This window comes from Thermobia domestica, chromosome 11, assembly GCF_964235325.1.
Source record: "Thermobia domestica chromosome 11, izTheDome1.hap1.1, whole genome shotgun sequence".
In the NCBI taxonomy this organism is placed as follows: domain Eukaryota; kingdom Metazoa; phylum Arthropoda; class Insecta; order Zygentoma; family Lepismatidae; genus Thermobia; species Thermobia domestica.
The window spans coordinates 241,523,456-242,100,171 of NC_137464.1; positions in this window are offsets into that span (position 1 = coordinate 241,523,456).

The window sequence follows — 576,716 nt, forward strand, 5'->3', positions numbered from 1 at the left end:
CTCGAGAATTTTTTTTAATTATTCTTGATTGAGTTCCCCAGTAAATGGGGAAGGGGAATAGCGAAAGACATTCTGTGATGGTATTAATTTAATTTAAAATAAGATTCGTTTTTTTTTTTCATTTTTTTAAACATCAGATCTGGCGAACCTCCTGCCAGTATATTTTTCAAGATTTTTGTGTAGTACAAATATGGTTTCGTATTTTAGTCTAGTACTACTATTAAGTTTATTAACTTCTTTTGAAGTATTTTATAGGCTTTATGCATTTGAAGTACGTATTTAAAAGCGCTGAAGGCTCAAGACACTTGGTTTCTGTTGTTACGTACTGGTGTTATAAAATGTTAAGACATTCTGTTATATGCTGACACGCATTCGATTATGAAACGCGTTCTTATATCTACTACAGGGCGCCAAATTTCAAAGTCAGACGCACTCGTCAATCCAAAAATAATGTTCGCCAGCATCTTTCACGTACGAAAGGTCTCCCCCATGGCCTTTGGTTTGACAAAGAAAGCGATTATATCAGGGCATAAAATTTCAAAACCAGACAATCTGATTCAGGATAATCAATTTTGAATTGGACAATTCATATACATGTTGAAAAATATCTTATATTAAGAGTTAACGTTCTTGTAACGCTTTCTTTCTGCACTGAAGTACTAGTTGTCGATTGCAGTTTTCGGATCAAAGTCCTTAAGTGAAGGGTCATTAATGGAAATTGTCAGCAAATCATCCAGTGGCCTTACTGAACACTGGTCGCCAGTTCTAAATTTCTAGTCGCCAATGGCGACCTGGCGACCAAAAATTTTTGCGCCCTGGTCTACTGGATATCAAAATTAAATGTGAATACATCACAGCCAACAGAACACAGAGACGTTTTTGGGACATGCAAGGACTCTTAGTTCCGGTATATCAGAATGTTTATAAGACGACTGATTTTTGCCAGGTAAGAGAAAATCTCGGGAAACAGTGTAGCCTAGTGGTTAGAACGTTGGACTCATATCTGCGTGGTCACGGGTTTGATTCCTGGTTGGTGTTTCCCAATTTTCGACGTCCACCCAAGCGTCGTGAGGCAAACTGTGGAGTCGCGTAAATAAAAGACGTGACGCTCACAAAGTCAAGAAAACTTCTAATACGCCTGTTAGAGACAGAGCGACTCTAGCACTGAAATACATGTATAATTATTTTAAGTAAGAAGTCCAAATACCAAATTTCATGTTTTTATCTTGAGGGTCTCCGAGGTGTAGATGTCTTATTATAACAACTGTAACCCTCATGTTCCCCATCTGTGCCCAATTTCCAAAAAAATATTCCTTTGTGATACCTTACTTGTCTCAATGTATTTTCCAAATTTTAAGTTCTAATTCAAGCACTTTGGCCTAGACATTGATCAGCTAGTCACTCAGACAACTAGTCAGTCAAGATTTATTCTTTCATGAGCTTGACGTGAATGAAATACCGCCCAGAGCGTCATTTCCAAATGCCAAACAACTGAAAAATTATTCCTTACAGTTCACGAAATTTATCCATCAATTGTGGCATGTTCTTGTTGTTCTTCCGTTCATGGACACACACACACTTACCATTAAGCGTTTCTGTAAAGTGAAATCGTTGGTATCTGCCATTTTGTTGTTCTCCAAACACGAAAAAGCGAGATAATGAGTTAGTCAATGCACAATACTTTATTCTCCTCTCTCCGTGGACAGTCATGTATAGTGACCGGCACGTAGCATGGCAGCTCAAGGTCAGAGGACTCTCGATTACACCCTTTCTGCTCTCATTTTTCCCAGGATACTTTGCGGTCGGTGACGTCACGTGGAGGTATCGCCAAAGATGTTATAACATAGAGAATCGTGAAGCCATACCACAAAATCGTGAAGCCATACCACAAAACAGTCAAGCCATATGTCAAAGCCATATATTTCCTATGATTAGTGATTTTCTTACCTGTGAAAGGTTATTTTCGGTAATATCTTCTCATTTCTGTTTGTACACTCATACATGCAGTACGTAGCCATTGTATAATATAAATTTGAAGCAACGACTTAAATAAGAATAAACGACAGATACACCACATGTCTATATATAAAGATCACAATGTTTTGAGCCAACATATATGGTGGGAACGAGAGTAGTCAATCAGACATGTCAATGCTAGGTTGTTTTTTGGCTTCAGTCAGTTAATAGGATGAAGATACATATGGGCAGATCCTCTATTTTTATAACACATCCTTGAGTATCGCGAGGTATCGTTCAAGAGAACAAGTGAAATACTATATACACAATTACACTAGTTGGTATACTGTTTCAAGATGGCCAAAATATCCTCCACATTGACGTCACGGACAGGGAATCAGTCAGAACGCTAAACGCGAACTGAGGCTACCTGATATTTTATATACCTTGGCTCAAGATCACTGCAAAAGCAGACGAATTCCAAACAGCGATCCTACCGTCAATCAGCTTTTCCAATAACCGGCAGTGCTGCCAGCCCTACACAATTATTCCAGCATCCAATAACAAGTGCAGTCACAGAGAGATAAATAACAGACAAAAAAGAATCTTTATAGTAGAAATAATAAAAACAAATTAATAATGGCATGTGTGCGTGTATTTCTGTCTTAAAATTTATTTTGAGATCGAAGTGCATTATTTTATTCAAAATGATGACATTTATATTTTATAACCCATTTTTTATTTTAATCCGAGAAAATACGTAATATATTTAAATTTTATTACAACTAGCTGAAAAAATAACACGATTTGAAATAAATAACACTGTATATCTTTAACACGAACAATAGCACCAATTTGTCGTAAAGAACATCTATTTTGGGCAGAAAATAACGAAAATTTGACGTTCCTACATTAATCAATACTGTGTAACGTCAAACATAATTCCAGTATGTGAGCGACAATATTTTCGTGTATTTACTACAGTGCCCGAGAATTATCCTGGCAGTGACGTAGACTTCGCTCTTGTTCAAATACTATCCCACTGGTTAAAGCAGACGCTTCGTTCAATTTAACGTCCAATCCCAGGAAAGAGAAAATGCGCGAACAGAAATACCAGCTTAAAAGCACGCTCCGTTCTCTACAACAGGAAAGCGAAAAGAAATGAACCGAAATGGGAGATTCGTTTTCGATAAATATACTTCTCATCTTTGTATAACGATAACTGGAGTTCGAGGAGACATAAATGCTACATTTTTTGCTATTATATTTATATAATTTTCATGAAGAACATGGTTATTTTATATTTGAATTTTATATTATAAGTATGTGGAAAATAATTTTAAATGATAGCCATTTATGTTTATTCTGTTCTAACAACACTCAGATTTCAACATGCTACAAACTTTCGTTCTATTGAAGATAGACACAAACATGCTGTGGACGAAATGGGAAGGGGAGTCCAAAGTTTAAGAAACTCCCATGTCTTTACCTATCACGGTTCTTGAGTTAGAGGATGATATATGAATTTGTTTCCTTGTCGCGGAAACAGAGGGGGCTTAGTGAATGTAGCTTCGAAAAGTATAACATTTACCAATAGGACATAAGAACAGCATTCCAGGAAAAACACATTCAAACAAATTAAAAAACAAAAGCGAAATGAAATGAACTGAAAAGCGCGTGTTTTCTTTGTGTAGGGCTGTACAGTCTATGCTGACTGGTGAAAGTTGTCAATCCTTTGTTTTATTCTCGTTCTCGAAATTTAGTGTATAAGAATGGCTGATAGTACCTTAAAGAAAGGCAAGCCGTTGCATTGTGATGCAGGAGACATTGTTTTTAATGTTTACAACTTTTCTTGCAGCAAACAATAATAAATCTGACAGTGTTCATGAAACCTCTCGAGCAACATGTGTCAGTGAGAGATCCGTGTGGCGAATTGTGAAAGAGGAGTAAAGTCTGGACAACCCGTCGTAACACCCTGTAAAGCAAGGCCAAATATACAGAAAAGACAAATAAATTTAGATTCTTTCGATGAAGTAGTAGCTCGTAGAACAATTCACAGTCTCTATGCTGAAGACATTGTCGCCACCTTAAATAAATTATTGTACGAACTTAAGAAAAGCATTGGCTTCAAAGGTTTTGAGTGGGCATTACAACAAATACTGCGCATTTTGGGATTTAGGTTTAAAAAAAAAATCTATTGGAAATAGAAAACTGCTTTTTAAAAGGAAAGATATTGTCGTTTGACGACATAAATATAGGATCTAATCTTATTTTTTCTTTCTTTGTCGTAACAATGCACATATATATGCTTGCATTATTCAAATACATTGTTATCTAAATTCTCTCTAGTTCGCTACCAGCATTATTTTAAACTGTAGTTACGACGTGGCGTGCGAAGCGTTCAGTGTACCATCTAAGCACTATTTGTGAATAGCGTAAGTTGGTAGCCTTGCAACTGAGAGCGTTGACGTCACTGCCAAGATAGTTCTCGCCGACTGTAGACCTATTATGTTTGTGTTTTATACAGAGACGCATACCTCATAACTCTGAGACACTGCAACGTCCATTATGCAGTGGAAAATAGCTAACTACTCTGCCAACCCTGCAACAGAATAAAGTGGAAGCCCGCCTCGGCCAGCACGCATTTTTGCCGATCCCAAACGTTTCAGCATTCTTGCCAATTTGATGTCGAGAACATAATCCAAACAACCCCTGCGGGGCTTCTAACCCGTTCCTACTACTACTACTACAACTACTACTACAACTACTACTACATTAGCTGTGGATCTATATAGTACAAGGGCAAACGTACTACTACTACTACTACATTTGCTGTGGATCTATATAGTACAAGGGCTAACTTATTTTAATGAAAGAAGTTTAATGAAAATTTTAAAACAATGATCGTTAAATCACTTTTTGAATATTATTTTAACAAAAGAAGTGTTATAAACATTTTTAAAAGTAGTAAAAAAAAAACTGTCCGTAGGCAGGATTCGAACCCTCGCCAAAAGAATTGTTGTTACTAGCATATTACGCTAGACCACTCGGCTACCAGAGCCGACAACAATTTTTGTTTATTTTGTGCTATATGTAGATATTGTCTTGTGATATCGCATCTGTATCGACCAATCAGATCAGAGGATATGCTGAAACGTTTGGGATCCGCAAATATGCGGCCAGCACATTGTGACCTTGAGTAGCCAATGCTACGTGCCGGTAACTATAACAGTTACGCGGCAATCACGTGGCAATTCACTTGAGGGAGCGGTGTTGCCAAATCTGTAACCATATGTGAGGTTCAAATCTTCAATATCTTAATATTTTTACATTGTTACATACATTTAGTTTTGGTGTAAACGGACTTTCTGGCCACCATGTAGAGTGTACATTTTGTCATATTAACCATCGTAATTTTCATGACTCATACAGGAACTATTCTCTTTTCCCAAAGTCATTATTCTGGCTACTTCGTTAAGAATTCCATAGGAGTGGTCCCTTATAACCGGGAGGGAACTACCGAGGCGTTCAGAGAACAATGGATTGGAGATCAATTACCAAAGCTGCGAGAAAACCAGCCATCACGTTTTGCACGATAAGTTAGTACTGTTTTTTTTTTTCTTACACTGTAGGAGTTATTTACAATATCAGGACATGAGTCTCTTAAGCTCTGAGAGGAGTTTTAAATAGAATATTAAGAGAGTGCCTTACGGAAAATAATAATAATAATAATAATAATAATAATAATAATAATAAAATAAAAGTTTTCTTTTGCTTGTTTTTCATAAGTGAAAGGAGATAATGAAATGTAACTTAACACAATCATAGATAATGTTATTCTACAACAGAAAATATGAACCTGAAGAAATTTCATTGTTGCCATTCATAGAAACTACAGTGTTGCCAGAATAACAACGCTCCTAAAATCTAAGTAAAAGCAGAGACTAGAGGAATAAACTCAACTGCATTTGGTTCCCACAAAAATATTTTTAACATACAGTTCTAAAACTAAATAATAACGTTATTTAAAAAGTAGTTCACAGGAAACCAAAACAACATGATACGTAACTAAATACAATTGAGATCATTCCTCTAGTCGCCGCCTTAACTTAGATTTTAGGGGCGTTCTTATTCTGGCAACACTGAACATTCTTCAGGTTCATATTTCTGTTGTAGAGTAACACTATCTATGATTGTGGTAAGTAGCATTCCATTATCTCCTTTCACTTATGAATAAACAAGCAAAACAAAAATGGTAAATGTTGTATTATTTTTAGTAAGGCAGGCTTTTAAAGATGAAGTATGTCAAAATAACCTCAAAAATTGTCTTTATTCCATTGGAACCTGAACCCACTATAACACTGGTTCTCAAACTTCTTGTTACCGCGACTCACACTAAATATTAAAAAAGTATTCTGTGGCCCACTTATTTTTATTCAAATACACATTGTCGTTCTACGCAATGGTGGTGTATTTCAAACCAATTACATTTTGTAAATCATATTTCTAATTTTTCCATATAAAGGTAATACAGAGCTAACACTATTCTGAACGCAATGTCCTACCCCTTAACAGATGTTGACTCATCCATTCTCTTTCCATCCAAACCCAGCATCTCTATTGACTGTAGATCAGGGCAAGACTCTGAGTAACCACTTACTCTTCACCTCATTAACGAACATTTCCAATTTTCATTTCCTGAATAGTACTTACTTTACAACATATGTTTCTGCATCAAATAAAATTTTCATAATTTAAAGGGAAAACTTCTCGCGACCCACTAAAAAACCGGTCCACGACCTACCAATGGGTCGCGACCCACACTTTGAGAAACACTGCACTATACGTATGTAGTTCGAAATTTCATCATAGTGCTGAATTCTTTTCCCCTGACACATAACGTGTCTTTGTAAAAAAAAAAAATGTATATAAAGAAGGTGATGTCTATTGCAAAATTTTTGTTTGTAAATTTCTTTATAAGGAATTTTAACGTAAGAGAAATCTTACTTACTAAAATAGAAAGGTTGTCCACCAGCAATTTCCTACAACATTCACAAACTCTTGTATTTTCTTCATCAGTTTTCCTTTGATTCATCATTCCTTACCTGAAAGAAGAAAAACATGGATTTTTTAAAAAAGAGAATCCTGTTGTGAGAAGAGAGAGGGATACGTATAAAGTTGTGTTGTGAAAGACGGGACTTTAGCAGATGTTAATGACAGCTGGACAAAGTGTTAACTCAAATAAGAAACTAAAGAAACAAATTTTATTGACCAACTGGTGGAAGAGACCTGACCAGATTTTACAAGGCATTACAAGACACTTCGTTTTTTCTTTTCTCTTCAAGAATTTGATTTACAAAAAAAAAAATCTTTTACATACGAGGGCTGATCAACAAAGACTGGGACTTATTATTGTACCCAGTGATGCCAACCTAAAACATTATAAAATCCCATCTCAAGGTGCAAAAAATCCCATTTTGTCTCTGAAATTCCCACATTATACTAATTACAAGTATGGTAAGTAATATGAAAATACAACTCTTGTCGATGACTCACTTTGTACAATATGTAGTTAAATTACTTATCCATAAATTTCGATCTTTCTATTCTCATAAAATAGTTTATGAATAAATGGTTCCCTTAATCGAAAACAAATAGGTTTGTTGTTACAAATACATTATCTATATCACGATTTTGTATCAATAGCTTCTCCTGACCATAATGATACTGAAAAAAATGTTAACCTATTTTGTGATAAACGTCTTGAAAGTTAATAGTTTCACGTTTGATATTTTATTTTATCATTTCATTCAACTGTTTTATTTTTCTTTTTGTATTTCTCAAGTACAAATTTTGTTTCTTACTACTTAGAATTTTAGCATTGTACATGATTAACTCAATTTACAAATAGCTTCCACATTACCATGTACTTTCCCTAAGCAAAGGAAGGACTTGGTGCACGGACGTTGAATTTGACGATCAACATTGCTTTCGTGCTTATTGATGACTCATTATGTTCACTTCCCACAAGTAGGAAATTTTGTTAACGTAGATTCCATATATGTGTGCTTACATGAAAAATCCCATATACGTCGCACTTTATCCCTTTCTGAAAAATTATCGTCAAAAATCCCACGAAATGGGATTTTTCCCACGGGTTGGGATCACTGATTGTACCGCAGTTTCCTTTGTTGCGCAATGCCAGCTCATTTGATGGTTGAAAGAGTTGTGTTTCATGTATACTCTCACTAGGAGGCAGCATTGTCGTATCGTTAGGTTGGAAGTAATCCGCTGTGTTTTAGACACTGCTTCCACTTCACCTCGCAACGTGCTGTGTATATGCATACAATGGAGGTTACACGAGAAGGACAGTATGGAGCAATAAAGTTTTGTCTTGAACCATACAGCTTCTGAAACATACGAAAAACTCAACTCTTTCAACTATCAAACATACCGGCATTCGGCAACAAAGGAAACTGCGGTACAATAATCAGTCTCAGTTTTTGCTGATCAGCCCTTGTATTTACTCTGTCGGTGGGGGTCATTCCGTACCAAAAATTGCGTAGTCTAAAGCAACGCAAAATGCGCAAGAAGTCAATTATAATTCTTATCTCTATTATTGCAAACTAAAGCACAGATTTTGCGTTGCATTGGCGCAAACTGTTACGGAATGAGACCTCGTATGTCTGTTCGACTGGGAGGCAAATCTCTCAAGAACTATTTCCTGAATCACCACCAGGATGTAGACATGAAAACTTCGAAATTACGTTCGTTTGATAGAAGTGATATTCAAACCGATAATGCTAGAAATCAACGATTTCCGGTTTTTAACTTTCATCAGTACAGAGCAAAAACGGTAATAGATAGCGAGAAGAGGTTTTCTGACATCGATTAAGCGTATCAAGAATATATTTTAACTCTATTCTTAGCTCTCTACTAACACCAAAAGTGTCAGAAACCCACTGCAAATTCCGATTTCAATATTGATCTATATAGAACAAAAAGATGGTCCCGGGTTCGATTCCCGACGGGGAAAACTATGTCGAAAATGTGTAAAATATTTTTCAGACCATCCATCATAAGTGACGTTTCCCTGGGTTTTCCTCATTCACACCAGGCAAATGCCGGGATGGTAAATAACATACAAGTTCCAGGCCGCTTCCTTCCTTCCCCCAATCCTTTCTTCTATCCCTTTGCTCGGATAGTGTGACCGCCGAGGTACGTCAATCCGTCGGCACACGTGACGGACTAACATGGTCATATATGCCGAAAATCCAGAATTCTAATTACACAATTCTAAATCCTAGAACAAAGAGATAAGCTATAGCGAGAAACTGTGAAATCGATTAGTGTTCTAAGAATAGGCACCATCTTATCTTTCGACTCCCTGTTCAAGCCAAAAGTGGCAGAAATCAACTATAGTCTGGTCACCCGAATTAGCGTGTGCCATCAACCAATATGTTCGCAATGCCCTGTTACTAAACATTCAGGGAGGAATCTAATAATTCATAATTGTCCACAAACACGAATAAAATCAATTATGAATGATTAGATTCCTCCCTGAAGGTTTATTAACAGTTCATTTTGAACTTATTCGCTGATATCACACACCAATTCAGGTGACGCGAACTATAGTTTAAGTTTCAACGTTGACCGCTATAGAGTAAAAATGGTAATGTACAGCAAAAAGCGATTTTCCGCAATCAATCAAATAACCCAGGGATACATTTCATCTTCCTTCTAATATCTCTACTAAAGCCGGAAATCTAACCTACTCCTGGTTCTAATATTAATTTCAAAAATATCACGCCATACAAACTAAATTTCTTCACATGGTATACGCATAATACAGATAACTGTTTACTCTGAAGTTTTGCTATTCTCTTTGGTATTTGTCAGATAGCCAGCCAATGATTTTACAAGAACCATAAGATGAACTTGATGAAGACTTTACAAAATTATCAATGTCTCTCTCTATGGTATTCTAGACATGATTGTACGAGGGGTATTCAAGACATGATTGTACAAGGTATTCTAGACATGATTGTACAAGGTATTCTAGATATGATTGTACGAGGTGTATTCAAGACACGATTGTATGAGGTATTCTAGACATGATTGTACGAGGTGTATTCAAGACATGATTGTACGAGGTATTCTAGATATGATTGTACGAGGTGTATTCAAGACACGATTGTATGAAGTATTCTAGACATGATTGTACGAGGTGTATTCAAGACATGATTGTACGAGGTATTCTAGACATGATTGTACGAGGTGTATGCCAGACATGATTGTACGAGGTGTATTCAAGACATGATTGTACGAGGTGTATGCCAAACATGATTGTACGAGGTGTATTCAAGACATGATTGTACGAGGTGTTCTAGACATGATTGTACGAGGTGTATTCAAGACATGATTGTACGAGGTATTCTAGGCATGATTGTACGAGGGGTATTCAAGACATGATTGTATGAAGTATTCTAGACATGATTGTACGAGGTGTATCCAAAAAGAAACCGATTTTTTTAATAGCGTGCCAACCAGCAGAAGGAGACCGCTGCCGCAACTGAGTGAACATAGTGGCAGGCTTAGATAACAAAATGTCATTTGCCATGTTTCACTATGACTGATAGTTGACGAGCTACACCCGCGGAAGTGAGCAAGTGCACAAACTGTTCGTTGGGTTAATGTTACAGTGACAACGAAAGAGCTAGAAGAACAACATACGTGTGTGAAATTTTTGATCAAACTTGGCAAAACATTTGCAGAAGAATTTTAATTGCTTTTCAATTCAATCAGTGTATCCTTGTCCCCAAAAAAGCACGCATGATTCGATTAAAGATCAAGATGATGTTGGTTGTGTTCTTTTGGTTGGGAACGTATTGTTCGTTATGAATTTATAGGCCATGACTTGGTCAAGGGGTGAACAAACAGTTGTACGAGGACATTTTAGCGCGTTGAGGGATGTTGTGCGCAGAAAGAGACTGAATTGTGAGAAAACCAGACTTAGATGATGCACCGTGCCAATGCGCCTACTCACGCTTCGCTCTTCATTCGCAATTATCCGGCAAAATATCAGACACTCGTTGTGTCTTATCCACCTTATTCTTCGGAGCCAGCTTTAGCAGACTTTTCCTGTTTCCCAAACTTAAAACCACTTTGAAAGTATGTCGTTCCCAAACTATAGAGAAGATCCAAGAGAATACGACAAGAGACCTGCGCACCATCACAGAAAATGCGTTTCAGGAGGCTTATCAAAAATAGAAGAAATGTTGGGACTGTTGTATTGTCAGTAAAGGAACTACGTTCAAGGGGACTGTTCTTAAATGTTGTGCACTGAGCAATAAAGATGTTATAGCAAAAGTTCGGTTTGTTTTTGAACACACTTTGCATCAAAGATTTCATCAAATTCTACAATATTATTTAAATTGATCGAAAAACAAAAATGCCTAAATATGAAACATAACCATTTGATAGATGTTATTTATCTGAACAAAATGATGTGGATGATACTGATCCTTATACGATGCGTAGTTTTCAAGAAAGTCGATTACACCTAATAAAAGGTGTCCAATAAAGAACATAACTTCGAGTGCATAATCATATACAAACAACATGAAGCCGATTCTCCTAGGGAAGGGAAACCGTATTAGACATAGAGTTGTTAGACACTGGCCGTGGCGTTGGAAAATTTTGGGTCCCCTGACCACAGCAGTGATGTCAGAAATCGGGACCGAGCCCTGAAACCTAAGAAATGAGGTCCCGAAGTTTTGGACACAGGTCCTTTCTCTTCACCTATTAAACATGAAGTTGTTGGACACGGGTGATAGTGTTGGAAAGAACCGTGTACTGTTAGTACACCGGTCCGAAATCGAGCCCGAGTCTCTGAGACACCAGAAATGCGGTCCCGAAGGTTGGTCTCGGTGCAATGACAGCTAACATCAATTGAGGACAAACCAGTTCGAAGTAGCAAAGATGTGTAGTGTCGACATTACAAACATGTAACACTTCCCAAGTGTAACACTCCGATTACGATAAAATTTGGCAGGTAGATACTACACATAAAATAAACGAATACGTGTATTTTATTTTCTGCATAGAAAAGGTTTTGGAGAGCAAAAGCCACCACCCAAAATTTTGAAAATTGACGCCCGAAAGGCAAGAAGAAGTGAATGAAATTGTACACAGATGTAGACCCGAAATGAGGGAATACGTGTATTGTATTTTCATGGAAAAAAACTGTTGGGTGGGGACGGATCCCTCAAAACTTTTGATCACGAAATATCAAAAATGATAATAACAATATATTAGAGCTGCCTAAAGGAGATGATGAATTGCAACGAAACTTTGTGTAGGGGCAATACGCAAAAAATAAATGACTACACGTTTTTATTTTCTGCGGTAAACGGTTTTAGGGGCCAAAATTCCCGCCCAAAATTATGAAAGTTGACGCCCGAAAGGCAAGAAGAATTGTACCGAAGTGAATGAAGTTTTGCACAGATAATGTAGTCGTAAAATGAGGAATACATGTTTCGTATTTTCCTGGGAAAACAGTTGAGTGAGGTATAGACCTTCCCAAACCATTGATTATGAAATATCAAAAGTGCTAATAAGTATACGTCAGAAGTGCCTAAGTGACATGGAGAATTGCAACGAAACTGTGTTTGAGACAATACACAAAAAATAAGTAATCACGTGTTTTTTTTTTTTTTTTTCGTTTGTGCGGCGAAGCTGTGTGAGGCCAAGGTTTTCCTCTGAAAAAGTAAACATTACAATAGAAGTATAGAAAGAAGTGGATCGAAGGGAATAAAGTTGTGTGTAGATATTGTATATGTAAAATAAGGCAATACGTGTTTCGCAAGTGTCCTATCCGATTTGCTTCAAATTTGGCACATCAACAGTAAATAGAAAATAAATCGACACATGTCTTTGTTTATGCGGAAAAACATTGTGAGTGTTAAAGGCGTATCCCGAAATACTATAAAATATGTTATAGGTAGGAATCGGCTAGTGTTAAAATAGTGAACTTTTAGCAATGGATAGGTGACCTAAAAGTTAAGATCAATACAGTGAATTTCGAGTATGTCGTGCTTCTATCCTCAAAAGTTCAAATTCAGAAACTGAATGTCTGCCAATGCATATATGGTTAAAAATAGGAAATACTTGTTAGTTTGTGTTACTTCAGAGAATAGTAACATTAGATCAACATATGTATGTTCCTGTCATTAGTCGAACGTTAGTGAGGCTTCTTGGAACGAGTCGATTTACATTTGCTGGTTTGTCTGTCTGTACCACGCTAGAGGGGCCAATGTTCAGTCTTTGAATTTTAACTTTTGAGGGTTGAAGCGAAATTCACTGTATTGATCCTAACTTTTAGGTCATCTGTCTATTGCTAAAAGTTCACTATTTTAACACTAGCTGTCTCCTACCTACGATGGGGAACCCAAAAAAAACGGATTGAAAGAGCGCTGCCGTTCCTAGGTAGAGATTTCTCCAGCTAGGTGGGTCTAGTAGAGACTTTCCCAGATCAGTTGGCCAAGCGGCGTCTGCGTAGGAGGTTAACGTTTAATGATGTTATTGCTTTTCTCGACTTCTCGTTTGCCATCTGCGAAATCGTTTTGGCAGATTCAAAGGAACAAGGAATGTGTTTGCTTCCTACTTGGAAAATCGGAAACTAAAACTAACCAAATGCTTCTACAGGCTTTCAAGAAGAATACTATGAACCGCACACAATTTTTTGAGTGCTTTGGGAGCTTTAAGTGTGGTGAGATGAGTGTTGAAGATCATGCTCGTTCTGGGTGCTCTTCACCATTTCGAAACGACGAAAACATCTGCCCCAAAATCAGCGAGGATCGTCGTTTGATGATCGATGATATTTCAAAACAGGCAGGAGTGAGTTGGAGCTCGTGCCAGCGTGAGGTTTTGCAAATGAGACATGTTGTCGCTAAGTTTGTTTCTCGCCTGCTCACACAGAATCAAATCATTCGTCTGAATTTGAGTCAGGACTTGAAAAATCAGATTGAAAGTGATCCAAACTTTTTGACCAACATGATGAGATTTCCCGAGAATTAAAAGGAATTAAAAATCTAAAAGGAAAATGTTTTGATGGTGTAGAGGCTGTAAAAAGAACTTCGCAGAGTGCATTGGGCGATATAAAAGTTCCAGAGTTCCAGAAGTGCTTCAAACAGTGGGAGAAATGAATAGCAATTAATGGAGAGTACTTTGAAGAAGATTGAACGAATTTTGTAAAAAAAAAAAAAAAAAAAAAAAAAACCGTAATAAATTATTTTTTTAGAACGAAAGTTCGGTTTCTTTTGGGACCTCTCTCGTATAGCGTATTTTATAGTATTTCAGGGTACGCCTTTAACCCTTACAATGTTTTTCCACATTAACAAAAGCACGTGTCGATTTATTTTCTGTTTACTGTTGATGTACCAAATTTGAAGCACATTGGATGGAGAAAATTGGCAAACACGAATTGCCTTACTTTACATATAGGGTCTACAATATCTACACACAATTTCGTTCACTTCGATCCACTCCTTTCTGCACTTCTACGATAATATTTACCTTTTTCGGAGGAGGCCTTGGCCATAACACTGTATCTCCGCACAAACAAAAACATACGTTCACTTAATTTTTTGCGTATTATCCCTACACAAAGTTTCGTTACAATTTTCTATATCCTTTAGGTACTTCTGATGTGTACTTATTAGCAATTTTGATATTTCGTAATCAAAGATTTGGTATGGTCTGTGCCCCACCGAACTCTCATTTTACGTCTACAATATCTGTGCTCAATTACATTCACTTCAGTCAATTCTTCTTGCCTTTCGGGCGTCAACTTTCACAATTTTGGGTCAGGGTTTCCCCCCCTTAAAACCGTTTTTCCGCAGAAAATTAAAAAAACACGTATTTATTTATTTTTGGGGTATTGTTCCTACACAAAGTTTCGTTGCCATTCTTCTTTTGTTTTAGGCGCTTCTGACATACTGTTCTTACTGTTACTGTTACTTTTGATATTTCGTGATCAAAGGTTTTGAGGGGTCCGTGCCACACTCAATCATTTCTTTCCAGGAAAATTCGAAACATATATTCCCTCACTTCGGGTCTACAGTCAGTGTTGAATTAAGATATTTTGAAACGGGGGGAATATGAACTCCTCGGGGGGAGGGGAGTTTGGGTGATGTAATTTCTACATTTTATGATTGAAATTTTGAGAGTTTCTCCGGGGAGAATGAATTTTCTTCGTGGGAGAGATTCCCCCCGGGCTACCCCTTAATTCAACCCTGTCTACAATATCTGTGCACTATTTCGTTCACTTCGGTCCACTTTTTCTCGCCGTTCGGACGTCAACTTTCACATTTTTGTGTGGGAGCTTTTGCCGCCTAAAACCGTTTTTCCGCAGAAAATAAAAAAAGAACACGTATTCGTTTATTTTAAAATATGTGTAGTATCTAGGTGTCAAATTTTATTATAATCGGAGTGTTACACTTGGGAAGTGTTACATGTGAGTGAACACTCAGCGTCGGCAGCACTTGCTAAATCAGATATCAATTCCAAAGTATTGTTTCGGATCTTTATCAACCTTATTACTTGGAAACATGTGCAATATCCCAACAATAAACAATCCATTCAGCGGCGTCATTTCGGAATTCGCTTGAGGGGGGAGGGGGCAAGACCACCATCTACATAAGACTTTCGCGTTTTGTACTAGTATATTAGTAGACAATCGATTAAAGTATATATATTCCTCAAACTCTTGGGGGGGGGCAATTGCCCCCTCCTGCCCCCCTAAATGACGCCCCTGAATCCATTGCCTTTATTTTGGCAGAAAAGGCTTTTCTTTGCTCTGATATCAATAGGCACCTGGTTTGACTTCCCACGAGGTATCCAACTATGATGACACGAAGAGAAAGCAATTAACGGCCTTGCTTGAGATCCTTAAAGGGACCGAACTAATCAAGGTGGTCACACATCTTATCCATATTATTGTTACATAGGCGATGTCGGATTTTGATATCGTCCCAAAAATACAGTCATGTTGTCAGTACAGCATCCCACAGTCCTTGCACCACTATCACAATTACACCAATTACTCGACCTCTTTATCAATTACAGCCAGAGTGGTATCCAAATGGAACAGCGAAAGCACCTTTTGTGGTTCGTTTTTGCCGGAGCATTGTGATTGCAGGGGTGGTCAAACGAGATTTACAGGCTCCTAGTGGAATTTTATTCATCCAGGTCATCTTCTGAAAAATCACTGTTGCTTACGCTAATGATATAGCCACGAGAGGGACACTAGTAATGAGTAGCTGTTACATTAGAAATACACATGTTATGATCGATAATAGTTATTGCTTCAAAATACATTTAATTTTGTTAAGTTGACACTTTTCAGTGGAATGAATGGTGGCCAACACAAACAGGTTTCACTGTAATAACTTTTGTATTGAGTCTTAGGTTATTATCTTTGTATCCCATTTTCTGCAAAATAGTTCAGAGATGAAAGAATAATATTGTATCATAATTTCTTAGTTTAATTTTCCCTAGTTCACAAGCTGTTGATGTTTCTAAAGTTATCTTCTTTTCTGCTTAGTTTGTCATCTAAGCTAATTAAATCATAATGTAATTGAAGATTTAGTCTCTCTCGAAATGAGAAAAATATCACAGACACAAAACTATTCCATTAAGTGGTATTGTTTTTGAGTATTAAATAATTTAGTAATTAGTAATTAATTACGAGAAATTTCAGAATTAACTTTTACTTTAACAAGACAACACTGTACTTATATTCCCTATAACGAATTGCTTCGGGATTTCTTTTATTAAATAGGGATAAGATATAAAAGAATATAAAATGCATACAAAGAGAGTTTTAACAAGAAGTATATTATCATCATCATCATCATCATCATAGGTATTCTGCCTTTATTGGCAGGTCACTTGCCGCAGCTGAGAAGCCTCCATGCTCCACGGTCCTCCACTAACCTTTTCGTCTTCGCGTATGATCTTTCTGTTTTTATATTATCCATTAATTGTAGTCTCCTTCGCCCCCTCCCTCTCTTTCCCGCCACCATACCCTCTAGGACGTCCCTCATGATACAATCTCTACGTAGGTAATGTCCCAACCAGTTTCTCTTCCTCTTCCTAATAATATCTAAAAGTGTTCTTTTCTCACCCACCATTTCTAACACTCTCTCATTCGTTTTCCGCTCGACCCAACTAAGTATATTATGAGGTTTCAATATTTTAATGCATTTTGTATTTTTAAAACAGTAGAACTGAATGAGTTTGATTTGCACTTTTAGGATTGTTCGTTTAAGAAGATTACAAAATCAATATCATATTTTCTTCTTCTCCTCCTTCTAAGCCTCTTTTCCCAGTTACCTAGGATCGGCTTTCCAGATCACTGTCTTCTACCTATTTCTATCTTTTGTCATTCCCACTGTGACACCACACTGCACCATATTGTTCTTAAGGGTCTTCACTACAGTGACATTAAACTACCGCTAATTTTAGAGTTTTTCTGTAATACCTTCAAAACAAATAAAAAAAATGTTCAAAAAGCAGAAAAGTATTGAACTAGACAATACGATTTTGCATCTGATACCGTTATCACAACTCACCTGTCTGGTTTCGATTTGCAGCTGTAAATAGATTTAGCATTTTTTGCGAGTTCTGCAAATAGCGGCATACCAAAAGCAGATAGGTGAATTGAAGTAAAGTATCACTTGCAAAATCGTATTGTCTAGTTCACTACGTTTCTACTTTTCGAATATTTTTTATTTGTTTTGAAGATATTAGAGGAAAACTCTAAAATTAACGGTAGTTTAATTTCGCTCTAGTGAAAACCCTTAACACAATCTCCCCATTTCTTGTTTGACCGGCCTCGTGCTAGTTCCATTCCGTGAGCAACGTATTCCGAATAACTTCTTACATGTCCAAACCATGTCAGTCTTCTTTCTTGCACTTTTTATGCTACTAGTGTCACCTTTACTATTTCCCGGATAATTTCATTCTCAATTTTGTCCTTCCGTGTCACTACACACATTCACCGCAACACCTTCATCTCCACAATATGCAACTTCTGTTCCTTTCTCTTCTTCGTCGTCCAACATTCTGCTCCATATTATATGGTAGGTCTCACTACTGTTTCGTAAATTTTAAGGCATATTGGTACCCTACGGTCACACAATTCTTCCGCCACTTCTCACCATTTTGTCCATCCGCTCCTAATTCTGCTGTTTACATCATTTTCTAATCTTGTATTTTTCCTGCAGTATTGAACCCAAATACTTGAATTTCCTAGTCGTTACCACCTCTTTTTCGTTAAGTCGATTAATGTATTGTTTAATAAACATAGAAAACATCTTGCTTTGGAGGGACGTTAATTGACAAACTATGTACCGAATTGCACATTAAAATCTTTCTCTCAGTTTCGTGAATTATGTTTACGTTTTCTTGCGTTGTAAGTCTCTCCCTTTTCTGAGCCATTGCTACCACAAATACGTACATTGACCTGATTATAATAACAAGAACAGCTTTCACAACAAAGAACTCCGAAAAATCACAACTTGGCTTCACGAAATATATGCACCGTCGCAGATTCAGGGGAGGCAAAGCGGTCTGGACCATTATTTGAGTCTCCAAATTTATATTAAAACTATCACTGACAGATTATCTAAAATAGCCCCACATTGTATGTATTGTATTGTATGTATGTAACATTAGTATTGTATGTAACCTACAAAATTACACAAACATTGAAGTCGTTAAATTACACGTGGATCATTACGAAATCGAGTTTTCTAATAGTCTGTATAAATATCAATTCTATTGCCAGTTGATAGTTATTGAAATATTGAAACTGGTTACTGTCAATAGTTATTGGAATATCCATATTGTAACATGTTAGTCATTATACATAGTCCTGTTTATTGACAATTTTGAAAGTGACAATTAACAAATATATGCTTATTCAAACTGTCTGGCAATGTACAACATTAATAAAAGTTTTGTTCCGATAGATTTTAAAGAGTTCATAGTTCTGTAGAACATAGTCGTAATTTAATGAAATAATTGAATTTAGCGAATTAAGTTAAGAGTTTACACAATTATCACATGGTCACTTCACATTTAATACATAGCTACTTCACATAAGGTAGTCCGAATGAAGTTGTCACGGTTTTCATGACCGAAAATTTCTTGGAGGCCTCCGTAACTAGTTGTACAGTTCTTTCCATAGCTTGGGTGTGGCATGGGAACTCAACGGATGACCATTCAGTTGGAACCCCTCCTTGCAGCATGGTTTGCAGACCCTAGGATGTTATGTTATTCAAGACTGGTGGTGAAGTCACTTGGGTTCTCTGCCAGTTGATCATGTAAATGTAGTCCTTAGCTTCAAAATTTATTTTTAGGAATGTTTAATTTGCGAACACAATCAGCTTCACCTGTTGCTTCAACTTCTCTGGCTCTTGCTCTTGTAACTCTTCAAACATGTGCTCTTTCGTCGGTTAGCATCGCAATCAAAATGTTTTCTGGAGATGCGACGAAAACCTTTAGCGAAATCACATTGCCGATTACGTCAAAAGTGAGTTTTGTCCAAATATCTAGAGGTTACAATGAATTGGTGTACGTGTCGAGCTCCATTCTTTATTGAATGTTGAATTTTCATACGGAACCAGAATGGAACATACACTCTCATAATGAACTCAACTCTACTATGGTGTTTAGGCCGTTCGAAGGTTTCGTTGTAGAAACATACTGTCGTAAGATCGTGTTCGCTGTTGTCAACCAGCGAGAAAAGTTGGGTCGCCCTGAATCGCGTTTGACTAAATCTGCTGGACAGATTTCTGAGGAAATGGCAAGAACAATATACATAAGATATTTTTGATCCTTGCTAGGAATGGATGGTTCAATTGAAGGCAAGGCAAAATCAATTGGCTCATATATTACTAATGGAAGCTGCTCGCAGCCATCCAAAGACTTTCCAATTCTGCCAGAGTAAGAGGAAAGGCCAGAAGTGGGGCCATCAAGGGAACTGGAACAAGTGACATAGGGGTAATTCATTAAAATGAAGGAGGCAAACAGCCCATTGAACAGGTTTGCCTAACTTCAATTCAAGGAGGCGCAGTACTCCATTATGGACTCCTGTATTCACCGTTGTTCCATCACAACCAAGCACAATAACGCTCTTGAGACCTCCAAGAACCTCTGTTGTGTTATAGTTGTTAATATTTTCAGAAATGTCCAGACTGGATCTAGAGGTAGGTGTAACGTGTCCAAAGTAGAAAGAGGTTCTTCACAAGAGAATAATGTTCTTCTATTAATGTTCTCTGAATTACTTCTCGCCAAGCTTTTGTCTTGACAATGTGTTATGAAGTCGACCATTAAAGTGAAGACCTAAAATAGGACCACATGCATTTTCCAAACTCTCACTTCTTAGTTTTTTCATAGTTCGAGATCTTTCTTTTGATATTTTGCTCTTGTCAACCACTAACGTTATATTCGATGTGCTTATTAGGCCTACGTCATGTAAAACACCTCTGGCTATTGCGGCAATGGCTTGAAGCGATACCCCGAATCTTTGACTTAATATTGCGGTATGTGTAAGCTTTCCGTAGCATTTGGGACAACGCTGTTCGAGGTAAAGAACGTGCACTTGTACCGACGTTCTCCTCCATTTTGGGTGATATCAATAAAACGGAGAAGTTACTCATTACGCCCAATTTTGAAGTAGTTACTCGCATTGGTATCAATAAAAAGAGAACTGAGCACTACTCGTCTCGGCTGACCTCGAGGAAGCCCCGCCCTTTTGAAGTAACCCACCTCTATTCTCGAGCCGAGTAACTACTCCGCGTTTGATATCAATAAAAATCAAAGACTCTTCTGTGATGTTAGTAACTTCTCCAAATTTGTGGACCAAGCTAAATAGGTGACTCCGTGCGAAATATGGCAGAGTATATGATTGTTTTGCTATGTAGCAAAATTTATAAATTGCATAGAAATGTTGCAAATGGAGATTATAAAAAACATAGGTTCATGAAAGAAAATATAGAGTAGTTAGCACAACATTTTTTAGGAGAATCAATGGAAATTTGGGGTGATGCACTACGTAATGATGAAAAGATGCGGGTTTTCTTGCTTTACGTGAGTGATCCGGGATCCCAGGTCTGAATGTCAGGGAGATTCTGTTGTGGCTCAAAGTACTGTGTCTATGACTACTACAAGTGCAATGGATGTGATTATTGCGAAATCTGAAAATTGATTGTTTCCGGAGGTGTGTGTAATATTCAAACAGCAAAGGCAGAGTGGCAAGAACAATATACATTTCCGGGTGCTATCGGAGCACTTGACTATACACACGTGGCAATAAAGAAACCTAGTATTTTGGAGACGAATACGCTAATAGGAAGAGCTCCTTCGTGGCTAAGCGAATAGCGTACATGCCTTTGGCATGAGAGACCCGCGTTGGATTCCCGGTGGGAGCTCATATGGTTAGGATTCCAAGTTAATCAGTGGGTCCCGTCTCATATAGCCTCGCTACTGAAAAGGACATTAAACTCAAAATCAACTCAACTCAACGCAGATAGGAAGGGTGTATACATGAGAATGTATATTTTTTTATGCCAAGGTGAAAGGAGACACGTATGGTGTGGAAAACGCAATCAGATGGACGTGCTTTACGACGTGACTGGCTGGACTATTTAAAAAAGGAAACAAAGGGACCAAGTGTCTGATTTCGTTCTTAAAGCCAAACAATCTTGGACAAGACCTTGGACAACACGTGATATGCACTTGTCATGCTAATCTTGATATTGCTGGATTCCAACCAACATCCACCAGTTCTAAGAGGTTCGTTCCCGTGGTTTCAGTAATACTTTCATGTTTCCCGTTGTTTTTTTTTTTTTAAATGCTCGCTCGGATACTAAAGATTCTCTTTTGGATTTGTGTCTCATTTGTAGATGTATTTGATATTTCGTTGCATTTCACTGTAATTGCCTTCAAAGCTTCGGCTTTCCTTCGTTTACTTTCTGGTAACTGTGACTTTGAAAATACCACTGGAACTTTTATAATATCCACAAATGCACTTTAATTGAAAATGTCGTTGCTACTTGTCCCTTCCATGGCGTTTAGGATACTGCGCCAGAAGTTACCCACAACGAAATGACCGCCCAACAGATGGAAGAAATGAGTAACTACTTCTTTTATTGATACGACTCAGTGCTACGTGCAGAGGAAGCGAGAGTAAACGTTCATAAATCTGGAGCAGACTAGACCTGAGTAATGGCTTGTTTTATTGATACGAAATTGAGGGAGGAGATTACTCCAGGTGTAGTTACTCCGATTCTCGAGCAGGACTTCTCAGGAGTAGTTGCTTATTTTTATTGATATCACCCTTTGTTTGCGTCTTCTTCCTCTGAGGATGTTGAATTTGTTGTTTTGAATTTTATATCCTGCTGCGATAACGATGTGCCATGAAACGAACTGATTGAGGCATTACTTTCAGAATTACAAAGAAGACCATTTGACTTTCTATTGAGACGCTTTTGAATTTTCCTCGTTTATTGCACATCAACCGGGCCGATACATATTAGTCGCTTTGTTCTTTGATCGATCAGAAATACCTGTTCCGTTATTATCCCAGAGTTCTGAAATTTTTTATAGTTGTTAAATATATGTAAACGCAACTTTTCGTTACTACCATGAAAGATCCTGTGATAAATGTATAGTATTAAAAATTTAAAAAAACATAAATATTGTGAATTTTTCAACGAATTTTCCAAATTTTGCACCCCCTGCCAGAAAATAAGATATGATTCTAGGGTTTTGAAATTTCGAACAAATAATACCTACATGTAAGTACAACTTTTCCGTCCTACACCAATGTGGTCTACGATTCTATTGAAAATTTACAAACTTTTATATTTTTCCTACTTTTTACCAAATTTTCGAAACTTCAGAAACCTTGCCAGAACAGAAGATATTATCCTAACTAACTAACTAACTCTATGGCTTATGGAACCCGAAGGTTCAATGCCGCGTTCACAAAAGCTCTCCACTGACTTCTATCCTTAGCTAATTGCATCCAGTTTCTACTTTATATCCCAATCTCTGCGAGATCCATCTTAATATTGTCCTCCCATCTGCGCCTAGGTCTTCCTAATGGTGGTTTTCCGATTAGTCTTCCAGTCAAGACTTTGAAAGCGTTTCTACTTTCTTTCATTCTAGCTACATGATCTGCCCACCTAAGCCTCCTAGACTTGACGACACTTACAATGTTGGGAAAACCATATAAATTATGTAGTTCCTCGTTATGAAGTTTCCGCCATTCCCCATTCCCGTTCCTCTTGAGTCCGAATATTCGTCTCAGGATCTTGTTCTCAAATACTTTCAGTCTATGTTCTTCCCTCAGAGAAAGCGACCATGTTTCGCAACCATACAGAACAACAGGCATGATTATCGTTTTGTATATTTTAAGCTTCAAACTCCTCGACTGAATTCGCGACAACAAGAGATTTTGAACCGAATAGTAACACGAATTCCCTGCTTTTAGTCGACATTTAATTTCTCCGTGAATATGATTTTCCTCTGTTAGAAGATATTATCCTAAGGTTCTGAAATTTTGCAGGGGTAATACTTACATGCAGACACAACTTTTCCGCACTACCGTAAAGATGTCCTCAAACTTTAGATTTTTCGACCCCCCCCCCTACTATACACAGTTCTTTCATTCATACAGGAAGTACGTTTATTCCGAACACTTCCGGAAAGTACGTATAAAATATTTTTCTTTTAGGTATGTTTGCTGTACGTTATGTCCAAACACTATAGGATTTAGAGATGTAATCTGCGTTTTTATGGACACCATATGCGTTTTTTTTTCAGCGCACCAAGAAAACCCAAGGACACGATGTTGTCTTGTCCATCACAAACTTACTTGGCTAGGGATGGAACTAGGGACCCACGGACTAGAGATATAATAACCTTAGAATGCATAAGTGAAGTAGGCATGATGATCGGTTACATTATTATTTCTTTCTTTTTTTTTTTTTAAAAAAAAAAAGAAGTTCCAGTTACCCATTTTTTTAAATAATGGAAGCATAACACATTGAAGTTCTAGAGTGAACGATTTTATTTTTCTCTCCATTTCACAATCAACTATTGACTGACAACAAGGAAAGCAATCAATTTCACAGACACGTCGCTTTCCATCAATTTTCCAAACACAGCACCAGCTCCCTCTTGCGAATCCCGAATAGACTATTTTTTTTCTTTTTGTCTCCAACCCGATACGCCAATAGATCTATCACGGTCCATTACATTCAAATCAACTTTCTAATCTGATGTGAAAAAAATAGGTGAATCCCGAGGTTGAAGTTCAAAAAGGGAGAAATTCAAATGCATATTTTTTTCTTCAATAGTTCTTTGCATTGTATAGAAAATGCATCATTACAGAGAGATTTTCTAAATACTGAAATCAATAAATTTCTCCCTGTTTCATAGTTGTTTTACTGTTGGTTGTTGATAGATACTGTTTTCCTCTTGGATGTCTAGATGTTGAATTTTGACAGCATAACATAACTACAGGATAGACCATAATTATGTATAGGAAGTTTCAGAGACTCCGGAAAAGAAACTAGCAACATAACAATGCACATAAACACAGTAATTTCATGCTCTTCCCTACAAGAATTTTAATTTCTGTTCTCCATAACACAGTAATTTCATGCTCTTCTTTACAAGAATTTTAATTTCTGTTCTCCATAACACAGTAATTTCATGCTCTTCTTTACAAGAATTTTAATTTCTGTTCTCCATAACACAGTAATTTCATGCTCTTCTTTACAAGAATTTTAATTTCTGTTCTCCATAACAGTAATTTTCATGCTCTTCCTTACAAGAATTTTAATTTCTGTTCGCCATAACACAGTAATTTTCATGCTCTTCCTTACAAGAATTTTAATTTCTGTTCTCTATAACACAGTAATTTTCATGCTCTTCCTTACAAGAATTTTAATTTCTGTTCTCTATAACACAGTAATTTCATGCTCTTCCTTACAAGAATTTTAATTTCTGTTCTCCATTACACAGTAATTTTCATGCTCTTCCTTACAAGAATTTTAATTTCTGTTCTCTATAACACAGTAATTTCATGCTCTTCCTTACAAGAATTTTTATTTCTGTTCTCCATTACACAGTAATTTTCATGCTCTTCCTTACAAGAATTTTAATTTCTGTTCTCCATTACACAGTAATTTTCATGCTCTTCCTTACAAGAATTTTAATTTCTGTTCTCTATAACACAGTAATTTCATGTGCTTCCTTAAAAGAATTTTAATTTCTGTTCTCTATAACACAGTAATTTCATGCTCTTCCTTACAAGAATTTTAATTTCTGTTTTCCATAACACAGTAATTTTCATGCCCTTCCTTACAAGAATTTTAATTTCTGTTCTCCATTACACAGTAATATTCATGCTCTTCCTTACAAGAATTTTAATTTCTGTTCTCCATTACACAGTAATTTTCATGCTCTTCCTTACAAGAATTTTAATTTCTGTTCTCTATAACACAGTAATTTCATGCTCTTCCTTACAAGAATTTTAATTTCTGTTTTCCATAACACAGTAATTTTCATGCTTTTCCTTACAAGAATTTTAATTTCTGTTCTCTATAACACAGTAATTTCATGTGCTTCCTTACAAGAATTTTAATTTCTGTTCTCTATAACACAGTAATTTCATGCTCTTCCTTACAAGAATTTTAATTTCTGTTTTCCATAACACAGTAATTTTCATGCTTTTCCTTACAAGAATTTTAATTTCTGTTTTCCATAACACAGTAATTTTCATGCTTTTCCTTACAAGAATTTTAATTTCTGTTTTCCATAACACAGTAATTTTCATGCTCTTCCTTACAAGAATTTTAATTTCTGTTTTCCATAACACAGTAATTTTCATGCTCTTCCTTACAAGAATTTTAATTTCTGTTCTCCATTACACAGTAATTTTCATGCTCTTCCTTACAAGAATTTTAATTTCTGTTCTCCATTACACAGTAATTTTCATGCTCTTCCTTACAAGAATTTTAATTTCTGTTCTCCATTACACAGTAATTTCATGCTCTTCCTTACAAGAATTTTAATTTCTGTTCTCCATTAAACAGTAATTTTCATGCTCTTCCTTACAAGAATTTTAATTTCTGTTCTCTATAACACAGTAATTTCATGTGCTTCCTTACAAGAATTTTAATTTCTGTTCTCTATAACACAGTAATTTCATGCTCTTCCTTACAAGAATTTTAATTTCTGTTTTCCATAACACAGTAATTTTCATGCTCTTCCTTACAAGAATTTTAATTTCTGTTCTCCATAACACAGTAATTTCATGCTCTTCCTTACAAGAATTTTAATTTCTGTTCTCCATAACACAGTAATTTCATGCTCTTCCTTACAAGAATTTTAATTTTTGTTCTCCCTGATATAGTCCATGAATACACCATTAAATCGATACATGCCTGGAGACGAGGAGCAACGTTATCAGAAGGAGCTCTACAGACCCGCTGGTATCCTGTGGAACTCTTCTGTGATAGTTTAAAGCAGTTCGTCTAAATTGTGTATATGATGCTGAAAGGGGGTCTACGCTTTGTCCTTCCAAACACCTCATAAGAAGGAGTCAGGTGGTGTCAAATCGGGAGATCAAGCAATCTACTCCACCGATTCACGTCGACTGATCCAGTGATTCGGGAATGTTTCGTTCAACCACTGTCGCAGTGGTATGCCATAGTGTGGCAGATATCTCCACTCTCACAAGGAACGGACATGAACGTGTCATCCGGACATCCGAATCAAACCTAAACCATTCGGTAAACATAACAGAGATATGTTGATGCACAAAATATTAGGTGCCATGGACAACGGAGTAAGTCCCTGGGGCCCATTAACCTTGTTAGTATAAGGAAAATCGTGGACTCGCAGTGAAATAGCTATTGCATCAACACTGTACATTGGAAAGTCATGGTTTATAATTCATTCTCTTCAGCAAGAAACAAGGTCTCAAGAGGTGCTATGGATTGGGGCCCATAGCGTACTTGAACAGGGCCTCATTCTTAAGAACTTAATAGCGTTTATAAGGTGTGATCAAATGCACAATGCCATCTATCAACGTAAGATCCATTTCAACTAGTAAGCTGATAGCCCAAACAGTGATGCCAATTTAGCCTATTTTTGGCTAAATCTAGGCTATTTGGAAAGGCATTTAGCCATACAAATCTACGAAATGCTTATAGCCTTAAATATAGCTTATTTTAGGAAAGTCCTTTTGCCATTTTTGGCTTTTTTATTAGCCGTTAAATTAAGTCTAAAAATGCTTTTTGTTTGAAAATTAAGTGTAATTTTTAAAAATTAGTTTATTTTTCATTATTTATTATCGTATTAATTGATTTCTCTACAGAAGTTGTTTTATTACGCAACAAACACTTGTTTCTCAGTTTCCTTCTCTCTCTCCCTACCCACAGATTTACAACTACTTAACAATACTTATCGACTCAGAAAGGACTTTAATGTCGCATCCGTAACGGTTTATTGAGGATTGCAATGCATTTTCAATGCAATGTTTTCTGCGGGTTTTCAAGCCATAGAGATTTTTTTTTTTTAAAGGAAACAAATAGGATATACCTTGAAAACTCAATTCAAGACAATTCAACAGTACATTCTTGAGCGGAACAACTCTGCCTAGGGTAGCAAAGGTGCTGGTATTGCTAATTGTGTTTTGACTTGAATTTAGCATCCCTTTCAGCTGCGAGCTTATGTGAGATGTGTACCTACGGCTTAATGTGTGGTCCGAACCACATTAGCTCCAGCAGGGAATGGTCACGTATCAAGCTGTGCTGTCAGGAATATATATATATATATATATATATATATATATATATATATATATATATATATATATATATATATATATGTGTGTGTGTGTGTGTGTGTGTGTGTGTGTGTGATTTTATTAATAGTCACTTATTCCTAAAGTCGCACAGGCCTACGTTTCTTTCCTTCATCACCAATTCAAATTTTATATTACGTCTGGTTTTGGAAAAAAGAAAGAAGTACTTTTGCCATTTTAGATTCTATGTTTGATTCTTGCTGGCAGAACGTTTAAATGCACTATCCATCTTTAATCTCTCTATTTGTCTACGTATGTATATATACACAAGTATGTCTATTTATCTACGAATACGTCTGTATGTGGTTATATACATATATGCTCGTTCCGAAGTGCGATCTGTAATTTCAAAGGCAATTTGAGCGTAAAGAATATAATGAATGTGTTTTGCCTGTGATATTGTACGGTTGTGAAACGGACATGAAATGTGTAACTGCAAATGATGCGATAGTCAGGATTTCCGTGAAGAGTTATGCACGGATGTATAACTAGGAGGTATAACTAGAAGGACTGGGCATAACTAGATGTCCAGATGAGAAATGGATGCGAAGTGTTTTACATTTGGTTCCAAAAGAGAGAAGGAACGACTCAGAGAAGGACCAAAATGAGAGACGTATACAGCAAGTCAAATATTTTTCAGAGATTGTAAAGATAACGACAACGACAGATCGAAATTAGGGATAGAAAATAGGACAACCTTCATACAGCACTGTATTTAAAATAATTGAATATAATTTCTGTCCAAATGCAACGAAATGCGAAATAATAATTATATTAAATTTAAAACAATGATTTTTAAATAGTAATAATAAAACTTAAAGATTATATTTTACATTCTTTCAGACATTTATTATCATTCTGGCTTGAATTTTTGGGTTTCGGGAAAAGTATACAAATTTTTCATTATTCAGAAAGTGGTTGCGCTAACTTCACATATACTTCAAACATAAATGTACCTCCTATATCCTTATTTATTGAGCACTAATTATGGAACGATGCGAAATTGAAAGCACTAATCACATACTAAAACCTGATATTGAAAAAAAAAAAAATATTGGGCTAGTGGTTGGGCCAGGTTTACATACACCCCAAACATAAAATTGTTCATTATTCCCTTATTTAATGAGAACTACTTCTGGGACTATGTTGGATGAAGAGCACTAATTAAGCACTAGTTCCTGAGCAGTTTAATTCTGATTTTGATCCCAGTTTTAGAAAGTGTGAAGTTGACACTAGCATTTTATTAATCAATACATCTCTAGAATAATTTGAGCACTAATTCTATATACTTGAACACTAATAAGCACTAATTAAGCATTAAAGCTTGACAAAATAAATTGTATTTTTGCAATATGGTTGGGTCAACTTCACTTGATCGTATTTTAATGTTTCCTTTAGAAAGGAAGAAAAAGTGGGAATTGCAATTGCTATATAATTCTATATATCTCGAAATCCCTTAAGATTAGAGATAGGAATATGAAAATTGCGATGCCGTAGATCAAGCAAATGTGGAGTCTGGGGGAGAAGTTCTCAGCTAACCGAAGGCTACTTTATACTGTATCCTTCTTCTGAGCTCAACAATGTTAGAAATAATGTCATCAGTTATTGTTCTTCAACTTTCGTTATTTTTCTCCTTTTCTGGTGCATGGAGTCCTGGGTTCAAACCCTGCTCCCACCAAGTGAACTTTGTAGTGGAAAAACACCGTGTGCGTGGGTTTCGTCGGGGTTTTCCCGTTTCCTCCCACTTGTTAATTCAGAAGGGGAAATGTTATTAACTAAACTGTATATTTAATAACAGTTAGAATAGCTTCCAGTACACACCACTGATTAATTCTGCATAATACATTTATTCCTTAATATATTTCGTCAATCATGTCTTCACAATATTCTTTCGCACCATTTGTCCTTCCGACAATTATCTACACTTGAACCATGTCAATTATATATTTATTCCTTTAACTACCCATGCGGGGTATCTCTATATAGAGATCACCATATTTACTGACAACGAACTTTCATCCTCTTCTATGCTACAAAATTATTTGGCACCGCAAAACGTGCCTATACTATCCAACCATACACCACTTTCTTCATTCCACCATTTCATTCATTTCCCATCATCACCGTCTGCTTTAGCCTAGTCGGCATAACGGTGGGACTTAAAACTCAAACATTTCATTGCATTTTTTTCTCCTTTTATGTTTTTGTTCTGTATGTTAGTTCGATATTGCTTATTCTTGGGAAGAGGAAATACTGATAACGTATATACGAGGCGCGTTCAAAAAGTATCAAACCTTATTTATTTCCGCGCAAACCAATGAAGCGCGGGAGACTTCTTCAGTGTGTATACATAAAGGGAACACTAATGCACAGCTGTGAAATTTTTCCCAGAAAGCGACAGTCACTAGTAGTCGGACAACAAGTAAGACGTGTAGTGAGCAGTGGTCGGATTTCATTTTTTTTTTTTTTTTGTAAAATAATAGAAAAACTTGAGAAACGATATTGCATCAAATTTTGTCTAAAGCGAAAATCATTCAATCGGATCGGTATATTCAATTTTGAACGAGAATTTGTCTGTTAGGAGAATGTCAGCGAAATTTGATTTAGGCTTTAATCGCCTAACATAACATCCATATGTGTCATCACGCTCCTTACTCATCCGACATGGCTCCGTGTGACTTTTGGTTATTTCCTCAAGCTGAAAATGCCACTAAAAGGGACCCTATTTGAATCAAGAGGAGGCATCATACGGAATGCGACGGCACGGTTGCTCACCATTCCAAAAACTGCGTTCCAGAAGCATCTCCAACAATAGCATGAGAGCTGGGAGAAGGTGTGTGCATTACCAAGGAGACTACTTTGAAGGAGATTAGTGTTACTGATTTCCTAATCAATAAATATATTTTCTCCAACCAAAGGTTCGATACATTTTTGACACACCTCATACATTTTAAGAACAGTAGATGAGATTAAATTGTATTAACATTTAACAGCAAGGAATGTAAGATGTATTCTTCTTATTTAAATAAGTAATTCTGAAATCTTTTTTTTTTTTAAATAATTATTCCATAAACGTGCAAACAAAATTTCTTTCAAATCCATTTTTGAAAACACAAAAATTGTCAATATGATATTAAAATCTCATCCTATATCTTAGTGAAATATTATATTTTATGATGTAAGCTTCTTTTATTGCAAACCCTCTGTTTACTGAAACCCCATTTAATGGGAAAAAATCATGAAGCAATTCGTAAAATAGTGGTTTTATAAAGTATTGCAAATTTAATTGTAAACGTAGTAAAGGATAATAAAATATATTTGACTAAGAAATCGCGGTACTGGTGCAGAATAGTAAGTCATAAAAATGGTAATTTTACGGTTAAAATAAGTGAGTGTATATTGTAAAGTTCTGCTGAGGTAGAATAAAGGTAGAGTAAATTATACTCGGGAATCGTTTTCTACCACTACTAAGTTTTATTACAAAATCTTCCTTTTACAAACAATACGATGCAAAATCACTATAATATAAGTCCTTTAATAACTGGTTAAAAAATGATATTTCAAGGCCCAAGCAGACTAGCAAAGACTCTCCACACAGTTCCGAGCAAACTAAGTAGAGTGGATTTAGTATCCCCAATGCTTCACGCAAGCATAGGGGGGTTAAAAGGCCACAAAACTCCACGCAAGCTGGGTGGCTGAAGTTATCCTACAGAGTTCTGATCAAACGAAGTGGGCAGGATAGGAGGCCTAGAGCTCCAAGCAAGCTAACGAATTTGCGTTAGAATGCTCTAAAAGCCCCAGGCCCAATAGGAGAGTGGATTTGACCGTCCAGAGTCTGATACCAGTCATTATGATTCTTTCGATTTTATAGCTTTTCCAGTGTGGTGGTGGCGCTAGTAATCCTTTTTAGTCACATGTCTAGTGGTGTACGTCGTCTGCTCGTAGTAGGACACACATAGTGTTGTTTGTAAATGTAAGTAAGTGTTGGATGTTTGTAAATAGAACCATGTGTGGGATATTACAATATGATATTGTCTAGGATACTAATTTCCACTGTCAGAGCATTTCCGCACAATGTAGATAACCAATATTTAGAAGTCTAATGTTACTAATGTCAATCTATTACAAGAGCAATGCTAGAGCTAAAATGAGTAAATCTATATCAAATATGGCTGTGGAACATACTAATTCCCACCGGAGAAATACATTTCTGTATGATGTAGGAAACCCATATATTATGTTTATAAGCAGAAAGTTATCAGTGTGAAAACATTACAAGCTCTCCAACTAATATGATTTTATGCGATACCAAATGTTTTATGCACTATCCCTGTTCATGCGCATGTCCTCCGTCGTTGATTTATCCACTTCCCGGGGACGCACTGCCGCGCTTCCAAATTATCACCCTTGCTGCGTTCCTGTCCTGGCTCTGTTCGATAGCATTCTCGCGTTTAGTGACCATCTAGTATAAGTTGGTTTGTGTTTCAATGGTCGTACAGTTGCTTTAATTATTGTACATTAGAACTTTTATTTATAGCTACTTGTAAAGTGAAGCATATATAAGTTTGTACGGATATTATCAATCTGTACAGTTATTTGGACATTAATGCCGGGGTAATATCAGTCCAGAACGTCTTAGAGCAGTAGTTCTCAAAGTGGAGTCCGCGGACCCCTGGGGGTCCGTGTGACCAGCCAGGGGGTCCGCGGCGCCTAAAAATTTAGATGTGTTGTAATAAAATGGAACTCATAGCTGTTACACAAGAAATATTTTTTTTTCAGTTACTAAAAAGAAAGCAATTAGAAATTATACCTACGTTATTTAAATGTTTTCCTATTTTACTAAATTTCTGTCCTGAAGTTGGTCAACCGTTATAGGGGACTACTTTAAGTGAGAGAAATTTCTTCTTTGTTAGGGCACTTTTTCAAAAACAGTTGTACATTAACTGTACGACGCCTCGAAATTTTATGCATTTCACCTTCAAGTGACGGAAAGCTTCCACCACTACCACCAAGTCCAGATTTAATAAAAAAGAAGAAGTACATGTTAGTCATTCCGGTGCTTATAGACATCAAGCCTCCTCTCTTCCCAATTCTAGGATTTCTAAGAAAACGATTAGAAACCCCTCTCAAAATGTGTTCCTAGATCTACCACTGCAAGTAACTGTTGACTCAAATTGGTTTGCATGTGCGCTGTGAGTACGAAGAATGGTCTAAAAAGGCATTTCAACATTTGATGCCTTTCCCTACCACTTACTTATGTGAGCAGGCCTTTTCTGCTCTTAGCAGTATTAAAACCTGAAAGCGAAATAGTCTTAATGTGGAATCGGACCTAAGATTGATGGTGACAAAAATTATACCAGATTTCAATGCAATTGTGGAAAAACACAAAGAATTTCATACCTCACATTAGTAACCCCACATTTGTGAACGTTTATCAACTGAATTTCTTTTTATAAGAAAATTGATTTTTAGTCTTGAAAGTTACTGTATTTTCAATTGAAATTTCCTTCACTAGGAAACAATCATGTATCTTTAGAATAAATTACTTATTGCAATATTTTTCTTGACCTTTTTCTTGTCAGTGATAATTCTAATTAGTAGATTTTTAATACCATGTGCAATTTCAGATAGCATTGCGAGGGGGTCCGCAGATCACTTCCTGAATGAACAGGGGGTCCGCGTTATCGGAACGTTTGAGAACCACTGTCTTAGAGAATCACATGAAGCAGGATTTTTTTTTTAATGAGGAGCTATTCTGCACTTTCACTGAAATCAATAAAACCACAGCGTTAAAATTACATTTTATTTTTTAAAAAATATTTCTTCAAATAAATAGGCTAGAAGGCAAATATAGCGTAGTTATTGAATGGAATTAGACAAATAAGGATCCCGTATAAGTTGAGGGATGTTAACTTACAAATGAAGGTTAAGTATTTCTTTAAATGACAAAATCAATTAATTTTATCTTTGGTTGTTTTAGTATTGAATAAAGGTATTATACGTCTGTCAACGCATTCAGGTATTTGTTTTAACTGTGCAATAGAATTAAATAATTCATATTTCATTTGGATAAACACTATTTGCCAACTGTTGTGATCGTATTATTCATGAGAAAATGAAATAAGTGATATGAGCTACCTCTATTATTTAATTAACAGGCATTTTCTAAATTATTTCCAAAACAAAAAAAAGTAAATAAAAACTAGCGCGTATTAAGCTTATTGTCTGATGGAAATTATATATTTAAAGTTCTTTGAAAGGGTAAAGTACATTGACAGGTATTTATGTATTTTTTCAAGGAAATTGGAAGCGAGATTAATTTTTTCCCTTTAACACTACAAAAACGTTTTAATTAACACTTTTTATACTTCAAAATTTTTGCTATACACTTTTTTTGAAAAAAAATCTTACACATAAATAAAACATTTGCAATCTATTCTTTACTGGTAATTAAATTTTCGAAACAAATTGTTCAAGAATTACTTCTGCATAAGATGGCCTCTATTTAATTTAGTTTTATTTTTTTTTTTAATGTTGCTAAACAACCTAAAACTCGATAAATAGTGCTAATTAATACTTCACAAGTTTCAAATGAGATTTTTTTTTTTAAAAAAAAGTATCAATGTATCCCTTCTTTACATTGATTTACTAGAATAATAGAATTGTGGTTAAACTAAATGGAATTGTAATGAAATTTTGCAATGTAATTAATGCTTAATTACTATCTGGGAGTATAATGTTTGTAATGTTAATTTGAGATCAAAATTCAAATTAATTATTTTAATAATGGAGTAGTTCTCAAGCAAACCACAACATATCGACATCGCGTTTAGTAGTTTATAGCAACTTTAGCGTACAAAAAGTGCTAATTAAAATATCGCAAATACCAATGACTTTTGTTTATATATATATATATATATTTTACACGTAGCTGTTGTCAAATAATGGTAAAAACAATAGTGGTATTTAATTGTAAACACCCTTCTTTAGAAAGTAATTATTGGCTGATAAGTGTAAAATAATATTAGTTTTTAGTTGTAAACTTGTTTATTTGCAACGTGGATAAAACAAATGTACCATGTAGTTAATTTAAAACAAGTATTCGATATGAACGGAAGTATTTATTTTATTTATTTATTTATTTATTTATTTATTTATTTATTTATTTAGTAACGTAATTTCAGGCATAACTGAGCGCTAGTTTACACTGAAATATCTAACAAATCTAAGAGATGACAATATAGGGCAATAATAATAATAATAATAATAATAATAATAATAATAATGATAATAATAATAATAATAATAATAATAATAATAATAATAATAATAATAATAATAACAAGGAAGTTGACAATAGCTGTAATCCATTAAAATGTCGTAGTGCAGAATTATATGCGGATTCTGAATTAACATTAAATAAATTTACGGGTGTGACATTTCGTTGTATAACTTAAGAAACTCGTAGAACAGAGAGCGTACGAGAGCTCCCGGGTTCGATTCCCGGTGGTGTAAAAGCTTTCTCAGGTCAGCCATCCTCAGTGAGGTTTTCCTGGATTTTCCTTATTTACACCAGGCAAATGCCGGGATGGTATCTAATATAAGTCCCAGGCCGTTTCCTTCCTTCCCCAATTCTTTCTTCCTTAACTTTCCTCGGATAGTGTCCCAGGTAGCACACTGACGTACACTGTACGTATTAATAAGGGGTTGTTTGTGGAAATGACGTCTTGCAAGATACTCTGACGTTATTTGTACGCACTGAATATCGTTTACCATGAGACGAAAAACGAACGTACACTGTACGGACCATAATAATGACAAAAATGACGTCAAAAGTGGGACCAAAAATAAATGTACACCATACGAACCATGATAGTAACAGAAGTGACGTTGTAAGAGGGGCCAAACTAATTAATCAAACATGCATGCGCAAAAGTCCAGCTTGGCGCCCGGCATTGGAACGGTCGTGTTTGTTTGCATGTTGTGTGTTTTTGTTGTCATTGAATTCTTATGAAAAAAGTTACTGTATTTATTTTAATGTGAAGAAATATGTATGCTGTAGTTGAAGAAGAGGCACCTATAGGAGACAGCAATCCGATTGCAGTTATTAATGTGGGATTGTTAACGCCGCGAAAATAGGAAGCATTCTGGCCGCCTTACAAGTCGTCATCAAAATTCGAATCAGTTATACAAAACAGTGAACCTCCAAATGAAGAAACGTGAAAATTGTTTGCAGTAAAGATACGATACCAGACAGGTAACTAATATATATTAGCTATCTATATAATACTAGCAATAAAGTTGCTATGATTCAAGTTACTGGTAAGCTATTATTACATTTCGGTAGGCCATATCTGTAATGAAGAAATGTACAATCATACCCTACCCATAATGTGACGTCCAGATGACGTGCTATTTGGTGACATCATGACATACCATTGACGTTATTTCATGATTTTCAGAAAATGTCATAAATGACGTCCGGTGCTATCTGGGGTGATCGCCGAGGGATCATCTCTCATACTTGTCTGTCTAATGTGGCCATAGATGCTAAAATCCCAAAATTCTAATTCCTAATCCTATCGTTCCAATACATACAAGAGGTAATGGGGTCAGCAAAGCTCCATATTTCTTAGATTTCCATGCATACAGAAAGTGAAGTAGTCAACAAGGCTAGACAGTTCCTAGCAAAAGGTTTTGTAGTATCAAATCTAGACACTTCCTAGATTATCGGAAATAAAATAAGTGATGGAGTAAAAAAGTCTCCACACTTCCTAAATTTCAGCATACACATGAAATGATACAGTTAGCAAGTTTCTACACTTCCTAGATTTCAGCATATAAAAGAGGTGATGTAGTCAACAAGATTTAGTACTTCATAGATTTTGGCAGATGCAAGAGGTGATGTAATCGACTAGGCTTTACATTTTCTGACAGGAGGCTTGTTATCAGCAAGCTCCACCCTTCCTAGATTTTCTTACATTCAGGAGGTGGTGTAGTCAGTAAAGCTCCACACTTCTTAGATTTGGACACATGCAAGATGTAATATAGTCAGAAAAGCTCCACACTTCTTATATTTTGACACACGCAAGATGTGTTGTAGTCAAAAAAAAGCTCCACACTTCTTATATTTCGGCACATGCAAGATGTGATGTAGTCAGCAAAGCTCCACACTTCTTAGATTTCGGCACATGCAAGATGTGATGTAGTCAGCGAAGCTCCACACTTCTTAGATTTACGTACACACAAGAAGCGATGTAGTCAGCAAGGCTACAAAGTTCCTAGATTTTTTGCGTATATAATAGTAATATAGTCAAAAAGGCTCCACATTTCCTATATTTCGATACGTACAAGAGATGAGATAGTCAACTAAGCTCCACATTTTTTAGCAAGAGGATTTGTTGTCAGCAAGGGTCCACACTTTCTAGATTTCGGTACATACAGGAGGTGATGTAATCAACAAAGGGTTCACTTTCCCTAGATTTCGGAAGATAAATAAGGTGGAACAGACAGCAAGGCTCCACACTCCTTAGCTTTTTGCAGATACAAGAAGTGATGTAGTAAACTAGGTTATAGACTTGCTAACAGGAGAGTTTGTTGTCAGCAAAGCTCTGCACCTTCTAGATTTAAGCACATATAGGAAGGGATGTTGTCAGCAAGGCTCCACACTTCCTAAATTTCGGCACATACAGCGCATTGGACAACTTTAATAACTCGGTTTTTCCAGGAACCCATTTTCAGAGATTGCGTAAACTCTGGAGTTGAATTTCAACGAGGAAGTACAAAAATCTCGACCCCACAGCGATTGAGCCAGAATCTCTCAGTAAATAGGTCCACTCCATACAATCTCGGCTCTTTGTAAAATTAATATTCATGGAAAACTTGAAGATGGACAAACTGAATTTACTTGCTCAAGTCGCCGTCCTTGTAACTCTATTTCAACAAGAAACATTTACTTTAATATGAATTTAATGTCTAAAAAGAATAGGTTTAATCTCGGCTTTAATATATCCACTGAAACCGGAAGTTGTAGAAATCTCTCGCTTTCGGTTTTAATATTGTATTTTAATAAAGCAAAGACGATAAGATATAGCAAAAAAATGTTTCTTGGTGTAGATTCATCATTGAAAGGGCAAGCTCCATCTTTTCGCGTTATTCGTTTACTAAAACCGGAAATGATAAATTTTTAACATTTGTTGTTAGAATATTGGACCCCTATAATTTGAAAGTTATATTTTATAATTTCGTAACATGAAACGAAACTCACTTGTTTTAAATTAATTAATCTCAATATGTTTCTTCTTCTTCTTCTTCTTCTTCTTCTTCAGGATTTGAAAAGATATTTTTCGAAAATTTAATTTCTCACGATTAGGCAGTTTAGGCTAAACAAAACAGATGATTAATTATAATGAATGATTATGAAGTTCTTGATAGAATAATAGTCTGGGATGAAACAGGAAAACACCGAGGAAACTCACATCATGTTGTCCATCATTTATTTACATGGTTAGAGATCGAACCAGCTATGAACCGTTAACACTTTATTTGTTTCCTTTTACTTTCTTCATTTTTTAATTAATATTGTGTATGTAGGAGTTACAAGGGTCTACGAGTATCAGGTCATAACCATTTTAATTATTTACAGGAAACATGGTGATGTACTATGGCAGTGACGTACTCAAGAGGTGCACTGAGAAAAATTCCGTTATCCCGCCAGCGACGTATTGTACAGATATACGGAATCCATATGTTTATTACGGAAATCTGTACGAAGTATATACTATCCATATGCTGCTATCCATACGGACTGTCTTTATCAAGTTTAGATGTTTACATCATACCGGTGCAGAATATCTGACATCTAACACTCTTTTGTATATTACATACGTATACGTAAGTAACATACATCAGCTATATGTTATATACGTCTATTTGTATTGATAACCTTACAGCCTACATACATTTTTTCATACATAAAATACGTATAGATGGAACATTTATACGGAAATTATTATAAAATATACGCTTTCAATTATACGTTTGCTGAAGGATTTTGCGTATAGTCGTACGTTAAGTCTAGAAACTACAGGATTTACGCATGTAACCTACGTGTTTACGTATATCACATACGTGTTTTTTTCATCTGTGTGGTTCACGAACTTCTGCGTACGCCACTACACTGAGTCACTATGCCTTCTGTAAACAATTAAATCATTTAAGACCAGGTAGTTGTAAACGCTGGTAAATCCCACATACTTAATATAATATTATCAACCCACATGATCTAGAATCCAGCCAAGGAACCTATTGCTCGAAAAGTAATAACTTTATCTTTTACGAATTGTTGAGTCGCGGTGCCCTTGACGAATTCCTTTCTCCTTTTTTTTTTTTTTTTAACAAAATACACATTCTGATTATTGAATGCAATCATTCCACGCTATAACTATGGAATTTTTTATTGTATATGTATGTTTATTTTCATGAGATCGGATCTTGCTTGTTTTTTAGATCCTCGCGCTTTGTTTAACCAATGTAAAGAAATGCTAGAAACAATTTTGTTCTTTTGATATCACAAGACCATCTGATTGTGTTTTCTCTTCTGTTTCTGTTGAATACGAATACTAATATATTTTAGTTGCTATTTTCAATGGTCTCAGAAGAGGCGCCAGACTGGTGCAACAGATCTCTTTAATCATTATTACCGAAAGAAAACCATTTTCCAAATACTTACAAGGGGCCATTCCGATTTGGTGAATTCAATTGCTGAAAATGATTGCTGGATTCTGCACGTATAGAAACAGAGAAAAAGAAGGTGTTTAGTGGTAGATCGTATACAGGGTGGGCAAAGTGTGAAGGTAGAACGTAGATAATGTTTAGAAATGCCATGTTAATTGTGAAACGAGTAGAGGGATTGAGGTCAAATGTTGGACATGAAAAATGCATGTAGAGCTGCACTGAATAGGCATAATGCGAATCATGGGGGATATCTGAAAAGCCGGCATGTTGGAATTAGCGCAAGAAGAATATACGGGAAAGGGATCATATGACATATGGCTTTTCATGCACACTGTCTATTGAAGTCAATAGTGGCCAATACAGTATATTGATATATCCTTTTGTTTCCATGGATGGGAAATTAGTGTGTACCATGTATCTCCTCTGCACGTCAAGTGGTCACGTTCCAGCCAACAAACGTCCCGATCCACTCGATATTCTTTCATATGCTTGTAAAAGTACAAATGTGACCAAGGACATCCTGAATGAGTTCATAACTGACGTTTTCTGGCCTTCTGTAGAGCAGACGAAACTACCACTCCTCGTTATTTTATGGAGAACCAGTAAAAATGAAGACTTGGTGCAGAAACCGGACAATGTTGAACTTGACCGACTATTTACATATTCCTGATGGTTGCAACGTCACTCATACAACCGCTGGATATGTTCTTCTTCCGTCTGTATAAGAATTTCGTAAAATATATGACAGACACCGTTCCTCTGTCATCTGACTTCAAAATGTGATAACGGGACAACTTCATTAACTGGCAATCACTCATCCACTTCCAGTTTACAGCACCAAGGTTCCAGGCTATGATTAAATATGCTTTCTACAAAACTGGATATTTGCAAACAGCACCAGGCGCATTGATGACACCTGTCGACTACTGCTTCAATTTCAATACCGGAGACAGCTGTGACGACATCGATTGTTCATCTTTATCGTTTTTAAAATGTACCCACTGTTGCCTCCAATTTTGTATCAACCACACAGTCATTCTTAAGTTTCATAATAGTTGCAATTAAACAGAGGTCTCAAACTGTATTGGCTACTACTGATTTCAATAGACAGTGTGCGTGAAGAGCCATATGTCATATGACACCTTTCCCGTATATTTTTCTTACGCTAATTCCAACATGGCGGCTTTTCAGATGACTCCCATGATTCACATTACACCTATTCAGCGGAACTGACATACATTCTTCATATCGAACATTTGACCCTAATCCCTCTGCTCGTTTCAAAATTAACATGGCATTTCTAGATATTTTCTACGTTCTATCTTCGCACTTTGCCCTCATTTATCTCCCACCCTGTATACATTCTGCCACTAAATACCCTCTTCTCCTGTGTTTTTTTTCTTGCGTTGAAAACAGTGCTAGCAATCATTTTCAGCAATTAAATTCACCAAATCGGAGTGGTCTCTTGTTAGCTTCATTTGCTTCAGCTTTGTTGTTAACTCACGCAAAAATCGCTGCTATTCTTTGTAAAATTTTTAGTTCCATTTTCTTTTAATTCACATTCTGAAAATTAAAATTGAAATGTACAGTTGCAGTGTTTAGCAACTTATGGTCATATGACATTAATTGTGCATGATTATCAATTTGTAAATTATTAAGTACTTTTATAATTATTATAAAGCAATGAATTGTGTACCGATTTTCAAAACACACCAAAGAGTGTTTAGATGAAACAGAAGTTATGATTAAACTAATCGTATTCTTATTATAGGATTTTTCAACTGTTTTAAAAGTCTGTCTTGTAAAACATGAACATCTTATGAACATCTCCGACCAAGGGCGCCCGTCAGGGGGGTAAAGTGGGGCGCTCGGCCACTCCTACAATAAATTGTACTTGGGAATATCGAAAACCCAATAGAATTTTTACATTAGTTACAACAAAATTTGAAACTATGTTTGAAACATCGCTTATACTTTCCCCCCCCCTTTGGAAACCAAAACATGGGCGCCCTTGTCTCCGACATAACTCATCTATTTGTGAAAAGCTAAATTCTATCTGTTCCATTTTCTTGGTTTATTTGATGAAAAAAATGAGCAAAGAGACAATGCTATTTGAAAAGGCCTTATCATTTGATATATATCATTAAAACTTAAAGAGTCCTTCAACGAATTTCTGAACTGAAATGTGTCATAAATAACACGAATGTTATTGCATAGCAGAAGCAAGGAAAACAACATCAAACAGTACAAAATCGGGAAAACATATTGAACTACAAATATGCAAAAGGTCTATAGCAGTGTATAATATACATCTTTTTATATTCACCTTCTGAGAAATTCGTGCGTCTTATACGCCGGGAAAAACGGTATTGTTTCCATTAACTGTGCTCTATTATCGCTTTCAGGACCCGATTTAGGGGAGTGCAAAGATGTACGTGCACCCCTCCTCCTCTTCGTTGTAAATATATACTATCTAAAGTGAGAAGCTAGCAGTGAAAATAGCAACACTTTCCGAAAATTTCTGCTGTCATGTTTCCCTTTGGGCTTAAAACAAAGGGAAGTTTTGCAAAATCGCTTAGTTTAACCCTTTCACTGTAGAAGGCGACGCAAAAAAAAATCCCTAACCTGCGAATGTCGATTATAGTCGACGTGTTAAAATTTGTCTGTATCTTGGGTTTGTCGATTGTAGTCGCCAAAGGTTTTCTGTGTGATTTCTATTGTTTATCGAAAACAATGGAACACAAACAAAAATGAACGGTACAACTTTGGCGACTACTCTCGACAAAGCCAAGATACGGACAAACAAATTTTAACACGTCGACTATAGTCGACATTCGCATGTTAAGGAAATTTGGTTCTGTCGACAAAAGTCGACTTCCTCTGTGAAAGGGTTAAGTCAATTTTCTAGAAGTTGAAAGAAAAGGATTTACCGAGAACAGACACTTAGCATTTCCAGGACATCTCCTCACTCACACTACAGATGCCTAAAGGCATTTAAAAAATTTCAATTCAATTCAAATGTACCGGTAGTTATTGGTGCACCACCCACAGAAAATCCTGGATCTGATCCTGATCGCTTTTATTACTGTACTCTATTAGGTATTTTGTTATGTGTGCTGTAGTCCATGCTATTAATACATGTATTTTACAGAGTGATTTTTTTAAAACTCACGGATTTCATTTGAGTCTAGAATTTCTAACTGAAGTCCCATTTTCATGCGGTTTGTGTCAAATAGTCAAGAAGGATGTGAAATTTATGCGAATATGTTTACTTGTTTAAATTCATCCTGGGTAATATGGACCACGTCTCAAGAAAAACAGCAAATATTCGCCAGTGTACCTTACAATTAGAATGAGGATTTGGAATTTTGAAGCGAAATTGCAGAATGCAAATTATGTATTAGTGAGAATACAAATTAAGTGTTAGTAGGAACACCTATAAATCACATGTTGAATAGCTACATCGGTTTCTGGCGACAAACAACGGAGAGGTCGCGCTCGCGCCAAATGAGCTTTGTGGTGGACAAGCACCATGTGCGATGATAGGGATGCGCACGAGTAGAGTCGAGTCCAGAGTTAATCGTGTCTCGACTCGTCTCGAGAAAATGTTGTCTCGCCTTGTGTCTCGACTCGAAAATATGTTTGTCTCGACTCGACTCGAATGCGTGACGAGATATCTCGAAATTCGAGCCAAGACAAAATATACCAGTTAAAATATACGCACACATCAGCCAGAACATTATGACTACCTACCTAATTGTCAGTATATCCACCTTTGGCACGGATAACAACGGCGACACGTATTGGCATGGACGCAATGACCCTTGGAAGGTCGCTGGAGAGAGTTGGCACCACATGTGCACACACAGGTCACCTATTTCCCGTAAATTCCGGAGAGATGATGCGCTCTGACATCACGTTCAATCACATCCCAGATGTGTTCGATTGGGTGCAGATCCGGCGACTTGGGTGGCTAGCACATCATTTGGAACTCTCTCCTGTGTTCCTCGAACCACTCCGTCACACTCCTAGCCTTGTGACATGGAGCATTATCTTGTTGTAAAATGCCTCTACCTCTGGGAAACATGGTCGTCATGAAGGGGTGTACGTAGTCTGCAAGCAGTGTGCGATATGCCTCGGCCGACATGGTGCCTTGCTCGAGCTGTACTAAACACATAGATGCTCTCGTGAATGTTCCCCAGAGCATAATTAAGCCGCCGTCAGCTTTTCTCCGTATCGCAGTACAGGTGTCAAGGAGCTGTTCCCTTGGAACACGACGGATTCGCAGCCTCCCATCGTCATGATGAAGAAGGTATCTGGATTTATCAGACAATGCAACGCTCTGCCACTGTGCCAAGGTCCAGTGGCGATGGTCAGTGTTCATTTCAGTTGTAGTTGCCGAAATCATGGTGTCAACATTCGCACATGGATGGGTCATCAGCTGCAGAGGCCGATCGTTAGGAGTGTTCTGTCCACTGTGTTCAGAAACACTTGTACTTTGGCCAGCAATTAAGTCTGATGTTAGTTCCACCACAGTTCGCTGCCTGTCCTGTTTTACCAGTCTGCCCAGCCTATGACGTTCGACATCTGTAATTAGATAAGGGCGCCCAACCCCTCGACATTTGGACGTCGTTTCCCCTTGGTTTCACCACTTGCTGAAGATACTCTCCAGAGCACTTTTCGAAAGCACCCGACAAGTCCTGCAGTTTCCGAAATGAGTGTGCCGAGTGTTTCTGAGTGAATACTGTCTTCAAAATAATATTTAAAATTATAGAAAGATTTTAGAGACATTCGAGTCGAGTCGAGACTTATACGAGCGAAAATTTGAGTCGAAAAATACGTTTTTCTCGACTCGTCTCGAATTTTACAGTGTGTCTCGACTCGAATCTCGAGTCGAGATTCGAGACATGTCTCGACTCGTACGCATCCCTATGCGTGAATTTTCTGGGGGTTCTCCCGTTTTCTCCCACTTTCTTTATTCCATAATTTCATACATTTGTCATCATCGCAGTATCCTTTAGCCTAGCCGGCATAATCGTGGAACGTCAAACTTAAAGATTTCATTTTCCATTTGATTTTGTCTGGTCTTGAATTTGAGAATGAACTCCTCCTCTTCCCCCAGGGTGTCTGTAAATGAGTCGAATTGAAAACTTTCTCCTTTTCCCAAAGTCGGTTGCAAATGTCCCAGAATGAATACAATAGCAACACATTATAGTCCCTCAAATTAAACTGTGCTTATTTTAATACTTTAGTTTGTCGCTTGATCAGGCTATTTGATTTCTCACAAGATCTTTGCTAATATTTGATTATAATGCTCAGTGGCGTATTTACGATTTTGTTTCGAGAAGGGCTTTGCTAACTTTATTCCTGGAAATGTGAAAATTCTGTAAGATACTTCATCTACTTGAAAATAGTAAACAAAATTTCGGGGGAGGGGGAGGCTTAAGCCCAGAAACTTGCCCGTTAGCTTTGCCAGTCCAAGCCTGACTTAACGAAAAAGGCTGGTATCGATATTAGGTGGGCGCCATATCAATGGGTCAAGAGGGAGTATTACGTAATTTACTGGTGTCTGTTTATTTTGATTTGATTAGAATTTATTATCACTTTCAGCAGCGAAGCTATATGAGACGTGAACGTACAGCTTAATGTGGGATCCAAGGTACATAAACTCCCTCCGGAATCGTACCCGAGTGTCCCACGTCAAAGGCGTGTATGCTAACCACTTAGTCAACAGATTGTCTGTTATATAGGTATTTGGTATTACGTCTACAATTACATTTTATTTTACCACAAGACAATCTTTGGTATAAAGTATTGTTTTATTTGATTTTAAACTACAGGAGGCACTATAGGCTAGTCATTCATACATGCGCCTTGAGAACATAGTAACAATAAAAACTCACAAGATATCCGTTATCTTGTGTATTATTCCAGAAAATTAATGTTAATATTTAAGGGAAATTCTTTCACTTTATTCTCGTTATGAGTTCAGTTCCAATTCTATCCTTTTTCTTCCTTTTCGTTTTCTTTTCTCTTTCTTTCTTTCTTTCTTTCTTTTTTTTTTTTTTTGAGGGGCTATAAAGGGGAGGATGTAGGTCGCCCACCAAGCCAGTTCACCCCTATTTGTATGAAATGTATACCTAAATATACCCCAAGAAGCGTGTTTTTTTTAAAGAATTTAATCAGATAAACAATTAATTTAAGATATTAAGTACCGTATGTACTTCTTAATTGAAATACGTAAATTTCGTGCTTTTACAAAGAATAATCTTCGTTAGATATTTTCAATGGACATTTTTAAAATTCCAGTTGTTCCCCAGTAAAATACCCTTACACTTGGTTCTGCTAGTGCTAAAACTTGAGTTAATGCCTGTTTGAAACGTACAGGGACGTAATATCAAACTGTCAGAAGCTTTGAGAAAAATTTAAATCAGCATTATTATTTTTATCCATTATTTTGTCTTTTCTATTTTGTGTGTCAGATACTTTTGGTTCTCTCCACATCACATCCCACTGCTCAGATAAGTTTTCAATCATTGGCTTTTTCAATTGCGGGGAAGAGTGGGAAAGAACGCTGAGTCTGCAGGGAACAACTGACAGCGAGATGAATTAGTCTAGTATTGGGGAAGATCGTGATATGTGTGTGCTGAAGGTCATCATTTATCCACGTCTATAGGAACGTGTGGCTAGAAGTTAGGTTCTATCATTTACATACTTCGAGGAGAAAACAGACTGTACTCTTAAAGAGAAAAAGGATAGTGGCTTTCAAACTAAAATGTTTGCCTTTATTTTCTACTTTGTGGCTTACATCAGCCTTCAAAAGCTTAAAAAGTTTTTCGGTACGCTATCAACATTGTTCAAAGTAAATTTTCAGTGTGGTGCAAATCATTAAAATAATAATCATAATTATCATTATCACATCCAGCATACAATAGAACTGGACTCGGCTGGACTCAAAATAAAACTCTACATAAAATTCAATAACAAGTATACCAATTTTAGTTTTCGGTCTAATTTTATTTATCACATATTGAGTGGTATATGAAAGCAGATTATAGTTCTACGTATGTGTCACGAACGATGAAAGTATAACAATTTTCTACACAATCATTATTGACGCCTAATAACGAAACATTATTTTGTTTTCACATCATGAATTTTGCGTCCGCTACCAGGATGGATACATGGCCTTTTTCCACGAATTTAATCTTTCATATTGCTACTAACTGTAGGCTTAACCCTTACAAGCTGCACGAAAACCTACCTGTTTCTGCACACCTTAGTCTTTACTTATTAAATCTGTAAGGTATTTCATATTTTTGATAATTTCGAATTTTGAGGTTTTGGCTAGGTTTGGAGGGTGTCTGGACCACTGTGCTCTGGTGAGAATCTATTAGTTCTATTAATTGTTTTCACACTAGCGCCCCCAGCCCAAGGACGCCGATTTCTCTGTACATTTTTGGACGGGGGGCAAATCAGATGCAGAAGGCATATATGAGGATTTTAAGACAAATCGCATTTAAATTATGCCAAATATTGTATATTCTTAATTAAAATAAGGGGGCCCACATCAGCTTTGGGGGGAGCGGCCCCCCTCGGTATCGACGTCCTTGCCACAGCCAAAATCCTGGTCAAGTAATACCATCCCGGCATTTGCCTGGTGTGAATGAGGAAAACCTCCTTCAGGATAGCTAGTCTAAAAAAGCTTTTACAATTTTTGGTCTGAGTGTCTCCACCGGAAATCAAACCCGGGACCGCTCGCACATAAGACGAACTTCTTTTGGGCTATGCTACGCGGGACCACTGGCCGCTGGTCGGAATATATTATTATTATTATTATATTTTAATTTGCACTAATTTATATATATATATATATATATATATATATATATATATATATATATATATATATATATATATATAAAACAGTGCAAAGAAAACTGCAGAAGCAACCTGGATTTATTTTTTAAGTAAAAGTGTTAATATGGAAGATACACACACCCCCCGGAAGTTAGCTACCCTGGAAGCAATGACGCACGTGGTTCTAAATTGGAAACCGTTAACTTTGAAAGCTTTTCTGGTGAAGGCGAAGGCAGAAATGAATCTTGTCCCCTGAGTATACAGCCGTTTGGAGTGTTATCTGAGACAGGTTGAAAGAAACGCTTTTTTTCTTTTTCTTTCTTTCTTTCTTATTTTTATTTTTAACACTGAATCTTCTTGTTGTTGTACTTTGAAATTTTATGGAAGAGAGATACCGAGGTTTTATAGAAGAAAGAAAATTGTATTTATTTAAGATACGTTACTTTGGCATGGAAAGAGGAAAATAAATATATATTTATTTACATAACTTAATGCGACTCATTCAGAAATATCGATCAATATTTTTCACGAACTACTTCCCTTTATTTTATGTTAGAAAGCCATATAAAAGATAGTCTACAGTGAGGAAAATGGTGGTAGGGTGTATGTTTCTCCTAATGTTTTTTTTTTTCTTGGATCGAAAGATCCAATATATTTCAATCAAAAATTTCTTTGTACGCCTTATATTAGAGACCTGCACGGGCCGGGCCTGGCCCGAGGCCCGAAGCTCGGTCCGGTCCGCGGGCCGGGCTTGGGCGGGCCGACTCTATTATTTGTTTGGGCCGGGCCGGGCCGGGCTTGGGCGGGCCGACACTGATTTCCTTTCAGGTCGGGCCGGGCTGGGGCCGATTAATTGCAATTCTTTAATAATTATTGGCATTCGTTAAACGATAATTAGAATAAAGGCAAATGTTGAAGAAGTGTGACCGTAAAAATGTTACAAAATGGAACTTCGAAAATTTATCGGGCCCGGGCCGGGCTTGGGCCAAGAATTTCAAAAAACTTATCGGGCCGGGCCGGGCTCGGGCCGAAAATCTCCAAAAGTTTTCGGGCCCGGACTGGGCCGGGCCCACGTACATTCGGGCTGGATTGGGCTCGGGCCGAAAAATTCGGCCCCTGCAGGTCTCTACCTTATATCTGGAGAACTACATATAGTGTAGCCAAACCTAAGCTATCACCTAAGACAGTATGATGTGCTTATTCTGTTAAAAAAAAACAACACTAAAACACAATTTAGGGGCCGTTCAGAAATGTTGGGGCCCCTGATCCAAAAACTAATTATTGGACAAGATCGCAATCTTTTGATGTATGTTTATGAATTCCTAAAATTCTTGTAAGCTCTGCCAAACTACATCAAATTTTGTACTAAATGCTTGCCTTGTGCCCTAAATTTTCTGCCAACTTCGCTTCAAAATTTTGCAACTAATAATATGTCTCGCACAATCTGGTATATATAGTGTCCGGATGAAGATACAGAAGGTCGATCCGCGTATATGTGTCCAATTTTGAAATAGCACTAACCTTATGAAAATTCATGGGACCACCATCGGTTGGCCTCAATGTGATGGCCACGTGTTCTGGCAATAGCCCTGCACCGTAACTTCCACTGTAGAAGACTACGACGAAGTACAGGAAATGGAATCTTCTCCCATTCCTCCCGGCAGGCTTTCCATAGGCCCCCGAGAGTAGTGACACGACGAGAAGAAAGTGCCCTTTTCAGTAGACCAAACCCGCAGAAATCCATGGGACTGGCATCTGGTGATTTCACTGGTATATCATGAAATGGAATAGCACGAAACGAGACAGATCTTCCGTATAAATTGGGGTCATTATATGTTGCTGAAAGAATGCAGAGTTGATTTTACAGTTTTTAGGGACCTGACAAATTGTTAACTTGCCCTGATAAGAGTAACCAGCGACAACCATAAATCCTTTCGAGAAAGTTGCTTTGCAATGACGGATGAACGCAGGACTGCTTTTTGCATCTCGCGAAGTGTAAGTTATCGAGCGAATTTTGCCACAATCTGATAGTTACACCCATGCTTCATCTAGTGTGGCCACAAACTTCCACTTTTCCCCAGATAGATGGCGTTCATAGAGGCGCCTGCTGTTGGTCTTTCTTTCCGGCAATGGGCCGCACTTAGGTGATGTCCATGACTTTTAAAGACCCTCCAGAGGTTTAATTTCCACTCAGGGCGCGGTTAACAGTTGACTGTGATATGTGGAGTCGAGCTGCCATCACACGTTGCGAAGGGAGATTTTCTTGTAAGGCCATTCGTCGCAACTTCTGAGCTACTTGTGGAGTCACTGTGGTACACGCTCGCTTCCTCGACCCCTTAGTGGGTGAATGCTTACCTGGTATGTCTTCTTTTTTATACTGCTTGATTATGTTCTTGATAATCGTCAAACCCAATGCACAACCATTTTCTTTGCACTGCTTTTGAATTTTGGAAACCGAATATTTGGCGTGGAAAAGTCCAATTACGTAGCCCTTCCAAAAACGGTTCACCTTTGGAGTCATGATGCACACGATACACAATTTCGCTTGACAGACGATAGAATGGACCTCCAGTTATAGCACACGCGTTTAACCACTTGGTTCGGTCGCTTCTGTGGTCAGGGGTACGGGTATAAAATTGGACACATATACGCGGGTCGACCTTCTGTATACCAATAAGATACTTGAATAACTCAAGAACCAATAATGATAGAATAATCCAGCTTTGTTTTCCGGGAAGAGAAAAGATTGAAATTTTATGCCCAGCAGAAAACAATCATTCACTTCAACCTCATTGTACCTCCACGTGTGCCCTTTTCGTTCCTCGGCAAACATCATGGCAATACTCAACCTCTCTTCAAGTGTTGCTTAACATTTGACGTGCCACAGACGCACAAGTATTCATAATTCTTTGCCTGAGATCATCCACATCTTGAACTTTGGTCTGGTACATAAAAGTCTTCACCCGAAAGTACTCGAAAGAAAACGTTATGCGATCCCTGGGACCTCCCCTTCCAAGAAAATTCTTCTGGAATTGGTTATCCAGAAATTTACTCACGCAACGTGCATTATAGGATTCAAGCAATTGTATGTGTCATCTAAGATTACAATGACAATCTAGTGGTTCCTGTTCATATTGTTGTCTAAATCTTCTCTGTACTGTTACCGGGGATCAGCACCGTAACTTAGATTTTTCTGAGGGCTGAGATTAATACGGGTATTTGGGCCACGTAGAAAAAGTTGTTTTTTTTCTAATTCTTGGACTCCTCTTTCCAATTTTCTCTTACTCTTTACGGGCCCCCCGGAGCCTGTAGGCCCTTCCATGCATGACAGTTAGTTACGCCCCTGGGCCCGTTCCATACATGACAAATTAATTAAGGGGACAATATTGACAAATTTCAAAGCCATAAGAATAAATGTTATTTCTAGGGCCCCTAATAGTAGACATTTTTTACTGAAATGGGCCCATGATTCATTTTTGTTCTATTTGCCTTTCCTGTGGTGTTTTGTTTATGTAATGTAGTGAACCTGTTTGATGTTTCATTCATAATTTCATGTTCGTATCGTATATGGAATAATAATAGTTTTGTCTTAAAGTGGGCCCCCCTCGAACGGCGGGGAGCTTCCCTGGAGGGGCAGTTGCCTCCTACCTCCCTACAAGTTACGTCCCTGCCGGGGATTTGAATTCTGCGAAACAAAAACAACATTCTACTTTCTGACTAACAGTAAAGGATGCTAATTTCTTCACGAGTAATGTGCGTGCATTAAGTCTTGTTGCGTTAAAATGTCTGCTGGGCTAACAAAAAAAAAAAAAAAAAAAAAAAAAGAAAGAAAAAAAAGAAAGAAAAAAAAAGAAAAAAATCTTTCCGAAAAACAAAACTGCAATTCTATGACTGTTGGTTCTAGGGTTATTCAAATTTCATATTGGTATATTTTCGTCTGGACGCCCTACATAGATTTTAGGACCGAGCAAAAAAAAAAAAAAAAAAAAAAAAAGGATAATAGAAATGGACATATACCTATTTCTATTTTATATATATATATAAAGATCAGTTTGAACCAATATATTTTTGAACTCTCGCTTCTAAATTCTTCATGGAGATGGGAAAGTTTTGTTCGAAGAAGGCTCATAAATAATTGGGCTAATTTAATGACAAGTGGCCTATGTCAAAAAATGGGAAAAATGGATTAAACACATCATTCATTTTTATACATAGGTACCTATTTGTCTGCCAAATGATTTATTTTAAATTATTAGACCATACGCTACATATTGATGGTTTTGGTTGTCAACGTAACAGAAATATGAGATATTGACCTTCGAATTTCTTTTCTGGAAAATTTCAATGTTGGACTTAAGGCGTTTGGCACCCATGTGATCAATTGATCATGTCTCTTTAGGATCTTATCAACGGTGTTAGAGCTTGTAATCAGGATTCAAATTTGGTTACTACAAAAGGATATGTACAGAACTTCGATCTGTTGCTTTTCTTTCTCCTACAGTATCCAAGGATAAATGCCAAAGTTCGGACTTTATTTGAACGATATCCCAATCTTAAAGTGCTTTATACGGGTGGTTCATGAAGTTATACTTTTGTTGGCTGTCCTCGTCATGGACGAGGACAGTTCGGAATTCAGATTTTGCTTCTTTGTGGTTGACTGCACTGTCTCACAAAGCGTTATAATAAACCTAATGAGTTGCTTTTCAAAACACACAGAGTAAGATATTCTTCAGATGCCACAAGCCACAGCAACAAAATTATGTCGTTGTTGTTTTCTGAGTGGCAGCACATGTCGGCATTCGGGGAAACGAACGTGCCGAAACAGTTGCCAAGAATGCCGCATTGGCAGGAATTGCACTGGTGCACACTCTCTTTCGTATTCTGATCACCGTACGATCTCATTGGCAAGAGGATTGAAACCATACCGACGAAACTAAACTTCATTCAATAAAGGTTTCATTGGGGAATTTGCAGTCCTCATCGTATACCAGCCTCCGAGATGAAGTGATATTTGTGAGTTTGTATATCGGATATTCGCACCTTACTCAATTCTATTTAATGTATATCGTTAACTGTCCATATTGTGAAGATTCTATTATTCCACTGAGCATTTGGCACATTCTTGTAGAATATTCATAGTACTCAGAGGTCAGAGAATATATAGGGCTACCAAAAGATATCAATGAAGTTTTGGTAGATAATGCGGTCTTTATGGAACGTATTGTCATTTTTATTTATGAGTGGGTTAGTTAACTCGCTCTGAGTTCTCTTTTTCTAACTTTTTTCTATTCTGTGTTACTATCATTGCCTTTTCAATACTTATTTTCTAATATTGAATATACATATTGCCATTTATTCTTTCAGAATTTTCACGTTCCATTTGCATTTTATTTTGCTTTAATGTCTTCGTTTTCACGTTTTTTTACTTGTGCTTCACTTTTATTCCAAATTTCATTTTGAATTTTCAATGCACACAATGTGTCGGCCATTGGTTTTATCGTGACGGAAACAAATAGCCCCTCCGACGTCCTCATTAATTATTCAACAATAAATCCTTCCTGCAGCAACGTTAAAAAATTATTCTTATCGCATGGGAACCGCATTGTCGTGCAGCAGGAAATCAAGAATGACAAACGCGTTTAAATGTGTGACGTTACACCATTTTTTTAAGTGACGGTAAATAAGCTTTGGAACACTTTATTGTGATATTCTATTCTTTGATCTTAATCTCAGAAGTTTAGCACTTTCGATCCTAAGCCCGAGTCAGACTCGGGTTGTATGTTTATTCCAAAACGCCGGAGCCCGTCTAGCTCGTTTTTTACGTAATAGCTCCTATGTAAATTCTTATGGGCTGCGGTTGGTTGTCGGCTGTTTTAAATTAAGGATGGGCAAAACCGGTTTTTATAAAAACCGAAACCCGAAAAACCGACATTTTGGATTTCTCCAAAACCGGTTCGGTTTTTCACCGAAACCGGTTTCGGTTTTCTTCAAAACCGGTTCAGTTTTCCCCGAAACTGGTTTCGGTGAAAACTTTTCGAAAACACATAAGACTATTTCTGTGGAAATGGATTCGGTTTCCGGAGAACAACGAAACACCATTCTGGTCAGAAATAGAACAAATTTTGAAAAAAAAACGGAATCGGTTTTGAAGAAAACCGAAACCGGATAAGGTGAAAAACCGAACCGGTTTTGGAGAAAACCGATATTCGATTTTGAAGAGAACCGAACCGGTTTTGGAGAAAACCGAAACCGGTTTCGGTGAAAAACCGAAAACCGATTTTTTGAACATTTTCAAAAAACGGTTTCGGTTTTTCTAAAAACCGAAAAACCGTTTTTTTTGCCCATCACTATTTTAAATACTTACTCAGACTCAGTCCTTGAAGAAATACTATTAACCTGACAACCAGTGAAGAATAAACGAACATTCGCAGGTTGATTGTTGTGATCATCTTCCTGCGTTTGACTGCAGCATGTTCGATACAATAGTGGAATATTTTGCTTCGAAAAGTATTTTATTTACAGAAGTTGTCTTGTTCAAAGCAAGTAAAATAAATGTAGAAGAAATACCAAAGATTTTAGAAGAGTACAATTTAGATTCCGGCTCGGAATGTGAAATTGATCAGTCAAATTTAGAAGGCGTGTAGTGAGAAGGACTAAAAAAATACCGGTAAACTTGAAAGGAAAGGAACCTCTTAGTAGTGTAAGAATTGTGGAATTGCTGTTTGTGTTCCTGAGTGTTTCGAAATTTAGAAAGCAGGTGAGTACAATGAGAATACGCATACAAAAACATTTGTATGAGGCGCATCCAGAAAGTAACTTTCCTTTTTCCATGTGGCGCAATCTGTACCATTTTGCATTAGAATAATTGCACATTGTCTCTGCTGCATATGTACTGCGTTTCATTTCTTTCCCCAACGCCTATTCTGAGTTATTACGAAAAATGCCACTGTTCCTTAGCATTTGTCAAGCAGTGTATATTAAAGGAAATCTCAACCATATTTTGAAAAAAAAAACATTTCCTGTTTGCTTCTTTTTTTTACATTTTATTTTTTCTTTACAAAAATACATAAAAATACATTAAGACAACAATGTGTGTAAAGTATGTTACTTTAAACAAACAAATTATTGCTATTGTATTGGTTTATTTGTGAGGAACAAAGAAAAATGTATGCATTTATATTGGTCAATCATGTAGTACGGGAATTTCCCTGGATTTTCACGTTATATCGAAAAATCCCTTTTATCCCCTTTTCGCTGAAATTACCTACGAAATTTCTCTAGATTAGGGAAATTTGCCTCAAACTACGAACTCTGGCATAGAACTATCATGCTTTAGAGAAGCGTTTTCCAACCTTTTTCAACTTGCGGCACACTATGGGTGTAACTTGAATTCTCGCGGTACACTCATTGATATTATTATTATTATTATTATATTCAAAATATAAAATACGTGGTATTTTTTCTGTGATTGCTGATCTCACCGGGAAGAAAGCTCGATCGCTGGTTTTCCTCCCGTGGTAAATCACTACGCCTATTTTTCATTCAATTTAAAAATAGAGAACAATTGCACTGAAATATAACACTCAGGTTTCTTTTTTTTTTTTAAAAATACACTTTCTTTTTCGAAAACTGTATTCAACCTTTCACTAAGAAGCAGGCCCGTATTTACGGGGGGGCAAGAGAGGGCTGGCCCCCCTAAATTTTGGCTGGCCCCCATAAAATTTCACGGCAGGCTTGGAAATGAACTATAATATGGTGGTGAAGTATAATATGATTGGGTCGCCCCCCCTTAACTTCTACCGCCCCCCCCCTAAATTTTTGGGCTGGCTACGGGCCAGCTAAGAAGGAAGATAACTAAATAACGAACGAACAAACTAATCTCTTGTACTTTAATAACACAAATGTAGGTAATTTGCATCCGTGTTTGCTTTACCGAAAGGAATGAATGATATTTTAATATTTCAAGTTACAAAATATTCTGCGACAATAAAGAAGCAATAATGGTCATAACAGTGATAACGAATATATTTTTTTTTAACGTTAAAAATGTACAGAAAAGTAACACAGTAGGAAACTTATAATTTATTAATATCGTTGATCTACGTTACAATTTTTAAATATTCTATGAAAGTTAGAATTGTTCAATAATATTAGTAATGTAACATTATTTCAATAATATCTATAGAAGGTTGCAATGAAGGTTACAATTTTTCAAAAATAAGTGAAACAAGTTAGTGCACGAAACAAATTTAATGTGCAACTTGAGCTTGATGTTCTTTCATAATCTTCTTCACTTGTGGACTGATAGTTGTTAAACACACCCTCATGTCGTGTTACGGAGTTAACAGTTGTGACCCGTTCTTACACTTGATTGTGTTCATTGCAGAAAATCCTGCTTTACTTAAGTAGGATATAGAAAAAGGGAATATGAACTTTGTAGAAATAGCTGGATGTTCTCTCCGGAGAGAAATCCAGAATGATGCCTTGTCTTGTGGTGAGTGCTGGAGCTTCAAACCTCGATAATTCCTCACATCGACCAATTCACTTCTTTCCTGTACATTTAATTCTGCTGACTGTAAGACAGAAGGTGCAAAGGAGTCCCTCACCCAGTCAAATGAATTAAACTGAAGCATAGGAAAATACTTCTCAACATTGGTACACAACAAAGACAATGTGTCTGAAATGAGTAGAGGTCTGCGTGGATGCGGATATCCACGAATATCCGCATCAAAACGGGTATCTGCGGATATCTATTTCATTTCTGTGCGGATAGCTTATAAAGTTGCAGATATGGTATCCTACATCTTTTCCCTAACTAAAAAAAATCACTATAAAATTTGTGATGATGGTGAAACAGCATTAAGAAACGTTTCTTTTGAATTATAAGTTTTAAAACCGGTTAAAAAATAACTAAAATCAAAATAAGTGTGTTTAAAGCTTGTGACTCAGTGACAGCAAAAGGAGAACAAATGGCAGGAGAGAGTTGTCTTTTTATTGCTCTTTTCAATAGCTATTTAAAATGTGTTTAATTTTTTTTTTCGAAATCATGACTATTATAAAATATGTAAGTTGTATATACTATTTGCTACCTCATTACCTGCGGATGTGGGTGCGAATAGAAGATTGTGGATGCGGGTGCGGATAGAGAATGTGTGGATGCGATATTTTATATCCACGCAGACCTCTAGAAATGAGTGTTGAGAGGTTTTTGTCAATTTTACAGCACTTCGTAATCTCAAATGTCACATTTGTTTTGTTTTCTAATTCTGACCTCCCAAAATGAGAGTTTCTCCCTAAATGAGCAAATTTTGTCACTTAAGGTTAGGATATTTTCCTTTTTTCCATGCATGCATTTGTTCAGCGTATTCAATGTTTGGAATATGTCGGTAAGAAAAGTAACTTTATTGCACCAAAAATCATCACTAAGGAAATCGACATTTTCACTTTCTTCTGACAGTAAGAATAGAAGAAGTTATTCTTTAAGTGCATAAAATCTTGACTATACACAACTAAGAGACAACCACCTCGATTTCGTCGCGGCACACCAGCGGCCCAATCGCGGCACACCGGTTGGGAAACGCTACTTTAGAGCTATTGTTATGCCATAATCCACTGCGAAGAGACTTTTGGAACGCAACGCAACTATTGTGATCAATAGATGACTGTAGCAGAAAGATTGTACATAATTGAAAGTTTGTAGCAAGTAATGAAAATTTTAGAAACTTCTGTTTTTAAACTAATAATAATAATAACGCCATTAAAAGATTAAACTTAATAGTACTACTGTGTTCAAACACTTTGTTTCATTTGCTCGTTTTTGCTGCCAAAAAACAAAAGGTTTAATGCTAGCGCACAGATATTACCATTTCAATGTAATCCAATTTTCATGGCCAAATATTTGATGTTTTGTTTATATGTTATTATTGTGAAATCTCTAGATATTTGCACATTGATTATTACAATCACATTAAAGTCTCTGCCACATTCAAGTTGAAGTGAACAACTAGAACATAGAATGCTTATAGACTTTAATTCTATTTACGTCTAAATGATGACATAAGTTAGAAACTATTTGAATGAATGGCTTAAATTCCGTTAATCCTCGTTAGCGCTTATACAGCACACATTAGTAGGTTTATCTTACTTTATATTCGGTGAAGTTAGGTTAAATTAAATTAGTTTAGTTTTGATAAGACATGATATAAGTAATTGCAGTGGGGCTTAAGAGAATTTAACCCTAATTAAGAGCTAGTGGACTCCAGGATTTAGCTTATGGGCTTTTAGATTTATGGGCTTTTGGTATCTATGGCCATTTAGCTCGTCACGTAAGAGGGATGATGTCCCTCGGCGAGCACACGATCCGGGGAAAGGGAAGGAAGGAAGTGGCCTGGGATCTATAAGTTAGGTACCATCCCGGCATTTCTCTGGCGTGAATGAGGAAAACCCGGGAAAACCTCATTCAGGATGGCTGGTCTGAAAAAGCTGTGTACACTTTTTCGACCGAATGCCCCACTGGGAATCGAACCCGGGACTGCTCGCACCGAAGACGAGAGAGTTATCGGCTCGTGCACTCCAGTTTCTCCTTCTACCTATACATCAGAATTTTGTACCATCTGGTACGTCACTTGCTACACATTTAGAGATTTCCATATTTTATTATCATTAGGGAACTTATGATTGAAATAGGAGTTACACATTTAATACTATCCCTTAACTTAATCTTATCCTACCTTCCTTGTTTTTTCTTCCGCCATACCTTCTACTTCGGTATGTCTCTCAGAGTATACTGTCACCTCCAGTACTTGGGGTCTCTGGTTCGATTCCAGCTCCCCCGTGTGGACGTTGTGGTGGACAAACACCGTGCTCATGGGTTTTCTCGGGGTTCTCCTAGTTTCTTCATTCCACCATTTCATTCATTCTTCATAATCACGGTCTCCTTTAGCCTAACCGGCATAACCGTGGGACGTAAAACTGAAAGATTTCATTTCATTTCATTTTAGAGTATAATGTCTTCAGCAATTTTGTAATTTCGTTTCAATCTTTTATCCCTATTATTTTCAATGCCCCTTATTGGTTTATCGTTTCAATTACTCAAATTTACTATTTTTCCTCAATATTCAAATTTTCGAGAGTTCAAATATATTTTGTCGTTTCTCGTAATGTATTTGTAATGTCTGTACTGAGGAGGGCAGAAAAGTTCTTGACTTTGTTCCAGTTAAATTTTAGTAGACAAATAAAATTGTTAGTATATGAAAGGCCTCATATCTTAATATGTGGCTGTGGTAAAATCAATTGAATCGTAATTGTACAACATATATCATTACAGGAAGAAGGTGAGACGGAAGAGGCACAAGGAAGTTTCACGATGTCGGAAATGAAGACCTTTATGAAGTTCTTATGGCTTCAGGGAAAGTCTGCAAAGAAAATTCATATGGAGATGTGTCAAATACTGTGAGAGAAATGTCCATACAGCTGTGTAAGAACCTGGATACCACGTGTTAAGACTTGCCATTTGTAATGTGCCATTTCAGTTTAGGTAATATATTTTTTTTTCGGGACCAATACTTTCCGAACATACCTTATATTGAAAATTTTTAACACATAATTTTCGGTTTTTGTATTAAATTCATTTGTTCTTTATTGAAACCAATATTAGTCAGAGAGCTTCGGAATAATTTAGGAAAAATTATATTTCAGGGAATAATTTCTTTATTTATATAGCATTTCATAGTGAATTTCTGTATATAGACATTTCAAATGGATGATTATGGAATTATACATCTTATTGCATTACCAAAACATAAGTCAGTAATTGGACAGAATTTTTCTCAAATTGTCCACAAACTGGCAGAATAATTTAAACCCCCTTCGTCCCTCTGAGATGCCCATATCCTCCAAAAATCCGGTTTCATCCAGTTTTTACTATTTTTCATTCGCTTTGCATTTTCCGCCGCGAAAATTCATTGCTCTAATTGGGAACTATATCTGACGCCATAGCATTCTAACGCGTCTCCTGCTTTGGGCATGCTTGGAGTTAGACCACGTTAGTTACATTACTGAAAAATTTGGATTTTCGACAGGAAAAGCAGTCAAATTCAGGTAACGATGCTCAAAACAGTTAAATAAACGACTCAGGAAGCTGTCGGGAGTCTCAAATTATTGAAACTACATTTTAAAACAAGCAGAAAAGTGAGAATATGAATATGGAATTTCTAGCAACGATCGCAATATTGGACAGTACCCACATCCCAGGACAGGAGTAAAGTGATTAATAGTGCATTGATTTTAGGTGTTGTGAATAGTGATGTAACGTGGAAAATTTTCCGCTATATTTTTTTGGAAAATTTTCCGTTCTAAAAAAAAAAAATCAGTAATCAAGTAACAATTCCAGCAATCATAAAATTGATTGAATTCATTATAGAAATGTTAAAAAGTGAAAGATCGTTTAAAGAATCTGAAAATGTTCACGGCTCAGATAATTTTCAGTACTATGTAGAACCAAGTTAAACAATTTTTCATGAATCGAAATATTTTCTGTCTTACATGGAAAAATTGCAGAACTTTTTATGAGTCGGAAAGTTTTAATCATTTTGAAGCAAAAAGTAAAACAACTTTTTGTGAATCGGAAAGTTTTATTGTTCTGTAGAGACAAGTGAAAGAAATTTTCATAGATCGAAAAATTTTCATCAGGATGTAGAAAAAAGTGGGGAAAAAACTTTTCATAAGCCGGACAATTTTGGATATTATGTATATTGATGTCAGGTGGAAAATTTTCCACTACATTTAACTGCACATAGAGCTACAAAATTGAATTTCCGTAGAGGAAAGTTAGTCAGCAACAAATTATAATTTTCCATTTCAAGTTGGGAAGTAAAATTTTACACAATGTTTCTCTCTCTCTCTTCCTCTGCGAGCTCCTTCGTTGCTAAGCGGTTAGCATACGCGCTTTTGGCATGGAAAATCTGGCTTCGATTCCCAGCGGGAGCTAATGTAGTTAGGATTCTACATTAATCAGTTGGTCCCGTCTTACATAGTCTCGCTGCTGAAAGGGGCGTTAAACTCAAAATCAACTCAATTCAACTCCTCTCTCTCTCTCTCTCTCTCTCTCTCTATGTTTGTGTGTGTGTGTGTGTATGTGTATACAAAGTGCAGAGAACATGCATAGAGTTCGTAGAGTACAAATATCCCATTCAATTATTTAAAATTTCAATTTATTAGAAGTCATGAATATTTTCTGATTCATAAAAACATACTCCACATATTCCTACATCGTTGTTTAGCCGTAAAATTTATTGGTAATAAATATTAACTTAAAAAGTTTCATGAAGTGAAAATCTAACGATTCTTCATTTCAAAAATGTTTCAAAAACTTTAATGCGTTCTTCCCTCAGAATCCACCTTTGATCTTACAATATTAGATTTCGTCAGTTTAATACGCATAAGACGGTTTTCTCATAGCTTTACTACTTTTATAGATTTACATACTGCAACATTTATAAATAAGTAAATATAATATAAAGAGCCTACTGTAAATTTTTGACTACCCAAAATTCGAGTTTAAGTAACTCACGAAAGCAAATACTGACCATTTTCTGGAAATAAACTTTTATTTATTCATATATTCATTCAGAAGAGAAAGTGAAATATAACTAATAAGGAAGCTGATTTGTGTAGTTGTTCTTTCAATAAAATAATAAAAGAAACATAAAAAGCTGCACTATTAGTGATGCGTTCTAAAATCAACAAGTAATTTCATTTTAATTTACAAAATAAAAAACATACGTCTTATATATATATATACTTGTTCTATCGAATCGCCATTATTTCTAATACATTTTTATACATAATAATGGTAGTTTACAATACAAATATCTGCTCCAAGATGTTGATTATACAAAATTCCAATATTGATATTATGATTTACGAGTCTTAAACACAATAAAATCATTTTTTCTTATTTTCTGTTACAAAAATAATCTTTATAAGGAACTTTAATGTACTTATTTCATTACATAGGCAGGCCTACATGTGAAAAAGTACTGGAATTTTCTGTTTCTCAAATTGATAAATTCACAAGGGTTTCTTTTCAATCTCTTGTTACATTTTAAATATTGGAATGGAATATTTGTTCTCTACGAACTCGATGTATGTTCCCTGCACTTTACACATACACACACAGAGAGAGGAACACTGTATATTTTTACTTCCCAACTTGAAATATTAGAAAATTTTCTGGTTTCCGAAAGCCAATTGGAAAATTATAATTTGTTGCTGTCTAACTTCCTTCTACAGGAATTGAATTTTATAGCTGAATGTGCAGTTAAATATAGTGGAAAATTTTCCACCTAACATCACTATACTTAGTATCCAAAATTATCCGGATTATGAAAAGTTTTTTCACTTTTTTCTACATCGTGATGAAAATTTTTCGATTCATGAAAATTCCTTTCACTTGTTTCTATAGAGCAATAAAACTTTCCGATTCACAAAAAGTTGTTTTACTTTTTGCTTCAAAATGATGAAAATTTTCCGACTCATAAAAAGTTCTTCAATTTTTCCATACAAGACAGAAAATATTTCCATTCATGAAAAATTGTTTTACTTGTTCCTACTAGGGATGGCCAGACGGATCCGGATCTCGGATCCGGATCCGAAATTTCGGATCTTGGATCCGGATCCGGATATCCGGTTCCTGGATTCGGATCCGAAATTTCGGATCTTGGATCCGGATCCGGATATCCGGTTCCTGGATTCGGATCCGAAATTTCGGATCTTGGATCCGGATCCGGAATTTCGGATCTTGGATCCGGATCCGGATATCCGGTTCCTGGATCCGGATCCGAAGTTTCGGATCTTGGATCCGGATCCGAAGTTTCGGATCTTGGATCCGGATCCGGAATTTCGGATCTTGGATCCGGATCCGAAGTTTCCGATCTTGGATCCGGATCCGAAGTTTCGGATCTTGGATCCGGATCCGGAATTTCGGATCTTGGACCCGGATCCGAAGTTTTGTATCTTGGATCCGGATCCGAAGTTTTGAATATTGGATCCGGATCCGGATATCCGGTTCCTGGATCCACACCCGAAATTTCGAAGTTCAGATTCATACTCCTGTTTTGAATATTTTAGGCCTTAGATTGAGACCCAGAACTAAAATATCCATATGTATAAAATTGACTAGGTGAATTTTATCTAACTCAGTGGGAAGACAATTCAATTTAAATGACAAAAGATTACATCAAAATCTCATTTTCACATTTTTCGGGTTAGACCATTGTTCCGCACACCCCATCATTTAGTCTTTAGTATATCTTTAAACGTACTACAAGTATGCCACTTTCATCTGAAGTCAGTAGTTGTATAGATCTGCCTTTTGTTTTATATTAATCGAGTTAGGATTAAAATTCGATTGTTTGTGAGACCTATGATAATATTTTCAGAATGAGTTATAACGTTGAAAAACTGCATAGTAATGCTGCATATTTTTTGTGCCACATTGTAATTTAATGTAGTCTATCTTATACAATCGGCTCTTATGATTAATTCAATGATCTGAACTCCTGCAGCATTACGCTAAAATCATGGATGTCTTTGAATTTTCGTCATCATTTCTATTTTTTTTTATTACGAGCAAAATAAATATCATAAGCGGTATTTTACATAATACATATAGACGCAGATCAGTCAGTTGATTGCTTAAAGTTTATAGCAAAGCTATTACATTTCTAAGACACTGGCGGCCTTAGGACAAAATCCATGGCTTTCCCATAAAATCTTAAATATCTCTATATAAAAAGGGCAAAGTCCTGAGTGACTGAGTGAGTGATAGATCACCGTACAGACCAAATCGCTTAAGCTACAAACTTGAAATTTGGACAGTTTATAGGGTTTGTGAAGTAGGATACCACTAAGGAAGGACTTTGAGAAATTCGACGAGGAAGGGGGGAAATGGGGTGGAAAATATTGATGATTCTTGACGTTAGATACTTCAAATTTGGTATTTGGGTTTCTCATTGAAAATAATTTGATACTTGTTAAAGTGCTTTTTGATATTTAAATTAGAAGGGGCAGGGAAGATGTAGAAAGTAAAAGAACGGGTGGTAATTGCAATTATTGCAATTAGTATAATAATATGCCTATATCTCGGAAACTTAAAGGGTTAGAAACATGGAATTTGGTATTTGGACTTCTCACTTAAAATAATTAGATACGTATTTCAACGTTTTTTTTTATGTGTGGCCCAGAAGGGAAGAAAAGGGGCGAGAAAAAAATTAAGTGGGGATTACAATTATTGTATTAATATGTTATATCCTTTAAGGTTAGAGACTTGAAATTTGGTATTTGCACTTCTCATTGAAAATAATTTGACATGTGTTTCAGTGTTTTTTGACGTTTTAGTAAAAAGGAAAAGAAAAGAGATGGAAAGGAAAGAGGGTGGGGATTGTAATTATTATAATAACATGTCGATATCTGGGAACCTCTGAAGGTTAGGAGCATAGAATTTGGTATTTGGACTTTACATTTGAAATAATTAGGTATGTACTTAAGCGTTTTTTTGATGTATGTCTTAGAGGGGAAGTAAAGGGGCGGGGAGAAAATACTTTTATATCTCGGAATCCTGGAATGTTAGAGAAATGAAACTTCTTATTTGAACAAAAATTCGTTATCTTGTGAAATAAAATGCTTGTGTTTTACATCCCACGTTTATGCCGGTTAGGCTAAAGGAGACGTTGATTATGAGAAATAAATGAAATGAAGAAAGTAGGAGGAAACGGGAAAACCCCGAGAAAACCCACGAGCACGGTGTTTGTCCACCACAAAGTCCACACGGTGCAAGCTGGGATCGAAACAGGGACCCCAAGCACCGGAGGTGAACGCTCTACCACTGAGCCACCGCGGCCCCTTAAAAATTCGTTATGTTTGCAGGCGTATGATGTGCGAGGCCGTAGACCGAGCAAATGTGTGGGCTGGGGGGAAAGCCCCCATGTACTCGCACTGAAATTCGGTATGTCTCGGGATACCGGAATGTTATTACATACAATTTGATATTTGAACTGAGATTCGGTATGGTTGTAGGTTTACGAGGTACGAGGTCATAGGCCGATTAAATGAGATATCAGAGGGTCTAAGGGCAAATCCCTAGACATTTCTTTTTAAATTGATTATGATTAGAGGCTTTTGTGGTGCGAGGCCCTAGTAACGGGGGTCTAGTGGCGAAGCCCCCAACTAGCCGAGGTCTATTAAGTATATAAATGTATTTGCGTAATGACTGGAAATTGCATGTATGCCTGTGGACAAAATTGCATAAGTAGCCACGAGAAATGACAATCCTTTAAGATAAAAATTTTAAAAAGCTACCAAAATGTACTCTTGAATGAGTTGTATAAAATTATGTTTGCGCAGGGGCGAATCCAGAACGGACTCTTGGAGGGGGCAGATGGATTCTTAGGGGGCGGTTGGGGATGCTAGCAGTGAAAAATTACTTAGATGATCTGAAATTGCCACAAATTACTACTAAAGTACACTGTTAATGGTGGCGCTGGGTAGGGGCAAACGACTTTTCGCCCTCCCCCTGCATCCGCCTATGTGTTTACATGAATGATATAGCTCCTTATACAACCTATGCAGAGTTAATAGTAGTGGATTACTAATTACAAAGATACGTGTTACTGCTCGAGGCTCCATATGGTATTTTGTATACACATACAGTACATTAATACATTGATTTTGATACATTAATTGCCATTTAGAACTTCATCTCTACTACAATTCTTAATTCTAACTGGAGTGGTACGGTCACAGAGAAACGTATTTTTAAAGAAAGAAAAAAAATGCTCATCAAGAGCAAGAAAAGGAAGTTGCTCCTTAATTTGATTTGATCTATATTTTATGGGCTGTTCTATTAGCAATGGCCTAGCCCATCACGACTAGGAAATGGCCTCATTCAGTGACCACAATAACTCAGAAAGAATTAGAAAAGTAAGCAGCCAGAGTCTAATGAAGAAGCTTGGGCTTGAGACTAAGGTTTCATCCCAGCATTTGACTAGTGTTACAGAAAACAAAGGACAAATTTCCACCAGGACGACAGCTTTAAAAAAGATTTACTACCTTTTCGGTCAAGTATTTCCACTAGAATCTAATCTGACAATGAGATTGCTCTCACCTAACTCGACAGTTTTACTCAATCAAATTTGGAGTAATTGTGACATATTAAGGCACGAAAACCAAATATCAACAGAATGAAGGGAACGCAAGGCTGTCACACGATCAGATACCAAAAGTGTCTTAAAATCTTATCTTAAGCATAGGAATGAAAATCACTTTGTCAATAATTTCGAAAATTTTGCTGATTCGGAACACCCGAATTTTCTGACACGGAGTTTCGAATCCGGATCCAAGATCCGAAATTTCGGATCCGGATCCAAGATCCGGTTTTTCGGATCCGGATCTAAGATCCGAAATTTCGGATCCGGATCCAAGATCCGGTTTTTCGGATCCGGATCTAAGATCCGAAATTTCGGATCCGGATCCAAGATCCGTTTTTTCGAATCCGGATCCAAGATCCGGTTTTTCGGATCCGGATCCAAGATCCGGATTTTCGGATCCGGATCCAAGATCCGTTTTTTCGGATCCGGATCCAAGATCCGAAATCTCGGATCCGGATCCAGTGTCCGGATACCGGATATCCGGATCCAAAAATATCCGAATCTGGCCATCCCTAGTTCCTACATAGTACTGAAAATTGTCTCGGCCATGAAAATTTTCAGATTCTTTAAACGATCTTTCACTTTTTAACATTTCTATACATGATTTCAATCAATTTTATGAATACTGATTAACTGTTACTTGATCACTGATATTTAACGGAAAAATTTTCCGGAAAAATATACAAGAAAATTTTCCACCTCATATCACGGCTAAACAACGATGTAGGAATAACTGGAGTATGCTTTTATAAGTCTGAAAATTTTCCGGAAAATTTTCATCACTGGTTGTGAATCTTCAAAATTTAAGAGTCAGTGATTTAAAACGTTTAAAATATTTCCTTTCACCCTCACAAGTTAAGTTAAGATAGGCCTGTCCTTATATAGCTTTGGTATGTGCACGTAGTATATGTGATATGTTTTTAACATGGCAGTATATGCTTTTGCTGTAGTCATGGTAATTCCTATTATGTCAGTATACACGTGAACAGGGACTCCCATTCTTCCTAAATTGACAGCAGTTTCCAACTAAAATGGGTTAAGTAATTTTATAAAGGTTCTTTTTCCCTTAGGAAAGGGACCTTTCTTCGTTAATAGTTTCAATATGTCCCTCCTGGGGCATTGACATAATCTTATAATTGAAAACATGATTTAATTTGAGTACAAGGGCCACCTGACCCGGATCATTTCCCTTTCAGTTCGCAGAGCCGATTTCGATGTGGTGAAATTAGTGATTTGTTCCGTGTACATATACTTAATTTGTGTGATAATATGGATTAATATGTATAGTGATATGTGTTGGTATGTGTAGTTTTCTTAGTTGATGTGTAATATAGGATGTATATGTGTAATTTAGTATGTTGTTAGTAGCAGTGATGTGTGTGTGTGTGCATGTATAACTAATTTATTTCAGGACAGGGTATTGTTGTTTCTTAATTATTCATCTCTTTTGATCCGTTGTAATAAGTACTTTGATCCATAATGCAAATCTATAGTAATTCCGTACCATTATCTCATGGTATACAACTAGGGTGACCAAATCATCAACTAGAAAAAACGGGACAACTTTTTACTTTTGGATAGGTTGCTCCCCTAAATATATATTTTCGCCTCTCCGTTCTCTCTCTCTCTCTCTCTCTCTCTCTCTCTCTCTCTGTATCTCTCACAAAAAAGGGCAAATTTACACTTTTTCGTTTTAAAACCTATTGAAAAGGTTGTGGAGTTAATTAAATAACAAGGTTGGGAGCTCATGTGGTTCGGATTCCACGTTAATCAGTAGGTCCACGTCTCATATAGCCTCGCTGCTGAACGGGACGTTAAACCCAAAATCAACTCATTAATTAAATAACAAGTAACTATCAGCAACTAACAAAAAATGAAATTTTGAAAACAATAGCTCTCCAAAGCGAGACAAAAGTTTTAAAATATCCATGTTGCCCAGCAACCTATATTTGAAATGAACAAGAAGACTAAAAATATATGAAACATTCATCAATATCTGTCAATTAACAAAATCTGTCACCGGCAGAATTTATAAGAAACCACTCTCAGCATCAGATTCCAATTCCCTTTATTTTCTTTTTCTTAGTTTTATACATTATTTCACTTACAACTAGTTTTCTTTTTATTTTCACTTTTATAGTTCTATACTTTTGTTCCCCTGTCGTAAATGACAGTATATTACATCTTAGTTAAATCAGAAAAACACTGTACTCAGGGACGGCATTAAGGGTGGGTTGGGGTGGGCGACCGCCCACTTGATGAATGGCCTCGCCCATCCATCCGCCCACCCTAACAGAAGTAAAATAATAAAGGTGACATCCTGTACTTCAAAAGCAATAGGTAATACTTTAACCCTGCAATGAACAATGATTTTAAGTGGGATAAGCAGTCTTTACCCTAAAAGTGAACGCTTCCTCTCATTTGAGAAAATTGAGCCACTTGAATGTCTTTATGGATGTGATGTCGATAGTGTAGAGGTGGAACTGAAACTTCTCCCGAAAGTTTTGACACGTTATGAGGAGGAAAAGCAATTCAAAATTACCCCCGTTTCTCAATTTACTGAAGTGGTGGGTCGTTTCAAAATTGTTTTTCATAAAATTCACAAATTAGCCGTAATGCTGTCACCATTCCTGTATCTAGTTCACCATATGAGCGTTCTTTTTCGTGTCTTACAAGACGTGTTAAAACATATCTAAGAAATCGAATGGTAAACGGTCGCTTAAGCGATCTTTGTTTCCTTTCAGTTGAAAGAAAACTTGTAATGAGTAATGCTATAGAGGATGTGGTAAACGTATTCGATCCTGGACATGAAATTCGACGCTTTGCACTTCATTAAAGTGCAGGTAAAAAAGTTTATTGTAAACTTGTTCATACCATGTGATCAGCCCTTCATAGTTTAAAATACATTGTTGTCTCTGTGGATCATGATAAAGTTTTGCTATTCTTTATCAATTATATATATATATATATATATATATATATATATATATATATATATATATATATATATATATATATATATATATATATATATATATATATATATATATATTCAAATTTGAGTTTCAGTTTAAAAGATTTCTATGTAAGGTATGATCAAACAATCATGCTGTCGAATTTCCCTATTCTTTTAGTAATATAGGTCTTTGCTGTTGTACGCTGTATATAGAAATCACGTCAAAAAATCTAAATCTAATGTGCACAAATTAATATAAGAGAGAAAATATGATCTATATTTTTTGTCTCTTGCTTTTTTCTAATAAATCCTTCAAAGATAAAAACGTTTGCAGTAGCCTATTTTATCCTTGTCTTACTTTACTTACTTATTGCAGCCCATCTAAATCTTGCATTTCTTCAGTCCCACCAGGCGAATGCCGGAATTATACCTTCTATAAGGCCAATAAAGCTGTTTTCTACATCACTGTTCCTCCCCTATTTCAGTCTGAGCCTTAGCTAACTAAAGAGTATAAAAATTGAAACTTAATTATTGTTTTAAAAAAATCTCTACATTGCCCAGTTCTCATTTTCACTGTCCGTTCACCCAGCAACTAGGTCAGCCTCTTTCCGCCCACCCCATCAAACGTTTCTGGCGCCATCCCTCTTTTCTGACTGTACTGTACTGATGACAGCGTCTCAATCTTCCATCACCCGAAACAGAGAGTAAAAACAGTTTGCTTTTCATAAGACTTTCAGTCCCTTGCACTGTCGTCTGCGTAGTGGGAGTCTTGGAGGGGGAGGCCTAGAAGGGAAAACAATGCAGCCACCACAGCCAATATCGCAAACGTCGTAATGACGTTGCTCAGTAATTAGACAAATTCCAATATAATCACATAGTTTAGAAAATAATAATATAAATTAGGAAATTTTAGATTGGAAAGTTTTTTGTACCCAATGTACGTAAATACGGGACATTTTGGCGTCCCGGGAAAATTTTTCGGGACACCGGGAATGGTAGTGAAAAAACGGGACAATCTCGTTTTTACGGGACGGTTGGTCACCCAATATACAACGCATAGTTAGCTTTCACTATAGTACAAAGCGTATTTGAGAGTACAAAGTTTATTTTCATACTGCGACGCCACCTCGCGTTCGGTGAAGAGCTACTCACCGCTGTTGTTTTGTTCCCCCGAGACATAAGAATCTAGTCGACTCAAAAATTACCTTCCTATTATGTCGTCAGATTGCAATTTCAATTTTTTTCTCTTCGTTATGCTCTGTGAACTACTTCATTGTTGTTGTTTTTAAAAAAATATATAATCACATTTAGTTAAGAGTATAGTCAATGATACTAAATTTTCATTACATATATAGATAATATGGAGCCGTGAAGTGCAAATATGTTAGGATGTGTGTAGGAAGAATTTAGCACTACGCTGGTAACGTTGGGCCTGTGAGACCCAAGCCTTTACAAAAAATAATATAACTTTACTTGGCAACACTCGAACTGCTACATCCTCCCCTAACCTTCCGCTCCTAAAGTTGTAATTTAATCATACGTAGCCTGTTTTAGTTTTCGCTTGGTCATTGTTGTGTGCCGCGTGGTTTTTCATAGTGTGGGCCAGACAGACCCAACGTTACCAGTGATGTTATTTTTACTAGCACGATTAAATAATATTAAGTAGCGATTTTAGAAGAGAAAACTTCATATTTCTGTGTGTTGATTTGCATGTTTTTTAAGCACTTGTCGTATAGTTTATATATATATATATATATATATATATATATATATATATATATATATATATATATATATATATATATATATATATATATATATATATATATATATTTAAGTGAAGCATGGCCGAAAGCTATGAGGCATATGTTCAAAGAATAAGGGACATATTAGAGCAAGAACTAAGTGATGTAGCTTGCAAAGAAGATGATGAAGATTGTGATCCTGACTTTTGTTTGCCTAGTGATCATTATACTAGTGATGAAGGAGGAAACAGTGATGGAAGTTCTGATTTTGAAGAAACTGTGCACAAATATTTTGTAGGTAGAGACAAGGACACGAAATGGAGAAAGAAAAAAGGAAATGTGAATATTCGTTCTCGTTCTAGTAACATCGTGACTGCTCCTATACCGATGTCTAAAGAATTATCTAAAGAATCGATACAGAGCCAGTTGATGCAGAGAGCACAAAATAAACGCAATCCTACTGATCTTCGAAAATCAGCTTCAAGATTATGTGGATTAACCCTTGAAGAGCATGCTCCTATGCAGCGAGAATTGAAACGAGGACGTTGCAACATGTGCAAAGACAGCAAAACCAGGTACTTTTGCCAAAATTGTAGTAAGTGGATTTACCTGGGTCACGCAAGAATGTTGTGTGGTGAATGTTCAGATCATTACATGTAAAGATGCCAATAAGAGTGGCTGCAGTTTTTCATAAATTCGATGGAAATTAGTGCAAAGAAAAATTGAAATAAAGTTAAAAGACATATTTTCCTTCAGTTTCAAGTAATATCGTCATTACCTAACACTTTTCATTTTTTGTATCATGTCTGGAATATTGTTTTACGTATTGAATACTGTGTTTAAACCAAACCTAACTAAATAATAGCTGAATGAAAAATGTTCGTTAAATACTTTCATAACAATAAAAGACATATTAATTTTGAATTTGGCATTCAAAATAAATTACTGTACTCTTTCGTTTAATGTAACTAAAGATAATTTCGTCAATGTAAGCTCGATGTAATAAAATATTCTTCTTTAATTGATTTCAGTGCGTAAAAACTTGAATGGGTCCAGCAGATCCAACGTTACCATTTATGAAAGTTTCCTGAACGTTACCACTGTAGTGTTAGTGTTGGTTCATGCGGATTCTCGCGTATTGATCAGTGTACAATAGTCCATGTAGTGGCTTGTTGATTTTAATATATATAGAATGAGACTGCTTTGAATAGTCTTCGGCATAATGACAGAATAGGATGTCTATAAAGGAATTTGTTATAAATGAGAATAATTGTAAACGAATAAGAATAGTGATAATATATATTATAGTAAGTGTGATTAAACAAAAGGACATCTATGAATATACGAGCCCAGTTGTAATTTTTGCCACAAGGTATTGATTGTTTATATATATATATAATGATGAATGTTTCGAGCACTGATCATTATGTTAGGATTTCGTGTGAGGAATTGTGTTGTGTGAAAATAATCGATTATGTTTTCACTTTGTGGCTTGGCATTTACTAGTAACACAGTGGTGCCCACCCCCCTTATGTCCATGACGCCCCCCCCAATTGTCTATCCGTAGGTGTTCTTCCATGAAAAAATATTCTTTTCGATTAATTTTTACACCCCCTCAAACATATTTATATAGATTTTTACCCCCCAAATATTTTAATGACGCAGTTTGCGTCATAGCCCCCCCTCTGTGGGCACCCCTGAGTAACCATATATACTAACTGGTCGGATGGCGTGAGTAGTGTTCATGTAGCAAATTATTTCGGATAATTTCCAAGTAATCGCAGAACAGAATAGCCGTTTCCCCACTTAGTACAGTTTAGATATAGGCGTTCAGCCTTACACTTGTAATAGTACTTTGTGACTTTGAAATTTTTTCCACTTCACCTTACTAAGCCTAGTTCATCGCTGTTCGCAGAGGTGACAAAATGGATAGTAGTGAATAACAGTAAATTTATTAAAGTGGAATCTCCTTAACAATGCCATAACAATGAATGCCGATGTCCATCAAGCAATTCTAGACAATTTACCGCTACCTACATTTTGGTAACTGTTCGATAGTAGGCCGGTTGTGTTCCAACATGCCAAGCCAGCATTCTTAAACAATCACAGAGTGATTTGAAGAGTTGGAGGTGCAAGTAATCGACTGGCTGGAACAAAGACCCGATCTGAACCGTATTAAACATCTGTAGGTTAGTTGGGGCAAAGAATGGAAACCCGATTATAGCGTCCCGAGCTCCCTCGTGACTAAGCGGTTAGCGTATTCGCCTTTGGTGTGGGAGACCCAGGCTCGATTCCCGGCCGGAGCTCATGCGGTTCGGATTCCACGTTAATCAGTAGGTCCACATCTCATACAGCCTCGCTGCTAAAAGGGACGCTAAATTAAAATTAACTCAACTCAACCGATTACAGCGTCCCAAAATCACTAGCGTGCTGTTCGCTATTTTGCAGGAAGGCAAAATATCTATCCAAGTCTACCCCAAACTTCTGGAAATTCTTCCTAGAAGAGTCGAGATTACTCAGCAAATGGTGGAAATACAGAGTACTAAATCTTTATCAGCTCAAGACGAACAAGTTCGGTCAAGAATGGCAATAGAGTGTATTTTAGCATGTCAACTGTTACCGCTAAAATCCGTTTACGGTGAATAAAATTTTTGCTAAAATATGACAACTTCTCATTGTAAATTAAAATGTTGAACACAAAATATAAGATATTTTAATAGACAAATTGTACTATATATATATATATATATATATATATATATATATATATATATATATATATATATATATATATATATATATATATATATATATATATATAGTGATTTTTTTTAAAAAAAAAAGCTCACGGATTTCATTTGGGTCTAGAATTTCTAACTGAAGTCTGATTTTTCGTGCGGTTTATGGTAAATGATCAAGGAAGGATAGGGGATTTATGGGGCTATGTTTACTGGTTTAAGTTTATCCGTGGTAATATCGGCCACGCCTTTTTTAAAAAAGCAAATATTCGCCAGTGTACCTTACAATTGGAATTTGGAATGAGGTTTTGGATTTTTGAAGCGAAATATCAAAATACAAGTGTTAGTGAGAATATAAGTTAAGTGTTAGTGGAAATACCATAAAGTCACGTGTCGAATAGCCGGGCTCTTGCGACACACGACGGAGAGATTTCTTGGGCGACCTAAGGAGTCGATAACTGACCTCATCCACAACACCCTCCTGCAGGATCCTATGCTTCCCTGTCTCACTTAGAAGCGATCCTGTTTCTTCCAATTTCACTAGCGACCATATTATGTTCCTGTCCGGAGCAGAACGTAAGGCAAACTTGTTTCTAAATTAACTTTGCGAAGCAACAATAGATTCCGTACACCAAATACTTTAACGACAAACTCATGTTGCTCTAAAGAGTAGACTATTCTCACTCCCTCCTGATTATACTCATATAGTATCACAGAACCGTACAGCACAATTTCCAATACATCGGCTCGGTTTCCTGTTTCTTATTCGTATTGACCTATGCAAGGTTGCTATCTAACGAAGAAAACTCAAATCTCAACACCGCACCAGACTTGATTTCAATTGTAAGATAGCCTAGCGAATATTCGCGTTTCTTCTTGAGGCGTGGCCGACATCACCCCGGATGAATTTAAACCAGTAAACATAGTTCCATAAATCTCCCATCTTTCCTTGATCATTTGATACAAACCGCATGAAAATCGGACTTCAGTTAGAAATTCTAGACCCAAAAGAATTCCGTGAGTTTAAAAAAATCACCCTGTATATATCAATCTATATCTATATCTATCTATCTATCTATCTATATATATATCTATATATATATCTATATCTATCTATCTATCTATCTATCTATCTATCTATCTATCTATCTATCTATCTATCTATCTATCTATCTATCTATATATATATATATATATATCTATCTATCTATCTATCTATATATATATATATATATATATATATATATATATATATATATATATATATATATATATATATATATATATATACCTTTAATTAGGAACAACCGAGCTTACCACTATAACACCAAACTCGGAACGCGAACAATTTTGAGAAACAGTTGAAGCGCGAAAATAATTAACATGCAAAAATGAGTGCAATAGAAGGAGAACTCGACGAAACCAGTTGACTTTTACTACAGCGGGAATGTATAATAAGCAAGGAACAAAGAACAAAATGAATCTACTAATGCAACATCAACCGACCTGAAGCTAACGAAGCCTATTCATTTTGAATAATGCTGTTCATCACTTGTTTTTATTTTTATTACTATCATTACTAACGCAAATAATGTTAATTTTGAGAGGCCTACTAAATGTAGAAAGGAGAGACATGTTTTGAAAACGAGTTTATGTAAGTAAGGGAAACGAACTATAATGGAAACGATATGAAATTAACTAAAGCTATTGTAACCAAACACAGGGCTGAATTAATACACTCTAGTCCCTTAGGCCACGTTTTCGAGACCTATCCTCCCCTGAATAGAAAGTACATAATGTAATATTATATAGTTTCAAATATATTTCTATTTACCGATATTGAACGCTAGTGTAGTCAATTTTATTCTAATACATGAAGAGAAGTTAATATCTTGATCGAGCTTTCAGCCTAAACCCATTAATTTTAGGATATTGAAAATTTAAGAGTGAAAATGGATTTTAAAAAAAGTATCCAGAAATGATGGAAATGTACACAGAGAAAGTAATAAAAAGTACTAAGTGATAGAAGAGAAGCAGGTAATATTCATATGAAAATTGAAACTAAGCTAACCTATCATATTATATAGGGTGTCCCAGGAGGAAGGGGCAATATTTTGGGAAATGGTTGTATGAGTGATTCTAACAAGGGAAGAGAGGGAGATTATATATCGAAGTGGAAGATGGTTTATACACCAATCGAAAGCACTAATGATACCTATTACGAAACTGTAATAAAAATTTTCCGAATGCATATACTGTGCGAGTTATATTAATATGCAGGGAGTCTAGAAAATCCGTTGCTGCCTCTAGAAATCGCAAACGGTACGACAGATGCCAAAACAGTAAAACACGTGTTTGATCATTTTAAAAGTACAATGTACCAAAGCAAAAATTGTTGTCTCAGGACCACCCGCAGGGTCCCAGGCGGGGTCCAACTCAAAATTTGCAAATGGTGACGAGATCAAGTAGCGTATCATTGGAAAGTTGTTGGAAAATGAACGAAGACGAAACAAGTCTCTACTCTCTAAAATTACCATGTGCAAAATGGTAGCCAGTCAAAATGTCAGCAAAAACGTCATTGTAAAGTCTGTGGCCTCTCTCATAAACATGAAATGGTGCGACAGATGTCAAAACAGGAAAACACATGAGTCATCATTTCGAAAGTAGAATGATTGAAAGTAAAAATATTTGTCCCAGGGTCCTCCACAAGGTCCGAGACGGGGACTCCCAACTGAAAACTTTCAAATTTAAACGAGGGTCAAGTAGCATATTGTTTGAAAACTGTTGTTAAACGAAAGTAGATGGAAGAAGTCTGGACGTTCTACGATAACTGTGCAAACATCTTGCGTTTTAGTTCTTTTTTCTGTAGTCGGATCGGGTGTTCGTTTGTTTTCACTTTAATTCGTGCACGCAACGTAAAGAAAGGAAATGCGCCTACTATGAGATTCTGCTCTTCGGGGCCCATTAATGTGTAAAGAAAGAAAGAACGAGAGAAAAAGAAAAGAAACGACAAGAACAGAAAACGAAAAGGGACGGATATTATTATATTGAAGTGGAAGATGTCTTATACACTAATCAAAAGCACTAACTATGCTCATTAAGAAATTGTAATATTATTATTGGTCCGAATGCATGTACGGTGCGAGTCATATGTATGTTTGATTGTAAATTTTCCCATTTTCACCGAATATTGTATCAGATAGCATCGGAAATGGTTTGAACAAAATCTGAAACTGATTTTCTAGACATTTGTATTTGACAAAAGTGCTAAAGGGTAGTTCATTTTACATGCGCAGTGAAAAACAATTTCCATACACATGTAGTTGTTTCATTTAACAACAGCTTCCAAACAATATTCTATTTTTCCCCCCTTGAAATTTGAAAAATTTGAGTAGGACCCCATCTGGGACCCTGCGAATGACCCTGGGACAACAATTTTTGCTTTGATACATTGTACTTTTAAAATGATCAAAAACGTGTTTTCCTGTTTTGGCGTCTGTCGTACCGTTTGCGATTTCTAGGGGCTTGCAACGGATTTTCTAGACACCCTGTATATATAACTCGCACAGTATATGCATTCGGAAAATTTTTATTACAGTTTCGTAATAGGTGTCATTAGTGCTTTCGAATGGTATACAAACCATCTTCCACTTCGATATATAATCTCCCTCTTTTCCCTTGTAAGCAAAAAAGTTCATATGAACATAGGTCTTAATCTCAACGGTTTGAGAGCTACAGGTTATGAACCATTTTTTACTTTGTTGAGTATTGTTCACCCTGTAACTATTTTACAGAGGTAAGAAATAGTGGATTTGAAAGGTGATGGAATGACCTTTTCAACAATATGCAGCATGTGGCAGTGTTGTCTTTGGAAGGAAAGCTATTGAAGGAAATTTGAGAAAGTTAAGGTTATTTAAAGAAATTGGATTGCAACACTGATTCCAATTATCCGTCAATAACTTCTCTTCCAAAGATACCATTGCCACATATTGTATATCGTTGGAAAAGCCATTCCATCACCTTTCACATCCGCTATGTGGCATCTCTGTAGAATAACTATAGGGTGAACAATACGCAATATAAGTAAAAAATGGTTCACAACCTGTAGCTCTCAAACCGTTGAGATTAGCACCTATGTTCAAATGAACTTTTTTGCTTAGAACCACTCATACTATCATTTCCCAAAATATTGCCCCTTCCTCCTGGGACACCCTCTCTCTCTCTCTCTCTCTCTCTCTCTCTCTCTCTATATATATATATATATATATATATATATATATATATATATATATGTGTGTGTGTGTGTGTGTGTGTGTGTGTGTGTGTGACCTGTCCAGAAGTTAACTCCTCTTGTTTTAGAATAAAACAAGATAAGTGAAAGTTGACATTTATAAGTCTATACATCTTGAAAGGATGTATCCCTACATAATTTTCAACATAATCGCTATACAAGTTTGAGCACTTATCATAGCGATCAACAAACTTACAAAATCCTTTGCCTAAAAAAGTTAAAAGACATACTTGCTTTCAAAAATAAAACAAATCGTACTTTAAAAGTTAAAAAAAGAAATATATTTTCAAGAAATTTGCATTGTTTCAAGAAATTCTGTTCCTGCTTGACTAAAAATAAAAGCATGGGGAGCACTCACATATAAAACTAATTTATAACATAAATACAGTTTATGAGAGTGCTTCGTATGCTTTTATTTTTAGTCATGTATGAATAGAATTTCTCTTTTAAAAAAGTAAATTTCTTGAAAACCGATTTCATTTGCTTTACTTTTTAGTACGTTTCATTTTTGAAAGAAAAGCTGTTTTATAGAGATGGTGCTATTTTACAAAGATATTGCTATTTATATGTAGTTTCAAGGGTAGACTGAGCAATATTTAGTCAGAAAAAGATATTAATTTTTGAAGGAATAGTAATGTTTCATGAGGTCCAAATAGTTAACAAACTAAACTAGAACTGTACGTACACACTAAAGTGTCTCTGCTATTCTATTAAGGAGTGTAAGAGTTCGTGTTATGAACTGAAATGCTCCTGTTCCACTTCCCCAAAATCAATTACAGGATAGTTAAGACAAGAAATCATACAAATCATACCTAAAAAGTAAAAGAAAGAAAGAAAGAAAAAAAGAAATATGTTTTCAAGAAATTTACTTTTTAAAAGAAATTCTAGTAATGCATGACTTAAAAAGAAAAGCATGAGGAGCGCTCTCATATACTGTATTTATGTTGTAAATTGATTTTTATATGAGAATGCTCCCCATGCTTTTCGTTTTAGTCATTCATGAATAAAATTTCTTGAAAAGAGAAAGTATTTTTTTTTTTTGAAAGCAAGTTTCCTTTTTTACTTTTTAAAGCACGATTTGGTTCATTTTCAAAGGAAAATTTCTTAAATATATATTTTTATTTAAGCTATAAGTAGTTTCAAGGATAAAATGAGACAGTAGTTATTCAGAAAATAATAGTAGATATTAATTTTTAAAAGAATTATAATCTTTTATACAGTTACGGATCTAGAACATTAAAACGGATAGGTGTATCATGTGCGTACTATAAACTTTCAAAAATATATAAATAATAGCTTAAATTAGGAATTGTCACTCAAAAAAAACTGGGGCTAGATTCGCCTCACCCCCGACCAAGGGCTAGATCCACCTCTGCTTTTATGAGGTCCAAATAATTAACACATTACACTAGAGCTATACATACAAACTAATGTGTCTTAGCTATACTACTAAGGAGTATAAGAGGTCGTGTCAGAAAGTAAAATATTTCTGTTCCACTTCTCCAAAATCAATTATAGGATACTTGGTACATGAAATCATACTAAAAAAAGTAAGAAAAAAATCTGTTTTTAAGAAATTTACTTTCTCTTTTCAAGAAATTCTATTCATGCATGACTAAAAAGAAAAGCATGGGGAGCATTCTCATATACTTTACTTACATTATACGTAAATTCACTTTATATCAGGGCGCTCCCCATGCTCTACTTTTTAGTCATGCGTGAATAGAATTTCTTAAGAAACAGTAAATTTCTTAAAAATAGGTTTCTTACTTACTTTTTGGTATGATTATATTTTTTTAAAAAAATAAAAACTTTTTAAAGATGCTTTTATTTAAGGTATATCAGGGTGTCTATTAAAATTCCAAAATGAAATTTCGTGACTTTTTCGTGACCTTTTCTTTATCAAATCATAAAATTTCCTAACATTTTCAAGAGTGAATTTGGGTGAGAATTAAGCCGAATTTTCATCCATGCGATAGAAACGTACTTTGCTTGCGATTTGGTAGCGTCTAAACTCGACCACAGACATTTTTATGGTGAATTTTTACGTTTTATAGAACAAAGTTTTCAAATCTGTACTTACATTTGTACAGTTAAAAAAAATCGTGACCTCAAAGCTAAATTTCGTGACTTTTTCGTGACTTTCATTACCGTTTTCTGATTTCGTGACTTTTTCATGACATTCGTGACTTTCGTGACCAATAGACACCCTGTATAAGTAGTTTTAATGCTAGAATGAATTAAAGTTAGTCAGAAAACAATAGTAGATATTAATTTTCGAAATAATTATAACGTTTCATGAGGTCCAAATAATTAACGAACTATACTAGAGCTGTACGTGCAAACTAAAGTGTCTTAGCTATTGTACTAACTAAGGAGTGTAGGAGTTCGTGTCAGGAACTGAAATACTCCTGTCCCACTTCTCTAAAATCAATTACAGGGTAGTTAGGACAAGAAATCAATTTGTCAACAGATAATGTTCTCTGTCTCTCTCCCTTTCATTTAAATTGTAATAATGCCATTGGAGAGGCACTTGTGAATTGAATAGGAAACTAATGACAATGCACATTATTTCCCTCTCGTGTCATTTCCAAATAACATAGTACACAAAAGCAAACCAACATATCAAACAAACAAAAATATATATATATATCCATTAACATTGCATTTCGATTCCATTAATATTCATTCTCCTTTGATACGTATAAATGGTTACTAATGAGCCTCAGTTACAATTTATTTTTATTTTCGTTAAAATAAAGAGAGAGAAAATTTTGATAAATTAGCTAAATTAATGATGTTTTCAGTTTGTAATAACCTGTTTTGATTCTGTAACAAAATTAGTTTGATTGTTGTGGTTTTTAATCATAGTTATAATTTATGAAATTGAGTTTGGATGTATGAATGTATAAAAATAAAACTAGATGTTTGTGCTGTGATGTAACTAGGTTTTAAGTACACTTAAGCAGCTTGGACGTTCATGTATCTATATCCTCTTTGGCAAAAGACAACCCACTAATGTATCTGAATTGTATAAACACTCATTTCCTCGTGCACAAATTCGCGAGCTCGACCGCACACCTTTACATGTAGGATTGATATTTCATTTCTGTTTAGCTCTCGTAATTTCTTTCTTCTCTCGGCTCCGGTAGAAGCGGAGGAAGGAGTGATGACCTCGTAGAGAAATAAGTTTTAAAATAATTTCATTAGATGCAGTACCCTCAACTTAGTATAAAATGCGTAATTATAAAAGTGTGGGGACTTTTATCAAGAAATTTATCAAAGTGTGGGCACTTTTATAAAGAAATTTATCAAAGTATAGACTATTTTATCAAGAAATTTATCAAAGTGTGGGCACTTTTATCAAGAAATTTATCAAAGTGTAGGCTATTTTATCAAGAAATTTATCAAAGTGTAGGCTATTTTATCAAGAAATTTATCAAAGTGTGGGCACTTTTATCAAGAAATTTATCAAAGTGTGGGCACTTTTTACTAGCGTCATACCCGGTAGTTCTTTCGCCAGACATTCTCAAGTAGCTATTTAGAACAAAAGTACAAGCGACAACCCTGTTATTCAACGTTAATTTGAAGGAAAGTAAGTAAATGATTAATCGGTTGATTAGCTACGTTGTAAATACAGCGTGTATTCGTATTTATAATATAGCTCAGCTTTTAAGAAAAATCAATGTAGGATAATTATTTTTTTTCGCTTAGGAAGGCTTGAGGTCTATAAGTTTTAAATATATGAAATATGCTTTCAAAGTTGTGTGTTTGCTTGTAATACTATGCTTTTTCATTATTACAATACCCTCTGGCATATATTATATTGAGTAGCATTAGTAAATATTCCCTCGTTGGGACTGTGTTGACACATTGCAATATGCATATGACCTACATAGATTTTTGTAAAACTAGCAGACTCGTTGCAGTGTAAATGTTGTGTTTACATAGTGAGGAACACTCGAAATACGTAATTTAACATCTAGTTGAACTTCAAATGCTACTAGGTTAGTGTTATATTAATATAACTAAGTTCTGATGAGTTTACGTTGAAATATATGATATATCCACTGAAATGTCAATAAATGAACACCTTTTTATTGCAAAGTATTCTACCTTTTAGCAAATCCTGGGATTAAATTCGTTTCTTTCTTTTTTTTTTTTTTTTTTTTTTTTTTTTTTTTGACACAGAAATGTTTCTTCTACGTATCACGATTTTCACCTTCCTCTTTTAACTATCAATATTTACTTCTATTTTTCAAACCATATCAGTTATGTTCTTATTCTTCCTATTCCTCGCTTACCTTCCCTCTTTTCTTCTATGACGGTATGAAGAAGACAATTCCTTCGCAAGATGTGTCCAATCCAATTGACCTAAAACAGCCCTCGTCTTTCCTTATACTTACAAAAATCTAGATCAACTGGAGAGAGCGACGACTCATTCGCAACCTGTACATAAAACAACGAGTGAAGTTGCGCTTGAATGAAGGAGAAACCAATAGTGTGGAGATTGCAAGATATGTCAGAAAAGAATGTAGTATGTCGCTCCAACTATGCAGCAGTGAATGTTTAATGAAGGAAGCATTAATGGGAATTGTATATTTCAAGGTTGGAGGGCCAATCATTAAGAAGATCAGATATGCAGATGATACAGTTATTATATCTAAAACCGAAGTCTACAGAAGATGGTTGACACTGGAAAACTGTCAAATACTCGAAAGTGATGACAGTACCCCGTAACGATGGGCCCTTATGGGTCAAAGAGAACAAAGAGATCTTGAAGAGGTCGATAATTTTTCAATATCTGGGAAGTATTTTGACGAGAGACGCTTACTGCACCAAAAAGATGAGGTCAAGGAATGCCATAGCCAAAGAAGCATTGAACAAGAAAAGATCACTCTTAACTAGCAGGCTCAATATTGGACTTAAGGAGAAGTTGGTCAAGTGCTATATATGGAGCATTGGACTGTATGGTTCAGAGACTTGGATATTACGGAAGTTAGGGAGGGAATATTTGGAGAGCTTCGAAATGTGGTGTTGGAAGAAGATAGAGAAGATAAAATGGGCAGAGATAGAAACAAACGAAGCACCATCCATTACGAAATAATTCTATATGCGTTTCCAAGATTATTTATTATTTAAACTTTACCAAACCAGCTAACCTACCATTACTAAAATTTGATTTGGAGAACATTTCCCTCAGATAAACACAAACCAGAAATTGAAATAATGTAGTCTTGCAACTGAACAAGGAAAGAGTTAAACTCCGTAATATACTTCGTTGCAGTAAATTTCGAACTCTCCCTAGTAAACGAAAGTAAGGTAAATTTTATCCATTACGTGAAATTAAGGTACCCCAAAGTTGATAATTTTTTTTTTTTTTTTTTTTTTTTTTTTTTTAGAAGAGTCAATTTAGCAGATGCAAATGTCAGTACTGTACTAATTCAAAATGTTTACTTTTCGTTTGGATTTTACGTATTCAACCACTTTCGCTTTATTAAGCAGCTACCGAAGTTGTCAGTACAACATAACCAGTTGACATTACCAAAATCTGACATATACAAAATCTGACCAAGATATCACTTAAGAACTAATATGTGCACTATCCAAAAATACTTGTGTCGAAATTCTAAGGTACTCACGCAACAATTTTTATAGAGAAAGTTTGACTACAGGCATATAATTTGAAGTACTCAGCAACTATCTCTATAAACCTTGTTGCGGAACTATCGCAAGATTCTGAAACTTGGATATTTGGATAGGAGACATACTAGTTCCTAAATAAAGTCTTGACCCGACTATGGTAGGTCCCATAATTCTAGAGCTATGGACCTTTAAAGTTCATTTTACATGTTTTCGGCAGCCTATAACTCCGAAAGGAAGCATTTATGCACCCAGGTTAGTCTATACTTTTTGTCCTATCTTGATGTGAAGATTCACCTAACGAACCTTGTCGGTGTTGTTTTGAAACACCAGATATATATATATATATATATATATATATATATATATATATATATATATATATATATATATATATATATATATATATATATATATAATATACAGGCCTTTGGCTCAGCCTGCGGCATCGCATTTCGTATCGGCCTTTGTATCAACAGTAAATTTCGTGAACTTGCTCTTCATATTTCCTGAATGTGGACATTTGGGGCCTTCGCCCCCACACACTGTCTATACTCGGCCTACGGCCTCGCACCTCTTAAACCCACAATTCTATCGTTTCTTTTCCCATTTCAACTATCTAAAAGATAAGATTTTGTGTCCTAAGAAAACTCCCATTTAAATAGCATGGGAATTTCTTCATCCCCTTTTAGACCCCGAAAAAAAATTAAAATATTCACTTTTGGCAATTTTCCTGTCCTGGAAGACTACAATCATGCCAAATTTCATCATTCTAATCCTGCCGGAAGTGCCTAAACGTTTTGGGATGTAGAAGACGTCCCATATAAATAACATGGGAAAGATTTTTCAGTTCCCCATAAAACTACTCTACGGTTGGAAATTTTTATTTCTGATGATTAACTTAGATAACGCTAACGAAAACGTACAAGTACACCGAATTTCAAGTTTTTATTCCAATTCTAAGTACCTAAAACATGAGATTATAGGTCCCAGAAAGGGTCAATTTAAACAACATAGGGAAATTCATCCCCTCTTTAGACCCCGTAAAAATTAAAAATATTCACTTTTAATGCAATTTTCCTGTGAGTTAGTTCCGGAAAGCTACAATCAAGCCAAATTTACTCATTGTAGCCCTACAGGAAGTGCTCAATAATTTATGTCAGCTCATGCAGTTATATATATATATATATCTAAATGTACGTATGTATGTATATGTATTGTACTTAGTGCTCTCAACGGGTCGGGTCGGGTCGGGTTGAAGACCGACCCGACCCGACCCGTGACCCGACTGACCCGACCCGAATAACCCGACCCTACAACCCGACTCGAGCTGACCCGATTGACCCGACCCGACAACCCGACCCGACTTGACCCGACTGACCCGAGTTGACCTGACTGACCCGACCCGACCCGTAACCTGACCCGAGCTGACCGGATCCGAGTCGGGTCGGGTCGGGTCACGGGTCGGGTCGGGTCAACCTGATCCGTTTGAGAGCACTATAGTCACGACACTGGGTGAACGCCAAAATGCACTCCCATTGGGAATTAAACCCGGACCACGTGTACCGAAGTCTTACACGTTAACCACTAGCTAGATCAAGCGGGGGATTTGTATATGCATCTTAATGAATATTTTGGACTTTTGAGGTTTGGTTATTTCTTTTTATAACTGATACCAATGTCCGACGTGGGAGAAATTTATTTTTTTCTTGCTTTAGTTCTATGTGACGAAATTTTTATTCAAGATCAGTGTTCTCACCTGCTTGGACGGCAGGGGGTCTTCTCGGAAGGTAGTAGCAAGAGTCTCTTGGCGGAGACAAAAGGAAATCGTTTAACTACAATGATAAGGGTTGAGGAAACAGGAGAACACCTGTGATTTTTCCAACCCTTCAACTTTCATTCCAAAATAGGTTCTTATGATTCCGGGACCCGTGCCACTTTGATTTTTCTTTCTCGGTAATTAAAACGTATTTTACAGTATATATAGTTGCACGTAAGAAGATACATAATATGAATTTTGTAATTTAAAATTTAAAAATACAGTATGATAATTAATTATAAAGTACTAATTTCATTTCATCACTTTCAGCCCAACAAATGAAATTCAAACAATTCGCTCCCTGGGTCTTGGTCATCAATACTGCGTCTTATTCTTTGTCTTGCAGTCAAGTCTTGGTCCTGCATTTCGTAGTTGTGGTGGTCTTTCATGCTATACAAAAGCCAAGAATGCTCGCCTCATCGGTACAAATGAAGACGAAGTGTGATTTTGATTATGGTCTTTCATACTATACGGAAAGCAAGAAAATATGCCCATCGCTACTTGGTGATCCCTAAAACAAGGCCAAGAGCAAGATTACTATGCAATTCGTCTTGCATATCCAATCTTTATCTTGTTCTTGTATCGATGTCCTTGGGCTTGGTGAAATAAAATGAAATATTCAGTTTAAGGTCCCTCAATTCTGCACCGAGGCTAAGGGATACGGTGACCATGAGAAATGAATGAAATGGTGGAATGAAGAAAGTGGGAGGAAACAGGAGAACCCCGAGAAAACCCACTACACGACGTTTCTCCACCACAAAGCCTACTTAGTACAAGCTGGGATCGAACCATGGACACCATGCACCAGAGATGAATTCTCTACCACTGAGCTACCGCAGCCCTGCTTGGGCTTGGTCGTCCATATCCAATCTTTCTTTTGACCTTGCTTAAACAACTTCTAGTTTTGTTCTAAATCCAGACTCCATATTGGCGTAGATATTAATATTACAGTCGATTGGTAAAATCAATCTTCCACATTTACAAATTAAAGTACATACAAGTACAAAAATAAGCATTTACCATAAAAACACTAGCTGCAAGTGTTCAAAATAGATTTATGGCTTCTATAAAATCAATTGAAAATTGCTATTTTTAATTAGGCAGCTAGTGAAAAACAGCAGCTTTCGACTCTAGCCGAGTTTAAGCTCAACCTAAACTCAGTTGACCAAAGTGAACTGACCTGATTGACCCGACCCAACAACCCGACCCGAATAACCCGATCCGACAACCCGACCCGAGCTGACCCGAATAACCCGACCCGACAACCTGATCCGACCCGACAACCCGACCCGAGTAGCCTGACCCGACAATCCGACCCGAGCTGACCCGACTGACCCGACCCGACAACCCGACCTGAGTTGACCTGACCCGACCCGATCCGTAACCCGACCCGAGCTGACCCGACCTGTTTGAGACCACTAATTGTACTATAGCAAATTTAAAAACTCAGAAATTATTGTAAATATCGTTTACAATTATGTAAAGAATTCAAGGCTAGCTTGATTACAATTCTCTCAATTGAATGAATTAAGTCAGAGTTATTTTCAAAATTTAATCCTCTCTATTAAAATAAGCCCAACACTTATTTTATTCTATCAGATATACACGTGGAACTTCCAGACAAGGAAATACGAAAGACGTGTGGATTGAATTCTGTAGTTTTCTATAAAAGCACTACCTACGTTCGTTCAACACACACTTCAAGTCTAGACTTGCCATCCGCCTATAAGTTACATAAGTCAAGAACAGATGGAGTTTTCGAGGTTTATTTCAGCTGCTAGAAAATTCACAGTATTAGTGCCTTTTCTCACTAACCTTTCCCGATAGTTTCAGATTTCTTGCTTCGTATCTCAAGCACAAACCTTTAGATTATACACGTTATAAGAGCAAGTAATAAAATTAAAACCTCTTTATCACTCAATTATCAGTTTCCTATTCTCTTCAATTCATACTTCTCTCTATCTCTCGCAATATTCTGTGAGAAATCAACTTCAGATTTAGATCAACTACAGTAAGGATTCGATTCTTAATTTACGCTCTAGTATTTAGTATTCTTCACAGAATGAAATCTTTAAGTCTTACGTCCCACGTTTATGCCGGCTAGGCCAAAGGAGACGGCGATGAAAAATGTATGAAATGAAGAAAGTGGGAGGAAACGGGAGAACCTCGAGAAAACCTATACATACGGTGTTTGTCCACCTTAAAATTCACATGGCGCGAGTTAAGATCGAACCAACAACCCTGAATACTCTACGACTGGGCCACCGCGGCCCGTCCTTTGCAGAATGACTATATATATATATATATATATATATATATATATATATATATATATATATATATATATATATATGTGTGTGTGTGTGTGTGTGTGTGTGTGAAGAACTGACAAAGAATAAACTCAATCTAACAAAATATAATTTAGATTTTTAGACAGTTCAAATGTAATTTCTTTTGCAATTAAATTTCAATGGCAGCGTGTTTCATTTCAATTATTTGTCAATGCATACAGCTTTGCAGTTTAAAGAAACATCAACACTCAATACCTTATCATTTTTCACATGCTATTTAGACACACGAGAAAGGAATATTATGTAGACCCTAATTGAAGTAGTAACAACACAAAGGCATTTTTTTTACCAACAAGTATTTTACACATCTCGAAAAATTCCAATACTACTATTCTATTATGCCTACAGATATTCTCGTGTTTAACATTCATTAATTAACATACCTATTTCATCAACATAGCGTGTATGCGTACCTAGAACAAAGAAGAAAAGCATAATTAGTTATAACAAAAAGCTAACAACAAACTCTTTGCACATTGTAATTTACCCTTGCGCTATTAATTTGGCTTCCCACACACTAGAATAAATTGGGGCAATTAAATAATTCAATTTTCAATCAAGTTCTGTTATGTGTCAACCAACGTTTTATGGTCATTTTGAGAGTAACTTTCTCAACTGCAAAACGTTTATTTAATAAACAAGGAACGTAGTTCGTCTCAACATTGTATGTGTTGTGAAATTACTCGTTGTGCGATTGGAGGTGGATCACTAGGTGTTCTCAGTCTATGCTAAACACTGCTTTAATAGTGCGACATTGCCAGATAGTGTTGAGTGTTTACTGATGCCAGATAATAAAGGAGGTAACCATACAATTCTGCTTAGTTACTTACTGGAGAACTTAGTTTTCGATCCTTACCGCGGTTCCGCTTCTCGAACTGGAACGCTAGAATCCAGGAATTTTCTTATTGTGACTACTACAGTAAACGCACAAATTTGGCAACAGCGCATTATGGCGTTCTGCGCAAGTTTCGTCTCAAAATCTATTTCCTTAAATGTAAATTAATATTTAAATAAAATATGAAACATAACATGAAAAACGGTCAAACAACATATCTATTTCGTGATAAGATTGTTATCTTAAAATACTTTACACATACAAATAAACAATTCATAAAATGGGGCACTTCTAGTAAGATCTACCAGCAAGTGCCATCTTGTGTGCTCATTGTAAAATGAACCAATTATTTTTCTTCTATTTGTTACATTTTTCGATATCAGGAAACCCAACCAAATGAATCAGTGTCTTGTGCTGTAGCTGAAACAATACTCTTATCTTATAATACAATATTTATAATATGTAACGTTTCATTGCGCAGTAGTTAAGGGAATGAAATAAAATATGTACTGACTTCCGGGTGGTGATCCACCTTAAGGAACGGAAATATTGTGTTCCAAAGTTGATACCATAACATTAGTATTTAAAAAAAAAAAGCGTTGTGTTCATTGTTTGAAATTTACGTTCAGCTCAACGTGGTTTAACAATTGAAGTATCAACGTTTGAAGTTTTTTTTTTCTTTTTAATTCTACATACTATATAAATTTCCGCATGATATATGGAGCGGTCAGACGCCATGTGGAGCAACTCCAAAGAAATTTTTCAGGTAAGAGCTTTGAAGTTCAATATCTCATGAAAAATTCATATTTATTTTACAGTACAGTTGCAATCAAAAACATAATTACTAGGGCAACCAACTTAATGCTTTATACAGCTGTATATTATGCTTTATTTGTCCTTACATTATGCTTTATTATGCCTTTTTTTTTCTAAATTATGCCTTAATATGCTGTTCCTTGAATTATTACATTCATTTTTACCCATTTCTATTACATATTTGTTTTATTTTACTCGTTTTTATTACACAAGCATTGAAATTGTAGGCTATATGAAACTATTCATTTATCCCACTAAAAATTCCATCAATACAACATACCGGTACTACTTCATTTTTTGCAGTTTTCCTTCAGCGGTGTTTCGAAGAAGAAACATGTAGGTGTACAGTAGACTTCTCATATTTAACGAACTCAGAACAAAGAGTACAAAATAGATTACCGTCTTCTACTTTGAAATGATCAGCTGGGAATTCTCTTACTCTCCGAGATACAGGCCCGTATCCATGGGGGGGGGGCAAGTGGGCCGGGCCCCCCTAAACTTTGGCTGGTCCCCATAAAATTTCACGGTAAGCTTGCAAATGAACTATAATATGGTTATGAAGTATAATATGATTGGGTCGGAGCCCCCCTAACTTCTACCGGGCCCCCTTTAAATTTTTGGGCTGGCTACGGGCCTGCCGTGATTCCATATACTCTTGATTTTAGCTTCTTGGAATAAGCACAACCAGCCTTGCATGCCTTTTAACACAAATTGAGGAAACAAAAAAATCCTTCTGAGAAGAAGGTGCACAGAGAGAAGGAATTCGAAGTTCTCATTGTGACACGTAAAGGCAGTTAGCAGTTGATTTCCATTGTTTCCGGCATTGATAACAGTCTTTGTTGATCTTTTTTTTTTTCTTTCGCTCAAAATATATTAACATATTTTTCTTTATTGTACGCATACACAGAGTTCCCGAATAAAAAGCATTAAGCATTATGCTTTATGCTTTATTTGTGTAAATTATGCTTTATTATGCTCATAAGATTAGCAAATTTGGTTATGTAAAGTGGTCAAAATCACAGATATGGCACCAATCATAGGTGAAAAATTCCATTATGCTTCTACTGCTTTTTATGTTTTGTGGTTGCCCTAATAATCACGAAGGTGATTCAGAAACTGTCTCCAAGCCCAATAGGGCTGAACTGTTTATCATTAAAGCACTGATGTTTAAGCTATAGAATATCATTCTTTTCGCCTTCATATCTCTTCTCGTTCCAGAGTAATTGAGCAATTCATGGCATAAAGTGGTGACGTCCTGTTGAAACAGCGGGTTGTCATTGAACTTCAGACTGTTGAAGGTTGTGCACCCAGGAACGTTCATCGCCGGCGACGAGTCGTGGATACACCATTAGGACCCGGAAACGAAGCGTCAGTCGACGGAGTACCGTCACACGTCTTCTCCTCCGGCAAACAAGTTAAAGTTGTCCCATCAGCTGGCAGTGTTGTCATTCTGCCTTATCCTGCCTATAACTCGGATCTTGCGCCAAGAGACTTAGGGCTCTTCCCCAAACTTAAGGACCACCTTAAGGGCCAACGCTTTGGTTCTGGTGCCGAGGTCGAAGCAGCAGTTCGTCAATAGTGTCGCCAGTAGCCACCATAATTCTTCACCGATGGCATGAAAAACCTTGTTTCGCGCTTGCACAAGTGTGTTGTCAGTAATGGGGGCTATGTAGAAAACTTATGTCAACATTATTTGTAGCTGACACTGCAAGCTTTCCACTGATGCTTGTATTCGGTGCTATCTGTCAAACACAAATAAAGGTATCATCTTGGAGGCATTACTTTCTGAATCATCCTTGTACTTTGATTCAAAGGCATTACTTTCTGAATCATCCTCGTACTTTGATTCAAAGGCATTACTTTCTGAATCATCCTCGTACTTTGATTCAAAGGCATTACTTTCTGAATCATCCTCGTACTTTGATTCAAAGGTATTACTTTCTGAATCATCCTCGTACTTTGATTCAAAGGCATTACTTTCTTAATCATCCTCGTACTTTGATTCAAAGGTATTACTTTCTGAATCATCCTCGTACTTTGATTTAAAGGCATTACTTTCTGAACCATCCTCGTACTTTGATTCAAAGGCATTACTTTCTGAATCATCCTCGTACTTTGATTCAAAGGCATTACTTTCTGAATCATCCTCGTACTTTGATTCAAAGGCATTACTTTCTGAATCACCCTCGTACTTTGATTCAAAGGCATTACTTTCTGAATCACCCTCGTATGATGCTTGTTTTCTAATGCTCATAGTGAATAACATTATCTTCATATGATTCACATGAGATGGTGAAGTGCAAAGATCTCTCCTGAAAAACATCAATTTTGGAGTTACAGTATTTGGCATCCAAGTGCTTTATATAAGCCTACATTGTGTAGGCTATGAACAATAATAACGGAAGGGGTCACTGTGGCTCTGTGGTAGAGAGCTTGTCTCTGGTGCGTGGAGTAACTGGTTTAAACCCCGACCAAGTAAATTTGTAGTTGCCAATATCGTGTCCCTGGGTTTTCCCGGGTACTCCAGTTTTCTTCCCCACTCTCATTCCACCAATTCTTCCATCATCATTCACTTGCCTTAATATTTCGTCTCCCTTTAGCCTGAAGGGCGTAATCGTAGGATTTTCAGTTCATTTCATTTCAATAATAACGAAAATTTCTTAAGTTGAATTTTAACATGTCATCTTCATAGAAATTGCTGTCAGTAGTTTAACCTACTTACCTTAAAGACATTTATTTTTCTGCCTTTTTCCTTATAAGTAGTAACTGTCACCAGGCCCGCAACTAGAGGGGGCTAGGGGGCCTGCCCTTCCTAAACTTTTCGTGGCCCCCCATAGACCTTAACAAAAAATGCTATTATTAATATAAAAACACACAATTTAGCTATCTGTAAGAGAATTTTTAATGACTTGGCCACCCTAACATATTCATGCCCTCCCCAAACCTCTGTGGCTGGTTGCGGGCCTGACTGTCACTGTTAGAACCGTATGTCTCAAGTGACGACGCTAACTTTAATTTCTTAGGTGGACAAGCGGAGGAATTGAGACATTTTCTGGGAGGGAAGCCATTTTTTGTTTACTGAAAATAATATTTTCATATTACTTGACTTATGTTGCATGCCTGGGGAGTGCAGTCATAGGCGTGAACAATTCCACTGGAGGAACCGCCCCCTTGGACCCCTTTGCTGTCGTCAATGTTGCGCCACTGTTAACAGTACGCGTATTACTGTTTGAGGAAATCCAATAACAATAGATACGTACATTGTATAGTGCATAAATCCTATAGGTAATCTACTCCAGCAGCATAACTATAGTGACCTCGAAGACTCTTGACACCTGGGTTCTACACCAATTATAGAGTTGCTTTGCCTAACGTGTGATGTATCTGAAGAATTCGGCACGATTCGCGAAGCTGTCTTCCGAACGCACACTTGGAGAAAATGTGAAAAAAACAAAAATGTGCCAACAATGTTGCCAAACTTCAAAAGACATGGCGAACGAGTGACAAAACAAAACATCACTTAAACAATTATAACAAGCTTACTAACGATTATTCGAATTCAGTATATACTTGGGTAACAGTAATAATAGCAAAAATATAAACCAATAATAATAATACCAACAAAAATAAACAAAGTGAAACCTAGCGGCACTACTTGGGAAATGTTCTCCGTAAAGCACAACAAACGACACTGACAAAATTTCATGGATCGGGTTGATAACCGGGATACACCGTCGCTTTCTATTGGACGTTGAAATTGATAGATCTAGGTCAAGCTTCATGACTCCGTGCGATCATTACAATAACAGTATCACGTGTACACTACTCGAAGGAGTTTGGTTTATAGGATGTGATAATTTTTCAACTGAAATAGAAACCGGAAGTGATAGCAGATTTCTACCAACAACTTCCGGTTTTGGTAGAGAGATTACAGTCGTGATTAAGTATATACTTGGGATGCGTAATTTATTGCAAAAAACCTGCTTATTGCTATATATATATATATATATATATATATATATATATATATATATATATATATATATATATAGTGTGTTATTGAACTATATCGACAAACTGTAAGAGGTGGTTCCTCACATCAAAATAAGACAAAAGTTTATATGGACCTATGGCGAAAAGTGCATAGTTTCAGATCTAGGGCTGTCGAAAATCGCGAAAAACCTAAGTTTCAATAGGCCTTATTTCGAATTCCCCAAACTGTGAATGGTGATTCTTATCAGTGGAAAGGAAGCCACGTACATACAATACAAAAGTGCATGTCAATAGGTGTAGAGGTTACTCCCTACGGGGTGTAATTTTCAGGTACGTTTTCAATACAGTTTTCAGATATACCCTAATTTCAAGAAGGGTCTAAAGTAGGCAGGAGTTAAACCTTGACAACAATTGACATCCAATGTTTCGGACGGATGGCGGAAGTGTTAGAAAAAGGCAGCTCCATATTTCTTTGTATTTGGAATAACGTGTGATGATATGTATTTCGTCATGGTATATTTCACGATTTCTTTACTTATAAGCGTGAATGAAATCATCGCACCATGCGTTTTCCCAAGTACGAGAGACCGTGCTGCTGACGATTCTTAACACTTCCGTCAACGCGCCAAAAGATTCCGTGTTTACTGCTATTATCGTTTGCCTACTTTGGACCAATCATAAAGTCAGAGCATATCTCAAAATTCGGTTGATGGCATATCTGGGAATTTCCCCCTGCAGGGAATAATCTGTACATAAAATGAACATTACATGCATTTTTGGATTGCGTATGCGTGATTTCCTTTACGCTGATAAGGACCACCATCCACAGTCTCTCGAATTTGAAATAGGACCTCTTGCAATTTGACTTTTTCACGATTTTGGATAGCCCTAGCTCTGAAACATTTCTTATCATCTCCGTCTTCTTTAGTCTAACCGGCATAATCGTGGGACGTAAAGATTTCATTCCATTTCATGTATGCCTGAAACTTAGGAGCACAATTACCTCCTCCTGCTCTCTCCAAATAACGCCTCAGATATACTACGTGAATCTGAAACTAATATTAAAACATTTTATTTTTATTTCGTTTTAAATTTATAAGTATGTAGTTCAGAGATTATGATATTTATCTTTAAAATGTTAATTTACTTTACGCTGGGAAACGTGAAAGTCATGTCCGCAGCGTGTTCAACGTGTCATTTGGTCTGTGCAGAATCGTCATGACTTACGGTTACCACACTGTGGGATTTTCCTCTTAAATTATTTGTTCTGTTATTAACTATTAAAAAAAAAAAGAGCTCTTCAATGGTTTCCCCTCGGACTTTCAATAATGTTATTTTATGCCACTGGATATCTTCTTTTGTTTATTCTGATGCCCCTCGTAAACCGAGTTCCTCTTCTGGTAAGTCTTGGGGACATGAGAACGTGAGGTTGCATTTATCGTCTCTGGCAACATTGCTGCCAGCTGTCTGCTCTTCCCATATCTTGTTGATTTTTCTGGTGTGCTGGCGGTGATGGAATCTCGTTATAAAGTGATTTTACACAATTATTCTTTGCAAACTATATTTTCCACTAGTGGCGAATAAATAAACTATATTTTAAACAACTGATTTATTAGGCTTCCAAACTATGCTATACATAAATGCCGGAAATCTTATAGAATAGTTATGTCTGTCTGTCCATCTGTCTGTTGACAGCTATCAGAACAGTGTCCCAAAGATAGGTACAATCTTCTTCATTGAAACCGAAAGTGGGGCCGCGGTGGCTCAGTGGTAGAGCGTTCATCTCTGGTGCGTGGGGTCCCAGGTTCAATCCCAGCTCCCGCCAAGTGAACTTTGTGGTGGACAAACACCGTGTGCGTGGGTTTTTCGGAGTTCTTCCGTTTCCTCCCACTTTATTCATTCCACCATTTCATTCATTTCTCATAATCACCGTCTCCTTTAGCTTAGCCGGCATAAACGTGGGACGTAAAACTTAAAGTTTTGATTTCATTTTCATTTTATTTCAAACCGGAAGTGGTTCAAATTAGTCACTTTCGGTTTCAATGTTTATAGCCACAAAACGAAAACGATAACAGATAGCGGAAAGTGATTTTTTTGGGAAAGATTTAGCGTCTCGAAGCAATGTACCAGAACTATTAACAACACTCTATCAAAACCGGAAATGGTTTAAATTTAATATTAGTTCCGGTTTCAATACTGATTTCCACAGAGCAAAAACGGTAAGATATATCGAGAAGCGTTTCTCAGCAAAAGATTAATTGCCTCAAAACAACGTAATATAACTATCGACAACACTCTGCCAAAAACGGAACTGGTTTAAATTTAATATTACTTCCCGTTTGAATACTGATTTCAACAGAGTAAAAATGATAAGATATATCGAGTCCATTTTCTTTGTTAACTCTCTATTCAAACTGGAAGCGGTAAAAATCAACAATTTCCGGTTTCAACGTTGGTCGACATAGATAGCAACAAAGCGGTTTTTAACAATCAACTTAGTGTCTACAGAGAACATACCATCACCCACAACATTATGACGATAGGGGCATAAAAATGATTTTTAAAGAGTGTACAGAGGACTGTACACATTTAAAAGTTATTTATGCCCTTATAAAACACAATAACCGTAATAAAGAAATACGTATGATGCACTTCAGAGGAGGTAGCTCATAACATCATCTGCAGTGTGCCAGTCACTATAAACTGTAGTGAACTTCAGTCTTTGCTTTCTGGAGAGACTTTCTTAATGGTCCAAATGTTCTTGTTTTATTATATTTGATCAGGAGGTTTCAACTGGATGCTCTGTACCATCATAGATTGCAGCTCTTACTTTCAATAAAGCACACGGAGAGGAAAAGGAGTAAATAGGAAATATGGAATTTGAAAAGAAGGAACTTCGATGGCGTCATCGTGGATCAATGATTAAATGTGCACTTCCAACATTTTTTAAAATTCATTCCTGAAAAAAAATAATGAAAATGAAATGAAATATTTAGTTTAACGTCCCACGAATATCCTCCGAGACTAAGGGACATTGTGATGATGAGAAATGAATGAAAAAGTAGAATGAAGAAAATGGAAGGAAACAGGAGAGCCCCAATAAACTCACGCACACGGTATTTGTCCACCACAAAGTTCACTTGACGCGAGCTGCGATCGAACCAGGGACCCCACGTACTTTATTCATTTTTCTACCTCGATCTGTTCCCTCTTTTTCTCCTCCAGTTTTTCACAAGCTTTCCTCCAATTCAAAACACTGCTTCTACGTCATACATGGGACAATTGCTAATAACTCTGTCAGATAAAGTATTGTCTTTTGTTATTATTTTCTCAACTCTAACTATGGGTACATTAGTTTCGTATCTCTGAAGTATGATGGGAAAACAAACTTTTGACTTCATTCAAAATGTCCTTTGTGCATCCTAAATGCAATCAGAAAGTAAGAAAGTATATATATATATATATATATATATATATATATATATATATATATATATACGCGCATATGTAACTGTAATGCATAATGCCACGAGAAAGGCTTTAGACATCAAAGGAAAATCTTTTTAATATTATTTGCCCAGTGGCTTAAAGAGAGAAAACTTGATGACCAGTGTTATTTATTCTTTCTTGTGTTGTTAACCACTAGGTCATGCTGTAATTTCCAGTTATATATATATATATATATATATATATATATATATATATATATATATATATATATATATATATATATATATATATATATATATAAGCTTAAATATTGAAAGAAGTTACATTTGTCTGCCTTAATTCTCATTTTTCATTTTCTGAATGCACTTTCTTTTTAAATCAATATTTTAATTTGATCTTTTTCGTAAATTCCTTAAACCAGTGTTTCTCAATCTGTGGTCTACAAATCTTTGGGAGGGAGGAATTGAGAGGCCATCCACAAAACATTTTATTAAACTTTATCTTCTTATCTTGATCATAAATGGGATGTTTGAAATGTACATCACGTAGGTTTCAATTGAAGCACTTAGGGGATAAAGGCATTATGTAATAAATTGAATATGACTTTCACAACTTTCTCCGTTATCATGCCTCCTTCTTGGTTTCTAAATATCAGCATCCAGACGAGGACTAACTAAGTAATGTGTTACGTAGCCTGATTAATATATAATACGAGCATGAACCGCCAGAATCCGATGTTTCAAAAAAAAAAAAATGTAACATAACACCTTTATCCTCTAAGTGCTTCAGTTAATTGCGACGTACAGTTCCATAAGGAGAAATGACAAAATGATCAACTTAGGCTGAAAGATGCATCACCCATCAGATTGTGAGAGTGCTGAATTGGGAATATTCGGCCCATATGGCTAAAATTTAGTTTTGTCGATTGTCGTTTTTAAACGTCTACAATATCACAAATAATTAAGCTAAACAAAAATTTTGAACTTTCTTTTACTTAGTGGCCATGTTGTGATGTTTTTAAAAATGAAATTAACATGATTTGGTGGATACAATTTTTCTTGTCAATGATGATTGGTATTACCTAAAGTGAACACTCATTTCATGAAATAAAGTTAGCAAAAATGAAATAAAATGAAATAATTCCGTTTAACGCCTCATGATTATCCCTGTTAAGCTAAGGGAGACGTATGATTAAAGCAAGTGAATTTGGCAGAATGAGAATGTGGAAGGAAACGAGAGTACCCCCCGAGAACACCCACTAACACCAAGTTGTCCGCCACAAACTTACTTGAATGTGTATCGAACCAGTGACCCTACACACCTGAGGTAAACCCACTCAGTCACCTTGCCTCGCCTTAAAGTTAGTAAAAACTAAATTAAGAAATATTATGGCACGCTAATGATTACACCACCTAAAACTTAAATTAGCACTGAAAATAAGATATTACAAAATATTAACTTTGATGACCTAGCAAATGATTTTATCACATCAAAATTTAGAAGAGTCATTTCATAACATTAGTTTTTCCTATGGGGAAACGTGTCAATGAGAAGTGAATTTATGTTTTGAATGACGCCTTCACATACAGCAATAAAATTACTCAAAACTTCAAAATGGGTGAGTATATTATTATTATTATTATTATTATTATTATTATTATTATTATTATTATTATTAATAATAATAATAATAATAATAATAATAATAGGAACAGAAGTGACCATTCTTAGCATAAACGGGCCAATATGCAACCTGTAAGCCAGTAGAGTAGTGTGGGTTGTCTAACTTGAAAGGCTTAGAACTTTCTAGTATTTCTAGGAACTTGTATTTTATATTACCAGAGTGCCCGTTCTTAACACAAGAGTAAAGCGAAAAACTTAGATTTTCGAGTATCGAATTCTAATAGGGCTCAAAACTTGCTTATTCGCGAGGAAACCAATGGAAAAGTAACGAAAAGAATAATACTTTGTATCTTCAGTTCGCGCAAACGGCCTAAAGTTTGAAAAAAATATTAAAGCACCAAAATTTACCTTTACGCAAGAAATATATAATAACCTCTTTTTCTTATTTCTATAGCGTTTAAGTACTTTATTTTAGTAGTGTGAGATCATGTTTGTCAATAATTTGTTAGTGTGAGTGATTTTATACATTTTATTTTCATAATGATTTTGCAGTTATTCGCCCATTTCTGAACTTTTGTTTTCCATGAAATGGCCCAGAACTCACCAAAAGAAGGTGGATGCAATTTGATTTCCACCCACACCTTACTCAACCATCCTACCAATTAGAGTGTGTTAAATTATGTTGATTTAGTCAAGGATTTAGCCTTAAATTCAGATATTTTAAAATCAAATTTTGGCATTCTGAGTCTTGAGAGCAAAATTGCTCTAATGTGGCAATCTCTGTTTTCTTGTCCGCACACTTTTCCTGCAGACTCTGTGACAACTTTGACACATCTTTCAACTTCTTGAGTATGGTATCGAAAATTTAAGAAGTCAAACTCATGACCAGATTTGTCATACATAAGTGATAAGATGTTATCAAGATTTCGAGCAATGAGGGGGGCGACAGCGTACATTTTCTCCAATCTATCACCTCACTGTAGTCCGTGTCATGAAAATTTATTGAATGTCCCATGAAAGTTCTAACAGATTTCCCCTTCGGATCTTGATTTCTTGCCTCTAACACTCTCCTGTAACGACCCGTTCGGGAGAGTAAAGCTCCCGGAAGTACGTTCTTTCGCGCGCTACTCTAGCCAGCTGTTTTACGCGCTATTCTAGCCATCTGTTTTAAGTTAGTCACAAAATTCTTATCTTTGAGTTTAAGGGAAACAAAACGAGCCCTGCGGAGGTTCTAACCCGTTCCTTCTACTACGACAACAACAACAACAACAACAACTACTACTACTACTACTACACCTACTATTACTACTACTACTACTACTACTTATCTGCACAAAAGTAAGTAAATCACTTTTTTGAGTATTATTTTCATCTTATTTTAATTGAAAAGTGTTCAAAAATGTAAAAACAAAAAAAACTTTCCTTGGGCTGGGTTTGAACTCACACCAAAAGCGATATTCGTTACTAGCATATAACGCTAGCTCACTCGGCCACGAAGACCGACAACAATAAGCGTTTGATTTCTGCTGTTTGAATGCAATGTGGCAAGAAATGGATAACGCCAATCAATCAGAACTGTGTATTTTGTTCTTACTTCCGGAAGCATTACTCTCCTGAGCTAGTCCTCTCCTGTAGCCAAACTCTCGCACATGTTGCCTCATTCACTGTTATAGCTAACAATATGTTCTCTGGATAACAGAAAAACGTTTTTCTCTCAATCATAGGATCAGTGATTCTTTTAATGTTGTTTGGAAAATGTCTTGTTGTTTGAACTACCTTCAAAATATGTTTGTTTCCATATTTCATTGTCTGATATCTCTTTCTGTCGGACCAGACACGAGCATATGTCTTTATAATGTACTTTAGAATCACCTTGAGTTCGTTAGTAGGATTTGTGTGAGAAACGTACAACCGTAAGAATCGGTTTGCACATTTCAGCCATCGGGAGTTACTGAGAGGTCCAGGATCTCTTACAACCACATCTGGAGTACACTGCTTTCTCTGAATTGCTCTGTTAGAACTTTTATTGCTCCTTTAATACAGTTTGATGCTACGGACTACAGTGTTCTGAAAGATTGGAGAAAATTTAAGCCGTCTGCCACTTCAGTGCTCGAAAGCTCAACAATGACAAATCTGGTCATGAGTTTAACTTCTTAAATTTCCCATGCCATACTCAGGAACTTGAAAGATGAATCAAATTTGTCACAGAGTTTGGAGGGAAGAGTATGCGGACAAAAGAAAAACGAGATGGCTATATTTGAGCAATTTTACTGTCAAGAGTCACATTGCCAAAATTTGATTTTAAAAAATCTGAATTTAAGTCAACATTCTTGACTAAATCAACATAATTTAGCACATCCTAATTGGGTAAGGTGCGGGTGCAACTCAAATTGCAGCCATCGTCTCGTGGTGAGTTATGGGCCTTTTTTTATGAAGAAAACGTTGAGAAATAAGCGTAGAGCTAAAAAAAATTATGAAAATAAAATGTACAAAATCACTCATATTAACGTATTATTAACAAACATGACCTCACACAACTAAAGTAAAGTACTTAGAAATGAAAAATTAGTAATCTATATATTTTTTGCGTAAAGGTAAATTTTGGTGTTTTTTATATATACATTTTTCAAAGTTTAGGCCGTTTGCACGAATGATTTTCCATTCATTGAATACAAAAGTTTCGAGCTCTATTAGAATTCGATACTTGAAAATCGGATTTTTTTCTTCCACCCCACTATGCAACCTAATAGAGTAGTATGGGTAGTGTAATTTGATGGAGTTAGAACTTTCTAGTATTTCTAGGAACTTGTATTTTATACTAGCAGAAATGCTCATTCTTAACATAGACTGAACAGTATGCAACTTGTAAAACAGTACATCGATATAGGTTGTCTAACTTGAGGGCCTTAGAACTTTCTAGTGTTTCTAGGAACTCGTATTCTATAGATCCATTAACTTGGAACGCCACTATCCCAAAATTCATTGTTTTATATCTCATCGTTTTGCACCCATTTTGCATTTTGATTTAAAAATTTTGTATCCTTACTATTACTGAGAAATTCAAAATTTAAAATGGTGTTCAAGTTACTAGTATTTCAGCCACCAACTCATTTTGAAGATTTAACAGTACCATCATCATTTCCTTGTTTTGCACCATTTTGCACCTTCTTTTTAAAAAAGTCTGTACCATTTTTCTAACCAAGGAAATAACACTTCAAAATTCAAAATTCAAAATTCGAAATTTGCCACAATAGTGAAATTTAAGTTTGAACCTGCCGTAAGGTAGAGTACATTTTGCACCCTCAGAAAATACCAATATTTCATTTTGTATGCACACAATTAATGAGAAATTTAAAATTCAAAATGTCGAATTATCATTCACTTGGAACTCCACGAGCTCGTTTTGAAGAAATAACAATACTAACATTTCCTATGAGTTCTGCTCCGTCAGAAAATGCCGATATTTCCTTTTATATCCTCAATATTAACGACTAATGAAAATTCAACATGGAAAACGTCACGGTGAGTCTACAGTAATGGAACTTATTACAGCAAGGCTATAGTTTATTAATGAATAATAAATTAAACTGTACACTGTAAAAAAAATCGTGTTATTTCAATGACATGACTATGTGTTAACACGATTGTGTTAAAATATAACACAAACAAGTGGTTAGAACAACTCACTCTCCATTTGGAGTTGTGTGTCAAATGCCGGTAGTTAAAATGTCACACAGCCTCACAGCCTATGTGTTAAATTAACACAAATGTAGAATCTTCGGTGTTGTTTTCTGCGTGATTGCCAAATATGTTGGGCATCTAATTATAAAGGCTCATGAATTAAAGCTACAGACAAACACAGTAGAAAAAATACTTAAACGAATCCAGGTATACGCAAAATTTCAACATGCAAACCACGCGATGTGTTTACAATTGTTTTACATAATGTTTTTGAAGAAATATGTCAACAGCGAGAAACAACATCGTATTACTCTGTCGCTTCTACATAGACACATTGGAGCTCACCAGTCAACACCGGGGACTGTGCTTCAAAAAATGGCGGAAAACAAGTAGAATCACAATTAAGAGACAAACATATTATAAGGATACAGGTAAAAGTTTCCTATCATTCTTGAACAAGATGTTGGCGAAGGTTCTGTTTGCCACCATCAAGAAATATTTCACAATAAATGTTAGGGAGGACGACAAAATTTTTATGAAGATTTTCTATATGAAGTGTTCTGTAGTTTACTATTCTTATTTTAAAACTAGAATCTTCGGTAAGCGTAAGCGTGCACACCACGAGCTTTTCCAACACAGAAAAATGGTTACATCAACACCATACACGGAGTTATTCCAACACCGAAATAGGTGTCGTAGTAACACAGAAGTGGAGTCGAACTAACACCAAAAATGGTGTTAATCTGGTGGTCTGACCTTGAATTTTAACACAGGAAGTGTTGAATTAACACCGAAACGGTGTTACTTACACGGCTTTGATCTTCAATTATGACACAGATTGTTTGTGTTGAAATAACAAGAAAATGATGTTGAAGTAACACAGAGACGGTGTTATATTGATAGTGTTATATTGATACTTGACATGGTGTAATATTAACACAAAATAATTAACACACTACACACTGTGTTATTTGATTTGTGTTACTGCAACACCGCCACAAGTAACATTCAACACTTTTCTCCACACTACCAACCCTGACACCGGAAAATACTAACACAGATTCGAATTTAACACCGCTCAACAGCGGTTGTGTGTTCCAACACCGCGGTCTCTGTGTTGAACTAACACAGCATAGTGATAGTCACGCTGGAACCACTGCCCTGTGTTAAAATTGAGTTGAATTAACAAAACATTTTTCACTGTGTACTTATAGGAAACCGGAGATATTTAATCATAAGATAGTTCAATATATTATGTTAAAATGTGACTAAATATACTGATGATGTACATTATTTTATTATTAAGTAATAAATAGTGAACATTAACTTGGAAATTTATAGTTAGAAATGAGAGGGGTAAAGTAATGAAAACATATAAGAAAATATAAACGAAGTGTTCATAAAATATTATTATTTATGTGTAAATACATTACATTAACATTCCATATTTAACGACAGTAAATGAAATAACATAGAACAACCTTACTTTGGATAACATGGCAACAAATTGCGAACAACATTTTAAAAGTTTGTGATCTGTTGCTGAAAATAAAACAAGGAATTTTTGTCTTTGTTCAAGAATGAAAAGAGTTTATTCATCTTCCCACTTCTTTTTTTAAAAAAAAAATCAGATAGAAAGTGAGGAGAAAATTACTAGAGAATTAAAAAATGTAAATGATGCAAAGAAAAAAAAGGAGGAGACAAATGTGTTAATCTAAGAAATATTGAAAACTGCAACACTGTGTCTTAATTTAACTTCACTTTCAAACACAAAATGCATATCTTGAATTGTTGTTATCGAAATATGCACTGTCGTAAATCTCAGGGGGGGGGGAGGAACATGTCCCCTACAATCTTGAAACTGAGCTCCTCCCTGGCTAAGCGGTTAGCATACGCGCCTTTGGCGCGGGAGACCCGGGTTCGATTCCCGGCGGGAGCTCATGTGGTTCGGATTCCACGTTAATCAGTAGGTCCACGTCTCATATAGCCTCGCTGCTGAAAGGGACGCTAAACTGAAATTCAATTCAATTCAATTCAATTCAATCTTGAAACTGGGGGGACTGGTCCCCCAATAATCCGATTTGAAATATTATTTTTCGGGAGAAATGTGATGATTTGTGTCCGATTGCCACAAAGGAAAATGAGATGAATTTGATGTCTCCCTAGAATGATCCTAAAATCTGCCCACCTCCCAATATTGAAGATAACTCTGCTCTCCTGATCCTCCACAGCATTGTTTTTCTACATAAATATCTTGAACATCGTTTAAAAAAAATAAAAAGCTTATGGTAACGGTCTTATCCCTCCCCCAATGTTGAAGACAGATTTGCGCCGCTGGAAATATTTATACCCATTTGGAAAGGTATTGCATCTTAAAATAACGCTAATTATTTTGTGTTAATCATTTTATTGAGATTGTAATTGTTTATTACATGAGTGTGTGGAAACCATAGCCTACCACAACACTGACAAAATCATAATTCCTCTCTCAGCACTCTTAGCACCCTCAATACACATCCAACAGAGATAAGATTCATATTGCGTAATAAATTTGCTTCTAAAAAGCGATTTTATCTTTTAAAACCGAAAAAATAAAGACAAATAAACTTTTGTTCAAAGCCACGCATTGTTGCATTTACTGAAAAGATTTGTCCTTAGAGGGTAATTGTTGTCCTTAAAACAACTTTATTTATCTCCAATACTTTTTTTTCCGTCCTTTGTTTCTTACCGCCTTTTAACATTACTGTAGAAAGAGAAATAGAAAACAGTGTAAAGTTTCATCTTAGGTAACGTTGTGCCAAATATGAGCTGTGGCCATGTAAATAGGTTATCCCCAAATCTGGTTACTGTATGAAAGGCCCGCAACCAGACACAGAAGTTTGGGGGGGGGGGCATGAATGAGATAGGGGGACCGTCATTAAAAATTGTCTTACAAATATCTAAACTGTGATTTTTGTATTAATAATAGCATTTTGCATTGAGGTTGGAGGGGCCATGAAAAGTTTATGGGGACCAGGTCCCCCTGGCCCCCCTTTAGTTGCGGGCCTACTATATGATAAGAGTTGTGACAAAATGATAAAATCGGAAATTTTAATTTTGGTACATCACCAAGTTCAGAGTATTAAAACAAAGCATGCTTAATGCTTGAGAAAGAATTCTCACGAGGGAGTTCAGATAAGTTGAATGATTGTATAGAAGGTATCGCCAGGAAACAACGTCATATTCTCTTCAAGGTGAGCATCAGTTTAAATTGAAGGTAGCTAAAATTGTTATTCATATTCTATAAATGTATATTTGGTCCTAAAATAATAGCAAGATAGCCATCACGTAGTGGACCTCGAGATAAGGAAAATATATTTAACATTTTGAATTTGGAATTTCTCACTAACTGTGAGGGTGCAAAATGAGAAAAGATATTTAACATTTTGAATTTGGAATTTCTCACTAACTGTGAGGGTGCAAAATGAGAAAAGATATTTAACATTTTGAATTTGGAATTTCTCATTGAAGTTTGGGAGGGTAGGAAATGAAATATCCACATTTCCTAAGGGTGAAAAATTCGTAGAAGACGCTCGTGTTCTTAATTCTTCGAAACGAGTTAGTGGCATTCCAAGTTAATGGTAATTCGGCATTTTGAATTTTAAATTTCTCGTTAACTGTGAGAGTACAAAACGAAATATTGGTATTTTCTAAGGGTGAAAAATGTACTCTACCTTATGGCATATTCACACTCAAATTTCACGCAAATTTCGAATTTTGTATTTTGAAGTGTTATTTTCTCGGTTTTGGTAATGGTACAATTTTTTTTAAAAGAAGGTGCAAAATGGTGCAAAACTGGTAGATGATCTGTTAAATCTTCAAAATGAGTTGGTGGCTGAAATACCATTAACTTGGAACACCATTTTGAATTTTGAATTTCTCAGTAATTGTAAGGATACAAAATTTTTAATTAAGGTGCAAACTGGTACAAAATGGGTGCAAAACGATTAGATATAGAACAATGAATTTTGGGATACTGGTGTTCCAAGTTAATGGACCTGTATTCTATACTAGCAGAAGTGTTCTTTCTTAGAACACACTGAACAGTATGCAACTTTTAACATAGGAGAATAGTGTGGGTTGTTAAGTTGAAGGACTTAGAACTTCCTAGAACTAATACTTTATACTGGCAGAAGTACTAATTATTAACACAGCCGGAACAGTATGCAACCTGTAACACCGTAGAGTAGTGTGGGTTGTCTAACTTGAATTGATTAGAGCTTTCCAGTATTTCTAGGAACTTGTATTTTATACTAGCAGGAGTGTTTCATTCTTAGAACACACTGAACAGTATGCAATCTGTAACACAGTAGAGTAGTGTGGGCTTTCAACTTAAAGGGCTTATAACTCTCTAGTAGAACTTGTATTTTATACTAGCAGAAGTATCCGTTCTTAAGGGGGTAGACTACTAAATATTTTTCAAAAGCTAACAAATTTTCTATTGCCAGTTTTTCGTAAGTGAAAAGAGATAAAATGAAATGCAACTTACCTCAATAATAGATAATGTTATTCTTCACCCGAAAATACGAATCGGAAGAATTTTCAATGTTGCCATCCATACAAATTACAGTGTGACCAAAATTTGAAATACCCAAAAATCTAGGTTAAGGCAACGACTAGAAAAATGAACTCGACGGTAATTGATGACTCATCATGTTGTCTGTGTTCCTTGTTAACTACTTTTTAAATAATATTTGTATTTATTTTGTAATAACTTATATAAGTTACATTTCATATATAATATGTAACATATTTCATTATCTCTTTTCACTTGCGAAAACCTGGCAAAAGAAAAATTGTTAGCTTTTGAAAAATATTTAGTAGTCTGCCCAGTTAACACAGACTGAACAATACGCAACCAGTAACACAGTAGCGTAGTGTGCATTGTATAACTTGAAGGTCTTAGAATTTACTTGTATTTCTAGGAACTTCTATTTTTACTAGCAGAAGTGCCCATTCTTAACATAGACTAAACAGTATGCAACCTTTAACAGAATAGAGTAGTGTGGGTTATATAACTTAAAGGCCTTCCGAGATATTTTATACTTTTCGAATCACCAAAACATGTAATGACCTCAATCCAACCTCGTTCGAAAATTTAAAAATGGCTTTGTACGCGATTAGAACTGGTAAAGCTCTTGTAGATCTGGTGACTAGCTTATACATATGCGAGAATCTGGTGACACACACATACAGACATAAAGAAACACACACATGTTCTATTATATATTAACAAGGAAGGATTATGAAATACGATAGGAGCCTTGCTGTTCCCGCTGGGGGCCTTAACAAACTATTGATGCGACTTTGCCTGGATACAGTATTTAAGTATAAGTTTGTGGTGAATGCGTTAAGTGCTTTAACAATTTGGTTTCAATAAATGTTATAGATTTTATAATGTCTATTGAAAATATTGAGAGCTTCGTCTCCATCATTTACGTGCCCTTTAAATGGGTGTAGTGGCGCCCCTGCTAAGAACTAACAACTTCCCTCAGCACACGTTCGATGTTACAAGTTCTAAAGTAAAAGCATTCGATAGGGAAGGGAAAAAGTTATCGAAAGAAGAGGCTTTCAAATTCTGTTTATTTCTGTGTGTGTAAGAAGTGAAGTAAGTAGTGGCAGAAACAGATTTCGATCTGTATCTGTGACAACGATCACCGCCAATAACAGAAGTATCACACCCGGAGCCAATCACAGCGGGAGAAAAGAGTTTATTTACTTCCGGAAGAACGAGGCGAGAGGTTTTTTTTTTCATCTCGTATCATCGACAACAACAAAATGAGTTTCGTGTCAATCTGGTTTATCTCCAAATGAAAATGGATAACAGGAAGAAGGGTTACTTAAAAATATAATATAGGATAGTCTCAGAAAAAAAACAACCAATGGCAAGCTCTTAAAAGAAGCCACATTATATATATATATATATATATATATATATATATATATATATATATATATATATATATATATATATATATATATATATAACTTGAAGCTAAGGAAAGAAAACTTAAATGTACAGTAATTTTTGTTACTGTGCAGCTTCTAACGATAAAATGTAGGCCTATACTGTAAAATTTTGCTACTGCTGGTAGAGGTAGAACTAGGTTAATAAAATTAGAGTTTGGAGTTGATTTTTACTATCGCTTTATTTTATTTAAAAAATTAATAACAACAGTATTTATAGAAAATACTTAAGTATATTTTGTGTGTGTAAGTACATTTCATTCATTTTCATAATTACAATCTTCCTTAGCGTCGATATATACAGTAGTCATGAAATGTAAAACTGAAAATTTCATTTTACTTATGGATTATGTGTTATTTTCTATTAATTGACTTCCCTCAGGAGCCGTCTCTGAAACCGACAAACATTGCTTACTTCAAAACACTGTGTTTCTACTTATACACGACAACCACGTGCACCTTGCTATGGAGTACTACAACTGCAAATGAAGGAAGACAACAGGGACACCACCAGTCACATAACAACGAGGGAACAGCGCCGCCACTGTCTCACCTGGAACACCGTTTCAACGACAGCTATGTCTCGACTGGGTAACCCCTCCTCTAGCTTGCTCTGGAGCTCTAAGAAATACCTAACACAAACCATTTAATTTTCTTCGGAACTTTAGGCTTCCCTTCTCCCCGCTTAACTTGCTTCGGAACTCTGTCGGGATTCCTAACCTTAGGTACTTAGCTTGCTTCGGAGCATTGGGGATTTGTAATTCACTCCACCTAGCTTGTTTCGTACCTCTGTGTAGATCTTGCTTTGGGTTTCTCGGATCGTTGGTCACCTATTTCTACCTTATACTACAGAAGTTATATTATTGTAGTATTTCTGTAAAATACTGTTCATAAAAGATTTTATGATTAAAACCGGCAGTCGGAAACGATCCCAAACTGTAATTTGCTTTACCTATCCTCTGCATACTCCTGCACAAGCAAAACTTTACAAATGGAACTTTGCCGGGATCATAAGAGTGCAAATTGTGGACGCATCAAAATATCAAATAATACTTCCGACAAAGTAGATGCTTTCAGATATCTAGGGTCGGTGTTAACAGTCTAAAACCATATCCACGAAAACTGAAAGCAGGAAATTCGTGTTAATATTCAGTTCAAAATCTTTTAACGTTGCACATCCTGTCGAAAAATTTGAAGCTTAAAATACACAAAATGATAATCATGTCTGTTATACTGTGTGATTGCGAAATATAGTCGCTTACAAAAAGAGAAGAACGCAGACTGAAAGTATATGAGACGAATACTCTGATCCAAGAGAAACGGGAATGGGGAATGACAGAAACCTCATAACGAGGAACTACATAATTTATACGGTTTACTCAACATTGTTAGGCTCATCAAGTCTAGGAGGCTCGGGTGGGCAGGTTATATAGCCAAAATGGAAGAAAGTAAGAACGCTTTCAAAGTTTTAACTGGAATCCAATCGGACAGCAATCATTAAGAAGACATAGGCCTAAATGGAGGACAATATAAATATGGCTCTCCCAGAAATAAGAATACAAAGTAGAAACTGGATCCAATTGGCTAAGCACAGAGGACAATGGAGAACTTTTGTGAACTGAGCATTGAACCTTCGGGTTCTATAAGTCATATAGTTAGCTAGTTACTTATTACGTCTCCAGACAATGTAATTGTTAAGTAGTTTAAATTATATGACCATATCGTAAAGAAAAGCCATAACAGACGATCATTCCTTTATCTATCATACAACATTTCTATTCGATTACACATTTCAACAAGCACCTTCAAGAACCTCTGAAAGGGAGACAACCGATGCGTCATCGTTCTCTCTGTACAAAGCTGTTTGAACAGACCCATCTTCTGTGTGGAGTGACAGTAGACAGCAAAAAAGCTGAGTGTGTCAGCATACCAATCACTTTGAAGGCAAGAGAGTCTCCCGGGACCAAATTACCTTTAAGAAGTTCTAGGAGACACTGCAAAAATAGTCTATGAGATGAGGGTCAAGCTAACATCTAATTGTCACTCTTTGAGTTGAGCAACAGGCATTCATTTTACAGTAACCTGGCTGTTTGACAGGACAGGAAGCTTAATCCTCAAGACTATCTTCGGTTTCATTGTATTTGCACCAGGACACTTGAGTAGCAGTTCGTGAGAATCAAATCATCATTCCATAGGATGGATTTCCATTGTTCGAGAGTCCAATGCACACTCTAAACGAAGGGTCGCATTGCAGGCTGTGATATGTGGTTTATGAACTGCTGCTCGACCATGAAAACCAAGTGCACCGATCTCCCGGCGTACGGTAGAACCACTTGCAGCATTATTGGAAGCCGATTGAAATTCCTGTGCCATCATTTGTAATGACGCTTTCTTATTTGACTGTTACACGCTTATCAATCACCGACGGTCACGATCTGTTGATACTTTCGCTTTAATGGGTCTACACTAGAGTATTATAAGCCACTCTCACTTGCATTTCACGATAACATCATTCACTCTCTACCAGGATTTATTAAATTTGTTGGAAATATCATGGATCGATTGTCCAAACCTGTTGATTTCAATGTTCATCTCTCTTTAATCCTCACTAAGTTCGCATCGTCTGTCTATATTGACTGCTGTAGCTGATATGAGTGTATTATCAACCAGCAACGCCTTTTATAGGATGTATGACGTGTACGGACGATACCAAGTATTTTTTGAGGGGTGTCTCGTGACGAATGGCAACATAGTATAGATAGAATGTGTTACTTAAGAGACATTTTTTCATATTCATAGTACCCAAATAAATAAATAACCTGTATCAAAGAATACAAATTATTAATTATTGTTGGGAACAAAATATATATTATTACTTGCCATAATAATAGTTTTTCCACGGAAACTACGGATATCAATTTACCCTGAAGCATGACATTTGTTCAGTTTGATTTAATCTATCAATTCATATATGCTTCCTCTTATAATATTGAAGATTTAGAGTGAATCATAATTTTGGGTTATATTTGATTAGCCTTAGTGCATTGTCATAATGAAAATCTTGATTGGTGTATACTTCAGCATTAGTTTCATCTCAATGGGTGGCGTGGTTATCGTAAAGATTGATTGGTGTATACTTCAGCATTAGTTTCATCTCAGTGGGTGGCGTGGTTATCGTAAATATTAATTGGTGTATACTTCAGTATCAGTTTTATCTCAATAGGTGGCGTAGTTAGCCTAAAGCTTGATTGGTGTATACTTTAGCATTAGTTTCATCTCAATGGGTGGCGTGGTTATCGTAAAAATTGATTGGTGTATACTTCGGTATCAATTTTCTCTTAGTAGGTGGCATGGTTATCGGAACGTTTGATAGGTATATACTTCAGTATTAGATACATCTCAATAGGTGGCGTGGTTATCGTAAATATTAACTGGTGTATAGTTCAGTATCAGTTTTATCTCAATAGGTGGCGTGGTTAGCGTAAAGCATTGGTGTATACTTCAGTATCAGTTTTATCTCAATAGGTGGCGTAGTTAGCCTAAAGCTTGATTGGTGTATACTTTAGCATTAGTTTCATCTCAATGGGTGGCGTGGTTATCGTAAAGATTGATTGGTGTATACTTCGGTATCAATTTCCTCTTAGTAGGTGGCATGGTTATCGGAACGTTTGATAGGTATATACTTCAGTATTAGATACATCTCAATAGGTGGCGTGGTTATCGTAAATATTAACTGGTGTATACTTCAGTATCAGTTTTATCTCAATAGGTGGCCTGGTTATCGTAAAGATTGATTGGTACGCATATTTTCGAAATACACTCAGCCCTAGCCAGAAGGCATTACGTTTGGCAACATCGCACGGAAACAAATGAATGCTGAATTGCATTCTAACCCATTCCGACTACTACTACTAATGCTACTACTACTTTTACTACTACTATTATTACTACTACTGCTTTTACTACTACTACTACTACTACTACTACTACTACTACTACTAATGCTACTACTACTTTTACTACTACTATTATTACTACTACTGCTTTTACTACTACTACTACTACTTTTGCTATAGATCTGTATAAGTACAAGGGCAAACTCATTATAATGAAAGAAGTTTAATGAAAATTTTTAAAAAATAATCGTTAAATCACTTTTTGAATATCATTTTAATCTTATTTTGACGAAAGAAGTGTTATAAAAAAAATTAAAAATAATAAAAAAACGTCCTTCGGCAGGGTTTGAACCCACGTCAACAACGATTTTTGTTATTAGCATGTTGTACTAGCTCACTCGGCTACCAGGGCCGACAGCATGTGCGGTTTACTTTGTGCTATATGTAAGTCATGACTCGTGATGTCACCAACAGGATCGCGATATATTATAAACGTCATTCATTTTTCCTATATTGTTGCCAAGCGTAAGCCCGTTCACAACGCCTTATGGCTAGAGTTCAGTGTATTTCGAAAATACACGATTGGTATATACTTCAGTATCATTTGGATCTCAATAGGTTGTGTGGTTACCATAAAGTTTGATAGGTGTATACTTCAGTATCAATTTCATCTCAATATTTGGCGTGGGTATCGTAAAGTTTGATTGGTGTATACTTCAGTATCAGTTTCATACCTACCTGATCGTACAGTATTAACTTTTAAGTTTTTCATTTTTCTAGTTTAGTTTAACGTCCGACGATTATAATTCGAGACCAAGGAAGATTATGGTTATAAGGATGAATAAAATGGCGGAATGAAGGAAGTGGGAGGAAACGGAAGAATCCCAAGAGAATCTCAAATACTACATAATATTTGTTCACTACAAAGCCGAGTTAGCGCGTCCCTAGAGTCGAAGGTGGAACCCCACGAAACACAGAAAAATGCTCTAACATTCAGTCCTCGCGGTCCACACGTAAATTTTTAACTTTAAAAATTGTTTATCTGGATTTTCTCAAAAACCACGCATGAAAATTTACACTAATCCATAACATTTTGTTTAGCTCAATGTAGTCTACTGATTGGAATGTGTCTCATGTTTACAGTTTTTCTTGTTAAACCCTAAGAATTTTATAGAACTAACTTTGTTTTCACTTAGATTGAAATCTGTTCAGTAATGGTCATGGAGTTTGCCATTTGTTTTAAATCTCAGTATGTCTGCTAACATATATATACGTATTATGAAAGTTGAGAATACAAAGGATTTTTGAAAAGTATTCATAGACAGAAAAATAGCAAAAGATTTGACCTCGCAAAGTCGATTTACGTAAGCATTCATTCTATAATATTTCTTAAGAGAAGAGAGATCTCCTTCCTTTAAAATCCATATGAAATGCTGTAAGACCTAACGTTACATATATGTTCACTGAAGAAACGGAGCCGAAGACATTACAGAAAATGATCATAGATGTTACTCAAGAGTAGCCAATTACTAGGACCTTAAAGACATAACATTTTGTATTGTAACTTTTGGAAAAGGATGATAAAAACATATAATATAATCCTGCTATATGCAGAAAATGTCCTTAGAAATATTATATTTAAATCGATAAAAGTATCTCCTCCAAAACTTATAACTTCTCAGAAGTAGTTTTAAGTGCTCTCAAAATATTTGAAGAGTAAACGTGTAATAGTCAATAGCTATTATTTTATTTTTCATGGTATTATATTCTGTACAAATGTACTTTCACTCAGACTAAACAAAATGTAGGATAGGCTGAAACGGAACTCGTTCAAAAACGCTCCTCAGTATGCTATCGACGGTGTTCACATGCCCATTGCAAAGTAATGCCATTTTCAATTGAAACCGACATGCTTGCCACGATTGCATCCTGCAACAGACGACGTCGAGCTGTTGATGCATACAACAAGTCTACACCAGTTACAGTGTTCCAGTGTCGATCCAACTGTGTTAACGGGTCCGAAGATGGTGGGCATTCCGTGCTGTGAACGCATTGCGCGATCCAGTACAAGCCCTTCTCTTCGTAAGACCCTCTTCTATACACTGTTTCCACATGCATATAACAGCATACCCTGCATGAGCCGAACTGACATGATCTGACGTATGCGTTTCTCGGTTGACGATCACTCTGCCCAATCTAGGGTTGCCATATTTTAAAATTAGAAAGGCGGGGAATTCTAAACCGTAAGTACTAATGTGAACTTGCGTATTACAAACACTGAACTGGGATCCTTCGGACCATTTTCTTATTGATTTCATTGTTAAGTGGCACTTCCAATGTACTTTTCTAACGGAACTAAAATAAAGCAAATTTAGTTTCTGCCTTTAATGTCTTATTAAGTTCAACAAGCATGAAGCATACCCTAAGTATTAAGTGTGAATTACAGTAAGGTGTCTGTAATTGTAACTATATCTGTGAGAAAGGCATTCAAAAAAAAGCAAGCGATATATGACAAAAATTGTTTATATGGTTTTCTCTCTAAGAAACACACAATAAATCTTAAATTATTATCATAAGAAAGTTAAAACATACAGTATTTAGGAGTCTTAATCCATCTCTTATAAAATTTCTGATCATTTTTAAAGATTGTACTTGGAATCGCACTAATATACAAAATTATCATGGTTTTACAATACATGAAATACAGCATAAACATTTTAAAATAAAAAAAAAATATTAATAACGAATCTAATCTAAACAAAATGCTAAGGATACCGTAAATTCAATTTGCAATTATTTCTGAATATATAAAGACTTAAAAATGATTTTTTTTTTCAAGAATATCTTTAAATATTCTGTTTAAATTTCACAAAGTAATATTTCATTAACAATCCTTTAAGACAGTGGTTTTCAACCTAATTCTTATCGCGACCCCCATTTTATCACATGCTCTTGCTAGCGATTTGGTTTGATTTTTAAATAACTCTGTACCTGTTGAAAATGTTTAGTAAACCTATTTTTCGTTGTTTTTAACAGTATGTATAAAACTAAAAATATGCCTATCAAAACAAAATTCAAAATAATGTTTAAAAATATTTTCCGGTATAAGATTCTAGTTATATTTATCTCTTCCGCTTATCTTCGCGGCCCCCGTGAAACTCCCTCATGAACCCATAGGTGTCGCGACCACCAGGTTGAGAAACCCTGTCTCAGGACATATGGTATATTAGTTTTCTGAAAAATCAATCCAAATGGGGTAATTTAGTATTAGAGTGAATTCTTTTCGAACTATTTTCTTTTTTAAAAAAAATAAGGCGATTTGTTCTTATTTCTATAAATGCTGCTATATTATTAGCATTTAACGTGAAAAATGTAAGAAGATAAGATATATAACATCGATATATATAAAATTGAACTCAACAAAACTAAAATATAGTGGTAAATCCGGATACGCAGTTTTCTAAGAATATTTTTTGTAAACCCAAAAACTGATGTATGGTAATTACGTCAGTTATTAAAATGTAACCGATACTTCATATTATAACATTAGCAAGATGTAAATTTACAGAAAAGTCGGGATTTGGGAAGTCCGGATCCAAAGGACTCACTCCTTGAGTGTATATAGCCCTACACGCAAGTATAACTCTAAATTAAATATTTTTTTTATATAATACTAGCTGAACCTGCGCTCTCTATACAACGCATCATTCACATATGAGCATGAATCTCCTTGTCATTCCTTACAACAACTGTACATGTCCCTTTACAGACAGAAGTGAAAGACGTCTTGATAAAAGTCGGCAAGGGTATCATAAGAGGGGAGATTTTTTCAATATTTCGCACCGTTTGCAAGATTTGAGTCTACTTCCGGTCGGAGTTTTTAATTAATGTATGGTCAGCATTTTCTTTCTTCTTACATGCAGTATGTAATAAGCAAATACATTATATACACAATTAATTATAATGTCAGTGATATATGGTGTTCATTAGTCAAAACACTCCAAACAATAAAGATTCATCTTACAAGGTACGGTATATTCGCAAAGTGTCCCCTGGGAATTCGTGTAAAATTGATCCAAATCCAAAGTTCTCCGCGGCCCAATGTATTGTACTAACTTTAGCGGCCCATACGGTTAATTTTCATATTTATGGGTCTTCATATACCCGAAATTCAATCATACAGTATTTAAAATGGTCGGACACAAAACAACTTTTACTTTCTTTAGATGTAACTGGACATGAATTTGGGCACATACAAAGCAAATTGGATCAAGTACTGCTTTTCTGATACATGTTACTCACCCCCGGTCGCTATCTTGGATCCACTATATTAGATTCCACTTACGGCTTTTCAAATGGAAATAGGCGCATGTGATACATCACACTGTAAAAATCGTTGTGTTATTTCAACGACATGCCTATGTGTTATCACGATTGTGTTAAAATATAACACAAACAAGTGGTTAGAACAACTCACTCTCCATTTGGAGTTGTGTGTCAAATGCCGGTAGTTGAAATGACACACAGTCTGTGTGTTAAATTAACACAAGTGTAGAATATTCGGTGTTGTTTTCTGCATGATTGCATGTTAAATCCCTCCAGGCACTTTGCGAATAGACTTTGCAGAGTAATATCAGTTACGCTTACGTTTTTAATGTTGATAAACCAAAACAGTTTCTAACTGGAAAAATACTGTAGGTATAAACAAACTCCTTACAACATTGGTGTCATAATCTTATTACATTTCTTTGAGTAGTTGTTATTACTTCCACATTTTACTATAACAAGGAAGTATTGTATTAAGTTCAAAATGCAGAATACAAGTGGTATTGCACGATAGCACATTTCCTTCCCATGGATTGGTCCGAACAGAGATACTTCACACTTAGAAATATCATAGTGAATTTTGAGGAGGTGCCGGTTTTTTATTTTCCAGAGTTGGCAACCCTACTCCTGCTCTTACATTCAGGCTATCATCAGATATCCTAATTGCGAGGTGCGGACGCGCATCAATCTGTACGTCGTTTTATGAATCCGTTACCTTTACAACTCGATCACAAATTTAAACTCTTCCGCTGCCGATGTCGCAGGTATGTGCAACTGTTAAAATTGAAGATACAATGTCGTCCTTGGGACTCGATCTCCATCCGCAAAGAACTGAGCATCTGTTACCCAATGCATACACTACCCCATTTACCATAAATGGGGAAAATTTCAAAATTCGTAGTAAAAACGAGAGTTGATACTAAAAGGAATAATGAATCACAACGTCAGGTAACTATTCAACATGAAACATCTTTACCAAATTTTATCCTTTATTATACTGACATAACCCTAAAGCACAGTTGATATCAGGAATATGTATTCAAATTTATACTGAACATTTAATATTTACAATACTGTTTCCCCAAAAATTGAAGATACAATGTCGTCCTTGGGACTCGATCTCCATCCGCAAAGAACTGAGCATCTGTTACCCAATGCATACACTACCCCATTTACCATAAATGGGGAAAATTTCAAAATTCGTAGTAAAAACGAGAGTTGATACTAAAAGGAATAATGAATCACAACGTCAGGTAACTATTCAACATGAAACATCTTTACCAAATTTTATCCTTTATTATACTGACATAACCCTAAAGCACAGTTGATATCAGGAATATGTATTCAAATTTATACTGAACATTTAATATTTACAATACTGTTTCCCCCAAAACATAATGAAACCATAGAAAATACGAAAAACCGTAACAGAGTAGAAAATTATTAGTTATATGCATATCTTATTCGTGACTTGCAAAGAAAATCTTGTATATATTTGGTTGCTTAAATGTGTCTTCTCAATCGAAACCCAGAATTTTGTTATCAAGTTAATGTTATCGAGTGAATTTTGTTATCAAGTGAGTTTTGTTATCAAGTGAGTTTTGTTATCAAGTGAATGTTCTCAAGTGAATTTTGTTATCAAGTGGGTTTTGTTATCAAGTGAGTTTGTTATCAAGTGAGTTTTGTTATCAAGTGAATGTTATCAAGTGAATTTTGTCATCAAGTGGGTTTTGTTATCAAGTGAATGTTATCAAGTGAGCTTTGTTATCAAGTGAATATTATCAAGTGAATGTTATCAAGTGAGTTTTGTTATCAAGTGAATATTATCAAGTGAATGTTATCAAATGAATTTTAATTTTAGATTAGACAGTATATTACAGTAACGTAGTTTAGTTTAGGTAACAATGTATAGTTTTCATATATTTGTCTTATAATTAATTTTCTTTCTCTTTTCATTTCAGGATGTTTCGCCGTGAACGAGTATGAAAATGGTATTCCACACAGGTCAAGTGAGGTAATTGTGAAACGAAAAACGATACTTTTGAGTGTACAGCAAAAACTACTTGGGTTAGAAACATGAAAAAAATTCAATTATATACGTTACACAAACATCTTTGAAAATAACTCAAATACTTTTCGTTATCGCATTTAGTTTTCCAGGAAAAAATAAAAACGTTTTTCAAAATAGCCCTGGATTTTGGGATACAGTAGAACCTCTCTAATCCATCACCTTTGGGACTGGGGATATGGTCGGAATGCAAAAAAGGTCGGAGTATCAGAAAATACAGAAAAATATGGATTTACAGAAAAATAAACAATCTATGAATTCGAAAATGACTGTATTGTTGTCCACAGTAAAAATAAAAGTACTGTAAGCACTAGAAACTGCACAGTACAGTACAGAAAACATGCACAACGAAAGAAACGATATAAGATATGATGAAGCACCAAAGCAGATATGCGGTAACAGGAAGTAAACAACAATGCCGCGACGGCAATAAACGACAATAAGTCTCGTGTGTCACCGACGAGTCGGGATAATTTCGGCTCAAGCACGGTCGGATCAATCGGATTGGCGGAGTAGCCGAGGGTGGACGAGAGGGGTTCTACTGTACTTTGAAACAGCAGTGGGGCTATTGTGAAACACTCGAATAATTTACAGGATTGAAAACTCTAAAAGAATATTGGAGGCTATAATAAAATGTTTTGGGTGTAATGTTTCACATGACAAAATTTGATGTAATTATCGCTGATAGTTACTCAGTTATTCCCTGTCAAACATTAAATGAACAATAACTCTTTTTTTGGTACTTAAGACTTGGTTTATTACAGGGGTGCCCACAAAGGGGAGCTATGACGCAAACTGCGTCATTGAAATATTTGGGGGGTAAAAATCTATATAAATATGTTTGAGGGGGTGTAAAAATTAATCGAAAAGATTTTTTTTCATGGAAGAACACCTACGGATTGACAATTGAGGGGGGTGCGTCATGGACATGAGTGGGGTGGGCACCACTGTTTATTAGTAATAACTTTGCAAGTGATGATGGAGAGCAGGTTTGGAGTCAAGAAAAAAATTACTCTCGTGTTCTGTCTTCAACAAAATTCCCTTTGTTTCCATGAAAAGAAACATATCATGCAGAAAATATTAATTATAAAATATTATACCGTTTTCGTGATTAAACATGATCCCATTAAACGAAGAAAAATAAAGGGAAGATGAACCTTTCACAGCTTGTGCTAAACAATAAACATTAGACACACACTTCTGTTGCATAACATGAAAAGTTCCAAAATTATCATGTTCTCATTGGAGTACCTACAAACATCTCTAGCATTTACACTTCAAACACATTGATGTAGGTAAATCAATCAAAAAAAAAAAAAAAAACTTCAAACACATTAACAATCTTTGCAATATATATATATATATATATATATATATATATATATATATATATATATATATATATATATATCATCGGACATTAGCGGAATGAGGCCAAATGCCAATGATATCCGACTCTTTAATGAATGAAATATCAGTTTCAACAAGTTTTAATGTTTTGTGTTCACGTCTGATTTAAGACCCGTAACTTCAAATTCATCATGAGGTAGGACTCTTAATACTGTCACAGTATAACAATATGTGGAACTATTTCGGCGACTTGTTTTAAAATTTGCAAGACCAAAGTCTCCTGGTCTAATACACTTTGTTTCAGCATCCTCTGTTTCGAAAAAAATGAAATGAAATTCTTGAGTTTTACGTCCCACGATTATGCCGGTTAGGCTGAAGGAGACGGTGATTATGAAAAATGAATGAAATGGTGGAATGAAGAAAGTGGGAGCAAACGGGAGAATCCCGAGAAAACCCACGAGCACGGTGTTTGTCCACCACAAAGTCCACATGGCGCGAGCTGGGATCGAACCAGGGACTCCAAGCACCGGAGGTGAACGCTCTACCACTGCGCCACCGCGTCCCCCCTCTCTTTCAATGAAATTGTCAGATATTGTGGGTCTTCCAAATTATCATCATCAGAAAATTCTGTCAGACAAGCAAGCATTCAGTGTTGCCAACAAGTTCCCACAAAAATTCGCTAAATAGGAGATGAAATGACTCCAATTTTGGGTGTAAAGTCGCTAAAAAATTATTCGTGGAATTTCGTCTCTCTTTCCTTATATATACAGTGGTGCATCCAGAATATGTCAAGAGAGGGGCTAAACCATAGTTTGTCGCTTTATCCAGTATAAAACAGGATTGAAGTCCATTTTATCCAGTGTACACCAGAGGGTCAAAGGGGGGGGGGGAAGCTATAGCCTTGGATCCGATAATATATTAGATTTGAGATCAATTCAAATTGAAAGAGTTATATGTAAATAATTTTATTTTTAGCACGATATATATTTTTTTACTTTATGATCAATTTCAGTTCAGCAAAATCAAAAACGAGTTTAGAAAAACGAAAAAAATAAAAATCTACCAAGAAAAGAATTTTACATCCGCTTCATTTTTACTTACGTTTCTACAAATTATCAACTTACTATTCGTAACGCATAATTTATGCCTTAAAGCGGAAGCTCTGCAACCTAAAGGACATTATAGGTTGGAGTTGGTCTCGTTAGAGGGCAAGAGGTAACAGTAAACACAACGGGAATATGGAGACATATGTTGTGTACTTTCCCAGCTCATCAATGCTTGCACTAATTCAAATAAACAAAAGGAAAATAAACATGTATCTAAACTGATTCGATCTAAGTACTTGATTATAGGACAAGTTGTTCATAGCACAGAAGTCGCTAGATTTGTAAGTCGACAAATTGTCATTCAAAAATCACCCAAAAAAGTCGCAAATCGGAAACGATATTTTTTGTCGCTATCCTCGAAGTCAAATCCCCTAGATTTGGCGGCTATCCCCCCCAAATTGGCAACATTGCAAGTATTCTTCAAGAAGCTTCAGCAAGACATTCTTCGTCGCTGCTCGAATAGTCAGGAGAAGCCTTTGTTTATTCGTGGATGCTCTACAACATAGTGGCGCTGAAATATCACATTTAGCATCCAGTTCTTCATATATTTAAACATTATCACGCTTCATAATAGTCCCATACAGTGTTTCATAATAGCCCCTTGACTTTTGACCTATATTGCCCCTCCACCATCCATCATTTCTCACATTGTTTACATGTCTGAAAAACCCTAAATATCCTCTACAAGAATATACAGAGTGGCCCAAAAGTAGATATACAGTACCGTACTGATCACACTATAAAAAATGAGGTGTTGAAACTACACAAAATGACTACCACTTTAGCGTGTTACTTGTGTGTCAATTCAGCACAAAGACATCGCCTTCCGAGCATATCAAAAATAGCTAGTTACTACCTGGGAAAATTTGCATTGGTATTTATCGTTTAATATGAGCAAAGCTTTACAAAATATCTTTGGCACTTCTGCCAAGTAATGAATAATATTCTATGTTTTCAGTAATCGGTCACAATAATATTGTTGTAAACCTGTGAATCATCTGACAACAGTTACACAGATAGCTGTGCTTCCATCTGTTTTCTTTATCTGTTATTCTTGTGGACACATTCAATTGCTTTACCTTGGTCAGGATATTCCACTAACTCTTCACTTCTCCTGGTTTGTCTTACTGATCTTATTTTCTTTATTAGTGTATGTCTATTTTTCGTTTCGGTCTTTGTTTGCACTCTATAGATTATTTCTGGTTTCTTATCTTTCTATAACCATTTACATCCCATTCTGGCTGAGGCCTTCCTTGCTTCTGTCCATATTGATTTGTAGTTGTTTGTAGTTTTTTTTTTTATATTCATTGTTCATCTCTCCAGATAGATAGTTTTCAACATCCTCTCCGGATAATTCTCTTTTAACTCTTTCTCTAATAGTTTTTTTTTTCTAAGTCGGATGCCGCCATTGTTCTAATTTTCTCGTCAAGCGTCGTCAATAGTTTAAAAACATTATCCATTAGTACAATACCTGCATCTTCAGCGGCTAATGGAATTCCACATTGTCCTTTTTTTCTTAATCCTTATAAGTAGTTGTTGGACGCTTCCTGAGGTAGGTTAAGTGTCTTCTTGTATTCAGGTTGTAGCACATCATCTATCTTTTTTCCATTCAGTCATACTAAATACATTCACTCTTTGCATGAATTGGAGAGATGGGTAGAAAAATGTTTTCATGGCGTCTATGCGTGGCCATGGTGCAAGCTTAGAGCTTAGAATTTTCCTTCCTTTATTTATAATATTTAGCAAGTCCTCTTTGTTTGAGATGATATTAAATCCTATAGGTTTTCCCAGGAATTTTGATTGTTCTCCCTCCTTTAACTGTCTAATTTTAATGCCGTCAATTTCTATGTTTATTTCCCGACACCCTGTCGGTTTTTGTCCACTTATGCTTATAACGGAGCACTTCAATGGATTAACCACTAAATTGATTTTCTTTAATTCTTGTGTTATTATTTTCACATGATCCTGGAGTTCTTTTCCGTTTTTTCCAATAATGGTCAAGTGTTCCGCGAAAGCAAGGATTGTGTGTTCACCCTGTGTCTCAATTTTCCTTATTATGGGATCTATTATTAGGATGAAGAGAAGGTCGCTTAGAGGACATCCCTGCCTTACTACACCACCATTGACATTAATCCTTTCAGTGTTTCCTTCTGGTGTCACTATTGTTGTGGATGACCCACTATATAAGTCTTCGACTATATTTGTAATTGAATTCCCAGCGCCTAGTTGTCTCAGAACAGTGTGTTATGGCTTCATGATGTATACAACCAAATGCATTCGCGCAATCAATCTGTGCTATGCATATGTCTTCCTTTTTCATTCGGGCTTCTCTAATTCTGTTTTCAATCATAAAATTGTGCTCGAACACCTCATCATATGGCATAAAGCCTTTTTGAGATTTCGATATTTTGTTTTCCTCTTGTATCCATCTCTTCACCCTATTCACCCATCACCCAAAATACAGCTTTGCTATTTCTCTGGATAGTGCTATCGGTGTATAATTTCGTATTTCCTCCCTTTCTCCCTTCTTATATATTAATATTGTTCTGGTTTCTTTCCATTCCTTGGGTACTTTTCTGTATTTAAGATAAATATTAAAAATTTCTACTAGCAGCATGGCACCTGGATCCATTTTTTCCCAGTGTCTATACGTTATTCTGTCATCTTCGGGTGCGGAGTTCTCAGCTTTGGTCAATTTCCTGGCGATTTCTTCGGCTGTGAATGGTTCATCGTTAACTTCCCTACCTTCTGATGCTTCTAAACTCGTCATAGATAGCTCTATCCATTGGCTTTGATTCGTAAATATCTTTAAAGTAGTTTTCTACTGCCTCCCTTGGTAAAGGGCATCTTGGCGAGTTCTCTTCAAGTATTAATCGAATAGCACGTCTTCTGTTATTCCTATATAGTCTCTGTACCTGTTTCGGGTCATCCTTGTCTATGTCTTCTACTTTAGTTTTTCTTCTCATTATCAGTTCTGCGTTTTATTCTTAGCAGCTCGATAACTTTGTCAGTTATTTCTGATAGAAGACCACAGAATTCATTCCACTTTTCCTCCGTATTATCGCTATTTCTTATTATTACCAATCTTTGTTTGTATCTCAAGTGGAGTTCGCTCTCGTCTCTTTGGTTAATTAACACTTCATCTTTATCATTGTTTCCATTACTCTCGTCCATTATTATATTGTAATCTATTTCTTCTTCTATTTCGTTGTTCGTTTCTTCTACTTCACTTTCTTCATTCCCCGACATTATATCGCCTTCCTCTAATTCATTCCCCTTTTTGGTCTTGATCGTTTTCATTTACAACTAACTCTATTTCGGGATACATTTCCTGTTCTTCTCCTTCCCCCTCTTCTTCCAGGATCTGCTCCTGGTTGTAATCGGTCTCTTCTATGCTTATTATCTCATTCTGTATTTTTTCCAATTGACTGAGTCGACGGATTGTGTCTTCTTCCACCTCATTCTCATGTTCAATATTATCCCTAATCATATGATCGATCCTTTGTTGCATAGGGGATCTTGAATCGTGGATGATAGCCGTTGTGGTTATTATTTCGTGTTGTCCTGTCAGATTATCATTCATTGATATTTCTCCAATAGTTAAGGAATCATGAAGTTGAATCCCCATTATACTTTTGCTTAGGGTCAACAGGGATTCTATCTGCTCTTCATCACCCTCCTCAGACAGTATTTTGTCGACTAGCAATTCCATCGTACTATCTGTTGCATCACCTACTTCATCGACTCTAAATTATCCTATATTCCTATCATGTATCGTATCTATTTGTTGTGTACCCGTATTACTACTCCGACCATTGTCTAGTTCTGATTCATTTTCATTATTTCCATCCCACGGATCTGTTCCCTGGTTTTCATTGTCATTGTTTCTTATCATCTGATTTTCTATATTTCCCTTTTTTACAACATTGCTTCTCTCTTTATTTCTTTCACTCCTTTCCTCCCTCCTTCGTCTCCTCGTGTCCGGTTCAGGAATTCTAATGTCTCTTTGTCTAACCTGTATATCTTGGGATTTATGCCATTGAACATGATTACGAAGTGCTCTGGTTCCGGGGAAGGCTTCGTCGCATCTCTCGCATTTATATGCAAACGCCTAGGGTATCCTTTCGTTTAGGTCATCTGGTTCTGGTGCGTTGCATACATGACCTGATGGTCTCCTGCCAAGTTCAGAATTGTATTTACAACATATATTTATCGTTCGGTTAGTTTCACATTATGGTCTCTCAACAGATGACGTTCCACTGACGCCCTTGCAGACGTCCACGACTTGGACTTAAACGCAGCCCTGCACCCCTGCTCTGTACAATCAAAATGGTCAGAGGGTGGGAAGCGAATTATTAATGTATTTCCATTACGTTGTAATGGAGGAATTACTCTCATATTTCCATTCATTTCTACCAGTATTTCATAGGACCCAGCCACTAATATTTTAAGTTTTATCACTATTTATGTGTGTTCCAACTAAAGTTAAGGTTTCGATTCACTGAATCTTTTGGGGGCTATCCACTCTGAAAATCATATTACAACGAGGATAGTCATTTTTCGTCAATACATCCTTTTAGGATATGTCAGCTGTAGGCCCTCACGTTATTTATTTCTCTTTTCCATTAAAGGCCAGAAATTTTTTCTTCAGGGAGCCCCACAAGGAGCACTCAGAACTACCAACTGTATCGACAGGATGGACCTGCAATCAATACCGGTACCCCTCTGGCCAAAACTATAATAATACCCCCCCCCAGTTCAGTTTTCCTCATTATTGGGCAGGATGTGCAGTCTCCCAGTCAGGATCCCAAGCTTAAGCGGCTCGCGGTATGATCAGTATAGGAGGGTCATCAATTTCATTCCAACCTACTGGCAGTCCAGTGAGCACCGTAGGGACCACTCCAAACCTTCCACTACATGGCGCCGCAACCAACACCGGCAACCCCTCCGGCCAAGGATAACAAGTGCGGCTCGAACCTGTAGCCGATTTCGGCGCTTGAAGAGCACCCTCCGCACGTACCCCCCAGATCAGTTTGTCACACAATGTGCGACTAAGTTTGCAACCTCCGACCAAGGTCAAAAATTAAGGTGAGAAAGAACAGATACTACACTTTGATCTTAGCCGAGAATCCCGGGAATCCTATATAAAATGATACAATATCATATTCCCGACCATCTAATTCATTTTGTGCATTCATATCTTAAGAACAGAAAATTCTTCGTTGAACACGAAAGAAAAACCACTAAGGAAAGAGACATTAAGGCAGGGGTCCCTCAGGGATCCATGTTAGGACCACTTCTTTTTCTAATATATGTTAATGATATACCGAAAATAACCAAAACACAGATAGCAAGGTATGCGGATGACACAATCGTGTATGCATCATCATTCTTGCCAAATCAGGTCACGAAGTACATACAGAATCACCTAAACGAACTCAAAACCTGGTTTAAGCGTTGGAAAATCAAAGTCAATGCTGAAAAATGTGAAGCCATACAGTTTACTAAGAAATACAAACGAAAACCAAACGACCAACCAACTCTATATAACACACCAATAGAATGGAAAGATAAAGTTAAATATTTGGGAGTAATACTAGATAAAAGGCCTACCGTCAATTACCACATGAACTCCCAAAGAAATAAGGCTAGTGCTAGACTACGAACCCTAGCCGGCCTTTTCCGTTCATCTTCCCTCAATACGCAGAGCAAAGTTATATTACATAAAATGCTAGTTAGACCAATAGTCACATATGTTGCGCCAGCATGGGTTTTCTCTGCACCTTGTTATACGCGGGCTCTGCAGAGACTTCAGAACAACGCTGTTCGCATTATAACAAATTCTCCCCGATATTTGCCTGTTCTACGCCTACAGCAGCGTCTAGGGTTGACTCTGATTGAAGATCACATACAGTATTTAGTAAGAAAGTTCTACCAGTCCGTGAAGGCAATAGACAACCACTTTGTGAACTCTCTGGCTCTGTGACTCTAGTATTCCAGAAAGCTACTAGAAATACAAGAGCCCGCTTCATTCGCTAAAATAGAAATCAACTTAAAACACTTTTGAAAATAATAAGGGGAAAATGTAAATATGTAAATAAAAAGGTATGACGAGGACTGCTAGGCAGAAACATAAATAATTCATCTTATTTAAGTTGTCGAAATATCACTAGTATTAACAAAATTGACAAGTCCAACCGGATACTAATAACATTCATATCACAGATAGTATAATATATCTAAATACTACATAATCATATATATATATATATATATATATATATATATATATATATATATATATATATATATATATCTTAGTCTCATTTTAGATTGACGCAGTCCAAGGCTGAAGAAGACGACCGACTTGCATGAAAAAAAAAATAACAAAAATCCCACTACCAAAGCTTGTCCACCAAACTACAAACAACTTAACACAATAGTATAACTCACACTTGACTTTTTAGTTAGGGAATCAATACAGACAGTAAAGATACTCTTACATGAATTTTTACCACCCCTTCTTAGTGTGGTTTTGCCATGTAAATACTTGAGCACGTGCATGACCGATAAAGGGGGTTTTCCTGGACTCCATGTGTTTCCGGGTTTTTCCTCCTACTACCCAAGCCAATGGTGAGGCGAAAAATCTTCACGCGCTTTCCTATCTTCTATTTTACCTTCTTTCTTTCTCTAATACACACTGTCCGCTATATGTCTTTGGATAAAAACCGAGACGCGACACAACACTCGACCTACTGCTTTAGATCTCTAACTGCATGTAGGATGTGCACTAGGTTGGTGCATCACTCAAGGGGGCTTCTTGTTAAGGGGCCCTCTTTATCTCTAATTTATTTTCCGATTTTCCCAGGTAGTAACTAGTTATTTTTGATATGCTCGGAAGGCGATGTCTTTGTGCTGAATTGACACACAAGTAACACGCTAAAGTGGTAGTCATTTTGTGTTGTATCAACACCTCATTTTTTGCAGTGCAGCTCATTGCATTTTATATTATTTTTTATTGTTATCCATCAGATATACTTAGTTTCTTTATTATTTGTTCTTAATGTGTTTTGTTTACAGTATATTTAGTTAATTAGTGAGGCATTTGGTATAGGAGATATAACAGAAGTTTTGTAAGAAAAAAGAGAAGTTTTTTTCGTTGAAAAATGGATATAAATTTCTCTCAAAAATCTTCATACATAAGATATTCGAGATATATGCAATAGATATAGCAATAAATTTACTACCTGGTCATATTTCTTTTTTGAGATTTCAAAGCCACAGAGTTCTCAAAAAAAGCAGGGATGTTTCACAATAGCCTCACTTTTTTCGTGTTTCAAAATTACCCCAATTAACCCTGCGTCTAGTCTTTTTTTCTTTCCTCTGCCATAAATTAATTAATTATTTCAATCCAGGGGCGGATCCAGGGGGTGCAATCGTCCCCCCAGAAGAGGAAACTTTCTTACTTTATATATGAATAAAACCCATCCCAGAGTTTGGATCTCTTAAAACTAGCTCTAAGTAGCAGTTTTCCAAACCCATTGCCCCTCACCCCCCGGAAGTCCGTCCTGGATCCTTCCCTGTTTCAATCATTATTTTATACCATTATTATTCTCTTCTCATTTACTTTTACCTTCATTGTTTATTGCCTAGTAATATTTTATTCATTTTTTTCTTATTTCATTTCAATTAAATCCTGTATGATACTAATAAATTATTTTATTCTTTTTACGGGAATCGACGATAGCAGCAATATCGATAGTAGATAACTAGCTCCTGCAAACTCAACCAAATTCCATAATAACAAATTGACATATGACATCTGAGATATGTTTTTGACAGATGATAAACCTGAAAAACCACATATACATACATACGTTGTTTCCAAGTGCGTTCATTGATCAGTTTGGCTTACCTTTTCTAGATCTGCATATGTATATAGGATATTTTTACTTGGGAAATAACCTGAAATATAAGATGCATTCATCGGCTTGTAGACTTGTAATTTACATTAAAGGTATTTTTAATTGTCTTCTGTTATTTTTGGTGATTCATAATTTATAAATTTCGTGGCACAAGAGCATGAGAGGGAGAGAGGTAGTGGCGGATCTAGCCTGAGGCCGGGGGACCTAGACCCCGCTAGTTTTTTGAGTGACAAAAATAATTTATTATTTATACAGGGTGTTTCAAAACAACACCCACAACGTTTGGGAGGTGATTCCTGACACCAAGATAAGACAGAAAGTATATACCAACCTGGGTGCACAAATGCTTTCTTTCGGAGTTATAGACCCTTCAAAAATATATATAAAAAACGAACTTTAAAGATTCGTAGCTTCAAACCTATGGAACCTACCGTAGTCGCGTCAAAAGTTCACGTAAGAACTAGCATGTGCCCCATCCAAATATCCATGTTTCAGAATCCTGCGGTACCTCTGCAAGGATTTTTATAAAGATAGTTGATGAGTACTTCAAATTATATGCCAAGCTATCTCTATAAAACATGTTGCGTGAGTACCGTAGGATTCTGAAACATGTGTTTTTGGATAGCGCACATATTAGTTTCTAAGTGAAGTCTTGACCCGACTACGGTAGGTTTCATAGTTTTGGAGCTATGGACCTTTAAATTTCATTTTTTGATGTTTTCGGTAGCCTATAACTCCCAAGGGAAGCATTTGTGCACCCAGGTTAGTCTATACTTTTTGTCTTATCTTGGTGTCAGGAATCACCTCCCAAACGTTGTCGATGTTGTTTTGATACACCCTGTATATTTTTGGAAGTTTATAGTATAGTCATGATATATCTATCATAGTCTGAGGTCTGGTTGTCCCCAGTTTTTACTGTCTAGTTCCGCCACTGGAGAGGGAGGCAGATCTCTTCCAACCTAAAACAGCAGTATTGTTTTCGTTAATTTCATTTAATTTGTTTTGGTCTTCTTGCGAGGAATAAGCTTTAAAAATCGCAGCTTAAACAAGCCAAAGTCGACTGTGTCACTAAACATTGTTGTAAGAAACTACGTGGAGTACAAAATGGCCCATCCAATATGGACGATTAACCCAGGGGTGCCCACAAGGGGGGGCTATGACGCAAACTGCGTCATTGAAATATTTGGGGGGGTTAAAAATCTATATAAATATGTTTAAGGGGGTATAAAAATTAATCGAAAAGATTTTTTTTCATGGAAGAACACCTATGGATAGACAATTGCGGGGGGGATGCGTCATGGACATAAGGGGGGGCACCACTGATTAACCTGTTAAAAGTGAAGTTATTTTTAACAATTTAAGATGTATTGGAGGGAGAAAAGCAGCTCCAAATATATAGAAAAAATATTTGTAACACAGTAAAAGTTGTAACAAACAAGAAATGTTCTAAAGTAAACATTGTTTAAAATTAAAAAGTGAATTAAAAAGACAGCAAAGCTCCCATATACTTAACAGAATGGCCGCCATCTTGACTCCCATGTTAATTTCCTAGTTATGAAACTATATTTTATCTTTTAATTTTAAGGTTACCTTGGCGTTGCAAAATCCCTCGTATTCTGCAAACTCTGGAGATCTAATTACCTAAATTAATCTCAGAGTACACATAATTACTTATTTACTCAGTTTAAGTCCTTTTGTTTTGTTTTAGTCCTTTCTTTCTGCTTATTTCTGCAATTTTACAAACTTAGCCATTCACAATATTAAAAATAACTTCTTAAATTTCATAAATTGTTTCTTATCTGTGCACTGAGACAATATTTTCTTAGAAATGAGATTTGGCAATTCTCATTCATAAGGAAAGTAACAATTTTTTTTCTCGTTTCGCTTTATACAACCTTATCTACTTTTCTTCATTTCTCATTAATGAGAGTTTCAAACTCTTGTTTCTAAGAAAAGATATTCTCGGTGCACAGATAAGAAAGGGTTTCTCAGATTTATGAAAGTATTTTTAACAGTGCATGGAAGCATATATTTTTTTTCAGGCGCTATTCTAGACAACTGTTTTTAAGTTGATTACAAGGAAGCAGGTGAGGTAGGATTTACATCGAAGTTGCACCATCCGAGTGTGACGTAACATCACGTGGTATTGTCATGAGGGCACAGCGGGAATAAAACGAGCCCTGCGGGGCTTCTAACTCCCTTCGCTTGCTGACGCTTGCTCAGCTATGTTTCGTTAATTAAGTAAATCATTTTTTTTTCAATAAAGTTGTGTGTGTGCGCAAAGTGGTACCTTTCATACTTCTGCTGCCTCGGCAACTCCCCAATACCTCTACATAATCCTCGCTTCGCGAGGACCCCACTTATTGCTGGTTTATAACGCCATTGTTTACAAGGGCCATCTGAAATTTCTAGGTACAGTGCGACCAAGCGCTGCTTCCCTTTTCCTGAGGTCGCTAGTATAGCTTGTTTACATTGTAGCAAACGGTGATTTTACAGAGTTGCCAACGGCTTAAAGCGTTAGGAAACTAAACGTACTAGAGACAAAGTACAGTAAAGAGTCGATTATCCGAAGTAATTGGGGGACATGGGTGTTCGGAAAACTGGTTTATTCGGATAATCGAACTGTGCTGTATTGTACTGTACTTCTACAGCCAGTGCCAAACCGACAGAAGTGTGCTGATTGTTGAAACACAGCGACTGGCGGCTTGGCCGGTCAGCAGCGCCTTATGAAAGCCCCATTAGAAGCAATGCTCCGCCAACGGTGGCTCAGTGCGGCGACTACTGAGGGAAACTTGGTTTGGGAGTGAGGGGGATGATGGACGGTAGGGTGGGAGAGTAACAGGTGCGAGCGAGTACACAGTTCGGTTAAGCGGTCGTTCGGTTGACCGACGTTCGGATAATCGACACTCTACTGTACGTAATTGAGAGAGAGAGAGAGAGAAAGAGAGAGAGAGAGAGAGGCAGTATCGATAGCAGATAATATATACTGTTAGGGCTCGCTATCTTATCTTTCTTCAACGATCGGCATACGAACAACAGAAATAATTATTATTTCAGAAATAATAAAAAAACTTGTGTTCTCTCCTAATATTAAACAAGACGGCATGACAATTTGAAAATAATAAAATAATTTATTATTATTATTATTATTATTATTATTATTATTATTATTATTATTATTATTATTATTATTATTATTATTATGTAATAGTTGTGATGCATTTGTTGTGTCAGTGGCGTCGCAAGCGGTGAGCGATGACCCAGGGCCTCACGCTTTCAGATACCTCACAAAGACAAAGAACCTAAATACAAGTTGACACTAATTTTATAAAGCCCCATCGATTCAATGTAAATACAAGCAATTATTAATTCGGATTTGTTTACATTAAACATTACATAATGGAGGCTTGAAACGAAATTATCATCTATTCTTGTAATATTACGCCACTAACATAGGCGACAGGCAGTGAGCTTGCTTTAACATTGCACTAATGAAAGCAAACAAATATTTCATTTCTTTAGCACTAGTAACTTCGTTGAGATTAATTTATTTCGAGGATTTATTATTATTATTATTATTATTATTATTATTATTATTATTATTATTATTATTATTATTATTATTATTATTATTAGCTATTTGAAAAAACGGATGCGTTACGAACTTTTCTTACCCAAGGATCCGCGAAAATTTCTTGCCAAGGTCATCGTAAGAATTTACTACGCCGCAAGATGTATGTTGCCATTAACGAATTGGTATTAATTTTTTTTATAATAAGCAGCGTTCGAAAAAATGCTTCTGTCCAACGCAAGTATAATATGATACTGTAGTGTATCATTTTTGTAAACCTCTCAGATTTTACTATGATTTGGCTGCCAACTAATTTTGCTTTCCTTTCTGGTTCTTTAGGAAACAAAGGAGATATCTGGGGTAGATGAGTCATGAAGCAGAGGTTGAAAGGAACGTTCAGGTGGTGAGTCCAATGTATGAACTCCGCAGATTTCGGTGAACAAGAAACATCTGACAACTCCTTGTCATACTTTTCGTGGAAACATTCGAAATTCCAGTACGATCAATCGGTTCGCACAATTCTCACACTAGTGACAGACCGTGAAACTACACGAGTATATATATATCTGAAAATTGCTGAAATCTTTGGTTCAAATCCTAGGATCGTCTATTTGTAGTAAGAACTATTATTACGGAAACCACGGATTATTATAAATCAATGTTACTGGTGAAAAATCTAATTTTTCAATTGTCCATCAATTACCAGTTATCCAACTAAATTTATCAAATTCCCTCTAAACACAGTATTAAATAATATTTCACAACAGTATTAAATTAATATTGTACTGAATAATATTTCAAAATTCTCGTACATTTCACGCGACATTCGACCAAACAAAAATACGTGGATATTTTTCTTGGTAGGCGTATTACTGAAACATATTCTGTAGTTGGTAACCCTGCTGGCAAAGGATGTTTTGGTGCCAGTTTCACTTGTGGCCACGACACGCTCACCGCTCTGTCAGCTTATAAATTGTGGAAAACCCACAATTTATGCATTATATATTAGATTCAAGCCCAAATGAGTATTATTTTCGTCTTATTTTAATGATAAAAGTGTTTTAATTTAAAAAAAAAAAAAACTTTCCTTGAGTTGGGTTTTGAACCCACGCCGAAAGCAATTTTCAATAATAGCACGCTTGGTAGTACGCTCGGCTACGAGAACTGACAGTTACTTGCGTTTGATTTGTGCTATATGTATGCTACGTGACGAGAAACAGATAACTTCAACCAATTTGAACTGCGTAGTTAGCTCTTGTGGCTAGAGTGGAGCGTGATTACAATATAAGCATCATGGAAGTGTAAAATCCAAGGATGTTATAAATAGAGGATACTCCCATATGTATCTTCATCCTATTAAATCGATGAAGCCAAAAAACAACCGAGCATCGGCACGTCTTATTGGCTACTCTCGTTTCTGCCATCGTCTGATTGGCTACTTTCGTTTCCGCCATGATTGTTGGCTCAAAACATTGCAACCCTATTGGGCGGAGTGGGCAGAGTAAGGATGACGAAACTGTAACGTATGGCTTCAAGATTTTGTTGTAAGGGCAGATCCTCTATTTTATAAGATCCTTGGTAATGTCAATTATTTTCAATTCTATTTTTCTTCTTCTTCCTTTTTTTCTGTTCGAAATATCTCCAGATACAGATTAAAGAACTTATTACTTACATTATTTGACATTACATATAATCTCAAACAAAAGTCATTAAAATTAACTGATAACATTGAACAAATAAATAATAATATAATAACAACAAATTCACATGTAATGCGTTTCGAACAGATAGAGAATAGCGGTGCATTACAACTCTATTAAAAACTCTGTAAATATTCTATTGCCAACTCTATAAATATTTTATTGACAACTTTATATATTGGCTTAAGTTATTTAGTTCATGGTGACTCGTATCATGAAAAATCTAGTTTGATTTTATTTAAGAAATGAAGACGTTCAAGTTTAATACTTTAACCTGTTCCTATTATTTCTCTGGCTATTTGCTTCGTCGTCTTGGTATAGGTAATAAATACGTTTCATATGTATTTATTTTTCAGTCCTCTAATGTATCCGAAAGATTCACCGACAAAAGCTATTTCTCCGGAAATTCTTCTTCATCTTTTCTTCCTCCAATTTCTTTTACTTCATTTTATTTAAGCACAAAGCCTATTTTTTTATGTGAGAGATACAAAAACGTCTTTTTATCGCACAAGGAAGGCAGCAACCGAAGTTCTGTGATGGAAACGGGAAACGTTTGAAGATCTAAAGAAACCAAACGACCTTTTCTTAGAGTAAAAGGGGAGAGAAAAATATGTAGAAAAATATTTCAGCAGAATTCTGGAAATATCACCAGTTCTAATATGATATCTTTAGAATCCGCAAGAGATGTATTGGATATAGACCATAATAGAACGGAAAGCCATTATGTTTTCTCTTTCCTTTCTCTTGTAAAGACATAATATTTTTTTGTATCGGTCAGACATAACAAAATTCTAAAGTATATGTATATATGCGTGTTATAAAAAGTAATACCTTTTCTTTCATTTTAAAAAAAAAACAGAAAATATCTCATTTAATGGAATTTAGTCTCGGCAGTCAAGCAGACTATCCTTTTTTGTAAACAAAAATAGATCGAACATAGATAAAGTACAATGTGGTGTATTCACTGGGTTGTCCTGGAGATTTTTTTCACATAGAATACACATTGACCAATACATTGTTAAAGTTTAGTTCTTTTCACTAGATGCACAAAAGGAGGCACCTTTGTTATCGAATATGAATACTCACTGGGGACATGATGATGCAGTGGAATAGCACTTACTTCTGGTGCTAAGGATCTCTGGTTCTATCCCAGGTCAAATAAGTTTACGGTGGACAACATCATATTCGTGAATTTTCTTGAACTTCTTCCGTATCCTCCCATATTTTTATTCCACAAATTATCTCATTATTACTTACCTTTAACCATCTCTCTCTCTCTCTCTCCTTCAGCCTAAACGCCATTAACATCGGTCGTAAAACTAGCACTTCTAATCCGGGGTATTTAAGCTCTTAAAACACCCCGTGCTAGCAGATTTTAGGGATATTTTGAAAATTCAATAACTTCGCTCTTGTTACGCATCACGGAATGACTTTTTTTTTCTCATAATGCTAGTTGAGAATGCTCCAAGAGCATTGCCAAAACATACTTAAAAAGAATTAATTTTTCTTATTAATTTCTACAGGCTTTATACCAATTGCTCTATGTACTTTATTATTACACTCATTAAACAAGTCTTGCAATATATCTATTCATTTATAATTTCCTTGAGTACTAAATTTTTCCCACGTGTTTTGTTTAGGAGTTTTGTTAAAACGTTCTACAATATTATGTTGTTTTTCAAAGACAACAAACATTACAAATGTAGCAGATATGCAAAATATTCTAAAGTATAATAATAATTACAAATACATATATTATGTTGTATTGATAGTTTTCCATGATATACATATTGTGTTCCGTTAAAAACAAAGAAAGGTCTTGAAATTGTAAAAGCAATAACAATTTCTTTAAAAAATAATAATAATAAGTTGCCTATGATTAACATACAAACAGATTTATGTGGTGAATTTTGTAATCAACATGTATAATGGCTGTTTAAAGAATATGAAATGAATCATTATAGTGCTCAAGATGGAGGGCTCAAAATTGAAAAATTTGTAAAATATCATCTCTCTATGGCTTGTGGTTCCGGAGATATGGCTCCTTAAATCTCCCGAAATCCGAAAGTCTTTTGGCTAATATCTGGGGAACGGTGGCCAGTTGACCAGTAGCCACTGGTTACTATTTGGTACCAAACTGTTCACCATCCTCTTAGGTATTGATCAACAGCAATATGATCTCTATATGAGTTTCGGTTTCCGAGATATGGCTCCTTAAATCTTCCGAAATCGGAACAGTTTTGGCCAATATCTCGGAAACGGTAAGTGTGACGAAAAAACTTCTATCACTTCCTCAGGTAGTTTTTGATGTTGTATCGAATGGAGGACTCAAAATTGAAAAGTTCGCAAATAACACACATACACACACACAAATAAAGAATTCAATAACGAACTTTGTAATTTCGTTGAAAATAAAAAATCAAATTATGACAAGAGAAATCAAGTTTTCTATGACTATTTGACAATGCTGTCAATTAATGATAATTTTTCGGCCATGTGTAAACGCAACTAATCAATCGTACACATTTCGCTAAAAACAAAACAGAACAAGAAAAGAGAACATATCAAGATTATCAAAAAAGCAAGTAGATACGTTAAGAGAAAAAGCTTCATCCCAGGGCCGTAACTTGTGGAGGGCAAGGGGCAACTGCTCCCCAAGGAAGCTCCCCACTGTTCCAGGGAGGCCCACTTTAAGACAACATTTTCTTACTCCATATGAGATAACATGAAATTATAAATGAAGCATCAAACAGGTTCACTACATTACATAAACAAAACAGCTCACAAAAGGTAAGTAAAACAAAAATGAGTCGTGGGTTCATTTCAGTAAAATAATGTCTACTATTAGGGACCTTAGAAATAATATTTATTCGTATGGCTTTGAGATTTGTCAATATTTTTCTCTTAATTAATATGGAACCGATCCAGGGCGTGCAGAAGAGCCCACAAAAAGTAAGAGAAAGATGGAAAGAAGGGGCCTATTTTCGAATTTTGCGAGAGCGCCCAAAACAACTTTTTCTAGGGGCCCAAATATTAATGCTTGCCCCCCCCCCCTTCAAGAAAAATCTATGTTACGGCACTCTTCATCCCTCCATGATTTCAAGAACAAAATGAATGAATTTGTTAACTGGTGTCTGTGGTTCCTCCCGTCTGTATCAATTGAAAGAAAAACTGAAATAAATATTTAATTTGTTTTGGGGGTCAGGAGACTGACATATGACCCCTAACATCATTGCATGTCGAAATAATGTCAACTGCTGTGATTTAGAAATCTTCGCTGTTGAGTTTGTCTAGGCTCCGTACGATTTAAAGCCCACACGTAGCGATGACACAGCAAACATTACCTGTATAACATGCTTTCCTGACTGAAGCCGATAAATAGGCATTCATTATATAATGTAGTTCGGACTAGAAAAGCGCTAGAAACGTCACTTCGATTCATGAATACGAACTAAAATTTAATAGTGAGAACGTTAAGATTGACAGATCGAACGGTTTTATTTCGTCCGTTCTTTGGTTGAAGGTTATATGTTTCCTTTGTTTAATGTATTCTATACATAAATACCTTACTTTTCAGTATATCAGTAGTTTCTGATTTAGGCTTTGTTTGGGTTTGTGTAGGCCCTATACATGCACACTACGTTTGGATATAATACACAAATTATGAAATTTCGTTTTTATTTGATTGTTCCCTCTGTTAGGTGTATACCATTACAAGCAATTTTGATTGGCTTCCGAAAAGCATCAAGAAATTGGAAACTTCTGGACTCTCGCTTCAGGAATCCCTGAGTGTCCTGGAGGATGAGAGAAAGAAGTTAGAAGTTGTTCGAGGAGAAGCTGGTGTGAATGTTGCCGCTAAGTTCCAGAGGGCGCTGGAAAGGAGCCCTGGGTTCGTCACATTTTTGTGTGTGTAAAATCCTGAGTGGAGAAGTTACAGAAAATCTGCTTGATATTTCCCCCGAGAAAATGCACTTCATAAAATACGCCCCGATGACACCATGTGACGTAGAAAGGTCATTCTCTTCGTATAAAAATGTAATGTCTGACAAGCGTCTTTCTATGTCTTTTGAAAACGTCGCTAAATATATCGTGGTGCCTAGGTTTTCTAAATAAGTGCATCAGATAGTGTTTGGATTGTATTTGAATATTAGGAAAATTGTAACATTTCTTAAACTGTCATACACGAAGTAATTGTTTAGAAATAAACAACGAACTGCTTTAATTGAGTGCAATGTACACTCATCTCCAAAATTATTGTCGCATGTCTATAAATATGTTGTTGTAGGAATATAATTTGATAACGAATTCGCCCGGTATTTTTTACAATGTTAATACGTGTATAATTGGCAAAGACATGTATGTGGCAAATTTCATGTCAAAAGAACAGTACATAAGAACAATAAAAAGAAAATAAAACTTTCTTGTCCAGTTAGCAACATTTTGTTTTACTCACTCTAATTTTCGTATTTATAATTCTATTCCTGAGAAATTTGCCACAAATATACATTTCCCGATTATACACATAGTATCAGTATTAAAAGTATCCTGCAAAATCATTATCTAATTATATTCTTACAAGAAGACAGTTATAGATATGCGACAATCATTTTAGACATGAGTGTACATATTAGTGCTATGTTTCTAAATCAATGCAAGATTAGTTTTGGTAGGTACATTGTGAAAACTTTGTATTATATTTGATATAACCTCTACTAATATTCTAAAATATATATTTTTTCCGAATTGAACTGCGTTTTGTTTCATGTTTAATGAATAACCTAATTTTATTGGAAAGCTTAGAAAATTCATTTTCAAATATGCATAATGAAATCAAATATCACACATACAGTATATGTATACAATATGAAGTATTCAAATTGCATAAAAAAACAAATTTATATAGGAAAACATATATTTTAGCGATATTTTGATATTACATATTTGACTGACTGACTGATTTTGAGTTTTACGTCCCGTTCAGCAGCGAGGCTATATGAGACGTGGACCTACTGATTAACGTGGAATCCGAACCACATGAGCTCCCGCCGGGAATCGAACCCGGGTCTCCCACGCCAAAGGCGCGTACGCTAACCGCTTAGCCACAGATTTACATATTTGAATGATGTTACATGTTTCACTACATATAATTAGCTTTTTTTCTTACATATTTATGTACATGTTTGGCAAAATGATATTACATGTAATCCGGGCTCTAGTTATCAGCTCTGTCTTAGTAGATGTTCTTAGAATATCAATTTTATTTAATGTAGGCCCAGTAGCGTACGCAGGAATTTATTTCGGAAGGGGTCCAAACTAAATATGAGGGTATTTTACATTAAAATTCCTAAAATTGCCCCTAAAATTAGGCTAAAATTACACAAAACTCGAAATTTCGGAGGGGGGTCCGAACCCCCTGGATCCATCCCATGCGTACGTCCCTGTGTATGCCTATACTAAGAAAATAGATTTGTTCGATTTTCTCAATTATTTATAATGTATAAATTAAGTAATGAATGGTATGATAACCAATCAAAATTTTAAAAAATCCGTTTCAATTTAAATTGTCTCTTTAAAAATACCTCTAAGGGATTGATGTGAAACGATCAACTAGGATTGATAGTAATTCCTTATTGACTAAAAATAATAGGGCTAGATGGCACTCAAAAATGCTGATTCTTTTCGAACAAAAAATCCTGATCATGTAAAATTGCGGCCGGAACTTCTGGTTTCCTATTTTGGTCATTATTTTTTTCAACACATTATGTTACTAAATTTTTACTATTGTATCTATTTTACCTTATATATAATGTTCCATTAAAACAGTTGACAAAGATTGCTTAAAATATTTCGTATTTGACACTGTTACACAATCTCACACACAACTTATAGTGAGTCACTTTATGAAACTATGGTTCACGTTTATATTACACAATCTCTGTGCGTACGAATCGTTAGGTATAAATATAGTATTCTATAACCGTTCTTTCTAATCGTTTCTTTCAAGTGACAGTAGGGAAAGATCGTGGCCATGAAAAACAAGTCGAATTCGGGCATTCAACAAATTTATATGTCTCATAGGTCCTACCGTAAAAGCTATTGCTATTGCATGTCTCAAGGTAATGTATCTGAATTAAATTTTACTGTATTCTCCGGGCGGCGGGATGGAGTTCGATTTTTTTTTTCTAAGTTCCAAAATTTTAGGTGCTTTACTGAAGAGTACACTCTACAATTGCAAAATTCTCAAAAATCGTCTACAGCAATTTTGCTTACATTTCATGTATCCAGGGCTGCGATGGCTCAGTGGTAGAGCGTTCATCTCTGATGCATGTGAACTCTGGTTCGATCTCAGCCAACGCAAAGATAACTTTGTGGTGGATAAACACTGTGAGTGGGTTTCCTTGGGGTTCTCCCGTTTCCTCGCACTTTATTCATTCCGCCATTCCATTAATTTCTCATCATTACTGTATCCGTTAGCAGGCCTGTAGCCAGGCTAAAAGTGTAGGGGAGCTTGGTAGAAGTTAGGGGGGCCCGACCCAACCCTATTACTGTTCATCACCATATTATAGTTCATTTGCAAGCCTACCGCGAAAATTTTAGGGAGAGCCAGTGAAAATTTCGGGGGTGGCGGCCCCCTAGACCCCCTCGTGATACGGGCCTGTCCGTTAATGTAGTCTGCATAACCGTGCGGGGTAAAACTGAAAGATATAATGTCATTTCATGTATCCATATTTCATTAACTTTCCTATAATATGGTATAACTCATTTGCTGAAAATTTTCGCAAGGGATAGTTTAGGAATACTCATTCGGTAAGTTTAGTGCGATGATCCGTACACTTTATTTGATAGCATTTCTTTTCTTTTCTTTTTCTTTCTTTCTTGGGATCAAAAGATCCAATATATTTCAGTCAAAGATTTTCTTGTACGCCTTTACATCTGGAGAACTACATATAATGTAGTGTAATGAAACTACGAACTAAGAATTTAAAAATCATTTTTTATTCATAAAAAATTATAATGACAATTCTGTAGGTGAAAATGGAACGATTTTTTTTTTCTTTTGTAATGTCTTAACTTTTGGATACGTGCATATTATTATTTTTAAAAATCGCAAAAACATTATTTGTAATCGAGAAATCATTGGAAGCAGAAGCAAAATAGTCAAGAATCACTTGTAGTTAGATAATACATTGTTTGTCAGTAGTAATTAACAATTTGAATAAAATCATGAGAGACGAAAACAAATCTCAGGGTAAATTAAAGTTCAAAAAACTTCTTATATTTACATCATTAGATAACAATATTTTTCAGAAAATGTAATTAGGACTTTCCTAAGATTTTGCAAATTTTTATAATAGGATTTGGTAAAATAAAAAGGAAATTATAATTAAGACGAACAAGGACAATATGTCCATATAAAATGATCAACTTTGCAACTTAAAAAATCATTCTGAATTCTGCATTCTGCATTCTAGATTCTGCATCCTGCGTCCTGCATCCAAATATAGAAAGAGCTGTCTGGCACTAACGTGCGCAGGACATTGGGAATGTGGGTGCCAGATCTAAAGTACCACCATATGGAGTGTCACCCACCCCCCCTTTCCCCTAAGAAAAAATAGCGTCATTGCACCCGACGCTGCGTCGGCGACGCACGGCACACATGCAGACGGGAAATAATTTAGACGTAATCACTTCTCAGTTTGTAATAATTCTACATAAAAAAGTTTGTCTAATGGGGGTGCCAAGGCACCCATGGCACCCACGTTGCGCACGCCTATGCTGTCTGGTCAAAACTAAGCTGAATCTGCTATAAGGTAAAGAACTTTAATTGTCTATTTGCCTGTGACGTGATATTAGGAGGTCTCCGAAAGTGACAGGCAAATTTGAATACCTAAATATTTAGCTTATTTCTGTCATAATTGGCTTACAAGTAAACCTTACGTTTGGGTGAATCGAGTTGCTGACTGAGACACATATGAGAAAGTAGTACTAAATGTGGTCAGTATTTCAGTGAAGTTGTAGGTGCGAAGCTCCAGGGGTTTAGGAGATACAGCTACTAGAACATCACATGGAAGTACAGAATAGTCTTCATACAGTTGGAGGTAAAAGCCCTGTAAGACCTCTTGTAACGACAAAAGCTGAATAACAAATATATGGGTACATATTAGGACTAGGGGGAAGTCATATAGTAAGGGTATACCTGACGGCGGCCATCTTGAAATCCGCCATTTTGAATTAAGGTAAAGTTTTTAAAATAGAAATAGGGTCATGTGATACATGATTTAAGACGCAAAATTAATCAGAAGAACAATGGTGACGTTAATTTTGATTTACACGCAATTTTTAAAAAGTTACAGGGAAATTAAATATTGTTGCAGCATATGTGTTAGTCGTTTACCCCACCTTGTAAATTTTGTGTTAATGATAATATTTAAATAAAAAGCAGGTGGATAAATATTAGGTCTATGATAAGAGTTGCCTTGATGGCGGCCATGTTCAAATCCGCCATTTTGAATCACACAAAAGTTTTAAACAAAACGCATAACAGTGACACCTTATTAGTAGCAAATTTTACCATAAATCCAACGGTATAACCATTTTTGCTTTATCATTAACCAGCACAAAATTAAATGGGAATAGAGTAATGCAATAGATGACTTCGGGCTAGAAGTTAATCAGAAATACAATGGTGGCGTTTCAATGTTAATTGTTTGATTCTGTACTTGCACGCCATTTCGTTTTTTTTTTTTTTTTTTTTTTTTTTTGTATCCTGTTCACATCTATTTTTCGCTTGCTCTTGTCCTCACTATACTATTGCTCACCTTGTCTGTGCCACGCACACACGACAACATCTCTTTCGCTATCAATCAGGCTGGATATTTGAATGAAGAACCTGGACGTTGGATCGTTCCTTACGACTACTGATTTGATGGAATCGTTAACGACAAATGTGCCAAGTGTAACTCGATTGCTTCTGTCAGGTGTGCTCACTCTGAGCAGAACATTTGTGCAAGTCATGCACTCTTTTCTGAACTACATATTGATTGTACTAATTGAGGACTTTTCTGGAAGAAAGACTTAAGTTCAATTATGACTCAATTCCACTTTGGTCATTTTTCCTTAAATTAGCAACTTGTTTATGCGATAACAAATGCTGGTTAATAATAAAGCAAAAATGGTTATACCGTTGGGTTTATGGTAAAATTTGCTATTAATAAGGTGTCAATGTTATGCGTTTTGTTCAAACTTTTGTGTGATTCAAAATGGTGGATTTGAACATGGCCGCCATCAAGGCAACTCTTACCATAGACCTAATATTTATCCACCTGCTTTTTATTTAATTATCATTAACAAAATTTACAAGGTGGGATAAAGGACTAATACATATGCTGCAACAATATTTAATTTATCTGCAACTTTTTACCAATTGCGTGTAAATCAAAATTAACGTCACCATTGTTCTTCTGATTAATTTTGAGTCTTAAATCATGTATCACATGACCCTACTCCTATTTTAAAAACTTTACCTTAATTCAAAATGGCGGATTTTAAGATGGCCGCCGTTAGGTATACCCTTACTATATGGCTTCCCCCTAGTCCTAATATGTACCCATATATTTATTATTCAGCTTTTGTCGTTACAAGAGGTCTTACAGGGCTTTTACCTCCAACTGTATGAAGACTATTCTGTACTTCCATGTGATGTTCTGGTAGCTGTATCTCCTAAACCCCTGGAGCTTCGCACCTACAACTTCACTGAAATACTGACCACATTTAGTACTAGTTTCTCATATGTGTCTCAGTCAGCAACTCGATTCACCCAAACTTAAGGTTTACTTGTTAGCATTGAGTGAACTTATAAATTGTCTGTTATGTAGTTAAACTAACATACTATGTCTGGTTATGAACTCAATATTTTTGAATGTTAACAAATGAATAATTAAATTGTTACAAGAAAAAGTATCCACTATACTGCCGTTGAAAGCCAATTGGTTCATTAAAAAAACAGTATCACTTGTTGCAATAAGAAATTGTAATCACTCGTTTAATTTCAATCTCTAAATTTATTCACGAATTCACTATCCCTTTTAGTTATTAATTTTAATTTGATCTTTATTTCTTTAAAATTTTCAATTCTTTGGAGGTATGGAACAGTAGCGAAACCCAAACTATCACTTAAGAGCCTGCCTTACTAAAAATAATGCAAAATTTAGAATTTTTGTTTTGCTTGTTTATTGATAAGTGAAAGGAGATAATGATATGCAACTTACCACAATCATAGATAATGTTGTTCTACAACAAAAAATATGAACTGAAGAATTTTCAGTGTTGCCATCCATAGAAATTACAGTGTTGCCAGAATAACAATTTCCCTAAAATCTAAGTTAAGGCAGCGACTAGAGGAACGAACTCAACTGCATTTGATTACGTATCATGTTGTTTTGGTTTCCCGTGAACTACTTTTTAAATAATAGTTGTATTTAGTTTGTAATAAACAAAATAGTTTTAACATACAGTTATTAAAACTAAATAATATTGCTATTTAAAAAGTAGTACACAGCAAACCAAAACAACACAATACGTAACCAAGTGCAGTTGAGATCGTTCCTCTAGTCGCTGTCTTAACATAGATTTTAGGGAAATTGTTATTCTGGCAACACTGTAATTTCTATGGATGGCAACACTGAAAATTTTTCAGGTTCATGTTTTCTGTTGTAGAACAACATTATCTATGATTGTGGTAAGTTGCATATAATTACCTCCTTTCACTTATGAATAAACAAGCAAAATAAAAATGGTAAATTTTGCATTATTTTTAGTAAGGCAGGCTCTTAAGTCAGTGTGATGTGCTTATTACGTAAAAAAAATTAGAGAAATTCAATTTTGGGGCCGTTCAAAAATTTTGTGGCCTCTGATTCAAAAACTAATTATTGTCCAAGATCACAATTTTTTATGTATTCTTTATGTATTTTTATGGATCATTCCTAAAATTCTTGGCCAAGATCGCAACTTTTAGATCCATTTTTTAGGGGGATCATTCCAAAAATTCTTGTTTAAGTAGAGATATTGTTATTGTTATTTCATCTTATGATATTTGTTTAGATAGATGATTTTTATCACCACACTGGCTGATAACAATTTTGAGTTGAATTTATTTCTCTCAACAAAGGTTATTATTATTATTATTATTATTATTATTATTATTATTATTATTATTATTATTATTATTATTATTATTATTATTATTATTATTATTACTATTATTATTATTATTATTATTATTATTATTATTAAATCAAAACTGTAATTTTAAACATATTTGTATTCAATATATCTGGAAACATAAAAAATATATATTAAAATAACATTAACATTTTTGTATCTCAAATTTTTCTTGCTGACTTTTAGTGCAGTTCTTTAGATTTGGTTGTAAATGTTTAACTAGCTTAGTGATTTGACAATCGTAAGTAGTTTAATGCTAAAAAGCTAGTTCTACAATATTCTTAACCCTGCTTGAATTGTCTGTTTTGAAATTCAATTTCTCTTCCTACGAGGATGTATGAGACGAATATACAGCCTAATGTAGAATCAGAGTTACATGAGATCCCATCGGGAATCAAAATCTAGGCTTTTGCGTCAAAGATGGAAATTTTAGTTTTTTTTTAAAAAAAAATAATGAATTTATCTGGCATTTTCCAGGTCCCCCTAACTACCTAACTTATCTGATATTTTTTTTTTATATTTGTGTCGTTCATTTTAAGAATAGGGATACGAAAACAGAAATATCAAGGACAGTTAAAATACTCCTCAATGGAACTTGAACCCAGGATTGACTTTCCGAGCCGACTAATCACAAGAGTACTCGACTATGCAGCGCCTACTTTCCCTTGGCGATTTTGGGTTTGTAGCTGGATTCGAAATTAGCAGGTGGCTACTAAAGGTTCCTTGTCTGTGACTAAGATCAAGTTCTCTTCAATCTTTTAATTGCCTGCTAAGCAAATATACATACATGTTCGTTATGTTATTATTCAGCTCAAAATCTCAAAATGTCATCCCGAATTCTGTCGAGAAATTTCAAGCTTAAAATATATAAAACGATAATGTCTGTTGTTCTGTATGGTTGCGAAACATGGTCGCTTACTCTGAGGGAAGAACGTAGACTTAAAGTATTTGAAAACAAGATCCTGGGACGAATATTCAGACTCAAGAGGAATGGGAATGGGGAATGGCGGAAACTTCATAACGAGGAACTACATAATTTATACAATTTACCCAACATTGTTAGGGTCGTCAAGTCTAGGAGGCTTAGGTGGGCAGGTCATGTAGCTAGAATGGAAGAAAGTAGAAACGCTTTCAAAGTCTTGACTGGAAGACCAATCGGAAAACGACCATTAGGAAGAGCTAGCCGCAGATGAGAGGACAATATTAAGATGGATCTCGCAGAGATAGGAATACAAAGTAGAAATTGGATCCAATTGGCTAAGGATAGAAGTCAGTGGAGAGCTTTTGTGAACGTGACATTGAATCTCCGGGTTTCATAGGCCATAGAGTTAGTTTAGTTTGCATGTGCATGTTAAACCAAATAGTGTAAGAGAACACAGATACAAATTAACTTCGTTTCTCAAATTTTGTAACTACGGTAGATTCCCCATAAGCATGCTGCCTTTGGCCTGGTAGTGAGCCGAAATTATGATCGCTCATGGACAGAAAATTGCCCGACACATAAGACTGCCAATTTCTCATGGGATTATATGTTCAGTGTAAATCTAAAACTTTCCTGTCGAAATGTAGGGATAAGGACTTATTCTTGGGAAGCTTTGCACATTAGATCAGTGTTTTTCAAACTATGGTCCGCGGAGGTTTGTCCTTGGGTTTCTCGTAGAATGACAGTTAAGCTCGTAGATTGAAGATGTAGTGAGGGATACCCACGGGGAAGGGGGTCCTCCGGATTCGGAGCCCCCAAAACTTCCTAACTCAATATACATTTGTACAATTTTTCAATAAAACTATACTCGTTTAACAGGAAAATGATTGATGTAGCGTGAAAATTTGACTTTACACTTCATCTGTACTCTTTCTCTTATAAAAACAACGTAGTTCTATGATTTTTTTCTGAAAATATAAGTAGAATTATTTTAAAATTACTTATTGTCTTTTCGGGTGCAGAATAATACCCGTACAATACTACATAGAAGCAGTGGCTTCTAGTATTGGAGCCCCTTTCCCTCTTAAAGTTTGGAGCCGTTCCAACAAAAATTTCTGGGTGATCGTAACTGATTGCAGGAAGCATAACTGATTGCAGGACCCGTTTGTCGCTATGTATTACCGTTTTTGATTTAAGTGATCGACACTTAAAACCGGAAATTGTTGAATTTTTACCACTTCTGGTTTAAATATCATCTGGCTCAGCAAACTTGATTCCTTACTTTTGACTCTGTACATCCGGGTCAAAATTAATTGTGGTCCATCACGTGATTCTCGGGATTTTTTGCCTGTCGGTAGGACGGACGGACACGCGGACAGTCAAGGTAAAGACAAGAAGGTAAATCAAATTTCTCAACAAAGGTATAATATTTTAAGAACTTTTTTGTTGGTTTTATTATACCGGGTACGACTGTAATCTAACTCCTACAAGTTTTTGAATTAGTTTTCCGTTAAAAAAAATGGAATTTCTCTCTGTTTCTTTTTTGTTTCTCTCTTCTGTTAAAAGGTTTGTGTTTCTAAAAACCAATGCACGTCTCTGGAAGAAAATATAAGACTTTGATCCGTGATCTGCTGTTTATTTTTTCTTTCTTTCTTTCTTTTTCCCTTCAAAACACGAAAAGAAAAGAAAAAGTGTGCCTGATCAAAACCAAGAGGAAAACAAGACATTTCTTTGACAAACAGTGCGTGATTTTAACTTTCTCTATAAGAGTTTCAACTGTGGGCAGCAGTGGACAAATAGTTTTCTCTGAGGGCGAAAAGAATAAATCTTTACAGAAAAGAGAATATGTTGCTGAAATTTTGAAAAAGAGTTAAAATATAATTTCTGATTTACTCTTACTTCTATTGACTCTTTGTTCTATACACTATTAAAGAAGTATTTTCTAAAAGTTATTTTTTATAACAAAAGAATATATTTTTTAAAGAACAGAAACACTGTAAACTATGGCGTACTTTGTTATCTGTATGGTTCATTTTATTTTACAACCTGATGCAGCAAGAAGATTATGAAGAACGTGCCCTGCTAAAACTAAATCTGTCTATTTTGGTACTATCATCTCCATTAAAAAGTGACTCATTTACAAGGTATATAAAATAACAAGTATTCCCAGTTCGCGTTAAATGTTCTGATTGGCTCCCTGTCCGTGACGTCATGTGGAGGGACTTTTGCCTATCTTGAAACAGTATACTAATAGCGTAATTGCGTATGCAGTATTTTACTTGTTCTCTTGAACGATACCTCGTGATGCCCAAGGATGTTATAAAATAGAGGATCTGACCATATGTATCTTCATCCTATTAACTGAATGAAGCCAAAAAGAAACAACCTAGCATTGTCCCGTCTGATTGGCTACTCTCGTCTCCGCTATGTTGGCTCAAAACATTGTGATCTTCGTATGTAGACATGGAGTATGACTGTCATTTATTTTTATTTAAGGTGTTGCTTCAGATTTAAATTACACAATGGTTACATGCTGCACGTATGGGTGCACAAACAAGAGTGAGAAGAAGTACCTGGAATAACCTCTCAAAAGGTAAGAAAATCTCCAATCATAGGATAAGTAAGGCTGTGACGTATGGTTTCACAGACTTTTAACATCCTTGGTGATAGCTCCACGTAACGTCACCGACTGCAAAGTATCCTGGGAGAAATGAGAGCAGAAAGGCTGAATCGAGACTCCCCTGACTCATTTAGACAGATAGCCAACTTGATCTTGATATTGAACCCAGTCGTGGGTTTTTTAATTTTTATTATGAGGCAACCACAAGCTATGATCTCTATTACACTTTCTTTGTTGTAAGTTTATATACGTAGATGTTAGATACTCTTAAACGATGATCCATTTATATTTTGAATTCTGTTGTGTCCAGTAAAGTCTTTGGAATAAGTTGATTAAGAAGCACCGGCATTACTTGATGTCACTAAACGATGATCGTAATAAAAAGATTGTTATTTAGTTGTTGCTGATTTTTTTTAAATGTTATATTTGAATTGACAGACTAGTGAGGGCAGATTATTTATTTTTTCTAAGATTATGTACACCTTGTCTCAAAAAGGTTGAGCGCATTCTTTATTGCTGTTTCGAGGCAAAAATTTTCTAAGTCCAACTTCGGGTATCTTCGGGAAAAAGTAAACCAGGTTCGAACCTCGAAGCCAACCTTTGCAATCGGGAAAAATCTTGCAGATGTGTTTTTTCTTCTTTTAAATATAATAAGACTTGTTACCAATTATATGTAAAAAGCAACATTGATTGAAATACTTAATCATACAATATTTCGAAACTTCGTATTATGTCAGCACATGCTTGTTTGTCATTTCGCTCTCCATACTTAATGGAACATTTAGATACGTAAACGAATCTTTCCATATGTAAAAGAATGGTGAAAGTTAAGATATAGAACATTATTCTCTCCTGAGTACTAAAATAAAAGTTAAAGTAGAACAAAAACAGCATTTGCAGTGGATATGAATGTAATTATTATCTTAAATACAGCTATATACCGCTAGAACTATTTTTCGAAAAGCGCTTGTGTTAGCTCAGTGGTACGCCGTTGGATTACAAATTGTAAGGTTGAGGGTTCGATTTCCATGTGGGGCAATGCTTTTTTTTATGAAATTCTATTTTCCGCAATGCATGAAAAATTATATAAAATAATTACATTAAAATACGTCAGTTGTATATATATAACATATAATCATTGCAGAACATAGTGATTATTATGTTTAAAATATAACAGGTGTTCACAGTACGTTGGTATTCTATGATATATGTGAATGTTAAATACAAATTAAGAAAATAATAACATCGCAATAAATAAATTATGTAGTGTATTTATTTGCAGGTATTTGTCATATAGAGGTTACTTCTCAACATTCGTATTACAGCATGTCATTGATATTCTTGAAAAATTATCCGAGGCATAAAAAGAGGGTATAAACAGAGAATCCAAAGTTGGAACGCTCGCAAGAAATTCATGAACCGCAAAGGTCACGTGAGCAGACTGGAATTGTCCTTATGAAGCATGCCACAGCAGAAGGTCTTTACATAGATTTTCAATTCAATACCTGAGATATGCTTTTGCAATGTGGAAGTGGTGATGCCTTTGGTCGCTCTCTCTCACTTTCTCGCTCGCTCACTCTGTATTTATATATATGAAAGTGGATGTATGTGTGTGTTTCGACATAATTCTGATATGTCTAGAGCAATTTTAACCATATTTCTTACAATCTGGAAAAGAATACTGTCGGGATACATATTAAAAATGCTAGAAAAGGATCGATATTAGTATCGAATCCATAGTTTCGTGGTCGCTTAGGTAAACAGTTCTACTTTCAATTCAAGTCCAATTAAGCTCCCATTAGCATCCAGGGTGGTTACATAGCGACAAAAAAATATCGAAATCAACCGATATTAGAGTCAAAGGGTAAGTTTTCTGTGCCGCATTTCCCATTAGTCCAACTAGGCCAGTGCCTAGAGGGCAACATATTTGAAGAGCGCAAAGTTTAAAATTTTAATTTTTTTCGTATGAGAGCAAATATACTATTTCATGAGCAATCCTCTTTTACTATTCTAATATTTTTAATGATAGCGTAAGAAATCTGAAAAAATTCAGAACATATTTCCCATTTATTTTTTGTTACGTAGTTGTAACTGTAGCATCTAGTGAGTGGTATTTAACTGCAATAAATTCATTAATTAAGCATATTCGAATTAAGTTTTATTTGTAAGTTAGGGATCAAGGGGCGGAGAAATATGTAGTTATTGGGGGCGCCGAGAGCAAAAGTGCGTAGGCACGCCGAGCTTCTAAATGCAGCACTGTTCGCTAAATTAATTGGTAGAAATTTTAATGCGATTTAAGACCAAATTTAGTCCTAGCGGTGGCGGTATCCGTTTGCTGTCCTAGGAGGAATGAAAGAGGCTGACATCAAAATTATAAAAAAAAGACCTACATTAGTGTCGAATCTATAATTTTGGGGGTCTCTTAGATAAAGAGTGGCACTTCAGATGCCATGTAAGTTAAGCCCTCATTAACACAATGAAGGAGTTTGTGAAATTTGCGACATGTAGAAATAATTGAAAATGACCAATGTTAGTATACAGCACAACCCATATCTTTCGTGGCCGCCAAGTTCATTGGGAGCAGTTCTGATGACCTTTAAGTTTAAGTTCAACTTTCAGCAGAAGTGAGATCCCCCAGCACATCTAATAAGGAGAGTTGAGTTGATTTTAGTTTAGTGTCCCGTTCAGCAGAGAGGCTATATGAGACGTGGGCCTACTGATTAACGTGGAATCTGAACCACATGAGCTCCCGCCGGGAATCGAACCCGAGTCTCTTTTAAATGAAACAAGACATGATAAAATCAAAGATGGAGTGGGTCAGTGGGTCAGTTGGTAAGTGGGTGAAATGGGTCAAGATTTGTGAGTGGGTCAGTGGATCGTGGGTCAAAAGGACGTGACCTACTGCGAAACACCACTCACCGTGACTCACACGGGCGCACCGGGTGGCCACCCTTTTAGTCCAAAAATATTTCGTCCAAAGAACATTTCGTCCAGAGACATTTAATCCAAAGACATTTGGTCCAAAAGACAATTCGTCCAAATGACATTTCGTTCAAAAGACAATTGGTCTAAAGGACATTTCGTCCAAAGGAGAATTGGTTCAAATTGCATTTCGTCCAAAATACAATTGGTCTAAAGGACATTTCGTCCAAAAGACAATTGGTCCAAAGGACATTTCGTCCAGGGATGTTTAGTTCAAAGCACATTTCGTCCAAAGAACATTTGGTCCGGTAACGCTTTGGGGTCAAGGGTTTTTTTCTATTAGAAGAGTAAAAGTGATTCATATAACATTATGACTCAGTAGCTTCTTATTTCTAAAGGAAATTTGAAATAGAGATTTATTCCGCAATTTTCATTTCGATAGAACAAATAATGCTGAGATATTCAGAAAAACGTAAACGCCTGAAAACAATATGGCCGAACAACAGGAGTGAGGGAAAGGTTGCAGTGTGAAGTATGTTGCTGTAATAACTGCTAACATGACATCTAAAATTTTCATGTTGTGAATGAAATAGTTCTAAAATAAGTACCGGTAACTAAAATTAATGGAGTTTAAATTTGAGTAAGCTAAATATTAGGTATTCAAACCCTTGTGTTAGAAAAGTGAAAAATTATGTGTCAAGTATCTTTGAAGAAATACTGAGAATAGAAAAATACACATGTGTGAAATATATTCTTACACGAAAGACCTTACTTTACATAGGGTCTCTAAAATGTCTACCCACAATTTCATTTGCTTTGTTCCACTACTTCCTGCGCTATTACGGTAATATTTACTTTTTTTTCGGAGGAGGCCTAGGCCCCAACAGTGTTTTCCGCACAAATTAAAACACGTTTCGTTTATTGTTTTGCGAATTGTCCCTATACGAGGTTTCGTTGAAATTCTCCATACTCTCTAAGAACCTCTGACGTATAATTATTTGCACTTTTGACATTTCGTAATCAACAGTTTAAAAGGTCCGTAATATACGCAACCGCTTTTTTTTTTTTTTAGGAAAATACGAAACCCAATTACCTTAATTTACGTCTACAATATTTGTTCACAGTTTCATTCAACTCTGTACACTTCTTCTTGCCGTTTAGGCCTCAAATTTCAAAATTCTGGGTGGGGGATTTTGTCCTTAAAACCGTTTTTCCTCAGAAAATAAACTCGCATTCGTTTATTTTTTGCGTAATGTCGTTCCAATGTGTCGTTCCAATTCTTCATGTCCTTTAAGCACTTCTGACATACTGTTATTCGCACTTTTGATATTTCACGATCAAAGTTTTGTAGGGGTCTGTGTCCCACCCAAACCTTTTTCTTTTTTCAGGAAAATACGAAACCAGTATTCCCTTATTTTATGTCTACAATATCTCTGCACAATTTCATTCAATTTGGTTCATTTCTTGTGACCTTTCGGGCCTCAAGTTTCAAACTTTTGGATGGGGGCTTTTGCCCCCTAAAACCGTTCTTCCACAGAAAATAAAAAACGTATTTATTTATTTTTTGCGTATTGTCCCTACTCAAAGTTTTGTTGCAGTTCTTCATGTTCTTTACACACATCTGACATACAATTATAAGTACTTTTGATATTTCGTGATCAAAGGTTTGGAGGGGTCTGTGCCCCACGTAACCATTTTTTCCAGGAAAATACGAAACACGTATTCCCTCATTTTATGTCTGCAATATCTGTGCACAATTTCGTTCACTTCGGTCCACTTCTTCTTGCCTTTCGGGCGTCAACTTTCAAAATTTTGAGTAGGGGCTTTTGCCCCCCCCCTAAAACCACTTTTCCACAGAAAAACACGTATTCGTTTATTTTGTGTGTAGTATCTACCTGCCTATTTTTTTCAAAATCGGAGTGTTACACTTGGGAGGTATTACTTGTGAGTCATAATGTTATATGCATCACTTTTACTCTTCTAAGAGAAGCAAACCCTTGACCCCCAAGCGTTACCGGACTAAATGTTCTTTGGACGAAATGTGCTTTGAACTAAACATCCCTGGACGAAATGTCCCTTGAATCAATTGTCTTTTGGACGAAATGTCCTTTGGACCAAATATCTTTTGGACGAAATGTCCTTTGGACCAAATATCTTTTGGACCAATTGTGTTTTGGACGAAATGTCCTTTGGACTAATTGTCTTTTGGACCAATTGTGTTTTGGACGAAATGTCCTTTGGACCGATTATCTTTTGGATGAAATGTCCTTTGGACGAAATGTCTTTTGGGCGAAATGTTCTTTGAACCAATTGTGTTTTGGACGAAATGTCCTTTGGACCAAATGTCTTTTGGACCAAATGTCCTTTGGATCAATTGTCTTTTGGACGAAATGTCCTTTGGACCAATTGTCTTTTGGACAAAATGTTCTTTGGACAAATTGACCTTTGGACCAAATGTCCCTGGACCAAATGTGTTTGGACTAAATGTCTCTGGACGAAAATCCTTTGGACGAAATATCTTTGGACGAAACGACCCCCAACTACCCACCGCCCCATTCTGTTCAGCGCATTGTAGACAGCATCTTCTGAACACTGGTGAGCTTGTCTACATTTTACTTTCAAGATCTCCATTTTTCTTCTTTTTTCATTTGTTTCTAATGAAAAAATCTCAGGCATTTTTGGATTTTGATATTTGCAATTGTAAGAGTGACAATAGCAATAGGGAGTTCAATTTTGAGATACAGCTTGTGGGCTTTTAGAGGAGCTAACTGCTGGAAAAAAAAATTGAATCACCTGTAATATATGAATTATTATACCTAGTATAAAAAACTGAAAGTAACTATGTCTGCGTGATTATCACGGTCAAATTGCAAAGTCAAATGAAACGACATTTGGTATATAATCAGGCCCCAATCCCAACTGGGAAGTTATCATACGCGTATCACTTTCATTATAACACATATACTTAGTAGGGAGTAGGTGTCCGAATTTTTGCGAAAAACTGAGTATCTTACAAGCCCTTCAACTTAAAGAGCTGAAATTCAGTATATAATTCTTTACTAAAAATAAACAGAACGTGTCCTGGCATTTTTAAAAATGTGTTTTATGAGCGAAGGGGGGGGGGGGTTCTATATATTGGAAATTGGTAGTGGGTTGATTTGTTGTAAAAATTATCGAAAACGATTGATATTAGTTGAGGAACTGATTGAGGAATGAAAACTACAGTCCTTTGCATTTTATACCCACTGCTTTCTATTATAATAATTGCTGAAGCTGGTGTTTAATATATGGATCGTTCAGAGCATAAGGCAATCAAACCATAAAGTTGTGAGAAAAATTGACATAACATTTGTATTCCAAGCCTAATTTCATGGGCATTTTAAATTAGTACGGCATGCTTAATTATATGGAAAACTAGTTTTTCTTTCTTTTTTTCTTACGTTGGTCTATTTTATCTTGATTTGATACTTTCAAATTTCATCCTGTTTTCTACTGAAATGTATATGTAAGCCAAGAAAGAAATAATTATATATGATAAATTTAAATTCATCTTAATTTGAAAGATGAGAAACACTTTACCATTGTATATCGTAAAGGTCAGATCCACCGGTATTGTAACAGAGCGGTGCTTGAGCGATTGACGGTAGGAATTCAAACTCCGATAAATGAAAATTTCACAGTCTTGTTTTATTTCAAGTGTAACTCTTTAGTCAATGGGGAGAAGGACGTGGATCATGGGTCAGAGTTGATTACGTTGGTGGGTCGGAGTTGGTCACAATGGTTCAGAGTGGTTCATAGTTGGTGGTGGGTCCATTCTGTATTCTACCATTAATTTCATAATTCGAAATCACCCTGTCCTTTAGCTTAAAGACACAATCGTGGAACGTAGAATTTAATATTAGTGATGTAATAAGCCCATAATGGGTCGCTTCTTGTTTTACCTTGGTGCATTATACTTTTGCAATGGTAAGACAAGTTTTTACCTCTTCTGGGTAGTTTCACAGTTTCACATTTGTAGAGGTGGTCACGGAGTTTTCAATGAAGGATTTATTACCATCTTGAACGCTCGCTATTTTGCACAAGTTAGCATAAAGACTCGAGACTCCTACCATTTAAAAAAAATTTAGTAATACTCTTAAATGACATACTACTTGATTCCCCTTGCCATTTTCAAATTTTGAGTTGCACCCCTCCTGAGACCCTCCGGGGAACCTTGGGGCAAATCTTTTTCCTCGACACGGGGTACCTTTCAAATTATAAAATACATGTTTTCCGGTGTTGACATCTGTTTCATCGTTTCAGACTTTTATTAATGTCAACGGGCTTCATGGATACCATGCTTCTTTATTCTCTTAGTTTTCAGATACAAGCCCCATGCCGTAAGCGTCAGTGGACCACCGATGCGCAACTGGCGGCCTTTCGCCAAAAGTTGGATCCCGCAGCTCCGATCCGTGGTGGCCCCACTTCGGTTTTAAAAATTATACCACCAGCGGCAGAGACTCGACGAAACGCCAACGAACCACAAAATTCCTCCCCCAAAATATGTTAAATCGCCCATATGCTTGATTTGTTTATATTCAGGTGAGTGCAAAAAACACTAGGGGAAAAAGCAAGTATCCCAATGTGGGCGCGAACCTTCAGCCTTAAGTTTACTTGCCGCATATTCTTCTGACTTCGCCACGGAAACGATGAAGAAAATCTCGCTTGTAGAAGAATAAATTGTTGAGGTCTTAATTTAGCCAATCAAACAAATCCCTCTATCTTGAGTTCTGTGAGATGGTACTGTGAACCGTTTCGAGATTTATTGCTTTCTGGTGGGGTACTATCTATGTGTAAAATTTGAGAAAATCGCCGACGCGCACCTCCGGAAACTCTCCTCTTGAGTGCAATGTTGACCAGAGATGGTGTGGGTCAATGAAGCCTTGATCCACAACATACTGACCCAGCACACATCGTGACCCACAATGACTCAACACCCAACGTGAACCATTCACCCACCATAACCCACTCTGAACAAACCACCAACTATAAAAAACTCTGAACCATTATGACGAACTCCAACCCACTAAAATGCATCGTCATTAAATTTGATCCATTATCCACACCATCCTCTTTACTGACTTAAGAGGTTATATTTGTACACTGAGAAAAATCCGTTATCCGGACAGCGGTATGTTGTACAAATATATGGAATCCTTACGTTTAGTACGGAAATCTGTATGGAGCATACGTTATCCATATACTACATAATTACTGCCTTTTTCTCACTTAGATATTACATCATGTTGCTGCAGGATGTCTGACATCGAACAAACTTCCGTATATTACATATGTATACGTATATTATATACGTCAGCTATATATTTCATACATCCATCTGTATGTGAGATTCTGACCGCCCATGGACAGTTCTTTCTTTCATCATGAGTGACGTCATTGAACAAAGAACAACTGTCGTTTTCTTGCGGGTCGGTTTATGCATATCGTGTCACGGCGTGGGAGGTCGTAACACCCTTCATTCTATATCTTCTACTTTATACTTTTAATACTTTACTACATAACACGATCTTATTAATTTATTATACGCTTCATATATTTACTAACTATCCAACGATATTTGTTGCCTCGGGCATTAAATTGGTGAAGAAGAAGAAGAAGAAGAGTCATTTACTGAACTAGGTTTGTTTACAGCTAAAAAGAACAAAGGAAGGAAACAAAAGCCTGAGTAAGTACAATAGTTAACTATAACATTAATTAAATATTCCTTTAATTACCGATTACTTTAGTATAACTCTCTTTAAGCTTAATAAATCACTAACATGTTAACGTGACTTCTGGTTGCAACTCTTCCTATTTTAACCCGTTAGTTAAGAAGAAAGAATGGGCGAATCTGAATTTTGAGAATTCTTTGAACATTGGCGCTTATAAACTTTTTCTACATTTCAAGGTGCACAAAGTAAATGTTGTGTTTATTTATTTCTTTTTAGACGGTCCCTTCCTCGGAGGAGAATTACTATAACATAGAGTAAATCTCATAACTTCATAACATGTTTGCTTAGAAACCGTTTTCAGCGCGAATATCGTCTTCGTGTAGTCTAAAAGACTGTTAGCCATTTTTGCTAGAATATTTTCACATAAAGCTTTTTGTTTAACGTCCTGCGATTATCCACCAAGGTGATGATGAGATAGGTGATAATGGTTGCAAAAAGAAAGTGGGGTGGAACGGAAGAATCTTAAGAGTAATCACGCACACAGTGTTTGCCCACCAAAAGCTCACTTGACAGTAGCTGGAATCGACCCATGGACCCAAGGCGTCAGAGGTGAGAACTCTACCGGGTCCAAGATTTGTTTCGTGAAACACTGTGAAGGGAGGGAATCAATTTGTAAAAATAGTCGAGTAGCACGGGGCGGAAATTATTATCAGTCAACTTTACTTAGTTTTACTATGCATGCAAATTTACTAGCTTATCTGACCTACTTGTAAGCGCGTAACATTCCAGTTTTTGACGTTTCAAATCTGAAAATATTATGTTGATAGGTTTTCGTGATAAATACTTTCAATATAGAAAAGTAATTCACGTGAAATATATTTACGACGTTAGACGGTCCGTTACTTACAACTCATGGTTTATAAAAGGTATAAATAATACAATGTATATATGTACTGTATGCTGTACACTTATAACATGAAAAAAAGTTTGCAATTTTATTAATAGAGGCCATGATGGGTTAGTGGTAAGGCCTTTACCTCTGGCACATGGGGTCCTTGGTTCGATCCCAACTCGCGCCAAGTGAGCTTTGTGGTGGAAAAATGTCGTGTGCATGTTTTTTCTCGGGGTTCTCCCGTTTCCACCCACTTTCTTCATTCCACCATTTCACTCATCTCTCATCATCACTGTCTCCTTTAGCCTAGCCAGCATAAACGTGGGATGTAAAACTTAGAGATTTCATTTCATTTCATTTTTGAAGTAGTGACTTCGACTTTATTCAGCGGGGGTGGGGGCGGTGGCTCAGTGGTAGAGTGTTCACCTCCGGTGCTTGGGGACCCTGGTTCGATCTCAGCTCGCGTCGAGTGGACTTTGTGGTGGACAAACACCGTGCTCTTGGTTTCTCTCGGGGGTTCTCCCGTTTCCTCCCACTTTCTTCATTCCACCATTTCACTCATTTCTCATTATTGCCGTCTCCTTTAGCCTAACCGGCATATCCCTGGGGCATTAAACTTAAAGATTTCATTTCATTTCATTTTATTCAGCGGAAAGTCAAAGTTTGGTTTGGAAAAAATCATCGAAATTTATTTTATTTCTTCGGAAAATTCGATTACGTCATTTACGTGTTTTAGTTCTTCTAATGTCCTTTTAACACGCAACCACCGAGTTATGTCACTGCTTGTGAAGTATTGCTTAAATTGGAGCTTTTGTACGGGGCAACTGTAGTTGCTTCCTCTAAAACAGTCGCCGCCACCGTTAGCTTTAGAACAACTGTCTCGAGCAACTCTTCGTACCCGGCAGTCGTGAAGAAGCATTGTGTTAAATGGAAGGATTCGTACGGGGACACGGCAGTTGACGCCACCGTACAAGCTTCCAATGTACCTTTTTTTTTTAAAAAAAAAAATCCTAGTTGGAGTACTGATCACAGGCGAAAAAAGCGGAATTGTTTATCACTTTATTTTACGTCACATACTGGAGTTCTCCGATGTCTTAAAACAACTATAGACTATTCCTATATTCTATATATATTACAATGCAGTATCATCCCTGTGATGAACGCATAAGATACCAGGATTACATTGTTGCCTTCTTTATATTTATACCATCTTCCAAATTACGTTTATAATACTGATCTTTCTGTAATACAACGTGCCCATGGAAGCTAACTAGTCGTCTATTACGTTTTGTTTTATGTATATGAAGCATACATATTAATCATCCGATTTGCAGCCACCTCTAAAGCATTTCTGGATGTATGTTATTATTATTATTGAGTTGAGTTGATTTTGAGTTTAACGTCCCTTTAAGCAGCGAGGCTATATGAGACGGGACCTACTGATTAACGTGGAATTCGAACCACATGAACTCCTGCCAAGAATCGAATCCGGGTCTCTCATGCCAAAGGCGCGTACGCTAACCGCTTAACCACGAAGAAACTCATTATTATTATTATTATTATTATTATTATTATTATTATTATTATTATTATTATTATTATTATTATTCAACCACTAAAGAAAGAAGCAAAGGAGGAAAATATGTTGTTGACCAAACCAAACATACATCGATGGGATTCAGGAGCGTCATTTCAGATTTTGCTTGGGGGGGGGGGCAAGACCTCTTGATATAAGTAAAATTTTGCGTTTTCTTACTGATTTAATACTATTCTATTGATAAAATCTATATAAATCTCAATCTCAGAGGCGCAATTGCCCCTCCCTGCCCTCTCTAAATGACACCCCTGATGGGATTCCTCATGGCCAAGTAGTTAGAACTTCGCTGCCTATGCAGAACAGGTTTGATTCTCGATGGTAGGTACTGTGGTTTGAGAAATGAAATGAATTGAAATGAAATCTTTCAGTTTAACGTCCCATACTTATGTCCGCTAGGGTAAGGGAGACGATGATCAAAGTAAGTGAATGATGATGGAAGAATTGATGGAATGAGAATGTTGGAGGGAAAGGAGTACCCCGAGAAAATCCACGCACACGATGTTGCCCACCCCAAACTTACTTGGTCGAGGATCGAACAAGGGACCTCACGCCACAGAGACAAGGATCTACCACTGAGCCACCGTGCTCTCTAATGTGGTTTGAATGAAAGCTACGGATCTACGTCTAATATAGCCTAGTAGCCTCGGTGCTGTATCTTTGAAAATGAAATGAAATCTTTAAGTTTAACGTCCCACGGTTATGCCGGTTAGGCTAAAGGAGACGGTGATAATGAGAAATGAGTGAAATGGTGGAATGAAGAAAGTGGGAGGAAACGGGAGAACCCCGAGAAAACCCACGAGCACGGTGTTTGTCCACCACAAAGTCCACACGGCGCGAGCTGGGATCGAACCAGGGACCCCAAGCACCGGAGGTGAACGCTCTACCAATGAGACACCGCGCCGCCTGCTGTATCTTTCCATGTATATCTTGTGTACTAACAACCCAGTCCCACTACAGAAAAAATACGTGGGTATTGAAAGGTTTAAAAAACAACAGAGAAAACAAGTAATATATCAGTGTCTGCTATCAGTTGCTTGACGTAAAAAGCATTTTTTTTTATTTCCATTGCCCAATAGTAAAATTGCCCGTAGGGGTTACTAACTGGTGGATCCTTTTCATTGGTAGCATTAGCGGGCGGGTTGTCATTATTTTTGTAATACCCAGAATTCAGTAGCATAGAAGCGACTTAGCTTCGTCTTGGCTTGACATTTGATGTGCAAAATTAGTATAAGAAGGAGAGTGGAAGCGTTTTTGATCGTGGTCACTCACCTAGGATTTCAAGTAAGTTGGTTTTCCTGCACTAGAAGATCTACTATTTTACATTTCAATTAGTTTTGTTTTACTTTCACCTCAGTGCTGCGAGATTCCGTAAGCTCGTTTGTTTTTTTATTTACGTAAATGTATGAAGGTATGTTTATAGAAGTAGCAGTTTGTGTAGACTACGTTAATCTTTCTTTTCTTTTCTTTTTTTTTTAAAGTTTAATGTCCCACGATTATGCACTGGGGCTGAGGGAGACTGATTATGAAATGAATGATTATGTTGGAATAACGAAAGTGGGAGGAAACGAGAGAACTCTGTGGAAAAAAGGGCCATGGTGTTTGTTCATCACAAAGCGCTTGGGAACAGTGTAGACCTATTTATTCCGTTAAGCCCCAACAGCTCTTCAACTTTGACAGTAATTACGGGGAAGGTTCTAGAATGCTGGTGCGCATATATAAGTAAAGAGAGTTGGTACCCAGGATAGTTACTTTCTTCATCAAAGCTCAATATTCAATTCACATAGTAATGCCAAGTGAGCGATAGCGAGTCAAGATTACTTAGTAGTCAGGGTGATTATTTTATTACGATTGAGTGGTTCTATTAAAAAGGAAAAAAAAAAAACTGGCATAATTACGTATAAATATATTTTGGTTAGGTTTGCTTAATTTTCGTTCACTGGTAAGAGTGCACTTTGAGCAGAACAAGTGATTTTGGGTATCTTTTAGTTTCTCCCCCAATCCTGCAAATATAAGATCTCCAGTGTTACTTACTAAGGGAAATATAACTGAGCGAGTGACAGCAAGCGAACGGGGTTAGACACCCCGCAGGGCTCGGTTTAGTATTGGTTCCTATGAATGTTCTGTTTAAAGTGCATTTTTACCGGTTCACTTACATAGTAGGTCTGGACCGACGGAGTTTATGGTACTTAACCTTGGAACAAGGATTGAACAGGGAGTAATTCCTCACGTCAGAAGTGACCACACTACCACTGAGCCACCGTGGTCCGAGCTCTCATTTCATAACTTAAATATCATACAATATTGACTGATGGATTAAGTCATTTGAAATCTTGGAGCATTTTGAAATTACTCAAAGGTGTATATAGGTTGCATAAAATATTTTTTCTTTACGTAAGTAATCGAAAAAAATGTCCTATGTTGGTTGAGGAACGTATCTTCACATAGAGTAGTATAACACGGTCATGTCCGTAGCTAGGATGTAGGCCAGGAGAGAGGGCTTGAGAACCCTTTTTGACCATCTTCAGGCCTTCTTGAAACTTTCAGCTTATTGGTATGTATATATGAAAGTAAAATGAGCTCAAATTAGCTTCCACAAAAAATTAACTCATTCCCTTGCCTTAGTAGTTTGAAATATTAGAAATTAGTAATATAATTTTGAATAGTTAGTGATATGCGATGGTTCTAGCTTATGACGAACTGGTTCCTTGAAATCTCTGGTTAGTTCATATTTGGTCTAGAAAACATAATTTTCAAAATTAAAACATGTTTTCATCGTTTTGGATACATAAATTTGGAATTTAGGTATACATTCCTCCCCTCCCATCTGCGTTAACTTGATATGGAGAGTTGGCGTGTTTGCTATTTGTATTTGTCTTGGCACTTGATTTGGTTACTAAACCATAGTTGAAAGCCATGGGTATGCACGCAAGCCGCCACGAGAGTCTGCAACGGACGTTAAAGCAAATGCCTGACATGGGTTCGAATGCCAGGCAGTTTAATTTCACCTTTCACAGTGAGACTATTGTAGGATTGGACTGGGTTCATATTCTGTGCTTGGTAAAAACGTAAAACAACTGAATTTTAACTTGGACAGATGCTATAGATGTTATGAGACAGAGCATGTTATATATCGATAAGTAATAGTAAAGATATAATGTGGTTACTAACAGCAACGTGAAGACCACATAGTAGTTGGTAACTGTATTTTCATTGTTTTACGAGTGGTGGTTCACGGTATGATAACCAGATTTGATCAATCAAGTACTTGTATTACATTTTATTACGTTACAAGCAGTGGCGGATCTAGCCCGGGGCCGGGGGCGCTAGGCCCCCCAGTTTTTTGAGTGACAGATATAATTTAAGGTATTATTAATATTTCTTTCAAAGTTTATAGTAAACTCATGATATACCTACCATAGTCTGGGTTCTGCCCCCCCCCCCCCAGTTTTTACCTTCTAGATCAGACTCTGGTTTCAAGCGGGACGTAAAACTGAAAGATGTTTTACTTTGTTTCCATGCGTTTTCTTTATAGCTGTGCCCAACCTGGGCTAATGCGCCTGCCTGCATTCCCTAATGTCACGAAGATAATTGGGTCTACTTCTTTAGTTGGTATAGTTTAAGGGCACCGTCATAAAAATCGTTCCGTGATATTGGTGTGTACCAGTGGCGTATTTACGATTTTGTTCGGGAGGGGCTTTGTTAACTTTCGGGGGGGGGGCTTTGCCTGGAAATGTGAAAATTCTGCAAGATATTTCATTTACTTTACTAAGTAAGATTTCGGGGAGGGCTTAAGCCCGGAAGCCACCCCCCTAAATACGCCACTGGTGTGCACAGTTCACGATTTCAGATAAACTGCGTTAAATAGCATACTATATACCCTGTTGGCATTTAGAATAAGATTCCTTCTCAATTCTTTACACTAATTTGATTTCTACTATACATTAAATATATTGTTACTTAGTATTTTAGTAGTCTTCCCCACTGGTCTAGTGATTTCCGTGTGGCCTTGCTAAACGTGGCCCCTCGTCCGATTCTCGGTGGGAGAGTGGAAACAAATTACTTCCATAAACGCGTTCACTTCTATTAATTGTCAGTCTCTTTTGGCCTAAGGTCGTAGCTGTGCGACATGAAAAAAGAAAAATAATTTTTAATTCCCTAGTTTTGGTTTTGTGTAGGTCTACTTGCTGGAGTTGAGACCTTCAACGGAACAGTAAGTTATAGAATTTATAACTAGTTTAATCAGTCGGAAATTATTCCGGTTCCTTGAGATTCATTCGGTTATTAGTTTTTCTTCATAGTATTGTTTCACTATTTCTAGAAGGAATTAGGTATTAACAAAGCAACTAATACGCAAAAACTCGCTATGCTAGGCTTTGATTCACTTGAATTATTTCTCCTATTCTGTTTGTGTTTTGATCCCCAGTTGCGCACATTCTAGTGTTTTGTTTTGAGGCCAGGCCCGTAAGTAGAGGGGGAGGCTAGTGGGCAACTGCCCCCTAAACTTTTCATGGCCCCTCCAGATCTCAATACAGAAAACACAATTTAGATATTTGTAAGAGAAGTTTTGATGACTTGCCCCCCTAATATATTCATGGTCCCTCTAAACATATGTGGCTGGTTTCGGGCCTGCTTGAGACTACGTTTACCCTGTTGTATCCAGGTGGGAAGTGCAGTAACTCGAAGGGTTCAAATGAAGCTTCTTACGAGAGGGTGACTTTTCTAGATATACAATCAAAGCTATTTATATCTCAGTGATGCAATACGAGGGTTGCACTGAAAGTTTCGGGAAAATGATAGAACGCAAGAACATGAAAGTGCATTTTTTTATTGCTTTTGAAAGTACTCCCCATGAATAGCAGTGCATTTTCATGCGATAGAACCAAATCTTGAAACAGGTATGCCACTCCGAGGTTGGTATCTGTGAAACCTGCAGTTTGTATGTCTCGATGGCTTCTTCTGGAGGTGCAAAAGCGCTTCCCACGCAACATGTTCTTTATTGTTGGGAACAAAAAGAAATCACTGGGAACTAAATCAGGGAAATAAGCCGGATGTCATGACTTCGCTTTCCTGGTCCAGAAAATCATTTGTGGCAGCTGCTGTGTGCGAGCTCGTATAGTCGTGTGCAGAATGATACGACGGTTGAACTGTTTGCTCACATTCAGTACTTCTGATAGACATATGGTTGTGTACCATTCTGCATTGACTGTTCTGCAATTCTCCAATGGTACAGTTGCAATATGACCTGATTTACCAAAAACTTATGCAATCGTTTGTTTGGAGGCACAGTGTGCATGAACAACTTTGATTGGTTTAGGTTCTCGCGGAACACCCACACAACAGATTGTCGCTTTGTTTCCGGTTCGTACGTATATATCCAAGTTTCATTACCTGCTCCAATGTTAAACACCGAATTAGATGATCCAGACTTGAACAGTTTCGTTATAACTTTGCACCACTTTACACGGGCGTCTTTTGTGCGCGACTTAAATTGTGTGGGATCCAACGAGTGCAAAGTTTTTTTACACGTAAATAATAGTGCAATATTATTTGTATTTGGCTCATTACAATGCCTAAGATTTCCTGAATTTCGCGATAAGTCACATGCCAATCAGTGTTCATAATTTCACGAACAGCAGCAACGTTTTTGGGCACAATGACTGTCGATGGACTACCTGCACAATCTCCATCAGTCAGGCTGAGCTGACCACACGTGAATTCCTGAAACCACCTGTAAATTGTCTGAGATGGGGCATCATCAGGAAAAGTAACAGTTATCTGATGAACACATTGTTGTTGTGTTAACCCTTGCCGAATATCGTAATAAATCATAATACGAAAATGCTCTCTCATCAGGTCAATTTTTGTTCACGATCACCTCACTTCAAACTAGTGCCCTGCAACGACAAAGATTGAGAGTTATAGAGTTATATACGGTTTATCTTTAGAGTGAACACTATTAAATTACTTGGAGAGGGGAAATCTTCCTCATCCTCCCGTTCATTCGAATCTTCTGGAAGCTCATGTGGTGCGTATTCCACGTTAAAGATCTAGAACCAAGTCTCAGATAGCCTCGGACCTGAATTGGATGCTAAACTTCGAACCAACCACGCTTGTGTAATGACTTGTGGTTTATTAATTGCGGAAGATTGGTAATGTAATGTAATTATAATGTACAATATATGTATTTTCTGTTAAATCATGGGTCGCGCTGGCTCAGTGGTAGAGCGCTCACCTCTGGTGCTTGGGGTCCCGGGTTCGATCCCAGCCCCCGCCAAGTGAACTTTGTGGTGGACAAACACCGTGTGCGTGGGTTTTCTCGGGGTTCTCCCATTTCCTCCCGCTTACTTCATTCCACCATTTAATTCATTGCTCATCATCAGCGTCTCCCTTAGCCTAACCGGCATAACTGTGGGACGTAAAACTCAAAGGTTTCATTTCATTTTTTCTTAATCTCTTGCACCGACCGACCGATCTCGATCAAATTTCCAACGTAGATGCGGTTCTGGCCTGGGAGTGTTTTTAGCTATTTACTTTGACGGTAGAACTTAGGGGAGGGGGAGGAGGGGGACAGAAAAAATAAATGACTTAATTTACTTTGAAGTGTAAAAGTGCGAGCGTTTTCTTCTCTCTCTCTCTCTCTTTCTCTCTGTCTCTCTCTCTCTCTCTCTTCACTCCTCCAGTCTCCTCTCACTTTTAGGGTCGCGGTGGCTCAGTGGTAGAGCGTTCACCTCTGGTGCTTGGGGTCCCGGATTCGATCCTAGCCCCGCCAAGTGAACCTTGTGGTGGACAAACACCGTGTGCGTGGGTTTTCTCGGGGTTCTCCCATTTCCTCCCACTTACTTCATTCCACCATTTCATTCATTTCTCATAATCACCGTCTCCTTTAGCCTAACCGGCATAACCGTGGGACGTAAAACTCAGATTTCATTTCATTTTTTCCTCTCACTTTGATTTCATGATTTCGCACTCTGATGAAAAGTATTAAATACCGCCAGGAAAAGTACTAATATATAACCTCTCTTTTAGGCGCCCCTCCAACCACGCGCCCGGGACACGTGCTTTGCTTGCTCGCCCATAGCTGCGGCTCTGTGAGCTACATAAGTAACATACAATGCTTACGTAATACTTTGGGTAATAAGTACTATTAAGAAAGGAAGAATTGCATTTTTTTAACTTTGGGAAAGAAGCTACTATGGGATTAAAGATAAGGTAGGAAAGGCAACACATTCCAGTCTATGCTTTCACCCAGCAGACATATTGTTTGGAACCAAAAAAAAAAATGTGACTTTTGGAATCTTGTACTTAGGTTCACAGCGGAAGCGACGAAATAACTTGAATCATCCATTGTAGCTCTCCCCGCAACCAGCTTCTAAAATGTTGGCAATAAGTTTGCGAAACGAGAGGTGACGACTCCAATTTTGGGTGAAAAGTCGCTATAAGAAATAATCGAGAAATTCATTGTCTATAAGCATTGTAAAAGTTGTAGATGTAAACTAAACAATATGTTCTACTCACTGGCGCAAATCCCGGGGGGGGGGGGGGATGACGGATACATGTCCCCTCCAATCTTGGAACTGAGGGGGACTTCTCCCAAATAATCCGATTTGAAATGTGTTTTTTGGGAGAAATTTGATGATTTTTGTCCGATTGCTACAAAGGAACGTGAGATAAAATAGATGTCCCCCAGAATAAGCCTCAAATCTGCAGCCTCCTAACGCTAAAGACAACTCTGATCCTCCACAACATTGTTTTTCAACTTCATAAGTATTTTGGACATCGCCAAAAAAAGTATGGTAACGGTCTTACCCTCTCCCCCCCCCCCCAATGTTGAAGACAGATTTGCGCCGCTGGTTCTATTCACATCTTTGTAAACAGAGCGCAACCAATCCTTTAATTCAGGGATCATTTCAGGTTGTTTCGGGTACTTTTGTTCATGTTGTGGTCAAAATAGTTCCGAAATAATTAACACTACAGTACTTACGTTAAGCAATTTTTTGTAAAAGAAAAAGTGCAGAATAATTAAAAGACCCCAGAGGACAAATATAACAAACACCTTCTTCGCCTTTTTCACGCATCTATAGCTAATCTTGTTGCTATCGGTAATGATGTATTACGTGTGTCTCTCAACGGAAACTCTGCGAACTAAAGGACATCAAGTTTGTAGTTATTCTTCGTTAGAGGGCAAGGGTAACATAACAATGCAGGATTGTGGAGTAGTGAGTACGCTGTACAGGGCCGGCGCTAGCAGTTTTGCCGCCCTGGGCGGTACTTTCAAATGCCGCCCCTTTAATCCTCAAACCTTATTTTGACAGAAGACATTCAGATATTAAGAAAAAGTAAGATACCATATTTAAAAACATGTATGAAAAGGAAAAGTAAACAAAAAATTGAACTGCCTCTCTCGAATGCTTTAATATTTAAACGACTCCATACATGACACAATATTCAGTATGCTCGATTTTGCTGTACGTGATATACAGCAGGGTATACAGTTTTTTTTTTTTAATGTATGCTTTAGTTCGACTAAGAATTTTAATTTTTAAGCTTATTTTATATCAAAAGGTGTTTCCAATAGAGTATGGAGCAAAAAGATAATATAGTGAGTCAAATATTACGGCAAAAGTAAGTAATTAGCTTAAGACTTATAATGTACTAAAACACAATAGAAATACACAATTTAACATAGTTTAATTGAAAAAACTTTTCTTGTTTTGGTATGAGCAAATTCCTTTATCACATTCGCGTAGTCCAATGTTTCAGCCAATTGATGTTCCATTGATATCATCACTAGAGCACTTAAACGTGTTTGAGATATGGAAGAATGTAGATAGTTTTTAATAAGCTTAGAGTAAGTTTCGAAAAATTTCTTTCTCAACTTGCCACGGTTACTGGTAAGATAAACCAAATCATAACTGCAACACTGACATAGGGAGCAAAGTCATATTTCTTGATTAATTTTAGTCTCTTTTGATGAACTTTTAGGCTTAATTATAGCGGTTAATAGTTTCAGTTCGTCTTTCAAATCACGGGTTAATATCTTTCGATTCTTCGCGTATTAAAATGCAGGCACTTTTCAGACAAAAGTTCAGGTGGCATATCGTTCAGATTATTTATATCGTAAAGAAAATCGAAATACTCGCTGTGATGTTTAAATTGCCCAAACCTTTCTCTTAAATCTAACACAATCACGTCTAGAAGTTTGTAATAAAAATCGATCTTGTATCTTGTTTGTGGATCTTCAATAGCTTCATCTTCTGCCTTCTATTGAAACTGTCTCTTCTTTCGACTTCGAGCTTGCACTGTATTGCCTATCCATGGATCATCCATATCTAATGCTGATGCCAACTCCATCGCATCAATTAAGCAAGGTTGAAACTTTGCATCATTTCTGCTCCTCTGAAAGTTCTCAGATTTGTTTTAAAGAAACCCTACTGGATCAAACACACTTTTGTTTACTATGTTTATGTGGAGTGAAAAGTCATACCACATAACGAGTGAGTAAAGAAAGTAAAGCCACGCAGGTGGTTTGCTATACACAGAACATCATGGGCGATCATTCTATTATATTGTCGTTACTTATTTGAAGTAAGGTATCATAAGCCTCTATTTGATATCTAAGTGAAGTCAGAGCATCAACTCGACTCTCCCATCTTGTGGTGCTGAATGGTTTTAAAGTGAGGCTGCTAATAGGTTCCTTTAGTATGGCCCAACGTTGAACTGACGCAGAAAAGAAGTCAGAAACTTTTTTTTTAACTATACAAAAAAAAAAAAAAATGAAACGGTGGACTTGAGATGTTGTGGCTACATCGTTAACGATAAAGTTTAGTAAAGAAACATGTAAATCTTGAGAATTTATTTTTTCTTTTCATATTGGAACTATTGTCATATCTTTGGCCCTTCATATCTTCGATAGAAGTTCATTTCTTTTAGCCGTTTAATTATTACTTCTGTCAGTTCTAGCTAGACCAGTGATGTCTTTTACTGGTACGAAACCAAGAAAGTGTTCGCAAATTTTTGTAAGCCATTCTCCATTATTGTATGTGATTTGTACAAAACGAACGATCCTTTGTACCAGAAATATCTAGTGTACAGTCTAGCACTATAGTATAATATGTTGCAGCTCTCAACAAAAACAGTATTTTACTTTCAATTTACTCACTAAGAATAGGAATTTAAAAAATTTTGGACATCTTTTCCTCAGTAATGGTCGCATTTATTTTGCCCTCCCATGGTTCTTTTAATGTGTTCGGCCATGATTTGTATTGCTTAAATATAAAAACAATTATATATATATTTATATATATTGTTGATAAGACATGATAATGAACAATTTGTAAATTGGTTAAAAACTCGCTGCTAAAACCTAAATGTCTCTAGGTGCTGTAGGCTAGAACCGCCTGTCTCAAGTGGGAGTGTACCTTTTGCGTACTTGGAGTGGAGCGTTAGAATATTGCTGAATAGAAAAAAATATAAAAGACACTTGACAATCTTATCCGCTCTAGCTGAAAATCTTATCTACGCTGCTGCAAGGGAAATCTTGAACGAGATACCTGTGGCTAGTAGTTTGATAATTGAAAATGAGGGGGAATGCTTTGAATTTCCTGAATCTGAGTGAAGTAAGTTTAAATTACATTCTCAGGGAACACAATTTTATTTTTCCATGTGGGCCTATTACGAAGCATTATATTTTAATAATATTCTTTTCTTTTTCAAATTTTGCCGCCCACTAGACGTGCCGCCCTGGGCGGTGGCACGGCTCGATCCCCCCTCGCGCCGGCCCTGACGCTGTATTTCCAAACTCTTCATCACTTGCGCTGATTAAAACAAACAAACAGAAAAAACTGTTTTGAACTAATAATGCTTCTCTACAGATGAACATTTTGTTTGCAGCAAAAAGTCGCTAAATGTGTAAGTAGGTAAATCGTCATTTAAAAATCACCCAAAAAAGTCTCCAATCGGAATTTTTTTTTTGTCGCTATCGTAGGGCGACCATACGTCCCGTTTTGACCGAGACAGTCCCGTTTTAGGGGCGTGTCGCGGCCGTTCCGTCAGTAGATGGAAAAAAGTAGTATTCGTCCCGTTTTATGTAAATGAAAGAAGTAAATAACAAACCCAATACCTTTACTCCTTTTAAAAGTATAAATAATAACAAAGCGGCAAAAATTGAACTGAAATTCCCTATATTAAACATACTCTATAGTTCGCAGTACTGCTCGAAAGGCAGCAGAGGTTTTAGCAGTTGGTTGTGTGTTGAACAAATTTCAACGTGTCTTTCCTTTTTGATAAGTACCCGCTCTGTAACAAAGAGAGAGAGGAGGAAATCTGATATCAAGGCACTGATAAGAACAAAGGTAGATCTAAAAGTCTAGGGTTGCAAGAACCTGTCCCGTTTTTAACTGAAAATTTTATGGTCAACCTACGCTATCGTTGAGGTCGAATTCCCCTTATTTAGCGACTTTACCCAAAATTTGCAACATTGACCCCCACCGAACAACACCCCGTTATCTTTAGCCTAGCCAGTATAATAGTGGGACGTAAAACTTAAAGATTTCATTTCGAACAACACTCCCAGAAACCTATTGTTATACCATTCCCAAAACACCCTTTTGTACAGTGCTCCCTATTCGAAAAAAATTGTAAATAGCAGTGTTCATAGATAAATATGGAACTCAATTTTCCTGAATTTTCCAGGTTTTCCAGGTATTAATTTTGCAATTTCCAGGTCTAGTGGAAGAAACTAATAGTACGAGAACACATAAATTTTAAGAATACTATATTTATATATTTGAGAATGGCCACCCTTCTCCCCAATGAACGATTGCAATTAAATATTGAGTCACAAGAAAATAAATAATTAAAATAAATAAAATTTAAGTTGAAAAATATTAAGTTGAGAAGCCTACTAAGGGAATTATATAATACTTTTGTTCCATACTTGAATACATTCAAAATATACAAAAAATATTGGCTTGGGGAAGAAAAAAGGGCCCACTCAAGATTTTAACTGATTCTTGTACTCGACGACAGAAATAGATTACTGAAAGAATTTTCAAAATCGGCACAGGCAAACATGAAGAAAATCGCATTTTCAGGTACCGGTTCAAAATGGGAAGAAAAAAGGACCGCGAGATTTTAACTGATTCTTGTAGTACTCGACGGGAGAAATCGATTAGTGAAGGAATTTTCAAAATCGGCGCAGGCAAACATGGAGTAAATGGCATTTTCATGTACCGGTTCAAAATGGGGAAGGAACAAGGTCCCGCGAGTTTGAACCGCTACGATGTATGTTCACGAATGTGCCCGTCTTCTCAAATTTAGTTAATTACTGTGACACTGAAACATGTGACACAGTCACATTGTGGATGACTCTGCAATCGGCAACCACTGCACATATACTCCTCCTGCCCCACAGTTTGATTATTTCGATTCATTCCTCACGTGCTAACGGCATGGTTCAACATCTGCAAGAAAGAGGTAAATGTAACGTTCAATTGGCAATAGCTTTTCACCAAATTAAGCTGCATGAAATCTGATTGCATATTTGACATACTGAGAAAATTCTAGCCCGTGGCCATATGTATCACATATCCCACCAGTTCATAAAAATTTTGAACACAAAATTACGGTCGTCCGTGTGACGTACTCCCAAAAGGCCTAATGTGTATCACCCACCTCACATTCAATGAAACCACATCCGTGTAGAATTTAGAAAGGAACTTCTTATGATGTATACAGGATGTCTCAAACGTTCCCTGACATAGGTTCCCTGACGACAAAATGTAAGAGGAAAAACATCTCGAAATATGACGTTTTCAATCTAAAGTGAACACTTTTTTAAAAAAATCGGACAAGATGAATGTGCTGTATACTCTTTATGCACCCAATTTTAAATGAAAATGCAACGTTGTCATTTACCTGGACCCACGACATAAGTGAATGAAGTTACTGTTTGAAACGGGGGCTGGCCATCGACATGTTAGCGTAAAAGACAGTAACTTCACTCACTTCTGTTGTGGATCCAGGTAAATGGCAACGTTGCATTTTCATTTCACATTGGGCGCATAGAGAGTGTACAGCGCAAACGGGCCATCCGATTTTAAAAATTCCTTCACTTTAGATTGAAAACATCATAATTGGATATGCTTTTCCCTCCTACATTCTGTTGTAACTCTGATAATAACAGTTACCCTATGTCAGGGGACTTTTGAGACACCCTGTATACCTTATTTAATGTATGTTTGATGTCACTATAACTGTAGTATAATTTAGTTTGTTTAAATTTACAATTTAATACAAGTAGATTCGGATTTACATGCGTAGGATTTTGTATGCATCTAACTAATGAATTCTTTTATATTTATGCTTAACTTAGTGACTTGGCTTTGGACTGCAACTGATTATTGTAACCCATTATTGCTTGAGAAGAAACAAGATATCCGAATCTTCATTTGGAGAAATCAAAGTCTATTGGAAAGCTGGGGATTACAATCATTAATTTCTACATTTCAAGGTGCGTAGTAAATTATATATTGTGTTTATTGTTAAATTACTATTATTGGGTTTAGAATCAATGAAGCACTTCATGATATTTTATGGGGATCAAGATGGGTGCCGGATAGATAAGTATTTGAGCGTCAGGCTCTTATTTCTTTTCAATTTAATATTTAATCAATGATTATTTTTCTCCCTCATTATTCCACCAAATCGTATTCCAAGATCATATATCCATTTTTGTTCGATATATCCATATTTTTTAACATTATCTCTTTCATATTTCTATATTTTCGATTTTTGATATTGTTTATATTTCGATATTGCTGTATTTTTCGATATTTCTTTGGTGGACTTTGTGGTGGACAAACACCTTGCTCGTGGGTTTTCTCGGGGTTCTCCCGTTTCCTCCCACTTTCTTCATTCCACCATTTCACTCATTTCTCATTATCACCGTCTCCTTATCCTAACCGGCATAACCGTGGGACGTTAAACTTAGATTTCATTTTTTATTAATCTCAGCATTTTATAGTGTATTCTTAAGCTTAAGGTGATGTATAATTAAATTTTGAATTCAGTTAACTTATTTTGTTTCTCAGATTGTTTTTAAAATGTATGTACAAACGTTGATGTTCATTCTCGAGAGTTTAAAGTGACGTATAGTTATTAAACATAGTATTTAATATTGTATTCAACGTGGAAGTGATATACAGTTAACTTTTGAATTTAGTTAACATTTTTCTTTCTGAAATTGCTTTAAAAAGTATGAAAAACGTTTTTATTTTCTTTCTTGAGTGCTAAAAGTGATGCAAAGTTATTAAGCTTACTACGTTATATTGTATTCTCAACCCTAAACTGATACACAGTGCGTTTTTGAATAAATTGTCAAGTTATTTGAGTGATGAACACTGGTAGAAAATCCTGACTACTACTGGAACATTGTGATTTTAAGGTGACGACTACTGGTGCAAGGATTTTAAAATATTGTTTTTCCTTCAAGGGCTACTCCTTTTTGAATTCTGACTACATGGTCACTATAGGAAGGATCAGTGAGTCTTTCCAACTATGGTACAGCTCCGACAGATTCACGATGCTCAGAGAAGAGACAAAATAGTATGTTTTCAAACTTAAAGTGAGAACCACTGGCGTTTTTACCTTGCTATGCAAAAGTGAGTAAGTACTCCAATGGGGTTCCAATGCGGTACCTAATTTCTGCATTTTAGATATATGGAAATACATGTCTCTAAAATGTAAAGAACTGATTTTTTTTGGGGGGGGAATAAACTATAGGTATGTGGGGCTTGCATACTTGACGCTACAATTCGGAAATTGAATTAAAATATGACTAACGGCTATCAAGATGTTGTCAAATAAAGGGAGGACCAACACAGTTAAGGGGTTTTCGTGTTAGATGCTAAAATTTCCGAAATCGGTCATGGAAAGTTAATAAACACCAGTAGCAATTTCATCTTAAAGTAATTAGATATCTTCATGGGGTGTTAGAACATCATGGAGTCTACCAAAATTAAATTTTAAAAGCTTTTGAAAATATAATCTGACATTTGTAAACAGTATTTGAAATATGTATTTACCCAAAACTTCCAGCTAGTACATCTAACATCTGGAGAAACACTGTGAAATAAAAGCTTGAAATTTCGGAAACAATTATTGGTCGCAACAAAATTAAATAAGATGGTACTTCTATGGGTTAAATCAGTACCTCAGTACAATTTCGATCGAAAGATTAGTTCAGTCCTAGGTTTTCTTCAGGCAATTCCAAGGGTTCATCGAGCTGTGCAAAAGAATGAAAATTCGCTGTCAATATCTAAGATAGTAACTAAGATATAAGGAATTATATATTTTATGACGTAAAAATAGATATCTTTATGGATTTGTACTTTTGGGTCTTTCCTATAAGAAAAAAATTCAGAAAACTACTGTATATACCTTAATAGACAATTCAGTGGGCGGGGACACAGTAGCTTAGTGGTAGGGTATTTAACTAATCTTTTTTTTTTTTTTTTTTGCAGAAACTATTGGAGTATTCACTTAACCCATAGAAATACGATCATACTTAACCCCCTATTTAATTTTAAAATTAAATAAAAGGAAATATTTCAGTGTAGCGACCCACGATTATGCATTTTAGTCTCAGGGAGATTATGATTAAAGCAAGTGAATGTTGTTGACAGAATTGATGGAATGCAAAGGTGGGAGGAAAGAGAGTACCCCGAGAAAACCCACGAATACGATGTCCACTACAAACTGACTTGGCCGTGGATCGAACCAAGAACCCAATACACCAGAGGTAAGCACTCTACCACTAAGCCACTGTGCCCCGCCCATTTAATTGTCTATTAAGGTATACACGGTTGTTTTCTGAAATTTCTTCTTCTTACAGCAAATACTCAAAAGTACAAATCCATGTGGGTCTCTATTTTTACGACGTCATAAAATACATAATTCCTTATATCTCGCTTGCTATATTAGATATTGACAAAAAATGTTCACTTTATTTCAGAGCCCGATGAACGCTTGGAATTGTCCAAAGAAAATTTAGAGCTGAATTAATCTTTCGATCGAAATTGTACTGACGACTCTGAGGTACTCACTTAACCCATATAAGTACCATCTTATTTAACTTTTGTTAGGATTAATAATTGTTTTCTGAAATTTCAAGATGGTGTATGGTGTCTCTCTAGCTGCTAGATGTACTAGCTGGAAGTTTTAGGTAAATACATATTTCTAATACGGTACTCTTTACAAATGTCAAAATATATTTTCCAAAACTTTTAAAATTTAATCTTGGTAGACCCCATGATGTTCTTAAACTCCATGGAAATACCTAATTATTTTAAGATGAAATTGATACTGATGCTTATTAACTTTCCATGACCGGTTTCGGAAATTTTACCACCTAACACGAAAACCCCATAACTGTATGGATCCTCTCTTTATTTGACAATATCTTGATAGTCATATTTTAATTAATTTTCTAAATTGTACTGTCTAATATGCAAGCTCCACGTACCTATGGTGTCGCTTTTTATTTCATCATATTTCGGTAACTGTTAGGCGTACCGACTTGCGGTTTCGGTAAACACACACCTCTAACGTTATTTAAAACGTTATTAAGACATATTTTAGAATATTTAGAAATGAGAGTTCTGCGAATATCATGACACCCGAAAACCCCCATCAGGGCGTGTGTGTAGTGTATTTAATTGAAACTACTTTTGAGGTTGTTGTAAGCCCTCGTAATTACGTTTCCAAAACTGCACCACCTAGTACGCAAACCCCACACTTCTATGGTGTCGCTCTTTATTTTCCCATATCTCAATATCCCTAAGGCTTACCGAGTTGAGGTTTTCGGTAAACAAATGTCAGTTCCCTACATTTTGGAGACATACATTTCCACATATCTAAAAAATACAGACATTAGATACCCCATGGTACCTCGAACACCATTGGGGTACCCACTTACTTTTGAATAGTAATACATTTTGAGTTGTTGTTCAGCATCAATAAACACTTCATAGTTTCTCTACGTGCAACCCAAAAGTCCATACCTGACCGAACAGATTTTGTCCATTTTATCTCAAAAATGTTAAGATACTTTGTATTGTTAAGTACAACCAAGTTAAGCACACTGAATTTAATATTTTAAATATTTTCTGATTTTTGTTTCAGGTATTTCGTGCATCAAAACAAAACCAGGATTCTGCTTGGAAGACTGAAAAGAAGCAGTGTAGGTTGTGGCTAAAAGTACGTTCTTTCTGAAGACAGACCCAATTGTATTTACATTCTTTTGTACGAATATATAACCCTAATAAAAATACTGTACTACAAATTATTATTTCTTTCTTCCATAAATTAGAATAAAATATTATCTCTGTTTAAAGAAAATTTTTGTTAGTGTTAAGTCATTTCAACTCTTTTTCTCTGTAATAAGAATATTATCCCTCGCAATATTTTTTATCTTTGTGCTATTACGATTGGATGAAGTAAAATTCTATACGAAGCACTATTATTTCAGACATGCATTAATAACTAATGTATTGTTCTGTATGTAAGGCAATGTGTATACTGAACATGTCTAGCGAAGTTGTTTTAATATAGAATCTATAACTCAGCTTTTCAGTAGTCAACTTTATTGGGAATCCGAAGAAAGAAGTATATATATATTAAAAAAAAAACGTTGGACTTACCAACGTATGTGTTCGAATTCTGGACTAATCCAAATTATCCAGAGAAATCATTATATATTTCTTTGTTGATATTTCAGATGTGTCCTTTATCCAAGTCATATGAAACGGAGACTTCATACATCGCTATACTTTGTATGAACTATGTTCCGTATTTACTTAATCACTTTGTAACTTTCTCTAGGGTTGACAAGGTCGCAGGTGTCAATCGAACAGTTTAGTGTTTTACTCATGTCACCTTGTGACTAAGGTACGTCCTGTCGGTATATATATGGTACTGGGTTCAATTAGCGATAAAATACATTTTTAGCATTAAACAAATGTAAAAATCTACACGAAATGAGATACCATGATCTCTGACTTACGGATAACACCAAGCAACTAATGGTACTGAGTGTGATTGAGTTTACTATCTGGCTAAAATCAGTGTTCCTTTAGCTATACTTCTTTTCGTGCTCTGAATTGCAAAGATTGAAATAACCGTTTTAAATTATTGCATATATATCTTCTGAGTAATTCTGAGAATCATTGCTCTTTCTTTAAGCAATGTATGAGACTGTTAAACTGCTCGTTGCTTAAAATGTTGCACTAAGAAGGATGCATCCCGGAAAGTCCAAATTTGCAGAATGTCTAGAGCAGGGAAGGATAAATATGTTTAGTCGATGGCTGCACAACGCCTCCGCTGTCACCACGTTGTCACAGCGAATACAGCGGACGGTTAAGAATATTCTGCACTTACTATTAGGTATCTGCCTGGGAACTTTGGTGCAGTTACCCAGTCTCCTTCTTGGTGTCGCATTTTTAATGGCGAGTACTGAGTAGGAATCATCTTGTGAGCGAACACGTTTTCGGCTGTCAGCATACTTTTAATTATTGCGATATTAAAAAAAAAACAAAAAAAACATACCTGTTAATTAAAATGTACAGAGAAGTTTTCTGGAAAATTCTATTCAGGCCTCTTGTGGTAACAACTGCACTTTAGAAGAAGATACTATTAAGGAAAAGAATGAGGTAAAATAATCTTTATATCGTACAAGCAATGGATGATAACAGCTTAATAAATGATTGTACGTAAATCTTGTTTGAGTTTGAATATAGGATTGTATATGGCTGTGCATTTTGCATTATTATTGAAGTGCTGCAACTAACTAACTGCAAACCATATGATAAATTCTTACAGTAATATATCACATATTGATTTACTCTGTATGAAAACGAAAATAGTTTAACATATGGTTAACCTTCTTTGTGCCCATAATTTTAAAATTAACGCTTGTGTCACTTTTCAACACTTGGCTTTGCAGTAGCTTTCCAACGAATTAGCAGGAAGCCCAAACTTACAGGACACCCTGCAGGTAAATACATTTCTTTTGACAGTTTCACTGCTCCAAACTAAGATTTGAAAAGTGTAGTATTGTTAATTTTATTATTATTGGCACAAAGGAGATCAACCATGTTTTAAACTATTTTTGTTTCCATACAGAGAAAAACAATATGCGACAACATTACAGTAAGAATGTATCATGCATTTTGCAGTATGTTGTAGCACTTCAATAATGGTGCACTATACGTACAATCTAGATCCTGAATACGTCCAATCCATATATTACAACAAGGCAATACGTATGCGATACAGGTAAAATCCGTATATTTCATATGGACAATCTATAAGCTACATACATCCAATCCATACATTACATATGGCCAACCTGTACGGGACATACGTATAATCTATATGCTGCATGCAGACAGTCTATAAGCTACATATGTGCACTCTGTATGGTGCATACGGATATTCTGTATGCTGTATCGGGACAAGCTGTGTGCGACATAAGGAAAATCTGTATAATACATACGTACATTACGTATACTGTATCTAGTCGTACGTACGGGGCACAAGTACAATATAGATGCTGTCTTGGGGTTGAACGCAAGAAACATACGTATAATCTATATACTGCATACGTCCAATCCGTATATTACAAAAAGGCAATACGTATGCGACATACGTAAAATCCGTATACTTCAGACAAACAACCTATAAGCTACATACACCCAATCCATACATTACATATGGCCAACCTGTACGCGACGTACGTATTATCTATATGCTGCATGCAGACAGTCTGTAAGCTACATATGTGCACTCTGTATGGTGCATACGGATATTCTGTATGCTGTATCTGGACAAGCTGTGTGCGACATAAGGAAAATCTGTATAATACATACGTACAATACGTATACTGTATCTAGTCGTACGTACGGTGCATAAGTACAATATAGATGCTGTCTCGGGGTTGAACGCAAGAAACATACGTACATAGCGTATAATACATATTACTTGAAATTATGCTCTGTCCTGAGAGTCAGCGTGTGTCATCATTATTAACTAATATGCTGTATATGGTCCTGACGTCACAAAGCTAGATATCACCTCCGTATATACTTGTTACTGCAGATGACGTCACACGAATGACGTCATTGCACTTATGCAGACAGTGCGTATAATACATGCTTTCTCAGCTATACGTTTGCTGCAGGATGTTATTTACGGTTGTACGTTAAGTCCAGAAACTACAGGAATTACGAATGTAACCTACGTTTTTAAGTATGCCACCTACATTTTTTTTTCTCCGTGTACTAAACCAATTTTTTCCAGTAGTTAGCTCCTCTAAAAACTCATAGCTTGCATCTCAAAAGCCAAGTAGTAAATCCTATTGCCATTGTTACAACTGGAAATATCAAAATCCGAAAGAGCCTGAACTTCTTTCTTCATTATAACCAAATGAAAAAAAGAAGAAAATAGAGATCTTGAAAGTAAAACGTAGACAAACTTGCCAGTGTTCAGAAAATGCTATCTAGAAGGCACTGAGCAGAATGGGTTGGTGGGTCAATGGGTTAGTGTGAGTCACAGTGATGGTGTTTCGCAGTGGGTCACACCTTGTTGATCTACGATCCACTGACCCACTCACAAATCTTGACCCATTTGACCCACCGACCAACTCAATCTCTGATTTTACATTTAGTATATCATTTAAAAGACGAAACATACATCTACACATTTTTTTCTCGATTGCGAATAGCCTTGATAAAAATATACGAGTTGAGATGGTAATTTCTTCTTAAGGTGAGAAATTGATATGATTAAAGAGCCCATCTTGAAGTGGTTACAAACTACATTCCAAAGTTATTAGAAACGCTTTCGCGACCCCAGAAAACTATTACTTCGACAAATATTTAAGTAAGTTTTTACATTTTATTAATCATATCTCCAAGCCCCTCATCCTGTGAAGATGGGGATGACTTTGGATATAAGGCCATTGAGTACCTCACTACTCATCTCAACGACCCAGAAAACAATGGATAAGACTCTACAATCAGTCATTTTACACTATTTTTACATGTCACTCCTCCCAACTTCCATCCCTTGAGGTATCTGAATTCCACAATATTTTTTTTTTCTTAGATTGAAAGTAATATGTCTCCCATGTTAGGTAAAAGTTGCTCCAGACATTCCGGAGTTTCGCTGGAATATACACGTATACATACATCAAAACATTTGGAGCTGTGTGAGCAATGCTTTCGATGTTGCTCCTGTAAATTCAAAATCCAGGTGGCATAGTCGCTCATACCAAAACGTGGCATTCAATAACATTGTGTTTGTAATAGTGTCACGAACTCAAACTATGGATTTGACACTAGAGACATTTTATTTTTCATCCTTTATCGTCCGCCATAATAATGGGTGTTGAATCGATTGAATTGATTTTGAGTTTAACGTCCCGTCAGTAGTGAGGCTATATGAGACGTAGACCTACTAATTAACGTAGAATCCGAACTACATGAGCTCTTGCTGGGGGCCGAATCTGGGTCTCTCACACCGAAAGCGTGTGCGCTATACGCTTAACCACAAAGGAGCTTTACGATGAGAGTTAATATATATATATATATATATATATATATATATATATATATATATATATATATATATATATATATATATAAGAGGCGGAGAGAAAGGGACCACATCCATATACAAAAGCCTTGCAGATTATTGAACTGAAATCCTTTGAAAATAAATCCTATTCTGCCTTCTTTCTAAAGTATAGATAAGTCTCTTAGACATGACTTCATGTTCGTAAATTTCCTGTTTACATGGTTTGGGGATCGGGAGTTTTGTGTCTAACGAAGATTGGAGTTTGTATAATAATTTCTGTTTATACCCGAATAGTCTCTTTACCTTTCAGAAAGCGTAAATCACTTGCTGTAAAGAGAAAATTCAGAAATAACTTCCGATGACAAATAGCTGCAAATAAATACAGTACATAATTTATTCATTGCGATGATATTATTTTCTTAATTTGTATTTAACATTCACATATATCATAGAATACCAACGTACTGTGAACACCTGTTATATTTTAAACATAATAATCACTATGTTCTGCAATGATTATATGTTATATATATACAACTGACGTATTTTAATGTAATTATTTTATATAATTTTTCATGCATTGCAGAAAATAGAATTTCATAAAAAGAAGCATTGGCCCACATGAGAATCGAACCTTCAGCCTTACGATTTACAATCCATCGGCGTACCACTGAGCTAACACAAGCGCTTTTCGAAAAATAGTCCTAGCGGTATATAGCTGTATTTAAGATAATAATTACATTCATATCCACTGCAAATGCTGTTTTTGTTCTACTTTAACTTTTATTTTAGTACTCAGGAGAGAATAATGTTCTATATCTTAACTTTCACCATTCTTTTACATATGGAAAGATTCGTTTACGTATCTAAATGTTCCATTAAGTATGGAGAGCAAAATGACAAACAAGCATGTGCTGACATAATACGAAGTTTCGAAATATTGTATGATTAAGTATTTCAATCAATGTTGCTTTTTACATATAATTGGTAACAAGTCCTATTATATTTAAAAGAAGAAAAACACATCTGCAAGATTTTTCCCGATTGCAAAAGTTGGCTTCGAGGTTCGAACCTGGTTTACTTTTTCCCGAAGATACCCGAAGTTTGACTTAGAAAATTTTTGCCTCGAAACAGCAATAAAGAATGCGCTCAACCTTTTTGAGACAAGGTGTACATTGAAGCTATATGAGATGCATATTACCGTGAGTCTTTCACTAAACACTTTATCAGGTATTTTTTAAAATTTAATTTTATTACTTTTATAGTTGAATTTCCTACACAAAATTTAACTTATTTAGAAATGACAACAATACGCAATGAAATAGCTAAGTATTACGTAAATATCGGTGGTAGCTACCGTGGTTTGAACAAAAGCTGTGTATCTACGTCTAATAGAGTCTAGTAGCCTAAGTGCTATATATATTCTTTGTGTCCTGGCAACCTTGTCACACACTACCGAGAAAATATGTGGATGTTGAAAGATAAAAGAAAAGAAAAATGTGTCGGCGTCTGTTTTCAGTTGCTTTGTTTATATATAGTATCCGTTCATACTAGTTGCGCAAGTCGGTGGCGCAACTCAGTTACTCTATATGAAAGGACTATAAGTTACGCGTAGAGGTCATGTTCATAAGTTCTGGTGAGAATTATATCATAAAATCTGTCACAATGGTTCATAATGTCACGAGTAGATTAATTCACAGCGCAAGTTTCTTTATAAATATGTAATATATTTTCAAACTTCTTGCTGGACAGACAGATAGACACAGCCACACAAACATGTATTTTATCAAACGGTAGAAACTTGCTTACACGCTTTTAAATACAAATATTTCCTAAATCCTTCATTTATTCTTCTTTCAATTTAATGCAAGAAGTTATCCCTACACGAAAGGTTTGTTTTATTATCCCTTCAGAGTCCTCTATGAGGCAAATATGAAAGCTTCCCTCTTACTATAGTTTTAAGCTAGCTAAAGGGATTTTTTTTCCCTAAGAAATAGAAACAAACATGACACAAGTAAATTTAATCTCTTGAAAATTAAATTTGTTTCTGCTTGCAACAGTAGACAAGAATATTGTGTCAAAATAAAATTATAATTCACAACAATGTCCAAAATTTTGACGAGCTGAATTAACATTTTAATTAACTTGTATTTTAATGGCGCTTTGGTCTTCACGTTTAAAGTGAATAGACGTTGATTTCCACTCAAAATGTTATTGTTTACTCATTTCTGACTGTGCGGCGCTTCAATCGCGGGAACTCGGGAGTCTGGTTTTCTGCTTCTCTGTTACCTCATCACGTCAAGTAGAAATATATATATAATGAACAGGAAAGCAGACATGTAAATTTCATGTGCACACATTTGCAGAGTTCATGAATTCAATTACTATATGCAAGAGCTGTATAAGTAACCTAGAATTTCAGAGTTTAACAATAGCCACGTAGTATCCTAGCATTTTCTTTCCTCATTGATGAGACAGCGCAGCTATAATAGAGGTTTGTCTCCACAAAAATAAACAAAAATTATCTATGACCAGTGTTGCAAGTCCTCAAATTTATAATTATCTTAACTTTGCAATAATAGAATCAGAACCGTAATCGATTTAAAATTAAACTGGCGAGTTTAGTACTCATGTCCGTACAGATCAAATTTCTGTAACAAGGGATAACGTAATCATGCGATAGGCTTTAAAAAAAAAAAACGTTTTTAGATTTCACAAAAATTACTTATAGTAGGCTACTCGAGAAACTTCTTAATAACCTAGCGAGAAAATATAATACAGTAAACTCCCTGTTAACTGACCATCACGAGACCGTATCCTGGTCGAATAATGAAGGGGCGACTGTAGCTCAGTGATAAGAGTGTTCACCTCTGGTGTACAGGGTTCTTGGTTAGATCCCAGCTCGCGCCAGGTGAGCGTTGTGATGGACAAACATTGTGTACATGCGTTTTCTCGGGGTTCTTCTGTTTCCTCCCACTTTCTTCATTTCACCGTTTCATTCATTTCTCATTATTTCCGTCTCTTAGCCTAGCCAGCATAACCGTGGGACGTAAAAACGTAACGATTTCAGTGACAATAATAATTTAAGCTATTATTTATATATTTTTAATAGTTTGTATAGTGCTGCCAAAATGTTGCAGCCGTGGCAAAAATGCGAACTAAAGCTCACACACCCACGCGTTGAGCCAATGAAGGTTTGCTGTTGCTAATCGAGAGAGCGGATGACGAAAGAGAGTGGAATTCCTTCAGCCGATAGCAGCGCTTGGTATGGAAGACTAAGTGTCAAGTCAATGTGGTTACCAAATAGCAAACTTCTGATATACGTATTAAATAACTGGGCAGAAGGAAAACCAGGAAGAGGAAGACCAAGGATAAAATATCTAGATGCAGTTATAAAGAAGAGACCTTATCACAGTTTAAAACAGCTCTCCCAAGAGGGATAAAAGTTTTAAATTTTCCATGTTGCCCACCAACCTATGAAAGAAGAAGAGGTCTTGGTTTTTGCTGACTCCTTAGGTTTTACCTTCTAGATTTGCAACTGGCTGTGGAGCAGCGAGCTCAGCTGAGAACGAAACTTTCCATCGAAGATGGGCGATTAAGAGTCTTCATCCCTGCGAAATTAATATACCGCTAATTTTACAGTAATTATGTGATATCTTCAAATAGATAAAAGATAATCGAAATGTGGAACAAGAGCGCCCTAGACAATATTATTTTACATAAGAAACCGTTATCACGACTCACTTATCTGCATTCGATTTCGAGGCATTTTGAAAATCGGCATTTATTTTCGCGTTTCTAAACAGCTGAAAACGGAAAGCCACTAGGTGACTTCTGTTAACGGTACCTCTCGCAAAATACTATTGTCTAGGGCGCTCTTGTTCCATATTTCAATTATCTTTTATCTATTTGAAGATATCACATAATTACTGTAAAATTAGCGGTATTTTAATTTCGCCGGGATGAAGACTCTTAAGCAGAGGGTAGTCAGAGAGCGGGTGCTTAAGAAGGCACTGTAAATAACCGTTGTAGTACCCATATCCGGAAATATTAGTGCAGTGTTTCATGTCAACATCAATATCCAGGTATTGTATGTAAATAAGAAAGACATTTCTAGTTTTACGGCCCACATTTATGTCCCGTAGGTGAAATAACGCGAAGATTAGTGAAAGTAGGGTGAAATAAGAATATGGAAAGTAATGGGAATGTTACGGGAATATCCTCAGACTCGATACTGTCCATCAGAAACTCACATGGCCTGACATCAAATCAGGAACACACTTGCACCAGAGTTAAAAACTCTACCATACCGTTTGAGATATTTTAGTGTGAGGAAAGATGTATAAAGAGACTATTAAGATCAGTGATAAATTTCAGATGATTTCCTCTGCAGCGGAGGGATTTTAATACACAGGTGGTGAAAGTAATGCTGTGAAAATACAGGTTACTCTTGTTGATCCGCATCAAAGATTTGCCCCAGCCTCAATTTCGCAGCTCGGGGGAGGGGAGTTTCTCCCCAGTCAGCCGTGGAACCTTACTGATTAGGATTCCTTGATGTCACTCCATGAGAGAATTAGTATCCCTCAAATAGCATTCGTTAATCGGCAACAAAATTACTTTTTTTTTTTTTTTTAAGACAAAGTACAGCAAGATAACAGAGAATGGAAATAGTTACTTTCTGCACACCGAAAAATCTGTAATAATTTTCACTGTGCAGAAAAATCACAGTCTCAAGGATCAGCACCTTTAATAGAGAGACAGGTTGTTCTAATTCACATCGTAAATCTGCTAACTCTGTGGAGGCACTTGAGTTCACAATACATCAACAGAGAGAACAAGGATTAGATATGCCTTCTCTTGCTTCTCGTGTTGATAAGATACATTCGTGTCAGGCATTTGTATTGGTTTCCAATGGATACGCAGCATTAAGGCTAATTCACACCTAGTGTGCGGTGCCTCGTCCGTAATGTGGTATACAAAATTTATTTTCATACTTTGACATTGAAAATTCATTGGATTATCTTTTAAAATTCACATAATGACGTGCCGTGCCGTGCTTGTGTTTTCCTATACCGTCTTCCAACAGGCCTCCTTGAAGAGAAACCAGCCCGGTCGTGGCTCGTCGGCCGCTTCATTCGGTTTTCTTCGGGGCACAAGAAGTGACACGAAGTTGACCAGAACCAACGGAAATGGTGTAAAATCAGTAGCGGCACGGTATGGTATGTGTGAACGGTCGCGGCTGTGACATGGATGAAGCATGGCACGGGATGGTATGGGCATGCCACTCTATATAGGGTGGACCAAAAGTACGTATGCACCCCTGCATTGATCAAGTATAACATTCTAGCTTATGGGTTTATTTGCTTCGGCTGTTCCGAGCTTAAGATATAAGTGAAAAAGCTAAAGCTTTAAGAACAAATAATAAATAAACTGATGGATAACAATAAGAAATGATATGAAATACAATGAGCTTATCAGTACGGGACTGTATAACTACTTGTTAATTAACCTGTATGTTTATTAACCTTTAGCCTTCAATTCTATAATTCTAAAAACAGGACACCAATTCAGTTTCAAGCTGAAAAGTTCCTTATTTTCTTTTAATGGGAAATCCTATTTATTATAAACAAGAAGGGCGGTATTCAGACAGAATTCGTTAATCAAGTATTAGTCACGTGATTAGTTAGTGTCATATTAGCTCTGTACTAAGGAGGTTGTACTTTTTGGTATTTAGTCTGCTTGGTGTTCAACTAATAAGTTGATTTGGGTATGATTAACTAATAAACTAATATAAACCCCAATACATCGGGTAAGAAAAATAAGTGTTGCAACTAGACGTGCGTATGCGTAGTCTGCAAAAATGAAAATATATGAAATACGAAATTCGAAATGTTTTCTTTGTAGTTTAACATCGTCGCAGCAAACTTATAAATAGTGACTTAATCGAATTATATATAATTAATGTATTCATTTCTGAGGGATGTATTTATGGCAGGAATAAGAAGTCAATTAATATTAGCGTCAATAGAGTGATTATGTTGTACTTATAAGAGAAGATAATTTATCAATCAGTTGCATGTATCCCTCAGAAAACTGGAAATTTTCTACTCATCTCTCACTGTTCAATTTAAGAAACAGTTTTTGTTATTGTAGAGTACTCGGCCTAATAGCTGCTTCAGAATTAACTCACCCGAAGAGGTGAAAGGAAACAGAAACATTTAATTAATTGCCTTTGTATTCTCACAATGTAAGTTTATTGTGGCTCTAACAGGGTATCCTCTGGTCTAAATTAGTCACATATGATTAACTTAGTCAACTACTACATGCTAAACAGAGATTCTGACTACACTTCTGCTAACTATGGGTTAGTCAAACCCTTAGTATGGTGCTAATCATACCTCAAAATGACTGCATAAGACACGAAATTCTCCATGCGTCACTACTTCCTAATAGTAAATAATAACGCTAACAGATGTCGGTACCGCGTTATCGAATGCTTTATCGGACGCGTGTAGATGTCACTAGCATGCATGCAAATTATATATTTATAACTATTGTGGCGATTTAATTGTAATTTAAACTGTGTTACATCAATTTAATCATTTAAAAATGGATAGTTATTATATTTAAACAAGAACTTGCTTTTGCTGTTTGTTATTACTAGAAGGCTGTAAGCATGTTTCGGTTTTAGCATTAACATTTGTATAACCTCAGGTTGATAGGTTCGTAAAATAATAATTTGTAAACAAGTAGAGTTTCTAAGTCAGCATAACATTAACCTTAGGATTGGGACAACAGCTAATATATTATTTAGAGACAAAACAGCGGCTGGGAAACACAAATAATGAAGGCTTTTCCCCTATGTTTGTCTCATTTTAAATAGATAAATAAATACTTTTTATTTTACTTTAGAGCAATAGACAATGTTATTAACTGCAAGTTACCTTGTCATGTTTAGAAAATGTGTTGCTTTTGTTCATTTGTATACAATAACATACATATATATTAATTTTTAAAAGTTAACTAACTGAACCTGCTCTCACTACACAGCGCATCATTCACGTATGAGCATGAATGTCCTTGTCATTCCTCACAACTTCTGTATATGTTCCTTTACAGACACAAGTGAAAGACGTCTTGATAAAAATCGGCAGGGGGTACACTAAAGAGTAGATTTTTTTTTTTTTTTTTGATTTTTCAATGTCTCGCACCGTTTGCAAAATTGAGCCTACTTCCGATTAGAGTTTCTAATTAAGAGTCTTCATCCCGGCGAAATTAAAATACCGCTAATTTTACAGTAATTATGTGATATCTTCAAATAGATAAAAGATAATCGAAATGTGGAACAAGAGCGCCCTAGACAATATTAATTTACATGAGAAAGCGTTATCACGACTCACTTATCTGCTTTCGATTTCGAGCCATTTTAAAAAAATCGGCATTTATTTTCGCGTTTCTAAACAGCTGAAAACGGAAAGCCACTAGGTGACTTGTGATAACGGTACCTCACGCAAAATAATATTGTCTAGGGCGCTCTTGTTCCACATTTCGATTATCTTTTATCTATTTGAAGATATCACATAATTACTGTAAAATTAGTGGTATTTTAATTTCACCGGGATGAAGTCTCTTAATGTATGATCAGTATTTTCTTTCTTCTTGCATGCAGTATGTAATAAGAAAATAATTACATACACAATTAATTAAAATGCCAAAGATTTATGGTATTCATTGGACAAAACGCTCCAAACAATAAAGATTCATCGTAGCCTGGATAAATGGTTAATCTTCCTTTATCATTATCATTTGGTCATGAAACAAACGCCTGAGTGATATACAATCCATGTGTATAACTATGTTGTGTTGGAATGTATAAACATCGTAGGATATGGTGCTTTACTCTTTTCAAATTTAAACACTTCCAGTGTACCCCTAAAAAATGTAATAAAGAAATAACGGCAATGTTTTTTTTAAAAAAAAACAATTAGAACTGGATAATCTACACAAAATTTGGGATTCGCCCAACGAAAACGGCACGTTTCTAGCACTTGTGACTTTCGAGATCTGATTGTCAAAAGAATTGGAGAAAACATATAAACCTAGTATTTTAATATATAGATTAATATGTATTTAATGTTTCTTTTGTGTCTTTGCCGTAATAATAATAATAATAATAATAATAATAATAATAATAATAATAATAATAATAATAATAATAATAATGTATTGTAGTGCGAAACCATACAACATAAGTAAGGAGCATATTTTCAAACGGGAGGACGCACGGTGGCTCAAGGTTAGAGTAATTACCTCTGGTGCACGAAGTCTCTGGTTCGACCCTCGTGAAGTAAGTTTGCGGTGAATAACATCGTATCCACGGGTTTTCTCGGAGTACTCTAGTTTCCCTTCATTTTCTCATTTTACCAATTCTTTCGTCATCATTCGCTTCCCTAAAGGGCATTATCGTGGAACGTTAAACTAAAAGATTTCCTTTATTTTTCATTTTGAAAAGAAAACACTTTCAATTCTAGTTATTTTCTTTTTTTAAAAAAAGAAAAAAAAAGCTAAATTGACTTGTAATGGTTTCTTAATCTATGGCATGAACTCTGTTGGATTACGCGATAGGGTTTATGCAAATGGAACTGAAATCTTTGAGTTGTACGATTTCAGTCCTACGGTTATGTCAGCTAGACTAAAGGAGATGGTGATGATGAGAAATGAATGCAATTGTGGAATGTGTTAAGTGGGAGGAAACGAGAGAACCCCGAGAAAACCCACGCACACGGTGTTTGTCCATCACAAAGCTCACTTGGCGCGAGCTGGGATCGAACCAAGGAACCTGTGCACCAGAGGCGAACACTCTATCACTGAGCCACCGCTCCCCCCTGCGGTAGAGTTTACGCAAACGGGGAGGTTCTCGGTAGAAATCAAACTGTAAAGTTTGTCGTATCTATGAAAGAAAAGGAATATATCCAATTTGTTCATTCACTTCTATTATAAAATTAGCAATTGTAGAACAGGATTAGGATTTGAATTTCAGGACTTTCTGCATCTATGGCCATGTTAACTCGTTACGTATGAGGGATGACGTCACTCGGCGATCACACTATCCGAGGAAAGGGAAGGAAGAAAGGATTGGAAAAGAAAGGAAGCGATCTCAGACCTGTTTGTTAGGTACGAATCCGGTATTTACCTGGTGTGAATCAGGAAAATCCAGAAACCCTCACTCAGGCTCATATTAAAGATTGAAAAACCGTTAAAGGTCAATTTCGCAACATAGAAATTGGAGATGAAAATGTTCGCTTTTTAAAAATAGACTCCTCAAATAATCAAATACATATATTAATTTTGATCAACGGTTTATATGTGATATATATCATATAAATAATAAAAATAAATACATTATACAGGGTGATTGTAATTAAACTTCCGTTACTTTACCGATTATACACACAAAACTATTAATAGTGCTTTTTAGGCCATCAATCTCTCTATTGTTGTGATTTTAGTTCTAATTTTTCCTTATTATGAGCCAATGCAATTCCCTTTTCGTTCTTACATTTTGCATTATTAGCAAAATGTGGGTAAACAAGTATGTAGATATTACCTTTAGGAAAAGAAAACGTCAATAGATACAGTCTGCTATAATTAAGAAAGAGTTTTTCTAAATAGAAAAGTATAGAAATAAATAGCAATTTCTTCCAGCAAAATAAATAAACTATGAGTTATTATTTGCATCGGGACATACTTTTTAGCGCCAGAAAAGCTCTTTAACACCTCGAAAATTACGCATGAGAATTTTCCCTTAAATAAGCTACTTTGTTCATCTCGATGTAATATATCAACTGGCATTATATTAAAAATATTTTAATGAAATTGAAAATTAAGAGTTAGGGATAATCTTGGAGTAAACCTTATTCATCGCATTGTATATTGTAGTCTTGCTTGTTAAAAGAGCATTTTTCAGTGTCAGTTTCACTTTAATGATAAGTTTCATTTTAAGAATGTGTTTCAGTTTCACTTGAATGATACGTTTCAGTATCAGTTCCACATTAAGGATGTGTTTCACTTTAAGGTTATATTTCAGTATCAGTTTCACATTAAAGACGTGTTTCAGTTTCACTTTAAGAATATGTTTCAGCGTCAGTTTCATTTAAAGAGGTGTTTCAGTATCAGTTTCACTTAAAGGATACGTTTCAGCATCAGCTTCACTTTAAGGATACGTTTCAGTATCAGTTTCATTTTCAAAGGTATGTTTAAGTATCAGTTTCATTTTAAGGATATGTTTCAGTATAGCAGTTTCACAGCAAGGATGTGTTTCAGTTTCACTTGAAGGATATTTTTCAGTAGCAGTTTCGCATTAAGGATGTGTTTCACTTTAAGGATATATTTCAGTATCAGTTGCACATTAAGGACGTGTTTCAGTTTCAATTTAAGAATATGTTTCAGTGTCAGTTTCATTCAAAGAGGTGTTTCAGTATCAGTTTCACTTAAAGGATACGTTTCAGCATCAGCTTCACTTTAAGGATACGTTTCAGTATCAGTTTCATTTTCAAAGGTATGTTTAAGTATCAGTTTCATTTTAAGGATATGTTTCAGTATAGCAGTTTCACAGCAAGGATGTGTTTCAGTTTCACTTGAAGGATATTTTTCAGTAGCAGTTTCGCATTAAGGATGTGTTTCATCTTAAGGATATATTTCAGTATCAGTTTTACATTAAGGACGTGTTTCAGTTTCACTTTAAGAATATGTTTCAGTGTCAGTTTCATTTAAAGAGATGTTTCAGTATCAGCTTCACTTTAAGGATACGTTTCAGTATGAGTTTCATTTCAAAGGTATGTTTAAGTATCAGTTTCATTTTAAGGATATGTTTCAGTATCTGTTTCACCTCAATAAGTGGCATGTTCTCGTACTGCATCAATAGTTAGGTTTAAAAAGCTAGTTTTTATCAATTTTCTCCATAATAATAATAATAATAAATATGAGCATTTACATTAATGGATATAATTTTGTTCATCTATCGATTAGCATGTGTCACAAGTTTGGACTGTTTTCTTTTTTTCGTTGAATACTAATAATATTGTAGAATGATCCTTGAACTTTAATCTCGGTCTTCCAATCGATATTTCTCTTTCTACCGTTTCCTCATAATGCGTCCTATCTTCGTATCTCATCTTTCTAGAAATAGTGCTCACAAGGGACATCACCCAGTTGTCCGGCTCCGATTTCAATGAAATTTTTGTTGCTGATAGAGGACATGTATTCATTACTTGTGATGACAGAAATTTTTGCCATCGTGCATGTTTTCTATTTTTTAATAATTTTTAAAGGTTGTGATCTGGTTAATAGAGGTTACTGCAGAAGTCCCTTACTACCCTTTGTAAACGGAGTGTTAATGAAAGAACAACCATGTAGATACGTATAGGGCCTAGGGAGAAGTCGTATGGTACGTATGACCTTGACGGCAGCCATCTTTAAATCCGCCATTTTGAATTAAGGTTAAGTTTTTTAAATGGGAATAGGGTAATATGATACATAATTTCGGGCTAGAATTTAATCAGGAAAACAATGGTGAAGTTAGTTTTAAGATGCGCTCATTTGGTGAAAAGTTACAGCCATATTAATTGTTTATACTTACTATGTGCCTAAGTCCCTTATCTCCGCTTCTAACCCGCGTATTAATGATTATAAGTGGATAAAGGTTTCGGTAATACATATTATGCCTAGAGAGAAGTGATACGATAAGGGTATCATTGACGGCAGCCATCTTGAAATCCGCCATTTTGAATTCAAGTGAAGTTTTGAAAACTGAAAACCATAGCATGTGGCACCAAATTTTAATAGTAAATTTTCCTCAAAAGCCAATGGTATGCTTAGTTTTGTTCTATAGTTAACCAGTATGAATTTATGACTTTTCTAATGTGCACGAAACGTCCATTATTCGATCTTTCAAATTGGCAACACTCCTAATTTTCATCGCATGTTTTAAGATTCCAACTGGCACTTTGCAGTTGTTTCCGTGGCTCATGTTTTCTAAATTTATTACATTTTTTAAGAGTTGCGATTTGTCAGTTCATGTATAGTGTTGGGATAAGCATCCAGCAATCTTTCTGAATTTTGAAGACTTGCCATGTTATTATTAATTTCCTAGGCAGTGTAGTTATTTATTTTAACCCAAAGTACATGAGGAACCTATGGACCTATGTGATGTAAAGAAATACAAATGAAATTATAAGAAATTGGTGTAACACGAACTCACAATTATCATGAAATTTAGCCTACATGTTGCGCAAACGACAAACAGTATTTTTTTTAATAAATACAACTTTAAAGGAACAGCAACAATGATAGAAAATATCAAAGAGACGTAATATGACTGTTCCCAACACACTGTTTGTACCATGAACAAAATATGAAAACGGGTAACTTGTTTATAAAAAGGTGTAACTTAATCGAGTTCCCGATCAATAGTGATTATAAATCTTAAAAACATGAACCATCGACAACAATAACTAGAAAACGAATGACTTTTTTGTCTGACTAGCTAAAATATTGCCATAGAAAATAAATAAATATACAATAAACAAATAAGTATAAAACAAAACAAAAGACCATTGATTTACACAACAGACATATTTCGTTTCCTTTTTTGAAGTGAATTTTCATTTGATTTCTTGTCTCATCTACTATCCATTATAAGCTACGTCTCCGGTATTACCTGAATGCAAAGTTGGAGTTCTTTCGTTTTGCGATGATTCATGTCAGTAAACGAGTTTTTGAATTGCAGGTATAGGAAATAAATAATTACATTGTCTATGAAATTAATAATTACATGGCAAGTCTTCAAAATTCAGAAAGATTTCTGGATGCTTATCCCAACACTATTCATGAACTAACAAATCGCAACTCTTAAAAAATGTAATAAATTTAGAAAACATGAGCCATGGAAACAATTGCAATGTGCCAGTTGGAATCTTAAAACATGCGATGAAAATTAGGAGTGTTGCCAATTTGAAAGATTGAATAATGGACGTTTCGTGTACATTAGAAGAGTCATAAATTTATACTAGTTAACTATAGAACAAAACTAAGCATACCAGTGGCTTTTGGGGAAAATTTACTATTAAAATTTGGTGCCACATGCTATTGTTTTCAGTTTTCAAAACTTCACTTGAATTCAAAATGGCGGATTTCAAGATGGCTGCCGTCAATGATACCCATATCGTATCACTTCTCTCTAGGCATAATATGTATTACCGAAACCTTTATCCACTTATAATCATTAATACGCGGGTTAGAAGCGGAGATAAGGGACTTAGGCACATAGTAAGTATAAACAATTAATATGGCTGTAACTTTTCACCAAATGAGCGCATCTTAAAACTAACTTCACCATTGTTTTCCTGATTAAATTCTAGCCCGAAATTATGTATCATATTATCCTATTCCCATTTAAAAAACTTGACCTTAATTCAAAATGGCGGATTTCAAGATGGCTGCCGTCAAGGTCATACGTACCATACGACTTCTCCCTAGGCCCTATACGTATCTACATGGTTGTTCTTTCATTAACATTCCGTTTGCAAAGGGTAGTAAGGGACTTCTGCAGTAATCTCTATTAACCAGATCACAACCTTTAAAAATTATTAAAAAAATAGAAAACATGCACGATGGCAAAAATTTCTGTCATCACAAGTAATGAATATATGTCCTCTATCAGCAATAAAAATTTCATTGAAATCGGAGCCGGACATTTGGGTGATGTCCCTTGTCAGTATACGCCTCTCTTTCTTTCACCACTCACATAATTTTCAACATTTCTTTGTAGCAGTCATTTAAAAACTGGATGCTTTCTGTCGTCAAAAATTTTCAGTTAACCACACGGAAAGAACAAGGATCAGATAGGCCATATAATGTTGATAAAATACATTGATGATAGGCAAATAACTTATTTGATGATGAAGGTAAATGTGAATTCTAATAGCAGTTTTCGAAAAAAATCGAAATAAACTAATTTTTATGGTGCTAAAGACTATGTCCTACCTTCCTAAGAATAACTGATTGTCTTCTCCTGCTCGAATGGAATATATATTTACTAATTGACTATATAAAATGTACCCTATTAAATGGTACTTAGTATTTATTATTATTGTTTCACTTCTCGTTATGTACATAAACCTAGCACTTATCTCTGGTGCATGGGGTCCCTCTTTCGATTCCCGACGAAGCAAGTTTGTGGTGGACAACATACGTGGGTTCATGTCCGTGGGTTTTCTCGGGGTACTCCCGTTTCCTCCCACTTTCTCATTCTACCAATTTTTCCATCATCATTCACTTGTTTTAATCATCGTCTCCCTTAGCCTAACGGGCAGAATCGTGAGATGTTAAACTGAAATATTTCATTCGTTTCTGCATACTCCTATCAGTGACACATACTTTTATTACAAAAGGGCAGCGTCTCATTTTTGTGAGTCACGCTAATTTCTAATAATCAACAGTCGCCACTCGGCAACCTACCTATTTGCCTGACGCCTATAGGTGCTACTAGCATGCGGACATTCTGCAGATTTATAAAATATTGTCAAGATTTGATTGCAATTTAAAAACCTTCATAATTTAAATTTAAATACTTGAACATACAAGGGCCGTATAATTAGGATTGGATTGGATTTGAGCTTAGCGCAATGTTTAGCAACGAGGCTGTATGAGAGGTAGACCGTACAGCTTAACATGGGATCCGAATCACATCAGTTTCCGTCCGGGTGTCTTCCACGCCAAATCGCGTACACTATACACATAACCACGAGGAAACTCAAGGGTCATAATTATATTTTGATTTGAGTATTAATATATGTATATTTATACAGAGATATATTGTAACGATTTAATTGCAATTAAACTGTATTGTTTCAATTTATTTATTTGAAAATGAATAATGATGGCGTTGAACATGAACACGGTTTTCTGTATATTATTAAGGCATATTAAATGAAGCATTGATGGCATAGTAGAAACTCCTCCAAATACGCTTTTCATGGATTCATGACTACTATTAGGCCGGCCGTATATTGAACATAGGACAGGACAGCCGAGACGAGGTTCAGATTTTTAAGCAATGTAACAAAGTCTCGTATTGTAACAAAGACCTCTCCAACGTTCTGACTGAGACACCTCGTCCTGTCTCACCTCCCTTTGCATCGGCTTGAATGACCTCTTTCTGTTCAATATGCGGCCGGCGTTACGGACTGCTATCATTTGTTTACTCCAGTGCTTACCACATGCTCTCCCCTCCTATGCTAGAGGTCTACTAGTACCCACTGTAGTTTCTTTGACTCTAATAGAACGTTCTTTGTACCGTATAATTGCCAGTTGAAATTGACAATTATACGCTGCCCCTATATTTTTAGAAAAAAAAATATATACAACTAGATTATATTTTTTAAAAAGGAGTACAGATGAGGCGTAAAATCAGATCTTTAGCACACAGCAATCATTTCTCTGTTAAGAAAGTCTACAAATGTTAGTCAAGTTAAGGAATTTAGGAGGTCGGACCAGTTACGCTCGAAGAAAATTTTCTAAAGGGGGGGGGGGGGCATCTCCATGATAGCTATATTACGTCTGCTATCTCTGGTATTTAATATACGTGGTTAGCAATATTACGTATACATTTTCGTCAACCAGGGGGCGGACCTTCTTGCGCCATTTTGGCCACCCAGGTCAGAACCCAGTGGACCCCAGTCGGTGGGCTCCTGGTGAGCAGTAATTCCATAATCGTCTGTTTCTACTTGTTACCAAGGCTTCCTTAGAAAAGTTTGGAATTCCTAGAAGACAAAGGGAATTAGAATATTTCCTCCTCAATAAAATAATAGACCTTCATTTGTTTCAAGAGTGCGTGTGAATTTAGCAATAATGAGGCATTATTGTAAAGTAGTTTAACAAAATTTCTATATAAGTATATTTTGTGAAGTGCTTCCTCCTAGATCTTCAATATCAGCATTTAAAAAATACAATTACCAAGAATCATTAAGAACAAATCTGAATTCATATTTTGCAAAATGTTAGTCTAAAAGCGATTTTTACATTGAAAGCTCTCTTCTACCCTATTATTATTAGAAGTACATAATTAAATACCATTTCCTTGAAAATAAGATTATAAAGCTGTACTTAAGTTTAAAAAAAAAAAAGCATTTTCCTTGTCATATTAGAGAAGGGTTGTTCATTATTGATATTTTCTCTTATAAGTGAACACATTTCAATATATATCTCAATATATTTCAATATACAATCTTTTACTCTATATATATACAGTACAACCCCTCAAATCCGAACCCCGGAAATCCGAACATGTTCTCAGGAGAAAAAAAAAATAACTACAGCTGGAAAACGAAAAAAAAAAGATTTAATCACACAAATTTAATTTTTTTTTTTAAGGTTTTAACATTTTTAGACTTAATGCTTATTCTAAATCATTATCTAATTATATTCTTACAAGAAGACAGTTATAGATATGCGACAATTATTTTGGACATGAGTGTACACCCGCCAGTCAAGGTCACTGCCCTTTCGACCACTGGGCCACCCTGTCTAACCTCATCGTTGTTTTACCGCCAATTCAATGACGAAATAAGTACGTAATATTATTTCCCGGGTAATCCGAACCCCCCGAAATCCGAACAGGCTTCAGCCCCAATTAGTTCGGATTTGAGGGGTTGTACTGTATATATATCTATATATAGTAAAAGATTGTAACATTATAATAATGGAGATAAAGTATGTTCCATTAATTATGCACTTATTAAAGAACATCTGGTACATGAGGACTCACATACACACCATTAATTATAAATGATTTTTCCATTTTCAAAAATTAGATCTTCTGTCAAGACAGTAATTTGTTTCATAATTCCATAAAAAGAAGCGAAAAATATCGGAGAGAATGGGTAATGCTGACAACAAGGGAAAAACAAGAGTTAAGTGAAATAATGTATACAATAGCAGAACCCTAATCTGAGATGAGACTCAATCTATTGATGCAAATCTTATAAAATTGAAAGTCACAATGTTTATAACTCTTAATCTCTTCAACCACTCGACCGACCTTCATGAAATTTTCAACATGGATAAGGTTCTGGCGTGCGAGTGTTTTAATCATTTCACTTTGACGGTAGAATTAGAGGAGGGGGAGATACTTAAAAATGATCGAAAATAGCCGATATTAGTATCGAATCATGCGCGCCGACTACGTGGGTGCTCCAGAGTTCCAGCATCCATACAAACAATCTTGTGAGTGCACCGCACCCCCAAGATTTTTAGTTTCGTGGAAACAAAAAATAAATATTTCTCACTTGTCATTATCAAAAAATAATAAGCAATTAAAACATTGAGATGGAAGTTAAAATTCTTAACTTCTAAAGCATAACTGTTTGTTTCAGATGTGTTTGTACAAAGGCAACCGAGCAAGACACTTAAATTAGTCATTTTGTAATTTATGTTCACAACAAAATCCTTGCAGGGTCTTTCTGGAATAGTATTAAAATTATTTGTTTTTATGAAGATTTTTCCTTTTAAATTGAATGAATGTGGTATTTTCTTTTAGTAACGTGTTCATATTACCATTGCTTCTCGCTCGCAATCATTGTGTACCATGTAAGTTGTTTAAAGTACACACTTAATGTTACGAATACATATATCGAGAATATTCATTACAGTAACTTATTGTTAAACTTGGATACAAGCTTGAACCCGTTTCTCTTGGGTTTAAGTCAACCGTGTTACCGGCTTAGCCAGGGCAGCACCAACTTATCCTTCAGTACCGGTATATTTTACTTTATCACAATACGGCCGTTTATGACAGTGTTCTTAAAATTTTTTAACTAAAAGGAAATCAATTAAAAATATCGAGATTTCCTGAAAACATACAAAATGCCGCGCCTTTGATATGCACCAACATAAATTTTGGAAAGTCGGCGCCGTTCTATCGAATTCATAGCTTTTGGTGTCTCTGCGACGAATGGTGGCTTTTCCGATGCCGTTTAAATCCAAATTTATCCCTTATTATCCTTTATGTTCAAAATGCAATGTATTCTCCCCGTGCGAAGAACGGGTATTCTGCTAGTATTATATAAAAATGACTAGGGAAGTTTCACGGCTAATTTCGCCTAGGTTGCTGCACCAGTATTGATGAGTTTTGGTACACTCCGCATAAAAGAATTGCGACAGCTAACGCCGTACAGTTAGGTCACCCAATATACACCTTCTTATCCCATAATCGTGTCAGGTAAAGAGACCCCCTCTCTCTCCTCCCTTCTTCTCTCCCATACTAAAATTAGCTAACAACATGAGCGCAATTCTAATTTCAAACTACACATGTATTAAGTTCCGATAAAATGAAATAAGAAAACCGAGACAAAACAAGATTCATAGATTGATGTAGGGAGAAACTGAAATACACACAATGAAAAATTGAAACCAATGAATGTCTATTACATAGAGATTCAGAAATGAGGCAGAGAGAGAGGGAGGGAGAGGGAGAAGAGGAGAGAAGAATAAAAAGAAAAGGGAAAACAGATAAACTGTGAAATTCAAACGTAGTTAGAAAAGAACCTAACATTATAAAGTTCCGTTTCCAGAAATCCAACAGTAATAGGGAAATAACGTTTGTTTTTACATATTTGTTTCAGAACTATTCGAATATATAGAGGATGCATTAAACATTCATTATGTGTCACTTTCATAATGGATAGCATACTCAGTTTCAAGTAGAACTGCAGATCTCCGAGACACATCTAGGATAAGGTCAAAAGTTTAACACACATGCTTTGTTTCCGCGTGGTTCGATTGCGATAGTGTTCATTGGACGTGCTGATCCAAATATATTCTAATATACCCAGTTGGTCATATCCTCCATTTCAGACTACTAATGTAACTGAACCAAAAAAAAAAAAAAAAAAACGAAAAGAAAAGTAAAAGAAAGAAAGAAAGAAAATTGAAGAGTGCTATCTTACTGCTAAGTTTTTATAAAAAATATCCTATCTTAAAAGTCCAAATTATATCATAATGAAAAGTTACAAATGTTCAAAAGGAAAAGTTTATGTTCCTCATAAATGTAGCATGTTTCAAATTTCAACGTGAATGAAACACATTGAATTATAGGATGGAAATAAATTTTGTGACGAACTAGTATAAATAAAATCCTGTTTTCAAATAACCAAAGAGGTTACCATTTTCTAGTCTTTTCCAAACATTTATCTGTTCCGAACATCCAGCATTGATTTCATCACTTCCGGATATAACATAATTTGCACAGATAGAATGAACACGCTAAGAGCTCAAACGGATCATCGTGTTAGTCGAATGATGTTGGTTAGGTTATAGACCACCACTGGGTCGAGGATTCAAATCCGTAGTGACCCGGTAATTCGACTGAAACTTGGTAACCCAGAAGAAAAAAAATAGATTGTACTTCTTACCTTGCGTTTAAACAGTATTTCTGTCAAAGATGACCAGGACTGGAGATGTTATCCCCAAAGCACAAAAAACACGATGCCAAAGTTCCCAGTTAATTAGATTCTCCAGACCAAATATATCGGTCTCTTGCTCCGTTTTAACTTTGGAATATGACGTGCGTGTGTGAGAGAGAGGGAGAAGTGAAAGATACAAAGACAGGATAGGGAAACGACAAGAAAGAGAGAGAGAAGAGGGACGATTATAAATATGAAACATACTTATCATTACAGTGTATGATGTAGAACGCACACACTGTTTACTCGAAGTATCGCCAGTCATGCCTTGTAAGTCGTCTATCAGAAGATGAATCTCTGTTTACAGCCATTATTTTATGCGAAAAAATCATACCACCTGATGGGGAATCGAACCAAGGTTTTCCATGTGGAAATCTAACATGTTACCACTACACCACCGATTGCTTTAACCAAACTTCCTTTAGCAAATGGTGTAATGTTTCTTTCTGAGAACGATAACACGAAAAGGGTATACTACAGATCAATGATGTTTTTGGAATGTCCTGGTAATTCCCTTGCCTTTCCCAACATTCGTAAATCGTTTCTATCGATGTTAGTTTCAAGTTCATACTTTTCGGGTTCGCTGAGATGAATAGTGACACTTCCGATGCCGTTTAAGTCCAAATTCGTTCTTTATGCGTATCCTAAAAGAGGATTCCATAAACCTATTGTTCCCATGCAAAGAATGGGCATTTTAGTTGGAAGTGTAGAATATTTTTGTGTGAATGAAATAAAATTTAAGTGAGATCTAAAATCAAAATGACTATTCATAGTTTGTTAAAGGAGGTGCAAAAATAGTAATTTATTCTAGTGCGTAAATAACATACTTTTCATTGAGTTTTGAAATCATTTTTTTAAAATTAAGTTCATATTGTGTTTACAGCATATTTAATTAACTGTCTCATCACTTGCTTTCTTATGACTCAACATTTAGCAGGTTTGTTACACGCGTCTTTTTATAAACGTTAATTAAATATTTTTCATTATTATTATTATTATTGGTTCTTCCCCCAAGCCTTTGGATCGCTATACGCTTTAGGTTAAAACAGTGCTTAATTAAACCTTATAATTCTTTGTTTTTAGCCTTCTTTTTTAGTTTTGCCGTCTAACTTGCAGTTATAAAAATATTAATACTCAAATGTAAATATTGTTACAGCCTGTTACTGTTGGGAGGCTTCATGTGGGTTGGTGTAAAAGCTTGTTAAATATTGCATTGTCCTAAAGCTTAACACTAACATGTGTTTGTTAGCTTATATTTATACTATGCTCATATTGTTTAACTAATATTGTGCTCGACATGGAATAAATACTTTTAGATTTTGTATATATGTAACTATCCTTCGGGTAGCTGGGGGCTTCGCCACGAGATTTCAAAGTTTGCCTTGCATTGTGTTTCTCCCCTACCAGTTCAAGTTTTTGCTAGTATACTTTTTATTTTTACCTCTACCATCAACAGTAAGGAAATTATGAACATTTTATATTTTAAAATGTCCGCCATTTTGAATCAAGATGGCGGAAACAGCTGATAAACAAAATCAAACCAAACCACTCTACTCCTACAATGATTCCATGCACATTTGAAGCGAATGAATGTTTTTTTTCTCCTATGTGAAAAAGAAATTATCTAACTTATCTGTGATTTTTAGGAGTTTCAGACCCTTTTGAGGAAATCTTGGTAAAAGTAGAAACAGAGGATTATGTAATTATTGCTCGTCTATTGCTGCTAACCTGGTTGCCATTCTCGGAAAGATATATTGGGTCACAGAACAAACAGATAAGTACTTGTTAAACAATTAAAAGAAATTATTTCATCACAATTGTAGGACGGAATTAGCAATTGTTAATTACCAATAGATAAGCATTAGTACACACAGAGAAAAATACTATGTGGTGTTCTTAAAAACGAAGGTTACATGCGTAAATCCAGTAGGTTTCGGACTTAAGAGTCTTCATCCCGGCGAAATTAAAATACCGCTAATTTTACAGTAATTATGTGATATCTTCAAATAGATAAAAGATAATTGAAATATGGAACAAGAGCGCCCTAGACAATGTTATTTTGCTTGAGATACCGTTATCACAAGTCACCTAGTGGCTTTTCGTTTTCAGCTGTTTAGGAACGCGAAAATAAATGCCGATTTTCAACATGGCTCGAAATCGAAAGCAGATAAGTGAGACGTGATAACGGTATCTTATGCAAAATAATATTGTCTAGGGCGCTCTTGTTCCACATTTCGATTATCTTTTTATCTATTTGAAGATATCACATAATTAATGTAAAATTAGCGGTATTTTCATTTCGCCGGGATGAAGACTCTTAACGAACGAGTATATATAACATCCTGCCGCAAACGTATAACTGAAGACGTATGTTTTTATAATACTTTCCGTGTAAGTGTTCCATTTATACTTACTTTCCGTATGAAAGAAAGAATCGTATACAGGCGATCAGGATCTCACATACAAATGTACTTATATAACATATAGCTGACGTATGTAACAAATGTATACGCATATAATATACAAAAGATTAATACATGTCAGATATCTTACAGCGGTATAATGTAACATCTAAACGGGAAAAAGCAGTACGCATTTAGCATATGGATAATGTATTCTTCGTACAGATTTCCGTAGTAAACATATGGATTATGTATATTTGTACAATATGCCTTATCTTGATAACAGATTTTTCTCCGTGTTGCTTCAGAAATTTAGTTACGAACTTCAAACTACTTTTCAGATCAAAGTTTGTACGTATCACGGTATGATGAAATATGTAAGGTGTATGTAGTACATTCTTGGGAGAAATATGATGCTCTTGACCAGTCAATTTCAACTGGCAATTGTAGGGTAGAAAGAACATTCTATTAGAATCAAAGAAACTACAGCGAGTACTGGTATAGCATAGGAAGGGAGAGCACGTGGTAGACCGTGGAATAAACAAATGATAGCAGTCCGTAAGGCCGGCTATATATTGACCAGAGAGAGAAGTCATTCAAGCCGATGCAAAGGGAGGTGAGAGAAGACGAAATGTGTCTCAATCACAACATTGGAGAGATCTCTGTTACAATATGATGCTTTGTTGCATTGTTTAAAAAACTGAACCTCGTCTCGGCTGTCCTGTCCTGTGTTCAATATACGACCGGCCTAATAGTAGTCATGAATCCATGAAAAGCGTATTTGGAGGACTTTCTACTATGCCACCAATGCTTCATTTAATATGTCATACAGCAAACCGTGTTCATGTTCAATGCCATCATTATCCATTTTCAAGTAAATAAATTGAAACAATACAGTTTAATTGCAATTAAATGCTTACAATATATTACCATAGAAATATACATATATTAATACTCAAATCTAAATATAATTATGGTCCTTGATTTTGCTCGGGGTTATGTGGGTAGTGAAAGCTTTCTGGAGTGGAAGACTCTTGGACGGAAACTCATGTGGTTCGGATCCCACGTTAAGCTGTACGTCTACCTCTCATATAGCCTCGTTGCTGAACATGACATTAGGAACAAATCCAATCCAACCCTAATTACGGTCCTTGTATGTTGAAATAATTAAATTGAAATTATGAATGTTTTAAGTTGCAATCAAATCTTTTATAAATCTGCAGAATGACCGCATGCTAGTTGCACCTATAGGCGTCAGGCAAATAGGTAGGTAACATATGTTGCCTAGTGACGACTGTTGATTATTAGAAATTAGCGTGACTCACACACTGAAACGTTTCCCTTTCGTAATAAGGGTATGTGTCACTGATAGGAGTATATACGTCATTGTTAGGATTATGTGTGTCATTGTGACCTCAAAGATCTGACTGAAAAGCACTTACACTTATTATTAGCTGTTGTAATTTTATCTTTAGAATATATGTTTGAATCTAATAGGATAAAATATTTACATTATAAAATAATTATCTGTCATTAATTTGTTAAATTGAATATTGATGGCTAATATAAGCGATATATTTTTAAAATATTACATAAAATTTATTATCATATGTTTAGGAGCAACCTAAGCCAAAAGTCTTAAAGTCCTAGTCTAATCACAAACCAACTTGAAGTGAAGAAGTTCATTGGTTACATCCTTCTCATGGACATCATCAAATATCGTCGGATATCTTACGTTGGAGTCGTTCACTAAGATTAGTTTTAATTTCGAGATCAGAGGATTCATCCTAAATATCCAGGAATCGATTTCTAGCACTGCAATTTTGTAGACGTTCAAACGCATCGTCCGGCAGTTGAATCAGACATATTGTGGAAAGTTCAGCCCATAATCGATGCAGTCAGATAACTAACTGGTGCTATCGATGCTTGTCTCTCTCTCTTGAGCCGTAGTATTCACTTGATAGACAAATGATTCAACTTACATGATAGTATTCTGGATTAAGGCAATGTGTTAAAAATAAACCACGATCAGTTTTACTGAAAAACTATGTACTCTGTTCACAAAGCGGTCTTGTGTTTAATTCCAAGATATATCAAAGATAAGGACACCACTACCAAAACTTGACTACTTCTCCATTGGTTTACGCCTAGTTCGAAGTTTACCGCAAGGAGTTTTTGCGAACGTTGATACTCACTTCTCGAAAAACTATCAGGACCTAGACTAAGAATCCGATTCTCGAAAAACTATCAGGACCTAGACTAAGAATCAGATTCTCGAAAAACTATCAGGACCTAGACTAAAACTCCGATTCTCGAAAAACTATCAGGACCTAGACTAAGACTCCGATTCTCGAAAAACTATCAGGACCTAGACTAAGACTCCGATTCTCGAAAAACTATCAGGACCTAGACTAAGACTCCGATTCTCGAAAAACTATCAGGACCTAGACTAAGACTCCGATTCTCGAAAAACTATCAGGACCTAGACTAAGACTCCGATTCTAGAAAAACTATCAGGACCTAGACTAAGACTCCGATTCTCGAAAAACTATCAGGACCTAGACTAAGACTCCGATTTTCGAAAAAACTATCAGGACCTAGACTAAGACTCCGATTCTCGAAAAAGTATCAGAACCTAGACTAAGACTCCGATTCTCGAAAAAGTATCAGAACCTAGACTAAGACTTTGATTCTCGAAAAAGTATCAGAACCTAGACTAAGACTCTGATTCTCGAAAAACTATCAGGACCTAGACTAAAACTCCGATTCTCGAAAAACTATCAGGACCTAGACTAAGACTCCGATTCTCGAAAAACTATCAGGACCTAGACTAAGACTCCGATTCTCGAAAAACTATCAGGACCTAGACTAAGACTCCGATTCTCGAAAAACTATCAGGACCTAGACTAAGACTCCGATTCTCGAAAAACTATCAGGACCTAGACTAAGACTCTGATTCTCGAAAAACTATCAGAACCTAGACTAAGACTCCGATTCTCGAAAAACTATCAGGACCTAGACTAAAACTCCGATTCTCGAAAAACTATCAGGACCTAGACTAAGACTCCGATTCTCGAAAAACTATCAGGACCTAGACTAAGACTCCGATTCTCGAAAAACTATCAGGACCTAGACTAAAACTCCGATTCTCGAAAAACTATCAGGACCTAGACTAAGACTCCGATTCTCGAAAAACTATCAGGACCTAGACTAAAACTCCGATTCTCGAAAAACTATCAGGACCTAGACTAAAACTCCGATTCTCGAAAAACTATCAGGACCTAGACTAAGACTCCGATTCTCGAAAAAGTATCAGAACCTAGACTAAGACTCTGATTCTCGAAAAACTATCAGGACCTAGACTAAAACTCCGATTCTCGAAAAACTATCAGGACCTAGACTAAGACTCTGATTCTCGAAAAACTATCAGAACCTAGACTAAGACTCCGATTCTCGAAAAACTATCAGGACCTAGACTAAGACTCCGATTCTCGAAAAACTATCAGGACCTAGACTAAGACTCCGATTCTCGAAAAACTATCAGGACCTAGACTAAGACTCCGATTCTCGAAAAACTATCAGGACCTAGACTAAGACTCCGATTCTCGAAAAACTATCAGGACCTAGACTAAAACTCCGATTTTCGAAAAAACTATCAGGACCTAGACTAAGACTCCGATTCTCGAAAAACTATCAGGACCTACACTAAGACTCCGATTCTCGAAAAACTATCAGGACCTAGACTAAAACTCCGATTTTCGAAAAAACTATCAGGACCTAGACTAAAACTCCGATTTTCGAAAAAACTATCAGGACCTAGACTAAGACTCCGATTCTCGAAAAACTATCAGGACCTAGACTAAAACTCCGATTCTGAAAAACTATCAGGACCTAGACTAAAACTCCGATTTTCGAAAAAACTATCAGGACCTAGACTAAAACTCCGATTTTCGAAAAAACTATCAGGACCTAGACTAAGACTCCGATTCTCGAAAAAACTATCAGGACCTAGACTAAAACTCCGATTCTCGAAAAACTATCAGGACCTAGACTAAAACTCCGATTCTCGAAAAACTATCAGGACCTAGACTAAAACTCCGATTCTCGAAAAACTATCAGGACCTAGACTAAAACTCCGATTCTCGAAAAACTATCAGGACCTAGACTAAAACTCCGATTCTCGAAAAACTATCAGGACCTAGACTAAAACTCCGATTTTCGAAAAAACTATCAGGACCTAGACTAAGACTCCGATTTTCGAAAAAACTATCAGGACCTAGACTAAGACTCCGATTTTCGAAAAAACTATCAGAACCTAGACTAAGACTCTGATTCTCGAAAAACTATCAGGACCTAGACTAAGACTCTGATTCTCGAAAAACTATCAGGACCTAGACTAAGACTCCGATTCTCGAAAAACTATCAGGACCTAGACTAAAACTCCGATTCTCGAAAAACTATCAGGACCTAGACTAAGACTCCGATTCTCGAAAAACTATCAGGACCTAGACTAAGACTCCGATTCTCGAAAAACTATCAGGACCTAGACTAAGACTCCGATTCTCGAAAAACTATCAGGACCTAGACTAAAACTCCGATTCTCGAAAAACTATCAGAACCTAGACTAAGACTCCGATTCTCGAAAAACTATCAGGACCTAGACTAAAACTCCGATTCTCGAAAAACTATCAGGACCTAGACTAAAACTCCGATTCTCGAAAAACTATCAGGACCTAGACTAAGACTCCGATTCTCGAAAAACTATCAGGACCTAGACTAAGACTCCGATTCTCGAAAAACTATCAGGACCTAGACTAAGACTCCGATTCTCGAAAAACTATCAGGACCTAGACTAAGACTCCGATTCTCGAAAAAGTATCAGGACCTAGACTAAAACTCTGATTCTCGAAAAACTATCAGGACCTAGACTAAGACTCTGATTCTCGAAAAACTATCAGGACCTAGACTAAGACTCCGATTCTCGAAAAACTATCAGGACCTAGACTAAAACTCCGATTCTCGAAAAACTATCAGGACCTAGACTAAGACTCCGATTCTCGAAAAACTATCAGGACCTAGACTAAGACTCCGATTCTCGAAAAACTATCAGGACCTAGACTAAGACTCCGATTCTCGAAAAACTATCAGGACCTAGACTAAGACTCTGATTCTCGAAAAACTATCAGGACCTAGACTAAAACTCCGATTCTCGAAAAACTATCAGGACCTAGACTAAGACTCCGATTCTCGAAAAACTATCAGGACCTAGACTAAAACTCCGATTCTCGAAAAACTATCAGGACCTAGACTAAGACTCCGATTCTCGAAAAACTATCAGGACCTAGACTAAGACTCCGATTCTCGAAAAACTATCAGGACCTAGACTAAGACTCCGATTCTCGAAAAACTATCAGGACCTAGACTAAGACTCCGATTCTCGAAAAACTATCAGGACCTAGACTAAAACTCCGATTCTCGAAAAACTATCAGGACCTAGACTAAGACTCCGATTCTCGAAAAACTATCAGGACCTAGACTAAGACTCCGATTCTCGAAAAACTATCAGAACCTAGACTAAGACTCCGATTCTCGAAAAACTATCAGGACCTAGACTAAGACTCCGATTTTCGAAAAACTATCAGGACCTAGACTAAGACTCCGATTCTCGAAAAACTATCAGGACCTAGACTAAGACTCCGATTCTCGAAAAACTATCAGGACCTAGACTAAGACTCCGATTCTCGAAAAACTATCAGGACCTAGACTAAGACTCCGATTCTCGAAAAACATCAGGACCTAGACTAAGACTCCGATTCTCGAAAAACTATCAGGACCTAGACTAAGACCCCGAAACATTAGTAACCATGTCCAAGAGGAGGAGAAGAGAAAGAGCTTTAAGGCAACTCTCAGATGAAGAGTGGGACAATAAACTAGTACTTGTTGAGTTGAAGGACCATAAGCAAGATCTGTTGACCTCAAAGTACACCAGGGCCGCGGTAGCTCAGTGGTAGAACGTTCACCTCTGGTGCAATGATCCTTGGATCGATTCCAGCTAACAATAAGTGAGATTTGTGGTGGACAAACACCGTGTGTGTGCGTTTTTCTCGGGGTTCTCCCCTTTCCTTTCACTTTCTTAATTCCACCATTTCATTCATTTCTTATCATCACCGTCTCATTTAGCCCAACTTGCATAACCGTTGGACGTAAACTTAAAGATTTTATTTTTTGAATTACAGTGAAGAAAAACCTCAAACTGCCGTACAGGGATAGTCAAAGCATGAAAAGTGGTATGTTAATATTAGCTGTCCTTTGATTGTTACGCAATATAATAGATCAATGAATGGAGTGGATGTCTGTAACTAAACAATCGAGCTGTTTAAACTAACTGTATGGCCTATAGAACCCTAAGATTCAGTACCGCATTCCCAAAACCTCAGCATTGAATTCTGTCAGCCAACTGGATTCATTTCTAATTTATATTCCTATTTCGCCGAGGTCCTTTTTTGATATTGTCCTGCTATTGTGTTGGAACAAGTTAATAACTTGATTTTCTTTCTTTTTTTAAAAAAACACAATAACTTACATACCTAAAGTAAGCTTTTAAGAGAACTATTTTGGCTTTACTTACCTTTTTTACTTTAAAAATAATTTTAATAAGTATTCAAGTATCAAATAAGAAGAAAATGAAATAAATGAAAAGATATTACACGCCATTTACACAAGGCACACGCTATGCACTGAATATCCTCTTTGCAATTTTCACATTCATACTACGGATTTTTTTTTTTTTTTTTCACAAACCACTAACGCATAACTTGCATGACACACAGCACATCCAATTTTCTCCTTTGTAGTAGGAAAAGTCACAGTTGCAAATTGAACACAAATTGTCTGCTTCTTTCCTTTTCTTGGGCATGTTGGAACATGTTGTCTCTTGGAGAGTGAAGTCATTACTTGGCACTTCAAGCTCTGGAAAGTTCTTCCGATTCGGGTTGATTATTGGTTTCGCTGCATTCCAAATTGATTTGTGCTCCTGGTGTTGCGTTCACTTTCTTCCCTCTTCTGTGGCGAATTCTTTTTTTTTTTTCAGCTGAAATCTCTTCCCTCCTTCAGAAATTCCAAAAAGCTAGTGTCGAAGACCCTTTCAGATATGCCACTGTCACTAACAGGAAGCTTTACGACTACAGCTTGCTTATCAAAGGGATAAATGCCAGTTGTAAAAGCACTTTAAAGATTCCTTTGAACTTTAAGAGGCAAAAAGCATGCATGGATCTCTTCAATAACATTTGAATTTGTTCTTTGGTTATAATTCCCTTCCGTTGTGCTGTTTGCCTCCACTTGTCCAACATTTGTCTCCAATGTCTTTTAAGGGAGGGGGGAATTCCGACATCTAAAGACTGCAACAATTGCGTTGAATTAAATAGTAGAGAAGTGAAATAATTTCCTTCATTCACTGCAGTTTGTGCAACTTCTGGGAAGAAATGAAATCCCAAGTTTTGTTTTCCCATCTCAATGTGCTTGAATGTGAGATAACTTTGAAGAACCATTTATCAAAATGATTCATATCGAACCATCCGGACAAGCGCTGTCATAAACCACTCCAGTGGGCCCTCTAGTTGTCCAGTTATCATATAAATGTTTAGACTTGTAAAAACCCATTGAAAGTAATAAGGATGCATCTGCTGCTCCCCAAAATATGACGCTAATTGCTGTTTTAGAATGTTCTTGAATTCTTTCAGCTTTTATACATTTTCATCGTACTAAAACCCTTTTAACACTAGGGTCATCCGTGAAATTTGTCTCATCATAACTAAAGATGTCGCTAGGTTTTTCCCCTTGCAGTGAACCTTGGATATTATAAAAGACGTTGATTTCTTCTGTTCCAACGGATGCAAGCAGACTTTGTTATTTGCAAGCCTGGTAGAGAGACAATTTCTGAAACCAAATGCTTCTATGAAGTTACGAGCTGGAATAATGTTTCTCCACTACAACCTCACCTTGTTTATCTGAACAAATTTACTCACAACAGTTCGTATATCAGGTTTCTTTAATCATTATTTCGTCATAGGAAATCCGCAATTCGCAACAATTCCTATAATGACCGCAATCAGCTTTTCTTGTTTTGGGGAATAAAACTGTTGGATGGCTTGGCTTTCCTAAATGATCACCACGCAATTGATACATTAAAGTGGTTGTTTTTATCATGTACGTTTCTGCTGCCTACTTTGTTACAATTGTTATAAAGTTATACTAATTATAATAGAATGACCATATTTCGAAGTCCTTTAAGGTTACACACATGAAATTTGTTATTTAGACTTTTCATTTAAAAATAATTAAAGACATGTTTCAGCGTCTTCTAATATTTCCCTTAGAAGGAAAGAAAAATTAAAAGGTGCGTCGAGAAAGAAGAGTAAGGGTTGCAATTGTTAAAATAAGATAACAATATCTCGAAATCCCTTCAGGTTGGTATATAAAACTTGTTTTTTAGGCTATTAATTTAAAATATTTAAATACGTGTTTCAGTTCTTTTAATGTTTCCCTTGGAAGGGAAGAAAAGAATATAGATTGTAATATTATAATAAGATGACTATATCTCGAAATCTTCTAATATTAGAGAGATGTTAATTAAAGACATGTTGTAGTGTTTTATTATGTTTCTCTTAAAAGGGAACGTGAAGAGAAAAGAAACTCTTGAGGTTCCAGTTGTTATGATAAAATGACCAAACAAACAAACAAGCAATTTAATCCAATGTTCTCGGGATTGCTGCCAGAGTATGTTGCTGTGCAGAGCTTATCGTACCGTTACCGTACAGCAGTAATATCTTCAGAGCTATGGATTGGAGTGTTCTGCTGCCTTGTGCACCAACGAAGTTCAACTGTTGAACGAGTGTCACAACCAAGCTCGGTGAAAATGCCTGTTGCACCAACAACGTTCAAAGTTAAGTCTCGGTCAAATGGTGGATAAACTTGGTTTTAGCTTGAATGGCCGAATTTGGGGGTTTAAACTTCGTTGATCCAAGTCAGTCTGTTTACATTCAATAATGTCTTTGTATTTTTCCACTAATGAAATTAGAATTTATTTCTCGTATTCGGAAAAATTTTTTTCTCGTAATTTCATTATATTTTCCATCACAATTATGATCACTGAAATTAGAATACTCACAACTCTATACACACAATCTCGAAAGTCGAAAAGACCGGCATGCGGTATGCTTTCTTCATTTGTTACTTTGTTAAACGAAGATTAGATACAAAAGACGACAACCAATCAGAGTCGATTTTACAAATTGACCGAAGTTTACTTAAACGAGATGTACTGAACTTCGACTTTTTGAATGGTGCAACAAAAGTCCGGGAACCACGTTTAAACTTGAAAGTTTAATGTTGAGCGCGTTTGAGTGAACGCTCGTTTAAACTTTGTTGATGCACACGGCTACTGATCGTACAATTTATATTGTAGTCTTAAGGAATTGCTGTGTTTCTGTTGGTTGTTGTTATTGGCCAATAGTGTCCTCTGATGTTGGCGTTGGAAACTGTTCTTTCATTGGCAGTTGGTTCTTTTCGTACTAAGAAGCTAAAACGAGATCTCAGGTAGATGATAACCTTCGTCTCTGTTGATGGAGGGCTTGTGTGTACGAATGAATAGAGCTTCATGTATTTTCCTGTCCCAGAACTGTCCCGCTTTTCTGCGTATGGTAACGAAATCTCAGCACAGCAACATTCACTCTGGCAGCAATCCCGAGAACATTGGATTAATAGTAGACGCCAGCAAAACTTCACGATTATCGAAACAAGCACATTTTTCGATCTAAAATTTTAGTAAAGATTAAAGATACTAACAACATATTAATAAGGAATTATCTGTGGCAAATCCTGGAACACAAGCGAGAGAAGCCGCGGGAAATTGCCTGTACTAATAGTAATAATAATTAGGATTTCTGGGCTTTCGGCATCTTTTGCCATGTTAGCCCATCACGTGTCAGGAATTATGTCACTAGGCGATCGCATTATCCGATGATGGGGAAGGAAGGAAGCGCCTGGGACCTGTATGTTAGGTACTATCCGGGCATTCGCCTGGTGTGAATGAGGAAAACGCAGGAAAACCTCACTCAGGATTGCTGGCTTGAAAAACCTTTGATACTTGTTCGACCGAGTGTCTCCACTGGTAATCGAACCCTTGACCACTCGCACCAAAGACAGAGCGTTATCCACTAGGCTACGCGGGGCCACATAACAGTAATGAAAATTCGAAAAACCTGTTTGTCTGGCTGGAAAGGGTGAAAGGATTTTATTTCGTACGATAAAATCAAAGAGGCTAATAGAGGAACCTAGTAGTTATAAATATCTAAATTTCCGGTATGTGCTGAGAGAATATATGATGATGCACTGTTTCCATTTACTTCCTTTTACACTACTGCAGTGCATAGCGGCTGGCAACACTGTCTATGACGTCAAGTAAGTTTCTAGCAAAGAGACGTGGTAGTAATAGAATTTGCTTCCGGTCCGTTTTTCACATGAACAAACTTTTCGTGGTAACAATTTAGTCTCTTGATGTATGGTAAAGCCTTTCTCCAGCTTTCGTCGAGATACTGAACAAATATCTCAATGCTTTAGACTACACAATAATAGACAGGAAATTAGTAACTGAACAGCATATGACTTGAGTTACAATCTAATTTTCAAGAGAAAAACGAATATTTTTTTTTAAAGTACACAAAACGTTGCTTACAGCTGAAGGAAAATTTTCCCAATTAATAACCGTTTGTCTTTTTATTAAGTAATAACAATAATAATAATAATAATATATGTCATTAAATTTTGCAGTTCAACTACGTATAACTTCATCGTTTTGTGTTTGATTCTAAAGCAGTGTTCTCAATCTTTTTTGACTGACGGCACATTTTACTAAATGTCCATTAGATCGCGACACGCTTGATATTTTTATTATAAAATAATAATAATAATAATAATAATAATAATAATAATAATAATAATAATAATAATAATAATAATAATAATAATAATAATAATAATAATAATAATAATAATAGTGAAACCAATTAGTTTTTATAATGACTTCATATAGCACTGAGCACTATTGCTACCGCTGGAGGTGTTGACTGGTACAGTCTGTCTCGATTTTAGCTACATTATTATTAACTTCTTCATGATTTTTAAAATCTAAAATTTCGCGACACACCTTATGGGACTGCATGACACATCAGTGTGTCGTGACACATTGGTTGAGAACCACTGATCTAGAGAATGATTGTTTATTATTAACTTCTTCATGATTTTTAACATCTAAAATTTCGCGACACACCTTATGGGACTGCATGACATATCAGTGTGTCGTGACACATTGGTTGAGAACCACTGATCTAGAGAATGATTGTATACTTTCAAATCAGTTTTTATCTTAATTAGCATGTTATTAGAAATTGACTTGACTGCCATGAGCATCATATGTGGTGCTCACCTTATTTCTCTGTGGGGTAATGAGCACCATATATGATGCTCATGCTCGATATCACAAATTACTAACCTATTCAGGTTCTTGAGCATCATATATGATGCTCATTGTCACAAATTACTGTGAGACCACGAGCATGACATATGGTGCTCGGCTCCCATTGGTACATTTTCGGGAGAAGCAAAATATCGCGACAAAAATGAAACATGACTATCCATAATTGAGCCAAAGGTAAGAAGAAATTTATGGCCTCCTGGGAGCAGTACCCTCAAATTGTAATATACCATTACAGTTGAAAGTAATGGCAATTTTTTTTTTACGCACCCTGTACCTAGCAATTTTTTTTTTTAATTCAATTTCGGTTTAGTTACACAATTTACTTACTCTCTTTACTTCGAATTAAATATAATAAACCCAAAGGTTTTATTAGTAACCATATTCCCACTGTATAATATATTTATTTATATTTTGATTGAGTGTAAATCCCATTTACGGATATATAACTTGAATAGTTACAAGGTTTACCATTCTGACGTCATACCGGAACATAGTTCCGTTATTGGATATAAATTTCCTTAATTTCAGACCAATGTAGATTTTGGCCAGGTACCTAATCTTTCCCTCACCCCCTCTCACTAGTCCATAGTCACTTTCAGATCCGGTTATATCTGGATTTGCCAAATTTCCATTCGCTTTGTAATTTCCGCGGCTAAAGTTTTCTTTCTGATTGGAGGAATTCTCTTACCTCTGGCTTTTTCGGCGCAATGTTATCAGAACAATCGACGACACCCTACAAGGAGCAGCTTGTGAATTTTGTGCTACATATTTTTCGGGAAGAATTCCAATTTACAAGGACAACTAAGGTAACATATAATGTAATCCAATAGTTAAAGATTTACAACAGAATAGGAGCCCGAAAAATCCGCAAATTTTGGTAAAGAAGCTGCAATTCAGTGAAATAACAAATTCCAGTTCTGCTTACTAGGAAGCCATGTTTGCTGCCTATCGAGAATAGACAACAGTGAAAGAGTGACTTTACTTTTTTTTTTATTTCAAACTCAAGTAGGGATTAGGGAAATTACGACCTGTTTGGTGCATGTTGTTCGTGTATTAAGTAAATGTGACTTTCTATTATTTATTCAGTAATCGCATGTACGTAGGTTTGATGGTTGTAAAGTGAATAATAATAATGGCAGCTTAAGTTAGCTTAAAAGGGCTCCTATCCCCTTTTCCAAATTGAACCAGTTTCTAGCGGGGGAATGGGTTAGTTATTGTTCGTTTTAGGGCCTTTTCCCCTTTCAGGGGAAGGGTCCCTCCATAAACCTCGTTAAGGTGCCCCCCGGGCATCAATTTTTGGCAATCATTATGTAAACAATTGGTCAGGTCAATTAGACCTAGTGTTACCTTTCTCATTTTTGACCCCCTTTAAATTAAATAGAGCCGACTGTATATATATCGACGAGGGAGTAATGTATTTTAAATCTAATGTGTTAGGTTATTTTCGTCAACGTGCATGTAACTAAATGGTGCATGTTTAGTTTAGTTAGTTGTCTTTATGTATAATACTAACAGTGGTGTATGTAGTTAGTAGGTTTGTGTGAGTGTGTGAATTTTCGATTTGGACAGTGTATAAATATGCTTTAATTTAGTACCATTTTTCTAACATAAATAAACCAGAGTAAATATTAAATTTCCGATTAATGAGTACAAGTATATATTTCAGTACACGGTAAATTATGCCTCCACTACAGCGCCATAGCGTCAGTTTTCGGTAGTCAATTGTTTGTTGACATTACGACATCGCATAACTTAGTGATCTAGATTGTTTGATTTTGGCCATTTATTCTCAAATTACTTCCCGTGGACGTGGTTTTCGGTTCGGATGAGTATACCTTCCTATAAGATAGCATGAGATCTTACTGTACTGAAAATTTCAGTTTGCTAGGTCCAATAGTAAATGAATAATCCGCTGAAATAAAGAACACCTATTTTCTTAATAGAAGTAAAACCCATATGCTGTTACTGTTTGTTTAAAAATGTAGTATTAAATTCTTTTTCTCTCCCGTGGCTGTAGAAAATTCCATTGTTGCTTCAGTTTTATCAACAAATCAGAAATAGATTAATCGTTGACAATTTAACTTTCCGTAAATACATGTATGATTTTTTTTTTTTAAACCTGCAAAGTAAATACAATTTGGGTGCTTCGAAATAAAGAGTACGTGGTTCGATGAATGTGATCGTGTGGTGGTTTGAGCGTGATAGATTGTGATAGTTATATATATATATATATATTTATTACTGCGTAATGTAAATATGTGTATGGCCTGCGTGAAAATGTACGAAATAGGGTGTTGATAAAATATTACTTCGTGCGAAAATTAGTAGATAATGAATGAACGTAATGATATGTTAATAATATGATATATAATATGAACGAGATGACGACCCCTATATTTAAATGGATAGGCCTAGTGAATTTTATATAGTGAAAATATGAATATGTTTACGAAAAAAAAAAAAAAAAAAATCTCTCGCGTTTTGACTTCCACACCGGTGCATTCATCCAACCGAGTTTGCTACTTGAATGTAAATTATAGTTGGGAATTGTGTGTTACTTTGCATTTATGTACCTCATAATAACAGCCCCAGATCTTAAGCCTTTCAATAGATAGAGTAGTATCATATGGGAATTACTTCTAAAGGTTGACAGAAATGATAATTAAGAAAACCAACTGCTATTTCCTGTGATCATCGAAAAGTACAGGTTTCGGTCAGTTGTACCTTTAACATTCATAGCCTCTCCGAGATTTTTTTTTTTTTTTTGTTGCTTACCTTATTTATTTATTGTGCAGTGTTCATATAACTCAGTTCGGACTATCCGATTAAATCAACCGCTACTAAATTTAGCGTACCCGGACGTCGACCCCTAGTCCCCTTAAGTATTTTCATGTCTTTTCTTAGTTTAATTAGATGAGGGAAATTAACGACGTCCCAGACGGTGGCATGTCTGCGCTGGGTAGCCATCGGTGATGTTTCGGTAATTGAAATCACCGATCCAAAATTCAGTTTATTTATTTAATTTTTTTTTTAATTTTGGCGAATTACTAATTAGGGATACCTTAGCTATTACTCTAATTTCATCCCTATTCTGGAATCTTCTAGTTTCCAAGAGGTCGGATGATTTTTTTTTCTTTTCTTGAAATTCTAAATTAGCGCCTTCTCTAACCTTCCGGACGATTTCCGGGAACCTGCTGGTTTGGGCCGGATACGGGGATCGGATTTCAATCTTACAACCAAACTCTTGTGGGATTGGGATCTGATGGACACAGAACTTGCATCCTTGGCAGCAGGGCGTTCCTTGAGTCTACGTATTTGAGTAGACCACCCTTTTGGCATGTTAAGAATATTTTGGCTATGGATTTGTCGAGATAGAAATTCGACTTTTGTCTTTGTAGCGTTAGTTATTTCTCACTTAAGTCTTTGGCGCCACTATTCTTCGTCTTCCTTCTTCTCTATCTCTCTCTGTCTTCATTACTTCGAGATTTTTTTTTTTAATTTTTCAACCTTGCCCCCCCCCCCCTGATTTCTGAAACTCATGAAAACGTACAATATTCATATAACTTATTTCGATCGTATGTACTAACTGAGACATCGAGGGATGCAATTCGTGGAGGTATTGCAGCACATCTCGGGACCATTTCCGCGATATTCAATCCACCACGGGAGAAATTGACGGGAAGGTACACTATGCTTTTAGATTCCTAGAGACCTTTGTTATTCATTGATCATACAACTTATATCAAATGGATTACTGATTTCTGGTTTTTATTTCTATTGATTGGTCATATAGTGTGTATGTATTAATAGTTTGGGCCCACTAGTTTCGAATAACATTGATTTTTTTTGTTGTATATACATCTATATATATGTACTTACATAGTTTTAAAAGTTACGTGCCTGCTCTATTTGTTGCATTTTCCACTTCTTATGTCAACTTATTAAATAACACCAACATTTTTTTTTTTTTCATATACGCGGATCTTTAGTAAATTGAAAATGATTATTGATTATCGGGTTTATACATATAAAATATAATGTTGCAACCTTATGAAGGAAAAAGGTGAATTTTGATAGTCAGGGTTTTGTTTTGTCTTTGAGCCAAATAAATATAAATATTTATAAAATATGAATACTTGTCGAATATGAACGGTTATGTAGAAGTTAAACGTCGACGAAATATTAAGATAGATATTAAAGTGAAATTTATTGTATTGATTAATATGAATACATATATGTATATATATACGAGTATGTATGTAATGGGCTCGGTATTTACCCTGGTTTTGTTTAGGTTGCCATAGGTTTTTGACACCCGACCTTTACCAACTATTTGTGACATATAGTGTTACCGCGTATATTGTAATAAATTACATTTTGTTGAGTGGTTACTGATGTCTGTAACTATTAAAGTTGAATATAATGTTAAATACCGCATGTGAATAAAACAAGTAGCGGGTCGTAAGATAAATAAGAATAACCCTAATCCTTACCCAAATTTACTTTGCGAGTGAAATTAGCAACCTACGAAACAGTGCGCCCCTCCAACGACTTTTTCCATCAGTAAAACATGGAACAAATCCTTCCCCTACGATCGGACACCAAACTATTCAGTATCTAGAATTTTTGACTACAAGATCTATACTAGGGAAAAATTTAGTGATTTTAAATTCAACGAACTAAAATCTGTTTAATAAGTTAATGAGAATACCGGAATATGGAAATATGTTCCCAATATCTGTGACTGGATTTGATAAGTTTTCCTTAATATTGACAAACTTTGAAATTTTAGATAAAGTGCGTCGAGTGACGAAATGAGAAATATAAATATATATGTGATATGAAGCGACTATTTGTCTATAGCTAAAACAAAAACAATTAAACACTCTCATGGACACAAACCACAGTGCGAAAAGAGAGTTGGAAAAAGGAGCTATTATCGATGTGAGAACAAAGACTCATAAAATCGTCGAAATGTCTCCTCTCGGGACAGAGACCTAATAAAATGTTACTAAAGTGTTTTTTTTTTTTTAAGAATGATTAACCAATTATATATATATATATATTTTTTTTTATTTTTTCTTTCTTTTTCCGCAACGATATATATAGATTCATTACACTGAATCCTAAATGTATTGATCTTTGAATTTTTTTTATTTTTTGTCTTTCATTTTTTTTTTCTTTTCCTTTTGTCAAATTCTCTTTTATGTAATGCAACTTTTAATATATATATAGGAAGAGAAATGTGTTATTTGGTCTTGATAAAATTAGCGAATTTCTATGCATGTTAATGAAACATTCTTTCCATGTATTAAATTTTTTCCCTGTTATGTCCAACTAATTTTGCTTTTATTGAAATGTAATAAATGTATATAGTAATGTAGTTAGGTTAGTTTAATTTAACTAAATACAACCCGAAGTATACATTGTCCTGTATGAATGTGTGTGTGAGTGAAATGTAGGTTTAGTATTAAGTGCATCCATTATTTTGACATATATGTGTGATTTAATATAATTAATGGTAGTTATCAATTAAACTCATTGAATGTTAATACTAACTTAAGTTGGCTCTATGAAGGAAGTAAAAAGGACTGAAGTAGCCTGAACGAATGATCATCATGAGAGAACCGTGAGAGTCAAAATCTTCTACGAATATGTAATACTCTGACTTTTTTTTTTTTTTTTTCTTTGTGGTCGATTCTAACATGCCATCAACTTCGTCGTTTATTTTTCAAATATTGGATATTAGTGGAAATATTGAATAAACTGTAGAATTAAACTTTCTCATCTATCTCAGATCTAGATCGGGATAATTTGGTAGTTAGGGTTAAATGGATCTAGATCGGGGATGTATGAGTTAACATGTGTCTACCGTTGATCACGTTAATACCAGATATTCACCTAATAGCTATTGGGAATGATCACAATTAGATAATTATTCACTTTCCTTTACCATATTCCTTAAAATATCTAGTAACAGTTTTCCCTTTATCACCTTCTTACTTTACATCTTTCCTCTTCTATCTTCTTTCTTTTCTTCATCTTCTTCTTCTATTTTTTTTTAATAAAACTGGAAGGGGGGTCGTGACTGGGAATTCTATATGTAATAAACACGGTCATGTATTTATTTATTTTACTTTATTTTCTTTAGAAGTCCGAAAAAAAAAAGTTTTCTCGTTTCGATCGAACCTAGTATGTTCGAAATTAAGAAATGGAAATTATATTCCAATGTAATTAGGCATAAGCTGATAGCTTCATGAACATCCCCACCAGGGGTGAAGGGTTCCCACTCACGACTTATTTCTGTGCATCACCTTTGTTGCAGATTTTTTTTTTTTCTCAATCAGTTGTAGATTGACGCGCAACGACAGGATTCGTTGTTATGGCAACAGTGGTTGCTGTGGCAACGGCCCCATAAGCCAGTTTTTAGAATGGCGACACGTGACAAGACTGTTGCCATGGTAACGCATGTTTACTGTGGTAACGGATCTGAAAATGCTTATTGAATAATACCAGTTATCATGCCAATCAGTTTGAATTGGTGAACCGCGATAAGAATGGTTGTTATGGCAACGTTTGTTTCCATGGCAACGGATCTCCGTTTAAATGGCGACCGATAGATTTGAATTTTTTTAAGAATGTTAAAGAGTGAGGTTGAAGGCATGTTGAATTGATTACAACATTGAAATTAATACGAGAAATTTTATAGTGAAACAAGTAGAGTCGTTGGCTACTTTGTCATTTTTGTTTCCTTTTCTAAGGGGGAAAAAGAGAAGGAGTGTCAAAATTTTTCTAAAATAGAACTAAACGCTAGAAGGGTGTCAAGGAAGGAAAGAGAATGGGAGTCCTTTAATTTATGAATAATACTTGTCTGGATAGCGAATAAGTATTTTATAGTATATGTGTATTTCTGATATATATATCTTGTCTTTTGTAAAGTGTAAAGTGTCTCAAAACTATGGCAACAAAAAAGGTTGTTGTGTCACAGGACGAGTGTGATGTCACGTGCACTCAATGCATATTAAACGAAAAAGAGAAAAGATCTCGCGCCCCGCGGAGACTTATAAGATGTACCGGTTGTGGACTAAAATGGATCCACTTTGCTTGTTCCAATTTGGACGATACTGCCGAAAATGCAGAAAAAGTTCAAACCGGCGAAATAGAAAAATATTGTGAGGACTGTGAAAAGGACCGAGGCCAAATATCTCCAGCGGAGATATCTGACCTCGACGATGAGGAAAAGAGTGGAAATCAAAGTGATTCTCGGGATCAGACGGCAAACCCGAAGGAAGGAATGTCATCTGGAGGGTCTGACACGTCTGCATTAATTCGCCAGATGATGGAAATGATGCATGAAAAATTTTCTAATATGAACGAAAGATTCACTAACATGGAACAAAATAATACAGAAATGAGACGTGAAATAAATGAGAAGTTTGATACCTCGAAACGAGAGACCGACGCTCGATTCGAGGTATTAAACAATAAAATTGACCAGATCTGTTTGGACTTTGCTTCTTCGATGAGCAAATTGAAAGAGCAAACATCTACTGAACTGGAGCAGGTTAGATACCGGGCCCAACAGTCCACCGAGCAGCTCAGAGACGAAACAAATGAGAAATTCAACGAAATAGATATAAGGTTTGAGAGTACAAACAAAAGATTTGGTGACATCGAACAAAAAGTTGAACAGCAGCAGGCTGAAATAAGTAGATTGAATGTTGTAGTATCCGACCTATCAATAGAATCTAAACTAGAGTCGGTTGACCAAAGAATTAGTCGAATTCAAACCGAAGTAGACAGTATTAAGGGGAATATTACTAAATTGCAAATCGCCAAGTCTGATATCTCCTATCCTTTTCCTGATGGCGATTCTCCAGGGAAAAATTTCCCAGAAACGAGTAACGTCCTCCCGGGAAAGAGTCAAGTGTTGCCTGATGCACGGGACACAACCATGTCTTGTCCCCCGCATCAGCCAACCTCGAAATCATGGTTGAGTAATTTTGATGTACCGATGCAGTCGAGTGTTGTGACTACAACAGTCACTAGCGTAAATGCTCACTCTACCTTTGGAATGGTACAATCGTACAGCGTGCTGCCAGGAGGGGAAGGGAGATGTGCCGGACCGTCGGTTACTACCGTGGTGGGTCCTAAGTTTGAACCTTACATGGTCAACACAAATTACAAAACCTCTCTTGGTCATATGGGAGCGTTCAGTTCAGTGACCACTCCGTCGGTGGCAAATCCGGTGACAACCCCAACTGCTCAGGATAACGCGTTGATTCCACTGGATTATTTTCCTGCCCCGTATAGTATGAGCTCTAAAGTTTCCCTCCGGGATATTGAACGTTTTCCCACTTTCGATGGGAACATTACTAACGGGTTACCTAGAGTTTTTCTGCGAAGATTGCAGCAATATTTAGACATGTATAAACTTACTGATGGGGAACGCCTGCAGATAGTTGAAAAATGTTTGATCGCCGCTTCGGGCGCATGGTTTGCTTCGGTTAAATACCAAATCCGAACGTTTAGTGATTTTTTGATTCTTTTTAAAGAAGAATATTGTAATGAGCACATCGAACGGCTCCAAAAGAGAAACTTACAATCACTCCGGTATGATCGCTCCAAGTATGGGTCCCTCTTGGACTATGCTTGGAAAATTATCGAACTATATTATCAGATAGCTGAACATCCCTCTCAGGCTGAACTTGTAGATATTATAGTTAACGCTCTTCCACCCGATGAGTCCCGGGCCATAGCGTCCCACTTGTGCCAAACGGTGCGAGAAGTCACCTCACGTTTAGCTGCCTTGTGCGGCAAGGAAGTTGGTGGTCCACCAAAACGATACTTCGCCCGACAGGCAAAAATTCTAAAACCGATGAAGACGAAGGTAACGGCAAGTTGCCAGACAGATTTCCTGAGTTATACCCAAGCTGGATCTCGTTATCCTAGTGGGTATGGCTCAGAAAACAACAATAATGGCCGGCGACTATTTAGGAATCGGCCCATGTTCAACAATCGCCGGAGTTATCGTCCCTATGACCGTACCAACATGGCATCGAACCCGGATAGGGGCGATGTCACCAGGAGGAATTTTAACAGGACGTACGGAAGAAGGGAGAACGGTAATAGTCAGGGCAATAATAATAACAATAATAGTAACAATAATGTAAATCGACCCCAGAATTCAGTCCCTTCGCAAGTGCGTGGTAACGGTGAGCCTAGAACAATATTAAATGGAAGTGATCGTCGGGAAACTGCATCCTAATGTCATCAGATATACTAGTCGACGGCTGAAGCCTTACGAGTTGTCTCTGTCGATTTCTCAGTTAGAACTTCTGTCCGTTCTATTGCTATATGAACACTACTGAAAAAAAAAAAGTATCGGAACTCACAATTTTCGAAATTTAAAGATTTTCAATTGTACAGAAGATAAACGTAATGAATTACTCGCGCAATACCCCAAGTAGATATAATATACTGTCCTAGAGTGACTGGTAACGTTTGAATGGGATGAATGAGTGTGTTAACTTAACAAGCATCATTAGTTGGTATTCCCAATTAGCAAAATTTTGTTATTCTAACAAAATTTTGTTAATGGGCCGGGAAAAACTGTAATATACCATTACAGTTGAAAGTAATGGCAATTTTTTTTTTACGCACCCTGTACCTAGCAATTTTTTTTTTTAATTCAATTTCGGTTTAGTTACACAATTTACTTACTCTCTTTACTTCGAATTAAATATAATAAACCCAAAGGTTTTATTAGTAACCATATTCCCACTGTATAATATATTTATTTATATTTTGATTGAGTGTAAATCCCATTTACGGATATATAACTTGAATAGTTACAAGGTTTACCATTCTGACGTCATACCGGAACATAGTTCCGTTATTGGATATAAATTTCCTTAATTTCAGACCAATGTAGATTTTGGCCAGGTACCTAATCTTTCCCTCACCCCCTCTCACTAGTCCATAGTCACTTTCAGATCCGGTTATATCTGGATTTGCCAAATTTCCATTCGCTTTGTAATTTCCGCGGCTAAAGTTTTCTTTCTGATTGGAGGAATTCTCTTACCTCTGGCTTTTTCGGCGCAATGTTATCAGAACAATCGACGACACCCTACAAGGAGCAGCTTGTGAATTTTGTGCTACATATTTTTCGGGAAGAATTCCAATTTACAAGGACAACTAAGGTAACATATAATGTAATCCAATAGTTAAAGATTTACAACAGAATAGGAGCCCGAAAAATCCGCAAATTTTGGTAAAGAAGCTGCAATTCAGTGAAATAACAAATTCCAGTTCTGCTTACTAGGAAGCCATGTTTGCTGCCTATCGAGAATAGACAACAGTGAAAGAGTGACTTTACTTTTTTTTTTATTTCAAACTCAAGTAGGGATTAGGGAAATTACGACCTGTTTGGTGCATGTTGTTCGTGTATTAAGTAAATGTGACTTTCTATTATTTATTCAGTAATCGCATGTACGTAGGTTTGATGGTTGTAAAGTGAATAATAATAATGGCAGCTTAAGTTAGCTTAAAAGGGCTCCTATCCCCTTTTCCAAATTGAACCAGTTTCTAGCGGGGGAATGGGTTAGTTATTGTTCGTTTTAGGGCCTTTTCCCCTTTCAGGGGAAGGGTCCCTCCATAAACCTCGTTAAGGTGCCCCCCGGGCATCAATTTTTGGCAATCATTATGTAAACAATTGGTCAGGTCAATTAGACCTAGTGTTACCTTTCTCATTTTTGACCCCCTTTAAATTAAATAGAGCCGACTGTATATATATCGACGAGGGAGTAATGTATTTTAAATCTAATGTGTTAGGTTATTTTCGTCAACGTGCATGTAACTAAATGGTGCATGTTTAGTTTAGTTAGTTGTCTTTATGTATAATACTAACAGTGGTGTATGTAGTTAGTAGGTTTGTGTGAGTGTGTGAATTTTCGATTTGGACAGTGTATAAATATGCTTTAATTTAGTACCATTTTTCTAACATAAATAAACCAGAGTAAATATTAAATTTCCGATTAATGAGTACAAGTATATATTTCAGTACACGGTAAATTATGCCTCCACTACAGCGCCATAGCGTCAGTTTTCGGTAGTCAATTGTTTGTTGACATTACGACATCGCATAACTTAGTGATCTAGATTGTTTGATTTTGGCCATTTATTCTCAAATTACTTCCCGTGGACGTGGTTTTCGGTTCGGATGAGTATACCTTCCTATAAGATAGCATGAGATCTTACTGTACTGAAAATTTCAGTTTGCTAGGTCCAATAGTAAATGAATAATCCGCTGAAATAAAGAACACCTATTTTCTTAATAGAAGTAAAACCCATATGCTGTTACTGTTTGTTTAAAAATGTAGTATTAAATTCTTTTTCTCTCCCGTGGCTGTAGAAAATTCCATTGTTGCTTCAGTTTTATCAACAAATCAGAAATAGATTAATCGTTGACAATTTAACTTTCCGTAAATACATGTATGATTTTTTTTTTTTAAACCTGCAAAGTAAATACAATTTGGGTGCTTCGAAATAAAGAGTACGTGGTTCGATGAATGTGATCGTGTGGTGGTTTGAGCGTGATAGATTGTGATAGTTATATATATATATATATTTATTACTGCGTAATGTAAATATGTGTATGGCCTGCGTGAAAATGTACGAAATAGGGTGTTGATAAAATATTACTTCGTGCGAAAATTAGTAGATAATGAATGAACGTAATGATATGTTAATAATATGATATATAATATGAACGAGATGACGACCCCTATATTTAAATGGATAGGCCTAGTGAATTTTATATAGTGAAAATATGAATATGTTTACGAAAAAAAAAAAAAAAAATCTCTCGCGTTTTGACTTCCACACCGGTGCATTCATCCAACCGAGTTTGCTACTTGAATGTAAATTATAGTTGGGAATTGTGTGTTACTTTGCATTTATGTACCTCATAATAACAGCCCCAGATCTTAAGCCTTTCAATAGATAGAGTAGTATCATATGGGAATTACTTCTAAAGGTTGACAGAAATGATAATTAAGAAAACCAACTGCTATTTCCTGTGATCATCGAAAAGTACAGGTTTCGGTCAGTTGTACCTTTAACATTCATAGCCTCTCCGAGATTTTTTTTTTTTTTTGTTGCTTACCTTATTTATTTATTGTGCAGTGTTCATATAACTCAGTTCGGACTATCCGATTAAATCAACCGCTACTAAATTTAGCGTACCCGGACGTCGACCCCTAGTCCCCTTAAGTATTTTCATGTCTTTTCTTAGTTTAATTAGATGAGGGAAATTAACGACGTCCCAGACGGTGGCATGTCTGCGCTGGGTAGCCATCGGTGATGTTTCGGTAATTGAAATCACCGATCCAAAATTCAGTTTATTTATTTAATTTTTTTTTTAATTTTGGCGAATTACTAATTAGGGATACCTTAGCTATTACTCTAATTTCATCCCTATTCTGGAATCTTCTAGTTTCCAAGAGGTCGGATGATTTTTTTTTCTTTTCTTGAAATTCTAAATTAGCGCCTTCTCTAACCTTCCGGACGATTTCCGGGAACCTGCTGGTTTGGGCCGGATACGGGGATCGGATTTCAATCTTACAACCAAACTCTTGTGGGATTGGGATCTGATGGACACAGAACTTGCATCCTTGGCAGCAGGGCGTTCCTTGAGTCTACGTATTTGAGTAGACCACCCTTTTGGCATGTTAAGAATATTTTGGCTATGGATTTGTCGAGATAGAAATTCGACTTTTGTCTTTGTAGCGTTAGTTATTTCTCACTTAAGTCTTTGGCGCCACTATTCTTCGTCTTCCTTCTTCTCTATCTCTCTCTGTCTTCATTACTTCGAGATTTTTTTTTTTAATTTTTCAACCTTGCCCCCCCCCCTGATTTCTGAAACTCATGAAAACGTACAATATTCATATAACTTATTTCGATCGTATGTACTAACTGAGACATCGAGGGATGCAATTCGTGGAGGTATTGCAGCACATCTCGGGACCATTTCCGCGATATTCAATCCACCACGGGAGAAATTGACGGGAAGGTACACTATGCTTTTAGATTCCTAGAGACCTTTGTTATTCATTGATCATACAACTTATATCAAATGGATTACTGATTTCTGGTTTTTATTTCTATTGATTGGTCATATAGTGTGTATGTATTAATAGTTTGGGCCCACTAGTTTCGAATAACATTGATTTTTTTTTTGTTGTATATACATCTATATATATGTACTTACATAGTTTTAAAAGTTACGTGCCTGCTCTATTTGTTGCATTTTCCACTTCTTATGTCAACTTATTAAATAACACCAACATTTTTTTTTTCATATACGCGGATCTTTAGTAAATTGAAAATGATTATTGATTATCGGGTTTATACATATAAAATATAATGTTGCAACCTTATGAAGGAAAAAGGTGAATTTTGATAGTCAGGGTTTTGTTTTGTCTTTGAGCCAAATAAATATAAATATTTATAAAATATGAATACTTGTCGAATATGAACGGTTATGTAGAAGTTAAACGTCGACGAAATATTAAGATAGATATTAAAGTGAAATTTATTGTATTGATTAATATGAATACATATATGTATATATATACGAGTATGTATGTAATGGGCTCGGTATTTACCCTGGTTTTGTTTAGGTTGCCATAGGTTTTTGACACCCGACCTTTACCAACTATTTGTGACATATAGTGTTACCGCGTATATTGTAATAAATTACATTTTGTTGAGTGGTTACTGATGTCTGTAACTATTAAAGTTGAATATAATGTTAAATACCGCATGTGAATAAAACAAGTAGCGGGTCGTAAGATAAATAAGAATAACCCTAATCCTTACCCAAATTTACTTTGCGAGTGAAATTAGCAACCTACGAAACAGTGCGCCCCTCCAACGACTTTTTCCATCAGTAAAACATGGAACAAATCCTTCCCCTACGATCGGACACCAAACTATTCAGTATCTAGAATTTTTGACTACAAGATCTATACTAGGGAAAAATTTAGTGATTTTAAATTCAACGAACTAAAATCTGTTTAATAAGTTAATGAGAATACCGGAATATGGAAATATGTTCCCAATATCTGTGACTGGATTTGATAAGTTTTCCTTAATATTGACAAACTTTGAAATTTTAGATAAAGTGCGTCGAGTGACGAAATGAGAAATATAAATATATATGTGATATGAAGCGACTATTTGTCTATAGCTAAAACAAAAACAATTAAACACTCTCATGGACACAAACCACAGTGCGAAAAGAGAGTTGGAAAAAGGAGCTATTATCGATGTGAGAACAAAGACTCATAAAATCGTCGAAATGTCTCCTCTCGGGACAGAGACCTAATAAAATGTTACTAAAGTGTTTTTTTTTTTTTAAGAATGATTAAGCAATTATATATATATATATTTTTTTTTTATTTTTTCTTTCTTTTTCCGCAACGATATATATAGATTCATTACACTGAATCCTAAATGTATTGATCTTTGAATTTTTTTTATTTTTTGTCTTTCATTTTTTTTTCTTTTCCTTTTGTCAAATTCTCTTTTATGTAATGCAACTTTTAATATATATATAGGAAGAGAAATGTGTTATTTGGTCTTGATAAAATTAGCGAATTTCTATGCATGTTAATGAAACATTCTTTCCATGTATTAAATTTTTTCCCTGTTATGTCCAACTAATTTTGCTTTTATTGAAATGTAATAAATGTATATAGTAATGTAGTTAGGTTAGTTTAATTTAACTAAATACAACCCGAAGTATACATTGTCCTGTATGAATGTGTGTGTGAGTGAAATGTAGGTTTAGTATTAAGTGCATCCATTATTTTGACATATATGTGTGATTTAATATAATTAATGGTAGTTATCAATTAAACTCATTGAATGTTAATACTAACTTAAGTTGGCTCTATGAAGGAAGTAAAAAGGACTGAAGTAGCCTGAACGAATGATCATCATGAGAGAACCGTGAGAGTCAAAATCTTCTACGAATATGTAATACTCTGACTTTTTTTTTTTTTTTTTCTTTGTGGTCGATTCTAACATGCCATCAACTTCGTCGTTTATTTTTCAAATATTGGATATTAGTGGAAATATTGAATAAACTGTAGAATTAAACTTTCTCATCTATCTCAGATCTAGATCGGGATAATTTGGTAGTTAGGGTTAAATGGATCTAGATCGGGGATGTATGAGTTAACATGTGTCTACCGTTGATCACGTTAATACCAGATATTCACCTAATAGCTATTGGGAATGATCACAATTAGATAATTATTCACTTTCCTTTACCATATTCCTTAAAATATCTAGTAACAGTTTTCCCTTTATCACCTTCTTACTTTACATCTTTCCTCTTCTATCTTCTTTCTTTTCTTCATCTTCTTCTTCTATTTTTTTTTAATAAAACTGGAAGGGGGGTCGTGACTGGGAATTCTATATGTAATAAACACGGTCATGTATTTATTTATTTTACTTTATTTTCTTTAGAAGTCCGAAAAAAAAAAGTTTTCTCGTTTCGATCGAACCTAGTATGTTCGAAATTAAGAAATGGAAATTATATTCCAATGTAATTAGGCATAAGCTGATAGCTTCATGAACATCCCCACCAGGGGTGAAGGGTTCCCACTCACGACTTATTTCTGTGCATCACCTTTGTTGCAGATTTTTTTTTTTTCTCAATCAGTTGTAGATTGACGCGCAGCGACAGGATTCGTTGTTATGGCAACAGTGGTTGCTGTGGCAACGGCCCCATAAGCCAGTTTTAAAATCACCTTGGCAGTCAACCTGTTAACGGTGCTTTCCAGCTACTACGCAATCTTTGATTCTTTTAAGGCCATTGAGGGGGCGCAGTAGTGAAATATTACTATAAAATATGAATAAAATCCCTTGAGTTGAGAAAAACTTGCTGAGTAAAGCTTACCACCAAGAATAAACTACCCGTGCAGGTTTCTTCCATAAGAAATGTTATAGGATTGACTTATACCATGTTATAGGATTGACTTATGAAATCTCAATAGTATTAGAACAATACTAGCCCTTTTTTCTGCACGGGAAGAATACTTTTCATTTTGAATATAAAGCATAATGGGAGCTGAATTTGGATTTAAGTAACATCGGAAGTGCTACTGTTCGTGTCACGACACCGAAAACTATGGATTCGGCACTAATACCGGTCATTTTCGATCATTTTTACATATATCTTCCCCGTCCCCATCTTCTATGTTCCATCGTCAAAGTGAAGTTAAAAAAAAAAAAAAAAAAAAAAACATCCCAGGCTCGAACATAATCTATGTTGAAAATTTGATAGAGATCGGTCGGGTGGTTCAAGAGTTATTAAGTCACATACGTAGTCACTTTCACTTTCATTTTTACATATATATATATTAAATCGTTTTTGAGAAATTCGTATTTTTAAAGAAAAATAATCCCTTAATTGTTATTTTTGTTAGTAGGAAAAAATTCGAAATACTTCCTCTGGGAAACCTATGTTCGATATTTGATTGTATGTTAAACAGTATGGCTTCACAGTTTGCTTACGAGACGAAAGACACAAAACATAATTTTTCATATTAATATGCGAGATAAGACAAGACAAATCTTTTCTGATAGAAATAGATACACTTTTCCAAGACGAAACATCACTTTTTTTTGGGGGGGGGACAAGAAAACACTTACTCTTCTCTTATAGGCAAACTTTAATACCTTCAATAGGCGAGTGTTAATATAACGGGTAAGACGATCAGACACATCAAAAAATAACTTTCTTGGCATATACTGAACTTGAAGTATGTAAATTCATTGGAATATCATTTTTCTTTCCATTACCCTTCATTTTCTTTCCTCCTATCGTCGACTGAAATTAAACATTTACCCCTATATTGCTCTATAACAGATAGACCTTAAAAAAACATTCAACAACACGATTTTTCACATGTTTAATGTTCGATTCTTTTAGCTTTTTTAAAAAAAAATATATATATATATATGATATAGGCTTTTACAAGACTGCTCAGAGTGTCAGCAAACGCATATGACTAGATCACGTTGATACTTCTTTAATAAAATATTTTCCGTCTATTGTGGCCAATTTGTCTACGGTAGAGAACCAAAATTTCCAGCCGACCTACACTGATAAAAGCTGTCAAATAAACAATACTTGGATTGCTTTGTCTGCAAACCGTCAATCTAATTGCCCAACAGAATTCATGTGTGAATGTCGACTCTGGCGAAGAGCCAATCAGCTGACGAGATTCTTGGCACATGTCTCTTGCGAGAGTTGTATGCTGGTGCAGAATTTTGTTAAAAGCTCCGAGTTTAATTTCAAGGGAAAAGGAAAAAAAAGCTGTTTTGCAACTGACTATACCAATACCTCTAAAAACCTCTTTGGCACATATTCCACATATGCAGTCTTCTAACAGAAATTGATATCGATTCTATTTGTTACAACAGAATATATGTTTTGAACGTTTTTGCAAGATTTTGGTAATTAGCGCAGCAAGTTGTTTTCACTTGCGATATCCTCTTTGCTTTGTAAAGGAACGTTATGTATCAGAGTTAAAATTAGAATCAGACCTTCGCAAATATGTTAACAAGTTTTAGAAGCTTTGAAATTACTTTAAGATAAATAATCAATTACATATTAGTATATGGAGCGATTTGATATATATATATATATATATATATATATATATATATATATATATATATATATATATATATATATATATCAGGACGCAAAATTTCCTGTCGTCAGGTCGCCATTGGCGACTAGATATTTAGAGCTGGCGACCAGTGTTCACTAGGAATGGTTTCTGCCTAAACTCAAAAAGCTGCGCAATTTCTGTTTCGCATGAAAATAATTGTCACTGAGTGAGAAAAAACACAGAATGTGAAATCGTCATAAAGACATGAAAACTGAAGTCTTCACAACGTTGTAATTCGCCCCTTCTTTCGTACTTCCAACCAAAATGGTTTGAAAAGGTCAGATATTTTTTTAAAAATCTATATGAATTGTTTAATTCAAAATTGATTATCCTAAATCTGCTTATCTGGTTTTGAAATTTTATGCTCTGATGTAATCTCTTTCTTTGTCAAACCAAAGGCCATGTGTGGGGTGGGGGGACCTCTCATAATTTGATACCGTGTGTGGGGTGAGAAATACTGATGACCATCATTTTTGGATTGGCGACTGCGTCTGGCTTTGAAATTTTGCGCCCTGATTGTAATTTGTATAAGAAAACTAGTAGTGATTTCAATATATGCTTGATCTGCAAATAACTTACCCTAGCAAACGGTTAGTTTTCTAGTTTCATAGTCAGGAGTTTTCAGGTTTGAGTCTAGTGAGTGGTAGAACTGAAATTCTTATTCAGTGCGGAAATCAGAGCCACTGCTTGGGTACTAATTATTCGAGAATTACTTTTACTGGAATGTTTAATCTAAATCTAGATAAATTGGAATAAAACACTTTTTCACTTGTATCAACGAAAGACCACGGTGACCATAATCCGTATAGTGTCTGTCTACTAAGAGGCTACAGGAGTTTTATCCTGGTGGAAGTGGGATTTATTCTATCGCTCTCTGGTCTCATCCAATTGTTGCTTAGGGGCTCACCTATAGTGATCGCGAGGACTCGTGAAGCCTGGCTCTATACCAATCACAGAACTCCTTTGTCTCACGTGTGATATATCGGAAGAATTCGGCACGATTCGTGGATTTGCCTCCTGAACTCACACTTGGGAAAACATGAAACAACAAAAATCAACCAACAATGTCGGCAAACTTAGAAGACATAGTGAATGAGGACAAGAAAGCAGTACTTAAGAGTCTGTATCACTGCAAAATTAAAATACCGTTAAGTTTGCAATAATTATGTGATATCTTCTAATAGATAAAAGATAATCAGAAAGTAGATCAAGATCTCCCTAGACGATGTTATTTTGCATGAGGTAACGTTATCACGAGCCACCTAATAGCTTTTTGTTTGTTGTTATTTAGAAACGCGAAAATAAATGCCGATTTTCGAAACGGCGGGAAATCGAAAGCAGATAATTGAGTCGTGATAACTGTATCTCCCGCAAAATAATACTGTCTAGGGAGATCTTGTTCCACTTTTCGATTATATTTTATCTATTTGTAGATATCACATAATTACTATAAAATTAGCGGTATTTTAATTTCGCAGTGATAAGGCCTCTTAAAGAACTCTAACACAAACACTAATAATTTAACGTCAACAATAATAATAGAAAAATATAAAAACAATAACAATAACAAAAATAAACAAAAACGAAACCTAGCGGCAATCTGAAAACACTGTACCCTCAGGAGATGTTGTTCGTAAGGCGCGAGAAACGACACAAAATTTCACAGATGGGGGTTGATGACTGAGACACACCCTTGTGTTCTATCGGATGCTGAAATTGGTAAATCTACGTCAAGCTTCACTATTCAGTGCGATCACTATAGCTTTCGGTAAGGTGTGTTTCTAGTAACTAGGTGATACGACTTATATCCTAGTGGGGGAGGGGGGTACTTATTCTGCCCTCATCGAAATGCGGTTCAGGAGTTCAGGAACGAGCTCGTAGTTTCTGTCCAATAGAGAAACCTATGGATCAAGATGGTTTTAGCAGGGTGCCTGTACGTACGGAGGTTACGAAAGTCCGAAGTTTTATGTTCATACCTCCTATAAGCCATTATCACTTTCTCTGAAGAAAAAGGAGTACCGCTACCTTTAAACAAAAGTCATGGCCAACAATATTTTTGATAATTATTAAAGATTCCATTAATATTGGCCTTGCACCCTGTATCTTGAACAATGTTACATAAATATAACATATTTATAAACTGACGCAAATTAGTCACATAATCTAAGAAAATAGATTATTGAGTAACAAACTTGCTTTGTATGGTAAGTATACAGCTGATAATTGCATAGAACTATTTCCGTTTGCGTGTCTGTCTATCGTCAGGCAGGTCTACCAGTCTAAAAAATGTAAGGGGCCGCGGTGGCTCAGTGGTAGAGCGTTCACCTCTGGTGTGTGGGATCCCGGTTCGAACCCAGCCCCCGCCAAGTGAACTTTGTGGTGGACAAACACCGTGTGCGTGGGTTTTCTCGGGGTTCTCCCATTTCCTCCCACTTTCTTCATTCAACCGTTTTCATTCATTACTCATCATCACCATCTCCTTTAGCCTAACCGGCATAATTGTGGGACGTAAAGCTCAAAGATTACATTTTTTTCTAAAACCTATAACATATAATCTCATCAACAAACCACCAAACATCTTAGAAGAACCTAGTATTTGAGATTAATTACTACCATTACTGTACATAGGAAGATTTTTTAAATAATAAAAGGTGATTGGGAAAGTCCAAAACATTCCCGTATGCCATTTTAAAGCTCTACCCTAAAAGGACAATTTTACAATTAGAATCTCCGAAGTACTGGAATCTACCGTAATTACACAGTGCAAGAAAAATATCTGCTTGTTGCTATAATTTTAGATGTACAAAAATTGCAATGCACTCGTGAAATTTCCATTCGTGATTCTGAGCTTATGAAACAGTAGAGTTATTGTTTTGAGAAACAGATTCTCAAAATTTGATAGAAGAAAAATTGTGAAAGAAATTCTTGAGTCGGTATTACTGGTCACAGATTAAAAAATTCATGCCGTGTCAAAGAAACGGCAGCTTGTTTATAATTTCTTCCATAAATTGACGTGACGGAAGCAAGTTCTGAAACGGTTCATTCTGTTCCATGTTTCTGCTGTAACAGCTCCGAAGTTGATCGGGGACGCAAGTGATAATCACACGGAAATTGTTACAATTACGTTCTAGGCGAAAGACATGTGATCCACAACATCCTGGTTTGTGATCCGTGTAACTCATGCATACATAAACATTAAGAAAGAGGCCGATCGTGTCTTCTCTGAAGGCCGAGGATTCATTACGCTGCCTCAAAGGAGAACCTTCCTTTGAGTTGTGTGAAGTAAAGGCAAGTTTTATGGACTCCTATAAAATGTGTTTAGTGGTTTCATATATAGTGCATCAAGGACCACATTTCCACCGTTACAGCTATGAAGAACACTTTTCTTGTTGATGTAGATCACGGATAAAACTTAAAAGGAAAAGTAGATGTACTAGATAACACCAGAAGGAGAGTGTGAATTCTGAGGGATAGAAGTTAGAAGGAAAAGACTACCCGTACATGAACGAAACAGCCTAGGTCACGATTATGATTGTATCAATGATATTAATATATTTAATGGTGATGATTGTACGAGGGCCAGCTCTTTTTTTCAACCTCCGTTAAAGCTACCACAGGAGTATAAAGTGAGATGCCGAAATAGAGATGAAACAGTACTTTTTACATTGGACGTTACCCATACTGATAGACAAAGACTCTTATCAATCAATCATTGTTAAATAGCGAGCATGAAAACAGACCAACCGCAATCGAAGCGCCAGCCAAGTGTAAACTACGTGGCATAATTCTATTTCTCTACGCGATGCTGAGTTCCCTGAAAATTCAAGATTAGACACTTCACAAATAATAACCTACACGTTTCACTAACCACATAATTTACGTGCTCATCATAAATATCTCCCGTACAGGATTTCCATCATTTTGACCACTTTTGTCATGTACACTCGAAGAAATAGATATTTTCCCTTTGGTTTAAGCATAACTGCTAAGAATAATAAATCTCTTCTTGGCAACAGAGAGAAAGGGATATAAAAAGCACACACAGCTCATTTATATAGGCTACCTGGAAGGCAAATACTGAAAGCTACAAACAATACGCCACTTCTCTTGCAATATCTTTTGAAGTTCTTATCCTTGAGCGCATACAATGTTGCCAAGCGTATTTTGAGATGAAAAAGATATATTTCTTCGAATGTACATCGGTAAATCCTTCTTTAAATTCTCTGCAGTTCTTGTGCACACTGCCATCAGTTACAAAGTTCTTGAAATAGCTTTTACTCATTCGACTATGAATTGCGGCTGTATAACGTCCTTCCGCCTGGAAAAATCAAACCACATTACGTAGTTCACACTTGCCGAGCGCTTCGATTGTACTCGATATGTCTCCACTCGCAACTTCACAATGTCTGAATGGCAGATTCTGTCTGTTCAGTGTGGGAAATGGACGACAACCTATGAACAGCTTTGTCTTATCTCCGTTTCGTTATCCCATGCGGTTTCTTTTCCTTTCGTAGAATAAGGGAGATTGAAAAAGAACATCTCTCGTAATATTACAAATACTATTAGCGTTAAAAGGGAAAAATATGTACTAAGATGATCTACAGTATAGCAAATGATAGATCACATCGAAGTGAACAAAATTACACGGGTGAGTGTAAATTCTTATGTGTAATTTTCGAGGTAAACATATTCTTTTGTATGCCTAAACATTGATGATGTACGCTGTCACCTATAAAATATGAAACTCATATAATCATCATCATCATCATTATAGGTATTCTGCCATTATTGACAGATCACTTGCCGCAGCTGAGAAGCTATCATGTTCCACGGTCTTCAGTTAACTTCGCCTTTACGTACTATTTGTCTGTTTTAATATCGTCCATTAATTCTAGTCTCCTTCGCCCTCTCCCTCTCTTTCCTGCCACCATATCCTCAAACTCCCTTATGATACAGTTCCTTCTTAGCGTATGTCCCAACTAGTTTCTTTTCCTCTTTTTAATAATATCTAAAAAGTATTATTTTCTCCTCCAGTATTTCTAGCACCCTTCCATTCGTTTTTCGCTTGGTCAAGCTAATTCACTCCATTTTTCTCCAGAGGGGCCGCGGTGGCTCAGTGGTAGAGCGTTCACCTCTGGTGCTTGGGGTCCCGGGTTCCATCCCAGCCCCCTCCAAGTGAACTTTGTGGTGGACAAACACCGTGTGCGTAGGTTTTCTCGGGGTTCTCCCGTTTCCTCCCACTTTCTTCATTCCACCATTTCATTCATCACTCATTATCACCGTCTCCTTTAGCCTAACCGCCATAACCGTGGAACGTAAAACTCAAAAATTTCATTTCATTTCATTTTCATTTTTCTCCACATCCACATTTCGAAAGTTCCTAGTCGTTTCTCATCATTTTTGTGTAATGTCCATGTTTTTGACCGGTACAGTACAGTACTCCACACGATTGTTTTATACATTTTTAATTCAAATTTTCACAAAATAGTCTTTTTTTTCCTACTATGATGATTTCAAAATGAAATGAAAATATGCAATAATAGGGCTGTTCATAACGACACTAGCAAAATTACAGTACATAATATAGTTAATGAGATATAGCTCGAAAATATTATGAACTTTTAACCTTTAATTTTTGTATAACTTTAATATTACCCATAAAAAAAAAACTATATACAAGGTAGCCCAAAAGTAGGTATACAACCCGTGGATTGAATAAGTAGACCATTTTAGTTTATAAGCTAATGAATTTACTTCTTTCGATGTGTTACGAGCTTAAGGTATAATGCGAAAAGAAATGAGGAAACAAAATAATGAAGGAAACTTAACAAATTACCTGTATGGGTAACAATATGTAAATAATATCGAATGTCCTCAGCCGGTCAGTGTGGGACTGTAAAACTACTTTTGGGTCACCCTGTATATCAATTGAAAGATCACATCAAGCAGAATAAAATGACTTGAGAGTAAATTATTATGTGTAATTTTCGATTAAAAATTTTACGGCATTAAAAAGTAAATCGTTCGTTGCCTATAATAATTTATTCTGCTTGAACAGTGAGTTGATTTTAAGTCTGCTTACACAGATTATTTATTTATGGATTGTATACTGTTTAGTAGCGAATGATATCTCCTGTTATTTGTCTTCCCTTAACAGTGACGCACATACTCTTAATAGTGACACAGATACTCCTAACAGTGACACAAATACTATTAACAGTGACACACACATACTCCTAACAGTACCATCACAGATACTCTTACCAGTAATATACATACTTCTAATAGTGACACAGATACTCCTCGCAGTGACATACATACGCCTAATAGTGACACAGATACTCTTAACGGTGACATATACACTCCCAACAGTGACATGCATACTCCCAACAGTAACACAGATATTTTTAACAAAGACACAGAGATTTAACAGTGACACACATACTCTTTACAGATAATTTTAACAGTGACACACACATACTCCTAACAGTGACAAAGATACTTTTAACAGTGACAGAGAGACTCTTAACATTGTCACACACATACTCCAAACAGTGACACAGATACTTTTAACAGTGATACAGAGACTCTTAACAGTGACACACACATACCCCTAACAGTGACACATACTTTTAACAGAGACACAGAGACTCTTAACTGCGACAGGCATACTCTTAACAATGACACATACTCTTAACAATGACACACATATTCCTAATAGTAACATCATATACACTTATCAATGACACAGATATACCTAACAGTGACACACTGTTAACAGTGACACATATACTTTTAACAGTGACACAGATGCTTTTAACAGTAACACATAATCTTAACAGTGATACATATTCTTTACAGTGACACATATTCCTAACAGTAACACATATACTCTTCAGTGACAAACATACTCCTAACAGTGACACATATGCTCCTAAGAGTGACACATGTGCTCCTAAGAGTGACACAGATACTTCGAACAGTGGCGTACATACTACTTAAATGTAGAAGAAAAGCTTTAAAGCAAATTAAGTAAACATTTGTAAAAGTCATACATAGCTTTTAGAAGTTGAAAAGTTCGAATATAGACAGATAGTAAACAAGTACTTTTTTTTTTTAATTACAGTACCTTCAGTACTTAGGGAAATTACAATTAATTTTCCTAAATCTGAACTTTCCTGATTAGTTGAGCGTTGGTCAGTGCCCCAGTAAATTAAAAAAAAGAAAAAGAAACCTTTTGTTCTATTCTCTGGTTGCAGACGCACACAAAATGGACTCTTTTTACAATGTTGCATAAATTTATCAACTACTGTTTGCACATCCAAACACACCCGACGACATTCTAATCAAAAGCTGTAGCGAGAGTTTAGTTGTATTTTCTAAATCCTCCGAGGTTCAACGCACCAGTAATGAAAGTAGCTCTAGGAAGAGAGGGGAAAAAAAGTCAACAGCTTTGTAATTAAAAAAAAAAAAACAACAAGGACCTGTCTACTACTAAAGTTACAAGCTCTTACATAAACATACATTTAATTTTTCATTAAATACGGTAGTGCGTTACAAATGCAGTACATCCTTTTCCCCCTTGCTTTCATATACTATGGTTATGTTCTTTGAAATTAATAAAACAACTTTCTATTCCAGTTTATGAATATGATTAGTGCTGTGAAAATCATAGTTTTCCTTAAAGCACAACCAGGGGCGGATCCAGGACGGACTTCTGGGAGGGAGGTACGTTGTAATACTGCTAATTAGAGCTACCTTTAAGAGCTCCAAACTCTGGGATGGGTTTAATTTATATATAAAATAAAAAATAACTTTGCTCTTCGTGAGGGGGGGGGGCGATCGCTCCGATCGTTCTCCCTGGATTCGCCACTGAACACAACTAACTAACCGATGTACTGCGAAGAAGCGCGTTTTTACACTCTGAGAAAAAACAGCGATATTTTTTTTTTTTTTGTTTATTTATACATATTTTTGGACATTGACGGCATCTATTGCCTTAAGTCCGATTCGTATGAGGAATGACGTCTTTCGGCAAGTTTAAAGCCAAACTAGTACTATTATTAGAAGGCCAAAACATATTTGAAAAACTTCAATGGCGGTATCGTCAAACGAAACAATCTAGCCCTCATTACTATGATAAGATAAATAACACAAATTTTCGTTCTATGCGGTGATGCAAGCACTAATTTAGCACTAACTTTAAGTATAGTTTTCATTTCAATCAGTTGACCAGGTGGGACTAGCGTGAACCTAGCCCCACCCAGAATCTTTTTTGTTTCTTGACATTTTTGTAACATTTATTTTAAACATTGTAAGTCGTCGGTGCTAATTTTTGGCATATGTTTTAAAATTAGCGCGGGTGTGGGTGGGGACAGGTTTAAGCACATGGCACTGAGTGCTGAAGTCTGCTTCCAAATTGATTCCAACTAATTATTAAATGTTTCATTATTTCTTTTGTATTCTAAAATTTCGCGACACATTGGTTGAGAACCACTGATTAAAAATATAACTTTATTCTTGATCCTTAAGCTTTTATTAAACCCCAGATTGTCCAAATCAATCAATGACTACCTAATACAGAATAGTAGGGCAAAAAGACGTATGAAATTCCTTAGAAGTGTTCATTAAAGCACCATTTTTAAACACTATTAAACAAGCATGTGTGGAAAAATGATGTTTCCCCAAGATTTCCAAGAAATGGAGAAATTTACCTTTTTGAATAAGAGAAAGTGGTTTGGTTATGTTTTGACTTCTCTCTCTCTCTCTCTCTCTATGGCCTATGGAACCCGGAGGTTCAGTGCCGCGTTCACAAAAGCTCTCCACTGACTTCTATCCTTAGCTAATTGCATCCAGTTTCTACTTTGTATTCCTATCTCTGCAAGATCCATCTTAATATTATCCTCCCATCTGCGCCTAGGTCTTCCTAATGGTCGTTTTCTTATGGGTCTACCAGTCAAGACTTTGAAAGCGTTTCTACTTTCTTCCATTCTAGCTACATGACCTGCCCACCTAAGCCTCCTAGACTTGACGACCCTAACAATGTTCGGCAAACCGTATAAACTATGTAGTTCCTCGTTATGAAGCTTCCGCCATTCCCCATTCTCGTTCCTCTTGGGTCCGAATATTCTTCTCAGGATCCTGTTCTCAAATACTTTCAGTCTATGTTCTTCCCTCAGAGTAAGCGACCATGTTTCGCAACCATACAGAACAACAGGCATGATTATCGTTTTATATATTTTAAGCTTCAAATTCCTCGACAGAATTCGCGACGACAAGAGATTTTGAACCGAATAGTAACACGAATTCCCTGCTTTTAGTCGACATTTAATTTCTTCGTGAATATGATTTTCGTCTGTTAATATTGATCCTAAATATTTGAAAGTATCCACTTTATCAAAAGTATTATTTAATATTTTAACGCCTTCACAATTTGCAGTATTACGGTCCCGACGCACTTCCATGTATTTAGTTTTCTCTGCATTTACTTCTAAACCCATGTCCCTGCAAGCGTTTAATAAAATCTCTGCATTTATTTCTACTGTTCTCCTATCATCCCCTATTAAATTCACATCATCAGCATATGCCATAACCTGGTGAATGCCGTTCAACTCTAGGCCCTGGTTGCTATCTTTGATTTTCCTTATAGCGTATTCCAGCACAAAGTTAAATAATAATGGCGACAACGCATCTCCTTGTTTCAGGCCATTTTCGACGTGGAAGCTCGTGGACAAAAATTTTCCAACCCGGACTTTACTTTGGGATTCACTTAAACATATCTTAATTAATCTAATTAGCTTTCTCGGTATTCCAAGTTCTGTAAGGACGCTGTATAATGTTTCTCTCCTAACCGAGTCGTAAGCCTTTCTAAAATCAATAAATAGTTGATGTACCGGGGTATTGTATTCCCACTTCTTTTCGAGTATTTGGCGAATGGTAAATATTTGGTCGATAGTTGATCGATTTCGTCTAAATCCGCACTGATAATCTCCAATAATTTCATCTGCGTATGGGGTCAATCTTGCTAACAGAATATTTGAAAGGATTTTATAGGATGTTGACAGAAGAGAAATGCCTCGATAATTATTACAGTCAGTTTTGTCGCCTTTCTTGTGAATTGGAACAATGATTGACTCTTTCCACTCTTGTGGCAATTCTTCCTTGTTCCAGATAAGGAGAATGAGTTTGTGTATCTTGTTCCACAATTTTTCGCCTCCAGCTAAAATTAACTCAGCCGGAATTTCATCTACACCCGGAGATTTGTGTTTCTTTAATTTCTTTATAGCGGCTTCCACTCCTATTCGATTGGGTTCTGGAATATACGGTTCTGCGGTGTGTATCTCCTTTTCTCCACGCACATCAGTTTTTGGCTGCGTGTTCAGCAAATCGTCAAAGACATCTTTCCATCTATTTAAGAGGCTATCCGTATCAGTGAGAATTGTTCCGTCATGTTTCTTTAAAATATAAGCACGAGGTTGATAGCCTTTCTTAAATTCGCTGATCCCCTTATACATGTCCCGAATATTTTTATTTTTACTATTATCTTCAAGTTCCATAATTTTAGCTTTCAAAAAATCCCGTTTCTTTGTTCTAAAAGTTTTGGAAGTTTCCCGCCTGATATCTGCAAAATTTTGTGTAGTTATTTCATTCGGATTTTGTAGCCACCGTAATTTTGCCTGTTTTCTCTTCTCTGCTAGTTTAATGCATTCTTGGTCGAACCATGGTTTGTTCCTACGTATTTCCGCGTGTCCCAATTTTTCTATTGCTGAACTTTTAATGCTATCTCTAATTTCAATCCAAGTATCTTCAACACTAGTGCACTCCGAGTCTTCTAAAACCGAGAATCTATTCGAAACTTCAATCTGGTATTTCTCTCTTACCTGACTCTCTTCTAATTTCTTTAAATTAAATCTCTCCGTTTTCGGACATTGAGTATTACCTTTATTCAACGATAATCTCTCCCGTATTATCGCTGCTACCAGGTAGTGATCAGTGTCACAAGCAGCCCCTCTAAACGACCGGACGTCAATTATGCTAGATTGTCTTCTTCTATCTACTAAAACGTGATCAATTTGATTATGTGTTTTTCCGTCTGGTGATGTCCAAGTGTATTTATGAACGTCGCGATGTGGGAATTTTGTACTCTTCACGATTAGGTTTTTGGATGTTGCAAAGTTCACGTTTATGTTTTGACTTAGAAAAAAAAATATTTTGGAACGAGGAAGTTTAAGAAAAATATTCTTCAAACGTCTCACGTGGAATATTTTAATCTACGAACAAACACATAAGACTAGTGACGTAAAACAGCTTGTTAAATGTAGGCGCAGAAAAAATGGGAAGGATTTGGCGAAAATTAGAATGAAAACAAAACGCGTTCGTATATTTACCCTGCATATCCTTGCATCCGTCTGACCAGGACACAAAGTTATATCTGTCCGTGTTTGTCTGTCCACAATTCTTTTATATATTTAACGTATGTATCCGTGTATCCGTCTGTTCGGGAAACAAAATCATATTTGTCAGTGTGCCTGTCCATAACTCCTCCATATGTTTACCTGCGTATATAGGTATCCATCTGTCCGGAAGACAAAATCATGTCTGTCAGTGTGTATGTCTATAACTAATTCATATATTTTCCCTGCGTATCCATGTATCCATCTGTCCGGGAGACAAAATCATATCTGTCAATGTGTCTGTCCATAACTCTTTCATATATTTACCTTGTGTATCAGTGTACCATTCTGTCCGGGAAACAAAATTATATCTGTCCGTGTGTATGTCCATAACTCCTACATATATTTACCTGCGTATCCATGTATCCATCTGTTCGGGAGATAAAATCATATCTATCAGTATGTCTGTCCATAACTCTTTCATATATTTACCCTGCGTATCCGTGTATCATGGGCTATGGTTCACTGATACACTAAAAATAATCAAAATCAGCGCTACGGTCTAGAAGGATTTGGCCACCAAACATATTTACGTTCATTTTTCTTTTTAATTTTCATAGTCATACTGTTCTGAATAAGTCAAATGAAAAATTGATGAACAAATGCAAAATGCTGCGTGTGGAGTATTGTACTATATGAGGCAAAAACATGGACGTTAGGCAAAAAATAATGAAAAATCAACTGGAAAATTTCGAAATGTGGATGTAGAAAAGAATGGAGAAAATTAGGTGGGTTGAGCGGAAAAAAAAAGAGAGCGTGTTAGAAGATGTGTGAGAGAAAAGAACAATTTTCGATATCTTTGAAAGGAGGAAGAGAAACTGGTTCGAACATTGGCTAAGAAGGAACTGTATCGTGAGTGACGTGCTAGAGGGTATGGTGGCAGGAAAGAGAGAAAGGGGACGAAGAAGACTACAATTAATGGACGATGTCAAAACAGAAAAATCGTATGTGAAGACGAAGAAATTAGTATGGAAGGATCGTGAAGCATGAAAACTTCTCAGTTGCCAATAATGGCTGAATACATATGACGATGATGATGTTAGAAATAGTAGGAAAAAAACAATAGAACAATATTGGATGTAATGAAGAAAGACATAAAACAATTAGTATATTGTGGGGAAAATAATAAAAGTTTTGGTGAAAGGAAAAAGAGGAAGGGGATAAGCGATTGTAATTGAGGACTTTCTATTTATAGGATACTTACCAAGTGAGAGGTTATATGAAGACTTTGTTCCATGGAAGCTTTTCAATTTGTAGCAACTGACTGCAAATAGTGACGTACTTCTGATGATGAAGATGGAAGGGGAGCCTCCAACTGTAAATGAATTATTGTTTGCATTAAATTTTCTGCTTGATTGATTTGATTAGACTTAAATATCCATTCCAGTATCAACACTTCATGAGACGTGAGCTTGGCGTGAAATCTCAACCACATGAGCTATCATCAGGAATCGAACGGGAGATTCCCACGTCAAGGGCACATATGTTAATCATACACCTATAACAGAGATATCAAATTTTCGGAGCAAGTTGTCAGAGGATTTATATATACAGTCATTATGAAAAGTCTGAGCACACTACTGAAATAGGGAAAGAGAAACTTATGAAACAGTATAAGAAAATGTTTATTATTATTATTGAGATCAAAATCTCTTGTTGTCGCGAATTCTGTCGAGGAATTTGAAGCTTAAAATATATAAAACAATAATCATGCCTGTTGTTTTGTACGGTTGCGAAACATGGTCGCTTACTCTGAGGGAGGAACATAAACTGAAAGTATTTGAGAACAAAATCCTTAGACGAATATTCGGACCCAAAAGGAACGGGAATGGGGAATGGTGGAAACTTCATAACGAGGAACTACATAATTTATACGGTTCACCAAACATTGTTAGGGTCGTCAAGTCTAGGAGGCTTAGGTGGGTGGGTCATGTAGCTAGAATGGAAGAAAGTAGAAACGCTTTCAAAGTCTTGACTGGAAGACCAATCGGAAAACGACCATTAGGAAGACCTAGGCGCAGATGGGAGGACACTATTAAGATGGATCTCGCAGAGATAGGAATACAAAGTAGAAACTGGATGCAGTTAGCTGAGGATAAAAGTCAGTGGAGAGCTTTTGTGAACTCGGCATTAAACCTCCGGGTTCCATAGGCCATAAAGTTATTATTATTATTATTATTATTATTATTATTATTATTATTATTATTATTATTATTATTATTATTATTATTATTATTATTATTATTATTATTCAATTTTTGCAATTTTGTTTTCGTCTTGCTTATTAAATTTTCGTTCAACGTGCGCCGCTAAGAATGAAGTACCTCTAGACAAATTTGGCTCTTTGTATATATACTAATTGTCGTGTGCAAGCTGTTTGTGGTTCTTTATTAGATATATCGTGCTTGTGGGCTATCTGCTAGGTTTTCGGTAACAAACACCAGCTTTTCAGACATTACGTTTTTTAAAATATATAGCTAGGCGCAGAGCAGAGTTCATATCATTACAATACTCATTCATATATATATATATATATATATATATATATATATATATATATATATATATAGCAACAGTCAGTGTACGAAGTTTCTGAAGAAAGTTCGCCCTAGAACTGAGACTTAATCATATTCTATTTACGCCTCGTCTCCATGCTTTTAGTATATCTAAAGTATATATCATGGTTATTATTCACAGCCTGACATTTACAGCATATAAATTGTAAAGAGTGCGGAAACTGGGTAAATTAAAAACTCTCGGAAAAGAAAGAAGCATGTGAAGATGAAGAAAAAGCCTGTGTACACAGTAACCTTTTTATCTCCTTCTAAATATAATCTTAGCGAATATAATAAAAGTAGCTATAACTTCGTCGATACTTCCCGTCTAGACTAAGATTATACAAAGAATAGGTAAAATAATAAAGGGTCGAACCATTACATGCCGGAAATTAATACGTTCCATGGGTATCTATAATCATATTGAGAAGGTAAGGAATGCACATTCATAAGATGGGATGGGACAACGTTACTAAACATAAGTGGTTTACGGACGATTTATTAGATATCAGTGCTTGAAAATGTTATTAAAGTATATAAAGCCGAGCTTTATATATCCACACAGAGTGTTCAGAAACAACACTGACAAATTTTAAGAGTTTATTATTCTCACGAAAACATGAAAAAATGATAGAACAATATAGGTGAACAACTGTTTCCTTGAAGACACAGTCTGCCGAAACTTTATTGGAACATCGCACTGAGAAAAGTCCGTTGTCTGGACAGCGGTACCTTGTACAGTATGGAGCAAACGTTATCAATATGCTACGTACGCACTGTCCTTAGATGTTACATTATTTCGTTGCTGGATGTCTGACATCTAACAGTTTTCCGTATATCACATGCATATACTTATGTTACATTCCTCAGCTATATGTTATATACGTCCATTTGTATGTGAGATCCTGACCACCTATATTGTTTCATACGGAAAGTATATATAGATGGAACACTTATACGGTAAGTATTATAAAACATGGATTTTCAGTTATAACGCATGTAACCTGCCTTTTTAAGTACGCCACCTACAATCGCCGCCGCTCAGTGCGCATAAAAGAAATTAATGATAAAAAATAATAATTGAACCGTATATTTCAATAATGTAGCAAGGGATATGGAATGTCTTTACAGTCTCTGATTTATCATTGTTTCTTTGTAGTAGATCTCATAAATTCTGTGAAGTTGGCAATTGAGATCGACGTTGTTGCAATACATAACTAGTACAAAATGCAATTAGAACAACGTTGCAGGACAACCGCATTCTGTACAAAGCTGCAAAGACACATGGTGTACCATGGAGCACCCTAAAGGACAATTTTAGTCGAATACTTAAAAGTAAAGACATAGTGGAGAAAACCATAGCAAGAGGCATTCATAAATTTGGTCGATCTTTCATTGCTGTTGACCAAGAAACAAAGAGTAAGCTATAGTGTTACATGATTCGAGTTTACGAACATAGCCGTTGTTTACTGTCTTACAAGTAAAACCAACAGCGTTAGTTGTATGAGGCGACATCTTCAATAATAATAATAATAATAATAATAATAATAATAATAATAATAATAATAATAATAATAATAATAATAATAATAATAATAATAATAATAATTATTATTATTATTATTATTATTATTATTATTATTATTATTATTATTATTATTATTATTATTATCCGAAGTGGATAGAATGTTTGCTCTGTTGTAGCTGGATCCACTTGGTGTGTGTACGAGAACAAATTATCCACAATTAGTTTGTAATGAATGTACCAAACCCGATAATCATTTTCCCAATTAAGATAATTTGAGCATATAATCAAAAATTGTAATTTTCACATATCGTCGGTCCAATGCCAAAACCGCGAATGTGCAAATTTTGCTATTTTTCACCTAACTGCAGTTTCATGTTATTTGGGGCACACAGATTCCAATATCAAAGTCCCATTTGTGAAATATGAGTATATTTGAAGTTATCGTCAAATCCTAAAACATGTACCTAAGTATATATACTGATTTTTCGGAGTAAGTTGAATATTAAAATGCTTATAACTCAAAATCAGATTTAGCACATTCGCGGTTTTGGCATTGGATCGAAAGTTGTTGGCAACACTGTTTGTAGTAGGACGGTTTAGACGTTTAGTTCTTCAGAGTTTCCCAAAAAGTGGTTTACACTGCTTGACTGTTAATAACAGAGAAGGTAACCTGATCAATTTGTTATTATTCGGCGCTTACATGACTAGTGTGTGTATAGACATTAATTTGCGTTTGTTTTCTTTCCTTTTTATTCATTTTTTTTTTAATTTTCAGGTCAGTTGACGGTAGCAACATGTAATTGACAATATGACTGCGAACCTTTCCTTTGAGCAACGAAAATGGACTTTAAAGTGTTTCTGGAAATGTGAGAACATGAAAAAAGTGCAGAGACGATGGCGGGCAGAATTTGATACTGTGTCACCGTCACGTGTGAGAATTACGAAAGTACGCTACAAGTTTGAGAGGGAAGCGACTGTGTGTGATCTGGGGAAGGAACGGTGTGGCAGGAAGAAATCAGTAGCAGACGAAAAAGGGCTAGGAGCAGTGTTACAAATTTTCCCACCGTTTCCCCTCAGGAGTCCATACGGCAAGCTTCGCGTGAATCCGTGTAAGCAAATCAAGTATTCACCGCATTTTAAAGCAAACAAATTGGAAACGCAACATTCCACGGTTGCTTCACGCTATCAATGAAGACAATCAGGATAGGTGCCTCTAATTTTTGTGAATAGATTTTAAATAATAAACAGTTGAATGATTTCATTGTTTGGTCTGATGAGGCGACTTTTAAATTGAATGGAACCCTCAATCGCCACAACTGTGTGAGCAAAGGATAATCTTATGTTATGGAAGAACGAATTGTTATTCTTCCTGAGCTATCATTGTGGTGTGGTATGTCTGTCAGAGAACTTGTCGAGGCATTCTTTTTTAGAAGAACAATGACAGGTGAAAAGTACCATAACATATTTCAGGAAATAAATTGTGCCCAGAATAAATTGTCCTCAGAATATTAAGAGTGGCCCCCGGAATATTTTTTTTCTGAAAGAACGACTGGGTCCGAGAGACCCCTAAAACTTGAATGTGTAGTAATAAAATGGAACTCATAGCTGTTATACAAGAAATATTTTTTTCAGTTACTAAAAAGAAAGCAATTATAAATCATACCCACGTTTGTAAATTTAAATGTTTTCTTACTTTACTAACTTTCTGCCCTGAAGCTGGTCAACTGTTGTATAGGACTACTTCAAGTAAAAGAAATCCCTTCTTTGTTAGGGCACTTTTTCAAAAGCACTTATATATTAACTGCATTACGCCTCGGAATTTCAAGGATATCATCTTCAAGTGGCGGAAAGCTCCCACCACTACCACCAATTCCAAATTTAAAAAAGAATAATAAGAAGTAAATGTTAGTCATTCCTATGCTTATAAACATCAAGTCTCCCCCAATTCTCCCCCAATTCTGGGATTTCTAAAAAAAGAAAAAATGAGAAGCCTCTCCCAATGCAATTATGGAAAAGCCTAAAGAATTTCATTCCTCACATTAGTGACCCCACATTTGAGAACATTGTTTACGAAGTGGATTTCCTTTTAAAAAAAAGAAAGAAAAGAAAAAATATTGATTTTCAGTCTTGAAAATTACTGTATTTTCAATTGAAATTTCACTGTAAAAAATTATTACTTAAATTTGAGAAACTGTTTCTTATCTGTGCACCGAGATAATATTTTCTTAGAAATAAGATTTTACAATTCTCATTTATAAGGAAAGTAACAGTATATTTTCTCATTCCGATTTGTACAACCTTATCTACTTTTCTTCATTTCTCATTAATGAGAGTTTCAAACTCTTGTTTCTAAGAAAAGGTATTTTCGGTGCACAGATAAGAAACAGTTTCTCAGATTTAAGAAAGTATTTTTAACAGTCTTCGTTCACTAGAAAACAATCATGTATCTTTAGAATAAATTACTTATTGCTTTATTTTTCTTGATATTTTTCTTATCAGTACTAATTCAAATTAACATATATTTTTTAATACCATGTGAAATTTCAGATAGCATTACAAGGGGGTCCGCAGATCACTTTCCAAATGAACAGGGGGTCCGTGTTATCGGAAAGTTTGAGAACCACTGTTCTAGACAACCTAATATTTGGACATTTCTTTCATTATACACTAACAATACTAGCGAAAGAATTGTTTCAAATTTTGAATATGAAAGAAAGTGTAAAATGGTCATCTTACTATGTGAGGACAAGCAGCAGAATATTTACAATATTCTTTTTCTGTTAGAGAAGTTGTGTTCTATTTGTGTGCATATATGAAAAATATTATGTTTGGTAGGGGGATTCCGTTTCCAACGCTAACTAGACAGACTCACAACGATAAATCTAGTCATAGTTTTGGAGTCTTGGCAACAAGCTTCAGTACCAGTTTGAGCTCTGTCGGGCAACATATGGAACATATATCCACCTACTACGGTTAGACAGAGAATTTTTCAGTCATTTCTTAACATTCCACCACATCACTTTGGTGTACTCAGCGATTTATTTGCGAATTTGCTAGAGAGGAGGAATTCTGCAAAGCAATTAATTTTCACAAACTTGTGAGTTTTATAGGAAACAAACATTTGTAAAGGTAACAAACATTTTGTCAGGGGACAGGTGGATGACTAGTGCTTTTGTTCTACACGAAACGAGAAATCAAGCTTTCGTCTCTCGTCTCGTAAATTTTGTATAAATTTAATCTCGTCTCGTAAATTTCGTATAAATTTAATCTAGTCTCGTAAATTTTGTATAAATTTAATCTAGTCTCGTAAATTTTGTAGAAATTTCATCTAGACTCAATTCACAAGTATTTCTTCCTAATGTCGTCTCGGCTCTGGAAAAGATTGTCTCGTCTCATTTTCTAAATTTATGAGCAAAAGTTATGCCTCGTTTTCTTTTAATTTCATCTAGAAGTGATTATAATGCTTTTGCGCTATAGGAGGTCTACGAAGGGTGAGATTTTCAGAGTTTGTCCGCAAATTAATGAGACTGGGTCTGGTAAAAAAGAATTAATTGATCTGAACGGTACATATTGTTAGAATTAATCAAAATATTATTCTTGGGTGTCGGTGCACCGATGCCAACTCGATTCCTACGCCGCAAAGGGTCCTTGGAAATCAGTGCCGTAACTCCTTCCAGAGACCCTGTGACATCCCGTTGGATGACGGAAACATCTTCGAAACGTAGACTTTTCAGGTTCTCTTGAGCTCTGGGAACAGAAAAAGTCTGATGAGCTCACATTGGGGCTGTACGGTGGCTGCTGCAAGGTTGCTGCTACCGGTCCAGGTAGGCGGCCATGTCGAAGGCAGTGTGGGCTGGAGCGTTGTCGTAGTGGAGCTTCCAGCGATCGGCAATCTCCGGTCGTTTCCGTTTCATGGTTCTGTTGCAGGCGCGCAAGGATTTTATTTTTTGTAGAATACGGCGTTGACGGTTCGTCCTGGAGGTGATAAAAAATCAAAAACAGCTTATGAGCCAAGCATAACCCTCACTGCATCAGAGCTTGGACGTGACTCCTGCTCTGTGTTTTATTTAGGTTGGATTCTCACCACAAGTCCGCCGGCCAGAGAGAGCGCTGCTAGCGATTGGAGCGCCGAGGGGTGGCTAGTCTCACTACTTTGTGGACAAGTCCTGTAATAACATTTAAACTACATTTATTGTTGAAGTATACTATGTAATGACTTGTGTATCCTTAAACGTTGATAAATACTGATCACTATGTTCGTACAATCATTTTATCAATTTATAGTTCTTATTCTATGTATCATGTAAAAGAAAAGGCAGTTTGTGAGAGCTTTTATGAGACGAGTGTTTCCTCTCGTCTCGAATTTAAAATAGGCACTTCTCATCTCTTGGGCAATAGTAATCAGTAATAACCGGTGGAAGTAACTAACGTAAGTCGTCAGAGTCGGAGTCGATATATTATTATTGGCCAGTCGTTTCGAACTGGCCGAAGTATACGTAAGAGCGCACTTTTAAAATCTTACAGAAAGCGAAAAGAAACACCAGCGCAAAGGTAGCGAGGAATATGAGAAAAGGTAATATTATAAGCGAGTGTTGGCAGTGTACGGGTAGTCATGGATCCACAAGAAGTTGGGGATAAGTAACTGTTGGCAGTGTTACACGCAGTTACTGATCCACGGCTACTATACCTGAAAAACCATCAACAAAGGCTGTCGATTTCTTGTTTCCCTGTCACAATTGTCTTTTATCAAGTTAACTTGCCAGCTCCTTCCCCTTTCTGTGTGATTTACTGAGAAGTAAAGCAGCAGATTGTGATGTCACACAGCGTTCAATATACTATTAGACTGACGTCGATATAGTGAAAAGAGTTTGGATTCGAGTTCCATTTCAGCCATGCAACATTCGTAATTGTCCTCGACGATTCTGTGTTCATGTACGTGTCGTGGTGGTTCAGATAAAAACACGTAAAATCAAATTAAATTTTAGTTTTATGTTCCACAATTCAGGGGCGGATCCAGGACCGACTTCTGGGGGGGGGGGCGGTGGGTTGTTATACTGCTACTTTTAAGGGCTCCAAACTTTGGGATGGGTTTTATTTATATATATAAAATAAGAAGGTTTTCTCCTCTGGATGGTGATCGCCCCCCCTGGATCCGCCCCTGCCTTTCTGTTAAAACAAGACGAATGATTAATGAATCTATAGGACAATGATATAATTGGTAGAATGAGAAAGTGAGAGAAATAGGGAAAACCCCGTGGAAACATACGGACACGGTGTTGTCCACCACAAATTCATTTGGCTTGCAATTGCGAGAGAGACTTTCAGTACCAGAAGTGAGCCCTCTTTTACTCTAAAATACTAAATTGAAGAACAAGTAACAGTAATCAGTACTTCAGTTATTTCTTAAAACCAAAAAAAAGTGATAGAACGATCACGTTTTGAGCTCGGTTTGGTCTCAGTGTGTTGTGAGTAGTGCTCTCAACGGGTCGGGTCGGGTTGGGTTGAAGACCGACCCGACCCGACCCGATGATCCGAACTATGATCCGATCTGATTGACCTGACCCGATAACCCGACCCGAGCTGACCCGGTTGACCCGACCCGACAACCCGACCCGAGCTGACCCGACTGACCCGACCCGAGTTGACCTGACCCGACCCGACCCGTTTGAGAGCACTAGTTGTGAGTTAGTGGGGGACAACTCTTCTCCACATTCTGCGATTTCGCCCAACATTCCTAATGCACAATTTTTTTTCATGATACATTCCAATTTGAAATCAACTCAATTACGCAATCAACTCTAATTGACAAGCAGACAATAAGATTTGTCAATCATTGTAAAATATTTCAGTTTGTGGCCAAACGGTGATTCATTCTTCTAATAAAACTTTTGGGAAATAGTTTACTATCACTGAACTAATTCTCAGGTTTAGTTATGTTAAACTTTAATGGAGATAAACTAATTAACAATTGTGCAAAACATATTAGAATACAAAAGTTTGCATAATGTTGGAAAGTACGAGGGAGGCCCAAAACTATCCGAAATTGTACTCCTGGGTATCATGTACTACGAGGATATGTCGCTAGGGGGCTGTTGGAGGATCTCTCCTGAGTCATGTGGTTTCTCTGGTAGTTCTCTCTCTCTCTCTCTTTCTCTGTGTGTGTGTATGTGTGCCTGTGTGTCTGTAGTGCACTCGTGAGACGAAGTAATGGCAGATTCTCACAAACAATGTGCGGCTGTGATTTTTTTTTTTTTAACTCTGCAAGAATGCAGCAGAAACTGTTGTGGTGATGCTAACAGCTTACAAAGAACATATTCTCAGTACAACTTAAGTGTACGAATGATTTGCTTGGTTTAAAAGGGGAGAAATGACCATTAAAGATCTGCCCCCATTTTGGTTGTACTTCAAGTGCGCGAACCAAGGACAACATCGCCAAAATCCATGATCTCATCATTGAAGATCGACGTAGAAGAATCGACCAACTCGAAGACTTATCCGGGTTATTCTGGAGCTCCTATTCAACACATTTTGCAGAACGATTTGAGAATGTAACGATTGGCTGCTAATTTTGTGCCCAGACTTCTCACCAAACAGCAAAGAGATCGTCACGTGGAAGCCTGTCGGGAAGAGTCTTCATCCCGGCGAAATTAAAATACCGCTAATTTACAGTAATTATGTGATATCTTCAAATAGATAAAAGATGATTGAAATACGGAACAACAGCGCCCTAAACAATATCATTTTGCGTGAGGTACCGTTATCACAAGTCACCTAGTGGCTTTCCGTTTTCAGCTGTTTAGAAACGCGAAAATAAATGCCGATTTTCAAAATGCCTCGAAATCGAAAGCAGATAAGTGAGTCGTGATAACGGTTTTTCATGTAAAATAATATTGTCTAGGGCGCTCTTGTTCCACATTTCGATTATCTTTTATCTATTTGAAGATATCACATAAATTCTGTAAAATTAGCGGTATTTTAATTTCGCCGGGATGAAGACTCTTAAGGACGCAGTCACAGACGATCTAGAGTTTTTCAACAAAATCATCACAGTCGACGAGTCAGGGTGCTATGGGTACGATCCTTAAAGTAAACAACAGTCAAGTAGTGAATAAAGTTACCTGGCTCGACTCGTCCAAAAACAAAATTCATCAGGTTAAATCGAATTTGAAGACGATGCTGATTATGATTTTCTGACATCAAAGGGATCAGATACTCATAATTCGTCCCTGAAAACCAGAACGTCAACCAACAATTCTATTTGGAGGTGTTAAAACGGCTGCGCAGAAGTGAGGCGCAAAAACTCCTGCCAATGAAGCAAAATTGTATTGAAAAAATAAATTCTATGGTTTTATTCTGGAAAGTCCGGTTATTTTTGGTTACCCCGTCCTATTACACATATTAATTAATATATTAGTCAGAACATTGCATTAATAGGAAAGAAGATCAATCTTATAAATGCACCATAATGTTATTATTATTATTTTGTTTGTTTATCTGTTCGATTTCTATTATATGTATCTTACATAATCAGCTTTTATTTTAAAATCTTGACTATTTTAACCTTCTTTTTTTCTTTAGGTTACTATTATTTTTATGTTCTTTTTTGTATATGATGTGCCTTTTTCTTTTCGCTCAAAGAACATAGGCAGGGAAAAATGAAATGAAATCTTTGAGATTTACGTCCCACGGTTATACCGGTTAGGCTAAAGGAGATGGTGATGATGCGAAATGAATGAAATGGTGGAATGAAGAAAGTGGGAGGAAACGGGAGAACACCGAGAAAACCCACGAGCACGGTGTTTGTCCACCACAAAGTCCACACGGAGCGAGTTGGGATCGAACCAAGGACCCAAAGCATCGGAGGTAAACGCTCTACCACTGAGCCACCTCGCCCCCAAACACAGGCAAATAATTATCGGGACATACTACAGAGATTCCCCAAGGAAGAAATCCGATTAGAGTTTGGAAAAAGTAACATTAAGACTGGAGTATGTTCATATGTTCATCAATAAGCTAATCAACTATTAAAAATTAACATTCTTTAATTTAACCATTATATTGGCAGTATACAATAACGAATGTGTTTTGAAATTTTTTTTAAAAAAAGTATTATTTTTACCTCTCCAGGGTATGTTGGCGTTTGAATATGGTTTCAATATGTTAATTAAATAACATAATCTATTATGAAATATGATGCACAAATTTTTCTTTTATGTAATATGATTTATTGTTCTTTTATACCTGTGTCTTTGTTGTTGTTTACAAATGTGTTTGTTAATTATTATTTACACCAACGTAAGTCTTCTGTAAATGGAAATAATGTTTCCTATTGAACGGATAAATGAACAAATAATACATGTATACACTTCTCTTTCTACCTTTTTTTTTATTGTGGTCAAAGTGGAATTATTGACATGTTAAAATAACGCACAACTTGTCTCATAAACCAATGTCAAATACTGATAACTGTTATAAAGTGAACGGAAACACCACAATTAATTGTGACGAACTCAATTATTTAAAAGCATAATTATAGATTTCGATTATTTCTAGTGTAGAATCGAGAAAATTGATGCATACAGGGTTGTTCAGAGCACAAAATTTCGAGTCCAATTAACAAATTTGTGATGAGAAGACGCATAAAGTTTGTACGCTAAGCTTAAGTATTTGAGAAAGTTAACTCTGCTTTTTCTACATTATAAGAATCAGGTCCAATTACCAAAGTTGTAATAAAAAGATGCATAAAATTTGTACGGTAAGTTTAAGTACATAGAAAATTTAACACTGCTTTTTTTACATTATAAGAATCAAATCCAATTACCAAAGTTGTAATAAAAAGATGCATAAAATTTGTACGGTAAGTTTAAGTACATAGAAAATTTAACACTGCTTTTTTTACATTATAAGAATCAAATCCAATTACCGAAGTTGTAATAAAAAGATGCATAAAATTTGTACGGTAAGTTTAAGTACATAGAAAATTTAACACTGCTTTTTTACATTATAAGAATCAAGTCCAATTACCAAACTTGTGAAAAAAAAGATGCATAAAATTTGTACGGTAAGCTTAAATACATGAAAAAAATTTACATTGCTTTCTTTATATTATAGGAATCAAGTCTAATTACGAAATTTATGATATAAAGATGCATAAAATTTGTACGGTAAGTTTAAGTACATAGAAAATTTAACACTGCTTTTTTTACATTATAAGAATCAAATTTAATTACCAAAGTTGTAATAAAAAGATGCATAAAATTTGTACGGTAAGTTTAAGTACATAGAAAATTTAACACTGCTTTTTTTACATTATAAGAATCAAGTCCAATTACCAAACTTGTGAAAAAAAGATGCATAAAATTTGTACGGTAAGCTTAAATACATGAAAAAATTTACATTGCTTTCTTTATATTATAGGAATCAAGTCTAATTACGAAATTTATGATATAAAGATGCATAAAATTTGTTTGGTAAGCTTAAATACATGATAAAATTAACACTGCTTTTTCTACATTATAAGAATCAGGTATGATTACCAAAGTTGTGATATAAAGATGCATAAAGTTTGTATGGTAAGCTTAAATACATGACAAAATTAACACCGTTTTTTCTGCATTATAAGAATCAGGTCCAATTACCAAGGTTGTCATAAAAAGATGCATAAAGTTTGTACTATGCGCATAAGTGCATGTAAAAGTTAGCACTGCTTTTTCTACATTATAAGAATCAGGTCCGATTACCAAAGTTGTGATATAAAGATGCATAAAGTTTGTACTATACTCATAAGTACATGGAAAAATTAACACTGCTTTTTCTAAATTATAAGAATCAGGTCTGATTACCAAAGTTGTAATATAAAGATGCATAAAGTTTGTACTATACTCATAAGTACATGGAAAAATTAACACTGCTTTTTCTACATTATAAGAATCAGGTCCAATTACCAAAGTTGTCATAAAAAGATGCATAAAGTTTGTACGGTAAGTGTAATTACGTATAAAAGTTAACACTGCTTTTTCTAGATTATAAGAATCAGGTCCAATTACCAAAGTTGTGATATAAAGATGCATAAAGTTTGTACTATACTCATAAGTACATGGAAAAATTAACACTGCTTTCTCTACATTATAAGAATCAGGTCCGATTACCAAAGTTGTGATATAAAGATGCATAAAATTTGTATGGTAAGCTTAAATACATGACAAAATTAACACTGCTTTTTCTACATTATAAGAATCAGGTCCAATTACCAAAGTTGTGATATAAAGATACATATAATTTGTATGGTAAGCAAAATACATGACAAAATTAACACTGTTTTTTCTACATTGTAAGAATCAGGTCCAATTACCGAGGTTGTCATAAAAAGATGCATAAAGTTTGTACGGTAAGTGTAAGTACGTATAAAAGTTAACACTGCTTTTTATACATTATAACAGTTATTTAGAATATCTTGCCATGAATCTTTTAAGCTCAAAAAGGAGCTTCCGATTGAGAACTTAAGTTGAAATATGCCCAAAATTTCCCAAGTGAACTTGATTCCCTTGAGCACTGAGCGCGTCATATGCCACTCGAATAGCAAAACTGATTATATTTTGTATATAAAATCTTGATAAGGTTGTGTTTTGAAAGAAAAAATCCTGTAATATTTCACTTTGTTAAAATTTGAGTATTTGTCGTGCTATGACCTCTTGCAACACAACCCATACACACTTCAAATAGATTAGATAAGAAGGCAAAGAGAAAATTAAATCCTGCTAACAACACAATGCTCATGGATTATTCACTACAGAAACGGAGCGTTGAAAATAGTTAAAATAAAATAGCACTTGCCTAATAACTTTGTTTGTAGAGATAGAGCGCTGCGAAAGACGGAGTGTGGTACGACGGTAAGCTCCAGGGTGTTCTTTTACCTAATTTCCCCTTGAAATGAGCATAAAACTTTTAACTATTTGATACAGAAAATGGTATGTACACATCGTGTTAACATTAATGTTAAGCGCACTGCTAGCTATTTTGTGTTTGTCTTCTGCTTTTTCTCTCTCTGAGTGTAATGAAACTGTGATCCTCCGAAACACACAAAACAAAAACCTCTCGTTTTCCAAGGAAGTTGATTATGAAAATTCCCATTGGAAGTAATTCCGCATATTTTGTCGTCGAGGCGTCAAGACTTTAGGAACACAGTGGCAACCTCTTGTTAAGCAAATAACACAGACGGATACAAACGGTTTAAAGGACTTCCTAAAAGGACATTTTTTAAAACTTCTTAAAATAACTAAATAATAACCAATGAGCTCAAATATTGTTATAGTTATTTTAGTTGGTTGTTTCATTAGGGTTTAAGTTTTCTTTTCAGTATCAAGCCTAAATGAGATGTTTAAAATGGAACCCGAACACATACTCGGGTTCTTATCTGACACAAGTAGTCCCATCGGAAATCGATTCCGGAACAACGTTGTTACACTTATTAAAGTGAGCGAAATGAAGCTTTCACCATTCTATTCAATCGTCATTTGTTTATCTGTCTGTTGCAGTTTCACAATATCTCACGTAAAGCATATCCAATTTTAATGAAACTTGATAAGTGCCTTCCTTCAATTTGCGGAAATAACTATATTGTTTGAGATTGTAATCCATCGTGGATAAGAATTTCACCCGCATGTTATAAATTTGACATGAAAGACAATTTTCCGATATACCCGTGTTTACTCGCGTAATAGTCGCCCTCGCATAATAGTCGCACCTTAAGTCTGAAGTAAGAACATTCGCCAAAAAATATTTTCCCCGCATAAAAGTCGCAGTCTACGGGATTTTTGTCTTCGTAAACGAGACTATCTTCGAAACTATTTATCTTGCGCGAGTCCGAGCAACAGCAACAAAGAGAAAATATCCAATGGCAAAATGAAGCATCCATCTCTGGAACTTTTATGTAAGTGGATAGTGCAAAGTTGGTCTTTGATAACATCTGACACCGTGTCATACAGCTTCATAAAGACCGGCATATCCAACACTTTAAACGGAAGTGAAAATGATGCTATGTGGAACAGGAACCCATATTCGACAGACGCAGATATGACAGAAAATGAAACTTAGAATGAGAGTGGATAGTGACTTTCTGACACTTCTTTTTCGTGTGTGTGTTTCTTTTTTATGATGTTACGTAGTTGTTATTGATGTGTTTCCCGATTATGTAAAATATATCGTTCTTTTGTGCCAATGCGAATAAGATTTTTTTATCTCCCTCGAATCGATACCGTATGTTACAAGTTTAAGTTTTACAAGTTTTGATATTTTACCGTATGTAGGCTATATTTTATATTTTATGTTGACACAATGCTGTATGTATCAAAATTCGAAATTGTTTTGATCATAGAGATAATTGAATGGCAGCTTTCCTCGCGTAATAGTCGCAGTTGGAATTTCGCATTAAAAATCCGTACAAAAAGCGCGACTATTACGCGAGTGAACATGGCAAACCACATCCAGCTATGAGCGAACATATTGGATAGTTTCTTTGACCATTGTGATTATTTCCACAGTTTTGGATCATGATCTGTGAAGAACGAAATTGTGAATCAATTCCTCTTTTCTATTTTTTAAAGAAACGTTTCACAATAATTTTCACGGGCGAATTCGTTAACAGAGTCAACCCGTTAATATTGATACGGGTAACGGTGGCATAATTTTGATCTTTATTCTATATGATAACTCTTGAATGAAGGCGAGTTATTAAATTTTCTTTTTTTTTTACAATAGATAACTAGAGCTGTTATCTGAGCTGAGTTTATTAATGGAGTGAATCCGTTAATATCCTCAAGGCAGGCCGGTAGCCAGCCCAAAAATTTAGGGGGGACTGCAGTTACGGGGGTGATCCAACCATATTATAGTTTATTTGCAAGCCTATCGTGACAATTTTAGGGGGCAGCAAAAATATAAGGGTCCCGGCCCCCTAGAGCCCCCTGGATACGGGCCTGCCTCAAGGGAAACATTTGGCTCGCTGAACACTATATGTTAAAAACATTTTATCCTACTTTTGAAGCAATTCAATTGAAACAATGCAGTGTTAAAAGTTGAAATTAAATCTCCAATTTGTCTGCGCGTTAGCGCCATCTATTGAATTCGGTATTCAGGCAGTGCAAATAGACGCACATATTAGGGTAATTGTGAACAAGGATGAGCGTTACATACAGACTGGGGAGTTCTTGCCTTATAATTATCAGCATGAAATACAGAAAAGTACATACACAGTAAAAGTATTCGTATAAGAAATAATTGAAAGAATATCACTTTAATCTAAACCTGGAAGTGGCAAGTAAAATAAAATTACATTAAAATTGCATTGTTTGTTTCTGACTATATAATAATAATAATAATAATAATAATAATAATAATAATAATAATAATAATAATAATAATAATAATAATAATAAGAAGAAGAAGAAGAAGAAGAAATATTCCAGTAATTCGACTTGAGAACTTTCTAAAGGAAAAACAAGTAGCACGTGAAAATATTGTAAATAATTGTCCCTTTCGTTTACATTAGCTACATTATTCAAATTGTAAAATATTAAACAAGTAAGTTTCAAACAACTGAACCTCACATTTGAACTTGACTTTGCTTAGCTTTTGGATCAAAAGATCCAATATATTTCAGGCAAAAATTTTCTTGTAGGTCTTATATCTGGATAGCTACGTATAATGCAGCCAAATCCAAACTATCACTTAACTCAGTATAATGTGCTTATTCCGTAAAAAAAACTAAAAAATAAAAAAACTCGATTTAGGGGTAGTTCAAAAATTTTGTGGTCCCTGATAGAAAAAAATCATTATTGGTCAAGATAGCAATTTTTTGATGCATTTTTTGGATCATTCCTAAAATTCTTGACCAAGATCACAATCTTTTGATCTATTTTTTTTGATGAACTCCAAAATTCTTGTTATATTATTTTTTTTCTCTATAAAGCCCTTAATTTGTGTTGAAAACTTCAGTAGTGTAAAAAATATGAAAAGAAAATTGTAATGCATATTTTATACGTTCATGCTATACTGTGTTTTACATTACATTACATTACTACTGCTATTACTACTACTACTACTACTACTACTACTACTACTACTACTACTACTAATAATAATAATAATAATAATAATAATAATAATAATAATAATAATTTTACATTGTTTTAATTAGAAACTGTCAGATACAACATGAAGTCACTTCTCACCGGAAACAACAGAGATCAAAACACATAAAATAATTTTGAAAGATGTCCAGGACCTTTATTTAAATTTATTATATATGCCAAATGAATCACGGAGGAATATTTTGGAAGAATTCTCATATAGAATGCTGGACCACTGGATTCGAAATAAGAACTAAGTGATTAAGAACCGAAAGTAGTGGTCACTCATGTTGGTTCTCAGAAAATTAGCCTCCAGAGCTTAGATATTTTCATAGACAATAATTAATAAGTTAAATTAAAATAAAGACGATAAAGAAATGAATAAACACAATAATTATACAACCACTCAATATTTTTGGGAATTACTTCCAATCAGAGCAATCTATATAACGTTATACTGTATATTTTAACACAGTATCTAACCTATATTTATTCTACAGTATGTTCACTGGAAAATCCACCTTTCTCATCCTCTTTTATCTTCTTTCCAATGTTGCTATTGACTCCAAGCGTATCCCCTTATTGGCAATTTCTTTATACTCCAACACGCATCTAGTCTATCTTTATTTGATGCACTACAATCGAAATATGCAAGAAAAGTTACGTAAGAGGCTAAAACAAGTAAGTTTGCCTACAATGCAGACAACCCACATAACTCTGTTGTGTTTCAGGCTGCCTACCGTTAAGGTAATTACAATTTCTTTCTAATATTATCCAGAACGTGTCAGTCGGGCCTATGAACAAATTTTTATTGTTAATGGCTACGTTCTAGGACACTCAGGGATGTAGTGGAGGCGGAGCGGATCGACGCGACGCTGCGGTACAGCTTTTGACTGAAGAGCAACAACCCGCTACAGAATAATAAAAAAAAGTACTTCAGGAAAGATGAAGTAAAATATGAGAAACATACCAGAAGTGTTCAAAGTTTTGTTTTAAATGTATGTTCGTTCACAAATAAACATTAATCATTTGATTCGGTGTTGTGTTTAAGGTTGAATTGTATTTTTTTTTTGGCTCTTACTGCCATCTAGCCCTGCGGCAAAGATGAATTTGGCACTACTAGCCTGAGGATTAGGTAATAACAAATTATTTCCGTAATAAAATATTTAAAAATAAATAGTACGGGACGAAATTATCAAGATATACAAGCAAAGTTGAATATAGGTGACGAAGAAGGACTTCGGATCAAGTGAAATCGGGCAACAATCGTGTATGTTTTCTATATGAAACAGGAATGCGCAGTTTAAAATTGTCTCAATAGGTGGCAGCACCATGTTGCTTTGTACTGATGCTTTGAAATACTTGCTTGTAAAACATGTACGACATTGCTGAATCGAGGTGTATTGTTCCATCACAACAATGAGAGGCATCATATGGCCCGAACAACTCATGACTATCTTGTATAATACGGGTAGCAACTTTTTCAACAAACACCGAATTTGTTCTTGTCCCCCTCCACCTAAAATTCACCTTAGAGATACACGTTTGACACCTCATCCGCATTCTCAGCACGTCAACTATCCCAGCGCATATATCACCTTCATATCATGCACAGTAAATCCGCTTGTTACTAACAGGGTCTCCTTACATATCTCATCACGTCCAGAAAAGCCCCTGCACAGAAGATAACCCAGCTTTCACAACACTTCATTCTCATTTCCTTTCGCAAATTACTCCTAAATAGCATATCCATTCCTGGCCTCGGAACTGTCTCTGCTGATTATAAAGAAATGCTTATCGATACTAAATAAAGTTCATAAATGTCTCTTTGTCCACCTAAAAATTCTTATATGAAAACTCTTTCCCTAGTAGAAGGTACAGCCCTCGCAATGGGTGCTAGCTACTCCATACACAGCTAGCAAAGGGAAAAAAAAAACACGTTTCACGAATGATGCATATGTGGAAAGGGAATGTCCACAGGTAGCTTTGACAACCAACAGACTTCTACACAGAGGTGTTCGGACACTTATACGTTAGTTGAACAAGTGCCTCAATATTTGTGGACGTTGTATGGAAAAATAAAACTAGTTGCCATGTAAGGACTTTTTGCTTTCTTTTCTGTACCGATTCGTAATTTATTCACTAAGCTTTTCTCATACTCTTATCTCTCTGGATTTTCTCATTTGTTCAGGACAAACTAGAATTTAATAATCTTCACAGTTTCATCATTTCATTTCCCATCCTAAGTCTCAGAGTTAAATGAGATAAGTTCACTGTTACATTGGCTGACTCAACAGCAAAGAGCTGTGTTTCGGTGATAAACATAAGACATCCTTTCATATATAAACATTACCACTTTTATAAACCTTCACATACAGAGCCGAAAAGGTAACATCACTTTATCTATAACACCGAGAGCACTCTCCCCAAAAAAGCATAATATAGGTTCCTAAAGAAACAATGACAGATGAGGTAAAATGCGTACGCTGAATCTGATAACTCTTTCCGTTCTGAAGGTACAATTAAAGACTGTGGAAGCAGTAGATTCCATCTGATAACTTGTTCCTTTCTTGAGGTACTATCAAAAACTTCGGAAGCAGTAGATTCTATCTGATAACTCTTTCCGTTCTTGAGGCACTATAAAAAAACTGTGCAATCGGTAGATTACATTTGATAACAGTGTCCGGTGTCCGTTATTGAGGTAATATTAAAGACTGCGGAAGTAGTAGATTCTATCGATAACCCGTTCCGTACTTGAGGTACTATCAAAGACTGTAAAAGCAGTAGATTCTATGTGATAACTCTTTCCCTTCTTGAGGTACTATCAAAGAAAGTGGAAGCAGTAGATTCCATCTGATAACTCTTTCCGTTCTTGAGGTACTACCAAAAACTGTGCAATCAGTAGATCCCATTTGATAACAGTTTCCGTTCTTGACGTAATATCAAAGACTGTGGAAGCAGTAGATTCCACCTTACAACTCTGTCCGTTCTTGAAGTATTATCAAAGAGAACAGAAGCCGTAGATTAGATCAGATAACTCTTTCTGTTCTCGAGGTACTATCAAAGATTGGAAATAGTAGATTCCACCTGATAACTCTTTTCGTTCTCGAGGTGTTGTTAAAAACCAGAAGCAATAAATTCCATCTAATAATTCTCTTTCTTGAAGTAGTGTCAAAGACTGCGAAAGCAGTAGACTCCATCTGATAACTCTTTCCGTATTTGAAGTACTATCAAAGACTGCAAAAGCAGTAAACTCCACCTGATAACTCTTTCCGTTCTCAAGGTATTATTAAAGACTGGAGGCAATAGATTCCATCTGATAACTCTTTCCGTTTCTGAGGTTCTCTCAAAGACTTCGGAAGCAGTAGGTTCCAGACGAAGGCTCTTTGTCCGTCCTCAAAGTATAGTAGGTGGCTTTCAAGACAATGGATTCCTTGCAGTGCTTCTTAAAGTTCATTTAGCGGATAGGGATAAAAAAAAAAATGGCCAAGTAAATCATTGTTCCACTGTTATATTCCACTTATCCAATATTACATTTTCTCTATATTGTACTATGTATTGTACTATTTCTGTGGTTTATTTGAACACACACACAAAATTTCACAAAATTCACAAAATTTCGCAAAATTTCTCGTTTCACAAAATTTCTTATAACTGATATATTAAAAATATTAATTTATAGTTACTTAAAAAAGGTATTGTGACACTTTATACTGAACCTCTTCCCAAAATTTGCAAACCACAGAATTGATCTGGCGTTCGTAATTACAAACCCTGCTAGTATACACCATAATATACTTAGTAGTAGAAAGCCTCTGTATTCCATTATTTTGTTAAAAGATACATCAGTGAGAAGTTAATTTAAGTCAAAGTGCGAAGTACATAATAGTATATAGACGTTCAACATAACACAAAATAAACTTGGTTTCCTGCTGTGATTAAAATTACTGCCACACGGTCAACACAATTTCCACCATTTTCGCCACATGGTTTCACATATGTTAGCTTTAGTAGTAGTGTATGTGTATGTAGAAGATCATTCTGTTCTGTTGTTTCCGAGGTAAAACACTTAAACGCATTTGGTCTCTGTCACACGTAATTTTCCTGTCTTTCTTTTTCTACATTGCGGTCTCTCTTTTTTTTCTTTCTTTCTTTCTTGTGCTCTAGTAAAAGCAGGACTCCCTGAGGTAATAATTGTTTTGTCTTTTGTGTTCCGCTTTAGATGTCCATAAACTCTCGCTGAGCACGGAAAATAGGCGTGCAAACAACGTATAAGTACGGGAAACAGCCGTGCAAATAACATACGCAACAAACTATCTAACTGTTACTTGTATGTTGCTTCAAACAATTGATAGAATTTCTTAAAATGGTGTGTGATGGCAGTGGTGTAGCGCTAACCTCTCATACGAGGGCTTCCTTATTTGAACCCAGGCCTGTAATGTTATGATTGTGTCTGTATCAGGGATGTTATAAAATAGAGAATCTACCCTTTCCAACAAAATCTTGAAGCCATACCTCACAGTTTCGCTTCCCCTACTCTGCCTACTCCGCCCAATAAGATCGCAATATTTTGAGCCAACAATTATGGCGGAAACGGAAGTAGCCAATCAGAAGATGGCGGGAACGAGAGTAGCCAATCAGACGTGCCGATGCTCGGTTGTTTTTTTTTTTTTGGATTCATTGATTTAATAGGATGAAGATACATATGGGCAGAACATCCTTGGTCTGTATGGTTTCTCTGAGTTCTCCTGTTTCCTCCCACATTCGATTCCACCACTTCTTCCACATTGATTCACTTTCACCAATCATTCGTCTACTTTAGCTTAAAAGAAATAGTCGCAATACATTAAACTAGAAATTTCTTCAAGGATGCATTGTTACATTCGTTTGTAAATTTACAAATGATTACTTAAACTTATTTTTACTGTATCAACGGTAAAAATACAGTGATTTAAAACATGTTGCCATTCTGTCGCTGTTAAATATCACTGATTTAAAATCAGTGAGGACAAACGTTTTTCGCTCATGAAATAAAATTGACACGGTCAACTGTCCTGAGGTTTTAAAATTTGGATTCCGTGTAACAAAATACATCGAATGCATACCCTGGGGTCCGTTCCACAATATTTTATTTTGTTGTATGGCTGTGTTACGTGTATTCTCCATATCCAAAATTTCTAAAGTTTTTCGCCCATTAAAAATTGACACTGTCAATCGTCCTGGGGTTTCGAAATTTAGATTCTGTGTAACATAATACACTGATTCTGTATCCTGGGGTCCGCTGCACAAAACATTTTTTTGTATGGTTGTGTGACGTGTATTTTCCCTATCCAAAATTTCTAAAGTTTTTCGCCCATTAAAAATTGACACTGTCAATCGTATTGGGGTTTCGAAATTTAGATTCTGTGTAACAAAATACACTGATTCTGAATCCTGGGGTCCGCTGCACAAAACTTTTTTTTGTATGGCTGTGTGACGTGTATTTTCCCTATCCAAAATTTCTAAAGTTTTTCGCCCATTAAAAATTGACACTGTCAATCGTCCTGGGGTTTCGAAATTTGGATTCTGTGTAACAAAATACACTGATTCTGTATCCTGGGGTCCGCTGCACAAAACTTTTTTTTGTATGGCTGTGTGACGTGTATTTTCCCTATCCAAAATTTCTAAAGTTTTTCGCCCATTAAAAATTGACACTGTCAATCGTCCTGGGGTTTCGAAATTTGGATTCTGTGTAACAAAATACACTGATTCTGTATCCTGGGGTCCGTTACACAAAACTTTTATTGTTTTGTGTGTGCCTGTAATGAACTATAGTTAAACAAAACTTAATCTCATTAGCCATACTGTGTTTTGTCGTCTTCCTTTTATCACACGAGTATTAAAAAACTTAATGAGAGTATCCTTTATTGCAGTGGGAGGAGGCGCGATGGCTCATTGGTAGAACACTTACCTCTGGTGGGCGGGGTCCCTAGTTCGATCACTCGGCAGAAGTAAGTTTGTACTGCACAACCTTGTGCCTGTGGGTTTTCTCGAGATTCTTCCACACTATCATTCCACCAATTCTTTCATCATCATAACCCTTGTCCTACTGTGAAGTAACTGTGTATTGGATATGAAGTGACGATGAGATAATTGTACAAACTCTAATTTAATTCACTAAATTCGATTATTTTATTAAATTATATTATTAACTAAAGAACCATGAACTTTTGAAAACTCATTGGAAGAAAACTTTGATCAGGATTGTACATTCTCAGACACCTGTTGTAAACGCATATTTGTCAATAAACTCGACTAGCTTCCTCTTTACCTTTCCGCATACCTTCAAGCATAGCCTGATACTTCCCGATTTATTGGACTCTTAGGTCATCATTCTTGAGCTGAATAAAACCACGAGGAACACAACAAGGGGTATTCGCTACGAAGTTGAGGAAGGTGCAGGATCATCGGAGAGAAGCGGATAGCGCTGTTGGTTGGAGAATAACCAGCTTCATAAGTCAAAAGTACCATTCTGTTGGTTTATCACCGCAGACTCATCAAGCTTCAGCAGACTAGTAGAATGAAGGTGTAGGAGAACATCATCGTAAAGACGCATTATCGATGCCCCTTGCAGATCAACAGGATAGAGATATAGATGTTAACTGTCTCCAGCTTATCCAGGCTCCTCCAGGGGAAAACATTCATCGTTCCAGATGACTAGGACGACGCCAGCCTCGTTCGAATTATCAGGCTAGTGCTAATTTCTATTTCTTAATTACAACCTTTCTCTTTATCTTACCTTTCCCACAACTAGTCACTCTTCAAAATTAGAATGTCACACTACTTATCCGGCTACTTTAGCCTAAACGGCATAAGCGTGGGATATTAAACTCAAAGATTTTAATTTCGTTTCATTTTAGTGCAAGTTTCATCTGAACAAGTGGTTAAGTATAATCTTCAATCTTATATATTTTTTAGTTTTTTTTACAAAGAAAAAATAATTTCTTTCTATCTTCTCGTAAACAGCGCATGAGGATTTATATTCTCATATCAATTTGTTCGGCCCAATGAGAATTATTAATTGGTATAAGTCATATTTTAGGATCATTTGGATAGGACACAGTGGCTCAGTGATAAAGCGCTTACCTTTGCTGCGTATGATCCGTGGTTCTATCCCCGGTCAAGTAATTTTGTGTTGTACAACATAGTTTACGTGGGTTTACTCAGGGTACTCTCCCGTTTCCTCCCACTTTCTCATTCCACTAATTCTCCCATCGTCATTATCTAATCATCGTCTCCCTTAGCATAAAGGGCATAAAATCGTGGGACGTTAAACTGAAAGATTTCATTTCCTTTTTTCGGACATTTTTTCTTTTTTTCTTTTTCTTTTTTCTTTCTTTTTCTTTTTTTGTTGTTGTTGGAAAGTAACAATATTGCAGAACTTGAAACTTTTAATTCTTTATGCATAAAACAAAGTTTGTAAGTTTGGTGCTTAGTTTCTAACACATTTATGTATGACTTTTTGTTTCGTAAAGATTTAAACATATTTATGTAGAAGAAAATTTTAAAAAAAAACTGTTTTTACAATTATTTAAATCAAAGAAAATTATCTACATTTTGGAAAAACAATGAAAGAATTTTCATATTTTGTTTTTACTTCCTCTTTGAGAGAATTATTATTATTATTATTATTATTATTATTATTATTATTATTATTATTATTATTACAAAATTAGAAAGTTATAATTGAACAAATTATTTTGAAATGCAAATATTATAGGAAACAAATTGGTGGGAATATTTCTCTCGTTTTTGTTTTGTTTTTATTACGATGATTGCTCCCCCAAGCGAAATGAAGAAAAAGTAAATGAAACAAAATTCATTAGATTTTCTTTTTTAAAAGAAAGAATTAATGAACACAATTCCCTTAAGGTTTTCATATATATCAAATGCAAATTAAGTTAAAAATAATAAACAAGGATATTTGAATTTAAAACTTCACACAGCGTTCATAACACAGAGTTAATATTGATTGTTTTAAAATTAGAATTTTCTTCGTCGTTTCTTCTATGTGTTTTTTTTTTTTTTTGTCATTTTATATTTTAAACAAAATAGAAACAAATGTTACAGTAAATATTTAATAAACAAATCTATTTCGTTCAACATTGTGAAACTATGATTGACTTTCAAGCTGTGCAAATTCAATATTAAAGCAGGAAGTAATACATTTATAATGTCCGGTTACAATTGAACAAGAGCATACCCACAGGGGTATCTAATGGGTCCGGACCCCAGCCCCTAACACCCCAAAAAAAAAGAACTTGCAACTCAACATACATTTGTACACATTCTGAATAAAACTATGTTTGTTTAACAGGGTAATGACTGAAATAGATCTTACACGAAATAGATGACATGAAAATTAGATCTTACACTTCATATATACTCTTTCTCTTATAAAATCAGGGACTGCGGTGGCTCAGTGGTAGAGCGTTCACCTCTGGTGTTTGGGGTCCCGGGTTCAAACCCTGCTCCCGCCAAGTGAACCTTGTAGTGGACAAACACCGTGTGCGTGGGTTTTCTCGGAGTTCTCCCGTTTCCTTTCACTTTCTTCATGCCACCATTTCATTCATCTCTCATCATCACCGTCTCCTTTAGACTCACCGGCATAACCGTGGGACGTAAAACTCAAAAATTTCATTTTCCTATAAAATCAATTTAGTTCTACCATTTTTTTTCTATTTTTTTTCGGGTACAGAATAATTCTCATTCAATACTACATAGACGTAGTGGTTTGTAGCATTGGTCTCCCCATCCAAAGCTTAAATCTCTCCCAACTAAAATTTCTAGGTTCCCACCTGGTTCAGCCAGCACCATGTCGCAATTGGGTCTGAGTTCGATTTCAGATGGGGAGTACATTGATATAGAAGAGAGAACTTGGTGGTAATGGTAGAAGGTAGTCGTTTTGCGCTAACAACTGCTGCTGCGATTTGTGACTAACGTTTTAAAATAAAATCTCTTCAATTTTTAGAGAAAAGAATTGAATGTATGAATCAGTTAGTTAAAATTAACATTACACAAGTACTCAATAGAGTGAAGAATGTACCAAATCTGGCCTAAAAATCCCAAACTGCGGTTTATAAGAGTCGATAAACTGACTACATACACAGCATACACAGTATGAGGTAACAGTCTCTAGAAATGAGAACGAACATTAATTTTACTTTTTTTTTTTAACAAATAACACTAACCAACAGTGAAAATGTAACTGAATTAAATAAATGTTTGTTAACTATATCTACCACATATTATGTACCATATGTATCTACCACATACATGTTAACTATATCTAACTATATCTGATGGTGAAAACGACAGCCAAAATCTCGAAATAGTTCTTCATTTCCAACTTAAAGAGGGGTGCATTTAATTACGAGTATTATATTTGATTAGAATTCATTGTGAATCCCTTCCCATTAGGTTTCGAAATCCCGCTGATGGTAGACAGAATTATTAAAATTCCTGCAGACAACAATAGTTGTGTTTATTTTGTCGTTATTTTTAGCCTGGGCTAGTAGCAACAAGAGTCAGGGGAAGGGGAAGAGAAAGGGAGGCGCTGAGCATGTTTCATTTAAGCGTAGTTTCGGTGTGTTACAAATTGTGCTCTATTCGTGTGCTAGTAAAACATGTTACTGAAGTGAAGTTACCGCGTGTGATAATTGTAATTTCTGTGATTCATTATGCTCGCAAATGCGTAAACAGTGAAGAACAATTTTTGCTACATTTGCGGACAGGCTATATTGAAATTGCAAAGGCGTACAAATCATATTTTGACTGTGAAATCGGGGATCAGGACAACCCCTGGACTCCTCATGTATGCTGCAATCTTGTGTCTCGAGTCTTCATTCGTGGGTTGAGTCGTAAAAGAACTTCCATGAGCTTTGTTATACCCATGATCTGGCAAGAACCATTAAATCATATGAATGATTGTTACTTTTGTATGACAATTCCATTAACACGTGGTATTTACAAGAAGTAAAAGTATTCCTTGATATATCCTAACATGCCGTCGGCTATGCGAGCAGTGCCTCACGCAGACGGATTGCCTGTTTCCTGTTCCACCTGCCTATGTTCAAGTATCAACAAACTTTCTTGGAAATAAGAAGGCAGAAAACTACAAGGATCTTGTGGCAAATCATCTGCACTGCTACGACAGAATGGAGTGCAACATGTCCTTAAAGTTACATTTCTTGGATTCCCATTTGGATTCATTCCTGACAACTGGGGTAATGTAATCGACGAGCAAGAGGAAAGCTTCCAACAGCAAATTTCGGACACGGAAATGAGATACCAAGGAAAGTGGAGTGCATCAATGTTAGCCGATTACTACTGGACACTAATCAGGAAATCACCAGCAGAAAACTATGAACTCCAGGCAAAGCGGTTGCGTCTTCAGTGACCTTTCTTCGAGGAATAACAACAAGGTAAATACATGCATAAGCTTTTATAGGCAATAACGTGGAGTTATCATAACTTCAAAACGAGAGCTAATCTTGTATTTTCATTGACATTTTCGTTATCAGCATAAAAATTAGCTGTTTTCGTGCCAGTTACAGAGAAAAAGTAAAATTTTGTTGGCTAGTGAATCACCTGTTGTAAAACCTTAAGATATCTGTCACTCATAAGACTTTCCTGTGAAGCCTCCACTTCAAATATCATATCACATAGTCACACCGAAATGTGTGATTCTTCTGTCATAATTTAGTATAGATTTTAACTAGTTCGTTAAAGACAATTTTGCTGATTTAACCGACAACTGAGCTTAAATCAGGTTCCATCACTTCATAGAAATGTGTCCTAAAAATTAAGTCAGTTATTACCTTTATGACAACCGAGAAGCCATTTTCCATAAATCAAACGGGTGGTTCGCATAGCTCACTATTCTGACCTTTTGGTAGCATTCATACGCTTTTGGTACACATGGTCTCGAATTCGATTCTCAATACGTTACAGGTTGGATTTCCATCTTAAACTGTAGGTCTATGTCTCATACACCCTCGATGCTGAAAAGGGTCATTAAACTTCGGGAAACAAACAAGTTCAGCTCTATGATTAACGTGCGTATTTTAGACATGGGAGACCCGAGTTCGATTCCTGGTGGGAACTCATGTGGTCGCGGTCTTACGTTAAGCTATAGTTCGACCTGTTAAATGGCCTTAATGCTGAAAGATGCAGCAAATACCAAATCAACCAAACAGATTGATTCTCTGCATTGTCTTCGTGTAGTGCATGTAAAAGCTTCGGTAGAGGACACATGTAAAAATATGTGTAGTCTCAGTCTCAGATCACGTAATAGGTTTCTTAAGGATCTTCACTACAGCGAACTTAAACTACCGCTAATTTTAGAGTTTTTCTGTAATATCCTCAAAACAAATAAAAATATTCGAAAAGCAAAAACGTAGTGAACTAGACAATACGATTTTGTATGGGATACATTTACCACAATCACCTAACTGCTTTTGGTATGCCGCTATTTACAGAACCCGCAAAAAACTCTAAATCTATCTACAGTTCCAAATCGAAAGCAGATAAATGAATTGTGATAACGGTACCACATGCAAAATCGTATTGTCTAGTTCACTACGTCTCTGCTTTTTGAATATTTTTTATTTGTTTTGAAGATATTACAGAAAAACTCTAAAAACTAACGGTGGCTTAATTTTGCTGTAGTGGAGACCCTTAACAAGAAGCTATTATTCCCCAGTTCGAGAGCTTTCTGGTGATCTTCTGTGGACTAAAGACGTGATGTGAGTTAAAGGAGAGGAGCATTTTCTTCCGTTAGAATAGTTCGTGGTCGACCGCTTTGCGTCAGATCCATAACAGTACTAACTTCCCTGAAATTAGTTGTTGAAAGTTATTGCTTCACGTGATGCCAAATAACCAACATGAAATCCCTCTTCAAAGTCTGTTTTAATCATTCCTAAAGTTCGTATTGTGTTGTTACTAACACTGCTGCACAAACCACGTTGCACACTGAAGCGTGAGTTGGGGAGGGCAGGGCAGGAGGGCAGGACTGCACTTCCCATGAATTTAAGATCAATCAACAATATAATAATATAGCAACGAAAAACGTGAAACTAGGCATTTCGGAAAGTCTTGGCCCTCCCCGCCAAGTAAAATATGAAGTTTGCACACTGTTTAATTTTCTATTCATGGTAAGCTATAGACACAACACAATATAATGCGCTGTACCAAACATATAATAAATCAATCATTTGCAATTGGGTGGAGAGCAAGGTGGCTCAGTGGTAAAGGTTTTTTTTTTGTCTGGTGCGTGGGGTCCTAGAATCAATCCCCGGAGAAGTAAGTTTGTGGTGTAGAACATCGTGTCCATGGGTTTTCTCGGAGTACTCCCGTTTTTTTCCACAATCTCATTCTACGAATTCTTGCATCATCATTCACTTGCCTTAATCATCTCTCTCTCTTGAAACAAAATGAAATAAAATATTTAAGTTTTATGTCCCACAATTATGCCGGCTAGGCTAAAGGAGACGGAGATGAGAAATGAATGAAAATGGTGGAATGAATAAAGTAGGATGAAACCGGAGAACCCCGAGAAAACTCACGCGTGTGTTGTTTGTCCACTACACAATCCATTTGTCGCGAGCTGGGATCGAACCAGGAACCTCACACACCAGAGGTGAACGCTCTATCACTGAGCCACCGCGGCCCCCTCTCTCTGTTACAGTTAGGCTAAAGGGGATAATCGTGGAGGATAAACCGGTTTATTTATTTATTTATTTATTTTTGCAATTTAGTGCTCTGAAACATTAGAGTTGGTGTTCTTATTCCCAATAAACCACAAAGAGAGAACAAGGTGAGGGCAGAAAAAATGGCGTTGAGAAAAAAAGTTGACAGGTAAATTATAACATCAATAATGTAGTTGATGGTTCATATGAATATTATTCTCGGTACCATAACTACATGTACACCGCCAACACTTGCTTATTCCATTCTGCTGCTTCATCCCCTCCCCTCCCCTCATTTGCTTAACTTGTTTCCCCTTTTCATTGTAAATCTTAAATGTGTGCTCCTACGTCATAGAGGGGACAGTTGGAAACAGACTTGCCAACCTTAGAGAATAAAATTATCGGTTTTCGTCTAAAATTATCGTATATTTGTCTTGCACGTGATATTTGCAGAAAGAAGTATAATACTACTAATAAGAGCTATAATATATAATAAACTTATCTGGTAATCTTCAGTTTCGAACTCCAAATTGGCGTCACTGTCGTTATTTTTAAAAAATCCTTATTTACCCTACTCTGAATAACAACGTTTTCAGCCCCTCACAAACGTAATTGAACTTAAGGAGCAGATACAGGGTTGCCATTTGCCAATTCTCAAATCGTTATTAGTTTATTTTAATGAGAATAACTCTTTAAAATCTCAGTGTGTGTGTACTTTATAAGTATTTAATGCACATCTAAAATTTATTTGCACGTTCAAAAAAAAAAGTGTGTATTCTAAAGTTATAATATGTTTACCTAGTAACGCAAGAGCATTATCGTATATACCATAAAGTATCGTATGTCACTATAAATTATCGTATGGTTGGCAAGCCTGGTTGGAAATGACAGCAGTAATCGATGCATCATCTGAAAAGAAAACAGAAACAAACATTGTGGGAACAACTCTTTCTTTCTTTTCTTTTCTTTTTCTTTTTCTTTTTTCTTTTTCTTTTTCTTTTTTTAGCAAATTATGAAATTTACTTCTAGCACTCGTCATTCATGATTGTCTGTGATGCGAAATTCAGAGTTGCGGAAATTGTGTAGGCTCACCGTAGATTATTTTATTATTATGCATATGGTATTCTATTACTATGTACATTATTATATTTTGGGAATGCTTGACAAATTTCATTATTGCTAACTTTTGACTTTGTTGCGGCTTTTAAATGCATTGTTTCTACCGTTACCGTGGCAACGAGAATCCATCACGTATCAATGGTTCTGTGAATCATATATAATTGAATGTACAATTCGCTTCTTCGATAGTGGCACGTTCCGTTTGTTTTATTGTATTTTCATTTTTTATGCTGGTACAGTATTTCTATCCCAAAACTGAAAACGATTTTGGATGGAAGTGGACTTTAAACTCGCTTTCCTAAATACAAGTTACAATTTTCTCGTAAGATGGCTCTTCTTGGACTCTAGGTAGTTTTGATTTAGTTGATAACATCAGAAAGAATTGATTAGGGTCAGTGGCGGATCTAGGCCGGGTCTGGGGAGTGACAAAAATAATTTAAGCTATTATTTATATATTTTTGAAAATTTATAGTAAACTCATGATATACGTATCATAGTCTGGGTTCTGACAGCCCCCCCAGTTTTTACCTTCTAGATCCGCCCCTGGTTAGGGTGTGCAAAGTTTGGTCAGTTTCTGGTAGGGCTGTTCCGATAATCGAGTAATCGATAACAATTCGATAAAATTTCGAAACCGTTTCATCGATAAATAGTTTTAATTTTATCGAATTATCGAACTTTCGAGACTCCCGAAATGTTTGAGACTCTCGAAATGTTCGAGACTCTCGAAATGATCGAGACTCTCGAAATGTTCGGGACTCTCGAAGTGTTTGAGACACTCGAAATGTAAGAAACATTAGACAACCTCGAGACACACAAACTGTTCGAGAATCTCGAATTGTTTGAAAGCAGAAAATACAGAAATATATCAATATGATCGCATTTGTCGAGTCGCTTGAATATTTAGAAAAGTTCGGGATTATCGGAGTATTCGAAAGAAACGATGTATTCGAGATTATCATAGTTGTATATAATATGTATTACATATATGCAGAGTGTTCATTTTAAAGCTTCTCTCCTTAGGAATGTAGTGAAGGAGAAGTTTCTTCCCCACAGATCTGTACAAGGTTTAAGCAGTCTGTCAGAAGAGAGAAAGAGAAAACATGCATCACCCGAATGGAATTGGAATCGAAGACAACATTAGTCTACTAATAGTCACTTTGCCGATTGCATCAATAACGGGGCAGGCAGAAAAATAATTTTACATATGATTTCGACAAATACAACTTTGCAATAACTTATCAGGTGAAAAAAGTTGTTTGATTAGTTTGGCTGCAAGAAGAAATCATTGGAGAGGTGAAGGAACCGAACTGTTCATCACTACTTTTGATAATACCCGAAACTTCGATAATACTCGAAATTTCGATAATACCCGAAACTTCGATAATTTCAAATACTCGAACGGTTTCGAGTAACCGATGACAACTTGATAAATTTTCACTCCCGAAGTTCGATAGATCTTCAGGCTTATCGAATACCCCTAGTTTCTGGTAGGAAGTGTGGAAGATAAAGTTGATTGTATGTTTAACAATGGTGGCCTCCAAGGATTGTTTATTTAACAATGGTGACCTCCAACAGTGAAACTAACAACAATATGTGAAATCGACATGTATCTCTCCCTGAATACTTCAATCGTAAATGGGTGTGGCAAAAAAGTTCAGTTTCTGGTAGAAAGTATGGTAGATAAAGTTGATTGTTTATTTAACAATGGTGCTCCCCAACAGTGAAACTAACAACAATATGTGAGAGCAGCATGCACCATTCCCTAGATTTTGTAACGTCCATTAACCAGACTGTGTCCGTTTTTGCTTAGTTTTTGAATTATTGAGCTGAGCGAAGCGAAGCTCTTATACTCGGGTTAGCCGTTTGGTTGTCCGCGAACTCCTCCTAGACCGTTTGGCCGATCTCAACCAAACTTAGCACGCTGATAGAGTATGTCGTGCTGAGTGACAACATAGGTCGAAATCAAAAATCCGATGTACCATCGAGGAATAATCACCGAAAAACGCTTGCATAGACTTAACATGGGGAAAAAGTTTTCACGCGATTTTTTTGTCAACAATTAAAAATGGCATTTATTATTGTATAATGGCCAGGAATGATTACGTAGTTTAAGCTCGCTCAGCTCATTTCATTGCAATCGGGTACATCCATTGCATTCCTAGTTTATTTTATTTTTGATTGTTTTAACTGTTGTATATGTTAACATTGGTGACCGTAGCGCCGTCTAACATGTTAGACACAAACTATTTGGACGCCAAAAATAACCTTAAAATAGAGATACTTACCTTGAGCAGAGTTGCCAGATGCAGACAGGGAGAGCAAACACACTGGTTCACCTATAATAATAATAATAATAATAATAATAATAATAATAATACCAGCCAAGTTCAATATTTAAAAATGGTAGATACAGACTCTACTATGAGATAAAAATCAGAATGAATGTAAAAGTACCTGCAAACAGAGCCGACATCACAATTAGCAATAAAAAGGACCAAGAAGTGATTCTCATAGATGTAGCAGTGCAACTGACTCACAATACATTTATCACGAAAATAACAAACGACGAAATCTATGAGATATGGCAGTGGTGCCCCCCCTTATGTCCATGACGCACCCCCCAATTGTCTATCCGTAGGTGTTCTTCCATGAAAAAAAATCTTCTTTTCGATTAATTTTTACACCCCCTCAAACATATTTATACAGATTTTTACCCCCCAATATTTCAATGACGCACTTTGCGTCATAGCCCCCCCTTGTGGGCACCTCTGGATATGGACGTCCCTAAAGTTGCCCCCCACCTCTTCCAAATTACACCAAACGTCGCACATCGTCATTGCGTCGTTAATGCACGTTAGTGCACTAAGAACTAATGTTAGTGCTATCAGAGTTTACGAATTATTGAGATTTTTGGTAGAGGGCTTTTCACCAAATTTATCACATCCTTAGTGCATCATTAGTGCACTAAAACGCATAAAGCACTAACGTTAGTGTTCTCATACTTTGAGATTTAATCAAGATTTTTGGTGGCGGGATAACTTCAGAAATGTCAAATTCTATACAAATTGACGTATAAACATGGGGTTAACGGCAATCGTTAGTGCATTGTAAGTGCACTTAAACGCATTAAGCACTAACGTTAGTATTACCACACTTTGGGATTTATTCAAGAGTTTTGGTGGGGCCAACTTCAGAAATATCAAATTCTATATAAACTGTTAGTGTTTTCTAGAAGCACTAACGATGTACTAACGAATGGCACTAATTGTTTCGTTAGTGCTCGAAGTGGGGCAAGTTCACCCTGACCCCTAAAGTATTTTTACTTGTAGCATCTACACTAATGAAACACTAACGTTAGGCTTTGGTGCACTAAGAAGCACTAATGATGCACTGACGATTGAATTAGATGAAATCATTAGTGCTTTCAGGAAACCCTAATATTTTTGTTAGTGCTTCACCATTAGTATAGTTATGGCCAATCGTTACGAAACTCCCATAAGAGATACATGGGGAAATTTTTCATTGCGTCAAACTCCCGCCAAATTCAAAAGCACTAATGATCTCTTCTAGTGCAGTTATTAGTCCTTCTTAGTGCACCGACACCTAACGTTAGTGCTTCATTAGTGTAGGTGCTACAAGTAAAAAATACCTTTGAGCACTGTCGAAAAAAATAGTGCCATTCGTTAGTCACAGTTAATGCTTCTAGAAAACACTAACAGTTTCGTTAGTGCTTCACTATTAGTGTAGTTATTGCCAATTACATATCACGAAACACCCATAAGAAATTTATAGTGATTTTTTCATTGCATCAAATTTCCGCCAACTTCAAAAGCACAAATGATCTCTTCTAGAGCAATCGTCAGTGCATCGTTATTGCTTCTTAGTGCACCAAACCCTAACGTTAGAGCTTCGTTAATACAGGTGCTACAATTAAAGACCTATGGCGGCCAGCGTCAAGTTGGCGTCTCCACCTCAAGCACTAACGAAAAAATTAGTGCCATTCGTTAATGCATCGTTAGTGCTTCTACAAAACACTAACACTATTATATAATTTGAAATTTCTGAAGTTGGCCCTCACCAAAAATCTTGAATAAATCCCAAAATGTGGTAAGACCAACGTTGGTGCTTAATGTGTTTAAGTGCACTAAAGATGCACTAACGATTGTCGTTAACCCAATGTTTATACGTCAATTTGTATAGAATTTAATATTTTTGAAGTTGGCCTTCCCCACCAAAAATCTTGATTAAATCCCAAAATATGGTAACACTAACTTTAATGCTTTATGCGGTTTAATGCACTAATGATATACTAATGATGTGATAAATTTGGTGAAAATCTGTCTGCATCAAGATGGGTGGGGAGCTAACTTCATATGAAGTTAACGCCCCACCACAAATCTTCAATAACTCGTAAACTCTGATAGCACTAACGTTAGTTCTTAGAGCACTATCGTGCACTAACGATGCACTAACGATGTGCGACGTTTGGTTCAAATTGGAAAAGGTGTGTGTGTGGGGGGGGGGGGACAATTTGAGGCACATAATATCAGGAAATTACAGCAAGACCGATCATTATATCACCTACAATTTATTATCTGCACAAGTATTGTGATGCAGCTGGAACAGGCAGATAAACGCAAAACATCTCGTAACAAACCTACAAAAATCAGTAATTCTAGACACTTGTCATTTTTTATTTTTTTATTTTTTTCAGAAGAAATACTCTTCCAACGCTTGTCAGAGACACCTGACAGCTTAAGTTGAAACCGGTTTAAATCAGGATAAGAAATACAACAATAATAAGAAATATATATGTATGTAACGACTTGACCCCTGGTATTTATAAAATATTCTCGTTGTACAGGTGGAAGTATTGATCTACAAGTTACTGTTTTAGTTTAAACTGTTGTAGGCTAAGTAAAACGAGAGGAACTGATACTTGTATACGAGGATGGCAAAACATGATATGTGGGCTATATTTGCACAGTAAGCAAATTTCAACCTTATGAACTAAATTTACTTTCACTGACTTTCAGCTCAGTGGTTAAAAAACGACATACATACGAGGGAGAGCCCAAAAATAAACGAAATTTACTCCTGTGCAAGGGCGTCGATCCTGGGAGGCCCGCCCCCCCCAAAGCTTATGTGGGACCCCTATTGTATTTTTGAATATACAATATTTGGCATAATTTGAGCGAAATTTGTCTTAAAATCTTCATATATATGCCTTCTGCATCTGAATGGGCCCCTCCAAATTTACAGAGAAATCGGCGACCTTGCTCCTGTGTATCGTTTATTGTAATAGGAAGTTGCGCGCTAGGACGCTGTGGAAGGACCTCTCCTGAGTCAGTATGCCAAGTGGCATCAACCGACAACGCATGTAATTTGTCTGGCAATTCTGTGTATGTGTGTGTGTGTGTGTGTGTGTGTGCATCTGTACTTAATTCGTGACAGGAAGAAATGGCAGATTCTCACCAACAACGTGCAACAGAGAAGTTCATTTTTTTTACTTGGTAAGAACGCAGCAGACACTGTTGTTAATGATACAAATAACTTACAAAGAACACGTTCTCAGTATCACGCAAGTGTAAGAATGGTTTGCTCCGTTTAAAAGGGGGAAAAAAATTACCAACGAAGATCAGCCCCGTTCCGATCGTCCTTCAAGCGCGGGAACAGAAGACATTACCAAAATCCGTGATCCCATCAGGGAAAATCGACGCAGAACAATCGACCAACTCGAAGATTTGTTTAAAACAATAAAAATCCATGCTTTTTCTTAGGATATTCCGGTTATTTTGGTGTCTTTCCTCGTATATACTATTAAATAGGGAATTTTTAATTAATCCATTATCAATTTTTTCCATCATATAAATGTCATTGTGAATAACTACCAGAGCAAAAGTCAGAAAATAGCTAAAATGTGACACGTTTTGTCATCCTCATATTGATTTGATTCATAAGTTTGAAATTCGCGTGCCTGTACAAATGTACTGTACATAACATGTTTTGCCATCTTTGTATAAAGTTATGGACGAAGTACTGTGATGTAAACATAAATGAAATATAAATATATGTATAAACGTACTAACGATACATCTTCACAAAATCATAATGAAACTGATAAGATAGCATGGTAAACATCTTCAAGTATTATTGTCGTGCTCCTTCGTAACCTAGTGGCTAACAAGCCTGCAATCTGTATGCGTGATTCGGTTTCAATTCCCTTTGGGAGGACCTACCACTACTGGCGCCGATTTCTGAATAACATTGGAAGGACCGTTGAGGTATGAGTGCTTCTTTGTCAGATATGGAAATAAAGATTCAATCAAGAGCTCATCCGTGGCTAAGCGGTTAGCGTACGCGCCTTTGGAGCGGGAGACCCGGGTTCGATTCCCGGCGGGAGCTCATGTGGTTCGGATTCCACGTTAATCAGTAGGTTCACGTTGCATATAGCCTCGCTGCTGAACGGGACGATAAACTCAAAATCAACTCAACTCAAAGATTCAATCAAAGATACTGACAAGTAAACCTTACGTTTGGGTGAATCGAGTTGCTGGCTGAGACACATATGAGAAAGTAGTACTAAATGTGGTCAGTATTTCAGTGAAGTTGTAGGTGCGAAGCTCCAGGGGTTTAGGAGATACAGCTACCAGAACATCACATGGAAGTACAGAATAGTCTTCATACAGTTGGAGGTATAAGCTCTGTAAGACCTCTTGTAATGACAAAAGATGAATAACAAATATATGGGTACATATTACGACTAGGGAGAAGTCATATAGTAAGGGTATACCTGACGGCGGCCATCTTGAAATCCGCCATTTTGAATTAAGGTTAAGTTTTTAAAATAGGAATAGGGTCATGTGATACATGATTTAAGGCGCAAATTTAACCAGAAGAACAATGGTGACGTTAATTTTGATTTACGCGCAATCGGTAAAAAGTTACAGGGAAATGAAATGTTGTTGCAGCATATGTATTAGTCCTTTACCCCACCTTGTAAATTTTGTGTTAATGGTATTAATTAAATAAAATGCAGGTGGATAAATATTAGGTCAATGGTAAGAGTTGCCTTGATGGCGGACATGTTCAAATCCGCCATTTTAAGTCAGACAAAAGTTTTAAACAAAACGCATAACAGTGACACCTTATTAATAGCAAATTTTACCATAAATCCAACGGTATAACCATTTTTGCTTTATCATTAACCAGCACAAAATTAAATGGGAATAGAGTAGTGCAATAGATGACTTCGGGCTAGAAGTTAATCAAAAATACAATGATGGCGTTACAAAGTTGTTTGATGCTGTACTTGCACGCCATTTCGTTGTTTTTCTTGTATCCTGTTCACATCTATTTCTCGCTCGCTATTTAAAACTTCTGTCTGATTCAAAATGGTGGATTTGAACATGGCCGCCATCAAGGCAACTCTTACCATAGACCTAATATTTATCCACCTGCATTTTATTTAATTATTATCATTAACACAAAATTTACAAGGTGGGGTAAAGGACTAATACATATGCTGCAAAAATATTTCATTTCCCTGTAACTTTTTACCGATTGCGCGTAAATCAAAATTAATGTCACCATTGTTCTTCTGGTTAAATTTGCGCCTTAAATCATGTATCACATGACCCTATTCCTATTTTAAAAACTTAACCTTAATTCAAAATGGCGGATTTCAAGATGGCCGCCGTCAGGTATACCCTTACTATATGACTTCTCCCTAGTCGTAATATGTACCCATATATTTGTTATTCATCTTTTGTCATTACAAGAGGTCTTACAGGGCTTTTACCTCCAACTGTATGAAGACTATTCTGTACTTCCATGTGATGTTCTGGTAGCTGTATCTCCTAAACCCCTGGAGCTTCGCAGCTACAACTTCACTGAAATACTGACCACATTTAGTACTACTTTCCCATATATGTCTCAGTCAGCAACTCGATTCACCCAAACGTAAGGTTTACTTGTGAGATCCTAAAGTGCCGAGGAAAACTTCGGAGGGGGGAGGGCAGGCTAGAAGCCCAAAATTAGAGTCCGCGCTGATCACGAATGGAAACCCAGGAGTAAGGTTAAGATATCACTTTAATCAGGACGTTTCGTCTCCTTTAGCCTCGGCATTGAGAAGAGTTGTTGAACTCCATCAACCAACTAAACGTTGTTTTGTCAAACAGCAGGTTGGTGTTTTCAATGAAAGGTATTGACGTCACAGCTACAAATCATGGACGAGGAAAGCACATAACACTTCCCGAAAGAGCTTCTCTATATCAATAAAAAAAGGGTTAATAACAAGAGTGGAATGACGTTGCAGCACGGTCATCCGCAATGAATGGGAAGAAATTTTTTTTTCTCCTCACTAAATGCAAGGAAACATCTCAGATATGCTTGTTTTGCCGTAAAATTCCCTTAATTATGTGAAAATATATAATTACTGTGCTTTTTCTAATTATTTCATTCTCCTAGTCATAAAACAGATTAATTACCATAATAAGTATAAGGTAACCAAAAAAAGTTCTGTCGCTTTTCGTGGAGGTCTGTGTTCAATTGGCCATCACACCGTGAGTTGAAAGCGAATGTAGATAAGGAGAAGGTCAGTTGTTGGTGTGGGTATATCCAACATACTACCTGGTTGTGGCAGTTCAGTTACACCGTGAACTTGCGTAAGGAAAGAGTGAACATGGGACCTCCACAGAGCGTCATAAGGGCGTGTATGCTGTACGCGTTCAAATTGCGGGTGCAAGATATGCCAGGCCTTTGGTGAGGGTGTCGTGATTACGCGGATAATGCGGCGGTGGTTTAACAAGTTTAAGGACGGTGACGAAACACTCGAAGACGGACTACGTGCCGGAAGACCAACACATATACAAAAATGAAGATCTTCGGGAAGAAATTAAGGCAAACAGTGGCCAGACATGTGAGGAACTGGGACTACAATTCAGTTTGAGTGGAGTGGAGAAACCAATCGGCAGAACCTCCATTAACTTGGGAAGCACTACAAGTTGGGTCGGTAATGCCCAAAAGGCAACGCGAGCAGACACGTGTGCTTCTTTGTTGTCTCGTCTGAGAAAGGAGACGTTTCAGGACAGGGTGTTGACAAGTGATGAGAAGTGGGTCCTGTACGAAGATCCACGGCATTATCATTGGTTAGCATCCCATGAATTGGTTCCAAAACAGCCGAAACCAGCACTGAACCAGAAGAAGGTCCTTCTTTGTGTTTAGTAGACTGTTCGCGGCATCGTGTATCGGGAACTGCTACCAGCTGGTCAGAGCAACTGTGTACTGTCAGCAGTTGGGCTGTGTTCAAGAAAAACTCAAAATTCTGGAGCCAGCACTTCTGAATCGCAAAGGGGTCCTCCTGTTACAGGACAACGCTAAACCTCACGTGGCTAGGTTGACCCAGGACACCATTCTACGCCTTGGATGAGAAACATATTTTCTCCCATACTCCCTGGACATTGCACCGTCCGATTATCACCTGTTCCATTCCTTAGACAATCACCTTAGAGGACGCCAGTTCAAATCTCTAGTATAGGTGCAAAATGCACTTGATATTTTCTTCGCTTCACGGCCCACCAAATTCTACCGAGATGGAATCCATGGCCTTCGAGAACTTTAGCAGAAGGTTGTCGACGCTGATGTGGACTATTTTTGAACTTCCAGATACGTCTTAGGTGACTTATTGATGTTTGAAGGTGGTGGGTGAAAAGGCGACAGAACTTTATTGGTTATCTTTATATTTAATTTGCTACTCCAATAAGATCAATCATGTGAGATGAAGAGTGTATGAGCAAAGGGCGCCAATCCTGAGGGGCCCAGGCCCACCCAATGCTCATGTGGGCCCCCATGTACTTTTATAAATATAAATTTTTTATTGTTATATGCATTTTTTATGAATATATTTTATAAATATACTATATTTGGCATAAGTTGAATTGAATTTGTCTTAAAATCCTCCTTTATGCCTTCTTAGACCTTGTCTGCAATCAAACGCACATATGTATGCCTACCCTCCAACTTACAGAGAAATCGGCGCCCTTGCATTTAACCTCCTCGGTCCCAGCATTTTTTGGGGGGGGGTAGAAATGTTATATTCTAATATTATAGTTACCTTCCGCTGTATACCCTGTTAGGCAATTTTCAGTTATTCTTTCATATATCTTTGTCATCTGTCCGCTGTGTGCATATCGCCTATAGGCGACATAGGGACTCAGTGTATACATCGCGTATAATTCACATGTCGCCTATAGGCGACACGGGGTCCGAAGAGGATAAGGCTGTTCATGTAATCCTTAAAAAAAAAAAAAAAAAAAAAAAAAAAAAAAAAAAAAAACATGAATCTCTCCAGAGGCGGATCTAGAAGAGAAAAACTGGGGGTGGCCAGCCAGCTCCCGACTATGATAGGAACATGATGAGTTTAGTATAAACTCTGAAAAATATATAAATAAAAGCTTAAATTATTTATGTCACTCAAAAAACTGGGGGCCTAGGCCCCAGCACCGGCCTAGATCCACCACCGAGTTTGCCCTCTCTCTCTCTCTCTCTTTTCACTATACCTGTAAATTTCTTTCTCTTTTTTGTGTATCAAAGCATTGCACTGGAATATAACTACAAGATTTATCAAAATATAAACACGTGAGAATCACAAGAAAGGAAAGCTACATGTTTTTTTTTTCTTAGTAGGATCCTCAAAATTTGGTCGAAAGAGCCTGTAAAACGTGTTGTGTAGAAAATAACAAATGTCGTCGAGGCGAAACACTGCTTTGTTAAATCCTTTTGTATAGCCTATATCCAAAAACGCTGCATATTATTATTGAAAACCGAATAAACATTAAATACTATTTGACATATGCAAGACATAATGCGTTGATTAAGAAATGCAACACAGGTAGATCTCGGGTAGAAGATGGGGCATGACGGCTGTGTTAGAGCGATTACCTCTGGTGCATGGGGTTCTTTATTCGATCCCCGGTCAAGTATCTTTATGGAAGATAACATCATGTTTTCGCGAGTACTTCCATTTCTTCGCACATTCTCATTCCACTTTCTTAATCATCCGTCTTCCTTAACCTAACAGGTATAAACTTTGGAATTTAAACTGAGAGATTTCATTTCATTTCAGTTTTTTGAGCTACAAAAATAATTTAAGCTGTTGTTTATATAATTTAAGCTATTATTTATATACCTTGGCTGGGTGACCCCCCAGGTGTTTACCTTCTAAATCCACCATTGTAGAACTCATATTTCGGCTGCTTCCGGGTTGGATTATCTGGCACGATCTAAGAAGCGTGACCTAAACCTGGGTAACCCGGACAAAAGTCGTAACTCAAGTGACCCTGGGTGACCCGTGCCTGTACTGGCGTATAAGCTGCAACTGACGTATAAATACTTTTAACCCCTAGCTGTGTGAAAACAACTGAAAAATGAAATAACCACTCTTAGACTTGCTTATAACTTTATCCTGGCATAGACAGGTATCACTGACAGAGTACTAACTATTCTACTTTAATGGATAAGAAACAATATTAGTTCAAAAATAGTTGTGACCATGGTTGGGTTCAAAAAGAGTTGGGATCGACGATCGCGAGTTTGGCACTCGCGCTCAACTGGGCTCGGGCTCAATAATTGAGCACGAGCACGAGCAAGCTCGATCCCCAAAGAAATAAGTGAGCGCCAGACAGGTTGAGAGAAGTGGGCGCGAACCCAGTTGAAAGAAGTAAGCGCACGTCCAGTTGAAAGAAGTAAGCGCGAGCCCAGTTGAAATAAGTTAGCGTGCCCTAGAATGAGTGTGAACCCAGTTAAGAGACGTAGGCAAGAGCCCGAGTGAGTTCAGTGCAAAATGGCCTTCTATGGTTTGGCGCTTTAAGCCATACTTTTGGAACCATCCCCTTCCAAAAATGCAGTTCTTGTGTTTAAATTACAATGACGAAATTATCATCGACAATAGATTATATCATTCAATTTCCGTTACATAAAATCTCATCGTTGAATACGCACTTATACAGCAAAAAACATTTTAAAAAAAGAACGAGTTAATTACAATGATGTATAATACAGAAAAGCTGACATAGTAATTTTACTACAATAAACTACAAGTTCCAATTCTGAACCCTAGGAGGACTCTGGTTGCCTTACTAACGCAAACGAACATAGTCCAAATCTAGGTTGGGTATTATGTAGGACTCCCTCAGATACATTTCCTGGATGGCGGTCTGTCCTCGATTATGTGTAAAAGTTACACGAGCTTGCATCTAACAGAAATGGTATTTACTTGACATCTATTAATGAAATTGTGAAAGCTGTCAGTATCGTGTAAGCTGAAAGCTATTGTCAGTACTTTGCTGATGAACACAGTTGATTGTTTTGTGCTCAGGTTGTGTTACTTCTTTTCCCCGTTGTAATACATGAAAGAATATAAATAAACAAAGAATAACAGCGAACATTGCCACTCGCTGCTTGTTCTGAGTTTGAGAAAGATTTAGTGGGTACTAGTGAATGTTCTTACCAGCGCCGTAACTTAGGTTCTTTTCTGGGGGAGGAGCATTAATACGTGTATTTGGGCCCTCCAGAAAAAGTTGTTTTTCTAATTATTGGGCTCCCTTTTTCTATTTTTTCTTATTCTTTATGGGCCCCTGGAGCCTGTGGGCCCTTCTGCACGGCAAGGTCTGCGGGGCCATTAGTTACGCCTCTTGACCCGTTTCATACATGACAAATTAATTAAGGGAACAATATTGACAAATCTTAAAGCCATACGAGTAAATATTGTTTCTAGGGTCCCTAATAGTAGATATTTTTTACTGAGATGGGACCATGACTGATTTTTGTTTTATTTACCTTTTGTGTGCTGTTTTGTTTATGTAATGTAGTGAACCTGTTTGATCCTTCATTTATATTGTAATTTTGACGTTCGTATCGTATGCAGGGTAAGTACATTTTGTCTTAAAGTGCCCCCCTCAAACGGCGGAGAGCTTCCCTGAGTGACAGTTGCCCCTCCTGCCCCCTACAAGTTACGGGCCTGGTTCCTACTGTCGTGGATAAATGGAATTAACTACTTGACTGTTAGCCCAGGAAGGTGAGAGTTACCGATGTAAAATTTACGAATATTTTCGTACTTCGGAGACAACAATGAAATCAATGGGGTATGAGGATTATGAAGAAGAACAGAGTCAAAAGAAGATGAATGTAAGAAAAAGGACAAACATAGAAACAACAATGTAACTAAAAGTAACTTACATGTTAGTGCTTAAGAGTCCCGGCGAAATTAAAACACCGCTAATTTTACAGTAATTATGTGATATCTTCAAATAGATAAAAGATAATTGAAATATGAAACAAAAGCGCCCTAGACAATATTATTTTGCGTGAGGTACCATTATCATAAGTACCTAGTGGCTTTCCGTTTTCACCTGTTTAGAAACGCGAAAATAAATGCCGATTTTCAAAATAGCTCGAAATCGAAAGCAGATAAATGAGTCGTGATAACGGTATCACATGTAAAATAATATTGTCTAGGGCGCTCTTGTTCCACATTTCGATTATCTTTTATCTATTTGAAGATATCACATAATTACTGTAAAATTAGCGCTATTTTAATTTCGCCGGGATGAAGTCTCTTAATAAAACGTGAATGTTGTAGTTTTTGACGTATATCCTGATTATGTTTCGTATTTCTAATATTATTGTTATTATATGTAAGCTACATAAAAGTATAGAATATCAGTAAAAACTCCCGATTCTCTAAACCAGGAGAGAACACGATGGCTCAGTGTCAGAGCGTTTACCTATGATGCGTGAGGTCTTTGATTCGATCCCCAGCCAAGTAAGATTGTGGAGGACAATACTGTGTCCGTGGGTTTTCTCGGGGTACTCCCATTTTCTCCTACATTCTCATACCACTAAAATTATTTCATCATCCTTCACTTGCCTCAATCATCCGTCTCCCTTAGCCATTCGGGCATAATCGTGGGACGTTAAACTGAAAGTTATTTTCATTTCTAAACCAGACATTTCCAACTGCCCAATATGTGAGGTTGAAGCGTGCTGTTACAACCAGAAAAAGGCAGAGAGTAACGCAATGAGCAAAAGGAGCGGAGGGTATAAGGAAACAAAATAGAACAGCCAAGTGTTGCCACTATAAATGCGTAATTATGAGTTCATGTGTAGCATGGTTGTAAAACCACCAAATGCGCTACCGGGGAAGTCTGTGCTGGTCGCTACTGCTCTTTCCCAATGCCAGGTTTCCTGCTTGCTCTTTCTCCTCTTCATGTAATTTACTGAGAAGGGGATCAGCAAACTGTGACTAGTTTCGCCCAAGAGACGACAAATAAGGTTTCCTCTTCTCTTATCGTCTAGATTATTCAATTTTTTCTCGTCTCGTTTTATAAACTTACGTACAAAAATTATGACATGATTTTTTTTTCGTAATAGTATTCTGGAAGTTATCACAATCTCTACGTAGGTTCAATAGTGTTGTATGTTTCTTCATTTCTAGCGAACACAAACATCACTAGAGTTTTCAGATTTTCAGAATAAAGAACCAGCACATCCAATTAAAAGAAAGTCCTATATTTCGGGCGACATATGTAACGATATCTTTGTATTTTCAGTGTAATTCTAAATATCTTCTATTATACTTCTGAGCAATGTGTAACTTTAAAATATGCACTAACTAGTCTGAAGAAGAAGAAAGTACGAAAAAGAGATAGAATCAAAAAATTTGATTCTAATATGTGGATTGGATGAGTTTTCTTCTTCTTCTTCTTCTTCTTCTTCTTCTTCAAACTAGTTAGTGTATATTATAAAATTACACATTGCCCAAAAGTATAATAAAAGATATTTAGAATTACACTGAAAATACAAAGATATCGTTACACAATGGTGTATTTAGGGGACTATTAGGCTTAAAATACCTCAAAATAAATTTGTTAGTTTTTCGCATTTCACGTACAACAATAATCCTTCTTACAATTTCTAAGAATTTAATTGACTTTCAATTTTCTTATGCTCTTTGTTCAGAAATAATACTGTATTTGTCAAATTTCATTCCATGTAAGAACACAGTTCTTTTTCTTTTCTTTCTTTCATCCATTCTACTCTTCTGTTTCTTTTTGTTACTTGTTACTTTCTTTCGTTTCTCTTATCCCACTTTCGACCGTTTAGTTGTAATTCAAGTCTTCCGTCGTCAGTCACACCAGAACTAAGAGGAGCTGATAAGCGAAACTGGTGTTCCACACCAACTTGCATGAACATTAACATAACGGGACTTCAGTTATTATAGCAAAGGAATATTTACATCGTTTAATTATAAAGAAAGGTAAATGTTTGAATTAAAGAAAATCAAGAAGGGGGGAATAAGTAGCCCGGAAAATTAGTTGGCCAAAAGGATGTTACTAGGGATGCGCACGAGTCGAGTCAAGACAGAATTTTCCTGAGAAAATTCGAGTCGAGACACAGCTCTTCCAATAGAAAAATATACGTTTTTCGTGTCGAGACATTACTTTTACAGCACATTTTCGAGACGAGACAGCCTCAAATCTTGACTCGTGCGCATCCCTAAATGTTTCCTTTTTCTTCTATGAATAAAATAAAAAGGTTAGATTCACGACTAAATTCTTGTGTGTATTATATCAAATAACATTTACAAGTCTGCAATTCTTGCCACTAAAAACACAATCAGTATATTTCAGCTTCAACTTGTCTCAACATATATATTTTCTAAAATGAAATCAGTTAAGTTGAAATGAAATTACAAATATTGAACGTGTCTTTGCAGGAGCGTCATTTCAGATTTGCCTGGGGAGGGTAAGGTCCTACACAGACATAAGAATTTCACGTTTTTTTTTTTCTAGTATATTAGTAGACACTCAATTAAAATATGTTTAATTCTCGAACTCAGGTCGGCATTTACTTCCTGCTTCCCCGTGTTGTGCATAGTTCCCCAGAAACAAAACCCTAAATACGCTACTAGGTACATCCTACAGAACTTCTCATTAAAAACAAGGAGATCCTATGAAAATTTATGGTAAAGTGATAGCTGTACACTTTAAATTAGCTGAAATATCAGAGTTTTTTACTTAAATAATTAAAAAAAATAGTAAGAGAAAGTATAGCATTCTCAGTAATTGAGTATCGACAGCTACTAATATTTTTTTTTTTTAAATATTGTACGAATCACAACAAAGCAATATTACGACATTACAAGAAAAATTGTTTAAAATTATGTCCTTAGTTCGCATTTTCTTCGGTGCTGCATTTTTACTGTTACAAACGGAAACCATTCCAAAGAATTTCGTAAATAGCTTCTGTGTTGCATAGTTATGAGGTGCTGATGTACTAAAGAAACTTTACCCTGAAATGTGCGTTGGCACAGACCCGTAGCCAGCCCAAAAATGTAAAAGGGGGGTCCGGCTGAAGTTTGGGGGGACCCAATCCAACCATATTATAGTTCATTTGCAAGCCTATTGTGAAAGTTTTAGGGGGGCATCAAATATTTAGGGGGTACGTCCCCCCTAGACCCCCTCTGGATACCGGCCTGCCCGTAGCCAGCCCAAAAATGTAGGGGTGGTGGTAGAAGTTAGTGGGGGCCCAACCCAACCATATTATATTTCATTTGGAAGCCTACTGTGAAAATTTTAGGGGGGCCGTGAAAATTTAGAGGGGGCTGGCCCACCCTAGCCCCCCGTGGATACGAGCCTGCGTTGGTATACTTGAATTATCTCCATGTGAAATACCTTGCCATTATTAAAATAAGCACCTGAATGTTTAAGACCATTTCGCAACTTCACTGACAAAAATCTGTTCTCTGGACAGCGGTATATTGTACAAATATACGGAATCCATATGTTTACTACGGAAATCTGTACGGAGCATATGTTTATCCACATCCTACATACGTACTGCTCTTTCCCTCGCTTAGATATTACATCATTCCGCTGCAGGATGTCTGACATCTAACAGTCTTTCATATATTATATACGCATGCGTATGTTACATACTTCAGCTACAAGTTATATATGTCCGTTTGTATGTGACTTCCTTACCGCTTATATATACACAATTCTTTCTTTCATACGGAAAGTACGTATAGATGGAACACTTATACAGAAAGTGTTATAAAACATACGTTTTCAGTCATATATTTGATGGGGGATGTTAACATATAGTAGTATTTTAAGTCCAAAAACTATAGGATTTGCGCATGTAACCTACGTCTTTACATACGTTTTTTTATTTTGTGTAGAAACTCGGTAAATTTACAACAACTACTACTTGTTTTAAGTGCAACTAGTAATTCCTCTCTTATTAGGTTAGCCACGTGCAAAACAGGTTTGAACCGGTAGCAGCCACTGTTGTTTAAAAAGAAACCCAGGTACAAAGACTTACTAAGAAATCTTACCCCATAGTAACGTTTACTTACTGCTACTGCACCCAGTAAAAACGTGAAACACTTACGTCTGGGCAGAGTGTTATCATCCCTTTCGGGATAAACATCTTTAAAGTAAGTTGTTCAATGTATATGGCTGATATATTGCTAAAGTAAGGTCAAATCTGTACCACAAATCCAGCGCCGTAACTTAGATTTTTTCTGGGGGGGGAGCAAGCATTAATACGCGTATTTGTCCCCCTGGAATAGGGTGAGCAACCGTCCCGTAAAAACGAGATTGTCCCGTTTTTTCACTACCATTCCCGGTGTCCCGAAAATTTCTCTCGGGACGCCAAAATGTCCCGTATTTACGTACATTGGGTACAAAAAAATCTTTCGAATCGCTAAAATTTCCTAATTTATATTATTATTTTCTAAGCTATGTGATTATATTGGAATAGGCCCTATGTCTAATTACTGAGTAACGTCATTACGACGTCTGTGATATTGGATGTGGTGGCTGCACTGTTTTCCATCAGGCCTCCCCACTCCGCAGACGACACTGCAAGGGGCTGAAAGTCGTATGAAGAACAAATGTAATCTGTTTTTACTCTCTGTTTCGGGCGGTGGAAGATTGAGGCACTGTCATCAGTGCAGTACAGTATTTACGTGATTTGACTAAGATGTAACACACTACGAAAAGGGAACAAAGGTACCGACTATAAAAGTGAAAGTAAAAAGAAAACTAGTTGTAAGTGAAATAATGTTTAAAAGTAAGAAAATGCAAATAAAAGGAGTTGGAATCCGATGCTAAGAGTAATTATAAACCCTGTCGGTGACAAGATTTGAGCGCTCATATATTTTTAGTAGCTTTCAAATATTTCATTTTTTGTTAGCTGCTGATAGTAATTTGTTGTCTAATTAATATCACAACTTTTCAATAGGTTTTAAAACGAAAAAGTGTAAATTTATCCTTTTTTTGTGAGAGATACAAACAGAGAGAGAGAGAGAGAGCGGAGAGGTTAAAAAATATATTTAGGGGAGCAACCTATTCAGATATAAAAAGTGTCCCGTTTTTTCTAGTTGACGATTTGGTCACCCTACCCTAGAAGAAGTTTTTCCTAATTCTTGGGCCTCTTCTTTCCATCTTTCTCTTACTCTTTATGGGCCCCTCGAAGCCTGTGGGCTCTTCGGCACGGCGAGGTCTGCGGGGGCCGTTAGTTACTCCCCTGGGACAGTTCAATACATGACAAATTAATTAAGGGAACAATATTGACAAATCTCGAAGCCATATGAATAAATATTATTTCTAGGGCCCTTAATATATGTAAAAATGGGTCCACGATTCATTTTTGTTTTATTTATCTCTTATGTGCTCTTTTGTTTATGTAATGTAGTGAACCTGTTTGATGCTTTATTTATGATTTCGTGTTCGTATCGTATATGGAGTAAGAAAATTTTGTCTTAAAATAGGCCCCCCCCTCGAACGGCGCCCCACAAGTTACGGCCCTGCACAAATCTTTTAGACACATAATTTGTCGCGTTTGTTTCACAAGGAAACGGTCCTCTTCTTCTGGGTGGTTCTCGTATATATCTGTCACTTTCTACATAGACACAACGCGTCTGCAACTTCTGTAAACTTTGCGGATCTTCAATTTACAGTTTGTTTTTTTTATTCCTCGTGTACATTTTTCTTAACGTTAAAAATGTCAGGATAAATAACATCTAATTTGTCAGATATTTTTCTGCACTTTTAACTATTTCTGTGGTCATGAAACGAAATTACCAGAGAACGAAGATCTCATTTGGCAGGAGTTTGGATCAGGGCCATTAATCTGAACCCTTGTCTCTCAGCACCACTTTGAGCAACGTCTTGCCTTGTACTGCTGAAAGGACGAATTATTACGTAACACGAAGGGTAATAGAGGACAGCAAGGTTGATAAAACTTTTCAGTTTGGTGCTAAGACATACGCCTCTCACATATCAGATGATGATGTAATGATTTTTGTACCTAAATAAAAAGCTAATTTTGTTATCTGTATAATTTCTATTAATTTGTGAATTGCACTACAAAGATTTTACAAGATTATTGGCATCTACTAGAAAGGAATGTCATAAGGAGAGAGAAATGGCAATCGATAGACATGTCTGGGCGTAGAGAAAGAATCTTATCGTGAATAAATTTTACTACTACAAATCCACATGTATAGTTTTCGAAAAAAATAAGAAAAATTATTTTTTCTAAACCTAAAAAATGGTGATCCACAAGAACCAAGTCATCTCCCTTTTTCTTGCAATCTTTTTCTTTTATTTGATCAAAAGATCCAATGTATTTCAGGCAAACAATTTCTTGTAGGCCTTATATCTGGATAACTACATATAGTGCAGGCAAACTCAAGCTATCGCTAACTCAGTATGATGTGATTATTCCGTAAAAAAAGAAATATGAACACTCGATTTAGTATCTGTTCGAAAATCGTATGGCTCCTGATCCAGCAATGTATCAAAAGATCCAATATAGTTCATCCAATCAAAAATTTTCTTATATGACTTATATCTGAAGAACTACATATAGAGTAGCCAAACCCAAATTATCGCTTAACTCACTGTCAGTATGATGTGCTTATTCCGTTAAAAAAAAAAAAAAAAAAAAAAAACGAAAACTCGATTTTGGGCCGTTCAAAAATGTTGTGGCCCCTGATGCAAAACTACATCAAAAGATCCAATATATTTCAGTTAAATATTTTCTTGTGCGCCTTATATCTGGAGAACTACATACAGTGTAGCCAAACCGAAGATATCACTTAACTCAGTATGATGTGCTTATTCCGTAAAAAGTATGAAAACATGATTTAGGGGCTCTTCCAAAATTTTGTGACCCCTGATCCAAAAATACATACAAAAAGATCCAATATACTTCAATCAAAAATTTTCTTGTACGTCTTATATCTGGAGAACTACATACAAAGTAGCCAAGCCCAAACTATCACTTAACTCACAAGGAAAGGTCATGAACTGGCTCCGCTGAGATCCGAACGAGACAATTGTGTTTCTCGTTGAAATACTATAACTAGACGAATCCCAAAGTTATACGTGCCACCGATCGGGATATCGTGGGTTAGAATATATTTTGTAATGTAAAATGTACTAGCTGGCAGAATAGTTTGAACCAGGTCATTTGTTCGGAAACTGTTGAGTAAATGGAAAATTCGACTAACAGTACCCCATCATTTTCAAAGGTACACTTTTTGCGGTAAAAAAAAATGTTTGCCCCAGGGTCTCCCGGAGGGTCCCTGACGGGGTCCAATTCGAAAGTTTCAAATTGCAAGTGGGGTTAAGTATCGCGTCGTTTGAAAGCTGTTGTCAAATGAAAGAAGATGGAACAAGTCTCTACGATAACCCTGTGCAAAATGATAAAGGGTCAAAAATGTAAACAAAACCTTAATTGAAAAAGTTCATGGCCACTCTTATAAATCGGAAACGATGAGACAAATGTGAAAACAGGAAAGCACGTGTGACATTATTTTCAAAGTACAACGATTGAAAGTGAAAATGTCGTGTCCCAGGACTCCGGCAGGGTCCCAGGTGGGGTCCAACTCAAAGGTTTCGAAGGCAATTGGGTTAATGATTGCGTTATATATCGTTTTTAATGTGTTTTGTTTCTTGAGGTCCCTTCCAGTTCTTATCCTATACCCCGTGTTTCTATAATCTTTGCTCACAGTTTTTAACGTGTTTGAAAAATGTTAGTTTGGTGTTAAAGGTGATCCCGCGGTCTTTCAACTCTTCGATCTTTTTAATATTTGCTACTAAATGCAATAGTTATATTTCAGAGGTGTGGTTCTTACGCAAGCATGACATAATAAAACATTTATTTACATTAAGGTTTAGATCGTTGAGACGGCACCATTTGGAAACAACATTAATATTCATTTTGTAGAGATACAGAGTAGTCGACATTATGGATTTTGCAGGCAAATGGAAATATCAATAATTAAAATTAAAAATTAAAGTGGGGCCAAATTTGAGCCTTGAGGAACCCTCATTCAGCCTACTATAATGCAAGTGACCTAAAATTCGGAAGATATATATTAGTAATGTCAATGACTCGGTATCTCTACAAAGAATATGAATCCTGTTTCAAATGGTTTCAACTCAATGATTTGAATCTGAATGTAAATAAATGTTTTATAATGTCATACTCGCGAAAGAACACATCTCTAAAATATAACTATTGCATTGACAATGTCAATATTATAAGGATCGAAGAATTTAAGGACCTCGGGGTCATCTTTGAAGCCAAATTAACATTTTTCAACCACGCTAAAGAAATTGTGAGCGAAGTTTTTAGAACTCTAGAATTTCAAGTTTTTTTTAAAATTGAAAATTAGATATTAGAAATAATTTTTTCATTATCCATAATTTTTAACAATTTAAAGTCGTCATTGTTAACTCATAAAACCCTGTTTAATATCTCAACACTTAAACCGTTGCTAAGAATTAAGTTTCTCTTGTTATTGAGGCTAGTATTGCAGGCCGGTAGCCAGCCCAAAAATGTAGGAGGGGGTCGACCCAACCATATTATAGTTCATTTGCAAGCCGACCGTGAAAATTTTAGGGGGGCCAGCCCCCTAGGCCCCCTTGGATACGGGTCTGTAGCATTGAATGGATTTACGTAAGTACTCATATAATTCCTTCCCGTTTTTTTTTTTTTTCTTTCTTTCTAGTGGCGTTGAGGCTAAAAATGTTACTAGCAATGAATACTCTGAACACTACACGAAAACTAGGATCAATTTCTTGTAAATATGCTACTTTATAAATTAGCTGTTAATATCACTTAGGGACAACAGAGGGAAGGGGAACAGCGCCCTGGAATAAATCCGTCTATGAAATGGAAGCTTCGATGGTTGTTTACCTTAATGGTATCTTCCTCAGTTTCCTTTCCCCTTTGTAATTCGCAGGCCATGGGCGCTGAGGGCCTTTATACAATTGATTGACATTTCTCAGGTCCGGCAAATTCCCGAAAGATGTCTATATTATCCCGTTAATTAAATGTAGGGAGTTAAATTGTCAACCCTATTCCTTGAACTATATCTTTACACTTAGATACTGACAGTTTAAAAGTTGAGTTTTTAGTTGTACAAAATATTAAGCAACTAATGTTAATAAGGGTTTACAAAATGCTAACTGCCGAAACAATTAAAGTCCCACATACATCTGTAAAATATGGTAGTGCCATGAACAGCCAGATAGCAAAAACACAGCACTTAGTCATAGAACTAAGGGTTATAACACACATCTTATATTCCTTTTAATATTAACAATGCATTTGTTTCGACGATAGGAGGTCATTGTCTATCTTATAATATATACATAATTTTATGGCTTGTATCTTGTCTGGATAAACATAATTACTTCATTATTCATTAAAATAATTAGTCAATTTTCTTAAAATTGTCTTTAAAACAATGACACCGTCAAACATACAGATATACTATATAAAATATATGTACATACTGTACCTATTAAAATCTATACGTCTGTTCAATAAATACAATTATCCCGATAATATATTAAAAGAACTTGTCAGTTTTCTTAAGATTATAGAGTTTTATTCATGGGAACCATTTCCGATGCTTTTCCATGATTATATGTTGGTACCCTTACCTATATTATGTAGGCAGTATTCACTACTATATCTATTATCTAAAATTTTCTGAATAAAGTTTTTCTCTATCATTTTTCTTCTTACATGTAATTCTTGCAACCCCCAGTATTCGTTCCAGTAATCATAACTATGAGAGTAATAATCTTTTTTCATATTTCCACACAATAGCCTAATGAAACATTTTTGAACCGATTCAATTTTGCCACATAATGTTGTGGATATATTATTCCATATAATTGCACCAAATTCTAATCTGGGTCTTACAAGTATCTTAAATAGGTAGACATATGTATTTGCATTTTTAAACTCAGGCCACTGTCTAAAAACAAACCCTATAGTCTTTCGTGTTTTATTTACTATGTCATTAATATGATAATTGAATTTCATATTCATGTCAAATATTATGCCTAAATCTTTAATCTTTTCAACTTTCTGCAGAGATATTCCATCTATGACATATTTGCTAACATAGTATTGTGTCTTATTGGTATATGATATAAATTTAGTTTTATTACAGTTTATTTTCAGTAGATTATTTTTACACCATATACTAATACTATCCAGGTCTTTTTTGGAGTAAGTAGTTATCGTATTCGCTATTCACTATTCTAAATAACTTCAAATCATCAGCATATAATAATATATTTGAGAATTTAACCTTTTCCGTCAAGTCATTAATAAATCATGTAAAAAGAAGTGGTCCTAAAGGAGATCCCTGAGGTATACCATTCTTTATACAGCCATTACCGGAAGTTACATGATCAATTTTCACTCTATATTCTCTGTTTGATAAATAACTTTGGAACCATCGAATATACTGAGAAGATGGACCAACATTGGCTAATTTACGAACTAGAAGTCCATGTTCTATAGAGTCGAAAACCTTAATAATAATAATAATAATAATAATAATAATAATAATAATAATAATAATAATAATAATAATAATAATAATAATAATAATAATAATAATAATAATGTATAGAGCTTACAAGTGAAGACTTCATGTCCTACAATATTCTTGAATTTTAGTGATAAATCCGAAAGCAAAGTATAATACCGAAAGAGAAATGCGTCTATTTTATAAAACACCATAGGCTTAAGTAGCGCGTCGTTTGAAAGCTGTTATGAAATGAAAGAATATGAGTTCACAATGACGGACTAATTTATGTATGATACAAACAGGATAGAAAATGAAAGTGGGAATAACAAAAAATAAGAAATAATCGAAATGGTAAATAAGTAAATAAAAATAGTAGTCTCCGTTCTACGATACTTCCAATTGTCTGCTGCGGCGGTTAGAGCTGCCACCTGGTGGCAACAACTTATATACTTCGTTCGGGTCACTTGTAGATCTCTCTATTTTAACGGGTCGAAAGAATGAAGATGCAACATAATTGTTGAGTTGAGTTAATTTTGAGTTTAATGTCCCTTTTAGCAGCGAGGTTATATGAGACGAGACCTACTGATTAACGTGGATTCCAAACCAGAGATGGAGTGGGTCAGTGGGTCGGTGGGTCAGTGGGTCATGTGGGTCAAGTTTTCTGGCTGGGTCAGTGGGTCGTGGGTCAACAGCATGTGACCCACTGTGACCCACCACCCACCGTGACCCACTGCGACCCACCACCCACCGTGACCCACTGCGACCCACCACCCACCATGACCCACTGTGACCCACCCCCTACCGTGACCCACTGTGACCCACCACCCACCGTGACCCACTGTGACCCACTGACTCAGTATGATCTACCGACCCTCTCTGACCCTCTCGGCTTACTGCATTGTAGACAGTATCTTCTGAGGACTGGTAAATTTGTCTCCGTTTTACTTTCAAGACCTTCATTTCCCTTTCTTTTCCACTTGTTTCTGTCTACTTATCTGAGGTGAGTAAATCTAACCAAGTGAAAAAAGAACTTCAGGCACTTTTGGATATTGATATAATATTTTTAATAGTAATAATAGCAATAGGACTTACACTACTACTTGGCTTTCGAGACCTGTTAGTTTTTAGAGCTAACTACTGGAAAAAATACATTTTTGAATCACTGTAATATATAAATTATTATATAAAAAATTGAATGTAACTATGTGTGCCTGATCATCACGGTCAAATTGCAAAGTCAAATAAAATTACTTTTGGTATATAGTTAGGCCTTAATCCAAATTGGGATGTTTATTGCTTTTATTATAATGCATAATATCGTAAGGAAGTAGTGAGGATCCGAATTTTTGCGGAAAAAAAAAATGAGTATCTCGCAAGCCGTTAAACTTACGGAGATGAAATTCAGTGTATGTGTATTAAAATAAACAGTGTGTGTCCTAGCATTTTTTTAAATTCTCCTTTATGTGTGTGTGGGGGGGGGGCAATATTCCAACTTTCTATATATGGAAAATTGGTAGTGAGTTGGTTTGTAAAAATGATCGAAAACGATCGATGTTATTTAAGAAAAAAAAATAATAACTCTCTCTCTATGGCCTATGGAACCCGAAGGTTCAATGCCGCGTTCACAAAAGCTCTCCACTGACTTCTATCCTTAGCCAATTGGATCCAGTTTCTACTTTGCATTCCAATCTCTGCAAGATCCATCTTAATATTGTCCTCCCATCTGCGCCTAGGTCTTCCTAATGGTCGTTTTCTGATTATTCTTCCAGTCAAGACTTTGAAAGCGTTTCTACTTTCTTCCATTCTAGCTACATGACCCGCCCACCTAAGCCTTCTAGACTTGACGACCCTAACAATGTTGGGTAAACCATATAAATTATGTAGTTCCTCGTTATGAAGTTTCCGCCATTCCCCATTCCCGTTCCTCTTGGGTCCGAATATTCGTCTCAGGATCTTGTTCTCAAATACTTTCAGTCTATGTTCTTCCCTCAGAGTAAGTGACCATGTTTCGCAGCCATACAGAACAACAGGCATAATTATCGTTTTGTATATTTTAAGTTTCAAATTCCTCGACAGAATTCGCGACGACAAGAGATTTTGAACCGAATAGTAACACGAATTCCCTGCTTTTAGTCGACATTTAATTTCTTCGTGAACATGATTTTCCTCTGTTAATATTGATCCTAGATATTTGAAACTATGCACTTTATCAAAAGTATTATTTAATATTTTAACGCATCCATAATTTGCTGTATTCCGGTCCCGACGCACTTCCATGTATTTAGTTTTCTCTGCATTTACTTCTAAACCCATGTCCCTGCAAGCGTTTAATAAAATCTCTGCATTTCTTTCTATTGTTCTCCTATCATCCCCTATTAAATTTACATCATCAGCATATGCCATAACCTGGTGAATACCGTTCAACGCTAGGCCCTGGTTGCTGTCTTTGATTTTCCTTATAGCGTATTCCAGAACGAAGTTAAATAATAATGGCGACAACGCATCTCCTTGTTTCAGGCCATTTTCGACGTTAAAGCTCGTGGACAAAAATTTTCCTACACGGACTTTACTTTGGGATTCATTTAAACATATCTTAATTAACCTAATTAGCTTTCTCGGTATTCCAAGTTCTGTAAGGACGTTGTATAATGTTTCTCTCCTAACCGAGTCGTACGCCTTTCTAAAATCAATAAATAGTTGATGTACTGGGGTATTGTATTCCCACTTTTTTCGAGTATTTGGCGAATGGTAAATATTTGATCAATAGTTGATCGATTTCGTCTAAATCCGCACTGATAATCTCCAATAATTTCATCTGCGTATGGAGTCAGTCTTGCTAACAGAATATTTGAAAGGATTTTATAGGATGTTGACAGAAGAGAAATGCCTCGATAGTTATTACAGTCAGTTTTGTCGCCTTTCTTGTGAATTGGAACAATGATTGATTCTTTCCACTCCTGTGGCAATTCTTCCTTGTTCCAGATAAGGAGAATGAGTTTGTGTATTATAAGAGGCACACATATAGCTATGTTCTATTTAGAATTTTTATGTTAATTTCAAGCGAAATTTTTGCATAATATTAGAATAATTTACATATCTATAGGTTAATTAAGAATATATATATATGTAATGTTAGGTTAATTAGTATATAAAATTGGTGAATTAAACATTTTTATTTGGAATATAAAAATATATGTAGGAAAGAAAACTTAACTTGGAAAAGCTCCACTGAGTTAAAAAAAAAAGAAAGAAAGAAAGAAAGAAATGTTTCGTAGCAGTTAAAAGCTGTGTACGTGCACCCAGGATTGCTATCTAAAGTTAAAGAAGAATTGTGATATGAGAGAAATTTTATCTAGGTCATATATTTAAATCATACTTCTAACTTAGTTAGGTAGAAGTGAGCAGAGTTGCTAACGTTGCTGCAGATAGTGGCCTGGCGACATAGATCCTATTCCATTACCTTTGTGAATTTTTGCTCAGATATTTTAGCAAGTGGGTTAGAATTCTTGGGAACAATAAGGTGTTAGATTTTCTTCAAGTGACCATTTTTGACACTAGAAACTTCGGAAGCGTCGGTTGGATCCCGCCAGAAAAAAAGCCTATATTTTTTTTCTTCAAAGCGCGGTTTCGACAAGGAAGAGCTTCTGCTCTTCCTGCGAGTGGGTTTTCCCCCCATTGAAAATTATGAATACAGTCATATCTTAGCATTATTACATATTTAGAATTGTAGAAATGTAAGATAAGATGTAATTTTGGTCAGAAAAGATTTTTCGTTGTTACCTTAACTTTAAAACAAAAGCTTATTACTTTACTGTGCTTGGTGTTGACATTGCTGTAATTGAGACGACAGCGATACGCAGTACCGTGAATGTCATAGCAGCCGATATGTGTATATTTATTGATTATTAATTCTAAATGGAATGTCACTGCTGGAATCCTATGTAAATATAATCAGAGGAATATTAGGTACAATGTAATATAGAATATATTGTTGATTCATGATAATTATTGTGAAAAAAAATGAAAAACCATGAACAAATGTGTGTGTGGAGGTTGCGAGAGATCACCGCTAGAGTACTCTGGCGATGTAAACAAACGCACATGGACTGGTTCGGCAAGGAAGATTGTTTACAAAGAAAATGTACAGTGACGCCTGGGAAAACAATACGAAAACAAGTATTCAACATTTGAATAACAAAGTGTATGATACACCGTTTTAAAGCTTAGTATTTCCTCTATCCAGTGGTCAAACTCAGTATAGATGACAAGCAATAATAATCTAAGAATAAATGAAAGATTACATGAAAGTGTACTACCCAGACATTTTGGCGACAAAACCATTAGGGTCCGCGAAAAGGGACTATACATTGAATTTTGGGTAGGTCAGGAGCGAGCCTTTGAAAATCGTGTTGTTTCCTCTGAAAGAAAACTGTTTGACAGGGAAGGAGCAAGTTAGTTGGTGTTAGGACGCGATATACAGAGGTCATCCTCTGTGACAGTTAGTGCAAGACTCATCGTGACAATGGTCTGTTTTGTGAGATAGGCACATTTTAAATAGCTGAATTGCGACGTTACTCGAGATTGAGTTTTTTTTCTTTCTTTCGTCTCGATCTGAAATATCAACTCTAGTAAGTCTTTCTCAGAACTTTACGTCATCTCAGAACTTAACTGTGCTTTACGGGAAACACATGTTGCGAGACGAGATGTTTAAAAAAAGGAGAGTTAGAATATTTTTTTATATAGATGCAGAGACTGAGTTTTGAATCTGCAGCTAGGACAATGACTACTAGCGTATAACTCTCGTATGTAGTTTGCCGTGTGATATATATATAAAATTCGAAAGATAAAATTTAAAGTGCGTCATATGTGGCCAGTGTAGTGAGAACTTTGAAACTGGACCGTAGAATAAGTACATTTCCAGACTTTTGAGGCAATACAGATGATAATTATCCAGTAACACTGCATGAACCAGATGTCTTCCAATGGATCCAGAGATACTAAGAGAGAGACACCAGTGCAGCGGACAAACAACCAGAGCTGCGCCCAGTAGCAGCAATTGTTATCATCTAGGAGGTTCCAGGATGCCGAGCGAACTTCAGTGAGAAGAGAGAGGACAGAAGGAAGAAGACAATGAAGAACGCATCAAAACTATACGTGCACGAACTATGAACAGAACTGTATAATGGCCAAATTTTCATAAAAAAATAATAATTATTTTTTTTATCGACCGGTCACTTCGATTTAATATTCATGTGAATATAAAATATTTTTTTATGTGTGTGTGTGAATATCAGTGTTTAAAATCTGTATGATTTCTGTGGAGGAGTGGAGTGTTTACTTTATCACCATTAAATATTCAACAAAATTACACGGAAGTCTTTCTTGTACGGATTCCAGACATCAAATAAGGTATGTGGAAATTTCGCATATGTTTTTCTTTTACAGCATGGCAAGAACATGAACAGAGTAGGGTGTATGGTTGTTATCTGACCATTTCAATGGAGCATCTGTACTGAAGTAAAGCCACTGATTACCTGAGTTAAAGAGTATTTTGTATACTTCAAATCACTTATTTTTTTTTTAAAAAAAAAAAGCTCTACCGACTATTTCTTTTATATCTTTAATATTTTAACTAATCACAAGTAATTCATATAATTCATTTACATAACTTCTGTTAATTACTTAACTTAAATACTTCTTGGGACTGTCCATTCAGGGCACTCCACCTTTGTGGTGCGAATATTTAAGTATTTTAATTTTGAAACCTGGCTATGCCCAACACGTTCACTTTAGCCCACCACAGTATCTTGTTCCACAATTTCTCGCCTCCAGCTAAAATTAACTCAGCCGGAATTTCATCTACACCCGGAGATTTGTGTTTCTTTAATTTCTTTATAGCGGTTTCTACTTCTATTCGGTTGGGTTCTGGAATATACGGTTCTGCGGTGTGTCTCACCTTTTCTCCACGCACACTAGTTTTTGGTTGCGTGTTAAGCAAATCGTCAAAGAAATCTTTCCATCTATTTAAGATGCTATCCGTGTCAGTGAGAACTGTACCGTCAGATTTCTTTAATATATAAGCACGAGGTTGATAGCCTTTCTTAAATTCGTTGATTCCCTTATACATGTCCCGGATGTTTTTATTTTTACTATTATCTTCAAGTTCCTTAATTTTAGCTTTCAGAAAATCGCGTTTCTTTGTTCTAAAAGTTTTGGAAGTTTACCGCCTGATATCTGCGAAATTTTTGTGTAGTTATTTCATTAGGATTTTGTAGCCAGCGTAATTTTGCCTGTTTTCTTTTCTCTGCTAGTTTAATGCATTCCTGGTCGAACCATGGTTTGTTCCTACGTATTTCCGCGTGTCCCAATTTTTCTTTTGATGAAATTTTAATGCTATCTCTAATTTCAATCCAGGTATCCTCAACGCTAGTGCACTCCGAATCTTCTAAAGCCGAGAATCTATTCGAAACTTCAATCTGGTATTTCTCTCTTATTTGGCTCTCTTCTAATTTCTTTAAATTGAATCTCTCCGTTTTCGGACAATGAATATTACCTTTATTCAACGATAACCTCTCTCGTATTATCGCTAGTACCAAGTAGTGGTCAGTGTCACAATCAGCCCCTCTAAACGACCGGACATCAATTATGCTAGATTGCCTTCTTCTATCTACTAAAACGTGATCAATTTGGTTGTGTGTTTTTCCGTCTGGTGATGTCCAAGTGTATTTATGAACGTCGCGATGTGGGAATTTTGTACTCTTCACGATTAGGTCTTTGGATGTTGCAAAGTTCACGAGTCTAACACCGTTGTCATTACTTTCTTTATGCAGACTTTCGTTCCCTACAATCGGTTTGAAAATATCCTCTCGTCCTACCTTCGCATTGAAATCCCCTAATAGAATTTTTATATGGTATCGCGGGAGTTGGTCAAATATCCGTTCCACTTCTTCGTAAAAACTGTCTTTTATATCGTCATCCTTATCTTCAGTTGGGGCATGTACATTTAAAACAATAATATCACACCACCGTCCCTTAAGAGTAATAAAAGGAAGTCTATCAGTAACAAATTCAATCCGTTTAATTGCTGGTAATATACGTTTATGAACGAAAAACCCTGTTCCTAACTGGTAATTTTTATTTCATTCCCCGTAAAAGAACGTAAAATTGCCGGAATTCTCAGATCCATTTCCTTCCCACCTAACTTCCTGAACTCCTACTACGTCCATCCTGTATTTCTCTAACTCACTCAACAAAAAATACAGTGCTTGGCTTCATTAATCCATTGCTTTCTGCTATACTAATTGCTGAAGCTTATGTTTATTATTTGCAGCGCTTACAGCACAAGGCAATCAACCCATAAAGTTGTGAGAAAAATAGGCATAAAATTTGTACTGTAAGCTTAATTACACGGAAATTTTAAGTTTGGATTATACGCATAATTGTATGGAAAATTTTACACTTTTCTCCCTTTACGTTGGTCTACTTACTTTGATTTGGAACTTTGAAATTTCATTCTTTTTTCCACTGAAAAGTATTGATAATTCAACAAGGAAATAATTATACTATGATAATTTAATTAAAATTCATCGTAATTTGGCACATGGCAAACAGCAGTGTGGTAATTGAAGTTGAAGAAGGAGGGAAATTCCCATTCAACTCTGAACTCTTTCCAGGAACCTCGTTCCCTTTCGCTTTCTAGACGGGGGAGGGAACTTGGTAATGGTATCAAACCTTCATGTGGAATTACAAAAATTAAATTTATAAACAAATAAGAAATCATAAGTTTATCAGGCTTTAATTGATAATTTATTCACAAGATTTCCTATCAAAGGCGTGGTAGATGAAGTTTCTGTTCTACATGGGTCGACATTATCAACTGACATGGTCGATATGGAAAAGATGTTGTATGGTGATAGAGAGATGATACTTCTTGCTGAGTATTTCAGACATAACCAAGAAAAATCGTTATCAGACTTAAGTCTAACAAGTAGATTGTCGATGAGAAGTTGCAGAAATCGGGTAGAAATATTATCAATTTCCACGACAAAGTGCGAACGGAAATTTCCCCTTATGAATTTACAGATGACTAATATTAGAAATACACTAAGTGCTCAAACATTGTCTAACTTGTTGCTCATCAATGTTAATGGCCCACCGCTAGACAAGCTCAAAGTAGACGAGCTATGGTGCTGCCAAAATGTCTTGAGTCGTGGCAAAAATGCGAACTAAAACTCACACCCTCACACACCCACGCGTTGAGCCAATAAGGGTTCAGCTGTTGCTAAGCGAGAGGAAGCGAGTGGAATTCAGCCGATAGCAGCGCTTGCAACGGAAGACTAGGGATCAAGTCAATGTAGCATATCTTTAGTTATTTCTTGGCTGAAGGATGGAGATAATTCCACTGCGGATGATTTACCGCCAAAAAGTTACCAACAGGAAATAAATCCAATTTCAGATTTGTTTTAAGGTGGAAAATTACGTGTTACAGAAAATGTATACTTGTATTATTAATGGCTTATTTGTGTTATTCAACTTTGTACCTAATTTTTAATAAGTCTCTTCTTTGCTTTAGGTAAACTACTTTGAATAAATATTCATAATAATTGCAATTATACATATTTGCAACTTAAATTTAACATGGTGTTTTAGTGATTACACAAATTACAATTATGAGCATACTTTATGGAGATGCTCTCACAGAGGGTAACCGAGCACCTTTATACCCTATGAACAACTGATTTTTCAAGTCTTTTGTGAGAAAAATACTGTGAACTGAGAAACCAACACCTTTTCCATATTGTACAGGGGTATTTTCCTGCGAATACAAGTTTCTTGTGGAATGCGTTCAGAAATTAACACTTGAAATAATACTCTCTTAGTACAAGTATATTTTAGGCACACACTAATTTCCCCCACCTTGAACTGTTTCAATTTCCTCACTAACTAACACTTTACCATTTTATATCGTCAAGGTCAGATCCACGGTTATTGTAACAGAGTGGTGCTTGAGTGATTGGCTAGAAATTCAAACTCCGATTAGTGACAATTTCACAGTCTTGTTTTATTACAAGTGTAAACTCTTTAATCAGTTTAGAAGAGGCCGTGGACCGTGTTCAGAGTTGATGACGATGGATTTTGGTGAGTCAGAGTAGGTCAAAGTGGATGAGAGTGGTTCATGGTGGCTGATGGGTCAGAGTGGGTCATGGTGGGTCACAGTGGGTCATGGTGGGTCATGGTGGGTGGTGGGTCATGGTGGGTCGTGGGTCAGTCGGTCATGGTGTGTGGTGGGTCAGTGGGTCGTGGGTCAAGTTTTCATTGACCCACGCCAACTCTGTTCCAAACCACATGAGCTCCCGCCGGGAATCGAACCCGGGTCTCCCACGCCAAAGGCGCTTAGCCACGAAGGAGCTCATACAATACATGTCAGCTGTGATTGTCAGATGCAACATACGACAGCATTTATATACAAACGCATTTTTCCCGATGGCACCCATATTGGATTACAGGTGATTCGTCTTTGACTTGTGGTCAAAGTTAAAATTAATATTTAATGTTGATAATAAACGTAAATACCACATTTCGCTTCTCCAGCTCCAGTGGTTTGAGCTGGACATGCGTGTGATTCATAGTGCGGCATTTTGAACTCATGACGTCGCGTTTTTTAACATTTCGCATCTTTTCATCATCTACGATTACTGATCAACATTCATGCCAAATTTGGTTTTCCTAGCTTTAGCAGCTTGGAGTGCCTATACTTTCGACATAGGTTTGAAGCGGCCATCTTGGATTCAAGGTGGCCATAGAGTTTTCAATTAAGTTTGTGTTTACATTCTGACCCTATGTCATTTTGCATAGGGTTATCGTAGAGAGTCAAGACTTATTCCATCTTCTTTCATTTAACAACAGCTTTCAAACGATACGCTACTTAAAACATCTTACCATTTGAAAACTTTGAGTTGGACCCACCTGGAACCCTGCGGGAGGCCTGGGACTAGATGTTTTTACTTTAAATGGTTGTACTTTGAAAATAATACCCCATGTGCTTTCCTGTTTTCATATTTGTCTCACCATTCCCGGTTTATAAGTGGTCATGGACTTTCCAATTAAGTTTTTGTTTACATTTTGACCCGCCGCCATTTTGCATAGGGTTATCGTAGAGAGTAGAGACTTGCTCCATCTTGTTTCATTTCACAACAGCTTTCAAACGATGTGTTACTTAACCCCCCCTTGCCATTTGAAACTTTTGAGTTGGACCAAGTCTGGGACCCTGGAGCAAACTTTTTTCCCCAAAAATTGGATCCTTGAAAATAATGAGATATGTGTTCTTCGAGTTTTCCATCTACCCAACCGTTTTCGAACAAATGACCTAGTTCAATTTATTCTGCCAGCTTTTACATTACAAAGTATATTCTAACTCATGATATCCCGCCCGGTGTCACGTATAACTTTGGGAGTCGTCTAGTTATAGCATATCTAACTCAAATACAATTGTCTCGTTCGGATCTCAGCCGAGCCAGTTCGTCACCTTCCCTTGTCAGTATGATGTGTTTATTCCGTAAAATATACGAAAACTCGATTTAGGGGCAGTTCAAAAATTGGAATTCACCTGGCTGACTGCCTGAGAAAAACTACATCCAAACTTAGTTTATGCATACGTTTGTTTCACCATTTTTCTTTTAAATAATGAATTTTGGTAAGACGATAAGGTGTTGTAAGACGCGAGTGCAGCGTTACACAACTGTCTTCTGCAAGTACAACGTTATACAGTTCTATTCAACTTCAACCAGGGACGGATCCACGGGGGCGATCGGGGCGATCTCCCTTCCCAGAAGACGAAACTTTCTTATTTTATATATAAATAAAATCCATCCCAGAGTTTGTAAAAGTAGCTCTGAGTAGCAGTATTACAACCCACCGACCCCCCACAAGTCCGTCCTGGATCCGCCTCTGACTTCAACTACCAATTATTGAAACCAATAGACTCGTTAAATGAATTATTACTTGGAGGACGTTTGCTCCGACTATTATTATTATTATTATTATTATTATTATTATTATTATTATTATTATTATTATTATTATTATTATTATTATTATTCATCCTTTGTATTTTTCTCCTCTTGCTTATTAACCCCGAGCCGTGCCATATATGCCACATATACTTTTTTCACTTTAACTTTTTTGTGAGTTATAAGTGCGTCATATATGGCATTTAGTTATTTCTCGTCGGAATTAAGTGAAAAATCTAAAATTCCAGTTTTAATTCATTTTTCAAGTTCCCACATGAGGATTTCCAATACTGATTGTTTTTTTTTTCGCTAAAAGAAAAAAAAGATGCAGAAAGTGGTTAAGCTTTTGACCAACGTGCGCCCCTAGGCCAGACCCTAGCGGTAAAATGGTCTTGAGAGCAAGCGTCATTGAGTAGTGTGTCCAGAACAAAACTTAAAATTTCGTACGTCTTATCCAAAAAAAAAAAAAAAAAAATGTATTTATAAACAATAAAACCGTTATTGAGTTTTAGTTTCCTGCAGGGGTGTACTCTTTGTATAAGATTAAATAGACCACATACCTCTTTTTTAAGAACCAAAAAAAAAAAACGTAAATATATTGTACTTAACAACTTCAAGCTTCTCTAATTTGTTAAACGTAGGCGTGTTTCTATTTAGAGACTATTTGTTTCTCTAGATATTACGGTTTTTTTTATATCCACAAATAACAGTAAGGCACATGATAACTCTGCAAGCAGTGGCGATTTTATTGAGTGGCCCTGAGAGGGGAGAAAACACCTCCCGGATCTACGAAATTTCCTCCGGGGACCATATCTTCTATGATGCTCAATGTGCATTCCCAATATTTTCGCACTAGTACTTTTCTAACAACAGTATATTGAAATTCACTCGAGGAAAATCTGAAATCATTATTGTCTGTAGATGGAGCAAATTTGCCATCATTCGGACTCTTCTGAAGACTAATATAAGCTTTCTTTTGGCAAAACTATTTAACTATTGTCTCATGAATGGATAGCCTGCTGTTCTTTCTCTAGGGGGACACGGTCGCTCAGTGGAGCCCTCCGCACTGATCTAGTGGCCAGCACGTGCTCCTTTGGTGTACGGGGTCCCGGGTTAGATTCCCAGTGGGAAAGCCTTTGTGATTTTAACTGTCCTCGATGTTTCCGTATTCCTATCCCTGTCGTTCTAGATGATTGGAGAAAGTCAGTTAGTAAAATTAGTAATAAGTAGTTCAACTAAGTTACTGAGACATGTTCGGTGAGTCAGTTAACTTTAAAAAATAGTGGTAGAGCGTGGGGTCCCTGGTTCGATCCCGGACAAGTAAGATTGTGGACAACAACATCGTGTCCATGGATTTTCTCGGGGGTACTCCCGTTTCCTTCCACTTGCTCATTCCACCAATTCTTCCACCATCATTCACTTGCCTTAACCGTCATTTCTCTCAGCCTAAAAGGGCATAATGGTGGAAAGTTCAAGTGAAATATTTCATTTCATTTTTGTTCCTTTCCTAAGCATTCTTCTTCCAAGTTTTTAATGACAGTCGTCACCAGTGGCGTATTTACGATTTTGTTTCGGGAGGTGCTTTGCTAACTTTCGGAGGGGGGGAGGGGGCTTTGCCTGAAAATGTGAAAATTCTGCAAGATAGTTCATATACTTTACTATAGTAAGTAAGATTTCGGGGGGTGTTAAGCCCAGAAGCCCCCCTAAATACGCCACTGTTCGTCACATACTCGTATCTTAGATTTTAAAAAAAAAAATCTGTAAACCATGAACTTTCTCTGACTGAAGAAATTTGCGGGCTTTGCAAATTGCACCTGCATTATTTGTATCCATGTAAATCGTAAATTGGTGAATCTTGTTAAACTTTTTTTGCACAAGAAACAGCAGACAATGCACCATGACCGCAAAATTCAGAATAAAATTTGTGAGAAACAGCAGTAGGTAAAAGAAGACGAAAGGGATTGGGAGCAGATTACGGGAATAAAGGGACAGCTGGACCCAGTGGCGTATTTAGCGGGGGGACTTCCGGGCTAAAGCCCCCACCGAAATCTTACTTACTATAGTAAAGTATATGAAATATCTTGCAGAATTTTCACATTTTCAGGCAAAGCTTCCCCCCCCCCCCACGAAACAAAATCGTAAATACGCCACTGGCTGGACCGAAAAGTGAGAAAAAGTGCTGGAAAACTACAGGAACGTCATTGAGGAGGACAAGATGAAGCAATTCCTCCCGTGGTTTGCAGAAAGACATTTTAAGAAGGCATTATATATTATATACTAATAAAAAAAGTAAATTTGTTAGATCGGTGGATATCCCCCCCCCAAAACTCTCTAATGACGCTGTTGAAGTATGGACCTAAGCAGGCCCGTAGCCAGCCCGAAAATGTAGGGGGGGCCTGGTGGAAGTTAGGGGGGACCGATCCAAAAATATTAGTTCATCCCATATTATAGTTCATTTGCAAACCTACCGTGAAAATTTTAGAGGGGGCCAGTAAAAATTTAGGGGGCGCCCCCCTAGACCCCCCTGGATACGGGCCTGGACCTTAGGTACTTGAGGAAGATTCGGTTTTGCCGTGAAGGAAAAAGAGTATGCACTGTAAATCCTAATCCTGAGATGCTAACATTTTTAATATAGATGTCAGGGCTGAGACTGCAAAAATTTAAACTGGTAGAAACTTCAGCAGATTTCTATACATATAACAATGATATATTGCAATAATTTTAAAATATTGACTTATAACAGAATCTGGAGTACAAGTTTGAAATTATCTTTTCCTAATAACGAAAGAAAATCACTTATCTATTATTTTACAATAAGATAGTGTAGTGTTATCTCTTTATTGACCAAAAAATGTAAAATACCAAAGTGTATGATTACATAAAAAATCTGATGGCAGATAATACAAATTCCTCTTTTGGTTACTCTAATAACAGCTTGTCTGTTAATATCATTACAAGATCTCTTATTTACATTCAGTTACGCCATTTGGGTATGGTAGGGTACAACCCCCCTGAATTTGAGAATCAATCACTTTTTAATAAATGTTATACTAGTGAAAAAGGTGACGTTTACGTCGGTGCATGCGCGCCGCCTACGTGGGTGCTTCGGGGCTCCAGCACCCACACAAATGATCTTGTGGGTGCGAACAAAATTAAATATTTCGCATTTGCCATTATCAAAAAGTAATAAGCAATTAAAACATTGAGATGGAAGTTAGAATTTCTAACCTCTACAGCATAATTGTTTCAAATGTGTTTGTCCAAAGGCAACGGAGCCCCATTCCTTGCCTGTCTCTGGCCTAGTCAAAGGCGGTCCCCACAATAAAAAAAATGGAACTACAGGGTGAGCATAAAGTCTTGCCCTGATTCCAAAAAAATATTACAGAAGAACCGTTTGACATAATAATGTAAATACTGGTCAGTTACATAGGTTAGTATCACAAGTTTTTTTAAAGACCACTTACGTTAGACCACTTCAACGTGTGCCCCCTTGGTAGCTCGGAGAATGTCTAAGCGGTATTCCAGTTCTCGCCAGGTGTTTTATAACATGTTTTGTCACAGTACCCACAAATGCTTGTATCCTAGCCTTCAGTTCCTCGACATCAGTAACAGGTGTGGCATAGACTCTGTCCTTGATATAGCCCCATAAAAATAAAGTCCAGTGGAGTAATGTCTGTGGCGGGGAAAGCGTGATACCACAGCACGCACTGCGCTTTCTCCTGCTTCGATGCCATTTCGCCAACTAACCCGCACGCGCCAAGTAACGTACTGCGTCACTCTTGGGTAGCACTAGTGCCATCTATTGGGCCTTTAAAAAACTTGTAATACTAACCTATGTAACGGACCAGAATTTAAATTATTCTGTCCAACGGTTATTCCGTAATTAATTTTTATAATCAGGGCAGGAATTTATGCTCACGGTGTATATTGTGAATAGAATCGAGGACAGTTCTTTATGACAGAGTTCATAAAAGATTTTTAACTGAAAGGAAATCAATCAAAAGACTTCCCTGAAAACATATAACACCTTCCGCCATTTATATGCACCCACATAAATTTTGGAGAGTCGGCGCCGTTGCGTCGGTGGACAATGTCTGCCCTTTCCCCTCGGTGAATTCTGAAATCAAAGTACAGGGTGTTTCAAAATAAATATAAGGGCTTTAAGGTTTTGTAATATTTATTACAATTAACTTACAATTATAAGTAATACATCAAATGAAGGAGCAACTCAAACAGTTTTGCGCATGCGCATGCACTGTTTCCTCTGTCTGCCGTTAGAAAGCGCTAGTAACAAAGATGGCGATTACTGAACAGAAGGCTTTTTGTGTTTTACATTTTGCAAAGACTGAATCTGTAGTTACAGTGCAACGTGCTTTCAGTATTAAGTTCAATTGCTGTCCATCAAGTGATAATAACATCCGTAGATGGTATCATCAGTTTGAGAACATCGGTTGTCTGTCCAAACGGAAGAGTACAGGTCTACCAAGAGTGACTGAAGAACGTGTTGAGCGAGTGAGATACCGTAGTTTTTCAAGCGTAGCCGCAATAAATCAATTCGGAAGGCTAGTCGTGAATTAACAATTCCAGTGACGTCTGTGCAGAGTGCAGAATTCTAAGAAGAATGAGGAATTTAAGAAAGGATTGAAGCAGTTGTTGCAACAATCACACTTATCAACGTTTGGGAAAATCTCGCCTATCGACTCGATGTGTGCTGTGTGACAAATGGTGTTCACATTGAACTCTTGTAGCAAAAACTGTTTGAGTTTCATTTTATGTAGACCCCTATTATTTATAATTGTAGTAAAATGTAATAAATACTACAAAATCTTAAAACCCAGATATTCATTTTGAAACACCCTGTGCTGGTCAAATTCGTCACTTTTATCCAAAGGCGCCCATCAGGGGGGCAAAGTGGGGCGCTTGCCCCCTAGAGGAAATTGTACTTCAGAATATCGAAAATCCAATACAATTTTTACATTAGTTCTTACAGCAAAATATGAAACTTTTTTTGAAACGTCGCTTATACTTGCCCCCCTTGGAAACCACAACATGGGCGCCCTTGCTTTTATCTTTTAATAATGAGGACTACAGTGACTCCCGCTTATTTCAACTTAATCAATTCTCAGTAGCGATTAAGAACAGAGTTGCTAGCATTTGTAAAAGTTCATGTTTCTCATTGCTTTGCTGATTTTAAAAAGAGCTCACGTGTTTGGATACATTTCTAATTTCACTTATCCAATGGCGCTATTTTTAAACATGTTTATCAAGAAAAATAACCTCAGAAAGGTCAATATTTATAAAATATATCCCAACCGTGAAGCCAGTTTTCATCCATTCCCTCAGCGGGATTTAAACCCGTGACAGACATGTCTTGCAATTGCTAGCTATTAGGGTGTAAGTAAAAGGTTTGAATCGAAACGTTAACTAGAGATGGTTTGTTACAAAGGGGAGAAAATGATGTTATTTGAAATATTTTATAATAGAGATGTATTTTCTTTGATTTGTTGTCACTTCGTAACACAAACAGTACTGTATAAAGGTCCTTCAGTAGTGGGCAAAAAATAATTAAATATAGCACAACAGAGTAAGACCACTCGACCATGATTGTCACCGTCACGCTTACATAACGTGTTCATCATCACGGTAAAACTTTCTTAGCCCATGAGCCTTTGGTACGGGAGAGCCTGATTTTATCACTGATTGGAAGTTCATCTATTTCGGATCCCACGCAAGGGCGCCGATTTCTCTGTAAATTTGTGGGGGGGGGGGGGCATTCAGATGCAGAAGGCATATATATATGAGGATTTTAAGACGAATTGCATTCAAATTATGCCAAATATTGTATATTCATAAATATAATAGGGGGGGGCACATGAGCTTTGAGGATCGGCGTCCTTGATCCTACGTAAAGCTTTATATAGGTCTACTTCTTATAGCTTTGGTGTTGAACGGGGCGTTAAAACTTTAAATCAAGCAACCAACATAATGTTGTTTCTATCATACACAGTGCAACAATTAGGAAAACAGAATTCTTTCTTTAATTTTTTGACGCCAATTTATTTTCTGCACTGAAGTTTCCCTTAGTGGGTCAATCTTGTGTGTGGCGTTGGGAAAACGTGCATAAATTACCGGTTTCACAGGTTATTCACCATTGTGGTACAGCTAAGCAAAGACGTGTTGTGATATTTCGCCACCATTTCAGCAATGAAACAAAGAGTGAATATCAAGTTCTGTGCACTCTGAAGGAAACTCCAAACGAGACATTTGAGAATTTGGAAAATGTTTTTGTTGGGACAATTGCCTTTCTCGTTAACTTTTTTTCTGAATGACAGAAGAGTTTTAGTGCTGGAAGGGCGCCCGTGGGAGAGGCCCAAACAGGTCTGTCAGAACAACTGAAATGTTTAACGAAGTTTGGGATATAATTTTCAATGACAGAAATGTAAGTATCAGGGTAATATCAGATTTTATCTGGCGAATTAACAGATTGTTCGCCAAATTATAAGGAAGGGTTTAAAGAATCGGAAGTTGTGTGCTCCATTTCTAAACGAAGGACGTAAAACTGGGGGTTAAATTCCAAAGTTGGGCGTCCGTTTCCAGCGAAATTTTTAAAATTTACAGGAAAGATATGGATAATTTGATCGTTTGTGTGCTTGATAACATATAAGAGTCTCGAAAAACCTGTTTATTTGTTATATATAAGCGGTAATAAACATGGGACTATACGGCGAGCGGAGGGAACTACTTGGCGCAAGGTAACCGAACAGTTGCATTGTGGGAAAGAAACTAGCATTTATGTTATCAACATGGCGAATGTACAAGGGCAATGAACTAGTAGTTTTAACATTTGTGAAGCAATACGTTGATAACGAGCAAAATCTTTTAAAAGTTTGTGAAGAGCACGGATTAATGAACCTAATAACAAATTGCAGAAAGTGTGGAAAGAAGATAACAGCGAAAAAACTTGACGAAAGCGGACGCCCAACTTCGGAATATATGCCAAAACGGGGAATAATGTACAGGGGTACCATTGCCAGGTATGTACCATTGCCACATAAATTTGTTCTTGTATGACCACCCTTCATATTCGTTAGATCTGTTCCTCTGTGAATGCTTTCTTTTTCCAAAATTTAAAGCATCGGGATGGGTTTCTTTTTTGACCATGCTTCCACCATTCTACTTTGTTTCTTAAATCTTTCAATTTTTCAATATAAGAAATAGTTCTAAGGAAAGAGATCTGCTATTGAATTACAAAATTAGACCTCCAGGTTCAGTTTGAACAACAAAATGTATTCACAGTTAACTGACTTCTAGTTTACAGAGAACTTCCACCAAACACATTTATTTAAAAAGTTGATTATGCAGTTAAGTTTATCTTCACTGTAAGTAATTGTTATTATAACTAAATTCCGTGTTGACGAATACAGAAACTTTACTGTACTCAACGTGGGTTCAAATCGTTAATTGGGCGGTATTACGGTTCATAGAACAACAACAACTTGACTCACTCTTAATCCGTAAACAAATAAGTCCAACTAGAATAGTTTCCGTTTTCAGACCTATCTTTATTATCATTACCTCATATGACCACATATAATAATCTACCTCTAAAATGCCACCATTTACACACATTAATCTCTAGCCCTCTTACTACGTCCAGTACATAATTAATATATTTAACAACTCTTCAATTGGGCTTTAAACTTCAATACTATGGCATCCACATCAACAACTATTCGATATTCAATTCAGTACATTACATTACTAACAAACACTAACTTCTTCTTTCTTTCTGAAGCATGTTCAAAATTCTTTCGCGCTTTCCGCCACATATCTTTCTAATTCCCTACATTCACTTCCAAATTTTATTTTAATGGTTAATTATCAAAGATTGAATGATGCGGGGTTATGATTTGTCTCACCAGTATTAGCTCTGTTTGGTTTTCTTCTAGTTTTTACTTAGGGTATATGCTCATTTTAATTAGCTTAAGTCGCCTGCTATCAGCAACATGTTTTAGAACTTGTTATCACTTCAACAACAAATTTCTCTGGCGGGTTTGTGACATTCCAGGAAACAGTGATAAAGACCTTAAACTCAATTACAGTTCAAGACTGTTAGAATACATTTTGTAGTTTACTGGATCGTGGAGAGTTGTGTGTGGAAAAAGGAAGTTGCCACTATGAATAAAAGAGTGGAATAAGGTTGATTCAACTTGTGATTCATGAAGTTTCTCCAACGCAGACTCGTTTCTCAATTGCCGCACTGAGTATTTTTACAACAGTAATCCAAAATTATGTTCACGTCACGTGTTGGATATCATGTTCACTCAGTTTCACATGCGTTAATATTTCGACATCTTTGTCACTCATTATTTATATGGTGTCACGCTTACATACCCTCACGCTCAATTTCAAACTCAATTGTTATCTCACGAGTTTGGATTGCTTTTAGGCTCCCAAATTATGCTACGCACTAGTATCGGAAGTATTATAGAACGAGTATATCCGCCCATCTATTTGTCTGTCTGTCAACAAGTATCAGAGCAAAAGTGCTAGGACATACCGAGAAGCGGTTATTATTTTGGAACCGATTCAGCATTCTAAGAATATGTTCCATCGCATCCGTTAACCCTACATTCAAACCGGAAGCGGTAGAAATTAAGCGTATCCAAATGTTGATCAACAAGTGGTACTTTTTCTTCTGGGAACCAATTCAGCATTCCAAGAATATGTTCCATCGCATCCGTTAACCCTATATTCAAACCGGAAGCGGTAGAAAGTAACCATATCCGAACATTGATCGAGAAGCGGTTCTTTTTATTGGGAACCGATTCTGCATCCCAAGAATATCTTTCATCGCATTCTTTAGCCATATATTCAAACCGGAAGTGTATGTTACTTCGCATCCTTTAACCGTGTATTTAAACCGGAAGCGGTAGAAATTAACCATATGCGAACATAGGTCGAGCAGTGGTTCTTTTTATTGTGAACCGATTCAGCATCTCAAGAATGTGTTCCATCGCATTCTTTAGCCATATATTCAAACCGGAAGTGTATGTTCCTTCGCATCCTTTTACTTTATATTTAAACCGAAAGCGTATGCTCTATCACATCCTTTTACCCTCTATTCAAACCGGAAGCGGTAGTAATTAACCATATCCGCATCTTAATTGAGAATAGGCTCCTTTTTTTTAACCAATTCAGCATCCGAGGAATATGTTCCATTGTATCTCTTAGCCCTATATTCAAACCGAAAGCGGAAGAAGTTAAGCATATTCGATTTCGACGTTCATCCATAAAAAAAAAGGTCATTTATAGTGACAAGCGATATTACGAATCAACTCATGGTCTGAATAACGAATAATATTTTTAACTGCATGTCTCTACTAAAACCGGAACTGGTAAAAATTTGCTACTACTTTCCGGTTTCATTATAGGTTTCCATGGAGGAAAAAAAAACGAAAAGAGGCAGCAGTTTTTTTTTTTATAATCCATTAAAGTTCCGAAGAATATGTTAAGTCTCTCACCTTAGTTTTCTAATGAAACCGAAAGTTGTATAAATCTACAACCATTTCCGGTTTTGAATATTAATCTTCATATAGCAAAAGCGCAAAATAAGAAATGGCTTTTTGAAATGGCTTCAACATCTCAACAATACTTTCAGCTATGACCAGAGATGGAGTGGGTCGTGGGTCAAGATTTGTATGTGGGTCAGAGGGTGGTGGATCAACAAGACGTAACCCACTGTGACCTACCGACCCACTTTGCTCAGTGCTTTGTAGACAGCATCTTGTGAACACTATTGAATTTATGTACGTTTTAATTTCAAGGCCTCCATTTTTCTTTCTTTTCCATTTTTTCCTACTTACTTACCTGAGGTGAGGGTATCTAAGTGAAAAAACAACTTCAGGCACTTCTGGATATCGATATTTGTAATTGTAAGTAGCATTAGGACTTACTATTTGGTTTTCGAGACACAGTCGAATTTTACACTTTCTTCTTCTTCTTCTTCTTTACGTTGGCCTCCTTTATCTTGATTTGAGACTTTCAAATTTCATTTTATTTTCCACTCAAAAATGTTTGTAATCCAACAATGAAATAATTATTATATATGATAATTAAATTGAAATTCATCATATGACAAACGTTTTGCCATTTTATATCATAAAGATCGTATCCACCGGTATAGTAACAGAGGGGTGCTTGAGCGATTGACCGTAGAAATTCAAACTCCGATTAGTGATAATTTCATAGCCTTGTTTTATTACAAGTTTAAACTCATTAGTCAGTGGAGAGGAGGGCGCGGAGCAGGCCCGTAGCTAGCCCCAAAATTTAGGGGGAGGCCGGTAGAAGTTAGGGGTGCCCGACCCAATCATATTATACTTCATCACCATATTATAGTTCATTTGCAAGCCTACCGTGAAACTTTTAGGGGGTCAGACAAAGTTTACGGGGGAGCCGGCCCCCCTAGCCCCCCGTGGATACGGGCCTGGCGTGGAGCATGGATCAGAGTTGATGATGGGTCTTGGTGTGTGGTAGGTCATGGTGGGTCAGAGTGAGTCACTGTGGGTGGTGGGTCAGTGGGTCATGGATCAAGTTTTCATTGACCCACTCCATCTCTGGCTCTGATCTTATTCCCATACTACATCTGAAAATTATATATCTACTAAGACCAGTTTCAAGTATTGAATTCGCGTAGTTTGGAAGTACCATAATTTCACAAATAAAATTCACTTGTGTAAACACTGTACTTTCTATGTTAAAGCAGAGACTGTACCGTAAAGCATGGAAGCTACTAAATTTACGATAGGCGACCTAGAGCTTATAGTAAAATATTTAAGATGATAACAAATATTCTTTAAAGATTTTTTTAGCTGGTAAATTCATTATTATCAGCAGCAAACAAATTTTAAAAGTATGTTTTTTTAGACAATTAGCTAAATTTAATATTTCCACCAGGTAAAGTACCTCTCATTAAGCTCTAATTAGCGAGTATAGAGGCAGGCAGGAAACCGTTTTTGGAAACCTCGTGAATATACGTTTGAAATGCAAAGGAAGTTCATTTCTTGCTCAAGGTTCCTAGTTGTCTCCACCAGTGCTTAAAGCTGCAATCTGCATTCAACAATGAGCGCCTCTCTCTGGAGATTGTGGACGAGACCTCCGTATAGATGCCACGAATAATTAAGACTCCCCGCTTTACTCACGAACCATTTTATGGTTCCCGCTATCAATGCGTAAAGGTAGTAGTAACTTTTAGCCTAACATAAAGCTCATAAGGAGCTTGTGGGAAAACAATATCGGCTTACACGTAATTGTTGTTTGTTGCCTTTGTTTTGCCCATAAACACATATTATCTTTCTCCATCCATTCATATATATACTAGCAGTCTTACATATTGGATTGCTACCAAACTTTTCAGGGTATTACAGCCTACTACATTACCTCACTATTCACAGAACTAAACTTTATTGGAAGGATATACGGGGTGTTGTCAAACTAGTGAAAATAGCCTTTTCGGATATTTACTAACTTTACGCATCAGAAATGCTCTTTAAAAGTCCCAATTGATACAACAACAGAATAGATGAGATGAAAATGACATGTAGGGATGCGCACGAGACGAGACGAGACAAAAATTTTCTGATAAAATTCGAGTCGAAACACAGCTCTTCCAATAGAGAAATATACATTTTTTCGAGTCGAGACATCACTTTTACAGCACATTTTCGAGACGAGACAGCCTCAAATCTTGTCTCGTGCTCATCCCTAATGACATGAAGTTTCTGGTTTTACGACCCATGATTATGCACAAAGACAAACGGAGACAGTGTTCATGACAATGAATGAAATAATGGAAAGAAGTACGCCAATGACCTCATGCACCAGAGGAAATGTATTGGTGAGACAATCTCTTGTGAATCTGGTCAAAAGACAACTTTCCCTTCATACTCGATTGCAAGTAGTGTTGCCAGCTGATATGTTAAAAATATAACTATAGCTGAGTGATAGACCTCTTACAATATCTACATCTACATCTACAAATGGAAACAACATTGTATATTGAAATATACTATAATAGATTTTCTCGTTTCATACATCCACTTTAAAACTTGCTCTTTAAACAAGCAAGCTCTCTTCTTATGTACTGTATATAAGAAAAATGTACTGTACATAAGTGTAAATGCTGAAACTTTGATTTGAAAAATGAAATGAACTCTTTAAGTTTTACGTCCCACGATTATGCCGGTGAGACTAAAGGATATGGTGATGATGAGTAATGAATGAAATGGTGGAATGAAGAAAGTGGGAGGAAACGGGAGAACCCCGAGGAAACCCACGCACACGGTGTTTGTCCACCACAAAGTTCACTTGGCGGGGGCTGGGATCGAACCCGGGACCCCAAGCACAACTTTGATTTGAGTATATTAGGAAGATTATAACATAGTGTGCTTTATGAAGTGCAGTAATATTTGGAAATATTCTGCTTACTTTATTGTGAAATTCTGTTAGTTACTAATTTTGTTATAATTGGGGGTAAGTTCAGACAGCGGCGGATCTAGGACGGGGCCGGGGGCCTAAGCCACCAAGTGTTTTGAGTGACAGAAATAATTTAAGCTTATATTTATATATTTTTCAAAGTTTATACTAAATTCATAAAATACCTATCATAGTTTGACTTGTGGCTGGCTCCCCAGTTTTTACCTTCTAAATCCGTCACTGAGCATACAGCAGAGTCCCTAAAACTCGGCACTCGATAGCTCGGGAGTCCAGATAACTTGCCAACGCCCTGACAGGATGAAAAAAAAACCGCACTAGTTAATTTTCATTATAGACAGCTTTATGACTTCATAAGGTATATTTCTGAGATCTGTCTTACCAGGTACATTGCTGTACAGTGGTATTCATTAATTTTCGTTTTAACCCACAAACGCCCAAGACCAGTTTTATTCGTTAGCAACTGCCTTGAACAATATCGTGTTACATCGAAAACCTGAGAAGAAAACTGAACGAAATTCCTACAACAAGAGAACGGAGAGTGTGTCTGAAGTGGAACAATGGGGATTTGGCTAAATGAATGATATAGGCCATGTAACGTAGTGAAAAATAAAGCGGGTCACTGGTGGCACAAGGAGCGTTTGTGGGTTAATGTATAGTAAAGAGCTCCTTCGTGGCTAAGCGGTTAGTGTACGGGCTTTTGGCGTAGGAGACCCCGGTTCTATTCCCGTCGGGAGCTCATGAAGTTTGAATTCCACGTTAATCAGCAGGTCCACGTTTCATATAGCCTCGCTGTTGAACGGGAAGTTAAGCTCAAACTCCGCTTAACTCAACTCATGTACAGTAAAGGCTCTATGCCTTCGTAAAGTACGTACTTTTCCTTAGTTATGGGTAATCAGTGATGAAAATTTTCCGGAAAATTTTCCGATTCATTAAAACATACTCCACTTATTCCTACATCATTGTTTAGTTGAGATGTGAGGTGGAAAATTTTCTTCTATTAATATATTTTTCCGGAAAATTTTCCGTTCTTAACAAATATCAGTGATTAAGTAACAATTCGTCAATATTCACAAAATTGATTGGTTTCATGTATAGAAATGTTAAAAAGTTAAATGAATCTGAAAATTTTCATGGCTCAAACAATTTTCAGTACTATGTAGGAACAATTTTTTATGAATCGAAAAATTGTGTCCTGTACAGTGATGAAAATTTTCCGGAAAATTTTCCGATTCGTAAAAACATACTCCACTTATTCGTACATCGTTGTTTAGCCGTGATGTAAAGTGGAAAATTTTCTTCTATATTTTTCCGGAAAATTTTCCGTTCTTAACAAATATCAGTGATCAAGTAACAATTCGTCAGTATTCATAAAATTGATTGAATTCATATATAGAAACGTCAAAAGATGAAAGATCGTTTAAAGAATCTGAAAATTTTCATGGCTTAGACAATTTTCAGTACCATGTAGGAACAAGTGGAACAATTTTTCATGAATCGAATGTATAAGTGGAGTATGTTTTTATGAATCGGAAAATATTCATGACTTAATAAAGTGAAATTTTAAATAATAGAATAGGATATTTGTACTCTACGAACTCGAGGTATGTTCTCTGCACTTTGCATACACATACACACACACACAGAGAGAGAGAGAGAGAGAGAGAGAGAGAGAGAGAGAGAGTAGTTGAATTGAGTTGATTTTGAGTTTAACGTCCCTTTCAACAGCGAGACTATATAAAACGGTACCAACTGGTTACCGTGGAATCCGAACTACATGAGCTCCCGCTGGGAATCGAAGCCAGGTTTTTCATGCCAAAGGTGCGTATGCTAACCGCTTAGCAACGAAAGAGCTCGCAGAGCAAGAGAGAGAGAAACTGTAAAATTTTATTTCCCAACTTGAAATAGAAAATTTTCCGGTTCCCCAAAGCTAATTGGAAAATTATAATTTGTTGTTGACTAACTTTCCTCTACTGAAATTCAATTTTGTAGCTCTATGTGCAGTTAAATATAGTGGAAAATTTTCCACCTAACATCACTATACATAATATCCAAAATTGTCAGGCCTATGAAAAGTGTTTTCCACTTGTTTCTACATAGTGATGAAAATTTTCCGATCTATGAAAATTCCTCTCACTTCTTTCTACAGAGCAATAAAACTTTCCGATTCACAAAAAAGTTGTTTTACTTCTTGCTTCAAAATAATGAAAACTTTCCGACTCATAAAAAGTTCTTCAATTTTTCCATATAAGGCAGAAAATATTTCGATTCATGAAAAATTGTTTAACTTGTTCCTACATGGTACTGAAAATTCTCTGAGCCGTGAAAATTTTCAGATTGTTTAAACGATCTTTCACTTTTTAACATTTCTATACATGAATTCAATCAATTTCATGATTGCTGAGGAATTGTTACTTGATTACTGACATTTTTTTTAGAACGGAAAATTTTCCACCTCACATCACTATGGGTAATTGGGCCGTATATTCTCTGTTGTATTCTCAAGCAACTAATACATACAAATACAGTACCGTATTTTCAGAGGAAACACTCGTACTTATTCTTCTTTAGCCCCGGGGGCGCGGTGGCTCAGTGGTAGAGCGTTCACCTCCGGTGCTTGGGGTCCCTGGTTCGATCTCAGCTCGTACTGTGTGGACTTTGTAGTGGACAAACACCGTGCTCGATGGTTTTTTCGGGGTTCTCCCGTTTCCTCCCACTTTCTCCATTCCACCATTTCACTCATCTCTCATCATCACCGTCTCCTTTAGCCTAATCGGTATAATCGTGGGACGTAAAACAAAGATTTCATTTTATTTTTTTCTTTAACCCCATTTCCGATAACCCAGCATTTTCACAAACTCGACTATCCTTTGAGCTCCTCCGTGGCCAAGCGGTTAGCGTACGCGCCTTTGGCGTGGTAGGCTCGGGTTCGATTCCCGGCGGGAACTCATGTGGTTCGGATTCCACGTTAATCCGTAGGTCCACGACTCATATAGCCTCGCTGTTGAACGGGACGTTAAACTCAAAATCAACACAACTCAACTCGGCTATCCTTCGGTCCACAGTAAGCCAAGTTTTTGGGGACTGTACTGTATTCTGCACTCTCTGAAGGTACTCATTGGCAATACTGTACAAGGAGAACAATTAAGAGAGAACAGAGAACACATTGCTAATCACAAGATATTCTTTCAAAATATTTGTAACATTACAGAGAGGGAGTAGCAAAAATTATTACGTGAAAGCTGTGACATTACATGCACACACGAGAAATACTGTACCGTACAACGTTTGTAACTGTCACAACAAATGATGACAATGACAAGTATCCATTAAACAGACAATAATAGGCAGAGAATGATCCCATATTATCAAAGGATTACTGTATAACAATCTGTTCATCTTTCAGCCGACGAATGAAGAGAGAGAAAAAAATAATCAATCACACAAAATAAACATTTCATCAAAAAACAACTGCAAGAACAACGCAATGGGTATTTACCGCAACACGTGCTTGGATTGATCTGCAGATAAACAGGACCAGCATCAGTTTAATGAAGAAAGGATCGCTTTATCTGATGGATCACGCCACTGTTATCAATGTAAACAGAATCAAACAATAGAACATCTGATAATGATTTCCAACGCAAACTAGGACCATGAGTTTGTTGACGCTGTCAGATTTAACGCTGCAAATTCAGAAATGCACCACTTAATCTGTTAACAGTGTATAGTTAATTGTAATCCTGATCTAAAACAAACGAATTCTGTAATATCAATATTTAATAATAATAGTAATTACCTGAGGGATTTGAATGGAGGACAATACAATTTAGTCAATTTCACTAAATTGCTATATAATATGTTGTGGACAAAGGAATTTTCAGTTTAAACAGAACTTAAAGATAAATACAAGGTACATTCCATTAGATTCTTTTACCTGTCTTGAATTAGTCTAATGGATAAATATCAGTGGCGGCCCGTTGGATTTTGATGTGTATGTTGCACTGTTACCGCACGGGAAGGAATTAGAGGAAGACGTAAACTAAATGCATTAAACGTGTCCTGAAACCAAGTTCGAAAACAAATATATTAGGTGTTTTTGTGTGTGCTGTTTTTTTTTTTTTTCATGTGTTAAACTCATCTTAAATCAAATAACGAGTTCTTAATCTGTATTTGCTGTCTAAACGTATAAATTATAACTAAGGCCCGGATTTATATGTAAAAACATATTTTTATTCCAAACACGTACAAGGCCAAAACAAAGTTTACTATCACAATTAAGGGTCTGCAAGTGTAAATTACAAATTTTATTTCACATAAAAATACATATTTTCTGAGAAAAGTTATGTAAATAAATATTTTGGTCATTTCGATAATAAATACATATTTTTGATAATTTTCCGTTATTTTATTCTAAATTTCACCACGATTCAATAAGAATTTGTATAAGAAAAACATTTGGTATACCCCCCTATGTAAATAAACAGAAGTATTGGAAGGCCACCAAAACATAAGTGGAGTTGATGGTGTAAATATTCGTGATATGCCCCTTTGCAAATACGCGAGGTTAATATTGTGTGATATAGAAGTTCTTTTCCTCAATATAAGGCATTATCCCGCGACAATAGGTATGGCTTTATGATGGACAATTTGGAAAAGACCGTAAGTTATTCACTGCAATGCCATGCAATTTCGACATCTGATGAATAGGAGCTATTGGTGAGTACCAGCATTTATTTTTCTTATGTTGGATGTTTTCTGATACTTTTTCTTGTTATTTTTTGTTAAATATTTTTTTTTAATTTTTAGCAAATATTTTTTTTTCATTTTAGCACATAAAAACAAATATTTTACAGTTTTTAGCACATAAAAATCCGGTCCCTAATTATAACATATTCCTCAAAGGTGCCAAAGTAAATTTGTGCTTTTTGATATCTCATGCAAGTGTTCTAGATAGTGGTGTCTGCAGTGTACATTCAATATCAGTAAAAATTTAACTTTTATTGATACGTGTATGGGAAGAAAAGTTACCTACTATACCAATTCCTGATTTGATTTTGAGTTTATCGTCCCTTTCAGCAGCGAAGACTTGTAACAAACTTATATATGAACCAACAAGTAAGTGTTAGAATAGGAGATGAAAGAACAGAGTAGAGTACAATTGGAAGGGAAGTTCGACAAGGATGCGGTCTCTCGCCTACATTGTTTAATATCTATCTAAAAGAGATAGTGAAAAAGAGCCTACATAATCAAGACGGCATTTCGGTAGAGGTAGAATGAGTAGATGCAGGCCGGTAGCCAGCAGAAAAATTTAGGGGGGAGCGGTAGAAGTTTGGGGGGCCCGATCCAACCATATTATAGTCCATCACCATATTATAGTTCATTTGTAAGCCTACCGTGAAACTTTTAGAGGGGGCCAGCAAAAATTTAGGGGGGACAGCCCCTTAGACCCCCGTGAATACCGGTCTGATTAGATGTATACAGTTTGTGGATGAAATGACTCTTGTGGCAGAATCTGAAAAGAAAATCAATAAAATGCTAGAAAACTTGATGAAGAGTTGCGAAAAATATGGGATGTAATTAACAAAAGCAATGGTGATTGGAACGAAGGAATTGGTGTCAAATATAGAAGTAAGACTGAAGCTAATAGAATAGATGACTAGTTTCCGATACCTGAGTAGTATTATAGGTGATGATAAGAAGTGCGAACATGAAATAAAAGCAAGAATAGGAAGGGTAAAAGAAGCCTTTAGGAAGAAGAAAAGTATATTTTATGGGATCTTGCATAAAGAGTTGATAAAAAGACTCACAAAATACTTCATGTGGAATATTGTATTGTATGGATCAGAAACTTGGACATTACACAAAAATAATGAAAAACGACTGGAAGCCTTCGATATGTGGGTGTAGAGAAAAATGGAGAGAATTAGCTGGGTTGAACGGAAGAAGAATGAGAGGGTGTTAGAAATAGTGCGGGAGATAAGAACAATTTTAGATATTATTAAGAAGAAAAAAAGAAACTGGTTGGGACATTGGCTAAGAAGAAATTTATCATGAAGGATGTGCTAGAGGATATGGCATCAGAAAAGAAAGGGAGGAGGCGAAGGAGACTACAATTAATGGACGATATAAAAAATAATACTTTTTATAAATTGGATAGTTTCAAATATCTAGGAACAAAATAATAACAGAGGAAAATCATATTCACGGAGAAATTAAATGTCGACTAAAAGCAGGGAATTCGTGTTACTATTCGGTTCAAAATCTCTTGTCCCGAATTCTGTCGAGGAATTTGAAGCTTAAAATATACAAAACGATAATCATGCCTGTTGTTTTGTATGATTGCGAAACATGGTCGTTTACTCTGAGGGAAGAACATAGACTGAAAGTATTTGAGAACAAGATCCTGAGGCGAATATTCGGACTCAAGAGGAATGGGAATAGGGATTGGCGAAAACTTCATAACGAGGAACTACATAATTTATACGGTTTACCCAACATTGTTAGCGTCATCAAGTCTAGGAGGCTTAGGTGGGCAGGTCATGTAGCTAGAATGGAAGAAAGTAGAGACGCTTTCAAAGTCTTGACTGGAAGACCAATCGGAAAAACGACCATTAGGAAGACCTAGGCGTAGATGGGAGGACAATATTAACACGGATCTCGCAGAGATAGGAATACAAAGTAGAAACTGGATGCAATTAGCTAAGGATAGAAGTCAGTGGAGAGCTTTTGTGAACGCGGCATTGAACCTCCGGGTTCCATAGGACATAGAGTTAGTTAGTTAGTTATAAAAAATAGAAAAATCGTACGTGAAGACGAAGAGGTTAGCGGAAGGCTGTGGGCCATGGAAGCTTCTCAGTTGCGGCAAGTAACCTACTAATAATGGTAAAATACTTATTATGATGATCAGCACCAAGGCTATATGAGACGTGGACCTATAGCTTAACGGGATCTGAACTACATGAGCTCAGACTGGAAATCCAACCCAGGTCTCCCGCGCCAAAGACGCATACGCTAACTGTTTAGCCACGAAACAGCTCTACTAAATCTTGAATATAAGAGTTAGGGCATTAAGTATTTTTTCTTCTTTATTTCGAAGCAATTAAAGTTTAATTTGTAAAGGGGGTTTGGTATACCAAAGCTCCTTTAGACCTATATATTTACCCTGCCTATTCGTGTGTGTCTGTCCATTCGGAAGGAAAAAGAAACTAAAGAACTACTTGATGGGTCACCATTAAGGGCGCCGATCCTGGTGGGGCTGCCTCCCCTCCCAAAGCTCACCTGGGCACCCGCATTTTATTTATGAATATACAATATTTTGGCATAATTTGAATGCAATTTGTCTTAAAATCCTAATATATGCCTTCTGCATCTGAGTGCCCCCCCCCCCCAATTTACAGAGAGATCGGCGCCCTTGGTCACCACCAAGTTTAACCAGGATGTAGAGAGTTAAGAGTTAGGAATCGAGTTTATTTATAGAGTCCAAACGGGTAGTGTCAGAAATCAACAGTGGCGTATTTAGGGGGGTGGTGTCCGGGCTTAAGCCCTCGCCCCGAAATGTTACTTAGTATAGCAAAGTAAATGAAATATTTTGCAGAATTTTCACATTTCCAGGCAAACCCCCCCCCGAAAGTTAGGAAAGCCCCTCCCGAAACAAAATCGTAAATACGCCACTGGAAATCAACCATTGTTGGTTTTTGCAATGATCACTATAGAGCTAAACAATAATACTGTAAGTAGCAGAAAGCAGTTTTCTGTAATCAATTAAGCGTCTTAAGAACACATCTCATCTCCATCGTTAACACTTTACTAAAAGCAAAAGCGCTACACCTTCCAGTTTCAATTTTGATCTATATAAAGAAACCAGTTGAGAATGCTCCAAGAGCATTGCCAGAACGAACTTAAAAAGAATGGAAAGATGGAGTGGGAAGGATAACTGTGATTCTTCTCACATGTAAAAGTAAATCTTTTTATCCACACCTCCTTCTGTTTCTCGCAAAAAAACTCGCAAAATATCATCTCTCTATGATTTATGGTTCCCGAGAAAAGGTTCCTCAAATCTCTCGGAATTCGAACTTTTCTGGCCAATATCTGGGGGACGATGGCCAGTTTGCCAATAGCCAGTTGTCCAGTGGCCACCAGTTACTATTTGGTACCAAAATGTTCACCATCCTCTTCGGTATTAGTAAATACCAATATAATTTCTCTATGACTTACGGTTCCCGAGATATGGATCCTTAAATCTCCCGAAATCGGAACTATTTTTTGGCCAATATGTCGGGAACGGTAAGTCATAGAGAGATGATGTTGGTGTTGATCAATATGTAAAAGCATGGTAAACATTTTGGTACCAATATTCACTGGTGGCCACCGGCCAAACTAGTGGCCACTTGGACAGTAGCCACCGGTTGCTTTTTAGTACCAAAATGTTCACCATCCTCTTAGGTATTGATCAACACCAACATCATCTCTCTATGACTTATGGCACCCGAGATATGGCTCCTTAAATCTCCGGAAATCGACCATTTTGGGGCCAATATCTCGGGAACGGTAAGAGTGACGCGAAAAATTCCATCACTTTCTCAAATAGTTTTTGATGCTCTACCGAATGGAGGACTCAAATTTGAAAAGATCACAAATAACAGACAGACGGACAGACAGACACAGACATAGAGAAGTCAGTAAAGAACTTTTTTAAGTTCGTTGAAAATGATTGAATATAGTGAGAAGCAGTTTTTTTTTTTTTTTTTGAATCGATTTAAACGTTCTAATAATAGGTACCATATTCTCTTTTAATTTTGTATAGAAACCGGAAGTAGGAGAAATCAACCAATTCTGCTGTTAATTTTGATCGCTATAGAGTATAAAACGGTGATAGATTGCATGAAGCGATTTCTGCAATCCAGTAAATATTTAAAGAATATAATCTATCTCCCCTTTCATATCTCTGTTTTAAGCTGAAATGGCAGACATTTACTTCTATTTCTGGTTTGAATATTAAATGAGAAAATATTACGACATACAAACCAAGCTCCTTCAGCTGATACATCCACTTCTTACCAATGTGATTTCCCTGATGAACTGCTACTGATTCTAGACAAAGTTGTATACGAGGCGTGTTCAAAAAGTATTGAACCTTATTTTCTTTTCCCGCGTAAACCAATGAAGCGCGGGAGACTTCCTTCAGTGTAGATGTAGAGGGAACACTCATGCGCAGTCGTGTATTTATTTTCCCACCCGCAGAAAGCGCCCCTGCGCCAGTCGCTGGCACTCGGTCAACGAGTGAAGACGTGTAGTGAGCGGTCGTCAGATTTCAGTTTTTTGTAAAATGATATACTGTATCAAATTTTGCCAAAAGCTTGGCGATAACCGAGCGGAAAAACATTCAATCTGATCGCTACATTCAATTTTGAACGAGAATTTGGGCGTGAGGAGAGTGTCCGCAAAATTTAACTCAGGCTTTCATCGCCAAACACAACATTCCTGTGTGTCGTCAGGCTCCCTACTCACCCGACATGGCTCTGTGTGACTTTTGGTTATTTTCCAAGCTGAAAATTGCCACTAAAAGGGACCTGGTTTGAGTCAAGAATTTGTGATTCGGATTTCCAAATTAATAAAAGTATTTTTACCAACCAACGGTTCGATGCTTTCAGTAAATACCTTGTATGTTTAGAACAGTGTTGGGTAAGTTACTTGTAAAAATGTAACGCGTTACAAGTTACTTTACTTTCTCTTAAAATGTAACGCGTTAGAAACTCGTTACTTCCCCCCAAAAAGTAACTGTTACTTTACTTCGAAAGTAACGCGTTACTTTTAAATCCGAAACTTTACGAATGTGAAAAAAATATGACTTCAATTTTCCGTACTACTACTAGTACCGCTATTATTATTATTATTATTATTATTATTATTATTATTATTATTATTATTATTATTATTATTATTATTATTATTATCGCACGTTCTGAATCGCTTTATGTAAATGCAAGGACAAATTTTTACTTGATATATGAACATTTTCATGTAACATTTATAAAATGCCATACTGCGTTACTCGTAGGCGGACACGAGCGAGTTTTCTTTGAAACTCGATTCGACTAGAAACAGACATTTTTGAGCTCGACCCGAGAATTGGGGTCGAGTTTCGAGTCGACTCGAGCCAAATCCGGTGTGTAGTTTGGAGTACATTCTTCAAGTATATTACATAGACAGTATCGTTATTATCAATGACACTACTACTACTGCAACTTTTTATTATTATTATTATTATTATTATTATTATTATTATTATTATTATTATTATTATTAATTATTAATTATAAAAACACTGTATTAAAAATAAAAGATAGGCGGTTTGTATTTGAATACTGAAAAACTAGTTGATTGCCAACCTCGGTAGTCGTGAAGTCTAGGAGTCAAGAACATTGTTCACGAGCTTCTGAATTTGGGTTGAGGGTCTAGGTTGAGTATTCGGGCTCGAGTCAAACATTGTTAAAAGTTATAGGACACTGGCCAAATGTCTTCAAAACTGCTCGGCCAGGGTTTAGAATTGTCAACGACTCGAGCAAATCGGCTCACAGCTCATTCACTATCGACTCAAACCGAGAAGTGAGCTGAGCCAACAACTCACCCAACCGAGTCGGCTAGAGCCCTCGGCTCAGTTAATCCGAACCGAGCAAATAACTCATCGCTACCAAGCCAGCTGGAGCCGATGGTTCACCCCAAGTGAGCCGGCTCGAGCCATCTTCTCAGTTGAGCCGAGCCGAGCTGAGCTTGTTATAAAAAATCTCTTGTGGTCTCGCTATCGAGACGAGACGAGATGTGAGCAGTGTCCCCTCTCGTGAGCAACACTAAAAGTATTCCATATTACTGTTTAGCTTACATTTCTCATGGCTTTCGTTTTCCAGTGTAATCAGGCCATGATTTCAAGACGAGTTAAAACGAACGAGCCATTTATCAAACTCGACTGGACTCGAAACTCGACGCAAAAAACTGAATCGTCTTGGAACTCGACTCGAGGATATTACCTTTGACTTGACTCGAAACTCGACTTGAATTCGAGTCGAGTCGAGTTTTAGCTTGACTCGTGGTCATCCCTATGCGTTAGAAAAAATTGTTGCTTATTATTATTTATTTATTTATTTATTTATTTATTGAACAAATTCCCAGATACAGCATAACTTTGCCATTTTACACAGGGACATGCTAACAAAAGAAAGAAAAAAAACTCTACTAAACTAATTATATAATAATAACAATGTTATGTAAAGTAAAAAATACAGAATATAGAGAAACACTGCACTACAACTAATAAAATGAGAACACATGAACTGGGAGTGAATCAAAACTTGCCAGTATCTCTAAAATCGATACATGCTTTTTAAAGCTAATTTCAAACTCTATAATTAACGAGACTCTAGGATAAGCAAACTGATCTGAAAGAACTCCAATATTACATACCATCAGCAAACTATTTTCTAGTAATAAAGTAGCTACTCATCACAACACAGTTTATTCATATTAACCCCTTACTGTATATCGTTAATTATTGCACCCTAGTTGTTGATAAATATTTCCCGCTAGGCACTTCAGACACTTTACTTTTAAATTCTGTCCACCATCATCCTAGCTCTTAAGAAAAAAGTATTCTTTCAAATGTTCGAATGGTAAAATATTTTCGTTCTCCATCTTTATAAAAACAACACCAATCAAAGTAAAATAGACTACCGGTATCATTTCATTCCTAGTTCACTCACTGAATGTATTGATTTGGAGCTGTCAAAATCTACGACAAAATCTTCCAGGTGCTTTCAATCAGTACACGTGATTTCCCTAAGGCTGTCCTCATCTTCAAAAAACAGCAAGTGGCACTACGAACCTATCTGTTTCTCCGTGTGTCTGTGACTGTCGGTCACTGACATACGTAGTTCATGCTCGATTGTTTCATTTTGAGAAATTTACTTACAGGAAAGAAATATTTGTTTCCCAAAAAAAAATATACATATATTGTAGTTACTCATCCGAAATGTAACGTGAAAAAAGTAACGCAAACTAGGTACGTTACTTAAAAATTTGTAACGCGTTACCGTTACAGTTACTTTGGAAAAAATGTAACGCGTTACTAGAAAACGTTACTTAAAAAGTAACGCGTTACTTGCGTTACGTTACTTCCCAAGACTGGTTTAGAAGTGGTGGTTAGGAAGTGTTAGTCAAGCTGTTAATACAACACTAGAAACGACTCTGTATAAGAGGCGTTGTATCTTGGCTCACAAACTAAATATGGTGTTCTTTGAAGGACTCCTGTTAAGAGCCAATAACAGTCAGTTCAAGTTGTAAGCACATGAAATCAAATCTGTTATCATATATCTCTTGTAAGGAAGAAAGTTATTGAGTGTCCCTTCATTGTAAATGGCTAACGCGTGCCATTGACATCATTTGGAGTTGAACCCCTACTAGACATTTCTATTTCAAGTGTACCCTCGGAAAATATGTGAAACACACTTTGGATCCACCCTTCCTTTGCTTTAAAGAAAGAAGTGAATGACTTCGGCTGTGTTGCCAATTTGTCATTTTGTCGTGTGGCCTTGGTGATTGAAGATCGTAGGATACTTTTAATAGCTAACAAGACAGTGCACATGTCAATGTGGCCCGTCAACGTGGCAACCCGGTTTACATCCACCTATTGAAGAATCTTTGCTACAGCAACTTGCCCCTCCTCTTTCAAGGGAGGTACGGGAAATCATACACCGACAGCAGCACCAACAGGGGAAACACTTGAAACAGAAAGGCTTTAGTTACTTGCCTCGAATAGAATTCCGAGCAGTGGTTCGAGGACTTCTTAGAGTCTATGTCCCATCTCATATCGTTTCAATATGAAATGCAAGGTAAAATTTCAATGAACCGATCAAAACGAGTGGGAAAGAAATGCCATCATTTTAGGAACTTGTTTATTTTCAGTTGTTTTCGGGGAAACGAGGATATTATCAACCAAACCACAAAGATAGATCGACTATCGAACGACTACGCTCAAAAACAAAAAAAGCACAATAATTTGACCATGAAGATGCATTTTTAAAACAACTTTACTGAAAAACCGCCACTGAACCAATATATATATGTATAAAACAAATTTGATTGTTGAGTACACTTGTTCTATACTCAAATTCGTTTAGAAAAATCTCCTAATTAATGATTTTTTTTGTTCTGAATTAGGTGATACTGTACTTTCGAATAAAATAATACATAATAAAAAAAAATAGAGAAAAGTGGGTGATGTTTATTTCAATTCCTCCCCAACCATATTCAAGTACTTGAGAGGTTGAACTTCATAACGAGGAGGATTGATTTATTCCTATAATAATAGACAGGCTGTTTTTGTCAGCGCAGAATTCACAATGCTGTTCATTGTTGTTTTGATTCTCGTTAACGGCAGAGACAAAAGGGAGCTCTCAAAAATGAGAGCAACGAAAAAGATCGTATATAATACACGTTCATCTCATTAATATAAGAGCTCTATCTATAATGAATTAGTGCTCTATTGAACAAAATTTATGGAAAAGAAAATATCGAGCATTGTGAATCGGTTTGTACAGCTTATAAAGTAAATTATTGGATGGAAGAGAGCTTTTCTAAGCTTTTGGAAATGGCGTTTTCAATGTTTTTCGATCTTGAAAATTGCATTTACCGTTCGTCGTTTTGACTATTGAACTCATGCATAAAGTACATTGTTTCTTACTCCCCAGAATTGTTGGATGAAGGGCCTGTATGCAATATCATACAGGGATGAGTCGTAAGTCTTGCAATATTTCCACAACCTAAACGATACTCGCGTATATACGCCGTGATCAATCGTAATTACAATATGTGCCTGGTCCAAAACGTAATGTAGCAGGCGGACTATTTTAACTCCGGACCGGAAGCCATAACACCGTCAGTAACTTCAGTCAGTTTTCACTGGCAGGGATAGTCAATAATCATAGTTTGAGGGAAATTTCCCTAATCTAGGAAAATTTCGTTCGTAAATTTAGCAAAAATGGGATTTTTTTATAAAATGTGAAAATCGAGGGAAATTCTCGAGCTGTTTAAAGTTTTCTATGAACCAATACAATAGGTCTACTAATAATGTGTGTGTGTGCGTCTTTTCATAATCATCATCATCATTGAACAGAGAATTTCCTTCCTGAAACTTAGGGAGGATTTATTAACACTGCTGCTACTCTATCCAAATGATTTTATTATTATGTTCGTTTCTGTCCTTGTAATTTTTGTGGAAAAAACTGTATATTCTCTGTAGTGCAGCGAAGCTTCTGTTGTAGTCTTTTGTCTTCTGTTTGAGTGGAGACGGTTTGGTTCCTGCAGAAAGCTTTTCGTGATTTTGAGTGTGTCTATGCGGTTTTTGGGAGTTCATAGAGGGGTGTGACGAATCATAGACGCTACGATGTGAACTTCCGTCGCTCTCCTTCAAGTTGCTTTGTTGGGGCAAGCATTTCGCGTTTGGAGATGTATTGCTTGGATATGTGTATTTAAAATGTTATTCTCTGTAGTAGGCCTATTGATTGATTTGATGTGGTGTTTTGGATTATATCTGTTAAGAAGGTTCTAGTAGAGTGTTCTTGATGCTTGTTATATTTGTGGGCTATGTTATGTATATCATATCAAAGCAGTATAATATTTGTACCCATTTTTGGCTTTTTTTTTTTTTGGTAAAAAGTGAAGGGAAAAGTAAAACACACAGAAGAAAGAAAACAAGAAATGAATAAAACAAATGTTGTTGGTATTTCCTTTAGTATAGCTAATCACTAACTTCTGTCATAGGAACAAGACATTCAATAAACTAGGGAAAATTTGATTTTAAAAAAGGGAAAATTTTATGTCAGTTGCGGAAAATTTTCTTAAAGAAACCTGCGAACACTGGTTAACAGTCAGTCCTCAACAACGTTCAACACCTGGGAGTTCGACAGTGGCTGTGCTAGTGAGTGCCTCGTGGCTGGTGGTGCTCCGTGAGGAAGGAGGTTAAGTGGGCCCAGTGATACACCTACACTACACTTACACTTTTTGTTCCATTTACACGTACATACATTTCCTTCTTTTTCTACACTTTCTATTTCTCCTTTATCTTTTCATTTTTATACTTCCCACTTTCCTCTACTTTCTTGCTCTGTTCACCTTGGCTTTTCGCCCGCTTTCCCTGTCTGAACTCCTTTCCCGGCTTTGATTTTGACTTTTTCCTGATTTTGACTTTTTTCCCGACTTGTGTCCTTTTCCCGATTGTGTCCTGTATTTTATTCTATTTTGCTTTTGAATCATAAATCCTCTGTTGGAGGTACACATTTGACCATTTTTGCATTAGTAGCACATATGACTAGTAAGCCGGTGTACCTACCTATTTGACCGATAAAGGTCTACGAGAAGACAAGACAAGACCTGAAATTTTACTGTATGAGTTCAAACTGGGCGATAATACTGCAGCAACAACCCGAAACATTTGCCACATGCTGAACGGTAAGATTCAGTGAACCACAAGACAGTAACTCGTTGGTTCCATGATTTTCGTGCAAGTTGTAAAAATGGTGAAGATCAGTCAAGGGCCGGCCGGCCCAGGATAACAGATTCTGAGGCCATATGACGTCATTGAAGGAAATTTGTTCTCTGTTTTTTTTTCTTTCTTTTAAATAAATAAGTAGAAATAATTACAGTCCTCCACACTTTTATAACCTTTTTATAAAATAGGTCGAAAAAATACTTTTTGGATCAAAAGATCGAATATATTTCAGTCAAAAATTTTCTTGTAGGCCTTATATCTGGAGAACTCCATATAGTAAAGCAAGCCCAAACTATTACTTAACACAGTATGATATTCCGCAGAAAATACGAAAACTCGATTTAGGGACCGTTCAAAAATTTTGTGGCCCCTGATCTAATTTTGGATCAAAAGATCCATTATATCTAAATCAAAAAATTTCTCGTATTTGGAGAACTACACATGGTGTAGCCAAACTCAAACAAACAAACTATTCATTAACTCAGTATGATATGATTATTTCGTAAAAATTACCTAACCTCTATTTATGGGCCGTTCAAAAATTTTGTGTCCCCCGATCCACAAAACAATTATTGGCCAGGATTGGAATCTTTTGATGCATTTTTTATCATTCCTAAAATTCTTGTTTTTAATTAGAGGAACGGTTTTCTCACTTACTGTTAATATAACTCAACGATATAACTAAATATTCATACAGAAAATGCGACAGGTTGCGTTTATACCTCCTATCTAACCAGCACATCAACTTATTGTTTAAGAATAATACAGGGTGGCTCAAAAGTACGTATACAATCCCGTATTGATCAACACAGCGTATTTTATATCATTTCTTATTGCTATCAAACAGCTATACAATGTTTCTTTATTATTTGTTCTTAAAGCCTTTTATTTATACCTTAAGCTAGGGACAGGTGAAGCAAATAAACTCATAAACTACAATATTGTACTTGATCAATGCAAGGGTGTATATTTTCTTTTGAGCCATCCTGTATGGTTTTAGCATCTTAACCCTCGTCTGTCAACACAGTTTCGATCGATAGGTCAGGAACAGAAGCTACTGTGAACTAATGATGGTAGAAGTCTCAAATGGCTGGTAATTTCGATATGTTCTGCAAGGATTTTCTGAACTATAAAAGTATGTGGGACTGTTAAGAGATGTCAAGGATTCATTAAAATGCAATTAAAAGCCAACGAACCTTTGTGTGATAGGTTGTCTCATAAAAAAACACAACTTTTGAAATGCCCGACATTTCTGTTCTAATAAGTTGGCAATACTGAACGTTACACGATTGTCATCTGTTGTTTTTGTGATTGTTATTAGCCACGAAGCGTCGAATAGCGCTTGATCGTCATCTGTTTTCTGCATGGGTAGAAATGGAGCGCTTCAAGACAGAACAGAATGTTGTCATAGTGGAAACTTATTACAAATGTGATGAATGTTGTGAATTCCTACCCGTACACAAAACAGATGACGATCAAGCGCTATTCGACGCTTCGTGGCTAATAACAATCACAAAAACAACAGATGACAATCGTGTAACGTTCAGTATTGCCAACTTACTAGAACAAAAATAGCGGACATTTCAAAAGTTGCGTTCTTTATGCGACACCCATTATTTGGTTGGATAGAGTTTAGCGTCCCTTAGTTTGATTCCAATTTACATTATCCGTTTTCTGAATATTATTATTATTCCTTTATGTTTTTCTAACGATAATATGATAACAAGATGTTAGAAGTTTTACTTAATCTAAAACTATTTTCTCCATTCGGGACAGTGACTCAGTGGTAGAATGCTTACCTCTAGTGTTTGGGAATCCTGGTTCGATCCCCGGACAAGTACGTTTTTGCTGGACAAGATCGTGTTCGTGGGTTGTCCTGGGGTACTCCCGTTTCCTTCCACATTCTCATTCCATCTACTTTTTCATCATCATTCTCTTCACTTAGTCATCTGCCTCACTCCCCTAGTGTGTGATAGGCACATATTTCTTAATAAATTATATACTAATATACTAACGAAAACGTGAAACTGTTATATCGGTAAACCATCTTGGTTCCCTGGCAAAATCTTGAATGATGGACTATGCCCACATACAAGATTCAGAGCTGTCTCGTCTCGAAAATATATCCTGACAGTGCAGTCTCGTCTCAAAAAGTATATCTATTTCTAAAAGAAGAGCTCTATCTTGGCTCGTGGTCAACACTAATATTAATTATAAAATATGGTTGGGGGCTAAATGTTGGTGAAACTCAAAAGTATTTGGAGCGTTCGGAAAGTAAGTTCCGATTGGTCACTGTGCGTAAAGTAGTGGAGGCAGCGCTCCCATTGCTGCACAGACGTGCGCGGTAGATCAGTCTGCATCCAGCCGTGGTAGAGTGAAGTTAGTCTGATCACTAGATCTATTTTTGTAGCGTCTCAAAATGTGTGCTGCAATTGAAAACCCCGCCAAGTGCGAGGTGCGAGCTATTATACGATTTCTTACGGCAAAACAATATTCGGCAGCACCTGTTCATCGGGAACTTTGTACTGTGTATGGACCAAGTGTGATGAGTGAAGGAGTTGTTCGTGAATGGGTTCGTTCATTTAAGAGTGGACAAACAAAACACTCATGACGAAGAGAGGAGTGGCAAGCCATCAGTGGTCACAGATGAACTCTTTCAGCAAATTGATGGCAAAGTTTGTGAAAGTCGACGTTTCACAATGCATAAAGCAGTGACTTGGATCTCAGCGCTTTGGTGATGATGAGGAACTGAGAGATTCAGTCACAGATTGTCTCAAGAAACACGCGGGAAATTTTTATGCTGATGGAATTTCTAGTACAGAGATTTGATAAGTGCTTGAATGTTTATGGAAACTATGTTCAAAAATAGAGCAAAGTAGTAGTTTTCAAATGTTTATAATAAATTATTCTTATTCACTTTGGTATTTCTTTTTCTAGCCAATCGGAGGTTACTTTCCGAAAGGCCCTCGTAGCTTATTGTACTAGAATAACGACTTACATTATCACAGTTTTCTTTTTCTTTTTCTTTATGTACTTATCTACGTCAGAATCAAGGATCTTATAAAATAGAGAATCTCCCTTACAACAAAATCTTCAAGCCATACGTCACAGTTTCGCCACCCCTACTCTGCCCACTCCGCCCAATAGGATCGCAATGTTTTGAGCCAATTATCATGGCGGAAACGAAAGTAGCCAATCAGATGATGGCGGAAACGAGAGTAGCCAATCAGACGTACCTATGCTCGGTTGTTTTTTGGCTTCATTTATTTTATAGGATGAAAATACATATCGGCAGATCCTCTATTTTATAAGATCCTTGGTCAAGATACAGTGGCGTATTTAGGGGGGTTCCGGGCTAAGCACCCCCCGAAATCTCACTTACTATAGTAAAGTATATCAAATATGTTGCAGAATTTTCACATTTTCAAGCAAAGCCCCTCCCCGAAAGTTAGCAAAGCCCCCCCGAAACAAAATCGTAAATACGCCACTGTCAGGATATATCTTCTCAAAATATGACAAAGTCCGCATTTATACCATATAGAGAAAGATTTTTGTTAAAACATATTCTTCCCAACAAGGGGCAGCACATTTCTCATAACACAAACAATACATTTGATTTTATGAAACTTTCCCTTCATTGTATTGTCACATTGTTACACTTGCAAACTATCTAGTTCCTAAATATGGTAGGTCTTATTGAACCATTCTGTTTGTGCATCCATCTGTCGACAGATATCGGAGAGAAAAAAAACGCTATGTATACGTATTGAGCGTCGTAACAATGCAATTGTTTACTCATACTGAACCTGCTTCAACTAAAACTAGCAAAGAACGACTAAAGATTGAAAGACATAGAAATACGAAAGGAATATTTTTCGAAATTTAAAATTTGTTTTAGAGAGAGGACGAATATGAACCGACAATATGTGACTTTATTAAATTTCTTATTGACAAAAGTTTCTAGCTCGTTAGGCGAGGGAAAAAACTGTCAAAGAAAAATGCATGTAATTTCTCTCTTGCAGAAACAATGCTCGAAGGGCCTGGATCGATCAGCTAGCGAGTTTTAAGACGGTAGACATACGGCCAGCATATTATTTTATTCACGATCGACCCTTAACCATAGGAGCTAAATACACGGTGCTGATTGGTTGAAGTTATCCGTTTCTCGCCACGTGGCATGCATATAGCAAATCAAACGCCTGTTGCTGTCGGTACTCGTGGTTGACCGTCCCTACTTACTGGTCTAGTGGCTAGCACGTGCGCCTTTGGTGAACCGAGTCCCTGGTTCGATTCCCGGTGGGAGAGCCTTTGGAATTTTAACTGTCCTCGATGTTTCTGTGTTCGTGTCCCTTTCGTTCTATGTTATTGGAAAAGCGAGTTAAAGGAGTAAAATTAAGTATAATCATAGTAATAAATAATTAAGTAAGTTTTAAAAAAGCGTGCTACCGAAGGGGCTAGTATTGAAAATTACTTTTGGCGTGGGTTTAGACCCTGCTCAAGGAAAATTCTTTTATTTTTTCTAAATTTTCTTAACACTTTTATCATTAAAATAAGATTAGTGGTGGGCACAAAAACCGGTTTTCGGTTTCCAGAAAAACCCAAAACGGTTTTTTGAAAACCGTTTTTTTTTTTCAAAATTTGTTCTATTTCTGACCAGAATGGTGTTTCATTGTTCTCCGGAAACCGAATCCATTTTCATAGAAATAGTTTTATGTGTTTTCGAAAAGTTTTCACCGAAACCAGTTTCGGTGAAAAAACGAACCGGTTTTGGAGAAAACCGAAATATCGGTTTTTCGGTTTTTATAAAAACCGGTTTTGCCCATCCCTAAATAAGATAAAAATAATACTCGTTTGTCCTTGTATGCAATATATAATGCATATAAAGCTATTTACTTATGCCACGAAACATAGCTGAGCGAGCGAAAGGGGTTAGAAGCCTCGCAGGGCTCGTTCTGTTCCTCCCTTATCGCCATGATAATACCACGTGACATTACGTCACACTTGGCTGGTCTAACTTTGAAAATCACCTGCTTTCTTGTTGTCAAAATGCTTTTATTTTTTCTAAAGGTAGCGCGTAGAAGAAAATGTATATCTCATGTTCTTACGAAATATAACCCAAACATAATTAACTTTTTATTTTTATCAACACAAAGTGACAATTTTCTTCTATTACTATAATACATAATAAATGCATTAGGCTTGGACAATCTCAAACTGCAACCAATCAGAAACGTGTATTTAATTCCTATGGCTAGAGTCGAGCGTAGAAAAAATATGCGTACGGTTAGTACATCACAAGTCTCTCTATCTCTTTGATCGAAATCCATTAACAAAACAAAAATTCTAATAATCAACGACAATTGTCTCTGTCTGTGCAAATTCCAAGTACGTAATAAACGGACTCACTAATATATTGTGTCCCATAAAAAAACGCAACTTTTGATATGGCCGCCTTTTCTGTTTTGCTAAGTTGGCAGCACTGAACGTTACACGATTTTTATCTGCCGTCTTTGTGGTTTGTAGTCATGGAGTGTTGAATAGTGCGTGATCGCCATCTGTATTTTGTACGTATAGGAATGGAGCGCTTTACAAAGGAACAGCGTGTTGTCATAGTGAAAATTTGTTACAAATGTGGTGACAGTTTTGAATTCCTACCCCGACAAGAAACAGATGACGCTCATGCGCTATTGAGTAGGGATGGCCACAAAGTTCCGGTTCCGGGAGGAACCGGTTCTCGGAGATTCGGTTTTCAGAACCGGACCAGGAACCGGTTCCGGACCTGGATCCGAGTTCCAGACCTGGATCCGAAAACCTGGTTCCAGAACTGGATCTTAGGAACCGGTTCCAGAACCGGATCTTGGGAACCGGTTCCAGACCTGGTTCCGACCTAGAACCTAATCTTCTAGAACCGGATCCGTTCAGACCAGAAAAATGGTTCCACCAGGAACCGGTTCTGGCCATCCCTACTATTGAGCGCTTGGTGACTACTAACCACAAAGGCAACAGATGAAAACCGTGTAACGTTCAATACTGCCAACTTACTAGAACAGAAATAGCGGCCATTTTAAATGTTACCGTTCATTATGGGACAACCTTTTTACATATTGCTATTTGCATTATTGTCTGCGACGACGCTAATAGAGGTTGCCCCGTGCACGAACATTTTAAATCAATATAACGTTATGTATAAGAAAGTTTTTGAATAATTGCTTTAATATGGTATGAACTTTGGGAAGGTTTGTGGGCATACTAAAAATAAACAAATAAATAGGCCTACATTCGTTAAATGTAAATAAATTAGAAATTTTAATTAACCATGATCTTAACCTACACTATAGTGTACGACGGGTTGAAGACTCAGGTGGAACGACTATTTCAGGGCGCAAAATTTCAAAGTCAGACGCACTCGCCAATCCAAAAATGATGGCCGCCAAATCTCTTAACGTACCGGTACGAATTATGAGAGGTCCTCCCCCCACGGTCTTTGGTTTGACAAAGAAAGAGATTACATCAGGGCCTTAAAATTTCAAAACCAAAACAATCAGATTCGGGAATTAATTCAGGATAAATCAGGACTCAATCCATTTTGAACTGATAATTCATATATCTACATATTAAAAAATTTATCTTTCGATTGAGGGTGGGAAAGGAGGGGCGAATTACAACATTGTCAATACTTCATATTTCCTGTTTTCTCTCACTCAGTGACAACTACACAGAGAAAAATCCGTTCTCCGGACAGCGGTATATTATACAAATATACGGTATCCTCTTGCTTACTATAGAAATCAGTGCGGAGCATACGTTATCCGTATCCTACATAGGCATTGCCCTTAAATGTTACATCATACCGTTGCAGGATGTCTGACCTCTAACAGTTTTCCGTATATCACATGCATATATTTGTTACCTTCGTCAGCTATATGTTACATACGTCCATTTGTATGTGAGATCCTAACTGCCTACATTGTTCCATACGGAAAGTACGTATAGATGGAACACTTATACAGAAAATATTATAAAACATGCGTTTTCAGTTATACGTCTGTTGTACGATGTCCAAAAAGTACAGGAATTACGCATATAACATTATCTTTTTAAGTACGCCACCTACATTTTTTTCCTCAGTGTAATTTTGTGCGAAACAGGAACTGCGCAGCCTTGTGAGTTTAGGCAAAAACCATTCCTACTGAACACTGGTCGCCAGATCTAAATTTCTAGTCGCCAATGGGCTATTAGAAATTTTGCGCGCTGGACTATTTCATGCAGAAGGGAAACAGACTATATTATAAGATGTCAAAATATTGGTGCTATCATCTAGTGTAGGGTCTATAACTGTCGTATAACTGTGAATTATTTGTTCGAAATACGTGTTATTATGGAGGTGAGAAGAATATTGAAGGCTCAACTTATTAATAGAATATCTTTTTCAGATATCCATTTTATTTTCTTTCACATAAAAGGAATGATATAGATCTGAAACGAAAATATAATTTATTGGAGTTATTATTGGAATTGATTTATTTCCATACAAAAATAGTAAATTTATGAAACTTTTCTACATATGCTTGGTCTAGTAATTAATGATACGAAAAATTGTTGAAATTCAATTAATAATTCTACAAATTATACGCCTATTTATTCTCACCTTCAAGTTGGATATATGTTTTAAAAGGTTCCATAATCCGCCGTTAAAGAAGTAACTGTGTTGATATACAATGTATACTACCTCTGTTCATATTTATGTTATGTAAATGCAAATAAGAAAACCTTGTAGCGATAAATTACTGTCCTGCAGAAATCCTATTGCTAGATGTAAAAAATCAAGTTAGGTCGTATGTTGGCGCTGCTGTCGATACTACAGCGTGACAAACATCTTGGCATTTGAAGGCGGCGCTCCAAGTTCCCTTTAAACGTTGCTAGCAAATGGGAGGCCAGCGGTATTGCCACGTTTATTTTGTATACATCCACGTCTATCCCCTGTCACCTGGTCGCGCTGTAGTTTGTCTGTTTAACCATAGCTACAACCTTTACCACTTGGCAACGTCGCGACAGAGCTAGCGTTTTATTTGTTCAGCTGAAATGCCAAGATGTTTGTCATAGGCTTTAAATGCAACAGGCATACATTCGTTCACTACACTTCCACGCTCCAAGAAAGACCCCAAAAGCACGGCAAGCTGCTTTGTTCTGCCGATGCACAGCTTTACGCTTACAGAATTAGCGACACGCAAGATATTTGCACTCCTATTACTGTCCTTATTTCTGTTTCTGATCTATAGATATGTTCTGATTTAGCGTAGATAATGGAGAGTATTCTTTTGTCTATGTTATATAGCAAGGAACATTATTAAAACTTATTGAACATTTGTGCGTTTTACCTGGCAACACTAGTCTATATAACGTAATTCGGTGCTGATGTTGCTGATCTTAGCGACAAGTCGCTAAATCTAGCGGATTCCGAGACGCACATAGCGACAAAATTTTTTTAGGAAAGCGACTAATGACTTTTAAAATGACTTGGCGACAAAACTGGCGAATTCTTCCATTGCTTTGCTTTTTAAAAAATATCCATACTACTGAGCAATTGTCAAAAGATCGATAAATGAAATGAACGCGAATCATTATGCGAATGTTACTTTGCATAATTCGGGTATAATCTGTGTTGTTTATGACGTCATCACTTGAACGTACCATGTGAGGCGAACTAGGGCTTCCCTTCTGGTGCGGGTAATTATTAAACGTTCGTTTCCCAAACAGAAGAACGAACTAGGATAGTGACGGGTGAACTCTCTTAGAAGAGGACCAAAGAAAAGGGGAAAAGAATCTTAAGCGGCCTACTATAATTTTCTGAAATAAGAATGGCACATTTGACAATTCTTGTAATACTAAACTCTATTACTAATAGGGATGCGCACGAGACGAGTCGAGACAGGATTTTTCTGACAAAATTCGAGTTGAGACACGGCTCTTCCAATAGAGAGATATACATTTTTCGAGTCGAGACATCACTTTTACAGCACATTTTCGAGACGAGACAGCCACAAATCTTGTCTCGTGCGCATCCCTAATTACTAAATGAAGTTTTTGTAATCTGGTTCGTACTGGAATGCAGTGATTCTCTGAAGTGAAGTTAAATATTCATGTATCGGTCTGTGCTAATGAAATTTTATCGAAGAAACCCCATTCCTCTTTCCATTCGTAAGATTAGGCATCATGTAGTGGAACGAAGAGAACCTATCAGGAAGTCTCACTCGCTGTAAACACTGACTGTGGAATGTAGATCAAACGAAAGGACAATAGTCTCCTGAATAAGTTGACAATAGAAACAAGAATAAACAAGGTTGAATATCATTGATATAGCAAGCAGCAAGAACAACGAGTACTTACGGACTTTATGTCAAGTGTGTGTTTTTACTTTTCTCGCCTTCTGCTGATAGCAGCATTCTTCACTAGGTGCTGCTGTGGGTGTGATAAGACAAATTAGTCACAACTAGAGGAAAGAAAGGAGCTTGAGAACTTTGACTGTACTAACCATTCATCCTACTTTACTTCCCAACACCGAATTTCCTGTTGAATTTGTGAACAAAACACCTCCTAGAGCATGACGTCATTCCTTAATACTTTGACCCCTTCTACTCAAAAAAAAAAAAACACAAAATTTGCTTTGTTGTGTGTTATGGTATACTAAAGGAGTAATTATTCCCAAAATTTCAGATTTTTTATCCAGGTCCATTGGAGATATTGGGCAGTGAAATATGCCAAATTGGCATAATTTACCAAATTTACGATATTTTCCCAGGCCTTTGGGAGCAGCTACAGGTCTGAAAATGTTTCAGTATAAACCTATGATCCTAGACAACATGCACACACAAATTCAGACCTCTACGTCAGTGGCTTCCTCTTCCCAAACCTGTCTTCAATGTCCAAGAATGTTGCTACTGTAGGCCCTGATTTCAACCCTTTCAAGTAGTTTTAGGCAAAAATATTAAAAGGACAAAGTTTTAAGTTTACACAAGTTCGAGACACCCAGCAATTTTCATTTCGGTAGGACTAACTCATGTGGAGATATTGAATAATCCGTAAATGACTCAAATCGAGAAAACGCAAAATGGCGGCAGCTGCTGCGTAGCTACGAGATGTTTTAAAAACCCAATGATCGTGGTTTGGATGTACCCTGATATAGGATAAACATTTATGAAAAAGTTAGATTTTTTGGAGATGGTCGAGCGGCACATGCTTGATCACTTAGAATGGATGGACTCAGTTGTGGAAAATGTTAGACTGAGATTTAACGACAATTCTCAAGTTTTGGGCACGTTTCAGAAAAGTTTGAAAGAGAAGAAGAGAAGCCAGACTTCAAGAAACTGTCTTCTCTACTGAAAGTATCGGAAGAACTTTCTTTTGAGTATACCTAGGTAGAATGGAAAAGAGGTTGCCAGGGGATATTTCAAGTGCGATGTTTGCGTAGTTTAACTTACAATGACTCAACTGTTACGAGGAAGATACTTTTTCTGTCCATTGGAACAGCTGCTGTGGAGAGATCTTTCTCGACAACGAACAGAATGTTCTGCTCTGAAAGAGCTGGACTCTCTCCTGAACATGTGTGTGCTTTTATGAAAGTGTCCATCGGTGGATCCCAAGATTCCAGATGCAAGGAAAGATGATGAAGAAAGTGTTTGCCTATTCAACGATTTCATTGAGAGAACTCACAACCGCTGGTTTAAGAAACCAAGGAGAAACCACTAGATGTGCATGGTGACAATCATACTGCAAATGTGGTTACTTATGTGAAGTGAAAGGTCGTTTATTTCAACCTTAAATTATGTATGATTAAACTGCAAGCGAATAGGGTGATTAGTATTTGAATTGCTAGCTGCCTTTTGCAAATAAAGTAAAGTTCCTGTATATTTGGCATTAATATGTGTTCTATGGACTTATGTGTGCATATGAGGGGTGGTTGAAAATCTAGTTCTGCTTCCAGAAGTTGTGGGTGCTAGTTTTTTCTTAATAATTGCAATAGTTTAACTGTGAGTAAACATATTATTAATATGACTCGAGAAATAGGCCACGCAAGTATCGAGAAGGTTTTAAATTACATTCATTTAACTGGGTATATTATAATAGATCTTTAATACATGTAAACATTAAATATAAACGTTATAAACAATACAAACAATATAAACATTATAAACAGTATAAACATTAAGTGTGTATATGGTAAAAGATATATAGTAGAAGTCTAATATACGGAAGTCAGAACATCCCAACAGGAAAAATCTACACCCCCTGAAATCAAAATCCTGGAAAATCCCTGCCTAGAACTACAAGAATTCGGTAACGATAACGGAATGTGAATTGATGAAGTATAGCAAGTTGTAACGATTGTGTGTTATTGAGTCAAAAAGCAGCAGTGCCTTAAAGTAGAAGAGGAAAGTGAAAGCACTATACAGTATGTTTCGGAAAAATGATCAACATGCGGAAATAAAAATTGAAGCTGGTGGTAGAACAGTCATGCATTTCGGGACTATTTGAGATAATTTTTGAAAAATGAAATAAAATTAAATTAAATCTTTGAGTTTTACGTCCCACGGTTATGCCGGTTAGGCTAAAGGAGACGGTGATGATGAGTAATGAATGAAATGGTGGAATGAAGAAAGTGGGAGGAAACGGGAGAACCCCGAGGAAATCCATGCACACGGTGTTTGTCCACCACAAGGTCCACTTGGCGGGGGCTGGGATCGAACCCGGGACGCCAAGCACCAGAGGTGAACGCTCTACCACTGAGCCCCCGCGGCCCCAAGAGATAATTTTGACTCGCATCCGCTGGCGCACATAACAAACACAACTCAATGCAAAATTAATTATTCTGAAATTCGATGGGGACGGAACAACATTAATTTATTCCGCCCACTTTAGGAGCGATTTCTGACTCACTTCGGTGGGGCCCAAAACGTGGGGAAAAAAAGAAGCGCACAAACGGAGCAAAACAAACACAATTCAATACAAAAGGGAATTATCTCGAAATAGAATGGAGAAGAAACACCATTAATTTGTTCCACCCACTTTGGGGGTCATTTTGACCTACTTCCGATGCCACACAAAACCAATGCAAAAGGAATGGTGTCGAAATTCAGATGGGGCGAAACAGATGTGGTTTTTTTCTGTAGTCACCTCTATTTGAGGTCATTTTTGATCCACTTCCGATGGCGCACAAAACGTGGAAATAGGCACACAAAGCGGTACGAAACAATCCAAAAGGAATGATGTCAAAATTCAGATTGGACGGAACAAGTTAATGACGTTGCTTTCTATTCTGGTTCAAGGCAGCGGAGCAAAAAACTGCGTCCATATGAGCAGCGACATTGGGTATCTGCGTTAAAAAAAAAATCAATTTGTGTTAGATTATCACTACAAGTTAGTTTAGATTTACAATTGTAATTATGAACCAATCCTTTTGACGCATGTTTTATGTTCGTCTACATAGGTAAGTTCCTCAAACATTAGTCTTTCTTTATGAATTAACAGGTTTTATGTGTAAATATCGTAATAAAAAAACGATTATCCTGTATTTTTAATTTGCTCCTTACAAAGCAACACTTATAGAATGAAATCCTTAAAAAAAAAAAAAAAAAGGATTCCTTTGAAGACAGTGTATGTGAATATGCATTTTTATCTTGTCAATTTACTTATTCGCAAGAAATATTAATAATATAATATTTCTAATGGACTCAGAAATCATATAAATAGTACAATAACACATTAGCACTTAGAGTTAATCGATAGTTTTGTGTTCAACAGATGTCAGTAAGAAAAGAACATGTTACATTCTGTTTTCTTCACGGTAAGAAATTAATTTTGTTTATGAATCAATCATATTCGAGTTAAGATAAACAGTACGCATGTCACAAAGATATTTGTAAGATCATAACATATCATAATTTTGAAAGCAATTACAATAAATTATTGTTTCCGCAATCATTTGATTGAGAATATTAATATGTCAAAGCTTGTCATGAACACACGTATGAATATGAAATTACTCTTTTTGTTGATGAGCGAGTTTGTAAATTCTTGCGGAACATTTAACTTCATGGTTCTAGATCAGGGATGTCCAATTGGCGGCCCGCCAAACCATTTTCTGCGGCCCACAAAGCTTTCATGATTTACGATTGTTATAACTGATAATATTTTAATTTATATTCATTCATTCTTTTAATGTTTCCACTCTTCTTTCAGAATAAGGCATCCATTTGGCGCTTTTCTACAACAAGAAAGCTCGGGCATCCACGGCAACACTGGAGCCGGTAATGTAATCGTTGCTGAAAGGAACGATTATTTCAATGAAAGAATATATATTTGATCTAGCTTTTTAAATCAGACCCTTTCTTCCTCGAACTCTGCCTAGAAGCCATAGCGCGCCAGAAATACACAATTTAGCATACATTAGTTGCAATCGTCTGGCATTTAATTTTTCTGAGTTCTGTAGAGACATCGAGAGTACCAAGAATGGATTTAATGCGAGATTCTCAGATTTTGACAAACTAAAAAACGACATTGCATTATTTATTAATCCATTGACAATAGATATCGAAGAACATCCTCCAAACTTACAGCTCGAACTTTGTGACCTTCAGGCTGGCCCATTCTTTCAGACAAGAACAAAGAAAGGAGTAGATTTTTCAGGCTACTTTCTAACAACCGTTTCCCTAACTTTTGTGAGTTTGGTCAGAAAATAGTGTCAATGATTGGTAGTACTTATTTGTGTGAAAGTGCGCTTTTCCACCATAAAATTTGTAAAGAATCGCTCCAGAAGCTGCCTTGGAGATTCTTCTCTTATACATCTTCTGCGGGTTACATCTTTTACAACAAGAGGAATGGATGTAGATACCCCAGCCCTTGTAAACGCTCCTAGTCACCCTCATTAGTCACATTGAATAGGTATGTAATATTTCAAATATATTTTTCTTCTGTAGTGTAATAATAATAATAATAATAATAATAATAATAATAATAATAATAATAATAATAATTATTATTATTATTATTATTATTATTATTATTATTATTATTATTATCATTATTATTATTATTATTATTATTATTATTATTATTATTATTATTATTATTATTATTATTATTATTAGCTGCGGCCCTCCACCTTATTAGTAAAGACGGTTATGGCCCTCAGACTCATTATAATTGGACACCACTGTTCTAGAATAATGATTCCCAACCCACACTATATTCTTATTCCAAATGTTACGAACAGTGGCGTATTTAGGGGGGTGGCTTCCGGGCTTAAGCCCCCCCGAAATCTTTCTTACTATAGTAAAGTAAATGAAATATCTTGCAGAATTTTCATATTTTCAGGCAAAGCCCCCCCCCCCGAAAGTTAGCAAAGCCCCTCCCGAAACAAAATCGTAAATACGCCACTGGTTACGAATATTGTAGGTAAAAAGCGTAAAACTGAACAGCGTTCAAAAACGAATCTACTATTTAATAATATTCTTGTTGTTCAATCAGATGCGCACCCAGAAATGTTTGCTGGAAGAGGTTCAAAGTTTTTTTTGAGAGGGTAGGATCCAATACGTCTATTGTAATATTGAATCTATCTTATTTAATTACTGCCATCTATATTTTTATTGATTGGTGATTGGTGATTGGAACGAAGGGGTCTGTGTCAAATATAAAAGTAGGAGGGGAGAAAATAGAACAAGTGAATAGTTTTCGATATCTGGGTAGTATTCTTAGTAATGACATGAAGTACGAACGTGAAATAAAAGCAAGGATAGGAATGGCGAAAGAAGCTTTAGGAAGAAGAAAAGTCTGTTTCGTGGGACCTTGAATAAAGAGTTGAGAAAAAGACTCATAAAATGCTTTGTGTGGAGTGTTGTACTGTATGGGGCGGAAACATGGACATTACGTAAAGGTGATGAAAATCGACTGGAAGCCTTCGAAATGTGGGTGTGGAGAAGAATGGAAAGAATTAGTTGGGTCGAGCGGAAAACGAATGAGAGAGTGTTAGAAATTGTGGGTGAGAAAAGAACACTTTTAGATATTATTAGGAAGAGGAAGAGAAACTGGTTGGGACATTGCCTAAGAAGAGATTGTATCATGAGGGACGTCCTAGAGGGTATGGTGGCGGGAAAGAGAGGGAGGGGGCGAAGGAGACTACAATTAATGGATGATATAAAAACAGAAAGATCATACGCGAAGACGAAGAGGTTAGCGGAGGACCGTGGAGCATGGAAGCTTCTCAGCTGCGGCAAGTGACCTACCAATAAAGGCAGAATACCTATGATGATGATGATGATGATATTTTTAGAAAAATGATAGAACTAGATTATTTTTATAAGAAAAGAAACTACAGAAATGATCAGCCTGCACTATGCGTATGGGTTCATTAAGAACAAAGGAGGTAATAAAGAATATTATACTACAATGGTATGCAGAAGTTTTACTGGAAACATGAATAATTTAATGAGATTATTATTATTATTATTATTATTATTATTATTATTATTATTATTATTATTATTATTATTATTATTATTATTATTATTATTATTATTATTATTATTGAGGATTTGAGAAATCAATGCTGCATCTGATATCGCAGAAGGGGTTAGACAAAAAGCATGTATTACCAACGAACTGGAAAGAGGGATGGAGATGTGAAGTATGCAGAGATGAAGAAGGGGGCTGACTGCTGAATAAGGTTGTAAACCGCTGTTCTAGAATAGAAGCATACTGTATGAAGTCGTGCGAATAGAAGATTGTCATTCCAGATAATCTAGTGCGTTGCGCGTACCGGTATGCCTTTAGTACAAAGTAATCCTATCCTGGGTTCTATTCTCGTTGGTAAAAACATTAAAATTTTGAACTCATTAAGATATGCTAGTTCGGATTCCACTTCAATTGCAGGTTCACATGTCATATAGCCTCTATGTTGGAAAAATGCTAAAACCTCATCAAAACAAGCAATAGAAGGTAAAAGATCATCGCGCTTGCAAACCCCATACAATACCTTGCAAACGGTACAAACTTCGCTAAACTGACTACACCAATGAATTTCCGAGTAAATTGTACATGATTTTGATGTATTATTTACTTCCACCCATTCCCATTTGAAAAATCGAAAGTTGTATCCAATATGGCAGATCCAAGATGGCGGTCAGGGTAGGTAACGTGCCAGAGTCTCTGGCCCAGAGAAGCAGTACTTGGTCCAATTTGTTTCGCATATGCCCACATTAATATCCAGTTACAGCTAAAGAAACTAAAAGTAATTTTGTGTCCGAGCGTTATTGTAGTGTATGATTGAATTCCGAATATATGAAGGCCCATAAATATGAAAAATTACGGTATGAGCCGCTAAAATTAGTACAATACACATTGGGGAGCGGGGAACTTTGCATTTGAATAAATTTTACACGAATCCCGAGCGGACACTTTTCGAATGTATTTTGTAAGACTTAGGGGCGCATTCAGGGCGTCCACCATCTTCGGACCACCCAAAATTTCGTAAATCGACTAACGTTTGTAGATTTTCTTAACAGAGGTGTCAGAAGTATACTTGTTTAACAGAGAAATTATTGATGTTGACTAAACATTTGATTTTACGCGTCATCTGTACCCTTTCTATTCTCATAAAAATAATCTAGTTCTAACATTCTTTTCTAAAAATATAGGTAGCAGTAATTAAAAATTATTTATCCGCTTTTCGGATGATGAATAAGAGAGGTTCAATTTTTTTTTACATAAACGTATTTTACCCCGTCCCCAAATACTTTGGACCCCTCGAAGCAAACATTTCTAGGTTCTCGCTTGCTAAGACAATGTTAAAAAAAACTCATAAATACTAAATAATAATGTTAATAATAATAATAATAATAATAATAATAATAATAGTAATAATAATAAAGAAATGCCGATAATAGCAATAGCTTTCACATAACAGTTTAAAATGTTCACTTACATTAAATTTAATTTTCACTTAAGAGTATTCTTTTCTATTGTTCAAAGCAGAAAGAAATACGCGCAATCTGTTCGTTTGAGAATTGTTTATTATTAATTCACGCATGTGTTATTGTTACTCATTGAACGGCCTCAAAATACGTGAGCAATAACGAGTAAATCTTTTTCCTTTCTTAAAACAAATGATTATATATGAATGTGAAATAATAATACATTGAGGTTATTTAAAGTTCAACACTGAACAATCACAAAAAGTAACGAACGTAGTAAGCAGTTTCTAGAAAGCAAACATAAATGGCTTTTTTTTTCTTTTTTCATTTTTACTTTCACGGAAAGTAAAGTTCAAACCTTATTGCAATGATATTGTGCTAAAATATTTACGCTATGATATGGCTTGAAGTCATGTAATTAAATACCACAGGTCAGGTCATCCGCACAGTGTAAATTCATGAGCAAAACCCCTAAGAGTTTTTTTTTTTTTTTTTTTTTTGAGAAAACGAATTTCCCGAGTAGCATTAAAGCCCTAGAATTTATGAAATTTGCTAGAACAACAATACTTTAGATCTTATGTAGTTTCAGTTTTGATATTTCCAGCCAAATGAAATTACTTCAATTTTACAGGTAACAAATACTTCAATTTTGTACATACAAATGAGTCCCGTTTTACGAATGTAACAGAATCGATCATTACAATTTCAGTGAACTTTTCTTGTAACGGGATCATTGGGACTTTTTTTTTTTTTTTTTTTTAATTGAACTGTTACTCACGAACTGCATTTGAACATAATACGGGACACTGTTATTCCACAATTACGGTGACAAAACGATAATGACGACTCCTATCTCCCAATCGTAGGATAGGTTGGCGAAAGTCAGTTGAATGTATCACGATCACCAGCTCTCACGTCAGTGAACTTTTTTTTTGGGGGGGGGGTGTTATCAAAGCTGTTTTTTTTTTTAAAAAAAAAAAAAGAAAGAAACCACGCACTATTGACGACATGATCAATTTCATAAGAGAACCGTGCCAAGAAATTAATAGCAATAAAAACCGTTATGCCAAAGTGTGCTTGAGTGTCGAAACTAGAGTGTCGGAATCAGGGGCGGAACCAGGACGGACTTCTGGGGGGGGGCGGTGTGTTGTGATACTGCTGCTTAGAGCTACTTTTAAGAGCTCCAAACTCTGGGATGAGTTTTATTTATATATAACATAAGAAACTTTTCTCTTCTTAGGAGGCGATCGACCCTTCCCTGGATACGCCACTGGTACGAATGTGTAAATATTGAAAGCCGCTACTTTGAGAACCTCAGAGATTGTACTTGATTGTAATTCCCATGTTGTCTTGATTGTGACTTCATAAAGTTATTGTTTTTCCTATTCAAGAACTCCTTATTCAATGCATAGCTCCTAATAAAGAAAACAAGAACTTTTATAACTGTATGTCTACTTTTGCATCCATAAATATATGAGATACGAACCTATAGTTTAACCCTTTAAGGACTTCCACTTTTTGAGGTAAATTTTAGACTCAAGCAGATACTGCTTCCTTACTATTTACTGTAGAATCATGGTTCATACCTCGTTTTTTCAGGATAGAGCATACTTTCTAACGGTACCACTCGCTTGTGATTCCAAAACTGAGCCCTACAGAGCACTTTATGCCCTTCTTGCTCCCATTTGTTTTCATTGTATTTCGAAACCTAAAACGCTTCTTCTGAATAGTTAGGAATTTTGAGTTACATCGTTCTTGAAATAAACAGGACATAAATATACATATTATTAAAAAAAAATCACTGAATCAGTACTATTTAACCTAGAGTCATGGTTCAAACGCCATTTTCTTCAGTATAACGAGTCCTTTCCAACGGTATCACTCACATGTATACCTGGACCGGAAAAATCGGATTTTTTTTTTTTTTAATATCACCCTTTTGGAAGACTTGTTGCACTCGGGCCCGGTCCCCCTTTTATATAGGGACCTCAAACAAAATTGAGAAATACCGAAAGGTACACATAACTGTATGCAAAGTTTCAATCTGATATCTTGAAAACAAATGGTGGATTTTTTTAAAAATTTGCCTTATGAAAAAATAAAAAAAAAGTCACGCTGCTCCGCTCCCGCTTGGCGCCACCAAGTTGACCATCCGGTTCCGAAATGCATCCGAGGTTTTCTCTGGTCCATCTTTGACTTAACCAATAAAAAAAAAGTCTGGCTTAAATACATGTTATAGAACCTAAATAAGCGGCCAAAGACGATACTACGCTATGGTAACAAAAGCTACCAAAAGTCCTAAAAAGGTTAATATGGTGTTCAACACCACTTGAGTTCTCCAACTATCGAACTCGGATTTACGCCACTATGTCTGTGGATTTTCTCGGGTTACTTCCGTTTCCACCTACATTCTCATTCCACCATTTTTTCTATCATTATTCACTTGCTTTAATCGTCTCCCTTAGCTTAAAGGCCATAAGCACGGGACCTTAAACTTAAAGATTTTCATTATGCGGATTTATGCTCAAAAAATAGAAACAACTATCCCTTAGGTCCGAAACTCGTGCTGGACCAGTGGCTAGTGCGAGCGCCTTCCATTCAAGTGGTCCTGAGTTTAATTTCCGATTAGAAAGCATTGAATGCATTATAGTTGTTCTGATTACTCTTTGAACTATAGAGCAAGGATTTCTATAGCCTTGGTGCTGAAAACTGGTGCTAAACGACAAGAAAGCGCAACTAATCACTTCACCAAAGAGGAGATTTGAAGTTTGCAAAAGTTTGCAAATAAACAACCCAAATGTAAAAAGGAAAAAAAGAAAGTTATCTGTTATTATAAGATTTCTAAATGTATAAATTATTAAGCAAAACAGTGTTTTGAAATGTTTATATCTTGAGTTAATGAAAACGAAAAAAAAAAAAACGTTGATTACGAGGAAGTGTAAATACAAATTACAATATGAATATAAATGGGAAATTCATCCATTAGGCAGAAACAAATAGCTGCTAAAAAAAATTGAAGAAAAGAAAATGTTAAAAGAGAGGAAAAAAGATAAAAATGAGACTAAACTCTAAAGAACAGTAATAACTTTAAAGGAAGGAATGAAAAAGTTAAAAAAAAAACTGAACAAATAAAATGGAAAACTTTCTTCTTCATTTTTTTCTTAAAACATTTGAATCAGTTCTTCGTAAAGTTTATACATAAAATTTACATAACATTAACGCTATGTACAATTATGTGTATGATTCCCAATTTTAAATTTTCCTTTTGTTTTTACATCTCAAGTCTTAATTTTTACTTACTGATAGAGGAATTATCACACAAAATATAGTTTAATTTATGAAAACACAGACTTAATTTTAAACATAGTATATAAAAGAATATTTAAAATTAATATTAAGGTGGATCACCACCCGGAAGTCAGTACATATTTTAGCTCATTGCCTTAACTACTGCGCAATGAAACGTTACATATTATAAATATTGTACTACAAGATAGAGTAATGTTTCAGCTACAGCACAAGACACTGATTCATTTAGTTTTGTCTCCTGATATCGAAAAATGTAACAAATAAAAGAAAATATTTGATTCGTTTTACAATGAGCACACAAGATGGCACTTGCTGTTAGATCTTACTAAAAGTGCTCCGTTTTATGAAATGTTTATTTGTATGTGTAAAGTATTTTCAAGTAAGGATCTTATTACGAAATACATATATTGTTTGACCGTTTTTCGTGTTATATTTCATATTTTATTTAAATATTAATTTACATTTAAGGAAACAGATTTTGAGACGAAACTTGCTCAGAACGCCATAAAGCATTGTTGCCAAATTTGTACCTTTACTGTAATAGTCACAAAAAGAAAATTCCTGGATTCTAGCGTTCCAGTTCGAGAAGCGGAATTGCGGTAAGGGTCGAAAACTAATTTCTCTAGTAAGTATCCAAGCAGAATTCAATAATTACTATCTTTATTATCTGGCATCAGTAAATACTCGGCACTATCTGGCAATGCCACACTATTCAAGCAGCGTGTAGCATAGCACTGGGAACACCTAGTGATCCACCTTAAAATCAGAAACAACACTTTCAATCCTACTGTAGTTCCGGAACGACAAGCTGTGACCTTCGTTAAATCCGAGTGTCGTTCGGGAACGACACAGCCATTTAAAATTTAAAATACCAACCAAAAATCAAGTTTGTATGCTTTTTTATTTGAGAAAGTAATTTCGAGTATTTTGTGTATTATATACTGGCAAAGCTGATCCAAGAATATCTTTCAGTCATTGTAAAAGAGAACTAAAGGTGTATCATTATCATTCACAACACTCAAGCATTATTACTTTGCATGAAATAACTTATTGTTTGCAATGATTGTTCACATATCTTTTGTACAGAAATATCTTTCAGTCATTGTACAAGAGAACTAAAGGTGTATCATTATCATTCACAACACTCAAGCATTATTACTTTGCATGAAATAACTTATTGTTTGCAATGATTGTTCACATATCTTTTGTACAGAAATATCTTTCAGTCATTGTAGAAGAGAACTAAAGGTGTATCATTATCATTCACAACACTCAAGCATTATTACTTTGCATGAAATAACTTATTGTTTGCAATGATTGTTCACATATCTTTTGTACAGAAATATCTTTCAGTTATTTTGGAAGAGAACTAAAGGTGTATCATTATCATTCACAACACTCAAGCATTATTACTTTGCATGAAATAACTTATTGTTTGCAATGATTGTTCACATATCTTTTGTACAGAAATATCTTTCAGTCATTGTAGAAGAGAACTAAAGGTGTATCATTATCATTCACAACACTCAAGCATTATTACTTTGCATGAAATAACTTATTGTTTGCAATGATTGTTCACATATCTTTTGTACAGAAATATCTTTCACTTATTTTGGAAGAGAACTAAAGGTGTATCATTATCATTCACAACACTCAAGCATTATTACTTTGCATGAAATAACTTATTGTTTGCAATGATTGTTCACATATCTTTTGCACAGAAATATCTTTCAGTTATTTTGGAAGAGAACTAAAGGTGTATCATTATCATTCACAACACTCAAGCATTATTACTTTGCATGAAATAACTTATTGTTTGCAATGATTGTTCACATATCTTTTGCACAGAAATATCTTTCAGTTATTTTGGAAGAGAACTAAAGGTGTATCATTATCATTCACAACACTCAAGCATTATTACTTTGCATGAAATAACTTATTGTTTGCAATGATTGTTCACATATCTTTTGTACAGAAATATCTTTCAGTTATTTTGGAAGAGAACTAAAGGTGTATCATTATCATTCACAACACTCAAGCATTATTACTTTGCATGAAATAACTTATTGTTTGCAATGATTGTTCACATATCTTTTGTACAGAAATATCTTTCAGTCATTGTAGAAGAGAACTAAAGGTGTATCATTATCATTTACAACACTCAAGCATTATTACTTTGCATGAAATAACTTATTGTTTGCAATGATTGTTCACATATCTTTTGCACAGAAATATCTTTCAGTTATTTTGGAAGAGAACTAAAGGTGTATCATTATCATTTACAACACTCAAGCATTATTACTTTGCATGAAATAACTTATTGTTTGCAATGATTGTTCACATATCTTTTGTACAGAAATATCTTTCAGTCATTGTAGAAGAGAACTAAAGGTGTATCATTATCATTCACAACACTCAAGCATTATTACTTTGCATGAAATAACTTATTGTTTGCAATGATTGTTCACATATCTTTTGTACAGAAATATCTTTCAGTCATTGTAGAAGAGAACTAAAGGTGTATCATTATCATTCACAACACTCAAGCATTATTACTTTGCATGAAATAACTTATTGTTTGCAATGATTGTTCACATATCTTTTGTACAGAAATATCTTTCAGTCATTGTAGAAGAGAACTAAAGGTGTATCATTATCATTCACAACACTCAAGCATTATTACTTTGCATGAAATAACTTATTGTTTGCAATGATTGTTCACATATCTTTTGTACAAAAATATCTTTCAGTCATTGTAAAAGAGAACTAAAGGTGTATCATTATCATTCACAACACTCAAGCATTATTACTTTGCATGAAATAACTTATTGTTTGCAATGATTGTTCACATATCTTTTGTACAGAAATATCTTTCAGTCATTGTAGAAGAGAACTAAAGGTGTATCATTATCATTCACAACACTCAAGCATTATTACTTTGCATGAAATAACTTATTGTTTGCAATGATTGTTCACATATCTTTTGTACAGAAATATCTTTCAGTTATTTTGGAAGAGAACTAAAGGTGTATCATTATCATTCACAACACTCAAGCATTATTACTTTGCATGAAATAACTTATTGTTTGCAATGATTGTTCACATATCTTTTGCACAGAAATATCTTTCAGTTATTTTGGAAGAGAACTAAAGGTGTATCATTATCATTCACAACACTCAAGCATTATTACTTTGCATGAAATAACTTATTGTTTGCAATGATTGTTCACATATCTTTTGCACAGAAATATCTTTCAGTTATTTTGGAAGAGAACTAAAGGTGTATCATTATCATTCACAACACTCAAGCATTATTACTTTGCATGAAATAACTTATTGTTTGCAATGATTGTTCACATATCTTTTGTACAGAAATATCTTTCAGTTATTTTGGAAGAGAACTAAAGGTGTATCATTATCATTCACAACACTCAAGCATTATTACTTTGCATGAAATAACTTATTGTTTGCAATGATTGTTCACATATCTTTTGTACAGAAATATCTTTCAGTCATTGTAGAAGAGAACTAAAGGTGTATCATTATCATTTACAACACTCAAGCATTATTACTTTGCATGAAATAACTTATTGTTTGCAATGATTGTTCACATATCTTTTGCACAGAAATATCTTTCAGTTATTTTGGAAGAGAACTAAAGGTGTATCATTATCATTCACAACACTCAAGCATTATTACTTTGCATGAAATAACTTATTGTTTGCAATGATTGTTCACATATCTTTTGTACAGAAATATCTTTCAGTCATTGTAGAAGAGAACTAAATGTGTATCATTATCATTCACAACACTCACGCATTATTACTTTGCATGAAATAACTTATTGTTTGCAATGATTGTTCACATATCTTTTGCACAGAAATATCTTTCAGTTATTTTGGAAGAGAACTAAAGGTGTATCACTATCATTCACAACACTCAAGCATTATTACTTTGCATGAAATAACTTATTGTTTGCAATGATTGTTCACATATCTTTTGCACAGAAATATCTTTCAGTCATTGTAGAAGAGAACTAAAGGTGTATCATTATCATTCACAACACTCAAGCATTATTACTTTGCATGAAATAACTTATTGTTTGCAATGATTGTTCACATATCTTTTGCACAGAAATATCTTTCAGTTATTTTGGATGAGAACTAAAGGTGTATCATTATCATTCACAACACTCAAGCATTATTACTTTGCATGAAATAACTTATTGTTTGCAATGATTGTTCACATATCTTTTGTACAGAAATATCTTTCAGTCATTGTAGAAGAGAACTAAAGGTGTATCATTATCATTCGCAACATTCAAGCATTATTACTTTGCATGAAATAACTTATTGTTTGCAATGATTGTTCACATATCTTTTGCACCGAAATATCTTTCAGTTATTTTGGAAGAGAACTAAAGGTGTATCATTATCATTCACAACACTCAAGCATTATTACTTTGCATGAAATAACTTATTGTTTGCAATGATTGTTCACATATCTTTTGTACAGAAATATCTTTCAGTTATTTTGGAAGAGAACTAAAGGTGTATCATTATCATTCACAACACTCAAGCATTATTACTTTGCATGAAATAACTTATTGTTTGCAATGATTGTTCACATATCTTTTGTACAGAAATATCTTTCAGTCATTGTAGAAGAGAACTAAAGGTGTATCATTATCATTCACAACATTCAAGCATTATTACTTTGCATGAAATAACTTATTGTTTGCAATGATTGTTCACATATCTTTTGTACAGAAATATCTTTCAGTCATTGTAGAAGAGAACTAAAGGTGTATCATTATCATTCACAACACTCAAGCATTATTACTTTGCATGAAATAACTTATTGTTTGCAATGATTGTTCACATCTTTTGCACAGAAATATCTTTCAGTTATTTTGGAAGAGAACTAAAGGTGTATCATTATCATTCACAACACTCAAGCATTATTACTTTGCATGAAATAACTTATTGTTTGCAATGATTGTTCACATATCTTTTGTACAGAAATATCTTACAGTTATTTTGGAAGAGAACTAAAGGTGTATCATTATCATTCACAACACTCAAGCATTATTACTTTGCATGAAATAACTTATTGTTTGCAATGATTGTTCACATATCTTTTGTACAGAAATATCTTTCAGTCATTGTAGAAGAGAACTAAAGGTGTATCATTATCATTCACAACACTCAAGCATTATTACTTTGCATGAAATAACTTATTGTTTGCAATGATTGTTCACATATCTTGTGTACAGAAATATCTTTCAGTCATTGTAGAAGAGAACTAAAGGTGTATCATTATCATTCACAACATTCAAGCATTATTACTTTGCATGAAATAACTTATTGTTTGCAATGATTGTTCACATATCTTTTGTACAGAAATATCTTTCAGTCATTGTAGAAGAGAACTAAAGGTGTATCATTATCATTTACAACACTCAAGCATTATTACTTTGCATGAAATAACTTATTGTTTGCAATGATTGTTCACATCTTTTGCACAGAAATATCTTTCAGTTATTTTGGAAGAGAACTAAAGGTGTATCATTATCATTCACAACACTCAAGCATTATTACTTTGCATGAAATAACTTATTGTTTGCAATGATTGTTCACATATCTTTTGTACAGAAATATCTTTCAGTTATTTTGGAAGAGAACTAAAGGTGTATCATTATCATTCACAACACTCAAGCATTATTACTTTGCATGAAATAACTTATTGTTTGCAATGATTGTTCACATATCTTTTGTACAGAAATATCTTTCAGTCATTGTAGAAGAGAACTAAAGGTGTATCATTATCATTCACAACATTCAAGCATTATTACTTTGCATGAAATAACTTATTGTTTGCAATGATTGTTCACATATCTTTTGTACAGAAATATCTTTCAGTCATTGTAGAAGAGAACTAAAGGTGTATCATTATCATTTACAACACTCAAGCATTATTACTTTGCATGAAATAACTTATTGTTTGCAATGATTGTTCACATCTTTTGCACAGAAATATCTTTCAGTTATTTTGGAAGAGAACTAAAGGTGTATCATTATCATTCACAACACTCAAGCATTATTACTTTGCATGAAATAACTTATTGTTTGCAATGATTGTTCACATATCTTTTGCACAGAAATATCTTTCAGTTATTTTGGATGAGAACTAAAGGTGTATCATTATCATTCACAACACTCAAGCATTATTACTTTGCATGAAATAACTTATTGTTTGCAATGATTGTTCACATATCTTTTGCACAGAAATATCTTTCAGTTATTTTGGAAGAGAACTAAAGGTATATCATTATCATTCACAACAATCAAGCATTAGACTTATTACTTTGCGTGAATTAAGTTATTGTTTGCAATGATTGTTCACATATCTTTTGTAAGGAGATCGGGATCTTCTAGTAGATTGGTACTTTTTCTTTTGTTTCTGAGAGATTCAACCGTTTAAAGTAAAAATCCCGGAAGATATGGCTTGTAAAAAGTAACCCGTGTGTTTTCCAGGACATAGGTCTTCGTCAATTTAAATACCACTAGGATCAAAAGTGTTAATTATCATATTTAGTACTGTCTGTGCAAAGAATCTTGAATTCATATAGGAGATTGGTTTAGGTCAAATTCCCCAAACATAAATACATATAGTACTTTTCGAGGTTTTGATAAAATTCCTTATAGACATAAGGCTCAAAATACGTGGGTTTCGTATTTCAGTGTTGCGCACGAAAGAACAACTACGTTTTTAGAATTGAAGAAAAATTTCATGACTTTCCTGAGCAATACTAGTTTGTTCAAGTCTTAGATCTGAAACATTGTTCTGGTGCTACATAAATTGATAAAGTGATCGTACGAACAAAATGATGACTACTTATCAACGTGTAAAGAGACGCAACTCACTACAGAATATACTCCAATAATAAATATGGTGTAAAATGTTGTTAAATTACATTCTTCGTAGATCTCCCGTGTCCTGGAAGACTTAAGATGATCTGTAGATGAAATGAAGAAAAAAAATCAGGGCACACTTTTGTACATAAATTAATGAAACGAAACGAGTCGACAATATCATTTTTCGAGAATAGATACAAGATTTTTTTGCTTTTACAATGTGTATGAGACGAGAAGGGAAAAACTTATTTCTGATCTCAGCTTATCTCGTGGCAACACTATGGTTTTACTGTCTGAAATTACGATAGGTTTTTAGAACTATAGAGGTTCAATGTTGAAACCGAAATTACTTAAATCTTCTTCACTTTCAGTTTCAATAGATATGGATAGGGAAATATGTGGTACGTATTTTTTGGACGGTAATTCATATACAGGAAAAGAATATATCTTGCTCTCTCTTATCGAGAAATCCAATCTTGAAACTAGAAGTCTGCCGATTTGATGAGATAGATAAAAGAAACAACCTATTGTAATATCCTACATGTGGTCTATATTTGTAGACACGAACAAGTGTTTCTTATTTATAAACGGAATCACGTGGTCTCTTACTAAAACTACTACAAGAAGCAGACGACAGAAATCCTCATTATCATCAAGTTATGAGACATTAGGGGAACATTAGCGCCACCCTTGTCCAGTTGAGGGTATGAAACACCGTCTCCAACGACATCAGTTTCGAATGGGCAAATCCTCCTGTCTTAGCTTGCCTAGAATTCTGAGATCTCCTACTCAACCAGCTTGCTTGGAGCTCTATGGTTTCCCTGCCCGCTTAGCTTGTCTGGAGCTCTGTGGATTTCCTGTAAGCTTAGCTTGCCTGGAGCTCTATGGTTTCCCTGCCCGCTTAGCTTGCCTGGAGCTCTATGGTTTCCCTGTCCGCTTAGCTTGCCTGGAGCTCTATGGTTTCCCTGTCCGCTTAGCTTGCCTGAAACTCTGTGGTTTCCCTGCCCGGTTAGCTTGCCTGGAGCTCTGTGGTTTCCCTGTCCGCTTAGCTTGCCTGGATCTCCGTAGTTTCCCTGCCCGCTTAGCTTGCCTGGTGCTCTGTGGTTTCCCTGCCCACTTAGTTTGCCTGGTGCTCTGTGGTTTCCCTGCCCACTTAGTTTGCCTGGTGCTCTGTGGTTTCCCTGTCCACTTAGCTTGCCTGGAGCTCTATGGTTTCCCTGCCCGCTTAGCTTGCCTGGAACTCTGTGGTTTCCCTGTCCGCTTAGCTTGCCTGGATCTCCGTGGTTTCCCTGCCCGCTTAGCTTGCCTGGTACTCTGTGGTTTCCCTGCCCACTTAGTTTGCCTGGCGCTCTGTGGTTTCCCTGTCCGCTTAGCTTGCCTGGAACTCTGTGGTTTCCCTGTCCGCTTAGCTTGCCTGGAACTCTGTGGTTTCCCTGCCCACTTAGTTTGCATGTACACGCCTGGAGCTCCTTCCCTTGGCTGCCTGAGCCTAGGGACACTTATTTACCCAAACTCATAGAGAACTCTGTTTTGCTCTTAGGACCACACTTATAGTGACTTTGTGTTTTGTATTGCAGAAAATAAGAATTGTATAATAAAAAGGTTGTTGGAGAAAATCGAATCCTGTGTGCTAAATCTCTCTACCTACTGCCTAATTTTACACTATTCTTTGTATGATAATATATATATAAAAGACATGTCTCGCTACCCCTTGCCGTTTTTTTTAAAGGTGAATCTAATTATAAAAAAGAAAGTTCTTAAGTCTACTGTTACATGTTTCGATGGATGAATGAACGAAGAGATGATGAAATGGTAATCCACATAGGAAAGATATCATGTCTTGTAATCTATGAAAGATTTTACCTTTATGGGAATCTACTATTGAATCCAAAAATTGTTAAATTTATGAATTATTATTGCGAAAGGTAAGTCTATGTCAAATCCCCCCCCAAAAAAAAACAAATATTAGTATATGTATACCAGGATCATGTTTACTCTGGAATTTTAGCTCCAGATCTGACCACAAGTGGTCAATAAAGTTGTAGTGTAGAGATTGAACGGGCTACGAGAGACGTTCTAGTTAATTCCAATGTTCATGAAACCCCGACTCAACAGCTCGGCAGTGTGAATTAGCTCTTAAATCTATAATCATGCCTGTAATCCTGTATGGTTGCGAAACATGGTCGCTTAATCTGAAGGAAGAATGTAGACTGAAAGCATTTCAGAATAAGATCCTGGGACGAATATTCGGACCCAAGAGGAACGGGAACGGATGACGGAAACTTCATAACGAAGAACTGCGTAATTTATACCATTCACCAAACATTGGTAGGATCATCTCGTACAGTAGACTCAGGTAGGCAGGTCATGTACCCAGAATGCAATATAGTGCGAACGCTTTCAAAGTTTAACTGGAAACCCCATTGGAAGCCGCCTATTAGGAAGACCTAGACTCAGATGTAAAGACAATATTAAGATGGATCTCACAGAAATATTAATACAAAGTAGAAATTGAATCCAGTTGGCTAAAGACAGAAGTCAATGCAGAGCATTTGTGAACGTGGCGTTGAACCTTCGCATCCCATAGGCCTTAGAGTTAGTTAGTTAGTTATCTTCGAAAATTGACCAAAAACATCTTGACCATATGGCCTGTTGTTGGAGAAGAGATGAAAGAAGGATCATAGGACCATACTAATCGTTTCCAATGCTCAGTTTTGCTTGGTTTTTCGGCTCCGTGTTTTTTGCGCTAAAGCATTGTTGATGGAAATCAGCGGTTTAGTCGGGTAATTAGCTCATGCTTATCACATTTGCTTTTGGTGCACGTAGTCACAGATTCAATTCCCTGTGCGAGGGCTTTCAACACATTATGGCTGCTTGAATTCAAGCTTAAACTGTATATTAATGTCTGGTATAACTCGTTGCTCAAAAACAGACGCAATATTTCTACACACAAACAAACGACAATAAACAAACAACGACAACAAATGGGAAAGCAAGTAGGTCGATGTTTAACGGTATCCTCCCGGGGGAATGGGACTAAGAAAAACTATTCTGTAAAAAAAAAAAAAAAAAACTTATTCATTGTATACAGACCCTGGATTCGAACACAATATCTCCTGATTGTGAAGCAAGTAAGAGCGCCAACTAGTAAGCTATGTTGTTCGGTAAACTGTCTCGAATTTACGCTGGAATCTCTAACAATCGACAACAATGATAACAATAATGGAAAAGAACAAACAAAGGTAATTTGCATATCGCCTACATTTAAAAGTACAATTCCAGCATTCGTCTAATGGAAATGACAAAAAAAAAAAAAAAAAAATACTAAAGAAAGTTCGGTTAAATTAGCCAGCCGCGTTCATTGAATATAAGACCTCGTAATTGGAAAGCAAAAGGCTAGCCATTAGCCTATGATCTCTCGGTGTGTTAGTGCGTTGAAAGTTAATTCTTCCCATTACACTTTCCGCTTGTAAAGCGTTGATTGAGAGTAAAGTAGCGTTGTAACCAACGCTTAAGAAGTGGTTAGATAACAGCTTTAACTCAGTTAAGAGCTGAGTGGCACAAATTAAGTTTACTCAGTCCTTAAAATCAACGATAAATTGCCACTGAGAATTTTTTTTTTCCTTTTTTAATTATGTCTGCTACGTTTGTTGACATTTCATGGCTTGCTCTGCCGAGTAAGAAATGAGAAAGAAGAGATTGCTTTTCCCAACGATTCTATTGGTTTTAGGTGTGAAAGGAGTTGATGAACGATATGTGAAAGCCTTCTGTAGAAGGATTATATAGAAATCCTTATAAATAAAAATGAAACTGACTATGTGTGTGACTTAATAGCTATTGAACCACCTAACCGATCTCGATCAAATTTTCAACATAGACGAGGTTCAGGTCTGGGATGGTTTTTGTCATTTTACTTTGACGGTACAATGTAGTGGGGAAAGGAGGACATATATATATATATAAAATGATCGAAAATGACTAACCCTTTCCGGATCCTGGCTTTTTGGGCTATTTTTTAGACTTTCAGTCAAGCAGCTACTGTATCGTCACTATATATCCTAGGATCATGGTTCATACCTCATTCTCTTCAGAATAAAGCTGGCTTTCGAATGGTACCACTTGCATGCTCATACCATATACCAGAAGCGGGAAAAAATGTCAAAGTGAAAATTTCGGAGGGAAAATTTTTTTTCTCGAACTTTGGCCCCCCCTGGACCCCCCCCTGTGTGATCGTAGCCATCTAAAAAAAATCCGATAAATAGTACTTGGTATACTGAATGTGTGTGCCAAATTTCAAGTTTCTATCTTGAATAGTAAGGGCGGGAGAATTTTTATCAAAAATTCCCACAATGCCCCAAAGTACCATAAAACATTATGATCTCAGGGAAAAAAATTCCTGAGACATCCCTAATTACCCTAAGACTATAATCCGCCAATCATTCTCTTCAGAATAGAACTGTCTTTCAGGCGGTACCATTCACATGTCTCCATCATGTATCTAAGGCGGGAAATTCCTGAAAAAGGGATTTTTTGGGGCAAATTTTCCCTTTTTTCAACTTTTGCCCCTCCGGACCCCCCTGTTTTTACGCAGAAATCGGAAAAAACTTCTGGTAAATACTACTCGGTGGACTGAATGTTTGTGCAAAATTTCAATCTTCTACGTTCAAAAATAGGCCCGCCAGAAAAAATTTCCCTACCATGCCCCACTTTTACCCTATACAGAAGTATATTTGGATAAAAATTCACTGAGACGGCCCTAATTACCCTAGAATAATAATTTGACCGTCGTTCTCTTCAGAATGGAACTGCCTTTCAGACAGTATGACTCACGTAGTCCTATCATGTATGTAAGGCGGGAAAATGACGAAAAACGGGATTTTTTGGGTAAAAAAAAGAGAGACGGATGATTAAGGTAAGGGAATGATGATAGAAGACTTGGTGGAATGAGAATGTGGAAGTACCTCGAGAAAAGCCACAGACACTATGTTCACCACAAACGTATAAATGATCGAAAATAACCGATACCAGAGAGAGCTTCAATAGTAGTACAAAGTGCCTGACTAACGGAACATATTAGTTTTTTTTTTCCTTAATTTAACCCAGCGAAGCAGGTAATTGACCCTTGTATTTAATATATAACAGAACTTTTAGATATTGCTATCAATACCAACAGAAACAGTTCTATGAACTGGTTTCAGAAATGCTCAACGGGTGTTTAAAAAAAAATCAAATTTTTAATAAAATAACTAAGAAAAATTACTTTTTAGAGCAGTCGCGTCATTTCAGATTTTGCTTGGGGGGGGGGGGCAAGACCCCTTGATATAAGTAAAATTTCGCGTTTTTCATTGATTTACTACTATTCTATTAATAAAATCTATATACATCTCAAACTCAGGGGGGGGCCAAATACCCCTCCCTGCCCCCCTAAATGACGCCCCTGTTTTAGAGCCATTTAAAAGTTATATTTTGTAAGAAAAAGTGGGCGTGTCTTGAATTCAGATTGTATATAAGCTGTAAAAATTATAGATTTCTCTCATAATGTCTGAGGAAGGCTATGTTACATAGCCGAAACTGTAACACAAATATATAATCTTAAATATATATATATATATATATATATATATATATATATATATATATATATATATATATATATATATATATATATATATATATATATATATATATATATACTGCTTTGGTCAGTTGGAGTTTTATTAGTAATCTTGAAATATTAAATTTCATTTTTTTTATAACGATCAATGTTAAACCGGAAGTGATTGATTTCTGCCATCTTAGATCTGATAGATGGTTAAAAGTGGTTTATATCTATCCTTAGAACGCGAAATTGATTTAGAAAATAAGATTCTTGCTATCTCTTATCGTGTTTTTCAGATTGTTTAGGTCAATATTGAAATTTTAAGTTGTAGCAGAGAGATAAAATGGATAGAGATGAAATGTATTTTTGGGACGCTTAACCGATAGCAGCACTTCACTTTTCGCTATTCATTACCGCTTTTGCTCTATAGTGATGAACGTTAAAACCGGAAACTCTTTATTTCTGCCACTTCTGCTGGATGAATCACCTCCGTCAATTAATTCGCTTCCTAAATTCTGACTCTCTACATCCTAGTCATAAAATCATGTGATCCATAGTTTTTGAATAGTTGTGTTTCCTGGACGATGAACAAATGGACAGAAATTTTTGGACCACACTGTATATGTATATTAATCACTCTTACTACTTTCCGCCTATGCGGCTCAAATATTGAAACCGGAAGAGGTTAAATTTACTCCTTCCGTTGAACAACGACGGTGATAGAACTTACTATAGAACAAGGATACTCAATTTATATTTTAGATTTTTTTTTTTTTTTTTTTTTGCTATTTGTTATAGATAATATTGAAACCTGAAAGAGTTAAAGTCCAATACTTCCGGTTTCAATTAAGAAATAAGAACCGAGCTTAAATTTATTCTTATTACACTGAATCAATATGAAAAAGTCAATTTTACATTCCTCCCCTCCACTTTACGTGGATTCAACGTTGAAACAGAAAGTGATTAAATTTATGACTTCAGGTTGCAACAGAGCAGTGGTTCTCAAAGTGACATCCGCGGACACCTAGGGGTTCGGGGACCTAGCCAGAGGGTCCGCGACGCCTAAAGATTGAAATGTGTTGTAATAAAATGGAACTCACAGCTATTATGCAAGAATATTTTTTAAGATTAAAAAACTGTAGCTGTTGGCGGTACTAGTACAAAACAATAATTATTCATCATTTCCAGTGCTCAAGGATTTCTTTGATCCTTCAGGTGTAAAACTCTCTGCTGAAATGCATAAAACACTTGTAGGACACTTGAAAGCATTAGCTGCAAGTTTTTGAGATTATTTCCCTGTTCTACAACCTGGTAATGGTTGGATAGAAAATTCTTTCACTATTGTAGAAATCCGTGACATACAAGGTATGAATCTATCTCTAACACAGAACAAGAATACCTATTGGAACTATCCTGAAACTTCATGGAAAAACGTTTTCAAAGAAAATAAACTTTGCAGCTTTTGATTGCGTGTGCGTTGTGAGTATGAAGAGTTGTCTAAAAACGCATTGCAACATTTGATGCCTTTCCTTACCACTTTACGTCAGGAGACCTTTTCTGCTCTTTGCAATATTAAAACCTTAAATGCAAAAATATCTTAATGTGGAATCAGACCTAAGATTGATGGTGGCAAATCTTATTCCAGATTGCAATGCAATTATGGAAAAACACAAAGAATTTCGTTCGTCACATTAGTGACCCCACGTTTGAGAACATTGCTTATCAAGTGGATTTCCTTATAATAATAATAATAATAATAATAATAATAATAATAATAATAATAATAATAATAATAATAATAATAATAATAATAATAATCTTATATATAAAAGAGAACGCACAAATCCTTTGTTCCCTCATCACGCTAATACGGCTGAACCAATTTCTTTCATTTTTGGGGGGTTATTAGGATTTGGACCCTAGATGGTTTTTATCATATCACTTTAATTTTCAATTACCAGTGTCTTGAGATAATTGACCATTCAAGTGTCCATAACGTACAAATCCTTTGTTAGTTCATCATAGGTAAAAATAAACGTATTTATATGCAACCCGCATGACCGTGTCACTCGGCGGGTTAACATAAATGACAGGCGATATAATGTTAACATTTACTGCAATCTACTATGGTTTTTATCATATCACTTGAAAGCTAAAAAGTAAAAATTATCTAAGTAACAAAGTTTATTGCGTTCCGGGGTGACCGCAGCGAAGCGGGGTGAACGCTGCTAGTAATAAATACATTGATTTTCACTCTTCAAAGCTACCGGTACTGTATTTTCAATTGAAATTTCGTTCATTAGAAAGCAATCATGTATCTTTAGAATAAATTACTTATTGCATTATTTTTTTTATCTTTTTCTTGTCAGTGGTAATTCTAACTAGTATATTGGGGGGCGCGGTGGCTCAGTGGTAGAGCGTTCACCTCTGGTGCTTGGGGTCCTGGGTTCGATCCCAGCCCCCGCCAAGTGAACTTTGTGGTGGACAAACACCGTGCTTGTGGGTTTTCTCGGGGTTCTCCCGTTTCCTCCCACTTTCTTCATTCCACCATTTCACTCATCTCTCATAATCACCGTCTCCTTTCGCCTAACCGGCATAACCGTGGGACGTAAAACTCAAAGATTTCATTTTTCTAATTAGAATATTTTTTAATACTACATTATCGGAAAGTTTGAGAACCACTGCAATAGAGGGTTAAGAGCAGAGATGAATATTTTCGGGATCCTGAATAAAGGGGCGTCATTTTGGAATTAGTATGGCGTAATTACCTACCTGCCTTAAAGTTTCAATTATGTATTTCTTTTAATCAGTATAGTACACTAATGGAAAAGATAAAACTACTTATATGGGATGAGAATCTTTCCCCCCTCCTTCCAAGACAAAATTTGAAATGACGTTGGTCCCCGAATCCAATTCATAAACTTGTTTCTCTCGGACTCTCATGTTTATGCTGTCATTTCATAAACTCGTTTCTCTCGGTATCTCCTGTTCATGTTACCATTTCATAAACTCGTTTCTCTCGGTATCTCCTGTTCATGTTACCATTTCATAAACTCATTTCTCTCGGTATCTCCTGTTCATGTTACCATTTCATAAACTCATTTCTCTCGGTATCTCCTGTTCATGTTACCATTTCATAAAACCGTTGGGAGCAGGTCAAAACTCCCACAGCCAAAACCCCCACACTCAGAAAATGTCAAAACACCCACACAAACGGTCATAATTCCCACACAAATGGACAAATCTCCCAAATCCACAAATGGTCATAACTCCCACAGCCAAAACTCCCACACAGGTCAGTGGTCATAACCCCCAACCGTCATAACTCCCACACAAATGGACAAAACTCCCACACATAGCAACGATCACAATCTCCACATAAATGAACGAATCTGCCACGCAAATGGACAAAACTCCCACACGCAAAAAGTCACAACCACCACACAAATGGACAAAACTCCCACAGCAAAAACTCCCACACTCAAGAAATGTCAAAACGACCACACAATCAGTCATAATTCCCACACAAACAGACAAATCTCCCAAATTCACGAACGATCAAAACACCCTTGTACTTCTTTTTATTATTTTTAGATTGTGAAACTTACAAGACGTGCAACCAGGATCATTTCAAAGTGTGGGAGATTTGTCTGATTGTGTGAGACTTTTGTCCATTTGTGTGGAGGTTGTGACAATTTCTGCGTGTGGGAGTTTTGTCCATTTATGTGGGAATTGTGACCGTTGCTATGTGTGGGTGTTTTGTCCATTTGTGTGGGAGTTATGACCGATTGTGCGGGCGTTTTGACATTTCTTGAGTGTGGGGATTTTGGCTGTGAGGGTTTTGACTGTTCGTGAATTTGGGAGATTTGTCCTTTTGTGTGCGAGTTATGACCGATTGTCTAGGCGTTTTGACACTTCTTGAGTGTGGGAGTTTTGACCTAGACCAAATCGTTTGGAGTTAGTATGGCGTAATTACCTACCTGCCTTAAAGTTTCAATTATGTATTTCTTTTAATCAGTATAGTACACTAATGGAAAAGATAAAACTACTTATATGGGATGAGAATCTTTCCCCCCTCCTTCCAAGACAAAATTTGAAATGACGTTGGTCCCCGAATCCAATTCATAAACTTGTTTCTCTCGGACTCTCATGTTTATGCTGTCATTTCATAAACTCGTTTCTCTTGGTATCTCATGCTCATGTTACCATTTCATATAATCGTTTCTCTCTGTTTCTCACAGTCATGTTACCATTTCATAAACTCGTTTCTCTCGGTATCTCATGTTCACGTTACCATTTCATAAACTCGTTTCTCTCGGTATCTCATGTTCTTGTTACCATTTCATAAACTCGTTTCTCTCGGTCTCTCAAGTGTATTCTGCGATGTACGCCAACAGACAGACAGATTCGTTCCCATTAGTCACTATGCCGGAAGAGATCAAGGGGGCCAACGTCCTTCCCCGCCAGTAGCTAAGCCTGGTCCCAGGCCTTTTATATTTTGTAAATAAAACTACTCTTTTTCAGTGTAGAAAAGAATTTGTTACCCATAAAACTTTCGCTGTACCTCCGCTTGCTTCCTTGCCCTTAAATAATAATAATAATAATAATAATAATAATAATAATAATAATAATAATAATAATAATAATAATAATAATAATAATAATAATAATAATAATAATAAAGCTTGCTCTGTCACTGCTTTCTCTACTCATCCATATAACAGTTTGGAACTCTAAAACGGAATCTGGAACTGAAATGTCGTGGTACCTCCTTGTAACTATGCAGATCTCTAGACAAATGACTAACACACATGCGTTCAAAGTCCTTTGTGTCTCCTGTTCCTTATTATTCGTTCGGTCTAATTAATTGAATTTCTGCTTAAAGGGAACCCGTTTCTCCGGAACTCGTCCATCAAAAACGATCTCTTCTTCCCGGAAACCACGTAGGTCTAACGTCATTCTCTTCTTCTTCCTATACTCGTCGCCAGATAGCACCACTTGTGCGTTCAACAGATGGACGAATTGCTCTTGCTTCTCCTACTATAAATTGAACCCTTCAAGAAAACGGGAAAAAAACATAAAAGATTAAAGAAAGAAAGAAAGAAGGAAGAAATTCTGGAGGAGGGATTTGGTAGAAGAGACCTGAGTGCCAATCTTTACTACCACGGGTAAGCAAATTTATGATAAAAGTTTAATGTTTTTTTTTTTTCACTTTTTCCTTTTCCTGCGTTTAGAAGAAAAACTTAAGATGGCAGGAAGATGTTCTCGACAGGAGAGAAAAAAAAGTAGGCTGGTATAGCTTGTGTATAACTTTTTACGGTAGCCAATCTACATTCTTCCTGCTGTAGGAAAGGAAACGTTCTGAAGAAACTTTTTTCATTAAACGCGATGGGTGAAATTGCCTGTTCTAAAAATATTTCTCCCGTATCCCGTATCTAGCAACAGTAGCGGTGGGCTGGTCGCCATTTTCTGTATTTATTTATCTGTCACGAAAAAGGCGACCCTTTCTCGGTTTATGTAAAGAGATATTGGACACTCTGATCTCGCCTAATGCATCGTGTTGTGGATACTTATAGCTACCATAAGAATATTATTATCCTTTTCCTATTATTATTATTACTGTTATTATTATTATTATTATTATTATTATTATTATTATTATTATTATTATTATTACACTTGTGTCTTTCGATTTCTATAGGAATCTCTCTTTAGTTTTCCTATGTGGAACTCGTTTCCAAAACATCGAAAATTGGGGATGCTGGTTGTACAGCGGGGGACACTTCTAAATGGTACAGCCATATGGAGATTTACGGCTAAGGTGTACCATTTAGAAGTGTCCCCCGCTGTACATGCAAATGATACGATTTACGTACATCCAGCAACCAGCAGCACCCAATTACTCGTACTTGGTACGTGCCAAGTTATTAGCACGTTGACTTCGGAATTGAACCTTCCAATTTCGATTTTCGACTTCTTCGTTGAAACTGTTAACATGTGTGAAACTTAATATTTTAGTAAATCCATGTAATAAAAATCAACCGATAAATGCATTTTGTTGTTTAATTTAATTTAATTTAATTTAATTGTCTCTTCACGTCAAAGCAAGCTCGATGAAATCAGTTTTAGGGTATTGGGGCGTTTACACTTAGTCGATTTAGTCGCACGACTAAATCGACTCGCTGCATTTGCCACTAAATCGAAGCAACTAGGTCGAATCAGATTGATGGATGTGTTCAATTATTTCAACCACAGAAAATAGAACGTCTTTTAATTCAGTTGCCAGTCGATTAGTCGCCTTCGATCAACAAGCGATTAAGTTGAAGTCCCGTTTACACGGTCGATTAAGTTGAAAGTGACGTCAATTCAACTGAATCGAACGCAAATCGACTAAGTGTAAACGCCCCATATGAACAATCAATTTCTTTTCATGGTAATTGTAATCTACTATTCAGATTGAAGTAATAATATTGGCTTGAACTGCTTTAGATACACTTACCGTTTCTATGTTGCAATTATATCTAATTTTGATTTAAATATTTATCATGATTAGAATGTAAAAAGTTCACTATGTCCAACTTAAGTATTGCATCCTCTTTGCAAAGCACTATCATTTATATTTAAAATGAACTATCTTGAAATCTTATCAGTAGAATATTATAGGGAAGAGCTAAATTAAATAAAAAATGAAATGAAATCTTTCAGTTTAACGTCCCACTATTACGCCATTTAGGAGGGAAGGTTCTAGAATACTGGTCCACACACATAGTTGAAGATGGGTTAACAGCCTGATTGATTGTTTTCTTTATCACGATTCAATTCGTATGCGGACCAGTGTTCTACAACCCTGCCCCTTTAGGCTAAGGGAGATGATCTCCATGGGAAACGCCGATAACACCTAGTAGCCCACTTGCCAGTAAATGTCGATCGTCGAAGGTTTGCCGCTAGTGTGCCACTGGCGGCAGGGTTTCGTCGAGTCGAAAGAGATATCTAGAGTCGTTGTGTTGGAGTTAGCACCGCGTAGCAGCGAGGACTTCATTTTGGTCCGCGCTCCTTCGATTCGTCGCGGAGAATCGTGAAGGGACCAACACGAACTATCGCCAGTCTTTTGCATGCGGTTATTATTATATATTATTTTTTCCTGACGAATTTTTCCTGAAGTGAGCTCCGGGGAACAAAAGTAGCCCCTGCCTCTATATCATGAAGTGAAAAAACTTGAGTGCATATAATTGTATGAATTTAGATGGCAATGTCACAGATCGTTACAAACTGACTATGGGAGAAATACGGAATAAAGTAAATAGATGGGCGTCATTTTGTTATAAAATTACATGGCGAGCGCATTTTATCTGATCCTAAACGGTTATCGCGGAATATACACGGTTAAAGGAGCACTCTGAACGCTCAAATTAAAAAGAAATTGCGGTAATGGTGTAATGGTGAGCGACAGTTTGGTCACCACTCCGCAACTTTTTCAATATAAAGATAATTCATTTTTTCTAAATGTAAAGATATATTTTGAATATTTGAATTGGTTATAAAAAACTAAATCAGATAATCTGTCAGTGTTCAAACTTCTGTCACTTTTATACGACGACGAGGCTATGGGAAATGCTAGGAATACTAAAGTGGTAACAGACTTCTAAGTTGATATCAAATTGAAACCACACGTCCAAAATGAGAATTGATGTTTTCGCTTTATCTGTATAGTCAGTATTTGGTTTTCGAATAACAATAGCTATTGTAATTCATAATATAGTTCTTTCGTATAAAACAATAGGAGCAATCATATAGAAAAATACTGCTTAATATGAAATTAAATCGAATTAAATCGAAGAAAATTTGCAATAATCATTTTTCTTATTTTTATTTTTTTTTTTAGAATATTTATGTATATATACCATGTGTATGTATTATCTGATACGTGACATATAACTATCTATGAATTGAATTTAATTAGAAAATAATTCTATTTAGCTTGCGAACAGAAGCGTACGAAACTAATGGTTGTATTTGAAAAAGATTTTGCGTAGTGGTAGAAATATTTATCCTGCCCCCAACGGGGGATAAGTATAAAAGAATGATGATATGAGAAACCCTTATACTATTAGAGAGAGAATAGATTTCTGAGATGAATATCGACCTGAAACCAACCGTCTATATTATAGATAAACATACATGGGCGGATCCACGAATATAATAGGGTTTTTTGCCTCTACCCCATAGCTCCGCGTCTCTCTTTCCCTCTCTCTGTATATAGGGTCCGAAAAAGTCCCGGAACGGTCAAATATCTCGCGAAATATATAGATCAGCAAAACAGAAACAACATGGGTTAAATAGTTTCGATAAAGCTATTCAATGATACCATAAAGCACCCCTATCCTCACCCCCTTCGGAGGTACGGGGGTTAACTTTAAAATTTTAAAGTGGAATCCCCATTTCTTATTGCACATTTTGATTCTCCAGAAAAAAGTGACCGATTTCATTCAGAATTGAAGACAGTTCTTTCACGGATGGCGCTTTAATCGACGTAGAAAAAAGAGAATAACCAAGCTGTTATGAAAATGTGAGTAGGCAGGCCCGTGCGGTGTGGTCATACGGTTAGCGAATTGCCCTGCGAAAAATGATAATTTTTTTCTGGAGAATCCAAATATGTAATAAGAAATGTGGGTTCCCATTTAAAATTTTAAAGTTATCCCCCGTAGCCCCGAAGGAGGTAGGGATAGAGATTGCTTTTGGTATCATTGCATAGCCTTTTCAAAACCATTTAACACGTGTTGTTTTTATTTTTCGAGAAATATTTGTCTATTCCGGGACTATGAAGGCACACACACACACACTAGCATATATATATATAATTATGCTTGTGTTTTCCATAAAAGTTGCAAGTATAATTCCTAATTTTGTCAATTTACAAAATGTTTCCAAATACAAAATTCCAACTTCCCAATATGGATTTAAATCGCAATACTAACATTCAGTGATAGTCAGGTTTTCTAATTTTTTCACTTCTTATGAAAGCCTCGCTGCTGAAAGGGGCGTTAAACTCAAAATCAACTCAACTCATATCCTGATATAACCGTATCGATACAAGATTTCGGATAAAGAACACACGCTATGACTATCGTTGGTTTGAATCGGGCTTCGGGAGTGGATCTTTAAAATTATGTTTTTCTAATGAGTTGTAATGAAAGGATATGCAGATGTAGAAGTTTCAAAGCAAATATAAGTCCAAGGAGTAAATATATCGAATGATTTTTTAATTATTAGCATCCTCATCATTGGTGTGAGACATCTGAGTTTGAATCTGAAAGTAAATCCGTTTGCTGAATGTGAATGCGCATGTGGTTTATTCTAGAGGAAGATTTCTACGGGGAGTTTTCTAGAGGAGGAAGACCAACTGACTTACATGTAACACTCCAATTTTGATAAAAATCTGGCAGTTAGATACTACACATAAAGTAAACGAATATATGTTTTTCTATTTTCTGCGGAAAAACAGTTTTAGGGGGCAAAAGCCCCCACCCAAAATTTTGAAAGTTGACGACTTAAAGGCAAGAAGAAGTGGACCGAAGTGAATGAAACTGTGCACAGATATTGTAAACGTAAAATGAGGGATACTGTTTTGTATTTTCCTTTAAAAAACGGTTGGGTGGGACACAGACTTTCTAAACCGTTGATTACGAAATATCAAAAGTGCAAATAAGTATACGTCAGAAGCTCCTACAGGATATGAAGAATTCCAGTGAAACTTTGTGTATTGACAATTCGTAAAAAATAAATGAACATATGTTTTTAGTTTGTGCGGAAAAATAGTATTGGACCAAGGTCCTCTCCGAAAAAAGTAAATATTACCGTAGTAGCGCAGGAAGGAGTGAACCGAAGCAAATTAAATTGTGTGTAGATATTGTATATGTTAAATAAGGCTTCTCGTGTTTCCCAAATGTCCGCGTTCAATTTCCTTCAAATTTGGCACATCAACAGTAAATAGGAAATAAATCGACACGTGTTTTTGTTTATGCGCAAAAACATAGTAAGAGTTAAAAACGCCTCCCGAAATACTATAAAATAAGCGATACTGTTTGTGCTTACTGTTGATGTGTCAAATTTGAAGAAATCGGATGGGGACACTTGTTGAACACGAAAGGCCTTATTTTACATATAGGCCTTATGCTGAATCGTTTTGACGTATGATTAACATCATACTAAAGGCCTAACTACTGCAGAAAACATATGTTAGTCAAACTCTTTAGTATGGCACTAATCGTGCGTCAGAACGACTCTACATAAGGCCTATAATATCTACACGCAATCTTATTCATTTCGGTCCACTCTTTCCACCGCCCAACGCTTCGGTTCACCCAACCGTTTTTTTTTTTTTTTTTTTTTTTTTTTTTTTTTTTTTTTTTTAAAGAAAAATTCCAATCACATATTCCCTCATCTTACATCTACAATATCTGTGCACAATTTCATTCGCTTCGGTCCACTTCTTGTTTTCCGGGCGTCAACTATCAAACTTTTGAGTGGGTACTTTTGCCCCTAAAATTGTTTTTCCGCAGAAAATAAAAAAACGTATTTGCTTATTATCGCGTATTATCCCCAGATAGCACAGAAAAATTTTTAAAAATGTTTAAAAATTTGCAGAGGCAAACTAAAAAGTTTGCAAAAAACCTGCCTTTTCAAATGAGAAAATTTGCTGAAAGTTCAATGCAAATAACGAAGTTGACGCTGGCTGAGTTTGCAGCAAAGTTGCCTCAGAAAATGAAAATATCTGCCAATACAAACGAAATGTTTGCGACTGCACAGCAAGAAAGTTTGCCAGGACTTTGCTGCAAATATTTTGTGCAAATTTTCTTTGACAAAATTTCCGAAAATGAGCTGATAAATTTGGTGAAAATATTAAAAGGTTTGCAGCAAAATTGCAGAAAGTGTTTTCACGATCGCAAGATCATGTTTGCTGCAAATGTATCAGGTAATGTTTGCTGCAAATTTATAAAGTGAAACCTAACTTTATGAAACATCAAAATTTTTATAATGTGGATCCTTCTTTTCTTAGTGGCAAGCATTAAACATCTTTAGCTACTTGCCAAAGATAAGAAACTTACGAACGATAAACGCACAGACAAAGGATATCGCAATTTATCTACTTACTCAACGATCATATCTGTCCCACACATTCACAAAATAACGTCAGGCTGCCTGGGTCAATAAAAACATCTCATAAGAGACCAGTGAGTATTCTGGAGTCCTCTGGTGTATTGGTTTTTCTCCATTCTCACTTCCCGCTTGTTTTGTCATAGTTAGTGTAGCGCAGTGAATTCTGGGTACGATGCGCGTGCACTCGGTAATATCATCATATATTTGCTTTCAGCAAGTTTTTCGAAACAAGTTTTTTACAGAGTTGCAAACTGTTTGCGACAGCAAACTTTCAACGCTATATTTTCAAAAAAGATGCAAGTTAATTGCAGTGGTGAATTTATTTTTACAAATCAGCGAAAATTTGCAGATCATATTGAAAGCTTTTAATAAATATTAAGAAATTTTGCCTTCGCAAACTTTCAGATTGTTTGCTCCACTAAACGAAGCAAAAATTTGCCGCAAGTATTCGTGCTATCTGGGTCCCTACATAAAGTTTCGTTGCAATTCTTCATGTTCTTTAGGCACTTCTGACAAACTGTTATTAGCACTTTTAATGTTTCGTGATCAAAGGTTTGGAGGGGTCCATGGCCCACCCAACCGTTTTTTCCAGGGAAATACGAAACACGTATTCCCTCATTTTACGTGTACAGTACAATATGTGTGCACGATTTCATTCATTTGGGGCAACTTCTTCTTGCGTTTGGGTCGTCAACTTTCAAAATTTTGTGTGCGGGCTTTTGCTCCCTAAAACCGTTTTTTTTTTCGCAGAAAATAAAATAACATGTATTCATTTATTTCATGTGTAGTATCTAATGCCAAATTTTATCCAATTCGGAGTGTTACACTTGGGAAATGTTATATGTTAGACTTGTAGAGTTTAAACCGGGTCACGGTGGCTCAGTGATAGAGCGTTCACCTCTAGTGCATGGGGTCCTTGGTTCGATCCCAGATCGCGCCAAATGAACTTTGTGGTGGACAAACACCGTGTGCATGGGTTTTCTCTGGGTTCTCCTAGTTTCTTCATTCCACCTTTTCATTCATTTCTCATCATCACCGTCTCCTTTACCCTAGCCGGCATAACCGTGGGTCGTAAAACTTTAAGATTTCATTTCATTGTAGAGTTTAACGTCCCTTTCAGCAGCGAGGCTATATGAGACCGAACCTACTGATTAATGTGAAATCTGAACCACATGAGCTCCCGCTTGGAGTCGAATTAGGGTCTCCCACGCCAAAGGTGTAGATAATTGTTTCTTACAAAGCAGCTAACATTCTTGCTATAAAATATAAAGTAACTAAACATTTCATGTAAATAAATGAGAAACCTAAGATATTACAAATTACTGAAATTGAGATTTAATTCAATTTTAAGCAGTATACATCTATATGATTGTTCAAGTTGCTTTATAAAGATGCAGATTATGTGTTATACTATTTTCTCAATGAAATTAAATTAAATTTTTAAGTTTGATGTTGCATCGTTATGTTGGCAAGGTAAAAGAGACGGTGATGATGAGAAATTTATGAAAATGGTGGAACGAAGAAAGTGGGAGAAAATGAGAGAACGCCGAGGAAACCGACACGTACGGTGCTTCTCCACCACAAATTTCACTTTCTGCAAGCTGGCATCGAACCAAGGACCTCATGCACCAGAGGTGAAGGCTTTACCATTAAGCCACCACAGCCCTATGAAAAATACAAACATATTTACTTTCTCTCTCTCTCTCTCTCTCTGTGTGTGTGTGTGTGTGTGTGTGTGTGTGTGTGTGTCTCCATACTTGTATATAAGAATAGGTATCAAGAGCATGAATAATTTTCATTTTAGACATATGGTTCCAAGTTGGTATTTAACTCAGAAGTCTATTCTTAATGAGTTGAGTTGAGTTGATTTCAAGTTTAACGTCTCATCAATAGTAAGGCTATATGAGACGTGGACGTATTGATTAACATAAAAACCGAACCACGTGAGCTCCCGCCGGAATTGAAATCTGTTATCATTATAAGAATGTTAATGTTTCTTATTTTAACGCCTTCGTATAATTCGATGGACATGGCGAATAAATACGCCTGAGCTTTTAAACGTGACAGTTCATCTGATTTTATTTTTTCAAGAACTTCAAAATAGAAGTTTATATATTTTTTAAAGGAAAAAGTCATCCCAATATTGAGAAAAACAGCTGATTGTACTCAGGTTCGAACCGCCGCCCTTCGTCTCTGGAACTTCAACATTATTATTAAACACGCTTGACCACAGAGGCAACTTACTATAAGTGAACAAGTTTGTAAACAGAACGCTGCAGCCTAGCTGTTGCGCACCTAATCCTACATTTCCCCACTCCCTTCTCCGCGACAATGATGTTTTGCAGTGTTGCAATCTGCAGGGAGCGGAATGGTCTGAGGATTTTCTACGACATTTGAGTGTAAATGCTGTATATTGACTGTTTTAAATTGTTAATGCATTTTAATATTTTCTCTTTGAATATTAAAAGAATTAAGTACGATTAGGGGAAATAATTAAGTATTTCTTACCAACGTAATATATGAATTAAAACCGTTGGAAAAGTTCGAAATTAATTTTAATGAAAAATAAATAAACGATAGAACAGAACTCACCTTCTAAATGTTTTCCATTTTTCCTTCAGTTTCACTCTCCCACTCATCTGAGTCTGTATCGGCCGATGAATCTGAGTCTGAATCGGTTTCACCAAGTCTAATTATCAGTTCATCTACACGCTCATCCATAAGTCCGTCTCTTTCAAAGGAAGAATCTTCAATTTTTTTCACATGTTCACAACTTACCCATTTCTGTGGTGAATATTCATTAAATAACTTTCCCAGTAATTCTTTCTTTGCATCCAGTGAATCGGAAATGCATTGCCTCGCTTTGGTCTTGATTTCCCCCCACACAAGTTCAATAGGATTTAAGTCTGCGTGGTAAGGTGGAAGTCTTATTATAGTGTGCCCCGCGTTTATAAATTTCTTGTCAATCGCGTATTGTTTCACATAAGGTACACTTTGAATTCTTAAGAACAGTTGTCTTTTGTTCATTCTCCACAATGTTTTTACTCTATTCTCCGCTTTAATTTCGGTTTCGTTTATAGGTTTGTCTGTCGTTGATAGCCACTGTATCATGTCGCTTTTAAGTGAAGACATAGTTGGTCTTTTATTGATTTGAACATTGTGATAACTGGCATTATCAACGACAACAACGCTGTTTTCGGGAAGATTAGGAAGTAGTTTTTCATCGATCCATTTTGAAAAATTTCTACTGTTCATGTCATCATGATAATCTCCACTTTTTTGCTTAGATTTGAACATTAATAAAGCATTATCAACAAACCCAAATTCCCCTCCTGCATGGACAATAATAAGACGTGGCCCTTTTCCAACAGTTTCTGTTACACCTATTTCACTCTCACTTTGCCAACACGCCGGTACTGAATGTGATGCGTGAATGTAGGTTTCATCAACATATACAATTGGCCTACCTTGTTTTCTGAATTCACGCAGGTCCCTTAAATATCGTGCACGCCACTCAGCAATGTTCGGATTTTCAATCAAAATCTTTCTCCTTGACTGACATTTTCTCCACCTAAACCCTATAGACCTTAAAAGACACCTTAAATACTCACTGCTACAATCTAATATGCCGTCCTCTCTTATAGCTTTAGTTAGTTTTCGTAATGTTGGAACTACTTTCTTTACTGTGTAAAATTCATGAATTTTTCGCCTAATTGCACCTTTAGCAAAATCATCTGTTTGTATTCGCTTTTTCCTTGGATTCTTTTTACCTGTCGGTGTAGAGAAATTCAGCTCACCTTTAGCCAGCGACTGTTTTCCTTCTTTTAAAACTTGAGAAACCATCCATTTAGATACTCCCGTGGCGGCGCTTGTGGATTCGACAACATTATACTTAAGTTTATATAACTCTTTTTGATTTTGCAAATACGTTGCAACATTGAAAACAATTTCTCTGGCTTGCCCTCTAAGAGGTTTTCCAGAGCACATTGTGGATTTGGACGGACCCGACATGATTTGATTTTCACAGTCAATAATCACGTAATGCGCCTCACACACTCACTACTGCTCAGAAACGCAAACACATGAAAGAAAGACGCTACTTCAAAAACAGAGAAACACCTCCTAGAACAACAACTTCTTCGACACGAATCAATCGGGTAGATGGGTGCCACACAAATGTCAGCAGTTTTAACAGATCACTGATTCCTCGCCTGAACTTCGATAATGTGCTTTTCTTTACGTTGACCTTTCTCAACCCTTAAGTGTGGTCATTGAACCGAAGCACACATTTTGTCTTTGACAGGGCGGATCACCCTTGATCTATTTAGGAGCTGGATTTTTTTTTTCTGTGACAATGCCGCCCAATGTATTACCAACTGGTCCATTTCTGTTTCAAAGATATAGACTATTCGGCAATGACATCCTGAAGGCAGGTCGCGGAAGGATTGTTGGGGGAGAAATGAAGAGTTCGTTACTTTTGTATTTTGTGTATATGGTGAGATTATGGAAAGAATGCCGCCGTCTTCAGTCTCATTGCCGCACCGTATTGTCGCAAATTATTGGTTTAATAAATTGGAAAAATTCTCTTGCCGGTTCGTACCAATGAAAAAATAATAACAAAAAGAGAAATTTTCCCTTCAGAAGGCGTGAAGGGATCGCCTCGTTGGAAAGCGTCACTGCTTACAGTGTATCCATGAGGTAGTCTGCACGGGCCCGGCCCGTGAATTAATAATATGAGGCTCGACCAGAGAGAGATATGTTTTAGCATTTGGGCCCGATCCCATGTGATAATCAAATGAGCCCGAAATAAGCCCGAATTACAAAAACTTAACAATTAGGGCAAAATTGTATTTTTTATTTGCAACAATTACATGTTTAATTTTGCAGTTTAAAAGCTTTCATGATTCAGAGACAACAAGGAAATAAAGGTTATCCTTGACATTTATATGAATTCTATTTTTAAAAAAAGTCATTATATAAATTCTCATATAATAGGCCCTATAAACTGACATTGTCTTGAAGAAAAAACCAAGACAGGTTGTTCCCAACGCTCTGGTTCCTTTACAGGTAATTCAGTGTAAGAAGCAGTATTTTCCCTCAGACCAGGTAAGCATATTTATTTCTGTTACTTTTAGTTTCTTTTTTTTTTCTCTCTCTCTCTATTACACAACTTTTCTCACAATTGCACAGTGATTTTTAAGTGTGGGCGTCTCAAGTTACAAATTTAGGTGTGCGTTAAAAGTTCTCCAGAAAATATCGTTGTATTATGCCCGAAAAGGTCCCGAGAAATATGATTGTTTATTTACAAATTTACGGGCCAAGCCCGGCCCTAGGCCTGAGCTCGTGCAGACCTCTACCATGAGGTTGCTTACCTACTAAAAAAAAGTAAGATTCGGACTTTAAACATTCCCAATTATGACAGAGCTACAAGGGGCCGTGGTGGCTCAGTGGTAGAGCGTTCACCTTTGGTGCGTGGGGTCCCTGGTTCGATCCCAGTTCGCGCCAAGTTGGCTTTGTGGTGGACAAACACCGTGTGCGTGGGTTTTCTCGGGGTTCTCCTGTTTACTCTCACTTTCTTCATTCCACCATTTCACTCATTCCTCATCACACCGTCCCCCTTAGCCTCGATGCATAATCGTGGGATGTTAAACTGAATATTTCACTCCATTTTATTATTACAGAGCTATGGTTAGAAGGAAACATCTTTATATAGGCCTATACAGAATGATGATTATGATGACGTGTTCTGCCTGAAGGCAGGTCTTTGACCTGCAGCAGCTCCCTGTGAAAGGTTAACCCATGGTGGTTTGCTATTGCCTTCCATGAGATGAAAATGACGTCCTAAAGACGAGGTCTACAGTTTAAAGTGAGATCCGAACCACTCGTATCCCCATTGAACCTGGGATGCCTTGATTACAAGACGACGAGCTTACACATTTATCCACCGTGAACACCCTGCTTTATAGAATAATAAACTTAAATTTATATTTTTACTGAATTGATTAGTGATGCGCACGACACAAATTTTGAAGTTGTCTCGACTCGAAACTATTTTGTAAAAGTGATATCTCGTCTCGAAAAATGTATGTTTCTATTGAAAGAATTTTGTATCGTCTCGAATCTTTTCGTAAAAATTATGTCTCGTCTCGTCTCGATCGTATACCTAGGGTGATGATTAAATCAAATATTTTAATTGTAACTGTGCCAAATATTTTGATAAGCACTTCTGGAAGAGGAACTAGCTGAAATAAAAGAAATCGTTGAACAAAGTTTTCTCTACTAGTTATCATTGTTATAGTTTTTTTTTTTTTTTTTTTTTTTTGCACAAGTATCTTCAGCCTTGGAAGAATAATAATTATTCATTCTTACTGAGAAGGATGGGGGCGCAAAATGTTAAATATTATAACACTTGAGACATAGTTTGTACTAACAATAGACTGAAAGCAGCTTATTTGTTGTCTTATATTGACAAAAATACTTTTGTCAACTCGTCTCATTGAAGTAAGACAGAAATATTTCCCTTTCAGAAAGATGCGCCCCCGTTCTGTATTCGCCCCTGGTTCAGTATCGTAATGTTCTAGTAGGATCGGCTGTCAGGTCAGTCTTTAATGTGGCATCTAGAAAATTAAGTCATTCGCCTTTTGGTTTCTCTTCGTTATAAAGCTTAATAACGAACATACGTGAATATACTACCGTAGAATACGAAGAGCTACCACCGCAACGCATTTTCAAAAGCGGGATTAAATGAAATGGACCACTGATATGAGAATTACGAGTCGGTACTCTAACGCTACATGGTAATATTTATTTTAGCAGGTGATATTTGTTGTAACATAAGTTTGCTGAGTTAGTATCACTGGAACTTTCAAAGCCAGACCAGTGGATGGAAGAGTAGTGGGGAGGATGGCGGAATACGAAGTGCTCCGTAGCGATCTGCGCATCTTGGTTTGAAACTTGTCGAGTTATAAAATGCATTGTGACATTGCTAATAGAATCTCTCCAAGCGCAGGTTTGCACTTGGAGTTCTAAATAGCCATTTTCTGTTTTTGTCAGTAATTTCAACTAAAGATATTGATTGATTTCGCATATTGGAACTTTGCTTGAAGTGTGAATTGTATGTTCATCTAAAAAATTTATTATTTTTTGTTCTTTCAATTTTACGATTTTGCGAGTGTTCCTAATGCCTGTGCAGTGTGTGGACTCATTTTCCCGCAAATTTCCCTCGGAATATTCTTCGCGTAATCATCTGACAGACTTTAGTTTTATAATAATAAAGTATTTTAGCTAATAATTTTCAACGAACTTAAAAAGTTCGTTACTGAATTCTCTGTCTGTGTGTCTGTGTGTCTGTCCGTCTGTCTGTTATTTGCAATTTTTTCAATTTTGAACCGTGCATTTGATAAAGCTTCAAAAACTATGAGACAAACTGATTACATTTTTCGCGTCACTCTTACCGTTACCGAGATATTGGCCAAAAAATGGCCGACTTCCAGAGATTTAAGGAGCCATATCTCGGGAACCGTAAGTCATAGAGAGATCATATTGGTGTTGTTCATTACCTAAGAGGGTGGTGAACATTTTGGTATCAAATAGTAACCGATGGCCACTGGTTTGGCCGATGGCTAGTTGTATAGTGGTAACCAATTAATATCGGTACCAAAATGCGTACCATCCTCTTAGGTATTGACTAACACCAATATCATCTCTCTATGACCTACCATTCCCGTGATATTCTACAAAGATGGCCAATTTCTAGATATTTAAGGAGCCATAGCTCGGGTACCATAAGCTGTAGAGAGATGATATTGACGTTGATCAATATTTAAGAGGATGGTAAATATTTTGGTATCAAATAGTAACCGGCGGCCACTGCCCGGTTTGCGATTTTTTCAATTTTGAACCGTGAATTTGATAGAGCTTCAAAAACTATCAAAGGAACTGATTAAATTTTTCCCGTCACTCTTACCGTTCCCGATATATTGGCCAAAAAATGGCAGACTTCCAGAGATTTAAGGAGCCATATCTCGAGAACCATTAGTTGTAGAGAGATCATATTGATGTTGACTAATACCTAAGAGGATGGAAAAGATTTTGGTACTAAATAGTAACCGGTGGCCACTGTCCAACTGAACCACTGGTTTGGCCAATGGCCAGTTGGCCAGTGACCACAAACTAATATCGGTACCAAAATTTTTACCATCCCCTTAGGTATTGACTAACACCAATGTCATCTCTCTATGACTTACAGTTCCCGTGATATTGGCCAAAAAGTGGCCAATTTCTAGATATTTAATGAGCCATAGTTCGGGAACCATAAGTTGTATAGATATGATATTTATGTTGATAAATACCCAAGAGGAACTTGAAGATAATAGTAATTATCAAATAGTGGCCGCCGGTTACTATTTGATACTAGGAAATTAAGGAACTTGAAGATAATAGTAAAAATAAAAACATCCGGGACATGTATAAGGGAATCAACGAATTTAAGAAAGGCTATCAACCTCGTGCTTATATATTAAAGAAATCTGACGGTACAGTTCTCACTGACACGGATAGCATCTTAAATAGACGGAAAGATTTCTTTGACGATTTGCTTAACACGCAACCAAAAACTAGTGTGCGTGGAGAAAAGGTGATACACACCGCAGAACCGTATATTCCAGAACCCAACCGAATAGAAGTAGAAACCGCTATAAAGAAATTAAAGAAACACAAATCTCCGGGTGTAGATGAAACTCCGGCTGAGCTAATTTTAGCTGGAGGCAAAAAATTGTGGAACAAGATACACAAACTCATTCTCCTTATCTGGAACAAGGAAGAATTGCCACAAGAGTGGAAAGAATCAATCATTGTTCCAATTCACAAGAAAGGCGACAAAACTGACTGTAATAATTATCGAGGCATCTCTCTTCTGTCAACATCCTATAAAATTCTTTCAAATATTCTATTAGCAAGACTGACCCCATACGCAGATGAAATTATTGGAGATTATCAATGCGGATTTAGACGGAATCGATCAACTATTGACCAAATATTTACCATTCGCCAAATACTCAAAAAAAGTGGGAATACAATACCCCGGTACATCAACTATTTATTGATTTTAGAAAGGCGTACGACTCGGTTAGGAGAGAAACATTATACAACGTCCTTACAGAACTTGGAATACCGAGAAAGCTAATTAGATTAATTAAGATATGTTTAAATGAATCCCAAAGTAAACTCCGGGTAGGAAAATTTTTTGTCCACGAGCTTTCACGTCGAAAATGGCCTGAAACAAGGAGATGCGTTGTCGCCATTATTATTTAACTTCGTTCTGGAATACGCTATAAGGAAAATCAAAGATAGCAACCAGGGCCTAGAATTGAACGGTATTCACCAGGTTATGGCATATGCTGATGACGTAAATTTAATAGGTGATGATAGGAGAACAATAGAAAGAAATGCAGAGATCTTATTAAACGCTTGCAGGGACATAGGTTTAGAAATAAATGCAGATAAAACTAAATATATGGAGGTGCGTCGGGACCGGAATACAGTAAACTATGGATGCGTTAAAATATTAACCCTCAGTCGATAATATCCGTCTCCCAGGCGGATGTAAGATATTGTTTTCTTCAGAGTTGGTACGCATATTTGCGCTATGAATTGATATTTCACCTATGCTTCAGTTGTGGGTTGACTGTGCTGTTTTGTGCAGATAGTCGCGTATCTAGCTCATTGTTGCAAACTTCGAAGTGTATCAAGTTATTCCACGCCGTCCCGCAAGCGGATATTACTATAAAGGAAATATATTTTGTCTGTCTAATGGACGGATATTACTTTACACTGACAAATATTAATATTTGGGTGTTTCTATCGTTTCGAAAATGTCAGTATATTAAGATGTCAAGTAGCAAATTTATACCAGAAAGGAGTAGGGCTATACTACAAATGACTATAGAACAGTTAGAGATGGCTATAGAACAGTTAAAGGAAATTGATTATGATTACGGATCCGATGGTTCCTCTTCGTCAAGTTGTAAGAATACTGATAAGACTGAAATTGAAGCGCTCATTGGATTGATGACTTTGTGTTCCATTTTCAAGTCGGGGCGTGAGAGCTTCGTGTTAGTTTTATCAAATGACTGCACTGGAGTTCATGCTTTTCGTGCAACCATGTCTCTCAAAAGGTGAGAAGTTTTGCTGGCAGCTCTTCGATTTGATGATTCATATACTCGTGAACGAAGGAAAAGAAAGAATCCTCCAGCAACAGTGTCTAATGTTTTCAATAAGTTCATTTCTAATTGCCAGAAGGCATATTCTATTGGATGTGTTGATAAAACTCTACAAGTTATGTGTATAGAAATGGATTCTCAGCGGTAAAGCACGTTGTGTTGAACTCATGGGTACATCCACAAGTGAATTACCACATGCTTCACTATTCAGTTTATGAATTTTGTTACGTAGAATCAATTCTATGGGTGTAACTAAACTTTATTGAAAACTGGCTTACACCACTTTGGCTTCAAGCGTCTCAATTAAGCATGTCCGTCCGTCAGGCGGATGTTACTGTTATAGCTTATTTTTTGGATGTTACCAACTAAGGGTTAAATAATATTTTTGATAAAGTGGATAGTTTCAAATACCAAGGATCAATATTAACAGAGGAAAATCATATTCACGGAGAAATTAAATGTCGACTAAAATCAGGGAATTCGTGTTACTATTCGGTTCAAAATCTCTTGTCGTCGCGAATTCTGTCGAGAAATTTGAAGCTTAAAATATACAAAACGGTAATCATGCCTGTTGTTCTGTATGGCTGCGAAACATGGTCACTTACTCTGAGGGAAGAACATAGACTGAAAGTATTTGAGAACAAGATCCTGAGACGAATATTCGGACCCAAGAGGAACGGGAATGGGGAATGGCGGAAACTTCATAACGAGGAACTACATAATTTATATGGTTTACCCAACATTGTTAGGGTCGTCAAGTCTAGGAGGCTTAGGTGGGCAGGTCATGTAGCTAGAATGGAAGAAAGTAGAAACGCTTTCAAAGTCTTCACAGGATAACCAATCGGAAAACGACCATTAGGAAGACCTAGGCGCAGATGGAAGGACAATATTAAGATGGATCTCGCAGAGATTGGAATACAAAGTAGAAACTGGATGTAGTTAGCTAAGGATAGAAGTCAGTGGAGAGCTTTTGTGAACGCGGCATTGAACCTCCGGGTTCCATAGGCCATAGAGTTAGTTAGTTAGTTAGTTAGATACCTAAGAGGATGAAAAACATTTTGGTATCAAATAGTAACCGGCGGCCACTGTCCAACTGACCATTGTATAAACCAATGGTCAGTTGGCCAGTGGCCACTAACTAATATCGATACCAAAATTTTTACCATCCCCTTAGGTATTGACTAACACCAATATCATCTCTCTATGACTTACCGTTTCCGCGATATTGGCCAAAAATGGCCAATTTCTAGATATTTAACGAGCCATAGCTTGTAGAAAGATCATATTGATGTTGATCAATATCTAAGAGGATGGTGAACATTTTAATACCAAATAGTAACCAGTGCCCACTGATCAACTGTCTACTGGCCAACTGGCCACTGTTCCCCAGATATTGGCCAAAAAAGTTCAATTTTTTCTAGATATTGAAGCAGCCATATCTCGAGAACTGTAAGTCATAGAGAGATAATATTTTCCTAATTTTTGTGTGAGAGAGAAGAATGTGCGGATAGAAAGATTTACTTTTACATCTAGGAATAATGACAGTTTGCCTTCCCACTCCATCTCCCCATTCTTTTTAAGTTCGTTCTGGCAATGCTCATGGAGCATTCTCAACTGGTCTTATTTTGCTTTATTTTTTTTTCAAAAATCATAAATATTCATTACCACACTGCTTTGTTAAAGAAAGCACAAAGAAACAATAATAAATGAAGAAAACTGAGTTATTAATGAGAATGTGGAAGTTGCAGTATATGCGAACTATTTTTTTTTTTTTTTTTTTTTTTTTTTTTGCTGATCACAGTACTAAAAAGAAAACGTAACTGGTGTTTCGATAATTCACTTGTTGCTATCGTACTTGAAATTTTGCGTTTTTTGATGTAACAAAGGATGAGAAACTAAATATGATGAAGAAAGAGGAAAAGGTAAAAGCGCGACTTCGGAGTAATTATTTACAGATTTGTACTCAACCATCGTTGAAAAAGGATTTCCTTCCAAACCGTGATCCGAGGACAATGGAGTTCAAAGGCTCTCCATCTTTCTACAACAATTAGGAGGATCAAATGATTATTTAAAACATCTCTGGCTTCTAAATAGAATAGAAGTGGGCGATATGCTTTGCAAATTAGCTCAAGTATATCTTTCCTTTTTTAAAAAAATATTAACAGGCTTGTTGCCAACAGCTACTGACAAAATCCCGCAAATTGTGAGTGCTCGGTGCTCTATGGAACTTTCTAATATCATTAAGCTTGAAGAACAAAATGTTCCGCTTAGAATTTTTTTATTTCTTTATTTAATTTTTTAAGCAAATAGAAATGAATAGAACATGAGGTAGTTGGAAATATTTTTCATCCAGGTATTCTCTCTAATGGAACCATCTCTACGTAGAGTTGGGGTGACTCCACGCTGCAATTGCAGAAAACTTTAACAGGGACATTTCAATTACTTTTCGATTTATTCAAGATCTCCCCCTTCTAAAAAGACATTCATGAACAGACAAAGATCAAGATTATATTTGTTGCATTTTTTGATTGCAAAAGCATTGTCCATCATGAATTTGTACCACATGGTCAGATGCTAAACAAACAGTTGTACCCGGAAATTTTTGCGCGTTTCAGGGTTGCGTAGGAAGAGGCCTGAATTGTGAGGAAACCAGACTTGGATGGTGCGACGGCTCATGCGTAGCCCCTCACCCACAGTTATCTGGCAAAACGTCAGACTCACGTTGTGTCTCCTGCACCCTATTCTCTTAACCTAGTCCAATCAGACTTTTCTCTTATTCATAAACTAAAACCACTTTGGGACGAGGTCGTTACCAAACCATACAGAAGATTCAGGATAGTGCGTCAGATTTGTGCGCCATCCCAGAAAGTGCGTTCCAGGAAGCTTCCCAAAACTGGTAGAAACGTTAAGAATGGTGTACTGCCTACTTTGAAGGAGACAGTGCTTAAAATGTTGTAAAATGAGCAATATAGATTTTATAGCAAAAATTTGTTTTTTTTTATTTGAACACACCTCGTATGTAATTAGAAAATTTATATATTATATTGTAAGTTTCAAGTTTAAATTCCTCTTTAAAATGCACTTAGAAAACGCGTTATTTTCATTCCCTGTTCATTGAAAATTAAATGGGAGATAAATATAGAGGAGGAAAACTGGAGAATAAAAAATAGAAAGAAACTAATCTAAGGAATTCTTACCGGAAATTCTTGTACTCTTAAGATGACATATTTTTCATTAGTGTTGAACATACCGTAAACAATAAGTCATGAATTGGATGTTTTGTTGTTTTAGAGTAAGTGTAGGAGGCCGCGGTAGCTCAGTGGTAGAGCGTTCACCTCTGGCGCGTGGGGTCCCTGGATTCGATCCCTGTTCGCACTAAGTAAACTTTGTGGTGGACAAACACCGTGTACGTTGGTTTACTCGGGGTTTTCCCGTTTCCTCCCACTTTCTTCATTCCACTATTTCATTCATTTCTCATCATCACCGTCTCTTTTCGCCCAGCCGGCTGGAGTAAGTGTTTCACTCAGCTCAGAGGCTAAATGAAATGTGGACCTACAGCTTAACGTGGAATTCGAATTACATACCTGAAATCTAAGCCAAGTCTCCCACGCCGAAGTCGCGCACGTTAACCATATTGCTAAATGAAAGCATTACTGTGAAAAACATTGAAGAGCAGATATAAAGAAATCACTCCAGGCTCTATTCTATGGTATGTTGATCTTACTTTGATTTAGCATAAACCAAGACTCTAAACCAGAACAAACATCAAACTGAATCACATGAAATCCTTTTCGTGTAATCTTTCTAGACGTATTCATTTCTTAAATAGAAAATGAAGTGCTAACTATTGCTGTTGTTTACTGGTAGATATCAACATGAAATCTGTCTCAACAGAAGCTTTCCAATCTCATGAAGCGTTAATGATATCAAGCCAATCAGCTAGATGGGAACCGACGTTATTGTTGAAGACGACAGGAACAAAGAGTTCATTTGGTGTTATTCTTTTGTTGGGACTATACTTTGATACGACGAAGTGTTAAACCACAACAAATAGCGCTTTGGTGTTTGTACTAGAACATTTCTAGACAGTACATGTGTACATCATTTTTTTTTTCATCTTGTAAATAGCAACATGACGGACTTGAGACCGTTTATTTTCTTTTACGGAGAGATACAAGTCTAGGACACCCAAAAGGATGTAACTTCTACTCGAACCAAGAAGAAAAACAACACAATGATCATGTAACACTGAATGAGCGGAGGACCTTTATCATATCTTCAGGAATCATTGTGTGTGCTTCTACCCATGAACTGTTATGCCAGTAACAAAACTTCGAATCTTTCAGTTTAACGTCCCACAATTACGCCCTTTAGGCTAAGAGAAACTATGATGAAAGCAAGTGAATGATGATGGAGGAAGTGGTGGAATGTGAATATCGGCGGAGACGGGAGTATCCCGAGAAAACCCACGTACACGATGTTGTCTACTACAAACTTACTTGGACGGGAATCAAACCACGGACAAGAAAACTTCCAACAGCGGATATCTTCTGTATCGCTTAAGCTGTTAAGTGTTTTCAAGAAGGGTAAAGAACCGATTCCATGTCAGAAGGGACCGGACAAAAGGGCGAAAACAGAAAGGCCCGAGTCAAAACGACCCCGCGGCAAAAAGGGCCCGGGTCAATAGGGACCCGCGACCAAAAGGCCCGGGTCAAAAGTGCCCCGAAACAAAAGGGTCCGAGTAAAAAGGCTCTCGCGTCCAAAGGGCCCGCCAGCACACACTTGCAATCTTTTCCTCTCCTCCGTTCACGTATTTCATTATTAATTCTCTGTCGGATACTTTTTTCTACTAGATACAATTGTCAAACGTAGCATACTCTATTTCGTAAACGAATGAAGATAGATAAAAAAGTGAGTTCATATTCTCATTTGTGGGAAGATTCTATCCTAAATTGATGTGTCAAACATATTCCTTTTTTTAAAAAAAATATTGTGCAATATCCAATATCTTCGAATCGAAGATATCTGTCATGACGTCCATATAGTATTAAATACAGTTTTTGCATCAATACCAGTGCCATGCCGTGGAAAATCAGCGCCCGGAGCAAGAGTATACGACGGCGCTCCCATACATAAGAATGAGGTCGACAGACCAGCCGGCAAGCGCTACAATGGTTGGCACGAAGCGTAATAAATTTTTAAAAGAACTGCTTTTTCTTGATTTTGAGCACTTCTTATTACATTTTTCCTTGCACTTTATATGCACATGGATTTTCACAACATGAGTAACATTATCTGTTGTTGACCTAAAATATAACAAGTAATTTTTCCTCTTTCTTCTTCTTTATTCCCGAATTTTGCGCCACCTTACTTCGGCACCTGGGACCGTCTCCCCGCTCGCCTTCTCCACGGCACAGCACTGATCAATATCCACCTGCAACATTAGTTTTTCACTGTTCACGTAAATTGTTATAACTGGGAGGTCGTCATAACTTTGACGAACACTGTATACAGATCAACATGTACGATCTTTCAACACAAATAAATCAGGTATTGTTCACAGTATATTTTTAATCTAATAAGCATTTTTATACTTCTCAGGATTTTTAGGCTATATCTCAGGCTTTTTTGAAGTGAGGCCCTTTTGACCGGGGCTGTGACATGGGACCCTTTTGACCCGGGCTCTTTTGACGCGGGGCCGTTTTGACTTGGGCCCTTTTGTCCTCGCCCTTTGTCCAGGTCCTTGTGACGTGACACCAAAGAACCACATTGAATATATGCTCGAATGCTAGGAGTGGTCTCGCATAGCGTAGTCGCTAACGCTCTCGCCTTCGGTCCTGGGTTCGATTCCCGGTGAGGGCGCTCGGTCGAAAAATTGTAAAACGATTTTTCAGGCAGCCTGAAAACCCCTGAATGAGGTTTTCTTGGGTTTTCCTAATTCACACCAAGCAAAAATGCCTGGGTGGTACCTAACTTATAGGTGCCAGGCCGCTTCCTTCCTTCCCTTTCCCCCGGTAGTGTGCTCGCCGAGGGGCTTCATCGCTCAAATGTGACGGGTTAAAGGGCCTTAGATGCCGAAAGCCCAGAAATCTATATCCTAAATTGAATGCTAGGAGTATTCAGTTTGAGATTCTTTACATATAAGGACTAACTAGGATGAACAGGTTATTTCAGTGTAATATTTTAATTTAACTAAATTCAGAGCAACTAGATGATGAACATTGTCACACATTTTTATCGGCTTATTCTTAGTTCCGGACCTTATTTACAAATTTTAGGGGCGGATTTAGGATTTTAATTTTGGGTAGGCCCGCTTTCTCGCTTATAGATATATATACATATTTGATTGATTAATGACAGTAGGAAATTACTTTTCCAGTAGTGGTTGATGCTATTTGTTAAATAATTGTCTTCCACTAATGTAAATAGTGGAAAATAGTTATATATTTACTCTTTATTGAATCTTTTAGCGTTTATATATTTTTCAAAATATTTGGGTAGGCCCGTGCCTACCCGGCCTATCCGCTAAAGCCGCCACTGTAAAGAAGGTTTCTGCATTTAAACGGTTTCACGAACGGATATATATTTTTGTCTCCCGGACAGTCGAATGGTTTCACGGAGAAACAGAGTAAATGTGTGAAGGAATTTTCGTAAACCGAATTCCTTATCAAAGATCTCAAAAACGGATGGTTTCCAGTACAAGGAGGCATTTTGGTAATCGTGGATTAGATGGGATAATTACACAGATATTCTCTCGTAATACAAGTCAACTAATTTCTCTCTTACATGAATCACTCAGACTTCCTACAGTGTCAAAGAAGCAAAAAGCACACACCTGCACAGGTGTAATAAGACGGTATATGACATCCGTGCTGATTAATCAATGGTGCATGACGAGATACGTGAACCCAGTGGAAAACACAAACACATTCAAGAGGACAGATGGTGGTGAAAAGTGATAAGAAACTTCTCCGTCAAGTTTTATGTCTCTGAGAGGAATGAAAACCACCTCCCGAAAACGCAACCAACAAATAATGCACGAAGTTCTCTGGAACTTCTAGCATGGTTGGTTTCGCTCCAGATCTCAGTGGCTGAAAGTAGAAGTTTTACACTAACCCAAGGAGTTGTCATCTATAGAATGAAATATGCGTGTACAGGATGTTACTAAAAAAAGTCACCGGAAGGAGGTTCTTCTTGTGAAGGAAATGTTGTTCAACAATGTTTCCAAAGGTATTTGTCTGAAGTTGAAATGGTAGTAATTTTGAGTTTCTTTTTTCTTTTTTTTACGTGTTGGTACCTACTCCGCCTTCCTTCTGAATACCACTGATTTGTAATGAGAATCATGTTTTTTGTTTCTAGTGTCACCATTTTAATGATTTCCTTTTCAAATCTAGTCAAAGTTAATTGATTTTTGAAAGTGAATTTCTATTACATACAGTGTTGCCAACGAGACAAAAAATTATCGTGTCGTCTCGATGAAAGGAAGACATGATTTTTCTTTTTTTAATTCGAGATGAGATGATGACAGCCGACAGATGACAGTTATCGTCTCGTTTTCGGGAAGAGATATTTCACGAGTGTCGTAGGTATTGGTGTGGGTCAATAAAAACTTGACCCACAAGCTACCATGACCAACTCTAACAAATGACCCACCGTGACCTACTCAATTTTTCGCAAAAGTCCAGACCCCACTCCTCGTTTAGGATATGTATTATAATGAAAGCGATATGATAACGTCCCAGTTAGAATTGGGACCTAATTATATAGCAAAAGTCATTTCATTTGGCTTTGATATTTGGCCATGACGATCACGCTCACATAGTTACATTTATTTTTTTAATTTAATAATTCATATATCAGACGTGATTAAAAAAAATATTTTTTTCCAGTAATTAGCTCCTCTAAAAACTCACAGGCTGTGTGTCTCGAAAGCCAAGTAGTGGTATAAGTCTTATTGCTATTATTACAATTACAAATATGATTATAATTATAATTATCCAAAAGTGCCGGAAGTTCTTTTTCCACCTGGTAAACTCAGCTCAAGGTAAGTAAATAGAAACAAATGAAAAAAGAAGAATGGAGGGTTTGAAAGAAAAATGTAGACAAATTCACCAGTTTTCAGAAAGTGTCTTCTATAATGCTCCGAGCAGAATGGGTTGGTAGGTCACGGTAGATCGGTAGGTCAGAGTGGGTCAAGTACTGTTGACCCACTGACCCACTCCATCTCTGGTTGGGCAACACTAGTTCCCGCAAGTATTAATCTCAAACACTAATTTAGTGTTACATAATTCATAATATAAAAAGCTATAAAGTGATAAAAATATTGTATGAACATAATGGAACGTTTAAAGTAGTGCTGTCGAATTTTTGTGACATTTGCGGTTTTCAGTTTTTGAGAAAACGGGTTTCTGAAAACCGCAAAAACGCGGTTTCGGAAACCGAAACCGCAAAAGCGGCTTTTAAAACCGAAACCGCAAAACTGGTTTTCAAAACTGAAACCGCAAAAGCTGTTTTCGAAACCGAAACCACAAATGCGGTTTTCAAAATCGAAACTGCAAAAGCGGTTTTCAAAACCGACATTTCGGTTTTATGAAATTTCCCTTTTTTCAAAAACCGATTTCAATAGCACTAGTTTAAAAGTACACAAGTCATTACTCAATATAATTAGTTAAGTCATAAATGTGTATAAATATTGCTATATCAAGCTCTCGTGACACGAAGGGATTCTATTAACTTCAGTTGAAGTCATTGTTTGAAGTATGAGTGTAACTGTTACGAGTATTTCTATCATTGTTTGAAGTATGATTGTCACTGTTAGGAGTATTTCTGTCATTGTTTGAAGTACAAGTGTCACTTTTAGAAGTGTTTGAAGTATGAGTATCACTGTTAGAAGTATTTCTGTCATTGTTTGAAGTATGAGTATCAATTTTAGGAGTGTTTCTGTCATTGTTTGAAGTATGAGTATCACTGTTAGGAGTATTTCTGTCATTGTTTGAAGTATGAGTATCACTGTTAGAAGTATTTCTGTCATTGTTTGAAGTATGAGTATTAGTTTTAGGAGTGTTTCTGTCATTGTTTGAAGTATGAGAATCACTGTTAGGAGTATTTCTGTCATAGTTTGAAGTATGAGTATCACTGTTAGAAGTATTTCTGTCATTGTTTGAAGTATGAGTATCAGTTTTAGGAGTATTTCTGTCATTGTTTGAAGTATGAGTATCGCTGTTAGGAGTATTTCTGTCATTGTTTGAAGTATGAATATCACTGTTAGGAGTATTTATGTTATTGTTTGAAGTTTGAGTGTCATTTGTAAGGAAAAAAAACAACAATAGATATAAACTGCTAGTTGCCAGTATTTTTGTTTTTACATACGCAGTACTGAAGTAAAAATAATAAACAATATTTTCTACCACAATAAAAAGTTTCAGCTATTATTGGCAACAATGGCATATCTTTCAGTGCTATAAAATCAGTTTTAGTCGATTTCCTAAAAAAAAAATTACACATCAGAATTTAACTACAAGTATGTCATTTTGTATAGTTTGATGCCATCTATCAATAGATATATGTATTAAGTCTGGAAATTATTTAAGTTAAAGAAAAATTAAATTTTAAGAGTTAATAATTTTGGGATATATGTATCATTAATCATAAATAATGTGCTATTATCTTACTAGTGCCAACAACTTAATAAGCATATTTTTCAGTATTAGCTTCATCTTAATAGTTAGAAATGTTTTCATAGATACCGAAATATTGAAAAATATGGAAATGTCGATATATCGAAAAATATACAAATATCCATATATCGAAAATATGGAATTGACGATATATCGAAAAATACCGAAACACTAAAATATCGATATATCGAAAAATATTGAAATGTCGATATATCGAAAAATACGAGTGTCGATCAATCGAAAATATGGAAATATAGATATATCGAAACTAAGCAAATGTCGATATATTGAAAAATATGGAAATGACGATATATCGAAAAATATGAAATGTGGATGTATCGAAATATGGAATTGACGATATATCAAAAATATCGAAAAATATCGAAATATCGATACATCGAAAAATATGAAAATATCGAAAAAATGGAATGTCGATATATTGGAAAATACCAGAACATCGAAACTATCAAAATATTGCAGTATTAAAGGTATAAATTCAAAACCAAGTTCATTTTTTAAAGAATTCTAAAGACGAAATAACAATAGAGAACAAAAACAAACAGAGGAAGATGTTTCTCTCTATATTCTGTAGAGAAAAAATACACGTACCCATCCCTTGTCTCTTATGTTTGATTTTGTCCGACCATACAAAGAGCACATGCTGACCTTATGTGCATTTTCCTCTCATTAGTAGAGTAATATATATAAAAAAAAACTCACTTTATGTCTCTCTCCAAAATATCGGATATTTAACAAAACAAAATAGAGCAAGCGTTTTAAATATGTCATTAACTTTTGTCAATGATAGCACATATCACATGATACAGTAGGAGAGTGTTGTGCCCAGTGATGAAAATTTTCCGGAAAATTTTGAAACGGAAAATTTTCCGATTCATAGAAACATACTCCACTTATTCCTACATCGTTGTACAGCCGTGATGTGAGGTGGAAAATTTTATTCTATATTTTTCCGGAAAATTTTCTGTTCTTAACAGTAGTAATTGCATGACTTGGCCTAACTTTGGACTTTGACCCCGACCTTTATGACGTCATAGGTCAAAGGTCAATGACCTTGGCCCAGGGTCAATGACCTAGGGGTACATAGGACCACCCCCTCTAAATTTTGGCAGGGGTACCATGGCCCACCCCCTAAATTTTGGCAGGGGTACATAGGACCACCCCCTAAATTTTGGCAGGGGTACATAGGACCACCCCCCTTAAATTTTGGAAATTGCCAAATTTAAAAATTTGGTATGGTAGCCTAGGACCATAGTATGTACCTCTATCCGTATTGGGGGTCTATGTCGTTCCCTTTCATGGGTAAAAAATTGCCAAAAAGTCAAATTTCGGGGGTTTTTGACCTAATTTATCCCCTTGGATGAGGTGTTATTACCCTATATAGTTATATGGGCGTATACAGGGGTCCCTTCCCTTTCACAAGACATGGGTATATTAATGCACCCCTTGAAAAATTTGGGAGGGGTACCTTGGCCCACCCCTTAAATTTTGGAAATTGACCAATTTAAACATTGGGTATTATAGTACAGGACCCTAATATGTATTATGATAAATTTGGGTGGTCCACCTCGTTCCCTTCTAGGGGTACAAAATTGCCAAAATATAAACGTAAGCAATACGTAGTACCACGTGTTTGGTTTTTGGTCGATTTTATCCCCTTTGATGAGGTGTTATTATCCTATATAGTTATATGGTCATGTATAGGGGTCCATTACCTTTCATAAGATATGGGTATATTTGTACACTCCTTTAAAAATTTGGGAGGGGTACTTTGGCCCACCCCTTAAATTTTGGAAATTGCTCATTTTATATATTTGGTATTATAGTACTGGACCCTAACATGTATTATAATAAATTTGGGTGGTCCACCTCGTTCCCTTCTAGGGGTACAAAATTGCCAAAATATAAACGTAAGCAATACGTTGTACCACGTGTTTGTTCTTTTGGCCCAATTTATCCTCTTGGATGAGGTTCTATTACCTTATATGGTTATGTATAGGGGTCTATTCCCTATCATAAGACATAGGTACATTTGTACACTCCTTTAAAAATTTGGAGGGGTACTTTGGCCCACCCCTTAAATTTTAGAAATTGCTCATTTTATATATTTGGTATTATAGTACTGGACCCTAACATGTATTATGATAAATTTGGGTGGTCCACCTCGTTCCCTTTTAGGGGTACAAAATTGCCAAAATATAAACGTAAGCAATACGTTGTACCACGTGTTTGGTTTTGACCTAAGTTATTCCCGTTGGATGAGGTCCTATTACCTTATATGGTTATATGGTTATGTATAGGGGTCCATTCCCTATCACAAGACATAGGTACATTTGTGCACTCCTTTAAAAATTTGTGAGGGGTACCTTGGCCCACCCCTTAAATTTTAGAAATTGCTCATTTTATATATTTGGTATTATAGTACTGGACCCTAACATGTATTATGATAAATTTGGGTGGTCCACCTCATTCCCTTTTAGGGGTACAAAATTGCCAAATTTTAGTACAACCACGTGTTTGTTTTGGCTCAATTTATCCCCTTGGATGAGGTCCTATTACCTTATATGATTATATGGTTATGTATATTGGTCCATTCCCTATTATAAGACATGGGTATATTGATGCACCCAGGGAGGGGTACCTTGGCCCATCTCTTTATTTTGGAAATTGCCCAATTTAAACATTTGGTATAATAGTATAAGACCCTAATATATATTATGATAAATTTGGGTGGTCCATCTCGTTCCCTTTCATGGGTACGAAATTGCCAAATTTTAGTACAACCACGTATTTCGTTTTTCACCTAATTTATTCACTTGGATGAGGTCCTATTACCTAATATGATTATATGGTCATGTATAGGGGTCCATTTTCTATCATAAGACATAGGTACATTGATGCACCCCAGGAGGGGTACCATAGCCAATCCCTTAAATTTTGGAAATTTTTCAATTTAAGCATTCGCTATCATAGTACATGACCTCAATATGTATCATGATAAATTTGGGTGGTCCACCTTGTTCCCTTTCATGAGTAAAAAAAATGCCAAAATATAAACATAAGCAATATGTTGCATCACGTGTTTGGTTTTTGGCCCAATTTATCCCGTTTGATGCGGTCTTATACCGTATATGGTCATATGGTCATGTATATAGGTTCATTTCCTATCATAAGACATGAGTACATTGATGCACCCTTTAAAAATTTGGGAGGGGTATCTTGACTCATCCACCCAGTTTTAGAAATTGTTTAGTATAAGCATTTGGTATCTTCGTACAGGTCTTCAATATGTACCACTATAAATTTGGATGGTCCACATCGTTCCCTTTCATGGGTAAAGAACTACCAAAAATCAAATTTCGGAGGTTATTGACCCCTATTTAGCACGTTATATGGTTTATTACCTTTATATGTTTATGTTCTCTTTTAAATTTGGGAATTATCAAATAACAACATTCGGTAAACGTTTTCTAGGACCCATTGGTGTTCCTCTTATGGCCAAATATTCAAAATTTAAAGGTTATTGACCGGCTTTATTATTAAATGCGTACAGGATTTATTACTTTTTCATAAGACATAGGTGTATTTGTGTACCAATCTTAAATTTTGGAAGGGGTACATTTCTTATTGTCATATCAATAATTGGTAATTGTTCTTAAAATTGGATAGTATCTCATTCATTGGGTAAATCATTATGATCACGTGATCAGTTATTGACCTATGATGAGATTAGGAGTCCAGGACATTGGTACATTGAAACTTTGTAGGATAATTTGAGAATGCGTCATTGGTATTGATTATTACAGCCAAATATAAACGTAAGCAATACGATGTACCACGTGATTGACCTTGATGAGGTAGTGTACAGGGATACATAGCTAACCTTATTGAATCTTATGACTCATAGTCTTAAGGGAATACATGCTACAACACTGGCAAAGTTATTGTTGATGCAATTTGATTGGTTGATCACTATCTTTCGTGCAATCTGATTGGTTGCTGATTTTCAAATCTTTGCTGCATTCAGTTTTAAGTTTTGTTTAACATTTAAAAATCTTGGTTACGTTCAACATTTTGCACTCACTGATAAATATGATCAAAACCGTTTATTTGTTAATCGAATAGTTAAAAACCGGATAAAGTTTGACGGTTAACCGTGAAACGTGAAATTGTTTTTAGTTTGAAAATTTTTTTGTTTGAAAGTTTTTGTTTGAAAACTCTTGTTTCAAATTTGTGTTTGAATTTTTTTGTTTCAGAATTTTGTTTAAAATTTGTTTCAAAATTTTTTGTTTGAAATTTTTTTTGTTTGAAAATTTTTAATTTTTTGTTGCAAAATTTTGTTTGAAATTTTTTTGTTTAAAATTTTTCGTTTGAAAATTTCGTTTCCAATTTTTTTTGTTTAAAATTCTTTTGTTTCGAATTTTGTTTTTTCAAAATTTGGTTTGAAATTTTTTTGTTTGAAAATTTTTGTTTCGAAAGTTTTGTTTGAAATTTTGTTTCAAAGTTTGGTTTGACATTTTTAAAAGTTTGTGCACTTATTAGTAAAGAACCGGAACTGTTTAGAACTAAAACCTCTGGCAACATTGTGGTGCAATAGTACACGTCAGAACATGATAATGCAACTTCATCAGTTTTGCATCATATATAAGTATCGTTCGAGTTAGTATTCATGATAACTTCATCATGGCTACTTGTCTGCAGTTTCTAAACACACGTGATGTGATGAAATCATTTACCAAGATTACTGATTTACAACAGAATGTACCTTATAGAATCTTAGCTAGCCAAATGATCCCTACAAAGTTTGGATTAAGAATCGTAGTGAAGCTTGAAAATGATAAGAATATAATTTTACCAGCAAGATATTTACCCATGGAAGCATCAAAACAAGAAGAACTGCTGCGTTTCTTAAATACTGGATCTGTATCTTTATGTTACAAAGGATTCTTGGGTCGAAGTCATCAATTTGAATTTAGTACACAGCCAGATTCGTCAGCAATTGTGATGAAATCATGAATCAGCACATCAGACATAGTTGTATGAATTTGGTTGGTCAGCATGACGTCAGCAACTGTGATGAAACCATAAATTCAAACGTCAGCACATTCCTTTCCAATGACGTCAGCCGTAGCTCTATAAATCAACCAATACAGTGTCATCCCACGAAATCATTTGAGCAAGTGCTTTTCAGGAGGAAAGATGTGTACTTCTAACGATAAAGAGTTCATCTTCGCAAGCTATTATCCAATAAATATATTTCAAACAAAACATGTGATGATTGGTATCAGTGCTAGAACATTTGAACCTGTGATTCGATTGGGCAAAGCAGAACAATTTGGTGTACAACTGACCTGTGAAGAATGGCAAATATTATGTTCACGAATCGACCAAATGAACGATTATTTTCATGATGAGCTAAATGTGACCATAGTCAAATCATTAGGCTCAAATCATGAAGTGGTGATGCGTACAGTCCTCGAAGAGAAGATGGTGCTGTTACGTAAAAAGAGTACATTCCATGTCCCTCGCAACATGGTGTATCTAACACAAACGGAATGGAACAAATTCATCAGCGTATTTCAGTGTGTGAAACATGCAGTGGAAGTGTGCAACAAAACAAGTATATTCCTGAAAAAGTACTATTTTGAAAAATGTGTTATGCATATTGTACAACATGTATCTAGATATTGTGATGGTTGTCAACATCGTTCGTGGGTGCATACCTGTATTGATAAACAGTTTATTTGTGATCAAATGGACATTGAGTTTCCACCAATTGATATTGCATTAGACCTTAAAAGACTTCAACTGGAATTAAAATTATATGCTAAAGACAAACTAGTGCAAGAAGTTCAAAATACATTGTATCGACAATATCCAGAACCACTATCTACAATAAACATCATGGAACATAGCAAGAAGATGGTTTTAGTGCCACCAGAAATGCTTCAACGAATGCATGCATCATCATCCCGTGTGAGTGAAAATCGAGAATCTAATCTCGATCGTGAAATGCAATCTATATTGAATACATCGTATCCAAGTGATGAAGAAAAATGGAATCAGTACAATAGAATATTACAGAAATATCTTTATGTGATACGTAAACAAGAAGAACCAATACCACTTACAATTACATCAATGAAACCTGATGGTGACGTCCCGAATGTTGGCGATAGCACGAAACAAGAAATTTTAGCCGCAATACCACAAATGTATCGTAAGAAAGCCGAACTACTATTCCGTCGTTTAAAACAAGATGACGCAATTACGTGGGATCATAAAGGAACAGTGTACATCAACGATAATAAACTACATGGATCCAATATTGTAGATTTAATGTGCGATGTGACTCGACCGAGGAAACATTCTAATCCTCAAGGCTGGGAATTGTTTTGCAACTACCTTGCATCGTCAAACACACCTCAAGAATTGATCGGTAATCCACGGAGATTAAACTATATTGTCAAGCATAATAGTACAACAGCATCTGAAGGATCTGCACCACCAAAACCGGCACCTGAATTATTTTCTTCCGGAGAAGCAGAAGAAGAAGAAGAAGAAGATGATGATGTTTTAGAAGTCCGACCAAAAAGAAAACGTATCATTCCACAATGGTCAACGTACAAACCATGAACAAAAAGTTGAAATCCATTTATTACAATCCAGCACATCCTGCATCATTTTCTACTGCAAAGAAATTATGGCAAGCCACAGGAAAATCTATACCTCTAGCCAAAATAAAACTTTGGTTAAACAAACAACCTACCTACACGTTACATCGTCCTGTACGTCGTCGTTTCCGTAGAGATTTTTATCTTGTCAACAATATTGATGATCAATGGGAATGTGATTTAAATGATTTACAATCACTTCAAAACTATAATGACAATTACCGCTATATTCTTACAGTGATTGATGTGTTTAGTCGGTACGGGTGGGCTGTACCACTAAAACCAAAAAGTGCCGAGGATATAGTGAATGCATTTGAAATGATTTTCCAGGAGAGGAAACCAATTGTGCTACGTAGTGATCAAGGAACTGAATTTACCAACAAGACAGTACAAAAGTTTCTCAGGAAACACAACGTGCAACATGTTACAACAAAGGATCCAGATATTAAAGCCAGCATCGCAGAAAGATTTAATCAGACATTGAAACATCGTATGTGGAAATACTTTACCAAATATCAAACATACAATTACATCAAAGTATTGCCTTTACTTGTAAAAGCATACAATGAAAGTCGGCATTCCAGTATTAAAATGGCACCTGCAAACGTTTCTCAGGACAATTTACTGGAGGTGTGGCATAACTTATACGACAAAAAGCTACAACGTTCAAAACAAGATACGGATTTATCTGTTGGTGATACTGTTCGTATAAGTAAAACAAAACGTATCTTTGACAAGGGTTACCTCGAGAACTGGACTTGGGAAATATTCAAAGTAAAAGCCATTGTACCAAGAAACCCACCAGTGTATCGACTAGAGGATTTAAATCATCAACTTATCGATGGTGTTTTCTACAGAGAAGAATTACAACCAGTACCGCTCCCTTCGACGTTCCTCATCGATAAAATATTACGTACAAGAACAAATGGTCGCAGAAAGGAGTATCTCGTCCAGTGGAAAGGATATCCTTCCTCATTCAATTCGTGGATACCTGCAACTTCATTGAAGAAGAAGAAGAATGGAACCTGATCAAGATTTTTACGTTACACTTCCCAGTAATAGTTCCATGGATTATTTTCCAGAAAATACATTGACTTCATATATTACGAAATTACAACGACGTGTAGAGTTTCGCCAGAAATGGGATGTGGCAATTGTAGAGATTCATTATCCACATTCTTTGCTGAACATTAACAGTGAAAACAATAAAATATATTACAAATCATCAAGTAGTAATGATCAAGAACCGTGGAAGGTTGTAACGATCCCTGTACGCTATTATAACAATATACGGGATCTTATTCATGCAATTAATATACATCATAAAGAAACCAATTTATTTATATCTCATGACGCAACTAATAATATATGCCTCATAAGACATCCCAAAAAGGAAATCCATACTTCTGTACAAATCTCACCAAGTGTTAGTTTAATGCTTGGATTTGAACCGAAAAGTGATTTAAAAGATATGGAAAAGGGACAATATACACCGGATGTACGATTAGGCTTACCATCACAAATGTACGTCTATTGTGACATTATTGAATCTGTCATTGTTGGAGATACAATGGTACCCTTGCTACGAATTGTCAACATGGATCCTGTGAATCATACTTTTGGAAGTCATGCAGTACAAATCTTTAATCCTGCACATTATGTTCCGGTGGAAAAAATGAATTTTGAGCAAATACAAATCGATATAAGGGATAGCACAGGTCATCGTATGCCATTCACCTTTGGAACGGTGTGTACAAAACTACATTTCCGTCGTCGTCGTCATGACTGATCCGTATTTGCAATACTACCAAAAACAAGCGTTGTCCGGTATCGGCAACGTCTATGTGGGAAGTCCCTATCAAGCAGGACATGGCATTGGAAGTTTCCTTGGTGGCTTATTTCGTTCAGTGTTACCACTTGTGAAGCAAGGCGCTAAAACTGTGGGAAAAGAATTATTAAAATCAGGTGCCAATATGATTAATGATGTTGTGATCTCGAATCAACCGCTGGAAGAATCGTTTCATCAACGTATGCAAGAGGCAAAATCAAATTTACAAGAAAAAGCTAAAAATAAGTTGAAAACTATGCTGGGAAGTGGATATCATAAACGAAAATGGGATGACTGCTCTCAGTTTGAGGTTGACCTTCCAACGATCAACAACACCATCAATCCTACAAAGAGACGTAAATTATCACATAAGAAGAAGAAGAAATCATTGGCATCGTCACCAGATATTTTTGATTAATTCAACGATGGCTTTCTTACATCATCAATCCTGTGAATGTGTAAAAAGTGAATTGGACATTTTTTCAACGTTGCCCACGCAAACCAGTGTTCTGGACAATCGTATTATAGGCTACAAACCAATTAGTTCAATAGCTGAAAATTCACCAATAGAATTTGTAGTGAGTGGTAGCAGTGATGAATATATTGATTTGCCACAAACCTTATTGTACATCCAAGCACAAATTGTGAAACCAGATGGTTCCTCCTTCATCAATACGGATAAAGCAATTGCACCTGTCAATGATTTTCTAAATGCTATGTTTAGTGAAGTACAAATCTACTTGAACAATAAACTGATTTCATTTCTGTCACATAATCATCCATATCGTTCGTACATGGAAAAACTGCTCAATTATAGTGATGGAGCTAAAAATACACATTTACAAACAGCAATGTGGTTTCAAGATACGGCTGGTCATATGAACGCAACCACAAGTGAGAACAAAGGATTTCAACAACGCTATGAACTGACAAAACAAAGTATGAAATTCGATATGATTGGACATCTTCATTGTGACATTTTTAATCAAGATAAATTTTTAATTCATGGAGTGGAATTACGTGTGAAACTTATTCCTGCAAAACCAAACTTTTGTCTCATGGCCGGTGAAAGTGGTGTCAGTGCAAAAATCAATATTCTAGATGCATCGTTGCAGGTGAAAAAAGTCAACATTAGCCCTAGTGTTAAATTGGCACACAATAAAATTTTACAATCTACACCGGCAAAGTATCCTCTGACAAGGGTTCAAATGAAATCATTTACCATCCCGAAGGATATACAATCCAAAACTATTGATAACCTGTTTATGGGAACATTGCCAAATCGTATTATTGTAGGATTTACATCGAATGAAGCATCCAGTGGAACTATTACCACCAATCCATTTGAATTTCAACATCTAAACATTAATTTCTTTACACTGTACGTGGATGGAAAAGCTGTACCTTCAAAACCATTGCAACCCAACTTTGAAGAAAATCTCTACATTTCATCGTACCACACATTGTTCTCAGGCTCTGGCATACATTTTACCAATACTGGAAATACAATTTCAAGAGCCGACTACAAGAATGGATATACACTGTTTGTATTTGACCTAACTCCCGATTCTTCTGCTGGAGATTGTCACTATTGGAATTTACAACGACATGGAGCCATCCGATTGGAAGTTCATTTCCAAGAGAAATTAGCAGCACCTGCAAACTGTATTGTGTATGGAGAGTTTTCCTCACTCCTAGAGATCGACCACCAGCGCAACATTATCCTGGACTTTTAAATTACAAGGTACGTATACGTTATGTATCATTTCCATTCACGATGTTAAATACATTACAATTAGCTAGTGCTTTACACGGTAGTCCGTTGTTCAGAAATCATTTTACCGGGGTATTTGCAAGCGATGAGTTGCCCTCACGGATTTCTCTTCCTCTGGCAATGATTGTAAATACAGATCCATCCACAAAACTAGGAAGTCATTGGATTGCAATTTATATTGATCATCGCGGTGTTGGAGAATATTTTGACAGCTATGGCCTTCCTCCTTATGTACCACAACATGTTGCATTCTTAAAACTTCATTGTATATACTATAAATATAATAATAGCCAAATGCAAAGTCTTGGTTCATCCGTATGTGGCTATTATGCTTATTTTTATTTGTGCTGTAAAGCCCAAGGAAAATCTCTGCGTGAAATTCAATACTTGTTCACAACAGTACCCACGGTTAATGATCGTAGACTGCTGCAATATACCTTCCAGGTAATTTTATCATATTTATCATTGTAAGTGTATTTGTTTAATCATCATCTATTTCTATACTAATCATCTTTTTCCTTGTTCTTTTTTACAGAATTCACAATACGAAGCTTTGCAAACGGGTGCTATGCTGCAAAACATGGAAACAAATCATTACAATCAAGAAGAGGAGGCGGTCTAATGAAGAAACCCAGCTCAATATACAAACATTGTCAATAAGAAAGAAAAAGAAGAAACCAGAAATATGAATAAAATACAATTTATGCTGACCTATGTGTTTTTATTGTCCATTCCACATACAACGTTATCAGATTCTCCTAAAGAACTGTGCGATATAAGACGAGAACTCTGGGCAAAGTTTCCACCTAATTCCTAGAGAACATTGACCAGGGACCTCGTCGCGCATCAAAACCAAATCATTGATCACGTGACTGTACTACACCCGAAGGGTACTACCAAATTGAAAGGAGATACCGTCCATACCTTATCAAAGAGGATACATTGAGTCAGTAACCGAACACATGGTTGTACTTAAAAATTTGAAAATAGGACCACCGAAACATATTGAGGTCCTGTACTATGCTTCAATTGGACAATTTCAGTGGACCCCCATTGCCAAAATTTAAGAAGGGTGCAACAATATACCCATGTCTTATGATAGGATATGGACCCCTTGTAATCATAGGATCTCATCAAAGGGGATAAAATGGACCAAAAAAACAAACACGTGGTACAACGTTTATATTTTGGCAATTTTTGTACCCCTAAAAGGGAACGATGTAGACCATCCAAATTTATCATGATACATATTGAGGACCTGTACTATAATACCAAATGTTTAAATTGGGCAATTTCCAAAATTTAAGGGGTGGGCCAAGGTACCCCTCCTGGGGGTGCACAAATGTACCTATGTCTTATGATAGGGAATAGACCCCTATACATAACCATATAAGGTAATAGGACTTCATCCAAGGAAATAAATTGGGCCAAAATACCAAACACGTGGTTGTACTAAAATTTTGGCAAATTTGTACCCCTAGAAGGGAACAAGGTGGACCACCCAAATTTATCATAATACATGTTAGGGTGCAGTACTATAATACCAAATGTTTAAATTGGTCAATTTCCAAAATTTAAGGGGTGGGCCAAGGTGCCCCTCCCAAATTTTTCAAGGGGTGCACAAATATACCCACATCTTATAAAAGGGAATGGACCCCTATACATGACCATATAACCATATAAGGTAATAACACCTCATCAAAGGGGATAAATTGAGCCAAAAACCAAACACGTGGTATAACGTATTGCTTACGTTTATAGTTTTGGCAATTTTGTACCCCTAGAAGGGAATGAGGTGGACCACCCAAATTTATCATAATAGATATTAGGGTCCTATACTATAATACCCAATGTTTAAATTGGGCAATTTCCAAAATTGAAGGGGTGGGCCAAGGTACCCCTCCCAAATTTTTCAAGGGGTGCATTAATATACCCATATGCTATGAAAGGGAATGGACCCCTGTATACGCCCATATAACTATATAGGGTAATAACACCTCATCAAAGGGGATAAATTAGGTCAAAAACCCCCGAAATTTGACTTTTTGGCAATTTTTTACCCATAAAAGGGAACGATATAGACACCCAATACTGTTAGATGTACATACTGTGGTCCTAGGCTACCATACCAAATTTTTAGATTTGGCAATTTCCAAAATTTAAGGGGGGTGGTCCTAAATACCCCTGCCAAAATTTAGGGGGTGGGCCAAGGTACCCCTGCCAAAATTTAGAGGGGGTGGTCCTAGGTACCCCTAGGTCATTGACCCTGGGCCAAGGTCATTGACCTTTGACCTATGACGTCACAAAGGTCGGGGTCAAAGTCCAAAGTGAGACCAAGTGGGGCGATTACTACTTTAACAAATATCAGTGATCAAGTAACAATTCCTCAGTATTCATAAAATTGATTGAATTCATGTATAAAAATGTTAAAAAGTGAAAGATCGTTTAAAAAATCTGAAAATTTTCATGGCTCAGATAATTTTCAGTACTATGTAGAAACAAGTGAAACAATGTTTCATAAATCGAAATATTTTGTGTCTTGTATGGAAAAATTGAAGAACTTTTTATGAGTCGGAAAATTTTCATCATTTTGAAGCAAAAAGTAAAACAACTTTTAGTGAATTGGAAAGTTTTATTGCTCTGTAGAAACAAATGTAAGGAATTTTCATGAATCGAAAAATTTTCATCACGATGTAGAAGCAAGTGAAAACACTTTTCATAATCCGGACAGTTTTGGATATTATGTATAGTGATGTTAGGTGGAAAATTTTCCACTATATTTAACTGCACATTGAGATATACAATTCCTGTAGAGGAAAATCAGACAGCAACAAATTATAATTTTCCAATTAGCTTTCGGGAACAAGGAAATTTTCTAATATTTCAAGTTGGGAAGTAAAAATTTACATGAATTCAACCAATTGTATGATTGCTGACGAATTGTTACTAGTTTACTGTTTCTTTTTAGAACGGAAAATTTTCCGCTCCGCGGAAAATTTTCCACCTCACATCACTAGTTGTGCCATTCACACCCAAGTTGCTAATAGTAACTTACTCTATGTGTGATTTAGGGTTCGACCTTCAATTCGATACAAAATAAATCGAGTACTTTGGATTTCATTTTAACTGGTAGGTCTAATCTGTTTAGCCTTTGTGGTGAAAAGGGGTGTTTATCTTCAATCAATGAATAAAAAAGAAAAACGAAACTTATCCCGTAGTGAAAGAAATTTGAAATTATATTTCCTATAGACTACATTTCAAAGGACAGAGTTATAATTAACACACTTCCAGTGGCGTAGCAAGAAACTCATCAAAAGGGGGCCATACACATATACGTATCTATATATAGTGGCGGTGGCTACGGTGGTTCAGTGGTAGAGCGTTCACCTCTGGTGGCTGGGATCTCTGGTTTGATCCCAGGTCGCATCAAGTGAAATTTGTGGTGGACAAACACCGTGATATGAGTGGATTTCCTCGGGATTCTCCCCCTTTCCTCCCACTTTCTTCATTCCACCATTTAATTCATTTCTCATCTTCACCGTTAAGGATGCGCACAAGACAAGATTTGAGGCTGTAAAAGTAAAATTGTGCTGTAAAAGTGATATCTCGACTCGAAAAATGTATATTTCTCTATTGGAAGAGCTCTGTCTCGACTCGACTTTTGACAGGAAAAAGTCCGTCTCGTCTCGTCTCGTGCGTACCCATAATCACCGTCTTCTTTAGTCTACACGACACAACAGTGGGATGTACAACTGGAAGATTTCATTTCATTTCATTTCATATAAAGTGACAAAAAATGGGGACCAGACCTGAAATTTGGTGCCGTGCTTATATTATAAAAACAGGAGCTAAATTTAAAAAAAAAAAAAACTTAAAACATCTGCTTTCTTTCTTAATACTTTCTGTTTGAACGCACAGATGGAGGGGGGGGGGAGATGTTGCATACTCTACAGAAAAGAGCTGAAAAAGATGAAGAATATGACATATAACTAGTTTGTTGAAATTTTATGAAGGGTAAAATATATAACTTCTGGGAAATGAGATTTTTTTGCTGCACAATACTTTCTGTTTGTGATAAATTATAAAATAATAACGTTGTAACATCGGGATCACAAATGGAACATACTACATGTAAATAAATTATATTTTTAATGTCATTGCACTAATTAGAATTAGAATTTATTAATATGTATATGATTACAAAACAGTTACTGAACAATCTTTATAAATGATTAAGGGATACGGCGAGCTGCTGTTGTTTGTTTCACCCTTTCAGATATTATTTATATATTATAGGATGGCGGGTGAATACTTAATATAAGTTATGTAGATAACACAAAATTGCATGAGGTGATAAATACCTAATAAGTTCATAATAATAATAATAATAATAATAATAATAATAATAATAATAATAATAATAATAATAATAATAATAATAATAATAATAATAATAATAATAATAATAATGATGATGATGATGATGATACACCGACATGGTATTCTCTCAATTTTCAAATATTCTTTCAGCTGTTTCTTAAATTTGCAAAAATTTGTAATTCTCTGATACTCAGGGAGAGTACCCTCTGATACTAAGGCTACAAGCAAGTCCTTGAGCCGATTCAGCAAGTATAAGATTATCGTCTATGGGTTTATTTGCTTCGGCTCTTCGGACCTTAAGGTGTCAGTAAAAACACAATAAGAACAAATAATAATAATAAAAACTAAGTCTCCTGATGAATAACAATAAAAAATGATACAAAATGCAGTACGGTACAGTATACCTACTTTTGGGCCTCCTTATGTATATACATATACAGGGGCGGATCCAGGATATGATCAAGGGAGGGGCTAAACCATATTTTGCCGTTTTATCGTGTGTAAAGCAGGATTGAAACCCATTTTATCCAGTGTATACATGAGCGTCAAGGGGAGCTATAGCCCCTGTACCCCCCTTGGATCCGCCAGTGTATATATATGCTTTCTGACAATTGCTAGAAATGGGCGCAAAACATGGAAGTCCGGCCCTGCACACGGTGTTTGTTCACTCTGTGTGCAGGGCTGGACTTCCATATTTTGCGCCCATGGGCCCTAGCAAAATTGCCGCCCCTAACCACACGAATCGCATCGCTCTCGAAAACTTTCATTCCTCTGGGCTCACCTCTTAAAATAAATAAATGTAACTGACTTTTCTTTCGGAAGCAAAAATGGTGCTAATGTAGGCAATACTGCTTCAAACCGAGCGATATAGTTCTGTTGGTAGAGCGTTGGGTTCGCATTCGGAAGGTCGTGGGTTCAATCGTTATCGGCGACCATCCTAACTGGGATTTTCCCTATTTCTTTCCCTTGTTGTTATGTATTCAGGATAAAATGGCCTGCGGGCTGTATCCGGTATTTATTGAATAAATAAATAAATAAATACACGCAAATTTGAGAAAGTAGGAGTGTCGAGCTGCCGACTGCCACCTACTGCTAGAGACCTGCACGGGCCAAATTTTTCGGCCCGAGCCCAATCCAGCCCAAATGTACCTAGGCCCGGCCCAGCCCGGGCCCGAAAAATTTTGGAGATTTTCGGCCCAAGCCCGGCCCGGCCCGATAAGTTTTTTAAAATTCTTGGCCCAAGTCCGGCCCGGTCCCGATAAGTTTCATTTTGTAACATTTTCCACGGGCACATTTCTTCAACGTTTGCCTTTATTCTAAACGAAAGTCAATAATTATTAATGAATTGCAATTAATCAGTCCCAGCCCGGCCGACCTGAAGAGAAATCAGTGTTGGCCCGCCCAAGCCCGGCCCGGCCCAAAGAAATAACAGAGTCGGCCCGCCCAAGCCCGGCCTTCGGGCCTCGGGCCGAGCCCGGCCCATGCAGGTCTCTATCTACTGCTACGACTAATCTGCTACAATATTATCGTAGTCACGGTCATTAATGACTTTCGCTTATTTTATTGAGTTGTTGGTGAAATAACGTATTTTAATAGTTTTATCGTTTCTTAAATGTTTTAAAAATTGTGGCCCCTAAAAATTTGGTGCCCTGGTCCCGAGCCTATGTGGTCCATGCCTAAATCCGGTCCTGACCATGTGCGTGGGTTTCCTCGGGGTTCTCCCGTTCCCTCCCACTTTCTTCTTTCCACCATTCAATTCATTTCTCAACATCACCGTCTTCCACCGTCTCTTTTAGCCTAGCCGGCATTACCGCGAGACGTAAAACTTAAAATTTTTCATTTCAATTGCTAGGAGTATTAAGTCATAACTTGATGCCAGCATAAAGTAGCATCTTATGTCATAAAGTCATAAAGTAGCTTAAGTCATAAAGTAGCATGATGCGAGTAGGCTACATCAATTCACTAATATGTCAGTAGAATATTGTTAGTTAAAAGATGGTTGGTATTCCTTACCACACAGAGACAGGATGAGATAAACCAGAAAACGAAGATGGAAAGCAATATGGACGAAATATATGAAATTTAAGTTGTTTTGACCATAGTGAAAAGGGATGAAATTCAAGTTGCCATGGTCACTGGGAAAGTTAGCAACTTCCAAGGAAAAGAGAAGAAAGGTAGTTGGTTAGAGTCTATTTTTTACAACACATGGAGGAACAGGAAAAAGAAAAAAAAAGCTGCGAAGTTTTGAGTTAGAAAGATCGACCACTGGATTGACATCCTGGACTCTTGATTCCGAGGTAAGCAAAGTAATCGATAGCTGACGCCCACTCTGGAAATTACGAAAGACAACATGAAAGAAAAAGTAATTAGACAGTATTGTAAAAAGAAGTTCGAAAAGCCTGAATCCAAAAAGTCGATTAAGAACTGTTGATGACATATATACAGGGTGTCTCAAAAGTCCCCTGACATAGAGTATTATTATCAGAGTTTTAACAAAATGTAAGAAGGGAAGCACATCCCAAATATGATATTTTCAATCTAAAGTGAAAGATTTTTTTTTTTTTTTTTAATCGGACGAGCCGTTTGAGCTGTACACTTTATGAGCCCAATGTTAAATGAAAATGCAACGTTACCATTTACCTGGATCCACAACATAAGTGAATGAAGCTACTATTTGAAATGGAGGCTGGCCATCGACACGTTAGCGTAAAAGACAGTAACTGTATGATATATATATGTATCATAAAAGTTCTTCCCTTTTGAAGAGGTAGGTAGATTTAGGTTTAGTAAACCAGAGTCCGAAATCGATTCCTACTATCGGTTTATTATTTTTTAAAAATCCTCTAATATAACAACACTATTTACAGAAGTACTACTACACAACTTTCACTTATTCGAGGTAGAAAAAGGTAGCCCGAGACCTTGCAGTCTTGAGGCAGGGTCTCTACAGAGCTTTAGCCTAGCGAGGGAGAGTGCTGTAGAAAACCCCAATGCTCTACGGCAAATAGGAAGGGGGTTAAGAGTCACAGGGCCCCGAAGCAAGCTAGGAAACTAAGGATGTTATTTCGACAGAGCACCGAGCAACCTAAGCCAGGTGGAAGGGAAACCTTGAGTCCCGCAGCAGATTAGAGGCTTTGAGTTTGGGTTTCTCCTAGCTCTCCAGGCAAGCTAGAGGAGGGGGGAGACCAATCGAAGACTGGTGCCTGTCCTTTGAATCTTCTCCATTATGTAGGCGCTCTGGGCGGTGGTGGCGTTGCTGCTCCGATATCGTCAGTGATTAGTAGGTGATGTTGGTGCACGTGTGGTTGTTTGTAAACATTACCACATGTATTTACTTTGGAGTACTATACCTCACAATGGATTACTACAAGAAGCAGACAGCGGACCACCAACATCATCTAACTTACTAGTCACTGACGACATTGGAGCAGCTCATATAAACACAAACACGTGGTATATTACATTATATATACATAATACCACGTGGAAAATGAGTTTATGGAAAACGCAAGTATCTGACCCCTTTTCCCCTTAGGATACGAATTTCAATGAAAGTCTAATATTAAAAAAATGTAAGAAAATCTATTTTTGGCAAAAATTTTTCAACCACAACTTATATTCCTTTCTATAATAATGTAGTTTCATTCGTTTCTAAAAAAATTTCAGTAAATTTCTACATAGTTCTAGTAGTTCTATTCGATTAAACTTAAACTTTAATCGTTGGGACTGTCACCAATCGGCTTAGTCACCATTAACACTATGGATTTGACAATCGTTTTGGTCATATATTCACTCCTTCCCATCTTCATGTCGATGGGACTAAACTTGGCCTGAAGCGGCATCTGGTGTCTTACTATTGATCTCAACAATCTGGAGACGATGCATTGGACGCAAATGTTAATCGCACTCAATTATTTTTACATGTCACTCCTTCCTACCCCTACCGCTAGGTATACTAGTGGTGTATAACCCCCATCGTATTTTTGTCAGGTTGTAAGTCATTTATGTTAAAATTACTTCAGACGTTCCAGATGTTCTGCTGGAGCATACATAAACATTAGGGATGGAAAATTCTGGCATTTTTACTTCTCAGAATATGGAAAGTAAAATCAGAAAAATCCGGAATTCGGAAAATTCCAGACTGGGTAAAAATTCCGGATTTCGGAAAAAATTCGATTTCGGAAAATTCCGAATTTCAGAAAATTTCCAAAATTCGTAAAAGGTCTCGAATTTAGATTCCGATTTTGAAAAAAATCAGAAATTAGGAAAAATTCCGGACGTTTTTCGAATTCCGTTATTTTCTAAATTACGGATTTTCCCGAATTCCAGAATTTGTCCATTGTAATTTTTCCGAAATCAAAATTTTCTAAATTTTGGATTTTTTCGAATTCCGGAATGTGAAATTTCCGAATTTGAAAAATATTTTTTTCTGAACCCGGATTCCGGAAAATTTTGGCCATTACTATTAAACACACTACATGCACACGCACCCACAAACACTATAATATGTAGATTTAAAAAATTATCGTTAGAGTTGATTTTGAAAAACTCGCAATATTTCATTTCATCCTCCAGCAAACTATCAGTATTTTTTTTAGGAAATGAAATATTTCAGTTTTACGTACCACGGTTATGCTCGTTAGGCTAAAGAAGACGGTGATGAGAAATGAATGAAATGCTGAAATGAAGAAAGTAGGAGAACCCCACGGAAACTCATGCACACGGTGTTTGTCCAGCACAAAGTTCACTTGATGGGAGCTGGGGTCGAACCCGGAACCTCAAGCACCAGAGTGAACGCTCTACCACTGAGTCACCGCGGCACCAGCTTTTTCTTGTTTAAGGTAGGAACAAAATTGGAACCCTTCCCTAGAAAGAATCTTCCGAAAAACTTAAGTTTAAACTTCCGTCTAGATACGTTGTATGGCATGGTCTCCAGTCAAAGTCAAACTCATTGGGGAGAACGCTGAAATTAACAAATGGACCTAGGCATAGACATCAAAGGATGATTTTCCTGCCATGTAGGTAGAGGTCATAAAACGTGTAAATGTGTTGAAATCTCGAATTTGATTCTTTTTACGACCACTATCTTCTGTCCTATCATAGCTCGAAAGTAAAAAAGGATTCAGGAAGCTAGCAAATGTATTGTTAAATTATAGAATCATTGAGAAATTGAGTTGAGTTTAACGTCCTGTTCAGCAGCGAGGCTATGTGAGACGTTGACCTACTGATTAACGTGGAATCCGAACCATATGAGCTCCCGTCGGGAATCGAACCCGGGCCTCCACGTCTAAGGCGTGTACGCTAACCACTTAGCCACGATGGAGCTCCATTGAGAAATTGAACTATTCGATCTTGTATAGGACAACATCAAACCTATATAAGTTACGTAAGAAAACTAGTTGAAATGTCCTTTCTTGCGAAAGTATAAATTTAACGAAAGTATAATTGTTTTTTAAAAAACCGTAAAATATTCTTTTTGAAGTATAAACTATGGACCCCCTACCCCCATAGGACACGTCATTTAATTATGTTGAATTGATAAAAACCCAGTATGAAGAAGATAGACCTGCTATGTTCCAGAATTCGTTTCAAATGATAAGCCTTTTTTCCCCTGATGCGATCAAATAACAATCAACGTTACTTTCGATGTGCCGAAATCGTATAGGAAATGTGGTCTTTTTCCATTTTTCAAAAAACGGGAGTTTTCAAAAAAAGCGTAAGGACACATGTTTATTTATTTTTAATGAGAATTATGTGTATTAAAATGTCATTGTTCTGAGTTGAAGTACTTACTCTATTTTGGCATAAATTTTGAACCTCCCCAGTATCCCTCTAAGGATACACATTTTAATCAAAGCAGCATGATAAAAAAAAAAAAAAAACATACACAGTTCGTCGTAGGTGATAATTACATTCCAAAGTACATTTCAAACGTTTCAGATTCCCGGCGGGAGCTCGTATGGTTCGGAACTTACGTTAAGCTGTAGGTTCATGTCTTATATAGCCTTGGTGCTGAAAGGGACGCTAAACCCTATGATCTAGCTCAGTGGCTCTCAACCCTTCTATCGAGATAACTTAGTATGTCACGCAGTCTTCTAGGGTGTGTCGCGAAATCTTAGAATTTAAAAATCATGAAGAATTTAGTAATAATTAGTTAAAATCGAGACAGACTGTACCAGTCAACACCTTCAGCGGCAGCAATAATGCTCACAACTCAGCACTACATACAGTCATTATTAGAGAGCGGATTTTAAGGTTCAGCACCTTTTCTAAAAATATAGTTGTTAAACAACCAAAATTCAAAATATGTATTTCCGGGCATAAAACGAACTGAAATGAACGCACTTTCTTGCACTTTTTTCGTGAATGTTGCACCTTTTTTTCCTAAATTAATGAAATTGCCTTCCCTTTTTTACTTCTTTTAACCTTCAGCACCTTTATTGTCCCTTTTTTCTATTTTTTTTAAATTTGGACAGAACAATACGTTTTATTTTCAATCTGGTTTATACAGAATATTCCATAAATTTACATTCAATTTTGACAGATTTGCTAGGGACAAATTTGAACTAAATTTGCAAAACAATCTGGAAACCCTTGCAACGTCAACTGAACTTTCTGTCCATGCGCTTACAAGATTTGCATTACTGGTTTCCATTGATGTTGAGGAATGTTTAAGGATCTCCTGAACTTCAAAGCGACAGAAATTAACATTCAAAACTATAGAAATGTTGTGTATAATCAAGTATAATCAGTTTCCGAAAACCCAGTAGTATGTAACGGTTTCTCAAGCCACAATATTGCTAAATTAATGTTTTTTTTTTTTTAACACCAGTTGGTTTTAACCACAATTTTATTTAAAAAAAATTAAATGTTGTACAAGTTTGTGATTAAATACGGTAAAACAATTTTGCAATTTATGTCAAATGTTTAAAGCCAAGTTTTTAATAATATTTGCTGGTGTAATGAATAAAGAATGTTCCGTAACTGTATACTATAGCACTTACTAAAGATATCCTATTAGCACCTTTTTTATTGCACTTTTTTTGAATGATTTTACAACACCTTTTATTCCCTTTTCCTTTATTTTTGCACCTTAAAATCCGGTCCTATTATAAAAACTTATAGGGTTACACTATTATAATTTGTATTATTATTATTATTATTATTACTAATGAAAATTATCAAACAAATTTGTAGGGATGTCCTTGATGTTCAGTAAATTGTGTTGTCAATCAGAAAAGGTTGAGAACCACTGATCTTGCCAACAGTCAAACAGTTTACATGATGCAATCCTTCACAAGATCGCTTCCATTTTTATATTCTGTATTAGATGTAAAATATCGAAATACCGAAAATATCAAAATATATCGTTATATCGATCAAACATTATTCGCTATTTGAAAATATCGATCGATATATCGAAATATCGCACAGCTACGGAGGATGCACGTACGGAGCAGGAGCGTTAATGAAGGCAGGTATGAACATATGATTAATAAAAATGATAAAAATTAAATAAGTAGAATTAGGTATGGTAGATGATTTATACAGTTTTTTTTAATTTGACATTAAAAATTTGATCACCTTTTCTTTTTTTTTTTTACAAAAAAGTCTCATTACCTTCTATCTCAGGACAAATCGTTATGACATATTAATGTTCCTCTTTTTAAGGTTTTTTCTTATCATTTACTAAGGCACTATCACTTTTTAAACAACTTATCATCTCCATTTATTCCTCCTCTTTCTTTTTTTTTTTCATAAAATCCGGTTACAACACACTCTCTCACTGAAAGTGTACATCATGCGAACATCACCCTCCTGTGTGTGTCTATGCCCCCCCTTTTCTTCCACACAATCCGGAGGTATGGCAAATAATTTACACCAACCTGTATTTTCGGCTGTTTTATTAAAGCATGTAAGGTAGATTTTAATATTTTTTTTATAAAAGTAAGTAAAAAAAACCCTAATTTACTTCAAAATGCTTGGTACAAATATTTATTTTTATTATATATACAATAAAATTAATTGCACAATGTTTAAAATTTAATTTACAATAAAATTTACGTTAAAAAACATTTATTATGGCTCAAAATATTTTTTAGCTGAGTTTTACTGTAGGTAATTAAATTTACAGGTAAAGGTAAAAACCTTTCATCTAAAGTTTTTGGTTTTATCGTTTTTACATGGCTTACTCCAATCACCCTCGACGTCCAGGCTGTATTAGTTTTTTTCCTCTTTTTTCTATCCCCTTATATTCCCAATTTTATTAGTTTTTTTTTTTAAATTTAACATTAAAAATTTAATAACCTTTGCTTTTTTTTTTTTTTTTTTTTTTTTTTTTTTTTTTTTTTTTTACAAAAAGTCTTATTACCTTCTATCTCAGAACAAGTTGTTGTAAGATATTAATGTTCCTCTTTTTAAGGTTTTTTCTTATCATTTACTAAGGCACTACCACTTTTTAAACAACTTATCATCTCCATTTATTCCTCCTCTTTTTATTTTTTTTCATAAAATCCGGTTACAACACACATAAGACAGGTATGAGAAGATTTTTTCTTGTTTCAACATTTACTAATACGATCATTTGTTCTAATGATTGAAAATAGTTATACTGTTCATGACTGGGTAAAGAAGATACCAACTAGAGCAGGCATGAAAAGTTAACCCAATTTCATTTGTATGATTTCTTCAAACTTATTTAAATATTCTGCACTTCGCAAAAATTAAATTTTGTTATATACATTTAAATATGATTTAATAACTTAAATTTAATTTATATAATGCGAAAAAAAATTGAAAAGTCTTTGTGTTTGAATTTTTTTTAAGCATGTAATAGAAATTCGAGATATAAAAGCGATGTAGTCCCTATGATTTTAAGTAATTTTCCATAAGAAAAAAGTCATTTTCAATTGAAATCAATGAACTAAAAATAAAACTGGCAAAGTTGATTGATATCGTTAATTTTGATCAGTACAATCCTTTTTATAAAAGTGAAATGTCCCAGTCTGTGGGTAACTCTACTCCTCAATCGTTACCAGTCGCCTCTCCCCTACGTTTCCTGCCTGTTTGACTTTATTTAAAAATAAATAGTGTTCATGATTATGCAAAACATGAACGAACTCTGCTGGTTAGTATATAAATAAGGTCGTAATTACTTACGTGAGTAAAATCCGCGACAAAATGCTTTCCATGTCAAGTACAATATTATTTAATACCTAAGTAATATGAACATAATATATTGTTGTATTCTACACGTGATTTATATTTGTAAGGATTAGCATGTGCTTTTTATTTATAAACAAAACCACTTGCTCTGATCACGTGATAGAAGAGAAGAACCAGTGCCACCGCTTCTCAGAAGAAGATATAAAACTCCATGCATCTCCTCAATCGACAATAGTTTTAGCTGGTCAACTCCCATCTCTTAGCTTGCCTGGAGCTCTGAGATATTCTAACCTAACTCAATCTTCCTAGCTTGTCTGAAGCTTTGAGGCCTCTTGCCCACTTGGCTTGTCTAGAGCTTTGTGGGAGGAACTCAACCACTCTTTTAGTTTGCGTATAGCTCTAAAATTTTTCTTTCCGCCTAGCTTGCCTAGAGCTTTGCGGGACGCCTTTCTTCTACTATCTGGGCCTAGGGACACTTATTTTATACAAACTACTTAGTGAACTTTGTATTGGTCTTAGAAATACATTTACAGTGACCTTGTGTTATATTATCTACATTATAAAATTCAAAATGACTATGTTTGTGACTCTTAATATCTTGAACAGCCCGACCGATCTCAATGAAATTATTGAAGTAGAAGTGACTCTGAACTGGGAGTGTTTTTAGCTATTAACTTTTACGATAGAACTTAGGGGAGGGGGAATTATGAAAAATAAATAAAATTTAATAACTCTTGAACCAAATAACCAATCTCGATCAAATTTTCAACATTGATGAGATTCGGGCTTGAGGTATTTTTTATCATTTTACTTTGACGGTAGAGCTCGGGGGAGGGGGTAGAAGGGGGAGATATATATATATATATATATAAATAAAGAAAACTTAATAACTATTCAACCATCGGACCGATTTCGATCAAATTTACAACCTAGATGAAGTTTAAACCTGAGATGGTTTTTGTGTTATCACTTTGATGGTGTAACTTAAAGGTGATGGAGAGGAAAGACATTAAAAAATAATCGGAAATGATCGATATTAGTGTCGAATCCAAAGTTTTTGGGGTCGCTGAGATGAACAATGACATTTCCGATGCCGTGCCCCGCAACATGAGGAAGGGAGGAGAGTATATAAAAATCATCGAAAATAACAGATACCAAAGATCGCTTTAGTAATAGTAAAAAGTGACTGACTAACGGAACATATTAGCATTTTTTTTTAAATTTAACCCAGCGAAGCGGATAATTGATGCTAGTTTATAATTAAAAGTTGTACGAAAAATCCGAATCCTATGTTTAAATTGCTCTTTCTGCTACCTTATCGAGATAAATTTCCATTATAAACTACAGACAGCTGTTGCCGTTTACTTTAGGATAGTGCAATATTTAACAAGCTTTACCGTCAACATAAATGAACAATACTACACACAGAGCCCGAAGTACAAGGTATGGCATAAAAATATATGTCAAACCTGTCCGTAATAGGGCACACACACATGTCGTAATGATACTAAACACACTGCCAACAACGTGAATAATACTGTCACTAAACACACTGCAAGAAGACGCTAGAAATATTCCGCCTTATGCAGAGTCGTTTTGACGTATGTTTAGCATCATTCTAAAAGACTGACTACTACTTTAGTATGGCACTAGTCACGCGTCAGAACGACTCTGAATAAGGCCCATTAATTTTAGTGGAAATAATGCTAGTTTAGTCACAAGACATTTAAAAAGTGCTAAATTTCTATTCTAACAATGATAAATGAACCAATTGTTTTTGATAAAAATATCCTTAAAAATTTCTAGATCAAGCAACAAAGTGCTACATTGGTAACACTGATAACAAGAGACAAACGACAACCGCCTCACGTTTCCGCGCATGTGTATAAATTTTTGACGTACAATTATAGTATCTCAAACATTGCCCCAGTGATCAAAACATAACACACTAATCCGTCAAAACTAAATGAAAACAAGGCAGTAGATTATTTTGACATTCTATGGTTGTTCTCATTTTTTATGTTCATGGCGGACATATCCGTAATGTCAAAAAAATCGACATATTTCCTTATGTTCGCCATTAGAAGGCAATTCATTTGTACACATTAAAGTATGTCCAAATTTGAAGACATGCATTTGTGTGTCATTTGATTCGTTTACAAATAATAAATGTATTTAGACTTAAACGTTACTATTTACTGTTTGTAGGTAATTGAAAGTTAGTCAGCGGTCAAACTAAAGTAAAACTTCAATGTAAAAAATAGATTTTATAATAAAACACGATTTTAATCTACGGTGCAGAGAGACATAAAGGTTTGGGAAGAACAATGACTAGCTTTTTTTAAAAAAAAATGAAAAAGATTAACCCTACAAGTCAAATTTGCTAGTCTGTGCACACATTCACAGAGCAGGGTTGCCAACCGTCCGGTAACCCTCTTGTCCGTAGGGATGCTCACGAGACAAGATTTGAGACTGTCTCGTTTCGAAAATGTGCTGTAAAAGTGATGTCTCGACTCGAAAAATATATATTTTTCTATTGGAAGAGCTGTGTCTCGGCTCGAATTTTGTTAGGAAAATTCTGTCTCGACTCGACTCGAGTGCCTCCCTACTTGTCCGGTGTCTGGTATAACGTCCAAACAGGACGTTAAAGTCAGGTAATTTATCGTCTTTTGTAGTCCTCTTCTCTTTCTATTCAGATTATTTTGAAGTGACGAAAAGAATCGTTTTTCGCCGATGAACATGGTTAAAGCAGAGCTTATAATTCGCTTTGATATCGACCTGTCGTGCGCGGAATTTGCTGAAGAGTTGAAGGCAGGAAAATTTACTGAACTTATCAAAACTGCTAAAAGTCAACAAAAGTACATTTTCAAGAGCGCGGCCAGCACTGTTTTATTCTCAGCCATCTTCCAATTAAATAATGCATCCAGATCCAATAAAAATATATAGACATTATGAGACATTACCAACCCCAGCAAAGCTGGTAAGACTCATTTTCAAGTATATTTTGTGCATTCCATAATTATATTGCCAATTATATTTGCTTTTCTGTTTTAAATGCGATGTATTGTCGATGGTAGACCATACATCGACAATACATGTGACGACTCAACCAAAACTGGAATAACTAAGTTTCAAAACATGCTTCAAAAGTAACTATAGTTATTAAATTTAAACTCCGAATCGCTCATTTTTTATATGAAGTAACCATTTTCAGATTGTGCACATTTTTGACTAGCGATGGTATCACTATCATCACTGCGAAATTAAAATACCGCTGATTTTACAGTAATTATGTGATATCTTCAAAAACATAAAAAAAAAATAATCGAAAAGTAGAACAAGAGCTCGCTAAGCAATATTATTTTAATGAGATATCATTATTACGACTCACTTATCTGCTTTCGACTTCCAGTCATTTAGAAAATCGTAATGGCTGCTTTCGACTTTCCTTCAGCCGTAATGGCTGTAAACGGAAACTTACAAGGTGACTCGTGATAACGGTGCCTCATAGAAAATAGTATTGTCTAGAGTACGAAGGGCCACAAAGTTTCGGTTCCGGCGGAACCGGTTCGCAAGGAATCGGCACTTGTCGATCCGGTTTTAAAAAACGTTTCCAAAACCGGCTCCAGATCTGGATCCGAAAAACCCGGTTCCAGACCTGGATCCGAAAAACCCGGTTCCAGACCTGGATCCGAAAAACCCGGTTCCAGAACAGGATCTTAGGAACCGGTTCCAGGCCTGGATCCGAAAACCCGGTTCCAGGCCTGGATCCGAAAACCCGGTTCCAGAACCGTATTTTAGGAACCGGTTCCAGACCTGGATCCGAAAACCCGGTTCCGGAACCGGATCTTCTAAAACCCAATCCGTTCAGAGCCGACAACCGGTTCCGCCAGGAACAGTTTCTGGCCATCCCTAGTCTAGAGCGCTCATGTTCCATATTTCGATTATCTTTATTTGAAGATATCACATAATTACTGTAAAATTAGCAGTTTTTTTTTAATTTCGTAGTGATTAGACCTCTTAAGAATGTATTATTCCAGGAGGGTGTTCGGTATTTTTATTTTCAAGCGTTGGCAACCCTATCACGGAGACAAACAGAGACACAGAGAAATCAGAGTGAGAAAGAGAAACAAAGAAACATTGAAATCGAACCATGTATGAATATCCCTCCGGGAATCAACGAGAAATCAATGTGTGTGTATGATATGAGACGTAGTTCGTCAGTAACAGAAAGGTCACAGATGTTAATTTTGTATTGACATTATTTCTTCCATTTCTTCTCTTGTTATGACGTAGAAAGCTCTTTTTTCTAATAGGGAAAGAGAGAGAGAGAGAGAGAAATAAATAACCTTATAATTAAAAAAACGCAACGTTTATTTTTCCTTTCCCCAAATTTATTCCTCATTTCATCAAAGTGAAACCAGGCTTTAATAACCAAAATAGCAAAAAATCTAGAAACAAGGAAAGAAAAGAAATAAATAATAATAACAAAAAAAGAAATGAAAAAGGAAAACAGATTTTAATGAACAGACCACGCACAATATTTCTTTTCTTTTAACGTATTATTTTACCGTTGAAAGGTTAACATAGAACTAAAGTTACACGGAGACTCGCGTTTTGAAAAGTTTACTAAATTTAGTATTAAAATACATACATTAACGTATGCTTCTGTAAGCTATGCAGAGAAAAAATATTATTTCATATTCTCCATTAAATACAAAAGAAAATTTTTCAAAACTTCCTTATCATTAACATTACTACAGGTTATATACTGTGTCCTGAAAGAGATGACGTGGGTCAATGAAAACTTGACCCATGACTCATTGGCTCACCACCCACCGTGACCGATGACCTACCGTGAGCCACTCTGAACGACAACTCACCATGAACCACCATCCACCTTGACCCACTCTGACCCACCACTCACCATGACCTATTCTGACCCACCACCCAGAACTTCTCCGTATATAACACATCTACAAAGTTGTTTCACAGCATTAGCACAGAAATAATACTTTGAAACATCCCATATTTTTTATTCGAATGTTGAAAAAAGTAGCCTTCGGTTTACCACATCTAAAAATAAATAAATAAAAACTAACTGAATTGCGGCAGCTTTTGACTAGGCTATAATATGGTTACGAAATAGAAATAAAGGTTTATTTCGTGTGGTATACTTAAATTGTAAATTAGTACTTAAATTGTAAATTACGATGAAAACTTAAACGTGTTTCGCAAATTGCTACACAACCCTTTAAGTTTGATATATTTATATGCATGCGTGTGTGCTCCCACAGCATAACAATTAGTAGCCCCGCTTTGATGCTTCTCTTTCTACACCACTACTTGCTCTAACAACATTCAACGATTTAGTTAACCTCAAGCGCATGAATTAATACTCTTGGGACCGTATCCAACTAATTTGTCTCTATCTACATTGACGTGCTAAAAAATGAAACGAAAGCTGTTATGATTCAAAATCTGGATTTTATTCGAAAGCCGGATCCATCCGAAATTCGGATATCTAATTTCCTTCAAAATCAGGAGTTTCCCCGATATACGGATTTTCCCCGAAATCCGGTTTCCTAAAATAAGATCTCCGGATTCCGGATCTTTTGGCCAACTAACACTACAATATTGTAAGTCCCACATGTGTGATCCGTGATCCCAATAAATTGAAAAAAAAAAAAGACACATAATTTAAATTATACGAGAACGTGACCCATAATAGCACCTGATGCTTTCTAAAGGTTTGTAGTCACACTCCCAGAAAAAAAAAAACTGTATAGTTTAATTAACAGATTTATAGGTTCTAGGTTCTGTGATATATATATATATATATATATATATATATATATATATATATATATATATATATAGGTAGATAGATAGATAGATAGATAGATAGATAGATAGATAGATAGATAGATATAGATATAGATATAGATATAGATATAGATATAGATATACCAGGGTTGGCTGGTTTAAACCATGGTTTAAGCCAGCTGATTTTTTAAAAAAAAAAACTTGGTTTAAACCTAAAAAGAAGAAGAAGACCGAAAAATGCGAATCGTGAGAACTTCATGGTGACGTTTCCACATATCAAACCATCTGCATTCACCTTTTAATCGATGCGTCCTACGTTCGTTTAGGAAAAAGCCAAGGTTGCTTAAATATATTGATAGAAATTGGCTAAATTTATCGACTGCCCATGTAGCTTCCAACATTAGCTTGGATTGGATTTTCAATTCTAAGTCTGTATATAATTAATGATATTGAATGATATTTACATAGTAAATTTGTAATACAATAACTCAGTTTTAGCATACAGATTATCATACCTTGATCTTACAATTTTACATACAAAGCAATAATAGGATTTTCCCGTTATTGCTTTGCATTTAAAGTAATGACGGCATTTTCCCGATTTCTAAGACGGGAGTTTCCCTATTTAAGAAATTTACTGACCGGAATTTTTTAAGCTTATGTGACCCCTTCCAGCATAACCCCGTTGTTGTATAATAACACCAAGGCGAAACAAACTTATTTCTGTCCATATGTAATATAAATACATAGAACAAAATATTTAAACCAAAAAAACATGGTTTAAATAAAAAAATCCGGTTAAAAAAAACGGTTCTTTTTTTTTTTTCAAAAACAACCATGCTTTTTGCCGATCCTGATTTATACTGTAGTGTACATATTACGAAATTTATAGCGTTAGTCCCGACTTTTAGAGTAAAGAATACGAATGAATCCAGAAAAGTAATGATCCAGAAGCTCTTTGGTAATCTCCAAAGCCGCTGTAATACAGGAAACCTGAGTTCGATTCGTGGTGTGAGCTCATATGATTCAGATGACATGTTAAGCTGTAGGTATAAGTTTCATTAAGTTTGAAAGCAACCAGGCAACCAATAGTGATCAAGAATTGGTGAAATTCAAATCGGTGTAGGAAGCTGCCAACAATCAGGAAGACCTATGGACAGAATGTTGGTTAGTTGTTGGATTTTTGCTCATTCAGCACCGAGGCTATATAAAATGAGGACCAATGTGGAATCCAAACCCATGATCTCCCATCGGGAATCGAAATCTAGCCTCCCGCGTCGAAGGTTGTACACTATACGCTAAGATATAGCCATCAGGGAGGTCTTGACACAATATTGTTCACTATAAGCTTGTATAACATCGGATCAAACCAGTTACCCTTAACGTTGGAGATGCATGCACCACTACCACTGGAACACTACATTTCAATCTTGTTTTGGATTTTGGAGCTTTCTTCTGACTATTGGTTTAGCATACGTATCTTTGGCGCAGGATCCGTGGGCTTTCTTAGAGTACTCCTTTTTCCTCGCACACTCTCATTCCACTGATTCGTCCATTATCATACACTTGCCTTACTGATTCGTCTCTCTTAGCCTAACGGGCATAATCATGGGACGTTAAACTGTAAGATTCCAATTTTGGTGCAGGAGAACCGAGTTCATTTCCAATGACAGTTCATATACAGTGGTGATATTCTAATTTTTTAACAACCGGTTCTCTCTCTCTCCACTCTATCTCTCTCTTTCAATATATATTGAAAGAAAGAAAAAAAGAAAAAATGAGAGTAGATGGATATAACTCTTACGAAAACCAAAAACACAAAAGGTAATGAAAAAAAGCAAACTTTTTACTGAATACCACAAGTGACAAGTAGAGACCTACACAGCATCCGAATACAAGGTAGTGTGACGAAATTAGGTAGCACTGCGAATATCTTGGAAAGAACTTATCCAAGATAGATCCTTGTCAAAAAGTATTGAAAAGATCTTAATTCAGGAATGGATCAACAATTGTTGATAATGTTACGGTATATATGTGTTTCAAATATAAATAACAATTACCACTACACTCCTGTAATCCAAGTTCTCATTCTTGATACCTGAGCATTTGAGATTAAAAAATAAAGCTTATACCTTGTTCTGAGAGATCAAAGTTTAACCTTGTAGCTGTAAGGATTTCTAAATACAAAGATACTGTACTTAAACTAAAATTTACTGATCTTGGGTATAATAGGGTAATATTTACTGTCATGTCTGGGTATAACAAACGGTTCTGCAAACTGGAAATATTTTAACAACCGGTTCTAGCGAACCAGTGCGAACCGGTTGAATAACACCACTGCATTTAGTTCGGATCGCACGGTAACCTTACATTCTCATACATATAGGGGGCATGGTGACTCAATCATAGAGTACTACTTACGTGTGGTGAGTGCGGTCTCTGTTTCGATCCCCGGCCTAGTAAGTTTGTAGTGGACAACACAGGTTTTGTACGGGTACTACCGTTTCCTCCTACTTTCTCATTCTACAATTTCTTCCATCATTATTCATTTGCCTTAACCATCGATTCCCTTAGCCTAAAGGGCATAATCGCAGGGCATTAAACTGAAAGATTTCATTTCATTTTTTCCGTTACATATAGAATATAGCGGCGACCATAATAAGGAAAATTAACCAACAACCAACCCGGATTCGATTTCTCTGGGATAGCTGTTGTGAAAATTTTGTTTATTTTCCTTCATTAATGTGTTTCTTTCCTTAATAATCTTTCGTACACACTATTTTACCAAAAGATTCAAAATCACTAATTGGAAAAATAGAATGACGAGGTAAGAGATGCAAAGAAGAAGAGTTTCCTACAGCCATCAATAATCACCTTCTCTGTCTTTCTTAAGACAGCGCGTGCTACTTTGCAAGTAACTTCACAAGAATAACAGAATATTTCCTACTATAGGATATCTCATTAAATTTAGATGCTGAGGCGCTAATCCTTTAACTGGAGTCCCTCATTCAACATTCATAAATGAAAATCCTTTATCTTGCGGTGACAACATTAAACAAGTAATAGTCCAAATGATGGATGAAGTATATGAGGAAAATTCCTTTTCTATATGCATAGGTGCTCGGGGATCCTCGCTTCTGCTTTACGTGCATATCTGAATGTAAATCCGAGATACCAAGATACATAAGGGAAAATGTATTTAACGTTAGAATAACATGGTTTGTTTCTTCTCACTTGAAAGCGCATTAAAGACCAGGTGATGAGAAAAGCCTATTTTCTGTTGGAATGAAAAATTACTCATATTTTATGTATTAACAGTTTATAAATAGTGCAAAAAAAAAAACCTTCATCTGAAAAATGTAGCAGATATTTGAACAACTAATACTTAATTTTATCACATCTTCCACACTGTTAGCTACTATCAAAAGCACCGTATTAGCGTTGTGAACAAAGATTAAGCTTTTTTGTGTGTGTATTTAATACAAGGCGCGTCGGTTGCATAGGTTACAAAATTATGTAAGCGCCTATTTGTAAGCAATTTGATTTACCAAATCTCCTTTATTTATCTTATTTGTGTTTCCGCCCGTCGGAGAGAAGAAATATCTCAAGAAATGTTTTAATAGATCACCACCAAATTTGATAAGGATACAAGGGCTTAAAAGGTTAGTATCGAGTCCGTTGATGGTGGCGATATTCAGAATGGGTATGGTGGAAATAAACCATTTCCAGTTTTAGCATTGATCACTATAGAGCAAAAACGGAGAAATCAACCATTTCCGGTTTTAACATTGATCACTATAGAGCAAAAACGAAGAAATCAACCATTTCCTGTTTTAACATTGATCACTATAAAGCAAAAACGGAGAAATCAACAATTTCCAGTTTTAACATTAAACACTATAGAGCAAAAACGGAGAAATCAACCATTTCCCGTTTTAACATTGATCGCTATAGAACATAAACGTAGAAATCAACCATTTCTGATTTTAACATTGATCACTATAGAGCAAAAGCGGACAAATCAAAAATTTTCGTTTTTAACATTGAACACTATATAGCAGAAATGGAGAAATAAATTATTTCCGGTTTTAACATTGATCACTATAGAGCAAAAATGGTCACAGATAACGAAAAGTTGTTTTCTGCAATCGATTAAACGTTCCATGAACACATTATACAGTATATCTCCATCCTTGACTCACTACGAAAACTCTCTATTCTGAAAATCTATTACAACTTCCGGTTTTAATATTAATCTATATAAAGCAAAATGATAGGAGATAGCAAGAAGCGGTTCTAAATAATTGATTTAGAGTTCTAAGGATACGCACCATTTTCTCTATTCAAATTGGAAGTGGCAGAAATCAAACACCGTTGATCGTTACAAAGTAAAAATGGTAACAGATAGGGACAAGCAGTTTTGTGCAATCTATAGTTCGTACCAAGACGATCGTACGTTTCTGCAATCGATTCTCCATTCTTAACTCTCTACTAAAACCGGAAATGATAGAAATTCACAACTTCAGGTTTCAATATTAATCTACATAGAACGGAAACGGTACGAAATATTGTACTATTCATTTTTTTATTTTTACGTATTTTTTTTATTTGATTGGCCTACATTTCCCCCTACTTTTCTCGATTCCCTACTTGTCTCAAATTCGAGGACAAGCTGGTAGTAACAGATCTGTAAGAACAGATAATGGATGCGGTACCTGGCGTATGCTTTAGAAAAAGATGAAATAAAAGCGGCTTTCCTCTAATTCAGGTGGTCCGTCTTCATCTTTTGGATATCCTGGGAAGCCAAATATTCTCTGGATTCGTGCAGTCCATATACAGTGTAAAGTGAATCCTGTGAGTCCGACTATACACTTTGTCTGAAGACAATGAAGGAATAGTTCTTCTTTAACGGAAGAAAGCGTTCCCAATATTCTAATTCTTGTAAATAAGCATTATAGCATTAGAAATGTTTGCTTTCCACGGTGGTAACAATGAAATTGTAATTTTAACCAATGTGACTCCTCTTTAGAAACGCCCTGGGAACAAATCCAATGAGGTTATACTCATCATGGTTGCTATTCTAAAAGTTATATCTTGGATTTCTAGATAAAAACTTTTAACCGGAAAGGCTAGTTGGTTATAGATTAATGTTCCTTCCAAACATCGCTTGATTTCATCATAGGCTTAGTATCATTACGAGAGATGAAGACTTGGACTATACACACATGAATTATACAGGGTGCTTCAAAACAACACCGACACGTTTGGGAAGTGATTCCTGAGAGCTAGATAAGACAAAAAGTATAGACCAATCTGGGTGCACAAATGCTTCCTTTTGGAATTATAGGCTGCCGAAAATAGGAAAAAAGTAATCCTTAAAGGTCTATAACTCTTAAACTATGGGACCTACCGTAGTCGGTCAAGACTACTTAGGAACTAATATGTCCGCTATCCAAAAATACATGTTTCAAAATCCTAAGATACTCAAGCAACATTTTTTATAGAGGCAGTTTGGCTACAGGCATATAATATGAAGTACTCACCAACTACCTCTATAAAAATTGTTCTGGAAATATCGCAGGATTCTCAAACTTGGATATTTGGATAGGATACATACTAGTTCCTAAGTGAAGTCTCGATCCGACTACGGTAGGTCCCATAGTTTTGGAGCTATGAGCCTTTAAAGTTCATTTTTGTCATGTTTTCGACAGCCTAAACTCCGAAAGGAAGCATTTGTACACCCAGGTTGGTCTATACTTTTTGTCTTTGGTCGGTGTTGTTTTGAAACACCCTGTATACATTACCCACTTGGTCACGTAGATATTCAGCAACACCCAACGAGGAAAGTGATCGTACTATATATATCAAATAAAGTTAAAATTTCCTTTTATCGATTAGAAGTACTTTGAATACAAAAAGAACTCAACTGATCCTCTTCTGTCAATAGGGAAAATAAAATTGTTTTAATTAACACAAAAATATTCATCTCTGGTTTTGAAGTTGGAAGTAAGTTCAAAGGGCGGAAAGAAATACTTAACGTTGAGAGGTTATCAGGAGATCAAAGGAAAAATATATTGAACATTTTATGTCACAAACACAGAGGCAGATGAATTTTTCGATTGATAAGTTTCATCCATTGGCAATATTAAATATGTACATACTAGTATTATTTACTCGGTCTCACTTGAACTTCTTTGAAGCGTAGTATGGATCCATCTCATATAATAACATTAAGAAATTGGAAATAGGAAGTGCGTCCTTGATCGCTTCGTTGAGAAATAGGTAGGAGTTAGTAGCGCAGCTATTACACTACATTGTATGGTTGAAAACGCCAATTTTTTTTAACTTCCAAAAAGATTTTCAAGCATTTGAATAAAAATAAAAACTTTGCTCTTAAGCGCAACATAATATTGACACATTTTTCATTTAAAAATCATACAAAAGAAATTCTGCTTAAAAGAGTTGAGTTTGAGTTTAGTCTCTCTTTCAGCAACGAAGTTATTTGTATGACACGTTGACCTACTGATTAAAGTGGAATTCGAATCACATAAGCTCCCGCCGGGAATCGAACCCGGGTCTACCATCTCCTAGAAACAATAAGGATGGTCATAGGAAATGTCTATTTATAAATGAATGGGAATGCATTTGTAGTAAGAACTGAGGATATTTTTTTTTTTAAAAATCGCCTGCGTGGTTATGCAACTTACAATTTTGAATGTTTTGAGGATTGCATATTAGTTTGGCTCATAACTTACATTTTATAATGAATATATCGGATATGGATAACCATCGTTAAAGTAACCAGTACCTCCCAAACATCTTAACAGATTGGTTTCTTTAAGGAGCTGAATCGAGGTAATCGCTCTAAGCATCTACTGCAAAAGAAAATTATATTTCAAAAATTCGTTTTTGTTATCATTCAGAGTAACATACGTGCACGTACTAACATTACAATCTTGTAAGACCCAACATACGTGATCTTAATAAAGGTGAAAAGAGAAAAGAAAGCTCTGGTTGACCGGATTGGAATTTAGAGTCCCTTTCAGCACTGAAGTTATATGAGACAAACACCTACAATTTAACGTTGAATCCCAACTACATTAGCTCCCACTGTGAATCAAACCCGGCTCACCACATAGCCATTAGGAAGTTCAAGAAGAAAAAGGCCTGTTTACCATTATGGTTGCATAAGCTGTGCAACTACATCCAGTATCATTAAGCATATGGCAGGGAGCTTCTGTTTCGTAACATCTAAAGTATACTTATGCCTGCGTCGCTCTTATCTTCCCATGTTATCAGCAAGTGTTGTAATCACTTGACCACCACCTGCAGTCTATTTCGATAATAATTCAGAATTTCTTTACTTATGGGCATGTGACGTAGCACTGCAAAGAAAGAGAGCCAAGAATGTTTGACAAAACGCAAACACACTGTACAAAGGAAAAAAATGATAACCTTATTTTCAAAACGGAAATTCATTCTCCATTTTGTTTTCAAAAGCGATCTTTAACGGTTTCTTAATCTATGAGATCAACTCTGTCGGATACATATGCATATTTCACTGCAGGCTTTATAACCTTACTTTCGGATCAGTCTCGAATATACAAGGTGTTTCAAAACAACACCGACAACGTTTGGAAGATGATTCCTCACACCAAGATAACACAAAAAGTATAGACCAACTTAGGTAAACAAATGCTTCCTTTCGGAGTTATAGGCTACCGAAAACATGATAAAATGAATGTTAAAGGTCCGTAGCTCTAATATTATGAGACCTACCGTAGTCCGGTCAAGACTTCCCTTAGAAACTAAAATGTGCGTTATCGAAAAATATATGTTTCAGAATCACGCAACAATTTTTATAGAGGGAGTTTGGCTATGGACATATACCGGTAATATGAAGTACTTACCAACTACCTCTATAACAATTGTTGCGGAAGTATCGCATGATTCTGAAACATGGATATTTGGATAGGGCACACACTAGTTTCTAAGTGAAGTCTTGACCCGACTACGGTAGGTACTATAATATTGGACCTATGGACCTTTAAAGTTTATTTTTTCAAGTTTTCGGCAGCCTATAACTCCCAAGGCAGCATTTGTGCACCCAGGTTGGTCTATACTTTTCGTCTTATCTTTAGTGTCAGGAATTACCTTCCAAACTTGTCAGTGTTGTTTTGAAACACCCTGTATAAATGTATAATGAATTGCGTTGAACAGCTATTGTTCATATGTTCAGCCGTTGATAAAGAGTGAATAATATGATAGCGGTAGCGAATAGAAACTTTTTAATCAATAAATTCTCGCAAAGACAGTAGAGAGGATCACGCGATATATTTTCGGGTGTGGGATATGAGTAGCCACAGCTAACGTCACCGTTAACCGTTAAGATATTAACGAATTTACTCCATTGACGAACTCGGCCGACGGAATTTAAAATATTCGCATCCGTTCAAGAATTATCGTGTGGAGTAACGGATGGACGGACATACGAAACTAGAGAAGAAGATCTTTTCTATCTGTATGTTCTAAGTATTGAAGTATCACTTAGAAACAAAGAACGCATCCACTACTCAACCTTTCATATTGCAACCGCTGCTTTTACAATAATCCACTTTCCGATACTAGGAAAAAAACTAATATGCTGTTTGCACATTTTCAAAGAAAGTATTAAGAAGTGAGCTGTGGTCGCATAATCTAGCATAACTGAATGTAATTTGATATAGTATATACAGGGTGTTTCAAAACAACACTAACAACGTTTGGGAGGTGATTGCTGACATCAAGAAATACGAAAAGTATAGACCAACCTGGGTGCACAAATGCTTCCTTTCGGAGTTATAGGCTGCCGAAAACATGAAAAAATGAACTTTAAAGGCCCATAGCTCCAAAACTATGAGACCTACCGTAGTCGGGTCAAGACTTCACTTAGGAACTAGTATGTACCCAATCCAAATATCCATGTTTCAGAATCCTGCGGTACTTCCGCAGCAACTTTTATAGAGGTAGTTTGTGAGTACGTCAATTTACATGCTCGTAACCAAACTCCCTCCATAAAAATTGTTGCGTGAGTATCTTAGGATTCTGAAACATGTATTTTTGGATAGGGCACATATTAATTCCACCAAGCTACTCTGCTCAGTTCATTGTAGACAGCATCTTGTGAACACAGGTGACTTTGTCTACGTTTTACTTTCAATGCCTCTGCTTTTCTTCCTTTTTCAATTGTTTCTATTTACTTAAGTGAGATAATTATATCTAAGTGAAAAAAGAACTTCAGGCTCTTTTGGATATTTATATTTGTAATTGTAATAGTAGCAATATAGCTTACTACTTGGCTTTCTAGTCACTGTCGAATTTTACACTTTTTTTTTCCTTTACGTTGGCCAATTTCACCTTGATTTGAGAGTTTCAAATTTCATCCCATTTTCCACTGAAAAGTATCTGTAATTCAACAAGGAGATAATTATATATAAATATGATAATTCAATTGGCATACATCGTAATATAACCCATTCTAATTTTATTTCGTAAAGGTTAGATCAACCGGTATTGTTTGAGCGATTGACCATAGAAATTCAAGCTTCGATTAACGATAATTTCATAATTTTGTTCTATTACAAGTCTAAACTCTTTAGTCTGTGGAGAGGAGGGCGTGGATCATTAATAAGACGTGATGACGATAAGTTTTGGTGTGTAGTGGTTGAGGGTGGAGCATGGTGGGTGATGGCAAGGGCGCCGATTTCTCTGGAAATTTGGGAGGCATTCAGATGCAGAAGGTATATATATATACCTTCTCAAATTATGCCAAATATTGTATATTCACAAATACAGTAGGGGGCCCAATGAGCTTTGGGGGGGCCAGGCCCCCTCGCTCCCCAGGATAGGCGCCCTTGGGTGGTGATTTAGATTTGCTCATGGTGAGTCAGAGTGTGTCACGGTGAGTCGTGTGCCAGAGTGAGTTACGGTGGATGGTGGGTCAAGTTTTGATTGACCCATGCCAACTCTGGTTGCAAATTTCTTCCCCTTCTACTAGGAATCTTTAGCAAGGGAAAAAAATCCATGTTCCGACACGATTTTGAACCCTAGTTAAAACATAAAAGTACGGTAATCTTGACGTTATGTGACGTTAAACAGAAAATAAGCTTGAAATCATATTTGAGTGTTCAGGTCAATTGTAGTACGTTAGATATGAACTCGCAAAATTTTATCGTTATTTCCTGCTTCTGTTATTTACAGATTAAAGTAAGTAACAGGCTACTTAGAGAACAATCTCTTTGCTATGAAGAGGTTGAGAGTATAAAAATCGTATTAAAATCTCATCAAGCAACACGAGGAAATATTATTCAAGATACAAAGAGGATTTTGAAGGTACTTCTTTATATTGGTTGTGTTGGAAGCTTTTAAGGGAGCTTATTAAAAGGTCATTACCATACAAAAATGTAGCTTCATACATAAGAGTTACATAAAATATTGCAGTATTTTCTTAATATTAAGATAAATTATATTTAATGGCTTAATAAAAGACGAGTGTGTACCACTTATACATTCATTTTCTGGAGGATTTTAGCGGAGAAGCTTGATGTAATAACTTCCTTGGATAAACATAAAAATCGTGTATTAGCTTATAATGTTCAACTCACTTGAGATCCTGTAGCATCAACATTTATCCTGTAAGTTTATTACTCAGTGGATTGCTGCAGATATCGTTCGGACCTAGTTGAGGCAGCCAAATATTTGAATCTCTACGAAACATTATATTTGTTTCAAAATTGATGAAGAAATACGGTTTAGTCAGTGTATTTATTTACACTTTTTGTCCATTTCAAGTATCTGAGAAGTATTTTGACGAGACATGCTTACTGCACCAAAGAGATCAGGTAAAGAATTACCATAGCTAAAGAAGCATTCAACAAGAAAAGATCACTCTTAACTAGCAGGCTCAATATTGGACTTAAGAAGAAGTTGGTCAAGTGCTATAATATACGGAGCATTGGACTGTATGGTTCAGAGACTTGGACATTACGGAATTTAGAGAAGAAATATTTAGAGAGCTTCGAAATGTGGTGTTGGAGGCAGATGGAAAAGATAAAATGGACAGAGAGAGCAACAAACGAAGATGTTTTAAAACGGATAGGAGAGAAGAGGACACTTCTAGTCACCATCCTTCGTAGCAAGGCCAATTGGATTGGACACATCTTGCGAAGAAATTGTCTTCTTCAGACCGCCATAGAAGGAAAGATGGAAGGGAAGCGATGAATAGGAAGAAGAAGAACACAGCTGATCGATGATTTGAATGATAGGAGAAAATATTGGGAGTTAAAAGAGGAAGTTGAAGATCGTCAAAAGTGGAAGAAACATTTCCAGGCCCAAATCTAAAATTAAAAAAAAAATAATCGTCATTAATCCCAGGACCTGCTGAAAGACAGAATACTTAATAATAATAATAATAATAATAATAATAATAATAATAATAATAATAATAATAATAATAATAATAATAATAATAATAATAATAATAATAATAATAATAATAACTGTCCGGGAGACAGAAAATCTCTAAAATTATTTGATGGATTACGTCACCATCACGTTTGTCCAGAATGTAGAGAGTCAAAAGTGAGGAGCCGTTGTTTGTTGATGGAAGTGACCTATACCACCAGAGGTTGTAGAAAGCAATCTCTGTCTGATTTTTATATTCATCATTATAAAGCCAAAAAGGTAATAGATAGCGAGAATCTCAACCAGCCTCTGTAATCTTTGAGGTAGAGGCGACCGGAATGTGGTTTTGATTACATCACCTCTTTAAGCGCTAAAGTGTGAAGTCCTTATTTCCAAAAATACCTTAGAGTATCTATGATCTGTTTCGGCGATGGTTTATACCCGTTTTACCGTATGCCTTAGGCTACCCAATTGTTGTCCATCTTCGGTAAAAAAAAAAAAAAAAAAAAAAAAAACTTGTCAAAGAGAGTTTATACCCAGAGAGGGATTTTTCACATCTAACTCTTAATATTTTTTTAGTTTGATTTGTGTGGTATTGTCAATTTTCATGGAGTGTTATGATGATTATCGAAGAATACACTTAAGGGGGCACGGTATCTCAGTGGTAGTACCTTTTGTACGTCGGGTCCCTGGTTCGATCCACGTCCAAGTATATTTGTGGTGGGCAACATCGTGTACGTAGGTTTTCTCGGGGTACTCTAATTTCCTTCCACATTTTCATTCTACCAATTATTCCATTATCATTCATTTGCCTTAATCATTCATCTCCCTTAGCCTAAAGGACATAAACGTGAGACGTTAAACTCCCAGACTTCATTTCATTTTATTTCGAACAAACTTCTCCAATGAGGACACATTTAAGTATGAAATATTTCCATTAAATTTCTAAACCATTTTTTTTTTTTTAATTAGATGTGATCCCTCATTAACTTTCCAACATCTCATCACGTATTTTAGTAACTCCTTAGTTTCCTCACCTTTCTATTCAAGCAATTTACGAAAGTAACCTTACAATTGACACACACATACATACAACACAGAAACAAACGAAGATAAATGTTTGACATATTATAAAATCACGAAATGCCTGTATTTGAAACGGCCAAAGAATGTAAACGAAGGGTCTACTGTCTTATTATTCGGCATCATTCCGGTATTTCATTAAGAAGACTGAAGAAATGGCATGGTAAAAAAAATCCTTAATCAAGGCTGCCAGTCACGGGAGTTGAGATCAGGATATCGCTATCTCCACTATCACATGCCTGTCTGACCCTAATAGTTATTGCTTCCTTTGCTATCGCATGTTGCCTGACGCTTACAGATATCGCTATCTCCGCTACAGAATACCTGTCTGACGCCAATAGATATCGCTATCTCCACTATCACATGCCTGTCTGACCCTAATAAACATTGCTTCCTTCGCTATCGCATGTTGCCTGACGCTTACAGATATCGCTATCTCCGCTACTGAATACCTGTCTGACGCCAATAGATATCGCTATCTCCACTATCACATGCCTGTCTGACCCTAATAAACATTGCTTCCTTCGCTATCGCATGTTGCCTGACGCTTACAGATATCGCTATCTCCGCTACTGAATACCTGTCTGACGCCAATAGATATCGCTATCTCCACTATCACATGCCTGTCTGACGCTAATAGTTATTGCTACCTTCGCTATCGCATATTGCCTGACACTTACAGATATCGCTATCTCCGCTACTGAATACCTGTCTGACGCCAATAGATATCGCTATCTCCACTATCACATGCCTGTCTGACCCTAATAGTTATTGCTTCCTTCGCTATCGCATGTTGCCTGACGTTTACAGATATGGTTATCTCCGCTACTGAATACCTGTCTGACGCCAATAGATGTCGCTACCTCCACTATTGTGCTACCTCTAATAGATAACGGCACTTCCGCCATCACATGTGTCTGACGCTAATAGATTTCGCTATCTCCGCTATCACATGTCTATCTGCCACTAATAGATATTGCTACCTGTGCTACTACTTGCCTCTATAATGAAGTTCTTGAATAATTATGTACACTTATGTCCAAAATTATTGTCGCATGTCTATAAATATGTTGTTGTAGGAATATAATTTGATAACGAATTCGCCCGGTATTTCTTACAATGTTAGTATGTGTATAATCGGCAAAGACATGTATGTAGCAAATTTCATGTCAAAAGAGCAGTAAATAAGAACAATAAAACGAAAATAAAACTTTCTTGTCCATTTAGCAACATTTTGTTTTCCCCATTCTAATTTTCGTATGTATAATTCTTTTCCTATGAAATTTACACAAATGTACACTTCCCGATTATACAACACATAGTATCAGTATTAAAAGTACCCTGCAAAATCATTATCAAATTATATTCTTACAAGAAGACAGTTATAGATATGCGACAATCATTTTGGACATGAGTGTACATATGGCATGGAGTTTCGGATGAATGGTGGAGAAACTTATAATAATAATAATAATAATAATAATAATAATAATAATAATAATAATAATAATAATAATAATAATAATAATAATAATAATATCTGTCCGGGAGACAGAAAATCTCTAAAATTATTTGATGGATTACGTCACCATCACGTTTGTCCAGAATGTAGAGAGTCAAAAGTGAGGAGCCGTTGTTTGTTGATGGAAGTGACCTATACCACCAGAGGTTGTAGAAAGCAATCTCTGTCTGATTTTTATATTCATCATTATAAAGCCAAAAAGGTAATAGATAGCGAGAATCTCAACCAGCCTCTGTAATCTTTGAGGTAGAGGCGACCGGAATGTGGTTTTGATTACATCACCTCTTTAAGCGCTAAAGTGTGAAGTCCGTACTTCCAAAAATACCTTGGAATATCTATGATCTGTTTCGGCGATGGTTTATACCCGTTTTACCGTATGCCTTAAGCTACCCAATAGTTGTCCATCATCGGTTTAAAAAAAAAAAAAAGAACTTGTCAAAGAGAGTTTATACCCAGAGAGGGATTTTTCACATGTAACTCTTCATATTTTTTAGTTTGATTTGAGTGGTATTGTCAATTTTCATGGAGTGCTATGATGATTATCGAAGGTTGCACTTAAGGGGGCACGGTACCTCAGTGGTAGTACCTTTTGTACGTCGGGTCCCTGGTTCGATCCACGTCCACGTATATTTGTGGTGGGCATGATCGTGTGCGTAGGTTTTCTCGGGGTACTCTAATTTCCTTCCACATTCTCATTCTACTAATTCTTCCATCCTCATTCACTTGCCTTAGTCATCCGTCTCCCTTAGGCTAATGGGCATTATCATAGAACCTTAAATTGAAAGATTTCATTTCAATTTATTTGGAACAAACTTCTCCAATGAGAACACATTTAAGTATGAAATATCTCCATTAAATTTCTAAACTACTTTTTTTTTTTTTTTATTAGATGTGATCCCTCATTAACTTTCCAACACCTCATCATGTATTTTAGTAACTTCTTAGTATCCTCACCTTCCTATTCAAGCAATATACTAAAGTAACCTTACAATTGACACACACACACGCACACAACGCAGAAACAAACGAAGATAAGTGTTTGACATATTTTAAAATCACGAAATGCTTGTATTTGAAACGGCCAAAGAATGTAAACGAAGGGTCTACTGTCTTATTATTCGGCATCATTCCGGTATTTCATTAAGAAGACTGAAGAAATGGCATGGTAAAAAATCCTTAATCAAGGCTGCCAGTCACGGGAGTTGAGATCAGGAAATCCCGTATTCGATCCTGCCACGTTATCCTCTACGTCATGTCGCATAAATTTCCATAAAGACAATTTTTCAATTCGTCTAATGTTATCTAAAGTTCCAGTTTCACTCCTCACTTTCGTTTGTTTGTCAACTGCATCCTTTTAAACACAGAAATTACTTTGTAATGTTAAAGCGAGGAAAATAATAATAATAATAATAATAATAATAATAATAATAATAATAATAATAATAATAATAATAATAAACGTTAAACTATAAATACACCATCAAATGTTAATCAGAGGTCTTATTTCAATTTAGAAATTTCATAGGAATATTTCGTACTTAAATAGACTATGTTCTAAATGAAGTGTTTAGTTTGATAATTAGTCTAAAGTGCTGTGTAAAAGTTGACACCACATAAAATCAAACTACAATAAACTGAAAGTTGGATAGAAAAATCCCCTTCTGAATATAAATTTACTTCAACAAGTTTTCACTGACGATAGATAGGCGTGTGTTGGCGAAACAGCAAGGCACACTCTCTGTTCTTTAATATTTTACCTATAAATAAACTTAAAGTGTGTTACACGCATGTAACTTGAACCTTTCTTTAAGAACTGTTATAATCTTTCTTTAGGAAAAAGGATTTTAAGTCCATCAGTGCATTGTCTTTTTTTTAACATCTTTGGGAGTTTTGTATTAAATAATCCTCATAATAAACGACGAATGTCTCAGTCTGTGTGTCACGCTAATAGTAATAATAAATAGTTATGCTAGTAGATATTGCTACCTCCACTATCACATGTCTGTCTGATGCTAATAGTTATTGCTTCCTTTGCTATAGCATGTTGCCTGACGCTTACAGATATCGCTATCTCCGCTACTGAATACCTGTCTGACGCCAATTGATATCGCTATCTCTACTATCGCATGCCTGTCTGACGCTAATAGTTATTGCTTCCTTCGCTATCGCATGTTGCATGACGCTTACAGATATCGCTATCTCCGCTACTGAATACTTGTCTGACGCCAATAGATATCGCTATCTCCACTATCGCATGCCTGTCTGACGCTAATAGTTATTGCTTCCTTCGCTATCACATATCTGTCTGATGCCAACCGATATCATTACATTCGCTATTTCATATCTATCTGAGCTAATAGATATCGCTACTACCGCTGTTGCGTTCCTGTTTGACGCTAATAGATATTGCTACCTCCACTATTGCACGCCTATCTGACTCTAATAGATAACGGCACTTCCGCCATCACGTGTGTCTGACGCTAATAGATATCGCTATCTCCGCTATCGCATGTCTATCTGACAGTAATAAATATAAGAACCTCATTATAGCATGCCTAATAATAGATATTGCTACCTGTGCTACTACTTGCCTCTATAATGAAGTTCTTGAATAATTATGTACACTTATGTCCAAAATTATTGTCGCATGTCTATAAATATGTTGTTGTAGGAATATAATTTGATAACGAATTCGCCCGGTATTTCTTACAATGTTAGTATGTGTATAATCGGCAAAGACATGTATGTAGCAAATTTCATGTCAAAAGAGCAGTAAATAAGAACAATAAAACGAAAATAAAACTTTCTTGTCCATTTAGCAACATTTTGTTTTCCCCATTCTAATTTTCGTATGTATAATTCTTTTCCTATGAAATTTACACAAATGTACACTTCCCGATTATACAACACATAGTATCAGTATTAAAAGTACCCTGCAAAATCATTATCAAATTATATTCTTACAAGAAGACAGTTATAGATATGCGACAATCATTTTGGACATGAGAGCACATATGGCATGGAGTTTCGGGTGAATGGTGGAGAAATTTAATAATAATAATAATAATAATAATAATAATAATAATAATAATAATAATAATAATAATAATAATAATAATAATAACAACAACAATAATAATAATAATAATAATAATAATAATAATAATAATAATAAGTCTAAACAAATTAGAGATGTTAATTTGCACTTTGCGTTAATACACACTTTTAACCTATAGTTTTAGAGTACATCGGGCAAAAAGATCGTGTGGAACAACTATTAGTAATTATAATATATTTGGTTTCGGAGTCTGCTCGTGGGATACCACAAGTTCAATTGTATGATACATTCTCAAGCTTTGGACACTCGAAGCGATGTTAATTGTGGCTTTCCATTGCTTCGACTCTCTTAATTATCTCAGGATGCTGCGTCAATACGAAAAACTGTGAGCTGTAAGCGCCAGAACCATTATTATTATTATTATTATTATTATTATTATTATTATTATTATTATTATTATTATTATTATTATTATTATTATTATTATTATTATTATTTACACAAATCTCTAAATAAAAGTTTTATCTGAAATATGGAAAAGCATTTATATAACTTTAACAGACAGAATTGAATGTGTGAACTGGTTTCTTAGGTTATTATGTTTATAATAAATATGAATTATTATTCTGATATTTGTGTGCATTGAGAATTAGAGTCTTACTAACGTAAGAATACTTTTTATAGACAGAGACAGAGACTAATATATAATATGGTAGTGACTCCTGTTTATATAGGGTGTTTCAAAAACAACACCGACAACGTTTGGATGGTGATTCCTGACACCAAAATAAGACAAAAAGTATAGACCAATCTGGGTGCACAAATGCTTCCTTTCGGAGTTATAGCCTGCCGAAAACATAAAAAAATGAACTTTAAAGGTCAATAGCTCCAAAACTATTGCACTTACTGTAGTCAGGTAAAAACTTCACTTAGGAACTAATATGTGCCCTGTCCTAAAATCCATGTTTCAGACTCCTAAGGTACTCACACGATAATTTTTATAGAGGGAGTTTGAGTATGGGCATATAGTTTGAAGTACTCACGAGCTACCTTTATAAAAATTGTTGTGGAAGTACCGCAGGATTCTGAAACATGTACATTTGGATAGGGCACATATTAGTTCCTAAGTGAAGTCTTGACCCGACTACGGTAGGTGCCATAGATTTGGAGCTATGAACCTTTAAAGTTCTTTTTTTTTATGTTTTCGGTAGGCAATAACTCCGAAAGGAAGCATTTGTGCACCCAGATTGGTCTATACTTTTTGTCTTATTTTGGTGTCAGAAACCACCTCCCAAACGTTGTCGCTGTTGTTTTGAAACATCCTGTATAACATTGGTTTCAAAGTGCCAAGTGACAGTATAAATGTATACGATGCAAATGTAAAATCTTAAGAAACTTGACTTATTCCTTAAAAATTGATAACTCTAGTCTAGTTACATTAAAGAAGTACGTATAATTTTCACGAGATTTTACTGATTCTTTTAGCGTGTTGCTGTTGACTCTAGTAATATTCTACCAAATTTTATTTTAAGATGACTACCTTTATCGTATTCTTTGTTTGTCTGTTCCTTTTTAATCAGAATGAAACTAGAAAGTTTTGAATGTGTTAACAACGAAATAAAAGGCTTGCTTTGATTACGTCTATTTTACTTTCATTTTTCGTTATTTGTGATTTTAGTTCAACCTTTCTTTTCTTGTATAAAGTTGTACATGATTTATAGTCTGATTCCATGTAAAGTATATATTTCTGCTCAAAGCTCTTCGGAGAACAAAAGTATAGATGATGATGATGATGATTATTATTATTATTATTATTATTATTATTATTATTATTATTATTATTATTATTATTATTATTATTATTATTATTATTATTATTATTATTATTATATCAGGGATACAAGGAAACTTTTAACCTGTCTATTATTCTAATATATATTTTTAATGAACTTAAAAAGCTAGTTACTGAATTTTCTATATCTTTGTGTGTGTGTGTGTATGTGTGTCTTTTATTTGCGCTTTTTTTTTTTCCAATTTTGAACCTCCATTCGATAGAGCACCAAAACTGTCTGAAAGAAGTGATCTAATTTTTCGCGTCACTCTTCTGTTCCGAGATATTGGCCAAAAAAAGTTCGGATTTCGGGGGATTTAAGAAGACATATCTCGGTAACCGTAAGACATAGAGAGATGATAGGCTACTAGTGTTGATCAATACCTAAGAGGATGGTGAATATTTTCTCACCAAATAGTAACCGATGGCCTCTAATTATATCTGCATTTTCAGTATATATACGGTGATAAAAAGTGACAGCACAATATAGCTAATTCAATATATCCCTTAGCATGCAAGTTTCAAATATGGAACTGTATAATCTATTGAATTTAATCAAATAAATTTAATATACATTCTCATATAATTTTCGAAAAAAAAATAATTCTTTTCAAGTGCGTTCTGGCAATACTCTTTGAGCATTTTCAACTGATTTGAAATCTTGATAGTATTTCATTGTATAAGGAATGATTGATTGATTTTTGAGTTTTACGTCCCGTTGAGCAGCGAGGCTATATGAGACGTGGACCTACTGATTAACGTGGAATCCGAACCACGTGAGCTCCCGCCGGGAATCGAACCCGGGTCTCCCGCGTCAAAGGCGCGCATGCTAACCGCTTAGCCACGAAGGAGCTCTCATTGTATAAGGATAAAGCAAGAATAAAATTAGAATATAATTCTCTGATATGGAAGTCCGTAACCGATATTTATTCTCAGAAACTAGGATGGATCCAAGAACACGAATACAAGGAAGGTTAATCAAATATTTATAACTTAAAATAAAAAAAAAAAAAAAATACTGAAAATTATATTCATGTTACACTATCACTATCAGACATTAGTATAAAATTTTTGCCAGTAACATGTTGCCCTGTACTTACAGTATTTAGTTCAAACTTTTTATTAAAAATTGTTCCTAATATTGGAACAAGACAAGCAATGCTGTACATTAGTTTGTATACACAATAAGTCTATTTTAAGTAGAGAACCAACAGGATGTGATGAATAAATTATTAATAAAAAAACAAAATGTAAAAAAATAGAATGGAAAAAAAGCTAAATATAGTTTTATGTTTATAAATTTCAATACAATTCTATTGATAAAGTTTGGATTTTATTAGGATTAGCATGACTTTCAGCAGTGAGGCTTATGACACGTGAACCCAGGCCTGGCTCTACCATATGTGCAACACGTGCATTTGCACGAGGTGGTAAAATTTGTCATAACTAAATTATTTAAAATAAATATTTCTTGTTGGAAACAGCCTTCTAAATCATGATTAATATTACATTTCTAAATCATGTTTAGGTCGCATTAGTTTAAGGTCACACGCATAGCTGCTAAAGCAAAGGGTCAAACCAATTCCAGCTTGAATTGGTTGATTGTTGTCAAATACAAGAAAATTCTTTAACAATATGTAACATCTGTTCCCTTAAGTTAGTTACCACATTTTGATATGAAAACAAGTCTTGTCTTTATCACAAATAAGTTCCTTATCATTGAAGGTGAAAATAAGTTTTAAAAAAATTCAGCAAATGTAGAAGGAAAATCAAGAAATAAAGATAAAAGAGCAAGTTTCACTGGAATTGCAAACTGATATATTGAGATTGAAGCTTGATATTAAATTCTATAAAAAAAAAAAAGATTAGCGTCTTTCCTCTGCAGGTGTGTTTGCTTTATCTTTCACTCACATAATAGATTAGTATTTAAAAAGAAAAAAAAACAAAACAGACGCAATGAGATTTTATTTCTAGTGTTTAGGCCTTTCTGAGTGCGAGAGCACTTTCTCTCTCCTTCGTTGTTCATGATAGGGTAACATACTTAAAATCATGGCTTTTAAGAATTTGTTCTTTCTGGAGAAAAGGGGGGACCGCAAATGATACGATTGCACTGGGCGGCAAATTGCCTAGAGCTGGCCCTACGTGGACCTACTGCTTAACGTGGAATCCGAAGCACATGAGCTCCTGTTCGGAGTCGAATTTGGGTCACCAGCATCAAAGATATGTAATGTTAAGCATAAGAGTCACGGAGGAGCTTTCGAAAGACTATCGTAAATTGTAATTTATTTGAAACTGTAACAAGAAAACTAACATTCTCTCCGTTTTATTCTATAGCGAATTTTGAATTTGCTAAATTATTCTAAATTATCGTTAGCCATTACCAGCACTAGAAATAAACTTTTTTTAAAATTATATAATAATAATAATAATAATAATAATAATAATAATAATAATAATAATAATAATAATAATAATATTGTGCTCGTGGATTTTCTTGGGTTCTCCCATACACTTCCACATTCTCATTCCAGTAACTGAGCTTTCTCGTGGTTATGTGAATTGTGTACGTTTCCTTTGGCGTGGGAGACCATGGTTCGATTAATAGCAAGAGCTGATCATATGGTTAAGATACCACATAAACCTGTAAGTCCACGTCATATATAGCCTCGCTGCTGAAAAGAGACGCTCCACTCATTTCACCAATTCTTTCGTTGTCATTCAATTTCATAAATTATATCCGGCTTCTTCAGCCTACGAGGTATAGGCCGCTAACTGTGAAGCGCAAATCTATGGAAATTTTATTTTATTTGTTTTCGTGTAAAATTAGGAATTATATTTCTGAGCTTTCGGCATCTATGACCAGAAACGTACGCAGGAATTTATTTCAGGAGGGGTCCAAACTCAACATGAGGGTATTTTACATTAAAATTCCTAAAATTGCCCCTAAAATTAGGTTAAATTTATACAAAAGTCGAAATTTCGGGGGGGGGGTCCGGACCCCCAGGGTCCACCCCCTGCGTACGTCTCTGTCTATGACTATGTTAGCCCGTCACATATGAGGGATGAGATCCTTCGGCGATTACACTATCCGAGGAAAGGGAAAGAAGAAAGAATTGATGAAGGAAGAAAGCGTCCTAGGACCTATACGGACTATCCCGACATTTGTCTGGTGTGAATGAGGGAAACCCTGGGAAATTTCACTTAAGATGACTAGCCTGTAAAAGCTATTTGCACTTTTTCGACCGTGTCCCACATTGAAAAAATTAAAATGAAGTTTTTGAGTTTTATGTCCCACGCTTATGCCGGTTAGGCTAAAGGAGACGATGGTGATGAGTAATGAATGAAATGGTGGAATGAAGAAAGTGGGATAAAACGGGAGGATCCCGAAAAAACCCACGCACACGGTGTTTGTCCACCACAAAGTTTACTTGGCGGGGGCTGGGATCTAACCCGGGACCCCAAGCACCAGAGGTGAATGCTCTACCACTGAGCCACCGCAGTTCCCGTGTCCTACATTGAATCGAACCCAAGATCGCTCGTATCAAAGGCGAGAGCATTAGCGACCACGGAGCTTCATTTGTTTTCATTAATACCAAATGTTTTCTTATTGGAGATTGAAGATGGTAAGAAAGTTTCTTATTGGTTAAATAATGATTTAAGAGCGTCTAAAATGTGATGCTTCCTTTTTTTGTATTAAGTTTCACTGGGTCAAGGTTTCTATACTTTCCTTTTTAATATTATGATCTTTTAACAGATTTTATGACACCACCAAAACTACATAATTCTTTTTTTCTAAGATAATTTCAATTAAATACAGGGAAAAAGGTGTGCCAGTGTCAACAAATATTAGCTACGAAAACACAAGGGACATATTTTCTATATATATATATATATATATATATATATATATATATATATATATATATATATTAGACCGAGCACATTTCTGAAAGTACTATTTGATAAACAAATCATATTAATGTCTTATTTATGTGAAAAATTCTCACATCAAGTCAAGAATCGAACAATATCTCATTTGCGGAATAAATATTTATATACAATATACGGTAATAAAATATTTCATATAAAAAATATCCCTACTTACCAAGTTCTAAAACTAGATGCAACAAAACAATTTCTGTTCTTTTTCTGTTTATAAACTTGTAAGCTTGGTCCTAAAAACCTCGAAAATCATAAACATGATCTCGTAGTTATCTTCCGGAAGTACTTGTTTTTCATTTATTAAGTTTTTTTTCGGTAGAATTTTACTGTATAGAAAAAAAACACTTCTTACTTATTTCTCATGGATTGTTATTCTTACATTTTTCTTTTAAGATTACGTATAATTGTATCCACGATTAAACTCGCCGTTTCAATACTCTTCCACGATTCAATTTTTTTAAAAAAAAAATTATTTATTTATCTTGCGCACCGTATAATGCGTGTGTAAGTAGGTGCGTTCCTACACACAGAGAGAGAAATATAGTACAAGACGCGGCCCGGAATATGCGCACGATGTTACTCTCTATTCAGCAGCTTCCGTAACGTTCACTTCGCGGGGGAACAACGTTCGGTCAACTGTGGCCAATTGACAACTTTTCACGCGGAGGAACTTTTCGAGGCTGCGTATAGAGACTTATCCGTACGCAGGCGCGCACGTAAGTGCAAGTGCAAGAAAGAATAAAAAAAAGAAGTCTCTTCTTCATTTAATGATACCTATAGTCCTCCCTCATAATGATTTCTAGGAAGGTCGCCAAATACCTTTAACACAGAAATTTAACATTAAACAGATATTTCTAGATTTCTTGCGATTTTTTTTTTTTTTTTTTTTTTTTTTTTTTTTTTTGCAAGTAAACTTGTTACCGTTTCATCCCACGTAGATCTATGGTCAGTCAAAATATTTGTAGTTAGACCAGTGTTGTTCAACCGGTGGTACGCGGAGGTGTTGCTGGGGGTACGTAATCCTAAAATAAGCATATTTCTAATATTTATTGAACGATCTTAGTTGGAGAAAATTTCTTGTGTCCAATGGACGATTTTTGAGATGACGTGAAGCGCGTCTAATATTTCCAAGTAATCTTTTAACATTTATTGCATACAGTCTCAGAATTTGTTTTCTCTCTGGCATGAATCCATTTTTTACACCTCTGTAAATCATCCGACAGTTTTCAAAACTATCATCCCACCAACTCAACAACTTCAATTCAATTTAATTTCTCTTAATCGTCTTCACTAGAGCGAAATTAAACTACCGCTAATTTTTAAGTTTTTCTGTAATATCTTCAAAACTAATTAAAAAAAATATTCGAAAAGCAGAAACGTAGGGAACTAGACAATATAATTCTGCATCTGATACCTTTACTACAATTCACCTATCTGCTTTTGGTATGCCGCTATTTACAGAATCCGCAAAAAAAATGTTAAATCTATCCACAGTTGCAAATCGAAAGCAGATAGATGAGTTGTGATAACGGTATCACACGCAAAATCAGATTGTTTAGTTCACTACGTTTCTGCTTTTCGGATATTTTTATTGGTTTTGAGGATATTACAGAAAAACTCTAAATTAAGCGATAGTTTAATTTCGCTGTAGTGAAGACCCTTAACAGCTTTAGGGTACAGAATTGCATGGCGAACTATGTCTAGGGGTACACGAGAAAAAAAAAGGTTAAATAGCACTGACAATCTATAATCACTACTGCTCAAACCCTAGCTGTTATTTCTGACTTTCCAAATTGAATTTTCCCATTATTATTATTATTATTATTATTATTATTATTATTATTATTATTATTATTATTATTATTATTATTATTATTATTATTATTATTATTATTATTATTATTATTAAATCCTTAACTTAACGTCAGAGGATTATGCCTATTAGGCTAACGGCGATGGATAGTTAAGGCAACTGAATGATGGTGGAATATTTTTTTGGAATGAGAATGTAGGAGTAAACAAGAGTACCCCCAGAAAACTCACGGGCACGATGTTGTCCACCACAAATTTACTTGGCCGGGACCCCACGCACCAGAAGTAAGGACTCTACCACTGAGCTACACTGCTCCCAACACATGGATGTGATGTTCATCCCATTCAAAGATGTCATGGGAGCAAAGCAGGGACTCCTCTTACCAGAGATGAGCGATCTTTCCCACTGAGTCACCATGTCTCCTTTACTCTTAATTTAATTCGGTGTTATGAGTTATGGTTCCATTTCTTACTTGGTTCAGTGATTAATTTAATTAGAGACTAGCATCGGTTTCAACACCGAAGCTATATAAATCATGAACCTGAAGGAATCCAAACTTTTGCTGAAGACGTGTACGTTAATACATTGTCACGAGGAAGCGCTCTAATAACTTTGTTAGTGACTGTTAATGTTATTTGATAACTTACAAAATGTATCATTTTAGTATACAGAAAAGGAAACATAATAGATTTTATTATTCGTGAATTAAGTTGTTGGCATAATAATTTGTGTAGTTCTACTGATTTGATCTGAAGTCTAATACATATCTGAAGTGTAATATAATCCTTTCTGAGAATCGAGACGAGACGAGAAATACTTATTCCTGGTCTCGTCTCATGTTACGGGCAAGACTACTGTTTCCCAACAATTACTTCCAAAGCAGGTTTATTGTATGAAATGTGATTGTTATGGGTCATAAGGAAACAAAGAATGCCCTATTGTTTGATGTACAAATTTGATTTGATTTTAGTTTAGTTTAGATGAACCTACAGCTTAACGTGGGATCCCAACTAAATGAGCTCCCGCCGGAAATCGAACTCGGGTCCCTCATACCAAAGGGTTCTACGATTACCACTTATCCACGAAGGAACTCTGATATACAAATCAAATCAATAGCAGTTCGAAATATATTTTCTTGACTTAAGAATTTATTTGAGATTCACCCCCTAAATTAGTTCTACAAGGTCTGTATGATAAGTAATGAGACTCGCCGCGCCGCGGCGCGCGTGTCGCTGGAGCGGGTTTGTCGGTGATGGAGGATGTAGGGGGGGGTCCGAGCAAAGCAACGCACCGCGCGTCAGTTGGCTCCGAGCCTTAGTGGAGCGCGGACAAGCCTTGGACAAAGCCCTTGTGAACATTCTTGTCACGGCGGAAAATCAACAAACATGGAGGGTTCCATCGAACAGCGTTATGCGATCAAATTTTGCGTTCGCCTGGGGAAAACGGCTACTCAGACGCTTTCTCTCATCACGGAGGCCTACAAAGAGGAAGCCCTATCCAAAGCCCAGGTGTTTCGTTGGCACAGTGCGTTCCGGAACGGCCGGGAAAGCGTTGAGGATCTGGAGAGGGCTGGACGCCCGACAACAGTGACTACGGACGAAACTGTGGCAAAAGTGAGGGATCTCCTGAACTCAGACCGTCGATTATCGTTGAGATTGATTGCTGATGAACTCGATATGAACCACACAACAGTGCACAAGATTGTGACGGAACAATTGGGAATGAGAAAAATCTGTGCGAAACTGGTGCCGCGAGTGTTGACTGACGAACAAAAGCAACGACGTGTTGATTGTTGTCAGGAACTGTTGAACCTCATGAACAGTGACCCTAACTTTGAAGATGACGTCATAACAGGTGACGAGTCGTGGGTGTTCCAGTACGACCCTGAAACGAAACGTCAAAGCGCGGAGTGGCACACTCCTGCGTCCCCGCGCCCCAAGAAGGCCAGAATGTCGAAGTCAAAGGTGAAAACAATGTTGATTGTTTTTTTTGACAATGTGGGGGTGGTCCACAAGGAGTTTGTACCCCAAGGACAAGCCGTCAACGCCGCCTTCTACAAACAAGTCCTTGAGAGACTGCACAGGAGCGTCAAGCGGAAAAGACCGGCGATCGCTAGCCGGTGGAAGTTGCATCACGACAATGCCCCTGCCCACACCGCCTTCTTAGTGACCTCCTTTTTGACCCGGATTGGGGTGGAAGTCCTTCCACAACCACCCTACAGCCCAGATGTGAGCCCGGCCGACTTCTTCCTCTTCCCGAAGCTGAAGCCACGCTTGAAAGGAACCCGTTTTGCAGACGTCACAGCCATCCAAGCAGCCGTGACCACATTTCTAAAGGACATGCCGGCTGCTGACTTCCAGGGGGCGTTTGCAGCGTGGAAACATCGATTGCAGAAGTGCATCGACGCAAGAGGAGAGTACTTCGAAAGCTTTTAAGTCCCTGTACAGATCAGATCAATAAAACAATGTTTCCAGACCTGGTCTCATTACTTATCATACAAACCCTGTATATCAGACCAAAGTAACTCCTGTAGGGATGCGCACAAGACAAGATTTGTGGCTGTCTTGTATCGAAAATGTGCTTTAAAAGTGATGTCTCGTCTCGAAAATCGTATATTTCTCTATTGGAAGAGCCGTGTCTCGACTCGAATTTTGTCAGGAAAATCTTGTCTCGACTCGTCTCGTGCGCATCCCTAAACTCATAGGAAAATTAACTCAATTGAATTATATTAAACTGGATGAACCTACGCTGTCTACTCAGAGCATCATTGTGATGTGACCATGGATTTCTTTTTCATTTCCTCGCTATAGTTGTGCATGTCTGTTTACACACATAAGTGAAAGACAGGACGACTCACAGAAGGCAAACGCAAACGTAGCTTTTGGTGTATAGATGTTTGGTTGAATTGTGGCAAACTTGGGAAGTGACAGATGATGTCAAATGGATTTTTTTCCTTCTAAATCTATATTCGTTCGAGTATGTCTCATTGCGGCTCTTGAGGCCTTTGAAGTTGTCAGCATGCAATAGGTTTTGCCATTCAGAACTAAGCAAAATATCTGCAATATCCGTCAACCCGCTCTACACAACTCCTCTACTGGTTGCCTAACACAAGGATATTAACCTTAGCTTCATCCTAGAGACAATGTTGATCTTATGGGCTCAAAACGTCTCATAAAATGTTGATTAAAATAGTAACAGCACTTTAAGAAAAATTGAATGGGAATGGCAGATCTACACAAAGTTTAAAATAGACCAGTGAAAACAGTACGTTTCTAGAGCTTGTGTGGTTTTCGAGATCTATTAAAGAAATTTAGCACAAACATAAATGGATTTGACCACATACATATAAACTTTCCTTGACCACAAACATGTAAACGTAGCATTTTAATATAGAAATGGTGCTCCAAGTGACCTCAAGTTCTGAATGTATTTACAGTATACAATATGAGGCAAAGGCATTTTGTAAATTTGGAAAGACAATTGTAAGTTAATAAACAGATATTTTGAAGGCAATAACTATGAAGTGATTGAAGGTACACTATGCGATCAAAAGTATCCGAACATCTCCAGAAACATACGTTTTTCATATTAGGTGCATTTTGCGCCTACTGCCAGGTACTCATTATCAGCGACCTCAGTAGTCATTAGACATCGTGAGAAAGCAGAATGGGGCGCTCCGCGGAACTCACAGACTTCGAGTGGTCAGGTGATTGGGTGTCACTTGTGTTAGAAGTCTGTACGCGAGATTTCCACACTCCTAAACATCCCTAGGTCCACTGTGTTTGATGTGATAGTTAAGTGGAAACGTGAAAAACACGTACAGCACAAAAGCGTACAGGTCGACCTCATCTGTTGACTGACAGAGACCGCCGACAGTTGAAGAGGGCCGTAAAGTTTAATAGGCAGACATCTATCCAGACCATCACACAGGAATTTCAAACTGCATCAGAATCCACTCCAAGTACTATGACAATTAGGCGTGAAGTGAGAAAACTTGGATTTCATGGTCGAGCGGCTGCTCATAAGCCACACATCACGCAGGTAAATGCCAAACGACGCCTCGCTTGATGTAAGGAGTGTAAACATTGGACGATTGAACAGTGGTAAAACGTTGTGTGGAGTGACGAATCACGGTACACAATGTGGCTATCCGATGGCAGGGTGTGGGTATGGCGAATGTCCGGTGAACGTCATCTGTCAGTGTGTGTAGTGCCAACAGTAAAATTCGGATGTAGTGGTGTTATGGTGTGATCGTCTTTTTCTTTGGCACTCTCACAGCGCAGGCCTACATTGATGTTTTAAGCACCTTCTTGCTTCCCACTGTTGAAGAGCAATTCAGGGATGGCGAATTGCATCTTTCAACACGATCGACCACCTGTTCATACTGCACTGCCGGTGGCGGAGTGGTTACACGACCATAAGACACACGATCGTGAAGAATGGGCTGCCATTCCCCAAGAAACCTTCCAGCATCTGATTGAAAGTATGCCTGCGAGAGTGGAAGCTGTCATCAAGGCTAAGGGTGGGCCAACACCATATTGAATTCTAGCGGTACCGATGGAGGGCGTTACGAACTTGTAAGTCATTTTCAGGCAGGTGTCCGGATACTTTTGATCACATAGTGTAAGTTGAAAATAACATCAGATCTGTGTGCTTAAAAGCTACCCCAAAACTACGACAAATGAACACTTTCCTATTAACAAATTTGGACCTGAATCTAGGATGGCAGACTTCAAAATGGCCGCCATGATAGTACTATATAGTAGTAGATGGTTTCATTTCCATTGCTCCTAGCCAATACGATATCACTTCCTCTAACCATTTCAAACATACCAGGCTTTTTTTGCTTCATATAGTATACTATAAATGTATTCAAAATTTAAGGTCACTTGAAGCATTTAATATTACACAATTAAGTTAATTTTTTTCATGAGTTACTTTGATCTGATATAGAACCATTTTAGGGGGGTGACGGGGGATGATACTAACAAAAAACTCGCAAATCGAAAAATATATTTTGAACTGCTTTTGATTTGATATGTACACGAAACAATGGAGCATTCCTCGCTTCTTTAGGACTAATCACAATCGAAATACATGCAACAGCCTGAGTTGGAAGTAAATGTTGGGAAGCAGTAATTTTGCTAGTAAAAAAAGTTTTTCGATGCTAGCAAAAACAAGTTTTTCTCGTTTAGTGTCATTTTGTAAATTTATGTACAAAATTGATGTCCTGAACTTTTTTTTCTGTAATTTCACCTAGAAGTTATCAGAATTCTCCGGTATCAAAAGAGGTCCACACGATAAAATTTAACCAATTTATTATTGGAGTACGTTATGTAATGACTTGTGTATCTTTACACGTTTGATAAATGCTTTTCATTCTGTTCTCACAATTACTTTATCAATTTATATAGTTTCTATACTATAAATCATGTAACACCGAAACAGTTTTGAGTTCTAAAACTTGGATGAACTAGTGTCCCCATGAAATTTCTCGACTTCTTTGGAGACAAGAATTGTGATCTTGTCTTTCTTGTCTCGAATTTAAACATGTACTTTTCGTCTCATATTTCAGACTAGGATAGAAACTTCTCACCTTGCAACCAATAATAGGAAACAGCACTTGTTGTAACTGAAAATGCGTTAGTTTGGAAGAAATATGGAAACAAGGTATCCTGTATATATTTAAACTTTACATACTGTAACTTTCTGTACTATATAAACTTTATATAATTAAACTTTATATATCATACTGTAACTTTATATACTATATGAACTTTATATACTTAAACTTTATATACTGTAACTTTATATACTATATGAACTTTATATACTTAAACTTTGCATACTGTAACTTTATATACTGTATGAACTTTATATACTTAAACTTTATATACTATATGAACTTAATAACTTAAACTTTATATACTGTAACTTTATATACTATATGAACTTTATATACTTAAACTTTACATACTGCAACTTTATATATTACATGCACTTTATATAGTGTAACTTTATATACTATATGAACTTTATATACTTACATTTTATATACTGTAACTTTATATACTGTATGAAATTTTTATACTTTAACTTTACATACTGTAACTTTATATACTGTATGAACTTTATATACTTAAACTTTACATACTGTATGAACTATATATACTGTATGAGCTTTATATACTGTATGAACTTTATATACTGTATGAACTTTATATACTGTAACTTTATATACTGTATGAACTTTATATACTGCAACTTTATATACTGTATGAACTTTATATACTGTATGAACTTTATATACTGTAACTTTATATACTGTATGAACTTTATATACTGTATGAACTTTATATACTGTAACATTATATACTGTATGAACTTTATATACTGTATGAACTTTATATACTGTAACTTTATATACTGTATGAACTTTATATACTGTAACTTTATATACTGTATGAACTTTATATACTGCAACTTTATATACTGTATGAACTTTATATACTGTATGAACTTTATATACTGTAACTTTATATACTGTATGAACTTTATATACTTAAACTTTACATACTGTAACTTTATATACTACATGAACTTCATATAGTTAAACTTTACATACTGTAACTTTATATACTGTATGAACTTTATATACTTAAACTTTACATACTGTAACTTTATATACTGTATGAACTTTATATACTTAAACTTTACATACTGTAACTTTATATAGTGTATGAACTTTATATACTTAAACTTTACATACTGTAACTTTATATACTGTATGAACCTTATATACTGTAATTTTATATACTATATGAACTTTATATACTGTAACTTTATATACTATATGAACTTTATATACTTAAACTTTACATACTGTATGAACTTTATATACTTAAACTTTACATACTGTAACTTTATATACTGTATGAACTTTATATACTTAAACTTTACATACTGTAACTTTATATACTGTATGAACTTTATATACTTAAACTTTGCATACTGTAACTTTATATACTGTATGAACTTTATGTACTTAAACTTTACATACTGTAATTTTATATACTGTATGAACTTTATATACTTAAACTTTACAAACTGTAACTTTATATACTGTATGAACTTTATATACTTAAACTTTACATACTGTAACTTTATATACTGTATGAACTTTATATACTTAAACTTTACATACTGTAACTTTATATACTGTATGAACTTTATATACTTAAACTTTACATACTGTAACTTTATATACTGTATGAACTTTATATACTTAAACTTTACATACTGTAACTTTATATACTGTATGAACCTTATATACTGTAATTTTATATACTATATGAACTTTATATACTGTAACTTTATATACTATATGAACTTCATATACTTAAACTTTACATACTGTATGAACTTTATATACTTAAACTTTACATACTGTAACTTTATATACTGTATGAACTTTATATACTTAAACTTTACATACTGTATGAACTATATATACTGTATGAGCTTTATATACTGTATGAACTTTATATACTGTATGAACTTTATATACTGTAACTTTATATACTGTATGAACTTTATATACTGCAACTTTATATACTGTATGAACTTTATATACTGTAACTTTATATACTGTATGAACTTTATATACTGTAACATTATATACTGTATGAACTTTATATACTGTATGAACTTTATATACTGTAACTTTATATACTGTATGAACTTTATATACTGTAACTTTATATACTGTATGAACTTTATATACTGCAACTTTATATACTGTATGAACTTTATATACTGTATGAACTTTATATACTGTAACTTTATATACTGTATGAACTTTATATACTTAAACTTTACATACTGTAACTTTATATACTATATGAACTTCATATAGTTAAACTTTACATACTGTAACTTTATATACTGTATGAACTTTATATACTTAAACTTTACATACTGTAACTTTATATACTGTATGAACTTTATATACTTAAACTTTACATACTGTAACTTTATATACTGTATGAACTTTATATACTTAAACTTTACATACTGTAACTTTATATACTGTATGAACCTTATATACTGTAATTTTATATACTATATGAACTTTATATACTGTAACTTTATATACTATATGAACTTCATATACTTAAACTTTACATACTGTATGAACTTTATATACTTAAACTTTACATACTGTAACTTTATATACTGTATGAACTTTATATACTTAAACTTTACATACTGTAACTTTATATACTGTATGAACTTTATATACTTAAACTTTGCATACTGTAACTTTATATACTGTATGAACTTTATATACTTAAACTTTACATACTGTAATTTTATATACTGTATGAACTTTATATACTTAAACTTTACAAACTGTAACTTTATATACTGTATGAACTTTATATACTTAAACTTTACATACTGTAACTTTATATACTGTATGAACTTTATATACTTAAACTTTACATACTGTAACTTTATATACTGTATGAACTTTATATACTTAAACTTTACATACTGTAACTTTATATACTGTATGAACTTTATATACTTAAACTTTACATACTGTAACTTTATATACTGTATGAACCTTATATACTGTAACTTTATATACTATATGAACTTTATATACTGTAACTTTATATACTATATGAACTTCATATACTTAAACTTTACATGCTGTATGAACTTTATATACTTAAACTTTACATACTGTAACTTTATATACTGTATGAACTTTATATACTTAAACTTTACATACTGTAACTTTATATACTGTATGAACTTTATATACTTAAACTTTGCATACTGTAACTTTATATACTGTATGAACTTTATATACTTAAACTTTACATACTGTAATTTTATATACTGTATTAACTTTATATACTTAAACTTTACATACTGTAACTTTATATACTGTATGAACTTTATATACTTAAACTTTATATACTGTAAGTTTAGTACCCAATCAAGCAGTGGTAAAAATGAAACATAAAATGAAATGAAATCTTTCAGTTTAACGTCCAACGATTTTGCCCTCTAGGCTAAAGGAGAAGGATGATCAAGACAAGTGAATGATAATAGAACAATTAGTGAAATGAGAATGTAGAAGGAAACGGAGCAACCCCGAGGAAACTTACGTGTACATGTCCACCACAAACTCACTCGAATGCAAATCGAACCCACTACCACCAGAGGTAAGCGTTCTACCACTGAGCTACCTACAACTTCCGGTTTTTCACATTACTTGTGAAGACACCAGACCATACAAACTTAACTTCTTCACGTACTGTACTCGCGACATTGCTACTTAAAATATGTAAATTTAGTTTTCCAAGAATATCATCATCTTGTCTTAATGCTACAAGTCGTAGAAACCAGTGTATTCCGGTTTCAGAAGAAACTGAACATCATTTTTTTTTTTCAAATTGAATTTAGCGTTCTAGAAAAAGGTTATGTATTATATACGTATATCCTACTACATATTATCTACTAGGAAGTGGTATAACTCTATATCAACCTCAAGTTTGCTTGTTCCCCGCAGAGAAAGAAGAAAACGGTAGGAAATAATGAGAAATGACTTTTTGTATGTATTCAGTGTCTCGAGGAAAATTCTTTATCCGCTCATATTTCTCCATTAACAGTAAAATTCTGCTACATCTTCCTGTTTCAATGTGATATGATTTCTGTATAGTGGTTCCCATAGAAACGAGAAATTACCTTTTTAAATTCGAGACGACACGAGAAAACATAACAAATTCTCGTCTCGTTTTGGACACGAGAAGTTTCTCGAGTCGTTTGTTCAACACTAGTGCACCCAAGTCTTAGACTTTTACGTTTTATGAATATGAACACTAAAACTGGAAATGATACTAAATTTCGGGTAAATTTTTTATCACTTCCGGTTTTATTATAATTTTTTTTCAATTTAACGTCCCACGATTATGCCCTATACGCTAAGGAAGATGGATGAGTAAGGCAAGTGAATGATTATGGAAAAATTGGTAGAATGGGTGGGAGGAAGCGAGAGTACCCCGAGAAAACCCATGGTCACCATGTTGTCCACCACAAAACTTATTAGGCCGAGGATCAAACCAAGGACCCCACACATCACAGGTAAACACTCCACCACTGAGCGACCATGCTCTCACACCAATTTTACTACAAAAGAAAGAAAAAATACTGAACCCGCATCAAAAACACGCTTCTCGATATCATTTTTACGTATGATGATTAATGCTAAAAACAGAAAATCATAGATTGGTACTATTTCCAGTTTGAAAAAGGGGTAAATGGTTGAGATTAAACTTTTTTTTTTCTTGGGACTCAGAATCCATATCATATAAAGCCATTTGCCTCTTCATCTCTTATCATTTCTGCTGAACGGAAATCAATATATAAACCGGAAGTTGTAGTAGATTTCTACCACTTCCGGTTTTAACAGAGAGATAAAAGTGTGGAGGTTGAATATATTCTTGAGACGCTGATTATTTGAATATCCATATTCAAACCACTTCTAACGGTATTTTATTGTTTTTGGTGAGCGCGCCCATGGGGACGGATACCATGGGTCCGGAACCCCTTTAAAAAAAAAAAAAAAAAACTTTTTAACGCATATTGCTAATAAAACTATATTTGTTAAACAAGAAAATGATTGATGTAACATGAAAATTTGATCTTATACTTCTTCATCTATACTCTTTCTCTCATGGACGGCGATTAGGGGGGCAAAGGGGGCAGTTGCCCCCGCACTTTTTTGAAGTAACCCATTAATGTATATAGTTTCATTTAGAAAAGTAAAGTTTAGTTTTTGTATATATTTACTGGTTCATAGAAAAAATGGTGTGAGTATGTATTGGTTGTCTTCCCGTGGAGTAAAGAAAATTACAGGAATTGCGTTTTAATTGCCACAGATTATAACCCTAAAATTAACCTATTGGAGCACAACAATTTCAGCATACTTTCACTTCTTACAAGGGCTCGATATATTAGTCAGCCGCTTTGAAACTAATTCAGAGAGCATTTCGCGAAAGAAAAAAAAAGTATTTCACAAATTATTTTTTAATTGCACAAAAATTGACAGTTCCTAAAATGTCTTTTCTTCTTTCTAAAGTAAGAGGACAAAGCGTAATAAGAAACAACTTCTGTCTTTTCCATTGTTTTGTAGTGTAATATATGAGTGAAGTAGTGTGTTAAGGGTGTACGAGTGTATATACAAAGTAAATTCAACATAATTCTAGGTTTTAGTGTTATGTTGTATAACTGGAGTATGGAGTGATTCTAAGTATTGTTGTGTTTTGATGTGCTCCCTGAAAGTGAAAACTGCTTCGGGAAGTTGCAAAAGCAAATATTTCTTTAAATGTCGTAGCATATGCTTGTAGTATTTACTCTCTTTCATTTTCTAAGAGTAATAACATACATTTAATAGCATGTGTGGAATTAAAAATTAAGTTGTTCATTAATCCCTGTTTCAATATGACTTTTGCAAAACAAGCATCATTATTTATTACTATGATTAATATTATCCTTTCTATTTATTTGTTTTGCAAATTTGTTATTCAATAATCTGATCACACAGTTTTCCAGACAGAATTTTAAGATGTTCATGAGCAAGGAATCAAATCTCTTCTTACACTTTTGTTGTTTAAGAGTACAAAGGGCTACTACCTACTGGCTTTGCTCTTGCTCTTGTCAATTTACTTAATAACATATGAAATACTATATACGGTATTTTAACTGAAAAAGATAGTATCCTATTACCTATACAACCTTTTGTCAAACAAAATATGAGAAATAAGCAGGAAAACTAACATTTATATGCAAATATTCAGATCATGTCTTGCCCCCCCACTTTTAACGTTCAACCGCCGCCACTGCTTTCTCTCATAAAAATAGAGCTCCTTCGTGACTAAGCGGTTAGTGTGCGTACTTTGGTGTCGGAGACCCGGGTTCGATTACCGGCCAGAGCTCATGTGGTTCGGATTCCACGTTAATCAGTAGGTCCATGTCTCATATAGCCTCGCTGCTGAAAGGGACGTTAAACTCAAAATCAAATCAAATCTCATAAAAATAATCTAGTTTTATCATTTTTTCCCTCAAAAATATAGGTGAAAGTACTTTGCAATTACTTATAATTTGTTTTGGGTGCAGAATAATACTTATTCAATACTGCATAAATGTAATGGCTTGTAGTGTTGGACTCCCTCTCTCGGGACTCCCCCCCAAAAGTTTGGACCCCTCTTAACAAAAATTTCTGTGTGCTCGCCTGCTCTAGACAGATGGACAAACATAGTTGTTCTACCTATAAGACTAAATAAGACTCATATATTTATAAATGAATCATTAATGGTTTTTAATAAGAGTTTTTTTTTTTTTTAGCAAGGAGGTTATTTGTTCCCATGACAATTAATATTCTTATGCATACTATAGTTTTAAAATGTAAAAAATAATATTACTCTTTTGAACTCTTCTTGTTAAGCTTAGAGACTAAGTCCATGGAGATTCCAACAACATTTCAGAGAGAAATAAGGCCACGTACCACTCACAAGGCAGATTGTCTTGACTTTAAATTTTAAAAAAAAAAAAAAAAAATCTTGAGAACACGAGAATGGAATGTATAATAACGTTCAAATGCGATCAAAGAAGAGTGCTCAAGAAGCCAAATGAAAAAAAAAAAGTCAGCAAAATCTTTTTTTCTTCTATGAGTTTCCATGAAAATCTCTTTTCGCTTATTTTCTAAATGTTTCATTCGAGAGATTTGAACAGGCAAAAACATCAAGTAATATTGGGAAACGGGGTATGCTGAGATGATTATTTCGACTACTTTATATAAAGTACTCTTTATACTGTATAATGTTCTATCCCTATTAAAAGTAAAGTCAACCGATCGTTCGCAAAAGACGTAAGATTAGCAGTTAATCATTTGTTTCTGTTGAAGTTTTTAGCGTTCCGTTTCAGAGTTGAGACTGTACGGGAACCAAACCCGGGACCATGTGTACCAAACGAACACGCGTTAGTCACTAGACTAATGGGAAGGGAAACAGTTAATCGTACAACATAATACCCTATCTCTGCTGAGAATACATAGGGATGAAAACAAAACAACGAAAATTTTCCCTTCCACTTCACGTAATTAATGGGAGCAATTTTACCAATCGTGTGATTAAGGCTCAAAGTACACTTGCTGTATGTTTCTTTCGTTATTGAGAAATTTTAGTTAATTAGGATAATTTAATAAAGATGAGTGGTTGGTTGTCTTGTAGTTTAGCTTTTGTTTCAAGTGCCTAAATTACATGAAACGCCAAGATTTGTGTGTGGGTCAGTGGGCCCACCACCCATCGTAATCCACCATGTCCCACCGACCCACTCTGCTCAGTCCCTTGTAGACAGCAGTAGGGATGGTCTTTTTCGGAAAACCTGTGTTTCGATTTTCGGAAATTTCATTTTTCGTTTTCGTTTTTCGTTTTTCAAATTATTTTTTCGTTTGTCGTTTTTCGAAAAATTTTCGTTTTTCGTTTTCCGAAAAAATTTTCGTTTTTCATTTTTGGAAAAAAATTTTGTTTTTCGTTTTTTGTTTTTCGTTTTTCGTTTTCGAAAAAGCCATTTTTCGAAAAAGTATTTTTCGAAAAAATGTGGCCATCCCTAGACAGCAGCTTGTGAACACTGCTGAATTTGTCTACGTTTTACTTTCAAGGCCTCCATTTTTCTTCCTTTTTCATTTCTTTCGATTTACTTACCTGAGGTGAGTATATCTAAGTGAAAAAAGAACTTCAGGCACTTTTGGATATTGGTATTTGTAATTGTAATAATAGCAATAGGACTTACTACTTGGCTTGGCTAGACACAGCCAAATTTTACAGTTTTTAGTTTCTTTCATTACGTTGGCCTACTTTACTTTGATGTAAAACTTTAAAATTTCATCCTTTTTTCCACTGAAAAATATCTGTAATTCAACAATGAAATAATTATATAAATATGACAATTAAATTGAAATTCATCGTAATATGGCCAATGACAAACCCTTTTCTATTTTATATCGTAAAGGTCAGATCCACTAGTATTGTAATAGAGAGGTGTTTGAGCGATTGACCGTAGAAATTCAAATTCTGATTGATTATAATTTCACAGCCTTGTTTTATTACAAGTCTAAACTCTTTAGTCAGCGGAGAAGAGAGCGTGGATCATTTGTCAGAGTTGATGACGATGGGCTTTGGTGGGTAGTGGGTTAGAGTGGATCACGAGTCTGTGTCACGATGTGGATGGTGGGCCATGGGTCAAGCTTTCATTATACCACACCATCTCTGATCCAAGCAACACGAGTTTCCATCGGAAATCAATCTCTCCGAAGTTAAGTATTTATGATGAAACCTTGCTACTTATTTAGCAGAGATGAGAAGCATCAAAGAAAGTGTGTTGAATGAATAATTTTCCAAAGTGGTTCTTCAGAATGCAAATGTTTATGAGTGTTCACAATGAGTATCTAGAAAAATTGTATTTTTGGAATTAAATTGTTTTTGAGTGAACAGCTGAAATGTTTCGGCATCTCATCGTAATATTATTAAACTAACCACCGGTAACAACTTTATGGCCTATGGAACCATGAGGTTTAATGCCACGCTCACAAAGGCTGTCCATTGACTTCTGCCTTTAGCCAACTAGATCCAATTTCTACTTTGTATTCCTATTTCTGCGAGATCCATCTTAATATTGTCCTCCCATCTGCGTCTAGATCTTCCTAATAAATATCGTTTTCTGATTGGTCTTCCAGTTAAAACTTTGAAAGCGTTCCTACCTCCTTCTATTCTGACTACATGATCTTCCCACCTGAGCCTCCTAGATTTGATGACCCTAACAATGTTTAGTAAACGATATAAATTATACAGTTCCTCGTTATGAATTTCCCGCCATTCACCATTCTCTATCCTCTTGGGTATATATATTTGTCTCAGGATCTTGTTCTCAATTACTTTCAGTCCACGTTCTTCGCTCAGAGTAATATTATTAGACACTTCAAAACTATTGTGCCTTTTACGCACGAAATAGTGTTACTTGTCCCAAATTGGACACTATGAGGATCAGTAGGTCAGATCAAACGTCATTTGACAACTGACAATTGAAGCTAATAGATGTGTAAAAAGTCTTGTGATTCTTATAATCAGAGGTAAGGTATTGTGGTGTGAAGATGAATTAACTTTCCGTGAACTACATTTTACATTTTTTTTTTTTCCTGACAAAGGCGCAAATGTGACATTGGTCCGTGAAGAAATGCGTGCTGTTTATGGACAAGATACGTAACCGTTTATCTGCCAATGTTCTCAATTGGGAACATGATTTGGAAATCCTGTTAATAGGTTATAAACTAACGATATAGACGAGAGTTAGCTTTTTATGATGGAGGAAGGTTGAATCATTTATTTTAGCTGAAATATATTGTTGTTGAAACATTTTTAAGACTTTTTGAAAAAACAATCTTTTGAACAGCCTAAAGATGGTTCAGTTATTTTCGTTCTGGAAATTTCAATGCCCAAAATTCTCCTCCCAGTGGTTGAACAATCATAGAAAATGTGGATGATATTCTGGAAAATTTCAAGTAACATCGTCACGCAAGCAGTCATAATATCATAATTGACCTTAACATTCATTACCAAACAGTTAGGGATGCACGCGAGACGAGACGAGACGAGAAATGGAAAAGTCTCGTCTCGTCTCGCAGCCTCAAATGTTGATCTCGTCTCGCGTCTCGTCTCGTCTCGCAAATGTGAAGTCTCGTCTCGCGTCTCGCATAAAATTTTGAGTCTCGTCTCGCGTCTCGCGCGAGACTTTCTCGCATGGTCTCGCAGTCTCGCATATATTCTGGTCAAAATTTTGCAATGTGTTATTCTACGGCTGTTAATGAATGATGATGTGATATTTTTGTCCGAAGGCAGGTATTTGACCTAAAAGTCCCTTGGCAAGCTGAATCTTTGGTGGTTTGCCATTGCTTTCCGTGGGATGAATGTTCATAACATCCTAAGGAGACGGAACCTAAAGTTCAACATGGTATCAGAACTTGTGTCCCCTCCGCTCCAAATTAAAAGAAAAGTTGTGCTGGAATTTGATTCCTGGACCATTAGTTTTCGTCAAATTAATAGCATAATTTACAGCAAAACCAGCATAAATTGTTGCTGGATCCAACATTGTTTTCCAGCTTAGAGGTCTCCAGCAATATTTGGCTCTTCTAAAATATCGTCGCCACTATCAACATTTACACGTTTTGGTCGTTTCCTTGAAGGGTGATTTTCCATTATAACAGGGGTGCCCACAAGGGGGGGCTATGACGCAAACTGCGTCATTGAAATATTGTGGGGGGTTAAAAATCCATATAAATATGTTTGATGGGGGGGGTAAAATTAATCGAAAAGATTTTTTTCATGGAAGAACACCTACGGATAGACAATTGGGGGGGGTGCGTCATGGACATTAGGGGGGTGGGCACCACTGATTATAAAGATGTTTTTATACCACCAAAAGCGCTTGTAGACAACAAAAGAACTCCTCACAACACAATACGACCCAATTCTTTTGGTTCGTTCGCGCTTGTAGCAATGTTGCATATCGCATTTTATCAACTTTCGCTTTCAACTTATATAGTGTTGCCAGATCTATAAAATAAAATTACTGACAGATATAGGGCCATTCCTACCATCTCGCATCAAACCTATAGGGCCATCCTACCAAACCAGTGTTTGAATTAAACTTCCGAACTAGAGGGGGATGTTTTTGATAAATATATAGAAAGAAAATACTTATTCAATGTAAAAATATCATCTTATTTCTGCGAGCCGGACCATGGATAAACCTTGACGAGAGGGGATTTTCCCGCCATCCCCCAACATAAATCGTTAGTAGTAATGTAAAAAAAAAAAAAAAAAAACAGAAACAGAAACAGAAACAACAGAAATATCACATTTTGCAGCAATAGGGAGTCTTATTCGCTTTTCAGACCAAAAAACAGAAGTTCATGTATTCGTGCGCGCCCGCGTGTATGTGTTTGTGTCGCAAAATAAAGTCCTAAATCGATGTTGTAATAAATTTCCAATTTTCAAAGCTTTTCTTTTTTAATGATGTTTATAAAATAAAGAAGGCTTTAATTCTGAAAATCAACCTTGAATAATAATAAATCTCATAAAATGTCTATTGCCCCAATCACTTTTTTGTTCCTGGAGGCATTAACGCTCAACTTAGAAAATTCAATAAATGTAAAATCACTAAATATATAATTGCATGTAATTTATAAATGTTGCGAGACTGCGAGAAGTCTCGCGAGACTTCTCGTGCGAGACTTAACTGAGTCTCGTCTCGTGTCTCGTCTCGCATGGTTTAGTCTCGTCTCGCGTCTCGCATAAAATTTTCAGTCTCGTCTCGTGTCTCGTCTCGCAAATGCGAGACGAGACGCGAGACGAGACGAGACTTCTCGCGTCTCGCGTGCATCCCTACAAACAGTATTAAAGAATTTAGAGAAATGTGGCTTTTAAAAAAAAAGGAGGCTCAACATTTGGATATCAAATGATCTGACTCAAAAACATTAATTCGTTCGAACTTCAATCTGCGAGTCTCTACTGAAACGTAACCACTTCGAGCTATTTCTGAAGCGGTTAATCACGGGTAATGAAAAATGGGTAACCGACGACAACAATGTATGAGAAAGATCATGGTCAAGCAAGGAGAAACTCCAGTCTGTTGTAAAGTCCACACTGACGTCTAGGAAGATTTTACTGTGCGTTTGGTAAGATTAGAAGGTCATCGTGTTTCACGAGCTGCAGCTTCCGGGCCAGATAGGCAATGACCCAAGGATGTTATAAAATAGAGGATCTGCCCATAGAACAAAATCGTGAAGCTATACGTCACAGTTTCGCCACACCTACTCTGCCCGCTGCGTGCCACTAAGATCGCAATGTTTCGAGCCAATAATCATGGCGGAAGCGAGAGTAGCCAATCAAACATGCCGGTTCAGACGATGTTCGGTTGTCTTTCGCTTCACTGAGTTCATAGGAAGAAGATACCTATGGGCAGATCCTCTATTTTACAATATCCTTGCAATGACTTGTACTGTCGACAATGAGCACGAATGCATCGCACAAGTGAAAAGAAATTACTGGAACTGTTGAACAGAAAGAGAGTCGTATGCCACTTTGACAACTCCAAACCGAATACATGTTACAACCCGCCCGAAATAAGAAAAGTTGACTGCCAGATTTTAAGGTATCCACCGTACAACCCGAGACTGAAACCATCAGACTGTCATTTGTTTCTGTCTCAACAGAACTCCCTAAATGGTGTTACCTTAGTTTGTAAGACCACATTGAACATCAAACACTGAGAATGCTTATTAATTCAAATTAAAATATCATTTTTAAAAAGTGCAAACGGGTTGCCCGAAACAAGGAAATGCTGAACTTTCTTTTTCACTACAAAAAACTAACGTCCATTTAACTTCGAAAGTAATACGTAATTCTACACATCACTTGCTTCCATTCCCGCTTACTAGACGGGGTTACATGTTTGTAAACGGCGCAACACCCACTTAAACGTACGAAATTTAGTTAGTAAATAATTATATATTATCCTAAAATTTGTTACGTTAATTTAGCTCTTGTGAGCTAAACTAATTGTAATGGTATAAAAATAACTGTAACACAGGAAAAAAAGATTAATTTATCAAAATTTGATAAATTAACTAGCATAAATTAATTGTGTACTCATTGTGAGGTAGTCGCAACCCCAAAAAATATTTCTAACAATAAACTAAACATGAAAAAGATATTGTGGCGATCCGAGCAACTCATGAGTTGAGCACAACGTAATATAATTACTACTGAGAGAAACCATTTTGGAACTATAGACTGAAGCATCTCTTTTATTCTAGAAATTTTAACTGTTTTATTGTTTCTCAGAAGTACCGGTACATTTCAAACTTATTCTTCACACGGTCAGTAATTGTGTAAAACACGTTTGGAGTTAAAGGTAAGTGGGACTGGAAACATTTTGAATGAAGTTACTATACAATCAAGATGTCATTCCTTTGAAAGAAACTGGAAGCATTTTGAACTAGGCTACCATACAACCAATAGCGACATTCATTTGAAAGAGCATGGAAATATTTTGAACGAGACTACTATACTATCAAGGACGATATTTCTTTAGAACAAAGTGAAAATGGTTTGAATGGAGTTACTGAACAATCAGGGATGAGAAATCTTAGAAACAATCTGAAAATGTTTTATTTTTTTTTATTTTTTAGAGAAAAGCCATTATCCCTTACGGGATCCGGGGTTTTTGGGGTATTTTTTAGACTTTCAGTCAAACAGCTACTGCATCATCACTATTTATCCTAGGATCATGATTCATACCTCATTCTCTTCAAAATAGAGCTGGCTTTCAAATAATACCACTTGCATGCTCATACCATATACCAGGAGAGAGAAAAATGATGTCAAATGGAAAATTTCGGGGGGAATTTTTTTTCACACTTTGGGCCCCTCTGGAACGGCCCTGTGTGAACGTAGAGATCTCAAAAAAATCTGGTAAATAGTACTTGGTATACTAAATGTGTGTGCCAAATTTCAAGTTTCTATCTTGAATACTAAGGGTGGGAGAAATTTTATCAAGAATTCCCACAGTACCCCAAATTACCGCAAAACACCATGATCTCAGATAAAAAATTTCCTGAGACATCTCTATTTACCCTAGGACTATAATCCGCCAATCATTCTCTTTAGAATAGAACTGCCTTTCAGGCGGTACCATTCACATGTCTCCATCATGTATCTAAGGCGTGAAAATCCCGAAGAAAGGGATTTTTTGGTCTAAATATCCCTTTTTTCAACTTTTAGCCCCTCTGGACCCCTCTGTTTTAACGGAGAGATCTGAAAAAAATCTGTTAAATACTACTCGGTGGACTGAATGTTTGTGCACAATTTCAATCTTCTAGGTGCAAAAATAAGCCCGCCAAAAATATATATACCGACAATGCTCCATATTCCCCTATACAGCAATATATTTTGATAAAAATTCCCTGACACATCCCTAATTACCCTAGGGTCATGTTTCGCCTATCATTCTCTTCAGAATAGAACTGCCTTTCAGACGGTATGACTCACGTGTCTCCATCATGTATCTAAGGCGGGAAAATTTAAAAAAAAAGGATTTTTGGTCTAAATATCCCTTTTTTCAACTTTTAGCCCCTCTGGACCCCTCTGTTTTAACGCACAGATCTGAAAAAATCTGATAAATACTACTAGGTGGGCTGAATGTTTATGCACAATTTCAATATTCTAGGTGCAAAAGTAAACCCGCCAAAAATATATGTACCGACAATGTACCATATTCCTGTATACAGAAGGAAGGATATTTTGTAAATATTCCCTGAGACATCCCTAATTATCCTAGGGTCATGTTTCGCCCATCATTCTCTTCAGAATAGAACTGCCTTTCAGACGGTATGACTCACGTGTCTCCATCATGTATCTAAGGCGTGAAAATCCCGAAGAAAGGGATTTTTTGGTAAAAATATCCCTTTTTCAACCCTTTGCCCCTCTAGATCTCCCCCTGTTTTAACGCAGAAATCTGAAAATAAAATCTGGTAAATACTACTCAGTGGACTGAATGTTTGTGCAAAATTTCAATCTTCTAGGTGCAAAAATAAGCCCGCCAAAAATAATGAACATAGGCTTAATAAAAGAAAATATATATTTTAGAATTATGACATCACCTCCTATGTCTCGACGCAGGAAGGTGTGAAACCATAAGTAAGGTCTTCTACAATGCCTCTGGACTTGAAAAAAAAAACAGACGAAAAAGCTCAAATAGGGGAGTTATAACGCAATACACCATGAAACACCCGTATGGTACAATTTGTACATTGGGCGACATTCGTTTGAAAGAAAACGAAAATTATTTAAGTGCAATTACTATACATTCAAGGCTAGCATCCCTTTAAAAAAAAAAGTGGGAATACTTTGAATGAGGTTACTATACTATGAAAGCGACGTTATCTTGAAAGAAAGTGGAAACGTTTTGAGCGAGACTATACAATGAAGAGTGGCATTCCTTCGAAAGAAAGTGGAAATAATTTGGACGACGCTACTATACAATCAAGGATGTCATTTCTTTGAAAGTACACATAAATATTTTGATCGAAGTTACTATACTATGACACAAACCTTTTAAAGAAAATTATGGAAAATTAACACATTGTCTATTTTTCAGTGATATATAAACCGTTTGTTTTTCACATTCTGAAAATATGGTTAGAATTCCTGAGTGCATCTTCTAAACAAGAAAAGAAAGAAAGTACTCGACAAGATTACCAGACGGGAATATTCAAGAAAAGGCAAAAATAAAAGAAACATCTAAAAATGCATTCTGTGTAAAGGAAGATGGCCTTTTGTTGAGGAAGGAAATAAGAAGTGTCTCTTTTCACACATAGAAATAAGTTGAGAATGCAGACAACAATGAACCCGGAAGATAGATGATGACAGAGACTGACAGATAAAGAGACTCTTTTGTGAAAGAGCGAGGGCTCTTTGCAAAATTTTGCAGTAAAGTCCTTTGTTTCTGAGAACTTGAAGAAGAAAACTGTTTATTCAAGGTTACCACCAACCCAGTTTTCCAAATATCTGCTTGAAGTGTTAAAGTATCCAGAAATGACGATAGTAATAAATCGAGTCAAATTACACAGTACGAGGGTCACTATTTATATTTTGAACCTCAAGATGGATTGTCACGTTAGAAGTACTTGTATCTGTCATTAAAAAAAATCTTGAAACCCGATCTTTCTATTTACTCTTTACACATTAGAACTTCCTGAAAGCAAGAAAGCTATCACCATCCATGCAGCACTGCACTCTAGTGGACAAACAGAGAACCTCTTCATTAAAAACGTGTATTTTGGTGCACTGTCCCTCTCTGACCAAAAGAATACGTTGTTTCGGAAGCAGCGAAACTGGTTTTTCCTTTATGTCAGCGGAAGGGCGATAGCAGGTAGCAAGCAAGACATCCCAGAAAGTTGCACATTGTTCAACTCCTTGCAAGACGGAAAAAAAAAAAATGTTGTGTGTCCCTTTCAAGATTATGTTTACCTGGAGAAATGTAGTAGGGTTGCAAGTTTCTTTTTTTATGACAGTTACAAGATTCATGTAAGGTGAAACCACGCTTAACAATGAAAAAAAAAAACAGTAATTTGTCATTTAAAATCGATTTATTGTTTTTCGAAATATTCTCCTTTATGATCAATACATTTTTGCATTCGTTTGAGCCATTTGTCAAAGCATTTTTTCCAATCTTCTTGAGACACCTTCATAATATGGTTTTTGAAAGCATCAACGGCTTCTTCCACCGACGAAAATCGTTGTCTATGCAATTTATTCTTGACATTCAGGAACAAGAAGTCATTGGGTGCCAAATCAGGATTGTATTGCGGATGAGCCATCAATTCGATTTTTTGAGTGTTCATAAATCGGTTGTTAGACGAGATGTGTGAGAGCTCGCATTGGCTTGATGAAAACTGATCCGTTTGTTTTCCGTATTTGACCGAAGACCTCTGGCAAACAAATTGTTGTGTACCATTCAGAGTTGACCGTCCTACGTGCTTCTAAAAACACAGTTACCATATGACCAATTTTCCGGGAAAAACAGGCGACCATTTGTTTCGATGTGCTTCGAGCGCGAACAACTTTTGTTGGATTTGGTTCATCTTGAAACACCCATACAGTCGACTGCTGTTTACGTTCCGGCTCATATGCATATATCCATGATTCGTCACCTGTTACAATCTTATATACTTCTTTTGAAGCACCACCATTGTATTTATTGAGCATTTGTGTGCACCAATCGATGCGAGCTTCTTTTTGAGTTTTTGTCAAATTATGTGGGATCCAACGATAACAAACCTCTCTCAGAGCTAAATGATCATGTAATAGTTTATATATGCTGGTGGCAAGGACGTACGCAGGGGGTGGGCCCTGGGGGTCCGGACCCCTCCCCCTGAAATTTCGAGTTTTGTATAAATTTAGCCTAATTTTAGGGGCAATTTTAGGAACCGGAACTTTAATATAAAATACCTTCATATTGAGTTTGGATCCCCCCCGAAATAAATTCCTGCGAACGCTACTGGCTGGTGGAACTAATGATTAGGGTTGCCTCAATCTCACAGTATGTCACACGACGATCTTGCAGTATTAGGTTTTTCACAGCATCCCAATGTTTCCTTGAGTAACGACTGATTTTGGACGACCTTCGCGAATATCGTCAGTGAGCGAATGGCGGCCACGAGTAAAATCGTTATACCAGCATTTCGCAGTGGCAAAAGGATGGGACTTCATCGCCAAATGTGGAAGTAAGTTGATCGATGGACTCTTGTCTTGATAACCCACGTCGAAAAATCTTAATAAATCATCGCACGAAAATTTTCACGAGTTAATTCAATTGTTCTGTTGTCATGCAATCTTCAAGTCAATGTAAACAACACAAATAAAGCTATTGAGAAAACATTTGCAGTACATTATGGTCAACAATGTCAAACATTTCTATGTAAAAAAAAAAAAAAAAGCGCCTAACTACAATCAGTGTTGCCAAGACTCAAAATATAAATAGTGGCCCTCGTATTTTTTTATATATATTTGATTATTATATGGAGAGTTGGTATAGGCAGGGATAAAAGTGAGGGGAGACGCGGGCGGACGTCTATCTCCCACTTCCAAAAAATATTTATTGCGTCCCTCCATTTTCTAAAAAAAAAAATACAATGAGCAAAGATAGGCACGAGGGATAGCGTGACGTCAAGCATCCTCCTACTTTTTCAGATCCACCTCTGGGTATAGGTGTAACTATAGTAGGCAATGAAAAGCCATGCCCCATTTTAATATAATCTGCCTTCCAAAAATTTATATTCGAAGGCAATCATGTGTTTTTTGTGTCAAGCGATTATCCGTTACTTTGACATTTCTTTTGGTTTCTTGAATACGGCTTTGAAACCAGATCCATAAAGTTGGCCCACCACTTGTCGCCAAAATTGACCACATTTTGTCCGTCGTTAGTGCTACGCTAGTGAAGTTTACTGTCATAAAAAAAAATAATAGTTTGATAAACTTCATGAATTAGATCAACTTTAAAATGGATCCGGTCTACTTCAAGCAGCCCACCACTTGTCGCCAAACTTAATAAGATGTGTTTAATCTCTAATGCTGTTTATTGTCGTAAAAAAAAAAAAAAATTAATAACGCTAAACTTAAAGAATTAGAGCAATTTTAAAATGTCGTCAACGTGATGTTGGCCCGCCACTTGTTACCAAATTTGCTTCATGGTTAGTATTGCATTAGTGCTGTTTTCTGCCTAATTTTATGACTAGAAATGCTAAACTTCATTAATTAGAGCAACTTCAAAATGTGTTCTTTCCAACTTCACGCACCTCGCTACTTGTTGCCAAACTTCTCCAAATTTTGTCCATCGTTAGTGCTACCTTAATACTGTTTTCTAGCTTCAAAATTCCCATTAGTATCGTTAAACTTCAAGAATTATAGATTATGTAAAGTTACATAGAGAAAGGAATGCCATTTACAAGCTTGTGATGGACACAGCACATAACATTAATTGGCGCAAAGTTGAAATGTTAGAACAAGAACAAAGGACATTAATTGGTGCAAAGTTGAAATGTTAGAACAAGAACAAAGGACATTAATTGGTGCAAAGTTGAAATGTTAGAACAAGAACAAAGGACATTAATTGGTGCAAAGTTGAAATGTTAGAACAAGCACAAAGGACATTTATTGGTGCAAAGTTGAAATGTTAGAACAAGAACAAAGGACATTAATTGGTGCAAAGTTGAAATGTTAGAACAAGAACAAAGGACATTAATTGGTGCAAAGTTGAAATGTTAGAACAAGCACAAAGGACATTTATTGGTGCAAAGTTGAAATGTTAGAACAAGAACAAAGGACATTGATGAGGAAGTGGAAATAAGCCAGATTTATGGGAAAATAAAAAAGAAATAAGGCTGTATCATGAATTGGAATGTAGGTCTATTGAAAAAAAACTTAGCTTGTAACTTGTTTAGGCCTACTAATGTCTACCGGATCAGAGTGAGGAAATAGGTTTATGATCAGTTGCTCCTTTCTGAACTCTAATTCTGATTGGTTGAGATAATCTGAACAGCAAACCAGCGTTCAGAACCAGTCTCAGGAATTTTATTATATTAAAAGGCAACTCTCAATTGTATTGCAATATGTCTGATTAAGCCAAGAGGTTTATAGTTAGTTGGCGAAACTGTTACACAATTATTATTTTAAATTAAAGCTTGTTGTGTTCAGAGATGTTTTATTTCTTTTGAGAGATTTCTTTTTGATATGACTATGTTTTTTCAGGCCAATCTTGCTAAAGATATGCCACATTGACTTGATCCCTAGCCTTCCGTAGCAAGCGCTGCTATCGGCTGAAGGAATTCCACTCGCTTTCTCTCGCTTAGCAACAGCTGAACCCTTATTGGCTCAACGCGTGGGTGTGTGAGGGTGTGAGCTTTAGTTCGCATTTTTGCCACGGCTCAAGACATTTTGGCAGCACAATAACTATACCATTCAGTGGTGCACCTTAACGACATGGGTACCAATAAAGATATTATTTAGGTAGGCACGGTGGCTCAGTGGTAGAATGCTACCCTCTGGTGCATGGGGGTCTCTGCTTTGATCCCCGACCAAGCAAGTTTGAAGTGGATACCATCGTGTCCGTGGGTTTCTCGGGGTATTCCCGTTTTCTCCCACTTTCTCATCCCACCAATTTTACTATCATAATTCACTTCCCTTAATCATCGTCTCCTTTAACCTAAAGGGCATAAACGTAAGACGTTAACCTGAAATATTTCATTTCATTTATTTTACGAAACATACCATAAAGTTCAAACAAATAATTTTAACTAATAAACCATAAATAAATTATGTAATATGATGCTTCAAAATGGAGCATTACAATCCGAAAGCCCACGTTAAAAGTAATCCCTGTTTCTGTACGTCGTAACTTTTGCGTTGCACAGAGAACAAAAGCAGAGAAACAAACTCGGATTAGAATTGTATCCTTGTTAAACTTCACTTCACTTTTAGTTTGCTCTTCTATATAATTGTGCTGTGATGGACAGAAGCCAACAGAAATTGAAGGTCCTAATGATAGCACATAACCTTACACCATACAAATACGAAGATTATAAGAATTCGGATAGACTCTAGAGATAAAGAAACATTGCATTTCTCCCTCAGTACGTGCCTATGTAAATGACTACATCATATATTCATAGACAGTCACTACTATTAACACTGTTGTGGCTAGAATTATAAATGTTGAACAATGTCGCTAGCGTGATTACCATCTCAATAGCCAGTACCTCTTTCATTGATTGGTAGACAACATGCGATCCCTCGCTTGCCCATCACATGATCAATGGAGGACGACTAATCTCTTGATCAAAATGGACACGTAATGATTTCTCAATATGGAGACGATGATGCGTCTCTAAGTCTGCAAATGGCAGACCAAACGATCAAAGCTACACGCTCAGGGCAAACGATACTGCTATAAAACAAACACACGATTTACTTTGAGATGGCCGTAATTAAGATCCAACAAATTGGTTTTTTTCACAAGTTCGATGTGCAACAAATTACAAGTTTGTTTAAGATAAGTAGTTTCAACTTTTGGTGTTGGAGTTCCGAAATATCCACTTTGCTACAGATGTCCCTTGAAGTCCAAGTGATGTTAGTCTCAGAGGGTCCGTTTAAGCCCCAGAAACATGTTTTCCTGCGATATTCCTATGGTACATTTCGAGGTTCCTTGCGGAAGAATAACAGGAGTTTTGGACATCAAAATGTTTTCCTGTAACAAGTACCCCATACAAATCCAAGGGAAGTCTTGTGTGTATTTCCATTATTCTTATAATTTTATTGTGGTATACCATCCCACTGAAACCCAAGGTAAATCTCGTGAATATATCCATTTTCCTTAAAGGATCTACTGTGACAGGCACATACTATTCAAATCCAAGAGAAATTCTGAGAATATATTCATTATCCTGAAAGATTCTATTGTGACAGGCACATACTATTAAAATCCAAGGAATATAGATATTTCATAATCCTTGAAGTTTCTACTGCTAGATTAAATCTTCTGTGATAGGTTTACGTCATGTGTGATGTCCAAAGAGTGTCTTGCAGACATATTGTGTTAAGTAGGTTGAGTCCCTGTGGGGGATTCGTGTGATTAGGATCCCATTTAAAACTGTAGATATACAAACATCTCCCAGGTCCTCAGCGAGTCAGAAATATATGATTATGGAAAAGTGATTAAATTTGAAAGTGGGGAAAACAAGATAGTGAATAAATCTCATGGACATGGTAGAAAAAACACGGGAATGATGTTCTTCATCAAAAGCTCACATACTATGAGATCGAAGTATAAATCAATAGTATAAATCAATCAGATAATAAGACTAATGTCGAAAATATAGGTAGTAATATTTCTTTTCGATTTCTGTCACTTGCTAAATGTGTTTTAAATGAGTTAAGCCTAATTTGGAAATTATTTATTTTGAATAAGATGACCATACATCTCGATTAAACAGAACTGCTCCATTTTCAGACCACAAAATATTGTATCGATTTTGAAATGAACATTTTGGCACAAATCCTTGACACTAGAAAACAACATTACTATGTTTATGTAATATATTTATTATGTAACACTGCTTTATTATGTTTCCAACTACATAATAAACAGTTGGTATGATGGGTCAGCACTAACCTCAGACGAAAGGAAGGCTTGTTGTTGTTCGTTCTCAGAACATGTGAGTTTGCTGTGGACAGCATTGTGTCGCTGAGTTTTCCTGGAGTTCTCCCGTTTCCTCATTACCATTATGACAATAAAAACAATATACTCGTATAATGGGAGGGAATGGTGGCTCAGTAGTGGATTGCTTACCTTTGGTGCGTGGGGTCCCTGGTTCGATATCTGAACAAGTAAATCTATGGTGGACAACATCGTGCCCAATATTTTTCACGAAGTATTCTCGTTTCCTTCCACATGTTCATTACACCAATTCTTCTATCATAATTTATTTGTCCTAATTATCCGTTTTCCCTAGCCTTAAGAGCATAATGGAGGAACATTAAATTGGAAGGTTTCATTTCGTTTCATTAACTTTTCTCTACATAACAGAAGCAATCTGCTGCACCATCACACATATGCATCCACAAAAGAAATATTAATCCTTGTTACCAAGGAACAACATAATTTTTTAGCGCAATAAAAATGAATTTCTCTAAATTTTCTCAAAAGTAACCAAGAAGGATTTCAGCTCAATCATCTCGGCTTGTTGATTTTGATACCACTTATCAATATATATACAGATCGACTTAATTTCACACTTGTCTTCCAAGTTTATAGATCGAAAGTTTCCTTTTAATACTGTTCAGTTTTTCTTTGGAGAGAAACACTGGACATGAGAGTGTGTGTGCCAAGAGTTCGTCCACGTATAGATATATGCTTTGCAGAAATCGCCAGGCACAAATGTCTCATTAATTTTAAGTTTAATGTCTTCTTATATATAACTGATGATAATATTTCTTTCTCATATTCCTGCTTAAGAATCATAAGTTTCTTTTATGTTAATATGTTTTTATGCAAGAATCTTACTTAATTTGCTTCTGAGATTTGTGTCTCGTAGCCACTCAATAATAATAGACCAAAAAGCATACACGTTTCAGAACCCTAAGGTACTCATGCAACACTTTTTATAGAGGGAGTTTTGCTGCGTTCATATAATTTTACTACTCACCAACTACCTCTATAAAAATTGTTACGGAAGTATCGAAGGATTCTGAAACTTGGATATTTGGATAGGGCATTTACTAGTTCCTAAGTGACGTCTTGATCCACTACGGTAAGTCTCACAGTTTTGGAGTTATGAACCTTTAAAATTTCTTTCTTTCATCTTTTTAGCAACCTATATCTCCGAAAGGAAGCATTTGTGCATCTTGGTTGGTCTATACATTTTATCTTATCTTGGTGTCAGGAATCACCTCCCAAACGTTATCGGTATTGTTTTGAAACACCCTATATATATATACAAGGGCGGATCCAAGGGGGGGCTAAGGGGCTATAGCCCCCCTTGACGCTCAGGTTTACACTGGATAAAATGGCCTTCAATTCTGCTTTACACTGGATAAAACAGCAAATTATAGTTTAGCCCCTCCCTTGATCATATCCTGGATATATATATATAAATGTGTGTGTGTGTGTGTGTGTGTGTGTGCTTAATCCTCTTTGTTGTTTTTATCAAAGTTTATTTTCTTTTATATATTAATGTTATACAATGAATTTATTCCAAAATAAGTTTTTGCTACGTTTATTTATTTATTCTCTCACCACTTTGTCCCACTTTTAACTGTTGAGAGATAGTCACCCTATCTTTGGGACACTTGAGATTTCTGTCCCCTTGTTTCACCCGATGTTTTGTTACAGCAATTGTCTTTAAGGTTTGATTCTTTGCTAAGCGCTAATCCTTTTGTAGTAGTAACTTGTGCCACAACTGATTAAGAAAATGAGTGGTATTCGTAAGCCGAATGTTTCTTTGTATGAGAATAGACCATAAAATTTTATGAATCTTTTCTCCTGAGAGGAAGCGGTTAACGTCATAATTGTCTCGTCCCATGTTGCACGTAACTGCATTGAATCTCACTTCTTCCAAGCGAAAAAGAAACAACAAGATAGGCACATGTTCCTTGATTGACAGATCACGTACTCCTACGTGCTGACATGTCGACTATCTTTTTTATTAAAATTCAATTTAACATGTCGTGTAGGTGGACGCAATTTGGTTACCACCTCGAGGAAAGTAGTTGTTTCTTATTTATGGAGCGTTTATGAGGTGAAATGAAATATTTAATTTTAAAATCAAATTGTTTTATCAATGACTATAAAATATTAACACATTAATATTATTTTTCCTTTTGTTTACACGCTTCTGAACTCCAATAGTAGAGGGCACGATGGTTCAATCGTAGAGTGCTTATCTCTAGTGCGTGGGGTCCTTAGTTCGCTTCCTGCCCAAGTAAGTTTGTGGTGGTCAATATTCTGTAGTGGGTTTTCTCCGGGCATTTCCCGTTTCCTCCCATTTTCTCATTCCACCAATTCTTCCATCATCATTCACTTGCTTTAATCATCGTCTCCCTTAGCCTAACAGTCATAATCGTGAGACGTTAAACTCAAAGATTTCATTTCATTTCATTCAATAGTACTAGCTTAACCTACGCTTTTTAACACAGTGCACATTTCTAATATGAGCGTGAATCTCCTTCCCACTCCTCATGTGCAACTTTTTTTTTTTTTTTTTTTTTTTTTTACAAACACAAGTAAAGCACAGGAAGACTCTCAAGACTCTCTTTATCAATCACTATAGATAAAAATATAAATGTATTATTTTAATATATAGAATGTTGGGGTGAGTTTGTGGCAAACTTGGATAAGTGATAGATTAATTCCATATCCGAGTACGCCTCATTGTGGGTCCACAAGCCTTCGAAGTTGCCAGCTTGCAATAGGTTTTCTGATTCAGATTAAAGCAAAACGCCTGAAATGTCCGTCAACCCGCTTTACGTAGCTCCTCTACTGGTTGCCTATCACAAGAGTATCAACTTGAAAGTCCTAATGGCAATATTAACTAATAGGGCCAAACCTACGCCTAAAATGTGTAATAGAAAAATACACTTTTTTGTTTTGAAAGTTTGAATGAGAACTTGCACGTCTTCACAAAATTTGGAATCGACCAGTGAAAATGGCACGTTTCTAGCACTTGTGTTTTCGAGATCTCATTGTCGAAAGGATCGGCCACAGTGATGAAAATTTTCCAGAAAATTTTCCGATTCATAAAAATATACTCCACTTATTCCTACATCGTTGTATAGCCTTGATGTGAGGTGGAAAATTTTCTTCTATATTTTTTCCGGAAAATTTTCCGTTCTTAACAAATATCAGTGATCAAGTAACAGTTCCTCAGTATTCATAAAATTGATTGAAATCATGTATAGAAATGTTAAAAAGTGAAAGATCGTTTAAAGAATCTGAAAATGTTCATAGCTCAGACAATTTTCAGTACTATGTAGGAACAAGGTAAACAATTTTTCATGAATCGAAATATTTTGTGTCTTGTATGGAAAAATTGAAGAGTTTTTTATGAGTCGGAAAATTTTCATCATTTTGAAGAAAAAAGTAAAACAACTTTTTGTGAATCGGAAAGTTTTATTGCTCTGTAGAAACAAATGAAAGGAATTTTCATAGATCGGAAAATTTTCATCACAATGTAAAAACAAGTTGAAAAAACTTTTCATAATCTGGACAGTTTTGGATATTATGTATAGTGATGTTAGGTGGAAACTTTTTCACTATATTTAACTGCACATTGAGATATACAATTCCTATAGAGCAAAATTAGACAGCAACAAATTATAATTTTCCAATTAGCTTTCGGGAACCAGAAAATTTTCTAATATTTCAAGTTAGAAAGTAAAAATTTACATAGTGTTTGTCTCTCTCTCTGTGTGTGTATGTGTATCTGTGTGTGTGTGTGCGTGTGTGTGTGTGTGTGTGTGTGTGTGTGTGTGTGTGTGTGTGTGTGTGTGTGTGTGTGTGTGTGTGTGTGTGTGTGTGTGTGTGTAAAGTGCAGGGAACATACATCGAGTTCGTAGAGAACAAATATCCCATTCCAATATTTAAAATGTAACAAGAAATTGAAAAGAAAACTTTTTGAATTTATCAATCTCAGAAACAGAAAATTCGACTATTTCTTCACATGCAGGCCTGCCTATGTAATGAAATAACAACATAAGAGTTCCTTATGAAGATTATTTTTGTAACAGAAAATAATCTTCATAATCTTCAGAAAATGATTTTATTGTGTTTAACACTTGTAAGTCATAATTTCAATATTGGAATTTTGTATAACACTAGTTAACAAAGGTTTTGTTACATAAAAGGAAATACCTGTTCTTAAAGGAACTTTTTGCGCTGAATTCGAATATGCACTCGGTTTTTCTCCATCACGTACGATTTTCCCGTAACAGAGGGATTTTCGGGAAAATACCTCAAAAATTTCCCTTTTCGTTTATTTTACACCCCAAGATCTTGTCCCCTTGCATATACTAACATAGAAATTATACCTAAGTATACTTTGATTCATATTTAACAAACCCTCCAAGTTTCGTAATAATCGCTTTATTCTTTCTAGAGAAATAAATATGTTTGTATGTATACTGTGTGTACTGTTTATTGCACCTTATAGTAATGCTTTCAGATCTCTTAAGTTGAGGTAAAACGTTTTGCTTTATTACCACAAACACATATATAAAATATAATACAATATAATTTACAAGTGTGACAATTTACAATAAACAATAATACAAATGTACCAAAAGGTCATGAAAAGACAATCAAAACTATCACAATATATGAAACTTCCATTGGGTTACAAAAACGTACACTACTTCCTTCTTTTGTAAGAAATGTTGCATTCTCTAACAAAACCCCAACAATAGTCAATAACAAGACCCCCATCATTGAAGGATCCCATCGTCCCTGGTACCTTTTCTCCACTGCCATTATATCTTGGTGGAATCTTTTCCTCTGTTCGTCGCTGAGAGCACCTAGGTTAGCAGGAAAGAAGCTGAGGTGGGAGTGCAAAAAGTGGATTTTTAAAGACATCCTACAACCCAACTCTTTGTATTTCTGTATCATGTCCTGTACGATTTCTGTGTAACTCTCAGCTTTGTTATTGCCCAGAAAGTTGCGCACAACACACTTAAAAGCTGTCATGGCAGCTAGCTCAGCACTGTTTAACTTGCTGTCAAAGCTATCATCAAGCATTAATTTCCTAATTTGGGGACCAATAAACACTCCCGCTGAAATCTTAGCATCACTCAGGTTAGGGAACTTATCTCGCAAATACTTGAAACCTTCACCAGATGTGTCCATGGCTTTGACAAAGTTTTTCATAACTCCTAACTTGATATGAAGTGGCGGTAGTAATATCTTATTAGGATCTACCAAAGGAGCGTATTTGACGTTGCATTCTCCAGGTACGTAATTCACTCTAGGTTCCCATTCCTTCACTTCATAATGTTTGTCATCAGCTCGGCTATCCCATAAACATAAAAAACATTGGTACTTCGTGTAACCGCACTGCAGTCCTAATAAAATACCAACTACCTTGAGATCACAACATATTTGCCAACAATGGTCCTTGTAATTTATAAGATTTAGCAAAGTTGACATGGTGTCATAGGATTCCTTAATCTTCACTGAGTGCGCAAGTGGTATAGAAGGTTTTTTATTTCCATTTTGTAAAAGGACAGCTTTAAGGCTGACCTTTGACGCGTTGATAAATAACCTCCATTCTTCTGGAACGTAAGGAATTCCTAGCTCCGCCATCAACCCATTTATATCCGTACATACGCACACATTATCTTGCATTGAGAAATAGCTTGAAAATTGAACATGCCTTTTCCTGTACACTGATATGTTCGTTTCTGCATCCAATAAGTTCCACTGCTGGAGCCTTGATCCCAGAAGTTCCGCCTCTTGTTTTGTCAGGTGCAAATCACGGACTAGGTCATTAAGTTCACATTGGCGGATGAAATGTGGCTCGCGAACACAGCCAGGGATGAACGTTGGATCCTTGGATGTACATGTTGATGTCGATGGTTCATCAAGGTCATGATCATCATCAGAGTCTTTTGGCCATATCTCTTCCCAGTTGGTAGGGGGCTCGGGAAGTGGAAGTTCATCCCCGTGCGGAATAGGTCTAATTGCGGATTTAACGTTGGGATAACTTATTGTGTATTTGCTTTTTTTAGAATGTCCCTTAACTACTGTGAGACAAAAATAACAATCATCCAGATGGTTGGTGGGTTCTCTCCACACCATTGGTACAGCAAATTTCATGAACCTCCGTTTCCCTTTGGCCCATGCAAGTAAAGTGACGTAGCACGACGCACAAATTATGTTGGGTGCCCAAGTTTTCATTTTTATGTCTGTGTTTGTAGTAATAAAGCAAATCGTTTTTACCCCAACTCAGGAGATCTGAAAGCATTACTATCAGGTGCAATAAACAGTGCACACAGTATACATACAAATATATTTATTTCTCTAGAAAGAACAAAGCGATTTTTACGAAACTTTTAGGGTTTATTAAATATAAATCAAGGTATACTTAGGTATAATTTCTATTTTACTATATTTAAGGGGACATGAGCTAGGGAAATAAAATATCTGAAAAAGGGAAATTTTTGAGGGAATTTCCCAAAAATCCCTCTGTTACGGGAAAACTGTACGTGATGGAGAGAAACCGAGTGCATATTCGAATTCAGTGCAAAAAGTTCCTTTAAGATCAGGTGATTTTTCTCATGTAACAAACAAAAAGTTTAAATTTGTTAACTAGTGATAATCAATATCGAAGATATTTGTATTGTAAAAATACCATTATTATGTGTAAAAATGTATTAGAAATAATGACGATTTGATAGAACAAGTATATATATATATATATATATATATATATATATATATATATATATATATATATATATATATATATATATATATATATAAGAAATGTTTTTTTTTTATTTTGTAAATTAAAATGAAATTACTTTTTGCTTTTAGAACGCAGTGCTAATAGTGCAGCTTTTTATGTTTCTTTTATTATTTTATTGGAAGAAAAACTATACAAATCAGCTTCCTTATTAGTTATATATCACTTTCTCTTCTGAATGAATATATGAATAAATAAATGTTTATTTCCAGAAAATGGTCAGTATTTGCTTTCATGAGTTACTTAAACTCGAATTTTGGGTAGTCAAAAATTTACAGTAGGCACTTTATATTATATCTACTTATTTATAAATGTTGCAGTATGTAAATCTATAAAAGTAATAAAGCTATGTCTTATGCGTATTAAACTGACGAAATGTAAAATCGTAAGATCAAAGGTGGAATCTGAGGGAAGAACGCATTGAAGTTTTTGAAACATTCTTGAAATGAAGAATTAGTTTTTCACTTCATGAAACTTTTTAAGACAATATTTATTACCAATAAATTTTACGGCTAAACAACGATGTAGGAATAAGTGGAGTATGTTTTTATGAATTGGAAAATATTAATCACTTTTAATAAATTGAAATTTTAAATAATAGAATGGGATACTTGTACTCTACGAACTCATGTTCTCTGCACACTTTGCATACACACACACACACACACACACACACACACACACACACACACACACACACACACACACACACACACACACAGAGAGAGAGAGAGAGAGGGGGGGGGAGTTGAGTTGAGTTTCAGCAGCGAGACTATATAAGACGGGACCAACTAATTAACGTGAAATCCGAACTACATGAACTCCCGCTGGGAATTGATGCCAGTCTTCCATATCAAAGGCGCGTATGCTAACCGCTTAGCAACGAAGGAGCTCGCAGAGGAAGGGAGAGAGAGAAACACTCTGTAAAATTTTACTTCCCAACTTGAAATATTAGAAAATTTTCTGGGTCCCGAAAGCTAGTTGGAAAATTATAATTTGTTGCCGACTAACTTTTCTCTACAGAAATTCAATGTTGTAGCTGAATGTGCAGTTAAATATAGTGGAAAATTTTCCACGTAACATCACTATACATAATATCCAAAATTGTCCGGATTATGAATAGTTTTTTCCACTTGTTTCTACATCGTGATGAAAATTTTCCGATCTATGAAAATTCCTTTCACTTGTTTCTAAAGAGCAATAAAACTTTCCGATTCACAAAAAGTTGTTTTACTTTTTGCTTCAAAATAATGAAAATTTTCCGACTCATAAAAAGTTCTTCAATTTTTTCATATAAGACAGAAAATATTTCGATTCATGAAAAATTGTTTAACTTTTTCCTACATAGTACTGAAAATTGTCTGAGCCATGAAAATTTTCAGATTCTTTAAACGATCTTTTACTTTTTAACATCTCTGTACATGAATTCAACCAATTTTATTTGCTGAGGAATTGTTACTTGATTACTGATATTTTTTTAGAACGGAAAATTTTCCGGAAAAATATAGCGGAAAATTTTCCGAAATGGAAAATTTTTCTGTGGTTAATTTTCCACCTCACATCACTAATTGGCCATAAACATATAAACTTTTGTTGAGCAGAAACCTAGCATAAACCTAGCACTTTAGTATATAGATAGTAGTATATATAATGTAGATGCCACATCAGAGATGCACCCACGTATAAGGGGCACCGGACCCCGACTCCTCAAACTTTGTAACTTGACAAACATTTAATTTGTTCACTTTCACAATAAAATATAATTTTGCTTTAGGAGAGAAATGACTGTTTTACGTCACACGGTTATGCCGGCTAGGCTAAAGGAAACAGTGCAGATGAGAAATGAAGGAAATGGTGGAATGAAGAAAATGAGAGGAAACGGGAGAACCCCGAGAAAACCCACACACATGGTCCTTATATATAATATGAAGAAAATAAATGATGTGGAAACCTTAGTTTCTGACTTCTCCTCGTACAATAGATAAACCCTGGTAGTAGCTTATTTTATGATCGCGAGATTTGACGAAATAGCCTCTTTTTCAATTGCATTAAGCAAGGTAATATTTCTTTTCTCTCATTACGAAATATCTTGTGAATGCTCAAGTTTGTTGATATAGAATCATCAGAATACTTAGTTGTCTGCAGTCAACCAAACTTTCTCTGAAAGTTTTGGATTCTACCTAGGTATAAGCACAGGATATCAAATATGTTTTAAATAATTAATATCATTAATTTTACACTAAAAATATAAGATACAGAGAAACTTTTGTAAAAACAAATGTTGTATTGTGGTCGGGTTTATGTATCTGACCAAAATTTTAGATGTCCAATGCGTTTTAAAGCGCATGAAATTTATAATTCCAAAACTTTACTCTAACAACGTAACATGTAACCTAACACAAGAAACATCGTAAAAAAAAAAAATATATATATATATATAGTGCAGAGAAAGAATTGAATCTTACAAGGGTGGCAATGGAATTAGTTCGTTCATTTTCTAGAAAACAGGGAACAAAATATTGATTTGATTTTATTTTTAGCGTCCCTTTCAGCAGCGAGGTTATATGAGCCTTGGACCTACAGTTTAACGTGCGATCCGAACCACATGAACTCCCGCCGGAAATCAACCTCGGATCTCCCAGAAACAGGGAACGAAGCGTATCAGACGCATATACAGAAATTTTTGTTGAGAGAGGTCCAAAATTTGAGATGATTCAATACCACAAGACACTGTATTTGTGTACTATTAAACCGGTATTACTCTGTATTCTATATCTAAAAGGACGATAAGTAATTTTCTTAACTGCTGCAATTGAACTAAATTGTTTTTATAAGAAAAAACAGACTACAGATGAAGTGTAATTTCAAATGTTCATGCTACTTCAATAATTTATCTTGTAAACAAATATAGTTTTGTTAAGAAATGGTACAAATGTGCACTTTGAAAAATCCGATCTCCGGACAGCGGTATATTGTACAAATATACGGAATCCTCTTGCTTACTACAGAAATCACTACTGACCATACGTTATCCGTATGCTACATAGGCACTGCCCTTAAATGTTACATCAAGCTGTTGCAGGATGTCTGATATCTAACAGTTTTCCTTATATTACACACATATATGTACGTCACCTTCGTCAGCTGTATGTTATATACGTCCAGTTGTATGTGAGATACTGACCGCCTATATTGTTTAATACGGAAAGTACGTATACATGAAACACTTATACAAGAAAGTATTATAAAACATGCGTTTTCAGTTATACGTTTGCTGTACGTTAAGTCCAAAAAACTACAGGATTTATAAGTATAACATACGATTTTACGTACACCGCATACGATTTTTTTTCTCAGTGTGTGTTTAGTTACGAAGTCTGGGAGAAGAAGGTCCGAACTCGATGGATTTTCCGCGTGGGTGTGCTCCTGAAAAGTGTTCATTTTACGGGAAAAAAGCGTATAAACTGAACGAAGTTTCTTTCTTTAAAAAAAAATAAAATCTCAGGCATTGGCATTTATTTTAGTTGTTTCTGGATCAAAAGATCCAATATATTTCAGACTAAAAATTTTCTTGTAGACTTTATATCTGGAGAACTACATATAGTGTAGCCAAACCCAATCTATCACTTAACTCAGTATAATGTGCTTATTCCGTATTTAAAAAAAAAAAAAAAAAAAAACGGAAATTTGGTTTAGGACCCGTTCAAAAATTTTATGGCTGCTGACCCATAAACTAATTATTGACCAAAATCGCAATCTCTTGATGCATTTTTTTTATCGTTCCTAAAATTCTTGGCCAAGATCGCACTGTTTTTATTCATTTTTGGATCATTCCTAAAATTATTGTTCTTTCTTTAAGAGTGGAAATCGAAATAAATATTTTGTCAAAGTATCCAAAAGTCTTTCGTATTGTGCTGAGTAGTGTAATATATAGCTTAAACCTTGCAAAAGTTATGACCGGTCTAATTTAATTCAATAGAGTTTTCTTGCTGACGTATCCAATAGAACATAATTCAGAAGGCTCAAGGACACACTATTTTTTCCCTGTTTCGTATTTTATCTTTCTTTTAAAGTACGCAAAAGCAATTTTTTTTACAGACAAAAATTGATGTTAACCCCTCTTACCCTCGCCCCAAAATAGTTGATTGTGAGTACATTCATTATTCTGACTTGGAGACAGAACTAGATTTGTTGTCATGACTTAATAGCGAGAGAAAAAAAGAAGAAAAGAAAATATAGGTTAGATGCTAATTCAGGGAAGAAATCACAAGAATAAAGAAAGAGAAATATGTGACCAAATATATACATATATATTTGACTGTATAGTTCAACAAACCATTCCCCACTATGTATCTTATAGGAGCATTCTAACTTCCTGTTTTTTTGTTACTTATGTATTTTCTCGTGTTTTTTTCGTCTCTCTTGTCTCTTTCAAACAGAGTTTTCCGATTGAGAAGACCTACATTCATGAATTATTCATTCTAACGAAATGGACATGGTTGTGGATCACGGCAAGGAGCGGGAAGTTAGGGAAGACGGGGATGTAAAGGCAAGAGAATGGGATGAGCGAATTGGAACCTGAGTTTAAAAAAAAAAAAAAAAAGTATCACCGTATACTTTCAAACCCACAACGGAAGCTTATGCTAGAATTCACTTCACTTGTGCAAATTTCCAGACGAAACGAAAACAGAAGCAGACCGTTAGGGAAATCTCTGATTAATAAATGTTTGTTTGAGGTATAGCTATATACATACTCTATAACGAGAATTTATTGAATTATATTTTATTAAGACTCTCCACCAATTTCCCTGTATTTTTTGTAAATAAGTCAATTATTTGATTGATTTCTATTTATTTCCTTCCCCAGAAGCGATGCTACATGGAGAAAATCGTGCAGTTTGAAAGTGGAACCTAAACCACAACAGTGAGTTTGCTGTTCTCCCACTAGAAACAAATCTAGGATTTCCTGCTCCAAAACCAAGTGATCTTAGCCGCTAGGTTAGGAAGAATAGGGAACCACTGTGGTTCAGTGGTAAAGCGCGCTCCTCTGTCCCTGGTTGGATCTCAGTCCATGTGAGTTTGTATGGGAAAAGGCGTTTCCGTTGCATTTTTCTTGACTTTCCGCATCCTCATTCTATATTTTCAGTAAATAATTATTCAGTTCCATTAAAAATCCATCTTCTTTAGCCTATAGGACAATACCGTGTGACGTCAAACTGAAAGATTTCAATAGACTAGAAGGAAGTGCTAAAAGAAACAATAACAATATTTAATATGAGAAAGCAGGCCACATTTATTACATTAATTAAAATGAATTTAGTGGAGCAAAATACTTAACTCAAAAGATAAAGGGTGTCTCATAAATAACGCAACTTTTGAAATGTCCGCTGTTTCTGTTCTAGTAAGTTGGCAGCACTGAACGTTACACGATTTTCATCTGTTACCTTTGTATTTAGTAGTCATGGAGTAACAAATAGCGCGTGATCGTCATCTGTTTTCTGTACGGGTAGGAATTCACAACACATTTGTAACAAGTTTTCACTATGACAACACCATACGAAGACAACAGATGAAAATTATGTAACGTTCAGTGCTGCCAACTTACTAGAACAGAAATGGCGGGCATTTCGAAAATTGTATTTCTTATGGACACCCTTTAAATTACTATGCGAGATATATATATATATACAGGGTAAGATTCAAAAGTAATGAGCCTCCGTTCAAAAAGACAGATTTATTGAGCTGATCGGTACAACTGACTAGTAGTCTTCAAAATAGGCACCTCCTGCATCAATGCACTTCTGTAGGCGGCTTTTCCATGACTTAAAGGCTTCCCCGGAGGCCTGTTCCGGGATGGCGGCAAGGGCTACCTTCATGTCGTTGCGCTTGAAAGCGACGCTTCTTTTCAGCCTTTTCAGAACTTCCTGGTAGTAAGCAGTGTTCACGGTCTGTCCGGGCGGGACCAACTCGTAGTGGACGATCCCCGTCACTCGGTTCCGTTTCTGTTCTTCAGACAAAACTCTCGGCACAAGTTTCGCACAGACTTTCCGCATGTGCAAGTCCTCGGTAACAATGCATTGCACCGTTGTCTCCGATAAGTTCAGGGTTTCTGCTACTTGGTAGAGACTCAAACGCCGGTCCGTGTTCAAAAACTCACGCACTCGCTGCACATTCACTTCAGTATGGGCCGACGAGGGCGTCCAGACCGGAGTTCGTCAGTCACCTCTTCCCGGCTCTCACGAAAAGCCTTGTGCCACTTTTTGACTTGAGAATAGGACAGACGCTCAGTCCCAACCGCCTGTTGAAACATGGTGAACGTTTCGGAAGGATACTTGCCCAACCGGAAGCAAAATTTGATCGCGTAGCGTTGCTCTAACGAACTTTCCATATCACCGTGTCACGCATTACTATATAGAAGCTACTGCTAAGGCCCATGCTACTGCTCCGAGAGCTGGGAGCCAACTGACCCGCGTTGCGATGTGAAGCCAACACCCACCACCACCGTCGCTGTCAAGCGGAGCGTGCTGCAGAGTGCGCACGCGTCAGTATAAAGTGAGGCTTATTACTTCTTTATTACTTCTGAGTCCCACCATATATATATATATATATATATATATATATATATATATATATATATATATATATATATATATATATATATATATATATATATATATATATATATATATATATATATATATAATATTAAAATGTCAATAAAAATAAATGAAATTTCTGATTTTATGTCCTATGCTTATAGCCTGTAGCCTAAAGGAGACGGATGAATAATGTAAGTCAAAGATTACTATTAATGGAATGATAATGTGAGAGGGAACGTGGAAACTGTGAGAAAACCTACAATGTTATCCACTACAAACTGGTCTGGCAGGAAATCGAACTAGGGACCTTCACACCAAAGAAAGGCCCTCTACCACTCTTTAAAAAAATTGAAAACCTACTTTTTTTTTTAGCTAATAGAACTGTGTACAAATGTAGCAATAACTGAGATATACTGAAGGTATGATATTTCATATACAAGTATGTAGCAGTAAAACTCAGAAAATGAGAGAAAAAGAAAAAATATTTACTTAATTTAGCTTATATGCAAGCTTTACAATTCGGCTTATAACTTGTGCTACTAAACTGCAAATTACACATACTGTATAATGTATTCTGAATGAATGGGCAAAACTACCTTTTCAAGATTGAGGATTAGGGTTTCCAACCGTCCGGTATTTTACCGGACAGTTTGGTTTTCGACCTTCTTATTTGGTGCCCGGTACGACCTCAAAAATTGACGTTAAATGTCCGGTATTTTTCTATTCTTACTAGCCCCATTCTCTGTTCTATTGAGCTTATTTTTTAGTGGCAAAAGGAATCGTTTGTTGATGAACATGGTTAAAGCAAAGCTTATAATTTGCTTTGATATCAATCTGTCGTGCGTGAAATTTGCTCAAGAGTTGAAGGCAGGAAAATTTACTGGACTTATCAAAACTGCTAAAGGCCAACAAAAGTATATTTTCAAGAGTGCAACGATCTCTTAGCGCCTTCCCAAATAGCACAGACAAGCAAACAGGGCCTAGTTCCTTTAGGAGCCGCTGTGGCGCTAGTTATGTGGACGAATATTTTCTCTGTGTAACAGCCAAATGAAGTAGCTAAAATAGGAAAAAAGCTCTAAAGTTTTCCCCCTGTAGTATCACAGAAACTAAACTGTTTTAAAAATTGAATACAATTAGTATCGATTAATTAAGAATAAAAGATAACACTAGTTAACAAAGGTTTTGTTACATAAAAGGAAATACCTGTTCTTAAAGGAACTTTTTGCGCTGAATTCGAATATGCACTCGGTTTTTCTCCATCAAGTATGATTTTCCCGTAACAGAGGGATTTTCGGGAAAATCCCTCAAAAATTTCCCTTTTCGTTTATTTTACACCCCAAGATCTAGTCCCCTTGCATATACTAACATAGAAATTATACCTAAGTATACTTTGATTCATATCTAACAAACCCTCCAAGTTTCGTAATAATCGCTTTATTCTTTCTAGAGAAATAAATATGTTTGTATGTATACTGTGTGTACTGTTTATTGCACCTTATAGTAATGCTTTCAGATCTCTTAAGTTGAGGTAAAACGTTTTGCTTTATTACCACAAACACATATATAAAATATAATACAATATAATTTACAAGTGTGACAATTTACAATAAACAATAATACAAATGTACCAAAAGGTCATGAAAAGACAATCAAAACTATCACAATATATGAAACTTCCATTGGGTTACAAAAACGTACACTACTTCCTTCTTTTGTAAGAAATGTTGCATTCTCTAACAAGACCCCAACAATAGTCCCCCATCATTGAAGGATCCCATCGTCCCTGGTACCTTTTCTCCATTGCCATTATATCTTGGTGGAATCTTTCCCCCTGTTCGTTGCTGCAGGAAAGAAGCTGAGGTGGGAGTGCAAAAAGTGGATTTTTAAAGACATCCTACAACCCAACTCTTTGTATTTCTGTATCATGTCCTGTACGATTTCTGTGTAACTCTCAGCTTTGTTATTGCCCAGAAAGTTGCGCACAACACACTTAAATGTTGTCCAGGCAGCTAGCTCAGCACTGTTTAACTTGTTGTCAAAGCTATCATCAAGCATTAATTTCCTAATTTGGGGACCAGTAAACACTGCTGCTGAAATCTTAGCATCACTCAGGTTAGGGAACTTATGTCGCAAATACTTGAAACCTTCACCAGATGTGTCCATGGCTTTGACAAAGTTTTTCATAAGTCCTAACTTGATATGAAGTGGCGGTAGTAATATCTTATTAGGATCTACCAAAGGAGCGTATTTGACGTTGCATTCTCCAGGTACGTAATTCACACTAGGTTCCCATTCCTTCACTTCATAATGTTTGTCATCAGCTCGGCTATCCCATAAACATAAAAAACATTGGTACTTCGTGTAACCGCACTGCAGTCCTAATAAAATACCAACTACCTTGAGATCACAACATATTTGCCAACAATGGTCCTTGTAATTTATAAGATTTAGCAAAGTTGACATGGTGTCATAGGAATCCTTAATCTTCACTGAGTGCGCAAGTGGTATAGAAGGTTTTTTATTTCCATTATGTAAAAGGACAGCTTTAAGGCTGACCTTTGACGCGTCGATAAATAACCTCCATTCTTCTGGAACGTAAGGAATTCCTAGCTCCGCCATCAACCCATTTATATCCGTAAATAGGCACACATTATCTTGCATTGAGAAATAGCTTGAAAATTGAACATGCTTTTTCCTGTACACTGATATGTTCGTTTCTGCATCCAATAAGTTCCACTGCTGGAGCCTTGATCCCAGAAGTTCCGCCTCTTGTTTTGTCAGGTGCAAATCACGGACTAGGTCATTAAGTTCACATTGCCGGATGAAATGTGGCTCGCGAACACAGTCAGGGATGAACGTTGGATCCTTGGATGTATATGTTGATGTCGATGGTTCATCAAGGTCATGATCATCATCAGAGTCTTTTGGCCATATCTCTTCCCAGTTGGTAGGGGGCTCGGGAAGTGGAAGTTCATCCCCGTGCGGAATTGGTCTAATTGCGGATTTAACGTTGGGATAAATTATTGTGTATTTGCTTTTTTTATTATAGAATGTCCCTTAACTACTGTGAGACAAAAATAACAATCATCCAGATGGTTGGTGGGTTCTCTCCACACCATTGGTACAGCAAATTTCATGAACCTCCGTTTCCCTTTGGCCCATGCAAGTAAAGTGACGTACCACGACGCACAAATTATGTTGGGTGCCCAAGTTTTGTCCTGATCTCCCACACGACATCCGAAATATATATAATATGCTAGTTTCACCGATGGCGTAATGGATCTACACTGTCCTTTAACTACAAACTGGCCACACACATAACAAAAACTATTTGGTGAGTTAACACACGATCGCCGTCCTCTTGACGCCATTGTACTGATCACAAACTAAACTTCTGGTCTTAGTTGGGTATAATGCCGTTAAGATCAAACATGAAAGCACTCTTAGCAGCAAAGACAACTTTGAAAGTGAAGTAGTGTTAAACCACACGTCAATATAAAAATGTACAGAACTCCCTCACCAGGTGTCAAGAACACAAGAAAGAAAGAAATGCGCGGGGGGAGGGGGGAAACGATACCGTAGTGGAAAATTCAGACTGCATTAGTTCATTGTTGTCAACAATGAGTCTGTATTCCATTCTTTCTTTCTTTTGCATTCTGTTACATTTGATAACAAATATTGATAACCATTTCATGAACAAAACGAAAAAACTTGGAGAATTGTATATATATGTATTAAGATATACATATACTGTACGTTTAAAAAAATATATGTTGGAAGTACATTCTATTTTTATACACGTTTCTAATTTACAGAGAGCAATACAAGTGTGTTGTTAACTATTGTAAATATTCATTTTTATGTCTGTGTTTGTAGTAATAAAGCAAATCGTTTTTACCTCAACTCAGGAGATCTGAAAGCATTACTATCAGGTGCAATAAACAGTGCACACAGTATACATACAAATATATTTATTTCTCTAGAAAGAACAAAGCGATTTTTATGAAACTTTTAGGGTTTATTAACTATAAATCAAGGTATACTTAGGTATAATTTCGATGTTACTATATGTAAGGGGACAGGAGCTAGGGGAATAAAATATCTGAAAAAGGGAAATTTTTGAGGGAATTTCCCGAAAATCCCTCTGTTACGGGAAAACTGTACGTGATGGAGAGAAACCGAGTTCATATTCGAATTCAGCGCAAAAAGTTCCTGTAAGATCAGGTGATTTTTCTCATGTGACAAACAAAAAGTTTAAATTTGTTAACTAGTGTAATACAAACACATCGGGAAAAAATCCTTTACAAATTATAAATGAAGCACTTCCCCAGATAATGGCTTTCCATTTAGGAATTTTGCACGTTCAAAACATTCTGTTTCAACATCTGCTATGTTCTTCAGCAACACTGGAACTATTACATAGCAAATTTTTACACTTAATTTGAATGAATGATTGTCCGAAAAAGAGCACTGCAAATACTAAGCGTGTTACGAAATCGAAACAGTGTAGGCGGAAAGAGTTTCCGAAACTCGGGTGTTCACAAACCGAATGGCCTTTTCAACAACATGAATCACCCATACTAGTTCTTTTGTAGGATAGCACATTACGTTTCTACTGTCTTGTTTATATATCAAGCTCATAAGCGTGGAATTGCATTTGTCCTGACTGATAAGTTTGTGGCATGAGGCACAATCTATACTTTGAATAATTTTTCGAACCACAAAATCTCCTTAAAAAGCAGTAGAAGCTAATTTCACTGTACCTGATCCAATGTCTGAAAAGAAAACCATAAATGGGAATATTGAAATATTATACAAATTGTGACAATAGTAATGAACAATAGGCTAAAATGTTATGAATTGACTAATTTCTTAAAATTGTTATGAAATAACTTATTTCTTATTGTGCATATAGAGTGTGTAGAGTCTGAATTGTTATTCATTTGCGTTATAATTTAACTGAATTTCACTTTTAGTTTGTACTTTAATGAATGTGTCTATTTTTCTTCTATGTTAGTGCAAAATGGTTATATTTGTTTTCCTGGCATTATCATATTAGTAAGTTTCATATGTTAGAGTGTCAGAATTACTTAAATATCTTTCTAAAACATAGGATCTTTGTAAATCATTATTATCTATTTTAGTAAAATGGATGAAATCGTTTTATCTAGGTAAATATTAGGGAAATTTGGGGTTACCACTGGCACACCAAATACTGGGATAGTACCTAAAGGTTCTGGTTGTTTCTTCTATTCCTTTAGCAAGAGCGCCGAGCTCGGGAAGCTTTGGAGGCCGGCCCCCCCGAAGTTGAAATGCGTTTCCCTAATGGGGTTCCCAAAATGCTAAGCTGAAGTAGGTTCTCCAATTTCTACGGTACATGATAATTCGTTTTCCTTTTCTACTAAAGCGTATCAGCCATAGGGCTTCCTCAAAGTTACACAGAAATCGGCACCATTGCCTTAATAGCTTAAGGTTTTAGGTCTATTTTTCCGTTAGAAAAAACCAACCTACGCATAAATCCCATTACTACTCAGAAATATAAATAAATCAATTACACGAGCAAAAAACGACACTTACTAGGATCAGTATGAAGACTAGTCAACAATTCTGTAACTGTATCTGGTATGGGGATATATGCTTCAGAACCAGGAAAGTGATCGGGAATATTTTCCTTTGAAATGCGGTGGAAGGCAGAGATAGTAATCCCGTTTTCAAAATTCGATTTATTGTATATACAATGGCTCTGCTGATCAACATATATTTGCTCACAGACAAAACGGTACACAACAATATACCATGGTTAAAACAATAAAAGAATACTTTTTGTGCTGTTAATTTTACTACATAACAATACTGCAAGTATTATGCAACTATAGTCACTACATACGCCACGTGACTTCCTTTTTTTTTAGCAAAAATAAAAAAAATACTTAAAACAGCACACTTAGGGTTTCCAAATGTCCCGAATTTTAAGAGACAGTCCGTTATTTTACGATTTGTCCCATGTTCCGGGGAGCTTCGATATGGGACAGCAAAAGTTCCGTATTTTGCCCAAATGACAAATTTACCTCAGACAACGACTTTAAAGCCCGCAATTTTTAATAAGTCATCATGAGTGTGGTCAGTAAATGGCAAATGCTATTTCAGAAAAGCTCCGAGTTGCCAAATTTATTTAAAGTAGTCTTCTTTTTCCTAAGCATCCCATCGTCAAATTCATTTGTGGAATGAGTTTTCTTACATATGAATTTGAAATGGACTGACACAAGAAATATCTGTTCTGCCCAGTTGATAAAAGCTGAGTGTTTCGACAGCCTAAAGAAAAATCTAAACTTCAAAATTATTATAAGTATAGCTAAGTCAAACGTGAAGTACAATTTAAAAAAAAAAAAGTTTAGCTTACGTAAATCCAATATTTTAAAGATAAAGGTACCTGACTTTTCTTAGATCTATATTAACTCTTTGTATTAGTTCATACTTTTGTATTTCTTTTAGTCTAAAATGATTACCTTTTTTATTTGATGCCTGGCTCATTTTTTTACCATTTTATCAAAACGCTCCCCGTTAATACTCATTGAAACTCGTCAACCCGTCCCTTATTTTGACTATTTTTATTTGGCAACCCTGACCGCACTACACTTGTGAAAATCCACTCAAACTTATGTGAAAATATACAACCTATCCTTCTGTTTAGTTCACGTTAGTGGCGCCACAACGGCGGAAAGGTCAACTATCCCCTGTACGCTAAATCCTATGTTACGAGAGGGAAATAGTAAGGCGCTAAGGGATCGCAGCCGGCAATGGTGCAACTAGCACTGCTTCATCCCCACTTACATTTCTAATTAAATAATGGATTCAGATCCAGTAAAAGCATGTAGGCATTATGAAACATTACGAGCCCCAGCGAAGGTGGTAAAACTCATTTTTCAGATACATTTTGTGCATACTGTAATTATATTGGCAATTATATTTGCATTTCTGTTTTAAATACGATGTATTATTGATGGTAGACTACAACAATCACATGAGCCGACTCAATCAAAACTGGAATATGTAAATTTAATACTGTAAATGCTTCAAAAGTAACTAAAGTTATTAAATTCGAACTCCGAATCACTCAATTTTATGTGAAGTAACCACTTTCAAGTTGTTCACATTTTTGACGACCGATGATGTCACAATCTTAAGAGTATACTTACTCCAGTAGGGTGTTCAATTTTCAAAAGTTGGCAACCCTATTGAGGGATGTGGTCGAAAAACTTGATAACCCTTGATAACCCTGATCTTATATGCGCATGATGCACTTTGTTCAAAATAATTTGATTCTTGTAATAACTTAGCGCCTCGGGCGAACACAGTGGTAACAGTCACTTCCGGTGAAATTGAGTTATTAGGTGGGATAATTTGTGATTGAACCACAGAAGAGTATGCAGATAGTTTCATTCCGGAAACGTACCCATGCAGAAGGCAAAGAAAGCTCTTTTGGTATTGATTGCATTGATTTGGGGGTGAAATTGCATTGATTTGCATAGAAAAGTCAATATTCTTTCCTAGTATACTCGAAATTTAGAAATCAGTGGTAGAGCGTTCACCTCTGGTGCTTGGGGTCCCGGGTTCGATCCCAGCCCCCGCCAAGTGAACTTTGTGGTGGACAAACACCGTGTGCGTGGGTTTTCTCGGGGTTTTCCCGTTTCCTCCCACTTTCTTCATTCCACCATTTCATTCATTACTCATCATCACCGTCTCCTTTAGCCTAACCGGCATAACCGTGGGACGTAAAACTCAAAGATTTCATTTCATTTTTTCGAAATTTAGAAAGATGTGATATACCACTATGTTATCATTATTAATATTTTTTATTTATTATTTAACAATCACTAGATGCAGCACAGAGGACATTTTATACTGGATATCTAAGAACAATAATAACAATAGAAGTGATTTGGGAAGGTATCGGGCAGGGCCTGTTTTAGTAGGTACCATCCCGGCATTTGCCTGGTAGGACTGAGGAAAACCCTGGAAAACCTTAGTCAGATGGTCGGCAGCGGTAATCGAACTCACAAGCTTCCTAATGCGAAGCAAATGCTCTATCACTTGAGCTGGGTTCACCCGAGTCACTCAATTATTAACAGAGCTTCTTCATGGCTAAGCGGCTAGTGTACGCGCCTTTGGCGTGGGAGACCGGGTTCGATTTCCGGCGGGAGCTCATGTGGTTCGATTACGGAATTAATCAGTAGGTCCCGTCTCGTATAGCCTCGCTGCTGAAAGGGTCGTTAAACTCAAAATCATCTCAACTCAATTATTAACAATTGAAACTTTATTAAAAGTTGTTGAATGAAAGGGAAGTTCGAGTAAGTAGTTGGAAAATGCCATTTTGGACATTAATTTATAACTTCAGTCTACATTTCCTGACAATTTAGTTCTTATGAATTATTAACGGTTTTGATCACACCTCTCAATTAAGCTTATTTTGTCATAATTAGCTCTAAGATACTATACGAGACAGAGGATATAGAACTGTATTCTTTAGTTGTGGAGAGAATATGTAAGTGTTTTTTTTTTTTTTTTTTTTAAGAAAAATATATAATGTAGGTAACAGAATATGTTTTTTTCGTTTCCAGGTACACTCATATCCAAAATTATTGTCGCATATCTATAAATATGTTGTTATTGGAATATAATTTTATAACGAATTCGCCCGGTATTCCTTATAATGTTAGTATATGTATAATAAACAGTGGCGGATCCAGGGGGCGATCGGGGCAATTGCCCCCCAGAAGAGGAAACTTTCTTATTACATATATAAATAAAACCTATCCCAGAGTTTGAAGCTCTTAAAAGTAGCTCTAAGTAACAGTATGACAACCCAGCGCCCCCCCCCCCCAAGAAGTCGGTCCTGCATCCGCTCCTGATAATCGGCAAAGACATGTAAGTATGTGGCAAATTTCATGTCAAAAGAGCAGTAAATAATAACAGTAAAAATAAAATAAAACTTTCTTGTCCATTTAGCAACATTTAGTTTACTCATTCTAATTTTCGCATTTATAATTCTTTTCCTATGAAATTTACCACAAATATACATTTCCCGATTATACACACAGCATCAGTATTAAGAGTACCTAGTAAAATCATTATTAAATTATATTCTTACAAGAAGACAGTTATAGATATGCGACAATCATTTTGGACATGAGTGTACAAGGAGTATTCTCGACTTAAAAGGACGTTTACACTGATTTCCGGAATAGGTTGTCTTATAACAAGACCCAAAAACTCGACTGTAATTGATACCAGATGTGTTTACTGCTCACATAGGTAATTTATTTATTTGTTTATTGTCTTCAACAGAAATATATTTTCCAATTACAAAAGACCTGAACAAAGCACTTGACAATCTTGTTACTATAGGTCTAACAGATTTAAGAGAAAGAAATAATTATAGGAATATGGATAAAGATTATACAATTAATTTTCTAACAAAATATTTAAAACATGAATAGCTACAATATCAAAAATGCATAAATTATCACACTTATAAAGAAATATATAAGTACACTTAACAGAAAATTATGAAATGTTTTCAAGCAGTAATTGACAGTGGGTTTGAAATGGCATACTAAAATCTAAATACATCCATTTCTGTGATATTATATGCTTTGCACATTCGAATTACTAGTGAATTTCTACAATGTTCCGTTTTAGGTATATCTTTGTCGAGTATTTACTATTTTTGCATGAAATTTAATTAAACTCCGAAACAACTACTATCATATGTATATTTAACCAGTTTGTATAAAATTATTTGGTCATTTATTCTTGGTCTAGTAGATAATTTAATATAACAAAATTCATTTAACAAATTTAAGTATGATATTCTATGTTTCATAATTGAAACTTGATATTTGTAGAAATGTAAGTAACGTAAAATACGTTTCTGAATGCCTCTATGTTATTGGAATGGGAAAAGGCAAAAAATTTTCATATTAAGAATCTATATTCGAACTTACCTCTTACTACGAGGCGCATCCAGAAAGTAAATTTCCCACGCGTGCCATAGCTAGGAAACGGTATGTTGCGCGAAGCGAGTACGTGTACATGAGAGAGTAAGATCCTAGCATGGCACATGCACTAGCGGAACTTCCCTAGTGCTCTCAGTAGCGTATTGGCAGTGGTTGAAGATGGACGTTCCTATTCCAGCTCCCACCGCGTGTGAAGTGTTAGCAGTGATAAAGTTTTTGAATGCACAGGGCATAGCACCGATTGAAATCCATCGTCAACTGTATCATTGCAAAAATGTCAATGCTGACCACGTGCACCTTGCTTTGTGCTCTAGGGTCAGTTGCTTCAACACAAAACTTCTTGATCAGCAAGCACTCCGTGACAGTGGTGTGCAATAAGGAGCGGAAAATCTGCAGGAACTGCTTGATCATGCCGTTTGGCCCATAGACCTGGCACAGCTAACGATGGATTTCGATTGGTGCTATGCCCTGTGCATTCAAAAACTTTTCACTGTTCGCAATTCACACGCGGCGGGAGCTGGAATAGGAACATCCATCTTCAACCACTGTCACGACGCTACTGAGAGCACTAGGGAAGTTCCGCTAGTGCATGTGTCATGCTAGGACCTTACTCTCTCACGTACACGTAGTCGCTTCGCGCAACATACCGTTTCCTAGCTATGGCACGCATGGGAAACTTACTTCCTGGATACGCCTCGTGTATTCAACTTCCGGACTATGCTTGATATTACCAAATACAATATAATTACACTTCTTGACATTAAATTGAAGTCTACTTCTTACCGAGCAGTTACACAATTGATCAATATCTTTTTGAAGATATAGACTATCTTTGTGGTTGAATCTATCACTTACGGAATTAGAAGCACAGCATAAGGAACATAATGTCTCCGAACTAAACCATACTTAAGTTTCATATCTACAATGCTATTCACTACCATATATCAAACATATTTGTTTTCAGCAGTTAAGTATTTTGAATGGATGTTATGAAACGTTGGTCACCAAATTTATGAAGCTTCTGAGCTACCGTATCATTTCAAATCCTACTGTGAGCTACAAACCAAAAGAACTATTGTGCTGCCAAAATGTCTTGAGCCGTGGCAAAAATGCGAACTAAAGCTCACATCCTCACACACCCACGCATTGAGCCAGCAAGGGTTCAGCTGTTGCTAAGCGAGAGAAAGCGAGTGGAATTCCTTCAGCCGATACCAGCGCTTGCAACCCGGAAGACTAGGGATCAAGTCAATGTGATATATCTTTACCAACTTTTTTTATTTTTTTAAAAAAAGAAAATCTTAAATTTAATCCAATGTTCTCGGGATTGCTGCCAGAGTGAGTGTTGCTGTGCTGTGACTAAGCACAGCAACACTCACTCTGGCAGCAATCCCGAGAACATTGGATTAATAGTAGACGCCAGCAAAGCTTCAAGATCATATTAAATCTTAAATTTGTTTATTGCCCATAAACTTACATTTCTAGAAAATATGAAATCAAACTATCCAAGTTAGCAAATGTCTAATATACACACGAAAAACATAGCAAATATCTAATATACACACGAAAAACATAGCAAATATCTAATATACACGCGAAAACATAGCAAATGTCTAATATACACACGAAAAACATAGCAAATGTGTAATATACACACGAAAAACATATTAGGCAAGGCAATACAAAATCGTTACTTTAAATCACAATCTGTTCAAAATATAAACATTGAGAAGAAGAGTTCGAGACAACAAAGAGAGTGACCTACATTTATTCAAGCAACTTAAATGTTTTATTTTATTAATTATAATATCGTAATAATATCAAAATGCATCTGAAATATTGCTAGTATTTTAACTTCTTTATATCTTAACTATATTTTCTATTTGACACCCTCTGTGTCCTATATATTACTGAAACACTTAGCTTACTTGAATTTTTTCATAGTTCCTCCATCATACGAACTAAACAGTTCAACGCTTTTCTTTTCGATACAAGGCCCTTTTAGAGCTACTATGTGGATTACTAATTCTGACGAAGAAAAAAAAACTACACTTTAAAATATTTCGCTGATGTAGGTGTTCTTTGGCTCTGATTTTTATAATGTATAGTTTGACCTACAAGCAGCTCCATACCGCAAAATCTATTCGATTTAAGTCTGGGATCGGGAAGTCCATTTCAAGATTTCTTTGCGACTAACTCAGTGACAGAAGTTGTCATAAAGCGGTGAGGTATCTGCAAGGCAAAATAGAGTGGTATTCTGTCTTACATAAAATACTGCGGACGTGAACTAATCCCTTCCGGATGTTGATTTCGGCGGACTCGATTACATATTCGGGAGAACCTCTTCCTGTACCATTTCTGATGTACTTGGTCATCCAGGGCAGGGCGCATTCTCCACGTTATCTGTATTTTTGAATTTCTGTAGCAACCTTCCATGGTGACTCCGACGGATTAAATTCAGCTGGGGCCTCCTTGTGGGCATTGCCTTCACGTTCACAGAGTAGAATTATTTCTACCCTCCACTCAAGAATTGAATAACCTGCAACAAGAAAAGAAAGAAAATCTTGTAAATCAATCACCGTAACAAGAAAAGAAAGGTAGCTTTTTTCAACTTAATAATCGTGGTTTACTATAACAGAAAAGAACATATAAGACTTGTATATTATCTCCATGATTCATCTTCAACAACTAAAGAAAAAAGTACTTGTAAATTATTATCATGATTTACTTGCAACAACAAAAGAACAGTCACGTGATTCCTAATTTCTGTAAATTAGTCACGTGATTCATCTGCAGCAAGAAAAGATAGACAGTTCCTGTAAATTAGTAATACGATTCACTTGCAACAAGGAAAGAAAGATAATGACTGTAGATTAGTCATGTGGTTCACCTACAACAAGAAAAGAAAGAAAATTCCTGCAAATTAGTCATGTGATTCACCTGCAACAAGAAAAGAATGAAATTGCTATAAATTAGTCATGTGACTTACCTGCAACAAAAAATGAAAGAAAATTCCTGCAAATGTGTCATGTGGTTCACTTACAATAAGAAAAGAAAGAAAAATACTGTAAATTAGTCATGTGATTCACCTGCAACAAAAAATGAAAGAAAATTCCTGCAAATGTGTCATGTGATTCACTTACAATAAGAAAAGAAAGAAAAATACTGTAAATTAGTCATGTGATTCACTTTCAACAAGAAAAAGAAAACGCCTGTAAGTTAGTCATGTGATTCAGCGGCAGCAAGAAGAAAAACTAGAAAATGCCTTTAAATTAGTATTGCAATTCACCTGCAGCAAGAAAAGAAAGAAAACACTTATTTATCACCGTGACTCCGCCATCGATATTCATGTTTGAATGTCATCAATGTCTTTATCAACGACAGATTTCCATCTGCTCTTTATGTCTGCTCGTATTGTATATTGAGAATGAGAAAATCAGTCTCCTACGTTACAGAGCATCGCTTGGAAAATGACCAGAAAGAGTAATGGTTATTTCTGGAAAGGAGAAAAATGTATTTCGGTATGCTTCCATTTCAAAAACTATGTTCCCTGATAGTAGTAACGAATGCATGACTGGTATCCATATCGCGATCTCGTGTCAAATTGGGCACATGTTGCATTTTTCTCCCCTGGCGATGGTATCCTCAAAGATTGTAACACATTTACCCATCGCGCAAAACCTGTGCAGAAATGGTTCGAGGAACATACTGTGGACTTTACCATCTTATACTGCCTCCAAATTCCCCCGATTTAAACTCTACTGACCATCAATGGGACACAATGGAACGGCATGCATAACCCCTTCAGACACTCCCCTGTTTGCATCTCGATATTGCAGTCCGCATTACACAAAGCTTAATTGGTCATAACTATTAACGAACGATACCAACAGGTCATTACTTTTCTACTATGTCTAACCGTTGCTGCAATACAGACTGAAAAATTTCATTTGGTCCGAGAATAAATATATTTGACTAGAACTAAGCTAAAGTTGACTGAACCCCCCCCCCCCACTATGCACACGATGGGCTTATTTACAGTTCGGAAACCAACCAAACATTTTTAGAATTCCCACCAACAATTCCCAGTTCACTTGATGTAGAAAAAGCTTTTGATCGAGTCGCGTGATAATAACATTGAGAACTTCACTCATTCAAGAATAATATTGACTAGCAACATGAAGATAAAAAATATATTTCAATACAGAACACTACAAGTCGTTGTAACACATATTGAATGAGTCGCCTAACAATAACCTTGGCAAATGTATCTATCGGTTATTTATTTCAAACATACCCAAAAGTTTTCTTGTGAATTCTTGTAGGTAAGAAGAAAACGTTATCTCTCACCCGGTAATCACGGAGTTTGTTTCCGTACACCCTGTATTTAACTAAGGACATATAGTGTCCTTATTATGTAAGGGAACTATGTCAATTTGAGTGTTACTCTATCCTAGAATGTTATACAACCGTACTTGAGAGTTTTGTAATGTTTCTTGGAGAAAGACAAGAGTAAGAAGGAAAATTCCTCGCCGTAAACGGATGTCTCGGTTTGTTGTACTGATTCCTAATAGTAAACAGTGATACTATGTGCTCTATTACTTGCCTGTCTAAATAAATCTCTCTGCCTGCGGAATTATGTATAAAGAAGTGCTTAAATAATTATATAAACACTTTGGTATGAAGTTTGAGGTAGTTGGTAAACAAATACAATTAATTAATAGATTAATTAATAAACAGGTAAATAAATAAATTTGTTAATTTGTAAACAATTAGAACTTTCAATTAAGTACAAAATTAACTTGAAGACTTCACCAGGTCGAAGACTTGGGCACAACTACTAATTGTATTAAAACACAACTGTAATTTAATTAATACTCTTTCAATATTAAATTCATTTTCTTCTTCCTAAAATATTATACAGATACATGCTTATTAGAACAGAGGGAGCGTGTGTGGTCTACATTCTTGGAAACTTGAAGCGGCTTATTACTAAAACATCCTGGAAGATCAATAACCACAACTATCTACGAAGAGCAGGGAGAAGACACGCTTGTCAGCTGGGATTGTCTTGTTTAAAGATACAAGAGGTGTTGTTGTTTACTGTTTTGAGTTGCCTGTCTCTGGTACAGCGCATAAAACCGATAGACTGTTCTAGTTAATGGATTATTTTCACTCCATTTCTCTAACACCCATGACACTGTTCTAATAATAGTAAAAAACATTCTTGATGTAGGTCAATAGATTAATAAAAAGAGTCATCGAGTTGTGAGATTTCTCTCTTCAACACCTCTTACATTCACATCAATTTTCTTATTTGACGGTATGTTCGCCCACTCAAGTATGTTCAATATTATATCTTATGTATACACGGGATAGGATAATACACCAACAAACTAATGGAGGTGATAATAGACTTGGAACAAAACAAAAAAAAATGTTTAATGAATATGGGTAGAAAGCGGCACCATTTTGCCGCAAGAGGCATTCAAAAACCGACGAAGCCGCTGATATCATGCCTGGACAACTCGTGACCGCGGAAAGCTATTGCCGTACCCTGTCCTGAAAGTCAACCCTGAAGAACTACTATGAAGTACCGATGGTAGCGGAGCAGTCTCTGCGCAACGAGGATTTCCACAGATGAAGAATAAGTGTATGAATCGTGCAACTATCTGTAGGGATTCCTGTAACGTGGCAACCACTCCGCTACCATCGGTACGTTATTTCATTTGTCAGATGTTGACTTTCTGTGTAATATTTTGACCCGACAGCAATATCTTTCTCTGTTCACGAGATATTCCCCATTATATCGGCGTTCTCACCGGTTTTTGAATGCTTCTAATGATAAAACGGTGGCGTTTTCGAACCTTGTTCATGTGACTTTTGTGCTTAATTTTATGTATATTATTATCTTCTTCAGTTTGTAGCTGTATTGTTGGACCACTCTGTATATCACAGCCAACCATTGCCAATTCAGTAGTGTATGGTTTCTCCAACTCCTCTCTACAACTAGTTCCCGCCAAGTGAACTTTGTGGTGGACAAACACCATGTGCGTGGGTTTTCTCCGGGTTCTCCCGTTTCCTCCCACTTTCTTCATTCCACCATTTCATTCATTACTCATCATCACCGTCTCCTTTAGCCTAACCGGCATAATCGTGGGACGTAAAACCTCAAAGATTTCATTTCATTTTCTCTACAACTACCTATCTTGGGTAACTCTCTTCCCGATCATTCTGGAGTGCTTCTTGATTTTGATACATCATCTTGTATGAGAACGTTTCCTAAGTCGTTTCTATTTCTTGATATCCAGTCAACAACTGCTTTCGCCCATGGACTTGCAATATCTGTATCCCATTGTCACCTCATGGTAATATAAATCACTTTGTCATCTTTCTGATCCATGTGATTATGTTCCTATCTTTGCGGGTGATTCCTAACATACATTTTTCTATGCTTCATTGCGTTGTCTGCAGATGGGAATGTCTAATTTTGTTAATGCCCACGTCTCCGATCCATATGTCTAACAGATATATGTGATTATTTTCCTATCTTCGCGGGTGATTCCTAACATACATCTCTTCATGCTTCATTGCGTAGTCTGCAGATGGTGAATGTCTGATTTTATTAATGTCCACGTCTCCGATCCATTTGTCTAACTGTAAAGACGATGTGATATGCAAATGCAAATATTTTTAGTGCGCAAGGTCCTGGTTTCGATTCCCGATATGAGAGGATCGAATGTACTAAAGTGCTTCTAGTCCCACTTTAAACAGTAGACCTCATTCCATACAGCCTATAGATATAGTCCTTGTCACCAGCCAGGTTATATACCTCTCTAGGATACACATTTTAACGAAAGTGTAATGAGAAAATCCGTGATGTCGCACTTTTCATCAATGCCGATGGGGATTGAATGTGCACTTAAACGGCACGGGGAATACCACTATTCACCTCAGCGATCCAGAAAACTATGGATGGTAGCCTACATTAATATCGATTATTTTTACGTTACCCCTTACTGCCCCAACCCTTCACTCTCCAAGCCGATGGGGATGAATTTGAACTGAAACAACATCGGGGGTGCTACTATTCATCTGAGCAACAATAAAAACCATAGATTTTACACTAATGTCAGTCGTTTTCGATTATTTTTCATGCCAACCTTCCCATCCCCATTCCTTACTATCCATGCCAATGGAGATGAATTTGGACTTAAGGAGCACATCTAGTGTCACTATTCATCTTAGCGATCGTGAAAGCCATGGATTTGACAGTAATATCAGGCAGATTCGATTATTTTTACATATCACCCTTTCCCTCCTCAATACTTCACCAGATAAATTTGGAATTAAACAACATGGGGTATGCCACTATTCGTCTCAGCAACTACGAAAACTAAGGATTTTACACTAATGCAGGTGGTTTTCGATTATTTTTACATGTCACCACTTCCACTCTCTACCACTTTCTCCATGCTGGAAATTATTAAAGGAATATTACAAGATCCCTTGGAGGCCTAAGATTGGTAATCATGCCAAATATAATTTTAATTGGTTCAGTAGTTATTGTATGATGAATAGACATCGGATTTTTTTAAATGCAAATGCATATTTTGTTTGCTTATATGCACCACTGTTAAACTTGGTAGGGATTTCTGACATTAACACAGCTCGAATTTGAAGTTTTGTAGTACATATAAATGCATATTTCAAAGATTAATGTATATATATTAGTTCTTAAGAGATATTCTTTAAGTTTTATTTCAGACATATTCTTATAGTATACAATATATCCCGTTTTGGTTTGTTTTTTCAATGTATTTAAATATCTATGCAGCAGGAGACAGCTTGTTGCGTGGAAAGATGGAAGAATGCCTAGTTTATGAAGGACCAATATTATTAGAACTGATCAGCAGGGCCCGGATCTTATTGACAAGTCAACTTTTTTCTGTTACGCATAGGACAAGGCAACTTCAAATAAAAACGTTATCCGTCAACTCAAGATTCTAAAAGTATATTGTTTTAGGGTCAACTTTTGATCACTTTTTGGATTTTTGAAGTTTCAGGTAATTTTTTAATATTTTAAGGTAACTTTCAGGTCATTTTAGTTTTTTCCTTCTACATAAGGAAATCTTAAAATGAACACTGTTTACGGATTTGAAAAATACGAAGTTACCTCTTTTCCTGCTTCCTGACTATTGGGGTGGAAAAACAGCGTTCCTAAAAAGTTAATGAACACTAAGCTTTAGCTGGTTGAGTAGGGATAGGAGTTCGTAGGTGGCCAAACATATAGTTTTGGATTATTGACCACAAAGAATGTGATCACGTGAGTAACTATAAATGGATTAGAACACGTACAAAGATTTTAAACGGGGTTTTTATCTATTATTCTCATGTATACAGACTACACTTGCGAACATCTATTCTTTAAGTGTGCTTCCTAGTTTCAACTCGGGAGTGAATTGACGGTTTCAGTACGTACGATGCCGTACAATGGACTGATCAATAGACTGCAACTAACTGAAACAAAACTTTTGAGAATGGGAAATGGTAATTAAAATCTAATAGATATTCAAAAAATGACAATGTTTAACGAAATAAACGTTTTAAGAAACTCAAGTTTTAAGGTCAATTTTTGTGAATTTTAGGGTCATTTTTCAGGAATTTTAGTGTCATTTTATAGGTCACTTTTTAGAAAATTTTAGGTCAACAAAATCCAGGCCCTGCAAAGACACTTACAATTGCCCTCACGTTAAAAGAAATCTGTTGATAAAGACTCATTATGATTTCGTCTACACAAAACAGATAATGACTCCGACTACAAAACAATATAAGCAATGGGAAAATACTTCCAAAGGTTAGAAACTTGCCAGAAAATTTAGATACTACGTTTTCTTCGGTTTATAAATGTTGTCCAGTAATACTTGTTGATATTAGGAATTATTTCCTGACTACAAACATCACAAATGGACAGTAAAAAATATAGATAACCATCTCGTGATATGCTGCAACAACAGCTACGGGAAGGAGTAAATTCTTAAAAACGATTTTTTTTTCTGTACAGTGAATACACGTAGAAAAGTAAGGTTCATATTATTTCGTGTAAAGTAAATACACTATAAAATGGACACACTAATAAAATTGTTAAGTAAAACTAGAGATCGTATTCTCATATTACTGTGTTCATTTTAATCTCATAATCTGCTTGTGTTTTAAAACGTTAGAAGTATATAAGCTATAAATACTATAAAAATAAATTCTAAAGAGAAGTTCTTAAAAGATAAAGTATGGATTCGATGTTATATTTCACCTGCAAAACTTTGTCACAAGTTTGCTGCATGTTTGAAAATGTTTTCTTTTATTGCATTGTTAGTGTATATTAAACTTTTATATGAGCCAACAAGTAAGTGCTAGAATAGGGGAGGAAATGACAGAGGAGAATGCCATTGGAAGGGGAGTTCGACAAGGATGCTGTCTCTCGCCTACATTATTTAATATCTATTTAAAAGATATAGTGAAAAAGAGCCTGTAAAATGAAGACGCCATTTCAGTAGGAGGTAGAATGATTAGTTGGATACGGTTTGTACGTATATGATACGGCGCTTGTTACAAAGTCTGAAAAGAAAATCAGCAAGATGTTAGAAAACTTGAGAAAGGGCTGTGAAGAATATGAGATGAAAATAAATATTAGAAAGCCAAAGCTATGGTGATTGGAACGAAGGGTCTGTGTCAAATATAGAAGTAGGAGGAGAGAAAATAGAACAAGTTACTAGTTTTCGATACCTGGGTAGTATTATTAGTGATGATATGAAGTGTGAACATGAAATAAAAGCAAGGATAGGAATGGCGAAAAAAGTCTTTAGGAGGAAGAAAATACTATTTTGTGGGACCTTGAATAAAGAGTTGAGAAAAAGACTTATAAAATGTGGAGTATTGTGCTTATGGATCGGAGACATGAATAGTATGCAAAAATGATGAAAAACGACTGGAAGCTTTCGAAATGTCGGTGTGAAGAAGAATGAAAAATTAGTTGGGGTCGGGCGGAAAACGAATGAGAAGGTGTTAGAAATGATGAAAAAAAAAAACAATTTTAGATATTATTAAGAAGAGGAAGAGAAACTGGTTGGGACGTTGGATAAGAGGGCACTTTATCATGAGAGACGTGCTATACGGTACGGTAGCAGGAAAGAGAAGAAGGTGGAAAAGGAGACTACAATTAATGGACAATATGAGAACGGAAAACTCGTACGTGAAGACGAAAAGGTTAGTGGAGGACCGTGGAGCATGGAAGCTTCTCAGTTGCAACAAGTGACCTGAAAGTAACGGCTGAATACATATGGTGATGATGATGAGTATATCTTAAGTGCATATTTTAACATATTTGAATAGTTGCATGCATATTTCATGAATTTTAAATGCATAAAAATCTTATATCTAGTAATGAAGTGATACAAAAGCTCACATCCGTTTTCATACTGTATACGTAGATTATGTTTTTGTTAAGAATACCGAGATTTAGTTTTTCAAAGATTCTCCTAAATCTTTTCACTAAAACAACGTGGTTTTATTATGCATTATTATTAATGATCCTTCACCTTTAATGTAATGCTAAAAATTCGGCCTCTGTTTTAAGATATGCTTGCTAAGCTCATTACGTTATTAATGGCGGTAAACAAATTTTCAAACGTCACTAATGTTTACAATTTTTTGACTGATCACCTAACTTGGAACTGCAGATGGTATTGAGGGAAAAAAAAAAGAACGAGGTAGGCAGCAGCCATGTTATGACGCTATCTGATGTTTTTCACTTTAAAAAAAAAATCTACTGGTAGGAGGTTAGACTCTGAGTATATGATGATAACCTAGCAAGGTCGAATTACGTCAAAGTGATTACTTATAGGAAAAATATTTGCATCTTTCCCTTGTCAATGTCGGGAAGTGAAAAGTAGACAAATTTAAAAACATCATTTTCTGTTTGTTTTAGTTGAAAGCAAAAATTATCAAAGACATTGTTTAAACATAACCTCTATAATGGAGGAGTCTAGTACATAAGACATTTTCTCTTAAAAAACTCATTAGTTCACTTCTTTTCTCAATCTAGACAGATTATATACTAACAGAATCGTATCCAAGGGGAAAACACATACTGGAACGTGTTTCACCCTCCTGTTACCGTGCAGAAGTGAAGCTGTTCCAAATTGGATTCTGTTTAAAAAGTTTCTTTATTAAAAACTAGCAGGATACACATTCTTCTCAGGGGGAGAATATGTTTCATTTTGGACATAGGGGTACATGGGGTGAATTTGAATTTAACGTCTCGGAAGTATCCCTGTTCATTTCAGTGAGTGATCCCGAAAACTATAAATTCGGCACTAGAATCTGTCATTTTCGATAATTTATATATATATATATATATATATATATATATATATATATATATATATATATATATATATATATATATATATATATATATATATATATATATATATATATATATATATATATATAGTGGCGGATCCAGGATATGATCAAGGGAGGGGATAAACCATAGTTTGCCGTTTTATCCACTGTAAAGCAGGATTGAAGCCCATTTTATCCTGTGTATACTTGAGCGTCAAGGGGGGCTATAGCTATAGTTACGGGGCTGAACTTGGATTTAAGCGGCATCGGAAGTGTCACTGTTCATCTCAGCAACCCCGAAAACTGGATTTGACACTAATAACGGTCATTTTCTATCATTTTTAGATATCTCCCCCTCCCCTAAGTTGAACTATCAAGTGATATGATAAAAACAAACATCCCAGATCTCAAACTCATCTATGTTTAAAAAAAAAAATGATCCAAATTGGTCGGGTAGTTCAAAAGATATGAAGTCAGAAAGGTAGTTTTATATGTATTGGTATTTTCTTCATTATTTTGCCCCTCTTAAAAGATATGCACCAGTGTCACGTGTTCACCGCGTAAAGCAGTTTGCTTTGTATGGCATGATATATTTTTTCTATAAACATTGAAACTGGAAGTTGCAGTAAATCTATATCATTTCTGGTTTTCGAAGGCAGATTAGAGTGGAATAGAAATATATTTTTGGGACCGTTAATAGATTGCGAAAAACCACCTCTTGTTAAGTATTATCGTTTTTACTCCATAACGATCAACGTTAAAAGCGGAAGTGATTGATTTCTGACACTTTTTGACTTCAAGAGAGGATTATATTAAAATCTTTAAGTTTTACATCCCACGATTATATCAGCAAGGCTAAAGGAGATGGTGATGATAAGGATGAATCAAATGGTGGAATTAAGAAAGTGAGAGGAAACGTGAGAACCCAACGAAAACTCACACACACGATGTTTACCCACCACAAAGTCCAATGGACTCAAACTGGGATCGAACGAAGGACTCCATGCAGTATAGGTAAACGCTCTACCACTGAGCCACCCCCAAACAGAGGATTAAAGAACATGGTCCCTATTCTTAGAATGTTAAATCTTTATCGCTGTCTCTTATCGTAGAGATCAATATTTAAACCGGATGTAATAGTGCATGTTTGCCATTCAGACTCTAATAGGGTACTAGCAGAATGCCCGTTCTTCGCACGAGAAGAATACATTTTATTTTCGATTACCAAAACAGTCACCAATAAATTTAGAACCTCAAACATTATGAATTCGACACTAATATCGGTAATTTTCAATTATTTTTACATGTCACCCCCTTAGGAGTACTTATGGCTGAATTTGGATTTATACAGCATCGGAAGTGTCACTGTTCGTCTCAGCAACCCCGAAAACTATGGAATCGACACTAAAATCGGTCATTTTCGATCATTTTTATAAATGTCTCCCTCCCTCAAATTCCGGGGCTGAATTTGAATTTAAACGACATCGAAAGTGTCACTGTTCACCTCATGGACCCTGAAAACCATACATTCGACACTAATATTGGTCATATTCGATCATTTTTAAATATCTTCCCTCCTCCTCCCCTAAGTTGCACCTTCAAAGTGAAATGACAAAAAAAAAAAAAATCCAACGTCGAACCTAATCTATTTTGAAACTTAGATCAAGATCGGTCTAGTGGTTCAAGAGTTATTAACAAGGGAAATCCGGGAGAAAGCACTCGCCTACAGAGGAACTAAGCAAGCCATTTGAAGGACCAATTCATACTGATGACAACAAGCTAATAAAATTCCTGTAGGTATAGGGTAGAGAACTGTTCGAGAGATTTAACTTGGAAGTTTATAGGGGAAAAAATGAGTATATGCGCATTTAATGTACAGTCCGCAGGAAAAAAAAAACTGCAACATGAGCATATAAGTTTATTGTGAAACGACAAATTCTTTTGCTCCAAAATAAGTTTGCAGGGGAGAAAGCCGAGGTTTCTCTTGGTGTGATTCGGGTCACTTAAACGTTATGTTTATTCCCTGCGCTGTCACGCGTAGTTTCATAATAAACTTACATGCTCATGTTGCAGGTTTTTTTGCTGCGGACTGTACAAAACACTAAGTCAACATAATTGTCAGAAACAGTACGACACTAGAGGGACAAAGTGGAGTGGGCATCAGCTCACCCCTTAGTTGCCCTCCTAATATGCTGTATTGTAATGTATGGTAAACTAATGTAAAATTATTATTTTCGGTTTACAAAAAAGTGCCTGAGACGATCCCCGAAAGTGTCTTTGTTCCACACAAGAAATTAAAGTTGCGTAGTCACTGGTCAAGAAAGTGATTTGTGCAGTGGCGGCGGTTGGACGTTAAAAGTGAGGGGGCAAGACATGATCTGAATATTTGTATATAAATGTTAGTTTTCCTGGTTGTTTCTAACATTTTGTTTGACGAAAGGTTGTATAACTAATAGGATACTATATTTTCAGTTAAAATACCGTATATCATATATAATAGTTTATTAAGTAAATTGATAAGAACAACGCAAGTAGATACTAGCCCTTTGTACTCTTAAACAACGAAAGTGTAAGAAGAGATTTGATTCCTTGCTCATGAACATCTTAAAATTCTGTCTGGAAAATTGTGTGATCAGATTATTTAATAAATTTGCAAAACAAATAAATAGAAAGGATAATATTAATCATAGTAATGAATAATGATGCTTGTTTTGCAAAAGTTATATTGAAACTGAGGATTAATGAAAAACTTAATTTTTAATTCCACACATGCTATTAAATGTATGTTATTACTCTTAGAAAATGAAAGACAGTAAATACTACAAGCATATGCTACGACATTTAAAGAAATATTTGCTTTTGCAACTTCTTGAAATATATTCGTTGCCATTAGGTGCAGATTTCACTTTCTTGGAACACATCAAAACACAATACTTACAATCCACACTTCAGTTATACAAAATAAACTTAAAACCTAGAATTATGTTCAATTTACTAAATTTTATTGTATATACACTCGTACATCCTTAAACACAACACTTCACTCGTATATTACACTACAAAACAATGGAGAAGGTAGAAGTTGTTTCTTATCACGCTCTTTTTAATCGATATTCCTTACTTTAGAAAGAAGAAAAGACATTTTAGGAACTGTCAATTTTTGTGCAATTAAAGAATAACTTGTGAAATAGGCCCTACTTTTTTGCATAATGTTCTTTCGATTAGCTTCAAAGCGGATCACTAACATATCGAGCCCTTGTAAGAAGAAATGAAAGTATGCTGAAATTGTGCTCCAATAGGTTATTTTTTGGGGTTATTTTCTGTGGTGATTAAAACGCAATTACTGTAGCTTTCTTTACTCCACGGGAAGACAACCAATACGTATTCACGCAACAGCAAATATTATATGGCAGCATTTTTTCCTATTAATCAGTAACACATACAAAATCGTTACATTTCCAAATGAAACTATATACATTAATTGGTTACTTAAAAAAAAGTGCGGGGGCAACTGCCCCCCTTTGCCCCCCCTCTAATCGTCGCCCATGGTTTTGTGCAGTGTTTAACGCAATCGTTAGGAATAGCGATATTTAAGAAACTGGTAATATTTTAAAAGACTGGAATAATGAGAATATGAAATGATGAAAAAAAAATGGTCCTACATTTAATTGAAAACTTGAAATATTGTGATGAAATCATGAACAATGAATAAAAAATTATCATTTTTTACTCATAAAAATCAAAATGTCAGTTCTGTAAATGAAGCTGAAGTAAGAATTTTGCAATACTTTAATTTTAGTAGGCTATACATACGTATTTTATTTTTTAAATCACAAGGATAAAGCTTGTAATCTTCTTAAAATTGTTGTAAATAGAAGAGAGGCAATATTGTGAAAGTCAAAAAAGTACTTGTAGTGATGAAACGTGCTTACCAGTAGATAGAACTAATTAAAGGTCTTCACTACAGCAAAATTAAACTACCGCTAATTTCAGTTTTTTTTCTGTAATATCTTCAAAACAAATAGAAATATTCGAAAAGCAGAAACGTAGTGAACTAGACAATACGATTTTGCATGTGACCGTTATCACATCTCATCTATCTGCTTCCAATTTGCAACTGTAGATAGATTTACCATTTTTTGCGGGTTCTGTAAATAGCGGCATACCATGAGCAGATAAATGAATTGTGGTAAGGGTATCGTATTGTCTAGTTCACTACGTTTCTGCTTTTCGAATATTTTTATTTGTTTTGACGATATTACACAAAAACTCTAAAATTAGCGGTAGTTTAATTTCGCTGTAGTGAAGACCCTTAACATTTCAGATAAAATCATGAAAAATTGAAAGCAAATACCTTGTAGTAAATTAGATTTCAAAAATACTTCTTATTTTTTTCATCATTAGGACATTTTTCAGAAAATATCATTTGGACTTTTCTAAGATTTCATAAACTTTAAAATATAATATAATGGTCTTTAGCAAATTAGAAAAGAAAAATAGTAGAAACAAACAAGAACAATAACTCGTATAAAAAGATCAGGTTTTCAACTGAAAGAACGTCCTATACCTAATCTTCAACCCACAAGTTGCAATGCAGAAGTATCTAAAAACGTTAATTACGAATACAAAAATTTCAAATACAGAAAGAGAGACTAGTGTCTGGTAAAAGCTAAGGAGTATCTGCAATAGGTAAAGTATGACAATAGAAAGCTTAAAGTGTCTATTTGCATATCACATCAGGGGCGGATACAGGAGGGCGATCAGGGCAATCACCCCCCAGAAGAGGAAACTTTCTTATTTTATATATAAATAAAACCCATCCCAGAGTTTGGAGCTCTTAAAAGTAGCACTAAGTAGCAGGATTACAACCCCCCGCACCCCTTCCCCCGCAGAAGTCCGTCCTGGATCCGCCCCTGTATCACAAGATTTGGGGACGTCTCTAAAGTGAGAGATAAATTTGAGTACTTAAATATTCACCTTATTTCTGTTATAATTGACCTAATATTGAGTGAGTTTAGAAATTATCTGTTATGCAGTTAAGCTTACATACTATGTAAAGGTTGAACTCAACACTATTAAATGTTTACAGTTGAATGATTACATTGTTATAGAAAGGATATCTACAATACTACCATATTACCTTCCTATATGTACCAATTCTTCTGTAAACCATTTGGTTCATCAATAAAATATTGTCATTAATGGCAATGAGATGTTCACTCTTTTAATTTGAGTACCAATTCACTCTTCGTTTTTAGTTTATTGATATGACTTAATTTGATCGTTGTTTCTTTAATATTTTATATCTTGTGCTATGAACTTGCTCTCATCATTTTTACGTTCTTAAGCGAGCTGAGAACTACTATTCATAAAGAGAAAAACCAATAAAAATGAAACACTTACTCTCTCGTCTCTAACAATACGGAACAACAATTGACCAAATTTTAACGACTTATAATATCTAGAAGTTGCAAAAGGAAAAGAAGAAGACAACGAGACCATTTTATAACAGAGTTAGTGTCTTAAAACAAGCCTATGTCCATGTAGCTGTGTATATATATATATATTTATTCATGAGCAAAATTTATATAATCATTTCACATAACTGAGGAAGTTTGTAGTTAAATATACTTTTGTATTGTGCTTCGAAATGGCTTCTCTTGATGTAGCACCTGCTGTAGATGAATGTGTTAACTATAATTACCGCAGTATATATATCAAGATCTTGTTTTAATTACTTTCTCGAAGAGAGGATTTTATTGCTTTTTGCTTAATTAAGAGAGTATGAGAATCTGGAAGTTTTCCGACTTTTCTCTTGAAATAGAAGGGAAAGGAATGTCTCTGTGGCGTGTTAAAGAAGAATGAAGACAAAAGAGAAGAATCAACTAATTTTCTTTAACGCAAAAGACATGAAAGAATGGTTGAAAATCTAAAGAAAGAAAAAGGTACGAGGTACGATAAGGAATAAATTATAATGCGGAGATGGAAAGTAAAAAAAAAAAAGAAAAAAAAGAAAAAGAAAAAAGTAAACCCAATATATATGTACACTCATATCCAAAATTATTGTCGCCTGTCTACAAATATGTTGTTGTAGGAATATAATTTGATAACAAATTCACCCGGTATTTCTTATAATGTTAGTATTCACATAATCGGCAAATACATGCATGTAGCAAATTTCATGTCAAAAGAGCAGTAAATAAAAACGGTAAAACGAAAATAAAACTTTCTTGTCCAATTAACAACATTTTGTTTTACTCATTCTAATTTTCGTGTTTATAATTCTTTTTCTACGAAATTTACCACAAATATACATTTCCCGATTATACACATAGTATCAGTATTAAAAGTACCCCACAAAATCATTACCAACTTATATTCTTACAAGAAGACAGTTATGGATATGCGACAATCATTTTCGGTCGACAATCATAATCGAGTGTACATGTCTAAAAGCGCGAAAAGAATGAAACTACTCCCTTCGTAATAGACTGAAAATCGAAACACACATATATAAAAAGTAACGCAATGGTAATTCAAAAGCAATGAAAGAGGTTTAGACCGGCCTATATGTATTAAATACAAGCCTGTGGCCAATTATTTCACTTAGAGAATGTGCGGTGACCGACCTTTGTTACCTTTAAAACTTAAGAGGCCTTATCACTGCGAAATTAAAACACCGCTAATTTTACAGTAATTATCTGATATCTTCAGATACATAAAAGATAATCAAAATGTGGAACAAGATCGCCGTAGGCAATATTATTTTGCATGAGGTACCGTTATCACGAATCCCCTAGTAGCTTTCCGTTTTCAGCCATTTAGAGACGCGAAAGTAAATGCCGATTTTCTAAATGATTGGAAATCGAAAGCAGATAAGTGAGTCATGATATCGGTGTCTTATGTAAAATAATATTGTCTAGGGCGATCTTGTTCCACATTATGTGATATCTTTTATCTATTTGAAGATATCACATAATTACTGTAAAATTAGCGGTATTTTAATTTCGTCGTGATGGGGGCTCTTAATATTCTGTTTGTCATAAACCTATTTTTTCCGCTTCTTCCTAATTCTAGAAGGTCTCGTCATGGACTCCTCTTGACTACATCTCTGATTAAATGAAAACTAGTATGAATGACAGACCCTACCGGTGACAAGATAAGATATCTTCTATGCTGTAAGGTCAAAAAGATAATAAAAAAAGAAAATGATGAAAGTACAGTATGCGTCAAAACAAACAATACTGAAATTCGCGTAAGAATGACGCGCAGGTGCAATGTGGTACGAGCTGTGAGTAGATGTGAGTAGACTAGCATAATGTGTAGTCGGCGCGAAGATGTTACTCACAACAGAGGAGAAAGTATTTGTTGTGGACCACAATTTTCGCTCATACAGTGTGGGACAGCATCTCAGGGCAAGCAATGAACGAGCACGTCTAGTCCACAGTATTGCTCTCGAGTGTTAACTATGACATATGAAGATTTCATCAGCAACATATGGTTCAGTAATGAAAACCTCGATCGCTACATAATCGACAGTTGATTATTGACCCATTCTTATATGAAATCTCTCTCTTTAAGTTTAACGTCCCACGATTATGACGGGTAGGCTAAAGGAGCCGGTGATAATGAGAGATGAGTGAAATGGTGGAATGAAGAAAGTGGGAGGAAACGGGAGAACCCCGAGAAAACCCACGAGCACGATGTTTATCCAGCAGAAAGTCAACACGGCGCGAGCTGGGATCGAACCAGGGACCCCAAGCACGCTCTACCACTGAGCCACCGCCCCAATGTGTGTGTTTGTATGTACTGTGTTAGTGACTTTTAATATGTTAATTAATAATAAGAACCTTAAATTCAGAATTTCTTCAAACATATGTAGTAGCTAAACTACGAGTATATTATGGATTTAAATACACTACACTCTGGCTAATTCGGCACTCAGTAGCCCGGCCTCTCAGTAATCCGGCGCACATCCAACCAAAATCACGTGCACAATGATTTATTGTGCGCATGCGCAACAATGCTTAGTTAGACAATGCTTTATATACTGTACGTATTCGAAATTGTAGCATTCTTTACAGTTCAGTTGCGTGATAAAGCATGCCACCGTTGTGTATCATTCATTGCGACAGTTAAAAATTAAGGATATTTTTCATAGTGAGTGATACTATAGTCAAGGACTAAGTTATCTTTGAAAATTAATGTACATTTGTATTTAACAAAGTATATCCTCTATGTTTTAAAATTATATCCTTCGATTTAGTAAAGTACAGTACACTATATCCCCTATGTTTTCAAAATAAATAAAAAAAAAAACAAGATAAATAAATTAATCAAATAAATGTCAGACAATCAATAATCCGGCACTTCCACTAATCCGGCATCCATGTGTGCCAGGAATGGCCGGATTAGCGAGATTCTAGTGTATAAACACTAAACATATTCTTCACCTCCATCGATCAATATTAAGAAATTCGCAAAGAAAGGTCCTTCTGAATCCCCAAACATTTTACAAAATATTTTTTACCGTAAAAGAATCGAAATTAAAATGCTAGATGTGTGGTCACATACAGAATAAAATTAGAAAAAATTACAATTATTAATGGAAATAAATGCTGTCACCCATTTCGAACATTTTAAAAGCACATAGTTTCCAATATATTGAAATTTCATTTCTTATTGATAGTATGAATCGTAAATTTCCATAACTGTTCTCCAAGTAGATTTGTATGCAAAAGTAGTTTTATCAAGTTTAACAAAAAGTTCAAAATAAGTTTCCTGAAAACACTAGTTATTTGTAAGAGAATACAGGATTATCGCTTTTGGTTGTTGCAATGATCGTTTCATGGAGCTTGAAGAAAATCAGCGTGACATAACAAAAGCTGCTCTTTTGTACGTAAAAAAGAAAGAAAGTAAAGTAAAAAAAAAGAAAACTTGGTAATGTGAGTGTAGGGGGGCGCCAAGTTCTACTTCGGCCCGTCGCCGAAATCTCTAGCTACGGCTCTGTCTACAGAACCACTATAAAGAATGTGTGTGACGAAATGGTCAACATTTTGACCACATGATGTAAGGCGTGATGCCTCCTAAATTTACCATATTTGTTGAGTAACATTTAGTTGACATTCATTTAACATTTCTTGTTTCATTTTGTTGTTCAACAAATAAATAAATAGATAAATTTCAACTATGTGATTTGAATACTGTTTGTTTCTCCACATACTGTAGATAACCTTGTGAAAGAGGTACAGAGAGTAAAATAATGAGTAATAACTGGTGCAAATATGATGTAAAATCCAGAATGGCCCAGGCGAGGAAGACAGTCAAAGAAAAACAAATGCTTCTGATCGTGTCAACTTATGAATTAGAAAAAAAGGTACTGACAGCGTAAGTACGGAATGGATCTTTGTACGAATGCAAACCATAGACTTCAGGAGTAGAGAGTGAATGGAAGCGTTCGAAATGTCGTGTTACACAAGAAAGTTGGAAGCTAGATGGATGAGCAAGGAATCGAATGAAAAGATTATGGAAACGATACCAGATAAAAGAAGTATACTGGTAACTATTTCGAAAAGAATGAACAAAATGATTGGACTGATTAAGACATGGAGGAATCACGCTATTGATTACGCAAAGATTGGCAAAATGTTTTGATAATTTATCACGTATACGTAGAATGTAATCACGAGAGAAGAATAGGGCTTGGTTCCTAAACAAATATGATTTCCTACCATCTGTGATTCTGACTTTACCCCCTATCAAGACCCGTGTGTCGATAAAGTCACAAATTTAAAATATTTATTTATGAAAATGACACACAGCCAAAGCCTTGATTTGGTCATGTAATAAATAAACAAGTCATAAAAAGTATATTATACCAAATCTAGAAATATGCAAGACGTATTCCTCCACAAAAGAGAAACGTTCGGTAAATATGAGGGTGATTCAGAAAGTAATACTACCAAGCCCACTATTTGGCCAATAGTACGTATTTCCAACATTATGAACTGTTTATCATTAATGCACAGGTGTTTAAGCTGTAGAATGTCACTTATTTCACCTTCTTATCTCTTTTTATTCCAGAATAATGGAGCAATCCATGGCATCCAGTTGTGACGTCCGCACTGAGAAAAAAAAATGTAGGTGGCATACTTAAAAACGTAGGTTACATTCGTAATTCCTGTAGTTTCTGGACTTAACGTACAACCGTATATAACATCCTGCAGTAAACGTATAGCTGAAAAAGTATGTATTATACGTACTGTCTGCACAAGTGCAATGACGTCATTCGTGTGACGTTATCTGCAGTAACAAGTATATACGGAGGTAATATCTAGCTTTGTGACGTCAGGGTCGTATGTAGCATGTGGGTTAATAATGACGACATACACTGACTATCAGGACGGAGCATGATTTCAAGAAGTATGCAATATACGTTCTTTACGTATGTTTCTTTCGTTCAACCCCAAGACAGCATCTATATTGTACTTGTGCCCCATACGTACGACTAGATACAGTATACGTATTGTACGTATGTATTACACAGATTTTCCTTATGTCGCACACAGCTTGTCCAGATACAGCATACAGAATATCCGTATGCACCATACAGAGTGCATATATGTAGCTTACAGACTGTCTGCATGCAGCATATAGATTATACGTATGTCGCGTACAGGTTGGCCATATGTAATGTATAGATTGGATGTATATAGCTAATAGGTTGTCCATATGAAATATACAGATTTTACCTGTATCGAATACGTATTGCCTTCTTGTAATGTATGGATCGGACATATGCAGGATCTAGAGTGTACGTATAGTGCACCATTATTAAAGTGCTGCAACATACTGCAAAGTGCATGATACATTCTTACTGTAATGTTGTCAAATATTGTTTTACTCTGTATGAAAACAAAAATAGCTTAAAATATGGTTGATCTCCTTTGTGCCAATAATAATAAAATTAACAATACTACACTTTTCAAATCTTAGTTTGGAGCAGTGAAACTGTCCAAAGAAATGTATTTACCTGCAGGGTGTCCTATAAGTTTGGGCTTCCTGCTAATTCGTTGGAAAGCTACTGCAAAGTCAAGTGTTGAAAAGTGACACAAGCGTTAATTTTAAAATTATGGGCACAAAGCAGGGGCGGATCCAGGACGGACTTCTGGGGGGGGCGGTCGGCGGTAATACTGCTACTTTTAAGAGCTCCAAACTTGTTATGGATGGGTTTATTTATATATAAAATAAGAAAGTTTCCTCTTGTGGGGGGGGGGGCGATCGCCCCGATCGCCCCCCTCTGGATCCGCCCCTGGCACAAAGGAGGTTAACCATATATTAAACTATTTTCGTTTCCATACAGAGTAAATCAATATGTGATATATTACTGTAAGAATTTATCATATGGTTTGCAGTTAGTTAGTTGCAGCACCTCAATAATAATGCAAAATGCACAGCCTTATACAATCCTATATTCAAACTCAAACAAGATTTACGTACAATCATTTATTAAGCTGTTATCATCCATTGCTTGTACGATATAAAGATTATTTTACCTCATTCTTTTCATTAATAGTATCTTCTACTAAAGTGCAGTTGTTACCACAAGAGGCCTGAATAGAATTTTCCAGAAATAACTTCTCTGTACATTTTAATTAACAGGTTTTTTTTTTTTTTTTTTTTTTTTTTTTTTTTTAATGTCGCAATAATTAAAAGTGTGGTGTCAGCCGGAAACGCATTCGCTTACAATATTATTCTTACTCAGTACTCGCCATTAAAAATGAAACACCAAGAAGGAGACTGGGTAGATGCGCCAAAGTTCCCAGGCCGATACCTAATAGTAAGTGCAGAATACTCTTAAACGTTCGCTGTATTCGCTGTGTGACAACGTGGTGACAGCGGAGGCGTTGTGCAGCCATCGACTAAACATATTTATTCTTCCCTGCTATAGACATTCTGCAAATTTGGACTTTCCTGGATGCATCCTTCTTAGTGCAACATTTTAAGGAAAGAGCAATTTAACAGTCTCATACATTGCTTAAAGAAAGAGCAATGATTCTCAGAATTACTCGGAAGATATATATACACAATAATTTAAAACGGTTATTTCAAACTTTGCAATTCAAAGCACGAAAAGAACTATAGATAAAGGAACACTGATTTTAGCCAAATAGTAATTAGTAAACTCAATCACACTCAGTACCATTAGTTGCTTGGTGTTATCCGTAAGTCAGAGATCACGGTATCTCATTTCGTGTAGATTTTTGCATTTGTTTAACGCTAAAAATGTATTTTATCGCTAATTGAACCCAGTACCATATATATACCGACAGGACGTACCTTAGTCACAAGGTGACATGAGTGAAACACTAAACTATTCGATTGACACCTGCGGCCTTGTCAACACTAGAGAAAGTTACAAAGTGATTAAGTAAATACGGAACATAGTTCATACAAAGTATAGCGATGTATGAAGTCTCCGTTTCATACGACTTGGATAAAGGATACATCTGAAATAGCAACAAAGAAATATATAATGATTTCTCTGGATAATTTGGATTAGTCCAGAATTCGAACACACACACGCTGGTAAGTCCAACATTTTTTTTTTTTTTAAACTTCTTTCTTCGGATTCCCAATAAAGTTGACTACTGAAAAGCTGAGTTATAGATTCTGTATTAAAACAACACCTTCGCTAGACATGTTCAGTATACACATTGTCTTACATACAGAACAATACATTAGTTATTAATGCATGTCTGAAATAATAGTGCTTCGTATAGAATTTTACTTCATCCAATCGCAATAGCACAAAGATAAAAAATATTGCTAGGGATAATGTTCTTATTACAGAGAAAAAGAATTAAAATGACTTAACATTAACAATCATTTTCTTTAAACAGAGATAATATTTTATTATAATTTATGGAAGAAAGAAATAATTTGTAGTACAGTATCTTTATTAGGGTTATATATTCGTACAAAATAATGTAAGTACAACTGAGTCTGTCTTCAGAAAGGGCGTACTTTTAGCCACAACCTACACTGCTTCTTTTGACTGTCTTTCAAGCAGAATCCTGGTTTGATGCACGAAATACCTGCAACAAAAATCAGAAAATATTTAAAATGTTATATTCAGTGTGCTTAATTTGGTTGTACTTAACAATACAAAGTATCTTAACATTTTTGAGATTAAATGGACAAAATCTGTTCGGTCAGGTATGGACTTTTGGGTTGCACGTAGAAAAACTATGAAGTGTTAATTGATGCTGAACAACAACTCAAAATGTATTACCATTCAAAAGTAAGTGGGTACGTCAATGGTGTTCGGGCTACCATGGGGTACCTAATGTCTGTATTTTTTAGATATATGAAAATATATGTCTCTAAAATGTAAGGAACTGACATCTGTTTACCGAAAACCTCAACTCGGTAAGCCTTATGGATATCGAGATATGGGAAAATAAAGAGCGACACTACAGAACTGTGGAGTTTGCGTACTAGATGGTGCAGTTTCGGAAACGTAATTACGAGGGCTTACAACAACCTCAAAAGTAGTTTCAATTAAATACACTACACACACGCCCTGATGGGGGTTTTCGGGCACCATGATATTCCCAGAACTCTCATTTCTAAATATTCTAAAATATGTCTTAATAACGTTTTAAAGAACGTTAGAGGTGTGTGTTTACCGAAACCGCAAGTCGGTACGCCTAACAGTTACCGAAATATGGTGAAATAAAAAGCGACACCATAGGTACGTGGAGCTTGCATATTAGACAGTACAATTTAGAAAATTAATTAAAATATGACTATCAAGATATTGTCAAATAAAGGGAGGATCCATATAGTTATGGGGTTTTCGTGTTAGGTGGTAAAATTTCCGAAACCGGTCATGTAAAGTTAATAAGCATCAGTAGCAATTTCATCTTAAAATAATTAGGTATTTCCATGGAGTTTAAGAACATCATGGGGTCTACCAAGATTAAATTTTAAAAGTTTTGTAAAATATATTTTGACATTTGTAAAGAGTATTAGAAATATGTATTTACCTAAAAGTTCCAGCTAGTACATCTAGCAGCTAGAGAGACACCATACAATAAAAGCGTATTAGATCTTGAAATTTCAGAAAACAATTATTGATCCTAACAAAAGTTAAATAAGATGGTACTTATATGGGTTAAGTGAGAACCTCAGACTCGTCAGTACAATTTCGATCGAAAGATTAATTCAGCTCTAAATTTTCTTTGGACAATTCCAAGCGTTCATCGGGCTCTGAAATAAAGTGAACATTTTTTGTCAATATCTAATATAGCAAGCGAGATATAAGGAATTATGTATTTTATGACGTCGTAAAAATAGAGACCCACATGGATTTGTACTTTTGAGTATTTGCTGTAAGAAGAAGAAATTTCAGAAAACAACCGTATATACCTTAATAGACAATTAAATGGGCGGGGGCACAGTGGCTTAGTGGTAGAGTGCTTACCTCTGGTGTATTGGGTTCTTGGTTCGATCCACGGCCAAGTCAGTTTGTAGTGGACATCGTATTCGTGGGTTTTCTCGGGGTACTCTCCTCCCACCTTTGCATTCCATCAATTCTGTCAACAACATTCACTTGCTTTAATCATAATCTCCCTGAGACTAAAATGCATAATCGTGGGTCGCTACACTGAAATATTTCCTTTTATTTAATTTTAAAATTAAATAGGGAGTTAAGTATGATCGTATTTCTATGGGTTAAGTGAATACTCCAATAGTTTCTGCAAAAAAAAAAAAAAAAAGATTAGTTAAATACCCTACCACTAAGCTACTGTGTCACCGCCCACTGAATTGTCTATTAAGGTATATACAGTAGTTTTCTGAATTTTTTCTTATAGGAAAGACCCAAAAGTACAAATCCATAAAGATCTCTATTTTCACGTCATAAAATATATAATTCCTTATATCTTATTTACTATCTTAGATATTGACAGCGAATTTTCATTCTTTTGCACAGCTCGATGAACCCTTGGAATTGCCTGAAGAAAACCTAGGACTGAACTAATCTTTCGATCGAAATTGTACTGAGGTACTGATTTAACCCATAGAAGTACCATCTTATTTAATTTTGTTGCGACCAATAATTGTTTCCGAAATTTCAAGCTTTTATATCTCAGTGTTTCTCCAGATGTTAGATGTACTAGCTGGAAGTTTTGGGTAAATACATATTTCAAATACTGTTTACAAATGTCATATTATATTTTCAAAAGCTTTTAAAATTTAATTTTGGTAGACTCCATGATGTTCTAACACCCCATGAAGATATCTAATTACTTTAAGATGAAATTGCTACTGGTGTTTATTAACTTTCCATGACCGATTTCGGAAATTTTAGCATCTAACACGAAAACCCCTTAACTGTGTTGGTCCTCCCTTTATTTGACAACATCTTGATAGCCGTTAGTCATATTTTAATTCAATTTCCGAGTTGTAGCGTCAAGTATGCAAGCCCCACATACCTATAGTTTATTCCCCCCCCCTAAAAAAATCAGTTCTTTACATTTTAGAGACATGTATTTCCATATATCTAAAATGCAGAAATTAGGTACCGCATTGGAACCCCATTGGAGTACTCACTTACTTTTGCATAGCAAGGTAAAAACGCCAGTGGTTCTCACTTTAAGTTTGAAAACATACTATTTTGTCTCTTCTCTGAGCATCGTGAATCTGTCGGAGCTGTACCATAGTTGGAAAGACTCACTGATCCTTCCTATAGTGACCATGTAGTCAGAATTCAAAAAGGAGTAGCCCTTGAAGGAAAAACAATATTTTAAAATCCTTGCACCAGTAGTCGTCACCTTAAAATCAAAATGTTCCAGTAGTAGTCAGGATTTTCTACCAGTGTTCATCACTCAAATAACTTGACAATTTATTCAAAAACGCACTGTGTATCAGTTTAGGGTTGAGAATACAATATAAAGTAGTAAGCTTAATAACTTTGCATCACTTTTAGCACTCAAGAAAGAAAATAAAAACGTTTTTACATACTTTTTAAAGCAATTTCAGAAAGAAAAATGTTAACTGAATTCAAAAGTTAACTGTATATCACTTCCACGTTAAGAGTACAATATTAAATACTATGTTTAATAACTATACGTCACTTTAAACTCTCGAGAATGAACATAAACAATTGTACATACATTTTAAAAACAATCTGAGAAACAAAATAAGTTAACTGAATTCAAAATTTAATTATACATCACCTTAAGCTTAAGAATACACTATAAAATGCTGAGATTAATAAAAAATGAAATCTTTAAGTTTAACGTCCCACGGTTATGCCGGTTAGGATAAGGAGACGGTGATAATGAGAAATGAGTGAAATGGTGGAATGAACAAAGTGGGAGGAAACGGGAGAACCCCGAGAAAACCCACGAGCAAGGTGTTTGTCCACCACAAAGTCCACACGGCGCGAGTTGGGATCGAACCAGGGACCCCAAGCACCGGAGGTGAACGCTCTACCACTGAGCCACCGCCCCCCCTGAGATTAATAACAATGCATTACTGAAGAATGAAAACAAAAATGTTTTAGCTACCTATATTGTATTTACATGTTATTTCTCATTAACATTTTTTTTTTTGATAACTCATGATCAAGTCTAGGGATGCGCAAGAGAAAAGATTTGAGGTTGTCTCCTCTCGAAAAGGTGCCGCGAAAGTTGTCTCGTCTCGAAAACTGGATCCGTTTCTATTGGAAAAGCTCTATCTTGTCTCGAATTTCGTAACAAAAATTGTCTCGTCTTGTCTCGTGCGCATCCCTAATCAGGTCCATAGCCAAAAACTTCATTTCGGAGGGTGCTCGATAGGGCTTTGGGATATCCGAATTTAGATATAGATAATCGATGTCGACAAACTATCGAAACTTGTTCGAAATATCGAAAAATACAGCAATATCGAAATATAAACAATATCAAAAATCGAAAATATAGAAATATGAAAGAGATCAAAAATATGGATATATCGAACAAAAATGGATATATGATCTTGGAATACGATTTGGTGGAATAATGAGGGAGAAAAATAATCATTGATTAAATATTAAATTGAAAAGAAATAAGAGCCTGACGCTCAAATACTTATCTATCCGGCACCCATCTTGAACCCCATAAAATATCATGAAGTGCTTCATTGATTCTAAACCCAATAATAGTAATTTAACAATAAACACAATATATAATTTACTACGCACCTTGAAATGTAGAAATTAATGATTGTAATCCCCAGCTTTCCAATAGACCTTTGATTTCTCCAAATGAAGATTCGGATATCTTGTTTCTTCTCAAGCAATAATGGGTTACAATAATCAGTTGCAGTCCAAAGCCAAGTCACTAAGTTAAGCATAAAAATAAAAGAATTCATTAGTTAGATGCATACAAAATCCTACGCATGTAAATCCGAATCTACTTGTATTAAATTGTAAATTTAAACAAACTAAATTATACTACAGTTATAGTGACATCAAACATACATTAAATAAGGTATACAGGGTGTCTCAAAAGTCCCCTGACATAGGGTAACTCTGTTATTATCAGAGTTACAACAGAATGTAGGAGGGAAAAGCATATCCAATTATGATGTTTTCAATCTAAAGTGAAGGAATTTTTAAAATCGGATGACCCGTTTGCGCTGTACACTCTCTATGCGCCCAATGTGAAATGAAAATGCAACGTTGCCATTTACCTGGATCCACAACAGAAGTGAGTGAAGTTACTGTCTTTTACGCTAACATGTCGATGGCCAGCCCCCGTTTCAAACAGTAACTTCATTCACTTATGTCGTGGGTCCAGGTAAATGACAACGTTGCATTTTCATTTAAAATTGGGTGCATAAAGAGTATACAGCACATTCATCTTGTCCGATTTTTTAAAAAAGTGTTCACTTTAGATTGAAAACGTCATATTTCGAGATGTTTTTCCTCTTACATTTTGTCGTAACTCTGATAATAACAGAGTTACCCTATGTCAGGGAACGTTTGAGACATCCTGTATACATCATAAGAGGTTCCTTTCTTAATTCTACACGGATGTGGTTTCATTGAATGTGAGGTGGGTGATACACATTAGGCCTTTTGGGAGTACGTCACACGGACGACCGTAATTTTGTGTTCAAAATTTTTATGAACTGGTGGGATATGTGATACATATGGCCACGGGCTAGAATTTTCTCAGTATGTCAAATATGCAATCAGATTTCATGCAGCTTAATTTGGTGAAAAGCTATTGCCAATTGAAGGTTACATTTACCTCTTTCTTGCAGATGTTGAACCATGCCGTTAGCACGTGAGGAATGGATCGAAATAATCAAACTGTGGGGCGGGAGGAGTATATGTGCAGTGGTTGCCGATTGCAGAGTCATCCACAATGTGACTCTGTGTCACATGTTTCAGTGTCACAGTAATTAACTAAATTTGAGAAGACGGGCACATTCGTGAACATACATCGTAGCGGTTCAAACTCGCGGGACCTTGTTCCTTCCCCATTTTGAACCGGTACATGAAAATGCCATTTACTCCATGTTTGCCTGCGCCGATTTTGAAAATTCCTTCACTAATCGATTTCTCCCGTTGAGTACTACAAGAACCAGTTAAAATCTCGCGGGCCCTTTATTCTTCCCCATTTTGAACCGGTACATGAAAGTGCGATTTTTTTTCATGCTTGCCTGCGCCGATTTTGAAAATTCCTTCACTAGTCGATTTCTCTCGACGAGTACTACAAGAATCAGTTAAAATCTCGCGGGCCCTTTTTTCTTCCCATTTTGAACCGGTACCTGAAAATGCGATTTTCTTCATGTTTGCCTGTGCCGATTTTGAAAATTCTTTCAGTAATTTATTTCTGTCGTCGAGTACTACAAGAATCAGTTAAAATCTCGCGGGCCCTTTTTTCTTCCCCATTTTGAACCGGTACATGAAAGTGGGATTTTTTTTTCATGCTTGCCTGCGCCGATTTTGAACATTCCTTCACTAATCGATTTCTCTCGTCGAGTACTACAAGAATCAGTTAAAATCTCGCGGTCCTTTTTTCTTCTCATTTTGAACCGGTACCTGAAAATGCGATTTTCTTCATGTTTGCCTGTGCCGATTTTGAAAATTCTTTCAGTAATCTATTTCTGTCGTCGAGTACTACAAGAATCAGTTAAAATCTCGCGGGCCCTTTTTTCTTTCCCAAGCCAATATTTTTTTGTATATTTTGAATGTATTCAAGTATGGAACAAAAATATTATATAATTCCCTTAGTAGGCTTCTCAACTTAATATTTTTCAACTTAAATTTTATTTATTTTAATTATTTATTTTCTTGTGACTCAATATTTAATTGCAATCGTTCATTGGGGAGAAGGGTGGCCATTCTCAAATATATAAATATAGTATTCTTAAAATTTATGTGTTCTCGTACTATTAGTTTCTTCCACTAGACCTGGAAATTGCAAAATTAATACCTGGAAAACCTGCAAAATTCAGGGAAATTGAGTTCCATATTTATGTATGAACACTGCTATTTACAATTTTTTTTTTTTTTCGAATAGGGAGAACTGTACGAAAGGGTGGTTTGAGAATAGTATAACAGTAGGTTTCTGGGAGTGTTGTTCGAAATGAAATCTTTAAGTTTTACGTCCCACTATTATGCTGGCTAGGCTCAAGATGACGGGGTGTTGTTCGGTGGGGGTCAATGTTGCCAATTTTGGGTAAAGTCGCTAAATAAGGGGAATTCGACCTCAACGATAGCGCAGGGTGACCATAAAATTTTCAGTTAAAAACGGGACAGGTTCTTGCAACACTAGACTTTTAGATCTACCTTTGTTCTTATCAGTGCCTTGATATCAGAGTTCCCCCTCTCTCTCTTCGTTACAGAGCGGGTACTTATGAAAAAGGAAAGACACGTTGAAGTTTGTTTAACACACAACCAACTGCTAAAACCTCTGCTGCCTTTCGAGCAGTACTGCGAACTATAGAGTATGTTTAATATAGGGATTTTCAGTTCAATTTTTGCCGCTTTGTTATTATTAATACTTTTAAAAGGAGTAAAGGTACTGGGTTTGTTATTTACTTCTTTCATTTACATAAAACGGGACGAATACTACTTTTTTCCATCTACTGACGGGACGGCCGCGACACGCCCCTAAAACGGGACTGTCCCGGTCAAAACGGGACGTATGGTCGCCCTACGATAACGACAAAAAAAAATCCGATTGGAGACTTTTTTGGGTGATTTTTAAATGATTTACCTACTTACACATTTAGCGACTTTTTGCTGCAAACAAAATGTTCATCTGTAGAGAAGCATTATTAGTTCAAAACAGTTTTTACGTTCTTTTTTTCTGTTTGTTTGTTTTAATCAGCGCAAGTGATGAAGAGTTTGGAAATACAGCGTACTCACTACTCCACAATCCTGCATTGTTATGTTACCCTTGCCCTCTAACGAAGAATAACTACAAACTTGATGTCCTTTAGTTCGCAGAGTTTCCGTTGAGAGACACACGTAATACATCATTACCGATAGCAACAAGATTAGCTATAGATGCGTGAAAAAAGGCGAAGAAGGTGTTTGTTATATTTGTCCTCTGGGGTCTTTTAATTATTCTGCACTTTTTCTTTTACAAAAAATTGCTTAACGTAAGTACTGTAGTGTTAATTATTTCGGAACTATTTTGACCACAACATGAACAAAAGTACCCGAAACAACCTGAAATGATCCCTGAATTAAAGGATTGGTTGCGCCCTGTTTACAAAGATGTGAATAGAACCAGCGGCGCAAATCTGTCTTCAACATTGGGGGGGGGGGGGGGTAAGACCGTTACCATACTTTTTTTGGCGATGTCCAAAATACTTATGAAGTTGAAAAACAATGTTGTGGAGGATCAGAGTTGTCTTTAGCGTTAGGAGGCTGCAGATTTGAGGCTTATTCTGGGGGACATCTCACGTTCCTTTGTAGCAATCGGACAAAAATCATCAAATTTCTCCCAAAAAACACATTTCAAATCGGATTATTTGGGAGAAGTCCCCCTCAGTTCCAAGATTGGAGGGGACATGTATCCGTCATCCCCCCCGGGATTTGCGCCAGTGAGTAGAACATATTGTTTAGTTTACATCTACAACTTTTACAATGCTTATAGACAATGAATTTCTCGATTATTTCTTATAGCGACTTTTCACCCAAAATTGGAGTCGTCACCTCTCGTTTCGCAAACTTATTGCCAACATTTTAGAAACTGGTTGCGGGGAGAGCTACAATGGATGATTCAAGTTATTTCGGCGCTTCCGCTGTGAACCTAAGTACAAGATTCCAAAAGTCACATTTTTTTGGTTCCAAACAATATGTCTGCTGGGTGAAAGCATAGACTGGAATGTGTTGCCTTTCCTACCTTATCTTTAATCCCATAGTAGCTCCTTTCCCAAAGTTAAAAAAATGCAATTCTTCCTTTCTTAATAGTACTTATGACCCAAAGTATTACGTAAGCATTGTATGTTACTTATGTAGCTCAGCCCTGGCACTCGTTAACTGTTGAAGCTGTGTTGTAGCTACCTGTATATCACGCGGCCTGCGTTGGTACTCCTCAATATAAATACGTCACAGCCCAAAGCCAGGAAACATCACAAACAGAAGACAGGGGCACAAGCAGTGCCTGACACTTCACGAACTCAAACTCACCAAGACTCAACTCAACATGACCTTCAATTACGTTCTAGAAACCAAACCAGTGCTAAGGCACAAACTCACCAACTTCCTATATGAAAACACAAGAAAAAAATCTAACGTTTTGGTTCCAAAGTGATGACATAACAATAATACTAAAAAGGTTTTAATTTTCAGTAACCCAAACATTAATTAACTAGGGAACATAACAAAGCAAAAATAAATAAATAAAAATAAATTAAATTAAAAAATAAAAACCTGACAAGTAAGCTCTCCCTGACTACTTTTTTTTTTAAATTTCAGTGAGGCTGTAAAATATGTCAATATATTCGTTATATATATATATATATATATATATATATATATATATATATATATATATATATATATTTCATTGTAAACAAGTTCTTTAAACAAAAGAAAGCTCTGAGAGCGCTTACCTCTGACGCGGTAGGTCCCTGGTTCGATTCCTGCTCCCGACAAATAGGCTTTTGGTGAACACTGTAGTTGTGGTTATTCTTAAGACTTTCCAGTTTCCTTACATTTTCTTGATTCCACCATTATCATGTATCTCATCGTCATCTTCTCTCTTACATTGATGTACAATCATGGGGCGTTAAACTAAAAGAAAAAAAAATCTTGCAAATATCCTAGTAAAAATGAGTTTTCTAAACTACACTAGTGGCCCCGCGTAGCGTATTCGCTAACGCTCTCGCCTTCGGTGCGAACGGTCCCGGGTTCGATCCCGGTGGGGGAACTCGGTCGAAAAAGTATCAAAAGATTTTAAGTCCAGCCATCCTGAATGAGGTTTCCTTGGCTTTTCCTCATTCACAGCAGGCAAATGCCGGAGTGGTACCTAACATATAGGTCCCAGGCCGTTTTCTTCCTTCCCAAATCCAAAAATGAAAATGAAATCTTTGAGTTTTACGTCCCACGGTTATGCCGGTTAGGCTAAAGGAGACGGTGATGATGAGTAATGTATGAAATGGTGGAATGAAGAAAGTGGGAGGAAACGAAAGAACCCCGAGAAAACCCACGCACACGGTGTTTGTCCACCACAAAGTTCACTTGGCGGGGCTAGGATCGAATCCGGGACCCCAAGCACCAGAGATGAACGCTCTACCACTGAGCCACCGCGGCCCCATTTTTCCCCAATCCATTCTTCCCTTCCTTTCCCCGGATAGTGTGATCACCGAGGGAAGTCATCCCTCATATGCGACGGGCTAACAAGGCCATTGATGCCGAAAGCCCAGAAATCTAAATCCTAAATCTTCACTACACAAGGGAATTTTCGCGCTGAAAACGGTTTATTAGCAATTATGTTAAGCAGCCCTGTAGTAAAACTGCTCCAAGTAATAAATCGTCACATATAAAACGGAATGAATAAACACATAACATTCATTTTGCTACCTTGAAATGTAAAATGTTTCAAAACATTAATATTCAAAGATTTCTCAAAATTCAGATTCACCCATTCCATTGTCCTCAATCATTAACGAGTTTTACAATAGTAAGAATTGTATTCATAAACTACATTACTTACTTAGTACTATATTAAAGTAAGTTACACTAAAAGAATATATAATTAATGGAATATTTAACTAAAGTAATAGTTAACTAGTGTACTTACCCAAGCATTTGTTTCCTTCCTCTGTTCTTTTCCGTTTGTAAACAACCTCGTTTCGCAAGCAAAAGACGGTAGTTCAATGACGTCAGCCATGGCGAAAGAAAGAGGTGTCTATAGGCGGCCTGGATCTCACACACAGATGGACGTATTTAACATATAGCTGAAGTATTTAACATACGTATACGTATGTAAAATACGGAAGATTGTTAGATGTCAGACATCCTGCAGCGACATGATGTAATATCTAAGCGGGTAAAAGGCAGTACCTATGTAGTATATGGATAAAGTACGCTCCGTACAGATTTCCTTAGTAAACATAACGAATCCTTGTATTTGTACAATATACCGCTGTCCGGATAATGGATTTTTCTCAGTGCGGTTGAAGCAACAAGCTGTCATTGAATTTCTGACTGCAGAAGGTTGTGGGCTCAGTCCTAACAGCACAAGATGTGCTAGGCATGTGCCATTTAGGTGTCCTAGCTACTTTTTAGGTACCCGACACTTTACTCATATGACATTCATGTGCCAAGTATGTACTTCAGCTACCTACAGTTTTAGGTATTTGTTACATCTAATTGATATTTGCAACTATGTACCACAAATATACCATTTATATACCTGGCTTAATTTCTCACTCTAACAGTCATTTGTTTTTATATCGTCACTTCGGACATATATCTGTCATGTTCTTGGTACGTCCTTTAGGTACATACTGTTTCAGATACCCTAACAGCACAAGATGTGATAGGCATGCTACATTTAGGTGTTCTAAATTTATCTCCTACATTTACTGCATTTGTTGCTTCTTTTTTCTAAGCGATTGTGAAGTAGAAGCAACAAGCGCATCAACTTTATTAGATGGCAATTGTCGCCGATCATATGAAAGTGAATATGGAAGAACCATGAAATAAAGTAAATAGACACTCGTCATTTTGTTAGAAAATTACATGGCGAGCAGATACTATCTGATCCCAAACGGTTATCGTCGAATGTACACGGTTAAAGGAGCACTCTGATTAGTCAAATTCAAAAGACCTCAACAATTTATCCCTCTACAAGCGATGCTCTCTTCATCGCCTCCGTGACCAAGTCGGAAGAACACGCGGCTAGTAATCTAAAGGCTGGTGGTTCGCGCACACCCTATCCTGGGGTAATTTTTTTTTTTTTACTTGTTTAAAGCGATTTTTAGACTCACCTTAATATAAACACATTACGCATATAGACGATTTAACATATTTTGGGGAAGTAATTTTGTGGTTCATTGACGCTTACGGCATGGGGAACATACCCAGAACATACTAGGCACGTTCCGTAGATACATATCAGGCATGTGCGTAGGGGCGTACATAGACTGTGACTATCACTTGCCATCCATGTAATTTCTCTCTCATAGGTACATAAGACACATACTGGGCACATTCCCACGTACCTGAGGGAACATAATAGGCACATACCTGCTATGTACTTGTGCTGTTAGGGAGGAACATTCATCGCCGGCGACGAGTCGTGGATATACGATTACGAGCCGGAAATGAAGTGTCAGTCGATGGAGTACCGCCACACCTACTCTCTTCCGCCAAAAAAAAAATCAAAGTTGTCCCGTCTGGTGGCAAAATGTTGTTGACATTTTGCCTCATCCTGTCTATAGTCCAGATCTTGCGCCGTGTGACTTCTGGCCCTTCCCCAAACTTAAGTATCACTTTAAGGGACAACGCTACAGTTGTGACGTTTAGGTGGAAGCAGAAATTCTTCAATGTTACCAGCAGCCACCACAATTCTTCACCGACCCCATGATAAACATTGCTTCGCGTTTGCGCAAGTGTGTTGCTCGTAGTGGTGTCTATGTTGAAAAATAATGCCACCACTTGTAACTGACATTGCAAGCTTTCCACTGATACCCAGGGGCATAAATAAGGGCCCAGCAGATCCCACATTGTGGAGGGGCCTCAAGCCATAAGGGGGCACCAAATCGTGAAGTGGGACGTAGAGAAGGAACCCCACCCCGCGCTGTCTGCGGGGAGGGCCCCAAGTCTTTAGTTACGCCACTGCTGATACCTGTATCGGTGCTATCTGTCAAATACAAATAAAGGTATCACCTTGAAGGCACTACTTTCTAAATTGTCCTCGTATTACTAATACAATATACTGTGCTTACATAGAATTGTCCATACAAAAGTTGTTTAGAATAATTTTAAATTCTTTACTCACTATTGAGGAAAATAAGATGGAAAACCTTCAATTGGTCACCGAAAAATAAGAAAAAGATACTCGAGTAAAGAAATATTCGACAAAAATTAAAAATAAGAAAAAATAATAAAGTAATATTCGATAAGACATAAAACTTATATATAGAACTTATATAGAACAACACAATATACTATAATCACATAAAAATGAAATGAAATGAAATCTTTGAGTTTTACGTCCCACGATAATGCCGGTTAGACTAAAGGAGACGGTGATTATGAGAAATGAATGAAATGGTGAAATGAAGAAACTGGGAGGAAACGGGAGAACCCCGAGAAAACCCACGCACACGATGTTTGTCCACCACAAAGTTTATAATTACATAAAACTGTCCCAGAAAAAGTGACTTATTCATTAGTAATAGTACTCTTAATATATTGATTTTTAATTTGAGGAAATTGTTTATTAAAAATATTAAATATTAAAAGTTCTTTATTAACTTTATATATTGGAAAATCAACCAAATTTTAGTTGCAAGATTTTTCTAGGAATTTATTACTATTACCCCCAGTGCTGCTAACAGCTCTTCGGCAAAAATACAGCACTTTGTAAAAACCAATATACAAATATTTAAAACAGGCCAGAAGAAATATTATAATATATACTGAAATATAAAATGATTGTCAACTACACAGGTTGAGACTTGAGATACCTGATAAAAGGTTAAAATATTATAATTTCAAGGTAGAAGCTAAGTTTAAAAATACGATTAAGATCAAAACAGTTTATTTATAGATATAACGTATTAATTTTCATTTAAAAGAATTCGTCAATCTTTCTTAAAATTATGGATTCAATTGACAAAAAATTAAAGATCACTTTATCATCATATTTGTAACATAAAAAGTTTGGTTCAAATGTACTACAGATTCCATATTATTTTGTATCTTTTTTTTAATGTTTTGTGTATTTAAACTATAAGAAAAGGACTACGAAGTAGGCTGTTATTAAATTATAAAATTAGATTTCTAAGTTCAACTTGAACAGTAAGATTTATTAACAAACTAACAGATTTTTATTTTACAAAGATTTAACAAGTTGTATAGTGGAACAAAATATCCCCTCGTGCATCGCTGGATTAACCCATTTGGAAGCTCGGGGCTAGAAAACATATGTGGGCCCTGCTGACTTCACCTAATACATTTCTGTGAAAGTACAGTAGGAAAGTTACGAGAATATGTTTTATATTTTTGGTCCTACTTTATTTTATGATGATAATTGTATCTTCATGATTCTCTTTAGATAGCCAGTTGAGGTGTTGATCAGAGTGAAGGCCCCTATCCACCTGAAGGCCTGGGGCTATAGACCATAATGTTTCCCCTTATTCCGGCCCTGCCCTCACGGGATACCAATTTTTACTATCCTATCCACAGCTCGCCACTCGGTCGAAAAAGTGTAAAAAACTTGTGTAGGTCAGCCATCCTCAATGAGGTTTTCCCTGTTTATTTTTTGCTCATTCACTCCAGGCACATGCCGGGATGGTACTTCACATATAGATCCCTCGGCCGCTTCCTTCTCACCGTTTCCCCGGATAGTGTGCTCTCCGAGAGATGTCATCTTTCTAACGTGACAGGTTAACATGGCCATCGATGCCGACAGCCCAGAAATATAAAATACTAAAATACTAACTTCTAATCCTATCCACAGCTATATCGAATACCGTGTGTGCAGTAGCGTACGCAGGAATTTATTTCAGGAGGGGTCCAAACTCAATATGAGGGTATTTTAAATTAAAATTCCTAAAATTGTCCCTAAAATTAGGCTAAATTTACACAGAAGTCGAAATTTCGGAAGGGGGTGTCCGGACTCCCAGGACCCACCCGTGCGTGTGCGCAGCACTTCCAGTCCCATCACCATTCTTCACTTGGAGCACTGCCACTGCAGTATGTTCCGATTTGTAGTACGTTCGGAAATATGTTTGAGGATGATGATTGATTGAATGAATGCATGAATGAGATCCCCGATCCTTCCACCCACCTAATTCAAAAGTTTATTCTCAGTTTCAAATTTTATTTTAATGGTTACCTAATTACCATTGGGTGTTAGCATGCGATAGAAATCTACACGGGCTGGAATTTTTAGCCTGGTCCGTGAATTTATAATGTGAGACCCGACCCGAATCCAAAATATGTTTTAGCGTTTAGGTCCGAGCCCGGTCCGAGCTCGTGTTATAATCACATGAGCCCGAATTACTTAAAAAAACTTAATAATTAACGCAAAATTGTATTTTTATATACAGCAAATAAAGATTTAATTTGCAGTTGTTCTTTAAAAGTTCTCCAGAGAGAATGGTGGAATAATTATTGTTGTACAGTATCGTTACATAGTTAGGCCCGAAAAGGTCCGAGAAATATGGTAATATATTTAAAACTTTACTGCCCGAGCCTGGCCTAGACCTGAAGTGATATATTTACTTTGTAGGCCCGAGTCCGGCTCGCGGGTCGGGACAGGCTTAAGCCCGAGGACTCGGCCATAGCCCTGCAGACCTCTAGCATGCGTGGCCATGATTTATGTCGTTAGTGTTCATTTTGTTCAGTTCCGGTTTGGTTTACATTTATTACCCTACAATTTAGTGTTTTATTTTAAACATAATCTTCAGGGTATAAACTCATAAACTCATTTTAAGTGGCAGAATTGTTTGCTACCAGAAAAATGTTTATTTTTATTACTTTAACAACAAACTTGTTTTGTTTCCCTTTCTGTCTGATCGGTTTGTGACAATATAATGCCAATTAAATGACGATTGGCAGCTTATATTCCTTGTCATAAAGTTAACAGTTTAATTTATGTGATGAATTCTTTGTTACTGGTTATTTATGTTTTTCTTTTAACTTATGTTTACTTTAATTGTCATATTTCTTAGTATTCAATATTTTGATTTGAATGCAATTAATGTTGAACAATTTCTTACACACTACAATTCAGCTGTCGTATTCCTATATTTTTAAACAATATTCGATACAATACATGTTGTCAAACTTCATTTGAATAAAAGATTTATCAATAAAATTCCTTCTTTTCCACTAGAGTATGGAGTTCCCAATAACTTAAGCTATAAATAATCGTAGGCATATGAATAATAATTCTTTTATTTTTATTTTATAATAATTTTGCCTTATGAAACATTTCTGTACTGCTTCAATTGTGTATTTGATAAACTATTTGGGATAACAGAACCAAATTCTAGTTTCGATCTAGTAAGTGTCTTATCAAGACACATAGGGGAGACAGTTGTATCTAGGAACATTTTCCCGCAAAATGGTAATTAAGTATGTTGGAGAGAAAAGCGTTTATTTGGAATTGAAAGGTGGGTGCTTCGTCCTTTATACCAGGGATGCAAATAAGCAACAAAATTTTACTAGCCCAAGAAAAAAAGCTACTAGCCTACATCCCACGGTCCAATCGTGATTATTATAGTCTTTACTGTTTAATAACTCGCCCGCACCGATGAACCACTCGCCCCGGATGAGTGCTTATTTTCATCCCTGCTTTATATATGCATTATGTATGTGGAACATTTATAAAGAAAGTTATTAATTAATTAACGCAATTACTCAAAATATTCCATGCTACAGCATGCTCTTGTACCTTGGAACAGCCATCGTGTACCTTGGACCATAGTAAATTCGGAGTACTTTGTAATAAAATAGGCCTAGTTTTGTACAATTGTGTATTACGTGATCAATATACCAAATAGATATTAATGTTTAAACAAAAAGAAATGAAAGAAAGAGACATAGAGCATACATCTAATACATATAATACATTTATAATAAGGAAAATATAGGGCTACTGTGAGAAAGAAAACGGTAACCAACTAAAAAGATAAATTACCAATAAATGAAGGATTGCTAGTTGTTTCATTTGGATTTTTTCAATGACGTTGGTATCTTTGTTATTCATCTTTCTACTGCATACGTATGTGCTAACTTTCTTACGTTTTCCTTCGTTAAGCCGTATTGCATTTTGGATATATTTCGTATATAGTTCATCAAAGCAGTTTCTTCAGACTCACTGAATACTTGTTTCACTGGTAGTTCACCATATATTGATAGTTTTTGTCCAGAAATTTATATATACAGTGAAACCTGTCAACTTGGCCACCTCTGTAAGTTGGCCACCTGCTTATCTTGGCCTAGTTCGTCTTGAACCTGCATTTTCCCATAAGACATTCGTTACTTACTACTCTCTAAGTTGGCCACCTGTCTATCTTGGAAGTTGGCCACATTGAAGCAATGTTTATCCTATGATGATAATGATAATTTTACCTGCGTATCTTGGCCACGAAAAATACCATTTTGTTATTTTTCTTAACTCTTTCGAATTCCCATATAATTGGCAGATGTTCTGTATTTGTGACTGGAGAAAAGAAGCAAGGATTCCCGTGATTTGCTCTTGGAGGTCAATAGCCAGAAGACTACCCTGATAAAGAGGTCGTGAAGGAAGATGTGAATAAGAAAAAGCACGTACAGGAATTCAGGAAATAGTTGTACGTATTTGTTTACCCTGTCTGTTTTGGTAAAACCATTAGCTATATCAGCTCCTCTCATCAGTGGGGAGCTTTAGTAATTCCGGAAAATTCTCAAGGTTAAAACTAACCATCTCAATTGTCAACTATTGGCATTCTAAAACATCTATTTTTGCACAGCGCACATATTACTTCCTAAGTGAAGTCATGACCCGACTATGGTAGGTCCCATAGTTTTAAAGCTATGGATTTTTAAAGTTCATTTTTTCATGTTTTCGGCAGGCTATAACTCCGAAAGGAAGCATTTGTGCACCCAGGTTTGTCTATACTTTTTGTCTTATTTTAATGTCAGGGATCACCTCCCAAACGTTGTCGGTGTTGTTTTGAAACGCCCTGTATATACGTTTTCGTAGCTCCTCTATATGACATTCTCTTGTTCTGATCTGCTATGTGTGCTGAATCCAAGGCCCCCTTCATAGCCGTAGGGTCGATTTTATTTCTTTTCTGTCCAACTTTGCAAGCAAGGTGTACGGTTCCTGTAAATCAAGAAAACGGAAATAATTGATGTAATTTATAAGCCTAATGTGTGTTCCAAGGTACACGATGGTTTTTGTTCCAAGGTACACGAGATTGCTACGTCACTAAAAATAACCACCCCCTTACCCTACTATGAATTGCAATTAAAAACAAGATGTGGTTATACTTACCGAAAAGCACAGCTTCGATTGTGAATTAATCCAATTTTAGTTGTCATTAACATACAAAGTTTTCCACCTTTTTCTTGGAACGCAATAATGTTCGGAAGTATGTAACTACACTTTCACATATAACACGAGTCCACCTCACTCAAACATACTGTCAGTGTTGTCAACGATCTGTGAGAAAAATAGGGTAGATGACCTTCAGAAATAAGCTTTTATTACGCAGAAAAATGGCTAGATTTTAAACTGCCAACCTTTTTAAACGCATTTTTTTTGTGTATAGGATTATAAGTGAGTTGTAGCAAAATTTGAAATGTTGAATTTTATTTGCCGAAGAGTAACAAACAACATGCATGACTTTAAATTACAATAAAATCCGTCAACAACTCATTTCACTTCTGAAAGTCAACAATCATATTATCAGTTGAATTGAATTAAGTCATCGTCGATGACGTTGCAGCTAGCCGAGACACTGGAACTGGCTGCATGATCGTTGGGTTGTGGATTGGTTGTGTTTGTGTAGACTGCCATTTTCCCAATTTTCAGTAGTACTTCTTTCAGCAGGTCATAGTCCTTACAAACACTTCTTATTTCTCCAAATGAATCATCATGATTGCATTGAGAGTTCTGCAAATGAAAAATTAAAATAATTAAAAAGTAACAAACGCTAGCCGTTTTGGAATACATAGCACACCGAGTGGATGCTATAGAACGAATGAGAAACAAGCCTGAGGCCGGCCAAAGAAGAAGTTTGAAGAGTGTGTAGAACCAAATGGTGCAGTGTGGTGTCACAGCGGATATGACACAAGATACAAAGAGGTAGAGAGGACAGCGATTCGAAAAGCAATTCCAGCTAATTGGGAAAAAAGGTTTAGAAGAAGGAATAAGTTGTGAGGTATGTATTAGCAAGGTTAAAGTAAAGAGGAACGCGGAGGGACGTCGTCCATCCACTTCAATAAAATATGTATTGGGTCCCCGCACCTCCTAAAAAAATTACAATGAGCAAAGATAGGCAAGGGAGGACGGTATGACTTCACGCGTCCCCCTACTTTTTCAGATCCACTTTTACCCCTGTGTATTAGTTTTGTATCTACCTGAATCAAATGCCTTCAATATTTGTATTTTCATAAATACTTATTTACATTATGTTACAAATACTTCAGTTATTTCATATTATCTTCATCAAAGTTGGAGGTATTATTGCTTTCTTGCATACAACCAGCAGAGTTACCAGCAAGTTGTTTTAGGGAAGTCATGACTTTTTAAGATTTTTTCAACACTAAAAGCAATCCAAAAGTCAAGGGTCACTAAACTCACCATATACACATATATACATACTTACACACAAACATAATAATAATAATAATAATAATAATAATAATAATAATAATAATAATAATAATAATAATAATAATAATAATAATAATAATAATAAATTAAAGATCTGGGTACGACAGACAATTGAAATTCGGTAGTTATATAAATGATATGCTGGAATCGACGAGAAAATCAATAGGTTTTATATTCAATCAATGATCTTTATAAGTGATTGTTCTTACATGTATAGGGAAGACTGTTGTACCTTCGGCATAGTGTACCCTGAAACATTCCCTTTTTCTCTAAAGGGTTTCAACCAGGGGCAGAACCAGGGGGGGGGCGATCGCCCCCCCTCCCCGGAAGGAGAAACTTTCTTCTTTTATATATATAAATAAAACCCATCCCAAAGTTTGGAGCCCTTAAAAGTAGCAGTATGACAACCCACCGTCCCCCCAGAAGTCGGTCCTGGATCAGCCCCTGGCTTCAACTTAGCAACCATGCGTTCAGCCGCGTGCAAGATCGTTAGCAAAGTCACCAGTTTGAACAACAGTGTGCAGTGATGGCAATTTAGCCTATTTCTGGCTAAATCTAGCCTGTTTGGAGAGGCATTTAGCCATACAAATCTTCGAAATGCTTATGGCCTTAAATATAGCTTATTTTATGATACTCTTTTGTCATTTTTGGTTTTTTTATTAGCCGTTAAATATATCCTAAACATGCTTTTTCTTTGAAAATAAAGTGTATTTTTTTTTTTAAAAAAAAAGCCTCTTTTGTCATTATATATTATCGTATTCAGGGGTAAAAGTCCCCCCACTTCCAAATATTATGTATGGCGTTCCCAGAGTTCCTAAAAAAATAAAATGTTCAAACATAGGCAGGGGGACGGCGTGACGACATGCCGCTACTCAGGCCCGTATACAGGGGGTGTAGGGGGCCGACCCCTCTAAATTTTTGCTGCCCCCCTAAAATTTTCACGGTAGGCTTGCAAATAACGATAATGTGATGAACTATCATATGGTTGGATCGGGCCCCCCTAACTTCAGCCGTCGCCTCGTACATTTTTGGGCTGGCTACGGGCCTGGCGCTACCTACCGTCTCACTACCTTTTCAGATCCACTTTTTCCCCTGATCGTATTAATTGATATCTCTATCATCTTCTTACGTGCCCAAACCATCTCAGTCTACTTTCTTGTAGTTTTTCCATTATTGGACTCATCTTTCCTGTTCTCCGAATCACTTCATCCTTAAATTTGTTCTTCCACTCACTTCACACCTCCACTACAGCATCTTCATCTCGGCAACATGAAAACAATAACTCCTCGTCGTTTTACGTCAATTCACAGTCAAGTAATAAATCTTAGAAGTTACAATTACTGACGCATACGAACATGTTTGAAGCTTATACACCTTTGACACTCATTGCAGTGCGCAACAACATACTTTTCTTCTCTCTCTTACATAAATACAAAACAACTTTTCATTTTTATAAACTCTTACATTTTCCAGAGTTCTATAGTATATATCCGAGTTAACACAGATGCATTACACATTCCATTTATACAGTATAAAATTATATATATATATATATATATATATATATATATATATATATATATATATATATATATATATATATATATATATATAGTGGCGGATCCAGGATATGATCAAGGGAGGGGCTAAACCATAGTTTGCCGTTCTATCCAGTGTAAAGCAGGATTGAAGCCCATTTTATCCAGTGCCCCTATAGCCCTTCTCTTGGATCCGCCATGTGAATGTGTCATTTTCTTGCAAAGTTAGACAATTTAATAATTTATATACAGATGGTGATCAGAAAAATGGAAACACCTGTTGTTGGCAACACGTCAGATGTATGAGTTGGCAGTGGTGTCGTGGCGCCCGCAGCGCCGAACCGCTGCTGGTGGTGTGTTAGGTCGGTCTCCATACTACATCAGGCGCAGTGGAAAAGCAGTGTCCAGTGGCTGCAGCAGACGGAGGTAGTGTAAAATGGGAGACCTCTCAGATTTTCAAAGAGGGCAAATTGTTGGTGCGCGGTTATGTGGAGTGAGTGTGACGGCAGTGGCTACTGTGTTAGGTGTGTCGCGTGGGACAGTGTCGAAGGTGATGACGGCCTACACAACAAACGGGAAAACCACATCGGGGAAGCGGAACAGTGGGTGGAAGAAAATCATGAGTGACAGGTCACGCCGGGTATTAAAGCGAATTGTCACGCAGAACCGTCGTGCCACTGCAGAGCAAGTGACGGAGGAACTCAATCAGCACCTCCCCCACCCTGTTTCGACAATCAGAGCCCGCCGCGAATTACATGACATGAACTTACGGGGTCGTGTTTCACGGGCCAAACCGCTCATCAGGGACCATAACGCTTTCGCACGCCGCAAATGGTGCCGCGACCATGGAACTTGGACCGTGGAGGACTGGAAACGTGTGATATGGTCGGATGAGTCATCCTTCACCCTATTCCCAACCACTGACCGTGTTTATGTGTGGAGAACGCCCAAAGAAGCTTATGATCTGCAGTGTCTCCGCCCAACTGTGAACCATGGCGGCGGCTCGGTGATGCTGTGGGCCGCCATATCATGGTTTTCATTGGGTCCTGTGGTCACACTTAGCGGACGAGTCACTGCCAACGATTATGTCGCAATTTTAGGAGACCACTTGGATCCTATGGTACGGATGTTCTTCCCGGACAATGACGCCATCTTCCAGGATGATAATGCACCCATTCACACCGCTGGCGTTGTTGCAACGTGGTTTGAGAAACATCGGGATGAAGTTCAACACCTCCCCTGGCCCGCCCAATCCCCAGATCTCAACATAATTGAACATCTGTGGTCCGTCTTGGAAACACGACTCCGGCGACGATTTCCACTTCCATCCTCTCTCACAGAACTGGCCGATGCCCTGCACGAGAACTGGTGTAAAATTCTACTTGCTACCATTCACGACCTCTATGCCTCCATTCCACGTTGCATCAAGGCTGTTCTGAAGGCGAAAGGTGGCCTGACACCATATTAATCCTGTAAGTTGCAATTTCGTTCAGGTGTTTCCATTTTTCTGATTACCATCTGTATTTTACTCACATAACGTTAAAATTCAACTTGTGTGGAGGCTAACTGAATGTATTAGTTATGAGAGTCGAAGGGGGTTACTGTTTATGAAGCATATGATTTTACACATCTCTAGAAGTCACTGACTATTTCAATTAACAGGAGGAATATTGTATTTCTTTTTTAGTTTTCCTTTTGAAAGTACTGCACAGAATAAGTTTTTATATCGTTTCTGTGCTGCAGCCAAAAGAATCTTCAGTTTTTTCTTTTCTTTTTCCTTTCTTCTTTTTGGTTCTATGTTTTAGAAGACGGGATTATAGATAAGTACAACGTGGACACTTTTAACCTTTTCCATGATTGCTTTTACTCTTTTGTGTTATGGGAGGCACTTAACGTGGAAAACCACTTTAACTCTCAACGGAGAAAGTTCTCGAAACAATGAGAAGATTAAAAAAAAAAAGGGAAAGAAAGGAATTCAGCGACTATTAAGGAAAGAACAGACGTTAATGAAACTATCATATAACAGGCAAGAAGAATTTCAATTGGAAACACATAGAAAATATTTCGTTGTATGGGTCTCTTAGAATATATATATACAGGGGTTGGACAAAAAATCTAAAAACACTTCATCCAGGACACGTAAGTTTGGCCCTCCACTGTACAACACGTGTTGCAGTTGCCGATCGTTTTTTTGTTTTCAATATGTCATGTGGAGCTTCCTCTTCCGTCAGCAGTAACCAGTTCACCTGTGAGTGCCGTGGTGTGAAAGTGGTGCGGTAAAATGGGCGACCTGACAGACTTCCAAAGAGGCATGATCGTTGGTGCCCGTCTGGTTGGAGCTTCAGTGGCAACAGTGGCGAACATTGTGAAGGTATCGAAAGGCACTGTGTTCAATGTCACGAGGACATAAACAATTCATGGGCAAACGATGTCTGCAAAGCACAACAGTGGTCGAAAGACAATCCTGTCAGATAGGGACCGGAGGGCATTAAAACGGATTGTAGAAACTAAAAAGAAGACCACTGCAATGAAAATTACGTCTGAACTCAATTCCGATCTATAGAGCCCGGTTTCATCGAAAACAGTGCGACGGGAACTTCATAAAATGAAAATTCATGGCAGGGTCGCTATCGCAAATCCCTGGTCACAGCAGTAAATGCGAAGAGGTGTATCCAGTGGTGCAAGGACCACAAGGCGTGGACTCATGAGCAGTGAAAACACGTAATGTGGTGCGATGAATCGACCTTCACCTTGTTTCCAACAACCGGTCGTATTTACGTATGAAGAACACCATCGCAGGCCTATGATACAGACTGTCTGCTCCCAACTGTAAAGCATGGGGGTGGTTGTGTTACAGTATGGGCAGTGATATCGTCGTTTTCTGCGGGTCCCATCATATTCCTGCATGGAATGATGAATGCTAAGGCGTATGAGGCCATTTTGGGGATCAGGTTCTACCCATGGCCCAAATATTGATCCCTGAAGATGATTTGGCACCCTGTCACGCTGCAAACACGGTGAAATCATGGTTTGAGGAGCATGGCCAGGAACTATCACACCTCTCCTGGGTCCCACAATCACCAGATCTGAACGTCATTGAACCAGTGTGGTCGGAGTTAGAAAGGTGTGTTCAGTCTCATTACCCTCCACCAGCATCCCTTAAGAAACTGGAGCATGTTTTGGAGGAACAATGGTACAAAATTCCACAGGTTTTAGATTTTTTGTCCAACCCATATATATATATATATATATATATATATATATATATATATATATATATATATATATATATATATATATATATATATATATTCTAAGAGACCCATACAACGAAATATTTTCTCTGTATATATACCCTGTCACAGCTTTTTACGGAATTTGGTTTACCAAAACACATTAAAAAAAGAAAGCTCTGTCGCTTTTTGTAGAAGTCTCTGTTCAATTGACCCTCATACCATGAGCTGAATGCGAATGGAGATGAGGCGAATGTCAGTTGTTGATGAGGGTATATCAAACATACTACCTGGTTGTAGCATTTCAGTTATACCCTGAACTTGCGTAAGCACAGAATGAACATGGGACCTTCACAGAGCGTCATAAGGATGTGTATGCTGTACGAGTTCAATCTGGAGTCAAACGACGTTGCAACGGGGCGGATAATATGCCGCCGGCCTTTGTTAAGGGTGTCATGAGTACCCGGACAGTGAAGCGGTGGTTTAACAAGTCTAAGGACGGTGGCGAAACACTCGAAGACGCATCACGTGCCGTACATACATATATAAAACAAAGATCTGCAGGCAGCAATTCAGGTGAACAATGGCCAGACATGTGAGGAACTGGGACTACAATTCAGTGTGAGTGGAGAAACCATTCGGCAGAATCTCCATCAACTTCGGAAGGACTACAAGTTGGGCCGATGGATCCCACATGATTTGACACCGGGCCAAAAGGCAACACGAGCAGTCATCATTGATTACCATCCACTGAACCGGTTACAAAACAGTCAAAACCATCACTGCACCAGAAGAAAGTTTTCTTGTGTGTTTCTTGGACTGCTCGCGGCATCGTGCATCGGGATCTGCTAGCAGCTGGTGCAACTGTGTACTATCAGCAGTTGAGTCGTATTCAAGAAAAACTCAAAACTCTGGAGACAGCACTTCTGAATTGCAAAGGGATCTTCCTGTTGACAACGCTAAGCCCCACGTGGCGAGGATGACCCAGAGCATAATTCTACGCTTTGGATAGGCCCCGGACATTGCACCGTCCGATTATCACCTGTTCCATTTCTTGAACAATCACCGTAGAAAACGCCAATTTAAATCCCTAGTAAAGGTGCAAAATGCACTTGATACCTTCTTCGCTTCACGGTCCACCAAGTTCTACCACGATGAAATGCATGTCCTTTCAGAACGTTCGCAGAATGTCGTCGATGGTATGTCTTAGGTGGCATATTGTTGTTCGAAGGTAGTGGGTGAAAAAGCGACAGAACGTTCTTGGTTACCTTTATATATACCTGTCTGTCCGTGTGTGTGTGTGCAGGAAGACAAAAATATCGAGAACTACTTGATGAATCAGGATGAATTTCGACCGGGATGTTGAGGTTGAAACTTAGGAACAAATTTCAGTAACGGAGATGATATTCAAACCGGGAGTGGTGCAAATCAACCATTTCCGTTCACTATAGAGCAAAAACGATAATAGATAGCGAGAAGCGGAGTCCTGCAATCGGTTATGAGAGCTTCCACAAATCCGGTCTCTTCTTCCTTATTCTTTCCCTCAGCTTGATTAGGACTTCTTTGTAGTAGGTCTGATTCACCTGATATCGAAAAAGACGATGAGCATTGCCTTTACTTTCGACTTGTTCATTCGTGCTTTTTTCATTCTTGGTGAAGTGAGAGTCTTTCAGTGCATGGATTGACGCTGTCACGGGGTCATACTGGAGAATCCATGTTTCATCACATGTGATGACACATGTTAGCAAGTCTGCTTCTGCTTTGAATCGTTCCATGACGTCACAGCAAATGGTCTTTCGAATGTCTTTTTGTTCCTGAGAGAGATTTTTCGGGACAATTTTTGCACAAACTTTTGTCATGTTTAAATTGTCACGTAAAATTTGTTTTACTGTCTCTTTGTTAATGTTCGTCGTGTCTGCGATCATCCGAATGCTCAGACGTCTGTCTTTCCGCACAAATTTTCGTCCATTCTTGAACTCAAAGGGTGGCCGGGTCGTTCATCATCTTCAACCTCCTCCCTACCTTCTGAAAATCGTTTGTGCCATTCAAAAACTCGCGCACGTGACATAGCATTATCACCATACACCTCTTTTAACATTGCACAACATTCCGTTGGGGCTTTTTTTTAATTTCACCAGAAATTTGATGTTAATGCGCTGCTCAACTTTACTGTTCACCATGATTCTGGCACTACTACACAACACTGTCCTCTTTATGCAAGCCTGCAAAGAAAAGAAAAGCTTTCAGAATCATGAAATAAACAATGGCTGCTCATGAAGGTTCAAGATTAACAACACATCATTAGCTACCTCCTCTCCCACGATCCTGAGTGACAGGAGGTGGGCAGTCTCGTTTTTTAATTGCCACACCTCGTATACAGTATGGATTATTGGATATAATTTAAGAACAATTATTAACTTTCACACTTCAATTTTTGTATAACGTTGTCCAAAATTATACAAACGTCAGTCAACAGATCGCATCGAGCGAAAATAAATGACATCTTTAAGAACATATTTTCATGTGTAGTTTCCGAGAAAATGAAGAAGAACGGAAGTTTATGGCTTTCAAAAAAAAAAAAACATGTCGTTCGTTGCCCATAATAACTGATAGACATTATCCTGTTGGAACAGATTAATTATTTATGTATTTTGTATTGTAAAATTCCATATCCCGACATGTAAGCAACTACTATAAACTCATGCTTCAATCTCGAACACGTGTTCTTGTGTTCGAAACATAAACACCATTAGATGATGGAAGAAGAATACTAGAAAGCCACGAAGTTGGTTCGGAATGAAACCGAAGACAGCCGACCCTCTCCTCACAGACCTCCCCTTCAGAGGACATCCATAAAAGATCTCAAGTGGACAGAAGCATCAGTTCCAGTCCTGTTCGCTAACCTTCCTAAACTATTTCCCAAAACCGCCTTGGGTTACGGAGATTTTCTTAAATCCTAACTGTTCAAGCTGCCATGGGCTAAAGGTTTTTCCTATAACTACCTACTGCGAAGTTGCAATGAGCAAAGGAGGCTATCTCCTGAAACTACGATGAGTAAGGGACATCTTTGAATTACCATTTTACGTCGGTTTCGGATAGGACATTTTACCTTTTGTATCTGAAGCCATGTGCTGAAGTTGTGTCTCCACACTGGAAAGTATTTTATAAACTTTGTACTATTTACAAGAACTTTGTAAATTTTATAAGATATTATTTTTTAATAAAACTGTAAAGGGTTCCCGGTCTTTGATTAGGTTCTGCCAAGGAAAATATTGCAATACGCTGTTAAGAAGCAGATTGCATCTAATGTTCTTTCTCTATTCCTAATGGTGACACACCTACTCCTAATGAAAACTCATCTATTTCAAATGGTGATACATCTACTCATAATGGTGACACACTAACTCGTAACGATGACACACCTATTCCTAATGGCGAATCATGTATTCCAAATGGTGGTACACCTACTAATAATGGTGACTCATCTATTCCAAATGATGTCACACCTCCTCCGAACGGTGACTCATCTATTCCAAATGGTGACACGCATATTCCTAACGGTGACTCATCTATTCCAAATGGTGACACCTACTCCTAACGATGACACGTCTACTCCAAACAGTGACACACCTACTCCCAATGGTAACACATTAAATTCTAATGGTGACACACCCACTTCTAACGGTGACTCATCTATCTCTAATGCTGACACAACTACTCTTAAGTGTGACACACATATTCTTAACGGTGACACACTTACTCTTAATGGTGACACACCTACTCCAAATGGTGGCACACGTACTCCTAACGGTGACACACTCTTAATTGTGTCATGCCTACTCCAAACAGTGACACTACCAACGGTGAAACATATATTCCTAATTGATGTCTCCTAACGGTGACATTCCTAATCCTAATGGTGACACATCCACTCTTAACGGTGACAAACCACCCCTAATGGTGACACATCTACTCCTAATGGTGGCACATCTACTCCAAATAATGAAACACCCACTCCTATCGTTGACACACTATTAACGGCGACACATCTCCTAATGGTGACATCCAGTCCTAATCGTGACATATTTACTTCTAATGGTGACACACCTACTTCAAACAGTGACACACCCACACCTAAGGGTGACACATCTACTCCTAATTGGTACACACCTACTCCTAACTTTGACACGTATACCCCTTTTGGTGACATACTTATTATTAACGGTGACTTTTCTACTCCAAACAGTGGCACACCCACTCCCAACAGTGACACATCTACTCCTAACGGTGACAAACTTACTATTAACGGTGACACATCTCCTAATGGTGCCACACACAGTCCCAACCATGATATATCTGCTCCTAATGGTGGCACGCCTATTCCAAACAGTGACACACCCACTCGTAACGGTGATACACCTATTCCAAATGGTGACACACCTACTCCAAATGGTGATTCACCTACTCATAATGAAGATTCATCTATTCCAAATGGTGGCACAAATACTCCTAACGGTGACAGACATGCTCCTACTGGTGACTTATCCACTCCAAATGGTGACACACCACTCCTAACGGTGACATATCTACTCCTAATGGTGATACATCTACTAAAAATAGTGACACCACCAGTCCGAATTGTGACATATCTACTTCTAATGATGACACATCAACTCCAAATGTTGACACACTCACTCCAAATGTTGACATCTATTCCAAATGGTCACACATCTACCTCATTTGGTGACATACCCACTCCTAACGGCGACATACCTATTCTTAACGGTGACACGCCTACTCCAAACTTACACATCTAGTCCTAATGGTGACACATCTACTCCTAATGGCGACACACATACTCCAAATGGTGACACATTCCATTCAGTGACACAAGTACTCCAAATGTTGACATCTATTCTGAATTCTGACGTATCTACTCCTAATGGTGACACACATACTCCAAATGGTGACGTACCCACTCCAAATGTTGACATCTACTCCAAATTGTGACACATAAACTCCTAATGGTGACACACCCACTGCAAATGGTGAAACACCCACTCCTAACGGTGACACACCTACTCTTAACGGTAACACCCACTCCTAATGGTGACACACCTACTCCAAATGATGACACACCCACTCCCGACGATGACACACCTACTCTTAACGGTGATACACTTACTCTTAAGAGTGACACGCCTACTCCTAACGGTGACACATCTGTTCCTAATAGTGATGCATCTCCAAATTCTGACACACACTCCTGACGGTGACACACCTGCTCCTAATAGTAATTCAAATTGTCCTAGTACTTCTAACACAGGAGAAAGTTACCTTTTTTAAAAAGTGAATGGTATAAATATTAATATATGGATTACTAATTTATCTTTAGGATCCTTATTTGGTTTGTTGGTTGATCTGGAGTTGAGCGCTCCTTTCAGCCGAGAGTCTACATGAGGTGTGAACCTAATGCGTAACATGGGATACGAAACACATGAGCGTCTACCGTGAATCGAACCCGGGTCTCTCGCGCTGAAGACGAGTTCACTAACCACATAAACAAGAGAGGGCTCATTTAGTATCCTTCCTTAATGTATATGTAGAATGTTGTCCACGTAAACAGATTCTTATCATTTTACTTTCAAATCTATTTTTTAAAGAAAGAAAATAATCAACTCATGAAAAACATTCAACATATATTTATACGTTATGACTGTTTGAATAATCTTGCTTAGAGAAGAGAAAATTTTGAATTTTTGAAAAGGCTAAAAACCCAAGCGAGGGCGAAAATGTTAGATGTGGTATGGGACAAGACACGTACACCGTATCAATAATGCAAAAGGTGTTTCTTGGAAGGAAATTCGTCTCAAAGGTCGGAGGTAAGCATGACGAATCTTTGTTTCAAAAGGAAACCAGACGAGAGAAAAGTATTTTTTTAAGAAAAAGAAATAAAACAAAATATAGACAAGAAAAAAAAAACTGGTCTAGCTGAAGATCGTGAAGCATGGAAGGTTCTCAGTTGCAAGAAATGGCCTTGCCAATAATAGCAGAATATCTATGAAGATAGTACAGTATAGTCGTCGTTAAATACGAGGTGAATTCAAGTTGTAACACCAGTTCCTCAAGACTCGTAACAGATAGAAACGTGTTGTATTTTAAAATAGGCAAACATCCATTATCAATACGTGACAGAGATGGCAACACCGTACAGCATACAGAATTCTAACGGCAGAGGTGGGAGACAGGACTGTTTTTGATACCCATCGTACTCGTCGTTTATCTCCATTTGCGTGGTGTAACACCAGTGTTGCCAAACTTGGTACAATTGTACCAAATTCAGCTCTTTTTGTCATTCATCGGGCCGTTGGTACCACGCTGGCACTTTCAGTCTCTTTTATGAAAAAGTTGGTACAATTCTTCCCATTCAGCACAATTTAGCAAATACTTGACACATTTTTAAAAGTGTCAGTACTATTATCCTCCTTCGGTCGTGAAATAAGCAAGAATAAGGTGCAATAAGTTATATTTTAACACACGAACTCGAAGATGATTGACTTGTTCCTCGTTTTATATATTTTTTTCATATATGACCATAATACCGTTTTGGTTTATTGGTCACTTTGAAATAGAGGCGCGTTTGGTTTCCTTATAATACATACCAAAGATGGTAACTGTTTTCCCTTTTAATTCGCGGCCTCTGTTATAGTCCCTATATGCGAGAAAAGTTTCATCTACTTCCACGGTTGTTCGGAGTCCTAAAAATTAATTCTTGAAAAAGAGTACTTTCTTGATTTTGACTCTTGGAGGGGTGGGGGTGTTCTAGAACTTTACCTCTTTTAGTTTCGTGTTGTAAAGCCATGTATTACATTGGTATAAAATAATGAATTCAGCCCTTTTTGTTTCAATTTGGTACTAATTTTCAGCCCACTCCAGAGCTAAGACTCTGGCAACATTGTGTGACACCGTTTGAAGTTCATCGTCAGTTGAGTGAAACATAATTTTTAATATTATTTTGAAGAAAGTGTTCAGTCAGAAAAGCCTTTAAGTAGATTCCAACATTTATTACTTTAGAAACGTACAGAACGCATAGACTACGTACACCCCTTCATGGCGACCATGTTTCCCAACGGTAGTGGCATTTTTCGACAAGATAATGCATGTTACAAGCAGAATTGGCGTGGGTCAACGAAAACTTGACCCACGACCCACTGACCCACCACTCACCATGACCCACGGCCCACCGTGACCCACTCTGACCCACCACCCACCATGACCCACACCCACGGTGACCCACTCTGACAGACCACCCACCGTGACCCACCACCCACCATGAACCACTCTCATCCACTTTGACCTACTCTGACTCACCAAAATCCATCCTCATCAACTCTGAACACGATCCACGGCCTCTTCTGAACTGACTAAAGAGTTTACACTTGTAATAAAACAAGACTGTGAAATTGTCACTAATCGGAGTTTGAATTTCTAGTCAATCGCTCAAGCAACACTCTGTTACAATAACGGTGGATCTGAACTTTACGATATAAAATGGTAAAGCGTTTGTCAGTGAGGAAATTGAAACAGTTCGAGGTGGGGGGAAATTAGTGTGTGCCTAAAATATACTTGTACTAAGAGAGTATTTTTGGAAGTGGTAATTTCTGAACGCATTCCACAAGAAACTTCTATTCGCAGGAAAATACCCCTGTACAATATGGAAAAGGTTATGGTTTCTCAGTTCACAGTATTTTTCTCACAAAAGAATCAGTTGTTCATAGGGTATTAAGGTGCTCGGGTACTCTATGTGAGAGCATCTCCATAAAGTATGCTCATAATTGTAATTTGTGTAATCACTAAAACACCACGTTAAATTTAAGTTACAAATATGCATAATTGCAATTATTATGAATATTTATTCAAAAGTAGTTTACCTAAAGCAAAGAAGAGACTTACTAAAAAGTAGGCACAAAGTTGAATAACACAAATAAGCTTCTAGTAATATAAGTATACATTTTCGTAATTTTCCACCTTAAAACAAATCTGAAATCGGATTTATTTCCTGTTGGTAACATTTTGGTGGTAAATCATCCGCAGTGGAATGATGTCCATCCTTCAGCTAAGAAATAACTAGCTCGTCTACTTTGAGCTTGTCTAGCGGTGGGCCATTAACATTGATGAACAACAAGTTAGACAATGTTTGAGCACTTAATCTATTTCTAATATCAGTCATCTGTAAATTCATAAGGGGAAACCCCCGTTCGCACTCTGTAGTTGAAAATGATAATACTTCTACCCGATTTCTGCAACTTCTCATCGACAATCTACTTGTTAGACTTAAGTCTGATAACAATATTTCATGGTCAGGTTTGAAATACTCAGCAAGAAGTATAATCTCTCTATCACCATACAACATCTTTTCCATATCGACCATGTCAGTTGGCAATGTCGACCCATGTAGAACAGAAACTTCATCTACCACGCCTTTCATAGGGAATCTGTGATCGAAAGTAGTCTATGTAAATTCTTTGAAATTGCGATTTTTACATTCATTTAAGCATAATATGAAACGAAATGATAATAGAAGAATTTTCTTACCTCAGGTTGTGGAAAAAAAACGCCCTTGTACAACAGTAGCTGTATATATACAAATATATTAATATTTATAGAACATTTAAGCAAAATCCTTGTAAAAACCTACATTTCACTTTTTTATTATCTATTTCACTGCGATGTGATAAGCTGGGGAGTTAAGAAGTACCCTAACCTATAGCTTTCTATACCCTTGTACTTCCTTTTTCAAAATTGCACAAATACCAGTTTCACAGCGATACAGAAAATAAAGTAACCGTGGTCAAGTTAAACATTAACAATTCCGTAATAAAAATCAGTATTAACATCAAAACATGAAAAATATGTACAAATACCTTTTTATGCAAGAACTACACTGCAATGTAGACAAAAGTTTCAAGTGATCCCTTGTACAGGATTATGTTTATTTTATTTTGAGCGTCTTCGCTTGGCTTGCCTTTTGTAGGTTACATCTGGAGCATCCCTTGCAATAGTCCAACAGTAATCGGCCAATATGTTAGAACTCCACTTTCCCTCATATCTCTTCTCCATGGCTGCAATATCTTGATGGAATCGCTCACCATGTTCGTCACTTACTGCTCCACAGTCTTCGGGAAAGAAGTCTAGATGTGAGTGAAGAAATTGGAGTTTCAGAGACATATTGCAACCAAGATTTTCGTAGCACAATAACAACTTTGCTACCAGTTGTTTGTAATTTGTTGCTCGGTGTCTTCCCAAGAACTGTGAACAAACACTCTTCAAGCTTTCCCACGCAGCTTTCTCCTCACCTTGAAGAATTTTGTCGAACTTGTGATCTTTGAATAGTTGCCTAATTTGTGGCCCTATGAAAACACCCACTTTAACTTTGGCATCACTTAATCGAGGGAATTGTCCTCTTAGGTACTTATAGGCCTCATCCTCTTGGTTCATGCTCTTAACAAAACTTTTCATAAGACCTAATTTAATATGTAGAGGGGGAAGCAAAATTCGGTTACGATCTACCAGTGGTTCATGCTGCACATTTTTCACTCCCGGCTGAAGAGTTTCTCTGGTACTCCAATCACTTTTGCGGTAATGAGATCCACGATCTCTACTGTCCCATTCACATATAAAGCAACAATACTTTGTATACCCTAACTGCATACCTAGCAACAGTGCTATTACTTTAAGGTCACCACAAATGAGCCACTGAAAATCGTAATATTTAATGGCTTGAAGTAAACGTTTCAAGTTTTCATAAGATTCCTTCATATGAACTGCGTAACCTACAGGAATTGAAGGAAGTTCATTTCCAATATGTAAAAGCACTGCCTTTAAACTCACCTTGGACGAATCTATAAAGAGCCTCCACTCCGTAGGTTCGTAATTAATTTTAAGTGCCCTCATGAGACCATTTACATCTGTACATGCCACAAGTGTGTCTTCCATAGTAAAAAATGAAGTGAACATCTTTTCCCTATTCCGATACCACTGAAATATTTACTTTTTCCTGCAATAAATTCCATTGCTTTAAGCGTGACGCTTAAATTTCGGCTTTGCTTTTCGAGAGGTCCAAGTCTCTGATTAGATCACTTAGTTCCTCTTGAGTAAGTCTATGTGGTTCACATGGAGGTTCTTCTACAACAAACGTAGGGTGCTTCGAAGTACTTGATTCAGGAGCTTCAACTTCTTGATCATCATCAGAAAAAAGATCGTATTCTTTAGGTGGGTCAGGAACAGGTAGTACTTCTCCATGTGGAAGAGGGCGCATTGCAGAAGGAATGTTAGGATAGATCAAGGCCCGGTTCTTCTTCGTGGAAATTTCCTTCTTGACGGAAGGAACCATACAAAAATAACAGTCTCTGATGTGGTCGCTTGGTTCCCTCCAAATCATTGGCACTGCAAAAGGCATTGAGCGCCCCTTCCCATTAATCCAATTTCTTAGATTGCTGGCAAAAGTGTTACACACAATGTGGGGTGCCCAAGATTTATCTTGGTCTCCAATTTTACAACCAAAGTAATATTGATAGGCTTTTCTTATTAGTGGTGTTTTAGTCTGCTTTTGTGAGGAAAATGTCACTTCCCCACACAAGTAGTAGAAGCTATCCGCACTGTTTACACAATTTCGCGGCATTTTTGTTTATTGAAATCCTCAAAATATCACTTGAAATAGTTCCGACAACTATTTAAAAATATACATTCGAAATACCAGTATTTTTGCGTACTTGTAGTTGTATTTTTATGTCCTGCACTACACAAACGTCACACCCAAAACGCTGATAACTGCACTAAACCTGTCTTTTCTAACAATAGCAGAACACTACTGAGATAAGGAACACAATGAAACCAAGCGTTCATATAGTTTCTCCAGTGTTGCCGGATCAGTGTAACATTTTACCCCAAACGAAGCGAATATATTTATTTTTAAAGCGTTATTATTAGACATGCCTGTAAAACGAAAAGTAGAGCTAATATTCGAAAATAACTTTCAAATTCGTGATCAGCACCACAAAATCAATAAGAATTAGCTGATTTTGTTCAATTTACATTTTCGTTGTTGAACAGTGTTATCAATTAAAGCCTAATAAACTGATGATTTCTTATTTGTAATTACACTTGAAGGTTTGATACCATTACCAAGTTCCCTCCCCCGTCTAGAAAGCGAAAGGGAACGAGGTTTCTGGAAAGTATTCAGAGGTGAATGGGAATTTCCCTCCTTCTTCAACTTCAATTACCACACTGCTGTTTGCTATGTGCCAAATTACGATGAATTTGAATTAAATTATCATAGTATAACTATTTCCTTGTTGAATTATCAATACTTTTCAGTGCAAATTAAGGATGAAATTTTAAAGTTCCAAATCAAAGTAAGTAGACCAACGTAAAGGGAAAAAGTGTAAAATTTTCTAGACAATTATGCGTACAATACAAACTTCAAATTTCCGTGTAATTAAGCTTACAGTGCAAATTTTATTTTTCTCACAACTTTATGGGTTGATTGCCCTGTGCTATGAGCGCTCCATATAATAAACATCAGCAATTATTATAGCAGAAAGCAATGGATATATGAAGCCAAGTACTGTATTTTTTGTTTCTGACTTTTTTTTTCTTAAATAACATCGATCGTTTTCGATCATTTTTACAAACCACTACCAATTTTTCATATATATAGAAAGTGCTCCCATCTCCTCCCCCCCCACACACACACATAAAGGAGAATTTTAAAAAATGCTAGGACACATTCAATAAAGAGTTAATACACTGAATTTCAGCTCCATAAGTTTAACGGCTTGCGAGATGCTCATTTTTTTTCGCAAAAATTCGGATCCTCACTACCTCCTTAGGATATTATGCATTATAATAAAAGCAATATAACATCCCAATTTGGATTAAGGCCTAACTAAATGTACCAAAAGTAATTTCATTTGACTTTGCAATTTGACCGTGATGATCAGGCACACATAGTTACATTCAATTTTTATATAATAATTTATATATTACAGTGATTCAAAAATGTGTCTTTTCCAGTAGTTAGCTCCTCTAAAAACTCACAGATCTCGAAAGCCAAGTAGTAGTATAAGTCCTATTGCTATTATTACTATTAAAAATATCAATATCCAAAAGCGCCTGAAGTTCTTTTTTCACTTGGTTAGATATACTCACCTCAGGTAAGTAGACAGAAACAAGTGGAAAAGGAAAAGAAATGAAGGTCTTGGAAGTAAAACGAAGATAAATTTACCAGTCTTCAGAAGATACTGTCTACAATGCAGTGAGCAGAGAGGGTCGGTAGATCATACTGAGTCGGTGGGTCGCAGTGGGTCACGGTAGGTGGTGGGTCGCAGTGGGTCATGGTGGGTGGTGGGTCACAGTGGGTCACATGCCGTTGACCCACGACCCACTGACCCGCTCAGAAAACTTGACCCACTTGACCCACTGACCCACCGACCCACTCCATCTCTGGTTACAAGACAAAGAGTGTGATGGAATGATTCAAGGGAAGCAGGGGCGAGTTCCAAGTGATGTGCTGGCGTCACACTTAACCAAATCTGAACCCAATCGAACACATCTGGAATGTGGTTGAATGTGACGTCAGAGCACATCGTTCTCCTCCCCGGAATTTACGGGAATTAGGTAACCTGTGTGTGCAGATGTGGTGCCAACTCTCTCCAGCGATCTACCAAAGATCATTGCGTCCATGCCAAGACGCTTCGCCGTTGTTATCCTTGCCAAAGGTGGACATACTGACAAGTAGATAGATAGTCATTATGTTCTGACTGATGTGTGCGTGTATTTTAACTCGTATATTTGATCTCGTCTCGAATTTGAGTCGAGTCGATACAGAAACATATTTTGGAGACAAGTCGACACAGGCTTAAATCTCGACTCGACTCGACTCGTGCGCATCCCTGCTTTAAGCTGTTTATTTTTAGACAATCGTCTAAGAAAACATACTCCTTTTGAGTATTTTCTAGAAAAATGGCTTATAACCTATTATGAATTGATAATGGTATAATGTTTTATGAAATATAAACAAAATTAGCTGTTTTAGAGAAAATTTCGAATTTTAACTTTCAGTCTCCAATAAACTACCCGTGGAGGAAAATTTGAGAAACTCCCTTAGATCTCTAGAGAATCTTAGAAAATCCTTCAGCTTAAAATTCGATCTGGATACATTAAATGACATGACCTCCAGGTGAAAGTGTGTATATACAACGGGAAGAAAGAACTAACAGATGAACAGACATCCAAAAATAACTTTCTTGGTACAGAGATCATGAAACATGTAAATTCGTTGATATGTCACACAAGCAAAAATACAAAGAAATAGGTTACTACATAAAAGAACAAGATCGGAAGGATATATGCAAACTCCACTGAAACTGATTTTATGAAAAGTAAGCAGAGCGTAGTATTGCATAATCTTTCCAAAATTATTCATTCTTGGGGATATCATCCTGGATAACTTCAGTGCAGTAGCACCATTTTCTGGTAAAGTAACAAATTTATTCAATAATTTTGCAAATTTGGAGCTGGTGTTGAACAGTACCACCTATTAAATCAGAAATTCAATTATACACATTTCTCCAGAATATACGTAGCATTTAAAAAGAAAACACAAACTATGTTTTGAAAAAAATATATCTTCTCTGTTGGTTCTCATTGAGTAGTCAATTTCATTCTCTCATGCTATCTCTTGGGTGCCTACTCAGACATACAAAGAACATCCTAACTTCAGTCAGAATTCGCGGGTTGACTTCGGCCATTCTTAAAAACATGTGTTTCGCACAGTTCAATACAATTACCGTCACCCCATTCGCTATATTTTATTTACGATGTCATTGCGGAATTACAAAGAAATTTGTATAAAACATTTTGCTGAAAAGACGTGTATCTCTATCTCTATAATTTGTTCCCAGCTGTTCACATTTCTTCATCTCGTATTTTCTTAAAGGGATTAAAATAAATCATCTTTTACTTATATCTATATGGTCTTTTTTGTATAGTACATAATCACACATTCTGTTCTGGGGGGTAATCGAAAATTTAGGATGAGTTAAGCCCCCGAACCCTTCTGGTTGCAAGTTTGTGTTGCAGTTGTACGAGATGTCAGCATCAAAAAAGTAGTTTAACTGTTAAAAAAAGTAGGTAATTGCCCATGGAAGAGGCATGTATAAAATAATAATTTCCACCGATGCTGGATTTCTGTACAGTGTAGAAGACCAGTATTTACCCTTAAAAGATAAGAAGTAGACATGTGAAAATATTACTGGTACTCTACAAGCCATATTATTCCAAATATGTTAGTAGTCATAATAATTTTTGCAGCACTAAGTGTCTTATTATCACGAAATTGGCGCAAAGTTATCGCATATGTATATCAACAAAAGCACAGTAAAATCTGAAGATAGAACATCTAACGCCATCTTTACAGGACGTTACATAATACACAGGGTCAAATATACCCATAAATCTGTCGGAGCCTTGAAATTATTCAATATTGTTCGAATTATATATATAATTCTCAAACAACAAAGTAAATTTACAGAGTGATGATTTTGTAGTAACCACCACTAGCACAAGTTGGTGGTGTTTTTCGAATGAATTATCGTTTTTACGCATATCCACTGTAGAACCGTACCTGCTCCTTGTGGACCTGCGCATCTTACACTTCGTCGGCTACCCACCACCTTTAGACTGCTATGTACCACAATAGATACAATTATTGCTGGTTGTTACCACCTAGCACAGGTTGGTGCGTGTTTTTCACATAAATAATTGTTTCACAACATTTCAGGTTGCAAGTATATTATCAATCTGTACGCAATTATTTGAGGATGCGCAAAGAAAGTAATTCAGCGTAATGTATTAAAGCATCATTTTTATAGCAAGAAAAATGGCATAAAATACTTTTTTGTAACTTAATAACACTCCACGAAACTACACAATTATTATTATTATTATTATTATTATTATTATTATTATTATTATTATTATTATTATTATTATTATTATTTGAGTATTATTTTAAATATTTTAATTTATTTTAAATATAAATAAAAAATTAAAAACCACTAATTATTTACACAGATTAGAATTAAAATAGAATTGTGGCAGCTATTTTTCATTTCTTCATGTAGATCTAAAGTACGTAAGTCATTGCTAAGAACATTGGATACAAATGCTCCACAGAGTTGGTGGGAGAAAGGAGATTAAAACCTAGAAAGGAGAAACAAAAACATCCAACACGCTGAAAACCACAAACTGTTCATTCAAGAGAGCTTGAGAGAGTACACATTTGGAACTGTGCCTGGTGCGAACTAATGATATGCAAATTTTACTGCTTTTATCATAATTAGATCAACTCTGGGGCCAAGTTGGAGAGTTGTGTGTAGAGACTCTCTTTGTATTCAAAGATGCAATAGCGCTGAAAATCCCAAGCTCGATTTTACTAATGGTTCATGATTGTTATGTTTCTATCACCAGAGGAAAACCCAGATGCCATTTCTTCTTATTGTATTTTTTTAAATTATTTCATTAGCTATCTCTAGAGACGGAATCGCTATAGTCCCTCACCTTGGTGTTCAACCATTTACGAACTTCTGTCCCTCAGGATTTGATCCACTCATATATTATAACAAGTACTATTTAAAACAATGCTTTTATAAATAAACCATAAGGGAGAAAAACTGTCAATAAAATGAAGAAATAAAACTGAGATTAACAGCATTAAAACATTGGGTGTTCTTAGGTTAGTTTTAGACGGGAGCATTTCTCGTAGCAGATGTGCTGCCAAAAATCTTGTATAATGTTCTATGGCATTAAAAGTATATGATGCTTTTACACGGTAGCATTTTGATAATCATCTTGTCGTGACGTACCAAACAAATCACTGGAGAAGAGCGCAATTATGGCTCCAAAATTAAAAACAGAGATTTAAGTCGCTATTTCTTCTAAAGCCCTTTGACGCATATGCTTATTATGATACAAAGGACTTTTAACTTTGTACAAACAAGGATGCTTCTCCTCATGTTTTTCAATCAGCATAATAATATACGGAGAAAAATGCATAATCCAGTCGGCATGTAAATGCTGTTTTTACCAGGTTACGCGCGTCACCACATTAAAGAATGTTATTTCGTCAGTAGTACGATCTACACCATCGTCCAGCGAAAATTTTGTATCGTGGGACCACCATTTCAAATCTAGAATTAACGCCATACCCATTCCGACGGTGGTAACTTACGTATATAATGTTGTTACTACCTTCCTACGAGTGTCGCCTCTTGGTTCTTTCTAAATCTGTGACTCCCTACCTTACGAGAGTAATAGTTTTTAACACGAAATCAATCATGTGAATGAAATTATCCAATCACAGCGAGTCTAGTTCGACGCCGAATTCCAGACTTCACATGGTGTTCCCACCTGCTGTACTTTTATACATGAAATTACATTACTTAAGGAGCGCACCCGCGTAAACTCGATGTATCCACACGGAAATCCTAGTCCTTTTTTTTCTCAGTGTAGCATCCCTACTCCAACTCATTTTTCCTTTACTACAATTCAATTTCCCATAGAAAACAGAGAGTATGGATATTTGGCACAAAATCTTTCGCTTCCTTTTAACACACCACGGAGCTGCAATCGGACCAGAAATGCTGGGGAAAATGCTAGGAAATAGAGCAGGTTCTATCGACAAGAAATGCCATAGGATATGCCATGGCATGTGAAATGCTATAGCATTTGCTACTTTACACGGTAGAATATCGATGATACGAATTTTGATATGATAAATGCTTCTGTCTAAAACTAACCTTAAGGTTGAAGGTTAAAGTTTTTTTTATGGATATTAAGGAAGTAGTTTGCTATAGTTCACTATAATCATTAGTTCACTATAATCACTAGTTCACAATAACCATTAGTTCACAATAATCATTAGTTCACTATAATCATTAGTTCACTATATGTCTGATCGAATGGCATTGCGAGACAGGTGCAGTGTCCACATGTTTAGATTTCTTGTGAAATGTTCTTTCAAAATTATATTACACATTTCTTCCGTAAATTTCACAAATCTGCGAGATCTAAAATAGGATAGTACCAGGATAGCTATGCCCATGTATTTCAATATCATGAGATAGTTCTATTTAATAAAAGTATAAAATTGATGAATTCCTATGCTAACTACATTCCACATTCTTCTGATATTGAACTAGGTGTTACATTGTTAAATTGTACACCTCTAGAAAACATAAAAATCAGAAGATAAATTAGCAAAACATACCTCATCAGTTCCTGCACCACTCTTCATTTCGTCGAGTATTTTTGCTCTTACATACGGCTGGCGGGGAGAAAGCAAATTTGTTTTCATTTTCTCTCATCTGATGTCGCTTAAATCGAAACCTTAGGGATTTTGTTTCCAAAATAGAGCTTGCTCTAAACAAGAGAAATCTCATAGAATCGTTCAGAACATACGAAATGACATGCGATCTGATGTCATATACGCTGAGATTTTGACTCTAGGAAAAATCGTAAGATATTTCATAAGATTTATCTCATAGTGTATAGCGAGCCTAAAACGCGCTCAATGCTTTTAAGTTGCCTCTTTGGACCACTATAGTCTTATAGTGTGATGTCCATCCGTATATGAACTTCTTCATCTCAGGATCTGATCCTATAATTACAAAACAAACACTTTTGTAAACTGCACTAGCACAGGCGGATCTACAAAGTAAAAACTGGGGGGGGGGGGGGCAGCGAGAACCCAGACTATGATAGGCATATCATGAGTGTACTATAAACTTTGAAAAATATAAAAATAATAGCTTGAATTATTTTTGTTGCTAAAATAAACTAGGGGAGTGCTAGGCCCTCGCAGCACCTGGCTAGATCCGCCATTGTGCACTAGAAAGAAGGAATTGTGGATTAAAATGAGGAATTCGGCTTAGAATTAAAAGATTAAAGCATTGGGCGCTCTTCTTAAGATTAAGAGTTAAAGTTCTTTTTACTGGATAATAGGGAATTTCGCTATAATTCAAGATAATGAGAAGGTCCCATGCTTGATGCTAAGTGGTTATCTCACATGTCCATAAGTAGAGGCCTATGACAGTTGATAACAGAAACGTTACTTAACATTAAATAACGACCAATGTAAAAGTCTTAGTCCCATGTTTTTCATTTTAGCCCGCATTATTGTTTCTCATTTTTAGTGAATTTTATAAAACCATTGCTTATGAAAAAATTATTGTGAGTTTTTATTAAACATTCTGGAATGAATTCTTTACTCTTTACTTCTTTAACTTGAAAATATTACACGGTTTTAATGTGTAAGTTTACATTTTTATTTTCTAAAAACATTTTATAACACTTACAACAATCCAAATTTTTATTTATGAAAGTATTTAAAATTATGATTGTTCACCTTCATATTAGAAAGTCATAGAATTTTTTTTATATACCCACGAAAACTGGCTTTGAACGGATTAAAGAACACTTGTGTAAGGCAATATTTCCTTACTTTCCCATTAAAAGCGCCACATGTGGGACCCCTTAACTTACTAAAAGTAAAATCAGAAATGAATGTAACTACGAGCTTGGTAATCGTCCACTGAAAATTTTCAAGAGTCGCAACTTTTTTGCCGCGTAGTGTACCACTTTGCCAGATATCGAAGTAATGCTTTATTGACTGACGTTGCCTAAGCATATACGCAATCTACATACATTTGTAATAAATTAAGTTTACAATCAAACGATAAGTTCATGGTGAAATTATGTAGAAAGAGAACATTGTCATCAGGTTTACGTATCTTCACAAAATTTGAGTACTCTAGTCAGTATGAAAGCCCGTAAAGTTAAAGTTGCAAGGTTGGACCTAACAAGCAAACAAACAATTAAAAGCATTGCAAATAGAGAAGACAAAGAACGGAAATTGCTAATATCAAACAGAAGTAGTCATTAAATTTTGACCGAGTTGGTTACACCCAGCAGCCAAAATCAACGTAACGTTTTATTAATCAGGAATGATATTACAGACTCTATTAAAAAAAACTCTCCCAGACGGTCTAGTGGCTACTGCGCTCGGTTTTAGTGCACGGGGTCCCGATAGTTCGATTTCCTTAGGAAGAATCTTGAAAAAGTTTGAAGTATTACAATAATTCGGGTTCCAACTTATGCTGTAGGTTCATGTCTCGTAGTGTCCTCGACAATGAAAAGGGACGCTTAAGTATTAACAACTAAATGATTGTAAAATTATTCCCTGTTCAGCGTAAGCTCTAAACTCCGATAAACAAAATATTTGTATCCTTCCGCTTGTCACAAATACGATTGGCTAGTGATGTATGACTCCCACTCCCCACAGGGAGGAGCAAATTATACACGTGCATTTTGACAATACTGTCTCGTGTTGTCCAGATACTTAGAGCAGCAGCAGAAAAGATAGAAAAAACTCGAAAGATTTTTTAAAAAATTATTTGAATTTCGCTGGTAAACAATTGTTGCTTAGTGAGTAAAGGTTTACTTTGTTGGTGTTTCACCACAACATTCGCGGAACAATGATTCATGCCAGTCGTCTTTCAGGCTTGAAAGCAGAACACGCGTCCATAGTTGAATTGGCGCCATAATAACTGCGCATGCTTAGTGTTTATTTCTATTGTTTCATTAACCACACTCGATTGCAGTATTATTAGATAATCCGTAGGCCCTATTATCTATATTTTTGTCATTTATAATAATGTAGTAGTTTTATATGGAGGTTCATAGTAAAAGTAATAATCAAATCATATTAACTATTTTGCGGAAGAGTACAAGCGTCGATAGGCCAAAAGCAAATCAGTGAGATTTAGTTTCACGTGGCTTTGTTTACCGCAGTTTAGAGCTTAGGCCGAACAGGGTTTAGAAATAAAATAAATCACAGAGAACAATCGTATAAGAGTTCCAAACTTGAATAAGTATTAAGTATAAGTGATGCACAAGACATGTAAAATTGAAAAAGCACTAAGTATGTAGAAGACCTGGTAAATTGGGAGTGGGGAATAACCTACAGGGCCGAAATCCTGGACACTCGAAAAATCTTAAAACGCACACAAAAACGATCATAGTTCTCACACGAATGGACAAATTCCCCAAGTACACGATCATATT